Source organism: Micromys minutus (assembly GCF_963924665.1).
Source record: "Micromys minutus genome assembly, chromosome: 27".
Classification (NCBI taxonomy): Eukaryota; Metazoa; Chordata; class Mammalia; order Rodentia; family Muridae; genus Micromys; species Micromys minutus.
In genome coordinates, this window is record NC_137962.1 from 27,578,842 (window position 1) to 28,091,742 (window position 512,901).

At 39.9% G+C, this 512,901-nt stretch overlaps 1 protein-coding gene across 1 annotated transcript; it reads right to left on the bottom strand.

The window, feature by feature from the left end:
• Window positions 1–30,242: 30,242 nt before the first annotated feature.
• Window positions 30,243–294,294, bottom strand: CNTN1 (contactin 1; the record flags this gene model as incomplete). Its single annotated transcript, XM_080939261.1, has 24 exons — window positions 294,209–294,294; window positions 143,312–143,443; window positions 139,754–139,786; window positions 133,572–133,704; window positions 129,561–129,733; window positions 128,043–128,138; window positions 119,647–119,853; window positions 116,957–117,056; window positions 116,642–116,823; window positions 113,041–113,165; window positions 112,325–112,442; window positions 110,756–110,906; window positions 108,896–109,023; window positions 106,242–106,423; window positions 95,128–95,248; window positions 76,586–76,744; window positions 73,356–73,505; window positions 67,319–67,389; window positions 65,183–65,417; window positions 60,776–60,879; window positions 57,501–57,687; window positions 55,138–55,250; window positions 54,194–54,350; window positions 30,243–30,319 (listed from the first exon to the last, which is right to left on the bottom strand). Exons 2-24 carry the CDS (start codon window positions 143,370–143,372, stop codon window positions 30,243–30,245), a joined length of 3,063 nt encoding a protein of 1,020 aa, XP_080795387.1. The 5' UTR covers window positions 143,373–143,443; window positions 294,209–294,294.
• Between the last annotated feature and the right edge of the window lie 218,607 nt (window positions 294,295–512,901).

Sequence of the window (512,901 nt, forward strand, 5' to 3'; positions counted from 1 at the left end):
AGGAAGGACTGAAGGACCTGAAAGGGTTTGTAACCCCATAGGAAGAAGAACAGTGTCAACCAACCAGACCCGCCAGAGCTGCCAGGGACTAAGTCAGCAACCAAAGAGTACACACGGAGGGACTCATGGCTCCAGCTGCATATGCAGCAGAGGATGGCCTATGTGGCATCCATGGGAGGGGAGGCCCTTGCTCCTATAAAGACTCATGCTGCAGCGTAGGGGAATACCAGGGAGGGGAGGCAGGAGTACGTGTGTGTGTGGGGGGGGGGGGAGTGTCGGGCAGCACCTTCATAGTAGCAGTGGGGAGGGAGATGGAGTAAAGGGTTTACAGAGGAGAAACTGGGAAAAGTAAACAAATAAAATAACCAATAAAAACTTGTTCTCTTGGGGAAAAAGAGAAACAGACTGGAGATAGACTCCAGCTTGAAACGTGGAATATGGCGGTAGTGCCGTGGGCTTGGTGGGAGGCAAGAGTGATAACCACTGGAGGACAATAAACCTAGGTTAACACTTCAGTTCCCTCCATTGTCACTTCTGAATAGCTCAGGAGACAGTGTCGGCATGTTTGGGAAATAGGCCTTTAGAACTGGGATTCCTTAGACATAGCATCCAAATGGTAGCCATGGGAGGAGAAGGCTGCATAAAAGGAAAGTTGGGTTGGAGCTTAGTTGAAGTGGGATGCTTAAATGCTTGTGTCATATCCGCCAGGTCTCGGGGTGCCCAGAGAGCTAGTTTAATAAGCGTGATGGAATAAGCTAGACAGGCAGACGCTCGTCTTCATTGTACCCAGAGTAGCCCCACTTGAATATGACGCACACCAAACCTTCTAACGGGTCGTTTTCTGAGGCAGAAGTTCTCTGACCAAAACAAATCAAACTGCATCAATATGACAGGGAACCAGAGAAACAGTCTTTATGATCCTCATGCAGAATGAGAATGTCGACATTAAAAGTACATCTAAAATCTACAAAGGGGGGAAAGTCCATCAGACAACAGATCAAAGATGATGTGAGAAGAGCCAATGGTTATCACCTGCCAGCATCGCCAGAGCCTTGGGTACCACAGAGCCCCCGCAGGACAGAGCTGCATCAGCCACACTTCTGAATAAGCAGTGGGAAGTCACCTGTTGGCGGAAGATTCAGTATTCAAAGATTTGAGAGTGAGATGTATACGCCAAAATGTCACCTTATATTTACTTTATCTTTTCTCATAAGCATTTCTCTACGGAGAGAGGTGTGTTTCATTTGCTAACTCTGATACTGATAGCCGGCAATAACAGCATTCAAGTGGTTGATTTCAGCAACAGCATATGCAGTGCTATCCGATAACATTAGAGAGGAATAAAATTAGTAAGCAGAGATGAAAAATGACATGTCTGGTACCAGAAGCCCCTGTTTTAAAAGCACTGTCTTGCTGTTTTGAGCATGTGTGCCTTCTCTTCACCTTGCTCTGCGACCTGGGATCAGATGGAGTGTCAGGGAGTTTTCCAAGAGAGATAGCGTGTGTCAGCATGCAGGACTCGAGAGGTGGTGAGACTCACTAGCTCCATCTTTCAAGTGGTGAAACAGGAAACCAGGAATGTTAAACTCCCCATCCAAGGCCACATTGCCAACAGATGGTGACCCCAAAACTACACACTCAACAGTAAACTGGTGTTCTCTCTAGGGACCTTAAAACCACAGCCATTGCTCACTACCCAGTCACTTACCAGTCACTACCCAGTCACTTATCGAATCATGCGTACTGTATGTGTTTATTTTCACTTACTGAGTGTCAGCTGCTCTCTCTAGCAATGTAATTAGTCATGGTTACAGAAGCAAGGAAATGTTTGACCATGCATTATGGAATAGAGACGAGAAAAATAATCCAACAAAAATCTAAATAGGTCAGATGGTAAGTCATATGGACAAAAGTCACTTAGGAAAATAAGTTCATTTCAAAGGTTTTCTTGCCAGGATGATGTTCAACTCTATACAGGAAGAAAATGGTTTAAGGTCCTGGAACAGCTACATGGATTACATAAGATAAATGAATGAAGTCCTACAAGACAGTGGCGATGTCAGAATACATGACTACTATATTATACTTCCTTCTTGAAATAGGAAAATTGAGTTTGAGCAGAAAAAAATATAGATGGATTGCTTGTTCATTCAAGCATTTAAAAAGCCAAACAATGAAACTAAACATGATTTTTTAAAATCTATGTAATACTTTGAGCACTCAAATTTACAAAAACAAGTTCATCTCAACATTAAGAATAAGAGTGCTTGCTCATTCTCTCTCATTCTGTCTCACTGACATGCACACACATGGTGTGTGTGTGTGTGTGTGTGTGTGTGTGTGTGTGTGTGTGTAAAGATCTACCATTCAAAAGAAGGCATACAGACTGCATTTGGTAGAGACATCCAACTGAAAGATTTTAACAGTTAATGTTGACAGACTTTTAAGTATTTCAGATCATATTTTCATGTGCTAATAAAACAACGTTCCCGGTAGTTATGAATGCAAGCTTCATGTGGAGAGATGAGGAGACGCGTATTTTATTATTCTGGATTGTATCCAGTTCTATCCAGTTCTGTGAAGGCAGTGTACGTTAGGCAGCTTATCCAAATCAATAAATCAAAAGCATAACTTCACCAATGATTAAATGGTAACAGAACTCTCATAATTCTCTCCAGAGAAGCTGAAGTTTCCTTTGGGAAAATGGTGTGAGCCTAAGAGTTTGATGTGACTAGGCGAAGACTCAACATGGCCATGAAATCACCTGTACTATTTACAGTGTGTAATTTTACCATCTAAACCCCTTCCCTGACTCTCTGCGGGGCTTTCGCAGGGCTTCACCTCATCGTTTTGGTACTAGAGTGACATTTATACAAATAATCGCTAGAATTTCAGTTGAGGGTTTGCAACCATGATTGATTTGGTTCTCAATATGGATAGGTGAGTGGTAAAAGTTGTTGCTAACTTACATTATATTATTAATTTATACAAGCTTTATAAGGGCTTGCTGATAACTGTAACAATCTTTTTAACTTCATCATGTAGTTAAACATAACACAACATGATTTGAGTAATAAAAAATCGGTAGACATATGTCTGCCTTTGTTTAGGCAATCCTGACTAAAGTCTTCATGGGAAGACATCCTTGTGGAGAGTACTCCAGTGCATTGCTCATTGCTCTCTGACTTGAGGGTGAGCAAGTTCCCCATGGACATGTTTGCCAGGCCATGCTGTGGTTTCGGGAGACCACACCCTCGCCACCATCTCTTTACCTTTGCCCTTTCCTGCCCTTAGCATAACTTTTTGATCTTTCAGACTTCGTGTGCTGACTCTCAGGCAATCGTGTTGCACCGAATGGCTGCTTTGGTTGACTTCACACAAGGGAGCTGTTCTTCAGTCTGAAGAACCAGTCAGATTGTGTTTCATTTGCCAAGGACTTCATTCTAGTTGGACTTCACACTCTGCGCGTGAAATTGAGACTCATCAGAAGGTGGGGTGGGACTCTCCTTATACGTTGCCCTTTGTCACCTCAAAAATTTCACCAGGAATTCAGACCTGACGTGTTTTGAAAGCGATGACAATCTTTATATCAGAAAATGAAATCCTGTAGATTTGTAGAGTGACTCATTTCCTACATCAAGGTATTATTTAATAACTTAAACAAAATAAAATATTACTGATAAGCACAGCCCTGCAAATAATCTTCATAAGAGATCATTTATCTCAAAACATATTCAGTTATACCTATTTTCACAGAAATAAACTAAATAAAACAATGTAATATGACTCTTCAATAACACAAAATTCATAGTGTCTGTGTTTGTTTTGTGTAAATAAACACACATATATATTTTAATAAACAGTACTATAAAAACTTTGTAAAAAATTACATAGCAAATTTATTAGACCTAACATCTGTATATCTCCGTGAACTTCTATGAAGTCAGAATAGGCATTCGGAGGCTGTGGAGCTTCCTACTAGGTTTTTCACTTAAATCTTTGAATCTATTTATGTACTTATCCACCACCAAACGTGAAAAAGCAAATCATGGCAGAGTTGGACCCAGATACATCATAAGCTTCATACTGTCTTTCATTGCTCATGCCCATTGCCTGCATTCAGCATTCATTTCATATTTTGGTAACTAAGTAACAGGAAGAAATACTGATAAGGGAGAGAGTGCTGTCACTATGGGAACGACTTTTGATCAAAAGATATAGTTGATGCAGATCCTTCCCCGATTGCAAGCATTCCGTGCTCACACCCTTCTAGGTGTGGCGTGACTTCTCATTCCTCATAAATCTAAATACATTATTGAGGATATAAATAATGCTCGCAGTGCTTGTGCATGGAGTTCTCAGTAAACCAGATGGGTAGCTTCAACTTCCAGAAGTTACATTTCTGGTTTCCATGTTCATTTAAATCAGCACACACTGCACCCTCCTTCCATCATGGTCTCCGGAAGACACAGCACACGAGTCTTTCTTTCCTTCAGTAAGGCGAAATAAGCCTTCAGATTTAACCCCATTTTCTTTATCTCCAATGTCGGTCATTTTAATTATGAAAAATGGTCCTACATCCAGTGGAGTTTTAGTGAAAGGAACAGTGGGGGACAGTGTGAGTTTGAATTTTAGACAGGAGAGGTTTTGTTGTCTTTTCATTCTGACTCGCTTTGCAGAGGCATTCCTAATAAGTTATTCCAAGTCAGATGCTGTTTTGTGTTGTCTGCTAGATATGGTAGCAACAAAATTCCCTGTGTTTGATTAAAATATAAATTTGGATCACTTTGAAGTAAAATATACACAGGGTGAAATGCAATCAACATTAAATGTTATTTATGAAGGGAAAATTTGTAAGTGTAATAAAAGGATATCAAGATTACCTTCAAGGCAATAAAATTTCAGCCAGAAGGAGAGAATAAGCATGGGAAACAAGTAACCTGTTTGAGAATGTGCTTCAGAAATAGAAAGGTTTAGTCTGGATAGAGATTAATGGGAAATAATTGCAGACTTTCTGATGAGAGCAGATATGAAAGGACTTAATCCTCATACTGAGTGGCTGGAGCACAGGGTGGGGGGCTGCTTGCATTAAAGACATCTGTGAAAAATCTGGACCTGCTGGGTTGGAATGGAAGGAAAGAGGAACCACAGGGCAAGTATGAAAATGAGGCAGAAGGTGGCTCCTCCGAAGAACCAGACTGTAGTTAACACTGAGAAATTAGGTATAAAGAAAATAACCGAAAAAAAGTCACGAAAACCCAAGTTATTCTTGTCAGCCTTCCTTTTAGGCTCCACCCCATTATTACCTGGCAAGAGCCAGTTATGCCTGACTCTATAAAAGAGGTTGTTTGCTCCCCCCCTCTCTCTCACTGTTCTAATCTCTTCCCTTTCTGTCCCTCCTCTCCTCATTCCTCTCCTCCTCTCTCTTCACATGTTCATGGCTAGCCTCTTCTCCATTTCTCTTCTCTTCTCTTCTCTTCTCTTCTCTTCTCTTCTCTTCTCTTCTCTTCTCTTCTCTTCTTTTCTCTTCTCTTCTCTTCTCTTCTTTTCTCTTCCCTTCCCTTCCCTTCCCTTCCCTTCCCTTCCCTTCCCTTCCCTTCTCTTCTCTTCTTTTCTCTTCTCTTCTCTTTCTTTCCCTCCCTTCCCTTCCCTTCCCTCTCTCCCCTTCCCTCCTCTCTTCTCTTTTTTCCCTCTCCTCCCTCCCTCCTTTCTTCCCTTTCCCCTTCTCTCCCCTCCTTTCCCATGCCCTAAATAAAATCTATTCTATAATCTACCCATTGTGTGTCTGGTACCTCAAAACGTATACTATACCTGAAGAGGCATCATCTTCCACCTCACCATACCTCACTTCTACCAACTTATTCCTGTTCTTTTTTTTTTTTTTTTAATAAAACACAACTGTGACCTGAAAAAAAAAAGGGGGACTCTGTTGGATGCACTCAAGACATCTGTGAAACTGTTAGCTGCTCAGACAGGCATGCACCCTCTGCCACAGTTTTTCCTGCTGTATATGTTCTTATTGCCAACTGAGTGTGCTATTTTTACCCAAATATATTCCATTCATGGCTGGCAACCACCACAGCAGCACTTGCTATTTAAACGATTTTGTTATACTTTTGCCTTCCTGGAAAGGTTAGCTTTGTTTTATAGATGGGATCAGGAGAAGAAGATTTGTCCAAGCATGAAAACTAGAATGAGACGTGTGTCCCCTGAGAGTAAATCCAGCCTTGGAGGACTCTTATCAATGTATAACTGAATAGGTTTCTGATAAATCAAAAGGAACTTTGAAATATGGAGCTCAGCTCTGCAAAGTTTCCTGATAGTTGTTATCAGTGACAGTGGCTGTTCCTGTCCTGCCTCTGACATGAGTATTCCTAGAATGAGGTGTGAATCTTTACACCAGCCTCTGAGACCTGAAGCCAAGCATTCCCCGGGCTCTGAGATCTGGCGCAGCTCTCCTAGTTGAACCTAGGCCCTGCTTTCCTGGCACAGTGCCCAGGCTCATTTACATTTTTGTTTCATTCCATTTATTGTAGCTTTCTCTTCATCCCTTTGTAACATTGTATTCTATAGCTCCTACTTTGGAAGACCTTGTCATCTTTCATAGTCTCCTACTGGCTACCTAATGTTGGGATTCTGTAAACCCCACCCCTCAGTTACCTAGCAACAGCCAGGTATACCCCACCCCTCAATTACCCAGCAGTGGCCAGGCAGTGACCTGACACTATAAAAGGAGCTGCTTGACCCCTCCTCTCTCTCTCTCTCTCTCTCTCTCTCTCTCTCTCTCTCTCTCTTGGCCTCTCTTGCTCTTGTGCTCTTGCAGCCTTGCTCTCCCTCTTTCCTTCCCTTCCCCCTCTCTCCCACGTGCTCATGGCCTGCCTCTACTCCTCTACTTTTCTCTCTCTCTCTCTGCCTCTACCACCCTCTTAACTCTCCCATGACCTGAATAAACTCTATTCTGTACTATACCGTTGTGTGGCTGGTCCCTCAGGGAAGGGATTCCCAACATGGATGCCCCCAGAGGCATCTCCCTTGCCCTCAGGCCTTGCCGCACCTCCATGGGCCATATGCCCCCCACTCTCTTCATCCTTCCCCTAACATTGGTGCTGTGACTCCGATCGTTATCCTTTCACAACATTGGTGCCCTGTGACTCTTCCTTTCAGTGACTTTTCCTTTCATTGGTGCCCCGTCATCTTTTCCTTACACCTAACCTCTGGCAATATTATAAATAAAACACACATACCTGGAGCTTAACCTCTAACACCCACATAAAATAGAAAACATGCAAAATGCTTGTCTTTCTGGATCTGGGCTATCTCACTGAGGATAACTATTGCTAGCTCCATCCATTTACGTGAAATTTTCATTTTTCCTAACTAAATAATATTCTATTATGCCAGTGGCTACATTTTCATCATGCATTGACCAGGTGAGAAGCATCTAGGTTGTATTCTAGGCTGTTTTCCAGTTCCTGGCTTTTAGGAATAGAGCAGCAATGAACACAGATAAGCAAGTGCCTCTGTAGTAGGATGTAGCCTCCTCTGGTTATACACCCAAGAGAAGTCTAGGTGAATCTTGCAGTCAATTTATTTTCAACTTTCTGAGGTTTCCCAACACTGATCTTCATAGTGGCGGCACCAGTTTTCCCTCCTACCAGCAGTAGGTGTTTCCCCTTCATACTTCTTCCCTGGCCTCTGTTTTTTACTTACCTTTACCATTCTGACTGGGGAATCTCCAAGTAGTTTCAAAGTGCATTTCCCTGACAACTAAGTTTATCCACCATTTTGAAACTGTTTCTTAGCCACTTTTGTTTCATTTTTCTGAAATGTTGTTTAGTTTTATAACACAGTTTTTAGTTGGCTTGTTTTCTTAATATTCAGATCTTTTTGTTTTAGTTTCCTTCTAGGTCCTTGTGTATACTAGATACTCTTTGTCAAATGCATTCTTAGTAAAGATTACTTTCCTATTTTCTAGGCTCTCACATTGCTTGAATGGTGCTGCCCTTTGCTTCACAGAAGCTTTTTTTTAGCTTCATAAGGTGTCATTGAGTAATTGCTGGTCTTGATGGCATCTTTGCAGAATGTCTTTTCTTCTGACAATGAATTACAGTCTAATTTATATCTCATCTTCCATCAGACTCATGGTGTCTGGTCCTATGTTAGACTTGAGCTTTGTACAAGGTGATAGATGTAAATCTGTTCATTCTTCTACATGTAATTGTCCAGTTTCACTAGCACCAATGGTTACAGATAACTTCTAATTCCGTTGCATATTTTTGGCTTCTTTCTAAAAACTGAGCAAGCAGCCATATGTGTGAGAAATTATGTCTGAATCTTCAGTTTCATACCCTTGATCAACACGTCTTTTTATGCCAACATCACACTCTTTTTATTACTAAAGCCCTACAATAAAACTTGGAATAAGGGATGGTCATATCGCCATTAGTTCTTTTATTATCCAAGGTTATTTTATCTATTTGTTGTTGTTATTGTTGTTGATTGTTGGGTGTTTGTGTGAGTGTGGAGGGGTGTGCTTCCAAATGAAACTGAAGATTGTGCATTAAATTTCTCCGAGGAATGGCTGGAATTTTAATGTGGGTTATATCCAATCCATATACTGGTTTTTATAGGAATGTGACTGTCACAATATTTATGCTATCAATACATGAGCAGGGGAGGTCTTGTCATCTTTTCAAATATTTTAAATATTTGTTTCAATATCTTGAAATATTTCTTATGCAGATTCTAAATTTTTCTTTATTATAGCTGTCCCAAGCTACTGTATTTTTTACCCTTTGAGGCTATTGTGAAGGTACTATTTTCATGATTTCTTTCTCACTCTGAATATGCCATTTGTATATAAGAAGCCGACTTGTATATGACAGAATTTTACTAGTTGTGAAAAAATAAATAAAAAAGAAATCTGTAGGCAAATAGTTGGAATTGAAAGGCGTTCACTCAGGAAAACAAATATGTTTTTGCTGCTATGCAGATCTAATCTCTAAGTAATATGTCTATACATTTATGAGAATGAATAGGTATAGGTTATAAAGCTAGAGAGAGGTGTGTGTTTTTCAGGGGGAGTGATAAAGCATGTACGCCAGGAAAGTGGGAGTGGAAACCCTGGGAGTGATGTAGGCAGTATAGCCAGGGAACAGGGAGAAGGAGAAGGGGGGAGGGCCCTGGCCAAGATACAGAACACATGAATACGATACAAGAAAACCTGTTACATTCTGTGCTAATTTAAAAAATAACGAATACAACTTTGAGCTCTGGAAACATGGTATCAGTATGTGTTGGTATGTATCTCTGGATTTCTCAGGGTGAGCCGGTGTGACAGACTGGCACAGAAAACACAGACTGCTGGATGTCCTGAGGTGGAAGGTTCTCTGCACAGACCTCATGCCAGGAGACAGAGCCCACTCCATGGAGTGGATATAAGGCTTCAGTTTTCTGACAAGTTCCATATAGATGTAGAGGATGTAGATATGACATCTTCTTCATCATCCCACATTGTGTTATTCTTTGACCTGAGAGGGGTAAGTTCTCAGTCCTGAGTTTTTAGGCTTCAGAAATATGCAAGCCCTTTGTTGACTCTTGTCATAATTTAAAGCCGGATTTGCTTACTAGCTGGCATTTTAAGAATACCCTACCAGGTCTTCAAACATTCCCATGGCAACAGTACTGCAGATCACCACGTTGCCAGTTATGTGATTAGGAAGCATACATCAGCCCCAAACAGATGCAGGCATTTCACTCTCACACGAAAGCAAACCAAGATAGTACGGTGTCAGCTCACCACACCCAGCGTCCTACACTGGTCATTGAACCAGCAGAGTCAAATAATGATGATACTGATGAAGTATCACCCTGCAGCAACCCCGCATCACAGGTGAACAGCCTTTGGACCACAGCTGCACATCATCATAAAGTTACCTGAACACCCTTGGCTGTATGAAAATGTGAATACTTCATGCTGCCAGTTCCCTCGCCGAGAACTGAGCAGCTACACCCTTCCCCTGCCATCCTCGATGACTGATGCTGTTTGAAATGTGAGCCAAGCTCCTGCCCTCCTGTTTGTTCCGTCACAGTAATGATAAAAAAAATGAATATATAATCTGTTGAGACCCAAGGAGCTAAATTGCTTCAATTTCTTAATTTTCTCTTTTCTATGATCACCACATTATTAGTGGCCCATTGATTGTATTAACAAGAGGTGGTAGCCTATAGTTCTAAGGTCTGTATGGTAACCACTTGTTCTCTGAGGATGCTGAACTACTAAGGGATTAAAATTAAGTAAAACTTAGAATCAGATCATCACCCATGATGCATTTCACCCTCTAGACCACTTGACAGCATATGCAAAGGAAATTTCTATCTTCTCAGAACATGCTAGAAAACAGCATGTCTCATGCCTGCTTGCTCCCTCAGAGATACTGTTCTGTGGTAGCTCTCTAAAACTATGCTCTCTTGGTTTTGCGTCAGTTCCTGAAAATTGTTCGTCAAAAGAAGCAAGCTGTTCTACATGATTTAACAAGTTTATGAATTTGGAGCTAGCTCTTGTGTTCCTGCTCTTTGCTCTCCCACTCTTGCCCCCCACATCTGCCCCTCTTCCCCCATCCCTTTTCCCACTCTCCCTCCATGTGTTTATGTGTTCATGGCCGGCTCTCTTCTCTCTCTCTTCTACTACCCTCTTAACTTCCCTCCCCATGACCTGAATAAACTCTATTCTGTACTAATAAAATAAAATAAGAATTTGGAACTAAATATCATTTTTAATACTATTTACAACCCAGCTGATGCCCAGCTCCCCGTCCTCCCTCTCCCAGTTCCTCATCACATCCCTCCTCCCCCGAGTCTCCAAGAGGATGCCCATCTCACCCAGACCTCCCCACTCCCTGGGACCTCAAATCTCTTGAGGGTTATGTGGATCTTGTCCCACTGAGGTCAGATCAGGCAGTCCTCTGCTACATATGCCTGGGGCCTCAGACCAGCTCATGTATGCTGAATGATTGGCGGCTCAGATCTCAGGGACCCAGGTTAGATGAGACTGCCGATCTTCCTATAGGGTCACCCTCCTTTTCAGCTTCTTCCAGCATTTCCGTAATTCAACCATAGGGGTTCCTGACTTCAGTTCAATGGTTGGGTGTATTTGCCTCTCCTTGAGATGGATCCCAAGCTGGGCCAGCCCCTGGGACACCTTTCCCTCTGTCTCTTCTTCCATGTTTGGCTCTGCAGTTCTTTTAGACAGGAAGAATTCTGGGTCAGAATTATTGACTGTGGGATGGTAACTGCATCCCTCCATGTAATCACAGGGGGCAGAGGGAGGGACATGGGTGGGAGAGGGAAGGCAGAGGGGAAAGAGGAACACGATCAGGTTTGGGGGTAGAATGAGAGGAGAGAAGCCCTGAGGGCCAGCAGAATGAATGGAAATATGCAACCTCTAGGGGTGGGGATGAGAGGTTGGGGAACCCTCTAGGAAGTACCAGAGACCTGGGAGGTGAGAGACTCTTAGGACTCAAAGTGAGGGACCTTCAATAAATATGAATATGAATATAAATATGAATTATAAATATAAGTATAAATTATAAATATAAATATAATGCCTTGGGTTTAGGTATTAAGGTTTAATCAAAGGGCATTTTTAAGGTGGAGAACATCTTGTATCAAGGCTAATGAGGTTCTGGAACAATCTCTGCACCTTAGCTTTTGAACTCACAGTTCTTAGCCATTAAAGTCCAGCACTGGCCTAAGAACAAGAGTCATCACACTCATGATTCAGAGAGAATATGAACGTTCCTAATATTCCCAGATTTCACAAGGCACTCTGTCGGCCCTTCAGAACCATTACTTAATTTCTGCTCCTTAGAATCAAAAGGTAAGTGCCTTGGCACCATGCAAGCTTCCATAGAACCTGACTTTTCCTTAGAACAAACCTTTCCCATTGGCACAAGAGAATCTAAGCTGACAATTGCAGCCAGCTGAGCACTCTTATATCTTACTAATTACTTGAAGATCCCTGTTGCTTACGAAGTAAAATGGCCTGGCCCTAGATATTAGAATTCATTAATTTTCTTTGTCTAAGAATAAACAATATCCCTCCCAAATTTGAGTAAGCATTTAGGCTAGTGGGTAACTCTGATAGCACTCACTTAATACCAGTGATTTACACTAATTGCTTTTTCCAAGATAATGACAACTGCAGCTTCCAGCACTGCCCACAAATCATGTTCACCAGCACTCAAAATGGATTACGGGTGAGCTTGCAGTTGCTTTTGAACACTCTGTGAACTCACGGATGTTCTGACTACACTCAGCACATCTTAGTTGGGATTATCCCTATCATCAGAATCATTACCTGTATTTAGCTTTATAATATTTTCAAAATACAGTTTCAGAAATAAATGTCAAATATGAAGTCTGGAGAGTAAAGACGTGATTTAATTTTTATGTTCGTATCAATGAAAATCTAGATTGTATTCCTGGACTTGTGAATTTTCTTACCAGTCTCAGCATTTGTTTACAGACTCAAATAAACCAATAAAAAACAAAATAAAACAAGAACAACAATAAGAACAAAAAGTCAGAAAGCACAAAATTTGAAATTACATTATATTGCGAGATAAGCCAATAAGCCAAAACATTCAGTTGATGATTTGTCTTACTTTCAAAATCATATATATGTATACATTATATATATATATATAATGTATATATTCTACTTCTATTAGAATTTTTGAATATTTAAATCAGCACTCTGGTAAATATAGTCCTTAGAAATTTAGGAATTTACACCCACAATGCAAGTTTAACTCTCACAGAAAAAAAAATTGAGACATCTCAAAGTTCTATACATTTCTTTTTGTTACCTTTCCTAAGATCTTATAAAATTAAAGCAAGAATTCAGAAGTCAGTGCTGGACCAGAACGTTTGGAGCTCACATGAACTGTTTATAAAAACCCTGAAAGTCTGAATTCTACACTGCCCAGAATCTGGGTATTCCCTGAAGACCCAGAGTGAGTAAGATTCACAAGACCCAGCAGAAAGCGTCTGTCGCATAGTGTTACGTGCTGCAGAAGAGACCAGCCTCTCTGCCTACTTCACGGAGACATCTCTAGGTGCTTGGCCAGTTTTGAGATCCACGCACTGGAAGACAAATCTGGTGGATAGACATTCTACAGGAATCTGTTTCATCTTCATTAAACAACCCCATTCTTCTCAGGGACAAGAGCATAGAATAGGAAAGAAACAGTGTTACTCATTTGTCTCTCGTTGGATACTGAATGTCAAGACAGTTTATCAGAATCTACAATCATTGGAGTGCTAAGGAAATCATTGTTTTCCCACATGATCTGGGTCTTCTACAAATGGTCATTTGTGAGGTGTATCATTCTCGTAAAGTACCTTTGGAGAACATTTCCAGTTACATGGATAATACCATCTTGCTGTGTAGACATTTTTATATTTAGCAAACCAGATCATTGAAGTATCCTTGCTGATATAATTTTGTTACAGTATTACTCTTGCCAATTAAGTGGAAAACATTGAGCCCAAACTCCTCATTTTGTGATTCTTTAATGCATATACACACACGTGTGTGTGTTCATGTATGTGTTGGTATATATGTGCATATGTGTGCCAACAGACACACATACGTATCTTGACTCCATATTTTCATGTTGAGGTCAGAGAAGAAATGTGGGCGTCATTTTTTAGGAATACCATCAAGATTCTTTGAAATGCTGTTTTCAGTTGCCTGGAGCTCACCAGTTAAACTAGACTAGCTGACCTGTTATTCCAGAAATCCTTCTGTCCCTGCCTCTGCAGTACTGGTATTAAAATACTGTGCCAAATGCCAAAGCACTTTTTAAACGTGGGTGAGGATAATTGAACTTAGGGCCCCAAGCTTACAAGAAAATCACTCCTCCGACCAAAGCTTCCCCCAGTATTATAAATCATTGTTGAAATACCTGGAAAATCACCTTTAATTCAGCTTCCTAATGTTCTTAAATTCTTGGATCCACAAAAAAAAAAAAAAAAAAAAAAAGAAAGAAAGAAAAATGGGAACCAATAATCTGTTTTGCCATTTTAGGTGCTTTCTCCCATACTTCTTACAATGTTGCAGCAAATCTTGGTGCCTGCAGCCTATTGTTGGCCACACTGTGGCCTGTTTTATGTTTTTCCCCCAATATGTAATTAATATTTAATAAAGTGTCAATTTACAGAATGACCACAATGTTTTTAATGTGATTAAACCCAACATGTACATTGCCTGACACCTTTAGTAATTTAACTGTAATGAGACCAGTTTTCCCAAATGGACACAGTTCCCAAACATCCAAATAATCATTCCAGTAATCATAAGAAGGCAGCAATTCTCAAGATATATATTCCAGTCCCTGAGAAATTAAAATTTAGTTTGGAATTTAAAAACATAATAATAATAATAATAATAATAATAACAACAACAACAGCAGCAGCAGCAGCAGCAGCAACAACAACAACTTTCTGGTCAAACTGCAACCCAGCCACCAGGAGCAGCAGGTACCAGCAGCTGAGACCAGTAACAGGGCGAGGAGCAGCCACCACAGGCCTTCTCTGGCCTCTCCTATTTATACCCTCTTCAAAGACTCCAGAATTAAACTATCTGCAGATCTTTGCTGGCAAAGATTATGCCTCTGTTAGTTCATGAGGCAAATCATAACCACCTTCTTGATATGAGGCAGCCTCTTATCCCACCCCTGAGATTAAAACAAAAGCAGTCACGTAAGGTAACTGTGTATTTTTTTAACCCAATTCTCATTTATTTTTCATATATTTCTCATATCTGTCTTTCTTTAGCATCTGTTCCAGTCTTCTCTTAGGTGTTTTATATGTATCATCTAGCTGGATTCCATGGCATACATCGTCTGTGTATCACAAAACATTTAAAATATATAGAGAATATATATTATACATATATGTGTAAAATATTGTAAGTAATGCAAATTGGAGGCAATATAAACATTTCCTAATGAAAAGAGATATTGACTTTTTATTGCATAGGAAAAAACCTAAATTACAACCTGTTTTGTGTTCAAATTTGCTGTAGTAACTGAGGAAGTTTTCAAGGGCCCTTCGTTGGTTATCTGCAATTAGAAGACTGGACAGCCTTTGTCCTGAAGGAAACATGTGAAACCAGAACAGAATCAGCAGTGTCCCCAGGGCCAGAAAGCTGGCTACAAGACTGGTTTACAGAAGAACCGAGGACTCTTTACAGAGGGAGAAAATCTGTAAGTCTAATACTTTACATAAATGACAAGTTGTTGAAAGATAAAACATCTTATCAAAAACAAAAAAAAAAAAAAAAGTGTTTCTAGATATGGAAACTTTCCGTTTGGGAGAAAGGGTTCCTTGGAGAAGTGACAATAAGACACATTCATGCTGACAAACCATACAGAAACAAAGAGTGGAAAACCCTGTAGAAGACATTCAACCCCTCCGTGGCCCAGAACACATCGCAGAAGGGAAGGCAAAAGATGGTAAGAGCTAAATAACAAACAGAGCTCTGTGTGAAAATTAAAATTCAAGTAAGTGGGAGGGGCTGGGGAGGGAAATGTGGTGACTTTGATCATAATACAGTGTATACATTCATGGAAAAGTCAAAAATTAGAAACTAAAAATAAATGCGTAACCTGAATAATACTAAACCCATACACTGCAATACAACTAGAACACTGGTCAAAACAATTATTTTTAAACCTTTCTATAAAAAAGGTGTCATTTCAGGACATCTAAAATCCACTACCAACATTTTCCTGTGCATAACCTCTGCATGTGAAAACCTGTTTCTGAACTTTGTGAACACATAAAATTTTTATTTAGGTATGGATGCTTTTTCTTTTTTCTTTTTTTTTTTTTTTTTTTGGTCTGTTTACTGCTCCTCTCAGCTTTATTCAATACACTTGTATTTTGAGGGTTAAAAAAAAAGGTGTCAAATCCATACTGTTTAGTATTATTTTGGATTTTCCAAAAACTTCAGTAATCAAAGGGAACTACATAACTGCTTGAGAAAATTGATGAAGCAACATAGATTAGTATCACACTGAAACTATAGATATGAAAAGGAGAGCCAATTAGAAATCAACATGATATCCATATTAGCATATTACTCAAGCTAATGGGCTACATAAAAATAGATGATCTTGCAGTAGAAACCAGTACAAGATTGGCTTCATGTTGGAACATCAGCATATAAGCAGAACAAGCTCAGTGTGCTGCTGGTAGGGTAAGATTGCAACAGCAGAAATGCTGTGGTGTGCATTGGGCTATCCATGCACTTTTATGAGGCCATGACACGTGTGTTGGGAAATTCATGAACTTTTATTTGGCTGTGGCTTGCTTTTGCTAACATTTCTATTTATTTATGAACGATGTTATAGATTGTCTCTTGGCTATTTTGTGAGGCAGGCAAGCTGGGTGTTTTGTTTTGGTTTCTGAGGGAGATCGCATTTCTCCCTACCATAACCTCATCTCCGAGAATTGCCACCTTTTCCCATATTTCTGATTTCACCATACAAACAAAGCTCCCTTCCAGGTCTCCTATTTCAAAGATGTCTCTTATAACCTGAGTTGTGAGCCATCTGCTTCTGACCTTTGTTGATTATTTTGACATTTAAAGTTGATGTCTTTTTTTTTTTTATCTCCTTGTTGGTTTATGGTCTTACCACACAGTTCAAACCAGAAAATTCCAAGTGAATTATACTTTGAGCAGTAAGAATGTGGGAAGCCCATGCAAACAATGATACTGCTAGCTGCTACCAACAGTAACTTCAAGATCTGCGCTTTTAATGAGCCTGTAAATGTTTCTTTGGAATGTGTTTTACATTACTTACAACCATAAACATCCTAACTCATGTATCCCTTCTGGCCAATTCTTAATGCCATCAAGGTAGAACAAGTTTAAACCAATAAGAACCTACTGTAAGATGATGGGATTTAACTGTAAGATGGGGGGGGAAAAGGGATGCTGAAGATAATCAAAGGCCAATGACACAGGTGATTTAGAAAGATGCTAATGAAGGCTGGAGAGATGGCTCAGCACTTAAGAGCACTGACTGCTCTTCCAGAGGTCTTGAGTTAAGTTCCAAGCAACCATGTGGTGGCTCACAACCATCTGTAATGGGATTTAATGTCCTCCTTTAGTGTGTCTGAGGACAGTTACCATGTACTTAAAATAAATAAATATATAATAAATAAATAAATCTTTAAGAAAGAGAGAGAAAGAAAGAAACAATGAAAAGAAAGAAAGAAACAAACAAACAAAGAAGGAAGGAAAGGAAGAAACCAATAAATTATTCTAAACGAATTGCCCAAGGAGGTAGAATCAGAAGATTAACAGGAAGTTATGTTATAAACCAAGTGCAATCAGGTTGGATAAACTGTTACTGAAGAAGTGAAAAGAAAACCAGGACCCTTAACTAAGTGACTGTTTCCTCTCCAGAGAATTTTTATATAGCTATTTTAGTATAATATTTAATTGACTTATTGAGAAATTTCCATATATCCATACAATGTATTTTGATGAGAGTTGACCCTCACTCCTCCAAGATCCACCCGCCATCCACACTGACTTTGTATCTTTTGGTTTTGTTCTTATATGAAGCCCACTGATTTCCATTTGTGATGTCACAAACTCACCAGCGTGGAGGATAGTACATATAGGCATACATTTTTTTTTCCAACCTGCTTTAATAAACATTCAACCTCCCCTCTAGCTCACCACCCACCAATGGAAAAGTTATCAGGGCATGGGGAAGTAGACCTATTTAGAAATAGTTCTTTGGGGGTAAGTCCAATCTTCATTGTCAGGACCTCAGCAGTTCAGTCCAGTAGCAAACACCAAATACAAATCAGCAACTGCAGTCCAGTCTCGTCAGTAGCTGTCGCAGGTGAACCAGCAGTTGCCTTCCAGTCCACTTGGCTGTCACAACACACGGACCAGCAAGGGCAGTTCAATCCGGAAGAAACTGCAAGGCTCGAGGCCGCCGAAGCAGCAGGAAGCCGCAGGAACCTCGGGAGAAGTTCTTTGGTGAGTTTTTCTCTATGGCGATACCGCAAGTGGAGGTCAGCAATGCAGTGTAAGGCAAACCACCGATAGACGTGTGCCGTTAGTGACGAGTACTGAGGTGGCATAGTGCAAATGGGTGCTTCAGCTCCTAGTGTCTCTTGGGCCATATTTATGTTCCTTTTAAACATCATGGGCTCTTTCACATGTTTGCTACAGGAAAACATCCTTTCACTTGTCTGCATTAGCAAAATACCCTTTCACCTGTGCGCCCAGCAAAACATCGTTTGACATAATGGACTTTCCAAAGAAACCAGAAGTTTCCACTTCAACCTCTCTTCTCAGAAGTTCTAGATTTTCAAATAAAAAGCCCAGTGCTAGATCTATGACACATTCTTGGGCGTTGCTAAGCAACGGTATCTTGGAGACTCCCAAAGCAAATATTGTTTGTTGTTGTCTTTGCGCCCAGCAGAACTTGATGGTAAAACCAATATGGCATGTTTTGGCCACAGGACGTGAGCAAATCAAATTGGATCTAACCAGGAAGCTTCCTTTCTACTAGCTAGTTTTCATAGAACCATACAGTGATATATGGAAAGGAAATAGGTGTTCTTACCCAGCCGTGAAACCTGTGAACTGAAATAATGATTACTGTGATAAGACAGAGTCATGAATATAGCAGCAGTGTAAATGTTGTGAGGGTTACCAACCACTCGGATTGGATTTAAGGTCTGTCTGCTACCCACGAGTAAAAACAACCCTGTAGGGTTTTAAAGAATTCATTATTTTCCATAGACAGGGTATTAGGAAAATGTCAAAGATGGATAAAAGAAGATGGTGTCAGAAACTGGGTGATATTTCCAGGAACTCAGTGATATTGCCAGGAACCAAGGTATAGCCATTTGCAATGAGTCTAGAAATGACTTTTATTAAGTCATACAATGACATTAAGATAATTGAAGTATCAATACACCCACCAGTTCCTTCCGGACTCTCCATACTGGTGAAGCAAAGAGAAAGAACAAAGAGTGCAGGGGAGACTAAAGGTTGCTCAGATACCTGAGGAAGGTCGGGGTCAGAAGCCACAAATGTAATGATTAGCTCTTACCATAAATAGAAATATTCTATTGCAAAGATATTAAAGGACAACATTTTGTAGCTCATTTAATTTATGTTTAGGAGAGGTTAGAGATAAAAAAGCAAAGCTAATGCTTTTATTATTTCATATTTCTTGAATATGCCAGGACATTTGTGTGCTAAACATGCTTATTGAGGCATGAAATAGTCATGGTATCAAACTGTTACCTGTGCTAGCTAGTTTTACGTCAATTTGAGACACAATATTTAAGAGATAGGAACTTTGACTTAAAAAAAATTAAAAGAGCCTCTATATGATCATGCTGTTGACAAGCCTGAAGGGAATTTTATAAGTGAATGATGTGGGAAGTTCCAGCCAATTGTAGGTGATGCCATCATTCCTGGGCTAGTGGTCCTGCTTCTATTAGAAAGCAGGCTGAGTAAGCTATGATGAGCAAGTCAGTAAGTAGCATCCCTTCATGGGCTCTGAGTTATTAGCTCCAGTCCCCAGGTTCCTGTTATGTTTGAGTTCCAGCCATGACTCTTTAGTGATGGAGTGTAAGGTATCAGAAGTATAAGCCAAATAGATGCTTTCTTCCCTGACTTTCATCTTAATAAGACAATGAGTTTCCTAGGAGGCTTGTAGTGAATCAATGAACCAGTGTGTGTATGTGTGTGTGTGTGTGTGTGTGTGTGTGTGTGTGTGTGAGTGAGAGAGAGAGAGAGAGAGAGAGAGAGAGAGAGAGAGAGAGAGAGAAACAGACAGACAGACAGACAGACAGACAGAGACACACAGAGACAGAGAAAGAAGATAACATGTAGACATACACGCAGAGAGAGAGAGAGAGAGAGAGAGAGAGAGAGAGAGAGAGAGAGAGAGAGAGAGAGGCAGAAACTAAAACAGACCAATTTTGGGAACAGAGGGTAAAGGGGCAGAGAAGGAGGAAGGGGAAGAAAGAGTTATAAGAAACTACTAGGTCAGCCTATGTTAAATAATATAACACTAGCTATCTTACACCTGAGAGGCTGATCAACAAGACATTGTTTGAGTTTTGAAACTGAGCACCTCAATAGTCATAGTCATAGTCATAGTCATAGTAAGCCCCACACAGAGTCTCACTGGATGGCTGACCACCTGCTGATTTTTCCACCCAGAAGATTGGGTGCCTCATTAGTCCATGATGGAAGCCAGGGGATGCTGGCTCTGGTGGCTATGAAAGAGTTAGGAGCAGCAGTAGCAGTAGCAATGGCATAAATCAAATCAGTGGCAAGAGGGACCCAAAGCAAGTCACCTTCCTCCTCTTATACTCTTTTTACCTGGGCCACTTCTAGGAGGTGCGGCCTGAGTGGTCCTGCCTATGAATGGGCTCTCCTGAATCAGATCATTGCAGTCTCTGGACAATGCAATGACTTTAATGCAGCTCAACCAGGACCAAAGCTTTTTTGTCTCCCTAGAAGTGGTTGTTGCTATTTATATAACCCTAGAAAAACAGCATCTTGAGTCTTGGGACGTTAAAGAGCTTTTTGGGCTTGACTTACTTTTTGAGTCTTATGGTCCTATGGTCAGCAAAATTATTTCAACTAGAAGGAAATAGCTACAGAAGCAGAGCCATTTCTAAACTCACACCTCCAGGAGACGTACCAATACTGAAAATTTTACCAGGTAATTTATGGCACAGAATGTTCACATAGGTCGAATTAATCATGAAAAGAAATTAAAATCCTTTGTGAGAGTTAGATTATCAACAGCCAAAAGGAGAACATTTAGAAGTTGTTTTCGGCAGAATGTTCAGTAATCCCCCAACAAGGGTATTCTATAATAGCCTATGAAACCAGCAAGTACCAACTTGCATGGCACAGACTTTGCAAATATAATTAAGTGCATTGAGATGAGAGTCTTGTCTTACTCCCTTGTTTGCCAAATGACTGCTTTCTTGTCTCGATGCTAACTTCCCGATAAGCAATCAGTAAATGAACGCCAGCCCTCTGAGCCTCAGTAGGGCAACATCATCTCTCTTGCTGCTTGCAAAGCATAAGGTATATAGTACTATCCCAAAGCTATTCAACTGATGGAACACAGTTCACAGGTCTTCACCAGATCTTTTTGTGAGTTCTGAGGCAACTCACAGAAGGGGGTTTCCTGGGCAACCCTGGAGCATTTGCTCCTCTCAAAACAGGAAAGGTACCTCATGCATTCTGCACACTGAACCAACTATGTTGTGTAGGAAGAATGATCCACCACAGCCATACTTTTAGTTTCAATGAGTTTATTAAGCATATAGAAAGCTGGGATAAAGGAATAAAGCATCCAGAAGCAGAAAGACAGTGGCTATCAGATCAGACTCATATTGTTGTCAGCAGCAAAGGACCACAAAAAGCCTTGGTTGCAGCACTGAAAGACTGGGGACCAAAACATCCAGCGAGAACATCTAAGCATCTCTTCTGGGGGGAGACTTCCAATGAGTAGTTCTTCCCATAACCATTCTATTCCATGGGAAAAACAATAGCAGAGTCTTGTTTTGGGATAGTTGTTAGGGATATCTGTCCTTATGGATAAAATTTGTACTCTTAAATTTTTGTTTTCTTTCTGTCTTTAGGGACAGTGTGCATAATTCTTCATCTGTTCTGTTACTTTTCTCTCTTTTTCTCACAGGGAAAAAAAGGGTCAGATCCCCTCTGAACAAGGGCTCTTTGAGAGCAGCACAACATGTTTAAATTTTGGGGAGGAAGAAATCTTGTCCTCACAGCCAGACTTTCAGTGAAATTTAAACAATACCTGACAATGTACTGATTTCGAGCCTCTAACAACCTGTTCTCCTCCTTGGCTCTGAGAAGTTCGTGAACTTCTGTTGCATAAGAATTGGGTCTATGCCCCCTGTCACAGGAGCAAGGAAGCAGCAATGATGCTCAATGTCTGTCTCCACAGAGAGTGGTAATAAGATCCACTGTCTCCACAGCAACAGCAGGAATAGGTTGTGCTGTTGCCATAGCAATGGCTGCAATATGGTTCGCTGTCTCTGTGCACGGGGGAAAATCAGATACTGGTTACTGGAGTCAGGGTGGCCCCCAGATGCCCTTTTTTATGATGTAATAAGAAATGGAAAGCACCTTACTTTTAAGAAATGAAAATGTACTGCAGAGAGAGGAAATAGAAATTTATCCTTCTTTTCCCTCCACCCTATTTCCAGAGCCTCTGGTTCAATCTTCTTAAAATTCTTTTCACGGAGTTGTTAAGTGTCTTCTTTGTTATCCAGGTAGCTGTCATTATACCCTAATTACTTCCAAACATAAAGGTTTAAAATAACAAATACTTAAGATCTAACAAGATGGCTGAGGGTCATGAATCTAGGAAGGCTTTTCTGTTATGACTTTTCCCAAGGTCTTTCCTTAGAGTCCAGTCAAGTCTGAGTCAGGGTGTGGTCATCTGAAGACATCCTGGTTCCTGCAGAAATGCAAGATGTCTATTTACTCATAGACAAACCTTGCTGGAGCCTCAGTAAATCAGAGGGCAGCCATCTGTATGTGATGCCTGAATATTTTACAACAGAGCAGACAACTTCGCACAGAGGGGTTTCTCTAGAAAGGGGTGGGAGAAAGATAATATAGGGAGGGGAGCAGGTTGGCTTTCCATAACTACTTTTAGAGTCCTTTACTTCTGAGGAACTGAGTCCAGCCCATTTTGGAGGGGACAGCATTAGGTTTCACCTAGGATGGGATAAACTTCATAGACATTTTTCTGAATGGCCACAGTTACTTTATATTCACACCTGATAAGGCTGAGAGAACTCTGACAGAAGTATGTATAGGCTGATGTCAAGAAGATACATCATTGGACAGTAGAGAGTGGGGCGGAATAAAGTTTTGGTAAGGCAGAAGAGAAGTAGAAAGCAACAGATTTCAAAAGGGGCAGCATGGAAGCAGATGTGGATGTTTCTCTGGGCACATCTCTGTATGAATAAAGCTTATTATGAATATTTTATAAGGAATGGAATATTACAGGATCATTTGACTTATCTAGGTGGGCAAATTATATCATACCAATTGGATAAGAGTATGTTTGGGTGTTCTTTGATGTGGCGACTTAACTGAGTTTCAAAGAGGGTGTAGTGTGGCAGGACCCACAAAGCATGCCATGAAGTTGGGATGTGTGTATGCAAGGCTTAGCAACAACCTGCCAAGGGAAAGTGAGTGAAAACAATAGGCTGGGGCAGTTGTGGACCACCTGGGACAGAAGCAGCTAGGGCAGATGGAGAGGACCACTGTACTGCCTGGGAAGGGAACCGTGTGAAGAGGGTGGGTTGTGGATCGTGTGGTCTGCACATGCCGTGTGGACCTAGGGGTGCTGACACTAGTATGAGATAAAGGGTATGAACCTTTTAATCTTTACTGCAACAGGTATCAGTCCCTAAAAAGCTGTCAGAACATCCTTTCCTAAAACGATGCATTGATACTACCAAAGCATTATATTTTGAAAAAAAAAAAAAAAATCCAGATACTGACTACTCAAAGGTGAGTTATATTCTGCATATGGAGAATTTTTAGAACTAATGTGCATAATTTATTTTATTTCATTCTATAATTTTAATGACAAAATGTAAATTTTATTTTATTTTAATTTAATCAAACACAGATGCATGTATGCATGGACATGTGTGCACATGCATGTGTGTGTATTCATGTGTCTGTATGGCTATCTGAGTGTGAGTGCTTACAGAGGCCAGAAGGGTACCATATCCTCGGTAAGAGCAATATGCAGTCTTTATCATTTGGGATTCCCCCCCCCAACCCGGCTACCACCATTGTATATAGTGTTTCCACGTTGCCTATGCATATCAGTAATAAACAATACGGAATCTACGACCCAATACATGTTTCGACAAGTAGAAAATAAAAATTCTACATGATAAACATTGTACTATAGTTTAAGTTGGAGGGTTTTGGTTTGTTCCCATCGCAATGGCAATATGATGGCTTCTGTAATTTGGATCACTTGACTTCAGTTCTCTGCGACTGCTCTCATTCATACCCTTTGCTCACAGTTTTAAAGCACCCATCCATGTGTGTGCCTCCCTCTGTGTCCTGGGGCTACAATAGGACTCAGTTTGGTCAGAAGGACATTTGCAGCTTTTCAGCAAGCAAAGGCTTGGCAGAGGACATACGTGTCTCCACTTGTACTCTTCACATGGTTTGAAGACACACCAAGACTTTACTTGAACCTCCCTTAGGGAGGAAGGGAGAACAGTGGAGCAGGGTTAGTTTCCTCTCCCATTGGAAGGCTACCCTAACAGCAAACAATCAGGGACCAATTATAGGGAAGGCCAGCTCTGTTAACGAAATCACTGTGTGAGCAATTTATATTTCCTGTTACGTGCTACCAATGTCTCCTGGTTGTATTTAGGAAGCAGTTAACATAGCCATATGAAATGGTACACACGTCCTCAAAGACTTCAGGCATTGTCTGTGCTAATGGTGTTTTACAGTGATGTTCTGAGTCCCTTGGAAAGTTGCTAGACCACTGCAATATTTCTTAGTGGTTACTTAAAATTCGAGGCTGGTGGTAGGATATCTCAAGGCCAAAGACGCCACCTGTGTCTTTGAAACCAACTTAAACCACCTTTTCTCCATTCCATGTGACCCCCGAGGAGATTTCAGTTGTAGTGTTTTGCTCCCGTATAGCTGCACAGAACTGTGGGCAGGAGATCCAGGGTGGCTAACGAAAACAGACCAACCTTCTGGTGGTATCCTCAAGCAGGTATGATAGGTAGGCTAAACCAGAAAGAGGGAGCTCTGTTTCATTAAATGGCAAACGAGGAGGTTCTCACCACTGAGTCCTGCCACTGGAATAGCATGCCAGAGATCCATACTGTCAGTGGGTAGGGTAGTCCAGGGAGGGAGACTCCCCAGACAGCATCACCCAAACAACTTATTACTTATGTCAACAGAGGCTTTTTATTCTTGGACTTATTTGAATTGACAATCACTTGGAACTGAAAAGATCCTGGAATGATTAAAGAGGATTATCTCTATAATGCAAAGGAGGAAAGAAACCTCAAATTCTTATGCTCTTTGCTGAAAATGGAGTCAGAGGGGACGGAGGACAGAAGCAGAATATGGCCCACCAAGTGAACTAAGCAAGGTTCACAGACACTGAAGCAGCCAGCAAGGGACCTGCATGAGTCTGTGCCAGGTCCTCTGTGTAAATCTTATGGCTGTTAGCTTGGTGTTCTTGTGGGACTCTGAACAGGAGGCATGGATGTGTTTCCGACTCTTGCCTAGGATTCTTGTCTTGGGACTTCTTTCCTCTTATGAGTTTGACTTGTCCTACCTTTATATGACACTGACACTGCTTTTGCCTTGTCTTATTGTATCTTGTTTGATCCCATTTGGTTCTTCTACATTATTTTTAATTTTCACTCTGTGTGTGTAGGAGCATCTGTGGGTCTGTGAGCCTCTGCACATGAGTGACATGTCCAGAAGAGAGAATCTGAGTCTTTGAAGCTGTAGTTATCTACAGAGTGCTGGGAACTGAAGTTGGGTCCTCTGTAAAAATAGTGCCCACTTTTAACAGCTGAGCCACCTTTCCCTTGACTTAAAAGTTTAAAAGTGCACATTGTATAATTTATCTTTTTGCTAGTAATTTTAAGTCCTGTCAAATGTGTACAATCAAATGTTTCCTCCTCCTCCTCATCCTCCTCATCTTCCTCCTCCTCCTCCTCCTTCATTAATGTAGTTCTTGGGCTATCAGACCCTCACTCTTACCCAAACTCTGGCAGCTGATGTGTTTTCTGTATCCAGAGTTCTGCTTTTTTCTACAAAGTCATATAAATAAACCCAGCCAGTTCTTTTCACTTTGTGTAATACATTTGGAAAAGAGAAAGGACAGGATGTACCTTAATTTCCTTCCCAGGGCAAACATTTAGCTTAACTTCTAGAGTTGCAGTACAGTAAATTACAACTGAAGGAAGCTACAGGGAAAAAAAAGTATTATGCCTTTGGGCATTGCCTGAAAGGTATTGCTCTACATGGAAGCCAGTAAGCCAAAGACGATGGAGACCTTGTCTGTTCATTCAAGACTTCACCCAAGGGTCATCTGACTGAACTGTAATAGTCATTGTGTAATAGTACTGAAGTACCTGGCATGAATTACTCAGAAACAAATATATTTCTAGGAATCAAGGTGAGAAATATGTCTTTAATATATGACAACGTAAAAATCTAATCTTGAGTTTCCACAAGCTAATTTATAAAGTGAATTCATTAAAAAACTATCTTGTTTCTATCTAGGATAAGAAGAAAGCAGAGGCAGGGGCTGGAACACATTTATCAATTTCTTAAATTAGCGCTCCCTGGGAAATTATATTCTTGGGATATTAGGTATTATAAATTAATTAAGTTCAAAAAGCATATGGAAGATGTAAAAAGATACAGAAATAACTTCATTTCTTCACAAAGTAAATCAGAGGGCATTCTATTGACTGTCTCAAGTCTAGAAAAAATAAACAAATTAGAAGATGCTTTGTTACATGAAAAGCTATCATCTTTGACAGAAAGGGATAAGAGTGTTAATAAACAAACCAACACTTTTGGGAATGTTGATAAAATTGGTATTTTTCTAAAGCAGTATTTAAATTATGTGTACATAATGTTGAACAGTACTTTGATTTAGTTAAAACTCTCAGTTAATCAATCTTGACTAATTCTGGAAATCTAATTTCTAACCTGGCTCCTTCCAACATTCTCAAATGCCACTCCAAAAACATAGATTCCAAGATTCTGACTTGGTAAGTCTGGACAGTGTCCAAAGAAATTCATCATATTTTTTCCAAAATTTCCAATTGATGTTGAGAGGCATCCAGGTTGACAACCTCTAGCATGGAACCCAGCATCATGGAAAGATTCTTTGGTTTTCAAAAAAAAAAAAAAAAAAAAAAAAAGCTGAAATCATGTCAACTAGGGTCAGTTGAAAGTCAAATACCCAAAGCAAAATATTAAGATGGAAGTCAAGAAATAAAGGCAGGTCTTATAAAAGAAAATAAAATCTCAGAATAAAGGAAGCTTGATGAACCAGGAAGGGAGGTCAGAATGACAGGGAATAAAATCTCAATAGGAACCCAACCAAAAAGGCAAAGAAAACCCAAGATGCAGAATCCCAGGTTTGGTTTCATTCAGGACTCTGAAAAGATTTTGTTTGTTTCCGACTCATTGCCTTTACTTTCGTATGTTCACTCAAATTCCTTCATGAAGTTCAGCCAACTCAACATTAAACACACATTTTTGGGCGGTTGAGGGGGTTACATCTAGCATTGTGCTCTAATGTCTAACTACAGATTGAGTGATACCAGTGTATCCAGTGTGTGACTGCCTGTTTCTGGGTGTAGTCTTGTTTTGCTATTTTAGATTTTTTAATTTCGTATTATTATTATTTTTATGTGTGTGAGCCTGGCTAAGCTATATATATCCTCACGTATGAATGTACCCATGGAGTCAAGAGAGAACAAAGATCCCTGGAATGGGAGTTGCAGCAGTGAGATGCATGATAAAGTTGTAGTATGCAGTCTTAACTCAACCACATCTCTAAGCCCTGTGTAGTCTCTGTATGCGGAACTCTTTACACTCTGAATTTTTACTTACCCAGGAGAATCTACTCCTTGACTCCAAGCTCCTAGAAACTTTCTAAACCAAACCAAAACAACAACAAAAAACAAAACAGTACAAACATACTAACAGAAAACAAATATTAACTTCAGGTAAATTAAAGGGACAGTTACTTTTTGGGCAACAGTAAGACATTTATTTCTTTATAATTTGTATTCATTCATAAAAAGGACAAATGACAGTCCTATACTACTCCATTGGAAAAAAATGATAAAAAATAACTAAAAAAATCAATTCATTATTTATCAGTATCAAATAAAACTACTACTGCCTTTCCTGAAATACAAAGAAACAACAGATGTGTCTATATCTATATAAAGTTTAATTAAGAATCTTGCATCTTAAAGCATATGATACATTGGTTATCTTGACAACAGTTTAAAACTGATGGTCCCAGTCACATCTGTAGGCTTATATGAGAAAATGAAAAGCAGGAGTCATTTGTGCCTAAGAGAGTTGAGTCTATCTGCCACGAATTTAAACGAAACAACCTTCAAAGTCTGTTTTCTTATCTTCCAGAACCATTTTCATGCAAAATCTAGCCAGTTTTTGTGTCTTTATTACCACATATTAGAAAAGAAAAGGCAGGCATGCATTTGGCAAAAGATGTAGTTGTTATTGATGATACAAAAAAATGCCCAACATGGGTCACATTGCAAGAGGAAAACCCCCAAATATAACAAGGAAAACACAACATTTGTACAGAAAGCTTACAGAGTGTTCATCTCCCTAAAGTATGAAGTCGTTTTCTTCTTTTTCAAATCATTAGGTATTTTATGAAATCTGGCAATGGTTTGTTGACATGCGTCTACTGGGAGAGCATCTGCTTTACTGATTTTAAAAAGTTTCATTTGTATAACAAAGTGTTAAGTGTAAATCAATGAAATATTTATTGATATTTTCATAATGAGGACTTTAAACATTTACACATATAGTACAAAAATTATACAAATTAAAGATAGGGGTAACATATTAATAGATCTATTTTTGCTTCCTGTAAATATTCTTTATGGACCTATAGGGTATCTTTTCTAAAAAGATAAACTCTGTCTCTAATTAGCCAGCAAGATTGTGCTAATAAAATAGGATTAGACTTCTCCAGGATCCAAACATTGCACTATTCCAGGAGCCAGCTAATTCTTTATTACCCGAGTTCTTCCACACCCACACTCAGACACATTTCCGGGCATACCATGGACAATGAGAGAACACAAGTTCCCCTTTCACATCTCACAAATTCCTCCACATCAACACTTAGGAGACATCCCTGGACAAGACACTGTCTACCTCTCGTGCCTCCTGGCTTTGCATATTCTTTCTAGGACCACTACCAACATTCTGATTTGGTATTTTTAGCCAGTTTCCAGTATTGCATTGGAATGGGAAATGAGCTTTAAATTTCTTGAAATGGAATTCTGTAGCTTTTTTTTTTTTTCCATCCTGCATATGACTTCTTGATTCTATACCTTCTATATAGAGAGTTTATACTTAGGCATGAAGCACAAAACCAGAACAATGAGAACATTCAGAAATTCTGATACTTTGCTGTCCCTTGTTTCTATCTGGATAAAAACGACCACATTGCGGTACCAATGAAAGCACTCTACTTCCCCAAACCTGTCATTCCACACACGAATAAATGCAGCAAGAGACAATGTTCCAGATGAGCTGCAGCTTCTGTGGTTTGACATTGACGGGAAGAAAAGCACAAAACAACTTCAGATTAGAATACAAAAGTAAAAAACACATCTTCACATGGCATGGGAATGCCAGCATTAGAAAACCAACGGAAGAGCAAATACGTAGAAAGTTACATCAGAAATAAGAAATACCACCGATAGGAAGGTCTATAATTTGGTTTTTGGAGTCAAACCCTTCCATCTCATTCAGTAACATGATTTGGTGTTTATGTTAAATGTTATTGTTCCATTTTTTTTATGTTCTAATTTTATGGAAAACTCAAAATATAATGAATGATAAGGGTCTCTCAGAAATAGGCAGGACCCCAAACATATAAGCTAATACAAGAGATTGCATTACTCTTACACATACCACATACAATCAACAATTCAACCTCTATTATATTTCACAACTTGTCATTAAATGTAAAGCACCTGTGTATGGTGAGCTTACCTTCACTCTACAGCCTATGGTACTGAATTGAACACTGTAACTTGCCCATTGAATTATATCATGCAACTTTCACAGAATCAGGTTAAATGGTTTATAAGGCATATTGGAACGACTTAGAAATCATTTCAATTTCCGTTTGCAAGTTATTCTTTTGGACGAAGGGGTTCCTGAATGCCTCAGTCAGAATGCGTTGGGAAATCAGTTGAATAGCTTGTTAGAGTCTAATTTATTTGGCTTAGGATGGAACCGCAGGGATTAGAAGGGATTACAGTATCCCACGATGAAGAGAGCATCCTCTGAGCAAGGATGAGAATGGCAAACGTTGCGACATTCAGAATTCCAAATAGACAAGGAAGCCAAGGGAGGGCAGGAGCAAGCTGAGGATGCCTGATGACAGCGTGGACACACCTACAAAGCAAACCAAAAGCATGTTCGTAATTTCATCAGCGACACTGTTGCTTACCCAGGTAGGATCTTCTTGACCTAAAATCAAAAGTTCCTTTATACAAAATGAATTTCTTATTCAGTGATATGAGAAAAATGCAAACATGCTTTAATGAAGGATTTTGTGTGTGAGGTCATTCACATTACATCTACATTGTGCTTAAATAAATCATTAAAACTGTTACATTGGGATTGTCCTATTGTCCCCGTGATCCAGACGTCTCGAAGTTTTGTCAGAAGGTGAAAAGTCAAGAAGCAGCATAAATAAATAAAACTCGGATATTGCATGTGAAGACACAGATGGCACCCATCCCACTTAAAGTATTTTCTCTATTCTTACTGCTTTTAATTTAACCTTTTGCTTTCCTGTATGTTAAAAATGTATGCTACATCCATGTGTTATTTTATGCAATTATACAGGGGAATAATAAATGAAATCTCTATTTAAAATTAGCATACATGGTATTTGATATCATAGAATTTCAAAAGAAGTATAGTTTTCTGTGTTTGATATAATTTAACATGGTCCATTTTGAAAGATTTTGTCTAACAACAAAATTTCCTTTTCAATACTCACAAGTCTTTTAGAAATGGTTAACAGATGAAACTAATTAGTGCATGACATCCTAGAGATCATTTATAAGCATCACCAAAGAACTTAAGAAGTTTAAAGGAGACCCAAAGAATATGTAGATGAGGTCATGGAAAAAGAACTTGAGAATAAATACCCAAGAAAATACAATCCTAATGTTGAAGGAATAAAGTCAACCCAGGATTTGAAAACAGAATTCAGTTAAGAGAAACATTGAAAAGAACTCAAGCCAAAATGACAATGGATTTAAAAAAACAAAAAACAAAAAACAAAAAACAAAAAACAAAAACCAGTTACCCAAATAGGAAACTTAAAGCAAAGGTTTACAAATAAAGTAGAGAATACAGATCAAATAATCAAGGGAAGGAACATACAAGGCACCCGAGACAGCATAAAAATTCAATTTATAGGCACAGATGAGGGAGAAGACTCCCAAGTCAATTGCCGAGACCAGCTCCTCAACAAGACCATAGAAGAAACTTCCAGAAGCTGAGGAAAGGCAGACCTTGTACAGATACAAGAAACACCCAGAACATCAAATGAGTATTATCAGAAAAAACAAACAAACAAACAAACAAACAAACAAAAAAACAACTTTCCACAGCACAGGATAGATAGAACATTAAGCACATAGAACAAATAAAATATATTTGGATCTGCAAGAAGAAAAAAGGTGAATGAAATAAAGAGAAAGATGCATAAGAACAATGGCTGATTTCTCCATGGAAACCCAGGGATCCAGTGGAACCCACATCCTTGTAATGAACAGGCTGCCAGAACTTAGTACCTGCCAAAATGAAAACAAAGACTTGATTCATTCAAGCCCATAATCCTGGAACAACCTACTAACCTTGCTTTTCGGCTTCTGTAATCCTGTTTCTGGTTGAGTGCTATTACTAACAGAAATATGTCAACCCAGAAGATGGTTTTGTGCTTACAAGTTCATCCAGAGAAAGGCTTGGGACTACAATGGCTTCCTGAATACACAGTGTGATGCTGGCCAGCTACCTGGCTTTCTTTGGGCTTGAACTCTTTTGTAGATGCCTTACAGTGTTTCTGAAGGCTCAAGCACAATTACCAGGAACAAGAGCTTGAGACATGGGCGTTTTAGAGTACCTAGAAGTGACGTCACTAAAGTGACCTACTAAAGTCTGGGGTCAAGAAGGTGCACAACTCTAAATGTTCCAGTGCTCTGGGACTGCTTTTGACTAATTTCTGCTTAATGCATTGGAAGAATATGACACACCAAAAAGAAGCAAAATCAAGTTGTGCATGCTGCCAGTTTCAGAGGTGAGTCTGGGTAAGGCTCCACTTTCGGATGCATTGGAGAAGCCTGCCATGGCTGCTGACCAGCATCCAAGATTTTTGTGAAATGTCGCTGGACTAATTTGGTCTGTTCAGATGTGTGGTGTGTGGTGACCTCCCCTAATTCAGTCTCCTCACTGTCATTGTTTGTCTCTGTCTTGTTTTCCCCTTTCTCTTCTGGCCAGCCTGTCTTTTGTAACAGGTAGAAAAGAGAGGTACCCCAAGACAGCCATTAAATGTGCATTAAAGTAATTCAGAGGCAGAGGCTTTTCAGACAACAGCAACTAAGCCATTCACTTCTTTCCTTGGAAACCACACCACACACCTTTCTGAGATGGCTGGGATCCTTTGTGTTTGGATGGATCCCCTGAGGAAATGGTAAATCCCCAAACTGCATGAGCTATTTGGAATACAATGAAAGAATCCAAATCCCTCAGACCAGTTCTCTTGTATCAACTGTTGTTTGTCTTTGATAAGCTACCCAACTACCCTCTGTCCAAAAACATATTCTTTAGCTTTGGGGAGCAGAAAGCTGGTCCTTTTGGTCCAGCTGGGGCTTACATAGAAACCAAGTGTGCCACCCGTTCGATCACTCCATTCCTCTAGAGGAAATGGATACCTCATATGGTGGGAGGAGAGACCCTGCTTTCAGCTCCCTAGGAGGTTGACAGGAGACAGACTACTCCACACAGTGTCCTTCTCCTCTTCCCATGTATACTGTGTACAAAGAAGCCTGGCAGGCTTTGTTCTCAGCAATGGTATCTGTTTCCATTCTTCCTTAAAGAGAGGCTATCAATGGACTCATTGCTTAGGTGTGCTGAAGGGGGCAGAGTGAAGACACCTCCACCCCACTTAGTTTATGTCCTTTTCCAGCCAGTAATCTATACAACTGGAAGACTCAAAATCTTCCCTTTTCTAAAAAAAAAAAAAAAAAACACAGGACATCATTCACTAGCCCAGTGGAGGTTGTCTTTGCTAGTCACCAGCCTTCATGCATCAACTGTCAACAGTTCCTGGCCACGCTCTTCACAGCTGAGGAGTGACAGGATCCAGATGGAGAGTAGAAAGGCAGCCCAAGGGGTCAGGATGACAGTGAGGCTCAGACCAAACAGATCTTTCCTTTGGTTTGAGCACAATGGGACCCCAACACCATACTTACAGAGGCAAGGAGTCTTTGGACAGTTTTTTTTTTTTTTTTTTTTTTTTTTTTTTTTTTTTTTTTTTTAATTAATCAGGCTTTATTGGCAGGCTTGAAAGCAGAGGCTAGAAAGTTCACTAATCTGTCTTAGGTGAGTAAGGTTATTCAGAGATCTCATAAATTGTCCCCTGGGTTCCAGGGACAACTGTGGGAAGCAAATTGCATGTTTATCTTGATAAGGCCAGATGCCCCCCCCTTCAAATAAGCAAGCAAAAATACTGCCTTTGTCTTGCAGTCAGCTACATCTTTCTGATGTAGAAAGAAACCTCAAAAATTAGAGGGATTTGAGGGTATAAATAGACCCCAGGTATTAGACATTACTCTGAAGGTCTGTAAGAACCAGGACTCAACCAAGGAAAGCCAGAGACAGAGACAAACAGGGATAGCAGCTGCTCTTAGGAAAACAGACAAAGAGGGACAGAGAAAAGTTATGTCTAGAGATAAAGAAAAGTATCTATGTGCTTAAATAAACAGAGGGGACATTGGAAGAATGAATGCCTAGATCAGAAGATGGAAAAGAGATTCATCCAGTTTGTCACTTAAGTGAAAAATGACATGGTCTGGGATCTTACCTATTGATTCCCCAGGTCCCAGCGAAGGTAGGGTGCAAATCTGTTAAGTTCCTAGTGGACACAGGACTAGCCTACTTCATTCGGATGCAGCCTTTCAGGCAAGTCACCTCCCAGTAGACTTGTCTTCACCCCTCTTTAAGAGTTTTTTTTTAACCTCTTCTTTGCAACAGAGACCACTAGAGAAATCCATAACCAATCAAAATAGAGAGCTGTGGAGCATAACCACAGTGCATACAACTTTGTACCTTTGGCTCAGGCATCAATGTATAAAATAGGGTAGAAAAATTGTAAGATCCAGAGGATTAGATTATTATTGTTGTCATTATTACCATTATTATCATTATCATGAGGTGAGACTGTCTCCTGATGTCAGAAGATACCCAAAACAGTCTCACCAATATGACTACCCAGCAATGAGTTGAATGAGGACAATAGGTATGTTAAAAAGGTTGAGGAAAAAACCATGATGTATCAGCCCTGTATAAAGGACTATAGGCAACTAAGGAAGTTCAGAGCAAGAGAAATTGTATTCTCAGAAAAGACAACATCAACAGCTTTTAAAATACCAAATGGTCATTTCTGAAACATTGTTGTATGTATGGAGCATACATACAACATATAATACACAGACTGAGCAGGTTGTATTTATGCATTTATGAACACACACACATACAGGCATGTAAGTATATAACAATAATCAAGTAAAAAGAGACCATTAATTTGAAAGAGAACAAAGAGTGTTATATAGAAGAGTTTAGGGAGGAAGGAGAAATAGGAAAGGATGCAATTCTATAATAATCTCAAAAATAAAAGCAATAAGAAAATTAAAAAGAAATAAGTAGGCTAGTAAAAGTCAAAATTTGGGAACATATATAAAAGGCCCTGGCCCTTTAACAGCTGCCCAAAGAGCCTCCACATTGCAAATGTGGCCAACTGCTATAAACAACCTTACACAGACACACAGACACTAGAGACACACAAACACAAACACACACAGGTGCACACACCTATTACATGTTAACCTAACACTTTAGAGCAGTAGTGGTTTTTTTTTTTTTTTTTTTTTTTTTTTTTTTTTTTTTTTTTTTTTTTTTTTTTTTTGCATCAAGCCATTATTTCAGGTTTTTAGGATAAGTAATGGGAAAAAAAATGAGGATAAAAATGCATACATTAGCATGAAGTGATTTTAAGAAACTGTGTACTTAATTTTATATTCTACATCCTCAATAATTCATTAAAGAGAAATATCACTCAAGCCAACGTATATTTTAAAAAGTCAATCCAGGGCAGATGACTATGAGGATCAGCAGAGAGAATGAGGGTTTAGTCACACCCACTGCTAAAGGCTTGCTCTTTCCATCTGAGGACACTGAATTGTGCCCTTCCTGTGTCAAGGCCAGGGCATAAAAGGGAGAAAAGCCATGTGGAAAGCCAGGACGACTGCTACCTATGCTGTTTGAACAAGGTTTGCACATTCTTGAGTGGTTTTTAAACATTCTAATTTTTTTGCACATTTAAAAGAATATGCCATAACCCACATGTTATTTTATTCTGATAAGATGACCAATAACAAACCTCAATTAAACAGCAAAACATTTAGTTTTCCTAGTCTAACCTAATTATATGATCTCCCCTAAAGACCTATCTGAGGGTGACTACAGGGTCTCTCCAATTCTCTTTCCATTGACCACAATTACATCAGCAACGGGCATGCACTGATGTGTTTGTTTGAATGTGTGGCTTGGCAAAGTCCTAACTGTGGCTTGCAGAAAGCCATTTAGTCAACCATGGATGCCATTTTGAAGTTTTGCTGTTAGGATACAAACCAAACACAATTTCATAATTTGTGGCCTTGACATCAGGATATTTGATTTATTTAAAATAAACCTTTTGTGTTTGAGTGTGTTCTATTTAATGTCTCTAATGGCTCAAGTTTATATAATTGTGGTCTGCATCTTCAGTTCGCCTCTACATTCCATACAGAAATTAGAGACCTAACTGAATTACTATTTTGTCATTAAACATATTTGAGATATACGGAGATATATTCTTGTGGGGTTTTCAGTATATGTTGGGTTCATCCTTTACAAACCTTAGATTACTCTTTGCATGAATGACTCTTGTTCTTGGGCCGACTATGTACCTTGCTTCTCATAGATTTCCTGGATGGTAACCATGAACAAATCATCAATCTTATGGATCTTTTTTTTTTTTTTCATATCAGAATAAGCGTCAAGCCAATGTAGAGTCTTCTTGACTATTTCCTTTAAGTAGAACTTTTAGACTTAATCTCTTCAAGAATTATTACCATACAAAGTGTGTGCATGTGTATTCATGTCGCCTCTTCACTCTTGCTTGAGATTCCTAACTTCCAGCTTTCAGTTGTGAGCACATAGCCTACAGTAGCTATAGAAGCTAGTAATAGAGAAGGGGACCGTTTCCAGAGAGGGGGTGGGTAGGGCACAGGTGATCTGATCAGATGAATGGGGGAAAAGAAGGTCTCTAGTCGGCAGGAAGAAGACAAGGGCAGAGAAAGGAGGGAACTGGGTGGAGAGGGCAGTGGTGCGTAGAAAGCAGGAGCATAAATAATAAGTTACGTCATGTAAAAGTGGCGTAGTCTTTTGTGTAGGAAGAGAACATGTCTGTGTTTTATAAAAGCACCTTGCAGGACTACTGGTGGGGAGGGAGAAAGATCTTAAGGGATGCAATATGGTATAGCACAGGCCACAGAAAGGGAAAGGGAAATAGTGGTGTGTGGGTGTGTGCACAGATTTAAGCAGGAAGAGAGGAAGGAGGGGAGGTAAGAAAATGGTGTTTGAGAAAGCCATATAGAAACCTACCACCACCCCAACCCTGTACCCTAGCCTAAACAGCACTATTATGCATGGGGCACAGAATATATAGGTTTCCATAAATAAATAAATCCCACAAAAGAATACAGGCTCTTGCCATTGACTTTGGTTGCTCACTAGAACTTGATGTTAAGACTCTACCACTGAGGACGCCACATACTTGGATCACAGGATATGGAGAAATCCGGCTGGTTTCAGAAGGGAAGCTTCCTCTCTGCTGGCTAGTTTTTGTACCACTTAGCCCCATTCTGCCTTTCTAAAGAGAAGAGCCCTCAACATTCTGACCTAGCTATAGGCCAGAGAGTGACAATAGTAACCAACCTGCCAAGGCATGCCCATTCAGGCAATACTGGCAAGAATGTGGCAGAGTAGACCAAGAACTTTGTTAGTGAAGACCACAGGTGGAAATAAATGTCTGCTTTATAAGTCTAATCAAGAACCCATGGCTAGGGAGTTCACATGCAACAGGGGCGAACTTACAAATATTCTGCCAAAGGAGCATAGCTCCAAATTGCTCTCTAAATATGTCTCTCTCTCCATAGCCATAGATAACTGTAACTCTCCAAGTTGACTTTGCAGAGTTCACTTGTGCATGGGATAGAGGTTAGCACAGAAACTCTAGTTTTGACAACTAATGTGCAGAGAATTCATGTCTGTGAACGATTGGCCATAAGAAGGATGTATATAGGATGTATATATCACCCATACCGAGGCAAGGCAGAGAACGCACTACAGAAGGGCGTGCCAAGATTGGAATGGGAAGGATGAGGATGAGACAGTGTTTTCCTGGCACAGCAGCACAAGCATGAAATGACAGCAACTGCAGATCCCTGCATAAGATCAAGACAGTCAACATTCTAGTGTGGATCAGGGAGGAGCTAATGAATCCTTTTCTGGTTCTGGAGCTGTTGATAGCTGGTAGCTGCTAGGTCAGGGAGAAATAATTTTCTTTAATCTATATCCTCTGGTACTCTAATCATGCTCCAAGGGATAATCCCACACCAACAGCAAAAGTTGGGCTCAGGGGGCTTTAAAAATATAAAATCGTGGAAGGAAAGCAAGGTGGCAGATAAAAAGTGGAAATGAGAAAAGTTTATACAAGGAGAAGGGGAAATAATTTTGAACACAATACATTGCATTCATGCATGGAGTTTTTAGCAACATAATTAAAATATTAATATATGCATATATATGTGTGTATAGGTATAAATGCTTAAATTTAATCACAAGCACCCAACACAAGATACTACTTTCATTCACCTGACAAACCCATCATACTTAGAGGGTTTTTTTAAATAGTATTATTTCTGGTGCCTATTCCAAGTGCTAACATCTACACAGTGTACAATTTCCACACGGAGCTACATATAGCCAAAGTATACTTTCAATTGCTTTAATTATTCTAAGCCTCACACATAGAATGTACTGAACCTGAATATTAAAGGGTTGAATCATATTGATTTCTGATTAGGGAGCATAGGTGGGAGAGGGAGCACCAAGTGTGTGGGACAGGGGAGTCGGCCTAAGGAAGAGGACCAATAAAGGAAACCCCTGGGAGTGGAGCCAAACCAGTAGTGTTTCCCTTTATGAATTCCCTTCAGGTTACAATCTGTCTAATCTTTAAATAACAGAGACAAGGAAGAAGGCTACCTTTCCACAAATAACTTGTTTTCAGGAAAGAAATAATCAATGAGCAAGTAATGACTCCCTGTTCAGGATGGTAAGAGCATGTGGGTAATTAGTACTATATGGCAGCTCAGAGTATGGGGTTGGAAAACAGGCCAAACAAGGCACAGCACTGCCTTCACCTTTTTCTGGTCGACTCATCATTTTATACCTTCATTCCTCCCACTATAAATTGAAATTAAATGCATCTCATTGATTTATTATGAGACTTGAGAATATTTATCAAAGATGTGCTTATACACGCATACCTGTACTTACGCATATAGAGCAATTTGTCTTAATAAGGTATTATAATATTTGGAAGCTCATTACTAACTTGTGTAGAAAGGGAATGCTTTATTCCAATGGTAGACTGGACACAGTCTCAACCTTGAGTCTGAACCTTGAGTAGATTCAGCTCAAGGTTCTCAAGGCAGCAGACTGACATCTTTGGCTTTCCCTGGGTAAATTTTGCTGGCTGTGTTCTGACCTGTTGCACTCCATCATTCCAAGGGGTTGTGGGGCTCTACTCACAGTTGTTGATGCATGGCTATTGGAAATTACCAATAGGTGGTTCCTGCAATAATCAATTAGCTTTGTGCTTTCTCAGGACCTGCATGACCTGTTTCAAAGACTAGTTGGAATGATGATGATGATGATGATGATGATGATGATGAAATAATAATAATATGAAATTAATAATAATAGCTTGGCAGGCCAAATTTTCTGAGAATAGGCCAGTTGCCGTGTAACCTCTCTCTGTTTTAGCAATCAAGCACCTTTGGCTTATGTGACAAAAACTGAACCAAAGGAGGAAGATTACAATGTTTTGGTCCTAGGGACTACAGCTCAAGAATGGAATGTCCAGGCTTGCCTTACCTCTAACTTTCCTCTCATCTTTGACACACACTGTCCTCTTGACTAGACTTGTATCCTAAGTCAATCAATAAGGAAACATATAGTATCTTCTTTCATAGAAAATCGAGCATGCAAATGCTTGGTCAACCTTCCCTGAAATCAACACCTGTGGCCTAGTCGATGGTGATATGAACATGTGATCGACAAGAAGTCAGGAAGGCAAAAGCACGTGTTTCACAGCATCCTTCAGCACTAGGATGCAGGAGAAGTCCTGACAACAGCAGCCTCAGAACCAGTGTCAGCTGATTGGTCAGATCCAGGGTCAGCTGGCTCATTCGAACAAGCGTCAGTTGATTCATCAGAACCAGCATCAGCTGGTTCATTCTTTAGACCTTCTTCTGGTTTTTGTTTCTTCCAAGTGGTAGTTTCTTATCCTAGGTTCCCATCCCATCCTTCTTCCTGTTTAAACTTGGATACTGAAAGGATACGATGTACAAACTCCTCAATCAGAAAGCTTATTATCCTGGAGTTTGACCTGGAGTGTACAGAGACACTGTATCTTAGCGGGGTGGCCATGACATTTTCCATTCGGCCATCTATCAAAGATGTTAACGTTGCAATGTCTAGTCTGCAATGTTTATTGAAAATACGCAAGAGGATGGCCTCAATGCTTTCAACATTATGTTGTGTGTACATCTTGGGGCATGTGTGAAGGCCGCAGGACAGCTTGGTAGGACCATTTCTCCCGCTCCTTGGTGAGGAACTAGGCCATCTGACTGGATGCAGGTGCCTTTTCACCCACCTAGTCATTTTTCCAGCCCAGGAAAAAGAAATGCTTCACTTTCTTACTATAGTAAAGGAAGTCGGTAAGGTGGTAAACATGTTCCTGCATTTCACTGAATCCACAATGTATTTTTAGATCAACCACCACATTTACACTGTAAATAGACACAATTTGCCAGTTTAAAAAAAAAAGTAATAACTAAAGTGCAGTGGAAGGAGGCATCCTTTTAGAATGTTGATAAGTTAATTGGATTTGCCGTGAAGTGTCCCTCCACCCCCAGGGGAAATGTTCACACATTTCTATATTTCAAATCTGTTACTTGAATCATTTGTTTTCAGATGTTGAGAAAAACAAAGTAACAGTCATTTACCCCAACTAGTTTTAAAAGGTGTCTAGAAAAGAAAACAAGCAAAAATCAGAAAATGAAACAGATTTGAGTTTTAGGTATAACAGGATTGCTCTGTATTTGCCAATCTTAGGATAGGGTTTTTTTTTTCCCCATTCTATTATCTGTGCATCGATTTGCATATTTTAACTATCTTCTTGTCTCTCTATCTCTGTGACAGCAGCACACTAATCCAGGTAAAGACGAAAAAGCTTAAGAGCCACTCCTTGTTCCATCCATAGCTAGTTTGTAACCATACACCGTGGGCACTGTTCGGAAAGGTGACAATCTCTGGATGACTCAGCTCTTCAGGATGTGGATGAGGAATTCTCAAAATGACAATCTTCCAGCTTAGAAGCCTGAAGGTTAGCATTCTGGCCTTGCTGCTTTGATTTGAAGACAACCCTGATATTTAAGGATAACAAGTGCTGAGCCATGTAATTTTCAAACTTATTTGTAAGGTTTCTTCTTCATATTATAATAATCAAACCCGATACTAGTTTATCTGTATGCACCCAGAGCTTGGTCTACTTGCTCATCAATTAGGAGCCTAGAAGCCAAGCAAAATAGCTGTTTATATTTTTGGCAGATGTGTACAGTTTCTGGCAGCGTACACTGCGTCTCTATTTGTCCTGCGCTATTGACTTTGGTCCTTCCCCATGAGAAGACGCCAGACTGCCAGGCTGCACTTCCTTTCAGAATGGACTGAGCAGTTGCCACAGAATGGCAGCCAGTGAGGTGCAAAAGTAACCTCTAATAACTTCAGTGCTGATAGGGTTTTTTTGGCAAGGTAAATCTGTAATTAGGAGGGCTTTGGAAATTGGCTTACTGGATCTTAAAATAGCAAGGTGGCAGTTGATCAGGAGTGTGAATTTGGGGGGGTTAGAGAGGATATCTTTACATACTGGCATATCTCGCTTAACTGTGGGACCTCTTGGAAAGCTCTTAGCCTCTGAGATATAAAATGGAGAATAAAATGCTTACATAACAGAGTGTGTGTAAGAATCATTTTTCTTTAAAAAAATGTTAGTATATATTATAGAAGCCACTGCTATGAATCTAATATGCTTATTCAATAAGGTTTTATTTTCTGAGTATTTAGCGAGACTACATGGAAACCAGAGTAAGACACAAGGTCCCCGGGTTCCAGGCTCAAGGTCCTGTTCATTGAGTGTCCAACATGACATCTCTGGACTTCCTGATTTGCTTATTCATGACATATGCCAAATCTTTACCAGTAACACAGGATGTCTGCTTGATATCCCCAGCCACCAGAGCACGGTGTTAGACAGACCATAAACTTGGCTCTGGAACTAGCTGCTCAATAGAACATTGTGCAAAGTGACAGTGTAGACTGGAAAACCTCCATCTGTCACCAGGGTCATTCTGTCTTAACCTCAATTAAAGTCTGGTGGCCTAAGGGCTCCAGATGCCATTTTCTTGTGCTAGTCTCATAACAACAAACAGCTCCTTTCCATCTCTTCTATCTTCCCGTCTGAACCCAATCACATTTGAGGTTCAGTGGTCAAATGAAAAGTGAGTGACAAGGTTGGGCACTGATGTGCTCTTACTTGCTGAGGTGGTACTCCTCGTTAGAACTTAGACTTAGAGGATTCTCATAGTGGAGCTGCAGATAGGTCTCCTGGACTTGCATAAGGATGGAGGTCTGTTTCTCTACTTCCTTCTCACTTTTTTTTTTTTTTACTGTCTTTCTTCCTTCTTGTTGGGTTACATTTTGTATGCTGAATAGAGAAGGAGGTTCTTTATGCAGAAAAACAGAAGATTCTGTTTAGTTACTGTGTAATTGCTTTACCCTGATTGTGTGTCTAAACAAAAAAAAAAAAAAATCCAAACTAAAGAGATAGATTTACTTTTTTACAAGCAACTGGATACTTATCCATTCTTTCTTTCCACAGATTTTGAGGGGGGGGACAGCAGAATTTTATTGATGGTATTCAAGAGAGTGGGGAGGGTTCCCTAGGCCTCTCCTATTATTATGGGGGTCTGGAATGGAAATTGTGAGGGAGATGCTTAGTGTTGGGGGCCAAGTTGGTATGGGACTCGGCCTCTCTCTTGCTTGGGGGTGAGTGGTCCAGAGTTTTTACTCCTTAGAGGCCATGTAGGCCATGAGGGCCACCACCCTGTCACTGTACAGTCTTTGCTGGTCTTAATGCCATTTATGCCTGAAGTCATGGTGAGGTCCGTTATCGTCATCTTGGTGAGACAGCAGAACCTATAACCCTGACCAGCCGTGAAGATGGATGCCATAAACTCTCATCTCAAGGTACAGAAACTCTACTTTGTATGTGCATTACTTCAGTTACTGATGAGATGCGAAGTTCAGAAAATACTCATTGAAATATTCCATAATATTCCAGAACTTGTGGGTAAATTCTTCCCTTGGTACTAAGAAACTGTAGGTTTGGAAAGGTTTGTACTTCAAGGTAAGAGTATATTTAGACAGGTATCTGTCAGGGATGTGGACCCCAAATTAGACATTGTCCTCTTTTTATATCACTCTTTTTGAGACTTCAAGTAGCAGTCATTCACATTGTTAGTCAAGATGAAAGGGATTTTGTATTGTCAAAGTACAAGCTCAGACTAACCTAAGTACTGTTTTTTTTTTTTAACTTCTGATATTTTTTCTGAATGAAGTTCCCCAACCAACAACCAGGTGAGCACCCCAAAACACAAAAGATGGGGAGAGGTGATAGAGCACGCTGAAGAGATGTCTTTCCCATGACTTCATTTGTTCTCAGTTCTTTGGATGGTATAGTATGTAGCATAAGTCATACTTTGAATTATTGACAAATACCTTTTCCATTGATTGCTTTAATTTCTATCACTTTGAAGCCCACTATCTACAAGGAACTTTGCAAGGGGTCATTTTGCTCTATCAGTATAATGTGGGATTCAGACATGAGTCATGTCTTTGCTTATAAAAGAGGGACCTGGGAAGTCCTCATAGGTGCTTTGTGGGGATCTTAGAGAACACAGTGATTCCACCGTCTGTCACGGAATGAGCTGAGAGCCAAGAATTAATATGGTTGTCTAAATGCATCTAGATGGAGCCACAGCTATCCAAAGTCCTGTCCTTTTGACTTTCAAATCATGATTTGAGTACATGGCTCTCTATAAATTCTCTCTGGGAAAAATGTACTAAAATTCTCATTTGGTCATTCTTTATTCAGCCATGGCTTCAGGGATATGAGAAATTACTATCTTGCTTGCCAGAAATAGTGTCTTGGGACTGAACATTTTTCTTCCTGAAGTGGTTATGAATTCATGACAGCCTTGCAGTGGGATCCAGAACCATCTATCTACCTGAAGGGTCCCTGGAATTCTTTACTTTTTCCCCAGGAATGGAGTATTAATAAACTTTAATTCACTGAATCTCTACAGCCATTAGAAAGATCCTAACCAGCTGCCCTGCCCCTTGCTCTTCCTCAGGTAAAAAAAAGAACTTTTTGAAAAGAGTAGAAATGTGTAAGTAGAAATGTATAAGGAGTCACTGGCTGAAACTAAGCATTGGCTCGCCAGGATTTCTAAGATGCTTGCCTAGTGTCTCATCCATACCATAAAGCAACACTGATCACTTTATATCATGGCCACATAGAGTTTTTAGTTCTGGTCAAACATGAATGAAAAATTACTTGTTTTCTGATAATGTGAATTCCCTGTTGTGTTTCCATGGCTCAAATATCAGCTCTTTTAAAGGTTTTGTAGATTCAAGGAAGGTTTATAGTTTTTATCACTCCTGTGAGGAGTTTATAAAAACAACAGACTACCTACTCTTTTCCAGTCACTAGGAATTCTGGGAAATTCTTTAAGAAATGAGTATGTTCATGTTAAACAAGTGACCCCTTACACAGCAAATCAGCCAGTCTAACAGTGGTAGTAGCCTTCTTTCAATTGATTATTATGTTTTTTCTTCTTTTTGTTTATTTGTATAATTTTCTTAGTTATTTAATTACCTAATTTGTCTCATAGTCATCTATTTTATATCTTTCAGGTTTATTATTGCCACTGCTGTCTTGAGGACTTGAATCATGTCATCTACATGGCTTCTCTGACACTGGAATTTTTTAATAGAGATTTTAAAGATTGTTTAACATGATGTATTAATATTATACAAGTAATTCATAATGCTGGAGAAACAGCTCATGGCTGTCTCAAAACCATATGTAACTACAGTTTCATACCCACATGGCTGCTCAGACGTACAGTTCCAGGAGACCTGACATGCCTTTTGGTCTTAGGGGACACCAGGCAAGCATGTGGTACACTTATATACATACAGGAAAATATTTATAAAATAAAAATAAGTAAACCTAAGAAAACAAAGTAACCCACACTGAGTCTTCTAGGAATTGAAATGAGTTTGAGAGAGACAACTTATTGCTGGTAATCTCCCCAGACTTCTCTTAAGTTAAGCAACAAATAGACACCAATAGCAACAGACAAAATCAGGAGAATGCCAACCTAAGAAAACCAATCAAGTTTTGTCCCTGGAACCCACATGGTAGAAGACTAAAACTGAGTCTTGTAAGTTGGCCTTTGACCTCCACACATGCACTTTCATGTCAATGCATGTGTATATATGCACATGAACTCACACACATACACAAATTATAATTTAGATTTTTTTTTCACATTTTGATCTGTATGTATGTACAGAGATGATTTGTCTGCATGGATGTCCATGTACCATTTTTATATGGTGACTGCTTAGTCCAGAAGAGGCTGTTGGTGTTAGATACCCTGGGACTGGAATTACACCTGCTTTTGATCCAGGCACTAAAAATTAACCATGGTTATTCTAGAAGATCAGCCAGTGTTCTTAACCACTAAGCTCTCTCTCTAGCCCCAATTAAAATATAAAAAGAAGTTAGTAAACATCACAAGGCCACCACTTTCACATTTGAAATGCTCCTCAGTTCTCACTCTCCCCTACAGGTACCCATCTGGGCTCTGAAAACAAGTGGGTAAAGGACAAAAGTCATCAGTAGGGACAAGGTGAACAAACTCAGAGGCCAGAGAACTAGAAGGAACATTGATACAGATGTCAGCATCCTAGGAATTTATATCTGGATGGGGAGGCATCCTTGGTTTTGTCCTTGTTTGTTTTGTTGTGTTGTTTTTGTAATCTGCAACACTCTTAGGTCCCTGCTTCTCATGGGCACATAATATATACTGACAATTTGCCTTGAGGCCCAGTTAAGAATGAGAGGAAAGGTAAGAAGACTAAGAATACTGAAGGTGAGGCATTGAAGGACACAGAAGAGAGAGAAGAGACTGGGGAAGTTCATACACTGGAATCATTTACTTCCTGTGGTCAGCCTCTGTGATGTCATAGTTTGCTATGTGCTTTCCCCATAAGAAATCTACCAAGATTGCTCAAGAGGAATCTATCAAGACATTTTATAGTTAGCATTACCCAGATAGGAGACGTACTTTAAGAATGAAAACTAGTGGGTTGGAGAGATGGCTCAGCGGTTATGAACACTGACTGCTCTTCCAAAGAACCTGAGTATAATGCCCCACAACCATCTGTAACGGGATCTAATGCCCTTTTCTGGTGTGTCTGAAGATAGTGACAGTGTATTCACATAAAATAATAAATAAATCTTTAAAAAAGAATTAAAGCTGGTTCATAATATAGTATAGGATGTGCCACTGGAACATATTGTCACATAGGTTTTTACCCATTTTAAATATTTTATATTCCTCTTAGTAATAGAAATATATTATACTATATAATTAATATATTAATAATATACAATAACCACATATTGTTATATAAAAGCTTCTAGTTACCATCACGAGAAACATATGGAGCTTTATTTTCCTTAATAACAGAATCATTTCCCCTTATAGGTGTTTTCCAATTTTTTGCTATACTCTATGAATACTGAATATCAGAAAAGAAAAATCCCAAACCCACTTTCCCTTCTCCCAAGGGGCTTTTAGAAATGTACTTAATTTTAAGATCGACTTTAAGAAACAATACTTCTTTCTTGGGCATTTATTTAACATCTGCCATTGCCTCGGTCCCTAGGAACCAGAGACAGTAGTCTGTGAGTTAACTTGAGACTCTAGTGAGTGGGGGGAGATAGCAAACCCAGCTTCTTGACTACACTTTTGAGACAGCGATCCAATCAGAATAAAACCCAGCTATTTCAGACGGCTTTTAGTTTCTCTGCCTATGAATAACATTCTACGGGACACAGATGCTTCTCCGACATTTTTCCTTAGCTAGAAGTAATGAGTCTGTGTTTTCCTTCACGTATTGTATTAACAATACCATCTGCCGACTTTGGGCAACAACAAACATCTTGCCGTCTCAAATTTCTGGGTTTTAATTTCATAATTCACTAAAAACGGAGCTATCTGATGATTGAGTTGGCTCTGTGGTGAGTTTTGGTTTCTCAGTTTGCGAGCTGGCCCTTGCATCCCACACCTTCACCCATAAGTATCCAGAATGCTGGGCATAGCCTGTCTCATCTGGCTCCTGAGTAGCTCCAATCACGTGGTCTCAGGAGACACATCCTTCACTGAGTGTGTTTCTGCTGCGGGATTCAGCAGATGATTCAGCTAGTTTATATAAATCTTCCAAGTCAGAACGTTCCCTTTCACACTTCTCAGCAAATCATCCAAAAAAAATACTGTTTGAGTCTTCTTCCAAGCAAATTCTCAGTATAACGGCTTCGTATTACGACTGTTCCACACTGGTCCCCATTGAATTCAATTCTAGTTTGACCATCCCTATGGGACTCCTCTTTCTAGAGCAGGGCAGGAGTCTGGGATTGAGCCCAGGGCATTCACACCATTGCCACTCACGTAGCTGTTTTCTCCCCCTTACATCTCTGCGTCCTCACAACACAGTAGTCCCAGTGGTCATCTGACAGTGGGATATTCCTAGTCTTCCCCCTCCTGGCACGCCCGTGCCCACTCTTGAATTCCTTTTCTTTAGATCTCAGAATAAATCCCCCTTGTTTGAGGCTGGATCCAATCATCCTCTGAAAGTTCTCTCTCTACCTCTTCACACAAACAACCAATCTTGTCCTGTAATTTCGATTGGATTTTTTTAATAGCTCATTATTTTTCTTGCAAGCTTCTGGAGGGCTAGCCATCATTCTAGCCAATGGAGAGGCAGACTGTGTGACACAAGACCCACGGCAAATGCTTGGGCATACTAATTTGTTTATTAGTAGAGGAATTGCTTTGCGAAAGAACCTAAGTAGTACAAACATCTGCTAAAAGTGAAGGTTTTAGTTTATCGAGTGATGTTTTATGTGCATGGTATAATGACTAATCTGTCATTCCAGAGCCTTAGTCTGAAGTTCATAAACAAAACATGGTTTTAGTTAAGCAAATCTTGTGAGACATTTATTAATCTACCTTCCTGTTCTTACAATACATTCCACTGAGGAACTCTTAACCAAATCCTGTAACAAAGTCTAAGAAAATAAGCCAAAGAAAGCCTGTCCTTGAAGCCGATAAAATTCTTAGCGGGATCCCAGGAAAACTCTGGTTTGCTGAGGCTGACTTCCTGTCTGTGGCTCAATGAAACCACAAGATGTGCTTCTACAAAGAACCAGCATAAAGCTTCTCAATTATAAGTTTGATCATGGGGCTTCTGGGGCTGAGGAACCAGGCAGGGCCAAGTCACACTGGCTATCAACTATCGAAGTGAATTGTCTCTTAAAGTCTAATCTATTTGCTTTATTCAAAGGCTTTCTTCTCTAATTTTTATGCTTATTACACAAAACCAGGGATTTAGTCCAAGGCCGTTCAAAAGGAAGAGGCTTTGAGGTATTATTGATGGCTGAGGAGTAATGAAAGAGATCGTACTTCAGAGTCAATTTAAATGGAGACTGTTTTTTAACCAAAAAAACCATGCGGGCTATTTTAATCTTCATAGACTACCATTTAGCTCTTGGACTGAAGGAAACAAAAGGACATAAAGCATTTGGTTGTTTTGGAATGGTTGTAGAGGTATGTTCTGGAATCACTTCTGACTGGGAATACTTATAAATGAATTTCATTAAATTGTGTCAACAGACTTCTAAAAAAGCCATTTGACTGCAACATCATTGCCAAATAACCAACAATTCCAATGGTAGTGAGCATTTACACCAACAATTCCAATGGTAGTGGGCATTTACACCAACAATTACAATGGTAGTGGACATTTACACCAATGATTCCTAAAGTAGTGGAAATCTACAATGCTGTCGTCTTTTGAACGATTGTGGTACGTAGCATCCTGTAATTAAGGGAGCAGGTGAATTCAATCTCGAAGTTGCATTTACATTCCTCTCTCTGTACTCACTGAACACAAAAGCTCAGAAGAATTTGAGGTTCTGAAAATGCATGCACACCTACAGACACAAACACAGGTATATACACTGGCACATACATATGAGTGAAATACACAGACATACATACATATGGGTATGGTGGCTCACCCCTCAGTGAGAGGTGGATAGGGAGGTCGAAGTTCAAGGTCACCCTCAGCTATACAGTAAGCCCAAGGACAGACTGATTTTTTTTTTTTTTTTTTACAGTTTACAAGGTGATCTATTTAAATATCAAAAAAGTAGCAGAGACATAGACAGTAAAACCCAGCAAATAAATCATCAATGACAAACTCAAAAAGGCCCATAGCAAGAGCAGAGTTATACAGGGCTTTAGTTCCAGCTCTCAGGAGGCAGAGGCAGGGGGGATATTTGTGACGTTGAGGTCAATCTGCTATATATAGTGAGCTTTAGGCTAACCAGGGTTATACAGTAAGACTTGTATCAAAAGAAAACTCTTGATATAGCCATAGGGTTTCTAGCTTAATGTATGGATCAAGTCTCAACTTTAAACTGCTTGTTTTTTGTCAATTTTATGCTGTCTTACTTAGTCACAGATATGAAAACCTGGGAGTGAAGGGGTTAAATGCCCTATGTTCCTGCACCGTGTTCTCCCTGCTTTCTCTTCTGTGGAACAGAGGAGAGAAACTTGCAAGAGCACAGTATCTCAGAGTGTTTTCCACCACATGCACAGCCACTGGCTTGGTTACAGAGTTCAACTTAATAGCTTAGAGTTTCCCAACATACTATACTAAATGTTTCTGTCACTGCTAGTAACGGCAAGGTGGCCTACAGATAATTAGATTTCTGGTTTATTACTGATTTATTAGAAGGCATAAGGTCAACCAAATGAATGTATGGTACTTTTAAATCAAATGGATAAAACTCCTTTTATTTCTTAAACATCAAATATATATATGTGTGTGTGTGTGTGTGTGTGTGTGTGTGTGTGTCTGTGTGTGTGTGTTTGTGTGTGTATAAAGAATATATAAAATATATTTGTGACAACTTATATAATATATATTATATATATATATCATATATGAAATATATGTAATTTAAGTACGTAGGATCCACAAAATGATTTTTCAAGTGAGTAAATATGATCTTAAAGCTTTTAAATGATACTGATTGCCCTTGGGAAGAAGTCCAGACTAAACTTTCCCCCAAAGACATCTTTGTTTGAACTAAGCTTGCCTCTTCATAACTAAAAATGAAAATGTGCTTAAAATATGCAGCTCACATATAAGTTACTATATATATATATATATATATATATATATATATATATATATATATATATATATATATATATATATATATGGTTCTCTGAGGATCATAGATGATTGTTGTCAACCAAGAGTGCAACATAGTTAACAAGTACACAATCATCTACAATATATTGCTTTGCTGACTTTAACATTGTAGTTCTTTATAATGTTAACTTAAAAAGTTTAGCAGCAACAGATTTTCATGACAATGTATAGTTTATTAGAGATACCAAATATGAGGAAAGCTTTAATACATTTTGTTTGCCTCAAAGCATACTAAAAATATGTAATAACATTTTGTGATGAGGCTCATGTCCAGGAGAAGCAGAATTACACATTATATTTTTAGTACAAATCTTCAGGTACCTCTAATTTAAGCTCTTAACCTCTATAGAAATTATGTTTGTAGATCTATGCATTGCAGAATACAGAGTGTATGTCTTTCAGGGAAATGTGTCCATATGTAAACAATGAAACTATAGCTTTACTGGGTACAAAGCTTTGTTTCCCTATGTGAAATCATTAATCAATAAAAAAGGTATTTCTCAAAATTCCGTGATATGACACATATTCCTCTGGGTACTAGAAATTCAGTGAGCAAATGAGGCAGACATGACCCAATGGAATTTAGTTTCAAAATATGATTAGATAGTCAATAAACAAGCATAAATTAATACAGAGGATGATTAAAAATTATCAGAAATATTAGGAAGGCAACTGTATATGTAATGTATGATGAAGAGGTAGTTTTAAAATGTCAGAAATTTTAGGAAGAAACTGTGGTGTGGGACCAATCTATGAGGAAGAAATGCTCTAAGCAGGTAGCTATATAAATTTGGTGGAATATAAGTCTGCAATGAGTCATTGACATTTGAGAACAAACAAAAATGAAAAGAATGAACCTGCCATGCCAGATGCAAAGAACTCCGGGCAGAGACAGGGAGCACAAATTCCCCAAGGTAGAAAGAACATCACTGTATCCAAAAGATGAAGTCAACTGTGCAGAGCAATTGGCAGATTGTGTCAGACACAGTGGGCCATGGTAAGAAATTTAGATGCTTATTCTATGGCAAATAAGAGCTGGTTGCATGATCTGATTACATCTCAAAAGACCTTTCAGCTGGTACAGAAAGAATAGTGTGTCGGCTATTTTTATGTCCACTTGACACAAGCTTGAGATTGTGTCATCTAAGATGGGGGAACCTCAACCAGAAAAATGCCTCAACTATAAAAAATGGGCTGTCAGCAAGTCTGTAGGGACTTTACTTCATTAGTGACTGATAGGGAAAGGTTCATTTCAGCATGGGTGGTGCTGCCCCTGGGTTGATTGTACTGAGGTTTAAAAGGAAGCTGATTGAACAATCCATGGGTAGCAAGCCAGTAAGCAGCACCCCTTCATGGTCTCTGCATTGGCTCCTGTCTCCAGGTTCCTGCCCTGTTTCAGTTCCTGTCCTGACTTCCTTTGATGATTATCAGTGACATGTAGTATAAGCCAAATCAATCCTTTCCTCCTCAGTTTGCTTTGGTCACAGTGTTTCCATCACAATACAAATCTTAACTAAGGCACAATGGCTGAAGGAAAATTCTCAGAGTGTCAGTAGAGTGGTACTTGTGTGGGGGATGTATAGAAACCTTAGGACATCATGTGTGCTCCAGCTGTGACTGCGGCACAGTAGACATTGTGTGTTTGTCTGATTGAGGGACAGCACAATGCTTGTGGACATTCTTAACAGGGAATTCGCTGAACCCCAGCTTACACACTTCAAACTTCAAATTGAAACAATAGAAAATAAGAACATTCTTCGAATTCGGAAGGAAGCCTAGTGATTATGTCCCAGGATATACCTTGCTCATGACGAATGATGTCGACAGCTTTTAAGTAAATCCAAACATAATCAAGAAAATTCCAGAGTCATGTTATTTCTTAAATATGTGTTATTTTGATGTGTTAATTCTATAATGTCTTTGTACGATTGTGAATAGAGTGAGATCAATAATTGGGATTCTGTTCTTTAACAGAAAATAGGAAAATATTCTAGGTATATTTTCAGTTTTTCTACAAAGGATATGTCTTTATACACAGCATACAGACTAGAATGTCTAATAGTCTCAGTATACGTAAAGTGGTCAACATGACCTCTGCAGAGCCAACTGGTAAATTCTCAACAAATTTAAAAGTACATTATTAATGTACCATCATGAAAAGTGAAATTATATATATATATAATGTATTAGCTGTACCAGAAGGATTAGGCAAATGTAGCAAATGCTTGAAGTATATTACTTCGTAATTATTTTGCTTTAGTTTATTATTAGCCATGCTTTGAGAGCACATCCACCACATCATAGGATGTCAATCATTTGTAATGCTGTGCTACCTCACAGTCTTTGCTTAAACATTTGGTGAAATCCTTTTGGAGCCTGAGGCTGTGTGTACCACAGAGATAAGCAGACAAGCATGCTCCTGTCCCTGGGAAGACAAGTCGAGCCTACCCATCACTAGCTTCTACCCCCTGCCATCACTTGGTCACACACAGTTATATGGTCTCTACACGCATACTGCTAATTTGAAATGCACAGAGCAGGTTGCGTTTTACCCAAGGAATAAATAAAAGTAAAATACAATGTTGCCTGTCATTAAAGCTCAGAACTTAAAGATAGCTTTACAGTGCAGTGATATTGGAAAAACTCTCATTACAGTAACAGGATTGGAATAAACCCTTTCAAAGGGGCTTGGAAGTGGAGAAGTAAAACCCTTGCTAATTATTTAAATTCACCTATACAAAGACTTTTGTTTAAAATAAACTAACGTCTATTATTTAAGGCAGAAAAACATGGAATGGGTAGATAATTCTATATATTCTTTTGGAATGAGTGTTATTTATATGTTCAGTTAAGGTTTGCAATGTCTCGAGTGACACAGGAACACTCCCAGAACAAGGAAGATGGATGGATGTAGCCTGATCTACTCAACAGATGCTCCACATACAAAATTACATGAGTACATAGAGTGACCCGGAGCAGGCGAGACAGACAGTAGTTATTCCAAGCTGTTTTGGTACAGATATTCCCTAACTGTCTTAGAGTTCTATAAATTCTAGTTTTTGGAAATACCCAATAACTAAAATGAAAATGTACATGGATCCCCCCCCCCCCCGCCAGCTTTCTATTTGTAAAAAGTAGGTGTGTAATATGTTGAGTTTGGGTGAACATGGCTCATGGGGGAAGTCATGTGGTAAGTCACCTTTTGTTGGTTAAATATATAATAACACATTTATCTATTTAGCTGTGAGTCACTTTCCTCAGTCATAGCTATCTCTGATTTAGCAACTTCTATTGTTCCATAGTCTATGATTAAATTCTAAAGTTCACATTGACTTTAATTCAATGTACTAAAATTTAAAAAGAGGAAGGGATACAATATTAAGAATTAAGAAAATAATAAAATATTGTAGGTACAATACAGAGAAGGGCTCACTGTCTCAACTACAAGTCAGAGATGAGCCAAGCCTGTGAGGACAAGTATTTGCCCCAAAGCAATGGGTGTCTTCAACTACAAAACTTCTAATTACTACATTAACATATTGGAAAAGAAAAAAATATGAGTCAGAAGAATACTTAAAATAGATCAATAGGTTTCTTTTTAAAATATAAAAGAAAATTTGAATATTACCAAATAGTTGGCTAGTGTTATTCTTTTTTGCTCTTAACGCCTCATATTTTTCAGTGTTAGGTCCTGAGATGCATTCACCTTAGACATGCTCGATGATGCTTTGACATCTGCACCATCACTGGCAGGCAGGTGCTACTTTACACATCTGCTCTTTTTCATTTGTAAGAAATGGAACTTCAAGTCCTGTGGCTTGATATCTGAGCTTGCTTAGGAAAACGCTGATGTTGTGAATGCTGGTTCTAACCTCACTCTAGAGAAGCCACGTGCAGGGCTTGGCTACTCAGAGGTAAAGTTACTGAAACAGTTCATAGACGTTGGCTTACCTGAAATTTTGACTTGAGACACTACTCCGTCTCCCCCGTCACTGTGTGCTCGAACTTCGACAACATACTCTCCATCTCTGGGGATTGGGACTTCTATGGAGTGTTTATGAGTTGAGAACAGCTTCCCATCATGTTGGCCGTCCGGTCTATAGAGTATCTACAGAGTCCCGAATTTAAGAATGGTTAATGAAGTTACAATTCTCAGTCAGTGCCTATTGTTAACATCAGCACAAGATGCTTCTTACCCTTTGGTTCAAAAAAAAAAAAAGGGAGGAAACCTTCATGTTGTTTTGATTCCTGGAGAATTGCTACCTGCTGTTCTAGAGCTTATACAAACACATGTGCTAAAACCTCCAGTGCTTTTTGTTGTTTGTTTTCTTTCATTTTGAAAATAACTGAAAATATGCCATGAAAAAAGATGTATCTTTCTCTCTTTTCTGTTTTAAAGGAAAATATAAAATGAAAACTTGTCACATTTTCGAAGTGGCCTAATAAAGTTCTTTCTCGTTTTTCAGGCTCTTCTGCATTGTTCTTAAAGCCTACACAGCTGATGCGAATGCTGTCCCTCTGATTATAGTGAATCCACCGAAAGCTCTCTCTCCTTTTAGTTTAAACCATGTGAGGAAGGGAGGTGACACCCTCATCAGCATCCTAGACATACAAACAAATGCCCTCTTCCTCCTCTTTAAGTACAGATGGTTCTGACAGATCCATCCCTTGGGCAGGTATTCTCTTTCTCTTATTCCCTTGTCATAGAATTTCCCTAAAATCCACTAAAGATGTTTCCTTATCTAAAAATCCTTTGTGAGACTCCGTCTTCTGACTCCTCTGTATGGGTAGACTGAGTAAGCCCAATGTGTTGTTCTGACAGCAGAAGCTGCACACACATCAATGTTAGCAGGAATAAAGCGGCGTGGAGGAGAAGCTAGGTACATCTTGTTTACCTTGTACCCTGTAACTGTAGATTCATTGGATAGTGCGACAACATGATCCCACGTGATGATATAGCGGGAGCCAGACCTCACGGAACTGATGATCCTCGGCGGTTGGCTAGGAGCTGTGGAAAGAAGAAACAGGGAATAATGGTCCCTGGATTGAATGACAGTTCTGCGAGCTACATCCCAGATGGTGCTGATGTGAGTTGAGCTGTCATCATCCACAGCCCATTCTGAGGATTATGTCATATGCCAGCACTATGTTCAGCATGGTACTGTATCTCCCTGAGTTCACACAATGCCCAATGGTTGGTGAGGCAGGGAATATAACTGTCTTCCTTCTCATCTGACTTTTCCCCCTTACTGTCTCTTTAAACTGTTGCCATCAGGGTCACCAACCTTGACCAAATCTAGTGGCATGTTTTATACCTTTTCTCTGACTTGGAACCTTCATAGCATTTCCAAGTTGCAGTTAACAATTTCTGGATCTCTGCTCTTTTCTTAAATCCCTTGTGACTTATCTGCCTCTTTGTTGTTGGTTTTCCTCCCCTCTCCCTTATTGATAATTAGCTAACTATGTGCTTTCTGATCAACTTGTGTGTGTTGGAAGGGCTTCAAAGTTGATTCTGCATACATGTCTCTGCTTTATCTGTGAATCTTCCTTAACTATTTATAACCCGAAGCCAGTCTCTGGCCCCAGCCTATCTACAGTTCTGTAAACAGCTATTGAACTTCCTGTCTATACTGAATGTCCGACGTCCAAATGTAATGTCATAAAGATGAATCATTGGTTACACACCCTCAACTCTGAGTCTTAGGACTTTTTCTATCTTTTGAAAACTGCACAGGATGCTTATTTCTCAAGCAAAAGTCTTGTATTTGGTTTCTTCCATTAATGCCAACACCCAAGTTACCAATATGTTCACCCAATTCCTGAGGAATCATTTCCCTATCTCTCTACACTACCCTTTCTAGCTGCCAATGATTGATTTTCTTCTCAAATCCAAGTCCCTTATGCCCCTGTCTTGCCTAGAAGTGATAATGAGGGTTTAAAACACCAGAATTAGGTGTCTCTTTCTGTCTTAAAAACAAAAAGTTCTTGCTACACTCAGAAACTACCTCCACTTTTAATGATAACTTACAAAGAACTTCCTATTCGGCTTTCAGTGTTCTCGCCCCTCTTTGCCTCAGACCCGTGTTTGATTCACACTGATGTTTCCAAAGTGAAATGTTTCAAACTCTGCAGTGCACATTTGCAGGCTTACTTTCTCTATCCGAAGCAGTCTCCTCCCAGCTGGTCACAAACTGGTTCTTCCCATGGCTCCTCACTTACGCTCTAGGATCTGGGCCATTGTTTCCAGTCCTTCCATCACGGACTTGGCTCCCACACAACCACTTCCCATTTTATCAGTTCATTTATTCTAGTGTGCTGTGGACACAACCACACTTGTTTCATGGGGTTTGACTTTGTGTTTTAAGGTCTGGTGTGGTCTCTTCTGCATCCTTTCTATATAGAACTATTGAGAACATAACACAGATTTGTAAAGGGGAACAAAAAGGAATGAGATGACCAGGAAAAGCCAATGCTTTACTTGCCAAGTTAAAGAAAGGGGAGATTTAAAGTCTTGTCACAGGCTTAATTCAGTAGAGAGTAAAACTGAAACTCATGTCATGCCATCTACTGCTGTGAGTGTGCTAGGAGATATGGTCCCCAGTGATTTTCATAGCTTCGAAATAGCTAATGGGGATCATCTCTTAGAGACGGTTGTGAACATCTCTAGAGTCCTGCATTCAAACGTTTCTCTGTATGCACCGTTCAGCTGGGTTCCAGAAGAGAGAGTCGAAGTGAGGGTGGAGATCGAGAATGTCCACGTCTGCGCAGAGCAGACAAACTTGTCACGCGGTCAAAGAGAACAGAGAGAAGTTTCAGTATGAGAAGGTTTAGCCTGATTTATATTTTTTCGATGGTGATCTATGAATAAAGTGAAGTTGCGATTTTGTTTGGGCTATGGATTATTAACGCGATTTTATTTTGCTACCAGCGCGTCCGTATGAAAAATAAATAAATTAATAAATGCAGATGGTAGACTAGTTGAACTTTCGGATGGTCCGCAGTTTAAAGGAGGTGTGTTCTAAAGGCGTTAGAAAGAAGAATAAAAATGTGTTAAAGTTGTGTGTCTCAGTTTTCCCTTATTGACGGCAGCTGGGCATGCTGAGAGAGCCTTTTGGTCTCTAAGGGATGTGGGATTGAAAACCAAAGGTGTATGAACAGCTAGATAAAACTCCATTTCCCCATGTGTGCCTATGATTTGGATATATTTTAAATCAAGTGGTATCTTTTGATGTGTCTAAGATCCAGTTCTGAGACTCACGGGCTTTTCTGGTGAAGGTCTCGATGACGTCACTGGAAGGCCCACATCCGGCGCTGTTACAGGCTCCCACTTCAATGAAGTATTGAGTGTCGGGCAGAAGGTTCTCCAGCCTGGCTGAGTACTCCTGGCTGGTGACTTGAACTCTGTGCGCCGCTGCCTCTTTGTCATGCCCGGCCCAGTACCGAATCTGCAAATATCCAAGGTGAAGGACAATTTGCGGTGACACAGGCCTTACTGGAAGAAGTTCTCTGCCATGGGGTTTGTTCCACTTGTTTGATGCCGCCAGTTTTCAGTGCCACTGTAGGGCACCTTTACCCTCATACTGACCTCGGAATAACGAGATCTAACTGAAATTGGTAGATAGAATGAAATCCACACAGCTGATTCAACTTGCCTCGTGTTGTTTTGGGGGTCAGGGGGAGGTGGTGGGGTGGGAGTGTAAGATTTACTTTCAAAATATGAAAGTGATATTTTTTAGAAATATTTGTAACAGCCATCTCTGTCTTGATGTCATGTTTTAATTTCTGTTTACATTGTTTAAATTTCTTATAAGCTCTTGATGGTTTGGCCCAATATAGCTTGTTTGACAAAAATCTCATTCTGCAGTCTAGAATGTACTAGCAAATGATTTTCTTCTAACAAAACCCTTTCAGATATATACATGTATGTATATATGTATGTTTGTAATATGCATGTATGTGGACTACTTTCACTCCTTTAAAATATCAAGTAGATACACTCAACAATCATTCATGCTTATTTTACTTAGTGTAAGTATGTGTGTGTTTTGAGTGTGTGTGTGTGTGTGTGTGTGTGTGTGTGTGTGTGTGTGTGTGTGTGCATATATACCTGTATTTGATGGGCTGCAAGTGGAAACCAGTAGAAGTTGTCTCTCCCATCCCATTTTGTGGGCCCATTGAACTCAGAGTGCTAGACTCCATAGAGAATAACTAATAATTTGGTGAGTTATATAAGTTACCTATTTCCATGTTACTATTAGAGATTGTTATGTTCACATGATTAAGGTATCACAGAAAACCAACAATCCCACCATGATGTTACTTGGTCCAACCATACCCCACACAGTAATAAGCTTTCTTTGGCTCAGGTAATTCTATTTCATGTAGAAAAGTCATATGAGAGGCACAAATGTGTTGGCTAATTTTTTTATTACCGTAACAAAATAATTGAGAATAAATGACTTTTAAATAAAAAAAAAAAAAGAAATTGTTATGTTTGTTAACTACAGCCTTCTTTGTCTCAAAGTTTAATATGAGTAATGAATTTGAATTTGGGTTTTTAAAATAAAGATTGCCTGTGGGTATTAAATCAATAGTAACATCTAAAACAAGTTTGAATTAATTTTATAAGTACATTCAAATTTTTACATATTTAGATACACCGTTTAATGGGGGAATTTATTTTCGAAACTAGTCAGAATGCCTAGATAAACATTATCTAATGTTAATATGATCCTAAATTTCTCATTTACATTAGCAAACATATGACCATCATACATTAGAAGTCAGTGAGCCAAGTCCACTTGGCACATTGAAAGGATTACATGTCAGGTATGTAGTTTCTAAATGCAGGATAATTGCTCATTGCTTATTAATTTCTTTGATGTTATTTTTATTTTACTTCTAATGATAATTTTGGTGTTGTCAACATCACATTTTTTTTGGGGACTGGTCTTTATGGAATCTCTGGCATTTCTGTCATCTTCTGACAGAACTGGAAAAAAAATGCACCAAATATCACCACAGGGTGATATCTGTTGGCAGAGTTAGTCCAGGCTTCTGGATGGGACAGAGTTCCTTGGGAAGTCCCCAGCTGCAAAGGGTTGCAAGATTTGGGTGGTGATCTCATTCTCCTGAGTGTGAGGGAGAGGCCTTCATCTGTGTAAGACTTTGAACTAGACAAGGTATGAGGCCTTTTCTTGGCTAAGCAGAGGAGAAATACAATGAATTCTGGGAAATCCCAGGCACTTAGTTAGGATCATCCACATCAAATATCTAAACCAACTTATAATGGTATATCTCATCCTGACATACAACTCTGAAAACCAAGGACTTGAAAGTTCCCGAATTCTAATGTTTATATGTATTGAATAATATTTTAAAGCATCATTTCATACTGAGGCTTCCATCCACTCCAAAGAGGAGTTTATAGACTATGCTGAATAAGATCATCTCATGTCAACTTGACACAAACAAGAGCCTCTGAGAGGAGGGAGAACCTTTATCCATTGAAAAAATGCCTCTATAAAAATCCACCTGTAGGGCATTTAATTAACTAGTAATTGATGTAAGATGGCCCATCCCATGGTGGGTGGTGCCAGCCCTGGACTAGTGGTCCTGGGTTCTTTAAGAAAGCAGGATAAGCAAGGCATGGGGAGCAAGCCAGTAAGCAGCACCTGCCCACAATTTCTTTAGCAGCCCCTGCCTCCAGGAGATTTTAGAAATGAACAAATAAGGAAACAAATGGGTGTCATGACCACAGACTAGGGAGAGAAAATGTAGTGCATGTTGTTCTGGAGTTTAGAGGTCAGTTTATGAAGCCGGGGAGATAGCCCACTAGTAAAGTGTTTGTCTATTAAGCAAGAAGGTCTGAGTTTTAGCCTAAGTCCCAGTGTGATGAGATAACCAGGAATAGTGAAGCGTGTATATTATCTGAGTGCTGGAAAATCAGAGACAGCTGGAAGACTCACGTTCCACCCTGCTTAGTCTGTTGGGCAAGCTCTAAGTCAATAAAAATGATACAGGTGGACCACTCATGAAGAAAGATACAAAGCAAATGTAACGCTTGGTGTTACTCACCAGAAAGTTCACTGGCAAAGGAAGGTGAATAAGTAGGAACTGATTATCTCTAGCAGTAGAGGCAGTATGCCGTACAGAAGAGATTCCCAGTTTGTTTATAGATAATACGTTTATTTTTGCATGTGTATATGTATGTACTGGTAGGTGCCCTTGTGGGGGTGGAGCAAGTCTCTTAATGGCCCTAGATAAGTCAGGTAGGAAACTGTGTTATCCAGTTTTCAAATGAGAGATACTATCCTTCCTTTTTCTTGCTTGGATGGTGTTCATATGGTATCCAATGATCAGACTGAGGTAATCTCTCTTACTCCTTATGGATTGATTATAGATACCCAAACCACTAAAGAGAAGGAATAGAGTATTCGATACCAAATTAGCCAAGGGCGCACCAAACATCGAAAGATTGGCCATATTATAAAAGGACCCGTGCTTAGATACGTGTGAATAAAAGCAGCTCACCTGATAACTTTCCACAATTTTCTCTAAAACATGGTTCCAATGGACAGATATCTCAGAAGACGACAACACTTTGACCCCGACTTCTGTGGGGGCTTCACTGGGAGCTAAAAATGAATGAGAATGTTAGTTTTTGAGACAGAAATTTAAAATAAAATTTCAAATAAAGTTCTTGAAGTTTAGGGGGAAAATCAAAGTTTTTTCGTACTTACATTAAATAGAAATGTCAACAAACATCTTTCAAGTAAGTATAATAATCTTCCTAATTTTTGTCTCTGTTGATCTTAAAGGCAGTCACTGGAGATATTTAAACATGTGCATTCACATACATAGACACTGATGCTTGCACCCACACATATGCATGTACATGCACACATATCACACATGAACATGCACAGGCATGCATATACACAGACACATATGCAGAGTTGTACACATACATAGACACACAACATAGACATTCCTGATACACATAAACACACCACATACACATGTATACAAACACACATCACATACACACATACACAAAATGACATTGGCACACAAACGTGCATAAACACACTCATACATATGCATACATATGTACACATATGCACACACACACACATATACGTACACTTTCATAAAACAGGAGACTCTACGGCTCTCACAGATGTCCATAAGCAGATACTATACTTTTAGAAACACTCCAAACTGCTAATTTCCATATAGTCTTCTGATACAAATTAAGTAAACTCACGTAAGTTCAACAGTTTTACTTGTCAAAAATGGGGAAGATAATATTTAGCATAGAAAACCACTCATGGAAATTAATTTTCTTATTGCTATTTATATGAATCACAGGTACAGAGAACTATTAATAAATTCTCCCTTTCATGTTCAAGCTAAAATTAAAAAGTAGTTCAAGATCCCTGAGACAAGTTGTGACATCCCCGTTTTTTTGGGGCCGTGAAGAACTTTTTTATGCCTAATTTTCCAACTGGGCATCAAATCAAATATGCATCAAAGGCTTCACCTTCTAAGGCACAGAAAAAAATAAATTTTACATCCCTTGTGAAAGTCACACAAAGAAGCCTGGATACCTCGAATCAGGGATGATCAACTTTTATTGTCTTTCATTAAAAGACATAATCCCATTTAAGGCTACAAAATGTCCCATCTGGGAGCAGCTACTTCTTCCCAGCAAGATGCACAAGTTTCATGACTGACATCTTTGCAGGAGAGAGACGGGTACCTTATACAAGCTGCAGCATCTAAAAGATGTGTGAGATGTGTAAAGGCTTCAAGAAAGAACCATGAGTAAATACAAGCAGCCATTTCTAAACGGCTATGAAGCATGAAATCTCTAAATTCTGACTTTAGCATCAAATAGAGCAGTCAAAACAAAATTGATCCTGGGTGAGAAGAAAACTGAAATAATTCCAACTGGAATTTACTCTGTGAGATGAAGTCTGTTTTAGCCCCAAGCTGATGAAACACATCAAGGCAGCAAAACATGCTTCTAGGAGTGATTGCTGTCTGGTCTTAAATTTAAATGATTTTTTTTACCTTTTGTCATCTGGAGGTATTTAGTTGAGATAAACTACTCAGCAGATGAGTTTTTAGGTCTGTGCTTTAAAGTATTATTCGTATGTAGAATGACATGCTTATTTTAAAAGATAACACCCGGTCAATTGACACACGTCACATTTTTAAGAAAAATGAAAAGTAATAAGGAATATATGTTAAGGATTTCTATTGATGTCTAAGAAACAGCTCTACATCTATTTTGGAATATTATATGGCCAGGGTAGTGGTGTACACTGGTCATTTCAGAAGGCCGAGGCAGAAGAATTGCTGTGAGTTTGAAGTCAGGTTGTATTACACAGTCAATGAGACCTTGTCTCAAAACAACAACAAAACATGCAGATCAGGCAGGACAGAATATTGGATGCTTTTCTCTAAGTTGATAGCAGAGACTGTTACAATACTTTAGTTTCTAATTCTTTCTGTAGTGTTACTCTGAGGAATCTAGCCACAAGTATTTGTACTAGGTCAGAAGGCATGCAACATTCACTCGCTTCCTTTCCCCACCTATCAATTATAAATGAAGTACATATGAATAAGGAAGGAGCCATAATTGAATTGTCTTACCATTTTACCTCTCTCATTTTTCAACCTTATATTAGGGACAGGGTCACTCTGGGACTATGGTTACTGGCCACCAAACTCTATCTTAGCACTGGAATTATAAAAAGGATCCCATCGTGGATTTTTTTCTTCTTTGAATGTATGCTGGGGAATCTGAACTCTGGTCCTTCCAGGAAGCTCTTGACCAGGAAAACCATCTCCCTGAGCCTATAATATGTTTTTGTGGTATGTGTGCAGGTACATATACACATGGATGTGTGTGCATGTGGCAAGTAAGAGGACTATCCTCTGATGCCATCTGCAACTGTTTCTCTGCCTCTTTTCTTTTCAGACAGGGTCAGAGGACCTATCTAGCCTGGCTGGCCAGTAAGCACCACTGAACCTGTCTCTACCTCCAGCACTGAGATCATGGACACGTTCCAACTCTTCACATTTCTATATGCTAGGATTCCCATTTAAGATCATTGGGCTTCCGCAACAAGTATTTTGGAAAGTGAACCATCATTTCAGCCCTGCCTTAAAACTTTAGATATAAATATATGCAGTAAAGACTTAGGCACTTTAAGTGGAAAACTACAGAAAGTGACCTAACTGGGTTTAATCTAAAACCGTACTCTGTTTGCACTCACAGAAAGACTCCTGGACAACTATGCTTGGTTTGTGGAACTTTTCGAGAAAACAGAGACCTGACCGTATTGCTGCCCTTTCTTCAACTGGCCTAGAAGACACTCAGCTGATAAAGAGCTTGCTGTGCAAAGCATGAGATTCCAAGCTGGACCCCAAGACTCCACGAAGAAAGGCAAAACACTGAGTGTTGTACGCATTTGCACTTGAGACTCCTGAGCTGGGAGGCAGAAGCCAGAGGATCCCTGAGGCTCCTTGGCCAGTCACCCCAGCCTACTTGTAGTGTTTAGAGCCTGGAGAGACTCTGTCTCAAAATAACAACAGCAAAACATCGATCAATAATTCAAGATGGATGTAACCCAATGAACAATACCTGAAGGTTTCCATGACATCCAGATGTACCCACCCATATACCGATATACCAACATACCCATATACCTATAAACCCATATACCCATATACCTATAAACCCATATACCCATATACCGATATACCAATATACCCATATACCTATAAACCTATATACCCATATACCCATATACCTATAAACCCATATACCCATATACCCATATACCTATAAACCCATATACCCATATACCTATAAACCCATATACCCATATACCTATAAACCCACATACCCATATACCTATAAACCCATATACCCATATACCTATAAACCCATATACCCATATACCTATAAACCCATATACCCATATACCTATAAACCCATATACCCACACTTTGGTGCAGGAAGCACATACACACACACACTCCAATATTTAATTGTAATGGTCAAATGTACTTAAATTATGACATTAGACAAATATTGCATTAAAATTCCAGGCAGTTTTACAAATGTATAATTTTCTTTCTCCATCCTCCTTCAGCCACTCCTAGATGCTCCCTTTGTTCTCTTTCAAATTTATGCTTTATAGTTCTTTAATTGTTATCAAATTTTAAGTGTTATTGAACTGTATAATTATAACCTGCTGATTTTTCTTGGTACTTAAATGTGTATAATCTTTAGGATTATTATATAACCAATCCAGGGACTTTTATGTAGTAGTTGAGGTTGAAACTACATATGCTCATAGGCCGAATAAATGGCTAAGGGGTCATAAGCATTCCTTGGCCTTCCAGAAGACCCAGGCTCGATTCCCACAACATGATTCACGGGGAATTTCCAGGCGATCTGAAACCCTCTTCAGGTACTGGATAAACACATTCTGTATAGACACACATGTAGACATGATATCCACAAAAACACATTAATAAAATATTTTTAACACACACACACACACACACATACACACACACACACACACACACACACACACACACACACACACACAGAAAAACAGACTCCATGAAGCTGCTAAAGTATGGAGAATTTAGTCCTCAGAATTATAATCACACTGCAGTGACTGAGTGTCATTGGCTAACTGTTTTGAGAACACCTCCAGATTCATAAGGGACAGAATCAGAGAGATGAATAGGACTTGACATTTAAGATTGGCTTCGGAGAATGCTCGCTTACTGAACACAGGGTACTATGAGAAGCCCTCATGAGACAAGCTCTAGAAGACGACAAACGTAATCCTACTTGCAAACATGGCTTTCCTTCTCCGCGATGCCAGCCGTGTCTCTGTCACCTACCGTCCTGTGCTGAGTTGATGACAGCCGTGAGACTGTAGGGTCCGTCGCCTTTACTGTTGAACGCCTTCACTTTGACTTGAAACGCGGTGGAAGGGGTCATGCTTTCGTCCTTGTGGACGTAGCGGCCGGTATCTGGGTTGGTAACGGTCACTTTCTTCCACTCTTCCCCATCAAATGGCTTAAAGGCCACTATGTAACCAAAATTGTTGCCATAATGGTATTCTCTGGACAAAGGCTAAATGGAAATCCAAATAACAGATAGCTTTATCATACAGTTCCGGGGAAGAGTCTCATGAGGACGCAGTCACACGGGGAAGCATGCTCTTGGCAAAGGACACTTATTACATAAATTAGACATAGTTGAAGATGCCAGAGCACAGAAGGATATCCATCCAGGAGATGATGCCACTCCTGGAGTGCTATCCTTGCCGGTCACAGAATACCTGTGTGCCCCCGACCACCATGGCACCCGCTTTCTGTTAATTCCTCCTCTCGAGTAGGAGAAACACTAACTCTCTCCGGTACAGCATTTTATCAGCCTGTGGAATCTGCCATTCCAAGAACTTGCAGCACCCTGTGTGCCATCTCCCTGCTTCCTCTCCCTTCCCCTTGCAAGCTGTCATGGTCACGATCAGTTCCACACATTTATCTCACTGTCTACTGCTCCTCAACGCCTGGGAAAATGAGCTGTACATTGTCAGGAGTTTTATGAATTCCCTTTCCTCTTCATTCTGGGCCGCAGAAGCAGAAAGGCCATTGAATGAATCCAGACTCTGGGATATCTAGGTTGTCATCAGAACAAGGTTTCAAGGAGCAGGGGTGCAGGTGCCTGAGGGTGGGGGTGCGGTAGGGGTGGGGAGAGCGTGGTGCCACTCCTGTGTGTGAGCCCCTGGCTCTGGCACCTGCTTACTAAGCCTTGCAGGAATGCTTCATATCCTGGAACATGCTCAGGGTTTCTCTGGAAGACACACGTGGCTTCCTCTAATATCTTTTATTTGGCCTTCAAATGGTCTCATTTTTATGATGTTTGCACCGTGGGATAACACCACACACACACACACACACACACACACACACACACACACACACACACGGTATCAAACCTTCCTTGATGCAGCCACAGATGTAATCTATCTTAATCTGTTAGAGCTGTCACCCAAAGGGCTTTATGCTAAGAAGCAAACTTTTCATTCACTTTTTATGACTGAAAGGAAAACTCCCATGTCAGACTCTAGGTTTTCAAACCAGGAGATATGGGGGGCAGGGGTGGAATTGACCGCTCCACTACATTTTCATACACATTTTTAGATTGGCAAAAAAAAAAAAAAAAAAAAAAAAAAATCCTCCTAATCTCACTTGAAGGTTTGATTTTGGTCATATAGCACAGTTCAGTCACTTTTCATTAAATACCCACTTCTTCGGTAGGTTGATTTAATGCATACAAGGAGTCAAGATAAAGTCTGGCAACTTTCTTGCCATCTTCAGCATCTCGTTGTGACCCTTTATCCTGTCCAGCAGTCAAATACTGAAAATATGAGCATTCTGCATGGGTGCCAAAAGTCTTACTCAGGCATTTGTGGCGGCCACTCCCCTGCCGCCATACCTCTTGCTTTGAAAACCTAGAGTCTGATGAAGGATGTTCCTTTCAGTCATGAAAACCGGATGAAAAGTTTGCCCCTGCGTGTCAAGCCCTCTGGGTGACCTCGCTAACAGATTAAGTTGGATTATGGCAGTGGCTGAAGTAAGGCTTGAGGGAGACACCGTGTTGTGTTCAGAAGTGGGTTTGATGTCATTTGTGAATCTACTCTTTAGTGTATAAATGCAGTGGCCAAATGTTATATAACTTATGATAAACCGGCTAGAGAAAAGCATATGCTCGCAATCCCTGTGGAATCAAATGGCTCATTGCTTATTTCTCTAGGCCGACACGTCCCCGAGCAGCCAGTACCTTGTCACAGAAACTTCTTGCTTAGCACAGTAAGACAGATGCCATCAGCTGTGCAGTTAGGGGACAAAGTAGTTATCCTTTTGCATGGGTTAAATATTCTTTTTATTTTCAATTCATTTTAATAAACAAATGGGTCTACAATTAAAAATAGGTAGTGCATCTCTTCCCTACAGTTTGTTAATACTTACCGCCCACGTTATAGTCAGCTCTCTGTTGGTTCCGCCCCCACCGCCTACGTCTGAGGGAGCCACATTTGGGGCTGAAACAAGTAACATTACCAAAAGTGAATAGAAGCTATGAATTTTTTTTTCTGATAATGAAATTCTTATTTAACACAGAAACCATGAGGCTTTTTGTTTTTGTTTTTGTTTTTTTGGTTTTTTTTTTGTTGTTGTTTGTGTTTTGTTTTTTTCATCTACGGAGCAAAGCCAGCAGCAGCAGCCCCTCAGCCACCCTAGCAGAGGTACACAGCTATCACTGATATACATGGAAGGACTCACACTCAGATTGGATGGGGCAGCTTACTCGTAGGTGTGCATGGAGAAACTCACACATAGATATGCATGGAAGAACTCACACAGGTGTGCATAGAAAACCTCACACACAGATGTAGAGGGAAGAACTCACGCAGATGCACATGGAACAGCTGTAAGACAGGACCTAGTCACACCTATTTCAAAATGTGCCTACCAAGGTGACCCACAGGGGACATCAGAGTCTAATAAAGGCTGTGACTCTTAGGGCACATTTTAAAACTTCTATGATAGCCATATAACTTCCATGATGAGATGTAGTTTAGCATCACAGAAACAGAAATTCATGCTCCTCCTTCTGACATCAAGCTATATGGTTCCTTTCCTCATATAGAGATCAATCTGAAGCCTGAGAGACAAATTTAATAATCAACTGACACAAAATGTGTACCAGAAGGTGAAATGGGGCATACAAGGGTGTTAAATTCAATTGTAGCTCCTTAGTTAACTTATTACAATATATAATATATTTTAACATTTATATTATAATATATAATATATTTAATATATACTATATACTACATAATATAATATACATTGACTATATAAGTATATAATAAATATATTACATATTAATTATTTCTATTGCAGGCCAGGTTACTAAAACAACCATAAATTGTAAACATTATTGGCCACACAATCAATACTCTAAATATATAAATTTTTTTGCTATGGAAAAACTAGCAAGCATTTCTTCCTATAATCAATAAATCGCATATTGTATTAGTATGAGTACAATAAAGTAGTCACAGGGAACTAATGTCCAACTGGCCTTAAATAAAGTGTTAACAAAATGTGTTGAATCAAATATTTCCTCTTCTTGGTAGAAGCATGTTTGCCAAGTCATTTGTTTGTAATGCTTCCATGATAACCAGTGTAAGTCTTATAAGTTATAAAGTTAAACACAGAGTGTGTGTCTATTAGGGTAGATATCTTCTATTTGATGATAACTTAAGTATCTTCTAACATTCTTCAAATACAGTTCTAGGACTGACTTTGACTTCAAAGATTGTTTATGCTGCTCATGCCGTGGAGTTCAGGACAAGGAAACCACAGATGTCAGATAACTGAAATGTGTCTCTTAATAGAAATAGAATAGTTTATAGTTTTGCGGAGGCTGCTGACTTATTATGTTTATCTTCAGTGGGTTAGAAGCAATTTTCCACAGAGGGAATTCGATGCATAGTGTGTCTCAGTTGAACCAGAGAATGGAGCATTTGGCATTCTCTATAGGCCCATCCCTGTTCAAGCAGCAAACCTCCCAAGGACTTCCTGGTGTCTCGGGGAAATACAGCGAGGTAAACACGAGCAGATGCTTTTCACTTCAGCCTTCAGATAGTTAGCATGGAGCAATCTCGGTGTCCTTTAAGTCATGAATTATCAAAATAAACTTGAACTAGCACTTAAAAAGGATAAATTATTGATAGCAACTAAATAATATTTATGATTTTAAGGTAAGGTGTTTTAAATCATCCCTTTGCTAGCATTTTGGATACACCATGGTTTGTTGCTGTTTGCAAGAGGGCCTGTGAGTTTCAGTTTATACATCCAAAAACTAGCTCAGAAATCAACTCAATATCATGACTATACTTTCCAATGAAATAACTTAATATTTTAAATTTTATTTGTATGTTTTATTTTGTGATTTTCCAGTAAATACCTTTTTTGGGGCTGTATTTGACCATGTAAAAGCTGGCATGAAAGAAATCTGAATATGAAAATCATATATTTTCTAGAGATCAACTTTGATATGCTATAGCCATTTTTTGAGAGCTAGTGTTCTATTGTGCACAGCTATCTCAACACCAAAAGTTAAACGTAATGATTTCACTTTGCATCAGAATTTCACAAACAAGAGACTCAAAATGATTGCATGTATCAGTCTATAAAACCCAAGACCGGGACTTAGAATGTGTGTAATTGAATCGGAGAACAGAACAGTTGGCATTTATATATGTTCATCCCTGCTCAATCAGGAAGCCATCCCATGAATGCCCAGTCTCAGGGAAATACAGCTCGGCAAACACCAGTGTTAAATTTCCAATGTATAGCCTCTTTCATTTTTGAGATTCCAATGTAATTATGCCATCGAATGCAATCCTGAAGTGCTAATAAATGGACTACACAGGGTTTGGAACTCGTGAGACACTGGCTTTGTGGTAGAGCACAATACCAAGACTTCCGTCGTGGCTCCCATGTTAGATAGATGCTTTCCTATTGGATAATGTAAACGTATCTGGAATTCAAGATGTCTCATCCAGCAGGAGGACAAGGTTGTTCACTGTTTATAAATATAAAGAGACCATAGCATAACTCTGCCACCCAGTGCAATCCTTGTATAAAAGTAACTTAGGTCACATGAGGACATTTAATTCAGCAGAAATTAAGGTTTTAAAGCAGAAACCATGAGGCTGCCCAGTGAAGATTTCATTGCTCTTATTTAAAAAAAAAAAGATGTGAAAGAATTAAAGAATTCGAGTACTATGTTACGTTTATGAAGACAAATATCATCCTAGCACATTTGCTAACCTTGTCTTCATGCAAACAAAATGAGGACAATAAATTTTCATGGACTACTAAGGTTACTGATACGTTTTCCTTCCCATTGAACACATTTTTATGAAAGAGGATAGAAGACAAAAAGTAAAGCAGGTAAAATGAAAATACAAGAGCAGAGCAGCTTCGTCAAGGGTAAAACTAAGGCACCGTGCTTCACGTGACATGTTGCTTGTGATGTCATTTTCCTCCTTAAATGGACATAGAAAAGCTGCCAGAATCAACCTGCCTTCACCTGCAGAGCCATTGCTATGGACATGGGTCCTATGATGGGACATGACAAAGGATGCTTCTGCTGTCATTTTCTTTCAGAATATTGTTTTTTTTTTTTTTTAAGGAGTTACAAACACGTCTTCTGTGTCTTCATATGGAAGCATTTATTTATCACACAATATACTTGGCTGAATCCAAAGGATGCTCTCAGCTGTTCTCCGAGGTCTGTATATTAATTAACTGTAGAGGAATGTGTCCCATGTCACAGAGCTCAGAAGCGATAATGTGATGGTTCTGGGGTCTCAACAGAGCAATGGCCAACAGCTCAGCACTATACACTGTCTGCAGAACAGTGGTGTGTACTAGAACAATCTGAATTTGAACCTGTATCCCATTGGCCAGGTATAAGCTTAACAAACTGTTCTGTAAAATCCAGAATGATGACCAACTGAGGCATGGTGGCACATGCCTACCATTGCAGGGCACGGGAGGCAGAGATAAGGAGTTTCAAGTTCAAGAACAAGCTACGTTACATAAAAGTGCCACATTGAAGGACCTATCAACAGTGCTAATTAGGCAAAGTGGTCGTGGGGATCGGGTGAGGCAGTATAAGTAGACAGAGAACACACAGGGAACTGTGGCAGCTGGTAAAGCAGGCTAAGGAGAGACTGGAAAGAATCCATTCTGCTAATGGACTGGTAAGTATTGCAGGGTGCTGGAATGTATTTGTTTACAAAGGAACTATGTTCTATGTACGCAGGGCAGGGCATTAAGGTCGAGAACACTAGGCACAGACCGAGGTGTTAAGCACATTAATTCTATATGTGGTATTAGAGATAAATCACTTTTTATAGATTCCAATATAAAAGAATTAAAATCAAGATTTCAAGGATTAAAAAGAGTCATCACTTCTATTATAAGATTTTAAAATTACTTAAGATAGACCTTGTAGTAATTGTATCTAGACACTGAGAGCGTTTAAACAATATCATATGAGATAAAAATAAAAATACTGTCTGTAACAAAATGCCTAAGAAGGACAGAGCTCCTATAGATGACACACCACCAAAGGCTGCCTTCTGTTCCGTGAGGATTATTCACCAAGAAACCTATTCATAAAAGGCATTATTCACACCATAGAAATTGAATCCACCTCAATTAGAAAAATTGGTCCACACTTGAGACAGGTATGGTATAATATTATGGCTGAAATATTTACCTAAACCAACTTAAACACTTGGGATTCTCCTGAAATTTTACTCTGAAATGAATTCTTATTCAAACAAATCCAGTCTGATTTCTTGGTATGAAACTCTGTGGTCAAAACCACCAGTCAAGTCATGCTCTATTTGTTTTTCTTTGTTTCTCAAGGAGGGATAAATGCATTCGGTCACCACACAAAGCCACCATGGCAACCTAAGGGACATCTGAGATAGCAGTAAACAATCCCAAAACCTGGCTATGCGGCTGGTTTCTCATACAATTTCCATTTGAATTACTTCTTTCTCCTAATGATTTTTTTTGTGGTGTAAAGAAAACAGAATGTTTCCCGTCATTTGTAGAGAAGTAGTATATTAACATAAAACATCCCGGTGTCATCTACCTTCATAATTAAGAGAGAAATCCAAGCTTCAGTTAGGACTCTAGCCCAAATTTACAACGTGGATGTGTGTTCAGAGTTATGCTTGAAAACCTCTCTTGAAGAGGTTAACCGGAAGATGAACTGCACACATCCGGATTTTAACTTTTGATCTTAGGGTTACGGACCTCATATTAATGCAACTATCTGAAAGTCTCTAACGAATTAACAAGCATTGGGATAGCACTTCCCAACAAACAAGGGATTTTAATATTTTCTTTTTTGTCACTGTCATGTGTGTTTGACAAGCTGTATAAAGCTACATAGATCTGTAAGCCTTACTGATGAGAGTCCCCATGTCATTAAAATTATATAGAGTTATATAGACAGTAGCTCACTGTTGGCAGCCCCCATGACACCAGAACTTATAGTTCTATTTGGGAATTGGGACAAGGAACTGGGGCAGCCAAAAATATGGTTAGGTGACATTAAGAGACCACAGCTTAATTTCAATGGCAGTCAATCATCTTTTTAACGTCTTTAACTCAAATAAAGCTCTGATTTTGGGCATGGGATGTCAAAATAAATGAACTCAAGGATCCAGAAGAGCAATTTTTTTTTTTTGATAGACAGGGGATGATAAATAGCAGAAACGTCACTAGAATCAGAACAACATTTAGCTTTGGAAACATGTGGTAGAGAGTGGAGTAGTTCTTAAAGTAAAGGGTACCTAAGCAGGATTGGTATTTGGAGAAAGTTGGAACTGGTTGAGCTGTTCTGAGAATGTAGTTAGAATGACCCCTGGAGTTAAGAGAACATACACTCAGTGCCATGATTCTATGACTCTTCACCACCCCGTCTGTTTCCAGACCCTTCTGCTCTCTACCCCATGACTACATGTGCTAGTCAGATGGGCATTCAGCTGGAAATGCCTCTGTGAGACACCAAAGCTGAGAAGCCCCCAAATCACTAAACTGTTTTAATCCAGTGTCTTCTTTGCTAAGATCTACAACTGACATTAAAGCCTATAGATTCTATATCCTATGCAAATGGTATTAATGTAAGTAGTACGTTGGATTTTATGTAATGAATGTAGGCAGTACATTAAATACAAAAGAGCTATAGATTTTAAAAATGTGCGTAGCAAAAACTAACATAGATAGAATGTATAGATTTTTATATAATTCACATAGAAGATACACTAATATTTTCTCCTTGGTTTTGGCTACATACACATTTATTGATGAGCCACTGATTGCAGGAAATATTTCCAAATGCAATCAGGTCCATGATAAAGTGGCACTGTATTGTAACCTTATGAACATTTCAGATTCTTGCACGTACCGGCCCCATCTGTTTTGATCCTGTTTGAGGGTATGCTGGGCTCTCCAGTCCCCAAAGTATTGGTCGCCACTACTCGAAATTCATACTCCATCCACGGGATCAAATCCACTGCTTTTGCTGACTCCATGTTTCCTTCAATAATTGGGGGATCTAAATAAAATTAACACAAATTAGCAATTGGTAGTTGATTAAATCCAGCCGTTTTCACTCTCTTAGAAAGTTGACACATGTGATCTGAGTTGACCTTAAAACAAAAATCTAGCAGTGACAAATGCTGACTTGAAGGGAGTGTGAGAGAGAGAGATCATTGATAACTAACTAGAAAGATTGGTTTGTGAGTGAGTGTGTGTGTGTGTGTGTGTGTGTGTGTGTACACAAACATTCACATATGTGATCAACCTGTCTAAAAAGCTTGGTGTGGGGTTAGACTCTGCACATCTGCAAAGGTGTCCCATCTCTACCCTAGCTGCTAATCCATGGGTTATACTTTTTTCCGGCAAAAAGTCATTTTCTTGGATCAGAAGCCAGGATGATTTCCTAAAGCAAACATTGGGTAAACTAGTTAGGTCCATAGGCAGCAAATGATTTTCTGCTCAAATTAAAACTAACACTGAATAATATTGTTTATAGGTTTTATAAACTTGTATCATCTGGAGCTAGGCTTATATATGTGCTATAATAAGTTCCCAGCATTCAGACTACTCAGGACAGATAGTAAATTATCCTAAAGATATGATCTTGACTTGCTGATTTAATTGAGACATGATAAAAATACACAACCGAGAGAGGTCCATATTTTGGTTTGAGCTTGTTTCAAACATTTCTACATGCTTTTAATGATTAGCCTACTTACACATGCATGTGCACACTTGCAAAGAAGTTGGAGAATTTGTTTCTTTAGGCTTGTCTGTGACTCATGGCGGTAATACTTGGGAAACCATCTCTTCTGCTTCCATGTTCGCTGTCTTACAGGTCTTGGGGCTGGCTCAAGCCTCACCCTGCCTATGTCCTCCCCTTTAAACATGACATTTGTCAACTGTCCCGTCATCTCTGTCACAGCTTTGTTGGAAAGACTGAACATATGTTTTTTTTTTTTTTTTGACTTTCTGATTTCAAACTTTTAAATTGTTGGTTTCCTCCTCTCTCTGTTTTTAGTCTGTCTTTTTATCTCCCATCTCTACTAGCATCCCCTCGAATAGAATCTGCAGATACGCTTCCGTTCACACACACACACAATGGCTTTCACCTTAGATAAGGGAGAGATGGCAAGTAAAGGTATGAATCGATACAGCATCTTCATCAAGTAAAAGGGAAACAGAGCTGCTTGGCATGAACAAGCTAGATGGTGCTTCTTCATTTGCCAGTTTTTTCTTTGACTAGGAGCTGCCTGTAACTAGAAGGCTGTACTATGGTATTAATAAGACAGCCAAGAATATGCGTATGTTTAAATCCAGAACCTGTGCTACTTAACATGGAGAAAGGGTCATCTGAAAGGAAAATGCAGGGAATATCCAATATAAAAAAAAAAATTTAAAGAGAAAGGGTCGCGGCGGAGTGATTTTCAAACGAGGCTGAAATTATTTATAAGACAATTAGCTGTTATTTGTGCAGCCCCTGTGATCGATGAGAAGTTCTTGGTAAGAGGCACAGAGGAAAGACCTCAGAGAGAGAAGGAGGCAGTGTGGCCACAGGGGCAGAGAGTGAAGGGGTATACAGCCACAGGCAACGGAGATGCTTCCTGTTTCTACAAGAACTTGGAAGAGGAAAGATAACTCAGTTGACGAGGTGCTCATTGAATAAGCGTGGGGACCTGAGTTCCATCCCCGGAACCCACATAAACGTACTGTGTATGGAGCTCAGAGATGGCTCAGCAGGTAGAAGCAGTTTTTGCTCTTGCAGGGCACCTGCATTTGGTTCGTAACACCCACACAGTGGCTCACAACCATTTTTAACTGCAGTTACAGGAGACAAGATGCTGTTTCCATAGCAGCAGGCACACATGTGGTATACTTACCAATGTGCATGTAGGCAAAACACTCACATACATAAAAAAATGAAACCTAAAACCAGAGAAAGAAACAAAGGGACTGGGCATAGTGGAGCATGCTTATAATTGTAGAATACAGGAGGCAGCTTGGGGGAGCCCTAGGGACTGCTGGCCAGGTGACTAAGATTAGTTGACTAACCTCAGGTCGGTGAAGGACTCTGCTTCAAAAAGCAAGGTAGACTGCTTGTAAGAAACATCATTTGAAAATGACCTCAGACTTTTGAATTGCGATGTAAAATCTGCCACTTGAATTACTAATAAATGTATTTGAAACCTAGTTTTGTGTATCAACTTGACACAAGCTTGAGTTACAAACAGAGAAAGGAGCCTCCCTTGAGGAAATGCCTTTATGAGATCCAGCTGTAAGGCATTCTCTTAATTTGTGAGGGAGGGCCCATTGTGGGTGGTGCCATCCCTGGGCTGGTAGTCTGAGTTCTATAAAAAAGTAAGCTGAGCAAGCCAGGGGAAGCAATCTGGTAACATCCCTCCATGGCTTCTGCATCAGTTCCTGCTTCTTGACCTGCTTGAGTTCCAGTCCTGACTTCCTTTGGTAATGAACAACAATGTGGAAGTGTAAGCTGAATACATCATTTCTTTCCCAACTTGCTTCTTGGTCATGATGTTTGTGTAGGAATAGAAACCCTGACTGAGATATATAGTAAAATGTAAAATAATATTAATTGCATTCTAAAGCATACTCTTATACCTGTAGCAAGGTTTTTAAAAGCTAGAGGACTTGTCTGCTACCTGTGAATTTGTGTCTCCTATAAATGGCTGGGAGACTTCACCCACATTACTGCAGCATAGCTGCTTAAACAAGACCTGAACAATGACAATACCAATAGACATGCTAACATGGAAAGGCAATGGTTCATGAGTCCCACACCTAGGCAAGAGCTGTATGCAACTAATGATTTCTAGGAATGGAAGAATTAGCTTCAACCATGGAGAACCTGCTAATTGGTTATCTGGTACAACTTTGCAGCTGTGAAATCATATAAATACAAGCATGTGTACATAACAATACTAATAAAAGTAAAAGAGACCATCGATTGGGCAAATGAGGGGTTTGTGGGAGGGATTGGGAAAGGGGACACAGGAAGACTCAGATGGAGAAAGGAAAATAATTAGAAGAAAAAGTCTGGTGGAAACATGAACAGATTAAACAGACATGTGAACTCACCTGTCTTGGCATCTTTCCAGTCATCTGAGAGGATAGTCTTGGTCTGGATAGTGTATTTAGAGATAGGGCTGTGATTGTCGGAACCCCGGCTCCAAGTCAGTGCCACTGAGGTAGCTCTGATGTCTTCTATTCTCAGGCCTCCTGGAGGGCCTGGGGGGCCTGGGATGAAAGTGTGAGTCTCAGTTGGTGACTTAAACATACAGAAGAATAGAAGAGTGATTCCAAACATAGCATAACATTCCTCTCAGAGGGAGGCAATAAAGAGTGAAGAATAAGCCCAGGCTTGTTCTCACTTCTTTCATTTGCCATAAATGCAATAAATGCTGGCATGAAAAATAGCAGGGGGCCAGCGAGACAGCTCAGTGAGAAAAGGAGTCTGCCGTCAAGCCTGATGAGCTGAGTTCACGCTCTAGGATGCACCATGATTGACAGAGGGGACTGATGGACGTTGTCCTCTGACTCCCAGATGTATGGAATTGTCCTCTGACATTCAGATGCATGCTTGTGTTCCCGTATAATTAAATAAACAAACAAGCCCATAAATAAATAATTTTAAAATGTATAAAGAAAAAAAAACCCAGCACCTTATTCATGATACAGGTGAAAATATTTGACACAAAAAAATGCACATTTCTTTATCAAAACCAATACATATTTATAGTGTGCTGAGCTTTAATGAACTCCTCCCGGATACATTCATTTCAAACATGAGAGTATTTGGTCCAGTGTTTAATTCTGTTTCTCAAGATGGGATAAATACCCTTTTACAACTTATATGCTGTAACATTAATAAGCATAATGATCACGTGTGCGATCTATTGTACTTGGATTTCTGAGGATCATTTTATATACTATCTTGGGTAGTAAATGTCATGTTAGTTAGAGCAATAAAAACAAATTACATTAAGAGCTACCTGTCCTTATATGAAATATTTAAGGCAACCCCCCTCTACATTTACATGATCTGAATATACCATATTAGAGGTTGGCAAGTCTTAGGACTCAAGACGTGTGGCTGCAGAACGTAAACAAGATTCCACAGGTGCAACATTCCTCAAAAACCATGTGACCTATTTATTCTCCAAAGCATCCATGCCATGATGAAATGGATACATTTCCACATCTCTGACTTGAAGATGTTGAAATGGACCGGTAATGTGATAAGTACAGGGAAAACTGGCAAACGTCCGCAAACGGGATTCAAGATTCTTCTATTTCATGTCGGCTAAGTTATTTTATTTTATTTTAATTTTGACTTGTGCTAAAGCACAGGTCCATCTTTATCTTTCAGCCAATACCTTTCCCTTGCTCTATCAAGTGACCATGGTGCCTAGGTGGCTCATGCTGCGCCGGAGACTTGGCTTTACCGAGAATGAGAGTCATCTTATAGCTTTGCCAATCTCCGGGGAGAAAGTATGTTTGTGTCTACAAACACAAGACGCCCCGCTGCTGGCAGTAAATTTTATTCCTTAGAATGATACAGAGGGATACAATAAAGGAGGACAACTTCTAAAATCCATCATCAAATGCACTTTCATTAAATGGTCAGCAATCAAATACAGACACGTACAAAAATAGGGCCCATTTGTCATTCAAAGAGAACGAACGTACCACATTAAAAAAAAATCTTTTTATTGGACATTTTATGTATTTACATTTCAGATGTTATCCGCTTCCCCCCCTCCAGTACCCTTTGCCCCCCTCCAGCCCCTTCCTCCCATGAAGATGCACCCACTCCCACATTTTTTTATGTGTGTAAAATTCAGACCAAAACACGGTATGGCTTGGTGATCGGGTGCTTACAGGGTCATCTCAGGTCAGGTATTTAGCATAGCATTTCAGAGAATTAAAACAGAAAAGAAAGGTGAAGGGGGGGTGATTTTTAAAGGAAGATGGGCTTCTTTGATGCATTCTGTCTCTGTTGGGCATAGGGTAGTTCAATGTTTCAAGGAACTTAAGATGAACCTCTCAAGGTTAGCTTTTACCTGCTCAGGTGCACCTCGTTTCCCTACTGTTTTTTTTTTTTTTTTTTTTTTTCTGAAGTTGGAATTTGAGGTGAGGGACTGTGCACAAATCCGATGAGGTTGTGTGCATTAGGTCATTTGCTAACAACACTGTGGGCACGGTCATTTCATTGAGCTATCCGGAGACGGAAAGACAACATTATTGAGCGAATACATAATTACTGCTTGTCACGTTGCTCTCTCATACACTCCTGCCTGGTGAAGTTTGTCCACTATTGACTATATGAACAAACCGATCACAGTGGATGCATAGTCATCAATTAGATCGTCATCGATAATAAACTCTTCATAAACATACTTCATAACCTCAAGAAATTATTTATTAGCAGGAAGTGCTATCAAGAGAGTAGAAGGAAGAAGTGGCCAGCACCCTAAAATCCTTCTGCAATAATACTATTTCCTTGTAACACTTTGCCTAGTATAAAATGGAATTTCCTGCCTGTTAACCCCTAGTTCTTAGGTTGAGAGCCTCAACTTTCAATGGCTGTGCCATCTCTCCAGCTCAGCCACCTAATCATTTCTTATATTCTTCTCCGATATAAAAGTTTCACCTGGAGGGGGAAAAAATCATAATACTGAAATGTTTAGACTTGACCATTAAAAGTAGGTACGCCTTTGAAATACACATCCTAATTTAACTCGGGTTAAATCACGAGCTCTTGTTTTCTCCCATGCAAGAACGAGTAGTGTGAGTTCATCTTTAGACCATCATGTTGTGAGTGCAATAACAAGTTTAAAGAATTCTGTTCCAGGCAGGCCTGGTCCTCAGAACTCTTAGCAAACATCTGCTGCCATTATTCCTGTAGGAGCTTTCCAGGAGTCAAAGCTCCTGGGGGCAGTAATTACTCTAACAGGAGATGCTCAGTTACCATCTTGAAGCAGTAGGGACCTCAGCAAAGCAAGGATTTTTTTGGCAACTGATGGAAGTTAGAATAAAGCTACTGTCTCCCATGGAATTCTGGGAGAGTGGCTTGAGGTGGCCTGGGATGGCCTGGAGTGACCTGAGCTCACCCCAGCACCGGCCTGCTGCCTTGTCTCACAGGAGGGTTGGAGACAGTAAACACAGGTGTTGCTTGTTTAGTTTCTAGTCCAGTGGCAGACAGTGAGACAAAGAAGCACAAACATGCAGGAAAAGAACTGAGTCTCCTCCTGACTCTCTTGCCAATGGATGTTGGGGAGGATGGGAGGTAGCGTGGGGATGGAGGTACAGACTGCATGTAACTGTCACTTTAAGGTCCCTCTCCTTTCTTCCCCTTCCTTCTTCCCTATCATCAATGTATACTCTCAATAATTCCTTCTGGGAATAACTGACGCCAGGAATAATACAAGAAAATAGGCTATTATACACTTTTAAGATTTTTACTGTATACTTAGCAGTTTTAAAGACATTCTCATCCAGAAGATAATGATTCCTCTGTGCAAATTTTCATCTCAAAGTTACATTATCATGAAACATAAGAATTCATTCTCTGGCAGGCTTTCTGGAACTTGAATAATTTTATTCCTCATTTTGTTTCTTTCTTTCAATTATTAAAGATGTAGGGTGGCTTTTCACCTGGGCTCATGGGCAATCCCCGAAGAGGGGACAGTACTATCTTAAGAGCCAGAGATCTGGGAAGATCAGGGCAAAAGAGTCATAAGATGTACACATGAACTAACAACAGCCTTGGTTGCCTACAAAAAAAAAAAAAAAAAAAAAAAAAAAAAAAAACAGCATAGGATTAAAGCAATCTGTATTTCAATATTGAGGTGGGAGGGGATTAAGATTTCCACCCTCAGGTTGGAAGTGATTGTTGCTGGTGGCAGGAGACAGTCAGTTTTCTTCAAAGGTGTAGCACCTCGTAAGTCAGTCATGCTCCACAGGGCAGCCCCACACCCATGAGTATATTGGCTGCACAAAATAAAAGAAGATCTCATGGTGGAAAGGAGAGTATTATGAGAGTTAGGTGGAGAAATGGGGTTGAATATGATGAAAGTACATTGTAGGCATTTGTAAAATTCTCAAAGAATTAATACAAATTATTATTTTAGAGGAAAGGGGCTTAAAGTAGGTGATGAACTGATATATATGTGGTGTGTGTGTGTGTGTGTGAGAGAGAGAGAGAGAGAGAGAGAGAGAGACTAGATCTATCTAGCAAAATCAACTCATTATTTTTTCTTACCATCCTTAGGGAGTTTGGGAGATGAAACAGTGTGAGTCAAAGGAATAAAGGAAGGAAGGAAGGAAGGAAGGAAGGAAGGAAAACAGAAATTAAGAGATGAAGGACAGATTGAAGTTAATGAGCACAGGTTTCTGTTCACCCCCCCCCCCCCTTCAATCCCCCCACAGCCCCATCTGGACCTTCCACACTGCATTTTGTTGTTATTGTTTTGAGTTTTTATGTCATATCCTGCCAGATGATGCCAAGATAGCATTTTGATGAAGACTCTGCTTGTATTACCAGAAAAAATGCCTGCTAGTACCAGACAACGTGTTAGGACAATGGCTCCCTTGTAAGGCTACAAAATCAAATCAGTTTGATATGCCACTGTTTCAGTTTAGGCAAGAGCAAGATGGCCGTAAGGAGCAAACATCCTTTCACATTGACAAAAATTGAACTTTTACTACACTGAGAGATGAGACTAGGGTAAGGGGAATTTAATGAAGCTAAGAAACCTTTCTTGCTTAAGCATGAACACGCACCTTTCCTATCATGTGGTTTCTTTCTTAATTTTCATTCCTTATTTTCTTATCTGATCTTGGAGGTTTCACCTCAGACATAGATCACATTTAAAATGCCCACAGAGTTGACTCACATGTGTTTCCATGGTGATGTTTGCAGACACTCAAAAACCTCAAAATAATCTTAAATATTTATTAAAATAGAAACTGAAGCATGTAGTTTGTACACCAACCACAACTATAAGATATAAAGTGTACACATAAGTAAGTCAGAGGTCTTTTTCTTTGAAAATTATCTACAAAGCAGCCATCCATGTTTAATTATCTGAGAGTAGCATACACATCCCTGAAATGGCTCCCGTGAGGTTTTTTTTTTTTTTTTCAACCACAAATGCTGGGGTCACTAATGAAAGGACTAAACAATATGTCATTGTTAAACATAAAACTGTCTAAGAAGGGCAACATTACTTCTTGAAAGAAAAATAAGAATTTTAAGTACGCATCTCTCAAATAAAGAAAGCAGAAGGATCTTAAGCAGCCCCAGGAAGAATTACATATTCAGGTTCAATTCTCACTTCAGCCCCCATCCTAATACAAGCCTCATTTTCTCCTGAAGGAGAAGGCAAGGAATGATGGAAGCAGAAGTCAATAACATTTAATGTGGAAGCATGCTGTTGAAGACTCAATCATGTTCCTGCGTGTCTTGCTGCACTGTCCAAGCTTACTTCCCAAACCCAGGCTCTCGAAGGTCACGGTCTCTGGCTGGCTGCAACTGCTTTTCAAGTGTCCCTCCAAAGTATGAAAAACAGCGTGGTAAGCAAAACACTGGAACTGCAGCCTTGCCCGGCATGCTTTCCCCCTAAAATCTGGTGAATCAGACCGCAACACTTTTTTTTAATGAACCTTTTTTAATAAATTAAACAGTCCACGTACCAGCAACGTGCCTGTTTTATATGATACCAGCTCTTCTTAGCTTTTGAAGGTAAGAAGCTAATCTCAAAGGAAAACAGACAGGAAACATGGGGTTTTCACTGGGCTACTTTAAGATGCCTAGGTTAGTTGGCTGGGGATTGATTTCAGGTGTTAGTGAAGCTATGCCAGGATTAAAACAAACAAAAACCCTTAGCAAAAAAGCATGTTAACAAGTCTCAAACATCCTCTAAGAGCTGGGATGGTGAATAGAATTGCAGAAGCTACAAGTTTGAGCTCATTAGTCAAATCTAGTATCCCAAGGTATTTTTGGGAGGAGGGGGCTTTCACATAAAAGGTGAGGGTCTCCATCACCAGGTTGGAGGCAGGCTGGCACAAACGGGGAGAAAAGGGTCCACCATGATTTTCTCTCCATCTTTTCTCTTTTTACCTGCAAGAGGAAAGATTAATGCTGAAGGGGGTGTCCAGATGCCCAGTTCTGGGCAGGGAATCAGTTGCTTTGTGACAGGCCAGTTTTCCTTGACAGGTGAAATCAAGACTAAAGGGCTGTCTATTTACAAAAGATGTTTGCCCAAAGGAGAGGAGCTGATGCAACTGGATGGAACTGGTTCTTCCGTTCCTCTAAATCACTAACTGAGGTTCTCAAGCACAAGAGTTATACCTAGAATTCCTTGAACCACGACACCCAATCCCGAAAGAAAGGTGACAGACAGAAAGAAAGGGAAAGGGGCAGAGAAAAGGAAGTAGGAGCTCCTGGATTCTAAATGCCATTCTGTCCAAGTCTGCTTGCTAAGGCTTGCTAAAGGCTTACAACTGCAAAAGAGATAATGGTGATACATTTTAGATTTAACTGATAATAAGTATTCATAAAAATTTATATTAGGAGTCCCTTTTGTAAATTGAAGCACCCGATGCTCACTAACTGGGAAGCCTGGGGACTTACGTTCTCAATGGGAGGAGTCCACACCTAATGACCTTTTGCTAATACAGAAGGCCAGAGCTTTTCCATCACTGAATACCAAACTTTTAAATAATTATGTATGTGTGTGTATATATATATATATATATATATATATATATATATATATATATATATACATAAATATATGTACATATATAATTATATAATATATAATTAATGTATATTCTATACATTATAAAATATATTATACAATATAAAATTATAATATAATATAATATATATTTATATGTTGATTTATATCTAATATAGAATTATAGTTGTATGTACGGTTTGGGCAGTTGGTATTATTGCAGAATCGCTTCCCTGTAATTTGAAGTAAGAAGTGTGGACGAAAAGGTCTAGAACCAGTCATATAGGGTGTGTTCTCCATAAGGAGGTGCCTTTGTGTTCCTGTGGGTTGCTAAAATCTAAAGAATCAGAGGAACCTAAGTATCCCCATCAACAACAGTCACTGAACTGGGAGAAATTCTTGAAAGGTGGATAAAGCTTTCTTCTCTTGAGCTGCTAGGCATGCTGGGAGCTCAGCGGCATGCTCTTCAAGGCTACAAAAACCTAAACTCCCATATCCACAGAGGACACCTGCCCTCTGGTTTGCCAGAAAGGATTTTATCCTAATAATGCAGGGCATTCAGAAGGTGAATATCCCCTTTAGCTTTTGTTATACTCAATCTGTAAAATTGTACATATTTATGGGCTACAATACAAGTGTGTGTATTATATGGTACTGACAAGAAGGGAAGTGTGTATACCTCTACTCATGCTTGCCTTTTCTTTATGGGGGAAACACCTGAAATCATTCTCACTTTCAAAACATACAGAGAGCATGTGGTTCGTTGCTGTATTTTTGCTCTCAAAATTGTAAGGACAGAACAAACAGCTGAGTACCATTGTTCTAACTTTAACCGGACACCTGTTGTTCCCCATCCCTTCCCATTCCACACTCCTCCACCTCTAGGAAGAGTGTGCCTGGTGATTTCTCCTGACACTCCTACTGTGCTCTCATAATGAATATATACTTTTAAAAAAAAAACTAATACTACTTCTTAAAACTAGGTAGATTTCCTTTAAAAAAAAAAAACTAGTTGGAGTTAAAGTTTTCCTGCAAGGCTATCTAGAGACCACCCCACCTAGGGATCCATCCCATCTGCAGACAGCAAACCCAGACACTATGGCTGATGCCAAGAAGTACTTGCTGACAGGAGCCCGGTATAGCTGTCCCCTGAGAGGCTCTGCCAGAGCTAGACCAATACAGATGTGGATGCTCACAGCCAACCATAGTATTTAGCACAAAGGAGTTTGGGCAAAAACTTTAGGAGCTGAAGGGGTTTGTAACCTCATAGGAAGAACAACAATATCAACCAACCAGACATCCCAGAGCTCCCAGGGACTAAACCACCAATCAAAGAGTACACATGGGGGAACCCATGGCTCCAGCTGCATGTGTAGTAGAGGATTGTCTTATTTGGAATCAATGGGAGAGGAGCCCCTTGGTTCTGTGGAAGCTCTATGCCCCAGAGTAGAGGAATGCTAGGGCATTGAGGCAGGAGTGGGTGGGTGTGGAGGAACTCTCATAGAAGCAGGGGACAGGGAAGGGATAGGGGGTTTGGGGAGGGGAAACTGGGAAGGAGGACATTTGAAATGTAAATAAATAGGATAACAAAATAAAAGAAAGAAAGAAAAAAAGAAAGAAAGAAAAATCAGTGACATCCAGAAAAAAAAAACAAAATAAAAAAAAAAAAAAAAACAAAGTTTTCCTGCAGGATGGTTATTCTTGTGTGAATTCCAATAACTTTTGGAGCTCTAGAATGATGCTACAGGAAAAATAGATGATGCTCCAGGGTTCCTCATGTGTGAATTCCAATGCTTTTTTTAAAAAACACTAGGATGGCGCTCCTGAAGTGACCTGAGAAATGTCCCCAAAATGTCCACTCCTGTCTTCAGGTTGTCCTGGGCCACAGTGTGACTAACTGTTCACAGAGAGCACTGAGGTGATTTATTTCTTGGGAAACAGGAACTTGAGATTTATGCTCAAATCTGTGATTACCTGTGAGAATACAATGTACGTAATGAAAATGCACGGAGATTGGGAGGTTCTGGGAACTAAGTCTTACTCTTCTGCTCTAACAGGAAGTCCCAACAGAAGTAAAGTCCACATTGGTAGGAGCCACGATTCCCTTTGAGAGAGCGTAGAGGACATCAGCTGTGTGAAGGATGGTGTGTAGACACCAAGAGAACGTTAAGAATAGCCCATTAACAATCCTTTTCTTCAGAATAGACTCACTCAATTCCAGGAATAGTTACTAGGGTTACAGGATCCAAGGCATTAAGCCTGCCATTGCTGCTCTCCACACTGGTAGACAGGTGAACAAAGACTTGTTCACGTTTCCTCCCTGCCTTGGTGTAGCTAGGGAGCCATGGGAGATCTACTGATTTCCAAGGGGTAGGGGCAGAGAGCACAGTAGCTCGATGGTGGCAGGTGGAAGCCAGCATGCAGATGGCATCCCAGGACAGAAATGTGTTCCCTTTTAGGAGTGGCTAAGACTCCAACTAAGACTCCAGAAGAGAAAATGTTTTTGCTTGAAAGGGATTTTACATCAGCAAGACATTCTATTGCATAATTTGAAATAATAAAGCTGATTCTTTCCTTCAAGAAAGTGAGAGGAAGAGAGGTGATGTTAATGAAATTATCGTTTTCAACAACCAGGTACTATACTATTTATCTTAGTTTGAGATTATGGATAACTTGTAGCCCTTGAGAGAATGCTTTGATCATGTTTAACAAAGAGTGTGTCCTGACATTGATGGAGACAAACATTTCAAAAGTACCCTGTCTGGCTGGTTCATTTGGGAAAGTTAAATATAAAAAGGAGAGAAAAGTGAGTTCAGTAGTTGAATTTGGAACATCAATATCCTCCATGTTCTGGTGTTATTATTCTGTGATAGTTGGTAATTTTTTAAAAAGGAAATTTTCTATGAAAGCCATGTAAATTTTTTTGTACACTGTAACTTAAAACATTTTAAATGATGTGTGTGTATGTGTTCAATGTGCATGTGGAGTAGAAAGGAACTGTTGTTGTTGTTGTTGTTGAGGTCTACCATTGGTTGGCCTGAAACTCACAAATTAGGACATGCAGGTACTGAACCCCAGGGATCTACCTCTGAGACTTTGAAGCATTGAGATAAATCTAATTCACTAGCCCTGGATCTTTAAAACTCTGTAGGTCCTTGAGATTGAACTGAGATTCTTAAACACCGTACCAGCCGAGCTTTCTCCCTGCTGCACATTAAAATGCTTACATTTAAAGAACTAATTATCTTTAATTAAATGTATGTGTGCATGCCCGTGAATGTTTTTTTGTGTGAGGCTATTGCCGGAGGAGGACAGATATGTTAAACCTTTTGACAGATATGTCAGGAGTTCGAAGATGTTAAGACCCAATAAACGTGAATCCTGGGGACCAAACTCAGGTCTTCTGCAAAAACACTACCCTCTCACTTGCCGATATGTCTTTCCAGCCTCGTGACTTTGAACTGTGTGAGGTATGTGTTACAAACAAAACAAAACAAAAATTACAGGAAAACACAGTTCACCAAAAGCTGACCAGGTTTTCAAAGGCAGAAATGTAAGCATTTTGATTCAATTTATGCTAAGAAATGCAATTTCATATCAGTAATGCATTTTAAATCACAGTAGTACTTAGAAAAGTTATCTTCCCTTGATATTTTGGAAAAAAAAAACATAAAATAGAAATGTAGGCTCTACTTTTAAATAGGCAGGCATTTTCTACATCCCACATTTACTCTGACCAGATTCATATTCATTTCGAAGTTAAGTATTAGTAGGAACTGCTGAGGAGAGGGGCCGGTCTTAGGAACATTTCCTTGTCCAGAATTAGTTGATTCTGAACAAAAGGAAATGCTTAATTTCTGAGCCAGCCTCACTATTAATAACTAGTGTAGCTGCGGTTTAGTGTGGAGCTGGATCAAAAATAAAAAAGGCTTCAGAATGGCGCCGGGTTGGTCTTCCTTCCAGCCAGTGTGGGCAGTAAGGGCCATTTTGCTGTCTCAGTCCTGCAAGACGAGTGAGACAGACCTTCATTCTGTCTCTGTGGCAAGATTTCCTTAGCCAAAGAAAGTAGAAAGCTTAGGCTGCCATCCAAGTATCTGAGGTGAATGTGTATTTTTCTGCCCCAAATACTTGAAAAGCTACCTCCTCGGTTTCACTCTGGCTATCTAGACACTGCTCTTTCTGCCCTTACATGTTTCTCTCTTGTTTAGGTCTCTCTCTCTCTCTCTCTCTCTCTCTCTCTCTCTCTCTCTCTCTCTCTCTCTCTCTCTCTCTCTCTCTGAGCCTGCACAGGAACACATGAGTATGAAATTACATTTATACTTGTGTTTCTCCTTTGACACGTGTTACATGAAAATGCTGTGCCCAATCTTCCTAACTTTCTGATGAGTAAGCTGACTCAGAAGTTCCTTTGAATTAATTCTGGCCTGCCGTGCCACAGTTATAATTTTGTTATAAATCCATACTTGCATATCTAATAATGATAAATCAGTTGTCAGACGATCTAGAATGCCATTGAATAGTTGTGCCGAGGACCACAGAACATCAATTTTTGACTTAGCTCAAAGAATTCTACAAACTTTAAAAGATTTCGAGCACCATTGCCTTCATTAATATACAAGGTCAATGAGTTTTTTTTCCCATTTACAATCCCAAATGACACAAAGGTTGGTAACACAACTTATTCCTAATGAGCATTATCATGGTTTATTTTGGTGGCCATGTTGAGGAGGCCTGGAATCACAAAGTTTCTAGGGTTGTCAGAGAAGGTTTATCTAGATCAGGCCATTGAAATGGGAAGATCCAACTTAACTGAAGGCAGCCCCAGTCCATGGTTCTAAAGTGAGTTGAACACCACCATTCATGGCTCTCTTCTTTCTGTCTGTGGATTCTTGGGTGTCACTGCACAGCCTCATGTTCCCGCCACTGTGCCTTCTACGCTTGGTGGTATGACATGCCCACCATGATAGACTGCAGCCTGGAACTGTGAACCAAAAATACCTACCTGCTTTCAATGTAGCTTTTATTAGGTAAATGTTACTTTTCAATGTTACTTTTATTTGTTGCAGTAAGTAAGGGGAAAAGTCAACTGATAACAAACAAGACTAGATTTACTAACACCGACAGTGCTTTAAAGATATCCACAGGAATGGCTCACAAATTTCACTCACTTACTTGATGAAGCAACCTGAAATTCCCCCATGGGCTTGTAGCTTAGGTTCTTCGGGGCTAGGTCACCAAATTCTGATGCTATTGGAGGTGGTGAGTGGGATTCTTTGTAGGCAGAGCCTAGTAGAAACTAGTTACGTTATAGGGGCAGGCCTTGAGGGGTATGGGGGTCTCAGTCCAGTTTCTCTTTGTCTCCACTTGCCATGATGTATGAGGATGCCTCCCCTCCTGCTTCCTGGGCCTATTCTGCCTGGCAACAGGCCAAATAATAAACCCAGCTGATCCTAGACTGAAATATGTGAGATCAGGAAGGAGAATGGGTTCTCCTGCTTCCAAGTTGTTTTCACTGGGATGACAGGCAGCTAATGTTGTTCAAGTAAAGTGTCATGGAGACACAAAACTGTTAGTAGTCTTCTTAGGGTAGATTTTGTGTGTGTGTGTGTGTGTGTGTGTGTGTGTGTGTGTGTGTGTGTGAAAAGCTCAATATATCTAAAATGCAATTGCGATTATTTTAAATCAATATACAACAATTCCCAGCTGTAAAGATGTAACTGGTAAACATTTTATAACACTTTGACTATGTTAGACATACCCATGAGGAGCAGCATGGTCTAGTGTGTCAAAGAAAAATGCCTTAGCCTCACGGGAGTAGCAGAGCCTTCCCAGGAGAGTCTTCGAAGGAATGGCAAAGTCTTCAGTAAGGAAGTGTACAAACATAACAGTGTGTACAGAGATATCCACTGAAGCATTCTTTTCATGGATGTACTACTCCTGAACAGAGGCTGCTTCTCCAGAGATTACTAGCCCCACCTCCATGTTCTGCTCTATGTAATAACTCTGCCTCCCTGTACGATTGTGTAGAATAAGATGCTGGGCTTCCAGCCTGCTGCAGCTTTTCCATCAGAGCCCAGACTACCCATTGCAGCTCTTCTCTGTACAAGTGTCTGTTCATTCTTCACTTCCCTCTCTGCTCCTTAATCAGGGCTCCTGGACCCGATCTGTGCAAGGGTACACCCCACAGCTCTGCTCTAGGGTTGATTCAAAGTTGTTTCTCTCACTGAAAGTATTGTTTCTAATTCATGACAACATCTTTCTCATTATAAAAAAACCTTTCAGTGAGAAATTCTAGAAACAATTTCAGTGTTATTTTTACCATTTCGTTTGCTTTCTTAATTTTTGTTTCGTTTTGTTTGTGGGTTGGTTTCCTTGTCAATGAGACACTCTTAGGTCGAGTGGCTCTGTGGTCAGGTTTCTAAAGCTAATCTTGCATTATCTAGTGTGACAATATTTAACTAACACCACACTGTCGTAGGCCAGAGAAGTCAGCCCTTCCACTGCACTCCAGTTATTTTCTTGCCCCCTGCCTTCTAGGGCAAAGCGCACAGCTTTGGAGTCTCTCCAACATTACCAGCACTGTTCAAGTGGTCATTGAATGAGGTCTGCTTGTGTTTCATTTGACAGACTAGAGGAAAGGCCAATATTATCTTTTTGAAAGATGTATTTCAAACTATCCCCAAAGCACACATTATGAACAATCTGATATGACTGGCAAAGTAACTAACAGGAATCTGCTAGGACAAAAATCCCCCAACACACAGTCATCTTGGTGCATTGTTTCATATACAGACTTGGCACAGCAGGTCATTTTAATATCTTGGAGCCACAGAATGCTATGAATCCAGTGCATTCCATAGTTTATATAAGTATGTGCTTGATATTTACTTAAAGAAGACACTAGAGAGTACAAGGTTGGTAGAAGAAGAACTGTAGGGCAGGACAGAGACTTGAGTAACTCCCTAATTCTTCTCTCTAGACTGCAAGCCCTGCCCCACATTTGCCATGTGTGAGGTTGACCAGATCTATACCCTTAGAAGTCAGTTTAGTGTCTGTCACCTCGAGGATTGCTGCACACACTCTATCCATCTCTAATACAGTTCTTGATATCTTAGGTCCCAGTGATTTAAAATCTTTGATATGAGATAATCATAGATCCACAAGAATCTATGAAAAGAGAATAAGGAAGTGGTACATCATCCTCTCTTCCGCCGGGATGACAGTTCTGAGTACTCTTGTTTTATTCTGTTCAGTTTAGCTACTATGAACTCATGGGACAACTCCCCCGTCAACACATGGAGCAACTTGGTCCTAAGACCAAGGATGTCGAGCTCACAAAACCAGGGCCACCCATCGCTCTCAGTTACCTGCCTCTTGAAAGCATTAATACCTTTATTTTAAGGATGATAAATTATCAGCACAAGTCCTTTAAGATGAACCCAGTCATCATATGTCTATTGTTGAACTAGATCTCCCTGCATTTCTTTAACTGTCCAACTACTGAAGGCTATTTAACTTGATCCCGGGTCTTAGTGTTGTAAGTGAAGATGGTATGAACCTTGCTATACATATTTTCATGTATCTGTGTTTAACTATTGTTATTGTTGATTTTCTCATAATATGTGCATATTTTATATGCATGCACTTTTTTTTGTCTATGGGATAAGCAGCTCTAGTGTAGTTGCTGGATCAGGTGGTAAGTACAGCCATATTCTCTGAGTCACTGTCACTCGCTTGACCATTATTGCCCAAGGATATGGACAATTAAATCTCTAGAACACTTTTCAATTGTCACCATTTTAATGAGTCTGCAGTGATACTTCACTGGATTTCCAGTTTGTGTTTCCCTCATGGCTTAGCACATGAGACACTTCTCATATACTTCAATTTCTATATGTTATCATCAGACGCCTGTTGACATCATTTATTTGTCCAGCTTCATGGTGGGTCATTTGGTTTCAGAGACAATGAACTGTTTCTACTTGTGATAGATTCTTTTCCTTGTGTAGACAAGTACATGGTACACGTTTACTTTTCTTTTCTATTATTGTACTAGCCCTCTACTAATATATAACAAATCATCCCAAACTCCAGAAGCTTACAGACAAGAAGCATTCCTTTTTCTCTCACAGAATTCATGGACGAATCATTCTTAAATATTGAAGGTGAATGGTCCCTGATCAGTTTCTCTGGGTAGTTGAATGCTACAATCAAGATGCCAGCAACAGTCATGCGCCAAAGATGTCTCACTCCAATTACTAGTAAATCAGTGTGGGGCATTAGGGAAGTGCATTTCCTCCTCTTGTGGATTTCTCCAGGAGGCAGCTGACATCTGCTTCTGATGTGGAAGCTTTCAGCCCCCAGACTGGCAGCAGAGCAGCTGCAGAGATGTGTGGGTGTGATTAACCACTGAGCCTGAAACACCACTGCGGCTGACTCACAGAGTAAGCAAACATGACAGAGGTTACACTCCAGTTGATGAACCAGGAAACAAGGGTCACTGGAGGCTATCTTGTAGACAAACATCCCCAGTCATTTGTTATTATTGCTATCACTTAACCTACTGGCCATGGACTGTTATTATTGTAAAAAGGATTTTTTTTTGTTTTTTGTATACACATACACACACACACACACACACACACACACACACACACACACACACACATATATACATATACATGTACTTATAAATATACATATATGTAATATAAACCTGCATTTATTTTTTGCTTTTCTGGTGTGTTGTTTTTACTTTAAAAATTTTCTTAAACATAAAGGATCCTGCTTGTCCTTGCCCTTCTCAAACTTGTCCATATCATATCTTGGAATGTGTTTTTCTCCTCCTTTGTTTAATTTTTTTCCACGTTAATTCCATTAAAAGATAAGAATTTCCCAGTATGTCCTCTAAGTCTTTTCTAAATGTTTTGAATTTTAGTCTAGCAATGTTTGAAAGGCTGGTATCAGATTTCTCAGTTAAAATCCTCCTCCTGCTTCAGTTCTCCAAGTAGTTAAACCTAGAGCTGCATACTACAGAATCCATTGTATATTCATGCCTTAATCTCTTTTTAATGACTTGCTTTAGGTTTTCTCTGCTGAAATGTGGTTATCAGATGTGAACCCCCAGCTTCCTAATCCACCCCCCATCTGTCACTGAGATGCTCTCACAATCATCTATTGGGTTTTATTTTCTATAATTTTGTTTTCACAACTAAAAGAGTTTCCTCTCCCCTCTACACAATTAAAAAAAAAGATATACTTGTTTATTTTATGTATGTAAGCACATTGTAGCTGTCTTCAGACACCCCATAAAAGGGCACTGGATCCCATGACAGATGGTCGTGAGCCACCATGTGGGTGCTGGGAATTGAACTCAGGACCTTTGGAAGAGCAGTCAGTGCTCTTAACCACTGAGCCATCTCTCCAGCCCCCATAACTACTGAGTTTTTATAGTTTATGTTCAGATCCATTGCAACTCTAAATTATGTCATCATTTCTACATGATTTTTTTTTAACTTCTTTGATCACTATATTTGCCTGGCTCTGGGCTTGAGTTGCATTGCTTTTCTGTTCCTTCCTCTTAACCCTCTTCTCATCCCATTGCTTCCCCGGTTACTTCGTGTGTCTGTTCTACATAATCTCACATTTCATTTCTCACTTTGTTGTGAACAGGAGAGAGCTGAGCAGAAGGCTCTCTGTCTTAGAGAAGGTAATCTTTTCTTCTTTATCTACAGCTTGAAAACTGTCTACTGAACATCCAAGTCCACATAGTATTTGAAGCACAGAGCCACTTGTAGAGAGATCATTGCTATCCCATATAAACCCTTGAGTAACATTAATTTCTATTCTTCTAATAGAAAAGTGATTTTAATCACATCCTTATTTAGTGTCCTGCTGAAAATGATCTCATAGCTAGTGACTTTGCGGTAAGAAGAGTAAATTTGTTCCTCTCTCTGATAGTAGTCACTGTCTCAAATAATAATACAGTCTGAATGCGAAGGGAAAACCCACATGGAGGTCTATTAACTTAGGATTGCGTGGACATAAGTTTTTCTTTATTACTTTGGGGGAGATGGTCTGTAGCATTAATGAACAGGTTCATTTGGATGAAGAGATTTCATCCAGACCCTTGCTACAGGAGACTGGGGGCTTTCCAGCATTGCCTCATGTTGGGAAGTTGTTTGCTCTGTGTTTTCCTGGTTCCACAGGGGAATCGAGATGGGGGTTAGACTGGGGGAGTTACTTTTATGTGGATCTGAGTCTAACAAGCTCCACCTATTTTATTTACCAAGTATTTGTCTCATTCTCCAAATATTTTCACAAAGATAGGCACTTAAATAGTGTCCTAATGTTGAAAAAAAAGTGAAAACTAAAAAGATAATAGCATGTTAAGATAAAAGAGGACTCAGAAAACCTCCAAAGGCTTATGTAACTAACAAAATATTAGTCAAAATGCCTACAAATTTTATCATAGACAATAATGCAGCTAAGCATTGACAGGAAATAGAGATTCTTTATTTTTAATCTGTGATTGTGTTTAATCATCTTCTTACTGTTGATAACTTACAAACTATCTCTTCTATCTTCATCTTTCCATCTAGTAAGTTGGCAAAGGGTGCCGTTCCCAATCACCACGTATAAACAGGAATCCCAACTATGTATGTTTCTGAATGGGTATTGAAAGACAATTCTGAATTACTACTCAGTCTTAGATAATAGAGAACTTAAAAGGCCTAATCTCCTTGTTCCTAAAAGCACTTTAACCTATAGATCAACTATAAAGAAGTGTTACATACTCTATTCGGTATCACACATAAACCACAGTAAATGCCTTTCAGTGGCCAAAGACAGCGTTCTTGATGTAGGGAGTTCTGATGAAAACAGCAGTGTCAGGAATAGACAGTTGCCTGTGAGAGGCCGGTGACAAAAACTAAAACACAGGCAAGTCTTATTTCTGAGACAGCGATTGAATTTTCCCAGTATTTAAACATGAGCTCATGTGTAGACGGTCAGAAAAATCCTAAAGAGTTTCCTACTTGAGCAGGCCTTGAACGATGGTAAAATCTGGGCAACAAATGGTTTAGGGGGAACAATAGTGGAAGACTGAATCAAAGAATCCATGTGGGATGACTACAGCATTTTGTGAGCTGCTGGATATTTGGAGTCGGTTACAAGAAATACGAAGACATTACGGTGAAGGGTCTGCAGCCAATCCACAAGTGCCTTTGGAACTGAGCCATGAGAAATGTCTTCCTTGCGCAGGCCGTGAAACCTGTGACTGAATGGCTTCAGTATATCGCTTTTCAAGTAATCACACTCCTCACCAGGAGGACATAGAGACTACATTGGCCATACGCACATAACCGGCCCCATTCTCAATTACATCACACATGCCAGCAAAAGCATCAGTAGGAATGACTGTCGAACAGCCACACACCAGTGCATCAACCCACATTCTAACTCTAAGACAATCAGGACAAACACACCACATTTGTGGTTTTGCAGTTAAGGTACATAATGCCCAACACCTTTCGCCCCCAAGTCAACTTAAGGTTATTGTACTTTACCATACACTGAGAAGCATTAGAAGGAAATGAGAAACTTGGTGAATGCTTAACTTGAAACATGGTCAGTAAGAGGCTTGTGGGATAACTTTTCGAAAAGACACATAGTGACGCAAACACAATAGGTACTTCTACTACTTGGCGGGTGTAAGCCATCCTGAGCTGTGGGGCATAAGCCAAAATCCATGTCTGCAGGATGGAACTGAACTATAAACAGGAGAAAATGTGGATATCCAGAGTTACCAGAAGACCGGCCAGATTACACATGTCAAATACCTTTGGGGTCACTTGAATTATTAGCAACTCTTACCTCGTACGACGAGGTCAGCTGAAGCTGAGGAATTGTCCACGATTGTCTGTGCCGTGCACGTGTACCTTCCTGCGTGTTTCAGCTGCGCATTTCGGATGAGCAGTTCCCCGTTGGCGTCAAGCTACGAACAAAACCAGCCTCTACTAAGTGAGGGTGTTTTCATTAATCACACAGCATTTAGGATATGGGGATACAATTTTTTTCTCTTGTTATGTATTTGGAAGCAGAGGACTGCCTTGACTGGCCTCAGTGGGAGAGGGTGCACCTAATTGGGTAGAGACTTAATATCCTAGGAAGAGGGGGGAGTGCTGGTGAAGGTCCACCTTCTCAATGGCAAAGAGGAGAGGGATAATGGAAAAACTCTGGAAGGGGGGACTGGGAGGAGACAATATCTGAGGTGTAAACAAGTAAACTAATTGATAATGATAAAAAGAGAACAAAGAAGGGGTGGAGGAGGAGGAGGAAGAAGAGGAAGAGGAGGAGGGGAAGAGGAGAAGGAGGGAGAGGAGGAGGAGGAAGGAGAGGAGGAGGAGGGAGAGGAGGAGGAGGAGGAAAAAGGAGAGGAGGAGGAGGGAGAGGAGGAGGAGGAAGGAGAGAAGGAGGAGGGAGAGGAGGAGGAGGGAGAGGAGGAGGGAGAGGAGGAGGAGGGAGAGGAGGAGAGGGAGAGGAGGAGGAGGGAGAGGAGGAGGAGGGAGATGAGGAAGAGGAGGAGGAGGAGGAAAAAGGAGAGGAGGAGGAGGGAGAGGAGGAGGAGGATGAGGAGGGAGAGGAGGAGAAGGAGAAGGAGGAGGAGGAGGGAGAGGAGGAGAAGGAGAAGGAGGAGGAGGAGGGAGAGGAGGAGAAGGAGAAGGAGGAGAAGGAGGAGGGAGAGGAGGAGGAGGAGAAAGAGGAGGAGGAGGGAGAGGAAGAGGGGGAGGAGGGAGAGGAGGAAGCAGCAGCATTATGATGGATCTGCTAAGGGCACATCTTTGTTTCTGCTCTAGCTTTAGCTTTCTAACTGAAAACTAAAGAAACTGAGCTTCAGGACTTTTGGCTCTGCTGCCTTTGGCATTCTGTCAGAGAAGACACAACAGCACTGAAGGGAAGCCAAGGGTGGAGCTAGTTTATTGTACTTTTTTATATTTCTATTGTTGGGATTATAATATAAATATAACACCTCCTTCCCTTTTCCTCTCATGTGTCCCTCTGCATGCTCCTTCAAATTCATGGCCTCTTCTCTTTCTCTCACTAATTGTTATTACCAGCACACGTTTATATGCATTCAAACTCCTAAATATAACCCATTCAACCTGCATGCTACTTGCTTTGTTTAAAGAAAAATGTTAATGTCTAAAATCTGAGTGCTATCAATGCGAGTGAATGAATAATTCAGTTTTTCAAGGCTGAAGAAATTGACCAGATTTAGGATGTTCCACAGTCCATCTTACAAAGATGCTAAAAGATTATAGAAGTGTTAAGATAGATGGTGATTCCACTGAAATGTAACTCACCAGAAAATTATAAACTAGACAGGGATATGTGTGTGTGTATAAATATGTGTGTGTGTGTGTGTGTGTGTGTGTGTGTGTATATATGTATATATATATATAGTATGTGTATATGTATATGCTGTGTGTGTATATATGTGAGTGTGTATATATATGTGACTGTGTATATGTATATGTATGTGAGTATATATGTGAGTGTGTATATGTGTGTCTGTGTGTGTATATGTATGTGTATATATGTGTGTGTATACGTGTGTGTATATATGTGTGTATAGTGTGTATATATGTGTGTGTGTATACATATATATGTGCATATATGTATATATATCATAGATATGTTTATATATACATATATATAGGAATTTGGGTAGTGACAAAAGGATATGATGTCAATTTCTAAGAAAACACATTTAATGAATATCTGTTGTGTAACATACTGGGCTCTGCACACACACAGAGACAGACAATGCATTTCGTCTCACTCTTCCCTGGCAGAATCTTCTCAGCAAAGTCTCATTATGTGCGCATTATTAGCAATGGATGTGAGACTTGGAGCACCTAAGCATGCTGACTGGAGCCACTCCATTTTCAGGCAACTAAGAGCTTGCCAGAGCTCTTTCTCTTACAAAATACTTTCTTAGCAGAAAAAAAATTGGGAAATTCAAGTTTTAAATGGATCTTTCATTTTCCTATTAGACACTAATAGTTGTTTTCCATTCTAATTGTACAAATTCAGTTTCACTATAGGGTGATTCCATGGCCTGTGTTGAGACTCGTGTGTGAGTACTGTTTATGTGAAATGTTAGGTTATCTCTTTTTAAAGTTGGGTTTCTAGTGAGCACATGTGGAGTGAATATTCTACTTGGCCAACAGTCTTATCTCGAGCTACATTCTCTGTTCTGCTCAACTTCCAGCCTCTGGATTTGTAGTCCATACTTGGCTCGTGAGCTGGAGAGTCAGAACTACAAAGTGTGTCCACATTGATTTATTGAGTACTAACATATCCATATAGAGGGCACAGCAGCCGGCCCTGGGTATTTGTCAGACTTGGTGAGCAGAGGTCAGTGATAATCTTTATCTTTAATGAGCTGTCCTCTGTTCTTAAATTCCCTGTGTGAGAAACACTGCCATCCACACAGGCACATCTGTCTAACGCTCCTGAGAACTGTGACCTTTCTCTTCATAGCATCACAAAGAATTAATATCCAAAACCACTGTTTCATGTCCTAAACTATTTGCCAAATTCATATCCATTAGACCTTGAAAGACGTTCTTCGAAACAATAACATTCTATTTTGTTTTCTTTTTGAGAATTTCCTACAACACTCTGATCACTTTTACACCCCGATGTCAAGCAGAAGCTTTCATTTAAGGCAGTTTAGGATCAGCGCTGTCTTAAATATTAGAGCATGGCCAGGCATTGGCAGGATTGATCTGGAATGTTAAGACCAGCAACACACAGCGCTCTTGCCTTATATCTGGTGAAGGCGGGATGCTAAGCCTCTGAGGCAGGAAGACAGAGGAGAAATACACACATCCTTTCCAGCAACGTGTGTATGTATGGAATCTTTTTTTGACGGTTTTACAAAGGCAGCTAGTGTTTTCCATCCTCGGGCAAAGCTGTGGTTATCGGTGGTTGGTAGAACGCTTACAAAGCAACTGAAGACCATGGGCCTCAGCACATTCTAGCCACAAATTAGATACGAATGTTCACTTATTTTCACTAAAAGCCGCAGCTTGGCTGAATCACAAAATTCTTCCCTTCAGATGCGGAGAGTTGAATCACATCCTGGAAACTGTGATGGGGAAGCTTAGGGATAGCCAGGATATGTGTGTGCAGTTGCCACTTAGAAATATCCCAAGTTTAAGTCGAAAGACTTTCAACCTAAAAAACGCCCACCCCTCGCTTTCTCCTCCACCGTACACTAACTGCCAGACATTTATTGCATTTAATAAAGGTTAAAAATTCCTAAATTGTGAGAACTAATGGACACTTGAAGAAGAAACAAACAAGCAACATGGTAAACACAAACTTGCCCCGTTCCTTTTAAAGTGTCAAGGGAGAAAAAAAATGTGAACAAATTATTAAATGTCTAACAAGTTTGCGATACGTGAAGCAAGGCGTTTCCCCCCACTTAGCTTGCTAGACAATAAGTACAGCAGAAACATCATAGGCAGCCAGCCGCCTTCCATGCTAACAGCATCCACAGGCTCCTCTAACAGCAGCAGGTACATCATAGGCAGCCTCAGCATCCACAGGCTCCTCTAACAGCAGCGGGTACATCATAGGCAGCCTCAGCATCCACAGGCTCCTCTAACAGCAGCAGCTCTGCTGCCTCTGGAGCTGCGGAAAGCCTTTCCATGCACACTCTGAGCTGAAACCCCATGAAAGAGACAATTTGTAACCACTTCCGGGGCAACCTTTGCATGTTTGATGACTGGATCTAGCGTCCCTCCTTCATACATTATTAGGTGAGGTGGCTTCCCTTTTTAAGTTTAAAACACGTTGGCGTGGCGAAATCGCACACACTGACTGATGGTCAGGCCGTGAACTTTTCACTGTAATTCATTTAGTGGTGTCCCTCTTTCTGTCTAGCGTCACTCTGTCCAGCTAGCTCTGTTTGCTGAGAGCACTAACATCATAGTGCCAGGCACCACCTGGCACCTAAGGGCTCTTGACAACAGTCCCTTGAACCTCAAAAGCTATATTTTCATACACACAGCTAGCACTAGATGTCTAATAGTCTCTTTAAATTGGTATTGATCTTAATAATGCATCCATCCTTTTAATTAGTTGAGTCTGAACTTGTAAATATTAGAACACTAAGTAAGGAGCGTCATCAACTGTTTAAAACCTCAGATAAATAAGGGAAAATAGAGTTACTAAAGAGATTTTTCAGGGGTTGCCTAGAAATGTTGACTGAGGAACTCATTTTTGACCAACTGACCCATTTTAAAAGGAAACATGGAATGAGAATTTTGTTTGAGGTCCTTGCTAAGCATTTTGAATAAGGAACAATATACTGAAACTTTGAAGCCGATAGATTTGTTTGAGAGTTGAAGGAAAACTTATGACTTAATTCATATGGTTTCTATTGGTTCCCATTAGCCTTCGAGTCCTCAGTACCTCTATAGGAAGGAATGAGAGAAGGTCCATAGGTAATGCTGACTGCCATTCAGTAAACTACAAACACACATATGCAGGTACACACATGCACACATACACACACACACACACACACACACACACACATCATTTTCATAAGAGCAACCTCAATATTGTTACTGTATATTGGCATATTGTTGTTCTTTTATTTTCTTAGAAATGAGTCTGCTAATATCTTTGTGTGTGTGTGTGTGTGTGTGTGTGTGTGTGTGTGTATGACTTCAGAATCCAGAAAGTAAACATGACAACCATACACCTGAACCCTGAACTGGAGCTTTCTGCCCATCCAGCCTCATCTAAAGGCGCCAGGTTCTTGGCTGGTGAAAGATGGTGTCTTAAAAATATTGAATAAAAGTGGTGTATAGTGTCTGAGGAAAGACATCTAACATTGATCTCTGGCCTCCACATGCACACACATACATGAGTACATGCAGCCTTACCACAGGCAATTCCCTTCCAACAACATACTCAAAAGAACAAGGGCCTGCCGCCCTGTCTGCTTGATTCAATGATTAGCAGTGTCATCAACAAACATGTCAGGACTTGGCTAGTGTGACTCGCTAAGCAGCTGCTTGGGCTGGTGCTCTCTCCACTTAGTGATTTTATTGTCTTAAAGAAGCCAGCTGAATGTGAAGCACATTCCCGCCCACACACTTGTCTGTTACCAGAAAAGGAAAAAAGAATAAGGAAAAGGAGCCTTTATACGCAGCTCATGGCCTGTGCTTCCTCAGATGTAAACCCATGAACCCTGGGTTCAAATCTCCAATTCTATCTTTGATCTAATTGAACTGACCTCCTATTCTGGTTCCTTTTGCTGTAACTTAAGTTCTTCAGGATGATTTTCAAACCTCATTTATTGAAAAAAGAGAGAGAGAGCCAGTGACATTAAAAACAATAAATATATCTAAATTACTGATTGACTTTAATTCTCTCTCTTGATTGTCTAGCAGTAAAGTTCTTAATCAGGATCAACAGTATGTTTCATTTCTAATTACAAAGTTGTTCCTCAAATTCCAAACACTTTTTAATGATCTCTTCACGAAATTTACAGTTTTATTTTTAAAGAGAAAGAATACTGCTGTAGAGAGAGAAATTTGTTTTTCTAATGGTATGGTGTGTTAATCACAGATGACAGAGATTCTCACAGGTGTGAGGACACCGACAGCCAACAACAATGCCACACCTGCGAGCACACAGCCAGTACACACCTGCAAACACACAGTCATTGTGCATCCTCACACCTGCTAACAACATCTTCACACCTGCAGACACACAGTCAGTACACACCTGCAAACACACAGTCATTGTGCATCCTCACACCCGCTAACAACATCTTCACACCTGCAGACACACAGCCAGTACACACCTGCAGACACACAGTCCATGTGCATCCTCACACCTGCTAACAACATCTTCACACCTGCAGACACACAGCCAGTACACACCTGCAGACACACAGTCCATGTGCATCCTCACACCTGCTAACAACATCTTCACACCTGCAGACACACAGCCACTGTACATCCTCACACCTGCAAAACCACAGTGAGTACACACCCTCACACCTGCAAACATGCCCAAGGTCAATGCACGGTCTCACACCTGCTAAACCTCACTCCCTGAAAGCCTGAAGGACGTGTTTGTGGATCACCTTCAACTGTGCTCCTACACCTGTGCAGTCTTGATTTGCCTTACAGTGCAAAGGTTGATAACAGTGTCCGAGGAGTAAAATAATTTAAGTACTGTGGGTGTGAATGGGTCATTACGCAAGATTTTAAAGTAACACATATGAATTGAACAGTACTGTCTTGCAGTGTTTCTAACTGGCAGAGATTTATCTAAGGAGATGTAGACATGAATGGGTGGCTCCAGTAGGCAGTAGCAGGACACAGCTCTTTGTGTGTGCCTTTGGGCTTATTTCATCTGTCTAATCTTCAGTTTCCCTACCTCTGAAATTAAGACATCCACATTAGCATCTACATCACTAGACACAGTCGAAAGTAACAATGTCGAGTAAAAGGGAGGCAGTTAGTCCCACACTGACTAGACAGTATGCAATAGAAGCACCTTTCCACTGCCCTCAGAGATGAATACTTAGAATATTTCAGCTCTGACTTGGTATCCAGTAAACTGGTGAGTGATTTAAATTTCAAAAATGATATCTGTTAACAGAAAGGAGGGAGAAAAAGATCTATAGAATTTTGGTGGGACACAAGTTCTCTATTATACAATTTATCAAAAGTAGTCGATGACAGTTACTCTTTATCAAACACTTGTGGGGGAAAAAACTGGTTTTGGAAACTGAAGTGAAATAGCATTATAGAGGTGAAAAAATGATGCTGAGAGAGCAGGGGGGTCACAGAATTAAAGGCGAAAAATGTCCTAGTGTCAGGTGATATAGGACAGAGCTTCTGAGGAATTTCGGTGGCTTCTCTGAATTTTTAGCAAACCTGCAGTGACTTCTTGCTAGATGAAACTTTCAACACAGTTGTAGAGGAATCAGGAAGATGCAAACAGTGCCTTGTGCTTAATCACAATAGCTACTGTGACGATTGAGTATTCTGACAATCAGCAGAAGGAAAATGAATACAGGTAGTTGTCAAAATTAGGCAGGTATGGGCCAGGGAGTGGATTCAGCGAGTAAAGGCACTAGACATCAGACCTGATGACCCTAGTTTGCTCCCGGGAATCCACATAAAAAGCCAGCCACAGTGGTGGCCATTTGTGCTCTGAGTGGTCCTTCAGTGATATGGTAGTCAAAGAACTGAACAGACGCTCCGTGTGTGGCCAAGCTAGCCTGCAGTACGCAGTGCCTCGGAGAAAACTAAAAGAGACCCTGGCATAAGAGACCCTGCCTTAAGGTGGATGATAAGACCAACTCCTTGAAGACTCTCTCCTGAGCTCCATATGTATGGCAGAGCATGTGTGCTCCCATACTCACAAACACATGCATACACACACACACACACACACACACACACACAAAACAGAATTTTATAAAATTATGTAGCAATTAAAAATACTTTGCCCATTATTTGTCATCATGAATGAAGGATAAAATGAAACATATATAAATACTTAGAGTATTTATGAATACATATGTATGTAGATAATCTCTGGATCTTTCTAGAAAAAGAAATGTTAAGACATAAGTTATAATAAAGATTAATTTTAGCTGGATGTTCACTCTCAGAGAGTAAGTTAAATTAGAAAATGAAAACAGTAGCAATTTTATAACTGGACATGGGAAATATATAACTATTTGCTACCAGACCTTAGCAGAACAAAAAAAATTGCTTTAATCAATTATTGTATTTGTTAATATTTTATACGTACATGGATTTTGTTAAAGTGCAAATGAAATGCTTGCTAGCCATTGTCACACAAAGGACAACATTATGTGAGTTTTCAGTAAATAAATGAGAAAATAAATAATAAATGCCTTGTACAGTAGGACCATTAATAAAAGTTCTTTGTTTTGCTTTGTTTTGTTTCCTTGACAACGTCAATGCTTAAAAGGACTGCACAGCAATGCCTTGCTACTTTCTTCTACAGAGCAAAGAACTAGAGTGAAGTTTAGCACTGCGCACAATCTCACAGTGTGCTGCTAAATGTAAAGAGACACATTTGCTGCATTTCCAAAGGTTTCAGCTTCAATTAGTCCAGGCTATGAACCTTGAAACCTTATGCACTGCTGCCATCTAGAGGTCAGAACTGGAGACACCAAGCCGACCTCAAAGCATGTTTGATTCTTGATTTTTTTTTTTCCTACTCAACTACATTAGAAATGCAAATTCGTGTAGCAAAAATAAAGTTTAGATCTACGTCATTTTTAGTAATGATGAATAAATTGTTGGCAGTAATAATCACCAAAACATGATATAGGGCCCACAGCCAGGGAGCACTCCCCAGTGGACCAGGGGGGCCTGTCACTTACCCTCTGTGACTGCCATTTGCAGGGACAGCAGGCAGACACATCTTTGTCTCAGCTCACCTTTCCTCCTTAGCATTCAACCACTTCCTTGTTCCCTCTTTTCTGAAGTCACGAGGCTTTTGTATAGCTTTCTATACATTCACATAGGAAAGACATCTACTCTGCCTCTCTTCTCTTTCTTTTTTCCCATTTACCTTTTCCCCTATTTTCTCTTACAGTGAGTATTTATGTCAATAACATAGGGTGATTATTATTTTAAAGAATGTACCTAGGTTCGAAACATGAAGTTTCACCTTAATTAGGGTAATTTATGCCCCCAAATCTATTTATGCAGACTTCCCTCAAGCTACTAAATATGCTTTATAAGCTCTGTTTGTCATCTTTCCAGATGGTAACCATGAAATTATTCAATTTATGAGACCAAAGGAATAAGTGAACTCAAAACTTTGTTTCCTTTTTAAATCAACCTGTCTGTTTATCTTGTTCTTTTTCTTCACATCAATAAAAATGGTGAGACTGTCTTTTTAAAAGTTCTAATAATGCAAAGAAAGGATTCTTAAATTGATAGCAACTGTGGTGTTGATTTCACTAATACCGGGCAAGCGTACATTAGGTGAATCATAAACATTTCAGACTTAAAAGATCCGAGTAGAAAAATCTGTCTTTCTTTGTCTGTTTTGTTAACTTTTAGGTGTGCTCTGTCTCACAAGCCAAACTGGCATGTTTACAGTTTGTCTTATGGTTGTGACTGGTCTCAGTAAATGACAAATAATGGACATTTCCTGTGAACCCGCAAGGGCACATACATTAATACGGAGGGAGCTGCGGCTGTGCGTCCATTCTGAAATGCCCCGGTCCGGTTAGAGGAGCGCTTACTTAAGGGGGAACCCTAGACAAGTGGTTTGCAGGCCACTGGGTAATCTAAAGAATAAAGCTGTTATAATTTACAGATATTAATACAGATTTTCTGTGACATGGAAATTCTAAAATACCACACTGAGTTGGCTCAATCATTTGTATGCATCGATAGTTGACTTTGAGGCTAATGTCTGCACACCCCAGCCCCATTTTTTTTTTTTTTTTTTTGCTTTTGTCTAGTTTCTGAGACAGGGACTCACCATGTAGCTCAGGCTGGCCTCCATCTTAAGAACCTAAGATTCTTTTGACTCAGTATCCTGAGTGCTGAGGTGTGCGGCCCATTTCCCAGACCAGCCTATTTTCCTTTGTTGATACTGTTGCTGTTGTCTCTGCCATTTTTAAATCTCAAATAAGGATATTGTTATATTTTGTGCCAATATCTATACACATACCCATACATATACATACACCATTGTACTTTGCTTATATCCCCTCTGGCCTTCTGTCTGGGGCTTCAGCCTCTCATTTGTCCCTTCTTTCTACTGACATAGTTCCCATCCTCAACACATCTTTCTTTAACATGTAATTTTATTTCTTACTTATTCCCTTTATGTAGCACTCACTGTCCCTCTTCTGGTCACTGAGTCACCGGTTACTCCCTCCCCCAATCCTTCCCTTATCCCCCCTTCCCTTCTCCTCTGAATGGGTTGGGGTGCTCTGGGTATCCCCCACCCTGGCAAGTCAAGTCTCTTCAAGGCTTAGACACTTCCTCTCCCACTGAGACCAGATGAGCTCAACAAGGCACATGCCAAACAGATACACAAGTTCCTAAGTAGTAACTTTCCCGGAGAGAATGTGGAGCCAACTTTTCCTCTGACAATCTCAGCCGCTTGTCAATCCCTGCAGTGATGTCCCCACAGAAGGCCACTCTTCCTGCTTTGTGTCCCAACTGTCACTCTAATCTATGATTGCTGTGGCAATTTACAAGGTTTGCAGAATGCACAGTCTCCTTAGAGTTAACCATTGAATCTTTTTCAAACCACACAGACTATTCAAGCCTTGAGACAAGAATATTTCACTGATTTATTACATTCACTGAATGAAACAAATTACCTTGAAACAATCATTATAAGCTGGAGTAAGTTTGATGTTTGCTCTCTTTTAAATTACAGTGGAAATTTCTGGGATCCTGGGTACAAATTGAATATGGTACAGTTTACATCAATACAACAATCATATAGTTGGAAGGGAAAATAAACCCTAGAGATCAGTAGGTATTTGAGAACATCTCTACCAAACTCTTTAACATTAGTCCTTTATAAATGTCTCAGGGTACCATGATTGAATCTGGGAAAAATGAGGAGCTTCTCACATGACTGTCACCTCGTTATAAAGCTAAAATTATGTAAAATATTATTATATTTCTAAATTTTTAATTATTTATAGGTGTGTGTGTGTGTGTGTGTAAACCATGGCATATGTTTCATGAGAGAACTACTATTTGGGGTTGGTCCCTTCTTTCTGTTTTGTAGGTCCCTCAGACTGAACTCAGGTCCACAGGCTTGATGGCTTACTTTCCTACTACGCTATTTCTCTGATCCTTAGCTGAAGTTTTAGGGCACCTAAGAATCGTTAGGATGTTTAATAAGATGAAGTATAAGTTACATACCATGAAATTCCTCTGGTAATGAACGTTTGTAATTTCCTTGTTAAAATCAATCACGTAGCCATTGAAGGACCAGACAAACGTGAGATCCAAGGAAGGATCAAAGGACGCAGCACACTGCATGGTAGCGTTTTCTCCAACAGTGATATCAGCATTGATTGGGGCCAAAATGATTCGTGTGGGATCTGTGTGGATTTTAAAAGGAAAAGTAAATGACAGTTAAAGAAAACATAGCACAAAATAAAACACAAGGCATCAGATGATCTGACATGCAGATTTCTGAATTCAAGGCCAGCCTCGAACTTGGCAAGTTCTAGGTGAAGAAAAGCTTAAATCCAGGCTTAGTGGACAACACCTTTGTGGTTCCAGTGATTAGGAGACAGGCAAAGTCTGAGTTTCAAAGTCAGTCTAAAGAGCAAGTTCCAGGACAGGCAAGCTTAGGCAGTGAGGGAGTTGGAAAACATGAAACTGGTGATAACGTAATAGATCAAGGGGGCCATGTTTCAGCTCCTGCAAGAAGCAGACCTTGGCAACTTTGGCCATATGGCTCTGGCTTTAGAATCCAGAATAACAGGTGTGACTGGGACAATGGATGCTGTTTAGCTGGAGATAAAAAAAAATAGTGATGATTAAGAAAAGACCAGCATTACTGAGGTAAAATCTCCAGAAAAGTGTTTTCTGAGAACACAGAGAAGCTGCGTATCAAAGATAGCAAAAGCTGTGCTTTGTGCTGCAGCTGTACCTGATAATGTGTAAGAGTCACCCAGGTGGTATTAGTTTGGAAGGCATGAAGGGGTCATCAGAGACTTGGCAGTGTGAGAGGAAGGACAATGGGGAAGGTGCAGACTCAGTTACATGATGGCCGGGGACTGAAGGAGTCATGCAAAGTATTCAAGGCTTGGCACCATAAAGAGAGCCTATGAGAGGCTATTGGTGAAGCCAAGTTGCAGCAGAAGAGCCCTGTGTATTGGAGATGCCAGTACCATGGGATGATCACCAAGGACAGCAGCAACAGTGGAGGTAGTTTGAGGCCAAACACAGCAATTCAGTCAGAGGCCCAGTGTGAAGCCAGAATGAATTAGTCGGATTAGAAACGAGTTTAAGCCAGAAGAGCTGTGTTGAACCAGCCAGCCAGAGTTCAGAAACAGCTAGAAAGTGAGCTTTTTCAGCAGTAAGGCTCAGAGGCTGAAAACATTCTAGGCCTAGATAAGATAACACAGAGGAGACCAGAAGCTTCCAGGACTATAGTCTTCTCGTATGGATAAAGCTATTTCAGAGAACCAAGGGTTTCTCAACAAACAACAGAGGCAGGTATGTGATACCTCTTGATCAGTTGTTGGTCAGGGGCTAAAGACTCCAAAATAATGCAGGCCCCTTGACACTATAACTAGTTTTCAAAACCTATGGCTGAAAACAACACATACCTTGGTTATAAGGTATAGAGAAAGGAAGCTGGAACTGGTGTGGAAAACATTTCCAGCTGAACAGATTTCAGGTTCCTATAAGATGCTATATGGAGTGCCAATAATCTTACCCAGCTATAAACCCTATGGCCTATAATACCAATATGTCAAGTATGATGTGCCCACTTATGCAACTGTGGTATGATCGTTATGGGGGTAACCACCTACTCTAATTGGCTGTGAGGCTCGTCCCTTATGAAACATTTCAAACCTATTACTATACAGCATTCCAAACCCATGACTTAGACCTCAGGAGCAAACTGATAGATACTACTGTTTATCTGAGTTGTCACGGTACTAAACTTGCTTCTACATTTTTATGTTTATATCTATAGACGCATGCTACTCCTAGCTTTGTATCAGAGACATCTCCATGATGGATAGTTGTGAATACAGCGGTTCGTGATGTCTCAATGTGCTGAAAATAAGAGGCAACTGAATGTCTATCACTAATCAGGATAGGTATACCACCTTTCATAAAGCCCAGGGAATACCATAAAAAAGAGGATGGAAAGAATGAGGAAACTGAATAATTGGTACAAGTTTTGTGACGTGCTGTCTTCTGGACATGGCAGAGTCAATACACTCATGACTTCATAGCAACTGTGGTGGTCTATGATGAAGCTACCCAAGCCTGAGCTTATGAGCCCACCATTCCCTTTGTTAATTATAGTCTTTTAACTGATTCTGAATAGGGGCCACTATCATCCACATCTCCCAGTTTTGTGACCGTTGAGATGTCCACCATGTCCCAAAGAGTTGACATGGTTTAAACTCAGTAGCTCTTAACAAAATCACAAACCCCATCACCATCAATGAGGATGAGCAGAGGACTTTTAGAGAGAAAGCGGGTAACGGGGTTGCACATGATATTAGATGCTGGCTATGACAATCGGGATGAACACATACGGAATTGAACAAAAAAAGAGAACAAACTCAAAGAAGGTTTTCAAAAGGAATAAAGCCCAACACATTCTGATGCTCTCTGTAGAAGAAGAGGATGTTCTCACATCCAATTCCAGGAATGATACTCCAGAGGAAGAGCCTTGCCCTGAAGACCTCTGAGATGGAAACTCACCAATATGTTAACTGTACTGGAAGCACAGTTTTAGCCACATACATGGAACACTGTAAAACATTACCCATCATCAAGTAAAGAGAACAACATGACCCAAGTATCGAAAGATTCCTTACTTGTGATCACCAGAGTCCCGGTGCTATTAGCTTTCCCTCTATTATTTTCTGCAAAGCAGGTATACACTCCTCCATCATTTCTTGTAATATTATTGATTTCCAAGCTACCATCTTCCCATATGAGTATTCTGTTGCCATTAAAAATTAAAAATAAAAATTTGGTCATTCAGTAACATACATTATTATCGTATCTTGCATTAAATACGCTAACATTATTATGCTTTATACCAGTTTCTTAGTAAGACATTTTTTTCCAGCATAAAACCCTTAGATTTTTCTAGTCTTTGTTTCAAATGTTCTTTCTCAGCAGCAGCAAATGGCTGAAAAGCTGAGTTATCACTTCCTTAGATCCTATAGCTTGTACCCTATAGAAGATTCGTCTATGCTCTTGCCTCTTTAAGAAAGATGACACATTTCAGCTAGGCAGATGTCTCTTTCTCCAAATGTGAAGAAACACAATTAACCACCATTCCATAAGCTGCACAAAGAACTTGGTTCTTGTGTTTTGTGAAGGCCACAGGTTTCAGCTTGTTGACGTCTTGACTGGGCATCCGGGGGGACTTTGCAATGAGACCAATTCTTGCAGAAACTAAACTCCTTTTAGAGGCACTTTTGGCCAGAGCACTCTCCTGGGCCCTTATCAGTCTGTCTCGGAACTGTGCAGAATCCAACTCCTTCAACCCAATCTGTCTGCCTTCTCTCACCCTCTCCATGTCCTTAATTGGGTCTGCCGCCCATTGCCTGGCTCTCTAGGTCCCATTTACCTCTGTGTCTATTTTCCCTCTCAAACACTGTCACTGATAACTACCACTCTTACGTTGGCTTATCCTATCTTGGTGCCTGGCTCTTTGTGAGTGTTCTCACAGTACAGATGTTAGCGTTCCGTGCTTCCTCTCACTTCAAGTCCTTGCCAAACCATTCCTCGTTCAGTTATTTTGCTAACATGGACATCAAAAAGTACAGTCAAATAACAGTGGAAAACCTCTAACAGTTTATCCTAGACCCATTCTAATTTTTAGTTACACCTCACCCCCCCAACACAGGCCATTAGAATTGCTCATTGTCATATTCAATGAACCCCCAGTCCTAGATCACACAGTGACATTTCAGTTGTTGTATTTTAGTGACATGACTGTGTATAAGTCCCAATGAGAATACAATAGAACCCTAAAGGACCTTCTAATGGTGCTATATCCCCAGGAATGTCACATTCAAGGCATTGATCAGGTTTATGGATACTGGGCTAAATACCTACTGTCCTGTCATTTTATAAACTGTAGTACATATAACCCTGTGTACAATACAACTCTCTATTTTAACAAATGACTCTGCTTCTGTTGTGTAATTCCTGTCCTTACTCCATCCTTTATTTTTTCATATGGCATGAACTTGAAACAAACACAGGGTTTGCTGCTTTGCTACACAACTTTTTATACTTATATTCATCCAAATAATATTATAGCTAATACTCATTAAATACCCAATATATTAATTACTAAAGACACGCATTCATTACTTTAAAATCTATATAATTACTGTTACTTTATAAAATAATAATGTGATTTATATCAACAATAATAAAATAGTAATAAAATGCTAAATATACTATATTTAACCATTAACTTTATATTTGAATTTATCTTTAGCAAATATTTAACTATATCACATATATACACAGAAAACTCATTACATTAAAAAATTCTCACACATGAATAGTCCCTTACACAGTGATTGTTTACATTGAATTGTTAAGAAGTTAAAAGTACTAATCAGAAATCAAACTTGGAGACACTAAAGCACAGTGACATTGTAAGAGCTCGGAAGCCAGTGACTGTCAGTGACGTGCCCATCTGAGCTGACCTGCTGCTGTTGACAAGCCACTCTGTCCCTTTGCTCCATGAAAACTTGGGTTTGGGTGCGGCCTTGGGTTTGCATTCAATGATAACCCTTCCTCCTTTTGCAGCCAGGATCTTTTTCTTCATCGGATTCCATTCAAAGGTTGGAGCTAGAGCTACAAAGTCAAAGAATGCTCATTATTTCCTTTTGCTAGCCAACCCAAACATTCCTTCTGGGTTACAGCATGTCTTACTGATTAACAGTCAGTAGAAATATTGGAGTTGTACTTTATTAGGCATGTCATACATACATTTATAATTAATGATTTAGCATCATAGGCTCAGTTCAAATGGACAATTGCTGCCGACTTTATCAATCAAATTTCAGTTTTAATCAAGTTATGTACCTACCTATGCACCTAAAAGGCATCTCAAATTCAACTGTTCTTTTTTTTAAGTCCACAAGGGAATTGGTGAAAAAGCTGGCTAGAAATCTACACACTTCAAATGCTATTTATACATTTTTAGGCTCATGACCATTCCACTCGGCACGCCTCAAGGCATACAAATAGAAGAATTAAAATCTATTAATATGATATAATTCTGTTATGTATCACAGGTAGTTAACAGGTAGGATTAACATTTGAATCAGAATACTTTTATCAATTAATAATGTAATCCCACTGAACTTTCTATTTACTAAGTACTAACTAAATGCATACACTCTTTGATAAACCAATCCAGACCTCCATGACCTACCAATAGACAGCTAAAAGAATACTGGACCCAATGAATTGGTTAAGAAGAACATGGCATAGCTGAAGTTCACACATACCTCAGAATAGTAGTTATGAAGTCATGACACAGAGTCTCATAGCTCATAACCCCAGAGATAGCATACCCTTTGTCTTCCAAATTCTCATATCTAGCCCATTGTTCAGTTACCTTGTCTATTAATAGACACAATGTATTCCGGTCATCTACATCCTGCCCTTGCTAGGGAAGGTTGCTTTTTCAGGCTGATTTATGAATCTTCATTATTCATTCTAATGATTCTTAAACTTTAACTGCCTATCAAAATCATCCGAGCGTCTTCCTCTAATGTCTGTTCAGTGGACTGAGGGTGGGTGGGATTATGCACTTGTAAGAAGACCCAAGTACTGCTGTCTCTGCTTCTCCCCCGAGGAAGTCACTTTCTACAGCAAATATTTATTCTCTTCAGAGGCTCTCAACCTGCACAGGAGTTGCATATCAGATATCCTACATGTCATATTTTTTTACAATACAATCCACAACCATAGCAAAATTAGAGGTATGAATTAGCCATGGAAATTATTTTTATGGTTGACGATCACCACAATTGTGAAGAACTGTATTAAAGTCCGACATCGTTAGGAAAGTTGAGAACCACTGTCCAATTTCACTGCTCCTGTAGTCTGAATTGTGAGAACTGTCAATATAAATAAATAACCGACCTGTGTTGTGCATCTAATCAAACTACAGTGAAATTGGCCGCAAACTGTGGATATTCTCTGACCTTATTATATGTCGTTCATTTGATAAACATTGATCAGAAATTGGAAAGGATACTGACCCAGGATCTTGAGCTCTGCATTTGCATAAATGGACCCATATGCATTCTCAGCTATGCACTGGTACATCCCGGCATGTTCAAAGGTCACATCGTACAGTCTCAGTTCTCCTTTGTGATACTGAAGGGTAAAATAAAATACATGGTTTTGGGGGAAAGTGGATTGTATGCAAATTCTTAATTCAGCGTTATGTCAATGCTTAACCTAGGAAGACTGTGGTCACACACCCTCATTCTCTCCTACGAGGCACAAACTGGGGTGTCCGTGGCATGGAGCAGAGCACTTACCATGCCCAGTGGCTCTTGTTCTATTCATCTTACAGAGCCGAGAGTCCACCTTTTCCCCTTTGGACCAGCTGGGTGATTAGAGTGGGAAGGTAGAGAAGGGACCCACTGTTGTCAACTGTCCCAAGGCTGGGATAGGACTTAACACGTCTCTCTTACCTCTGTTTCTGTGGGGGTTCAGGGGAACAGTGGCAAAGAAGGGACAATATCAGTGGAGATGGTTAAGTAGGAAGGGGGCAGTGGAACAAAGGAAAAATAAGGAAAAAGAGAGAGAGGTAAAGATGAGATTACAGATTGCAGTTGAAAGTGAAAGAAGAGACTTCGTTTTTCAAGAAAGTTTTTCTTCTATTTCAGGGCCCAAGTACCCTTGCTCTACTGACCATCCTGTGACCGAGCACATATTCAGGCACAGAGAGGCACTTCAAAATACTTACTGCATATCCATTTTTCAGCCACCTGATGGTAGGAATGGGCTTCCCTGTGGCCACACAAGGCCAGTAGAGGTCACTGCCTATGTCCACTTCTGTGTCATTGATATGTTCTACCCACTCAGGAAATGCTGTAAAGGAGGAACAATATAAGTGTTTCAGTACCCATCGAAAATTTCAGAGAATTAAATTTGCATTTTTGTTACCTTTATTCTGGAGAATACATCCCATACTATGTGTCTGCTTGCACAGGTCTATATGCTATAAAATTTATATACCGATATGATAAGACATCTATAATTTAGTCATAAATTGTGCTCCCAGATTTATTTAATTTAGCTTATGTGCGCATGTGTACCTTGGTGCAATTATGTGCATCCTGTGTGTGTAGGTGGCCCCAAAGGGTATTGGATTCCCTGGGGCTAGGGCTCTAGGGAGTTGGAGCCATCTGACATAAGGCTGCAAACTGAATTCTAGTCTTCTGAGAAAGTTTTAGCTTTTAAAGCATCTTATCAGCTCTCCCAATTATTTTTTTTTTATTTACAATGTAAAGGCTAATTCAAAAAAATACTAGCTTAATTAATTTTTGCCTTATAACTTGAATCTTTCAGATATGCCAAAATGGCAATTGAGGTTTTAAAATGGCTATTCCTCGACTTGCTATTATAAATATCAGGCTGAACCATAGCTTTAATATATATATTTCACTGTTGGATGTGTGTGTGCATGTATGTGTGTGTGCATGTATGTGTGTGCATGTGTGTGTACATACATGTGTGCATGTGTGTGTGTTGTGTGTGCATGTATGAGTATGTGTGTGAGCATGTGTGAGTATGTGTGTGTTTATTTTACATTTGAGACCTTCTCTATTCCCCATATCACACACCACCTTAATGCAGCTCTTGTGTATTGCATGATGTAGCATCTTACTCTGTAGGTATAAAATTGAGCAGAGCCCTTTAATCCACTTCCACGCAGCAGCTCCCTCAGCAGCTGTCACTGGGGAGACTCCTGCATGAGTGAAATGGACTTCAGCCCATTTTCTTTATCTACCTGGTGGTTGTGGACAATGAGAAAATGATAGAAATTGCCTCAAAGGGAAAAGGAGTCTTTCCACATGAAAAATCAATGTAGTTAAATATTTCAGTTATCAAAGCAGCCCACACAGATGTAAGTAAACAGTGTAAATGAGGAAGGAAACAGAGGGAGAGAACTCTGCATGGAGGGCAACATTTTATTTCCTTCTTATTGAAAATGAGACCTTGAATTTTTTTTACTTATTTTCTGTGGAAAGTATCATGGGTGTCTCATTAGAAATATTGTGTGTGTGTGTGTGTGTGTGTGTGTGTGTGTGAGAGAGAGAGAGAGAGAGAGAGAGAGAGAGAGAGAGAGAGAGAGAGAGAGAGAGAGAATCAGAAAATATATTTGTAAGAGAGACTATGGATATTAAACCAATATTTAAATAAGCACATGTGTCTTTATGATACTTTGCAGTATAAGTTCTAATTTAGCTTCTTTTTCACTAATCATTTTTTTAACTTATGGAGAGAACTTTTAGATATTGAATGCTGATGAATCAGTTGGCTGGATACAGGTTTCATTTTGTACACAATCTCTTCAGGACTTGAATGGTAACTATGCTTCCTTGGCCTCCCAGGGTGACACGTGGATGTGACAACGCATAATACAATGCCAAGAATGAATAATTGAGTCACTTTGGTGAATTATATATGTAGTTTAATTATATAGTTTTAAAGGAAGTTACCATAGAGCTATAGATAAAGCCGAAGATGTCTTATTGAATACAAGAAATAAAGGATGGGTCATCTAAAATAACTCCATCACTCTGACTCTTTAAGGCCTTAGGTATTTGATGATTCAAATCTTTACTGAGAACCTGGAGTGAAATTTTCTAAATGTGTTGAAATAATCTTATCTATAATCATTAGGTCCAGCACAAAAGTGGTAATACTATTCAAGATGCTCACGAAGCCCACAGACTTTGTCCCTCTGTTAGAATCCATTCCATATATACTTGACATATGTCATGTTCACGATATCGAAGCATTGGATATTCAGGTTCAGAGGAAATGTTTACGTTCAGTTTCCAAAGGTGTAAATTTTTAAAACTATTTTTCCAGCGTTGAAATCATACAGGGTTAGAGACATTCGCTTACGGCACTGGTCTCTCAGTGTCAGAATGGTATAAGTCAGGAGGACACTGATGTTTGAGAAAATGAAAGTTTGGCATGGGCATGGCATGGGGGTTCCAGGTGCTAAGCACAGAGAATGAGGTGCAGAGGAGAGGGTCAAGTGTGACAGCTAATGGAGTCTGATCTGATCAGTCACGGCTGAGAATCGATTTGCTTTAGCAATGGACATTCTGAGTGATTATACACAAATGGTTTCAGCAGAGATCTGCGAATGGGGGAAAGTAAGTGAATTAAGAGAGAAAACAATTGAATACAAAGATCAATTTTTAGAGTTCAAATGATTCTATCAACATTTAGTTTTGGCAGAGACTAGGAGAAGACACGCAGCGCAGGAGCCAGAGTTAGCAACAGAGCAAAACATAAGAGGAAGACTCCGGGAGATGGCCAGCCTGGTCTACACAGTGAGTTACAGGACAGCCAGGGCTATAGAGAGAGACCATGACTCAAAAAAGCAAAACTAAAACAAGCCAACAAAAAACCAGAATGTCCTTGTTGAAATCTAATTGTTTTTGTTTTGTCTGTGTTATAGAAAGTTGTAATGGTAACTCCAGCCTAAAGAAGCCCCGAGAGTCTGAACGTGGGGAGACCACTCGGTGATTAAAAGCACTTGTTGTTCTTGTAGAAGACAGTATTAAATTCTTAGTAGGCACATGACCCAACCATAGTTACCTACAGTTCCGGGGAATCTAACGCCTTCCTCCAGCCTACAGAGGCAGGCATCAGGCACATGTGTAATGCAGGCAAAACTATTGGTGCACACCGACAAAATTTAATACATCTTAATCACTGAAATTCCAAGAGTTGCCTGGGAAGAATATCTGTGATCCCAGGTAAGTTTGCTCCAATGGGCGAGGGCCAAAGGCTCTCACGGAAATCATTTTGTCCAAGTAAAAAGAGCTGATTCCTTATACCAGGGCTTCTTTAAAGCTAGTAACATGAGCACCTGGGAATTTTTTTTTCCTTAGAGAAATATACATTGCAGAGCTCACAGTAACCTAAGGGAGTTCCAACAACCAGGACATTATCAAGCCCCCTCAGGGAATTCTGAGGCATGTTAAGCTTTGCAAACCATTAACTCAAACTTTAAACCATAATGCATATGTTCTCCTATATAATGATACTGAAAAGTAGAAAATAATACAGGATTATATGAGCAACTTTTAAAAGAAAATATATCATCAACTATCAATCCATGACTAGAGTCACAATATCAAAGTGTAAGTTCACGTTGACTATAATTCAGAGTTGTAACTTAATTAGAGATAAGGCAAATATCTCACCTACATGAATAATATAATATACATGAGGTTTTAAAACTATTAATACTCTTTTAAGTAGAGAAAAGCCTTTGAATAAGACTTTTGGCGGTGTTCATAAAGAATTAAAATATCTACCTTGAACGTAAATTCTTGCCTGGTGCTTGTCCTTTCCCCGAATGTTCTCAGCCTCACACTCGTAGAGACCTTCATCTTCTAGCTGGATGTTGAAGATCTTGAGGACAGCCCCTGAGGCGCTTATCTCAGCAGTGGTGGGCATTGGTTCTAGCACCTTCCGCCACCGAATAGCAGGAACAGGGCTTGAGACAGAAGATATAAAAGCTCAAGATCCACACCGATTAAAGAAGAGGCACTTAAGTTGTTTATTTCCTGAGAAGGCACAAAACCTGTTGTCTCTCTATGCACGCCAATGAAAAGCCCAGTCATACTTACTTTCCAAGAGCGAAACACTCTAAAGTCACGTTTTGGCCCATCATGGTGTATATGTCCTTGAACTGCACTACAATATCAGCAGGATATGGCTTTGTTGTTCCTAATATGAAAAAAAGAAGAAGACACAAACATCCATAATTTATTATTCACAATATTTTTCTCTTTTTTTCACATTATGAAACTTTGTAGCAGTGCATTAGTATGGAAGTTGTTTTTCATACAGAGGGATGTTTTTGTATTTATATATATTTGTCTATGTATGTAATGTACGTACAATGTGTGAGACTATGAACTTCATCGAACATCCTGATACCTGATCAGACTAACTTGGCAGCTGACTAACTCATCAGACTAAATTGGCTACAGAACTTCAAGGTGCCCTTAAGGAGCTTCAAATGCTTTGACCAGTGCTGTGAGGCACTTGAGGGGGTAGAAAAGGAAGAAAGAGATGGAAATGTGTGCAATTAAAGGGAAGAAAGGGAAGGAAGTGAGAGAAGTGGATTAAACCAACAGAAGACAGGACAAAGATTTATCCACAGAAACTAAGGAACTGGAGCAAGAGGGTTGGCAGGGAGAAGCCATTTATTCTGACAGCGTTAATGCGATGCAGCAGATCTGACCTTTCTCAGTTGCTCAGTCCATCAGTGATGAAATGTGTGCCAATAAAAACATCCAAATGGCTTAATGCATTATTAACTATCAAAAACTGCTAAAAAAGTGATATTCCATGACAATATCAAAGGCAAAGCAAAATAATTACTCTAAGAGTGGTCACCAAATAAAAGAATTCAGAGTGACAGAGGGAACACGGAAACCTTGGGCAAAAGTCAAAACTGAATTGAACCACCTCAGGATAAAGCATTAAGAAGGTGCAGAGAATTAGAGAAAGCATGTACGAAGCCAAATGACATTACAGTGACATTAAAATTTATGACCTAAAGATCATCTGAAAGCAAGGTGCAGGGGGCAGAAGGACACAGTGTAAAAGTTTTGAGATCAGTTTTGTCAATGGATTAATAGACACCAGTTTTCTCAAAACTCCCCAGTGGCTTACCTACTGGTATAATTAAAGCCACAGGCATAGCTGTTCTGAACATCAAAGGAAGGGAAGAATTGGTCAATGCGAATGATACTTGTTAGAAAACACAAGCATTTGCAGCCACAGGGGCTGAGAGGCGGTAGGAAGAAAAGAAGCTTGTGTGAAGGCAGTGGGAATGTCATGAACACTCTAGTGAACAACCTTGACAGTTATGTGGGACAAGTCCAGGATGTAAGGAAAACCAAAGGCTGAAGACAAGAGAAAATGAAATATATCAATTTAAATCCATTACATTACCAGTAACCAAAAAAAAAAAAAAAAAAAAAAAAAAAGGATTTTAGTGGAAATATCTAGAAACAACTGGAGGGAAAGAGGACCATCTGGTAAGTACTGCTGTGTAAGACTTGCCAGAGGAAAAGGGTAAAAAAAAAAAAAAAAAAAAAAAAAGCCCAAGATAGGCAGGTGAGAAGTGTCAAATACTAAACATAATATATATTTGTTTTTATATATAAAATATATATTTATATATAATATAAAAATATGGGGACTAAAAACTGCCTTTGATTGAACAAATATGAATATCCTATGATTATTCCAAATGGCCTTTACAGAAAAGGAAAGAATGTTTGGAGTAAGGGGACAGGATTTTAAAGTTAGGAAAAGAAGGGAATAGGGGATACAGAGAAGCCCTGATTCAAATGGGAAGGGAGCCAGAGCACCTGGAGGATTGGCTGCATGGAGACCTGCCCATCACTGAGACAGGAAGTAATAGAATGTGCAGAAGACACAGGGGAAGTATGTACATCTGGGAGGCTGAGTAGGAAAGGCAATTCAAGGCCCCTTTAGGGAGAGTGCATTTGACCTTGTGGAGTAGTGAGGTTAGAAATGAGGGGGAGTGTTGAGCCAATCATGTGACAGTTTTCTTACTAGGAGAAGTGGAAGGGGAATCCCAGTGGTAATGGGTCACTTCCCACATCTAAGGGAAGAGAGGAAGCAGACACAGACGGGTCATTTCGGAGGTGTGGAGAGTCACCGCTGCTAATGAAGATTATAATGAAGCACTGAAGTTATTCTGGGATGGGAGAAGCAGGTGCTCTGTGACAGGACTGAGTGCATCTCAGGCAGTGTGCTTGATACAAGGTTACCAGAAAAACTAAACAAATAATAAAAACAAAGATGGGGCAGGACTAATCACACAGGTCACAGCAACATATGCTCAGCTGGTAAAGCAGAAGTAGCAATAATTCATGGACATCTGTACCATGTAAATAATTCTTTAAAATCAGGGTTTTCCTTCTAACTATGTGCTAATTTTTGTTTTGCTTTGTTTTGCTCTAAACCTTTCAAGTTTGCTACAAAGTACAAATGGCCAGGAAACAAAAGACAGATTGCAGGCATTTCCATTGTAATTCTTTAAGGGCCCTGAACTAGGGAATTTACCCTCCATATACTTCCTAAAGTAGAAGCGATGAGTCTGGGCTCAACCATTTTAGATAATCTCATCAAATAGGGTAATATTATTAAAAACGAAACCCAACGTCTTCCACCTAGCATACACTATGTGAGGTCTGGCCCAGACGCACAGTCATTATTATAAGTGTATTATACACAGATAACTTCTCAAAATCAGCGTAACAAATAACATACTTACGCTCAGGTATTGGGATGAGGGGTATGAATTTGCTGAACACACTTTTAGTGATAGAAGGGCTGGACACAAAGCAGGAGTAGTTGCCCTTATCAGAAGACTCGACGTTTGCAATGTAGAGATTTCCATTGGTCTGAGACACAAATCTTCGTTTATCCATTGTGATAAACACGGGAAATTCATTCAGAAGCCAGCGGTAGCTAAGATCATCTAGAAGAAAACATTGCCTGCTAAATATTAAGCTCATCTCCGTATGCGAAGAGTCTGCCTCCTAATTGCAATCCACCACACAGTCTGACAGAGGTGACGTGTTGGTGAATATTTGAAGTTGGGGCAGAATGCATTTTCTCACAGGTTCCCTATTTTCAAGAATATTACTGTTATCGTAAACAAATTTATCGCTCTCTGTCTATTGGTCATCAATCACTAGAACTTTCTAGAGTCTCAGCATCCTTCCTTCCATTCCATTGGTGGATGAACTGAAACTCGGGATAAGTAACTTGTGTAGAGTGTTTGCGACTGTTAAACAGACCTGAGAATCTGAATCCAGGCCTGATAGTTACCCAACTCATAATCTCTCTTTCCTACTCTAACACATAGACAAGCTCAAGGCAGCTCAGTTTATAGGCTGGCTGGGTCTTCTTGCTTTTCAGTACTCCTATTTTATAACACACACACACACACACATTTATATGATAGATTGTCATATTAAAAAAAACCACACAAATGGAAGAAAAACATGTTTCTGATTTACTTACATATTTGGAAAACATGAAAATATGAGGATTTACAAATAATTTAGCTTTCTCATGTATGCCGCACACATCAAGATAGCTATTTACCAGGGACCCACAGCTTCCATAATAAATTGTGACTCAGATAAGTGACCTTTATTCTTTTTCACATCCTCCTTTAAGCCTCTCTTACTCTTAAACCCACTGCTACCTAACTGCTGCAGTCCTTTGTCCCAGCCCACCATGTATATGAATATATATAGATGTATATGAATATATATGAATGTATATGAGTGTATATGAATGTATATGAGTGGAACTAGAAGCAATCATCCCAGGTAAAGCAACCAAGACGCTCAGAAAACAAATGCTGCATATTTTCATTTATATTTGAATGTTGGCTTTTACACTTTCGAGTGTTTCAGCCTAAATAACCGTAAAGGTTTTGTGGTTGAAAGGGTCTGTGGCACAGAAGGGGATATTCCCAGAAAAGGGAAATAAAGTGTAATGTTAGAGAGACACAAAGAAGAAACAGGACTAATAAGGGGGATTATTAGGCAGGGGAATGAGAGTTCTTTCTAAGTCAACCTATGTATAATTTTACTTATGGTGAACAATAAGTTTCTTATACCATCCCATTGCTTTTAAAGATGAATGTATCAGAAAAAAAATCATCCACGGGAAACTGGAAAAATACAGAATACTGACCAGGAAACATGAAACAAAACACATACTATAGGAAGCTCTACAGAATTACAAAAAAACAAAACAACAACAAAACAAAAAACCCTCCAGCATTGCATTTAGATAAGCTATGTACTTCCCCCAGCATTCTGCAACATCAAAAGTGCCAGTCAAGATGGCTGTGACGGTCTGTTTTCATAGTTCTCATACAACAGATTATGTGGATAAGTTTATTCAAAAAGAAAGGAAAACATGAGATGCTCACTCTGGGCGATTCTCAACAGACAACTTTCTAGATATTTCTATCTATTCATCATGGGATTATTTTAATGTGCTACTAAAGGCTGGCTTTGACAGAATTATTTGCATATTTTATTCTGACAGGGTTATAGACAAATTTGCATAAAATCTGTAACAAGTAACTAAAATTTCTGAGATGATGCTGTCTTGGGATTGGAGAAACAGTATCATCTTCAGAAGCATGTTTATGGTAGGTTGATGTTTGTGGTGGGATGATAAAGACATGCGCTTTATTTGGAAGTGATTATTCCTACTCTCAATTGAAATGACAATCGAAAATTTTTTTTCAATGATATTCTTAACAATTAGTTACTGAAAAAAAGAAAAAAGGTCAAGTGAGTGAGTGTGTGTTTATATCCATAAAGGGAAAAATTTAAATGACAGAATGTTTTAAAGACACACTCGTAAAGCACATTCAGAGCAATGTGGTTGTGTCAGCATACCAAAAAAAAAAAAAAAAAACCTCCTAATTATTGCTTTTCTTGGACTATTTCCATTAGAGATGGGTAAAGAATAACAAATTGTGATTACTGAACATTTAAACGATCGAAGTCATTGTAGATTGATGTCAAGGTGATTCATGATTGGACAATAAAGATTGGGGCAGAGACAAAGTTTTTGTAAGGCGGGCAAGAGGAGGAAGGAAGGAAGAATCAAGATGGCGGCGGCAGAGGAGGGTGGTTCAGACCAAGGTGAACTAGATGGGTTTTTATCTTATCTAGGTTGGCAGTTTGTATCTTTATTAATTGGCAGTGAATTTATTGTTTGGATGGATTGTGGACTGAGAATTTAACCTATAAATCTAATTGCTAAGTTACAAGTTTCTTTTTTTTTTAAATTATTTATCATTATTTTTGTTTTATTAATTGAACTAGTCACTTTTTTTACAACTTTATTTGAAAAAACAAAGATAAATGTACAGATTTTAAGCATTTTTGGCATGAAAGTATACATTTTTGTCAATACTTGGTTTTTTTTTTAAAGGTTTGATAGTGTGATTAAGATCTTACTAGTTACAATGAGCATAAAGTACATGTAAAACAAGATGTAATCTGGAAATAGTCAAAGTTTTCTTGGTGTGTAAAGATTTTTTTTTCTTTACAATGAGCAAACAGTACATGTAATACAGGGTGTAACCTGGAATTTGTCAATGTGTTCTTGGTGGGTAAGGGTTGAGCAAAATTTTTTTTTGTTTTGTTTTGTTTTCTTTTTTTCTTGGACTTCAACAAAGATACATGCACCACAATGTTCATAGCAGCTCTATTTATAATAGCCAGAAGCTGGAAAGAACCCAGATGTCCTTCACTAGATGAATGGATACAAAAATTGTGGTACATTTACACAATGGAATACTACTCGGCCACCAGAAACAATGACTTAACCAAATTCTTAAGAAAATGGTTGCATCTAGAGAATATCATCCTGAGTGAGATAACCCAGTCACAAAAGAACAGACATAATATGCAGTAACTGATAGTGGGATGCTAACTCCAGAGGCTCGCACTGTCCCAGAAGTTACAAGTTTCTTAAACCTTGATTTTTACTGGGCTGTGGAGGACGGTGTGGGAAAGCAATGGCTGCGAGGCAGGTGGAGCCTGCGCGGAGAGAGAATGCGGGGCCCATGGAATGTGATGTGTGTGCTACAGGCGTGATAACTACCAGCCTAAGGGACAATATGGAGAGGGTGGCTTGCAGACCATGTGGCAGAGTAATAGCCGGGTCCACACGTGCCATGTGACCCTCCTGGTGCTGACACTAGCACTGGATAGAAGGTTACCACATTTTTATTTACCACAAGGAGTCATCATAATGAAGGCGATGTTTGTATAAACACAAGTCTTGGACTGTTAAGCAGTCTTTCCAAGTCACTGAATGCATCTCCTCTGAGTAATATGATTTGTACAAAGTGAATATCTTTCACGTTCCACAAAATAAGAAACATGGCCTTTGGCTTTGTGAGACCTATGACATAATTACTCTAAAAATTATTTGTCAAGCTTTAGCCTCCTCAGGAGTGCACTGACTTAGCTTAGTAACTGTAACACCATCCTCAGCCTCTCTGACTTCAGGAATCGGACATTTAGAAGATTAGCAGCCATTCTCCAACCTATTTCTCTCAACTATGCAACATTCTTTTGTATGGTCCTGGCCATAGGCAAATGATAAAGGCAACTATCTTTAAATATAGCGGGATTTTCTCCTGGCATATTGTCATCCAAGAGTTAAATGCCAGCATCTGTTTAAGGAATGTTGCTTGTTGAGAGATGAGGAAGCCTCTGCCTGGCCCCAGGAGAGTCTGGGCCATACATATAAAGCATAAGTTTGTTATGGGCAACTGTAATGTGTCTACCATTTTGTTATAATACTTTGAACTGCATCATTTAACACACTATGTAAAATAATGTACGTAGCTTTCTTCTAGAGATACACTGGAAAAAAAAAAAACATGAGTGTTCCCAAGAGCAGTGATTTGAAAACATTTTATGTTTTCATATCTGTGAAAGATACAATTAGCCTTGACAGAATACAATTTATATTACCAGTCTAATATTCTCAGCCTCTGGTCACTGCTTGGATGTAGTGAATGGCATGTCCCCCTCTCCCCTTGTGTGTTTCTTACCTGGCTCTTACGCTCCTCACTGTTTCTGTGCTAATCAATGTAGTCTGTTGAGATGAATTTATAGTCATATTCAACTCACAAGGGACTGCTTCCGTACCCAATTTTAAATTCACATACACGTGTCTATTATTAGTCACATTGTTAATACTACTTGGTCTTCAAATGGGGGGATTATTTTCCAATTCATTCTTAACAAAAATGTAGTTTATATTTTTTGAGTAATAATAACTCAAATTTTATGGTTATATTTAGAAAAATACCTGAATAAAAAGCAATGAGCATGTATTCTTACTGATAGGAGTGTTGGGCATTCAAAAGTCACATGTACAAAATACATAAATTATTGTAATTAATTAAGTAAATCTAACCAATTTATCTGTTTATGACACATAGCCCCTATGTGGAATACATTTAAAGAATTATTTGATCTTTTGCCCCTTATCTCTCTCACTCTTCAGATAGTTATTGAACATTGGCTCTGTGTTGGACAACCATATAATCAGTTGCATTTTAAACGTTATTATCAAATTTTAGAAACATGAGTACTGAAACAGAATCTTTGACTTCTTTTAAATAAGGAGTCTAGTAGTTTAAGTTAAAATGCTTTCCCTTCTCTCTTTCACTTGCTCTCTGTCTCTCTGCCTTTGTCTCTGTCTCTGTCTGTCTGTCTGTCTCTCTCTCTTTCTCTTTCTCTCCCTCTGTGTGTGTGTGTGTGTGTGTATGTGTGTGTGTGTGTGTGTATGTGTGTGAGAGAGATTGAAGAGAGAGCGATGAGAGTGAAAATTAAATTATCTAATGTAGTAAGGTGTACTTAATAGTAATGATGTGTTAATGTTAGTTAGGTATGTTTTACTGACTTTAGTAATCTATTGTGATTATATATCACATATATCATTTTTAACATCACCGTTAAACATGAAGTTCCTAAAAAGGTCTTTAAAGAAGTTACCATGGAGGATAATAAATCAACCCCTCATTTTAAATGCAGAAATTATTTAGTTGACATAATAAAGACTCATGCTCAGATCATCACTACAAGAATACTGCTTAACAGACACAAATGGGTCCACAAATAACACTCACATAGCGCCAGAATCCTGCCACACATTCATTTGAATTCTTAATTCAATGAAGTTTCTAAGTCGCAAAGCACAGACCATTCACTTATATGCATCAAGGATGTTGGGGGATTGGCGGCACAGATTTAAGATATATTTAGATATTTAAGATATGTATAATAATAATAATAATTTGGCGGAATGTACCATGGAGCTAATTGTATGCTGACAGAGATGAAGAACTTTGAAGATTTTATTCAATTAATGACATTTCCTTGGCCCATTTAATGTCAATTTAAGGTTCTCTGATTGAAGAAGCAAATGACTCCCTTGGTTGAATGGTTTTAAGTTGTTGTTGACCTTGTAAAGTCAACTAGACAGTCCTCTTGTTGCTGTCTTTAAAACACACGTATAACTTAATTTAAATATACCTTGAATTAAATGCAGAATTTGGTATGTTCTGTTTATAGAAAATATACTTCACTAGCTCTGACTTCTATTTATTGCTTGGACCACTATAATGCTGTGTAACTTATCCCTCATCCCAATTCCACCTTCCCCTAGCCCAGCCTTCCTAATGCTGAGACCCTTAACACAGTTCTTCATGTCATGATGAACCCCAACCATAAAATTATATTCATTGCTACTTCATAATTTTGCGACTGTTATGAATTGCAATATAATATCTGATATATAGGATATCTCATAAGTGAGTCCATGAAAGGGGTGTTCGATATCCCCCGCCAAGGGGCCATGGTCCATAGGTAGAGAACCACTGTTCTCATCCTCCTTTAAAACATAATCATTCATGTCATATACAGTTCTGCTCAACACTTGAATATAAATCTCACTGAAGAAAAACGAATGGTTGCCATGCTTGCATTAATAAGGCGCTCCACAGCACAGCCTCTTGAAACCCCATGACCTTTTCTCCAACCTTCCTTGGCTTGCTTTGCACCTGTGGTCTAACCTCAGTCCCTGATCTTGTGACCTCACCTCCCTGGAATCCCCTCTCATTACTTATGTTCTCAGTTCTTTACCGTCTTTGTCAACATTCCCTTCTTAGCAAGGCCCCTTCTACAATCTAAATTATTCTCAGCCCCTTCCTGTTTCCTTCCCTCTCTACTGTTCTGTATCTTTTAAGCAGACATATATTGTATGTCTGTCCCAACAGACGGTCTCTGAGGACAGGCAGCTTTTATTCATCTGTTCCCTGGTGTGTCCTGTGGGATGAGCAATGCCTATTGAGGAAAAGTGCTCACAAGAGGTTTCCTTAAACAGCAAGCTCATCTGGTGTTAAATAGGCAAAGGGAGTCACTGTGCTGCTATCGCCTTGTTTGTGAAGAGGGGGCATATTTTCTCATGGTTTCAGCAGTTCCTCAAGCAAAAGCCTGTTCTCTCATTGAAGGCTGTTGTAACACTGTAAATATGTCCCTCCCATGTTTACTAATGAATCCTCTTTCTTGCAGTGCAGAGGAAATTACCAGTGTTTTAGAAGTAACTGGCGCTACCTATGTCATTTTCATGTATACATATAAAATTTCACACACGTGAAGCTTACATGTAATATATGTATATAATTTTGTATGAAACCATATGTGTCTATGAACACACATGAATTCAGTGTATTCCACTCAAGATCACTTACAATGGAGAGCTGTATTTCATTTTGTATAGATAGCTTTGTATCATATTGAATATATGGGCATAAAAAAGGACATAAAACATCTATTTCATTGTAACGGGACAAATATAACAACTGACAAGAAGGCTATGAATATGTAGCATAGTGGCCTTTGTTTTAACCATGTCAAAGACGTATGTATTCGAAGTTGAAATTTTATCAGATGGTTTTTAACTTTGTTCCTTTTCTGAAGCAATTGCCCTCCCAGACCAGTAGCTCCAAAGACATTAATAATGTATCATGTCTGTATCCATTTCTCAACAGTATATTGCAGATATCAAATTAAAAAAACCAATTGCCCATGCATCATTCCTTATTACTGCTCTATTTCTGGATGTTTGACATAACTTCTGCAAAATCTACCATATTTCTCCTGCATGATGGGAACCTTAATGAGGGCACAAACCAACATACATATTGTCTATAAACTGAAATGACTAGAATCCTTAGAATTAGGGCCAGTTGACCAAGTAGGGAATTGTTTACAACCACTTTAAGTGATGACTACAAATTTATAATGCTGTTGTGAATGTTGACTTCTGGGTATGATGCTGCTGTGAATGTTGACTTCTGGGTATGATGCTGTTGTGAATGTTGACTTCTGGGTATGATGCTGTTGTGAATGTTGACTTCTGGGTATGATGCTGTTGTGAATGTTGACTTCTGGGTATGACTTAGCCATGGTATGCTTAATTCTCAGAGACCCTGTTTAGCTGCGTGATATCCGATTGAACTTTGTCACTGTTCTGGAGGAGGGGTTCATAAGGTCCCACCCTGACATCATATGACAGGAAGTTAGTAGCTGCAGGAGGGGAGTTGTTTTCTTCAGTGGTGTAGCTGTTCTTAAATTGCCCATGCTTATGAAAATTGACTCCTTTTCCATGCTCCTGTAAGTAATCCCGGTTAAACTCATTGATTCAACAAGCTGGTCTCGGGTGGAATTCTTTCTTCAGTGAATGTCCTGTCTGTGCTGAGCATATTTTGTTCTCCACAGGGAAAGTTCTCTCTCTCTCTCTCTCTCTCTCTCTCTCTCTCTCTCTCTCTTCTCTCTCTCTCTCTCTCTCTTTCTCTCTCTCTCTCTCTCTCTTTCTCTCTCTCTCTCTCTCTCTCTCTCTCTTTCTCACACACACACACACACACACACACACACACACACACACACACACACACACGCTTGCACACATACACACAAATGCAAATAATGAGTCTCTTTTCATTAATGATTGACCATGACTGTTAAATGAATTGAGTAATTATTAGTGTATTAACGTTACCAGAACACTCAAACATGTCTAGTTAATTCTGAGACTCTCATTTACCTGGGAAGTGGTAGGGAGGGTCGCAGAGAAGCACCATGCCCTTCCCTTCCTTCACCTTCACTTCCGGACGCTCCTCAGGAGGAAAGGGGTCAAGATCTGATTTCAAAAGGGAAAAGGGAAATGTTCACTCTGCTCAAGAGAAAGAGATATTTGTTAAGTGTAATCTTTCAGCAATACAGTGAGATCAGGCAAAGCCAGAGAGCTTCAGGAGCAAGCGCCAGAAGCAGGCATCCCTTCTGGCAGCTGCGCAGACCCTCCGTGAATGGACCCCAGTTGGATAACAGGAACGTGATCAATCTCTGATCCTTTAAATGATGTTTATTTCTTTTCTAAACTCATCTTCTCCCTACATGTGGCATTTAAAGATAGCATCTTGCTTGATTTCTTCATCCTGAAGTACTTCCGTTCTTCATTTGCTTCATTTCATTGGTTCTGGTTCATTTCCGACTCTGTTTGAGATCCACACCCAAACCATATACCTAGACTTTACTCTCCTTAACATGCAGTCTACCTCTGAAATTCTGTGTGCTCTCCGGGTTATATTTTTCCAGAGGAAGGTGCTGAGGCCAGGCACATGTACTCTGTATATCTTGGATATTTCTTAATAACTAACTCACACCCCATGGAGTGTTCAATGAGAACACTGCCATATTTTCACTGATGCTAGATTGCAGAGAACCATTCAAGGTTCTTCAGAATGTCGTTCTGGTTTCTTTGGAGCACACATAGTCCTTCGCCTATGCCGGGCTCGCGACCCAAAGCCTGTCCTCCTGTACAATACATTTTTTCCTCTGGCACATTCTCATCAGTAGTCTGTTTCCTTGTTTTATTCTTTTTGCTGAACTCTTATGGTTTTTACTAATATGTCTTGGTGGTCACACAGAATTACTTTATCTTAACTGAAAATTTCACAAGTGCCACTTGTTTCACTGACAACCACAAAACAACCATCTCCAAATGAACAGGAGCCCTGGCTTCTTTAATAAATCACACAGAGTCACTCCTTTGGTTGGAATGACAAAGCAGGAGGGTCCATATTCATAAGGACAAGACTTTTTTTCTAAATATTACTTATTCGTGTGTAAGGGTGTGAGTGTGTGTTTATGTGGATGTATATGTTTCTGTGCATGTGTGTAATGCATACACATGTGAGTGAGTGAGTGAGTGTGTGTGTGTGTGTGTGTGTGTGTGTGTGTGTGTGTGTGTGTTTGCTTTCTACTCATGGAAGCTAGAGGAGGGCATTGGATTTTATGGAGCTGGAGTTAAAAGCAACCGTGAATCACTCAACAGGGGTATTGGTAACTGAACATGGTGTTTCTGCAGGAGCAGCCAGCTTACATCAACTCTGAACCACCTCTCCGGGAGAAGTGATTTTACAGGAAGAGAACACCTGGGGTACGTAACCATCCCACAGTGAACACCCTCACACACAATTTATATAGACTTGGATCAATAATCAGAACACATGTAACTTCCTTTCAATTAAGTCCACCCTTTAACAAGGTCACAATTACTTACACCCAAAGCTGAGGGTTGCCTCGGTGCTTCTGACCATCCCATAGTTGTTGGATGCCAAGCAGTAGTATATTCCAGCGTCCTTCTGTTTGTCGGGGTTGTTGATAACCAGATTCCCTCCGACCATGCTGTATCGGTCGTTCGTCAGGTCCACATCCCCGTTATTCATTCTCCATCTTGAGGAAAAAGACATTCATGTTACCCTTAAGCTCATGAAGTCCGGAAACTATCGGGCTAGTTCCGCTCTGGAGTAATTTAAGTACAGTTTCATGAGAAGGGAGATGATCGTACAGGAATCGATGGTATTTCTTAATGACCCGAGACTCTGAGTATTTTGAAGTGTCAAAAGTAATTTAGTGAAGGTACCAAAATGTTAGTGTGAAGGCCTGGCACATTTCCTCATCTTAAAGTATTCTGAAGGAAAAAAAAAGATGTGTTATTGAGTTTTGTTCCTGAGACTGACTTCATGTATGCCTGAGGTTGATCTTATTATTTAGATATGAGCATACTTGGTAGCCATATTTTGCTGGGTAGTTTCAGGGGCATCTAGATACACTGTATAAAATATTAAAACGTATCTCTAGGGAAAATTAAGATATGAAGCATCAGTATCTGCTTAAATAGCAAAGCAATTTTCCAATAAAACTACAGGAGGCAGTCTGGTCAGCAACTAACACAAGTTCACCACTAGATGGAGATCACACAGTTTAAAGATACTCTACTGGGGTCTTAATCCAAGCCACAAATAAATTTTCTTCATCCCAGATGTACTTTTAGTGATGCTTCTTCATGTTATTTAGGAGTGACTTTTGCTGAAAACATTTTCTTCCGCTGTATACTTCTATGTGTAACAGCGTCGATGAAAACGTCTCATGGCTAAGGACACCACGCTAGGGAGGGTAAACACTAAAAGTTGGACTCTGCTTTTTCTGGGTGAGTTGGAAAGAAAAATGCATATGAAAAAAATTTTCGTTGGCCGTGATAGCAACCAAACATTTTACAAATATACCACACTGTGCCCGGGTCCATCTCTTAAAGCAATGTTCCAGGAAAAGCGTCAGACAAAAACGCCTTGACCTTGAAGTTCAAGGGGGCAGCGGTGGCTAGTTTCCAGGTGCCAAATCCACCTCTGATGCCTGTGAGGATGACGGCGAAAGTGGAAGACTTCAGAATGTGTTTGTAAGTTGGGTCACTAGAACAATTCCTAGTTATGGCCATTATGGAGTCAGAGATGATTTCAAAAGCAAGAACACAGTGTCCCGCTCTTGCTTGCCGTGACCACTTCAAGTCACCTGCTTTGATTTCATCAGGGCCCGTCATGCCCTGGGCATGTAGATGTGGTTTGGAGTGATCACAGCACAGGTTTCCCAGTCAGGCAACTTCAGTTTTCTGGCTTCTCCCCTTCTTTATTGGGTCCAAGTGGTGTTCATTGCTGTGACTCCCTGTGGCTGTGATTGTTTAGGGTGCCATATAAATTTATGCCTTGCCGTGTTTGGATAAATCCATTGTCTATTTTTAGAAACATGTGCTGAGAGCACTGTGTCTTTAGATATGCTTTGACTGCAGTGCTTTCTTCTTGGGGGTGGAGACGGGAGGTGGGGTGTGTGTGTCAGGGCTGGTGAGTGGCAAGGGAAATTTCTTGTTGTACCTCTTACCTCTCTGGGTGCCACCATGAACAATCCATCATCACAGAACATGCTACAGTTATTAAACTACTGTGTGAAGGATACAGTGAGGGATTACTGAGGGCAGTGTGGTTTCTTCTTTAATCCACTGCATTTGAAAACCATCCTCTCTACCACCAAACAAGCCTCTCCTCTTCCCCTTTAAGCTCTTATATGACAGACAGATGCAGCTGCCCCCACCAGGATTAAGCATATACTTGGCTCCCCACAGCTGCTTGTATTAGTATATGGACAGTCAAGTCAGCTGAATCTGGGGTTTTAGTTTGGCTAAAACCTGTTTGGTGGGGTTGGTGGCATGTTTGCCAAACTGCATTTCATTCATACTGCCTCTGGGTGGAGAAGGCCCTTACCCCCCTGCCAGTCCTGTGATCCTTGAAACACTGAGCCCAGCACCTGCTGATTGGTTGCCTCCAAGCCAGTCTGGAGGCTGCTGGCGAGGGCAGTACCATAAAGTATGTAATCACTGAAACAGGCTTGAGATGTGCTCAGTATCTTTAGAAAGCATCACACCTGCGCTTTGTTCAGCCATCTGTGGAGAGCTTACACGGTCAAGCCAGTGCAAAGTTAGTATTCAGCATCCTTTCTTGTAAAATTCTCTGGAGATAAACGTATTCCACAGACTGTCACCGATGCCAGCCCATGCCCGTGACTGTAGTGCAGAGGCCACTGCAGTAATTTTTATCAACCAAATAATTTTTAGAACAAATGTATTATTTGCAATTTATGATGTCCTCCCGTGCATGAAATTGAAGCCATAAAAATAATGGCAGGATAGTGATCTAATATCTAAATTTATATTTTACTCTGGGAGTAATTTTGTAATTATAGCCAGAGGCAGGAAAAAAAATGAACATAATTAGAATTAAGTGGCAAGAAAGAGATATTTTTCCAATGACTTTTTTTATAATAATAGAAAGTTATTTTATGGTAGGGAGAATGCCTACAATCGAAAATCAATTATTAATTGGCAGCCTTCAGTTCATTCAATCAGGTGATAATTGTTCACTACAGTCTCATTTTTCCATCAATCACTTGTGGGATTTTCCCCCTATGGAAACACTTTACAAAAGAAATTCAAGTTCTGTTTTTATACGTTACCTGTCCTTTTTCTCTTACTGCTTTTAGTAAGAGAAATGAACAGTTTGGACTATTATATGTCAGGGAGAATTTCTTTTCTGGTTCAGTCTATTTTGGGTTCTGTAGGCTTCTTATATGCTCGCGTTCATCTCTTTTTTAGGTTAGGGAAGTTTTCTTCTATAATTTTGTTGAAGATATTTACTGGGCCTTTCAGTTGGGAGTCTCAGAGGCTCTGCCAGAGTCATACAGATACAGATGAGGAGGCTTGCTGCTAAACATCAGACTGAACACGGGGACCCCAATGAAAGAACTAGAGAAAGGACTGAAAGAGCTGAAAGGTTTGCAACCTTATGGGAAGAACAACATCATCAACCAGCCAAGGCACTGAGGTGGAGAGGGAGATTGGGAGAGGAAGCATGTTCATGGAAGCAAGTTGAGGGGGAGAAGAGAGGGAAGGGAGAAGGGTATAACAATAAATTGAGAATATCCAATAAAATTTTTAAAAAAATCAAATTCACCGGGCATTTGGTTGCCTTTTAGTCTTTGAATAAAATCAAATTGTTGGTGCAATTTTATCAACTGTAGCACAGAAACCCATTTTTTATTCCTGATAACGTTTTTATGATAGCACAGTGAAGTAACCCAGAAGTGTCAAAAGAGATGCTCCTGCAGTGTTTAGAAGGTAGATAACATTTAAGACAAAATTTTGTGTGTGCGTGCTGGAAACACAGCTCAGTGGTACAGTGTTTGCCTCACATGCATGAGCCTCTGGGTTGGATCCTAGCAATGTAGGAAGCTTTCTGTGTTGTCAGGGCTAGAGATCTGTGATCACTGAAAAGGGCTGACACCTTCTGGGACTGTCTGTGTGAACTTTACACGTAGCTAATATAGAAATACTATTGGTCACTCATAGATTTGAGTTATCTAGGATCATGAATACAAACTATTTTTTATCTCCAAACGTATATTCTTAATGCTTTTAGGTAACAGTTGTTTGCTCTGAAGCATCAGCTCCATTAGATGATATCAAATTTACATGTATTATCACTGAACCAGTAAATTCTTATATATAATTAATAAAATGTGAATCAACATCACATAGTGTTTCAGTAGTGTATACACCAGTATTTGGATTGATGTTCATGGAGCTTATAGACTTGTCTTAGAGATTTCTCTAGATCTGAGGTCACAAATGGCACCTGTACTCTGCCCTACCCTTGTTCTAGAGAGAGCAATGAATGGAGTACATTACTTGTAAACTGGGAATGGGCTGGCCCGCGCCCGGCAGTTGAGTGATACTTTGCCTTCCAGTGACTCTTCTGGGTAAATGGTATTGATTGGCTGCTCTTCAAAAATGGGCCCAAATCCTTTGTCCTCCTCAGAAACTGAAACGAAAACAAGACGACTTTACAGTGTACACCCATTGGAACTCCAGGAAACTGTGGTTGTATCCAAAGTGACTTTTTTGCCTGTCTGTCACGTACCGTTTGCCAGTTATCTGCTTACAGCTACACACACACACACATGCACACACACACACACACACACTTGTGACTTCACATCTTTGCCTGAGCTTTTCTACTTTCTGAAACCATCACCCAACAGCTAAGAGCCAAATGTTCCAAATGAATTAATAGTGAGCTGGATGCCTAGAAAGGAGGGGAACTCTTCCCCGAGGTCACTGGGATGGTTCAGGTAGATGAAAATGGAGGTTTACTCCTCTGGCTTCCGTTTTATTGTTTTTGTCTTTGTTTCTTGTTTTATTTATTTAAGATGCTCTCATGTAGCCCAATGACATCATACTCCACATTTTCCTGACTCCCAGGTGTTGGGATTAGGTACCATCATGCCAGAATCTTCCAGCTTACCTTTTCCCCCTTTATTTAAAAATATTTTTTCATACAATAAAATTTTACTATTGCTGTACGACCCCCTTTCAGTTGTTCCCATCCTCTCCCATTCAGATCCACAGCCTTTCTCTCTTTCCTTAGACAGGAGGACTCAGTATTATAAGACGACAAAGGACCTCCAACTACACCTGAGTTTATTTTGTGTTGATCATCTGCTGCTGGGTGTGAGATCTGCCTTAAGAGTGGTTTGTGCAGGTCGTGTCCTTGAGAGTTCATATATTTGGTAATCATGATGTGCTCAGAAGGCCTTGTTTCCTTGTTCCATCCCCACTGGCTCTTACACTCTTTCTAGTTCCACTTCTCCAGACTTCCTTGAGCCTTCAAAGAAAGGGTTTTAGTGGAGACAACCCATTCATGATTGAGTGTCCCAAGGTGTCTCTCTACACAGTCTTTCTGTGCATCTCTGTATTCGTTCCCGTCTGAGGCAGGAGGAAGCTTCTCTTATGGTGGCAGAGCAAAAGACCAACCTTTCCATATGGCATAATGTTGCTAGCAGCCATTGGATTGCTATGCTTCTTGTGTAGAACATAAGAATTTTGTTGTCTCCTGGGTACCTGGCTGATCTAGTCTCAGGTTCTTTTTTTGACTACCAAAGCAGAATTGATATATTCACTTCATGGAGTGGCCTTGAATCCAATCAGATATCGATTGGTATTGCCACAAGCTTTGTGCCCCCATGCTACCAGTGCATCTTGAAGGCAGGTCACCATTGTAGATTGAAGGGTTTGTAGCCAGTTTTGTGGTTCTTATCCTTTGGAAGTATGCCAAGTACCCTCCAGAACCATGAACACTAGTCTGTAGGAAAACATGCTTTAGATAGGCACCAGCTTGACTTCTCCGTGTTCAATGAGTTGTGCAGGTGCAGTCTTCACGAATAGGTACTTACAATCAGGTTTGTGAAGAAAAACAATAGTCTTGGCAATGACCTGTGTTGTTTGTGGGTTCACATGCTGCTTCTTGGACCAACAACTTGATCTACTATGACCCTTTCCCAGTAGCTTTATTTGTTAACCAGAGATGTCCAGTAGGGGCTCTGAGATTCCTTTCAAATAGATGATTTAACTCAAGAGGCACAATGAATTTTATCTTCTCTAATATCAACCTATGAGATCCTGTCTGAGAAACAAAAATTTCCCACCAGCAGTGATTGATCCCTATCTTTTCTGACGTATTAGCAATATATACATATGTGTGTGAGAATATATAATTTATTATATATAATTGAAAGGCAATTCTGCAAAGAGTTTATATAAATATTAAATTTGTGGTTAAAGTTGTATAGGTCAAACAGACAAATCTATTTCTTCTCAATGGCCATAATTTGTACAAAACGTGTGTTCATTTTTCAATCTTCCAGTAGCTTCTAATGTCTATAGGGAGGCACTGTGAAACCTTAGTGGAATAAAATAATGAAGTTAAATGGATCTTCATAAGGAAAAAATATATTCAAAATATTTTAGTTTTCTTATCTCTGGAATAGATCTATATTGTTTAATGAACATATGGTGCTTATATTTCTGGAACTTTCTTCCTTGAGTAAGGGAATGGATCTTCTTTATGGCTTAAAAATGATTCTGAACATTTTATTAGGGACCTAAAACTAGCCCTGAAGAACAGTACCTAATGTATCAAGTCTTTGCCTACAATTCTCATGCTCAGCAGCCACATAATCCATCACCAGTGTGGTCACTTCATGGTCCCCTAATTCACAGATATGTGCAGACACAGACCAAGAGAAAGATCTTCCATGGATAGATCACACAACACTGGATCAGAACAGGACTCAAGTAAAGCTGATTTACACTCAGCCATAGGAAAGGGTGTCTCTCTCTTCATAATCTAGCAGTAAGAAGATGCAGGTCAGAGTTTTAGATGTTTTGGAAGTTTTATAGAGTTGAAGGAAGGGGCGTCTTATGTCACATGAACATTTAATGAACACGTTTTCTTTTGATCTGTGTTTTTCTTAATATACACTCATTTTAATAAAAAAATTTGTTTTCCAAAATATAATGTAGTTATCATAATGCTACCATAAAAGTGATTACCTTATTGAATATGGTTAAAAATGTTGCTAAGAAATAAACATATCACACATGCTTTTTGCAGATGAAAGACAACAAATGTTACTCTTTCTCCTTGAGTGGGCTTTTCATGTTCATGGCATGAACTAAAATTGGGTCCTCACACTTTTTCCATGTAGAGCTGATGGTCTTCTGTAATCTTGCTATTTGGTTTTATTTCCAGAAATTGAAAGTAAGATTGCAGTTTTTGCTGGAGAGCTGTTTTTAGTCCTTTTTTATAACTGTCTTGAAATAAACTCAATTTTTTTTCATTCTGAAATATGTCATCCAAATCTGTTATTAAATAGAATTTTTGCACAAGTATGTTTTCAGATGAATCTAAGAAAAATTTATTAAAAAATAAAGAAATGGCATCAAAATTGAAAAGTCTATTGTTAGAATTCTTATCATGTTTACAATATTTCTTATCATGGAACTGAGAGGGGTTGAAGCTCTCCTGAAAGTCAATCAACTATCTACGTGCAGCAAAAGTTACATTGCTTAGCATCAACTGCTAGACAGTATGGGTCCCATTTTCACTGAGAGAATCAAGATGTTAGGACTTGGGTTTTAAATAATCTGGCACCTCCATCACTTAGGGTGATAGAAAAGAAGTAACATTTACATCCCTAACAATGTAGTGCTGGGGGTTCTTCCATAAGTCCAGTTTTTAAAAGGATGGAGAAACTTGGATTAGCAGATTAGATTATATAGACTAAATTCGTGCTTGGCTTTACACAATAGGGAGAGTTCATCATGTCTTTATAGACACCTTAAACCTCAAGCTCTTTCTTCAACTTTTAGACATGGCTAGGAATATTCCCAGGTTACTTCATATCTGACTGTACCTTAAGTATAAAGTCTGTTGTATCTGGAGAGGACCCAGACTACCTAGGGCCATGACATTTCTTCCAGAGGAATCTGGGAAAGATTTCTTTGTTTTAAAAAGGGATAAAAGGCGTGTGCCACTCTTCTCCCAGAATATGGAATATATATGTGTTGACAGTGATAGCCATTAAGAGGGAGAAGTTGAGAATAAGGAGAGAGAAAAGGGACATTTTTCTGTGGTAACAGGTTAAATAGACCATGTGACAACTCTACTGCACTAGAGCACAAATGGTATGAGGCAAGCCCAACAATGGCTCCACAGCACTGGAGCAGATATGAGCAGCGATCAGAGAATACAGCGGGAGCCTGTGGGATTGCTTATTCATCATTTCTAATCTCTCTACATAATACGAACCGAACCCAACATCTCAACATCAGAATGCACAAGTATTTTAGAGGTATGAGGAGTAAGGTGCCCTATGACATGACAGAGGGGAGAAATGGGCATGTAAGGAAACGCAGTGTTTGCTATGCAGTCTTAGCACTCCACCTCAAGTGAAGAGTCATGAATTTAAGTTAAACATAAATGAAGCCTCCTGATTGGTCATCAGGTAGATGAGCATATGTATATAGTATGTCTTTCACTCAGAGAGTCACCTTGCAATGTGTGATATTTTATCATGCACAGAGGGAAGGTTATTTGAAGAGCCACAGGGAGAAGCCAGGAGCCGGTGAAGGCAGACACTGGAGTTATGCCTTCACAATCACAGGGCCATATGGAGCCAAAGGCAGCTGGAGGAGGCGAGGATTCTTCAGGTTCTAAGGGACCATGGTAATGCTAACATCTTGTGTTTGAGTTCTATTTTCTAGGGATGTGAAAAAATAAACGTTTGTTTTTAGTGACTCCACTCGAGGTGTTTTATTATGTCAGTGCAAAGAAATGCCCGAACTTACTTTTTTTTTTTTAGCACTATAAATCTTGACTGCAATTAAAAGTAAACCATTATACTTAACTCTGCAGCAGGGCTTCCAATGGTTTATTTGACAATAAAATACTTTCTAATGAAATTCCCATTAATATCCTATAGAAATTGGCAGTGTTTCTTTTTTTTCTTTCTCTCTTTCCTCTCTTTTTTCTAAGATTGTTATCAGTCATCTTATTTTTTTATAATTTGCATCATTTCTACATGTTAAGATTCTTCAGGGTTCCTTATCCACAACATCTATCATTAAACGCACCTTGAACCATCACATAATTTCCTTAATACAAATTCTATTTACCTTCAAGAATTGCTTTTTTTTTTTTTCATATTCCCTACTTATGATGAGGTTCTTGAAGTCTAGTCACTGATCTTTATAAAACCTACATGTAGTGATTGCCAGCTCACAACCTAGGGGGAGAAATGGCTTTGACAGGATTTGGGCTAAGAACTCCTTGTCCTTCTGTTCTTCAAACCTACAAGTGAAACAAATCTGAGTCCACATGGCATCATTTGGATTTGCAATGGAGGTTGTCACACTGGACGCTCAGCCTCCGCAGTTCTTTCTGACTTGGTATTCCATCATTTTGCAGCCTGTATTAGTATGTTCACATGGTCCATCAGTCACAATGCCAGCTGCATTCACTGTGTTTTCGGTGAGGGTCTTGCAGTAAGAAACCTGATACATTTTGTATATTGAAAACTGAAGCTCACAGAAGTTGACTAATTTATGCAAAACCCACAAGCTTAGCCAGTGAGTCCCAGCTGGAGAGGCAGATCCAAGTTGGTCTTCTTTGCTACACATCTCTACTTCAGCAAAAAGAGGGGAAGCAGACCAGCAGGACTGGTTGTTACATTTAATACATCACAAACAGTGAATTTTTATAGCATCTGTTGGCTCCTAAATGTTCTGAATCTTAATTTTCCACATGCATTAACTTGAATTTTCTCTCTTGAAGCAAACAAGAAACTTGCAAAAGAGTTAAGCAGTTTTAGGCATTTTTAAAAAGTATTAATGGGTTATTTTATTTACTTACATTTTAAATGTTGTCCCTCTTCCAAGTCTCCCCTCCACAAACCCCACATCCGACCCCTTCTTCCCTTTGCCTCTAAGAGGATGCTCCCCAACCCATTCACTTTGGGCTCATGCATTTAGCATCCCCCTTCTCTAAGACACTAAGCTTCTGCAGGACCAAGGGCCTCTCCTCCCACTGATGCCAGATAAGGCCATCCTCTGCTACATATGTAGTTGACCATGAACCCATCCATGTGTACTCTTTGGTTGGTAGTTTTGTCCTTGGGAACTCATTGGAAACCAAAGCATTGCATTGTTACAAAGTATGTAAGACAACTGGAGACCACATTGAGTAGTTTTATCTGCCCAAACCTGGTGTGTGTGTGTGTGTGTATGTGTGTGTGTGTGTGTGTGTGTGTGTGTGTGATTGTCTTTCAACAATCAAGCACACTGTCTTATAAGCTAAAAAATAAAATACCTTATGGGATTTCTAAGTGACCCAACAATAGTAATAACCACCAAGTTTAGAGTGATCATAGCAGAAATCAAATATCATTTTACACACACACACACACACACACACACACACACACACACACACACACACACACACACACACACACACGCTATGTAAAACTTACCTCCATGACCATATCTTCTGTGCCAGGTAAACTCTAAACAGAAAAAGAATAAGAAAAACATTTTTATGTCAACTAATTTTGTCAGGTGTGTTTTTAAGCTTGGGCAGAGTCAATGAAATGCAACAAAATCCTCTTCACACAAGATTGATGTATCTTTACACCTGTTCACATTTGTTGTTGTTTTTACACTGTATAGTGGTAGCATTGTTTGCAACCAATAGAATTAGTATGAGTTTGAGAGACTAATAAAACACTTCCTATTTCATTTATAATAAAATGTTATCAACCTTATAAAATCTATTTATATGCACCATATGCAAATTATGCATGCCATTATATATGAACATACATGTGTTCATATCATTATTGTGGCTCTGTATATTTACCGTTTCTTTAAATGCCTATGTACTAATTCTGGCAGGATAGAAAGAGGAAAAACAGAATGGGGACAAAAGAATGGAAAATCACTTTGGTCCCTGGGAGGGAAGATTTCTAACACAACTAGCAACACAAAGGGCTTTGCCTTTTCCCAGCTTTCTAGGGAACATCAGCAGAACCACTCTTTGTGCTACTTAGTGGTTCCTAGAATGATCTTATCAAACCATATATATATATATATATATATATATATATATATATATATATATATATATATATATATATATATATATAGTTAACATATATTCCCTCATACACAACATCTAGACCAGTTTTCCCTCTTACTCCCTTCTCATATATCCCCTCTCCTGAGATCAACTTCTCTGTTTCCCTTTAAAAAAAAAAGCAGGCCTTCCAGAAATATCCATTTAACATGGCCTAACAAGTTACAATAAACTTGCATAAGGGCACAAACTCTAATATCACAGCTGGAAGTGGCAACCCTGTAGAAGGAAAAAGGTCCAAATCACAGGCAAAAGAGTCAGAAATAAGCTCCCATTATTATTGTTCGGTGGTCCCACCAGAATACCAAGCTGAACAACCATAAGGCTGAACAGAGGACCTATCCCAGTCAATAAGGAGTCTGTGTTTATTGCTTCATTTTCTGTGACCAGAAAATTGGGAATTAATTTGCCTCAAGACCCACAGTTAGACATAGTCCCAAAGGACATGTCATTCTACAGCTTGGTCAACTGTTCATTACAGCTCTATTCATAATGGCCAGAAACTAGAAACAACCTAGATGTCTCTCAATCAAAGAATGGATTAAAAAATGTTATACATTTAAACAATGGAGTATTACTCAGCTGTGATAAGCCATATCATGAAAGCAAACAGATAGACCTACAAAAGATTATCCAAGGGAGGTAAAACAGAACCAGAAAGATAAACATGGTGTGCACTTATAGGTGGACATTAGCTATTAAGTAAAGAACAATCATGCTACGGTCTGCAGATCTGCTAAGAAACAAAGGAGGGCTCAAGGGTGGATGTATAGATCTCCCTGGGAAGAGATAATCAAATAGATTTTGTGGGTGTGGGTGGGAGCAAGAGGGATTGAGTAGCACAGGGTGAGAGAGAGAGAGAGAGAGACAGAGAGAGACAGAGACAGAGACACAGTGAGAGACAGAGACAGAGAGAGAAGCAGGTTGAAGGGAAAGGATTCTGGGGGAGATGAATGGAATTGGGGAGGAAAACTGGGGGCAATGTGGAAACCTAGTACAGTGGAAACTCCTTGGAATCCACGAGTGACCCCAGTGAAGTCTCCTAGTAAAGGGAGATACAGAGCCTATTCTCAGCATGTTCTCTAACCAGGCAAGTCTCCTCGTAGTGTGACTAGGACATTGACCCAGCCAGAAAACCTCAGATCTACAATCTTGTCCTTCCTACAAGACATCCTGGGGCAATGGTGGTGCAGAATGTGTGGGCGTGCCCACCTAATGACTGGTCCAACTTGCAGCCCAGCCCAAGAGGAAACCCACACCTGACACTGTCTGGATGACCAGGAGTCAGAGGCAGAGCAATCCAGAGACCTGGATAGAAGCAATCATGACTAGAAGAAAAAAAAAAGACTAATGATATTCTACTCTACTCATAGACTGGTGCCTAACCCAACTGTCATCAGAGGGCAGCGATCTAGCAAGTGGTGGGGACATATGCAGAGACCCATAGCCAAGCACTAAGAAGAGCCAGGGGAACCCCATGAAAGACAGGGAGGAAGGATTATAGGAGCCAGAAGGGTGGAGGTCATGACAAGAAGTCAGCTGGCAGAATCAACAAAGCAGGGCTCATCCCAATGTATTTTTATCTAAGGCACCTATTGATCCATCCTTTGTTCTTACACAACAAAGAGAAAGGGAAAGTTTTGTTTTTCTCAGACACCCTTCCAGATGTAACTTAAGAGCCATTGATGTGGTGTCTGTGTAGCTATTAGCACATATTTGCTAAAGGCAAGGCATGGCGCTGTGGCTCCCGCTAGTGACGCTCAGAAAATAATCTGCACCAGATTTTGGATTTAGTGTAATGAAATGCACTATCTCCTCAAAACCCATCATTTTTATTGTATTCCTTAGAAATAAATAAGAGCCCAACACTTGGGAGGCTAATACAGGGGGATCCATGGTGTGAGGTCATTCTGCACCGCCTTATACATTTCAGGGTAGCCTGGACTACATGAGGCCCTGTATCAGCAAATAAGTGAACTCAGTAGATATTAAACACAATAGAATAGTCTTTGGGTCCATCCTTAAGGAGACCAGCAGACAGGGTATGAAAGGACTAGATGCATCTTCGGTTGAAGAGCAACTCACAAGCACCTGTTGAGTGAAGGTCATGAAGATGGAGGGATGAGAAAAAAATGAATGTCAGGAAATGTACCTACTACCAGGAGGAAAAAGGAAACAACAGAAAATGTGTCTGTGCTTGTTGGAAATATCTCCAAGTTTTGATATTTGTCCCGAAAGAGAGAAACGTGGTCTGTCAAATCTGTTGTGCTCTTTGTTTAGAAGCTCAGAGGCATCACAGAAAATCTGGACACTATCTTCCTAAACTTGAGCGGAGAAGTGCAGAATTTATCAGATTCAGTAGAGGGCTGGATCCTCATAAGAGCCATTGTTTATTAATTATGAGAAATGTCATGCATCAGTTATTAAACACAGCTGTAGTAACTCCATTTAATGCTAACCGACAAGTGAGTGGATTAAAGACAGAAGCCAAACATTTACAATGTCACTTTTTAAAATTTAAAATTTCTCACTACATTTTTACCATTATTGCTGGTTCTGAAGTTTCTTTGATTGTAGGCAGGTGATAGAAATGCCAATGATCTCTCTCAATTCTACATTAAATAGTGTTGATTTAAACCACGTTGTCCCATACAAACTGTTTCTGTTACCAGAGATACAAGTTTACAGGTTTGTGAGCATTTTCCTACTTCCAAACCTAGGCCAAATCTTACAAATTTTATTTAAAATTAAATTAAGGCTATTCTTCTATTCTTCGCATATCAAATTTCTTTATTAATGTGACTAGACCCAGAGGTCACATGAAAGATTTCCTAATAAAAGTGCATATAGGTTATAGGCATGCAATTATGGAAACTACACAAAGGATTTTCCTCACCTCCTAGACACGATGTTAAAGAGATTAGCAGGACATGGCTGACCAGCAGTGGTGCTTTCATCTTCTGTTGAATAGATGTGTCAGTTCCCAAACGTGGTGAAAACGTAATGGCGGTTGAGTGCTATGCAAGCCCTGTATGGAAAAAAAGATGGCACAATAGGTTAGAAGGGGACAAGGCAGGATAAGAAGAGAAATCGAAGTGGGAAAAACTGAGTAGACAGGAGAAAAAATGGACAAGAGAGAAGGACAGATGTCCAGGAACTAGGAACAGTGACAAATTGACTGTGCTTCAGTGTTCGGATTTCAGCCGATTTTAATGTATTTGTAGCGAGAAGAGTTGTATTCCCTGGCTGGCCTTCCAGCACGCTCATGCTGGTCAGATGGAGGCCTTTCAGCACGCTCATGCTGGTCAGATGGAGATGCTCTGATGGCAAATAACCAGGTTCCTTTCTTTCTTTAACACGAGGCATCTACTGACATGTTAGATTGTCAACATTTTTACATAGAGCAATTTAATAGATTGAACTCACTTGGAGCACAGACAGACAGATCAATGTAAATGCAGTCTAATGTGTGAGGCCCTGGGGACCTCTCTGAGGCCACAGGGGAAAGGCTGAGGCTGGTGAGGGCTCTTAGAAGCTTGGGGGATTTCAAGGCAAGGCATCCCTTTAGTCTTGTGTAGAAAACATTTGCCAGAAATGCCTAACACTTTTGTCTGTCTGTCTGTCTGATCAGAGTCTTGCTGCACAGCTGAGACAAGACTCGATGTAACCAGCCCTAATCTTTTATCTTTTTAATCTCTTGTCCTTTTCTTTCTCTTTTTTTTTTTTTATTTAATCATTAGATGTAGGTTTGTTTTCCATGCTGTACAATATCTCCAGCAAACACTGTCAGCAAAGATCATGGTAGGTTTGGCATGATCAAATTTTTAAAAGCTAAGGATCCTTTCTTTTTTAAAAACTAGGGAGAAGCCACTTCATAAACTAAACTTCAAAAGCCATCTGTCAATCTAGTTAAAATACCTTGCTTTGGTTACTTTTCCAAAAAAATTTTAACGACGCTGCTAGAATTTCACCCAGTAGTTTGGAATGACCTCACGGCCATGGGGTGGGGGGCGGACGGTACGTAACTAATGGTTCATTATCTCTGTGGTGAATTGTCTCTGAACAAGCAACAGATATAAAAAATCAAAAGCAAGGCAGAGTTATCTGTTATTAAGAAACTCTCTGGTCAGTGGCAAACCAGGCATGCTCATGACTCAGTGTAATGACATAAACTGAGATGTGCACGGTATTCAACTTGAGAGGACAGGGTTATCTTCACTGAGATTATTGTAAACACAGCACCATGGCAAAGTGAGCAAAATATAAAGAGGGAGATTCTGTAGCCTTTGCCTACCATCCAAGACTTGCTCACTGTAGTTCAACCATTTCTACTGAACTTTTGGAAAACAATGTACCCTAGAGCACTAGAGAGATACCCAGAATGGAAGTTTCAACTCGAGGGGCTATCGCATGTTTTCAAAGACTGACAAATGCTAGACAGGAAGAAAGGCAAAGAAGGAGCATCTGCAGGCAGCACCTGAGCATACATACTGTTTGGGACACATACATATTTCTCTTAGCTAGTCTGTTGAAACTGGACTGATTCTGATCCATGGCATATGACATTCCTCTCACGATGCAATAGATGCCTTATGTGTCAGAGACTCTCTCAGAGATATATGAATCCTAGTAAGTCGACAAGTTAATATCTTCTGACACAAATAGCTCTGTGAATGGTCAGTAAGCTCCTGACGAGTGTCTTGCTTAATGTCTTGATAATGTCACAATGAAGGAGACAACAGTCATTTCCTTTATTCAAACAAGTGCACAGTCCTTCTTCACTGAGAAGAAACATTCTGCTTTACACCCTAAAGGGGAGAAGCCTAAAGCCAGAAGGTGAAAAGAAACACTATTGACTTGGAGACATGATAAGAAAATAGGAGGAGGAGGAGCTGGGGAAAAGGCTTTGTGGTTAAGAGCACTTCCTGCTCTTGCTCAGGATGTGTGTTCAATTCCAGCATCCACATGGTGGCTCATTATTCATAACTCCAGTTCCAGGGGACCAGACACCGTCACACAGACATACAGCAAGCAAGACATTAATGTGCATTAAATACAAATAAATAAATAGAAAGAAAGAAAGAAAAGAGAAGCAAATGGGAGGAATGGCTAGGATGAGGTATGTTTAAGACTCCCACTGCCCCTTCCATTGCTGGAAGACTCTGTTAAGCTATTTTGTGAATTTTCTCAGAAAAACTAAGATCGCTTTTAGTCAGTGAAGGTGAAGCCTCCAGCTATGTGATAGTCAATGGACCCTAGCGCTGAGCTTGACACTTTTCCTACTTCTGCAATAATGGTCTCAAAACATGTTGGCAAAGGTAAGTTTTAGTTGCTAACCTCACGAAAATCTGCCTAACCTGGAAGGAGTCTCAGTAAGAGATTGTTTAGATCAGTTTGGGCTGTGGGTGATGGGTTGTCTTCTTTACATTAAAAGAAGTGTGGAAACGTGCCACTATGTGTAGCACTATTCTCTGGGTTTGCATCCTGGAGTGTACAACTGTAGGGAGGGTGAGGTGCCCAGGTGCATGTACATTTTTATCTTGTTCTGCTCTTGACTGGGGATGTGCTATGAAGAGCTTTTTTAAGTTCTTGCTGCATTGATTTCGTTGCTGTAATGCGATGTCACTTGGAATTGTGAGTGAACTCTCTAATCCTCTAAGGTTTCTGTATGCGCTTGCATGTGCGTGTACCTGCGTGTGTGTACGTAAAGGCATATGCATGCTGTGCATGTGGGTGCATATGTGTGTGCATGTGTATGCTTATATACATGTGTGTGCATATGTGTGTGCATGTGCATGCATATTTGTGTGCATATGCATGTGTGTGTGTGTTTGTATGTTTGTGTATATTTTATCAGAGCAACAGAAAGTAAAGTAAAATGTCTTTTGAAGCACCAGCATTTGAAGTTATTGATTTTATAACCAGAATACAGTGATAATGGAATTCCCACATGATGTTGCCAAGACACATCTAATTGTGAAAGTACATTCAAGAGAGATTGTTGAGATACACAAATCTAAAATATTTTTGTGAAGCCCTTGAAGATTTTGCCTATGTTATAAGATATATTTCAAACATAAACTACTGTGTTTCTATTCATTTGAGGCTTTGAAGTCTTGAAGTAATAAAATCTTTTTTGAAAATGTACTGAGGGTGGCTAAAAATTTAAAATTCATGCCTTTATTTTAACAGAAAAACATATTGAAAGAAAAGAATATAAAAATCTGTGGTGTGCTAAATGTACTTTCTACAATTAAGGCACATTGTATAGAGAAAAAAAGTTTTTCTAGAAGTCTACTGCTAAATTTTTTTGTCGAGATCAAGAGCCCTCAAAGGGAACCTGGCACTTCTTGTGATAAAAGCATGGTGGAAATCCCGTGTGAGGTTCCAAGGATAACATCATGTTCCTCTCTTCCAGGGGATCCTGGTTCTGTTCCTGACATCCACAGGGCAGCTCGTGGCCATCTGGAACTCCAGTCCCAGGAGATCTAATACCTTTCTCCTGAACACACTGTGTGTTCAGACACACAAGAGCTAAATAACCCATACACATAAATTAAGTGTAAGTTAACCTTCAAACATATTTTACAATGAAATAAAGTATCAAATACTAATTAAAATAGACCAGGAAAGCAATCTTGAAAGACGAATACTGATGCTGCATTGCTCAACAGATAACCATGCATTAGCAAAGAAGCAGAAAACAAGCAACATTTCAATATCAAGGAGAAGAATCTTGTACATTTCCGTCAGGATGCTTTGTGGGGATTTTTATTGTTTTTATTCTTGAGAATCCTGATATTTTGAAGAAGAAGATAAAATTTTTCCACATATATATAGGTATAGGTATAAGATAAAGGATAGGTATAGGTATATGATGTAGATGTATATGTATGTATGTATATGTGTATATATTTGTATATATGTATATGATATATATGTATATGTATATGTATATATATATGTATATATGCATATATGTGTATAGGTATATGATGTATATGATGTATATGTATGTATATGTGTATATATGTGTGTATATGTATATGATGTATATGTATATGTATACGTATATGTATGTATATATGTATATGTGTATATATATATATGATGTATATGTATGTATATGTGTATATATGTGTGTGTATGTATATGATATATATGTATATGTATACGTATATTATGTATATATGTGTATGTGTGTATATGTGTATGTATATGAAGTATATGTATGTATATGTGTGTATATGTATATGTATATGATGTATATGTATGTATATGTGTATATATGTATGTATATGTATATGTACATGTATATGTATATATGATTATGTCACAATGTATAAATTATTTACTTTTAGAAAATGTTAAATTCTTAGGTTAATGAGAAACAATAGTAATGAGTCATAAGTGATAGGGAGGTAATATTTAGAATATCATTTCTAGAAATTGAACAGCTAGTTTTAGTTATAAAACTTAATTTTTCAGAGATTTTTTTGGGGGAAAGGCACAACCTATACACCTGGAAAGGCTGTATTGTCTAGAATATTTCATTTCATTTTATTTTTTTATTAAGCAAGACTGGCAAGTAAATAAAAACTACTGTATTAAAATATTTTCACTGTAGTATTTGAACATGATGAAGAATGATAGGTATTTTACTTTCAGGAAGATGGGGAATCGGTTAAATGGCCTGGAGAAAAACGATCAATCAGATTTGTTATTTCGGTGAAGCATGATATCAATAGCACCAAACATAGACACAGATGAGAGTCACCAACACTGATGGCTTGTCTCAGTCTAAGCTTAGAAATGCAACAAAATGAGCGTTTTTGGCTTCCAGCCCTCCCACAGGGCTTTGCACAATCCTGAGGATGAATTTCTTGGTGAAGAGGAAGTAGAAAACAATGCTAACCGATAACCACGTCCAAGCCCGTGTTTCTAGGGGATAACCGTTCTCACGCAACGGCCTAGCTAAAATAACTTCAACCGTGGAGCATGTGCAACCTCAGCAGCTACAGGAACCATTGAATTTTAACACAGCTCCCAGGTACTTCCTTCAAAGTGTTGTGATGGGACATGGGCAGTGGGGCCCCCAGTTATTCAGATTACAGAGCAAGGGAGGCTGCTATAGTCCCGTCATGTGTGAGAGAGAAGCAACACTTAGCAAAGAGAAGAGGAAGCTGGCAGACAGGGAGGGGAGGCAAAGAGCTTCTATGAAGTCACTCACCTCTGAGGTCCTTAGTTCTAGGGGAGGGTGACATGAAGGAATGGTTCACTATTAACTCTACAGGTGGTCTGGGGACATAGGGCACATACAGAACTTGCTGTGCACACACAGAGCAGGTGTTCTAACAGGTTAAACAAAAACAAAATAAATTCTAGGTCTGGGATCTCATTTACCAATTCCTTCTCAAAGAGCAAGGCACCAGGGAAGACATTTTGAAGGTGTAGTCAAACAGAGAGTGGAGGCAGACCTTGTCTCTATTTTACCCCAGCTATTGTACAGCTCACAGCATTGGGATATATATTCAACCTCTGAGCCTTGTTTTTTCCTCACCTATTAAATATGGAGCCAGAAACTGCTGTAAGTGTTGGGAGAGACTGCTACTGTAAATTACTTGATGCATAATGATTGTGTTTTATTCTACCAGTGCTAGGTGTATGGTTAGATATTAGCTGGACTCAAAAACAGGACTAGAGCCCTTCATCGTAACCAGCAGCCAGCGAACTCTAAGGCCTGGGACTTAAGGGCTCTTATTACTGGTCAGAGGAATGCGATCTAAGTCAAATCTCTGACCCTGGGTGGAGATGTCGCATCCCAAGATGCCTGGAAGCTGGCTTCACACAGAACATAAGGGCAGGGTCTGTGGCAACTGATGAACTACCATTAGACAGGAAGAAAACAACTCAGTCAAAAGGCCAGAAAACAAGAAGAGGAAGGGATGGAGAGAGCAGATGCAGATGAGCAAAAATGAACATGACACGTGATCAGTTCTGCTATAATAGCACTGGCTTGCCTCACTGAAGGGGCGGGGCATGCTCACAGCATGGCTAATCTCAGTTCCAGATCACCTCAAGTGTCAGTTCACTTCCTCTGTATGTCCCATGAAAGGCACTAGACTGAGAAGTGACATAGTACTCCTCTTTGTGTACCCACTCCTTTTATGGGTTCTTTGCCATTTTTCTTTAACAAAACTGTGGGTTCTGCCCAGTGCTGGGAGCCACTGGCAATCAGGAGGCCATGCTGTTGACTTCCAGATACTTGGCATCCCAGCTGAACATGTTAAGTCCCAAGAGCAGAGCAAAGCTTGCCGCTCTCAAAGAATCCACAGCATTAGTCTCTAGTGGATATATACATTCAACTCAGGGGGTCCTAAACCTTACAAGATTACTGAAAAGCAAGAAATTTTCTGAGTAAAGAGTAAGACAGTCCCTCCTTCCATAAAGGTCAAACTGTCCCAGAATTGTTGGAATGGATTCTGACAACCTGTGCAAACTATGCTTGGCCACTCATCCTCAACAGGCCAACCAAAGACACAGGTAGTGGTGAAATGGGAGAAAGGAGATTTACTCAGTATGGTCACTTTGGAAAGAGGAACAAGGAGGTCTAGTAAATCCCTCTCTCAAGTCCAGCATTGGTTCAATTCTACGAGATTTAAGTTAAACTAGACAGTAAGAGTTCAACATAACTAAGCAGTCCTTGTCACATGTGCTAGCCCAATCACTGCCCAGATTCCAGTGTCTCTGACAAGCTGGTCTTAGTCACTTTCTTCTCTCAGTTTCAGCCTCCTGTGGAAACTGCAACAGCGTAGGGCCCATTTTCTCAATAGTCTAACTACTACGTGGAAGGGCACCAACGTATCACTAGGATCCCTTTATTCCTGCCAGGATGCGGGTGCTTATATAAGCAAAGAGATCTGCCAAACACTCCAATAGGATGGAACACTCTCTCAAGAAAATCTGTATTTCTGCATGTTTTAGAAAGTGTAAAATGTATTTCTAATATGTATATTCACATCACTGTTCCATTCTCACCCTTGAAAAAGCCCTAATATCTGAATAAAACAACAGCAGCCTTCCTCTCTTCTCTACCATCTACAGTAAACTCTGCGCTTCCTCTGACTTCTTATGAATTCCTATGAATCAGTATGAGAGTAATCAATGTCGCCATGGGTTTATACAATAGGATGTTAGAAACAATAGGTCTGTCTGGACAGCAACCATGACATTCACATACTTTTCAATGTTTGTCTGATTATATATAAATGGCATCCTGGGTATACACCTGTATTCCACAGAACTAAAACTTAACTTTAATAAAGATGACAATAACTAATAAAAAATGTCTCTTCTTGAGGCCTTGTTAGAGATTCCTGTGGCCTAGCAATGTAATCTTGAAGAGGCTCGGTGCTTTACAAACAGCTAAAGATTTTGGAGATGTCTCCAAGTTTCAACATTAGCACTCATCAGATCAAAATTTTGTCATTGTCCATGCCTCTTGGTGGCATACCATTCCTTTCTTGATTTACTTTAAAATGCTGCCACTCTGGTAGCGCTTAATCATCAACTAGGCAGCGTGTAATTTATCCCACTAAATGGGATCCTGCTGTTTGGGTGTAAAAGCATCTTTGACATCTTGTCCATGCCTTTGCTTTTACCAGTGATTTACTCTATTGTGTTGCCTGCTCTCCTGTCAGTTTCGACTCTGATCACATCCCTCAGCAGCACAGCGCAGCGAATCTTCTTCTCTTAAGGAAATTGCTCAAAGCGTTTCTCTCATGAGGACACACAACAGGACTCATCAGAGTCAACTCTGCAATCTACATGCGCCTCCCACTGATGGAAAGGAAAAGCAGAGGAAGAAAGCCATCATCTCTCACAGACTGCCAGGTACAGGGGCAGCCTCATTTCTACCCAAAAGAACTGAAGCACCCAGAAGCAGGGTTTGCTTCCTTTCCCCAAAGCCATGTTGTGCTGGCTACCTTCTCTGGCCTGCGGGGCATCATGATTTCTGACTCTCCCAGTTGCTACACTGATTGCTTCATCTGATGCTTCATCTGATCTTCACAGCCTCTAGATGTCCCCAGGTACTTAAGGACTCTTTGATCTCATCCCTGGGCAGCACAGCACTGCTAATCTTCTCTTAAGGAAACTGCTCAAAGCATTTCTCTCAAGGGAACTCTGCCACCCCTGCTTGTTCGAAGGAATTAGGAAATACATAGATATACCAAAAAAATAAAAGCACCGATTTTGTCTATAGTTTGGCTAATGGAGAGGTAGTAGCCATCATACAATTCATAAAAACCTAAGACAAAGACTAGAATGTATACAACGTTAAGTGAGAGGCCAATCAGTGCTCTCCTTGGTAGAAGGGTTCTTGGGCCTTAGGGTGCCTCTACTTTCCAGTTTGGAGACAATCTTTTCACTCAAGGTTGGGTGGAGAAGAATAGAGATCTAAAAGGTTTCACATTAAGAAAGAGAAAAGGGTCCCCACCCATACATGGTCTGACAAGGTCCTTTGTCCTTCCCTCCATTTTTTTGATAAGCTTAAAGCTGTTGCTCTTGCTATCTTTTCTTCGGAGGTCAGCTCAAGCTTCAGAGTTTCACATTCTTGGATGCCAGGGTCACAAAACCACTGGCAATATTAGGGCTGGGACACATAAGTATGACCTGGGAGCAGATAGCGCGTTGAGGCCTCTAGGTTACATAGCAGAGAAAGCAATGGCAGAAAAAGTAGCTATAAATCTGACTGAGGGTTTCATGAAAGAGGTACACGCAACAAGCAAATGTGACAGAGGGTGGGTCTAAATAAATAACCCACAAAGAGTCCCAAATGCCCATTGACTACCTAACCTTGCACCCTAGATCTCTGGTCTACTTCAAAACTTAGAAATGCTTCCTTAAGACATTGTTCCTGTGGCTATTACTACTCGCATGTCCCGAATCGAATTCCTTATCGAAGAAAAATAGAAATCAGAAATCCTAATGAGTGTCCTGAGTATACATGGATCTATAATACAATAACTAAGCTGCTCACAAGGCAGTAGTGAGCTTAGCTCCATGTTTATAAGTTTATTCAAAATAAAGTCTTGGAAGCAGAATTGGTTCATGTTTGAGGCTAATATTTTATGAACTGCACTGATTCCACTGGACATACAAAGCTGGCTGTTTCGTAGAAACAGAGTTTTGTTATAATGAAAAATAGGTTTTAAATATTCTCTTACCAACATTTCTTATTATGCAGCAAATTAGTACGCTATCGGACTGGATTGTGACAGAATACCTGATTTTTAAAAAAATTGCTGTGTAGACTTTAGGTTCATCTAAAAAATGTGTAAGATAAGTCCATTAAACCTCTCTTATGATGGCGGAAACCATGCACCTACTCTAGCAAGCACTCAAGCACTGATCCAAATGCTCACTCATCAGAGTTATGCAAGAATATCATGCATACTTACAGGAAACAGATTGTAGTTACATTGAAAAATGAATAGACTGGATCAGAGAGGAAATTCCTTGTGTGTGTGTGTGTGTGTGTGTGTGTGTGTGTGTAACGACATAATAAAACACTAAAAGTACAAAATAAGGAAATAGTCTTGAGACCATTCAGAAACACTTCTCGCTAGAAGGATCAAAGGCAAGAAAAATTTGAAATTATGTATGTCAAGATTTGAACAACCACAGCTGTCAGCACAGACTACTATATCCTGAAAAAATGTCATGCCTGAGGGAGATAGTAAAATGTTTCATGAGAAAATCAGATGAAAGGAATTTATGACCAGAAACTGGACTTACAGGTGATACTGAAGGGATCTTCTAGATTGTAAATGACCAGTACATTGAAGAGAATACTGGAAAAAAAATCTAAGACTCCAGAGTATGTTAAACAAACTGGGACTAGGAAAAGACAAAACATAGCAAAAACAGGAAATAATATTCAACCTTCAATTTTCCATAATAACAATAAATATTAATGGTTTTTATTCCCTACTCAAAAGACAGATGAAAAGATTATATTAGAAATCAGAATCCCTGTATTTCCTGCCTCTGAGAAACAAACTTTGCATTCAAAGACATGGGATAAAAGAATGGAACGAAGAATCCTAAACAAAGGAAATGAGGAAGTAAGCAGCATCCTTAGCCTAGCATCTGACAAAAAGACTTAAAATAATGCCAACCTGAAGAGACTAAGAAGGTCATGCTATTCTAATCAAGGAATTAATCCAATAGGAAGATATTTACAAATGTAAGAAAATGACTCTGTCAATACCCACTTTTATAATATACACATCATAGTTAGATGTGAAGACACAGATTAACCCCAGAAAAATAGTGTTATATTATCCATTCTCAAAAATCTATGTATCACCCTGGCACAAAATAAAATAAATAAAAACCATACCAATTAAATGACTTCATATAGCCAGTGGATTTAAGTTGTCTACATAACATTCCCTCCTAAAACTGTAAAATACATATTTTTTTCAACAACTACTGAAACTTTCTTAAAATAGTTCATATGTTGGGACAAAAAGATAGTCTTCACACATATAGTTCTAAGTGACCAAAATTGAAAAACTAAAACAAGACACCAACAAAAACAAAAATGAAACGTAGAAATCAATGGCAAGAGAAAGTAAAAGCATGCACAAACTTAAGGAGAGTTTAAAAAACAAAACAACAACAACAAAAACCAGGACACAACGATTGATGGTCCCATTGAAGAAACTAGAAAAGAAATTTTTAAATGCTAGTATTCAATGATAAATGTATAAAATACAAAAATCTATGAGATACAGCAAGTGCAGCTCTAAGAATACATTTTGTAGTTTTAAGTACTTATAGTAGGGAATCAGAGAAATTTCAAGTAAACAAACAAAACAAAAGAAACAAACAAAACCTAAAAATATACCTCAGAACCCTGGGAAAACCCTGTATGGAAAGGAATAGTTAAGAAGAGGGCATATATTCATTAACTAGAAATTGACAAATTACAAAGAAATCAATGAAACAGTCAGTTCCTTGATAGACTAAATGGGATAGAAACAGTAATAAAAACTGAATAAAAAATAAAAGCTATATCAGCTAGGCATAGAGAAGATCATTGCTGAATTCCAGTAGGCCCTCAACAAAATCCAGTGCTTTCCAAAATATTCTATAAAATCAGGGGGGGGGGAAGAAGAGGGGAGGGGAAAAGGGAAGAGAAGAAAAGAGAAAAGAAACCAGCCCAGACCCTCTGCATGCATATTACCCCAGATTCCAAAAGAGACAAAGACACAATAACCAAGAATTGCTGACAACTTTCTCTGATAGGCATAGCTGTCAAAATTCCCAGCAAAAATACTTGCACTTTAGATACAGGAACGCATCAAAAAAGATTGATCTTGTGATCAAATTGATTTCATTCCAAAGATGTATGGATGGTCCAGTGTATAAAAATTAATAAACCTAATGCAAATATAAATCAATTCAACAAAATAAATCACAAAATGATCCCCATAGATACAGAAACAGCTTTGTGCAGAATCCATCACTCTTTTATGAGTTCTTAACCAACTGAAGACACTGGATGCCTAAGAACATGTCTCAGAAGAATAAGAGGATACTAACCTATTGCCAACATTTTACTAGATGGAGAAAAAAACATCCTAAAGCAATTCCACAAAATTGGGAACAGGATACAGGTATCTACATTAGCACTCACTCAATATAGTGCTGGATTTCTTACCTAGAACATTAAGACAAGAGACATAAAGAAACAAACAAAAAGATTTAAAGATAAAAGGAAGTAGTCAAAGTATCTTCACTGGTGGGAGACATGATTGTGTACATGAGACTAGAGATTTTACTAGAATTCCTTTGGAGCTCATAAACACTTGTAACAAAGCATCAGCCTCCACAGTTAGCATGCAAAAATCAGAAGTCTCCTACAGAGCAATAACAAATACACAGAGGAAGAAATCATTTCTAATGTTGTCACTTGAGAAATCTAGTCCATATCTGGATAGTCATTTCTGTTCTGTGACAATGCCATCCTGCTCTTGTGCTCTCGGTTCTGGAGTGACATTTTCCAAACAAATTAATCAAAACAAGTCATCACACCGTTAGTAAGCACCGTATGACTAACAATCATTTGTACAGAATTTACATACACTTCTCTGTCATGCCAGAGTGTGTCATCAGGGTCAATGATTCGTATTTGCACTGAGGGAGAAACAGACCTACTAAGAAGTTGTGTTGGTATTTAGAAATAAGTAAGAGTACATCTTTAGGTTTATAGACACACAGAAAATCAAGCACCTCTATCTTCAACGCAGTTGGTGAAAGGTTATTAGGAAAGGGGAATTAACCTAAAATTCATGGTGTCTTCCTTTCCCTAGTCATCCTGCGCTGGTCTGGGGGACAGTTTTTATATGATCTACTTCTAGGAAATGATGAGAAAGGCATGTTACAATTAAACATGAGCTATTCTAGGTGAGAGACGCCATCACCTACTACTAGGGGCATGTACTGGCTGGTTTTGTGTCAACTTGACACAGGCTGGAGTTATCACAGAGAAAGGAGCCTCCCTTGAGGAAATGCCTCCATGAGATCCAGCTATAAGGCATTTTCTCAACTAGTGAAAAAGGTGGGGGGTCATTGTGGGTGGTGCCATCCATGGGCTGTAGACCTGGGTTCTATAAGAAAGCAGGCTGAGCAAGCCAGGGGAAGCAAGCCAGTAACATCCCTCCATGGCTTCTGCATCAGCTCCTGCTTCCTGACCTGCTTGAGTTCCAGTCCTGACTTCCTTTGATGATAAACAGTAATGTGGAAGTGTAAGCTGAATAAACCCTTTCCTCCCCAACTCGCTTCTTGGTCATGATGTTTTGTTCAGGAATAGGGACCCTGACTAAGACAGGGCATTTTTCAAGTCCAGGAATCAACATGAGAGTCTCCCAGTGTTGTTGGGATTCTCTTCATCCTTATAACGTGCCAGCTACCCAGTTTTTGAACTCGCTCCAAATTCCAGTGTCAGAGACCTGCTGTAAGGATTAGCAAAATTGAAATCAGGAAATGAGTAACCAACAAGTTCTGGAAATGAAATTAGTTTTGGATTTTAAAAATTCTAATCCTTCAGAGGGGGGCGGTATTATAGATTTAAATGCTAAGCTCAGTAATCAGTTTTATCCAAATCTTATACTTCTCCTGTTGACTACTGAATTAAAATTTTAACGCAGCACATTGTCAATGTTCTTCAAATCCCCAAAGACTCCTTTAAACTCTAAGGATTATGACTTTGGTTTAAGCTTTTCAATGCAGCATCGTCACTGAAGTTCGAACTGCTTCTTGTAGTCAGGTGTATTTGCAAAAACACAAGGCAAGCCTTTCTTTTCTAAAAGTAACTGAAAGTAGCATCCTCTGTGCTAGAATAGAAGCTGGTGTGACCCAGCTAGAGGCAGAGCTAAAACAGGGTCCAATGGTAAGAGCCCACCTCGGAAGCGTCCTCCCACCATACTATGGAAAACATAATGGTGAGAGGAAATCAACACTCAAACATTGCAGTAAATGGAACAGAGTGTGGAATGACCAAGTCAGGAGTGACTCGGGAGACATCTGCAGCCTTTGTGACAATATGGGTATTAACTGGATGCTGACAAGCTTTCTTATTACAGAGCAGCTCATGGCTCAAGTCTCACGCAAATGGATGGATGATTAATAACTATTTCAGCTTTAAAAACGCATAACAATTGCAGAAGAACTTAAACTATACTTATCTATTTGTAGTTTTTACAAGATACATTATTTTTTTTCCTGCAAGAAAATAAAGTCCATATGTCATAATTAGTGGCTTTGCTAGTTTCACGCTCCCTCACTGCATATTCAAGTACCACTTTTGAAAGCTACCATAAGCACAAGGCATCGTTTTCGCCCTGCATTTTAGGAATGTGTGCGTGTGGGAAAAGGATGCAAAATAGTGCATCTCAAACTGCCACCCTCCCCCATGGAACTTCAGTATCCACCTCAAACATAAAACTTGTTTGAAATTTTAAGAACTTGAGGATGCTAAAGAAAAACAGAGATAGGAAAATTAGCAAATCAAACAATAGGACTTTTTTATAATGGAAATTCCAAAAAAAAAAAAAAAAAAAAAAAAATCTGATTCAGTCAAAGAAGGACATGCAAGTTTACCAAGCAGAACTTAACACTTGTGTCTCTTTTATGATCTCTTCCTTCTAGTTAGCAACAAAACCCAAACTTCATTTCCTTTCAAACCACTAGATTCTTGTGCTACGTTAGACATAGAATTGTTGGAATTAAAAAAAAAAAAAAAAACAACCTAAAGATGACTAATAAATAACCTGCACAGCTTGTTTAGTTTCGGTGGGAACTAGGGATGGGTAGCAGGAAGAAAAACTGATAAACCCTTTACTGCCTGGACATAAGCAACTGTATGGAGCCAGATGATGAACAGGAATGCTACAAATGCTAAACCAGTGAGAGGATGCACACGCATAGAACAGATCTGGGAAAGGACACATACCCATTGACACACTTACACACATATAAACACAAACACACACATACACATACATACACACACAAACACGAACACACACATACACCAACATACACACAAACACACAGATACACAGACACATACACACACATGCACACAAACACACACATACACAGACACATACACACACATGCACACACATACACACACATACACACATACACCAACATACACACAAACACACACATACACAGACACACACATACACAAACACACACATACACACATACATATATACACAAACACACATACATACGTACATACACACATATACACACATGCACACACATACATACACATACATATACCTACACAAACACATACACAGTGCCACATGTCACTAATTGACTTATTATCTTCTAAAAAGTGGCACAATCTGCCTGTATTATCTAGAGACAGCCTGCATGATAAAAATCAGGTAGATTGCCCCAAATACATGTTCACTCACAGAGTAGCAGCCTGAATTCTAATATCTCAGATGAAGTACATTCCCATGGTCTTACCATTTAATTCTTTGTGAAGAACAGACTGTGTTTGATATAAATCAGGAAAGAAGATGTTTCTTAAGCAGTAATTCACATGCTTCTCATAGTTCTGGTTCAGTGTTTTTCAAAGTGCACTGCAGAAATTATTTATTAATAGGGCAGATCTCTCAGCCATACCCAAGAATAATTAAGAGTTTCTTGGGAATAGTCCAAATATATGCATTTTAATCAGATGTCCAGGGAATATTTAGGCATCACAGAGTTGCAAATTACTGTAGTTGTCAAGTGAAGTTTGAAGTTTCTATTAGAGACAAAAATTTATGGCTAGATCACTGTGTGTGTATGTATTTTGAGGCCATCTCTTAAGCAAATGTGCTCTAAAATCCAACTCTAGCCACATAATATATGTGAAAATATATTTTATAACATATTATGTCATACAATACTTCATCTCTTGGAATTAGTCTGCACTGTGCTCATGTGACCATCAGTTTCTGTGAAAAGAGAATTACTCCCAAAATCTACATCTGATTGATTTTTCCATACTGAAATAAAAAAGGACACTTTAAGCCAAACATGATAGCACACGCCTTTAATCCTAGCCTCTGGGAGAGAGAGACAGATGGATTTTTGTGAGTTCAAGGCCAACATGGTCTACAAAATGAGTTCCAGGATAGCCAAGACTGCATAGAAAGACCCTGTCTGAATGAGAAAGAGAGGGAGAGGGAGGAGAGGGAGGTGGGTGAGGAGAAAGAAGGAGGGGGAGGGAGGGAGGGAAGAGGGGGAGGGGAGAGGAGAGACAAAGACAGAAAGACAGAGAGATACAGACAGAATGATAGAGACAGACAGACAAACAAGAGGAGGGGAAAAGGGAGGGAGGAAGAGGAAGGACTAAAATGTAAGAATGAATAAAAGGGCATTTTATATACTGCTTTGACTAATACCTGAAATATTCCATTATATGAGAATTTCTTGCTGGACCATAATAGCCTGACTAAGTGTGCTTTTAACTCCCTTTTTGCATAGGTACACCTCAAACTGATCTGGCATAGCTGGGTTACTACAAAGACCCCCCCCCATGCTGTGATGCCAGCCCAGTGAGTCAAATCTAATAACTCAGAGTGGGATTTAATAAGCCTTAGCAGCAGGAACACTCCATGCCAGCAAAGCAGAATGATCCAACTTCATTCCCCTTTGCTCTCGCAGACACACACACACACACGCACACACAACGACAAACCTGTGAAGAATTACTGCCAGACAGAAGAGCTCATTTTACACTGAGACACTCATAACTCCCTGGGGTATGCTAGTCCCTCTGTATAGCTTTAGTCCTCAGTGGAGACACCCGTGTCTAGGAAAAGTTCCAGTCCCTGCTGTCATGCCTCCCCTGAGACACCATCCTCAGCCTTTCTCTCTTGAGCCTCTGCACAGGCTTTGGATATCAGCCATTATTCTGTGTGCCCGTCTCTGTGTCCCGAAGGTGAAACTGCAGTCACCGAATACTTCACCCTGTCATAGGTGAATGCTGCTGCTTAGTGTCTTCTTACTGTACCCCACACTGCGAGAGTAATGCTAATGATCCTGTGGGTCCTGGCAGCTCTCAATGATGCTACGAGACATGCCACAGACAAGACTTACTCCTCCTGAGAACATGGTCTGCCCTCCATCAACGGTTCTTTTGAACAAAAGGGAAGAATCATGGGCTCCATGTTAGGTGTTGTAGCTGTATGTGAACTAGAGGTGAGCATTAGAACATTTTTAAATGGAATTTAACTCTGAAAATTTTATGAGCATTTGGGGTTTAATAATAGGGTTTTTGAAATTATAATTATACCATTTCTCCCTCCCCACTCTCTCTCCAGCTCACCCAAGCACCAGCCTCCAAATTCATGACTTCTTTTCCTTTGTTTTAGACACACACACACACACACACACACACACACACACACACATACACACATACACACACACACACACACATACACACACACACACACACACACACACACACTTTTATATAAATACATACAGTTATACTAAGTTGTAGATATTGGTCCTAAAATTCATAGGTACTCAAGGAACCTAAAGTAGAAAAGAATTGTCAGACAGTAAAGAACCCAAGAGTCTCACAACTTGGCGTCAAATAAGAAATAAGTTACAAAAGCCAACTGCTTTTCGCAGAAGTGGGTTTTAATTCTTGTGTGCATCTAATCCCAGACCTGACGACTTTGTGTGGAATAAGCAATCACTAGGCTCTTCCATAGTAAGATTACTTCTCCCCCTCCCAGTTTTCCTACTCTGTTCATAGTTTACTCTCTAGTCTCGAGACTCATGTGCTTCTCTGTTTCCATGTTAGCAGGTCCCGCTTAGGGTTTGTCAAGGCAGCCTTGTTGATAAGGCTTTGTGGGTGATGGCTCTAGCCTCTCTTACATTTCTAGGAGAAATGATCTGACAGCAAATTCATGTTCCTCTGGCTCTTATAATCTTTCTCCCCCTTATCCCACAATGATCCCTGAACCTTAGGAATGGGACTAGCATTGAAAGGTGTATCAGCTGGTACTGGGTACCACACAACTTCTTGATTTGTGTTTAGATCAGTTGTGGTTTTCTGTAATGTTTTTGTATGCTTCAAAGAAAAGTTTCTTGATGAGAAGTGAGAACTATACTTATCTGTGGGTACAGGATAGATATTTAGAATGTGGTAAGGAATTATGCTGGTTTAGTAAAGTGTCAGTTGTAGGTTCTTCTCCAGATCCATGACTTTTCTAGTCTAGTAATGAGCTATGTTTCCAGGACCAGACATGATTTCCCTATTGTTCAGCAGGTCTTACATCCAATTAGAGAGCTGCTGTTTCCTGCCAAGGTATGTGTACCACTATTGTACCCTAAGGGTTATGGTGCCATACTTAAAGTTATTATGGTTCATAGCTGAGTAGGCCTATTGTTATCTAAGCATTTGTTTCTGAACCACGTAAGATAATACCATGCATACAGTTAGCGCATAATGTGCCAAGGTCTGCATTTCTAAAATTTTTCGTAAATAATAAATAATAAAATTATTACATGAAGGTAGGCAGATGGAAAGATTTATTCATTTAGTCCTTCTGTTTCTTTTAAAGGAAAAGAGTATTGAAGGCTAACGAGATTACTCAGTATGGAAAGTGCTTGCTGCCGCAGGTACTCACATACCAATATAAGTAAATGCAAAAAGAAATTACTTATAAAAAATTGCAAAATGATTTGACAACGGCATCCTGGTTTAAGAATTTCAGATGCCACTTAATAAAAATTGATGGTTACTTGGATAATCAATATAGAACTTACTCCTTTTGTCTAAAATGTTATGGCTCACTGAGAAAACTTCCTTTTCATCTTTGCTATGGTGTAGGTCACTACATCATTCTTTAGAGTCACCTGAGAAAGCATTTTGAAAGCCAAGTAAAACTCCATTAAGAACATTAATTACATTACAACCTCTGAGGTCAGAAATATGGATATATAATACTCAATGCTGATGCGTGAGGAGATGAGAGATTTTTAACCATAGCCTGCGAACTCTGCACTTTTTGATGTTGTTCTGTTTCTTTCTCTCTTCGGTTTAACTCATAAGCAATGTCTCTGGTGCTCTGGACTCTTTTTTTTTCCCACAACAGGAGAAAATCTCTTCTCTGTAACTCTTTTATCCACCCAGAGGAAGGACGCTCCAGAGATTAATTCATAAGAAAGAAGATTAAAAGAAAACATTCTATCAAGAGATACGGAAAGTCACATAGCTTTTGAATATCAACTGGTGGAAGCTCTTCCCCAGTATCTTCATCACCAGCACCTTCAACCCCAGCATCTTCATCCCCAGTACCTTCAACCCCAGCACCTTAATCCCCAGCATCTTCATCCCCAGTGTCTTCATCCCCAGCATCTTCATCCCCAGCACCTTCATCCCCAGTGTCTTCATCCCCAGCACCTTCATCCTCAGTGTCTTCATCCCCAGCACCTTCATCCCCAGCATCTTCAGTCCCAGTATCTTCATCCCCAGCACCTTCATCCTCAGTGTCTTCATCCCCAGCACCTTCATCCTCAGTGTCTTCATCCCCAGCACCTTCATCCCCAGTGTCTTCAACCCCAGTACCTTCATCCCCAGTACCTTCATCTCCAGCCTCTTCAACCCCAGCATTTTCATCCCCAGTGTCTTCATCCCCAGCACCTTCATCCCCAGCACCTTCATCCCCAGCACCTTCATCCCCAGCACCTTCATCCCCAGCACCTTCATCCCCAGCATCTTCATCCCCAGCACCTTCATCCCCAGCACCTTCATCCCCAGCACCTTCATCCCCAGCACCTTCATCCCCAGCACCTTCATCCCCAGCATCTTCATCCCCAGCATCTTCATTCCCAGTGTCTTCTTCCTCAGCATCTTCATCCCCAGCACCTTCATCCCCAGCATCTTTATCCCCAGCACCTTCATCCCCAGCATCTTCAACCCCAGCATCTTCATCCCCAGCATCTTTATTCCCAGCATCTTCAACCCCAGTGTCTTCATCCCCAGCATCTTCATCCCCAGTGTCTTCATCCCCAGCATCTTCATCCCCAGTGTCTTCATCCCCAGTGTCTTCATCCCCAGTATCTTCATCCCCAGTGTCTTCATCCCCAGTGTCTTCATCCTCAGCATCTTCATCCCCAGCACCTTCATCCCCAGCACCTTCATCCCCAGCATCTTCATCCCCAGTGTCTTCATCCTCAGCATCTTCATCCCCAGCACCTTTATCCCCAGCACCTTCATCCCCAGCATCTTCAACCCCAGCATCTTCATCCCTAGCACCTTCATCCCCAGCATCTTCATCCCCAGCATATTCATCCCCATTTTCTTCAACCTGAGAATCTCAGCACCTTTGTGTTTAGTTGTTTCATTTTTCTGACCAACAGCTCGTAGGTAACAGGGAAACTCTGCTTTTAGTAAAAAGCACCAATTCTCAGGCAATGACACACTTAACTGGACATGACAATATACTCTGTGCATCTCCAATTTTCATATGAAAGAATTTATTCAGAAAGATTGAGTATAATTCTTCATTATTGTGGCAATACACTGACAACATAATGCCCACTTGTTCAGCCACTTTACTTCAGTGGCATAAATACATTTTTATACTGCTAACACCCTACACAGAGATTTCTTCTCTTCCCAAACAGAAACTAGAACTCTTGCTGTTATTATAAAGATGATAATGTTTTCTCTTCTTCAATGGTTGAACACAAAGACATACAAATGAACCTCATTGTTTTCTAACACTGAGGTCCCAGTCTCTACCACATACTTTTATGAATCTAATTCATTCCCTTTGGGATTTCTACTCAATACCTTTCCCTTCAGAGTTTATATGAGAACCTGAAACAGAAGTGACTCCTTCATGGTAAGTGTTGGTCTTTATGGTTAACCTTTCTTGATGTCTCACTTCAAACCTTTAGTCCTCAGAAGGTACAAAATTCCTAGCTGGAAGTGATCTACTTGGTTCTGTAGGATACTTTGATCTGCAGGGATGCAGGGAAGGTTTGAAAAAAGATGTCCTCTGTTTGAACCTTCCTCTTTTACACTAGAGCTAAGTAACTACCTCCATAACTCTTGTTCATTTATTCATTTTAACCTATTCACAACAATCCCGCTCTGATTTTGCCTCTCCATTTCATAGTTTAGCACAGTGGTCTCAAAGTCAGGCCTAGCTACTTCTCTCCAATTCCTCCTCCACGGTAGGTTTGTTCAATAGACAGACAAGTATAAGTTTCCTGACATCAGGTTGAAAATTTAGAGTATAATCTGGTTAGAAATCCGTAAAGTCTTTTCATATATTCAGTTAACTGACAGTCCACCAAGCCCCACAGAGTAAACAGCTATGCTTCCAGCTCTGAGCACTCTGGGAAGGTGATGCTGGTGAGGACAGTGACATGAACAAGGCTTTGGTCACTCCTTATAGGCCCTCAGTGAAAGTTTTCTGATGTTGTTCTCTCTCATGCACCTATCAAATTCTTTGACTTTGCTCTGTTTGTGGCAAGCTGCTCACCTTGTTAGACTTTGTTCTGTTTCTTAAACTGAAATATATTTTCATAATCCCTTTTACCAAGCCCTTCATACATATTGCTGCCTTCACCATCAATTAGGCAGTTTTATTTGGCAAATATCTTCCACTTGGACTACAAAGAAGACTCAGTACTAAAGACTCTTCCAAAGGACCTGGGTTCAGGTTCTAGCATCCAAATGGCAGCTCACAATTACCTGTAACTACATTAGAAGGGATCTAATTTCTTCTTTTGGTCTCCATGGTTACCAGACATGCATGTGATGAACAGGTACACATAAAGGCAAACATCCATATACATGTTTACAGTGGAAAAAATTAAAATGAGAGTCATTTCCCATCCCTTCCCCTGTTTTAACAATGCAAATATGAAAATAATAGCAGCTAACAGAGACAAACAGAAATCTGTTTTGTTTATTACCCTTTTGTTTATTGGTCATATTTTTTACCAGTATGAATCTAATATAGAACAAATATCACAAGGCAAAATTATAACCATACCTGGAATTTTTCCTTTCTCTTAAACATCTGTCATGATAGTCTTGAGCTATGTTGCTGGCACTGTTTCTGAATACGTAAAATCATGATTCTCGGGCAGAGATGGCTCAGTAAGTAGAGTGCTTATTACGCAATCATGAAAGCCTGAGTCTGGTTGATCCTGTCACTCTTACAATGAAACAAAGAATAAAAAAAGGAGAATCTCTGGGGTCTTGTGAGTCAACCGACATTGGGGTATGCAGCAGTGAGAAACAAAAACAGATCCTGTCTTTAAAAAGAAAAGCAAAGTAAAGACCAGTATGTGAGCTTGTCCTCTGACTTCAACATACATGCTATGCTATGGTATGTGTACACACACACACACACACACACACACACACACAGACACACAGACACACACACACACACACACACCTGAATATATATCATACACACATTAAATCCATTTTTTTTTGAGACATGGTTTCTCTGTATAGCCTTGGCTAACCAGGAATTCACTCTATAGACCAGTCTGGCCTCCAGCTCAGAGATCCACCTGCCTCTCATGAAGGGTTAAAAAGAGGAATCTGGCACCATCAAAACTGATTTCAAATCTTAAAAGGAGAATAAGAACTTTCAAGCCATCACACAGAAAATTAATCAGAATGTAAATAAGGCCATTTCTCATCATATATAGGATTCAGGGTCTAAAGGGCCCCCAATAATATAACAAACAAATGAAATGAAATAGAACATGTGTCTCAGTAATAGAAGCCCACCAACTACAGAATAGGGTAGGTGGATGGCACTGGGACAGCTCAAGAAATGCTACCAAAATGAGAGGCTTTGGGGAGCTGATCACATTGAATTGAGAACTTTTGGATAATGGCAGAGAAAAGTTCCCAGTGTCACTCATGTTTGCCTAGAGATGGGGGCTCTGAGACCATAACTCTCATGTAAATCTCCTCTTGGGAAATTAACTCAGATTCTAGGAGAGGCCATCAAAGGTTGATATTACGTCCCAAGAAAACATCAGTTACTCTTTTCAAGATCCAATTATGTTTCTCCAAAGTCTTCTATTGTTCACATTTCCTCTCATCTCCCTTTGAAAACATAAAACTAGATTTTTCTGAGGGTATGGTGTTTTTTTCCCATGATGCCCCCCCATCTACATAAAACATGTAAAAACTTTCTTCCATTGTTTTGTCTAAATGATAACCTAAGTAAAGAAACTAGAAGGCTAGAGATCAGGCGTTTTCTCCTCCCAATGTCATGTTCATGAAAGGACAGGACTAGAAGATCAATGGACTCAATTTCCCAATAAACAAAGCTGACTGAATGGCTGCAAGAGTGTGTATTTGTCTTTCTGCCGAAGCAAAGAAACACACCTAAAATCAGGGAGAGAAACCCCCTCAGAGTAAAAAGAGTTGGATAAAGATTTTCTGAGCAAATGGACCTAAAAAGCAAGTTGCTGGACTCATGCCCATTTCTAACCAAAATTAACCAAAAAGAAATGAGGAAAGACACCTCATACTCATCCATTAAAAAAAAAAAAATAAACAAAACAAAACAAAACAAAAAAAACACCGAGATGTTATCTCCATTTTTAACATCTATGCTCCAAACCCAAAGGTGCTGGCATTTGTTAAAATAAAAATAAATAAAGCTTAAATCACACATTAATAGTAGAAGACTTCAATACCCCATTCTTACCAAAAGGCAAGTCATCCATGTAAAAAGGAAGCAGAGAAGTTGCTAATAGGCATTATAAGCCAAATGGATGTAACATAGCTGGAGAACATTCAGCCAATGAAAAAGAATATAATTCTACTCAGCATCTCATTGAACTTTCTCCAAAAGTGACCACATACTTGATCACAAAGCAAGTCAACAGAAGCAAGAAAAGTGAAATAAACCTTGCATCCTATCCTGCCACCACAGATCAATGACGGATTTCAACCATAGAAAGCTTACAAACTCATGGAAACGGGGCAACTCTCCAATGAATGAAAACTGGGTCAAGTCAGAAATAGAAATAAAAATAAAGACATAAAAGATTTAGTAGAAAGAACTATTGTGATGAAAACTTCAAACTGGAAAATATATATTTTAATCTTACTTCATTTGTCAATAAAAATTAAGATGCATTAAGGGTTCCCATATAAACCACTTTAAAATAAAACTGATAATTAAAGCAAATGATCATGTAAAAATCCCTCATCAGATGAAAATGAAACAGGGATGTTTTTCCTCATATATAAAAATTACAAACAAATTCTATTTTTTTAAATGAACAAGATTTATTAAAGTGAAGTTAGGTACCGTCACATAGATGTCAGAGTGCATTCCATGGGAAAATCCACCCTAAAGCCCTACTGTTCCACCTTGTATCCACTGGGCATATTTTCATCTCCATTATGTTCTCTGTTCCAGTAGGTAGGCCTCTTCTCCAAACTGTGCAATGTTATCTAGAGCTAGTTTGAATCAGAGATTCTTTGCTTCTTTTCTTTTTCTTTCTTTTTAAAAATTGTTTTCTTTTGTTTTTATTGGATATTCTTTGTATTTACATTTCTAATGTTATCCTGTTCTCCCTACTCCCTTCCCCCTCCACTTGGTTCCATGAAGGTGCTCCCTCTCCCAACCACCCTTTCCACCTCAGAGTGAGTTGAGTAAAAGTCTGAAACTGGTTGTTGACAAAACTCTAAAGAACTCAATGCTAGAGTTGTAAACAATTTTATAATCTTGATAGGTGCATGATTGGTAGGCATGGTTGGAGATTTATATGAAAGAGTAAGACAAAACTGTAAGTTAAATTAAACATCCAATTGCAGGGGCTAGGGCCATGTTTCAGTGGGTAAAGTTCTTTGCAGTATAAACAGCATGACCTTGGCTTGATTCCCACGTGTAGCTAGGTGCTGGCTACATAGCAGGTGGAGCAGGCATCTCTTTAAAACCTGACTTAGACTTAGGTAAATCAGTAAGCTCTGGGTTACATGAAATCCTCTGCTTCAAGATGTAAGCTAGAGAACAACATAAGAAGGTACGTGGGATACAGTTCTGTCCTTTAAATGCATGTGCACACGTATACACCACACGTGCTTCACACCTGCTTGCATCCATGCACACATAATAACACATATACAATGCATATACTTCTTCCACACACATATATACAACATATACACATACAAAATACAAATTCCCCTCCCCCCCTCTCTCTATATATATAATTTTATAAAATTAAAGTTAGTAAAACTCAAATGTTGTTACAGACAATGATTTAATTTTTGTACATGAGTAAAAATTAGTAACTCATACAATTTGAGAAAATAATTTAAGTTATGCATCAAAAAAAACTGAAACAGTTCAGATATTCCGACACAGTAGTTCACCACAAGGTGTATTCTAATAAATTAATTTCATTACAGTATAATGACACAAAGGGACAAACATTAGGAAAGAGTTACATTGCAGGTAAAACTTCTTTGAAATAAAATCAGAAAAATATTTTATAGAGAAATCTGTGAGAAAAACAGACTGCATATTATCTGACCTCAAATTACAGAATATACAAAAATTGAAAAAGAGAGGGAGCAGAAATACCAGGTGAGAGCATGCTCACCTGTAATGCCAGCACGAAGTATTAAAGGGGGAAGATTGTAACCCTAGTGGCAGCATTGGCAATATGGTAAAATCTGCCTCAAAAACTAAGAAAATAACTAAGAAGGTAAAAAAAGGAAGTCAAAGAACAGAAAAATTATGGGCAATAAAACATAAAATATATACGATATGTGTGTATAGATGAAAATTGCAACAAGTGTAAGTGAATTGAACTAATGTATGTGTTAAAAGGCAAGGATCCTCAGAGCATAGTTAATGAAAAGGATCCATTTTGAACATCATAAACTAGCATGTACTATCTGAACATAATACACCATGATGGTATAGCACCAACAATATAGTTATTTCTGTGTGGTGACACCCACAGAAGCAATTTAGACTTGTTATAAAATCTACAGAGACAAATTCTCCCAAGACAAAGGACACACTATTTCATTTGTAAGACGATTCCTAAGGAACTATTGAAGATGAATTTATCATTGTTGTCATGTACAATTTAACTGTGGCCATGTTGGCACATGTCATTGGATGCTTACAATTTCAACCTTCCATAGATCTTTCCAAAGAATTTCTACAAGCTTTAGTGTGGTGTAAGTTTTTTTTTTTTTTTTTTTTTTTTTTTTTTTTTTTTTTTTAATGACTTCAAAATGAAGCCATTGAAAGGAAATCACAATAAATGCAGAATTAATACACTACCTTTTCTACTTTTTTCACTAATTAGTTTATTTATTCACTTTACCTGCTGGTCTCTAAGGAGAAGGGGAGCCTCCATTGGGTACCACCCAACCTGGGGCATCAAGTTGCTGCAAGACTAAGCACATCCTCTCCCACTGAAGCCTAATCAGTCTTGCTAGGGGAAGGGGATCCAATGGTAGGCAACAGAGTCAAAGACATTCCTGCAAGACATATACTGGAGTTGGAAAGTTGACTCAGCTGATGAGTTTTTACTACCTAGGTCTTTGGTTTCCAGCACCCCTCCATGTGTGACTCAGTACCACTTGCAACCCATGTTTCTAGGGGGATCTGATGCTATCTGACCTCCACAGGCACCTGCATATGTGTGGTGCACATAAACTCATGTAGATACTCATCTACTTGCATATAAGGATACATAAATGGATAAAGCTCATTAAAAGTCATGGCATGCCACCACCTTTCCTTGCTAACCAGAGGAAGATGTCTCTGCAGGCCATTTAATCTTCCAACTGTTTCCTAGCAACAGAGCTTTAGACACAGTACTTTCCTCCTATCAGTCACATCTGTGAAAATGTTTTAAGATCGGACTTTTGATGCTATGAACAGAGTTTGCATTTGGCTATCAGGCAGCTGCAGGGTAAGGTCAGGGATACTGATCCCAGAAACACCAGCATCTCTTTACTCTCTTTCTGGAAATCCTGTGATGCTCATGCTTTGAAGTGTGAGGAACCCCGACTGCATTTTTTCGTCATGACTGTACCATCTTGATAATACCTTAAACTATAAAGCTTTTCAGTTAAAAAGCACAGGGTACCAATGACAATATTGTTCTTATTTTCTAAAAATCAGTGAATGAAGTGACCACATCTCAAAGCAATGCATTCATTTTTTTAAAGCAGCCTTCTCATTACATTAACCTTGAGAGAAAATCAAAATCACCAGGAAATCTTTTAAAAGACACATTCTGTATGGACTGGGACTTAACAGTTCAAGAGGTGACCGCAACATGTGACCCAACTGAAAAGCCCTGACGTTGTGTGGTCCTATACTGAGGGGTAAACTGCACTTGTAGAATAACTGAAAGGAAGATGCCAATCAACTGGACTCTAAATATACCATTTTATGCAAATGATCATGATAAATCAAATATAAACTTAACTTCAAACACCAAAACCACAAAGAAAATGAAAGTTGGTATTTAAAGTTTTTATAAGTGGTGAAAACCACCGCATTAAGGCTTGGTTCCTCTAGACTACTTTATACTAAAAATGATACTTTGAATTTAAAACATGTTAAAGTGAGACTTGGTATACATGATTAATGTTCATTGTCAGTGTTGACAGAGACAGGACAATGACTTGAAGCCAGGGAGCTAGACAGTCAAAACTATGCTCCTTGCCCTTGATCACAAGTTGTCTTGGCGAGAAGCCAGAAATCTTCTTGGCTCTATCGATAGCGTGGCCCGGTTGAAGGTCAGGGAAACGAACATGGTTTATGGGCCCTGGTTCTGATTTTGGTTCCTTGCTGTTACTTTTCTTGAATAATTTTGGTGGTTATATTCTTGACTGTTTATGGGCAGAACTTCCTGGAAACTCAACATGATTGGATACCTTACTGGCCCAGGAAGATGTGCTTGAAACTGCAGTCCAGACCAGGGGGGAGAAGCACATGAGTTCTTTATAGACGCAGCACCTCTCACATACTACACACACCCATGCCTGGTTTTACACACACCCATGCCTCAACCAGTAAAGTCTTACAACTCTAGACAAGTGCCCTTGGTGGCAAACCATCCTTAGGACCCCTTTCTTCTAAATATCCCTGCTTTCTTGTTTTCTTTTAAGCTCTCTCCTATAATAAAAACTTTCTGAACCCCCCCCCCCCCGTTGTTCATAAAATTCCTTTTCCAGGTTCATGAAGTATAAGACTAGGAATCTGCTGGCCTGGGGTGTCTTTGATGGCTGTTGTCTATCCAGGGCCTTAGCCTCCTGATGAACCACCTCAGATGAGACAGCTGGTGTTGTACTCAAGGCCTTTGCTCTGCTACAGTTTGATTGCATTCAGAATGCCTAGAAGGCTACTCCAGAATGATTTTGGAGACAGAGTCTCCTAAGAGGAGAAAACCCATCTGAATGAGGGCAGCACCATGCCAAAAGCTGGGAAGATGGGAGAAACGAGAAAGACCACTAGTCAGCCATCTATGTGTGTTTCTTGTTTGCCTTGATGTACACTTCTTAGATCCTACTCGCCAGGATATGCTGAGCTACAGGCCAAGAAGTGTCTTTACTCCCTCAAGTTGTTTAGCTCAGGCATTCTGCCTAAGGAATAATGTATCTGACAAACACTGGGTGTGTTTGAGATGAGGTAATCAAGGAAGAAGACCTGGCAGAACTGAGGAAAATGCTCTTGTAATTTGGTAGGGTGGTCTCTTGCGGATCTGTGGTTAACCCTCCTTAAAGTTAAATTTTCTGCCTATATTAGAAACTGAGGCTCCAGAGGTTTCCAAAACGAATACTAACCAAGGCTCTTGCAACTCCATCTGTCATGTAATTAGCACTACAGTTTTCCCCTCTCTTAAGGGCTTTTCAAATAACACAGGAACAACCCATAACCTTTGTCCCTCCATCCACCATAACTGCAGTCTTCACTCCTCATCTTTCTCACCGATGGAGACCATTACAACAAACAACAAGCAATGAAATGTAGACCCGTGGAGCCTAGCCCCTGTGGATAAATCTATCAAACACTTTCATACCCAGGGCTTATGGAAGCAGGGAGTGGAGGGCTTTAAAAGCCAGAGGATCAGAGGAGGTATGCTGTGAGACTGTGAACTGCCCAAGGATAAACCAACAAGAATATCAAATTGGATGGGGAAAAGTCTACCTGTAAGTCAAACAGTCAACCTGTAAAGCATACATACAAGTTACATTATATGGACTCAACACACACATACACACAACACACATGCAATACACACACACACACACACACACACACACGTGCACACGCAATAGCAGTTAATTTCAAAAGACGCCATGAATTTGCAAGAGAGAGGGAAGAGATATATGGGAGGGTTTGGAAGGAGGAAAGGGAAGGAACAGAAAGTTTTAATTAAGTTAAACTAAAAAATAAACAAAAGATAACAAATAAAAAATATTTTCAAACAAAGGTTAAAAGAAAGAATGTAGTCAACCTAGGTTTGGGAGGGTACAAGGGGTCTTGATCCCATAAACATACCACCTACTTCCTAAATATTCATAAAATCTCTTAAAACTAGTCAACATAGCTCCCCTACTGCTACTTACACCCAGGTTGGCTCTTTGGAGTGTACTACCACAAGGACTGATAAAGCCTTGCTTAGACAAGCAACTTCTCTCTGCAACAGATGGAGACCACTACAGAAAACAACCACCAACCAAAACTCAAATTTATGGATTCCAGTCCCAGTGGCTACATCTAATCAATGCCATCACGTCTTAGACTCCGGAACTACTGGCAGAATTTTTTCACTCTAGGAGAAATAAAAACTGGTGAAAGACAAAACTCAGACTCAACTAACCTGGGCTCATAAGGGGCTCACAGAGACGAAGCTGCCAACCAGGAAACCTGCATGGGACTGACGTGGGCCCTCTGAATATAGGTTAGTGAGTGCAGATATCTTTCCTGTGCTTTTAGTTCTGAGATAGTTAAATGTCTTGTATTACAGTTAAAGGGATCCATCATTCCATCCCAGATTCAATGACATTTCTTTTATCCCACTGTCTACTCTCTAAATATGTTAACATCCATCTACTCAAGAAAGAATGCTTGCCACATCCGCTTTAAACAGACTTATGTCACCAACACCAAAACAGCAACAACTATAAATGCAAAACAAAGAATCTCACCAGAAGAGGACCTTTTCAGACTTCCGAAATGAAGACTTCAGAAGCATACTTCAACTCTCTAACATGGATGGCTTTGGGGTTGGCAGTAGCCTACAGAATCAGATGCATACTTCAACTCTCTAACATGGATGGCTTTGGGGTTGGCAGTAGCCTACAGAATCAGATGCATACTTCAACTCTCTAACATGGATGGCTTTGGGGTTGGCAGTAGCCTACAGAAGAAGGCGCGTGTGTTCAGTTGGAGGTTCCTTCTCTGTGTCTTTCCTGTGCCTTCACTCTCCATTGCATGTTTATTTGTGAAGACTTGCTGTTGTTGTTGTTGTTGTTGTTGTGTGTGTGTGTGTGTGTATGTGTATGTGTGTGTGTGTGTGTGTGGTGTGTGTTCCTTAGGCATTCCCTGTATACAGCCCTATACTGTAGCCTTGTAGCAACCAACCGCAATCTGAACAAACAGGCTTTACTACATATGTCGTTACAACCCTTATTAGAAGCATCCCTTTTAAATGAGACAGATGGGAGAGCCCTCCTCTCCCTGGAGCACACAGCAGGAGTTTCACACTGTTAGAGTCTGTTGACATCATTACCACTCTTCATGAGTTCTTTAGTATAGAGGCTATACTATGTTTTGATGTGTATTCTCCTGCACATAAGCAGAGATAGTAGTTTGGTTTCTTAGTTTCTGCCAGAGTCACCATTGCTACCCTGTCTCAAAAAAAAAAAAAAAATACTATCAGTCTAGCAGCTGAATGGACTATTGTTATGCCAGCACTGGCCATCTTAGAGATGCCACTGGTTCTTACACGACAATCACTGCAGCCATGACTGGTTATAACGCTTTGCCCGGGACATTTTGCTATCACAAGCCTAACACTCAATGACCCTGAAGCCATTTCCACCAAGGCTATGGGGGAAACACTTCCTCTGGTGGCCTGGCTAAGGGGGCTGCCAGGAGTAGTGCCAACTGGACAAGACCGTGGTGGTTGTAAACATAAACTTACATGAAAGGCTTGCTATGACTCGCACAAGCATCCCCCCACTGTGGTGATATATAAGGAAGTCCCTTGCTGTGTTCTGCCTCATTTGATGTTGCAACAACAGGCCCAATAGAAGGCTTCTCTCCAGTGGTCTTTTCCTGTCTGTTTTCCATGGTCTTGGCCTCATAGATAACAAGAAAAGATTCAGGAATGAGTAAAGCAACCAGATGCATGGCAGGAGCTAGGACTATGGCATCGCCACCATACTGAGACAGAAGCAACAGAGCCTCGAGATCTTGTTGACAGAAGAAGAGGAGAGCTGGTTGGTCCCTGGTCCCAGATGCAAAGGCATGTTCATAGCTGTAAAAGAGGCAGATCTGCTACACTACACTATGGGCTAAGGAGCAGCAAGGGGTGGTGGCACTGTCTGTGGCAGTCAACAGTAGAAAGAATGCAAGAGTGGGCTTAGAGCAGCAGCTAAAAAGGACCCTAAAGAGGCAGGGTGCTGGGTTTCTAAAGACTTACAGAGAACAGCCAAGTCCATAGGAACAAGGTCTCAGCCCAGCCAGGAGCAAAGAACAAGGCTGTGAAGGGCTCAAGAAACATGATGCCTAGGCCTGCCTAGACAGTACTGTTTCTAGTGTAAACCTGAGTCTGCCATGAGGCCTTTATGAGGGGTATGACCAGGGAGGGGTCCCACTATGGCTGCTCCTACCTGCCAGCTACCACAGTTCCCAACTGTCACATACCTGGAGCTAACAAAGTTTCCCCCAAAGCAGTGCTTGAAATCGATAGCTTTTATATAAGTAGAGAAAAGGTTGCTCCCCCCTCTGATTAGGAACATACAAGGCCATTTTTCTCTCTTCTTTGTTACAAATCTCTACATTCTCAGAAAACCATGGTGTTATGTGAATGCTTGATTTTTAACGTAAGTCATAGGTTTCTGTGAACCCATGTCCTTTTATAGCTGGGATTGTATCTTCTTGTTCCTGGGGGAAAATTCAGGGTTTTTCTTCTTCCATCTTTCAGCTGATTTCTCTAATCAGACATACTATTCTGCTTTTCATCCATGAGTTCTAACCACCCCTCCTTTCTTGATTTTCTCTCTCTTTGGGAAATCTCCAACATAACAAAGTGACAAAGGTGCATCAGGATGGAGCGATGGCAGCGACACAAAATGCTCCTGGGATCCCCTGTGTGTGGAACTTTTTGAAGCAGGGTGTTCGTCGTTTTCTCAACCTTGGTTTTTTCTTTTTCTTTTTTCTTTCTTTCTTTCTTTCTTTCTTTTTTTTTTTTTTTTTTTTTTTTTTTTGGTAAAGCTACAGCGTCTACGGGAAACATGTTGAAGTAATGAACTCCTTTGCAGGAGGGAAACAGGAAAGTCCTTTGTAGGAAGTAAAAACAGAAAAAGCATGCCAAGGCAATTCATGACGATGGACATTTTACAAGGAAATGGGGAAGTGGGTGTTATTTGATAATAACTTATCATGTGTAACTGACTTCCTTACGGTGTTTCAAAGTCTCATCCTGGAAAACCATGGCATAGGTTTAGCCTCTGCACATGAGCTCACTCCAAGCTACAGCTTAGTCATTAATCTCTGACTAAATCAAGGCCCCACCGTATGACCTCACTGGCCTTTGCCTTCTCTGCTCATAGCACTTTCATTTTCCTAATGTATTCATTTTAGGTGAAATATTTTAAAATTAATCAAAAACTTCTCAAAGGATTAAACTGAGTGAGTTAATCTCATAAAAAAAAAAAAAAACAAAAAAAAAACAATAATCCTGGAAAGCATGTGAGTTTAGAAAGGTTGAAAAGAAACTATGTAATGATGCCTACGTTTCCCAATGAAATTTAAAGAGCATGATAAAAGTAAGAATATGAAAGAAATAAATTGCTGACTTGAAGGGTATGAGGACTAATCTTGAAGGTCAAGTTGACGAGATCTGGAATCGACTGGGAGAGACACTTTCTCATCTTAGTCAGGGTGGGCTGTGGAAGTATTGCTTGGAAAGTTTCACTGAAAAAAAAGGAGCTTGCCATAGAATGACGGGCCTTTCTGGAAGTGGTAACCTACCATGAAGGAGCTGCCGATATCACATGTTTTCATGTTGATGGGGCTTAGTGGAGTGAAATAACCTTGGGATGATGAAGTGGAATCATCTTGTAAGACCTTCTCCTGAAGAAGGGGATAGTCCAGGACATGTTCACTTCAGCAATGTCACAGGAGACACATTCTGAGAGGAGAAACAGCATAAGCAAGGAGCTGTGTGTCAGACCTCACATGGGAAGGAAGCTTGGCTAATCAAGAGGATAGCTGAAACGCAATGCCTCTAGCTCTATCCCAGAGTATCCAGGGTCACATAGAAACAGTGATTCATTGACAAGGCAAGTGTCATTATTGTAAACTAAAGAGTAGGAAGATCAGTGTTTACAATGACCTAACTTGTGAAGTTTTATTGGCTACCAATCAAATTATCTCAAAAGGTGAAGTAGATAGGACACAGAATAAGTTATTGGCTGATCTGCACTAACAATAATATTGCAGAAAAACAATAAATTAAAGGCTATGTTGAATCATAGCCACTAAGTGCCATGATCCTTCAACCAGTTTCAGTTCTTGAGTCAGGGAATATACCACAGGCCCTTCAAATTGAAATAAGTACACATGCCCTAAACAAAGGATTCTATTAGAATATCGTAGATTTTACACTTTATCTCTTCTGCTTGTTATTTTTTCAAGGACACTTTTAGGTTTTTTTTTTTTAACTAGGCTAACCACTGTATATCATAGAAAAATCAATAGTCAGGATTACAGGGCTATTTCATTGTTGTGGGGGGGGGGTGGTTGGTCATTTTAGACTCTAGTAAAGTTTTCCTTGAATTTCTGCTTGAGTATATCTTTAAATTATTTTTATTTTATTAATGATAACTAAGATCACCTTAAGGGGACCTCAATTTTCCCTGTATCAATAGGTAGAAGAACTCCCTATAGCGACTATAGTATTTTTACTATCCAATAGGTTTCCACTCGTGTATTTATAGAATTTAGCAGGTGATTTAATAAATTGAGTAGCAGTATCCAAGAATGTCAGGAAAACACTGAAAATAAAATACATGGTTACATTACTATAGAGGACACCATTGTAAGAATGAGAATTCCTACTGTAAGACATGGGCAGGTTCCCTGTGAGTCTGTTTTAATATAAAACATAAACACACAGGGCTCCTGTTACTTCATTACCCTTCTCTACCCTCTCTTAATCCTGGAAAGGTCCATCTTTTCCTTCTTTTTTATGGCATGCTTTTGCTGTTGTTTATTCTAGTATATGTGTATGTGTCTCTGCATCAGTATTGGGAATCAGAACGCTAATCTGATGTAGCCTTTGTTTGCCATGTGGAGATTGAAGACCTGACTGAGAAATAAGCCTAGTGTCCATGGACTGCCTGGCTTGCTTTGAGGAGATCTCTCTATTGGGGAATTCATACAAGATACATTAGTGTTGGAATAACCACACCAACCCCCACATCCGCTTTGGGTTAGCTACACTGCAGCTTGGGTGCCTTGACTCTGGCAGAGATGCCCGGCCTTCTTTTGTTATGCTAATTGGCCCAGTCACAAGCCACTCCACATGGCCTTTCTGTTCCCAGTTGCCCAAGTTTGCAGAGTTCACCCTAGGGGGTGAGTCTTACACCCAGCAGCTAGGGAATTTGCATATTTCCCCTGTAATTACCTGAGTGTATATTGCTGAGACTGAAGTCAGTCTTGAGAGATGAAATAAACTTTCTGGTAACAGGAATAATGGACTTGTGCCTTTCTTTCAAACCTTTGGGCCTTCCCCTGGTTCGGAGTAGCTGTTGGTGGTGTGGGCATCACAAATGGAGGCCCCATGTCGGCCTCTGCACGTTAGTTCTTTTACATATTTTTGCTTCTAATGCAGTTAATTACAATGGACTACATTTAATAAAGATAGTTTCTGACTCCATTTAACTTAGGAAAGAGACCCCATAGCACCCAATAGAGAAGTTTACTGAAACAATACCAAATCCTAGGAAGCAGTGAAAACAAGTACTTAGTATCATTATCAGAACCTGAGAGACCTGAATAGTTGGAGAATCGAAATGACTTGGAGTTAAGATAGTCAAAGTCAACCAACAAAGATAGAGGCTATGATGAATAAATCAGGATGTTTGAGTTGGATGGTGGGTGGGCACGTTTATGTAATGTGAGCCTTCCATCGTTTCATCCTATGACAACCCACAGAACAAACCAATTTCATAGACATTATCTCAGCCTTTGAACTGTTCGTGCCATAGACAAGAAAACAAAAGGACATTTTCATCTCTTGAGGATTTCTTTCATTTTTTTTCTTGATTTCTCACTCTTTCTTAGTTTCTCACTTTCCTGTCTCTTCATGAAGATTGCTTCTTTGCTTACTTCCATGAGTTTCCCCATCTTCAATCATCAATAGCATGCAGCAATGAGCTTGGACATTATTTCCCCAGGTTGAACTTTGATGATTTTGTGTCTATTGATATCCTAGGGTCTTTGGAAACAACTGGGCCAAGAAATTCCCCAAACTGCGAAAACAACCAATGTATCTTTTATCAGGTGACAAACTGAGATCAATTTGATCAGGAATAAATGATAGTAAGAGAATTTGAATATGCTTAGTACCTTTATAGATGCATTCTTTAAGTGGTACTGGTATATTTAAAAACTTGCACCCATAAAGCAAAATTCTTACACAGTTATGGATATCACAAAAACAGTAAAGGCTATGAAAGCTATCAAGGTAAAAGCAATTTGTAGAATTAAAAATATTTTTTTAAAGATCTAAAGCAGTAAAATTTTAATCTAAGTGTACAAAGGAAACTAAAAATAATTTCTACATTTTATATGAGCAATTCTAACAATAAAACCAGAGTGGTTTGTATCATGTTTTAAGATATATGTATTTTAATTATAAGCATAATCCAGAAGTTCCAAATCAAAGAGTCTAATATAGGATTATAATTAAACCTTGGAACATGAATTCCATTTATATATCACATCATACATCCATATTTTAGTACTTTTCATATCCAACTTACCAGAAATAGATATTAACAATAACCTTTCAATTGCATATGTAAAGAATTTCAGTTTTGTATTTTATCGCACATTTTAAGGTGAATTTTTAACTAAGTATTTTTAGTCATAAATGTCTCTTTTAATTTCATTTTCTAAAGGAATGTAGCTGTGACTATACATTTTTGAGTCACAGCATGGGGATGGGTAAAGCCTATACTGACATCCTGTAAGTCTATGGTTTGGGCTGTAATATCTACCTGTCAGCATAACGTCATTCTTATGTTACAAAAGATCACAATAGTACCACACTCATTTGGTTGCTGAGAGGATGCAGGGAGACCATATTCATAAAATGTTTAGTGCATGCAACACCTTCATTCTTAATTGCATACCAACAATAGCCTTATATCAAGAAAATAAACTGAAACCACCATGATTAGAATCATATGGTTTTGAATTGGAATTTAGGTTAATACACATATTATGTTATGCTTTAACATAAGAGTTGACATCTAGTTTTGCTATAAAAAAATGGTCTTTGCAGTGGAATTTCTTTGATGCGACTAAGTGTAGTTTCAATAAACAGGACTGTTTCTACAGTAGAATAGAGTACAAACATACATATTTCTAGTGAATTGCACTGATATTTCAGTTTAAATCTGTTGTTACAATACTCAGTTGCAAGGAACAGATTTACCCTAAAGTTGAATGCCTTTCTGACAACCAGACACATTTCCGATAAACAATACAGTCCCTACAGTACAATGCCTTTGTCACACATAGTTCCTGGTGACTACACTGAACCTCCAGTACAATGCAATGGCCGCCATTGTTAACAACCACACACATTTCCAGCGAGCAGCACAGGCCCCACACTAAAACAACTTCATCACAACCACACACAGTACAATGAAAGCCACCCACCCTACAACAGAACACCTTTGTTAACAGTCACACAATAAATGCCCCTATCCCTACAGTAGGATATTTTTGTTACAACTCACTCCTTTTTCAGCAACACGCTAACATTATGCTTATTATCTTTTCTTTATTCTGTTAATAATTCTGGAGAACATGTACATTTTCTTTGGGAAAAAAAATAATGGTATTCAAAGTATATTATTTACATTTACAAGTCAAAATAATTGCCATTCCAATACTTTCTCTCAGAGACAAAGTAATTGACGGTTGTTAAGAGTTAATTTGTGTTTAGTTTGCAAACCATGACAGCAGCATAAAAGGGAATCCTATCACAGAATTTTCAATATAACATAATGGCAGCTTTCCTTATGCACAGCTACACACACAGTACATTTCTGTAGATAGACTTTGATCCATGTTGAGGGATGCAGTGTAATAATAAACTCTATGCTAGGGAATATGGTGATGGATTTAGTATCCCCTTGGTTGAATGTTTATTGGACAGTTCTTGGTTTAGGTCTTACAATCACTTAAGTAACCCTATCATTTGTTTTCTTTCTTTTGTTAACTTTGAATCAGTCGTCAATGTCACACTTTATTCACAATTACTATAGATGACTATTTGTCAAATATTTCTATATATCTTGGATTTATCATTTTTTTAAAAGGAGCCTGGTGTTAATAATAAAAATATAGAAAAAAAAAACCCTCCAAATAGTAAGTAATCTTTAGCTTTACAACAAAATTAAAATAGATGCTGTTTTATTGATTTGATAATCTTTTTTACATCATCTGATTATTCCAGTTAGTTCTTTAAAATAATAATAATAATAATAATAATAATAATAATAATAACAAAGCAAACTCAACAACAAGCATACTTGCCCTCTCACTGTGAGGAATTTACAATCCGAAGACATAATGATCAAAATTCACTAATGACTGGATGAAGAAAACAGAGTTACGTGTATGCCAGAGAGAAATATCAAAGGAGCCAAGTTCAAGACAGGGGCACTCAGTAAGAAAATATACCTTCTCTGGAAGCTAGTGACCTTATTACAAAAACCCTGGAGAGATACAGTTTCCCTCAGCACAAGACAAGGCATTCAAATAGACAATTATGGATATGTCGAAGCACCTGAAAGAGGATGTGAAGAATAGTGGATGAGACCAAAATAGTGGATGAGACGATGGAAAGAATTCAAAGTATTAGTGTGGAAACTGAATCACTAAAGAAATCATAAACTGAAATAAAATTCAAAATAAAAACCTAGAATATCAAGCAAAAGCCTCAGGGATGAGCCTCACCAACATCAACTGAGCGTAGGCTAGGAGAAGGCTATCGGCTCTTTACTCTTTCTGTTCAAGCCTGATCCCAGCTGCAACTGATCTTAGGAAATAATGGAATCCAGAAAACACATAAATGTAAATTTATAACGGGATGGGCGGGGGAGATACGCAGTGTGATGCATCTTCCCTGAGGCTTTCTTCAGCCACTGTAAAGTGACATACAGTTTTGGGTGATTCAACTGTATTGAGGTCTGTAAGCACACTCATAAATTTATGGATTATTTGATCTCTTAGTACCCATCATCGTGTGAGCACATCAGTGCTCCGGGATCTTTTGAAAATACTGGAAGCTCCTAAACCCAGCATGCTAAACCATCCGCATTTGTCAGTCCTTACCCCAATGATGAGTGAAGACTACAGCATTAACTGTACCCCTTGGCAGGTAAGCCCTTTTAAAAAAATTATTTTATTGGATATTCTCTGGAGTTTCATTTTAAATATTACCCCCTTTACCCCATTCTCCTACCCCCTCCCCACCACTTGCTTCCATGAAGGTGTACCTTCTCCACCTCAGTGCCTTGGCATTCCCCTACACTGGGAAAACACGCCTTCACTGGACCAAAGGCCTCTTCTCCCATTGATGCCAGACAGTGCCATCCTTTGCTGCATATGCAACTGGAGCCATGGGTGCTCAATGGTTGGTGTTTTAGTTCCTGGGAGTTCTGGAGGATTTGGTTGGTTGATAATGTTGTTCTTCCCATGAGGTTGCAAACCCTTTAAGTTTCTTCAGTCCTGCCTCCAGCTCTTTCATTGGGGTCCCTGTGTTCAGTCCGATGGTTAGCTGGTAAGCTCTTATAAACATTTCCAGCCACCCAGCAGATGGCTCCGTGTCTCCCTACTCAGCCCTCTTCCACTCTATAGAGGAATAATTAAAACCCTCTCCCTCTGCTCAAATTCTAGAACTTTTACATATGTTCCCCATCTAAACAGAATTACTAAGCTTCTAACTTAGAGGTATTTTTTTTTCTTTCCAACTTCTTTCTGCTTTTTTCCATAATTATTGTCCCTTCTTTAATGCTACATGTTTGCAAGATGCTTTATGCCTGATTCTGAGGGTGCAGAAATCCTCTCAAGTGTGTGCTGAAGATACTTTTGGAATAGAGGCAAGATGTAGTTTTAATCCACCCTTTCCTGGTTAACTTTCCTCTCATTTGACAAAGGAACCCCTATTTCTTTCTCATATATAATCTTAAGAAGAATGACTCAGCATGGAAATCCAATAGAGGCGCTAAACCCTAAGATGACTGATGTCACTGCTTCTACTGATAAAGAAATAAATGGGGATCAATGAAATGGCATAGCCTATGTCTGTTTTCCTCCCTTTGCATTCAGCATAATTAATACATTCGCTTTCAAGGCTATGGTTGTTTTTTTTTTTTTCCCATGTAATCAGAAGATCAAATAAATGTTATGCAAGACTCTTTACCACCTTTGCTAATCAATAAATGAAAAACCCAAAACTCAAAAACCAGATAAGCAACAGGCTCTATCTCGTTTTGACAATAAGTAGCACTCTTTATAGGGTAGAGGAATTAATTACAGTCTCAAAAGTCCCTCTGCCACGCAAGTAATACATTGTCCACAGAGTTATACAACTCCCTTTACTGTTTCCCCAGAACTTGGAGTGATGTCACGTAGTTTCAGTCAGTTCTATATTAATAAAGAATTATTGGGAAGCTGTATCATAAGACACATAACTATTGAGACTTACGGTGCTAAGAACTTGTTAACCAAACAACATGAAGCTAATATAGTTGAGCAAAAGTCTTGACAAAATTCTATGAAATAAGATAAAAATAAAAAAGAACAAAATGATATAAAATTAGTAAAGCTCCACAAGAGTGATTTTTTAAATCTAAAAAAAAAAAAAAAAAAACTAAATAAAAAGAAGCATCAAATCATTACTCAGACTGTAATTGATATATTTAAATGAGATGACAGATTTAATTTAAAAGGTCATAATGTACAATATGTTGAAAACTACATTTTTTGCAACCACTTTTAAATTTATGATGAATATTTATGTCAGTTCTCAAGTATGTGAAAGGAAGTATAATTTTAGTATAATTCTTTTGGAGGCCGATGCTTCATCCATCTACTTGATTAGGATGAACAGCACCCAGTTGGTTAGTAAAGCTCACTGCTAAGAGAGGATTGTTGGACAGCAGAAGAACCACCCTGAGCATGTGATGTTCAGGGTTAGGGTGGGGAGAAGGCTTATAAGCTAGTCATTTTAGCCACTGTCATCTCTTCTCAAGTGTGGTAGAAGACATCCTTGACATTTGAACTAAAAGTGGGCCAAAGAAATGGGAGAGAAAAATTGCAGAAAACTGCAAAGGGAATGGAAGCTACCAGATGGTTGTGAGCCATTATGTGGTTGCTGGGATTTGAACTCAGGACCTATGGAAGAGCAGTCAGTGCTTTTAACCACTGAGCTATCTCTCCTGCCCATTGCCTTATATTCTTAACCGAGACTTTCAGTAACATTTGGTATCTTGCCCAGGTCTACTCATCAAGGAACTACCTTCAGTGTCCTTGTCAATATTTTGGTTTCTTTGCTGACAGAGCCATTCTTCAAATGTAAATTGAGAGTTTCAAGTCTTGCCAACTACAGTTCTTTGAACATAATCCTTTTAGAAGATTATTTTCAATTTCCCCCTCCCCTTAAGGTCAATTATTTGACTTTATATAAGACTATTCTGATAGAAAAGATATATAAGTTTGGGTGAAAAAAATTAGAATTAATTTTGGTCATCAATTTTTGTATGTTTTGCACATTATATAGAAGGTAATAACTGTAAGTTGTTGGGGAGTGTGACTAAATTGGAGACTAGTGATGTTTATATAGACACAGGGAAGACATACTCCAACAAGTCACTATGAAAAAAAATCCACATTCAGTAAGACATTGGAAATTGAAAAGGCTTTAGCTTGAGTTTTTAGAAAAAGAACACTACAAGGAAGAACACCTTCTGCAGAAAACCAAGTCACTTAAAAATAGATTTATATGAATATGAAAATTAATAAAAGATTATCAGTGCTTTGGGAATTGTAAAAATAGAAGCAATGAGAGCTCTATATAAGGTTTCTCTACAAAAGTAAAGAGGTTTCTGGTTTTTTTTTTTTTTTCAAAGCAAAGTCAAGAATAAGGGAATGAAGCATGTAATAAGTTTCTGGGTGCCAATGGGAATTATAAAAAGTTTGTATTGCCTCAGGGTTGTCAGGCATTCTTTGCCCCATCAATGTCATTTCACATCTTGTTAAAAAGGTGGGGGTCATTTTCATAGAGTTTTAATAGTGAAATCGTTAAAATGAGAGAAATGTATACACAGGTGTTTTGGATGGACACTTAGCGATGGATAAGTAGTTATAATGTCTGTCTGCTTCCTTGCAGGTATTCCTGCAACCTTTTCATCTCAGTAGGCTGTATATCTATATTTATTCATACACACAATTATCAGTAACCATTAAAGAAAAGGAGGTCACAAAATTTCAAGATGGCATAGGAGGGGCTGGAGGGAGAGGTGGGGAAATGATGTCATCTTTTAATTATCTTTTAATGGGGGAAATGTGTCATTTGGAATTGAGAATACTAGAGAGACAGTACATTTAGATTTTAATATCCTAATAAACACTTTTAGATAATGAAAAGTATCAATTTAAGTTTTTAAAATAAAGGCTTGGAAGCTACAGTCACAGCATGTTCTGTAAAGGGCCCAACTTCAAACAGACCAAGAAGAAATAAACTTCTTGGGTCTACTTTCTGATACTCATTGTCTTAGTCAGGGTTTCTATTCCTGAACAAAACATCATGACCAAGAAGCAAGTTGGAAAGCAAAGGGTTTATTCAGCTTACACTTCCACATTGCTGTTCATCACCAGAGGAAGTCAGGACTGGAACCCAAGCAGGTCAGAAAGCAGGAGCTGATGCAGAGGCCATGGAGGGATGTCACTTACTGACTTGCTTCCCCTGGCTTGCTCAGCTTTCTTTCTTACATAGCCCAGTTCTACCAGTCCAGGGATGGCTCCACCCACAATGGGCTGGGCCAGGGATGGCTCCACCCACAATGGGCTGGGCCAGGGATGGCTCCACCCACAATGGGCTGGGCCCTCACCCCCTTGATCACTAGTTGAGAAAATGCTTTACAGCTGGATCTCATGGAGGCATTTCCTCAACTGAGGCTTTTTTCTCTGTGATAACTCCAGCTTGTGTCAAGTTGACACAAAACCAGCCGGTACACTCATGAAGCAGACACCTCTGACTCACTCTCCTCAGGTATCAAGAGGTGACAAAAGTGTATTTCATTGCAGCCAGCTGAGAAGCCTGACGAACCATATGGGGTAAATAAAGTATATATTACAACATTGGAGATTTAATTTAATCTATCCTAAACAAGCCCACAAGAGGCTGGAAGTGATAAACAGTTGTCCCACTGTGGGTGAGTCTCTCTGCTTAATTTCACCCAAAGAACCTTCTCTTTATGTGATGTGATTTAAGGCTTACATATGTGTACATGTGTGCACACATGTAGACAGATATTTTAATCTAAGACTTTCATCCAAATTTCTCTGGGGAAAAAAAAGCTGAACAGAAGCAGAGAGAAGAGAAAATCAACAAGACTTATGAGAAATTAGTTACCCTGATCCTTTCAAAGGTGTGGGATGATGTTCTGGGAGCGGAGGAGCTCCTTGATACTTCTGACTAAAAGCTAACTTGTTAAATAATATTTTCTCCAAAATTCATAAAGTAATTACTTAAAGAACCTCAAAACCAAATTAAAGACTGGACATGATGGTGCATGCCTTTAATCTCACCTCATCAGAGACAGAGGCAGGAGGATCTCTGTGAGTTCAAAGCCTGTCTGGTCTATAGAGTTAGTCTTAGGAGAGCCAGAACTAAATAGTGAGACTCTACAATGTGTATGTTATTGTGTCTTTAGACATGTATAATTTCTGTGCTACTATTTACGTCAGTACACATCCTTAGATATTTGATCATTGAAACAAACAAACAAACAAACAAACATAAACCATCAAAAATGCAGCATAAGTTCATTCCCAGTGAAGACTAGACTGATGGAATCTTAGTTGTTTGACTTTGGGTTAACCAGAAATAGCTTTCAAACACTGCAAGAATCAGATATTTTAGCCCAGCTGAAAATAAATAAAGTTTTTACCAAATGATATTTATATTAAGTGAGGGTTAGGCATTACAAAAGTCAAGAATATAGAAAAAATGATTTAGAGGGTTGTTTTATTTAAAAACTTTAAAGTAATTATCATGCCAAAGAACTTTATTTTATTCCAACAAAATAGTTAAAATATGGCTTAATTAAAAATAACACTATTTGGCATTGATGCTCTCCTATAAAGGTCTCATCCAAATATATCTAGGCAAATATCAAACCATGCTTTTTTCTTTAGCTGAGTATTCTGGCATAGATAATCACTTTTCTCGGGGTATTCGTTAGTAGTTCTGTTTAGCTCTACTCTCAGACGCTCTCCATGTATTGACCATTTTCAATAAATGCTAAAGCTTTTTTCTTTTTGATAGCTTTTCTATGCGTCTCAAGCAGGTCTAAAGTCCCTAAGAAACTCAGATTGGACTTAAATACAGTACCCTTTTATCTCAGCCTTTTGAATGTCAATCCCAGACTTTATCTCCAAGTACAGACTCAGGCCATTGGGGGAAAAAAGACCAAGTCAGACATGGTTTTTGCCTATATCTTTGCTGATCCTGTTATTCATCTGTTTCTAATTATTTTACATCTTACAATTTGTCCTTTTGTATGAGCAGAAGACAATGTAGATCATGTTCATTTGCACAGGTATAACTGTTATTTCTACTCCCCTAATTGTAGTCTATTTATATGTAACTATTAGGAGTCCATTGTTTGAATGAAGAAGACCTTAGGATCGGCATGATAATACAAAATATTTAGCACCATTTTACATACAGGAATAACAGGGCAGAGTGATACTGTTCTAATGTAGACTGAAGACATGATGACTAATAATACCTTATTGTGTTTATATTTGGATTAGTCAGGATTTTTTAAAGTAAAAGAATTGATTATTCATATATATGTATGTATGTGTGTGTATGTGTATGTACATGCATGTGTGTATTAATGATTTATGTTAGAGTGACTAAACGCTGTGCTCTGGCTAGTACAACAATAAGTGTCTCTCACTCATGGGAGGAAATACAAAGTCAAATAGAGGAGCAGGGATTGAAGAAAAGATCATCCAGAGATTGCCTAATCTGGAGAACTGCCCCATATTCAGCCACCAACCCCAAGTACTGTTGCTGATGCCAAGAAGCCTAGAAGTGCTTACTGGCAGAAACCGGATATGTTGCCTCTTCAGAGGCTCTGCCAGAGTCATATAGATACAGATGAGGATGCTTGCAGCTAACCATGTGACTGAACACGGGGACCCCAGTGAAAGAGCTAGAGAAAAGACTGAAGGAGCTGAAAAGGTTTGCAACCTCATGGGAAGAATATCATCAACCACCCAAGGCACTAAGGTGGAGAAGGTGATTGGGAAAGGGAGCACCTTCATGGAAGCACGTTGAGGGGGCACACCATCAACAGGACAGATGAGCTTGTCTGTGAACGTGACAGCAAGCAGACAGAATAGCCAAAGCTGTCTTCTTCTATAGCCTTAATATGAGGTGTCACCAAAAATTTGGGGCCCAGATTTAGGGCTGGTCTTCCCACCTCAAATGGTCCAATCAAGAAAATTCCTTACAGGCATGCTCAGCTGCTTGGGTGATAATTGATCCCCTCTGTAGTCAAGTTGACAACCAAGAACAGCCATGACAATTTCTAACACTTATTAGGTAATGCATGAACTATAATTTCTTCCCTTTTAAAAACATACCTACTTTACTTTGTCTGAACAGAATTGTCTTATTAACTTTTAAGATCAAAGTTTTTAAATTAAAAATGTTTTTAATTGAGACATCAACAACATCCCTGTTTATTCTAATGACCGGAACTAGACATTTATATCATCTTACCTTTAAAAAATAGTATATATAATATATTTTAGAGGAACCAGTAATTCACTGATGTGACTAGGTAGGCATGTCTAATTAATCATGTTCTTTACACACACACATCAGGTGTCTTATACAATTGATGGATTTCTCCAAAGACATTGTGTTACTTATCTATACATAGAATTTTCTACACTTGAGCAAAGTAGCCTATCTTTATATTTATACTTAGACTTTGTCTATGGCATACTTATTTTCTGATCATAATCTTGTCTTCTTCCTGATTAAAAAATATCTTGTTAAAAATAAAGTTTAACATAGCAGTGTTTATTTATTTATTTATTATTTTTATCTAATGAAAGAAAGGTAAGCTGTTGATTAAAAAGGGCACAGAATATCATGGATAGATTCATACACATTTGAAGGTATCTCAGAAATGTGAAGGAAATGTATAAGTGTTACACGGATCTAGGAGAGAAGCTTTGGTATCTGAGCGCTGAGCCTAGAACGTGGCATTGCTGCTTTCAAGCTGTGCTCATTATATACAGGTCTCTGAAGTGTGAATTGTTAACTCACTAACTACAATGAATAAACTCTTTTACCTACCTTTTAATTTTTGTATTGAAAAAGCTTTCTTGGCTGATCACTAATGGTAGTCATAGCCATTGTGTTCTCACTGTGCTGGAGACTGTACGCCTTTCTGGGAGCTGCAGCTGCCTAGTAAACTTTCTTTGCTTTTCTCTCATTTCAGTAGGCTTGTTTCATCCTTGGCAATAGTGAAATGCTTCTGTCTACACCACAACTGAGCAAGGAAGATCCTAATAAATTATCTTCTGAGTGATGAGTCTAGGGAGGTCCTTAATCTCAAAAAGATTGATGGTGACACATGTTGATAGAGTAGAGAAGCAGAAAATAGGAGTTTGAGGTCCTTCTGAACCATATCTTTGGGTCAACAAGATGGCTCAGTGACTGAATGTGATTTTAGTACAAGCCTGGCAAGCCAAGTTTAACCCCTAGAACATATGGTAGAAGGAATATTCTATTCCTAAGGATTAACTTCTAATCTCTATTTACATATGTGTGCTTGCATTCACATACCTATATGTGCTCAAAGACACACATGTATGCTCACATACAGGGAAACACACATACACATACACACACACGTATAGGCACACACATGCACCTGCATGCACCAGCACTTATCCACACACACAATCACACAGGCACATGTAAGTAAAGAACTCACAAAGATAGAGAGACCATTGCATTTCATAATTACACCTGAGACACTGAAAAACAATTATGACTCTCTCTCTGGACTGTGTGAACTGAGAGTTTCTCTGCCCTTATTTTCCCTCAAGGCCATTGTGTCTGCCACAGTGCCTGTGCAGTTTTCCATAACGTGTTCCTGAGCTTCAGAATTTTGCTCCAGATTTTATGTATAAAAAAGTGTCCACGCTAAATTCACATCTATGGACAACCCATGAGGGCATTTAATGGTCAGTTTTAATGGCCATATTAATCCAAGCCTCTTTCTACAAACATGATTGAACATGGCATTTATATATTAATCTATAGTGACAGCTATTAATAAAAGGGAAGTTGGTTATGTTATTTAACTAGGTGTTTGCGAATACGCGTATTTCATAAGAATAATCGTGGTTAAGTGGGTAGGTGAGGCTGAAGGCAGAACAGGACAAATAACATACTTATTTTCTTTATGTGAATGAGTACATAACCATTGACATTCCTAGTAAACAGACAGCATGGGGCATTTGGTAAGGACGATGCTGTATTTCCACTTTCCATTCTCTTACACTCCTCTTTTGAAAGAATCCAGACTTCTCATCCTTGCGGACAGGATATATCAGCGTTACTTTCCAGCCAGGTCCTGACATATTTACACAATAAAAGCTGACAGAGAAACCAGAATTGCAGGAAACTAAAGAACATATTTTTAAATTTATTTTACATTCATGATAATTTTACAGAATCAATTTTCTCCATGGTATGAATCTCTAAGTTTTATGATAGAAATTTTACCAATATGAGATCATTGTTGAAGTCAAAATTTAAAACATTTTTGAAAGATTATAATAAAAGGCATTTTAAAGGAAAATATTTTCCCAAGCTCAGATACAGGAGAATTTTGTAGTTGTCTTTTTTGATATTTATCTATATGTTCTTGAACTTTGGTGCCCCTGTACTGTTCTCTTTCCTGTATTAATGGTCCATTTAGCCCATGCCTGACTGCCTGTAAATCCATGTCTTCACTAGCTTCCCCTGTTCTCCTGTAGCACCTCTTTGCCAACTGATCTATCATCCTCCATCTGTTGAATTTGCCATGTTCTTTGTAGCGCAACTCCGCCTCCAGCTTTCCTCTCAGCCACCTATCTTGCTGCCCTTCCATCTGCCAGCACAACGAACATCTTTGAAACCTATGCGTAACCAAAATCATGGCAAGCGTTACACATAGGCTTACCAAACACGCATTTCTTAAAGGGCCAGTGCAATCACAACAACAGCTTACTATTCAGCCTCTTAAAGATCAAACACATTTAGCATTTGAATTCTTCTACATCTTAAAATTATGAGCTGTGTCCAACATTATTCAATGACAGGGTCCTGAGCAATAGAATGAGTCCACTTCACAAAGACTAATGTTTTAAGATTGTTTTTTGGAATCTAACTTTCTGTGTTGTCCAATCTGTTAGTTGTGCATGGTTCACTGTCCAGAATTCTGTAGTCAATGGTTATAGATAAATTTTCTTTAATACTACATCCTAACAATGGTTCAGTCCAGTTCAATTTTGTAAGCTTGGTGTTTACAGAAATAAGTTTTAATTAAGATCTGTGCTGTAGTTACCATATGATATCAGACACATTATATAAACAATGCTAGCTTTGGTAATTGTAATTGTAATATTTTGATACTCATATTGCCTAAAGCATGCACCTTCCCTCTGTGTTGACATACTTCTATGACAAGTGGAAGCTTGACTTCTTGTCGTAGAGAGAAGCACACTTGAGGTTGAGTGGGTCATAGGAAAACATCCTGGGTCTTATATGTTGTTGCCTATTCATAATTCTAAATTATTTACCCTTTATCTACTGTGACTCTGACACTAGTTAAGGTCATGTTTATAAGAGGGCCACTCTGGGTTTATCTTTTAAAGACATTGTGGCAAATAAAACACTTAAAGTAGTGGGTATTTCCTGCTCAAGTTATGCTAGCTCACATTATACGATGTATTATAAGATGATGTTTTCACATTTGCTTTTGACAAATTTCATTTATTAGGTTTGGAAATTATAGAAGACGTAGAAGTGAAACGATGTTCACTGGTCACTGAAAAAGATAATTCGTTATCCTCACACCAGGAGGATTTACACAGATGCATAGAGGCTGATTAGAAGGCAGGGATAGTGGTGTGTGTGTGTGGGGGGGGGGTTCCTCGTCTTTCAAGAGAAAAGCAGAGATCAGGTTAAGAGCTTAAGATAGGCTAATTTGATTTCAGAGGCTCTGGAACATGGAGATTTTTTATCTTCCCCCTTTTCCACTCTTAATGATGGAAAATGACTGGTGGTCCAAAGTATGTTCCACCAAAATAACGAGACTGTTATACTGTTGGCTCTGAGTTGGTGGTGTACACTTGAGAAACTAGTTCAATTTGTTCCCTAGCCAGGCCATATATTCAGAACCCAGAGAATAAATCACTGATGACCATTAGAAAGAAAATTTGAGAGTTACGTGATATGAATCACAAGATTCTTTGGCTACAAATGTCTCCAGTGAGGTTATCAAGGTCTGTGATGCTAAGTATGTTCAGGATCAGGCTGTGCACACTACTCTGGCAGGGAAGAACTGGTAGTCATGACCTTTCTCCTCAACTCTACTATCTCTGCCCTGTCTCAGGATTGTCTTCAGAACAGATAGACGCTTGGGACCTTTTCACTGATACTTCTCATGAATATCCTACTGCTGGGATCCACTTTAAAACTGACAATACATGTTTTCAGATCTTCCATGACTTTTGCCAAATACTTTTGGCTGACATTATATTTTATTTCCACCCTCGAGTTTTTGTTTATTTGATTCCACTGAACATCAAGTCCATTTTCTTCTTTCATTTATTTGTGTCAGAGACCACATTAGTCCTTAAATAAGCACCGATCATATTAAGTTGCCCTGGAGAGGAATGTTATTAAGAAATTACCAAAAAAAAAAAAAAAAAAAAAAAGGAGTGAAAAAGAGGGTCAGTTGGTTGAATAGACACTAAGCTGTTTTTATAAGACTGAACCCCCAGTCAGTTCTTTTTTGTTTGTTTGCTTTTGTTTTTTGTAAGACAGGATTTCTCAGTGTTGCCTGAAACTCACAGATATTCACATGCCTCTGCATGTGGATTAAGGGCAGACAGCACCGAACACCTTGGTCAATTTCAAAAAGCATTTCTGGGGACCAGAGAGATGGCTTCCCAGTTAAGATCCTTTGCTTCTATTTTGCTGGAACCAAGTTCAATTGCTGGCGTCAAATTCGGTGACTCGCATTCATCCATAACTAATACCAGCTCCAGCAGCCAAAGCTTACTTCTTTTGGCTTCTGGGAACTATCTCTCTCTCTCTCTCTCTCTCTCTCTCTCTCTCTCTCTCTCTCACACACACACACACACACACACACACACACACACACACACTCATAAACACACCATATACAGTTACACATAATTAAGGTATAATAAATAGTAAATATGAAAAATATTTTGTATAGCATATTCAGAGGAAATGTTGTAGAAGGGACGACTTCTGCCATTTTTTTCTACTGGAAGATCAAAGGAGATGAAGTTTCTCCTTACCAATCTTTGTTATCATTCCTACAGGGAAAGCTCTGTGGCTTTTGCAAGGATGGAGCTCAGGAAAGTCCCTGGGATTCCCTAGGGGTCATTTTCTTACTGTGCAAATAAACTATTATTTAATCAATTTGCATATGTGTTAATGTCTGTGAAAATGGGAACGCTATCCCTCTTCAAATATTGATTGCCGTGTCTCTCAATCTCCCACAAGTGATCCGCAACGCCCACAATCTTAGCTGAATTATTTTTATGTGCGTGTGCTATTTTGCATTGTTCTAACATGTTTTTCATCTGCCCTAGTAAAGTTTAATTGTATAGGTTTGCTAAGAACAGATTAGGAAACGAGAGAGAAAAGACAACTTGTTATTCCCACAGATAGTGTGAGAAAAAAAGCATGTCACTGTTGGCCCTTCCAAGACCTATGGAGTCTGGTTGGAAGGTAGAGGAGAAAGCACACACCTCTACTTCAGTTTGTGACAAAGTGGGTCCATTTCATTTCTACATCATATGTATTCCCTATGGGAAAATTTTATGGGTCTATCATTTTGAGATGTTCATACCACCTGATGTCTCACTCTGAAGTATTAACAAAAATTTTTAAGTGCAGTATCCAACCTTACATTAATAAACTACATTCAAAATTCTGAAAAACTGGTGGTTAGTAAGCATGATGCATATAAAAATCCCAATTCTATCGATTTTCCTTCCAAACTTGGCATTTTATGTTTGGGTACTGCATCCATCACTCAGTCAGATGAAGAATGGAGTACTGTCATGATTCTCTCCACCCAGAATTTACTACGCATCCCTAGGCAACAGCTTCCCTAAGTTTCTGTCCCCCTCCTTTCTTGCCTACTTTCCTTTGGATTCTAAGAACCACCCTGGGCAGTAGGCATTTGAGAATTGAATACTGTCTCAGCATCAGGAGACCCTGACAGGCAGGCACTTCCCTCTCCCTGTGTTTCCCTTCCCTCAGGGAGAACTACACCTGTGAGTTCCCTCGTGTATCTGGACTAGATTAGTTTTGCAGACGGAACACATCAGAAGGTGCAAGCTGTCTGTGCTACACCAGGCTGCAGACAGAAGCCCAAGTGATGGAGGAATGCTGTCAGAGACGCTGTGCTCTGGCAGAGGTGTGGGAAAGTGGATTACCTGGCAGCTTCTCACTGTTATGGTTTTGTTTTTTAGGAAAACGATGGCCATTGTACCAAAAAGAAAAAAAAAAACCTAATTGGCTACTGATAGATGACAGCCATATTTAAAAAATTTAGTCTCAACAAATATGCTTTAAGCATGTTATATGTCTTATAAATTATGACTTGTGAATTGTATATATATGTATATACACAGACACACACACACACACATATATATATATTCACTAATAGTGTAAGTGTTCTTGGAAAAATATTCTTACGGAATTTTATAGATTGAGTCCTTCCATAAATTCTTATTGATATAGTTTTGTACCCTAAAAGGAAGCTTAGAAATTTGTGTGCTGAGCATTTCTTTTCACTTATGAGCTGTCATGTTTAGCAAATAGTTTTAATTCACACACACAAAAAAACCTCTTTCCAGTATAGTCATATAGTACTATGTGTTCGGTTTGCTGGGTTTTTGTAAATGTTCTTTGTTTCATATTCAGGGAATGGTCTACAATTGCTATAAGCCTAATTCTTAAAACAAGAGAAATAATAATGATAATATCCAAGTAAATTTTACAGTGTCGTATTGGTCTTACCATTTTGGAATGCTGTGGACAGTATGGGAGGAAGGTAGGTAAAAGTCAGGACGTGTAGGGTGGGGAGGGTATCATCTCAGAGGCAAAGGGGGGAAGGGGGGGTGAAGAACTCTGGGAGGGGCTACCAGGAGGGAGAGGCAGTATTTGGGATGTACATAAATAAAGTAATTAATTTTGAAAAAGTCAAATTCCCTTATTTCTGACAAGGTCTTCCCTCAAGGACATGCTGTTGCAAATCATTCCCTTTACTTACATCTGCTTAAAAAAAAAAAAAAAAAAAAGACAGATTTTGTTTCCTTTATGTCCAAGGGAACTCAGTACCTTGGGTGTGACCACCTTTTGGTAAAATTTGAAATTCGGACACCCAGGTAGGAATCTGAGCTGAGCCCAAGCCCAGCCACAGCCCTGCTAAAACTTCTCCAGGAGGAGGTGACTTCCACTTACTGATTCCGCTCACTCCCAGGCTGCCCCTCCCCAGTCAGCCAGCACCCTTCTAAGCGTGGCAAGCACATCTAAGTTCCTGCACGCTCTTGAAAAGCCACTGCATTCAAAATAAATAAATACTTTACAACCATAACCATCTGATATACAAGATAATGTTATTTCTCACATATATGTTATTTCTTGATATATATATATATATATATATATATATATATATATATATATATATATATATCCCAATAATAAGTGAGGCTGGAGGAGGAGCTCCACAGCATCAGCACCCCATCAGTTACTCTACACATTCTCCTTTGCAATTACCTAACCTAGAGAAAAAAAAATTGTGGACTCACCGAATGTGTTGAATCATCTGCCGATCTCTGTATAATATCTGCTTCAAACTGTCCCTTTGAAAAGACTCAGGGAGAGTTATGACACAATAGGCCTCTCTTCTGCAGCAGAAGGCAAGTTAAAAGGACCTCAAGCTGTGACCTCAGAGGCAGGCACAGCCGCTCCCATCCTTCAGCCAACCTTCTGCGAAGAACAGGTTATAGGGCTGCAAAGCTGGGGCTCTACATGGCAGTACTTTGAAATAAAGCATTCTGGGTTGGGAGCTGTGGATTTACATTCCCGAACCTGGCTGACTGGAGTCAATGCAGCTTCTGTGCCTGGAAAATATTAAGCATTTCACTGAAGTCGCTTAATGCAAGAAACTATCTGAGGCGACTTCACAAACCCTGTCATTCTGCTCCGGGGACCGGAGTGAGCAGAGCATGCATAATTCATGCATCTGAGTCTTCAATGCACTTCCTGTAGCCTGGGCTCTACCCAGTAATGGGCTATTGATCACCTCATCCCTAAGACAATCGGAGCTCCCTGATTGGTTTATTTCCAACAAATAAAATTACAACCTAAATCATAGGCAGAAGTCTCCAGCCCGACTGCAGCCTCTCAGGGAAAGACATTTTTGGAGCTGAAATGACATCTGCTAGCTGCAGAATGTCGAAGCTGGACTCTTTGGGGTAGAAACAACAGAATCTGCTGTTTTCCTTCATTTGAAAGGGCATTCTTAGTGCAGGATCAAGTGGGGTATCTCACACTAGCAGTATAACGCATAGAGCTGTCCCCTCCTCCGTCATTACAGAGACATCAAGAAGAACAAATGAAAATTAAGAAAACAAATACATAAAAGACTCACACGTGGCAGCAAAAATCAGGAGCATTTTACCTGCCGAGTTCAGTCACAGTTCTTAGAAAAATTATTCTAAAATAATTAGCTTGTCCGTTCGACGATGTGCAAAGGGCTTCTTCTATTAAAAATCACAACGGATCATGTGGTTACCTCTATTAAATATTCTAAACCATAACTACTTTTGATTCTGGGTGTGTCCGTGGTTTTGAGTTTTTTTTTTTTTTTTTTTTTTTTTTACCCTCTCTGAGCATGTAAGCCTCAAAGAACACATTATTATTTACAGTAGCTGAAAAAAAAAAACAGCTGCTCAACAAAATGTACATTTAATTATTCTAGATTCATTAAAAAAAGATAGAAAAAAACAAACAGGTTGTAGCACTTTAAAATGCCATCACGGTATTTTCAGAAATACTACTGTGGGAGGTCCCTATGAAAATGTGTGTATCTGTAATTAACATACCCACTACTCAGAGACCACTGGACTAAAACTAGTTGTCTTGGGCTTCTACACAGGAGGTACAAATGAATGCCCTTGAAGTCACTGAGAGCCATGACATCACATCTTCCTAAAGCCACACGAGTACACACAAGCACACACACAATTGATATACGTATGCTATCACACTTGAGTCCCTAGTAAAAACCAGAGTAGAATGTTCTTGCCTTGGGCTGAAGCACCCCAGTATGGGAAGAATTATTCTCTCACCCAGCACTGTGGAGGATGCAGAGCAGTTGCCTTTTGGAGAAGCATGTCTAGGTTGGTGGTCTCCAGTCAGTAAAGCAACAGTAGGTACCAGCGTTTCGATTGCGACACAGGCGTAGTGGAGAGATAAGTTGAAAAATGGCCGTTTGTTTTTCTAAGTAAGTATGAGGAAGATCTGCGCCTGACTGATGGAGATTCTTCTGGAGCAGATGGCAGGGCAGAGGGAGACTCTAACCACCCGATTTCTTTGTTGATAATACAGTCTATAATCATGCTATTTTCTTACGACAGGGGTAGTTCTTACAATTATGTTTACATGCTACTGGCCATCTAACAAATTTTAACTAAATTATACAATAGATCTTTTAGTGTTTTTTTTTCTAATTAATGATCTTTGATGTCAAATATAAGATTGAAAGGACTCATATTTTTTTCTTAAATTCATTTAAAGATCTATTAAAAGACACAATTAAAAGAACATCACATTTAAATTAGCAAAAGTTGGGGATAGAGAGAGATGGCTCATCATTCAAGAGCACAAACTGCTCTTTTAGAAAACTTAGGCTCAAATCACAGACCCCATATTACAGCTTACAACCATTGGGAACCCTAGTTACAGAAAACCCAGCACCTTCTGGCCTCTGACTGCATCAGGTCAGCACACATAACAAAAAAGTAAAACAAATCATTGTTCTTTAATTTAAAGTAAATAAATAAATATATAAATTTAAAAAACCAAAAAAAGAATAGATGGTTTTAGAACGTACTGGGTAAGAGGATATGAGGGCACTATCATATAGAGAAATTAAATTACCGATGTAATATTCAATAACTCTAAATGACATGATTTAATAGTATACGTCTAGAGTTTTAGTTTGGTCCATCTTTCTAAATAGAATAAGAATAATTCCTGTATCTTCTTTCATAAAATATATTCATGACATCTATCTAAAATGAGGACTGTGAATTACATATGTCAACTATCTGAAAATGGAGAGAACACACACACACACACACACACACACACACACACACACACACACACTCAGGCACATGGGAGTGGGAGCAGGGAGGAATTTTTTATTTTTATCTAGAGTTAACCAAAAAATAGGGGCCACCAAAAAAGAGGACAGTGATACATAAGATAAACAATAAAGACAGTAAATGTCAAAGAATTCAGAAGGCCTTGGTAAGTCTGGAATGAAAGTAAGGGCAGAGAGGGGACCACAGCACTCCCAAGGTAAACAAAACTGCAATGAAGACCCATTGTCCATTCTCCTGCAGTCTGGCTATTCTTTGGGGAGGGTGGAGGGGATGACCCTTAACCAACTTTCCAGATGGATGGAGAAGAGATATGGTCAAACCAGATAATTTGATCTCCTGGCAGATCAAAGGGCTTTCCCACATTTTGAATTTATAATGCCTGCAGAATTCAGAGTAAACTCTGCAAAGGACAGCAAAATAAATACAAAATTGGGAATAAACCAAGGCATATGTTAGATTGTTAAATTTGTGATTATGTATTAAGATATATAACTGATCTCCTCAACTCCTATAATTTTGAACAACATCTGGTATGTTTTAAATAACCCAGAAATAACCAAATAATTCATTGTTACTAAGACAAGGGACCAGAACTATACAGAGGGAATGTGTGCATCTTGCAACTGAAGACAGTCCTTCTACTTGTCTCTGTTCTACCAACATCACAGAAACACTCTCACTCACAACCCTATGATTATTTTACAAAACACTTAACATATACATGCCAAACACCATGCTTTATCCTACATGCTGGAAAACTAAACATGCATGTAGCAGTGCATAGCATTTATATATTAGTTCAGAACACATGCAAAATCTTAATCAAAATAGTTAAGATTATAATCACTGATGCACATGAAGATTTGAGAAAAGTTAACAGAAACTGAGTCTCTGTGCTACCTAGGCACTAGACACATGAAGACTCCTCTTAACTGTATTTCACTATTTCAGGCTTGAAATATTCGTGGTTGAAATATTAGCATGGCTGCCTACCTATCCTATGGAGAACACTCGGAAATGACTCTTTTAAGGGGGTGATACATTTTTTACTGGATATTCTCTGTATTTACATTTCAGGTGTTATCCCCTTTCCACCAATTCCATCCCCCCTCCCTCCAATTGCCTCCAAGAAGGTGCTCCCTCTTTCAACCTTTCTCTCCCACCTCAGCACCTTTGTGTCCCCCTACCCTGGGCAAACAAGCCTTCGATGGATCTCTCATTGATGCCAGAGAAAGCTATCCTCTGCTGCATATGCACCTGGGGTCACAGGTCTCTCCATAAGAACTCTTTGTTTGGTGTTTTAGTCCCTGGGAGCTGTAGTGGGTTTGTTTAGTTAATAATGTTGTTCTTCCCATGGGGATGCAACCCCTTTCAGCTCCATCAGTCCTTTCTCTAGCTCCTGCATTGGTGATACTTAAAGAAACTGATTAGTGTAACAGAATGATATAGGTTGAAATGACACACTTTATATAAGGGTTTCCTCACCTTAACACTGAGACCCTGCAGTGACAGTCACACTCCTTGAGCACCATCCATGCACAATAAAAGCAAGTGCATGCTTATCATAAATTGGGTGAGAATTAGGTAAGGGCACAGAGCACAGTCACTAAAAGTACACTGACGGTCTTGAAAGTTCCCTCCGTGGCTTCATCTCACAATGTCACTAAGAAATTTAAATATTGTCATCACTCTATGCCACATCACACAGTGTCCATATCACGCTTTTTTTTTTTCAGAGAAACGCATTTCCAGCGGGGAAGAATATTGCGTGGACACAGGGAGAGCAGGATACCATAGTGAGCTGGAAAAACCTAGTGGAAATGGTAGGAGACCATGAGATACCATGAACCTATTGATGTTCATGAGACCACAGGACACTATAGTTACATTGATGCTATCAAAAGTGGGACATCATGGATATATTGATGCTATAAGTAAGTGGGACATTATGGGCATATTGATGGGATGAGGATATGGGACACCGTGGAAATATCAATGATAATTAGAATGTGGGACCTTGTGTAAATTAATCATATGAGAGAATAGGACAGCATAAAAACATCACTGATATGAGTATATAAGATAGACAACATAGACATATTAATGCCATGAGACTGTGACACTGGACATACCAACACTATGAGGATTTGGGACATTGTGGACACAATGATGGGATAAGAATGAGTCTTAAGATAACACAAAGTCATAGAAAAGCTTTTCTCTAAAGACATATGTTAAAATCCTGCATATACAGAACATTTATATCGAATATAGCTATATGGTGATATTTTGCAGAGAAACAGGTATTTGAAGCTTAAAGAGAACAACATGATTAGATTTTTGTGGAGAGAAGAAGGGAGACTACAGCAATCAGATACAATGGGCGTGTTTAGTTCATTTCTATTTAGAATCCAGCAGAGGTGACATGGGTCTGAGGCATATCTGAGGATGTGCAGATGAGAACAAGGACATGCTTAAACTCCAGAATAAGTAGTTCTCAGCAGGTTATAAGTTGGCATGAGCTACAGAAGATGTTTTAACTTGTAATTTGTCTTTGTGCCCTCACCCCTGGCTTACTCAGAAACCAAATAAAAGTGTAAAATAAAAATAAATTCATAGCAGAAAACTATAGAGAAATAAGACTACAATGTAAACAAAAGGGTTAAACTACAAAGCAAAACTAGGTGGCAGTGACTTAGGCACACACATCTCATTAGATTGACAGATATTCAGGGCTATGCAACTTGTGGAAATTAATGAAATATTTCAGAGATGAAAATGTACAAGAAAAGGGTAGAGGGTAAAGCCTCGAAACGCAGAAAAATCCATGACCATAAGACCCCCTGTCAGCATCCTGCCAAAGTGACAGATAGCTTAGTACACACTGCTGATATAGAGAATACATGTTATTCCAAAATCTAAAGCAATGCTTCTTTACTGATAGCTAAACTATTCTGATCCTAAGAAAATTTTGGTCAGTTAAATAGCACTTATTTCCATTTTATCAATAAAAACTCACGGTCAAAGATAGGAATAGTCGATTTACACACTGCATGATGATATTTGATGTTTCTAGAGACAGACACAGGCAAGGAGAAATTATGTAGAGAAAATTCAATAACTGCATAAATATTAGATTCCAGATATAGTTACTTATGAGGCGATCAAAGTGTCGTAGGATGCATGATCTTACTCCGTGCTCTGAGGACACCTCTTACAGACAGTTTATAAACCTTAATACTTTCTACAATAATAACTCTTTTAATAAGCAGGAATAAGGGAAAGTGAAAAGAACTCCTACTAACTTTTAAACTGGAACCACTTTCCTATGTTAGTATGTCCTTTCAGTGGTAATAACCAGGAAGGGGAGACACATCAAACAACAGTGACAACAAATGCCGTTATTCCAAATTACATCTGCTCCATTAAAGCACAAAGACAAACAAAACAACAGAAAACAATTACTTGAGCCACCAAGAAGTGATTTCGGGTCTATAGAGTTGGCTGAGTAATTATGTGTGCTTGCTACTTTTGCAGAGGACCTGGGATAGGTTTCCAGCACTCCAATGATAGCCCAAGACTCTCCTGTGCATAGCTCTAGTTTTAGGGGATCCAGCGTGTTCTTGTGGCCTCTATGAGTACCACTTGTAAATACAGCACACTTGTACACACCCAGGAAAAACATATACACATAAAATAAAAACATATATATACATACATATATAAATGAAAGGCTTTCAAGTCATGAAAGAAGAAACTCAGGTGTAGACGAGAGGTTCCCCAGAAGTCTCAAAATTCTACCACATTGTCCAGACAACACTAAACAGTTTCTAGTTATACAAAAAGTAGCTTTTCCCTAATATTTTAATATACTCTCAGATATTAGTGCACTCAAATCATTTTCTTACTTTAATAAAAATGACTTAGTTGTAATTCATGTAAAATAGAGTACTATAGCCCCTACTGCTATACCTACGGTATAATTAAAACTACAATCTAAAGTACTTTAAGTTTCTAAAACTATTACAGATAATTATAATAATCCCTATTTAACCACACTTACTAAGTATAGAAAGAGAAGCAGCTTTTCCTTTAGGAGGCTAAATACTCTTAAATGAACACATGAGTAACTCCAAGTCGGCAGCAGCTGTCTAAACTTATGCTACCCGTGGAGAGCCACTGAGCAGCCTTGGGTACAAACCAGTCTGCCTTTCTAAAGAAACATCAGGGAGATGCTTGGAAATTATAGCCCATTAATCTTCTCTGGGAGCAAATTCAAACAATCTCAATTTTGTTGAGTCACAATGAACTTTCAATTCTAGACAAATGAGACCTATGTCCATCTGTAAGACCTACCTCATTATGTGCTTTCTATTTCTAAGCCTTGTAAATATCTGTATATTCTCAACTACTTTGGGATTTCTTTGTGCTTTTGAAAAGTGTGCCTAAACAATGATTAACTTAAGAATGTCTCGTGGAAATGATATTAGTCAGTTGTCAGAATAGTAGGCAATGGGCTTCTTTCCCCCTCCATGATGAGAAAACAATTAGAGATTCAGAAACACTAATGGCAAGATATGCAACTAAGAACCCACAAGTAAAAGAGCAAATGAGAGAAAAAAAAGAGCAAAAAAAGAAAGAAAAGAAACAAACAAAGAGTTGGTACATGGCACACATGTGACATCTAGAAGACTCTTACAAATCTGGGACATCAGTATCAGCAATGCATAAGGTACTGCCATGGTCACCACTGCCCCATTGGACTTCCCTTCACAGGAAATGGCCCCGTGCTGCTGTAGTTGTCAAGAGCCACTAACAGTCTGAAGTTTCTTCATGAAGAAAGAGATATCCCATACCTACCCCTAAAAAAGATCCACAGTTGTCTATTACACACCCTGCAATACTTCATGTGCCCCAGAGCTGGTATTACGATCTTACGAAGACACCGTCCGCCATAGCCACCTTTATGACTCTATTTGTGGGCCCATGCTTTGAACACGGTTGGAACTAACTCTGTTGAGCTACTGAATCTCGGCCCTGAGTTTTTGTCAGCTGTGGTCACGACTGGCCTTGGAACCCTTGCTCCGCTTACCTTGAATGAGCCATACTTCAAGATTACTGATGGCAAGCAAGTTAGTACTAGAGGCTCCAGAGATACCGTTCTTCACATGAACCTATGTTCTGTGCTCCAGCTCTGTGGCCACCCTCAGGGCCTTCAGCCATTTCTGCAGCAGACACATTTATACCCAACAGTGTTAACCCTTCAGTGGCTCTGTGTGTTCCTGCACTCTGAACCCCATTTCCATGTATGCTCTATGAGTTTCCCATAGAGGGAACCAGTGCCAAGGAGGCCAACACACACCATAGTGAAACCATGTTTCTATCTTGAATAGTATTGCCATGAGCATGAACAGTAGAACATGGGTTTCCATGGAAGACGAAAGGGATCAATAGAACCCTGAGAGACTCGATCAGAAACACCGTAGCCACCTACACTGCTCTGCTGTGACCTCCAGGTTTTGCCAGTAGATGTTGTTTGGCCTAGCAGTGTCTTCAGCTGAAAGCACTGTACTGAGATCATGATGTCATGTTGGAAGCACATCAGTTGCTGAAGCATCCTCATAGCTATCTGTAAAGGAAAGCATTTCACCACCAATGCCACTTCTCTTTGTTTTGTCCAAGTCTACTTATGCAGTCCTGGTTGTCTCGAAACTCACTCTGTAGACCAGGATTTGATCTCAAAGAAACCCCCCTGCCTCTGTCTCCCTAGTTCTGGAGCTAAAGGTATGTGCCACTACACTTGGCTCCCAAAACCAGTTTGAAAAGTAGGAGAAAAGAGGTGCTGCTCTATTAAATGTGAAGAGCTCAATGTAAGGAAGCAAGACAGAAAAAAAACCAAGGGCATCATGCCTCCAAAGGGTCACCATAACTTACTAGTCACTAACCCCAAAGAGGTAAGAATCTACAGAACATCTGAACATAACGTCAAAAGACAAATTGTGTCAGGAAGGCTCAGCTGGCTTCAAGAAGCACAGACAGACAACAAGTGAGATTTTAAAAGTACACAAACAACTCAAATTCAATAGAAAGAAATTTAATGAAAAACAATCCTGGAGTTAAAGAATACACCTGATGAATTAAAGATTTAATCCAAAATATGGTATTGGATATGATCAAGGAGAAAAATATATATCCTTTTTAATTTGAAGCAGATGGTTTTTGGGAATACCAGTCAGAGAAGAACAATGTTTAAATTAACTAACATAAAAGGTATATGATTCATATGATATAATCAGGTTACATTTTAGGATTATAGGAGAAGAGAAAGAAAAACATTCAGACAAGGTTAAAAAAGCTGTGACTGAAGGTTCTTGAATATGGAGAAATGTGTGGATTTAAATACAGTATGATCCTCTGGCAAACATTGTTCAAAATGATTACATTATTATTCTAGCATTTAAGAACATGCTGTGGGCTTATAAAAAGATATAAATATGTATACAAACACTAAAGATTTTATTAAATTTATTCATTTCACATGAGTGAACATTGTATACACACAAATCCTCACCCCCTGCTCCAATCATCAAGGCCACAAGCAACACAGTTAACAATGATGATTTTTTTTTAGTAAAATATTTCAAATCAACTTAGAATGCAAAACCTTCTCCCCAAGTACAGCAATTTCAAACTATATTTAGGCAAAACTTTTTCACACACTTCTTTTTCTTGTAGACTCACATTATTTAATAAAGCAATTTTGTTTAAGCAGCTTTTGATACACAAGTTTCACAGTGTGTTTTTTGTTCTCTGCCAACGCCTATGTCCTGTGGCAGGATATTAATGTATCAGGAAGTTCTTTTGTAAACATATTTGGCCTTATGAAGCTATTGGACAGGAAATCAACTTTGCTTTTTCATGGGGAGAGTAATATTGATTCTAGCAACAGTAATTTCCTAAAGAAAGATTTTTATCACAGGTGCATGTAACACAGAATTAAAGGGGCAGTCTTTAAAGTATTGTGGGGACAAAACCCTAATAACTTAGTTCTACAGAGCAGGTGTAGCGATCTTTTGATAAAGTGATACATTGCTGAAATACATATTTCTATTAAATATAGGTAGTTGGTATGAAGTAGGGAGGTAAGGTTCTAGTTTCTGAGGATGACATATGGTTCAGATGGCTTCATTCGCATGGAAATGTCAGACACAACAATGTTGTGCAATGATGTCATTAAGTGGCTACTGATGAATGACAAGGTCTGAGTGATAACCCAAAGGAAGGGTACAGAGGGAACCATCTTAGTGATACAGGCAAAAGAAAACTGATCTGGATGTCATGGGTGGGACTTTGACGTGGAGCTTCCTCTTCCACATCTAGCATGGACTTGAGACTGGATATTTGGTCAAGAGTCAAAACCCAACTGGTGGAGGGCTGGCCTAACACTGTAAAGCCTGAGGATCAATCCCCATTTGGATCATGGGTGGGAGGGAGGAAGGAAACCTAGGCTTGTTCCAGAATGTAATGTGTCTCCCTCTTACTACAAAAATTAGAACAAATCTGCCGACATCATCCCGTGACAGCTTGCAAGAACTTGTTTTCGTTTTGAGAAACTTTGCAAACCAATTGTTAGGTGTAGTCCTTATTAATAATGAAAAGACAGACTTATAATTAAATAAATCATAGTTGGAGGTGATAAATACTCAACATACACAGTTTTAGTAATAACCTTACCTTTATCAGCATTACATAATTACACTTCTATTATCTATGTAGTGGAATGCTGTGTACTAAGATGCTAAGCATGTTACAAAATTGGGTAGCTGTTCTTTTGTCTATAGATAGTCAGCTGTTAAGAGTTTATCAATACATCTCAGCTCACAGTTCAGTAAAATACTCCAAGAAAAATGAATCAATTCCAGCAACCTAGAGTCAGAGGCAGGTGTATCTCTGAGTTCAAGGCTAGCCTAACCTACGTAGCAAATTCTAGGACAGTGAGGACTACGAATGTCTCAAAACAAAACAAATAAACAACTCTAAGTTACTATACTAATAGTGTTATCATTCGAAAATATACCTGTTATTAGGATGGACAGGCAAAGGCAAGCATTGTAAACCTTCTGAAAAGCTGACCATCACTGAACATCAAGGAGTATTCAGTAAATGTCTATGCCAAATAAAAGGCTATACTTTTGTTGTTAGCTCTAGGCAACAATCAGAAAGCTGTCTCATACTGTGCAGGTAAGTGTCAATGATAGTTAATCATTAATTTGATAAGACAACCAAGGTGACATCATCTTATCAAATTCATAAAAATACGTTTTAAACTACCCCATTATGCTTCCTCCTTCATAATAATGTTAGGGCTTTGAAAGTGCTGTAAGGTGAGATTATATGCATATGTTGTGGTCGGAGTGAAAATACTCTGCATTGGCTCATAGGTGTGGCCTTGTTGTAGTGGGTGTGGCCTTGTTGTAGTGGGTGTGGCCTTGTTGTAGTGGGTGTGGCCTTGTTGGAGAAAGTGTATCACTGAGAGAAAGCATTGAGGTATCGGATTTGCAAGCCAAGCCCAGTGTCTCATTCGATCTTTTCCTGATGTCTGCCTATTCATATGTAGAACTCTATGTCTACCTATATCCTTCCATGTCTGCTAGCATGATGGGACTAAACCTCTGAACTCTAAACCAGCACTAATAGATTACTTTCCTTTATAAGAGCCATGGTCAGGGTGTCTCTTCACAGCAATGGAACCCTAACTAAGACAACATATGTTATCATTAGTCATCCTCCAATGCGTATTTTCCTGTGGTTGAAAAGAATTATGAGGTAATTACCTAAAATACGTAACAGCAATTTAAATCAGCACGGACGATGGCTCAATAGAGCCAATCAAAGGACATGGATTATAGATTCCTCTTGAAGAAGTACAGTGGAATGATACAGAGGTTCTGCCAGTTTCTGACCAAGATCTCAGGAAGGCAACTCGAAGCAATGTCATCCTAAGCCCTGTCTAAAATGAAGTCTAGAATGGTGTTTCCAGAGTCCTTGAATAAGTAAGTTCTGGCCATTGGCACAGGAGGAAGCCTGAATAACAGAACAGTGTAGCAAGAGATTTTGGGAAAGGTTAAGACCACTCTCAGGTCTCCTTAAGCTAGCTTCTTGGAAAAGTATCTTATTAGAGCTCTGAGGAAGAGCAAGATTCAGATGGATGCTCTAGATTTCAAAAGCTGCTCTTCCAGTAAGGAGGATGGGAAGAGGAAGGGCCCAGGAGTCATTAAGGAAACCCTTTCAAATATAAGTCAATCCCTCCCATTCTTGCAAGTGTGTGTTAGCAGTCTGTGATGGAGAGAAAAGAGACCTGCACATGAAAGAACACTTGTGATTTCAGCTCCAGCCATTTTATACTTCTAGTCCCTGTCCAAGGTGAGTACCATTTTCCATTTGCACACACAGAGCAAAAGAATTTCCTTAGGTAAAAGGAAACTATTTGTTTTCTGTGTTTGCTATCATGAAGGTATTTTACATAGATATAAATGATGCTACTACACCTTACTGATTCAGCCTTCATTGAAGACACAGAAAGATGCAAAGATGTCACCCCCCCCCCCATAGCCATGAAAACAAAACTAAGATGAACTATGAAGTCTCGATTGTCTCAGATTTGCTAGGGAGCTGATCCTGAGAGTCAACCAAGTAACCTAAAAATAAAAAAGCACCAGTAGCTGCAGGGAGGTGTTGGATGTATAAACCCATACAGGGTGAGCAGACTAGGGGCCAGCCATACTCTGTCACATACACCTCAAAGCAGGGAGCTAACATTTTAAAGAACTTCAGAGGCCCAGGCTGGCCTTTGAGTGGGATATACCAAGAAGACCTGATGGAAGGAAACTGCTATGTTTATACCTCAGGGAAATTCTACAGTGGTTGGGGCTGAGTAGGTCAGAGGGACATGACTGCTGGGAAGTTGGAAGGAACAACTTTGGGAAGCATGGGAGAATACAAAGGAAACTGTGCCTTAAGGGCCTTTCCTCTTGCAAAATAAATTCTTCATGCTATTCAGGAGAAGCACAGAACACTGGGAAGGAAGTATTAGGAGGAGTAGAGGAAGCTAAATCTAGCCAACCAAATAAGAAATCCTGAGGGAGGTCTCAGCTGTTTCTACAGCACTACCAAACACAAAACAGACATCTTCCATGGCCCTGAGGAGGGACAGGAAACTCTCCCTTGACAAATCTCCAAGTGGCAAAGATGAAGCATGCTTGCTGTAGTGTGCAATGAAAAATTATACTAAGTCCGAAAGGTGATTTTGACCATAGGAAGCAAAAAGAGGCCAGCGGTGTGGGCTTTAAGTTTGTAAGTTTGTCGACTGTACACATAAGCCAGAGTGATCTGCAAAAAGAGAACTATCAATCGATAAAATGCCATTTTCTTGATTAACGATGGGTGTGGAAGGGCCCAGCCTACTGGCAGTGCTGCTCCTATGGTACATAAGAAAGCGTGTTGCCATGGAGAACAAGCTAGTAAGCAGTGATCCTCAGTGGTCTTCTGTTCAGTTCCTTCCTCCAGGTTCCTGCCTTAAATTCCTGCCAGGACTTTTGGGGTAAACTACAGCTGCAAACTGAAACAAATACCTTCCTCCTCAGGTTGTTTTTGGTCATGGTGTTTTACCATAGCAATAGAAAGTAAACTAGGGCAGAGATCGGTGGAATATTGCTGTGACACATCTGACCTTGCTGTTTGGGGTTGGATTGCAGGAGTATTGGTCTTTGGATAAGAGAAGCTTTTGAGTGCTTAGAGATTAATGTGCTGTTCTATGGACAGTTGGAAGAAAATGTTGAGAGCCCTTCAGACAACAGAGGCCTGGCTTGTGCAGTTAAGAGTTCTTCAAAAACTGTTCTTGTAATTAAAGTGAGAATTAATAATTTGGGGCTGCGATTAACAAGAGACCAGTACCACTAAAGAAGAACATTTGTTTTACTGGGATAATCAATGGTAGTTACCTGGAAATAAGTCTTCGGCTTTGATTAACAAGATCTTCTGGGTGTGTTAACTTGGTGCTAACACACAGAGCTGTGGTCCAGAGGGGGCCCAAAGCTGTAATCTCTTGCTGGCAAGCCAAACATGGCAATGTGTAAGCATCTCCCATGTACAGGGATTTGAATCCATGATGGAATGGCAGAAAGCAGCTGAAGCTTGGCATCATGAGAGTTCAGAAGATGCCATTGGTGAAGGTTAGAGTTCCATTGCAGTGAAAACCCTTGTGGGGAAAAGGGATCATGGAGAAACCTGGAGGCTTGGCACCATTTGGTAGGGCTCTGAATCCATAAAGAGAGGCCAGGAAGCCACTGGTGAAGGGGAAGCCAGTGGAGTTCCCAGCATATTGAATATGCCAGGACTTTGGGACAGTCAACAAGGCTAATATCAACTACTGAGCAGAGCTGGCTTGGGCCTAAGAGATGAGCTCTGTGTGCTATGAATAGCAAAGCTCAAAAGATGGAGCTGAAGAAGCCCTTTTAGAGTCCAGAAGATTAGGAGTGGGTCCCAGATGGGGACCTTGAGCTACAGGATTTAATCTATAGCATTAGGGATTGCTTTTCCCTCAGATTGTGACCATACACTTGTTCTTACCTCTTGGAATGATAAAATTTTTAAGTTACTTTGGATTTTATTAGGAGCCCATAGTTAGGAGACTTTGAACTTTTAAAGAGGTACTGATTTTTTTTTTTAATGCTCAGTTTTGATTGTTGACACTTTGAAAGACTGTGGAGCTTTTAAAAGTGGGCCTTTGTTTTCAGATTGTGATATTAACACAGAATTTTGGTGTTCATACCAAAAAAAGAGAAATAGTCATGGTTTCATAATGATATATTTGTTTGTCAAGATGACAGGGTAACAATTATGTTAGCTTTCTTTTCTCTGTTTTCATCTGGGACAAAGAAAATGATAATAGTCCTCTATAAGACAATCTGGGGTAAAGGTTTGTGTAGCATTTTCTTGATTAACAGTGGATGAGAAAGGGTCCCACAAACTGTGAGAGGTGCCACCAGCAGGCAGGTGGTCCTTGGTTGTTTAAGAGAGCCATCCACAGGGGGCATGTAGTAATCAAGTGTTCCTTCATGGCCTCTGCTTCAGTTCTTGTCTCCCTACCTTGAGTTCTTTTCACAATGGACTACAAATGTAAGCTGAAGTGAACACTATCCTCCCTAAATCGCCTTTGTTCATGATGTTTTATCATAGCAATAGAAAGCACACCAAGACAGACACCAGAGGCACTTCTGAGATAGGGGTGCCGGGACTGGGTGTTCTGATTCTATGTGGGGGGACCCAGAGGAAAGGCTTTTAAATATTCCATTTCTAAGCCCAAGAAAATCCAAAAGGTAGAAAACACAGTTCCAGAGGACGGCAGTCTGCACAGGAGCATCCCAGCCTTCCTCATGCTGTGTTCTATCTACTCCCTCAACCTGCAGGACCTGTACATTGGAGTCTGGAGACAGCCAACTCCTTCCTAACTGTTGGCTTTGCTTCACGGGCCATTCGCTTCCGATCTTCTCCTGTTTGTCTCACTTTATGTCTCCTCTAAATCTTGCTTTCTAAAGACTCCTTCCTTCTCACTGACCACTTCCTTCTCTCCCCTGGTCACCATTCTTTTAGCTCGTTTGACTTCCCTTCCCTTGCCTTCTCACTCTGTCTCCCCCCCCCCTGAATCTACCTTCTAGGATAATAAGATCATGTTAATTAATATATTTGTTGATACATCTTAAATAGGTTATGTATCATACGTTAAATATTGTGTAAATGATTAATTAAATAGATCTCTAGCCAAATTTCTTTCTGAACTCCACAGCCATCAGACAAATTTTATTACTGTCCTTTTACATTGCGCACAACATGGGCTTCTCAAAACCAAACAATTTCTGACTCGCCTTTCTTTTTCTCTCATCCTTCCTATTCTAAGACATAATACAACTATCTACTCACTGAAAATCCTGAGACGCCATTTTTTTTTCCACACTCCAAAGATCACCTATGTGCTGGCAAGATCAAACTGCTACCAGCCAGACAGTCTGTAATGCACTACAAACAAATTGGCCTTATATTTTCTCTCCATCACTTCATAAGCTTATACCATTAGAAGGTAATTCTCAGTTTTTAATTCCTCCCATCCTATTGAATGGTTCCCTCCCACCATATCTGCTATTGTGTGAACTTTGTGCCAATAGCCACTATTTTTATTCCCTAATTAGATTCTGGATCCATCTCTAGGTTCCCATCTTCATTGTCAATAACTGAGATGAAGCCATCAGTATCTCTTGCTTACACCACTGAAGCGGGCTAATGGAAGATTCCATATTCACTCTGATGTCCATACTGAAAGATGGTTTGTTAAAAATGTAGATGTTATCTTATTACTTACCGACAGAAAATAGCCAGTGTTTTTCCACCCTAATAAATATTTTAAGCCTTCAATAGGGCACACTCTGTCCTGCTGGCCCCTAACCACCCCCCACCCCTCCATCAAACCTCATCTTAGTCTCTTTTGGTCTGACATTACTATATTTTGACCACATTGAGAAGATTCCCAATTTTAAAAAATGCGTGCCCTTTGCCAGTAAAGTATTCATCAACTATCATCTTGGCAGGCAGTTTCGTCTTTTAGGCTGCATTTTCTTTAAAATCAGAATACCCCCCTCCTGTAGGTCACCTTAGATCAGGTTTATATTTGTCGCTCCACCAAAAGTGTAACTAATGACATACTTGTGGAATCATAGTTCTTTACTAACTGTTCCACTAAAATATAACATCTACTGCAGGGAGTACCATATTTGCTTCTTTTGCTTTTATCTGACTCAACATCCTCTACTGACCCTTGGTGCCCTTGCACCCTCTTCTGTTGGAGAGCCCCAACCAGAATAGTTTTATTACAGCTCCTGGTTAGCTGTTGCTAATAGTAGGAAGTGTGGATGTTATGTCAACTTTTTCTCCAGGACAGCTCCTTGGTGCCTGGCTTCTGGTCTTCTGGATGTCAACATTGGGTTAGGGAGTCAAGGAAACCCCTGCCATGGTTCTCTTTCTAGACTGTGGTTCACAGGACAGGGCTATTTTTGGATTTTTGCTAATGGAGTTCTCATGTGCTTCCATATACACCTTGGGGAAGCCTCTGCAGTTAGGAGCCTGTTAAGTGTTTTGACACTTTTGCAATTTCACATATGCTTTAAAATAGGAGGTACCTTTTTAAGTGTCAATTGAGGAGCAATTTTTAATCCTTGTTTTTCAAATGCACCTTCTTCCTATCCCACTTGGTTTTAAGGACAGAGGGTTGTTGTAATATGGGGAAGGAGTCGTTTCTGTTTCTTATACCCTGAGCCTTAATACCACATTGTGCACTTGTAAGCTGTCTATACCCAAGCTACATAAGTGACAACAGAGATAACAGTATGAAAAATAAATAAATATAAAAACTAGACAGAGAGTACCCTAACTTGTTAGCTTCTGAGGCCACACAAAGTCCCAACAAGGACTTCAAAGCCCTTGTCTAGGTGGCACACAGGCAGTGCAGAGCTCATAAGAGGTGACTTTTATGGTTGCCTTTTGTCCAGTAGTGGATGAACTCACAGATATTCCTGAGTCTTCTTGTATAGGTTTTAATGACTCAGAAAATATTTTTCACTAGCAGGGTCACATATAGAAATAACAGATTACTATTCCCCCCAAAACATGTACTTCCTGTGACTTGTCTACCTGCAGCAGCGCCCTAATTACATAAAAAGCTTGCACATCCATCTAACTTATTAATGTTCACTTATAAAATTATGTAATTATACAACAAATCAAAATGAGACATATACTAAGGATGCTCACACTGTTTTTCAGCTTCTGAGTGGAACAGTGTACAGGAGATGGGTTCTCACAACTACTGGTTTCATCTGCCTCCTTGGCATTACCTCCAGGACATGTTTGTGGACAGAGCATTTGTTTGGCTTTTGTTGGCCTGAGCAATGAGAAAGTTAGTCTTTGAGAGATGTTTGCTGGATGTAGAATTACATATTGTTTTTCTTTTTCCTTCTGGCTTTACAGATGAAAGCAATTCTTTGGGGAGGCAGGGTTTTCTGAGGAGGACAGGAAAGATTAAGAGCTGGCACCAAGGGCAGGCATAGAGGCACTGTCTTCAGTCCTAAAACTCAGGAGGCAAAGTCTGGCGTGTCTCTGTGAGTTTGAGGCCAGCCTAGAATACACACTAAGTCCCTGGCCAGCTAAGGCTCTACAGAGACCATCATTCTAAAACAAAGAGACAAACAAGGGAACAAACAAGAACGAGGTTTTCTAATGTGTGAAAATGTTAAGCCAGTGTGGTGAAAATCATTTAATCATTTAGGTAACGTAATAAAGAAATAGAGAAGGTTCTGGCCCAGCTCTTCCTTCTCTTGGTAACTGACTCACAGAGTTTCCAGCCCCTTCCTAGAATTTCTCCTCACCTGGCTTTTGGAAACCCTCTTGCCTCTTGCCTCTCAGACACTTCCTTAATACATGTTCTACTGAAACATCAAAACGTTGAAGGAAAAGAAACCTCTTCTTATTTCTTCTCCAGTAATTTTCAACCAGTCGAATTGTTTGAGCTGGCATGTAAAATAAATTCAAATTTCCAGCTGATCAACTTATAATGCTTCCCATTTAGAGTAGCTAACAATGTGTGGAACACAGAAGTCCACGTGTAAAAATGCCTTTCCTCCAAAATATGACCTCCTCCCCATCTCCCTTACTCTAGTTAAGGATGCAAATCTCCACCCATCTGCTCTCTGCATGTTAGAGTTTACATTTTCTTCTTCTTTGAGGCCACTGGAACATTGCTTTATATTTGGCAAGTCTATTTTTGTATTGTTTCTTTGCTGTCATTGCTAACCTTGCCCAAGTCATCCTCCTCCTTCTCAACAGCTATTAAAATATGCCTCTGAGGAAGTCCCTTCTCACCGCCCACCAGAGTAGAACTGTTAGAGTAACCATCATCTTATGGATTGGATTGAAATGGTCATTATTTTCTTAACGCAGTGTTGATGCCATTGCATGTCAACAGAATGCAGCAAGTTTTATATCTTCACTATACACATCCTTTGCTATTTTCCCTTACTTACAACATCCCAGTCACCCTAGGTAACCCATGTTTACTCCAACACAGGCTGCTACTGGGGCTGGCCACTCTCTTGGTGTAGAGCATCACAGCTGCCTCCAGCCTCTTTTCTTAGCTACTTTTAGGTCATCACCCAAGTTGCTGTGGTTTGCAATCCCCTTGCATTTCTCCCTGGCAGCTTTACTCTCTGACTGTACCACTGTGCTAGGCTGTTTGCTGTGTCATTCAATGTTAGTGCATGTCCTTTTCTACAGATAATTAAGATCGTTTTCATTAAACATGAAATTTTTAGGAAGGCTTAATACCTTCCCAGTCTGACACCCAGGATCTCACTTAGCTATGTGGTTCTACTGTTTATCCTTGTAGATGGCACACAAAAGATACCAAACATCATTCTGATTTCATATAGGACCAGGTACAATTGTTCCATTATTAACAGAATTAAATTCCTTAAGGCCAGAAATTGGCAACTGTATTAGATAAGGTGCTGGTTCTGTCCAAATAAATAGTTCATGCTTATATTCAATATCAGATTCTAGCTATGAATTCTTACAGGGTATTTTTGTTTCAAAGAGTTTTCCACCACTACCCCTGAAACTGTTGCCTCCTTGGCTCTCTCTTCCTGCTCCATCTTGAATCTTACTTTGATCCTGGGTACACAGTACTTTGAACTCTGGCTTGTACCCTGTAACCTGCCTGAAACTCTGTGCCAGCTCTCGCTCACATAAGTGAGAGAGGCTCATCTTCTCCACGATCCAGCTTAATTCTGTCCCCACTGGCGCTACTGTTTGTCAGATTCCCATGTAGAGCATCAGCCTAAGACAGAACATTCATCAGCCAACATTGATTCTAGTTAAAGCTATCTTCTCTCGGGATGCCCACTTCAACCCATGACTCTTTGTGGTCAGCTTATATTCTTCTAGTACAAGGCTTTTCAACTACTTGGAGCAGAGATTCCCCAGGCTCCGCTCCTACCGATGGTATTTGTTGGTGTGCAGCAACCCTGCTTTTGTCTTGGGCTCAGCCCTCAAACTTAATTTTCTAACAGATACCCCAGGAGTTCCTGACACTGATAATGTCTCAAAATAGGCCTTGAAGATATCCCTTTAATAGCTTGAGACAAGCTTGTTAAAACCTGGTGGGAAGCTGTGGTCTTAAAAAAAAACCACGGTTGCTTTAGAATCTCTTAAGAGCCAATAAACATGATCCAACTGATTTCTCAGTTCTTGTTTAAACTAACATAGTCCTTTTATATTACAAAATCCCTCCATCTTATAAGCCTTCCTAACATTACGACATTCAAAATATGTCACTACTATTCTGCTGAGATCAATCGTTGCTCATTGGGAGATGTGCACTTGAAATGCTTAACAGTTGGTTTGCAGCAACCTGGCTTTTTTTGTCTTGGGTATGGTTTCCACTGGCTATAAATCCACTTCATTCCCCTAGCCAACTAAAAGTCTACTAGGAAACATACTTAGAGTCTTATTTGATTTATAGATTTGCCCAATGAAAACGGTATCATATTGTCCGTCATTCCCCATCACTAAAATCTGTTATAAAAGAAAACTTGTTAAACCCAGCACTTTGTTTTATACTTCTACTTACTAGTTGACATGGAGCAAAAGCCTAGCATTAAATTATGTGAATTATATCTTAAAACTGGAACACTTACTGTCTTCCAGAATAGTAAAAACAAAACAATTTTGTTTGTACTTTGTAATATCATCATCATCATCATCATCATCATCATCATTATAGTAAAATGGCTTTAGTCAGTTTTCAGGAGAACCAACAGAAATAACAGCTTATACACCAATATGTACTCAAAGCAAACAACAATGACCACAACTCCAACACACACACAGAGAATGCTTATTTTAGAACTTACTCCTCACACACATGTGTTCATAGGCTTCTTCTCTCTATACATATAATACATAATATGTTGGGGTTTTCCCTGTGTCCCCAGATAGAGTGTATACTATCCAAGGTGGCTTCAAACTTCTGAGGGCTGGTGATACTCCTGTCTCAGACACCCAGACATGTGGAGCTACAGGTGCATGTGGTTGCATACAATTCTGGTTAAATGCATGTATTTCTTATACTTATCCATATATATTTATAATATATGTGAATATATATATATATATATATATATATATATATATATATAGAGAGAGAGAGAGAGAGAGAGAGAGAGAGAGAGAAAGAGAGAGTGTGTGTGTATTTATACTATTTATATTGAAGGACAATTAGCAATTAGTTTAAAGAATTAGCTCACAGATATTGGCATGAGTCTGGCAAGAAAGAAAAACCCAATGGCAGGCCGGAAGGGCTGAAAATTAGTAAGATTTGAAGACTTAAAGGAGAATGACTTCTCATAGGTGACAGCATGAAGCTTCCTGTATGGCCAGTGATGCATAGCGTGCTTTTTGTAAAACAAGCTGATCCAGATGTTAACTGCATCTTCAAAATGTCTTCACAGCAGCACCCACATTAATGTTTGTTTAAATGGCTGGATACTTGAGAACAGCCAGGTCCACATACAAAATTAGTTGCCACACTCCTGGATAAATTAAATCCAAAGGGCTTCTCCATGAAGCCACCACAGTCTTTCCCTGGGACCAAGGACTCTTTCACCATATGAAGGGAGAAATCTTAGAAACCTCCCTGTGGGTTCTCTGTCCTCAGGCCATATACCCATCCTGTGTCTTACTGTGATTCTTGATGTTGTTGCTGAGGTTGCCATTTGTTTGTTTTTTTTTTTTTTGTTTTTTTTTTTTTGAAACAGGATTATACACCCTCCCCCCAAAAAAACCCCAAACAACAACAACAAAAACCTAAAGCTTGTGTTATCCAGGCTTTCTTGAAACTCAGTGTAAAGACCAGGCTTGCCTTGAACTCACAGAAATCTACATGCCTGTCCTCAGAGCTGGGATTAGGGAACCACACTGGCTCTTACTGAGAATCAAAAGTTGCATCTCAAAAGCTCCCATCTGTCTAGTGAGTTTTGGTTCTGGGCATTCTTTTGTTGATGTGTCTATTCCCTTCAAAGATTTTTTTTTTCTGCACTAAAGAGAACTTAAGTAAAAGAAAATAAAATATCAAAATTAAAAAAGTGGGTCTTGCTAATTTTGTTAGACTATCTTTAAGCAAAATGTCTCAAATAACATCTTCATCCAATAGCACAATATTCAATTGTTTGTTTGTATTTTCTCATCATATTATTTACATAAATACCTATAGTATTTAATAAACAAGATACTTGATATTTTGCCAATGAGTCATTTGGGTAAAATTCCAGGGGAACCTAATTTTAATGACAATAGTTTTTTTTTTTAGTTTTATTTAAATTATAGATTTTTTTTTCCTAACCAGCAATCCAAGGAAAAAGAAAGAGAGTTATTCATTTCCTGATTCAAGGGGAAGGCTATAAAACAGCAGGAACTCGGGCAAGCCAGCAGCCAATCTATCTTGAAAGAAATAAAACCCTATCCACTCTGCAGTGGCTGGCACTACTCTTCCCCAACAATCCCCCATTTAGATACGCAAACAGACTGCCCTTTGTGCTTTGTTTATGCTATAACTAAACCATCACTCTCAACACACTCCAGAAACTCAGAAATAATGTTGCTGTCTCTCACGGACATAACGAAAGCTATTCACTGTAGAGCTCCTGTGAGAGCTCGGTCACCTGCACTGATGATCTCTCTGTGCCACCACCGGGAAATTGAACCACACTCGTTTTTTTGTCAAGATACCAAAGATACTTTGGCTTTTCGAATGTCTGAACAGGACTCCAAGTTATGAACATGCAAGGAAGTGAACTAAATTTACTCACCTGACTTACCACCAACTTCTAAGTTTTCTATTCCTGATTTACCAGGGGTGTGTGGATTGATGTCTAAATGCAGGTGAAGGCAGGCACAAGATAAGGCAAGGCCTGTGATTGGGCAGTGAAAAAGAGAGGCGGGGGCAGAGTTTTGGAAAGGTGGGAGAGATAGGAGTATTCTGATAAAGGATACCAGATATAGAGGAAGCAGAAATAATCAAGTAATCTCCCTGCATGTCTGAGTAAGATGTAAGTAAGACGGTTAGGAACAATGTCATTCATTTGAGAGATTTGAGTTTCTTCAGGAAGAGGCAGGCACATGTGAGAAGCAATGGGGAACGGCGCATTTGACTTCCATTCAGTGGTGAAGGACAGGTGGGTGGAAGACATCATTTAGGGACAGCAAATAGTACATTATCTTATACCTTAGGGATCAAAATGTAATTATTGAAGTTCTAAGGTGTTGCATTGCTTGGTTCCATAGTCTGATGGCCTGAACTTCAAGGTGCTAAACTGTTGAGATAATTAATTAACTTAAAATAAAAATATCCCAGAGGTAGGTTCGATACCCACTTCAATGGTTTATGTGTCCAAATAAAAGAGAGCAAGTAGCTGGGCCACTGCCTAACATCCATGTGGTTAACCCCGAGTTATCATTTACTAAATTCTGTGTTGTATTAGGCAGCCCTCTGGGCCGTGCTCTACCAGCTCCTCCACACACACTCTCTTGGCGTGGCTGCTCTCCTCCTTGTCCTTACTGCTCCTGCTCCTGCTCCTGCTCTTGGTTCCAAGCACAAGAAATCCTAAAATTCTGCCTCTGTCTTTTCTCCCTAGCTATTGGCTGTTGGTATCTTTATTTACCAATCCAAAACAACTTGGGGATGGGGTGGAAGGAGGTGGTTGCCAGAAGCTACATGCAGATACTCATGCACACAGTTTTGGGGAAAACAAAATTAGCATCCATATTACAAGAAACTACACTAAACAAATATTTATTCCTGATTATAAAAATGATAACGTTTCTGAATACTTATACTGCTTGTTCAGGTTAAAGCAGGTTAAAAATAAGCTATATCTTGAGATCTCTCTCTCTCTCTCTCTCTCTCTCTCTCTCTCCCTCTCTCTCTTTGTCTAGGTAGGTAGGTAGGTAGATAGATAGATAGATAGATAGATAGATAGATAGATAGATAGATAGATTAGATAGATAGATAGACTTAGATATAGATAGATATAACAAAATAATTATAAATCAAGACAAAATATAAGATCAATGATTTAAATCAGGATAGCAAGTCATGCAGAAGTAAAGAGTTCAAGAACTATGCAAATCCCATTTCTTGTCTGTAGCATATATGCCTCTCCTCATGTCTGCCAGGGCCACTTAATGTAGTGTGTTGTCTTGAAACATTTTTCTTTTGTCGCCTTCTTTAATACTGTGACTTCCTACTCTTATGTACTCATAAATTCTCCATCTCAAAAAGATATCCACATGGGAAACACTGGCTTGAAATGATTGTTCACCTCTACACATAGCAAGGGATCAAAGTTAAGAAAAATAATAATGTGTGGAAATAATACAGAAATTTAGGGTAAGAAGGATCTAAGATCATCTAAGATCACTGTTTAAAAGCAAATTTTGTGTTGTTGTTAAATGTTAAAAATAACTAATTGATGAAGTAAATATATATTTTTTCTATGTGAATATGTGTAAATCTGTCTGCAAACACTCATTTAGCTCAGTACAAAATTACTGCTTCTAACTCTGAAAAGAAACCAACGTGCTCTAACAACATAGAACAGTGGAGGAAAACATGTTGCTCTCTTAGCCCTGGGCACCAAAACCTTCTCTTTTGCAGGTTGTATCTAACACTGAAACAGAAATCACAATGATACCCCCTCCTAGGAATATAGAACCTGATCCTCTGCTCCAAAAGGGCCTCTCTGCTGTGTGAGTTAAAGTCACTGTTAGGAAATAGGCAGGAGCTGACTTCTAGAATCTTCATCCTGAAGGATTTTCCTTCGTGTCCCTGTAGGAAGCCCATGCTGTTGGCAGCTGTTACCTGGAGACGAGGCCTTCTGAGGCCTTTCCTGGTCCAGATGAAATGACAGTAGTCGGGAAGTAGTAATGCTCATTTGGTTTAGAGGGATTGGGGTTTCCTGTAGCTGAAATAGCACCGAATAGGGAACACGAGGGTAGGGAGAGTCATCTGGTTCTCAAAGAAGGGATGATGGGAACAGGGACACCCTTTCTCTGTTCTGTAAATTAATGCTGGCATCTGCGGCAGCAACAACAGCCACATTCAATTCTGCCATTGTACTTACTCCTCTTAAATGACATCAAGGCCATTTCTTCTACTCCATCCTTGGAACTTTCATGCTCTATGGTAAAACATAAAGTTTGAATCTTATCCCGTTTGTTTGAAGTCAGTGACATAGTATTTGTCACCTAGAGTCCTGGCGGCTGGGTTTATATTTAACCTTAAGTTTCTTTGGTATTCTAGAATATGCTTTAGGTCGAATATTCATGTGCATCTCTGATTACAAATCTAAAAACATGACATACATCTACAGGATCATCGGTGACATATAAGCCGGAGGTAAGTTTCACAGCCAATCAAAACAATGTGAATTAAGGGGCTTTAGCTTGATATTAAAGATCTATTAATGTAACAGTGAGTATTTCCTCTGCTCCAGGAGAAGAGAGAACAGTTCACTGGAGAGCAGATGCTGAGTCTGGAGGCACTGTGGAGTCTTCCCAAGTACAGGGCTATGCAGTGAGCCCATAGCACCAGCATCACCAGTCCTGAGCAGCAGTGAGGTATGACCTTCAGCAAGACAGATTAACATAAGTCAGTAAGTCTATGCCTTACCAGTATCGGTTGTTAAAATATGTGAGCCTATGAGGGCCAACTTCATTTAAACCATCCCAGTCGCTGTGCTTTTTTTCCCTTTCTTGTCTTTTTTTCTTATTTTTTTTCCATAAGTGTGCATACATTCATATCTTCGGGAAGTCTACAGAGACTTTTCTAGTCTTCCCGAGGATGCGGTCTTTCTGTCCCACAGGGATGCTCAAATGGACCTTTTTCTCTTTTCACAAGTGTTGGTGGAGATTTATAATGAGAAGATTTGAAACATTGTATCAATGATATGATACAGTGCCTCAAACAAATAGATTTTATCTCACCATTTTGAGAAAGAAGAGAGCAATGATTTCCAGTGTTCAGGAAAATTCCTCAGTAATTTAAGTGTTATTCACCAATACGTGATTTAGAAATCAAAATGCAAATAGGTGGATTAGAGTTTCATTTACGTTTTATGCCAAGCTTCAGCTCAGAATAGCATTAGAGCAACAGCAGAAAGTCATGCTGAAAACACAGATTATCTCCATCTGGAAAAATCAAGCTCAAAGTCATCACAGAAGCAATAATTATGTGGCGATTAATATTCATGCCCAGGTCTTTATGCTAAACCGTCTGGAAAGATTCTAAAGATGCGGAAGGAAGATATAGCTCATTTCCCATATATATTTTGTAACTCATTATATTTGCATATAAGAAGGAAACAACATAACAATAATGGTTTTAACTAGACACTAAGGATGGAAGACAGGAAGGGAAATCCAGTAATATGTAGTAAGAGTGTCCTATGCAGAATACAGTGATAGACAATTTATATGTGCCATCTTCAATATCCTCATAATAAAATGATTAATGGAGAATGAGAGGCATTTTTCATGATGTTAATAAGTCACCTTGAAGAAGGTCCCATCTCTGACTTGGGTAACTTCATTTTGGAACACACCCCATCTTTTCCTTATTTCTGTTTCTTTCCTACATGCTCTGGTTTCTAGGAGCAGATTAGATGATGAAACCTCATGACAAATGACTGAAAACTACATTTCCAGAGTTTAGACCTTGGCACCAACAGAATCTCGCATGGAGACAGTAATAACTGGACTGGAGTAGTGATCAGACAAACCACAGCCACGACAAGCTGACTAGGATGGCTTCTGAGGGCATTCCCAATCCTTCCCCTTTGTTTCTTACACAACACCAAGACTGGCATACGATTATTCCCTAGACAGATAAAGAATGTCATTTCTCATTCTGTCTTAAGTGATTTGGCTGAAAATGAAGCTACATCTCTCTCTTCACCATTGCTTATCCCTCAGACACCCTTCTAGGACCTTGGCTGAGCTTTGCCTGGAGCCAAGAATTTTGTTTTAACCATGATGAGACTTACAAAGGACAGCATTTTTTTTTTTTTTTTTGGTAACAGAGTCATGTTTTTCTAGTCACCCATAAGGAAGATGACAACACAAGCATTTAAAACCTGCTAAACTCTAGATTAGCAAGCTTGAGCCAGAGAAGGTCATTTGGATGATAACAGATTGTTCTGAGATGATATTCATACTTAGAGAAGAGCCTTTTATAGATGTAATGCAGCTGGAAGTTCCTGAATGAATTTCAACTCTTGTTTGAGGCTGGGTAAAGATATCAGAAGCCCTAAGAGGTCACCACGAGGCAAGGCAAATATGCCCAAAGATGCCTGATGAATCAGGTTCAGAGGCATGCTGGTTCTGAAGAAGAGGTGTGTTTCCATTTTGGGAGTACAATGTGGTTATTATAAGGACAGTGGCTGTCTCACATCCTACATGACACATGGAATCATGAAGCTCACATTTGTGCAGGGACTATACTCATCCATTTCCTCACTGGAGTAGAAAATTATTAGTAGGGATGTACTGGAGAATTAAACATGCCACGATCGCTTGTTTCTTTGTAAGTGCTAACACTGAGACCCATGGCTTTCTCACTGGTTGGCTTTTAGAACACAATTAGATTTCAATAGATGTTGTAATCCTATATGGACTGGAGATATGAGCAGAGGACCTTAAGAAGAAACTACGGGACTTCTGGTAGTCAAATAAGTTGGTTTTATTTGTTTGTTTGTTTTGTTTTGTTTGTAGGCTGAGTCTTCCTGAGTATCCCTGGCTGACCTGGAATTCATGATATAGACTAGAACACAAAGATACAATAGCATCTGCTTCATTAGTACTGGAACTAAAGGCACACACCACCATGCCGACCCCGAAATGATGTATTGCAGTATAGTGAAAGGCCATGGCTAGGGGGCTACATAGTCATCGTTCAAATCAGTTCTGTTTCCCATTTATTTTCAATCCTCTGCATCAAAAATGCCACAAGACTTCAATATGTTCTCCATGTAAAACTGTACACCAAGGAAATACCCAACAAATAATCTACCACTCATGAAAACAACTGTACATGAATGTAACAGTACAACTCCCTGAGAAAACAAAGCTTTCATTTGTTTATTAACAGCTCAAGTCATTTCGGTTTAGACCTTGGGGAGCCTTAAGCACTAAATCTCTTGTGCAAGCTCAGAATTTTCTTTTATTTAATAAGCAATTTTTTTGTTTTGATGATATGAAATGAAAAGTCAGGAGAATTTCCTCCATTAGTCACACTTAGGAAAGCAAAATAATGGCTTTTAATATCTACTCTATAATTTATTCTAATTGAAGAGGAACTCAATTTATTAAAATCTACGATAATTCAATTGTGCAATAGAAACACAATAATATAATGTAATAAATAATCCCCAGAGAGTTTGAAAGATAGGAGACAGCGTCCCCCAAAGTGCTTAGAAATGAGAACTATTTGATGCTAAAAAAAATTACTGTTGATTAATGATAGCTTTTATGTCCTAAATAAATTATTTAGGAAGATCTGTAAAATTGTTGAAAGTCATATAAACTGAAAGTTTTAAAAGTACCAAGCAAATGGAAATGTGTTTGATAAATAAGAAATATTACTCTGTGCAACACCCCAACTCATGATCAGTACAATCAGAAATTTGACAGAAGAATGGATTTTATAGACAGGAACATGCAACATTGGTGTCTGGTTCATAGTGACTATCAAAATTATCGGTTAGACGTGCTAAACCTTACTTAAACATGAGAAAAAAACCAACGTCTTCAGAGTAACTTCAACTAAAAGATGGAAGTGAGTAACATGAGGTAGAGCTATTCACAGAGAAAGGAACCCTCTAGCTAGACAGTGGACATACATACCAGATGCCACCAAGGCTTGTTTTGCTGTCATCCATTAGTCTAATGCTTTTCCCTGGCTGGTCCCTCCACGATGCTCTAACTACACTCTCCACTCCTTGAAGTCTGTCTTTGTCAGTTAAACTTCTACAAGTAATGGTGTAATTTCTTTTACCTTTATCCTGATCCACTCTTCTTGGACTTCTGAGCTCTGAAAATTAGATCATCTCCAATGCCCATGATTCTGTGAATGGTGTTCAAGGCTTTCCCCTTTTTAATGACTCTCCTCACCCAAATCTGTCCCACAATCCCAGCTGAAGCATGATAGTGGAGGGCCAGAAATCTTGGGAACATCTGTGGCAATGACTTATCTGATGGGATGAATCTTTCTGACATAGAATATGCAAAAATTTAGTACTCAGAAGTAACACTCATTTGGAATGAAAGGTGAGAGAGAGATAGAACACAAAAACAACCCAACCCAGATTCTCAGAAGCTCAAGATGAAGAGGAGACCTCGGGCAACAATACTTGGTGCCTTTACAGCAGAGAGCAGCCTTTGGCTCTTATATAAGGAAAGACCTGGATCCTTTTACAAAATAAAGATGCTGAATTCTACCAACAGTTGAATTAACAAGAAGTCAATGGCACACAGTCTGACAGCACCTTGGTTTTGGCCTGGTAATGCCCATACTGGTATTCTAGCCAATAAAACTATAATACAAGTTATAATACAGTAATGTGTTGTATTATTTTAACACAGTATTTACTTAAAGTACTACCTTTAGGGTAAGTGATTATGGGCAGAAATCGAAGCATAAGATACATTTTTAAATATTTCTTTTTTTTCTGTGTCTAGTTATTCTAGTAGTTGAAGTTAATATTTTCATCATGCTGTTGATATGTTTTGCTCATTTATGTCACTCCTAATATTTTGCGATTCCGAACTCATAGCTAATGTTTTTAGAACCTTATCTAGGGGCTGAGGTAGTGCACCTAGGGGCAACAACCAGCAAAGAGAACCTGTAACACACAAGGTAAAAGAGTGTCCAAAGATCACTTTCAGTCACACACATGATCACACACACACATGTATACATGAAGACACACATGAACATACATAGATACATAGATACACACACAGGAATGTGCACAGTGCACACTCGTACATACAAAGAAGCTGAGTGGAAAGGCTGTAACTTCCTTAACAGTTTTCCTTAACGAGCCTCTGCTGTGCAGTAAGCTGATTCTGTCTTTTTAGACTAGATTCGAATAGTTCAAGAAATGTCAGAAGAGTGCTCTTTCTCATAGGCGAGCAATGGAAAGCCCAGTACACGTGGCTGTGAAAAACTGCTTTTCAAATGCTCGGCTGAGAAGAAAAGGATAAAGCCAAAGGGGATAAAGAAAAGCGACACCAGGAACGGATGAGTTGGGAGCAGCCATAGGAATGGGAGCTAAGTGCACATAAGCTCAAGGTGGAGCAAGGTGAAGTCTAAGAGGAAAGATCTATAGAGAACTGCTCTAGCGGGACCGGCCTTGAGAAACAAGCCTACCGTCAAGGAAGCATACTGCTCCCCAGACACTGCCATCGGTTGCCTTGGGAAATATCAGTCCTCATCCCAACTTTGCTGTCACAATTCATCAGTTCAACAAATGTCACCCAGCAATTCAGACTGTGTCTAGGTTTAGAGGTTTTTTTGGGGGGGTGGGGGGGATGAGGAGAACAAATCCCAAAGTCATTATTGGAGTCCAAAGTCAATATTTCCAGGATTTAAAAGAAAAGTGTGTGTGTGTGTGTGTGTGTGTGTGTGTGTGTGTGTGTGTTGTGGGATGTGAGCATTTGTGAGGACACAATGTGTGCACAAGAAGGGTAGAAAACAGCCTGCGGCATTGTCCTTGTCTTCCCACCTGTTGAAAGCAGAGGCTCTTGATGTCCACTACTGCGCATGCCAGACTCAGTAAAAACATCCAGGGATTGATTCTTCTCTGTCCGAATCTCATTCCCCTCTGGGATGACAGACATGTGTACTGTATATAGATTTACACAGGATCTGGGGACTCCAGCAAGAGGTCCCATATTTACACAGTAACTTTTTGTCCACTAAGCCATCTCCCTGAGTTTATCCATTCAGCAATTTCTCCCTGTACCTCCATGAAAGATCTTAATGAGTTTAATGACCACCACAATTGGCAACTCTGGCTTTTATAATGGGTAAGTAGCAAAAATCAGTAAATGCAGTTCATACTTTATATCCCTCTGTCTGAAAGGATGTTAATAAAATATAGAGACTAAGTAACTTACAAATACAGGAGAAAAGTTAAGAATTATACTGACTTTCTTGAACCTGAATGAATTGCAGATTGCTATTTTTTTGTGGTACTTAGGAATCTTAATCTACCAGATCAGAATGAGCGAACTGCCTTAGGTCTTCCATGGCCTATTTAAATATCCTACTCTGGTGGTTTGTTTCCTCACAGGGGTGAACTCTGAAAACATAAGTCACGTATGTGTGTTTCTTCGTGATTATTTTGGAACTTAGTGCATCAGAGGTGCTACCTGAATAATTTTGACAAATGCAATTCATGAGTGGAAATGTTGAGTTAAAAGGAATTCATAATAAAAGGTTTCTTATACTCAGCACATATAATTCTGGCCTCTGTTGCTTTGGCTAACGTTAGATAAAAGAATTTTTAAAATGCTGGTATCGGTCCCAGAGCCGTTGAACAAGTCCTTGTGGTGACAGTGTAACCTTTGAAGCGCAACTCTTCCTTATCTTCATGTTAATCTGCCATCTGATCCACACACATTTCACAGGACAATCAAGTAAGGCATATACTGATTCCATGATGTCACCAGTCTTAAATTCTTCATAGCCTGAAGCATCCTTGCTAACAGAATGATAACAGATTAGAAACCATACTTAAAGAACGGAATATTGTGTGTAGGAAACTGAAGTGAGTGTTTAACTCTAGCTCTGCTGAGAGATCTGTGTTATTGAGGGCTCTGGATTCGTGGATCGCAGGTTATCTTATTTTAAAGGAAATCAGCGTCTTATTGACAAGCGAAGAGACAAATGAAAAGGTCTTTGAGACGTTAACGTGAGGCATAGAAGGGAAAAGTTTACTTAGCCTGCTTCCTCTCACACATACGTTTTAGGTTCAGGCGAAACCATGTTTTATTTAAAATTGTGCTCCCAAATTTATATTTATGATATGAAAGCACATATTTCTGATTTTGTACTTGTTCTTTCAGCTAAATGTCCTAATCTAACATGAAATATATACATGCTTACGTATATGAATGTAAGTGAGTTAAGATCATATCTTTACCTCCTTCATTCACTTAGCCTTCAGTGTCTAACAGGATATATCAACCTGGCTTCTCACTGAAGCTTCCAAAGTGATTATGGAACCAAGTGCAACCTCCCCTCGAATGAAATAGCCCGTGTGACATTCCTGTACTGCACACCACTTGCCTTCTTGTCCCTGTCACTATCTACCTGCTCTCTCTCAGCACTGTCATGTTGATGGATGTCTTTTGCCACACCCTGTGCACCTTTTCCATTGCTGCTGCCTCTGTTAGGATCATACCATCCTCTCAGGATTTTTGAATGGTAGTAGCATTCTAATTCCTCGTTGTTACTTTTTAAAAACTTGGTCACCCTAATTAGACTCTGGATTCTTTCCCCAAACGCAAGAAAGACCAGCGTTTGGAGTTCTAACAATACTGGGAGGGTCACCAGCAAAGGAAGTCCACATCACAGTTACACATTCTTTGTCACATCTTCTCCAAACATGCCTCTTTCTCTCTAGCACAGCATTTGCCTGTATCAGAGCTTACCTCAGGAGGGTTCTGAGAATTTCAGAAATGGTCTAAAGTATAGCTACAATTTAATAGTTATAAAGTAATTAGCTTACTTGAAAATAAAAGTGCCTTTGCTTCTACTAACACTTGTAAAATGTCCTAGCAACTATCTTCTGCACTTGAATCCCCTGGGAGCATTAAATATATGCTTAGACCACAAGCATAAGATTTCAGCATATTTTATAATCACATTTAGAAAATTGGTGAATACTTTTAAGCTAAGGACATTTGAACTTTTTTGATTCATTTTGAAGTCTAATTGCTTACATCTAAACCACCATCTTATTCAGCATTTTCTTCTATTAAAAATTAATGCTTTAAAGAAAACTGCTGAACGTGTCCAATTTTACAGTGAAAAAACCAGGTTGGAAGAGTCAAGGGGGCTGTACGTTTCTGATATCAATATACATATTGATAGAGTTCTATAAATTCGAATGTTGTTATGTCAAAACACGCAACATTCATAGCCAACAGTTTTTTTTTTAATGTGGCAAGGCAAAAACAAAATCCAAGTGGACACTTGAGATAGTCACTCTTATAAGACAACCAATGAAAAAATTAATGCAAGAGAACAGAGAGCGTTGGATTCCCAAGTTCCAGCTGCTTTGAGTGTACCATTGCCATTCTAAAGGAAAACCATTTTTTCTCCTGAGAATCTATAAAACGGATGCAGAAACCCAAATCTCTTGACAGTCATTAAGGAAATCAGGAGAACAGCCGAGAAGACACAGAGTCCACATAGACAATTGCGTTGGCCCCTGTTACACAGCTGAGCTCACCCAATGATGTGGCACCTGCCTTGTGTACTACTAACTCACACTGCTGAGTCTTTAAAGCCTAGACTAAATAAAGTGCAGTGAAGGGAAATTTTGTGGAAGGCAGATTTAACAATAGCTAACAGTCCTTTAACCCCTATGAGATGATGATGAAGTAATAGAGTGAATATCACATCTTAACTTGTCTTTAATAAGTATTTATGAGTGCTTCTCACAGAGTCAACTGAATAATCAAAAAAGAAAAATGACCAGCGGAACAGCACCCCAAACATCAAAGTCCTATTGAGGCTTCTATAAAATGTGTTTTCTCTAGTTCCTTTGTCTCCTTTTGAGGTCTTCTGTCCCACAGATATGGTTATAGGTAAGCTTCTTCCTAGACCTTCACCTGTCTGTGTGGCTATGACTTTGAAGGCCTCATATAATCTTTATTTTTAAAAATGAGCATTTTAAAGCTTATTTTATTTATATGTACATAGCCATGTCAGGGCATGCCACAGGTACCTATAGTGGTCAGAAGAGTGTGTCAGGTACCCTGGAACTAGAGTTCAGGGTGGTTGCTAGTGATGTGAGTTGGATGCTGGGAACTAAACTCTGGTCCTCCGGAAGAGAAGCAAATGCTCTTAAGCAAAGGGCCAACCATTTAATCCATAGTTCACGTTCCTATCCCGAGAGAGTCTTTTCATTTGGGTGCTTGTTTATACTTCAGTTACCACAGATTTTCTTCACGTTCCTCTAATTTCTGTGTCTCTGGCTCCATTCTTAACCGTTTATGTGAGCCAACACTTTCTCACAGAAGTCACCATAGAGTGAGGATGGGTTCCTTCCTAGCGTAAAATGTAGTCTGAATCATTAGTGAGTCTTCCTACTTTCTGAGGAAAGACCTGCAGCATCCTTACCTACATTTCCTTTCAAGAGAAAGCAGGACTCTAGAAACAGCATTGCTTCTTTCTTCTCAGTGAGTCCTCGGCGGCGAAGGCAAACGAACACCCGCAAATATAGTGCCCTGATTCCTCCAGAATATTCTCCATTTTGAGTTATGGGATCTGGCTGAGTATTGAAGCTTGGTCATTTTTTTTTTTTTTCTTCACAAGAAAAGGAGAGGTTGGAAAGATGGCTTGGCGGGTCAGTGGTGCTTGCCACTGAGCCTGATGACCTGACTTAAACTTCCTGACTCCATGTTGTGTATGGAGAGCATTAACTTCTGACTTCCCCGTGTCTGTTGTTGCTGCTTCTCTATCCTCTTGTTGCTGTTGTTCTTCTTCTTCATCGTCCCTCCTCTTCCTTTTTCTTATTCTTTTTTTCTCTTCCTCCTCCTTCTTTGTGTCCTCTTCCTCCTCCTTGTCTCTCTCTCCCCCTCTGGCTCTTTCCCTCACTCTCTCTCTCTCAACACAATAAAAGAAGAGGAAAAAAAATAATAATGGCACTGCATGAAAATGTGAGTTACATCCAAGTTTGATTGTATATATTGTCTATTCTTATATGTCATAGAGTTGGAAACAAATTTACTACCTGGTTTTTCAGATCTCATATGTCTAAATCCTTAATAAGCCTAACCCTCAATTTGAGAATTTCATGTGACTGAACATGTTTTCCCAGCTGGAACATGTGTGTACCAGATGAGACAACCATTGCATGTTCTCTTCCTAGGCAGAGAGTCAGAGAGCTCCTTGTGATCATCTTGTCCAAATGGTGGTCATATATGGTATTCCTCAAAGCAGGCCTAGTTTTTACTGCAACCACTGTCCACAAATAGGCCACAGTAGTTTCATGTCCTGCAAGGGCTGTGTGCTTTACTGTCAAACAGTATGAGGTGCACCCTGGTCTAACAGCAGAATGAAGCATTCCTAATAGGTGAAATTGAGGATGTGACAAGGCCTTGGTCTAAAAAATATAAAAGTAACATTGCGTTTTGATTTGAAAAAAACCCTTTCAAGGGAAAGATAAAGGGCCTAGATATCTTAGAAATACTGACTAGATTTCAATCCCAAGGGCTTTCAGTGTATGCCAAGATTAAAACCGAGGGGAGAATCATACCCTGTAGGGTCCAAATAACATTGTCATGAATAAAACCCAGGACTGGGCTGCACAGAGCTGAGGTCACCTGTGAAGAGCCCTCCTGGTAGAGTCAACCCTGTCCTGCTGTGAACTTCCCTCCCACTGGACTTGGTGTACAGGTAACGCAGAGTGCAAAGAGGACCCTGCATAGTCAGTGCCTTCTTCACATAGGACAGTTACATTTTATCTCATTTTTACTATTATTTGTAATAATTTTACAATTAACTTTTAATTTATTTTAATCATTTCATTCTTTATTTTTTGAATCTCAAATAAATGACTGCTTTTGGTCAACAACAGAAAAAAAATTCCTTTTTGACTCAACTCTAAGGAAGTATATTTCAAAGGATCTCTTAAGTAGTAGCAAACTTCTTGGAGAGCAAACTTATAATTAAGGTTCTAACCCTGGTTACTGATAATTTGGAAAGATCAATAGAAAACAAGCCCTCTGAGGCTTGCTGTTTATATTCTTACTCGGTACTAATTGTTTCTCTCCTTGTAGCTACACATCCAATTGACACCAGATATCCAACTTTTAAATGGTGTCTGCTCAGTAGGATCCCAGATGAATGAGAGCCAAGGAAGGTTAAGTTCTTATTTATTTTAAGTTGCCCACGAAGAAACTCTTAAGTATCAGTATTCCTCCACATTTAAAAAAAAAAGTGACAAACAATGAGAAAAAAGATGCTTGGAAGGACACCTTAAGTAAATCTGACATATTTTAGCTAACAGTCTCCGTCTTTACAATTGCTTATTTATTTATTTATTTATTTATTTTGCTTTCTCTGTTGAGAAGTCCTATGTTTTCATTTAGCAACAGCATACTGCCATCTTTATCTGCTGTATCTAAATTACTGGCATCCACAGGATCGAAACCTGGGCTCATTATTAAGCAAAATAAAGGGTCCTGCAAAAAAAAAAAAAAAGTACTTTAATGTCACAGCAGTCAATATGACAGCCAAGGTGACCAGTGAGTGACTCTTGGGTGAGTAGTGCATACATTAAATAAAGACATGCTAAAGAGATGGGTAAGCCAATGAGTTTTATCATATCTGTTGAGGTCTCGTTCATATTGGTATATCTAATAAATGAAGTAACAATAAAAAACCTTCAGTCCTATATATTTTAGAGAGTTCTAGAAAGCCTACACTCAACCAGGTTCTCAAATGCCTATTGGCTACATGAATGTAGGAGCTATGATAGAGGCATATCTTTAATAAAAGAGAACAGAGGTTTAAAACAAAGAAGTAGCAGAGAAATAGTGATGGCACTGGACTTAAAATTCTGATGGCACAACATGTGGCAGGAGGTCCATGTAGTAATGAGTCTTTTGTGGGATTTACAATAGATAATGAGCCATGCTTGATGAATAAAATAATTTTTGTAATATTGAGAATCTGTTATTTCTACAGTTGGCTCGTGACCCAGCTCACAACTGCGGTGCACTTGCCCTTCACCATGCCTGCTCCTCATCACTGTTTTTCTATGCTTGTTTTTCTCCCCCACAATGGTCGCCATGGAGAATGTTCTTCAAGAAACAATCATCGTCAGTCTTTGTGAATAATGTGAGGCTTAAGCTTTAATACAAATCTGTAATTATCACTAACTTGCAGTTTTTTTACTCTCATTTCCATACTTGGTCCACAACAGTCTTCTAAATGTACTCCGAGAACCAAATACCATCTACTGATTTCAAATTACTTGTGTGAATTGGGAAGTGAAGACCTTAAAACAGGCAGAGAAAAAGGAACCTAACCTGAAGTTCTGAGTTAACAAATCTGATAGACACGACCCTGCCATTCCAGTCATGAAAGCAAGCACAACGTTCAGAGTTAAGACTTTGCATTGAGGAGACAACAATAAAATAGAATAAAACAGAATAAAATAAAATTACTGATGAACTTTTACTGAGTTTTTGCTAGGCAACAAGTCCTTATGGGCACTAAAATTTTAGAAAAACCATGGAAACGATTGAGGTAGTCTCTGTTTTCATGAAGTTTTAGGTTTAGGCAATAGGGAATGGTGAATTCTATGAACACTGCATATGTCCACATTGCCAGAAAATACTCCACATACTTTTCTAGCAACATGAAATGAAAGGTTAGTCGCATTTGCCAGTGTTGGTGATGATTTGGCATGGAGTCAGGCAGGGCTTTTTTTTTTTTTTTTTTTTTTTTTTTTTTGTCTAATATTTGCAAGAAATACTTAAAATGCCTAACAAAATAATTCAGAGATCAAAAACATTATAAAATGTTTTTATATTTTATAGTTATTGTGTGAATGAATGTGTGCATGGTGGGAACATGCTTGTGCCACAAAAACCTGTGGAGATAAGAGGACACCATTGTGGAGTCAGTTTCTTTTCTTCCTCTTTACATGGTTCTTGGGAGAGAAGTCAGAGCCTCCATCTTTCACAACAAGCTCTTTCACCTGCAGAAACATCTCCTCGGCCCAGAACCACAACATTAATGTAAAAACACTTTCACAAGATCATCCGAAAGCTTACACTTCCAATTTAGTCTTTGTTTGTTTGCTGTTGTTGTTAATGGTGTTTATATTCTTGTTTTTTTTTTTTTTTTTGGAAGTCTTTGTAGCTTTCTATTAGAAAAGATCACAGATCATAAATTTTAAACTTCCTAAAACACTTCAATTAATTATAAAAAAAAATCAAGTGCTAAAACATAGTCATTTGTTTTAAATTATTAAGTTGTGTCTTAGTAACTTTTCATGTAGCTCCAATAAAATAACCTGACAAAAAAAAGGGCTATGCTGATTCACAATTCCACATATGGTCTATCGAGGTGGGGGAGTCTTGGGTTCAAGACCCTGAGGCAGATATTCACATTTTATATACATGCAAGAAGCAAAGAATAATGAATGCTGGTTCTCATCTCTCATTCACCTTTTCAGTCTAAGACTCTAGCCCATGAACAGATGCCACCTGCTTTTAGGGTAGGTCTGTCCATCTAAATTAACCTAATTAATATTGTCAAGAACATGCAAACCCAGAGGTTAACCTAAACTCAGTAATCATCCACACATGTACCTGGAGGCTTATCTCTGAGTTGATTTCAGATCCTCCTAAGTTGACAATCAAAACTGAAATCACTGTCTTCTTACATAATAATGTATTTAAAGTACAAGAGTAGAACTTAGTTAGCAAAGCAAAAAGTCCTAAATGGGTGATAGAAATTGTAGATAATAACTTCTTAATGACAAGAGCATACAAATATTTGTTTGATTAATATAAATTAGCAAATATATCTGTCAATTCTAAGAGCGCTATATAAAATAACACGTTCAATAATTATAATTCTTGTTGAATTCATCTTTGAGTTAAAGAAAGCTTGGAACTTTGTGTTTTAGAAAATGCCCATTATGTCTCTTGATTTCCTATTTATATTTGTCCTCTGCAACTGTGAGCTTTCAGAAAATTTCCTGGCTTTTTAATTTTTATGAGAAGCCCTACAGAATTACCACTCAGGCATGTTTTATAGTCAATAGAATGTTTTTAGTTTCAGTCAGCTGGGATTACACTCAGATATTAAAGACTCAAGTATAGTGAGCAAAGGGTTTTTTAAAGCAAAACACACATCCTGGTATCTCATTAGGCAGGAGGGGGATATTTTGTGCAAGCAAACACGTTAGCAGATTCTAAGATAAGCAGTTAGTTGGAAAGGGAGGTTTTCTCAAGAAGTTTAACAGAAGCAAAGTTAGCTAGGGCATCTTGACCTTGAGTTCCTAGGATAGAGCTGAATAATTTTCCATGGGATTCTCTATCAAGAAGAACAAATTCTAGTTAAATCTGAAATGGCCTAAGAAAGAATATAAGAAAAATAAACATCTGCACTGTTTTGCCCTGTCACAAAATACCTTAAAGCAACATAAAATTAATTAAAAAATAAGAATAAATTATAGACCTATGAAATTATTTTAAGTATTATGACATTTTATTCGTTTTATATATTTATATATGTGGAATTGTGATACAAAATAGCCCTTTTGTCAGGTTATTTTATCAGAGCTATATGAAAAGACACTTCTATTCATTTTCTTTGTACTCCATTGAGTATAGTTTGTATTATCAAACAATTCTTGTTAGTGGGTCCTATCCTAAAATGTGGTTAGCCTATTAAGAATCACATCATTAAAAAACAAAAACAGAAAACAAAACAAAACAAAAAAAACTGGTTAACTCTCGACTAGCATGTACTGAATGCCAATAGTTCATCAAGTAGTGATGGAAATTTGTGCTACTTCCTACTTTCCATGGTGGGATTTTGTCTAGTTTGACCTTGCATAAGCCTCATGGGTGTTGTCAATATCTCCATGAGTTTGTATGAGCAAATGCCCTGTTGTGCATAGAAACATTGTTTTCTTAAAGTCATTAAACACCCCTGGCTCTTCCATACCCTCTTCTGAGAAGCTCCCTGAGCCTTAGGGGAGGGATATATATATCAACCTTAGGAATTATTGGATTCTATGTCTGTTTAGCAGATTAGTAGTATCTAGGAATGGGTTTCATGGAAGAGAATCGGCTATGATACAGAAAGAGTATAACATACCTGGTTACATCTGTAACATCAGTGTCACTATTGCATTTTGTCCTTGGTTAAATCTGTAACATCAGTGTCATTATTGCATTTTGTCCTTGGTTACATCTATAACATTAGTGTCACTATTGCACTTTGTCCTTGGTTACATCTATAACATTAGTGTCACTATTGCACTTTGTCCTTGGTTACATCTGTAACATCAGTGTCACTATTGCACTTTGTCCTTGGTTACATCTGTAACATCAGTGTCACTATTGCACTTTGTCCTTGGTTACATCTGTAACATCAGTGTCACTATTGCACTTTGTCCTTGGTTACATCTGTAACATTAGTGTCACTATTGCACTTTGTCCTTGGTTACACCCATAACAATTGTGCCACTATTGCAACTTTTTTTCTTCACTTTCCTCTTACCTGTTTTGTTTTCAGTATAAGCTCTTGTTCAATCTTTTCTTTGAAAAGCATTTTCTTGAGTTTGAACATTAGCCCTATTTTTTGGGCATTTTCTCCAGCTGTCTATTGCCTTTTCTGATCTATCATTAGTTGTATTTTCCTCATCAACCAATAAAGGTAGGACCTAAGACTTTTATTGTAACCCCCATTTTTTTCAGAATAACTAAGTTTATTCCATGATTTCAAAGTCTTAGTGACTATTTATAGATATCGCTAATGAGTTCCAGAGTACAGATGCTCAAATCTTCATGTTCCAAATACTGCTGGAGGTTCTCTTACAGTGAGTGCCTTTGTGCTTCATTAGCTTCTGGGCAGCTTCATTCATTTTCCACAATTGCTATTTTAGTTACTGTGAGATGAGACAATATATACATATATGAGACAACATATGTATATATGTTAAATTTTGTGAGCAGTACATGGCAAAACTACAGTACTTTATATTCACTTTCAACCTAGTTGTCTAGGTTTAAAAATTAAGTGATTTTTTTCCCCAATTTGCTGTATGAAGGGGAGCCAGTATGCTTTTCAGTCTTAATGTCCTCATCCTCACAAAAATTTCTTTTGGTATTTGCAAGAATTTTCTATTTAGCCTTCTCTCCCACTTTACACACAAATATTTCTTCCCCACAGCACTAATCATCTGATTGTCTGTTCAGATACACTCAGTGGTTTCCTAACATCTATTAAAAATTGATTTGGGGCTTATCAGAGTGCATGATGATACCAATATCATTTTGTGCTGAGCCCAAACATTCAATAGAGAAGATAGGATTGCTAAGCAACTGAAAATATGGAAAAGTTTTACAGATATAGATATAGGGTTTTTCTTTCAAACATACAGAATTTATAAAAATATTTCTACCTCATTTTTTTCTTGCTTTTAGTTTGCAGAGTCAATTTTAGTGACTTGTTCTCTTGCTTTAAACTCTTCACATTACATTTTAAGTGCCAACACCAGGTTCGCTACTGTGGGATCGATCAGATGCAAAATGAAAGCGTTCATAATTACATACAAATAAGTGCGTGTAACTATGAAGAAAAAAACCAGATACTTGTATCACTTTTTCTTTATACCACATAGACAAAAAAAGAACATATATCCCCCCGAAATAAATTAATGCATTATAAAAATGACCTTACTTGAAGTCACTGGGGTAATACGCAATTCTAGACAACAGCTGTATAATATTCATGTGCATATCTTCCCATTGGTGCCATAGGGGTCCCGTTGGAGTCTGCATTGCTTTTTGTTGCTGCAGCCTATCTGTTCACAGAAGATGCAGTATAAATCTGAAGGAAGAGCAGTGTTTCTTTTGCACATCTGCTTTCACTCTTGCCTCTGAGGACATTGGCTCTGCTGCTGCTGTCCTCTACTGACATTAGAACCCAGCGTCTTTGGCCTTCTACTATGTAGAGACCACCAGGGGCTGCCCACCCACCGGCCCTCCAGGCCTGCAGTGGCAGATTGGGCTGTCGAGCCATCCAGCCTTGTAAACTGAGAATGATCCCACTTCTTGGCCTGTCCATTACCGTTGGACTACTCAGCCTGTATCATGCAAGCTAGACTACTGAATCTACTTCGTAATAGACACCCATTCTTACAGTTCTGTCCCAATAGTGAACCATGACTAATACAATCTATTTTGCCACACCTATCAAAATATCTGCAAAAACAACACTAAAGAAATAATAACACTGTGTACGACTTTTGGCTGAAAATTAAATTCTCAACAAGCTACACTAATACCAGTATGGAAAAAAAAAAGTTGCCAGTTCCAAAAATATGTGATGGGGTGCTTTAAAGAGAACAGTTCTGGTTTTGAACCATGGCAGGCAGTAATATGCTAGGACAGTGGTTCTGTGTGCCCATGAAGCTTTCATGTTTGCCATAGGATGAGATTTATTTCTACTGAACTTCCCTGTTACAATAGCACAGGTTACATGAGACCTGGCTAGATTTTTTTAATGTCCCTTGAAGCTGGCTTCTCTATAATATGCTCAACAAATGAAAACATACTGGATGTTTTATTCAATAGGCAAAGCAAGAGTTGACTCCAGGGATTGGGAAGCCAATAATTAAAACTGAAGCCATAATAAGGCAGACTCTGCATCATTAGTTTCTTAATGTACCAACTCATAACCAAGTGTTCTTACTTCATATTTATTATTCTATGTAAATGTCATGATTCAAATTTTCAAATGTGGTTAAAATAACAGGGAAAAGTTTTCATCACAGGAGCTCAATCTCTTGTGCAATCTATTGTCATCTATTGTCATTCCCCTTTGATAAACATTTAAGAACATCCATGGTCTTATTTTTCTTCATTATTTTGCCTTCCAATTCTCTTGTGCTCCCTAGGGTGACACTTGGACTCTGAAATGCTGATTCATTCTTGTATGTGTTATTACCACAAAGTACCTTCTCTTAGCCTTTTATTTCCAGTCCTAGATAATAGCCCACCTAACCTGAGTCTTTGGAAACACTGTGGGTGATTCCTAACTTCTTTCTCTGAAAATAATCCAGTGAAACTCTGGGCCTCAGGGTGAGTCCTCAGAATAACCAGTCACAGGTACTGTCATTGAGTTCCTCAAGTGACCTTCTCTTCAGGAAGTGGCTTGCAAGTAGATGTGGGGGTCCCTCATTAGCATACAAGCATGGTCACAGTTCAGGACATAGACAAACTCTGTATTATTTCCAGTACTATTCAGAGTAAAGAGAAGAACAACCCAGGAGAACCTGTCTCTTGTGTCTCTTCTCTTGGGTCTTCTCCCATAATGTTGCATTAAATGGATACAGAGAGACAGCTGGCCAAGCAAGAAGTGTGTCCTAGAGGGGCATTCCTATCATATGGCATTTTATCATTTTTATTAGAAATAGCTGTGTAGTGTTGAGCCAGGACCAATAAGATTCTTACGTCAGGTGAAAATTTAAAGGGACACCAGCAAATTCAGTAACAAAGATGTGGACTGCGTATAACATTCTAAACACGGAAATAAGTGCAAAGATCTATAATGGATTAGATATAAAATTTAAATTAATGTCTTTGCATACTATGTGCCATTTAACATACGCTGTAGTATAATACCAAGTCATTTTTTCCATTATTTTCTCCCTTTTCATATTGAAAATTTTCCGTTAACCATGGGCTAACACGTTACATTTTATTCCTATTTCTAAAGGAATTCTCAACTGGTTGTGATATTTAAAAACATTATGGCCATATTTATTGGATCAGAGGTTACACAAAGCCATTCTTTCATTATTAATAAAAAAACGTTTGCTTGTCTAAGCATTCAAAAATATCTTTATAAATTCTATATTCTTACAATTCTTTGATGTTCTTCTATTTTACACCATATTTCTTAATATGAAGATGGGCTACAGAGAGCCTTAACATTGCAACTCGCAATAAAATAGCAAGTTGGAAATATGCCCGCCCAGACCTTGTATTGACTCTGCTTTTCGGAAAGTGGCTAATATTGACCAGCACAGCACACAGTTTGGGGAAAGGCCAAAGGTGTTTGAAATAGCACAAAAAACATACAGAGATCTCTGCTATATAATGAATAACTCTTTTGGGGGGAGGCAACATACAAGGATGGCGCCGCAAGATTTTAAAAAAGTGGAACAATGTCCACCATTTATTCATAGCGTAGCCATCGTAATATATGCTTGTATGAACAACGCGTCAGCGGTTTGGCCACACACAGGACATGGATCCATGGTCTCTGAAATAAGTCGGACATAAATGCCACAACTGAAGTGACCCTCCCTCCCATTCCAGAGGCTGGAAAGAGCCAAGAGCTAATAGAAATGCACCAAGCAGCCAAGCCAGAGTATCCAGATAAAGTTAACTCCCTACTAGTGTAGTGGAAGCTAAATACACAAGTCCTTCCTGGAAAGAGATCTGCTTCCCTGTTGGTACACTCCCTAGGGGTAGTTCTTAGAACACACGGCTGTCAGTCAGGACAGAGCAAGCTAATTATGGCCCTGCATATGCAGTCTAACACAAAATGCCTCCCCTTTAGGAAGCAGCATACAGAAGCAGGTAGACAGCCTGGGAACCCCAGGATTTTCTGGCATAGAACACAAAGCTCGTAATTCCATAAGTATCCACGGGACCTTCAGTCTTGGGGGCAATACCCATTTCCACTGGGCCTCCCCAGAAAGCTTACCCTCTCCCCGAACTCCACTCTTGGGCCAATGATCTCACTTCTGCGCTCAATCTTCCTTCCTGGTATTATTGACCTGCCTGACATTTAACTTACCTATCCAGCCAAAGAGTTTCCCTCCTGCTAGAAAGCATATTTCACGTACTAGTCGAGTTAATATCTTGGTTTCATTTAAGTTGGTCTTGTATCCTGTAGGCTGTCCCTGGGCATTTTTTCTTCTCCCTGTGTAAGCTAACTCACTGTGCTTTAACCTCACTCACTGGGCTTGTGTAATGAGGCTATTTATGAACAGCAGTGATGAGCCACTAAGGCTACTATATGCCCATGCAAGACTCTCACCAGGGCTTAGTCAGGAAACAGAACCTACGTTTGTTTGTTTGTTTTAAGACAGGGTCTCTCACTGTGTCATCCAGCTGGCTTGGAATTCACAGAGATCCACCTAGCCCTGATTCCCAGGTCTAGGCTTAAAGTCATAAACCACCCCCACTGTGTTTGGCAATGCTACACTTTCTGACGTTACTTCATAGTACAGTGTATTTATTTATATAAAACCACTCACTCTAAAACTGGATGCCACACGCTCCCATGGCAATCCCCTAACCCTGTTTTTATAGATGTTCTTCTTGATCATATTAGGAGGGAACGTTCACTGTTCAGTGACTAGCTAATCCTAGTTAGCTTTCTGAATGAAGCACTTTCAAGTTCACAAAAAGGAAGGAAATTGCCCAATGTGGAACGAGGCAGTCTGCAGCCTGTATATTACTAAATGAATAATTTGTCCCTGCAGTCTGTATATTACTAAACAAATAATTTGTCCCTGCAGCCTGTATATTACTAAACAAATAATTTGTTCCTGACAGCACAGATGCGGAAAGCTTCCAATTCTGTAAAACTTGAAAATTGTAAAAAACAAGAACAAAACAAAACAAAAACCATACACACAGAAGCACTTCTGCTCTTCCTTGTCCCCGATTCTCACTCAGCATTCCAACTAGGAGGGGGTCTGCAGCTGACCTAATAAGACCTGACTGCCCAGAGGGGAGGCCAACCTGCCTGCAGCTGCAGGCCAGGCCAGAAGGAAGGCTGATTCTTGGCTTCAGTCTCTCTTGTGAAGAAATCATTCAGAGCTCTCTGTGGCATGGAACACTGTGACCAGCCAGGAACGGAGATGAAAATAACCTTCCTTTGTCTTACCACCCCCACCACCCCCACCAAAAATGAGCACCACTTCAGATTCATACAAATCTCCGATTTGTGCCTGCTTTTAAAACAAGATGTGAGTTGGGGGAGGCAGAGACCTGGCAATCAGACGTGCCCCGTGGCTTTCTGTACCTGCTATGATTCCGAAATCGATACATGCTCATAGGAGAAGTGGGGGCAAGCTAACGGGAACACAGAGAACGCTTAGAATTCCCTGGGTATAACCAGTGAGATCTGCATGAGAGGAAATGGGGAGCTGACACGGGGGCATCCTTACTAGCTGGAGATATGAACATTGTCTTCTGAGCTGCCTCCTATTTCCTATAGTGACACTTTTACCCTGTCACAGAACTGTGGTAAGAATTAACTAGCACAACTCAAATAGTAAGTTATAAACTGTTAGGTAAATGTTGTCAAGAAACTTAAAACAATAAAACATATGAAAATGATTAGTCAATATCCATTGTATTTTGAGAAATTTAATTGAAATGTATTTTTACGAGTCTGGAAAAGTCTGCGTTACTAAGGGAAAATGCTTTCATCTGAATAATTTCTCACAATAAGTCACTCTTAGAAACAGAAAACCTGTGATTGTAGAAACAAATTATTTGTATAGTTTATTAGATTAAAAAAGTCAGTTTCTTCTTTTAAAATGCTTTTAAGCTAAGGCATTTTTACTTGTAGGAGTCTCTCTGTGTCTGTGTCTGCATCTGTCCCTATCTCCATCTTTCTCTTATGTGTGTATGTGTGTGTGTGACTCTGGACCTGGCTTGAGAACCAGAAACCTCTAAGCCCGCCCCCAAGTGACACACTTCCTCTAACAAAGCCACACCTAGTCCAACAAGGCCACACTTCCTAATAGTGCTCCTCCCTATGGGCCTATGAATGTCATGTTTATTCAAAGCACTAAATTACCCCAAAGATTTTCCAGTGAACATAGACAACAGCAGTATTGATCTGGGTAAACCAGAATTAATTGGCACATTTCTGTCTTAGTTAAAAAAAAATGCTTTAAGGGTTAAGCAAATTCAAATGGAAAACTTATACATAATTACTAAAATAAAATCAGTTTGTTCATGGTTACCATTTTTGAGTTATTCTCACAAAAAGAACTAAAAGCCCTTTTAGAAATGTGTAAAGTAAAACTGTTATAAAAAGCGACGGTTAATTTACTAAGGAAAAGAATTTTAAGATGTACATATTATTTTTGTTTTATTTTTATGAATGTTTGACCTGCACATATGTATGTGTAGTATGTTCATGTCTAGTGCCAGTGAAAGCCAAGGGGGGGGGGGCAGCAAATCACTTGAAACTAAAGGTTGGTTGTAATTTCCATGTGGGTGGTAGGAAGCCAGCTATGGTCCTCTACAAGAGCAGTGAGTTTTCTTAAAAGCTCTATCATTTATACAACCTCCGAAAAGACTTGCATCTGAGATGAGTAAAATAACCGTACACTGGGGGTTGCATCTTCAGTGGCCAACAGCAACAACATAGGCCCCTCACTGACTCAGCCCAGCAACCCCAGCCCGACACGCTCCTTTCATGGAGAGCGCTCTGTACACTTGTCTGTTCAGGCATCTCAGAACCCGACTTTCCCACACAGTATTCTATACAGGCTTACAACACTGGAACTCTAAGCCATACATACCTTACAGACTGGGTGGTAGGGCTCTGTTAGCTAAGGAAATATAATCCATGCTATTCACCCCATAAAATGTCGTTATTACATACTTCTCAGAACACATCTCACTGTTTACCAGCCCACGACCGTGACAGTAACAGCAAACCTGTCACCCTTTATGATCCTTTTAGGGTCAGTAATACCTCTGAAATGCCACATTGATTTTAGCTTGTAATTCTGAAGCATTGTAAAAATATGACCCAAAGCCTCACCAGGGCCTGCACAGCCCTTCACGACCTGTCTGCTCAATTTCTGCAACAGGCTATACATCCTGGAGCACTTCTCTGTAAGCACTCCAGGGTCCTTGTTTTAACAGTGTGGCTTTCCTTCCCACTGGCTACAGGCCATCTGCTCTTCCTACTTTTTTTTCCAAACCAGAATAACCTTGAAAACACTACACTCCTGCTCCGTCTTCATTTACTTATCAAACACGTGTTAACCTTCCTTTGTACACTTAGGTGATTCCTTGGGAAAGTCTCTCTTGATCTTCACTCAGAATTAAATTTCTTTGTGTGTTCTGAGTCTTGTGGTCCTTTCCTTTCCTTTTCTTTGATGCTCACCTCACTTTTCAATTATACTTTGGTAATCATTGTCATCACCAACATCTCCATCATCACCAACATCACCATCACCATCACCAACATCACCATCACCAACATCACCATCACCATAACCATCACCAAAATTATCATCACCAACATCACCATCACCAACATCATCATCACCAACATCACCATCACCAACATCATCATCACCAACATCACCATCACCATCATCATCACCAACATCACCATCACCAACATCATCATCACCAACATCATCATCACCAACATCATCATCACCAACATCACCATCACCATCACCAACATCATCATCACCATCACCACCACCACCTCTACCATCAGAATGTAAGGAACACAGGAACCATATTTCACAGTATGTACAAAGCAGGCTCTCAGTCATTTTTATGTCCCAGCTGAGATTTAGACTCCACACACATTCTGAGTCCTTCCTCTACTGGAACAGTCACTGGAGGATCTCCCTCCTTCATGAATGATGTTTGCTGACGTATTACTGTGTTTTATTCGGTGCTGACTCCTTGTTTTGTTTTAAACTCTCAGGTTTGTGGTTTCTATATGTCACTCATCTGAGAGGTTAAGGATAATTTACTTTTCTGGCTCAGTAGGTATCTACTTGCCACAGCTCTGGCTATCTCTTTAAATTCTCAAGATTACTCGGAGTTCTACTGAGTTCTCTAAGGTGATGAGGTCCCCGCTGCATGGTCTCCACCCCTCATCTTATCAACCACAAAACTAAAGATTAGATGTCTGTCAGAGATGAAGGAATTCCACAGAAGGTCAAAGGTTTTCCCGGGATCTCTATTGTGGAAATCTGAACCAGTTCTACTTTCTGTGGAAACTGTGGAATGCACCACCATAGAAGAGATATTTTATATAATTATCATGGTAAATTTTATGGTGCATGTCCTCAGCAGTCCTCAAAGGAAATACAATTTTGCTTAAACATATGCTTCTGTGTAGTGACCCAAAGTTAATGGGGTTGAGTCCCTTTATGCAGTTTCAAGTAGGGAAAGCCTCGCCCCATCTTTGCATCACACAAGTGGAAAAAGACAAAAAGAATCCCCCAATCGGAGTGATAAGTCCCCCTGGTACCCAAATTAAAATCATGTCCTACAAAAGGAATCACAGAAGTAAGGGAGATGGCTGATTCTGACCCACACTCCGTGAAAGTGAGTAGAATTCAATTTAGACTCATCATGAGTTGGCAACTGTCAGGGCTGGCTATGGGCACATCCCTAGCTGATATTCTCTACTGTCTAGGACTGTGCATGTTAGCAGCATAACTAAATGACTAAAATAAGACCCAGAAATTCTCCATGGAATGGAAAAAAAATAACAATATTAAAATGTGGCAGATTCTGCCAAAACCATGACTTGTCATTTTTTTTATTATTATTCTGGTACATGGAAAGGGATAACATGTGTCTATGTATATTTTCATAGGCATGTGCATACATCTGTATATTGTATAGGCACATATGTACCTATATGAACATACATGCAGAGGCCACCAGTCAAGACCAAGTGTCTTCCTCAGTCTCTCCATAGCTTTCTTTCTGTGATAAGGTCTTTTACTGAACCCAAAGCTTGCTGATAGTCAAGTCAGTAAGCCTTAGGGACCCTCCTGTCTCTGCCTTACCAGCATGAGTTGCCCACCTGTTTTTATATAGATAATAGGATTCCAAACTCAGATCTTCATGGTTACATAGCAAGTGCTTTCTTGAGTGAGCCATCTCACTCACTTAGTGTTACAAAATATTGCCTCACTCCGTAGCCCAGGCTAGCCTAGAATTCACTATATGACCCAAAGTGGCCTTTAACTCATGTTAATTCTTTTTCCTCAGCCTCCTGGGGATTTTGTTGTACTGTTACGACAGGTGTTATAGCACCACCAAAACCAGCCAAGTTATAAAGAGTTAGATTGCAACGGGAGAGCTAAGTGTTTAGCAACGCCATCCCAGAATGTTAAACAGTGTGTTTCTCTTTTAATCTCCCATCAAATTCTCAGAACACACATGCATACGTGAGACACAATTTTGAACTTGAAATATCCTGAGTACATAAATATCAATCAACTGCTAGGTAAAATATTCATAGTGCCAGAGGCTGAACGTGTATACGATTAGAAACAGTGAATCACTAATGTAATTAGGAGGTGGCACTTCGTAAATCAGGGCAGAAATAATTAGAAACGAGCTAGCCAATACTCAGGTACACCGTGGAGAATGTGTTCTGCCTGAGGCATCAACGTCGGGAGCACATTTACATAGATACTCAGTGTAAGGGTATGAAAAGCATCTGTCTGGGCAGATGAAGTGGAGTCGGGAACATGCTGACATTTGGTATCCTGGCCACAACAGGGCCATGTTTACGATCCCATGGAATTTCTAGTTTTCCTAGGCAAACGAAACATCATGGCAAACAATTGTCTTGTGTGTGTGTGTGTTTTTTTTCCTTACCACCAAACCCTTTGTTTATGAAACGTTTGTCTTTTTTTAATAAAAGAAGACCACTTGACAAAGGGAGTGAGATAGCATTGCTTCTTTCAAAACACGATACATTTACTCATGTAAAAGTGAGAACACTCTAATTTATCATATACACGCACACGTACACAGTATACTCTTCGATACAAGGAATACAAGCGCAAAGAATCATATTTTATCACATGGGAACTGGCAATTTTGGGATGACAATTTGGAAAGGAACAAATGACTTTTTAAACATCACTGTAATAAAAAACATTGTATCATAAAATAGCAACCACAAGCGCCTGGCTCAATACATCAAAATGTCTTCTGTGCCACACTGTTATAGAGCAATTGCTTTCATTCGACTATGAAATGCCTCATATTCCTTCCCATGTCAACAACTTGGTCCCCAGCTGGTGGCACTGTAGTGGTAGAATCTTTCGGGAGTGGGGGGAATGGATGGATGGAGGAATTTGCTCACAGGGGCATGCCCTCAAGGGGACATCTGATCCAGCCTCTCTTTCTTTGCTTCCAGTCTGTCTGGGGATGAGCAGTCTTTGCAACACACTCCTGTTGCCATGACATTCCCAAAAATGGCTGAGCAGAGGATTATGGACTGAGCACAAAACACTTGTCCTTCCAAGGTACCTATGTAAGGCATTTTATCACCATGAGGAAATCTAATTAACACAGAAAGAAACTAAAATTCATAATTCTGAAGAATGTGGGGGCAGTCTGATATTGTCACAGGGACACCATGAAGATTATAAAAAGAATTATAAGACTATAAAATACAAGGCATCAATTCTCTGAAATACTTATTAGGAATAGTATGTTAAAGCTCAAATGTGCATCAGATTATTGACTGGCTGCTTCTCAGTCATCTAATTATATGTAATCATCACTTTCCTTAATGTTGTCCATGCCCAGAATCCTATTAAGTATCAACTACATTATAAAAGATTCAAATAAGTTAAGCCATCACAACAAATGCAAGACAGAATGAAGAATGATGTTGAGAGAGGAAGGAAAGGGTAGTCCTTTCTCCATCATAGAGACAGACCTGCTCCTGACATTACTAGAATCTTGAGGAGGTCACATGGGTGAAGGCCTTGAAACAAACAAATGAACAAGGAAACAAACACATATCCTAGGATATCAAAGTCCAGTTTCCTACCTGCCACAACCTGTGCTATGCTTGGGAATATTAATGATTCTCATCCCTGCGGACAACAGCTCAAAGCACAAGGATGAGAAAATGCTGGGCTTCACATCTCACACCTGTTCCTTAAATAGTTATAAAATGTTCCTTAAGCTTGAGATTAATTATGAAACAAGTGTATTGAAGGAGACACCTGGGGCACTCATCCCACATTTGTTTTTCCTTTGTCATACAGAAAAAACATAAAAATTAAACACAACCTACCACTTTTACCACCTAGGTGGTATTTATCTTTTGAAAAGTGTATAACTAGGTCTAACGTTATATCTTTAATAATTGTATCATTTTAATGTTACAGATCCTAAACCTCCTCCAAAGAATTAGTTTGCATTTCCTGAGAATGAATAATACAATTATAAACAACATCCTATACCACAGAATGGTCTTATTTTGATTTCAAAACAAAATAATTACAAGTTGAGACACGCATTTGGATAATGTCTATTAATACTGTTACCAAAGGGAGAATGTGGGACAAGCTTTGCTACACCCACACACAACACATGACGTTTACACCAGTTCTAAGGCCTTTATCTAGTTCAGTTGTCCAAAAGGGGGTTTGTAAAACAAATAAGGAAGGAAACATAAAAGTTTTAAGGACATTGCTCTTTGGATTCTAGACAAGCATTATTCAAGGGACAATGAATGTACCACATTTGTAGTTCTGAAAGTGAATTTAGGACAAGGGAAATGGCCCCTAAGCTTGGGCTACTGCACACAGACAAAGCAGGCACTGTAGCCAAATTCATCTATCAGAAACATGGGGACTACACTAAACACAATGAAGGGCTTGTTTTTATGTTGGCCTACACATGTTATAGCTTCAATTTATCGTATTTAAGCTGTTCATCGAAGAATATTATATGAGGATCTCACAAATGTGGTTTATAAATAAAATTTTGAAATTAAATACTAAATAAAAAACATTCTAATATTTTTCAGGTAAAAAGTAAGTACTTTAAGAGCAGAAAAATATAGGTCACAAGCTTCTGAGGGGGTGCTGTTGATTACCAGCTTCTCTATGCTCATCTGACCAAGGTAACCCCACTGAGGCTGAACACCCAGATACCCGACCACTTTACAAAAGCATTTGAAGGGCTGTGTCCTTTAGTCACATGACTGCAGGACCTAGAAGCATCTTTTCGGACACATACATTGAACTCTACACTATTGGCCTGGTTTCCAAATACAGCCATTGATTATATAAAGGCCCTGGATGGAAAATCAAGTTTCCTGCTCAACAGCTGCTCAAAGTTTGGTCTTGAGACATGCATGGGGAACATCCCTCAGTTCATCTGTGTCCCAAGGTAACATCTTTGACTTTGTGCTCTTTTCTGATTCCCTGCTCCTGTAATGTTTCCATATTCTAAAACCCATGCAGACCTTTGATATTCTCCAAGATCGCCCTCAGACTTTTCACTTTCAGTCTCCTGCCTCACTAATCTTTTTCTCTGCTGAATGATCCTATTATAAACCAGACATGTCCCATGTCTCTATCTCCATTCATTCATTCATTCATTCATTCATTCATTCATTCATTCATTCCATGGCTTGATCCTTGGTCTCACTTAACTTTTGGGTAAGTACTCTATCACTGGATGACAGTCCACACTGTTTGTGTTTTACTTTTTTCCAGAACTTTTTATTTTTTGAGAATTTCATATGTTGAGTACTGACTTTACATCACATCCAGCCTTCCCTCTGTCACTCCAATTTTTCCTATATCAGCCACATTCTCTCTCAAATTCATGACTCCTTCTTATTTAATTGTTATATATGTATATACAAATATTAATAGAATCTACTAAATCCATTCAGTGCTGCTGCTCATATTTATGTGTGCACATGTGTGAACTCTCAAAGCTGACCACTGGGAGTTTGGTAACTGATCAGAAGGCCTATTTTGTTTTGAGATGGTCTTATTAACTTGCTTAGGCTGGTCCTAAAAATAACCCACTTTGGCCTTAAACTATAATCCTCTTGCCTCAGCATCCCCAGTACCTGAATTACAGACCTCTGTCACAGGACTCAGCTACCAAATTCTTCCATAAACATTTCCATCTTGAAATGGTACCTAGCACTCCTTGAGCCCGTGTTAACAAGGAACATCATCGCCTTCTGAATCCCTGAATATCTTTTAAGGCGGCTTCCATTTATTACATTTGAAACCTAGTTTTATCAGATTTAACTTTTTGCCACTCTAAGCAATAAGTTCTAAGTCTAGATGACATCTACACCATCAAATCGATATTTAGGCTAGAGTTCTCACTCAAATAATCTAATAGAAACACTTAACACAGCAGACCTGTTGTCTTCAGAGGATAACTTCAGGACCACCCATATAGAGTAGGGACGACTTGGTCCCCAAACATTACACCCCAGCATTCTCTTTCCCAGCTTCCCCATCTTCTTACTTGGCCTTACGGCAGCCCTTTGCTACAACTACAACTATCAAGCATGTTATATATTCGCTTTCTGTAAAAAAAGAAGAAGAAGAAGAAGAAGAAGAAGAAGAAGAAGAAGAAGAAGAAGAAGAAGAAGAAGAAGAAGAAGAAGAAGAAGAAGAAGAAGAAGAAGAAGAAGAAGAAGAAGAAGAAGAAGAAGAAGAAAAGGCTTTCTGTAAAAAAAAAAAAAAAAAAAAAAAAAAAAAAAAAAGAAGAAGAAGAAGAAGAAAAGAAAAAGACCAGAGTAGGTATTCACTGAATGTTGTTTATCTATATCAACTTTATCTTTTTATTTGTTTACTGAAATTGTGTCCCACAGTATAGTCCAGGCTAGCCTCAAACTTGTTACCCTACAGTATCAGCCTCCCCAGTGCTGGAATTATATGTGTAAGCCATCACACCTAGGTCATATCATTTTTGTTACTCTTTCTGTTATTACTCTAGTGAATGATAAACACATCTAATCATATTCTGGACCATTGCATGTGACAAATAGCTCTAACATAACACATGGCTTAATCAAATATATCTATCTCAAATTTTCCCTTTAAAATAAATCTATTTTCCATATAATCATTTGATATCATAAATTAAATTATACATTAATAATTCTGGAAAGTATGTCATAAGACAATAAATAAAATAAATACAAAATTTCAAACAACATGGTCAAATTTTCAGAAAGCTATTTAAGTGCACATCATACTATGTGGTCCACAGTCCTTTCTTTCCTTTTTAATACTGTAGTAAATAGGATGATTTTATAGTGCTGAGATAATCTATACCTGGACTTTAACTGTGACTGTCATCACACAACTCTAGTTTTAGATTTTAACCCATCAAATACTCATCTTCATTATCTTTGCTCACACCTTGTTCTTGATGACAGGGGGTCCAGATGCTTAACTGGATCAACTGAACAAACTGTGACACTTCCCTGTTAAAGATGCTCACCTCCTGAGGGCAGTGCTCATTAAAGAGTATCTATAGAATATAATTAAAATACTAAAGTATATTCTGGTCTCTATTCAACCAAAGGAGTGCTATTTCATTCATGTAAAATATCTATCAAGATATATCATGGGCTTCCTCAAATAAGGTATCTTGACTTACTTATTACAGATATTGTAATATCATATTAATAATATCATATGATATTATTAATATGATATTACAATATCTGCAGGAAGTGTGTGATTGGGTCCAGGATATTTGTGCAAGGTGAGAAACACAATGCTGCTGTAAAAATTAAATAAAAGGTTCTTTTTCTACTGATCCTGTGGTCTCACTCCGCAGGAGCCTCAGCAGGGTGGAGCCGGGTAACTGGTCCCACATGGTCCTCTACAGCCCTGTAAAATCATGACTCAACAATCAATAACTTATCAAACAGATTTATAGGTTAAATTCTCAGTCCACAATATAACCAAACAATAAATTCACTGCCAATTAATCAACATATAAACCGCCCACCTAGACAAGATAAACTGATCTAGTTCAGCTTGATCTGAACCATCCTCCTCTGCTGCCTCCAACTTGAATCTCCTGCTTTTCCTTTCTCTTCCACCTTACCAAAACTCTGTCGCCACTTCCTCTCTACTGTCCAATCATGTATCGCCTTGACATCAACCTACACCACAAACCTCATTTTATTCTTCTGCATGTGAACATCCAGATGTTTCAGCACTATTTGTTGAGGATGCTGTTTTTTTTCTCCAATAATTTTTTTTTCCTCTTTGTCAACTATCAGATAGATGTTGAAGTGGAAGTTTCTGGTTGTGATGCAGACTCGTGTGGTGTTTTGCTGAGGCAACATTCAGGGGATAACATGTGACGTTTGGAGACAGTATAAACAAAACTCAACAGAGATGGGGCCTTGCATAACAAGCCTTGCAGTGTTTCAGTGGTCTCACATTTTCATTGATTGCCGATTCACTGAGGGAGGACAGCACAGAATTACTGGTGTTCTGGCTGCTTCTGGTTGCACCTAGTGGTATCTGCTGGATCTTTCCACCTTCTCTCACTCATGTTTGGTATCCTGACACTTCTGCACTGGACTGCCTGTGTCCTGACAATGGAGATTAGAGTCACCCCCCAAACTACTTCTACACAGGTCCACATCCCCTTATCCTATTTACCATCTCTTTTCCTCTACCTTTGGAAAGTGGGCTAGAAGAGAGGTCAAAGTATTGGAGGACCGTATTAAAGTATGCTTTGAAAAACATAAGCCTACAGATGTAGTTACAAGTACTCATGTTTAGGTTTCTTATTTTGTTCTATTGGTTTACTTGTCTGCAGTTTGGTAGTAGCATTTTTTTTATGACTACTTATTTAATGTATCTCAGTCTAGAATAAAAATGGCTCCTATATTATTCTTTTGGCCCAGAAATACATTGTTTGGGCTATTCCTGGTTGCATATGACATTTAGGATATTATTTTCTATTTCTGTGGTGAATATTATGGGTATTTTTATGGGAACTACATTGAATCTGTAAATCGCAATATTAATTCCACTGATTTGTGAACATGGGGTGCCTATTTCTGAGTGCTTCACAATCTATGTCTTCAATGGTTTGAACTTTTCACTATAGAGGTTTTCTCCTCCTTGGTTAGCCTTATTTGAAGATATTTTATCATTGTTGATATTATTGCGAATGGCCTGTGATCTCAGTATGTTTGTTGTTTATGTATAGAAGAGCTTCTGATTTCTTAAAAGTTTATCTTTATACCTGTCACCGTGCTGAACATTTTTATTGCTTCTAGAAGTTTTCTGGCAGATTTTTTGGTCTCTCTTATGTATAACACCTTTTGCAGGTAGGGATAATTTAATTTCTTCTTTCACTTATCTGTATCCCTTGGAGTTCCTTCTCTTGCCTTATTGTTCTGGCTAGTGCTTCCAGCACTGAATCAAAAAGGAGTAGAGACACTGGGAAGCACTGTTTTATTTCTAGTTCCATGGGGCTGCTTCAGGGTTTTCCACATTTACTATAATGTCGCCAGTGAAGCTGTCATAAATAGCTTTTATTATATTGAGGTATGTTCCTTTCACTTCTACTGTCTCTAGGACTTTTATCATGTAAGCATGCTGGATTTTGCCAAAGTTTTTTTTTCTTCTGCATATATTAAAATGATCACATTATTTTAAAGTTTATTTTTATAATTTCAGTTTATACCAATCAGGCTTAGAGAAACAAAAATTAATAACCAATACTAGCTAGCTAGGTTGTAGAAAAAGAAGAGCCCTCGTTGATGGTGAGACCACAAACTGGTGTAGGGACTCTGGAAAACAGTGTGGAGTACTCCCAAAGAGCGTAAAATGAATCTACCATATCACACAGATATACCACTCCTTGGCATATGGCCAAAAGGCTCAACATTCTACTCTACAGATAACTGTTTAGCAGTGTTCTTAGACTTTTTTCCAAGAGCTAGGAAATGGAAACAACAAAAATGTCCCTCAATTGACGAATTAATAATGAAAATGTGGTATCTATATACTATGAACTAGATGCAATTGTGAAGAAAAATGAGAACATAAAATTTACATTAAAGAGGTGGACCTTAAAAGAACCATATTGAGTGAGGTAACCAAGACACAAAGGGGACAAATGCCCCATGTTTGCTCACCAATAGCTCCTAGCTCTAAATCCTCGGATGTGAACATAAACATGGAGTAAACGTAGAAACCAGAAAAGTATAAATGAACCATGAGTGGAAATTGGGGGAAAATTTGTGAGGAAAGTAAGTGGATAAAGGAAATATGAAGTAAGAAATTCAAAAATTGGAGAAGGGGCTTTATCAGGAGAGGAGGAAATTCAAAATGGACAGGAAAGGGTGAATATGGGACAGTAAGGTTGATAGAGATTTAAGGAATTGTTATTTTATATTTACTATAACACATATATCTATATCTATCTTAACTATATATATATATATATACACATACACACACATACATACACATACATATACACACATACACACACATACACACACACACACACATACACACACACACACACACACACACACACACACACACACACACACATATATATATATATATATATATGGAAGTTCTGTCACTTGGGTTAAAAACAGACTCCCAGAGACTAACAAAATCTCAGGCAGCGGCTCAGACCTGGTGACAGAGGTTCGCACAGCTCTGTACTAGAAATGGTGCCCGTGGAGTGAGGCCCAGGGCCTATAAAGAGATAAGCCCTATTTAATTTAATATTTACTGTAACACTGTATTTTTACAGCAACCAAATATTCCACAGGTTTCCTGAAAATGTTCTGTTCAATATTTTATACAACAACAACAAAATCTTAAAAGCAATTACATCAATTCCCTCCGGCCTCCTGAAGGATTTCGTGTCACTGAGCCCTTTGCACAGGTGGAGACCATAGTAGTCAACCCCACTTCCTTCTCTGGATTGTCCAAGAACAAATCACTAGACCTATAAACATGCTCCTCCATCCTGGAAATGGCCTGGATTTGACATGGCTTTCTCATCTTCTACTTTCTGCATAGCTAGCAATTTGTGATTTTTGCAAATAACCATTGTAAGCATCCAGTTGCACCATTTAATCTTTATACCAATTGCATGTGTTGACATCACTTTATATATAAAAAAAAAAAAAAACAAAAAAACAAAAAACAGATGGCCAAAAGACAAGCTACTTGGTCATGCAGCTGGTAGGCAGCAAAACTAATGACATTTATTGCAACATTCTCTACCTCTGTGTCACATTTACAGTCATTGTGTTCCAAATATTGTTTTGTCCTCCACACCCACATGATGGCATTTAAACTCACAGTTATTACAAGGAGAGGCCCAGGGCCTATAGCACGTCTCTCTGTCGGTACGTAACCTTCTGTTCCCTACCTTACACCCTGTGTTTTTGTCAAACAGAAGGATCATGAGAGTCAAGTGTTCTCTCAGCTTCCTCAGTCAGGGCACGCCTCAACAGCCCAGAAGGCCGTGTGTTCACATCACCTAACCCACAGAATCCTTTTCAACTATACTCAAACGCACATCCCTCAAGCACACTTCCGCTCCCCCTTCCGAACCTGAAGAGTAACTCGTTCTATGTCCACGTTCATGTAGCGCCTTCCCCTCCATGAAGAGATGACTGGCAGAATCACCTGCTACTCCATTTTGGCAAATGGTGATCTCCAGGCTATGGTTGGCTTTGATCTATCACTGTGTGACTTCCTTGTTGCAGATGAGCTGTGTAGGTACTGTGTGTGCATCAGGGCTTAACTCAATGTCAGACACATAAGAGATAGTTCATTAGTGGATAAGTTAACAGAACACCATTCACCAGTTAGTCCTCCAGGTCAAGAAGCCTAATATGAAAATCATCCCTCCTGAAGGTCTTTAAGAATAGAAGCAAACACCTGGAGAAAAGTTCATCTACTCTTCCCTAGAGCTCATACCTTGTACTTTGCCTTCAGAAATACAAAACAAGATGCAGATATGTCAGAAGAGTTTAAAAACCAACAGAAACAACCTTTACCTACTTCAAAGGCATATCACTTCTAAAATATTAAGCAATCAAAGACACATTAATCTGGATAAACTTTACATAAAGGCACAGGAGTGTCTTTGTCCCTTCTTCTTGTAAATTTCATTCCAGCTGTAGAGCAAAGAAGCTACTATGGTGAAACAGGATCCTACCAAATGTTTTACTAAGCCATTGTTGGGTTCAGCTTGGCAGTCACCTTGTCACCCTGTGAAAAGGCAGGATGGGCATAGCTCCCCTGAAGCTCTTTTACCACAAAACAGCAGGGGGGCATTATTGGCGCCCTTCAGTTGTGGCTAGGTTACACTGTAATGTGATAGTGCCAGGCCAGTCTGGCTGTCTTTTGAAAGGACCAGTCATTTTGTGTCATTCCCTCACAGGCTATAAAAAGTCGTGAACAGATCATGTCATTTTATTTCAATTCAAAATTCATCTTATTAAAAGGAAAAGAACAAAACCTTTAACAGCATAAACATAACAGTACTGTGTTAATCTGTAAACATGTACATCTGTAAAAGTCTAGATTTTTCTCCTTCAGGAAAACCCAGCATGGGAATGAAGTGAGCGTCTGAAAAACAGCTTCTCCCATTCAACGTCTGCAGGACTTGGCTATTGTTCTGTCTAGAGAATTGTTAAATTGGATATCTTCCCTCATAATTATTACCTTTGAAATTTTACTTAAGATAGCTTCCAGGACTTACATGTCAAAAATGTGTTCTCACTTAGTATTTTTCAAAATTTGGAATACTTTTTAACCTTACGTTTTCTTGCTTCTCTTTGGAATTTTCATTAGTGTACTATCTAGTGGATTTTTTACGAGGCCTCTTAATTCATGGCTTTGGTGACTCCACCCTCTCTCTCGCCCCTCACTTGCTCCCCTGCCCTCATTTTTATTTAAACCTTTGGTATGTAGTACTGGCCTTTCAGATCACATGTGCCCTCCTTTCCATACAATTACATCTTTAATTGCCCAACAGTCATTCCCACATGGCCTTTTAATGCACTTCTTCCTTCCGTGTCCCCTTCTCCCCCCGCCTTGTTTCTCACTCCCCTTAATGATGTTTATGGCTATAATCATTCCTACCTACCTGTACTAATAGAACAAAACAACTTCCTAAGTACCACGTATCCAGCAGTCAGTCCATCTTTTCCTTCATGTTCTCTTGTGTCACTACAAAGATATGAACTTAAGTTTCTCAGCTCCGGGTTCTCTTGGCACATTAGTATGCACTACTGTCACAATTATGATGAACTCGTGGTTAGACTGGTCCCAGGCACAGCAACTTCTTCACACTTGCTCTTTAAGTCACATTGTGCTTAAAGATTATGATAGTGTGATTACCCTTACACTACAAAAGGGCTTTTCTTTTCTTTGTGTAAACATTTTAATTAAAATATAATTCATTTGTTCCTCTTTGCCTTTCTGACATCATGCTTTTCTGAGCAAACCCCTACATAAGCCTTTCTATACCCATCTACTCTTAAGTAGGTAAGTGTATCACATCTCTCTGACTATTATTCACACACACACACACACACACACACACACACACACACACAAATATATGTATATGTGCAAATATATAAATACAAGCTGCTGAGTCAGGTTCTGTGTGCATATTGTTTCAAGAATAATCATTCTGCATTCTTGTGTGTATCTGGTTTCAAGGCCCATACCTATGAGAGGCTGATTATTCCTCTAGCAGTCATTCAAAGTATCATGGGGAGCCATGGACCAGCGAACGCATCTACATCACAGCCTCAGCTCCTATTGGCTCAGGATTATCACAGAACAGGATATAGAAAGATTATAATGACCAGCATGCCAGGAAGTCTACTGTGAAATTCTCTTCTAGAAATGACTGTATAAATAAAACCAGAACAGGGGCAATTTAAAAAAATTAAAGACAAACAAACATGATAACATGGAAGGAAGAAAATGTCATGAGTCCCACACTAGACAAAGAACTTCAAAAAAAAAAAAAAATAGTGAGAACTTCTGAGAAAGGGAGGATTAACTAGTCCCAGGGTTGAGCCCCTTTATTAGTTACCCAACACAAACTGGTCAGCCCTGAAGCCATATACACACAATCAACAAAAGTGGGCTGAATAGGTTGCATTTATAGATCTGTACACACATATGTATGTATGTTTGTTATAGATATCTACATATCTATATGTGATAATCAAAATGAATTATCAATTTGACTGGGTGGGGGCAAGGATGGAGTTGGAGGGACTGTATCTGGGATAGGTTGTAGAAAGAAAAGAGCTGTGCCATTCTACTTTAATTAAGAATGCATAGCATATATTAGAAGCTATCATAAATCTAGAGCCATCTATAACCCCTCCTCCCATCAGTGCACATGGATGTACTTGTACAAATATACACTTCCTTTCAAAAGAAAGTACATGTGACAATCTCCAGGAAGTCCACAGTAACTCTGACTTAGAACGAAACTGGCCTAGACTGAGGATTTGAACAGACTTTACTTGGGGAGCTCGACTGGTTTTCTAAGCCCCCGTCCACTCATTTATATTTTCCATGGAGAACGAGGTTTTCACCTGCAGTTTAAGCTTTAATTTCATATTCCTGACATGTTCTTGCTCAGCTTGTTTTATCTTACTATACTCTATACTTTCCTCTCTAGTTGATCATTCTATAAAAATGCCATTACTGCCTTTAGACTGGTTGGGTTAGGTATGTGCTCCTCTTATTTACTATGAATGATTTATGACTTTTTGTTTTGTTATTATGAAAACTTTATAAAGCATTGGAACATGGTATTTGGGATAACTTGAATCCACATTCCTAGACCATGGTCATTCATATATGGCTCCAGAGCCAACCATATCTCTTTCCCTTAGAAGCCACAGCTGTGTGTTTATACTGGTGATATCTTCCCTACTCCCAAGTGCAACTGGTTTTCTACTCTAATGCTGATTGTCATTGTCTCTGTATGTGTAGAGCTGAGGCACAGATAGACAAACGTGCTCCTGGGTCACAGTGCTTTGCCCTTTTCCCTTCTCCTGTGAAGGTAGTGAGGGTAGCCTTCCTTGCTCCGCCTTTCTGAGATAGGTGCCTGCCACACCATTAAATCATAATTCATAGTCTCCCATCTGCCTCTTGAACTCTCTGCCTTCAAGGGCAGCAAGCTGCATGCTTTCCTCAGTAAGATTCACCCCCACAGCATCTCTGTAAGGACAAGTGAAGGACAGGAGAGTTCCAACAATGAGCAGAGCACATAGTCATCAAGTCAAGGTATGGACTTGATATTGATCTCAGCACATCCCAGTGATCTAGACAGCAGACTTAGCGAGACATGTCTGAGATGTGACTGTGTATGTCCCATCAATGCCCACATGCTGTACTGAAAATTGCTGACAACTTCAACCTCTAATTGGTATTTAAAATCAAGAGGCTCCCAGTTTGGTCAAAAGTATGATTTGTGTTTCTTCTCGTTTGTCTGGCTCTAGGATAGAAGAAATATTAAAGGTCTTAATACCCCTTCTGACTCTGAAGTCACCGACTAGTCTTTCAAGGAAGGATCCACAGACAGTCTGTATGCCCTCATTGGATTTCCTGTTGGTCCTCTGTTCTTCCCCTGTTGTCTAGGAAACTGTCCTCTGTGCAAAGTCTGTACAGTCATCCTTGGTGGTGAAGAAACCACACAAAGAACATAAGAGCTATTGAAGAAAGCAAAGAGGCTGTGCTGGGGTGCGCATGCAGGGTTAAATGGTTTAATTAAAGAGCGACATCATTTTATTAGGCATAAGATTTCATAAGAGAGTAAAAGTACATGAAGAAATTTGGATAAGTATTGTGGATCAACTATATAGTTTTTAATGAAACAGTCTCTTGCTTTAATATTCAGCAATATGCTTTTCTTGTTGCATAATTGTGTGCATACTCTAACTAAATAGGCTCATCTGACACCCACAGTAGTGTGTACTTACATTCCCAGCATCTGAGAGGTAGAGGCAGGAGGGTCAGGAGTTTGAGGTCACCCTCCACTTTTTAGAAAACCAGAAGCCTGGTCTACAGTAGAATCTGTCTCAACAAAACAAAACAACACCAACAATAAGGGCAACACAACAACAACAACAACAACACACACACAAATAGAGAAAGGGTCAAACAGAGTCAACTTAATTGATGAATTATTAAAAGATAATATTTGCAAAAATAAATCTATAAAATCAACTTTTCCTCCCAACTTTCTAACCAGGGCAGTGATTCTTCACTTCTGAATCTTAGAAGAAATTCATTTTATATTTTTTGATAAGTCAACACATTGGTTTTTGTAGTGTTTTATTTGGTGTGTGTGTGTGTGTATGTGTGTGTGTGTGTGTATGTGTGTGTGTGTGTGTGTGTGTGTGTGTGTGTGTGTGTGTAGTGTACACATGTGGGTGCTCAGGAGAAAGTCAGAGGACAACTGAGGTAAATGCATTGGTGGGATGGGGGATGGGGAGCCTCCTCGTCTTCTACCATGAGGGCTGCAGAACATGAACTCAGGAAGGATAGTCGCCCTGAGGAGCACATGCTGTACCTAGTGAGGTATCTAGCTGCCCTTCCATCATATTAACTTTTGTACTTGGCAGGGATAATTAGTAATGTCACTGATATCATAGTAATATGTGATTGATTGTTATTTAGAATCTACCAAGTTCCAAGCAATACACTGAAGTCTTTTCTCTTTTAATCTTAAAGGCACAAACTCCATTAAGTCATCCCTCCTATTTTTTTTCCTAAGGGGAAACACGTTGAAAGAGGTAGGGTAGCTTCTTCAAAATCACACGCAGCAAGAGACTCTCATATGAGCACAACTCACTGCAGAGGCTGAGCTCCTTAACCCAGTGTCCTGCAGTGTAAACAGTCACCTGATCTTGCCATGACAAGCACTGGTGAATTTATTACTGGGCTCACATTCAGCCTCCCACCAGCAGTGTGACCTTATGCAGAGCGCTTTAGTGTATCTAAGTGTGCAATTCTAAGATCAATGCTTTGAATGTTCTTGTTGCCCTGACCTCCAGGATTTTAATCAGAACACATTCCCAGCTGAAAAAGTTGACTTAATCCCTAGCTGTAGGCCTCCCTCTCCCTTTTAGTGGACCCCGGTTGTTTTGCGTATCTGAATTGACAGCAATTATACAAAACAGCCAGAGGATGATTAGCTTGGGAAGCCGAATTGTGTCAAGTTAATTACCAGTGGCGCTTGCTGACTTTGATTCAGGAATATGGCTTTTAGTGGGGCTTTTAAAGGGCCATGTTAATCAGTTGATACATTTATTTAATGTACTTTAATGGAAATGTCAGAAGGCGAGGTACATGGAAAACCCAGAAAAGAGGAACCCTGGTGTGCACTTAAAGAATTACCAAACATGAAGAGAGCCTTCGTGGAAAGTACTGTTTTACAGGCCACTTGATCATGAAATGGACACTCCTTCCTTTAATCCTAGGGATGGGCTCAAATCAGCCATCTCGCTTGAGATGACTTGGTACTTGGTACACAGCCTCTCGGGCACATAGTTCCCAATAGGTCTACATTAAATTATCTACATTAAATAGATCTACAGTGGAAGAGGCACATATGTGAAAAGATATGTCCTTCCAAAATACAGCATATTGAGGGCTTGTATAATTTTTGTTCAAGCTGGATATATTCTGCAATTTCTTCGAGGCTAAGTATTGAATAAACACCAAGGAGACAGCCACCTTCACCCTACTCTTGAAGCCTGTTATCTTCTTTGTGTCCTGTTCTGGGACTTCCTTGAACCTTTTCTCTGGAACATAGAACATGTTTGAATATGACCATAGCATAGGAAATTATCAGCCTTAGATTTATGTGTGTGTGTGTGTGTGTGTGTGTGTGTGTGTCCAGGTTTGATGCACTCATAAGCTCTGTGTGACCAGCTGACATCATGACATCATATGCAAGAACAGTAAGTTTTGTCTTTCAAAATTCACAAATTATTTATAACATCAGTCAATGAAGTCCTGGGATGGAAAGGATCTTTTAGTGTTCGTGAGTATATTCTGTTGGCCCACCTCCATTCACAAGTTCATACCCAAGACCTATGTTTTTAAACCGTATGTACCACTCCCAATCTCGTTGAGGATTACTTTGCTCCCTAGACAGCTGGAGTGTTTAGTAAAAGGGCATCAGTGATTGGAGCTTTGAATCTGAGCTATTTAGCATGTGATGACTGTTGGGGAAAGACTCGGAGGTTTGGGTTTGGTTTGTGATGTGGTCCTTGGTAGTGTGGTCACAAAGCAGACTTCAATCTCAAGATATAGCTTGGCATCACCAATTGGACTGGACAAAGAAAGAAGAAAGAAAAAGGAGAAGCAAGGAAGCAGTTTCAAAGTTGGTTGGAAAGGAGGGGAAGATGGAGAAGCTGGTAAGACAACGATTTGGGTTGCCGGTGAACACGTTCAGAATGCGTTGTCAAAAATTAACACGATTTCTTTTTACCATTTCTGGGTATTTTACCTTAAATGTCCTTGAATGTGGAAAGGGAGGGCAGAGAGCATAGGTCCAGAAGAACCAAGGTGAGTCCTAAGCCAAAACATGACATTTTACCCAATGTCTTCCATGCACATCATGGGGACAAAACTAGAGCAAAGGGTGTAAAACTCCACTCACTATTGGTTCTCTCTTAAACGTGGCTTGAGATAAAGTATATTGTCCCTCCATAATACCCATCAGCTTATAAAGGCAGAGGGACATGAAATGCTCATTTCCTTCAGTATGATGCGGCCCCAACCGGTGCCTGTGCATGAAGAAGGAGCGCCAAAGAATACACTCGGATCGAGAAGCTGACTTTGCCGAGATCGTTTGAGTGGATTTTTACAGAATTCATTCCTGTCAGCTTATCCAAACATTTGGACAAAAACCATTGTAGGCAAATTATTAACACTCCAGTGCTGTTCCTTGTGTCTCCTCAGAAGAGACAATAAGAGGATCCCCTGAGCTAATGTGAATTTCACTCTCATTTTGCAGTGAAGCCTTCTTTAGTTGGCAATTTTCTTTTTTAATGCCCTTCTTTTCTGGGAGAAGAAAATAGCTCACGTCAGGACTGCGGTGCAGTCTCCCAGACATCCCACCAGTCTGATCACGAAGGACTCAGTTTTAGCAGCTCGTGAAACTCAGCTAATGAGTTGACAAAATCAACGATGATGTGTCCGAGCCCACTATTTGGGAGAGAAATATCATATAAAACTTTATGCAACATGGGGCAGGTGCATTCACTCACAGGATGTCGTTTCCTATCTCTGAAGTGGACATCATTTTTCATACAATTATTCTTTCGAAATCGAACCGAACGTTTTTAAGCATAATCAGAATGCTGGCGTAACACCTCGTTACACTTTGACAGACATTCTTCTCACTGGACACCGAAGGAGGAAAAATACTTGCCTAAAGCAAGATACGCAAAAAATATCTTTAACCATCCCTGATGGTGTGACAAATAATTAAAGGGACAGATTTTTCTCCGTCCCCATTTGCAACTTTAACATTTCTTGCTTTATAATGAAAATACTGTTCAGTCGTTGACTAAGTGTTTTTCTTTTAGGTTTTCCTGCACCAAGAATATAATCACACAAGTCAAGTACCTGTTACCCAGGAGTCAGAACCCTCGTGAAGGGGACACAAGTAAAGAGGGCCTGTGTGCTGCACATTCATCCTTTACTAGGGCTTAGTGAGAAAATTTAAATAATGGTTTATTCAGTCACAGCTAAATGCTGAGGACTATAAAAGTGTCTGTATTTGTTAGATGAGACCACATGAAATTGCTGGATCTGCATTTTATGTTTTTTTTTTTTATCACATATATTTTGCATGTAATGTCTTAGCAGTAAACGTGTGTGTGTGTGTGTGTAAGATATATGCTGTAGTATTGAATGCATGGTACTGTTCTCGTGTAGACTTTACGGCATAAATTTCTGTTTTAAGATTTGAAGTAGTTGGCAGCTATAAGTTTACAAGGTCAATCTAATTAAGATGTCTACTACCATTCTCTCTAGTTTGACCATTAGGTTATTTTATTTTCAGTAAGCAGTGATAATGATGTTATATCATATATCCAGTCATGTAAATATTTATATATCTTTTACTTGCAGCCTATGAATCAACACCATCGAATACCATCAATGTCTCTTTAAAGAAATGTCTTGTGAGACAGGGTCTTACCATGTAGCTCCAGCTGGCTAGGAACATCCCTTGGAATACCAGGCTATCTTTGAGCTCACAGAGATCCTCCTGCCTCTGTCTCAAAAACTTTTCAACTGCCATAGGTATGCATGCCTTTAATCCCAGTGCTCAGACAGAAGAGACAGTTTGATCTCTGAATCCAGGGTGGCCTACAGAGGGGGTTCCAGGCTAGCTACAGAGATTGTGATGCCCTGTCTGTAACCCCAGCAGCCCAAAACAGAGTTCTGGGACAGAATGCGTGTAACACTACTTCCATGACTCTTTAAAGTTTTTTTTTCCAAAATTCATTTTCTAAATTTTCTCAGGACACTTGGCTAAGGTTATTATTGTTTTGATTTCAGTCTGATTTATGTTATCTCAAAACTAAATGGCAGAGGCCAGCAAGACTCCTACCAGGTAAAGACACTTGCTATTCAAATATTTTGTGTTTGGCCATTTTTAAGATTAGAATTTTCTGTATTTTATCAATTCTTAAGGGAAGAAGCATTTAAAGTACACATTGAATCTGCTCAGGATATCTCAGACCTATTACCTAATTATGCATATTTTTCCTCTGGCATTATATAAGTATGGCATAATAGAATTGTCTCTCTTCTTTAAGGAGGTAAGATTCATTTATATAATTGTAAAGTTGGTTAGCTTGGTAACCACTGTACCTGTAGAAACATCCCAAGTCCCTGTTAGTGCTTGCCTTCCACTCCTACCCAAGACAGATAATAAAATTCTCAACCAGTCCTCCCAAACCACGTTGCATCCTGATACATGATGGGAAGTTAGTAGCTGGTTCTTCCAGGAAGGCTCCACACACAGAGAACTTCTGGATACCCTTGTCAGCTTGCCTCTTGGTCCTCTGTTCTTCCCTTGTTCAGGTCTAGGAAATTGTCCTACTCTGGAGTCTGTACAGTCATCTTTGGTGGTGAAGAAACCACGCAAAAGACACAAGAGCAGTAAAAAGAGGATGGAGACTTAAGCTCCTGCCTCTGTCTGCTTGTCTGCCTGTGTGCCTGTCTGCCTGTGTGCCTGTCTGCCTGTGTGCCTGTCTGCCTGAGTGCCTGTCTGCCTGTGTACCTGTCTGCCTGTGTGCCTGTCTGCCTGAGTGCCTGTCTGCCTGTGTGCCTGTCTGCCTGTGTGCCTGTCTGCCTGTCTGCCTGTCTGCCTGTGTGCCTGTCTGCCTGAGTGCCTGTCTGCCTGTGTGCCTGTCTGCCTGTGTGCCTGTCTGCCTGTGTGCCTGTCTGCCTGAGTGCCTGTCTGCCTGTGTGCCTGTCTGCCTGAGTGCCTGTCTGCCTGTGTACCTGTCTGCCTCTGCATGCCTTTTCATGTTCCACTCATTGTCATTAGATTTTTTTTCACCCTTGCAGCTAAAATCAACCTTAATAGGCAGGAAGGAACTAGATGTTGTTAAGCCCCATCCAGATGTCCGAAACTGTTCACTGATTGTGTCAATGAGGCCAAGAACTCTCACAGTCGTACTTATGGAACACTGTTCTTGGCTCAGAAGAGAATTGTACTTAACAATAGAATAGTGCAGGGGAGCCGCAGGACTAATACGTGAACTTCCTTGTTTGAAGTAGGCTATCTCTATGGGTTCATTCACTGAGCAGGGCTGGTAGCCACCTCGTCTAGTCTTTAATAATATCTCAGTCTGTTCTGGGCCCCTCACTTTCTCACAAGTGTTTTTCAGACGTATCCCTTGACCAATCAGCTGTCTTCTGAGGAACCCTTGATAGTTCAATGGATAATTTCATGCCATCACTGATGAATATTATAGCATGCGTTGTAATTGCTTTCGGAAGTGTTTAAAGGTTCTGTGGGTTCCTGTGGGTTCGGTTTTGTTTATATATGTAGAAGTATGAAGATACAGCGGTTTTCTTTCAGTTCATTGTTGAATTTGGTACATGAGTTTATCTTATTAGTTCCATCACCTAAAATTGATATATTGATATCTATTTATAAATTTGATTCTCCTGACATTTAGATCAGTTTTTAAATGGATTTATTAGAGACACGTGTGTGTTTTCTCTTCAAATTTGGGAGCTTCTTATATTCTAAGTAAATTTTCTTATGGATCATAAAATGAACCATCTTTATTTATTTTGGGCTCTTTCCCTGGAATTCTGTTGAGTATTTCATGCTTAACTATCTGCTTTACTTACTGACATCTTTTCTTTTTTTTTTTTTTTTTTTTTGTTTTTGTTTTTGCACTTATATACCATGATTAGTGGTTTCTAAACTTCCTCATATAGACAGCATATACCACAATTCCCTTTCTTTGCTCCTGTCCTGTCTAACCATGTGACAACACTATGGGTTAAAATATCTCATGAGCAGACTGAACGCCAGAGCCATAAAATATGTAAAGCCTTCAAGAGTAATCCCATCAACACCACAGCAAGTGCTCCTGACATAACATGCTTTAGAAGCCATATCTAGTGGAAAGGTTATATCAAGGTACTGTTTCTCTCAGAGCTCAAAATTCAGTGTTCCATATGGTGGTAGAACCATTTTCTATTCAATTCCAGCTTCTAACACTTTCTTTAAAAAGTCCCATCAGTTAAATTTCAAATCCTCACATGTCAGCTAAGAGGATTTTCCTGTGTGCTCTGGGAACAGCCAATATGGCTTGCTCACAGGACAAATTCCTTGGTTTCTACAGATGCTTAAAAATCATGGCACAATTTGACCTATCAATAGGAATGTATGTCCTCATATACATATAGATAGTATATAGTGAATATTTTTTTGAATGGCTGAGAAATAATTATGTAATAATCCTGTGATATAATCATATGAGCATCCTCATGGTGTACATGGAAACAGCATCATGACAAACATTATGACTTCTAAGCTTCTGCCTGTAGCCTACACCCTGCCGGACACACATTAGCCAGCACTAGCCTTGCCTCATGGTTTTGAGTTGGAAGATAATAAAGGAGAACTAGATATTTTAGGAAACTTGCCTGAAGTTATAAGTAATAAGAATGGGACTGAATTAAAAAGCCAATGATATTCTGCTTGGGTCATTCTAAACTCGTTACACAGCTGTGTTCTCAAGCCAGATTTAATTTAAATGAGAGGTGCACCTGATGGAGGGCTTCCAACCATTTAGAAAGTGAGCACACAGTACCCTACTACCTGTGGCATTGTTTAATGCTACTAAAAATATATATATAAATGTTGGCTACCTTCCAAAACTTTTTATGCCCTCAGAGTTACTCCAAGTCAACACTAATCTTTCACAATACTACAAATTTCACATTATAACTATTGCACGTCTACAAGATTGTATATGTGTGCAAGTGTCCCGTATGCCTACATGCCAACGTAAAAGCAACCAGTGACCATACCTGTACTGTCAATCTCCTTGATAAAATACTAGGTGCTTCATAAAAGGCCACTATCTGATAGGATCCAATCATCCACTTCACAACGCACTGTGTGCCAGAAACGTTTTAGATGCAGATATTGAGTTCATGAAGTTTTATAAGGTTAAATAGCTGTCTGGGTTATCAAAGTATAATGTGTGTTTCTGCATAAATTAGTACTATTCGTAACATGTAGTATAAATATGGCATATGTGTCTAAAGCAGATTAACAGGGTTTGTTATTAGATAAGTTCAGACTAAGACCAGATTCAGGTATCTAATGAGTCACAAAGTAGCACATGCAGTTCGAATACAGAATGGAAAGATGAGCTTACATTGCTTTTGTAGCTGGCATACATTCACAGTGAGGAGGTCATTAGCTCATGGATGAATCTGTTGCTCTCTAGAGTTTGAATTAGTGTTATCTCATCAAACCTACAAACACTATCTTTTGTAGACATCTCATAAATCAACCTATGAAGTGCTGAATTTAAGCAGAAAAGTCAACTACTCCATGTCATGTCCACTTGGCAAAGAACACAAATGATATTTTTAGAGTTCTAGTATAACACAGAAGTTGAAAGCCAATGAAAAAGCTCACCATAAATGGAATCAGAGTTAGTCCTAAGTGTCCTATCTATCCTATCTCATTGGCTTTCTTACTCAGAAAATATTACAGTAAATACGGAAACTGAGCATTTGTTTTCTGTGGAGCAGTGCTCAGATGCAGAGTCCTGGACCCTGATGTCCTCTGACATGCTCATGTTTGACAGCTGAGGACATTCAGGTGAGCTATAATGGTAGGGTTTAGTAGAGGAGATGGAAGGTCAGCTAATGGAGTCAACTCTACTTTAAAAGGTCAAAAAACTGTTTTCCTTTATTTTGCTGTTTTACGTAATCATCAGGAGGCTTAAGTCACCCAGTACTATTTATAAAGATGGTGACATATACTATCGATATCTTTGGTTATGGCCTTTAACTTTGAAAGGGGAGTCATGAAAGGACAGTTATCTGGCAGCCATATTGTCTTTACACTGCAAAGAAAATTTCCATTCTCAAAAATGCAAAGCCTAGAGTCATAGAAAACTCTTGGTGGCATATTCTAAACTCTTCTGTAACACACACACACACACACACACACACACACACACACACACACGTGCACATGCACTCTTCGAGCTATTTATAGTAACCTTTAATTCATAAAGTGTTCTACAAATGACGAATGCAAAAACGACAGCTGAAGGTAGCAAACTAGTGGTCATAAATTCACTTTTCTAAACCTATCCTTTTGTATGTGGCAAAGTTAGGCATAAAGTTATGAAAAGAAATATAAAGCAATAAGGGAGAAGTCCAAGAAAGCAGTGTCACTGAATCAGAAGTTATTAATACCAGCTCTGTCGATCTCTCTACAACATTCTGTTATCTCTACTAATGAATCCTCCCTAAACACCTTGTTGTCCAATGAAGGTGTGCAGCTGTGATATACATCATTTTGTTACGTGTTTCATCTGAATCATGCAGTACTGAATGAAACGTGATACGCTCTACAGATCACACAGCACAAAGAAGTAAGCTGAATTCCACAGTTGCTCATGGAGTATAGTCTGAGTTCTCCTTCTCAGTCCAAGTTGGGTGCTCTTTTCAATACTTCTCCCCCTCCCAGCTTCCATTTTCAACTGTTCTAGTAATTCGATAGATATGCTTAGTTAATCAAAAGGCCTCCCATTTTCAAGTGGCTCATGGGGTTCAACTGAGAGGTCAGTGGTTAAAGTCTTGTAAGCAGGAAGACATAAATTTGACCTCATATATCAAAAGAAAGTCCAGGGGTGGTAGCACATACTTGTAATCCCAGTGCTGGTGGAGGCAAAGGCAAGTGGACTTCAGGGGGCTTGGGACTCACTGGACAGCCAGCTTATTAAATACAACGCCAATGAAAACCCTGTCTCCAGATGCTTTAAAATAGACAGCATCTGGCGAATGATAGCCAATGTTATCCTCTGGCTTCCACATGTATGTGCACACATGGGTACATGGAAACCCCTCCTCTAGTGTTTCCTCAGAAGAACAGAGTTTTCTAGAATGCCATCATATCTATGAGTACATTATATTTGTCCAATTTATGTCTGTATCCTCATTCTTTAATGATATTTACAGTTGGTAAGTTAATGGGGGGTGGGATTCCTTCTAAATAGGGTGTGTGTTTTTAATCATTAAAAATGATCCTCAGCATTTAATTGAGTGGATTTTAAATGCAGAGGGTTAAGTTTTAACTTTGCTCACACACAGGGGCACACAGACACATGAGGTGGTAGAGGGCTTAGCACGCCTACAAATGAAGAAGACGTAACCATGAATCACCCCGGACTTTGCCCTATTCCCAGTTCCTCATCAACTTAACAGTGTCTTGCCATGATAAAGAAATTTTAGACTGTTTTCAAATCTCTTTTGGCCAGGTGATGGTGGTGGTACACATCATTAATCCCAGCACTTGGAGGCAGAGGGAGGCAAATCTCTGCGTCTGAAGATCAGCCTGGTTCTACAGAGCAAGTTTCAGGACAGTCAGAGTTACACAGAGAAACCCAGTCTCAAACAAACAAACTCTCCTTCTTCCTTGAGGGTATGAGACAAGCTCTCTTGTGTGAGGATATGAATTTAGAGATAATATTCATAAAATATCTCATTCTAAAACTTGTACAAAGCAGACCTCCAGCCCCCCTCTAGAAACTGTAGCCCCCCTCCCATTTTTGTTTCTCTCTACCAGGTTGAGCCCTTTCCACACTAAACATATCTGATTGGTGTGCAGGGGTCAGCATTGGTAACCTTTCTAATGGTTTGGATATCCAACCAACTCTGTAAGACTATCAGCTGTCTCAAGTGACCTATAAAATGCCAGAAATGTCTGTAAATTTTACAACAATCCCCAAAGTGTCTTTACTAGTTATTCATTGTGGCAAATTACACTAACTTCTCAGGTATCTAATTGCTAGACCGCAGTTTGAAGTTAGCCAATGAGAATATATCAGGGTTGTCCCATGAGCTCCTCCCACAGACTATGTAATAAAAACTTGAGACACTCATAGATTTATTTCTTAACAGCAAAAAGAAAAAAGTCAATATTTTCACCAACACAAGAATAGCAAAATTAAGCCCTGGAATATTTGTTATGCCGGTTTATAACAGGAAGAAAAATGCATTTAATTAACAAGATTAAACCAAGGGACATATACTTGCTGATACAATGTTGCTCAGTGCCTAGAATAAGAGGTTTTGTCCTCTCTTTTTTTTCTCTATTAGTTGATATCCTTAGTGGAGTTATCATTAAGATTTGCCAATGGAGCTGCTCAGGAATCATTGGAATAAAATATGTCTAATCCCCAAAGGTCTCTCAAAGGGCTGTAATAGCTTTTTTTAAAAAATACAAATTATCAGAAGCACTCCAGACCTCCTGAAGTGTAGGTGCTCAGAATGTGGTTCAGCAATCGACTTTACTGACAGTACATCTTCATGTTTAGGAATCACGGTCAGAGGGTAGCCACAGCAAATGTGATTTCAGTTCACAATCCATGCTGTTCTGTGTTCACATCTCATCCCTTTCTGCATCTATTTTTTTTATTTCACATAAAGTGCTTACAAAATCATTTCCATGCTGAGAGAATTTCTTTAGTCAGCTGGCTAATGACCAAGCAGGCTTGAAGAGGCTCTGGTTTCAGGGGATCAGTATTTAGCTCTTGTATTAGAAACAGAGTACTTGCAGCACCCCCCCCCATTTTATTGCAGCCCCTCCCCACTTTTTTTATCGGATTGCATACAGAATAGTATCTCGATCATATTTTCCTGCAGCAGGGCAGTCAGAATTCCCCAAGTACTGGATTGCATGAAATCCAAGCTTAGGGAGAACTGCAGAATATTATGTCTACTCACTTCGGATCATCGAAACAGAATTGTGCTTTTGCTTGCTTTACAGTGCTTAAAAACGTGCCTATAAAGAAACTTACGCTAGAGTTCTAAACAACCCCAGTATATTCTAAGCTGGTCCCACTGTACGTTTAATAGAGGTAGTCCAGAGGAAGCTGATTTAAAACATCTTTCCCTTAAGTTTAACAGATGATGTTGATTTGAGAAAATGTAAGAGATGAGATGGTAAAGAGATGAGTCATTACATATGTGACTATATCTTCTTTTCTTCCTAATACAGGTACATGGTATGACTTCATTAACAATCAGCATTTTGATCATGCCTGGGTCGGAGTAATGAGAATTCTGATTTAATGATACATGAATGGTTGTGTGAGATTTTATACACTTGCCTCTCTCCAATCAGCTAATTCTAAAGACCCCAGTTGCATGACTCCCCTGGGCCCACTCATGTCTAAATTATCATCTAGTGTTAGAGCATTAGCTCAGCGGTTAAAAGTGCTTGTTGTTCTTGCAGAAGACCGAGGTTTAATTCCCAACACCGGCGTGGTAGCTCACAATTGTCTGTAATTCCATTCCTAAGGATCTGTCAGCCTCATCTGACCTCAGTTGGTACTGAGTCATGTGCACATGAGTTGGTATGCACATTGTGTACAAACTTAAATGGAGAAAAAGAAACATTCATACACAAAATAATAAAAGAAAATAGCACCTGATGTTTAGTTAATTGCCATGTTCCTTACAAATAAACATTACAAAATTGTCAAAAAATTTATAATTTTATATCCTTCATGTAGACTCTAGACTCAGGATTTACATTCATACAGTCAAAGCTGACATTTTATTTCACACCCCATGTCTAGCATCAAACTAGGGCCATGTTCATCTAATTTCATACTATATCCATGGTCAGTGTAGAAAAAGATCTTCCCAGCAGGCACAAAAATCTGATTCCAGGTAGCCCACTTCATCATGGTCCAGAGTACAATTTAAAAATTATGGACTAAAAAATTAATAATCTTATTAAGTAATAAGATTTGACCAATGTGCTAATATAGAAATGACACATGATTTAACTTGCTAATAAGTCGCAAGGAAATGAAGCTCAGAGAATTTTGATTGGATATTCTACTGACATTTTATTTATTATATAATTTTATCCCACAGTCAGTATTAATAACTCTTCAGTATTCTCTATAAATACTGATTGTCTCATTTTACCTGGTAAACGTCAAGGACTGTAAGAATGGCACACCCAAAGGATTATGTATGCCATGTGTCCATTACTCAAATGCCTTTGGTTTCCTGGTGAAAGGATGCTGTAACCAATTTGCATGTATTATGTACTTCTGGCTATCCCATAGAAATAGGAGTGTTGGTTTGCTAAATATTTGCCAAAGTAATTCGGAAACACTCTGTAACCCTATTCTTCAATGTAGAACTTCTTAACAACTACTAAACTGCCAAAGTCAGGACTTTTAATTTTTTTGCAATCTCGAGTTAATTTTATGAACTACAAATGACCACTTTACAGCCTATCAGTCAATATTCTGATTATGTCTATCAGAGCACAGGAGGAAGTGCTAGGAGAGGGGCAAGTCCTGCTAGCATTTTCAGCATGTCAAGTATTTTTTTTCTGAGAGAATATTCTAAAAATATTTCATTTATTTAATAAAAATATTGCAGTGGGACATCTTTAAAATTATTACTTTTAAATACATTATATATTTAGTGTTCATATATCCAAGGCAAGGATTTAGAAATTGCAACAAAAAAGAGAAAAGAAAGAAGGAAAGGAAGGAAGGAAGGAAGGAAGGAAGGAAGAAAGAAAGAAAGGAAGAAAGGAAGGGAGGAAGAGAAAATGGTCTCCATACTTACAATCCAGTAAAGGAGAGGAAACAGGGGTATAAAGCTGTATACTGAAGAGGTATAGGGCTTGTGCCAGAAATCTGGAAGTGGTGTGGTTCTATCCTCTAGTTATCAGATATTTTTAAAAGATGTTTTGCCCAGAACTCTCTTTAAAGTCCATGATTAAAACACAGTGACGGTAGCTCTGTTTAGATACAGGGAGAATCATCTGCCATTGCTACCTATAAATCTGAGCGCACGCCCTACTTCAGAGCCATGCCGTTTATGATAACTGAGATACAAACATAAGGTCTGCAGCAACCAGCACGGGAAATAGTAAATCCACTCGCAAATACTGATGTCAAGAGAAAAGACATTGCAGGCAATTTCGAAGAAAAGAAGTCCCCGGGTGAGGCAGAAATCCTCCTGAGTGATTTTAATCCTCCAGTGAGACAAATAACAGGTTACTACCATCTCGGGAGAATAAAATTGTTTTTGAGTGCTACAAAATTACTTGTGCTATGCCTGTACCTCTGCAAGGCATTTCTATGACAAATGGTGCCTCTAAAAGTCAAGGGAGAATAAAGAAGAAACGAACATAGCACTGAGCACAGTCGCTGCACGTTTGTGCTTTGTAGCCTCTCGGTATATGCTTTGAGCAAAATAGTAGAAAATAGATTTTTATGAGAAGTATAAACCAGAATCATGGTGAGCTGAGGTTCTCTGGGCACATTTAAGGGTGACAAAAGCATTTGGGTTAATAGCAGTGATGTGTCTTCTTCTATAAAACTAGTGACTTTACCAAAGCAAAAGCAAATAAGATAGGAAACCATTTTCCATCTGGAGATATCAGACATGGGGAGATACAGAAAAATAGCATTGTAAATAAATACACATATTAATATTTTGTAGATAAAAATGAAATATAAGTATATTTATAATATATAAAATACCTCTATAATCCCCTTTACAGAAGTTTAGTAATGTCGTAAATGACTGTTCCATATGCTCTTATAATAGATATGCTTGGATGCAAATAGAAGATATTACTTATAAAATAAACATGACGGTGACCAAATCCAAAGTGATGAAATCCAAAGTCCATGATACTTGTGAAATTTTCTACACCTTTTAAAATGATGTGTCTCTGTGGTTTAGGTATCGATTTTGTGGAATAGTTTGAGGAGTATTGGTATTAACTCTTTTTTGAAAGTCTGGTAAAATTCTTCACTAAAATCATCTGGCTGTGGCTTTTTGGGGATGGGAGGTTTTTAATTACTGCTTCTATTTTCTTGGGGGTTATAGGACTGTTTAGATAGTTTATCTGATCTTGCTTTGATACATTGTATCTGTCTAGAAAGTCATCCATTTTGTCTAGATGTTTTCAGTTTTGTCATGTATAGGTTTTTGTAGTAGGATTTGTTAGGTTTTTTTATTTCCTCATTTTATGTTGTTATCTCTCCCTTTTCATTTCTGATTTTCTTAGTTTGGATCCAGTCTCTGTGAGTTTTAGTTAGCTTGGCCAAGGGTTTATTTGTTTTGTTAACTTTCTCAAATAACAAGCTCTTGTTTTTGTTAATTCTTTGTGTTGTTCTCTTTGTTTCTAATTGATAGATTTCATTTCTGACCTTGACTATTTCTTGCTGCCTACTCCTCTTGGGTGTGTTTGCTTGTTTTTGCTCTAGTTTTCAGGTGTGCTGTTAAGTTTCTTCTATAGGATCTCTCCAATTTCTTTGTGAAGGCACTTAGTGCAATGAATTTTCCTTTTAACACCACTTTCATTGTGTCCCATAAGTTTGGGTACACTGTGTCTTCATTTTCATTGAAATCAATGATAAGTGGATATTAGCCCAAAAGTACAGAATGCCCATGATACACTCCAGGGACCCTAAAAAGGAAGGCCCAAGTAAGGATGTTTCAATCCTACTTAGAAGGGGAAACAAAATAATCATGGGAGGGAGAAGGACAAAGGGATCTGGGTTGGAGAGGTGAGGGGAAGGGGAAACCATAGCAGGATCAGGTATTGGGGGCAGGGGAGACAGGATTGAAGCCCAGAGGGCCAGGAGAATGAATGGAAATATGCAGATGTTGAGGGTGGAGGTTAAGAGTAAAGGATGAGAGAAAACTCTAGAAAGTCCCAGGCTCCCAGGGCCCAATGTTTGGGTGACCTTAGCCGAACTGTCCAACAGTAGGAAAATTAAACCTGAAGAGACCGCCTCCAGCAGTCAGACAGGGTTCCCAGTGGCAGGATAGGATCCCAGCCCACCTTCAAAACTTTTGACCCAGAATTGTTCCTGTCTAAAGAAATTCAGTGACAAAATTGGAGCAGAGATTGGAGGAATGGCCAACCAGCCCAACTTGAGATAAATCCCATGGGCAGACACCAAACCCTAACACTATCACTGATATGTTGTGCTTGCAGACAAAAGTCTAGTATGGCTGTCCTCTTAGAGGCTCTGCCAGCAGATGACTGGACAGATGCGGATACTTACAGCCACTCATTGAACTGAGTTAGGTCAGGGACCCATATGGAAGAGTTAGAGGAAGCCTGAGGGAATTGAAGAGGAGGAGAACCCCATAGGAAAACCACCAGTGTCAATTCAACTCACCGAAGAACACCAGGGTTAACCCAGAGATTGAGCCACCAACCAAAGAGCATACACGGGCAGGTACATACAGCAAATATATAGCAGAAGACCACCTTATCTGGCCTCAGTGGGAGAGGATGTGTCTAATCCTGTAGAGACTTGATGCCACAGGGAAAGGGATGCTAGGGGTTGACACCCTACTCTGAGGCAAAGAGGCATGCATGAAGACCTCTGGAAGGGGATCAGAAGGGAGTCAACATTTGGGATGTAAATAAAATAATTATTTTTTAAGAAAAAAAAGGAAGAAAGATGTATCTATCTTAAAGAAACAAGTTCTCACAAAGCTGTGTAAAACTAAAGATCAGGCAGCACCTGATTTTTCTTTTTACTTATTACTGTACAAAGCTTTACCAACTGAGTTTTATAACATCTTATAGAAAAATAAAGTCAGTAATGGGAATATTAGGAATGTTAGGATTTGGAAGATTGGGGAATGACAATTTTGTAGCAAGTTTTCTTATCATTATGCTCACAATAGCTAGAAAACAGAAGGAAACTAAATGTCCTTCAACTACCAAACAGATGACAAAAATGAGATACAAGTACCATGTGGACAATACTCATCTGTAAAGAAAATTAAGATCTGAGGCAAATTGAGGTAACTAGAAAAAAAATCATATTGACTAAGGCATCCCAAATTGACAAAGATGATGTCATAAGTTCTCTGCATTTTAAAGATCTACTTCTATACCCACACTTTCATTTCTTGTTAAAAAAATGAAATATACATTTTTTGCAGCAGGAGACCATTATAGAAAATCCAACCAATCAAAATCATAGATAGAAAATGATTGTAGGATGCCAGCCCCAACCAATATATCTACATTATAACACCTGCACTCAAGACTGGAGATCACAGAAAAGGGGATGGAGAGACTATAGGGCCAAAGGACTAGGAAATGTTCTTTGATATGGTGTCTCCTACACATCACAGGGAAGCTACACCCATGATATCTCAAGGACATAGCTTCCTAAACAAAACCCGAACAAATACAACAATATGATACATGCTAAGATAGAAGGGGGAAATCTCATGAGGCCTCACCCATGGACAAAGAAGAGGTAATTAAGGGATTCTGGGAATTAGTCTTCCTCAGGGATGAGGTCCTTCATTGGTTAGCCTACACCAAATAATCGTCCCTGAAATCATACACATACAAGTAACACTAAATAAAATGAATGGGTTGTATTTATATATTTAGGAATATCAACTAAGGAAGTGATAATGGGGTATTTCATGGGAAGGGGTAGAGGGAGTAAAGAGGATGGGGGAAGATATAATTACAATTTAATTTGAAGTAATTAATGATAGTTAAAAAATCCTTAATTAGATTTAAACACACATATACACAAGAGAAAAGAAAAGGTGAGCTGAGATAAGCATCTCTCTCTCCTCTCTCTCTCTCCCTCTTTCCTCACATTCTCATGGTAGACCAGATAGTTTAAGCTCCTGTGGCCATGGCTCCTCTATGGCAGACTGTAACCTGCTACTGCAAGCCAAAGCAAGCAAACAAACAAATGAAATGAAAACCCTTTCTTATACATTGCATCTGTTGGGGGTATTTTCTCCTAATAACAAGTAACTAAATCAACTTATAGGTGGGGGGTTCTGTAAAGAAAAGTTCTTTGCCAGACATTTGACTCTATTAGTCTGTATTTGAGAAATGTTACCTGATATATTGAAGAGTATGTATTGAATGTTGTTCTTTTTAAATTTTTTTACTTGATTCTCTCTCTCTCTCTCTCTCTCTCTCTCTCTCTCTCTCTCTCTCTCTCTGTGTGTGTGTGTGTGTGTGTGTGAATTTCATATCACAGACACTAATTCCATTCATATTCATCTGTCCTTATATCCAACATGGACCATTGCAATCCACTCCCCAAATAAAATAAAATAAAATAAAATAAAATAAAATAAAATAAAATAGGATTTTTATGGAAGCTGTACTGTGTCAGTGTGTCACACAGCAAACCCTTTTATCTATCATTCTTTACTTGCAATTGTAAATTGCAAGGAGTCATTGATCTGATTTGAGATGTCTGGCCTCTACTACATTATCAATACTAGATCTTCACCAGGATGCCTCTTGGATAGCCTGTTGTTCCTTTGGATCTTCAGAACTCTCTCACCAGCTCTCCTGTGCCCACACCACCAGGGTGAGCTCTCCAGTACTGCCCAAGCTAGCTCCCCCGAAACCCAGCTAACTAATCCACCAGAATTAGTCCTACTGTGTTCCCCATTCTAGGTGCGGAGTTCACACTCTGAAGTGCTGTGCTGTGGAGCTATGGGCTGTGAAAGGTATTCTGGTTCCGGGACCAGAGAGGCTTGAGACTCTGGTGACCATAAGGGACAGTAGGAGTCTCACTTTTCATGGGAAACCAGGCACCCATCCCTACCCACAGCTCTCCATAGACACATGGCCATCAGTCCATAGGATAATGCCCCAAGCCTCTTCATAGGTAAGAATGTGACCACAGATCAGGTAGGCTCAAGACAGATCTTCATTATAACGAGTTACCTAAAGGCCTGGAGGCCTAGCTAATTAACCTTTCTTCCCAGACACTCCTCCCTACAAAAGGTATTTTCTCAGGGCCACTCTGAGAAGTCTGGGTATGGTTTTACTTATCCACTATCCATCATGACAATAAATGCCTTAAAACCAAGGACTACCTTTTTTTTTTTTTTTTTTTTTTTTTTTTTCTGGGACCTGAGGGCAAGAGCTGCAGAGAAGGCCTTCTCCTATAGAGCCAGCATCCAATCTTGGGTAGAAGGCCTCCCTGTACTCCCATCCTAGGTCACCAGCAAACCAAGCCTGCAGCTAACCACCCACAAGACAAGGACTCCCAAGTGGGACCAGCCAGAGCTCACCTCTTCCCCCTCAGCCCAGGCATAGATCCCACCTCACTGTAGGCCAGCAGGGGTGACTCCTGAGCCAGATCCAGCTGTCTGTCCCAAGCTCAGACTGTGTTTCCCCACCCCTGAGTGGTGCCCGTGGCTTCCCTACAATCCAGCACCCATCTAGCGACAGCGTAGGGTAAATGCAGTCAAACTTCCCAGATCCTGTTTCCCCAGTGGCCCAAGCACTGTGTCAGAGCAGACACAGGAACCATACCAACACCATCAAGAGCCAACACTGTACCAGTGAAGGACAGGGCTGGTTCTCCCACTCCTTCTCCAGCCTGCAGAAAGTGGGAAGGGAGTGGATTAAATAGTGTTATTAAAGCTCTGTTTTTCTTAATGCATTGTAAGTAATGCAAAGATCTAATAGTGAGTGGGATAGATAGATAGATAGACAGACAGACAGACAGACAGACAGACAGACAGATAGATATAGGTAGATAGATAGAGAGAGACAGAGTGCAAATGGTAAAGCATAAAGCATTGTTTGAGACAAAAATTTGTAGAAATAGAAAGTTGTCCAGGATATGAAAAGCATCAGAATTAAGTTTAAATATTCTACATATTTAAATATTTAAGTTAAATTTAAATTTTAAATATCCAAAATATATCACAAACATCTTTTATCGGAAGGACTTAAATGAACTAAAAGAGTCATCATTAAAGAATGGAGCTATTAAAAAGCTATTATGAAATTATTTAGAAAATAAATTTTAATAAACAAACTCAGGTGGAAAACTCCCTAGAAAGTATAACTTACCAAAACATGTATGAGCTGGTTTTGTGTCAACTTGACACAATCTGGAGTTATAACAGAGAAAGGAGCCTCCCTTGAGGAAATGCCTCCATGGGATCCAGCTGTAAGGCATTTTCTCAACTAGTGATCAAGGGGGGAGGGCCCAGCCCATTGTGGGTGGTGCCATCCCTGGGCTGGTAGACCTGGGTTCTATAAGAAAGCAGGCTGAGCAAGCCAGGGGAAGCAAGCCAGTAAATAACATCCCTCCATGGCCTCTGCATCAGCTCCTGCTTCCTGATCCGCCTGGGTTCCAGTCCTGACTTTCTGTGGTGATGAACAGCAGTGTGGAAGTGTGAGCTGAATAAACCCTTTCCAACTTGCTTCTTAGTCATGATGTTTGTGCAGGAATAGAAACCCTGACTAAGACAATATAAAACTATCTGTTTGTTTCATTTGCTGTTACTGTGGAAGCTACCACACACACACACACACACACACACACACACAGAGAGAGAGAGAGAGAGAGAGAGAGAGAGAGAGAGAGAGAGAGAGAGAGAAACAGAGAGAGGGATAGATAGATAGATAGATAGATAGATAGATAGATAGATAGATGGATGGATGGATGGATGGATGGATGGATGGATGGATGGATGGGTAGGTAGGTAGATAGGTAGATAGGTAGGTAGGTAGATTGGTAGGTAGGTAGGTAGGTAGGTAGATTGGTAGGTAGGTAGGTAGATAGATAGATAGATAGGTAGGTAGGTAGGTAGCTAGGTAGGTAGGGAGGTAGGTAGGTAGGTAGGTAGATAGATAAAGATAGATAAAGATAGATAGATAGATAGATAGATAGATAGATAGATAGATAGATAGATAGATAGATAATAGATAGATAGGCAGACAGACAGACATAAGACATAACACACACAAACATAAGACATCATGTAGAAAATGCTTAAGATGTGGGCTGGCAGCATTGCTCAGTGTGTGAAGGTACTTACCATCAAGACTGACAACCTGCATTCAATCTTTGGAATCTACATGATTTAATGAGGAAACCAAATCCTGTGAATACTTCTACATACAAGATATGGTACAGAACACACATGCATGCACACACACATGCACACACAGGCACACATGAAATGATACACATATATGCATGCACATGAATAAAAAATAATATAATTTTAAAGATGTAAGACTAAATTGAGAAATACTCCACAGTCATAACTGAAAAACTAAAATGTATTGTTATTGCATATAAACTCTGACATTGTTGAAAGATACAAATATGCCTGTTTCTAACAAACAACACTGCTCTGAGTAGGTTCCTGTTGCTGTCTTAAAACCATGCAAAAGCAACATTGAAGGAATAGGTATTATTGGCCTACAGTTCATTATGAAGGGAAGCCAAGGCAGGAACTCAAAGCAGGAACCACAAATTAAAAATTCTTCCTCTGCCTTGCTCAGACACCGTCCTTGTAGAACCTAAGACCAATTGCCCAAGGGTGGTACAACTCACTGTAAGCCGGACCCTCTTACATCAATTAGAAATTAAGAAAATGGCCCATACATCAAAGAAGCTGAGGCAAATCCTCAGTTGCAGTTGTGTTCCCTCTTTCTAGCTTTAATGAGTTGACAATTGAAGCTATGGTGAGCCTTTATATTAGAAAAGATGTGACAATAATAAATTTGTGTAGTAGAACCAAGTAATAACACAAAGCCATATATTCAACAATAGAACAGATATACCAAATATATATACACACACACATAATATTTGGTATATATAATATATATAACATATATATTATATATATAACATATATATTATATATATCACATTACTTGTATAATAAAAAATAAACTGTTACTACAAATTGGAACTTGGTTCAAGAAAAAAATTTTAACAACAAGAATCTGTTACCAAAAAAGTACATGTTTTTCCAAGTCTGTTCTTATGAATGTCAGAATCTTTAAAACCATCCCACAGTCTTAGAAACCAAGAGACAGCTCAGATAGCTCAAACACAAGGGCTTGAGTTCAATTGCTAGAATCCACGTGAAAACAAGCAAGCAACAGAAACCAAGAGATAAAACACACATCGAACAAAGACAAGACCAGATACTGGTGCCTATAATATCAAACTCACCAAACTCTGATGCCTACAGACCAGTGTAGAAACACAATTAACAACAGCGAGGACAATATGTCTACACCAGAACCCAGCACCCTCACCACAGTTGGCCTTTATCACTGCAACATAGCTAAAGCACAAGACAAGGACATGAAAATACGTTTTATAAATATGATACAGATCTTAAAGAGGAAATGAATAAATCAATTAAAGAAATGTATGAAAACACGAAGGAGAGAAAATTAATAACGTGTTTCAAAACATGAAAGTGACTCAATTAAAAAAAAAAAAAGAGGAAAATCTGGAAATAAAACGTTTAGGAATCCAAAGGGGAACCTCGGACGCAAGTCTCCCCAGAATACAAGATGTGGAAGAGAGAATCTCAGGAGTTGAAGGTACAATAGAAGAAATGGGTATGCCAGCCAAAGCAAATGTTGGATTTTTAAAAAACTGCCAGGCGTAATACATGCAGAAAATCTGGGACACTATGAAAAGATCAAATCTATGAATAATGGAAATACAATAAAGAAGAAGAAAACTAGGTCAAAGGCACAGAAGATATTTAGAAAAAAAAAAACATAGAAGAAAATTTTCATAACCTAAAGAAGTCTATGCCTATAAGGTACATACAAAACAAGAAAAACAAACAAAAACAGAATAGGACACCAAATAGGCTAGAGCAGTGGAAAATATTCTCAACACATAATAATAAAAATACTAAGTTACTAAGTGTACAGAACAAAGAAATAATCTTAAGAGCTCACGGGGGAAAACATCAAGTAACATCTAAAGGCTGATGCATTAGAAGAGCGCCTGAATTCTCAGTGAAGACTCTAAAATTCAGAATGGCCTGGAAAGATGTTCTACAAACTCTAAGATACCACAGTGGTCAGCCCAGATCACTATACCCAGCAAACCTTTCAATTACAATGGATGGAGACAGAAAGATAAGACGAATTTTAGGCAGCATCTATGTACAAATCCTACACTACCAGTGACACTGGAAAGACTACCCAAAGACATTAACTTCAACCTTGGGGGATGGGGGAACAAGGAACAAATAATCTCAGACCAGCAAATCAGAAAATATAAAAATAAAAATACCACAGGAAAAAACTAAAACGAATCAACAAACTGGCCATTTATAACTCTCACATCAATTGTCTCATTTCTCCAATAAAAAGACACAGACTAACAGAACGGATGTAAAAACAGGACCCAGACTTCTGCTGCATCCAAGACAAGCACCTTAACATCACAAATAGGCATTACCTCGGGGAACAAATGTATTCCAAACAAATAGAACTCATAACCAAGCTGGTGTAGCAATTTTCACATCTGACAAATAAACTTCAAGCAAAAGCTAGGGAGAGAGAGATGGGGAACAACATTACACACTCATTAAAGGAAAAATCCACCAAGACTCCACAATTCTTAACATCTATTCACCAGACACAAGGGCACCAAAGTTCACAAAAGAAACAAGCTTCAATCACATATTGACCCTCCCACACTGATAGTGTGTGACTTCAACACCATATTCTCAGCAAGACATGTCATCTAGACAACAAAGTTGCCAAACATATGGGGAGATAGAGTTCCAACTGGTCAACTCTCTTCACCAATTGGAGCTTCAGAATAGGGAGTAGATTATACAGAATCCAAAGTTGCTGATCAAAGTGGTCTCATGGGAACCCCCAAACAACCCAGGTTCTTGTGAACCTTATAGATTACTTTCCACAATCTGACTGAGAGGCCCCATTTCTAAAGACAACACATACGTAACTCATTGAACATGGAGAATTTGAGCTGGTGCCTATATAAGAATCTTCTTCTTCCCTACATTTTAGCATCTTTGGTACAGGAAGATACTCTGCATGCTTTCAGAGAAACTTAAATATCAACCCAGCTATTAACCTTTATTTACAATGGTGTCCTGCCTACAAGATCTGCAACCGTGATGGTGGGACCAAGCTTGTGGGAGTAACCAACAAATATCTGTTTTGATTTAAAGCATTCTCCATGAGACGGAACCTTTACTCAATTCCATTTGGGTAACCAAGAACCTGAGATTAGATAGCCCAAGTTCCTAGGGGGCACTTCATGAAATGAAAGCCTTACTCAATCCCACTTGGGTAACCAAAACTGTGAGATTAGATAGCCCAAGGACCTGGTGGCAAAAGAACTACTACTGATCTACAAAAGGAATGCAGCAATAAAGTAAAATGACTCCTAATAGCATATTCCTCTGTACTCATAGAACAGATGGGAACAAGTACAGAGGTCCACAAGAAAATATTTCGGGGGGCGGGGAGAGACAGAGAGAGAGAGACAGACAGAGAGAGAGAGAGAGAGAGAAAGAGAGAGAGAGAGAGAGAGAGAGAGAGAGAGAGAGAGAGAGAGAGAGAGAGAGAATGAGAATATTCAGGTCTTCAGAGGATTTATATCTCCATAAAACACTTCCTGTAGAGCTTAGGAAACTCTGCAGGAGAGTAGGCAAAAAATTGTAAGAGCCAGATGGGATAGAGGCCACCTAACCTCTAAACATCACAAGACTGAAACATGTATGACACACATAACCCTCACACATACATGTTATCTGAGACTGAGGTGGTGTGCACAGGGTCAACAAACCTTTACATCAGATGGGGTCCTAAAGCTGAAAGGTGAACATGTGACCCCATCTCTAGCCCAGAGCTATTTCCAACTGACAGTCATTTGTAAATAGAACTTGGGTTATCTTCAGGTCTCACTGGGAAAACCAACAAGTCCGCAGGGTAGGGTGCTGGCCCAATAGTAGATGGCCAACGGAAAAGAACTCAAGGACATCTTCAGAGCTTCTTTGTTTCATAATGTGTGTCTGGTCCTTCTAAAAGTTTTATTTTTCATTTTTATTTGATTATATACAGTTGTATTATAAAGAATTATGACAGATGTGTGTGTTTGCTTTCTAGCATGAGACTAGAAAGTTATCTAGCAGTTATGGGGGGGGGGACACAGGTGGTGCTCATGAACCCGGAGAAGTCAATGGAAGGAAAACCAGGATATATTGTATGAATAAAAAACTCTGCTTTCAATAAAAGAAGATTAAACGTGTTTTACTGGAAGCGGGTATCATGTTCATCACCATTCAAACTATGCATGAGCCCAAATATCTAAACTAACTGTGAGAAACCAGGCAGTTTTCTAGTAATCCTGGTTATAATAACCCTAAAGGGACATGTGAAGTCCATAATTGAATCAACCCATTAGTCATTTAAAAATATTTTCAATTAAAATGTATTGCATCTGATGTATAAAAATATTGTACACTGGCATTTTCTGAAATAAAAGTCTGTTGTATTAAACAACTCAATGTTCAGACTGAAATATTACACTGTTTATAAGATCTTAGCAGGCACCCCGACAGCTGCAGATACGGATCTGCATTTTCAGTTACCATGACAATTAAATGTGGTCAGATTATAAGCCTTAGGATAGAATTACTGTTAATGTTTTGTGGTAGTAGGAAGGGAAATTAGGTCAGAAAGCCATAAAAGTCTGATGTTTGAGTCAAAATTATAATAATAAATATTTAAATGGTACATTGTAAAGATCTAATTCATGTTTGGGAAATATCATTTAAATTGCCACAGTGGAAGACCTTTTTGTTTATTAGCTATCTATGAATAAAACATTTGCAAATTTAGGATGATTTAATTCCTTGAGTTAGCACAATGTATTGGTGAGCATAGACTTAGACTGTGCAAACCACAACTTGCAGAAAGAACTGGGCACAGAATTAATAGGAGGATTAAAACCTGGAGCATTTATTCACACTGGTTAGCGCCAAGCAATAGAGGGACCTCGTCTCAAACAGGGTAAAAGGTGAAGATGCTTGAGGTTGTCCTCAGACTTGCACACACATGCTGTGGCATGTCCATGTATACTCTAAGACACATGCACACACACACACTTCAAACAGACACACAACAAAGCTGTGGAATCCGGATGCATATTATCATTTTTATATTTGCTCTTTAACACCTCTCATTTCCTGACTTACACAGCAGTCTGGTACATGTTCAAAGCCCACTGCACTAAATTTGTAAGGTGCAGAGATGCCCTGTGTAACACACTGAAAATCATGATTTTCACTATGATGTCCAATAAGTGGTTACTGTTAATTGTTGAAAGGAGATTATAGGGATGACACATTTGCAAACTTGAGAGAAAATTAATTCTTATATCCCAACACATTTACATTCCAGACAGGGCAGATTACTGCTCAAAGTGCCATCATTTGAGAAATAAATTTTTTCTCATGATTTTAGGTCCCACCTCCCCCCCAAAATTTGATTTTTGATATGACTCCTATACATCTTCCAGACTGTATAGAATTCCATCAGCAGCAAAACTAAAAGGCTAAATATTGAGCATCTCTACCTAGGAGTATCCCCCAACTTTTTGTTGTAGTATTTATTAAAAAATAAAAAAGATTTATCACTTTATCGGCCCCTAGGTCTCACTACGTAGATCTGACTCTAGTACAGAGGCGTGTGCACCTCTGTTGCCTGATCCAAGCTGCCACCAGGGTCTCATTCCATTTGCTCAACTCCCTTCCCTTGGTGGTTTCCCACTGCCTGTTTTCCACCTCTGTCCCAGGGTATTTATTTATTCCAAAACCCAACACAAACATGACTCTATAGCCTGATAGATTTTCATACAGGCTTATATGTTCAATTCTCAATCCATAAACCCTCTACACAACAAGATTTCATCAAATAGACAAAGATACAAACTGTCCTTCTATATGAGATATTAGACCTATAAGATTCTTAAATGTTCATAGCTACTTAATGCCAGTTAACCCCACCTGGATCTAATTCATCCTTCTGGATCTCCATCTTGGAACTCTCTCTCTCAGTCCTTCCCCTGTCTTCTCCTCTCTGCCCCCTCTCTCCACATCCCTTACCCCACCCAGACACTGGCTCTCCTTTATTTTACTAATTAAAATGAAGTCACCTCATGAGTATGAAACAAGGTAGCCCTTCTTAGGGAAGTGGGACATGTAGTGTTAAGGCCTTTGGCTGTCATCTGTCAAAAGCATACCCACAGACAGTACGCTTAGTAGACCAATGTAAAATATCAAAGAGGACCATGAGAATTTAATCAAGCAGAGAAAAAAAATTACTTCTGACAGTATTATATTCCAGCCAATATTTATAGTGTCCATGTGTTCACGAATGTCTCCTTTCTCATGAAATGCAGGACTGTTTAACTTAGAGATCTAGCATTCTAGAACTATCCTGTCCTAGGCAAGGATTTTCACTACCAAAAAATCATTAAAACCTTGCATCTATCTTACATAAACCACAAAATCAGGATATTAAATTTGAAATATGAAAGCCCCCCATGGCTTATAGTTTTATCCGTTGCCTTTTTCAAGGCAAAGGTGAATACTTTGATGAGATCACGAAAACTAATTTAGACTTGTCATCCTATTCCTCATGTCTTAAGAAATACAAAATACAAAACGTATGTGAAAGCCTCCTGGGGCACAGGAAAGATTAGTAATAGCCTCTGTTCTTCAGGGAACACTCTTTTGTGGGAAACAATTGAATGCAATACAATGTGAGGGTCTTGTTCTTACAGATTAATTGAGATGCTGTGTATAGTATCTCAATTAATCCGTAAGGTACACAGGTGCTGAAAACACAAGGCCAGAACAAGCAAGTCTAGAAATGGTAAAACCTAACTGGCAGCAGGAGTTAGGCAGGGCACCTAAAAGATTGACAAAGAGACAAGTGACTGATGTCAGGGAGGAGACTGGAAAGCATGAATGGTGGGAAGGGAGGCCAGTGAGTAACCTGGGCATGGTTAGCGACTAGAGATCTGCAGACCCAGAAACGAAGTTTAAAAACTTAATCAGGACTACTGACAAATGACTTCAGGTGAAAAGCAAAGGACCTTGGGAAATAAAAGGGCAGGCCCCATTCAAATGCCTTTAGCCTGGGGATGTCATTATGAAATTTTCTTTGGAAAGAGAGCTGTGGATGTGAAGTGGAAAATGAACTTGATAGAAAGACTATGGAAAAAAGACCGGAGGGAGCGTCTGTGAACACTGAACAGTTTTTATTTAAAACACTGTCTTGATTAGATTTTCTACTGCTGTGAAGAGACACCATGACCACAGCAACTCCTTTAATGGAAAACCTTGCTCTGGGGGCTGGTTCTCAGTTCAGAGCTTTAGCCCACTATCTTCCCGCTGGCATGCAGACAGACATCGTGCTGGAGAGGTAGATGACACATTCTACATCCAGACCATCAGGCAGCAGGAAGAGAGTACCACACTGGGCCTGGCTTGAACATTTGAAACCTCAAACCCTGTCCCCAGTGACACACTTCCCCCAGCAAGGCCACATCTACTCCAGCAAGGCCCCACCTCCTAATAGTGCCACTCCCTATGAGCCTATGAAATCTATCCATTTTTATTCAAACTGCCACACATTGAACAAAGGGTTTAAAAGGTTAACTTACACCAGTTATACAGCGGTTACCTGAATGGGGTTTGCTACCAAACTCTGTTATAGTCCTTGATATGTCTAAGAGAACAAGTTATGGACCAGGTACACTGACATAAGGAACCTAGAGTGACCAATCAGGAACATTAAAATAAAAAGCAGCAAAATAGTACAGAAAAGGTGTGACACACACAGTCCAGTCTACATTCTCAAGCACAGGGCTGAGCAATTATCCACTGAATTAGGGACCATCTGGATAATCCTAGCAGAGACAGATTTAGTGCTTGAGTCATTCAGATAATTGTGCAAACAATGTGCCCTGCTCTGACTGAGTAACCGAGTCATTAATATCCTCTCTTGTAAGTTTTGCCCTGTGATATTTTCAGGATAGACAATGGAGGCTCAGGAAGAATTAAGGAGCCATCTACTTACTGGAAGAACCACAGGAAGAATAATGGGAACATTATAGGCTGATATTATATTATATATGTACATATAATATAATAATATAATATAATATAGGAGCACATGAGGACAGACATAAGATACACACAGGTTCAAGCTTGCTTTAGTGGATGAAAGAAGTCAATGATGTTCATTCCTGACCTTTCCTATCCAGTTCCACTGGGTGGCAGAAGGTAGTTCTCTGAGCTTTGACATGGTACAAAGTAACAATGTGGATCAATTGATAAACGGAAGTAAGTTTATAAGTGCCTGTATGATGAAACATGTTTGTAGAAAGGCACAGCCAGGCACAACAGTTCATATGTGCAATTCCAGTTTAAGATTCTACCATAACGTGATAGCCATAAGTTCAAGGCCAACCTAAACCTAAAGGTGAGTTCAAAGTCAGACTGGGCACAAAGTGAGAAGCATTTCTAACTCCAGTGTTTGTGCCTCCCTCTTCCAGCCTCCTCATAAATCCAAAAGCAGAAATATGGGGAACAAAGGCATATGCAAGTGTCCTGCTCAGCTTCACAAATTGAGAAACACAGGTAGCCAATGAGTCTGGCCTTCTATAAACTCACCCCAGTGCACAGGGAAGCAATGCAAAAGAACTCTATACATAGCTTTTACTATCAAACTGTCACCTTCAAAACCTTAATGCTAAGTGTCAGTGACTACAGTGCATTGCCAAATTGCTATAGCCTATGACAGACAGTTGTGAGCCACCATGTGGTTGCTGAAAACTGAACTCAGGACCTCTGGAAGAGCAATCAGTGCTCTTTAATCACTGAGCCATCTCTCCAGTCCAGCCAAGTTGGTATAGCCATTGGTGGAAGATAAATCTGTGCATGGGCTGTCGAGAAGTTGTTTATCAGTATCTACTAAGAGGTTACAAAAACATGAGAGATCAGGAGTAACTTTTAATACACTATGGTAATAAAATAACCATAAATGCAAAACATATATATTTATGTTCAGTTCCTTAACTAGGGAAATCTAGGAATACTGTAATGGCAATTTACATGTAGAAACCATATATACTTCCTTAATAAGAATAATCAACAAAAAGGATAAATTTTCAGTGTCTGATGCAAAGGTAAGGTGGATCTCAAAGGCCACTAGTCACTGTCCCTATACTTAACAGTCAAGGGTAGAGATTGAAAACGTCTACATATGTCAACAGTAATAAGAAAAATAGCATGGTGTCATATGCCTTGAATCCTAGCACTAGAGAGGGAGGCAGACAGATCTCTGTGAGTTCAAGGCCAGCCTCATCTATGTAGTAAGCATATGAACTACAGGGAATTCTATTCTAACCAAACAACTTGTCAAAAGAAAGACAAAAGAAGAACGAATAAAAGGAAGGGAGAAGGAAGGAAAGACAAAAGAAAAGGAAAGGAAAATTTTATAATTGAAAATATCCCTCTATAGGGTATAATTTTCTTTATTTGTAAGTTTTCCTTAACAATTCTGTGTTTTCTTTTAAATAAATAGATTTCCCATTTTATCATAAGTTTAAGAACATGACTACATATTTACATACATTTGAATATTTTATACAATAAACTTTTGTTCGGCCATAGTGAGCAACGTGTCATCCTTCTGCTACATGAGCAACGACACACAGCTCAGTCCTTCTTATAAATGTGACCCAAGTATGTCTTGCTGCCAACAAAAGGTTTCAAAATAAGGGAGAAACAATGACAAGAATCTAACTTCATTCTTTTTTTAAAAAATTTATTTATTTATTATATATGAGTACAGTGTTGCTGTCCTCAGACACACCAGAAGAGGGCATTGGATCCCGTTACAGATGGCTGTGAATTACCATGTGGTTGCTGGGAACTGAACTCAGGACCTCTGCAAGAGCAGCCAGTGCTCTTACCACTGAGCCATCTCTCCAGCCCACATACTTCATTCTTAAGTAATCTGTGGCTTCTTGGATGAAAGTTTCTATACTGGCAGACATGATTTATTGCCACTGCACCAAAGTAGATTTATAATAAAAGAAGAATTTGCTATGGTGGATAACAGAGAATACACGTTAGAATTTAGAATAATTCTGAATGGATGGTGGATACTTCTAGAGGAGAGGAAGGCTTAGAAAGCATTGATCACAAACAAAAGTGTATGGAAAGTTATAGTATCCATTACTAAAGGCCAGCTTAGGGCTGATGCTTATCAATGGGGAGAGGCAAACAGGGATGCTTCATACGTATATTATAATTACAAATAATACTATAACAGTTATTAATTAATAAACAATTACTGATGCCCAATTTCTTTCTTGAATGCTTTACATGTGTTATCCTAAAATATACCAGGAAAGCCTCTGCAGTGTTATTGTAGACCCTAATGGTGAGGTGTACATTTTTATATATGTACATAATGAACACCCCTGCACACAGAGCCTATACCCTTAATCAGGACAGTATTTATGACTATCAGGAATTTAATAGAAATGGAAGTGCAGAGGAAAACATGTCATTTGAGAGGTTGGGAAAGAAAGCCAAAATAGGGAGAGCAAGAAAGGAGGCTTTAGCAAAATAAGAAAACTGGACAACAGATGATTGTGGTATCAACAACTGAAATTTGGGGGAAGAGAAGAAAAAAAAACATGGAAAATAGCCGTCAGAAGGGAAGAGCAACAGACAATAAGCAGAAAGCAAACACCGCACCGGAAGAGCAGGGAGCTTCCAGTTGACTTAGCATAGATTCTAGAAGATGATGCAGAGGATTGACAGTTTGTGTATAGAAATGGTAGCACTTGACTGAAGACATCAAGAGACTGGACAAGTACATACAACGTGGGTGGGTTGTGTATGGCAGAGAACAGAGAATGTTGATGGGGGTGGGGAGGTGGGGTAATGCATGCACCATGGAAAATGCAACCAGTTGCATGGGACTATTATGGTGGGGACTAGAGATGAGAGAGATCTGAGGAAGGAGAACATGAACTTGGAGAGTGTCCCCAGGGCCAGTGATGACTTCATATTTGTCTTTTACTTGTAGAAATCTAACCTATCTTTTACCTAACTCTCTGGTTGGCTGTGTAGAGCACAAGAGAAAATATATGGTATAAACAGAACCTAGTCATCACCTGTGTTAGACAACTGAGTCATTCTGGGGTAAGAATACGGAAACACCCTCAAATTAGCCATGAGTCATTATGGGCAGGATAATGGAAATAGTGTTTCCAAAAGTAGCCCTCAATTTTGCTCTCTATTGACAAATAGATGAGCCTCAAATTCTTTGCAACACTGATGAGAATAATTTGCCATGATGATACACATTTAGCATTTGTCTTTGAGCCTGCCTGGGACTTTCAGTGTGGTAATTATAATGCAATATAGGTCATAATGTCCTGGTCCATTTGGCTGGTTGTTTGTTTGTTTGTTTGTTTTTGTTGGGTATTTGTTTCTTTGTTTGTTTGTGGGGCATTACTGTGATAATATACTGACCAAAGCAAAGACCACTGAGTTCTTTCTCTGGCTGGCTCAGCTACTTCCTTTTATAACCTAGGTGCCACTGAGTAGGGATGGTACTGCCCACAGTGGACCGAGCACTCCTGCATCAATCAGAAAGTAAGAAAATACCCAGTGAACAGGACAGGGTGAGGGTGGTAATTTTTCAACTGGGCTTTCCTCTTTCTGGGTGATTCTAGTTCTCTCAAGTTATAAAAACTTAATTAGTAAAACTGTTTTTCAGAAAGGCATTTCGTTGTCTAGCTAGACAATAAAACAGGTGCATACATATGGTTGGCCAGCATAAGACTAAGTGTGAAGAATGAGGTTTCCACACGTATTATCTTCCAAGCTGTGGCTTTAAAAGCTGCATGTAAATGATAAACTTGGATCCTGTATTATAATCAATACTATCTCCGCTTATTCACATACAGTGTGCCCACTCCCACATGCTCAGTTTTTTTAAGAAAAGCTTCCTAACAAACCTAGGTGTCATCAATACTGTTATTCTTTCCTGGAATACCATGAGACTAAAACTCTAAGAAAATGAAACACTCTCCAAATTAGATAATCAGGCAGTCTGGGTAACAAATTCATCACCATCCCCCTCTGATATATTAGACTATTTAGGAGTTCAGAAATTAATTCTGAAACATGTAAAGAAAAAAGTTACCCCAGCACATATTATTGCTGATATCAACACTATTTAAATTAATTACAGGGACTAATGGCTATGGAAAACTGCAGAGTGTGTGTTTTTTTTTTAAAGAGAAGCGCACAGTAGGCTTTAGGTAGAATTGAGAATCGAGACAGATTTTAAGCCCACCATTTGTTCCTTCCAAATCTCATTTTTTCCAATGGACAGTGGCAAAAAAAAAAAAAAAAAAAAAAAAAAAAAAAAAAAAAAAAAAAAAAAAGCGTACAAATATTTATAAAAGAAAGTCCATGCTATACAAATAAATCTGGAATATCATGTCAGCACAAATTTGTATCAGCCACAAGAAACATGTGCCCAAGGACTTATATCAAAACTATCTCAGGTGTTATTCCACTTCCACAGTCCTGCATCCTGAAAAGTGGGTGGGTCCTTTCCAGACCCCAGAGAGTAGCTAGCTACAAGTTACCGCATGAATATATCTATTTCCAAAGAACCAAGGTACACATGCGTGCGCATAATACCGTGCACCAATGAGTTAATAAAAGATCACAGATACGACATATATTAATGCGATGCATGTTATAGCTCAAGCTGCAAAGGTCAATAACGCACCGTGAGTCCGAAAAACGCGGGATAAGACCCAGGAATGCATTTGAAATAATGTTGGAGCACATCCCTGTCTGTATGCTACAGAAACAGTATTCCGAGTGTGGAGGTAGAGGGGTTGTTACTCCGAGTTTCTCTTCCCTGGCTTTGCCCCAATGAAGAATTTGATTCTACTTTACCCCTCCCACCCAGTGCTTGCAGATTGCTTGAGAAGGCCAAGGCAGCCTGCTCCGCAGCAAAGAAACCGGCTGGCTGCGCAGGAGCTAAATATAGCTCCTCCACCTTGGAGATGTGCACACACAGGCACCCATAGAGATGCCCATGCTGGATTTGGCATGGGAAAAAAAGGACAGCCAGAAATGGCTACACCACTCACACTTCTTGCTTCTTTCCCACCATTTTTTTTCCAGGAATTTTCCCAGCAGGGTGTCTGATTTCCCTACAATTCTTCTCCCTATTGCTACCAGCAACCTGATTCCAGCAGGAACCGGCACTGGGCCAACACCCAGTGCCCAAATGCGGTCACCCAGGGAGGATGCTTTGGAGCCCATCCTGACAGTCACTTGACTAGATGAAGTGGTAGTTCCCCCGGTAGGAAACAGCCAGGCCAGCGGGAAGCTGCCTTTCTGCCCTGCCCAGTCCGCAGGCAGCACCTTGTGGAGAAGGGACACTGGCTTTTTCTCAGACTGGATTCATCAGAAAAATGCCGAGATTCTCCCCAAGCCCTAAGGGTTTTTAGCCAGGGGAAGCGCACGCAAGCCCCTGCTTCCCTCAAGGCAAGTGCCCGCAGCCAATGCTGCACTGGAGGGTACCCGGCAGGTGCGGGGGAGGGGAGCAGGCGGCGCCCGGGCATGCAGAGCAGTTGAGGAGCACACAGGACCTGCAGCTCAGGCAGCTGGCACGTCTGCACCCCCAGCCCCCTGCCTCATCCACAGGGCAAACCCCAGGCCTCACCCTGCAGGCAGCCGCATCGTCTGCGAGGAAAGTTGCCCAGACGCGCTGCCCCTTGGGGCCCCTCTTAGCAACCCTTCCCGGCGCATCACCCTGGCTCCTGCATCCAGACCACCACCACCCGTTCCATGCCATCTTCTGATTGGTGTCATAGGTGACAGCTACAGCTACCCCGGGAGCCGGGGGTAACCAGGGCGGGGCAGGGGCTGGGTGGCCTCTGGGAAGCACGCCTTCCCTGCGCTCTGCAGAAGGGCGAGCCTGCCTCCTACCTGTTCCACACTCCTGTCGCCGCCTCGCTGCCTGGGCCCTACAGCTTTCCCGCTCCCGCCGCCAACAGCTGGGAGTGCATCTCCCACCAGCGCCACTCTTCGCCTAGGCGGAGCCCACCCTAGCTACTTGACAGCAGAGGCCGGGGCCTCAGAGTGCAGTTATTGGGGCCGCGGGGAGAGGGAGGCGGGGACCGGAGGGAAACTCTCACCTTTGATTGGACAGAGGAGACGTCATTCTCAACTCCTGGGTTTCTGTGAACGGACTCTCTTAGCTTCTGAGCCCACCAGCAAAAGTCCTTGTAGCCCATGGTTTGAAACCCTTCTGCTTCTGGGTCAGAGGTCTTTTGAGGAGGGAAACTTACCTTGAGGACCGGCCATTAAATGTTCCAAGAGGGAGGGCAGGATCTGACAAAGCCAGATCCTAGGAACTTTCCATGAGACTCTCAGCTCCCTTTATTCCACCTAGCCAAAATTTGCCTATACAGAGTCCTGTATGTAAAATGGGGAAAATGCTCTAAAATAAACGTTCAGAGCAATGCAAACTGGGGCATTTGCCATGGCCAGTTCCGTGGGTGACAAATATTTAAAATAATGACACAGTAGTGACTGCTAACCAGTCTCTCGCATACCCAAGTTCTGAGAGAATATATAAGACGAGACAACTAGGCCATTCCAAGCCTCTTTTTAAGAGGGCAAAATGCCTTTGTGCTCGGATGTCATCTCCGCTGTCTATCCGGGTGGAACCAGAAAGCTATACCCGGGGGACCACTTAGTGAAAGACCATGGAGACTAAATAAAACTGGAGTCGACCGATGGTTCTCTTAGGGCCTAATGAGGAAAGAAGGTACCTACTTCCTCCAAAGAGCCCAATTTGTCTTCCACCTCGGTAAGTTAGCCGTCTTAACGCTGGACCTAAGAAAAGGCTGATGGTACCGAAAGCTAAGAGCGGACGGTCAGTGCTCAGACTTTTAATGCCACCAGGTCCATCTTTCCATGCTCTCTTCACAGCACTGTAAGACCCGGTCTTTACTGAAGAAGAAAGCAGGGGTTGTAATTTACAAGCAACAATTGATACTCTCTGTATGCCAGAAACCATCTCCAGCCAATTGCTACAAAGTGTCAACATTCCCTGAGCTGTTGTTTTCTTTGTTTTTGTTTTTGTTTTGTTTTGTTTTCTCCCATAAGGTGCCTGTTACTCTTGTCTCCTCGTGCCTTGTACACACTCTAGTTTTCCCACTGAGGCGCACCAAATTTCTGGATTATGGCGCAGCGAGTTTGTCCTGTGCCATCCGTGCTCCGTGAGAGCAGGAACAGAACTCAGCAGCAATGAGATGCAGAACTTGGATCGGGAGCCTCGGCAGGACAAAATTAGCGCACAGTGTAGTAGGGACTGTACTTCCAATGTTATTATGCCTTGATTGCACAATAAAGCTAAACTACCTGGGCTGTGTGCTGCCTTCCAATACACTTTCCTCTGGTGGGGGGAGAAAGCATAGAATGAAAGAGAAAGAAAAACACACTGAATATTCATGGCTACATGAGCACTGAAAGAGCCAACGAGGAGAATACCAACAAGTCCACCATGCCTTCTTCATACTCCTTCCTTCTTCCCTGAACAAGCGTTAGTATTATAGATACTGTTATGGGAGAGCTAAGATAAACTGGCTTTCATGGACAGTATTTCTTCCCAAGCATACAGTGCTGGCCATGTGTTTCCTGGCCTAATGAACGTGTGTGTGCATGGGAACTATTCATCACATTCAGATTATTTTTCTATCTCACCAGGCTTAGACATTTTCAATTAAGATACTTTCCCCAGTTTGTGTAATGGCTCTCCTTGGAGAGCAAAATCTGGGCACCTGTTCGTGGCATACCTATGTTTCTATTTACATAGAAACATTAGAAATGTCTGATGCACCACAGTTTGCTTTTTTCCCAAGCCAATTTCACATACTCTGGGGGGGGGGGGGGGAAGTCTGTGCTATTACAATTCTGAACTTAAGTTTAACCCTAATAGATGTGCAACAGGACTAGATACTTGCACCCGTGAGCATCTAGACACAAATAAAGCCCAGATCATAGGACTAAGCAAACATTATTTTTTTCCACCCCATAAATTTATCTGATATAGGTCTTGTTTAGCTCCCTTTCTCATCCCTGAATCATCTTCCAATTGATGTTTTTCAAAACAATTATATTGGCATCTTCATTTCCCCATACTTATGAAACATGTGAACGCGTCCAGTTACATTAGAGGTTAATCAGGACACCATCAGTATCTAAGCATGGGGTCGGCCGCATGAGGTTGTGATTAAAGCTAGTGAGTCTGATACTGAGGCAGGAAGAAAGTTGGTGAGTAGCCAAATGGGCAGGGTCACTTTCTAGCCTAGTTTCCTCACTGGAACAAGGCGGGTGTTGTTGAAAGGGTCTGGACTGCCTCACCCTGGCAACAAGGTGGATAACAACACATCTGGACATCTTACAAAGTAGAGAAGAGCACTTTACTTTCTCTCTCCATCAATCCAAGTTCCTAAGCAGTCACAGAGTTCTGCCTTCTACACCCAGGAGATTTCATTGCTCAGCTGCTCTTGGCTCTGCTGAACCCCACGCCACACCCTTCCTTTTTCTCACAATACATTGGCCCTCATTCATCAAATATTCCAATTCCCACTAACCACTCACTGAACCTCGGTGAGAGCAAAGGAAACCACAACAGCATCCCGCTCTCCCCAGAGTGTTCTCTGTCCCCCCTCTCCTCCGCTCCATCCACCAGTTCCTCACTCTGAAGCTTCCCAAGAGAATAATTCTCAGCGTAGCCTTCTGTGACAAAGAAGAAGAGAAAGGTGTGCTTTTCCTCCCAATCAAAATTCAAGGCTGCACTCAACACATCGGGATGGCAATAGACCTTCTGCCCACTGTTTGAAGAATCCGGTGAAACACAGCCTGCAGCATCTCCCAGTCAGCAAGCAGCATCTCGGATCTCATCAGCCCACTGACCTAGCTTTTCCGAGGCAATTGGGAACTCAGACAAGGAGATTCACACAGCAGGAAGTATACGACCCACACCCAGGAACAAACACATCCACACGTGCACGTGCTCTGTGAATGTGCTATGCTTGGAGACAATCTCATCAAATGGTTTTCTAATGATGAATATTGGAGTGTCAATCGATGTGCTTCTTACCCCGGGCCACTGTGATTTTTCTGGAGATTAAGTGTGAGGACAGAATTCCCTTTGTTTCAGCAGTGATCCATCCATATGTCCCCGAAAGGCAAACTTTCTGAAGGGCCACCTGCTTTTATTATGAATTTTCACACAGCTGCTACTATTTGATTATAATCTATTATTTTTTACTATTATCTCATATTTATAATAGAAATCAATGTATAATGCAACAAAAGACCTGTTACTCTTTAGTCAAAGCCTATATGTCCTCAAATGTCTTTCAACTCATAGATCTCATGGGGAAGGGCGTATGGGTAATTAAGTGTCAAGTTAGGGCTCTATTCTCTTTTGTTCCCCCAAGAGTTGAGAGTCAGACACTATTAACCAACTCCTACTCTCAGCTACAATTAATAGACTCTTCCTCCCCATTTAAGTGCCATTTAAACATTGTGCATCCTATTTTCAAAGTAGCTCTTCAAAATAATGGATACTTCTGCCATCTGTGGTAGACCTAGAGCTAACCATCAGGCAACTTGCCCCTGTTCAGTGTTGAGCTGCCAGCAGAGTATATGCAAGTGAGTGATTTGTAAAGAGCAGCTATGGATGCTGGAAAGTCCAAACTTTGTATCTGGGGAAAGGGTTATGCTTCATCCTGCTAAGATGGAAGGCACAAAACCAGCAGGAAGGAGAACACTGGCCAAACTGACTTTGATAGAGTCTGCTTGCATACTCAGTAGTCTTGTACCAGTACCCAACAAGAGCAACTAAAGGGTGAAAGCTTATTTTGGTTTGCACTTTGGGGGTGCAATACACAATGGTGGGGGATTCACAGGACAGGATCTGACGGTACCTGGTCACATCATACCATACTGTAGAGGGAGAGAACTCCACTTATTTTCTGATTCTGATCAGGCACAACCCATGGATTGCCATCACCTATATTTAGGATGGTCCACTTATCCCAATTAGCCAAGTCTAGATAGGCTCCCAGACAGGCCTTGAGATTTGTTTCCATGGAATTCTAAACTATATTGAGTTGACAACCAAAATGAAGCCAGCACCACATCATTCCAGCAAATGACTAACATGTTCCTGCAGGATAGTGTCAATCTATTCCTGGGCCCACCTCTTCACATGATTGCCTTTAAAGGCCCTTCATTTCCCTGTGTGTACTAGAGATTGGGTTTCCAGTGCTGTGCACTTGGGGGGCACATTCAAGCCACAATTCTTTTGTTCCCTCTAGAGCATTGGTTCTCAACCTTCCTAATGCTGCGACAATTTAATATAGTCTCTCATGTTGTGGTGACCCCCCCCAACCATTAAATAATTTCACTGCTACCTCATAACTGTGGTCTTGATGCTGTTATGAGTTGTAATGTGAATGCCTGATCTGCAAGATATGTGATATGTGACATCCCCGATGGGGTCAGGATGCACAGGGTGGATCGTGGAGGATGAAGAAATCATTGTGAACTGCAGTTTCCTGTGCCACTGAGAGATGTGTTATGCACTGTTAGGAATATAGTTTCAGTGTCTTTAGGAGGGCCATTTACCCAAATATCTATGGCTGCTTTTCACATGCTTCATGTTTATAATACAGTTTCCACTGGAATCTTGATGATCTTCAGTCAGTTTCTCCTCTTTTCCCATGGTGCTCAGCAATGTTTATCATTCCATATATTGATTAGAACTTGCTATCTTTCTGCAATCTCTCTATATATACATATATAATATATATATATATATATATATATATATATATATATATATATATATATATATATTTAGTTTCTATGTCACTGATTTCCAAGTTTCCCAATTATTTACTTTCTTTTGCTTAGTCTTGATTTAATCTCCTTCATTTTGCCCTCTTGAAATAGGACACATGGCTAGGACTTTAGTCTTTCTTTGAAAAAAAAATTTACTTAAATGAATATTATTTTTGTTATCTTTAATTATGTGTATGTGCAAGTGCATGCATGTGTGCTTTCATGTGTGTGCGTGTGTGTATGTGTGTGTGTGTGTGTGTGTGTGTGTGTGTGTGTGTGTGTGTGTGTATGTTTACATCTCTCTGTGAGCTTGTGCACCCATGGGCAGAGCTACCTGTGGCAGCCTGAGAAATGTGTCTGTAGCCCCTGGACCTATAGCTACAGGTAGTTTCCAGCTGTTTGACCAAAGTGCTGAGACTTGAACCCAGGTCCTCTGGATGAGCAACAAGTGCTCTTATGCTCTGTGACATCACTCCAGCTCCTACCTACAGCTTTAATATAGCTAGATATTTAATATGTCTTTTTATACATCTTTATAAAAGATGATTTGTTTAGGAGATATGGTTCCCATGAATTAGAGTCCATGGTGGTAGAACAGAGGTAGCAGGGGGCCAGGCCTGGAACAGCAGCCGAGAGCTCCCATCTGGAGCTGTAAGCAGGAGGCAGAGACGTGTATTTTAATGTTAATTATTATCTGCTCAAATATTTTATAATATCCGGTTTGTGCTTTGGCCGTGGACTATTTTGGGATTCTACTCTTGCTAGTTGTATAGTGTTAGAGACGGAAAGTACATGGTAGGCAAGTGACCCAGCCTTAGCGCTAAGATAATTTAAATTTCTATCATTTCACAAATTCTTACTCGCTTACTATTTACTTTTTGCTTTCAATCCTTTGTGTCAGAAAGATATCCGATGGATACTTCAGATTATCCTGTGTTCTTAAAAATTTTGACTATAGCCAATATATGCACCTTTTATACCCTCCTAACTCTTAACAGGATAGATTCCTCCTCCTGTGAAAGAAGGTATCTGCTGCTGGAGTGCCCTAGCTTATAGACCAAAAGTGTGTATACTGTAGAAGAAAGAAAGGAGTCCTGGGAATGGGAGAACAGGCAAAAGCAGGCAGAGACTGAGGAGACAGCTATCCCCAGACAATGGTGAGGGTGAGGGCTCCATTGAAGTTTTCAGTCTTCAAGATGGAGCCCGAGGTGTTTCAAACAGTATGGCTAAATCTCAACCAATATCAATAGTGACAACATCAAAAGGCACAATCAATAGAATTCCATGGGATGACGGAAAAGCCCAGAATAGATATCGAGAGAGGAGGGGGAGAGGGAGAGAGACAGAGAGACAGAAACAGAGAAGGAGGGAGAGAGACAGAAACAGAGAGGGAGAGAGGGAGCGAGAGAGGGAGATCTTGAGTTCAGAATACAAATTCTATCTATATCTCAAACAGATGAACTACATCAAGGCTGGGCTTGCTCCAGGCAGCTCAGATGTAGCCATTAGATTACAGCTGGCTAAAAAAAAAAGGCCTCCGAATCCCTGGACCTCTGACTGCTGCCTGCCTTTTGCTACACAGTCTGCACAGGTGTGATTAATTTAAGGCTCTTGAGATGGAAGATTATCATGGATTATCCAGCTGGAGTGTCTCAAATGCAATCTCAGGGATTCCTGTAAGAAGGAGGCAGAGAGGATTGTATTTCGTAGAACAGATGGCGATGTGGAGACACAGCAGGAGACATTTGAGGCACTGGCCATGAAGACTTCAGTGTACAGCCATCTGCCGGGGGCCTCCAGCCACTGCTGAAGGAGGAAACAAGGAAGGGCAGTATCTCAGGTTCTCAGAGAGAATAGTTCTGCTCCTTCCTTAACCATGGCCCAGGGTTGCAAACTCAACTGTTGATGTTCCAGAACCTTGTGAGAATAAATCTCGAATGTTTCAAAAATGTTTTGTCGTTTGGGATGAGAAAATTATTATTTATTGGGGTATTGTGATAGCAATGTGTTAGGAGAGACTTAAGTAACTAATATCAGTATTCAGCAGATTTCAGCTGCTTTTCGAAAAGGGAAAGCTAAGCGTGGGTGTACATGGGGTGAAGAAGTTAACTGTCTGCTATTAGTCGCAAACACAGAACAGAATACAGAACGGGGGCACCAGCAATATCCAGGGCATATTTTAAATAACTGGATTTTGTTTCTAGGTACCACCTTCTTACCAACTTAAAACAAACAAACACAAAGGATTCCAATGAAACAGGAAAAAGGGATCAGTTCTTGAGGGGTCAGATACAATAGGTAGGGGGGTCTTTAAATGGTTCTCACAAGTGTGCATAAGGGCTCAAAGCAACATAGGCTCATAGAAGACACTTTCTCCAGGAAATGCTCTTCACAGACATCTTCATCTGAGACTATGTACTGTACTGTGGGTAATCCAATGCGATGCGCTACATCAATCAGCCATGCTCATTGCAGAAGTATGAAAAGCTAAGGCAGATCATATTTGGAAAGAGGCAAATTTGGAAAGATGCGGACGTGAGAGCTGTTGTTTGCTACTAGCTTTCCAGACCTTAGTAACCTTTCCCTAAGTTTTACAATGTGAGACCTACTAATTGCTATCAGAACCAGCTTTACATCATTTCCCTCTCCTACCTCCTCCAGAAGCAGGTATGACACATTTAACACTAATTTCTGTATCCATTTCTCTATAACATCCAAGATATGTTGGATTTTTTGTTTTCTCACAGAAGACAATCCCCTGGAGCCAGGAATTCCTTCTAAATAATTCTCCCTAGACTTTCAACCTAGCTAGGGATCAAACTGATAGCCTTTGTCTGCTGTGCCAGCTACCATTCCTACAGTGCTCAGACAGGATTCATGTTAATTAAAGGAGACCAAGCCTATAGCTTCTTGTATACAGGCTCTTTCCTTGTGGGGCTATATGCCAAGAACTCTCAGAAAATTAACCTGCCTGAACTGAAGCAGTTCAACCTCCAATAAACACTATAAAAGAAAAAAAAGAACAAGGTTTTTTTCTTGTAAAATATCCAGTCTCTAGTATTTTGTCATAGTAACAAAAGAATGGACTTAGTGTAGAATTTTACAGATACAGTCAAAAATTACAGTTAAGAATTACATTTTACTGTATGTACATGTGAAATCAGTTATCGGAAGGTACATTGTCTTAGTGTTACTACTGCTGTGATGAGACACCATGACCAAAACCAGGTTGAGGTGGAAAGGGTTTATTTGGCTTACACTATCACATTGCTCATTGTCATTGTAGGAAGTCAGGACAGAAATTCCAACAGGCAAAGAACGTGGAAATTGGAGCTGGTACAGAGGCCATTACTGCTCCAACTGGTTTGTTCTTCCCATCTTACTTTGCCTGCTTTGTTATAGAACCCAGCACTGCCAACCGAGAGATGGCAAATCCTACAGTGGGCTGGACCCACCCCCATCGACTGCTAAGTATGGAGGCATTTTAATTGTAATCACTTTATTTATTTCTATTCTAATCATTCTCCCCTCCCATAGTTCCTTATCTCAGTCAGGAAGCATTTTCTTAATTAAGGTTCCTCCTCTAAAATAACTTTAGTTCATATGAAGTTGCCCTAAAACTATCCAGCACACACATATATGTCACTTTTTAACTCAATGCTGTATTTACTGAAGTTCTCGTACATTTGTGAGAGACTGGCAGGCAATAGATGAAACCACTAAACCTCACTAGTCCACTTAGGTAAAGAGTCTGTAGAAGTCAAGTTTCTGGACTGAGCTCCTGCTGAGTGTTGCTGAAGGGACTGCAGCCAGAAATCCATCTTTTGTCTTACCATTCCTCTGAGGCGTTAGCAATGACATGGGGTGGGGGTGCAGAAGAAATATCTCTGCACACCGAAAAGTACAAAGCAAGAACTGAGAAGAAACGGCAGGACCTCCTGCCAGATCTGAGCATCTGGTCTTCAGGTGAGAAACTGTTGCTTCGCCTTTAGGTGACAAAATCACTGGACTCCGTGAAAGATTTGCCATTTGGCAATTTGCTGTCTGAAATTGGCTCTGTGCCTAGACTCCCTTCTAGATGGTTGTCCACCTCTTACATGTTCGTTGATTAGAGAGACAGGTTGTATACTGCATGAAGCTGCCTAACAGCCCTTTTAATTTTACCAGAATGCTTCATTATTTCCCGAGTTATTACTTCTCTCTAAAACCTTATTATTATCTCTAGGCTGAGTAAGTAGTTCTCATCTTAGGAATGGGTCCTCTTTTGAACAGCATATTATTGTTATAAATGCCAAGACATGTGCTGTAGAGCCAGGTTAGTCAGGAAAAGCCCAGTCACCATGGAGGTTCCTTTGGACCACAGACTTGAAAGTTGCAGTAGACACTGAGGTAGGGTGTGAGCCACTGCTCTTGGGAAATGATGCTCAGAAAAGGGCAACAAACCACTGGGAAGTGCCAGGCTTCAGATCTAGGATGCCTCTGCTTCCCAGTGTTCCCTAACTCTATGTCTTCTCCCACTTACGTCCCCCGATTCCAAGAAAAGCTTGCCAGGACCTCATTTGTTGACACAGGTCAACAATCCCAACAGTCTGAGTATCTGAGGCAGGAGGATCACAGGTTTAGGGGCTAGCCTTAGCTACAAAGTGAGAGTGCCTCAGAAATGGATGAATAGAAACTTAATAATGAAATAAAGCTCTCTAATGTTAACATGTTCCAGGGGCAATGTTTGGGTTTACTATGCTTTTTGCCAGGACTGGTCAAAGTAGACCCAACATAGGCATTCTGTGTCACAGGACAATTTTGTTTTCTCTTCATGAAATCTCAAGATGACAAAGATAATGTTATTTGAAGCTCTTACAATCACAGAGGAAAACCTTAATCTAAAAGCTGATGGGGATGGGGACATAGCGCTGTGCTTGCTTGCTAAGCATTCATGAAAAAGAAAAGAAAAAGAGCCAGAAAAGGCTACTGATACCTCAATAGCATGGAGGCAGGGGGATTGCTTGCTAGCTTCCAACATAGTTCCAAGTTCAATGAAAGACTTTTTCAAGGGACTAAGAAACACCATGTTTACACACACACACACACACACAGAGAGAGAGAGAGAGAGAGAGAGAGAGAGAGAGAGAGAGAGAGAGAGAGAAAGAGAAGACAAAGAGACAGATACACACACATATACACCTGGGTGTACTCATTGTGTGCTTGGTAATGTTGAGCCCCAAAATAATTATTGGACATAATAATTTAATGACATAAACAAATTGTCAGGCTGTTCAGATAAAGCATAACTCATAGAGCTAGGGGTGTAGCATCTGCCTGTCATATGTGAAGTCCTGAGTTCAGTTACCCAGCATTGAAAATAAAACATAAAACGCTGTACCTGTTAGGCTGATATGAGAGTTATGAGGTGATATAAAGAAAACACTGGATGTGGTAGTGGGTGGTACAGACCTTTAATAACAGCACTCTGGAGGCAGAGCCAAGCAGATCTCTGAGTTCAAGGCCAGCCTGGTTTACAGAGTGAGTTCCAGGGTACTCAGGGCTACACAGAGAAAGCCTGTCTGGGCAAAACAAAAACAAACAAGACAAAATGAAACAACAAAAAAAAAAAAAGAGAAAACAACAGTATGATCATATTTTTAATAATCAGGCTAGGAAGTTCAATTGATACAAAGCTTGCTATGCAAATATAAAAAGATGAATTCAATCTACAGACTTGATGGGTTTTTTTTTTTTTGTTTTGTTTTGTTTTGTTTTGTTTTTTGTTTTAAGAAAAGCTCAAGTGTGTTGATGTGTAGTAACCAAGCCAGCTCAGTCAGTCAACAGGATCCCAAGGGAGGGAGGATTGAAAGAGAAAAAAAAAAAGTTAGATAAAATTATAACATGACTCCAGCCAGTACTGAGGCTGAATTAGCTTTATTCTTCGCCAGACTGCTTTTATATCATCATAGGTACATCCACACTACATGGTCAGTTCTCAGAACAAAGACAAGCGAAGGAGTAAACAAGGAGGTCACAGAAGGTAGTGATCAAGCAAAGTCGTAAGCAAAAGGATCACACAAGATAGTAATTAAGTAAAGTAGTGAACAAAGCCATCACATAAGGAAGTAATTCAGCAAAGCAGTAAACAAAGCCCCATGGTCACTCTTTCTGATAGTCCTCTCTGAGCCTCCTTCCTTGTCCAAGCCCAGTGACAAATGACAAATTCCTAGAAGTGGCACCAAAAGCTCTCAACAGTGCACCTGTAATCCCAGCACTGGGGAAGCAGAGACAGGTAGATCCCTGGTAGGGCCGAATGGTGGGGGCTTGCCAGACAGTTAGCAACCCTCCCTGTCAGTGAGTCCCAGGCTAGCCCTGTCTCTACAGCAGACCAAGGCAGATGGCTCCTAAGGAAGAACAGCTGAGATTATCCCTGTGATAACACGTGTATGAATTCACATGCAAGTGCACTCCCTCCACACGTACTTGCATATATATGAACATGTTTACATACATATATATGCTCATGCATGACAACACATCCTTCAAGTACAGAGGCTACAGACCTGCAGAACTTTAAGAGAGAAATTATTCCAGGTGTTTTCTCCCCTAGAATTATTCAAGTTATCTATTACAAGATGAACTTTCTCAAACCAAACACAACTGGAGAAGCTTGTATAAGAAGAAAGGAGATAATTGAGGCTTTCTATCCATAAAAGAGGAATGTTATGGAGACTATGGGAAGAGAAAGGAACCCCTCACTCAGAATCTGCTTCTTGCCTTTTGGTTGCTAAGAAGCAAGAATGTCTGCACAATTAGCATTCACGAGAGGGATTGCCAATGGAGATAATATTCCTGTCCTACACAGGTATTTTATGTTACAATAACAATGAACCAGATTGAAGTTTTCAGTGAGTTTGTTATTGGGTATTTGGGTTTTCTTTAGTGGGCTCTTAATCTCATTACTAAAATCATTTTAACATAGACTCAGTAGAACTCACTCATTTATGGTCACTTGGTCTTTGACAAAAGAGCTATAATTTCCAGTGGAAAAAAGACAACATTTTCAACAAATGGTGGTGGTTCAACTGGCAGGTAGCATGTAAAATAATGTAAAATGATCCATTCTTCTTGCACAAAGCTCAAGTCCAAGTAGATCAGAGGGCCTCCACATGAAACCAGATACACTCAAACTAATAGAAGAGAAAGTGGGGAAGAGCCTTGAACACATGGGCACTGGGGAAATTTTCCTAAACAGAACAACAATAGCTTATGCTCTAAAATCAAAAATCAACAAATGGGACCTCAAATGGGACCTCATAAAATTGCAAAGCTTCTGTAAGGCCAAGGACACTGTCAATAGGACAAAATTGCAACCAATAGATTGGGAAAAGGATTTTACCAATCCTACATCCTATACAGGGCTACTATCCAATATATCAAATAACTCAAGGAGTTAGACTCCAGAGATAACTCTATTAAAAATGGGGTACATAACTAAACAAGCTATTGCTAGGTCACTGTTGGGAGGAGTTGTCTGTAAGCCAACGTGCCTCCCTTTTTGTTTAGTTAAAAAAAAGAAAATGAGGAACTAGAAAGGGTAATGGTGGGGCGGGAGTGGGGTTGTCCTGTTCTTTAAACCACTTCCTGCTGACTTTGGTGTGGTTTTCTATCTTTGGGGACCTAAGAGTACTGGAATACTGGTCAAGACCTGGGAAATCGGGCTGTTTGATTGTTGTCCAGAGTCTGTGGGACCAGCTGCTGCTCGGAAAGTGTAGGCTCAGTAGAAGTGTCTGTGAGAGCAGACCTGAGCACTGGTAAGCTGCTTCTTTGGAGCTGTCCTGAATGCAGATTTTGAGTAAACACATGGACTTGACAGGATATTTAAAATATATGCATATTAGAGGCAGAAAATAAAAGTAGGTTCAGAATTTTAAAAAAATACCTTAGGTGTACATTTAAAACCTTTAAGCCCATGGTTTTGGTAGTTGGGTGAGAGAAGTCCCCAAACCAGGAAGCCCATTCTCTGAAACAGGAAACAGGTGAGAGGGTTAGGCTATTGTTTGGCAAGGGTACTTAGCCGGATGGAGTACACTTGGCCCATGAGAGAGAGAAATCTGAATGGATTCCTAAAACTTACAAGAATCTTTTCATGTTTACAGAAAGAGATATAATTTAAGAGAAGTTAAGTTGTAGTCTATGTTGAAATCTAAATTGTAGAAAAATGGTAAATACTGTGTTTGTGTCATAGTAGAGGCTTGGCAAACCACTTTTTTTGTTAAAAATATAAGCACTTCTTAAGGTGAGGCGAGAGAAGACAGGAACCTTCCATGGATCAGAAGCGGCAAGAGGAGCTTTTTTTCTCTATGCAGAGGACTGAATGAATGTACCATAAATTTAGCATAACGAGAAATGCCTTTAACTCTATATTTAAAATACGACCGAAGGAAACTTAAAATCTTGAGCTTTTGACAATGATAGTTGATGGTATCATGAAATGTTTGACCAGAGTTAAGCTAATAATTTATCAGAGTCCCCTCATCAATGTTAGGACTCTGAACTTTTGGAGTCCCAATATAGCAGTGGAACAGCGAGGGAAAGCAATCTGAAGCATTTTGTTCTTGTTGTTCCTTTTATGTACCTTGGATCACTTTTCTATCACCATCCAAGTTTTCCGTGTCCCTCAACCTTCATACTTTGCATCTTTCCAACTCAAGACACCTTCCTAGACCCAAAAGTGTTCTCTTGGGTCCTCATAACTTAAGCTTTTATAACCCCAGAACTTACATACACTAAACATCTTTTCCCATCCAGTTATGGTCCATGAGATGCAGGTGGTTGATCACTGGGAGCAGCCACTGCAAGGGGAGTTCCGTTAGGTAAAGGGATAGCAAAAAGCTTCATCTAGTTGCCTGTTGTTCTCTGGCTATCAAGTAACAGTTAGCTTAGCCATCAATGTGGTCAGGGACCTGAGTAGGATAAATTATAATCTACACGCCATGAATTAATTCAAGCGGCAGAGGTTAGTCTATAGCCCACTACCTATAGAGTTCTTCCAAGTTCCTGTTGTTTCCACTGCCTTGTGGGCAGAGTCAGTCTGGCCACCAGGCCCAGAAGGTGAGAGGTGTTTTTCTGTGAAGGAGGAACATGGGAGAGATTACCTCATCTTGTCGGAAGCAATAGGAGATACTCAACTCTCCAGGTGTCTTCTCTTTGTCCACAGTTCAGGCTGAGCCCTGGTAGTAAGGCATTGTTTAGGGGACAGTCTTGCCCTGCGGTTGGCATATCACAATCCAGGTGGATTCCTTTGTTGCTGTGCCCTTATCTTCTTGGAGACCTTGGTGGGTGATTTGGGGCTATCTGTCATAGTAAGTTTAAACATTTAATGTCATATGTAGTAGACAGATCTCTGACAGGATTGAGAGCTAGTACCTACTGACCATGTCTGAGTTAAACAGTCTATGTCTATTTCTAGTTATCTGTTCTAAACTGTACCTAGTAAATATAAAACAGGAGCCCATGTAAAGCTTAATATTGAATCAATAACGAGCATCAGTTCTTAGCATGACTTCAAATATATTTTTGAACACATTAAAGGATCTGATCATTTATAAGGTTACTGAATATCAGCTTGCATTTCCTAAATACAGTCACTTTTATGAGACTTTAGGGCTGAGTCTTAAAAATCATGAGTCTTAACTGAAACTCTTCTAGTATCAAAATAAAACCTTTTTACTCTATAAACATAGTCCATAAAGTGCCTGGGAACTTTTTGGACATATATATGGTGTAAATCTATAGCTTACAAAAATCTAAGGCTTTATTATTTTTTTTACAGCTTAACAAAAAGGCTAAACATAGCTTTATGGAAGTGACCTTCAGCCTTTTCAGTGTTGTAAACCTGTAAAGTAATATTAAAATAAGGAATCTTCTCAAGAGTAAAGACAGGGAGCAATGCAATTACCATTTACAAAGACAGAATAAAATCCATATAAAAATCTTACTTCAATTCAAAAGCACCACTGGGGACCTGCTTACCTGGTCTGCTCATGTCATGGGTTGCTGCCCTTAAGCAAGGTGACAGTGAAGCTAATGGCTTCCCATAACAGAGATGGCTGCCAGCTATTTGACTGCCCTTAACCAAGCTGGCAGTGAATCCATGGCTCTACATTACCCAGCCCTCAAAGATGCTGTCTAGCTCTGTGTCGGTCATTTCACAGAATGGAATCATGTCACATGACTTAAGATTATCTGAGCACAAACTTTCAACTACTAACCCCAAGTTATGAGTTTTAATTTTATCTAACAGATTCTAAGTCAATAATCCTGTTTTTGACCCTGGACAGTGAAAACATGCCCAAGTCTAATAGTGCTGAGCATTAACACATTTTCAGGATTATCAATGATTTAAATAAAATGATTTAAAATAGCAGTAGAAAAAGAATATGAAACAATTTCAAAATTATCTGAATCCCTATTTTATTAGATCCAGTGGCCATAAAACCAAGAGAGTAATTAAGCCTTGGTGGCTGGTGGCAGAAGAAAGGGGCAGCATTCATTCATATAAGCATGTAGTGACTATGTACTAGCAAAGACACAAGTAATTAGATACATTCAAATTAGCTTTTGTTAATCTGCATAGACATTTATGATCTTTATATTTCATCATCATATTAGAAAAATCTTAAGGCTTTTATTGTATACATAGCATGGTGTAAACATTGAACTTCTATCATCATGATATAAAAATGTACACCAGCCATACCCACTTAAAAACTGGAACTTGGTGCTTTCTTAGTCTAAAAGGAGACATAATACCAAACAGTTCAGTAGAGCTGGGAAGTTGTATAATTGCTGCTTCATACCATGTGGTCATCTTAAGATGGCAAAGTCACATAGTAAGTTGCAAGTGATTTTTCCGACGTGGTTACTAATATTTAAAGCATCTTCCTAGTTGATCTATGTATTTTTATATATTATGCATTTATATATGTTATGTTGCATCCAAATGATCCATTATCTGGACTTATCCAGAGTTAGATCCCAGTTACAGACACATAGAGTTAAATTTGAGTTACTTACACATACACTTACTTTAAAAGAGCAGTATAAAGCCAAATATTGTTGCAGATTATATAGACCTGTATGCAATGTGCAACTTATAAATTCTTAGACAAGAATTTTTAACACAACCTTAAGATATATATTATTTTTCTCTTGAGAAAATAATGGAAAGAAATCAAAGACCAAGAAGTTTTAAGAGCTGGGAAGCAGAACTGAATAGAAGTGAAGGGCAGACTATGGATAAGGTATTTGAGAATCATTTATCTGTGGGGGTAAGAATCTGGAAATCTGGGAAGTCTATAAACATGGTATTACAGTTTATTTGGAAGAAGAAATGGCCAGATGTATAATTATACATTGACTCGTGGGCTGTGGCCATAGATTAGCTGGATGGTCAGGGACTTAGAAAGATCATGATTGGAAAATTGGTAAGAAAGACACCTGAGGAAGAAGTATGTGGGTAGATCTGTCCAAGTGGGTAATGGATGTGAAGACATTTGTGTCCCATGTAAATATTCATCAAAAGGTGACTTCAGCAGAGGCAGAGTCCAATAGTCAAATGCGTAAGATGACTCCTTCTGTGGACAATCAGACTCTTTCATATGCCACCCCTGTCATTGCCCAATGGACACATGAGCAAAGTGATCATGGTGGCAGGGATGGGGGTTATGCTTGGGTTCAACATGAGTTTCCATTCACCAGGACTGACTTGGCTACAGCTGCTGCTGGATGCCAGATCTGCCAATAGAGATGAACACTGTGCCCCAGATAAAGTACCATTCCTTGAAGTGACAAGCCAGCAACCTGGTGGCAAGTTGACTACACTAACCTTTGTGGAAAGAGCAACATTTTGTCTTAGTGGAGTAGATACTTATTCTGGTTATGGATTTGCCTTTCCTGTATTTAATGCTTCTGCCAAAACCACCAACAGTGGACATGCAGAAAGAATGTCTTAGCCACCATCATGGTATTTCTCAGCCACCATCATGGTATTCCACACAGTATTGCTTCCGATCAAGGAAGTCGTTTCATAGTTAGACAGGTGTGACAGTGAGCCCATGATCCTGGAATCCACAGGTCTTATCATGTTCCCCTCCAACCTTAAGCAGCTGTCCTCATATAAAGATAGAATGACCCTTTGAAGACACAATCACAGTGACAATTAGGTGGAAGCAGCATGGAGGGCTGGAGCAGGGCTCCACAGAAGACACTATATGCTTCTCTATGGTATAGTTTCTTCCATAGCCAGGATCCACGAGTCCAGGAATCAATGGGTGGAAAGGGAAATAAATCCACTTACTATTACTCTTAGTGACCTGAAAGTTCTTGCTTCCTGTCCCCACAACCCTAAGTCCTGCTGACCTAGAATTATTGGTTTCAGAGGGGAAGTGTTACTGCCAGGAGCCACAACAAACATTCCAGTGAACTAGTAACTTACACTTCACCCTGGGCTTTGAATGCCCTTAAACCAACAGGCTAAGAAAGGAATAACAGTGTTAGGATGGGTGATAGGTTCAGATTACCATGGAAATTAGATTGCCTTTTCACAGTGGAGGTAAGAAAGATTATATCTTGAGTGCAGGATATCACTTGGGGCATCTCTTGGTACTACCATGTCCTGTGATTAAAGTCAATGGGAAACTACAATAACCTAACTCAAGCAGGATGACAAAGGGCACAGATCCATCAGGAATAAAGGTATGGGTCACTGTTCCAGGAAAAGAGCTAAGACCTGCTAAGGTGCTTGCAGCAGGCAGGGGAAATACAGAATGGGCAGTAGAGGAAGGTAGCGATAAATACCATATAAAGCCACACCACCAGTTGCAGAAACAAGAATTACAAATGACATGAGTGCTTCTGTTTTATTTTGTTACTAAAAGAATGTTTCCCCAGGAACATTGACCTATTCTCAGTTTACAGTGCATCTTCGGTTATGCGAGGAGTAGTTATATCATGTTAGGGGTATTTATGACCTAGTTATTGTTTTTATTTGAGATATGATTTGTGTCAACTTGACAATGGGTGGATTGCAATAGCTATCCCCACTTGTCAACTTGACTATATCTGGAATAAACAACGAACCAGAAATGGAGGTCACATTTCTGGTCCAGATCTTGAGGCTAGAAGACACAGACTTTTAATCCAGATCTTGAGGCAGAGGGGTCAAGAAAAACTCAAGTCCAGACAAGGTAGTACAGGCCTTTAATCCCAAAATAAAAGAGCAAGCAGAACTCTGGATTCAAGGCCAGCCTGGGACAGAACAAGTTCCAAGTAAAGAACAGTTTAGGTCCAGACATGATTGTACACACCTTTAATCTGGGCCATGCCTCCTGCTAAAGTTCTAAATAAGAACAATGGAAGGAAGAGGGCTTCCCTCTTCTCTTTTTGCTTTTACTTACTTGCCATCACATCTGTAGGAACCTATGTCTTCAGGATTTCAGCTTACACAGAAGAGCAGCTGAAACACCCAGCCTCCTTAGACTGAGAAACCTCTACATTCTTAGACTTTCTGTTCACAGCTGCCCATTGTTGGGTGAGTTGTACTGTGGACTGTAAGTCATTCCACCAATTTCCCTCAGTATATGGAGAGATTCCATAAGTTCTGTGGCTATAAAGAGCCCTGATTAAAACAACCTCTACACATGCCCACTTGTTTGCCTCTACCCATTCCCCAGGTCCTAACTCCTCTCCCATTCCCCTTTTCACACTAGGTCTGTTGAATGGTGTAATACTTCTGGGGAACACTTTGGCATGGGCCCACCAAAGGTACCCCCTTGCCTCCTTATATTTCATAACACTCAGGGAAGCCAGGGAAGAATCAGAGACAACAAGTCTATTTATAAACTTAGAATGGTTTGTAAACCAGCAATGGAGTGGGTGTATATCTCTGTCATTAGAGCTCCTGAAAAACATCTGAATACCAAACATTTGTCTACTTTATTATTGCATTAAAAACATCTTTCATGAAAAATTATGGCTATCAACACCTAGTTTCAAAATGTACAGGAGTATATTAGATCTCTGGGGCCTCTATCAGGGCATGGAAGGCAGAGTTTTCTGACCTTGGGCAGTGTTTACTGGTATGGGCATAATTTCATTTATGTGGGTGGTTGAAAATGCCTGCAGAAAAGATGGCTGTGATTCTGTAGAGGTGAAAATAATTGCAAAAGGTATTCATTTTCTTCCCCAGCCCCTCCATTCCCGAGTTGCCTTGCCTAGTTTCAAGGGAAGCTGGGATGTGTAGTCTTTTAGCAAAATCCTATCATTCAAAACTCTAAGGGATATAGAAAAATGGCGATCAGGGATGTAGACTTTTACTGAGCTGTTTCCTTCTGAGGAGGGTGTTTGTCTTAGTGTAGCTCAGTGTCCACTGAAGAGGGCAGGGGTTCTGTGGTTACTTAAGACAAAGTTTTAACCTAGCTGTGACGGTTCATGTGATTGCTGTCCTAAACTCCAAAAGAGGCTTTTGTAAAATTATAATTTATGAAGGTGACTTGATTTCATAGTGAATCAACTACTTCCAGGTGTTATGGTCCTTGTTCTAATACTGTGAAGAAACACCATGGAAACTCCTATAAAAGGCTGTAATTTAATTTGGTGCTTGTTTACTGTTTCAGAGGTTAGTTCATTCACATCACTGTAGGGAGCATGGTGGCATCCAGTCAGACATGGGAGTGGAGAAGTAGCTGAGCCTGCTGTATAGTGATCAACCAACATAGTAAGCAAAGGACTTGCAGAACACTACAGCCTTTGCTCTGTTACTGAGTAACACAATGACTATAGGGAATTGGGAGGGAGGAATCCTGAAGGTTCAGTAGCAAACATAAGAGAGGTTAATTCATATAGTATATAGATGATAAATGATTTTAGAATGTGGCATTTACATTTCAAGGTTAATAAATAATGGTATCACAATCTCAGACTGTGTGCTGCAGGGAAGCAGTGCTTAGGAGAAGGTGTGTCATAGGATGGGAAAGTTGCTTTATATTTTGTGGGACTGAGCTTTACACTTGGGTACTCTACTAAGAAACTGCTGTTGAAATAGAGAATGTTTGAGGAGCTGGTTCGTGTACCGAAGTAGTGAATTTACATGTAAAACATCCCTCTGCTGACAGAGAAAATGCATCTTGTCATTTCTCCTTGAACCTAAAGGAAAACAGTATTGTTTACAAGATCTACAATCATCTCCTAAAAATGTTACACATGCATGCTTCTAAGGGGAATAAAACGCAAATACTCACATCTGGTGTTGGAGTCTGCTTTCTGTTGCCGTGATAAAACACTGACCATAATCGTCTTGCAAATGAGGAAAGGATTTCTTGGATTGATCCAGGGAGGGAGAGAGGGAAGGAGGAGGGAAAGAGGGAGAGAGGAAAAGAGAAGCACTCGCCAATACCTGCTCCTCCATCTTTTCCTCTATTGGTTGTGCTAGCTGAAGGTTAAAGTAATTACAGCAGCAGCAGCAACAACAACAACAACAACAATCCATTATCATTTAATTTAGTAAGCAAAGACTCAATACAATGCATTAGTTATTAGAACAGAATGCAGAAATTTCCTAGTCTGTCCCCAAAATTCCCCTTGTATGGTTTGCATCATTTTCCAAACCAAGGGAACGGAAGGCAAGTTCTCCCTTCCCTGAAGAGATGAAAACCAGCTGTGGACAGATCAGCCCTTCCAAGTGTCTCCAGGTTTTCTGATGATTGCCACAGACTTCTCGTTGACAGAATGAAGCCATGGTGCTGGGACAGTCATCCTGCTGTCCATTCTAAATAGGTCAGGATACTGGGATAAACAATAAATGGGACCTCATGAAACTGAAAAGCTCCTGCAAAGCAAAGGATGCCATCAATAAGAGAAAATGGCAACCTACAGATTGGGAAAAGATCCTCATCCACCCTATATCTAACAGAGTGCTAATATCCAAAATATTTTTAAAAAAGCAGGAAGTTAGACACCAACTAACCAAATAACCCAATTTAAAAATGGGATACAAAGCTAAACAGAGAATTCTCTACTGAGGAATCTCTAATGATGGAGGAACACTTAAAGAAATGTTCAATGTCCTTCGTCATTAGAAAAAAAAATGCAAATCAAAAGTGACTCTGAGAAACCTTACAGCAATTAAAGTAGCTAATATCAAAAACTCAAGTGACATCACATGCTGGAAAGGATGTGGAACAACAGGAACACTTCTCCATTGCTGCTGGGAGTACAAATTTGCACAAATGCTCTGGAAATCAATGTGGCAGGTTTTCAGATAATTGGGAATAGTTCTACCTCAAGACCTAGCTATACCTCTTCTGGCCAGATATTCAAAAGATGCTCCACCATGCCACAAGGACACTTGAAGACAGGAGCCTAGCGAAACTGTCCTCTGAGAGGCTCTATCCAGCATCCGATGGAGACAGATGCCAAACAGCCAATCTTTCCACAGAGCACAGGAACTCTTGTGGAAGAGTTAAGGGAAGGATTGAGACTCCCATGGGGGATGGAAACTACACAAGAAAACCAACAGAGCTAACTAACCTGGACTTTTGGAGACTCCTAGAAACTGAACCACCAACCAGAGCATACATGGGTGGGACCTATTACCTCTGAACATACGTAACAGATGTGCAGTTTGGTCTCCATCCTTGATTCTGTTGCGTGCCTATGGATCCTGCTCTCCTAACTGGGATGCCTTGTTTGGTTCAGTGGGAGAGGATGTGATGAATCCTGCCCTTCGTTGATTGCCAGAGTGGGTTGGTACCCAGGGGGAACACCCCCTTATCAGAGGAAAAGGAGAGCAATGGATGGAGGAAGAGCTGTTGGGGGGGGGGACTGGGAACAGAGCGAAGCTGCAATTGGGATGTGAAATGGATAAATAAATGAATGGAAAACAAAACCAAGCACTTGAAATATTGAGGATTGTAGTCTTCCTGTCGGAAATGTTAAAGAATTTTGTTGTACTTTATATACACCAAGTGCTGGATATATTAGAGAATTAAAATCCCCAACCCAAAAGTGCAACCTGAAACAGGAGTCCCATCACAGCAAATGGCAGTGAGGTAGGGGCAGGCATTATCAGAGCTACCCTGTTGACAAAGTACATGCATGTTCAGAAAATGCATCTGTAAGTTAGGTGTTTATTCACCTGCTACTAAGGCAGTGAAAATGGTGTTTCATACATAAGCAGGAGGGAAAAATAAAGATTAAAAATGGCATATGCCAGTATAGAAGGGAGGTCATATATGATATACACACACTTCACCTCTGTTAATTTGGGGATTATTTTTCACTGTTAGTAGGCATGGCTTTTTTATTAACAAAATGAGGCAGAGAAAAAGAAAGCTGATGGCCAGCAGCTATTCTCAGACCTACGGGGTGAAGGCTCCCTTGTGTGAGACTGCATTGTTTAAGTTTTTCCTTGTGTTAATAATTACCAAGAAAAAGATCACATGGATGTTTTAACAGAGGGCAAATATCAGCTTTATATGGCAAAAGATTCTCTAATGTCAGCTTCATGGTCTTTGAGAAATACATTTCAAAATAAGGGATGTCGAACATGTTGGCGCTTCTTGCCACCCCTGCTACTAACTATAGTGTCACCCCCTGATATCTTGAGTTTCAAACTTACAGATGCCCTGACTCCCTGCCTCAGACAGAGCCCATGCCAGCATTCTATCAGACATCAGCGACAGAGTGATATTTTTACAATTTAAATAGACCCTGTAGACAGAGATCAAAAGTTTCATAATGAGATTCCAGTTCACCAAAGGAAAACTATGAACAGTTCACCCACGGTCCAGAAGACACTGCAATTTAAACCCTGCCTATATTTAAATAAGTGCAAAGAAGAGCTACCAGGATGTCAATCTGAAGGGGCTGCACACTGCTCCTGCAAACTATGTTTGTGTAAAATCCGAGGGTTCCATTTTTTATTGTAATGTGAATCTCTATAGGAAAAGTGTACATGTAGATAACAATGAAGTATAAAATTGCTTTTTTTTTTAAAGGGAAGGATCACAGATCAAATTATTTAGCATATGTGTAATTAAACAAGTTTCATATGTTGGTTGATTAGATAATTATTTTGGAAATGACTTATCTTTACACAATCTCAATGTAAATTTTCTTGGTCAGGCCAAACTGAAAAATACCTAAACCAAAAAAACCCCCCAAAAAACAAAAACAAAAAAACAAACAAACAACAACAACAACAAAAACTTTAGCTTTCACTAAAGTACCTGGAGTTGTTGTCATTCCCTATGTAAACATTTTCTATAGGCATAGTTTTAATAAAAGTGAAGGAGATTATACTAGAAAACTATAAATCAAAATACTGACATAGAACTATCAGCTGAATGATAAAAATAAATACTTGTAAGAAGTCCCTAAAAACAAAATTTGTCCAGGGCTTACACTTCCTCAGAAATATTGCTACTGAAGCTTTTGAAAACATGACATAGTTTCTCTTTGAAATTTAATAGATCAGAGTTAGCACAGAAATCCCCACACGGCATTTCTAACACAATGGGCTACTCTCCACAAACAGACAGCAGGGCCCTCTTGCTGAAGACAATTACACTAACAATGCATTGAACATGGAGAAGTCTAGTTGGTGTCTACATAGAACTTTCACCTGTACATTCTACTGTCTTTTGGAATGGGGAAAAAGTACTTTGTAGACTACCAAAAGAGAAAGATAAGTACAAGTCCGGTCACAAAACTTTGGTCTATAATCTGTCTTGCTTACAAAATTCATTTAGGGCAATAGTGGCACAAATTTGTGGGATTAACCAACCAATGTCTGATTGGACTTAAGGCCCACTCCATGAGACAGAACCTGAAACCAACACTACTTTCGTGATCCAGAACCAGAGACTAGATAGCCCATAGACCTAGGTGTGGTGGTCTGAATATGCTTGGTCTAGGGAGTGGCACTATTTAGAGGTGTGGCCTTGTTGGAAGAAGTGTATAACTGCAGATGTTGGCTTTAATACCCTCCTAACCACCTGAGAGCCAGTCCTCTCTTAGCAGATTTCAGATGAAGATGTTCAACTCTCAGCTACTCCTGCACCATGCCTGCTTGGATGCTGCCATGCATCTGTCTTGATGATAATGGGCTGAACCTTTCAACCTGTAGGCCAGCTCTAATTAAATGCTGTTTTAAGCATTGCTTTGGTCACAGTGTCTCTTCACAGTGGTAAAACCCTAACTAAGACACTAGGGTAAAACCAAGTACCCTAGAAAACAACAATAAAAAAGTAATAATTAAAGGACTCCTAGTGATATTACACTCTACTGATAGATCAGTGCCTTATTGAGACATCTTCAGAGAAGCGTTTTGCTGTAGCAGATGGGGACAAATACAGACATCCAAAGCTGACATCCAGATAGTACACACACACACACACACACACACACACACACACACAGGGGAAGGGAAAGAGGGAGGGAGGAAAACTGATTTTGGAACACACAGCTCAAAATGTGATATTGCCATCAAATTCCTTCTCTCAGAGCTCAGGCAATGCCATGGAAGAGGAAGCAGAAAAAGTGTAAGAACATCAGGAGAACCAGGACCCCTAAACAAATTGACTTATGAACTCACTGAGATTGAACTTAGATAAACTCAAATGAACTCACAGACAGAAGCAGGAAGCCAAGGGCCAACAAGGTCTTTACCAGGTTCTCTAAATATATTGTATAGCTTTCAGTTTAGTAGTTTTATGGGACTCCTGAGTGTGAATGACTGAGTCTCTTATTCTTGTGCCTTTTCTTCCTGGTCATTTCCTTCTATTTCTTTGCCTGGTCCAGTTTCTTTGTGATGGTTTTTGCTTTGTCTTATTGTAGTTTTATTATTGTTGTTGTACCTTATTGTTATCTCTTATCTCTTAGAAACATTGTGTTTTCTAATGAGAAATAGAAAAGTAGTGGATCCAGTTGAGAGGGGAGGTGGGGGAAATGGAGCAGTAGAGAGAAGGGAAACTGTAATCAGAGTATATTATATCTATTTTTAATAAAGGGAGAGAAGAGAGAAAAGAATGTTCCAATAGATTTTTCATCTTGAGATTTCTCCACCACAGTCTTACTAATTGAAAAGTTATATTTTTAGAAAGGCCCAATTTAATTTTTACTTATTGATTCTAGATTTGTCTTCTAGGGCAATGAAGAACTAATCAATTTCTCACCTGCATTCCATTGCTGATCCACACAGCTAGCCCTTCTCTTGCATGCATGCTTTTCTATAGCCTAAGCATCCCCAAGTCCTCTAGTGCTCCCCCCATTTAATGGCTTAAGTGGGCGTTTCTGGTTTCTTTGGAGACTTAATTGTGTCATGTGATTCTCTTCTGGAAGCTGTCTTATGAGAGGGTGTTTTGCTGAGAACAGATATGTGGTATTTTTCTGGAAGATGTCTGGTGAAAGGGCATGTGCTATTTTGCCGGAACAGTTTCCTAAGAGAACCAGTGCTGTTTGGAAGGAGTATAACAGAACAGAGAGTGGACGACACTCTGGCATTAATCCTCCTTGCTTTCTTCACTGACCTTTGTTTGTCATGACTTCGTAGAAAGAAATGCACCAAAGAACTTTTAGTGTTGTTTCTGCTTTTATTTTTTTCTTTTTCCACTTCAAATGACTTGTACCAATTAGTGGACCCTTGGGTTTCTTCTGGATTGAGCCACTGTTAATTCGTGTTTGGTGTGTTGCTAGTAGACTGAACTGCTATCAGCGAAGATTAGAATTGCTCTTGAAGAACTATTTCCAAACAAGCCCATAGCCCCTGTTCCCTATTAACCTTTCTTCTCCATTACTTCTGGTGGATGGTGGGCAAAAAGGGAAATTGAAGCCTTTAAGAACTCTTATTAGTTTTTTGAAAAATATAAACCTACAAATGATCCATTCACAGTAACACCATGATTCCTGTAGAACTTTCTATGCACACACATTTCTATAGAAAACAATCATTGCCCTAACTATGATGACCTAGACATAGTGTTGGGTACAACTTAAAACTGTTAACCTGGTAAGCCCCTCTGCAGTCTTGATTCCACAGTGCACTACAATTTTCCTCTGAGAATCATTAGAAAAAATAATTTGGGCTGTGTAAGTTAACCCCTTATGCATATCTTAGTAGAATGTATTTATAAGTGATTACTCAGCGTTTCAATATTTTTTTGTTCCACATATTATCCCCACTGTACATTGCCCTGGGACATTCCTTAACAATATCTTGAAGCATTTTCTTAAAGTGTCTGTGAATGTGTTGCACAGCAATTATGTATAATTCTCCTGACTTAGCAGTCTATTTGAATACTTTAAAATGGCCTAATTTAGGATAATTTACATTTAGTGGATTTTCACAGTGTGAAATGTTTTTCATTCTAAATTCTCATGAAACAATTGTCTTCAGTTTCCTGTTTTTTTTTCCCCACTGCGTGTTTTAATTCAGCTTAAGTCCATTGTCAGCAAAGTGTGGGTGTGCACGTGTGTATTATTATTTTTCTATATTTTCCGCACCATATTAGTCAGGCTTCTCTATAACAGAATGTTATATCAGAAGTGTATTTGTCAGATTTTTCTAGATGATATAGTCTGGGTAGTCCAAAATGACTATATTCACACAAGAGCTTCTGAGAACACAGTCCGTGTTGGAAGGCTGGAGAAGCTAGCCTCTCATATGAAGAAAGAATGCTGGTTTCAGCATCAGTAAGAGCACAGAAACTGCTACTCCAAAGTGCCTGGGTTTGGTTCTTAACATCCACATGGCAGCTCACAAACATCTGTAACTCTAATTCCCAGGAATCTATAACCTTCTGGTTTTATTAAGTACCAGTCATATACATGGCACACATATGTACATGCAGGAAAGATATCCATGCACTTAAAATGTTATAAAATCATTATTAAATGTATAATTGAAAAATTTTATAGGTGCATTGGTACAAATTTTAATTTTCAAAGAAAGGTTTCAGTTTGTCAAAGAAAAGTGTAATTTAAACAATAATACATACATACATACATACATAATACATACATATTTACTCACACTAAAACATTAACATGTATTGCCTCACTTTCACATTTAGTTTGTAATTTAAACAAGGGGTAGGTGTTAATAAACTGGATTAGCAAAAGACACTTGTCATCCAGCCTGATGACCTAAACTGAATCTCCAGGACCTACATGGAGGAAAGAGCAAATCAACACCAGCTGTGGCACATGCACACCTCCAAACATCATTATTATAAAAAGTTTTAGAAAGACACAGAGATTTTCGATTATCTCAAAAATGTATGTTGTTGCTAGATTCTTGGAAAGAGATACTTCAGAGGCTTGCCATAATTGTGAGTGAACAGCAGTCCACTAACTTCCTAAAATATATGAAAGGGAGCCTAATGAGGTCTCCTAGTAATGGGAGGGACAAAGTCCCAATTGTCCATCTCTTTTTCCCAAATGTGGCTTTTAGTAGTGGGACAAGGTTGCATTTGAGTTGTTGACTAAAGGGGGGGGGCATGGAAATTGAAAACATGGTTGAAAAGACAACCCAGTTGCTAAGACTACAGAATGGTCTCAACAAGCAGTAATGAGATCAGTGGTGTCTCATTACTGGGGACAATGCCCACACAACTCATTGAACATGGACAATTTGAGCTGGTGTCTACCTGGAGCCTTCACCCTTAACTTCTAGTGTGTATGGTGTGAGAAGATTCTCTACAGGCAACCAAAGATAAGTGTAAACACCATCCCAGACAAAAAAGCATTTGACCTAAAACCTGTCCTGCCTGCAAGATATTGTAGGGCAGCAGTGGCACAGAATTTGTGGGAGTAGTCAACCAATGTCTGATTTGACTTAAAGCCCACTCCATTAGATAGAACCCATAATTGGATGACCAAGAAGCAGAGTTGATATCCTAGACACCAAATAAAACTGTAAATAATAAATAAATAAAAGGTAAAACCAAATATTGCTGGTATAAAAAGAAACAAGTAAATCTATAAAATGACTCCTAAGGATATTCTGCTGAAGTTATATATCAGTGCCTTAGTCATCATAGTAGCTTCTTCTGGCAAGAGATGGGAAAATATAGAGAGACTCACAGCCAGACATTATTACATAGAGAGAAAGAGTCTAGTGCGACATCTCTATCAAAACCCTACCCTGATAGCTCAGGGAATCTCATGGAAGAGGAGACAGACAGAGTGTAAGAGCCAGGGAAGTTGGAGCACACAGGGAGAAGGTCCTCTAAATCTACAGGATTGCTGCACATAGGAACTCACAGAGAAGGATTTGATGGAAACATTCAATTTAGGGATGCAAGCTCCAAGGTCTCTCATTCCCTGTATATTTTCAGAGTGGTCTCTGTATTTGTTCCTATATGTAGTAGGAAGAAGTTCCTCTTATGATGGTTGAGAAAGATACTGATCTATAAGTATAGCAGAATGTCATTAGGAGTCATTTTATTGGGATATTTTTTCTTTTGTTTTATATTCTCATTACATAAAAACAGTAGTATTTGTTTTTACCCTTTTTACCAAAGATGCTAGCACACAGATGAAGGCTCTGTGTAGACCTCAACTCAATTTCTTCATGTGCAATGAGTTACACAGGTATTCTCTTCATGTTTTAGAGAGCAACCTATAGTCTTGACAACCACCTGTGTTGTTTTGGTTTTCCCTTTGTCCAACAACTCAATTAGATATAACATAATCCATGTACTGGGAACTTTATTTAGGGACAAGAAATGTCCAGTTGAGGATCTGGATCCTCAAATTATTTGAGGATTTTAGAGTGCCCTCATATATGCACATATTTTAGGAAGCTTCTACCATGTTAGATGTTTTTTGTTACCCCTCAGATGCCCATTAACTATAGCTCTTTCTATATCCCTTCCTTTGTCCCTGTCTAGATCTTCCCCCCTCTCCACTTGATCCTTCCATTCCAACCCCCCATCCATAACTCGCTATTCTGTTTCCCTCTCCTATGAAGATTTATGTGCCCCCCCCAGTCTCTATTCCTAGAACCATAAAGGACTGCAGACTTTTTACACCTGTGACCCTTAGCCTTTGAACATGCACATTATCTGGCATATCCAGATGGTGGTTAGGTCTGGTTTCTCTTTGACTGAGATGACCTCTTCGCAAACTAATTCTCTTCCAAATCTCCAGTTGTGGGAACATTTCCTTCACTGGCCAGTTCTTCTCTCCCACGTGTTACCCCTGTGCCTGGAGTCTGCTTTTGAGGTTCTTCCTTACCCGTTGTTCTGATAATCATACCTTTGGGCCAAGAACCCTTGAGTTTCTCTAGATTCTGGCATTATTATTTGTCTGGTGCTATTTCAAGCTTGAGTATATAAATAAAAAAAAAAAAAAGATTCATTGCCAGGGAGCAATGAAATTCTTTTAAAGAGTACACATTATCCCAGATACACTGTAACTAAAAGCTGACTCCAGACCCAACATACCCACCAACAATAGTTCTCTGCAGGTCGCTTTCAAATTTACTTTAACGTGAATTTGTCAACTCTTCTAAGGCTAGATTATTTGGAATGTTCAACAAAGGGAAAAGATTGGGGAAGAAAAGTTGTAATAACAAATGCCCCTAAGATCAATTTGTGAATTCTTTATATCCTCTGCTATAAGACAGACATGGCTGGCTCTGCTCTCTGGCAATCTTATACACACTGCATTCCCTAGAGTCATGAAATATATATAAGGTGAGCTGGCATGGTGCTATAATGCCTTTAATCCCAGAACTTGGGAGGCAGAGATTGTCTCTGTGGCCAGCTTCAGTCTGAGGTCAGTTTGTTCTATGGACCAAGTTCTAGGACAGCCAGGGATAAATAGTGAGCCCATTTGAAAATAAAACAAAACAAATATACACACATATTAGGTAACAAAGGGGCCTTCTTCTTCCCATGTCTAAACATATACTGCATTAATGCAATTCAGAAACGCAATGCAAGGCCAGAAAGGGAACTGGTAAACAGTGAAACATCTGAGATAATTTTAACTTAATAAAATGCAAAATCTGGATAAACATTGAATATGGACTCCTAAAGGTCAAGCTACTGTGCCTCTTAGAAGATGCAGTCACAATAATTATGTGAGGATTTCAAGAGCCAGTCGTCATAATGTCAGGATTATTGTCAGATGTTTTATTTTCTCCTTTTTTTCCTCTGGCTCATCCTTAGCTCTTTTACATTGCCAAGTCAACTTCTTCAACCACGGCTGTGAGCATACCATCCTGCTATCAACTCCTTTGTTCAAAAGCATCCTGTAGACCCTTGTGATTGTGAAACCATGTGACAGCGTCTCTGCAGGGCACTCCAGATCTCCAAGCTTAGTTTTGATATACCCTGTCTAATGTCATTTGTCACGTACATGCCTACTGTTTTACAAACTGGACCATTTTCTATCATCACTAACCTCCATTATCCAGAAGGAATGATGGATTGTTGACCTTCCTAATAGCTTTCTCCTTTTCACTCTAATCGAGACACTAGTATATGTATGACTACTTGGTAAGCCCTTGTGCACACAGGAGTGTGTACATATAATGTTCATACAGCACTTGATTTCTGAGACAATGGTTTACTGTCTATATTCTCCACAATGCTGAACAGTTTTTTAGTGCTCATAAATATGTATTGAAAAATGAACAAATGGTTGTATACCCTAATTAAACTTAGAATTTTATCCACATACGGTGTTTAATCTCATAAGGTATGTTCCAAATATTTTCACCTGTTGCTTTACAATTGAAGGAAACAATCCCCTCTCTCAGCATGCCTTGTGTCATCTGTAAATCCCCAGAGGGAAAAAGTACAGGTTTTCTTGTTTACAACAATATGGAACTATTCCAAATCATTTGGTCTGCCCCCAACTTTGTAGACTTTGATAGCTCACTTTGTCAGAAACTTACAAATTGTGACAATTTTGAAAATAGTTTCCAGAATGGGCTGTAATGAGGAAGCCATTTATTCCCCAAATCTATCAAGAATAAATATGCATATTTGAAGGACAAAAATGATTTTTAGAGAATAGCAGAGGTATAACTGTAAAAATGAGGGTCTACGTTTCATTCTTTTATTTCTGCAGAGCAGGATAAGTCCTTTATTTTCAGTTATTCAAATCCTTTTTATGAGTCTTAAACATATTTTGATTTGTGCTGAGACTAAAACTATCTGTATATTGCTGTTGAAACGGAGGGAAGAACACCACCTTCCACAAAGATTTCATGTGTTTGTATGTGGAAAAGGGATAGTTTTTAAGGGGGACCTTAAGAAATGAACTTATAAAGTCAGTTCTAGTCTAGAAAGTATATATTCTCCAAACATTGAAATATCATGTGCTGTGTATATGTTAAACCTGAGAGCAGACACCTGGACTATCTGGAGGAAGGTTCTTGGGAAATGCAATGTTATCATGAAGGGGAAATTATCTCTGTAAGCATAGCAGGTCTGCAGCTGATTTCCAGAGACCCCACATCCACATCTAGTCAAACGGGGACTACTGGGCAATCTCTGACTCTTTCTGAGTCCACTGTAAATTTTTTCCTTCTTTTTCAGTACTTTGAGGAACGTTTTGTCAAACAGGAAGTTATAAGCAATTATTGAAAGACTGTGGGTCCCACATTTGGGAAGCTCCAGAATTAATCCAGAAGGAATAATCATTACCTGAAAAGTCATGTTCAGAAGTCCATAGAAGCAGCTTGACATTCAGGAAGTGTGTGTGGAAGAAGACACACTCCTGAATGCTAACCAAGAAACACGTGCCAAGAAACACAGGTGTGAGACAGGATTTTTCAGTACTTGAAGCAGACTAGAAAAACACAAAGCACTGTCATTCAGATTTTAAGATTTATTTATTCTTATTTGATGTATGTGAATGTTTTGCTGGCATTATACAAATGCACCACATGTAGCGCTTGCATCCCATGGATGCCAGAAGAGGATGCGGAATCTTTTGGAACTGAAATGACGGATAGTTGTGAGCCACCATATGGGTACTGGAAATCAAATCTGGTCTTCTTCAGGATGAACAAGTGTTCTTAATAGCTAAGCCATCTCTTGTTTTAAATTTTAAAAACAAGAATGGCCTCAGAGTGTGAATGCTTTAAGTCCTTAGTGATTAACGAAATAAAACATTTACAGTTAGTTATTATATTGGTCAGGGTTTCTATTGCTATGATTAAATTCCATGACTAAACAGCAAGTTGGGGAGGAAATGGTTTACTTGGCTTACACTTGCACATCACTGCTCATCATCAAAGAAAGTTTGGACAGGAACTCAGGCAGGGCAGGAAGGTGGGGTCGGGGAGGGAACTGAGGTGTACTGCTTACTGGCTTGGTCATCATAGCTTGCTCAGCCTGCTCTTTTATAGAACCGTTATCCTAGAAATAGCAGCACCCACAATAGGCTGGGTTATTCCCCATCAATTACTAATTAAGAAAATGCCCTACAGCTGGATCTTACAGAGGCATTCTCCCCATTGAGATGACTCTAGCTTGTATCAAGTTGAGATAAAACTAGCCAGGACAGTGATCAATGAGTGCTCCTTAATGTTTAGCTTCTTGGTATTCAGAGAAATTGGACTTGGCTCTGCGTTCCAGACATGGGTGAGTAATCTCTACTCTGTATATATACTTTGTTATTTCCTCTTAAATAGAAATAGTTGTTCACAGGAAAGCAAATGCAGTCATCTTGTTTCCCTAAGCTCCGTCTCTGTCTTTCCCGAAGCTGCTTTTTGTAGTAGAAGAGAAACATCCCTTAGTTACTAGTAAAAGGCAATGGTTTTAAACAGAAAGAGTCAGATAGGAAAGCTGGAGAATTCTAAATTGTCAAACATAGTGCAGAAAACAACAGTAAATATTAAAGCAAAGGTTCTATAATTATAGTTAAAAATCAGATCACAAGTAAGTAGAATAGTGAATGAGGTTTATGTTTACTTTCCTTTAAATCAATTAAATAATCTATATTTCCCATCAGTTTGGTGAGCTGGTAACTCTTTGGCACTCTAAGTCTAGCTAGCTTTAAATTAATATTCCTTTTTAAAGAGGTAAACGTTATCTGGTAATTGTATAGAAAACAGAAGGAACAGAAGGAAATCCATCTTTTATCTTTCAGTTGTTAATATGTATGTGTATATATCTCTGTATCATCTACATCTACATATTTTTCTATAACTATATCTATCATATCTATATTTATATCTATATATATCATCTATATCTATTTCTAACTAACATGTGTGTGTGCATGCATGTGCTTATAAAACATATTTATGAAAAATCAAAATAAAACCAGTTGCAGTGGATTCCTGTGCCCTCCCCATTCCTATCTTACCATGTCTGGTCTATCCCAAAATGTGTAATAAATTTGTTTTCACATAATTGATATATTTCCCTATGTTAGGCAACTAGCTTTATTTCTGGACATTACTGCCTACAGAGTCAGTTGGCTTTGTGTAGCTATGGCAGAAATGCCTTAAAAAGTCAAGTGAAGTGAAAGAAACGATGCTTTGGGCTCATTGTTTTGAGGTATTGTGCTGTAGGAGGTCTAGCCACTTTTCAGCACACACTTAGAGAGTATTGGGACACGAGGCTATGTGACAAAGGAGACTGCTCATCTCAGAAAAGCCAGGAAGCAAGGAGAGAGCTAGCTGGCTATCACAGAGCCCCAGGAAATTCTCTGAACATTTCTGGTCTAGCACCAAGCCGTCTATATAGTAGCGTGTATGATTTTTTATTTTTATTTTTTGGTTATACACCTTTGCTTCCTTATTCTGTAAAATGTTTCCTCTTTCCTTTGGGGAGCCCCATTCTATTTCATTCACACGAATCTGGTCCATCCTTGTGGAACATGGGTGAGAACATAAATCTTGTCTAACTGAAGTTCCCCCCATGATTCTGGACATCGTGACTGGTTTAGGAGCATGCAGTTAATCAAGACAGGTCAAGAAGAATCTTTCTCGGAACCTTTCTTGGGAGATGAGGAATGAAAGACTTTTTTGTTGAGGTGGATGTGCTTGTGGGATAAGAAGTGAGAAGTGATAAGCCATTTAAATGCAACAGGACCCTGTTCAAGAGAGACAGAGTATTAATGTGGGATGCCCTTCATCTAATTGTGACTGAAATGTTGCTTAAAGGCTTTAGTTTGTTTGTTTGATTGAATGATTGATTGATTGATTGATTTTTATGTACAGGAACCAATATATTTTCTTTTGTGAAAGACATTTTGAGTCACTTTTCTGCCATTATAATGGAGAGAATCCTGGTTAATCAACAATTCCTAGATTGAAAGTTCCTGTTCCATACATTTCTAGAACTTCCCATTACCTTCTTTGAAAATATGCATTCTGTCAGGTGAACACCCCTAGATTACTAACTACTCCATTCTGTGTCTTTTTGCGTTTTCATTTATAAAATTCTCTTGAGCACTACCCTTATTAACAGGGTAGTTGATGTAGAGCCACATGGCTGTAAATGCTAGACCATGAAGGATGGCAGTTATCTCTAAAGAGATAACAACTTTCCCCACAGAGTAGAGTAAGAGGCAAACTTTGCTAAGTTCCTGCTCAACTCAGTTCTACCTTGACTGAATTTAGTCATGGTGCATTTAAAATAATGATGCTGGGCTCTGATGAATTAAGTGTGTGTGTGTATGTGTGTATATACATGTGTGTGTGTGTGTGTGTGTGTGTGTGTGTGTGTGTGTGTTATTTGCCAGTACCCATGCTACTGGCTCCCCAAGAACTCAAGCAGAAACTGAGTCTCCAGCTGTCAAGGAGACTCTTTCTTCCAGGTGAAATTGCCTTGCCTTTCATTTTAGCTGAGGATCTTGATAGTTAACAACAAAGACGCTAAGTGAGCGGTTCTCAACCTGTGAGTCTTGGGCCCATTGGGGGTTGAACGCCCCTTTCATGGGGCTCACCGAAGACCATATGCACATAAGACATTTGCGTTATGATTCATAACAGTTGCAAATTAACTTTATCTTGTGAAATATTTTTTACATTTCAATGAAAATTTTATGTCTGCATGTCAGCACAACGTGAGGAAATGTATTAAAGGGTCACACAGCATTAGGAAAGTTAAGAACCACTTCTCTAGCTGATGTCGATTTGTTCTTTATTATTATTCTTACTGAAAATAAAATTTTCAGGGTTTGAGAGATGGCACAGTGGTTGAGAACACCAACTGTTCTAGATGACCCAGGTTCAATTCCTGGCACCTACATTGGACCTCACATTCCCCTATAACTCTAATTTCATGGGGTCTGACACCCTCACTTGCAGGCATATGTGCAGGCAAAACACCAATGCAAAAAATAAGTAAAACATTCTAAATAAATTTTGTACAATGTATTCTGATTATAGTTTCCCCTCTCCCAGCCCCCCAGATCCTCTTCACTCCCTTACCCACCCAACTCCCCATCCTTTCTTTGCCTCACTAGAAAACCAGAGGCATGTAAAAATAATAACATAAGATAAAAAAAAAAACAAGAAAACCAGCATAGGACACAATAAGCCAACAAACAAATTTTTAAAAGCCAAAGAAAAAGCACAAGAAACACATACACACACTCTCATACACCAACCACCCCCCCACCAAAAAAATTGGAAAACATATGTGAGCAAAAGAGCCAAGAGGTTGAAATAGAATACCCAGAGAAAGAGTTATGAAGCAAACATCTTCCAAAAGTAACACTGAGTTCATTTCCTGTTGGCCACCTACTGACAGCTAGCAATGGGAGGGGGGTTGTATATACTCAGTGAGATTCCACTAGAGGAGACTAATTTTTCTCTTTTGTGAGTTGTTGTCAGCTGGAGATAGATTTCATTATCATCAGAAGCTGTTTACAGCCAGCCTCTGAATGCAACATCATCCCTAAGTGCCAAGACCCTCCTGCGTCCGTTGTCATAGCAACCGCCACACACCCCCTGCACATGTCTCATCTGTGTCACTGGCATCATTTGCACGTGTCACCACCTGTGTTACCTATGCTACCCAGATAAAAGACATGGACCCTCACCCATAGCCTTTTCTCTTTCTCAGTTCTTTCCCTCTTTCAATAAAGACCTCCCAAAGTGAGAACCGTACTGGCTAGGTGTGATCTGTCCAGGAATATGAGGGTTTTCAACTAACAGATTCTAGGTTAGGGATGGTGGCTTTGGTCTATGCCCCCTCTGAGCACTGGGACTCCACCTGCCTGATGTAGACATGTGCAGTACCTATGAATGCTGCCCGAAATCTCTGTGAGTTTATATGTACATCAATCCTGTTGTATCTACAAGGCTTTGTTTCCTTGGTGTCCTCCATGCCTACAGACTCTTAGAATCGTTCTGCCTCTTCTTTCACAGGGATCCCTGAGCCTTGGGGGAGGGAAATTGATGGAGAACTCTCATATAGGACTGAGTGTTCCAAGGTCTCTGGTTCTGTGTACACTGTTTAGTTGTGGGTCTCTAACTCTGTTCCCATCTAGTGCAAGAAGAACTTCTGTGAAGGTGACTGAGCAAGATGCTGATCTATGAGTATAGTTGCCTCATTCTTTAAGGAATTCTCTGATGGTTTGTGTATGCTTGGCCAAGGGAGCGGCACTGTTAGGAGATGTGGCCTTGTTGGAGTAGGTGTGTCACTGTGGGCATGGGCTTTAAGATCCTTGTCCTAGCTGCATGGAAGCCAGTCCTTTCCTGTCTGCCTTCAGATAAAAATGTAGAATTCTCAACTCCTCCTGGATGCTGCCATACTCCAGCCTTGATGATAATGGAGACCTTTAATGATAACTTCTAGACCCCTCAGCCAGAACCACTTAAATGTTGTCCTGCATAAGACTTGCCTTGGTCTTGGTGTCTGTTCACAGCAGTAAAACTCTTAACTAATACCTATTGCTTTTGGGTTTATGATACCTCTGAAAAATACACTTTGCAAACTTTAGCAATTTTTTGTGTCTTTTGTAGGAGCGTTTACTAATTGTTCTTGAATTCCAATCATCTCTGTAATTGCAGCAATCACATGTGGTGCTCTCAAGTGTAAAAGGTGGCCACCAAGAGTAGAATGTCACTTATTTCTCTATTTCTCTCCTCTTTCTCTGAATTTTCACTTAAATGGGTCTAACAGAGCTTACAAAAACGGGCTTTTAACAATTCCACGCGGAAAAATTTTGGATTACAGAAGGACAGAGAACAAGAAAAAAGGGAAGAAGGAACAGAGGAAGAAAAAAAGGAAGGGGGGAAGGAAGGAAGGAAGGAAGAGAACAAGGAAAACCAGGCAATCAAAACAATCTTTTTTAGCACTACTGTGAAAGCCTGCTAACAAAATTCAGTGAAAATGATATATACAATGTAAAATCTTTGGAACACTGCATGAGAAATTGTTAAAACATGAGTTACTATTGTAATTCATCACTCTCCCTTCTTAGGCTGGGAGAGAGACATGGGCTAGCATCTGCTCCTGGTTTGGATTCAAAGACAGCCCAGTAACGGCACTTGAACTATGTGTATTTGTTTTAATAGAAGGAAGTGTAGGCTGCTGGAGTTCACATGTGCACATTCTGAATCCGTGCATGCTTAGGACAAATCAGAAAACACAAACTACGGTGAAGATGTAAAAAGAGAAAATGTAATACAGGGAGTCGTCACACAATGAAAAAGAGGATGAAAAGCTGAACAGGCTGTGTTAACTCCAACAAGATCAGCAGTAGCAGAAAAAATACAAGCAACTTTTGCTTAAGCAGCAATGGGAAAGACATCTGCTAGAGCCTGGGGCTATGTGGACTAGAAACTACATGAGCTGGAAGAAAAGAAAACGTGGTCTAAGGAAGAAATTATGCTCTTGCCTATAATCCTAGCACACACAGAAAGATGCTCATGGTGCTCTCTCATCTTGCCTGTGCTGTTCTTTGTCCAAACTAAGACCCAGTTACCAGCCAGCCCAAAAGCCCAACATGTAGTCTAAAGGAATCAATCTGTTATCTGAGAGCAAACCATGAGTTCCCACCATTCATTTGATCCCAGATTGTCTAGTCTAAAACAGTGACAGTGCTTATCTCTAGATATTGATGCATTAAGTATAATAATAAATGGATATCTAAATAAAATAAGAAACTATGTGTTTGAGGTAGTTATTCAACAACTCATTCCCTTCCTTCATGCTTCAGATAGCTTTGAATTGAGTAATTACTTATTAAACCTTTCCCATTGCATTAACTTGTTTACTCTAAATGATACCAAATGGCGTTATAGACGCAGTGATTAGGTTGCACAAATAAATAACAAAAACAATAATAATGCTTTCATATTAAATACAAGGAAGACAGGAAGTGTGACCGTGGGCAGAAACAAACCTACTCAGAGATAAAGATGGTACTGTAATAGACTTGGCCAGAGAAAGATGAGGAGAAAATAGAGAAGCCTTCCAATATCCTGAGATCTCACATGAAGATAGCAAGACTTAAGGGTCACAGAGTTACTAAATTTGGCTGCCCCTGCATTTAACACATTCGTGATGAAAGTAATCAGGTTAGCAATGGATTCAAAAATAGTTACTGGAGTCCGGTTAGGGAAATGTACTAGTCAGGAGTCAGTAGGGAAAGAAATGGGAAAAGGGAACATGATACAAAACCAGATGGGATTTTGCACGATGCAATCGTAACTGTTGACACGCACTTTCTATTGAGTAAAAATTGTGCTTGATTTTGAGAACTTAATACACTGCATTTTGAACACGTTCTCTTCTTTCTGCAGACCCTCCACAGCCACACTCTCCCCCCTCCCAACCCCTCTCTAAATGATGAATACGGTCAAACTATGTAAACTTCCCAACAGTTCCATCCTCCTCAAGCCTTACTGGTCAGTTTATAACATACTATCCTTATAGAACATACTTTTTTTAGGTTTCTTCCATCTGTTTTTTTTTTTTTTTTTTAAATTATTTGTTCTCAACTCACTCCAGAGAAACTGCTTCTTGCAGTAGATGGTAGCTAACATAGGGGCTCTAACTAGTCAACAAGCAGAGAATTAGCCTGCGGAGCACTCAATTCTAAATGAGGCATACACATTATATCCCTCTTCCCAAGGTTCACTGACCTTTGGGTAAACAAAGGGTGGAAATACTTTTAAAGTCAGAGACGGTCACGACATTAGGAAATGGTGTTTTCCAAATGCTATGTCAGATGAATATATGAACCCACAGAGACTGATACAGCACACATAAGCCCCAGCACAAACCACAACCAGAAAAAAAAAAATCCCAACATAGAAAAAGGGGAAATGGGTACATTTCCTACCACTGACTGAAGGGGACCTTTGTGATATTGCTGAAGAGAGACCATAAGGTTTTTTTTTTTTTTTTTTTTTTTTTTTCTTGTTTTTAATGATGTGGACCTTGGCAGATTGACCACGTGCAAAAGCAAGTCCCCTTGCCCCAAGACTACCTAGATGACACAAGCTGAACTCATTGGGAAGGTGGACAATAGGAAATGCCAAATTGGGTAGGAAGGCTTGGGAGGGTGGAAGGTGTGGCTGTGGAGGGTTTAGAGAAGGAGACTGAATATGATGGCCACTGAAAATGCAGTGTATTAAATTTTTGAAGAGTGAATTAAAATACTGCTTAAGATTAGCTTGACTACTAGAAGACTGAAATGATATCCTGTCGTTATTTCTATTGCAGTACGTTCCGATTGCCTGAATCTGATGAGCCAGCAAGCTAATGCTCTCCTGAAACTTGAAACAACAGCTGAACAATCTCATGCTTTTCGGCAGTTTGATTATGAAAATTAAAAAATAGGATAGCTCCCATAATGCAAGTGTATTCAAATAGAATAGAAAATTAAGGTTTCTTTTTCTTTTCTAACTGAGATTTGTGTGTCCTTGTGTCGGCCAATCTGCAACAGAACATTGGTCGAGAATGTATGTAAGAACGCAATTAAGGCAAGCTCTTTGTGGAACTCTATACTTCTCCGTGTGATCATAAGCCTGGCTGCAGTATCAGGTTTACAGGATTAAAAACAAGTTCCATGTTACCATATGTAGCTAGAAATACATTCAGTTTTAATTATTTATAACATTGTTAAACTACCAGTTATTCAAAGGTGCCATTTCCTCCACTTCCTTTTGTGCAAGTCCTTTAAGATGTTGTCATAGTTACTTTTTCTGTCATTGTGATAAAACACCTGTCGAGAAAGAAAAATAGGAATAGAAAAGAACTGAAGCTCCTGCGAAGAGTTTAATGGCTGTCCTTCCACTGAACTGTGGCTTTATTTTCAGCACCGATATGGCAGCTCACAACTATCTGTAACTTCAATCCTGGGAATGAGATGGGTTTTTTTTGGGGGGAGGGGGGTGGGGTCTGCAGGTACCAGACATACAATAGTGAAGAAATAGACATGTAGACAAAAGTAATATAGACATACAAATAATTTTAAGAGAAGTAACTTAGATAAGGAAGGATTTATGTCAACTTGTAGCCTGTGGGAGTAGTTCTTCCTGGGATTTATACCAGTAGGAGCTTGGGTCAACTGGTCACAGTACATTCAGTTAGGAAGCAGAGCAAATATTGCTGCTGATCAGGTGGCTTTCTCCTTCGAATTTAATCTGGGACCTCAGCCCATGAAACAATGCCAATTACACTGGGCAAATCCTCACACCCCAGTCAATCTAATCAAGCGATCAAATAATCCCTAACAGGCCTAGTCAGTGATTCACCTAATCTAGATAATTTACCAGAGGCTTACCCTCTAGGCTATTCTAGATCAGCCAGCAGCTGTCAAATTAAAATTTCCCAGGTATCAAGAAATGAGAGAAACAGGCAGCGTGGCTCAGGCGGGGAAAGCCAGAAGGAACTGAGAGGAGTCTGGGTGGAGACAACAAACCGGGTGTTTCTAGAGCAATGCTATTGCTGAGCTTGCTGCAGTAGTTGCTGCTGCTGAGCCACAGGGTGGAGTGAGGCTCCAGTGTGGAGACCAGCAGCAGAGCCGAAAGGGGAGGACCACATAAGTTGACAGTTGGGCAGCTGCTCCAGATGGGCAGATGGCAATTCAAAAAGCTACATCAACAGCAGGGACTCAGCTCAACAGAAGCTCCTGGGACACGTGAAAGTCCTCTAGATTTTCTGGCCTTGACGCATACCTTGGGTGATCAGGTGACAGGCTGGCTGGCCTGACCTTCATGATCAGCTTTGTAGTGTCTGATGCCCAGCATCCTTCTGGGAACCTCCCAAGGCTGTGCGATAACCCTTCATACCACGCACAGGAATGGCTCTTGCTGCTGATGCTGTTTCATTGCCTCTGCTGAGTCACTAAACAGATCTGTGCTGAGCTGGATTCAAAGGACTTTATCTCAAGATTCTGAGCCACCTCAGGTTTAAGGAAATGTTTTCTAATATTGTTTCTAGCACATATGTGGCTTAATTTCATTGAAAAATATTCCAAGTAATTATTACTTTCTTTAGGGCATGCAAAAAAATGTAGTTTTGCATTTTCTCAGGTACTCTGCCTAAAATGAGACATGTTTTATCGTACTATAAAAAGATATTTTATAAAAAATATAAAAGTATACTATCATATTGAAATACTTCATCAGGGTTCTAGTTTTTAAGTGATTATAATGTGTTGAGTTGATTTCATAGCCACATTTGTAAAACATAGTAATGCGGAGACACTAGAAGTAAAAACAAATAATCTGCACTCATTTTTATAATAAGCCACTCAGGTAAGTTCTGAAGTAATGAGCGAAAATAGAACGAAATACACAATAGTGGTAAATGGTTTTTTATAATTCTTAAAATGCTTATTATGGAGAAAAATAAACTCATCTTTCTTTACAAAATTTTGTTTCAAGAACAAATTAGGAAATGAGATTAAAACTTCAAAATGAACTTAAGAATTTGGATCTCAAAGGAACAGGATGACAGTCTCTCTGAATGTCTCTATCTGGGGGCTCTGCTGTTGAAGAGAAGAAAACAATGGTTTGCATAATGAAGGAAAGAAAATGCCAAAAGACTTCTCTCTTGCTTCTTTTCTGACACATAAAGACAGACACTGCTATAAACTAGCAACAATAAGCCACTTTAAGACGACACAGCTGTTCTGTGGGAAACATACATGACTAGCCTTGGGTTTTGATCATGTGAAAGTTTCCTGTCTATTGTGAAGTTTTTGGTGCTAGTCTTTTATAGAATTTCATTTATGTATACTATCACAATTACCCAGGATATTTCAATAGATAAATACAATGTAATGACATCAGGCCAAACGTGAACTCCTGCTCTGGAAACATAAAGCCACATGATGTGTCTTCCAGGTTAAATTAATGACTTGGACATTCAAGTGCTTGCCAATTCTTCTGTCTTCAAGCATTTCGTTTAAAAATTACTTTGCATTAAGAATGGCTGTGGGGTTTTTCAAAGGATTATGAGACTCTCTTCACAGAGAGAGCAAATCTTGCCCCAAAGGTAAAGGTATTAAATACCCTGGAAGAGATATAAAAATATTAGAATGGGTTTGTTTGCCAGACAATCCATCGGGGGGAAAAGAAATGTGTGAGAAGCCTGTGGGGAGACGAGAACTGCTCTCAGAAAGTTTGTCAGTGTTGTTCTCTGGGGGCCAGTGGAAGGAGCATGGCAGGCACATACATGTCATAAGCTCTTCGTGCACGGTCTTCTTAGATCTGCAGTGATCTCTTCCCAATGACAAATCATAATCACCATAATCACTAGGCCTTTTATTTTGAAGGAATGGGTGGTTTGCTCTACTGTAAGCATATAACACTGAAATATCTTTAGAGAATAATAAGAGTTGGCTTATTTACAAGCTCTCCAAAGCCTAGGTTCTGAGATTTAAAGATTCTTGGAAATTTTCCTAATATAATCTCATTAAAAATCCTGTCACTGTTTGGTGGTGACTGAACATCTGGGGTGTGCTTCATTTTCCAACAAAACATTTACAAGAATAGGTGAATCCACGGTAGGTAGCTGGCGTTTTGGAGCAGACCTCACACCTCATCAGAATACTTGGCAGAACAAATCAGACTCAACATGTTTTAAAAATGGAATACAGAAGAACATGTTGATTGGGTAGGTAGGAACATATCTAGGAAACGTTGGGAAAGGGCCACTGACATGATCAAAATGCATTGATCCTCAAAAACAAAAAACCAAATAATATTCAAACATGGTCAAGCTGGCTTCATTCTAAAGATGCAGGGGTAGTAAACAGACACAAATTAGTAAATGTAATCTACCAAATAACTGGACTAATAGGCAGAAACTCTGTAATTCTTTCTGTGATATGGAAAAGCCTTTGGCAAAGTCCAACACTACTTTATGATCAAAGACTAGGGATACAGGAAACATAAACCAACATAATAAAGGCAAACCCACAGGCAACATCATGGGAAATGGAGAAAAAACTTCTATCAGGTAGGGTCTTGTAGTCCTAATTAAAGTAATTAGACAATTGAAAAAGATAAAGGAGGTAAAAAGAGGAGAGGAAGAGGTCAGCATATCTTTATTTGTAGGTGATATGATTCTATATATCAAAGATCCTAAAGACTCCACCAGAAAACTTTCAAAGCCAATAAACATTCAGTAAAGTAGTGGGCTATAAAATTAATATGGAAAATACAATAAGTAGTCTTCCTATACACAAGTGAAAAAAGACAGTAACAGAGACATTAGGAAACATATTTCAATAGCCTTGAAACATAAAGTATCTCAGAAGCAAAATCCAAGAAGTGAGAGCTATACATTGAAAATTATATGATACTAAAGAAGATGCCCTAAAATAGGATAATCTTCCATGATTCTGGATTAGTAGTGTCAATATTGTAACTATGTCCATTGTACCAAGAGAAATCTACAAATTCAATATAATCGCTCTCAAAATTCCAACATAGAATTAAAAACATTAAACTTAAATTTCACATAATAGAGACAAGGGAGTTCAAAACAACTCTAAACAATAACAAAAACCTGCTGGGGGTATCACTCTGAGATTTCTAGCTAAATTACTGAGTTAGAATAATAAAAACAGCATAGAGCCAATATTGAAACAGAAACACTGACTAATGAAATAGAAATGTAGAAGTCAACAATCCCATCACCACATATTTACCAAAGCACCAAACAATCCACATTGGAGAAAAAACAATATCACCTGCAACAAATGGTGGTGGTGAAACATGGAAGGATGATATCAGATCCATATCCCTGACCTTATAAAAAACTCAACTCAAATAGATCAAGGACATCAAAATAAATCGTCACATTCTGAATATGATAGAAGAAGAGAAAATAGGGAATGCATTGAATTTATAGGCACGGGAAATGGCCTTATGAATAGGAGCCTGATGATACAGGCACTAAAAACAAGAACTTACCAATGGGACCAAATGAAACTAAAATGCTTCTGTACGCCAAAGGATACAATGATTCCAGTAAAGGTGCAGTGTCCCCCACAGTACTGACTCTTTAATTGGTTCTTGATTGAGTCAATAAAAATGGCAGAAGCTAATTCCTGAGCAAAAGGAAAAAAGGTGGGACTTCTGGGTCCCAGGAGCTAATAAAGGGATTCAGGAAAAGGGGAGGCAATTTGAACCAGGATTTTAGATCGAGTAAAAAGTAGTAGATTGTAAATTCTGGGGCACCTACCGCTTGTAACCTCGGCCTGGGGGCAGAAGCCAAGGAGGATGAAAGAAGCTAGTTGATAAGATTAGGGCAGGAGATTCTTCTGTCATTGAGTTATCTGGCTAGTTTAAAAATTAAAAAAGAAAATCTGTCTGGTGTTTTCTGTCAGCAGGGCTTAGGTGGGCAAGAGGAGAAAGTGGGCAGCAGCCGTGGTTGTTAGCAGGTTGGTGAAGCTGGCCGTGAGGGGCTCGGGAGTGATGGCAGCTCCTGGGAAAAATGGCCTCCTCATCTTCACTACAGTCTTTGTAACATCATCCCACATCCATTCAGTTAAATGTTTTCCAACAACTTCTGTTTCATTTGTTTCTAGTGGAAAATAATGTTAAGAAGTATAGCTACCTCTCTCTGAGTGCTTAGCATTCTAAACAAATGTCTAAAGGCATTTTTTTATTTATTTACTATTTTAGAATGTAAAACCACCATTTGGCCTCACATTTTCCAAAAGACAGAGCCTCTGTTATACTAATTAGTATCCACATAAATACTAGTAGCTTTTATTCCAGATACAAGGTAACCTCAGTATGTGATTTCTCTGTCTCTTAGCTGGTGTTCTAATGCTGTAAAGAAATACCATGATTGTTGCAGCTCTTAAAAAAGAAAGCATTTATTTGGGGCATGCTTATAGTTTCAAAGGTTTATTCAATTCTCATCATGGGAAGAGGTCATGGCAGCATGTTTGCTGAAAAAAAAAAATAGCTGAGAGTTCTATACCTGGATCCATGGGTAGCAGGAAGAAGAACAAGACACTGGGTACAGCTTGGGCTTTTGACATCTCAAAGCCCTCCCCAAATGACATTCTTCTCCAACAAAGCCACACCTCCTAGTCCTTTTTAAGTAGATCCATCCCCTATAACTAATCATTCAAATACATTTGTATTGGGTGAGGGCTGTCTTAGGTAGGGTTTTGCTGCTGTGAACAGACACTATTACAAAAGCAACTCCTATAAGGACAACATTTAATTTACAAGTTCAGAGATTCACTCCACTATCATCAAGGCAGGAACATGGCAGCATCCAGTCAGACATGATGCAGGAGGAGCTGAAAGGCCTACATCTTCATCTGAAGGCTACTAGCAGAATACTTACTTCCAGGAAGCTAGGATGAGGTTCTTAAAGCTCATGCCCACAGTGACACACCTATGCCAACAAGGCCACACCTCCTAATAGTGCCCAAGCATATACCAACCAACCACCGGGGCCATCCTTATTCAAGCCACCACATTCTGCACAGATCAAAGTTAGGTTATATACATTCCTTCTCCAAGATTCAGCCAGAAATGAGTAACCACAACATTATTCCTTTTCACCATTAAGATAAAAACACGTTTACAAAGTCAGATATCCCAGTTTATGTAACTTTTCTTGGCCTATTGCCAGTTATGAGCTGAATGCTAAATGTATAAATCACAGGTAGGATACAGCAGATTCCAGCTATAGGAAATAGAAATCACACAACGTTTCAAACATCCATTGGTTTGGTAATTGGATCAGAAGTTTACCAAAACTATAGAAAATATATGTAAATTCAGACTGAAGCTGATCCTTCCCCACCAATCAAGTCCAAGATGAATAAAGCTACATTTAGATGTGACAAACCATAATCCTTAATCAGAAGCATGTGGATGGAAAAGGGTCCTTCTCTAAAACTGTAACCTGAAAATAAGCCATTGTCACCAGAGAATAAATCACTCACCTATAAAGTTAAGTGATTAAAGAATAGAGTGTTGTGTTGGGTGACAAACTCCTGCCTGGGTGTGTCTCTGCAGAGCTATGTTTTCAAAAAAAGGCTTTCAATCTATGTTCCCCTGGCCCCAGCCAGAAAGAAACTACAACCACCTTTTATATATGTAATGCCTGTGGCTACTTTCACTTGAACGGCAGACTTGAGTACCTGAGATAACTTGTGTGCAGTTTCTAATTCCATAAGAGCTGGCCAGAATATTTTTCCATTTACTGAATCAATGAGCCAATGTCTAGTCTAGATGTTAGTGATTAGAATGATGTCATAGAAATAAATCCCCTAATAAATTTATAATTGTTCAAGGATGCCTGCCAGAAACAATGACTAAAACAATAAGAAAAACTCTTATGTCTCCCATAACAAGGCAGTTGTAATGTGCAGAGCCTATTTTTTTTCTTGAAGTTTCCACCACACTAAGTTTCCACATCATCCCCCAATGCTAGCTGTCTCTCCTCACATTCTCTCCCTTTACCCCTTCCCAGATTTTTGCACACAACTTCAACTGTAAGAGGATTGAAAACATAGCTTTGCAAAGTTTATAACTGCTATGAATCTGATAAGTTCCCCAAAAGACCCAGGTGCTAATCCATCCCATAAGGCTAGCAAAAATTGACAGCGTCTTAAGGAGATAGGCTCATTGGAACGTGCAAATGTTCCAGAACAAGACTGGTAACAGAATGTCAGTAGTTGTGGATGGTTTGGGTTACTGCAGGTCAAAAGTGTTGTTAAAAGATGACACCTGGATTTTGGCACCAATGTTAGGAAAAGAATGAAGGGGAGTAGATATGGCCCATGGGGGTGTCGAGAGGCCTGGGGCCTTTCATGTTGCAAATCCCTTGTCTCTGGGGGACCAGCCACATGGTGGTATAGTACAGAATAGAGTTTATTCAGGTCATGGTGGGGGGGGGGTTAAGAGAGTACTAGAGACAGAGAGAGAGAAGAGTAGAAAGGTAGAGAAATAGAGGAGTAGAGGCCTGCCATGAGCAAATGAAGAGAGAGCAGAGAAGGGAAGGGGAAGAGGAGGAGCAAGGGGGTGAGCAAGAGAGCAAGAGAAAAAAGCTCTCTGGATCACTGGAGGCCTATGGAGAGGATTATGGAAACTTGTCCCCTCTTCATCTTTCTCATTGGCTTCCAGGCTGTGCTCAGGATTAATTTTGCTCCACGGTGCGTCATAGACAGGCTATGCTACTCTCAGTCAATACACCATGCACTGAAACCTCTAAACTGCAAGACAATATGAAGCCTCCTCTTTACAAATTGATTATCTCACATATCAGTTACAATATAAAAGTGTTGCGAACAGGCAGCTTGGTGAGCTGTGCTCTAAGTTACTTCATATAAAGAGGTGGGCTGCCTTGATAATGGCCCCTGCAGAGAATAAACTTAATTTTCTATACACCCTCCCTACACACACACACACACACACACACACACACACACACACACACACACACACACCACATTTTATCATAGAAATAAACCATGCACAGTTACAGTTACATTTGTAGACCTTGTTTTATAAGCAGCTGTGAGTCCTGTGACAGTCTCTTGCCTTCACCTGCTATCCCAGTTGGATAGTCTGATCTGTTTATATCACTTGCAGAATTGGTTACTTGCTTAGTAGATTGACCCATGTTACATTTTGAGTTCTCAGCCTCCACCGTGGTCTCCGTGAACAGTCATTTGGCCAGTATACTATTCTGTTCATTTCCACCTGCATACATCCCTTTTAGAAGGGTCATTCTGAGGCCCCTTTCCTCAGAGTACCATGAAATACTCTTTCCCAAGTCCACATATGTAAATTGCCAAGCAAGTTTAAACATGTCTTAGAATGCTACCTGTGAAGTCCCCAGTAGAGATTTCGTAAAGGTGACCTTAGAATGTAGGTTAGTGCACCACTTTGTCTTCTCTACATAGAATGATAGTGTTCCTTAGAGCCAGGACAGACTTCAGTAGGTGAATTATTGTGACATGTTAAATTCTTTAAAAAGTGTGCCTCAAAAGCCACTATCTTAGACTGCTACCGAGACTCCAGTATGCTATCTTATTCAATATGAATAACTCTGTGGGTTAGAAGAATCAGAGGCCATCCAGGGAATTACTGAGTGGTCAACACACAGAAAGCAAGTACCTTGGTTAAAAACAACATCGTGTGGACTCTTGAGAATATCGTGAAGCTTCTGAGAAATTGGAGCTGTTGTTTCCCCAGTGTTCAAAGAGAGCAAGCTAAACCAAATCCAGAATAGGTGTCCATTCCAGGGAGAAACAAATCAATATGGTGACATGTCTTGGACAAACCACAATTGCTCCCACATGTTCCCTTTATACGGGCACATGGTGGACAACAGTGTTAGAGAACTTGCTTATTTTACAATACTGCTGTTCTGGGAAACAAGTTCCGTTCTCATGGGTTCTTAGTCTCATTGTGATCATCACTTAATACCAGGATCAGAAGATGCTCAAAAACAATGTTATTGGCATTTGAGAAAATAAATACATGAACAAAGGTAGAACAGTGAAGAAGGAGGCATAGAAAAGGAAAGCAGAAACTTGGGCCATTTAAGGTAAGTTCCAAGAAACCAAGAGGGCCCAGCAATGGAATCTTTATGCAGCTGAATTCAGGGATCTTCAGAGAGGAGAGGGAGCAGGGTGTCCAGGGTGCCCAGGGTGTCCAGCGTGTTATGCAATCACTTCTACAGCGTGGGCTGGTAAATTAAAAGTGGAATGAGAAGTTATGTTGTTTTTTGAGTTAGAAAATGGGGCTAACTGAGCAGTTAAAAACCTCTAATCACCTAATCCAAGGAAGGCTCTGGAGGTTTATAAATGTTAGAGGTCAACTACTCTTTACAATTTCTTTAGCATGGGTTCAAGTATATCAGTTTTCCTGGTGAGCGGTCTCCTGGCCAGCTCATTGTAGGAGCAACTTTTTTAACACTGAGCTCAGGGGACAATAGTATGTAATATTATAATCTTCAGGGATATTTAGAGTGTCAGATATGTGGTAGAAGTGTAACTCAGATTTTATTCTTTTGCCCAACAGAAAGTAGCTTTCCTTTAATGTGACTCAAGAAGTCCTGGTATCTCCCTCTACTCTCCATCCTTTAATACGGTTGGTATTTTAAATCCTGAAGTGGGGCAATGCTAATATTTCCTTTCCTGTAATTATCAGAGAAACAAGAGGTGAGGTCTGATGATAAAAAGGGGGATCATGCTCAATGACCTCTGTACTGGCTGGTTTTGTGTCAACCTGACACAAGCTGGAGTTATCACAGAGAAAGGAGCCTCAGTTGAGGAAATGCCTCCATGAGATCCAGCTGGAAGGCATTTTCTCAACTAGTGATCAAGGGGGGAGGGCCCAGCCCATTGTGGGTGGTGCCATCCCTGGCCCAGCCCATTGTGGGTGGAGCCATCCCTGGCCCAGCCATTGTGGGTGGTGCCCTCCCTGGGCTAGAAGCCCTGGGTTCTATAAGAAAGCAGGCTGAACAAGCCAGGAGAAGCAAGCCATGGCTTCTGCATCAGCTCCTGCTTCCTGACCTGCTTGAGTTCCAGTCCTGACTTCCTTTGGTGATGAACAGCAATGTGGAAGTGTAAGCTGAATAAACCCTTTCCTCCCCAACTTGCTTCTTGGTAATGATGTTTTGTGCAGGAATAGAAACTCTGGTTAAGACAACCCCCAAGCTAGCTAACAGTGTCTAGCTGCACCCATCTGTGCTATTAAAGCTATTCTTACCACAGAGGAGCCTGTTCAGGATTGACACCCTGGCCCTGGGGCCATTTTGTTCCTGAAATGGAACAAATGTTCTTGAGAAAGCACTAGGTTGGGCAGAGAAATAACCTAATGTTCATCCACTTGATTTTTATTAATTTATGATCTAATAAAACTGTAAAGGTGTCATATTTATAATAACACTACTTTACCAATAAGCAATTACTTAAAGATTGCTAAAGAATGTTTTTCTCTTAAAAATAATTTTTATTCTATATGTAAATCTTGCATTCTTGTATGTTTGTACATCACATGTATGTCAAGTGTTTACAGTAGGCAGAAGAGGGTGCTAGGTCCCCTGGAATTGAAGTTATAGATAGTGTGAGGCCTCCATTGGTGGTTGGGAACAGAATCTCCCCCAGTATTCTGCAAGAGCAATTGAATCAGCTCTCATCATCTGAGATGGTTCCGTTACATCTCTGGGGACAAAAGGGATGTTACTTCTCAGGCATTTACATTGTGTACTACTAAAAGTTGAAAAGAATTTTCCTGCTGCACCTGAAGAACCACTTTACATGGTTCATCCAATAAACATGAATTGTAGAGTTTATGCAGTAAGGGAGTTTTCATGTTGGCTTCTAAATCAGAGATTTGGTTTTCCTGTTTATAACCATCAAATTATATATATACTGGATTGTTATGCCTCAGTCCCTCCACACTAGAATAAACATTCATCCCACAATCATGATTTTCTATAAAATTCTGACACAGTGCTTCAGCCAATGTCATTTATACTGAACACACACCATATGCCTTATTCCAAACTGCTCTCTCTTTTAAATCAGTGAGTATAAGATGAACTAGGGAGCCAGAGGGAAAACTTTGTTTATAACTGGTATCAACAAAGGATACACACATGTCAACTAAAGCTCATTTTTCCTTTAGCAAACCTTTGTAACAGGAATTAGGCCAGTGCTATTAGACATCGTTGGCTTTGATTTACTAAAAGTCTTTACAGACTTTAATCCCATAACAATATTATATTATATATAATATATCCCCTTTTTATACCCCAAGGCAATTAATTGAGTGTCAAAATCAATACTTTTAGGAAGTTACTACAGAAGTAAGTTTTCATATGGCTTCACGAAGATCTTTGTGTAAGTCATCCTTTCCCATAGTCACTCCTCTACTCCACCCTCCCATCCACCACCTCACTTAAGTCTTCTGCTTCCATTTTCTTTATTTTGTTGAGAGAAAGAAAGAGAGGGAGAGAGGGGGAAGGAGGAGAGAAAGATATTGAGGAAAAGAGGGAGAAAGAGGAAGGTAAGAGTGTCCCGCGCAATCGTCTCACCAGCAAGAACGACGCGGCACACGAAATAGGATTCTTCTGCGGTAAACTTTAATGCTCTCGAGAGGCAGAGCATAAGCTTGCAACACGTGAAGACGAAGACCCCGAACTATCTAGCCCATCCCCTTATAAAGGGATCAGTCCTCACTTGGACGTGGAGCCCCCTGATTGGTTGAAACTCATCAGGCCCTATGACACCACGGAAGAGGCAGAGGTCAAGGAGTGGAAAGTTACCCAGTACGTGTGCACATAACTTGTTAACTGCTAACTCCAGCCAGATGTCAGCGCCATCTTGTAATGGAGAATGTGCAGGCAGCGCCCCACATAAGAGAAAGAGGGGAGAGAGAAAAGAGATAGAAGAGAAAAAGATAGGAAGAGAGGAAAGTGAGAGGAGAAAGAGGGGAAGAGAGAGGAGAGTGAGAGAGAAGAGAAAGAGAGAGAGGGGAGAGAAAGAGAGAGAAAACATGAAGTTGGGTGCTGGAGAAGAGTGAAAAAATCTGGAGGAGGAAAGTTGGAGAAGGAGGAGAAAGAAGATGATCAAAATACACAATACACCATAAGAATTCCCAAAGAATAAAGGTAGGACCTTATTAAGACAAATCAACCTTCTTCCTTTAAGCTTTAAAGGAACCAAGGAGAAGAGGAGTCTTGCTGCCTATTAAAGGGGGTCTCTAATGACAAAAAATATAGTGACTACTCCTTTGGACATGTTCCTTGACAGAGTTTACATTCAATACTCCTTTATCCACTACTTTATATGATAAGATATGGCCGTATTTCAGCCATATTTAAATGCTTATGTTAATTGGTCTATAATCCTTCTTTCAAATTGCACAACCCAGACTGTCTGGCTACCACCAGATAATATCACTTGCTCTAAGATTAATGCATAGATGTTGCTGTAATACTTAACTTGAAAGTAATATGCTTATAAAGTCTCTGGGGGTCAAATTTTATTGCAATATTCTGGCTATAGACAAAGGCAATATACATGTTTGATGAGAGAGACTTTGCTAAGTATGCAGCCTTCACATCTGTGAACTCCCAATACAATTTCTTTTCATATAAAATCCCTATAATGTACCTTAGCCTCCAGCAGGCTGGATCATTGAGATGATGGTCTTGTCTTCTCAGAGCTGGCCCTTGAATGATAGCCATTTATTTCTTCCTACTAGTTCTCATCTGCCATCATTTCCTGTCAAGTGTCAAACAGCTGAACCTGGGTATGGTAAGAGACCCAAAGACAAGATGCTGAGAAAGCTAATTCAGTCTCTCCATCCCACTCAGGCAGGAGACCTGTTGTAAACATTCACAGATGCCTGATGACCTAATGCCTAAAACCATTTCTTTTTCCCCCTTTACTTGGTTCTAGCACTCCTCCTTTCTGGTTTTGGTGAAGAGCATCAGCAAGGAAGTCTTTGTCTTACTCGGGTTATTGTTGTCTCATGTGTTCGGAGTCTGTGATTTAAAACTCAAGCAGCAAACAAAAACAGTTTCCTCTGGCACTGAGCAAGAATGAATATGGCCTGGATTTAGACCATAGTAGAATGTTAGTATGTAATGATGATGAGCTGGTGGTAAGTGAAAGATTGGCGTGCACATTTTAATAGGATCTACATAGTAGTCACAACAACAGGTGTTAAATCCAATGCCGAAGTGGTCACGGAATAACTATTAGATTGACAGATTATAGTTAGCCCAAGCCAATTTGGCTTTGGAATTTAGTTTCAAGATGACAATCACTGTTTCAATCAGTCAATCAGCCACACAGAGCTCTACAGTGTCCCAATCAGTTAGCTTTTAGGTCTCAAAGAAACCCAAGACAAGTCTCACTCAGCACCACAATCACCTCCCAATACTATTCACCAGCCCCTATGCAAAACCTCTTCAGCCCAGGGGATGGACTTAAATTCCCTTCCCCCAGATTCTGATTCCTATATAACTCAGCCATTTTATGTCTTGGCCTCTTGGCTCCTGGCAGGCTCACTTTGGACCTTACCCTGTCTCTTCCTCTTTCTCCTCCTTTTTTCTCTTTCCCTATCTCTCTCCCCCTCCCCTTCCCTCTCCCTCCCTCCTTCCATCTATCCCTCCATCTCTCTCTCCCCGTCATTCTTCCCCTCTCTTTCTTCTCACAGCTCTGCTTGGTCTGCTGGCCATCTTCAGTCTGGACATTCCCAGCCTCTGGCTGTGTTTTTCCTCATATCTACAATAAAACCCTTCTCACCCATACCTTGGGGCCATCATGTCTGTTTCATTCATTAGCCTTGTAGAGTCTTCACAGATATGGGTTTGCTGGTTTGTTTTTGTTAGCTTCTGAGAATTTAAGGCCACAGTCTTTCCCTTTTCTTTTCTTTTTTCTTTTTCTTTCCTTTTTTCTTTTTCTTTCCTTCCCTTTTCCTTCCTTCTCTTCCTTCCATCCTTTCTTCCTTCTTTTCTTCCTTCTTTCCTTCCTTCCTTCATTCCTTTTATGTTTGTTTGTTTTAAGTCAGGGTTTCAATATGTAGATCTGGTTATCCCAGAACTCTCTACATAGACCAGACCCTAAAACACAGAGATCTCACCCACCTTAGCCTCCTGAATGCTGAGACTAAATGTGGTCACCATGACACCCAGCCCAAAGGAAGAGTTTTTAATAGAGTACTAGTCTAGCCATCCAGGCAAAATGGCTGTGTATTTTATAAAATTACTTTCTAATGAAACAATTCATAGGATCATGATTCAAAAAATTAATGATAAAGCCATTTAAGATTTTGTAATTTTTATCATTTAATATATGACATCTTGAACTGTACAATCATTCCCACTAAGGTTTATTTCGACATATATTTCATGGGTTTTTAAAATAATACCAAAGTTACTTTGTCTATTTTAAACATCTTTAACTTCACAAATTTATTGAGACATAACTCACTTGTAGTGAAACTTGCTTTCAAAAAGAATATAATATATGATTTTAATTTATTCATGAGGCTGTCATACCCCTTGCCCATTGTCCTTAATGATGATCTTGACAAAATACATCATTCCAACCAAGAGTAACCATTTGCTTATAATTCATAGCATGGGTTGCCTGTTTCTATTTTCCAGTGGCAATTGGTTCTTCCTGACTCAAGCTCAAATTGACTAGGAAATCCATCCCAGATTTCCATCCATGATGGTTCACTTACTACAGTCATGGTGAAAACAAACTTTAGTGTTAAATGAATCTTAAGACTGAACTCATTTAAAGTTAAAAATTAAGAGTTGAAAACTCACAAAATAACAAATAGTAAGGTTTCCAGTTGAGCATCAGAGGGACAAATAACCAGGTGAGAGGAAGAGTGAGCTCTGAAAAAATAAAGTAACAAAATACATAAACAAACCCTATCTTGACAGGCTTTGGCTGGCTCTCATGAGAAAAAAAAATGCTGATCTTTTACACATTCTTATATCCAATGTATCTAATTACAACAGAATTAACTATAAAAAGCTGTGGTGATTTGTATTGCCAATTTGATAGGATCTGTAATCACCTAGGAGACAATCCTATAGGCACACATATGAGAAATTATTTAGCCTCTTGATTTGCCTGTGGAAGATAATCTTAATTAAGTTAATTGAGGTGAAAAGACCTACCTACAGTGGGCAGCATCATCCCCTAGGCTTGGTTCCTGGCCTGTGTGAAAGAGAGAGAGCTAGCTGAGCACTGGAAGCAGAAAGACATGAAACTTTTTTCTGAAATCATGTGGGTCATGACCAATACTTTGCCACAAGAGCAGAGATAACACAAAGTAAATGGTGGATTTATTTAAAGTTTTGTGGCCCTGGGACTTTCAGAAATGAGGATCCAAACTCATCAAAAAAAAAAAAACTGTCCACTATATTATTTGACAACATGGCATAAACAAAAGTGTATGAATTGGTGCCAAGGACCGGCGTCAGCTTAAAGAGAGGTTCCTTTTGAAAAGGGTGTCTGGGAATGACTCCAGGTCAAATTGTGGGTCGAAAGTGATGACCTATGTTCTCCTTGAGGCAACTTTCCATACTGATTTAGCTAGTTAGTGTCTCTGTCTCTCTGTCTCTCTCTTTGTCTCTCTCTGTCAGTCTGTGTGTGTATCTGTCTGTGTCTCCCTGTCTCTTTCTGTGTCTCTCTGTCTCTGTCTCTTTGTCTCACTCTGGTTCTTTGTCTCTCTCTCTGTCTCTTTGTCTCTTTGTCTCTCTACCTCTGTCTTTTTCTGTCTTTCTCTGACTCTGACTCTTTCTGTCTCTGTCTCTGTCTCTGTCTCTGTCTCTGTCTCTGTCTCTCTCTCTCTCTCTCTCTCTCTCTCTCTCTCTCTTTTTGGAGATCTCCAGATAGCTCTCTGCTCAAGACAGCTCTTCTTTCAATTCTAAAATTCAATTAGAAAAAACCTCTCTGAATAATGACTCATCTCTTGCAGATCAAAAGCCCAGGCTCTATCAACTCATCTTTATCCCAGGTTCCCTTTGATTATCCCATGAATCACCATCCTATGACCCTCAGCCTCTTGATTCTTAGAGGCAGCAGAGCAAGCACAGACAATAAGTAGGTGGGTCGGATCCTGCTCTGAAATTACCATTCCTTTCACTCCTAGGCAGGGACCTAAACTCCCTCTGGTCCAGGCTGACCTTGAACTCAGGCATCTAGCTACCTCTGTATCTGCTTTTCTGCATCTTCCTGACAAACTGATCCATCCTGCATCTGCCTCTGTTCCTTTAAATCTTGAAACTCCTTCTACAATTCATACTACATCTTTACATTTTGCACTTGAAAAATTACATACTTTTGAACCGGTGTTTTAGAGTTCTGTGCTACAGCTGTGAGGGCTGTCCTGAAAGTCACAGCATTCTACCATTTTGTGGAGACATGGATGCACCCTCGCTCCCGGGACTCTGATTTGTCGTGGAGTCATTAACCTCGGCAGAAGCGACACTCCTTGAAAGAGGACACAAAAATATGGACACAATTATAGAGCCATTCCTCTCGCCCACAGCAGCCATCGACAGTCATGGAGGCCCACACCCTGCTGGCTTCATTCCTGGGGCAGGAACTATGTCATTCTGTTTCTTACATGGCCGTGCCTGACTTGGCAGATTGGAATTATTCATCAGGGCCTGTCTATATTCTTCTTGGCCTCTGTACAGCATCCATAGACAGGACTCACCAGGAGAGATGGTTTGATAATCTACTAGCAGACAAGGTAGGTCAGAGGACTTCCTTCTGGCTGGCTCTTAAAGAAGCTCCCTGGTAGCAGAGACGGATAAAGCTGACTAACATTTATGTCAAACTCAGTTTTGACCTAGGGATGGGGAAAAGTCAGAATGCCTTTTGCAGGCCCCCATCAGGGAGCGGTTTTGTTCATAGAAGTCTGTTAATAAGCTCCTGCGCCATTACCACTGCAAAGGATACTTTGCTATAGATCTCTAACTTCATGAAAGGAGGAGGTTTATCCAGTGAAGATAATCAGAAAGCGACTTTTAACCTTGCTTTCTGGTCTCAAATTACATATTCTTCAAGTTGCCCAAGATAGTAACTGTTTTTATTTTTATCCAATTTTTATTGACTTTAGCAAAGCAAAACAATTTTCTTTATTGTATTTTGAGCCCATTTTTATTTTTGTTTTTCCTAAAAATTCATTTAGAACATTTCCCCCCTTGGACTTGTAGAGCTCTCATTTTCTGCGGCAATTAAAAGGCTCTTTGATTTCTTGTTTGTCTCAACAGAGAGCTGAATAAATAAATGGATAGGAAATTGCATTTCTATTAAAAATAAGGGAAAATATTCCCAAATATAGTGCCAGCACTCAGATATTCTTATATTGCCTCTTTTAATGAGAGATAAATATTTTTATGCATATTAGTGTAGCTTCTGAGCATTAAGGCTTGGCAAAGTACAACACACTATATTTTGCCTGTGCTCTTTGGGGCTCTTTTATGCCTCAACGTCCCTTTGGTCCTTTTTATTTTAATGGTATACGGGTTGAAATGTTGAAAATGTAAACTTCTGACCACTTCAAAGCCATCAAAGAAAGAGGCAGCAGATGCTGGAGAGAAGGTGGGAAAAGAGCTCATGGAGATGTAAATCAGTGCAGCCCCTATGGACATGGGCATGGCAGTACCTATAAGTACTGAAACCGGCATGGGACGGACGCAGCGATACAACACGTGTAAATAAATATGAGAGAATCCAAGCCATCAGATGGACTGGTTAGTGTTGCGTCAACTCGACATGAGCCAGAGTCATTTGGAAAGACAAAACATGAATGAGAGAATGGCCCAATCAGATTGGCATGCCTGTTGGCCAATGGGCACAGCATTTTCTTGTTTGGTGATTGACGTGGGAGGGCCAAGATCACTCTGTGCCGCACCATACCTGGACTGGCAGTCCGGGATGCCCCCATGAAAGCAAGCCAGTGAACCATGAGGAGCCAGTAAGTGGTGTTCCTTCATGACCTGCTTCAGGTCCTTCCTCCAGGTTCTTGCTTTGGGTTCCTGCCCTGACTTCCCTCAATGACGGACCATGCATAGATAGATAGATAGATAGATAGATAGATAGATAGATAGATAGATGATAGATAAACAAACAAACAAACAAACAAATAAATAAATCCTTTAGTCTTTACGTTGCTTATGGTCATGTTTGATCACAGCCATGGGAACCCTAACTAAGACACCACACTATCCAGATATTTCTCCACCCCTGTTTGTTTCATGTGATTCACAACAGTAATTCATAGAATTGATGGGTATGGGAAGTGAGTGAGAGGAGGTGGGAGGGGAAGAGAAGTAGATTGATTTTCAGCCCCAAAGATCAACAAAATTTAAAAGAATGCCCAGGGAAATCTGTGGAACTGGAAGTGATCATGTGAGAAAAATAAATCAGACTCAGACAAAGTGCTCAGGAGTCCCTTTCCTACTGGTTCTAGATTTTCTAAAGGGAATACACAAAGAAGGATATTTAGAGAAAAGGAAATGAATGGCATGAGGGTGTGGGATGATGTTCGAGAGAAATGGGGTGATTAACGTGGCCAAAGAACACGGCGTATCTAGAAAACGGTCAAATCAAGTAAACATGCTACCTTGTTCTATTAAAGAATGCTAGTTTAAATTAAACACGGCACATCTAGAAAACAGTCAAATCGAGCTAACATGCTACCTTGTTCTATTAAGGAATGCTAATATAAATGAATAAAAATGAGCCCAACCCGCCATGGTTTCCATGTTGCTATGTGATACGCGGCTGAATCTCTAATAAGGAGATGGAGAATGAGGGACTGTGGACAACGTTGGAAGTCATTTCTCCATTGCAGGTCTAGTCCCCTTCCTTAAAACGGGGGAAACAAATCCCTTTTCACATCTCATCAGACATAAAGGAGTGGGATTGTGTAGTGTGCCTTGCCGTAGATGATCGGCGAACAGTTGACCGTACACCCATCTCTTCTGTGTCCTTTCAGAAATCTGTGGGAATCCAGGTACGGTGTTGCGTTAGATATTGTTTGTTATTTTTAAGACCAAGTAATTTGGGACAAAACCACAATTCCCCAGGCAAAACAATACAGCCAGCTAGAAATAACATTCCTGACAATTTTGGGGGAGTGGGGTGGGGGTGAGAGTGGGAGTGGGGTCGGGGGAGACTCTTCTTTAATAGCTCCCTTTGTGCTCCGTGATCCAAAGTCATCTACCCGCCCCTGCACCTGGAAGCAAAGAAGTCCCCTATTCTGTGAGGAGAGTGTCTCGGTGACCTACTTCTCTGTGTGGCTGCTGTGTCACTTTCTCTCCTGAAAGAACTGATTGATTTCCAAGGCAGCAGCACACAGAGATACTCTGTGGAGGCTAAGAGCCTTAGAACTGGACCCAAAGGTGCAAGGGCAACCTGGACTAAAAATAGCCCACACGCCTGAAAGTTGATTAAACTATTAAACTGTTCAATTAGAATATCTGCACATGGAGAGTTTATTTTAACCTTTTAAGGCCTCACATATGTTAAATACGAGAGCCTGGGACTCACTAGGTAACAGGGACATAAATGGGCAAAGGCTTCCTTTGTAAAGCAATATGAACAGTAAGATAGGGGCAGGAGGGTGGGCATTGTCTGTGCCCTCGTGTAACCTTTTGTTAGCCTAGTAAAATTTTATTTCATTAATATTTATTTGGAGCCCTACACACTTCTGAGACTATGGGATTTAAAATCTGCACTCCCTCAGTTGGAAATATGTGTATGCTGTTTGCTGCTGGGTCTCACTGAACAACGCAGTGGCAACATGATTCCAAACATTGATCGTAAGAGCTCCCTAGAAAGAGACCATTGGACAGAAAGCTGGCTGTTCAGGGGGGCATGGAGTCTTTTGATTCTCCTTTCTGTCCATCACCAAGCCCTGCCAATCAATCTTCTTCACACTCAAATCAGCCCTGCCCCTCTACACGGTTGCAGCCCTTGTCCAGTCTACCAAAAACTCCTGCCTCTGCAACTTCAGTAGTCTCTCAATCCTCTTCCTGGTCTCCGTGTGTTCTTCAATCTTTGCAACTGGTAGACCCAAATTACATGTGACTATCTTATTACTGCCTTAAATCTCCTGCCTACTGTTGGGTAAGGTTCAGCTTTACAGTGCTGGCACAGAGGTAGTGAACTAACTTTCCTCCTCTGCCTCCCCTTCCCATACTCTGCTCCAGCAGCTGGGCTTCCCCAGGCTCCTCCCGCAGCACACATGACCTTCTGTTAGCAGCCATGCCTTTTGTCGAGCCCTTCCATTTGGGCTGAATTGCGACAATGGCTGTGGCTACAGTTTCCAGAGTGAAAGCAACTCTAGCCCTCCCCATCCTGTCCAGTGCTTGAGACCAAGCAGGGGACATGCTTCTCCTCACAGGAACATTCTTTACCTTACCAGCCCTTGGTTAACCCTAGCAATGGGCAACTGCTGGTGACAATAGGAAACTTTCTAACCTCCCCAACCCTTCTGTCCCATACCAAGACCTCTATTGCTAGTTTCTGTCTTTCCCTCTTGCTGTGCCCCCTCTCTTTCTCTCTCCCTTCTTCCTGCCCCTCCTCCTCTAAGTACTTGTGTGTAACCCTAATTAGAATTTGTGTGTGTGTGTGTGTGTGTGTGTGCCTTCTCCTCCATTTTTTTTTGTCCTATGTTTTTGAGGCAGAGTCTCTCACCGAACCGGAAGCTCCCAGCTTAGCCCAGCTGGCTAGTGAGCTCAGGATCCTCTTGTCTCTGCCCATGACACAGACATGTTCTCTCTAACTCTTCATAATGTTTATCACACCACAGCCTTCTACTTAATGTATCAATACCCTATGGCTGATGAGGACATCAGGCATACAGGTTTTTGTTTAATTGGCACAGAGTCGGGTACATGGTTAGTTAGTAATCCCTGGGCGAGCGAGCAGGAATAAAGCTATAGATAAGTATCACAGGGCTGGCAGAATAGCTCAGGGAATAAAGTATGCTCTTTGCATACTCAATAACCTAAGTTCTGTCCCTGAATCCTAAGATGGAAGGAGAGAACTGATTGCTAAAAGTCATCTAAATACTTTTGCACACATCCACACTCAGACATCATGCACATGCATGCTCTCTCACACATAGTGCACACACATACCACTCACACAGCATGCATATCAAACACACACATGCACCCATCACACAAGCACATACTGTCACAATGCACACACATTCTCATGCATGTCACATGCACATACAGACATACCACACTCTCATATCACACATACACACACACATACAGTCTTATACACTCTCACATATCACACACATATCATCATGCACATACACACCTATACACACATCACACACATTCATACGCACACTCATCTTTCACATATATCCCAATACACAAGACACATCTGTCTGAAGCATCACAAAAGCACACACACAATCTCTACGATACACAATAAACAATACTTTTAAAAGTTTTATAGAAGCTTTAACCCAAGGGACAATGAAGGGCAAAAAAATGCTCTGGAAATGTTTTATTTGAAATGAGTTGTGTAAAACGCATGGCATCCTGTCAGGTAAAAAGACAGATTATTAAAGGCTTTATGCAGCCTAAGTGTTCAGTTCTGACAGAATGTAATGGTCTCAAAGACCAAGGAAATCGCCACAGGCGTGACCGAATCTGTCAAGAGCTCCTGAGATGGCCACCTATGCTTTTGGCTTTTTGTTTGTTTGGTTGGTTGCTTGGTTGCTTGGTTTTGTTTGAATTTTTGACCCCATTTGGTACTGAGTGAATTAACTTTCAAATGTACAATGTCTTTATCTTATGTTATCTATATTAAAATTCTTAGGTTAAAACTGGGTATTTTCTAAGAAAGAAAATCTATTATTTTTGATTACATTCATTTGTGAATGTGAATTAATTTTTCTTTTTTTTCTACATAAGCCATAATCCAGGGGAATTTTCACATCAAATTTTTAAACCTGCAATGGGGGCTGCGAGCTAGTTAGTAACAGCCCTTGCTGTTCACACATGAAGCTCTTGAGTTCAAATTTCCAGCATCCATGTAAAAAGCCAGACATGGCTGTAAATACGTGAAACCCTAAGATAAGAGGGAAGAGACAAGCAGGTGGCACCTCATTGACAGCCAGCCTAGCTAAAACTGTGAAATTCAGACTGAGGAAGAGACCCTGTCTTAGAGGAACAAGACAAAGAATAATATTGCGAAAAACATCAGGTACTCTCCTCTGACTTCTGCTTATTATATGAATGAATGTATAAGCCCACATATACAAATGTATGTAACACACACATCCACGCGTGCACATGCACTCACACACATGCACACACACACATGCATAAACACACACACACACACACACACACACACACACACACACACACAACCTTATACCACCCCCAAAGAAACAAGTAAATAAGTAAAAATAAAATGGAGGTATTTAACATAAATATACAGAAACACCAACTGGAAATAAACGCATGGGTCAATGGATGCTTTAGGTCTGTCTGGAAACTGATCCTCGTCTAATATTTTAAATAGGGACAAAACTGAGAGCCAAGAGACACAAGAGGGAGATGACTCTTTGCTGCCACCTGGTGGCAGTTCATTTTGCCACTAGCCCCTCTTCAGAACCTAATTTTAGAGCTCCCTGGGGCTCATAGGCTGCCAGAAACTACAGTTAAACAATCTCCAGAGAAGGGTGTCCTTCCCACCTGTCTGTGGCCACTTCAGAGTTCGAGATGGCCAGTGTCTCCACTACTTTTTCAGATAACAAATGGAAAGACAGCAAGATAAATCCATTATGGTACCTAACAGAATCTAAGATGACCCAGAATTAAGAAGAACAGAACTCAGGATTCTTCTGGAACTGTCCCCAAACACAAGGACATCCCTTGGCCCATTTTCTTGAACCACTCCCTTGTAGAAACAAATATGGCCTTCGAACCATTAGTCTGCAGACTCGTTTAACAAATGAGTGGGAGAGAAAGCACCAGACAGGCCTGGAACACACTGCCCCATGGGGACAGAAATAAAAATGGAAGTAGGAGGTCCACTGAGTGGTGTAAATTTTAATAAAAGATTCTCAGGAAGCTGGTGTGAGAGGCGTGTCAGTAAGAGCACTTCAAAGGATGAGGTGAGGGTGGCCAACTTAAGATGCACAGTTGAGATCTAAGGGAAATAGATGTGCTAGTCATATCGAATTCTGCATGAGTGTATTCAAGGTAAATTCATAGCCCATGCAAAGCCAGTAAGATGGCTAAGCATGGACCACTCATTGTACATTACAGTTTATACTTTAGTGGGTTGAGGTTACTGAGGCAAGGCAGCAGAAGATGAAGCTAGATCTAGGTAGAACTGGTTGCAGGGCCTCTCAAAGGGATGTGAGAATTTGTGGTAAGTACACTGAATAAACAAAAGAATACCAGGCACTTTACATATTAAGTTGACTTTTCAGTAACAAACAAGGTGTTAAAAAAAGAACAGGAAGAGATAGATTTTATGAACCTCTGTGATCTCAGAAGGTAGTGGAATCATGGAGCTGGACAGACATTGGCAGGTTGAGAGGCCACTGGTGATGGACAAATGTGGAGTCAGCTTTGGACTCAAACTCCTGTTTTAGAAAGGGATTCACTGGGGCCAGTTGTAAGAAAGCCACTCTGCTCAAAAGAGTGAACTCTGAGCCCCACCTCTGCCCTGAGGGGGTACATGACATTCCAGGATCCCCAAAATTTACATCACTCTTTCCTTACAGTGGTCCTCAACCTTCCTGATGCTGTGACCAGTTAATACAGTTACTCATGATATGGTGATCTCCCCTCAACCATAAAATTATTTTTGTTGCTACTTCATAACTGAAATTTTGTTGCCGTGATGAATCATAACATAATTATACATACTTCCAATGGGCTTTGGGAGGTCACAACCCACAGGTTGAGAACCACTGCCCAAGAGTGACGTTAGAGGACCCAAACAATTACCTGACCAGAGGACCACCCATCAGAAAAAAGGATCATGAACATCCCCTTATGTGATGGAAAGAATAATTCATTCATGGGTGTACTTATTCCCAAGCAGCCCCTCCCTTGGTGTAGCTGCTACAGATCTTCATTGATGAGTCGGCCTGTTCTTACTCAACAGTAACATTTTCTATTCTCCCTTCCCATCTCTTCCGTGGATATCATCTCAATTCCTAAGCACACCTGCTCTGACTCTCTGGACATTCTCATCTTCTCTCTACCCACCCTCCCCGGGTGGAGCTGTTGACCAAACTTCATTGCTGAACTTTCCATTCTTCTTGGCCCCTTCCTCAGAAGACTGGACTTTCTCTTTTCTTTTTCTCCATCTTCTTCCTCTCAGAACTGCAAAGACTTATAGCTTCTCTTCTGTGGGTGTATACACACACACACACACACACACACACACACACACACACACACACACAAAGAACCTAAAGTTCCAGAACACCCCCAAAAAGCTTAAGTTTAGTCCAATATAGAGACATCTGTGAAAAAAGGATGTCAGAAAAAAAGATTTATTAAAAGTCAACTTCTTATGTTCCACTGTTTAAAGTCTGTGCAATAAAGGATGCCTGGGTATAGTGGGGCAGGTCTCTGATCCCAGCAAACATGAAGCAGAGGCAGGAAGTTTCAGGCCATTCTAGGCTACATAGTCTGACCCCGTCTCAAGAGTTTTAAACAAAAAGGCATTCACTAGTAAAAAGAAAAATAACTTGATACTATTAACGAGTTTTATTTGTTATTTTGACATATTTTAACTCATGTCATGTTACTATGTTGGAATAAATATCTATGTATATGTACAACACACATACACATATGTATGTATATATATATATATATATATATATATATATATATATATATATATATATATACATATATATATATTTGTTAAAAATTAAGAGCTGAGTTATTCTAAAAGATAAGATTTCTACATCTCAGAATGCCATGAAAAGTATAAGAAGAAAGCTTGTGTTCCAGAGAGGACACAGGACAGATCTGTGAGTTTTTACACTACATATGGTTTAGCACGAACCAATTACTTATATTTCTGTGTATATGTGCTTCTCTGTAAGTATATGTGTGTGTATGTACATTCCTTTGTGTGTTCAAGTCTACATTGTGAGGAGGGTGCATGCTGGGTCTGTTCATATGTGTGTTGTGCCTCCCAGAGCTTCCTATCTTGTTTTCTAAGAAAAGTTCTCTCACTGGGACTTGAAGCTCAATGACTAGGTTAGGCTAATACTTGCAAATCTGAAGGATTCATCTAGCCCCACCTCCCAAGTACTAGAAATATTAAGATTACAAGTGTGTGCCCCCATAGTTGGCTTTCTGCAATGGAGCTGTAATTTGAACTCAGGTCCTCATGTTTTGTTGCTAGTGTTGTTAATGCTCAGCCACCTTCCCAATCCAGCGACTTCTTACATCAGTATCATAAGAGTTCAAAAATGCTTGGTAAAACTGACACATACACTAATCATATATCAACACATGTTAACAGCACCAACAAACGCCCTCTTTTTCAATTCCAAAAGATTAGAAGTCAACTAGCAATAAAAGTGAGACAACTGAATTTAATGTATATTGAGTTTGTAGAACAGAATCCTTGTAACACACACACACACACACACACACACACACACACACACACACGTGTGTGCAGGTGTTTTGATGAGCATTTGTGTGCATGTTCATTTGTCAGTACAAGTGCACACCATGAGGAGAGTGCACACCAGTTGTGTTTGTGTGTGTGTATGAGGTTTTGCTTTATGGTAACCTCTGATCCTTAGGTGAGTCGCTGCTGCTTATGGATTTAGTCTTCATTTTCCCTGAAAATTATGTGAAATGATTTAGCAGTTTTGACTTGAAGCCATATTTTCTCTAACCACACTGATATACTACTTACATTTTCCTTCTCTAATGAATACTGATAAGCTGGCTTAAAGTTCATTTTTCAGGTAAATACACAAATCTTTGCAATGGAGAGCAAGCTGAGAGCCAGAATGGCAAATGTGTCTCTGACAGAAAACTCACGGGAGTCTCTCAATGCCCTCTACCCTGCCTTTGGAAACTGCTAGAGGACAAGCACTATTTGTCTGTGTTTAAATTCATGCTTGTCTATCATTTGAATGTAGCAAAATCCTGACAATGGTATTAAAATAGAAACCTACCGCCTTCCAGAGCATCAGGGATTGGTACATAAGCAGATAGAGAGCCAGCATGTCTTGGGTCTGAGGCAGCTTTGATCCCGGCAGGTGCTTCTGCTGGGGTCACAACCTCTGGCTTCATGGTGAGTTTCTCTGAGCAGGTACACGTGTTAAGCATTGAGGTTTGGTGTACTGCTATGCATTGTAACATGTATCGTCATGCTGAATTCTGTACCTGAAGGTCTAGTCCTACTCATGACTTCTCATGTTTACATGCTTTTGTTGTACAAACCTTGTTCCTTGATGTAGAGCCATTGGTTAAATAAAATTGGCTACAGCCAATTACTGGAGGGGTTAGAAGTAGGTGGGTTAGGAGTGACATGGTTGGAGGGAGGAGAGGCCTGGAACAAAGAGGAAGAAATGGAAGGAGGAAGCCACCATAAGGGGAAATGAACCATGAGCAAATCGCTAAGAGAAACAGCAAGTATCTGGGTTACATCAGTGGGGAGGTGCCCAGGCCAGCAATGAGAGGAGTGCATTGGGGTTACCCCTCGCTAATTGTCAAAGCCAAATAAAATGACCATAGTCTGAGTCTCACTTATTTGTAAGCTAGCCTAGGCTAAGCTTAAATAGTTCTTACTACAGTTAGTTGAGAAAACAACTCTCAAATGTGGCACTCCTTCCTGGCAGTGCAAAAGACAATAAAGAGAAAGCAAGAAAGCACAGGGCACACACACACTTAGGTATCCCATAATGATAGAAGGGCATTGGTTTTCTGGACAGCAAACATAGGTAAACTAGATGAGGTTCTTACAAAAGAGGGGCAATTCTAACTTTCAAAGACAGGCTCTATGCCTGTGTACTAAGCTTCCACGTGCTGAAGATTTACTAACCGTTTGCTTTGAAGCTCTGACCCAATTTCTCAAAGCCAGATGGCAAAGCCACTTCCAGTGGGGCAGATGGCCCTATTGATTGGCAGAACCACAAGAACATCAGGCTTAGAAGATACACTGGTATGCAACTGGTGCACCCAAAAGATAGAAGAAGGCCTTTGATGTCAGCCTGGGTATCAAGGAAGCGCAAACGGTCAGAAAGAAGTGTGGAGTTTCATACACTCGCACAGTATTCGGAATGTGAAGCAAAGCATTCAGGGGAAGCCAAGCTGCTTCTGTCAGCAGCGGGAGCATTCAAGAAGCTTCATGAACTAACCCTCTTTGTGGAAGGGTCCAGCAGTGTTTATGAGTACCAGATGTGCTTGCCAGGAAAGGAGATGGGAGACCCACACATTCATATTCATTAATGAGGTAACAGCAAACATAACCAGCAAAGGCAACTTATCTGCAGAAGATGCACTGGTAAGAAACATTGCAAAGAAATATTAACCAAACAGAAAGCACCCCAGGAATCTATTTTCCCTTAAAATAATTATAAAGTATATGGAAAATAGCAGACCCCCAAATTTGGCACTGCAAAGAGTGTATCTGTAATACACTATACTTGAATTCTAAGAAAAATACCCCCAGAGCTTCCTAGTAATCATACATCTTTAGAAATAGAATTAATTACCTTAGCAATTATGAGTTCCTAACATGCAGAGGCCAATCTGAAAATATAATCTGGAAGAATTTCTTAGCCGCTGAGAAGATGGTGACTTTTTTGGGAACAAAAGCATTGATCAATGGTTTCATTGTTTAAAGCAAATATTTGAACCTAGGCCTGAGTCTAAGAATACTTGGTCTATACACCATGGTTTCCTAATCTTGCTTACGGGCAAGCTAACATTGACCTATAGGTACAAACACTTTATCAGAAATTATTCTTCTAGGTAAACTACAATGAAATAATTTTAATTAAAAGCTTCATGCACATTTATCCTCCCATTGCATAGTTTTATTTATTATTAGACCCTTATTGCATTTATGACAAATAGTTTAGTCCTTTCGCTTGTTAATGCGTATAAATTCTCAGATAATCAAGTTCTAGTCAAGGTTTTATATGGGTGTTGAGGCTTTGAGAAAAGGACAATTAAACACAGCGTTCAAACACATTTTAAAAAAATTGTGTGTGTACATGATTTGGGATAAATTTGATAATAACATTTCTATCATGATCTAGTGGCCACTTATCTAATTCTTTTGTATAACAAACTTTATTTATTCTTTTTTTTTTTTCAAAATGAGGATTCTCTTTGTCACCCTGGCCACCCTGGAACTTGTTCTACAGACTAAGGTAGCCTCAGATTCTGAGATCAGGGTCAGGAACAGTTTGTGACCATGACCCAGGTATAAAGCTGTCTCTTTTATTTGTTTGGGCATTAACTTAGTATTTCTGAGCCATAATTGTTTCAACATGTTATCTTTAAAAAAAAACAAAACAAAAAGAAACAAAATGCCACAGGAAACATAGTTCTGTCATGGAACAGTTTGCATAGGGAAATTCATTTTGTTTCCTTCAAGGGAGTCAGACACAAAGACAAGAAGAACTAAAGAGTCATTCTCACTACCATTATAAATATCACAATGAGACTGATTAGTAAAACAACATGGAAAAGATTAGACTGCTCCGTTTGCTTCCTAGATGAATATTCAGTATTTAGATGCTGGGAACTATAAAAAGTGAATGGGCTATTGGAATAGTGAAGAAAATGAAAGCCTACCTTAATACTGCTAAACTATTTTCTTTCTTTCTTTTGGGAGGGTTAGGGGTGGGGTGGGAAAAGATGGCCAATTTAATACAATTTTTTCCTTTCTAGTACATGCACAGAAATCCTGTACAGCTTAGTCAACATGTACGTGGATGCCTGTTTATGCACACGGAGATAAACAGCATCATATTCCATGAGAGGCGTGCCTGCAAGAGGAAGCTGACAGAGAAGGGAGATCAAAGGACATGCTTTTTCTTATGGGTCCATTTCTCCAAACACAGTGTTCTGGGTACTTATGATTGCTACAACATCTACTAACTGAGTTGTTTAGACATCTTGTCCAAACCAGCCAAATGGGAAAAATCAGGAGCCTTAGCTCTTACACCAATAAGAAAAGCTATTGCCATGAGACACAAAGAAAACCCCCAAACTCTTCATTGGGACCACCAGGGGCAGTCAATGAGACTCCAAGAGAAACTTGGTCTCCCTCAGTACATAGCTTAAAGTGATAATTAATGACTCCATGGAAGTCTTTATCTCTGCTCATGTAGATAGAGACACCTTGGCATCATCAACCTTGATTTCCCCTGGAGGCATCTTGTTCAGACACAGTCTGATGTTTTGAAGAGATTGGAGTATCTCTTCTACGCAACATGAGAACCTGTACTATAGCAGTGTCCCCAAGAACTAGTAGGAACATCAAACTCAGTGTGATCATGAACATCACAGAGCTCAATCTTTCGCAGGTCCCACCAGATGCCTGAGCCTCAGAATCCATAGTTATGAGTCTTCTGCTGCTAAAGAAGAACAGTTTTTAAAACAATAAGCTAAAATGAAAATATATATAAGAACATGCTCCATAAAACATGCTCCTTAAGAAGACAGACCCTGATCACCTTTGGTTTAGATCTAAACACAGCTACAGCCCAGCTGATTTACACTCAACGCTTGTCTTAACATCATCAGTCCTCAGCGTTTTATTCTTGTAGCTGCAAATGGAAAGCACTATACTGCCTCACAGGGCTGACTGGAAGAAGCGGGTATAGTATATCTCCTATTTTTATAGCAGTGCTTGACACAGAGGACAATCTCATCTAGCACAATTACTGTGACTATTGTGGTTTGAATGCTTCAGACCACAGGCTGGAAATAGGCAGAGGAAATAAGAGACATTGGGGTGGGTGGAACTTCCATGGTCAGAACAGTTTTAGGATGGTAGCAGGACAGACATTTCTGCTTTGGAAACTCACTTGCAACCCAGATTCAGGTTTTCTATGACACAGAAACAAATACACACAGAGAGAGATACACGCATGCACACACACACACACACACACACACACACACACACACACACAAAGAGAGAAGGGGAGGGGGGAGAGGAGGGAGAGGAAAAGGGAGAGGAGAAGGGAGGGGAAAGGGGAGGGGAGGGGAAGGGAGGGAGGGAGAAGGGGAGGGAGACTTTAATTAGAGTTTTACTGCTATGAACAGACACACCATTTCCAAGGCAACTTTTCTAACATTTAATCAGGGCTGGCTTACAGGTTCAGAGGTTCAGTTCACTATCATCAAGGAACATGCCAGCATCCAGGCAGGCATGGTGCTAAAGGAGCTGAGAGTTCATCTTCATCTGAAGGCTGCTGGCAGAATAGTCCTTTCCATGCAGCTAGGACTCAAGTACTAAAGCCCACTTCTATAGTGACACTCCCACTCCAGAAAGGCCTCACTTCCAAACAGTACGACTCTCTGGGCCAAGCACATATACACATATATGTGCCCATCAGCCTCCCCTGCCCCAGAACTACACCTCGTGATTTCTCTCTCCTAGCTCTCCTTCCAATATCTGATCTGCACCCCATTCCTCTCCCCACTCCCTCTCCCACTCAGTCCCCTCTCTCCAACTACTTCAGATGTCTTATATAGAAAGGAGAGATGCATAGATACATACATAGATAGATACGTAGCTAGCCAACTAGATATATGGAAAGTCCCCAACAATAGATTAAGCATCAGAAAGACAACTCAGCCCTCCACTCTTTTGTAGCACTCTGAAGGAATAACCCTTGTTCTGCACATCGAAGTCAAGGCCTTCTCCTTGGCTAAAGTGTCTTATGTATGATTCAGCTCTGTTTCTAGCTTTAGAGAACCAGCTACGCCACCAAAGGATCAGTGCCTCTCTGTGCTCAGAGTCTATCCCAAACAAGCAAAAGCAATAAAACAAAAGGAGAAGAAGAATAAAAAGAGAGAGAGAGAGAAAGGGAAAAAGAAAAAGAAATCAGCTGAAATAAACCCCTTGTCAGAGGGCATATTTGGAATACCACACTGATCTCTCTCATTCTTCCTCTCACAGTCCTGTTAAAAAAATAAGAAAAGCTCCTCACCAGTGGCCTTACTTTCGAGAGTGGGTCAGCCTTGCCTTTGCTCTTCTTGGTGACAACCAGCAAGAGACAGTCACACAGCAGTGCCACAGCATCAGGTGTTGGTAAACAAAGAAAGAATGAACCTTATTGTGAGGTCAACTGGCAAGGAAGCCATGAACTGGGGGTGGGGGGGAGCTCAGATCTGACTCTCTAATGAGTTGGTGCCAGGGAATAACACTGACTTGTAAAATACATAAAGCCTAAAAATCCTGCTACAAGGATCTTTACAATCCAAGATGCAAAACGAAAAGTAAATGTTTGATTACCTGAGGCTATTTTAATTAAGAAAGAGGCGCCTCATATGTCAAGCCATATCATAAATTGTAACTACATTTCAGTTCGCCAGACTGATTTGGTGTTAGCCAAGGGAAAGTCTCTACAGGCTTCGCTCTCCCATGGGGACCATGTCTCATGGCACCTGCTTTAGTCACAAGCCTGACCAATACTGTTGCAACCTCCAAATGACCCCCAAATACATTAGCACCAGAGAAAGCACACATAACCCCAAATTTTAATAACATTTTCATGCTTGTGATAAACTCTGCTCTCAACCGAGAGAGGAAGGGGTGGTATGAGGGAGAGAGGAAGAGAGCTCAATCCAGTTATCTTCCCTGTAGCATCCAAAGTCCTACCTGACTGGGTTCATTGGTCTTTTTCTATGTGATTCCAGTCATTTTACTCGCTTGCTCCTGCAGCCTTTCTGGACACATGGGAAATCATCTGCTCTATTCCCAATCAATGCCTGTAATTCAAGTATCAATTGTCTCTTGAGTCCTCCCTCAATTCTTGGTTATTTATAAGGCAAATTCTTTTCAGGACTATATTCAGTAATAAAATTATCCAAGAAGCTTCTCTGAAGTTTATTTTCAAGTGGCCTTTTCCAATCGCCTCACAAATCTACTTAACCTATTTTCTTTCTCACGTGTGTCCCAGACTACTACTGGATTCTAACAGTTCACTGACTTAACTAGAAGTGGTGTCCATCATTACGAAAGCTCTGAGAGAACACAGACATTTTTATTTTTAGAAAATAAATCAATGTTACACCATGAATATTCAGAACAATGTGTCCCACATAAGAAGCCACTCAAAAAAAAAATTTTTTTTCCTGAAGGAGTCAGCGAAGTTCCCTGCCACCAAGACTTGAATGTAAGTAACAGCAGCACATAATCAATTGAGTGGACCATCCCTAAACACCTACCAATAAGTCTCAGAAACATGTGTGATGAAGAAGTTTGCCAACTACCCTGTCTGCTTTAATGTATGTATCAGTTTTTCCAACCTTAGAGGAGCTGGACAGAGACCTCACAGTGTGGATGAAGAGGAATCAGAGCATTTGGCAAGTGACTAAAACAGGTGGTTTGGGGAGCTCTGGAGAAGAGGATACTTGCTGAGCTTTAAAGCTCTACAGCTGTTTTGACAAGGCAGAGTTATCACAGAGCTCTTTTGGGGAGGATCTTGGTGGTCCTTTGTTGAGGAAGACATGCTAATATTTTTGTTTTATTATTCATTCTATTTGTTTGCATGTCAAATGGTCTCCAAATTCCCAGTTACCCCTAAACAAATGACCCATCCACATCCACTTTCTCCCTCCTCCCCTTTGCCTCGGTAAGGGTACTCTCCACCCAACCTCTCCCACCCCACTGCTCCAGCATCCCCCTACGCTGGGGCATCAAACCTCTACAGAACCAAAGGCCTCCCCTCTGCTACATACATATCTAGAGCCATGGATTCCTCCCTGTACACTCCTTGGTTGATGGTCTAGTCTCTGGAAGCTCTAGTCTCCCGCAGGCAACATTGTTATTCCTATAGGTTTGCAATCCTTTCCTTCTCCAGTCCCTCCACCAGCTCCCCCATTGGGGTCCTGAGCTCAATATGATGGTTAACTACAGCATCCACATCTGTATTGGTCAGTTGCTGGCCAGACCGTCCAAGGAGCAGCCACATGGGACATTAGAGTAATAAAAGTTCATAACTGTTGAACTTATCTTATCTTAGTGTCTTGGCCTGTTTCATAGTTTGTTCTCCGGAAAACCCATTGATGGATCTCTATTGAGTAGCTACAGAAGATACACAGATTGTGGCTTATTCACAAAATAGATACTATGTAGAGGAATGACTAAGAAAAACCCACAAATGCATCTCGCCACTTATTGAGGGTAAATAATTAAGGGAACTTATACTTTATGAATTTATTGTTTTAAAAGTTCACAGCCAGGAAAACCTTACTTATGACTTTGCAGAATGAGAGTAGACTTTGGGAAACAAAGGGAGGGCGGGACAAATGCTAATGTTCTTGAATGTTTCCAAATATAATTTATTCATACACGTATTCTTTGCAATTTTGTAATCCATGAAGTTCAAAGCACAGGCTTTTTAAATAGCTCACTTGACAACAATATCTGACCCCAACTGAACTCATCTGGAGGCAATGCCTGACCTTCACTGACATGAACTTATTTATAGACTTGTTTATGCCACTTGGGGTGAATATTCATAGATTCTTCTGGAAGGATTAATGTGTTTGCATATGGATGCTGCTGTAGAAACTATTGAGAGTGTTCAGTTGAAATGCTACAATTATCAATTCCACAGTACATCTGGTCCCAAGTGTTCAATACAAGGTCTTATATTTTGTGGTAAGTACCACAAAGGCTCCCTAAAGGCATATACACTTAAATCTGTGAGTACTTTAAGTGACATCTCAAAGGGAATTTGGGTTGCAGATAGACTAAACCCATTCATGAGCTGACCTTGGGATAAAATGTGATTATTACTAAACTGGATCAACCCAAGTCCTTAAGAGGACTTGTAAGTGGGAAAGGAATGTAAAAGAAAGAGAGAGAGAAAAAGAGAGAGGGATGGCAGTGTTCAGAAGACTCAGTTTACACTGTTTCCTTTGAAGAAGAAGAAGGAAAAAAAAAAAAAAAAAAAAGGAAAGAGTTCCTGAAAGCTGAAAGAGAAAAGACATGGGTTATTTCCTAAGACCTTTTTATTCCTCAGTTTTAGCTCAGTATGATCCACTTTTGTACATTTGACTTCCAAAACTATATAATCATAGTTTGCGTTGATTTATAACACTACATTTGTGATAATTGGCTATAAAAGTGATAAAAAACATGTACGTATTTGTCATTAAATATGTGTGTATTAGACATGTATCTATAAAAATGCATGTGTCTGATTATGGGTGTTTATGTCTAATATCTGAATCATACAAGGAAATGGGGGAGAAAGAGAGAAGTAGGAATGATGTGGGCTTTATGAAACATCAAAGCCTTTCTCTAGTGCCATACCTTTTCCAGCAAGTCACACCTCCTAATCCTCTCCACAAAGTGTGGAAAAATTATTCACATATGTGAGAAAGCTGGAAGCATTCTCATTCCAGTCACTCCAGTAGAAATAAGCACAGCTTTTGAAGCTTATGACTTTGCTGGTCTACTATGGTAGCATAGCTTCAAATTTCATATTAGCTTCTTATCAGCATACTTATGCAGGAAGTAATAGAAAAAAGGGTCATAGTATATCATCTGCTAATGTACTAATCAGCAGAGATTACCTGGTTCAGTTCAAAGTCATGGGACAGGGAAGTGTGCACATGTATTATGAATTTGAGAGAACAAAGGGGGATATATGGATGGGGAGGAGAGAAAATGCTATAACTAAATCATAATTTCAAAAAAATTTAAAAATATTATAAAAAGTAATAGTCTAATAAAGCTTTAGAAGGAAAAAACAACAGATCAACCTATTAGCTGTTCACGGCAAGTAATCACTACAGTATGCATTTTTCGGGGTCAGGGACATGACTAGTTCAAGTGTTTGTTTAATTTGTAAAAGTTGACTGTGTAAGAAATCCAAGACATAATAAGTCTTTTGCATTGTTTTCCTAAAGGTAAATTAAACCAAGATAGGCTGAGAACACAGAGGAACAACAGATTGAGCTTGTGGTTTTAAATGATCTCAAGGTGTGCTATTCATGTGGTTATAAAATCTGGCAAAAGTTCTTGGAAGCTAGGAGAGACGTTTAGAAAAAGATATTAGCTCGTATAAGGAGCTGAGTCAATAAGTAACTCAAAAAGGAAACAGCAAACTCTTGTAGAGAAAAGAATACAAGAGGGAACAAAATAAAGAAAAAAGGTTTCCTATGATATGCAGAAAATTAGCCAGGGGCAAGCTCAAACCGGCAAGTTAGAGAGATTTTTCTTAAGGCAACTGTTATAGTTCATAAAAGCAACAATAAACCAAACCAAACCCTTGAACAGCAATCACTCAAACAATTAGAAATATAACTAGATGCATGGCATGACTCCTTGGTACAAACATTTTAGGCTGATACTGGCTTCAAAAGTCTACAGCTTAAGTCATTGTATTTTTACTAGAAACTATAAGAAACTACCCTATAGTAACAGTCTCTAGAGTTTCTGAAATGAAGCAGACAGAGCTCATATTTATAATTACCTTCATCGAGTAAAAATAATTCTGCTACACCCAAGTCCTGTGCCAGAATTCTTTGTTCTTGCCAGTGCTCTAGGATCCTAAGATGATGGTTCATCCCAAGAACCTGTGTTCTCCGAGGAATCCAGTGAGAATTGGCACCAAGGCTTTTTATTACTGTGCTGATGTGAATCGATTTGTTGAAACATGTGTATCTTTTCAGATTAAAGTTGTATATGAAGTTCAAAATCTTGCCTTAAATTGTTTAATTCTTTCTAAGACTCATGAATTATAACATTTTTTTAAAAAAATCACTTTTGATAACTCAAGATTTTTTTAAAAAAATCACTGAAGCCCTGCTATTATGGTACACACTTACTTACATGCTGTTCACTAGGAATGCGAATATGGAAGGGATTACTGGTGTAAGTAAGGATCACCTGTAAGAACAAAATGCTTTAATTATATCAGCATAGTGAGTTAAGACATATAATATTTTTATGAATACTTGGAATATTTTCAGTGAATGGAATGTGAGTTCATAAGTATACTACAATTATATTAAAATATTTCTGAAATAAAAAAAATTACAAATGGAAGAAGCATCTAGACTGGTTCCAAAAATGGGCAGAGCATTTTACCACCTGTGACATATGATTTAGTCCTGGCTTGACCATCAGCAGTCCTGATGCTCCGGGGATGAACTGTCTTAGCTTAATGATAAGTTTGAAGGGAATGCATGCAGAAGACCTGTTCAAACATAAGCCTATGAAAAAGAGCAGTGTAGAAGGTTCTGCATGATCAATATCACATGATTCTCCCTCCTGCTTTCTATGTCTAGAGACGGAACCATAACCATCCGTTGGGGTACTGTGAAGTTACTCACCACCCAACCCCACTTGTATTTCATTGCTAGAACAGTACTGATATATAACAACACATCCACTGGAAATGTAAGGAAAACTAGAGGCTGGGACAAAGTAATGTTTAGAAAGAATCCATAGCTAAGGAGTCTTTGTGGTGAATCTTGTGGACCAAAGACTTAAGTGACAATTAACAGGAATGCATAGGGTTGGTTGCTAAAAGGTCATTCATTAATCCTGGGAAGATCAGTTTTCCTATAGTTACAAGCATTCTAAAGTCATGCCATCAGAAGGCGGGAGAATCTTAAAGGTGACTTTACTTTTGTCCTAGCTCTCTCTGCTCTGCACAGGCTGTGTTGGTTTATGCCACAATGAGCGGAACGACTTTAAGACTCAAAAAGGAATCACTTACAGGGCTCAGGAAACAGCTCTGGAACAGGAAGCATGCTTAGCAGGCAGGAGATGTGAGTTTCCTCCCACATACACACACAGACATATGCAGGCACACAGGCACACCCCACCACCATCAACAACAACAACAAAATCCCAAACACAAACTATAGTTATGGAAATCACACCAGTGAGGCCCCTGAATAAAGGAAAGAAAGGTTCTTGGAGAAATAGATAGAGCAGGGGACATAAAGGTCTGTAAAAGTAGGACATTAAATGATGATCCAATAAAATCTTTTGGTTAAGGCTCACCAGTCACTTCTCCTGAATAAGTGAAGTTACAACATCTCCCCCAAAGACTGTCTTTGCAGCAAAGGGAGGCCATCACAGAAAACCGTAGCTGAACACAATGCAGAAACTAGTGAATCATGGGAACCCCAACTGCAGTATCTACATCTACATCACAACTTTTGTTCTTCTGCCATGGTCTGTGCACAGAGTATTAGGGTCTGTGGCTTGCTGAAGGAGGATACCCCAGACTCAATAATATAAAGAAACAAAGAGCATTTTATTTTGGAGAAGTCCAGCATGTGGGGGTCTGCCATTTACCAAGATGGACATTCCCAGGTGAGTTTGAAGACCCAATTTAAAGCACATTAGGGGAACTCCAGGGAGAGGTAGGTGGTTATTAATTAATTGGTTGGCTCAATCTCTGGAGTGTGGGGGTCTCTGAGATTGGCTAGGACTCTGGGGACATTCCAGAATTGTTGCTAGGGGTTAGGGGAGATTGCAAACTGTTGATGACTCATTGCCATTGCCTGGGGTCTGGAGCAGCTTCTAAAAGGCAGAGGAAGTTTCTGATTGGCCATCCACAGCCTGGAGGTGGGGGGCAGGGTTATCCCAGTAACTGACTTACCTGGGAAACAGAGATCTAGGCCTAGTCTCCTGAAGCCTGTCATGGAGTCAGTCACTCCCAGTCCTCTCAATAGCTGACTTTGATTAACATTCTGTTAAGGACTCACCCCTGCCTTGTCTTTAACTCTCAAAAGAGAGCCTTCTCAGGAAAATATTTCTGGGCCCCAGTTCTAAATTGATTTACTTGCAATTACTTTGTTCATTTCCATACTAATCTGAATCAGATAATGATTGTTTAGCCCAAGTTTCAGTGAAAGATATTAAACATTTTTGTGTTATTTTTAGATTTAAATCGGGTTCACACTAGACAATACAAAGCTTCTACAAATGTGGAGCTGAGAAGATTAAACTACTACAGACTTTCCAGTGATAGGAAGGCATCCTCAAGAGAACATCTCTGACTTTACCCTCTACCTTCCTCATTATTGTTCTAGGAGAGAATTTCTGGCCAGTCTGAATGGAGTGGGTCTTATGGACTATAAGCTAGATGAATGTCAGTACAGGTTGTTCTAGATAGACCCTGGGCTCATCACTGTCAGACACATCAGGGAAGTGGGAACAAATATGAGGTGAGGCCAGAAGAGATGAACCAACCCAAAGAAACTATTTATGAAAACCCCGTTGTATTTTCAGTTTTTGTGTGTATATCTTTGTTGTGTATAAATACATGCACGGGCACTTATGATGGTCTGACATCAACTAGTAAAAGTTGATTCTCTCCTACCAAGTAGATCCAGGATATTGAACTCAGCAATTCTGACTTGGCAGCAATTTCTTGTACACACTGACACATCACTGGCCCTCTAGTGGCTTTTATTTGTTTGTTTTTTGAGTATTTAACTGCTTGTTTTTGAGTATTACATACTATTAATTGCAGCATATAGGGATCAGAGGATTTCTGTGAGCTCAAGTTCAGCCTGGTCAACATAGTGAGTTCTAGGCTATCGGAATGAACAGTGAGACAGTGTCTCAAAAAAAAAAGCATTTATGCAGATGCTGATATAATAACTTCCACAGCAACAGGATATACAAAGAATTCCTTGAGCTCTAACCATATAACATCATTTCCTTTGGATAGTGTGTGTGTTGTGTGTATGTGTGTGTGTGTGTGTGTGTGTGTGTGGTATTTGTGTGTGTGTGTGTGTGTGTGTGTGTGTATGTGTATGTGGTATTATGTGTGTGTGGTGTTGTATGTGGTGTTGTGTATGTGTGTGTGTGTATGTGTGTGTGTGTGTGTGTGTGTGTGTGTGTGTATGTGTAAGCACAAATAAAATACCTACCAAAACAGGCACAATAATGTAAGGTTCTTACTATATCCTTCAAACCCACAGATCAGTTTATTTATTTCTACTGGATGTGATTTAATCAGGTATGCATGTTACAATGACAATGTCAGAAACTGAAAGTTTGAAGCCAACACTAAAGATAACCCTCATCTTTGTTGAAATATGCAAGGCCGCTTGACTTGTAAATGTATTCGAGGACATGAGTAGGGAAATAAACCACATTGTCCATTGTGAGCATTGACCTAGGCTGTGCTGTCTTAGCCAATGGAGCTCTATTGCAAGTCTGGAATAAGAACACAGCTCAAAACCTATCATTACACAGTGAAATTGACATGATTCTTCTACATCACTTAATATTTAGTTCGCTTTATCTCAAATATATTGGCTTGTTGAATCACATGTAATCCTAAAGCCTGTCTTAAGAGCTATTTCCTTCTCTTCAATTCCAGTTGCTGCAAATAATGGACCATTGTCAGTCTTTGCATTGCTGTGAGACATACCTGAGAACAGTCAAAGGAGGGGTTCGCTTTAGTTGGCTATTTTAGGGTTTCTGCACAACGTGGCAGGCAGCAAGAGATGGGACAGAGCAGGTAGACCTGTGGCTGTCTGAATGTGAAAAGGAAACCCTGCATTGAAGGCCATTCTTCTCATGTTCATTCCACAGTATGTGAAATAAAGTGGCACTGTCCACATTCCCGTGGATCTTTCCTCACTATTGTGGTTAGTGTATGTTGTCAGTTTGGCCCAATTTGAATCAACAAAAGGCAAGTCTCTGGGAACACCCCAGAGAAGTTTTCTTGATCAGGTTACCTGACGTGGGAGTGGTCACCCACTCAAGGTAGGCAGCACCAGCTCGTGGAAGCACAGATACACAATGGGTCCAAGAAGAAAAGCTTTACCTTCTACTGTCTTATCTTCCCCTCTATTGGCAAGTTCGCACTCTCTCACTATTGTTACTGCTGGCGCCTTTCTTAGCTGATATCAGCATCAAGCTTCTTAGTGATTCCAATGTGGACTAAAGACCAGTGGCCTTCAAGGAGTCTTCTAGCTCTTCAATGCCAGGTTGCAATGGTGAAGTGATTAGCCTCAAGGACTGAGAAGCAGATTCTTGACCTTTTCACAGCATGAAGAAGCAATTGTAAACTACCCAGTATGATGTAAGCCAATCTGAGAAATCCCCTTTGTGCTGTACAAAGTCAGTTCCCTTCCTCTAAAGAAGCGTCTATGGAAAAGGTTGAGTATGAGCAGAGGTGTGCTCTACTTGTTCACAAGCTTCTCAATCTAAGCAAGCCTATGAGAAGTACTAACATGCTTTTAAAATTCGGGCTTGGTATTCTCGTGGTCTAATTTAGAATGCTTATATAGCTGGTCATTAAATTTAGAGACATGACTACATGCAGCTTTGCATTTGATAGCAAAAGTATGCTATAAAAACACTGTTCAGGGGCTGTTGCATCATCAAATATTAGTGCCCACTGTCTGTACCCTTGCTGAGTTTGTTACTACAAAACAAACCCAACCTGCTGAAAAATAGAAGCAAAAGAAATAATTTAGCTTGAGGTGTGGCCAGGTAATTAAATCCTTTCCTAGCATGTAGAAGCCTCGAAAAGAAAGCATCTGATTAGTTGCACGCGATTGTCTGACTTACTTGAGGGTGGTCCAGTGGCAGTCCTCCCTTCGTGCTGGGTTCACTGTCTCTAATCGGTTACACTTCAGTTTCTCTGTGCTGTTCCCATTCTGCTTCAGCCCACCGTGGATGCCTCAGGACTCATCAGCTCTCTCAGGCTGCTGCCTCTGAATCACAATGTCAGATGCAGCAACACTTTCTGAAAGTGGCCAAAGAATTCTTATTTTCTTTCTGGCATCACTATAAATTCATGAGTATGTCTTTTTTCTTATTTTTATTTCATACTTTATTTCATATTCATACCAAATGCATTGGTATGTTTCAATGCATTTAAAGAGTTGCTATTTTGATGTTCAAATTGGCCTCTGTATGGCCAGTGTGAGTTCTTAGGTATATCTTTCTCATAAACTTGAAAGGTTTGAATACCTCCCATGTCTTTGGGGTAGAAAGATACCTTGGAATTATTTTGTATCACGTAGGCAAATTACCAGGAGAAGAGACTTCCTTAAAAAGACAGTATTCTTGTTAGTTGAAATGGGTGCTTGATGACAAAAACATACACAATCTCCTAACTAATACAGCTTTTAGACAAATGAGAAACAGAGCTAGCAGTATACAGATGTGTGTGTGTTTATGTGTGTATATGTATACATATACACATATACCATATACATATATGCATACATCATATATATACACAAACACATACATCATACATCACATACACATATGTCATATACATACACGAACACATACATCATATATACATGTCTTAGGGTTTCTATTCCTGCACAAACATCATGACCAAGAAGCAAGTTGGGGAGGAAGAGGATTATTCAGCTTATACTTCTATATCATTGTTCATCACTAGAGGAAGTCAGGACTGGAGCTCAGGCAGGTCAGAAAGCAGGAGCTGATGCAGAGGCCATGGAGGGATATCACTTACTGGCTTGCTTTCCGCTGGCTTGCTCAGCCTGCTTTATTATAGAACCCAGATCTACCAGCCCAGGCACTACTCACAGTGGGTTGGGCCCTCCCCACTTGATCACTCCTTGAGGAAATGCCTAACAGCTGAATCTCATGGAGGCATTTCTCCTAACTAAGGCTCCTTTCTCTGTGATTAACTCTAGCTTGTGTCAAGTTGACATAAAAACAGCCAGTACAATTGACCCATTGTCAACTTGACACACAAACAAATCAATATTAAAATTCAACCCTTACTTGTTCATCCCCAAGATCTAGATAACCTTAAGAGTCCCACAGTCTTTACCAATTCTTATATTTTAAAATTGTAATACCTTTAAAATACTTAGTTTCTTAAAAAAAAAACCAAAGTCTTTTTACAATTTAAAGTCTCCAAACTGTGGGCTCCTCTTCTTCCTTCAAGAGGGAAAGATATCAGGGCACAGTCACAAAGAAAATTAATCTCTAACCATCCAGTGTCTGGGAATCCACTTATGAACTTCTGGGCTTCTCCAAGGGCTTGGGATCACTTCTCCAGCTCTTCCCTTTGTAGCACACAACTCTTCTAGGCTCCAGCTGCTGGCTCTTCACTGCCTCTGCTGTTCTTGGTGGTCATCTCATGGCACTGGCATCTCCAAAAAACTACAGTCTGTCCTGGGGCACTACTTGCCACTGAGGCTGCACCTTCACCAATGGCCTTTCCTGGCTTCTCACAGTGCCAAGCTTCAGCTGCTTTCCATGACCCCTTCATTCCTTCAAAATAAGGACCACCTGGGTGACTCTTACACATTACCAAGTCCAGTCACAGCATGAGGTACAACCTTGGCTATCTCTGGAACACATCCTCTTTGTGCTCTCAGAAAACAGTTCCCAGAAGATTTCACCTCAGTGATGCTGGTCTCTTCTTCATCACCACTAATTTCGTAGCTCCAGCTGACCAGCATCAGTAGTACCAGTAATGCAAAGGTTTTGTTTTAGTAGTTCTGGTATCTTATTAATCACAGCTGATTCTTCAGCCCCAGCTAACCAAAATTATAGAATCTTCACAACCAAAACAGCAAACAGCATCATCCCTTATCAAAGAGTCTTTAATCTTCTCTCTGAAATTTCAGAAGCCAGACCTCCATCTTTTGCACAGGTCTCAACATTATCTTCCAAGCTCCTACTGAACATCCCAAAGAGCTCTTAATATGTCAATGGCTCTTCTAGCTCAAAGTTCCAAAGTCCTTTCACTGTCCTCCCCAAAACATGATCCAGTTGTCACAGGAATACCCCACTATGCTCATACCAATTTCTCTTAGTCAGGGTTTCTATTCCTGCACAAACATCATGACCAAGAAAAAAGTTGGGGAGGAAGAGGTTTACTCAGCTTACACTTCCATATCACTGTTCATCACCAGAGGAAGTCAGGACTAGAACTCAGACAGGTCAGGAAGCAGGAGCTGGTGCAGAGGCCATGGAGGGATGTTACTTACTGGCTTGCATCCCCTGGCTTGCTCAGCCTGCTTTCTTATAGAACCCAGGTCTACCAGCCCAGGGATGGCACCATCCACAATGGGCTGAGTCCTCCTCCCTCCTTGATCACTAGTTGAGAAAATGCCTTACAGCTGGATTTCATGGAGGCATTTCCCCAACTGAGGCTCCTTTCTCTGTGATTAACTCCAGCTTGTGTCAAGTTGACATAAAAACAGCCAGTACAACACATATACATATTCTTTCTTGTAAAAAAAAAAAATCAGTTTTTTCCTCTCAGGCCCTGCTCCCGGAATAATGATTCTGAGACTAATAATTTATTAATAAATGCGTAGGCTACAAACTTTGGCTCATTCTCTGACTAGATTGTAACTTATTTAACCCATTCAAACTATTCTGTCTTCCACAAGATTACTTACCTCTCCTCAGCTTCATGTGTCCAAGTCCATTGTGAATATCCTCTAAACATTCAGCTACGTGCTGGCTTATAACCTTCTCCTTAGCATTCCCAGGAGGAATCTCCCGCATGGTTCACTAGTTCCCAAAATCCTCTCTCCTTCTACCAGTGTTCCACTTTCTATTTCCTGCCCGAGCTCATTGGCCATAGGCTCTTTATTGCCAGGTGATGCTTATAAGAGATTCTCTTTACACTTTCCCAACAAGATGTCTGCATAACTCTGCATATTCATAGAGAATTTTGCACACAGGGAATGAGAAAGTAGATGCCAAGTTAACAGTGATACTTGTAATTTTAAAAAAAGAGAAAATAGCAAGTTTTAAAGCTCTATTTTTTTTGAAAAGGTGTTTGCAACAGGTATTTCTTAACTTCACATCCTCTCCACAATTATGTAGAGCACAGGTGGTTCAGCCACTAAATTCACTAGTGTCATTTCACCTACATGAGGCTCCACCCATGATGGTGGCTATGGGGGCTCAGCCATCATGGAGACGTCATTGTGGTTGTGTTCATCATTCAGGAGTCTAGTCTAGATTTGTCCACATGATGGAAAGATTCTCAAGAAAAGAAGGGCAGTCATCCAACCGTCTAGTCCTATGTAGGGGTCTCCATTCATCACTTCTGAGTAGGTCTCCATTTCAGCTCCAGACTCAAGGATTTAAACAGACTTTATGTAGCAGAGGCTGTTCATGGACAGTGGGAAGGGCTGAGGCCATTTTGCCACCTGCCACCCACAGAGGATGTGTAGCCACTGACGAAAATGGTGGCTTCAGTTTTCCTGTCAGGCGAGCATTTATCAGCATCAGCCTGTTTCGTACAAATTCTATCAACGCCAACATCTGTCTCTTTTGAGAGTCATTGGCTTCTAATCAAACCACGCTGCTTGCCTTTTGCTCCGTGTAAATCAGGCCCCAAACTTCTCGTGTGACAATATCTCCCACCATTCCTCTAAGACATCTTTCTGTGTGTGTAGTTCAGGCTCTTGATTTAGATGTTTATTCTCCTGGAGTGCTTTTCATATGACAATAGATGATAGTCCCATGGTATAAAGTCCACCATGGCAAGACAGTGATGGCAGCAGAAGTGTGAGCATACACGTTGCAATGCACTCACAGTCAGGAACCAGAAAACAATGAATGCCCTGTGCTCTGTCTGGTTCCCCCTTTTGATATAGCCCAGGGACAGCTACCACCTGTAATAATTGGGTTTTTCCCTCTTCAACTAATGTAATCAATATAATTATCCACAGGAATGCAGAGAGGCTCCACTCTCAGATGACTCTAGACCTCACTGAGTTGACAGTTGAACTCAACCACTATGCAGACTCTTAGTCCCTAGTCCAAGAATAGTACTACAATGGGCAGGTCCAAGTATATAATTATATATTCTATCTAGCCTATATAAAAGACTCACATTCCTGGTATTTATTTACAAACTGTAAGTCTAGATTGGGCAGGTTTTGGGCTATTTTGACTTCACATACCCACTATATGCCCCTTGTTACTTGCTGTTTCTTCTGGGCACGTGCTTCTGGACCATCTCTTCTCATGGTGGACTCCTCCTTTTCTTTCTTCTACTTGGTGTTTCTTGAGATTCCCTACTGTATCCTCAAGCTTCCTTTCTCTCTCTGCTGCCCAATAAGAGGATTTAACCTTTAATTAACCAATTAACTTGGGAAGGAAGTCTTATACAAGAGCTTCTGTGTGTGATACTGTGAGAATCTGCTCATCATGGGGCAACCAGATCTTTTGATCTAGTATTTAGCATTTGAAATACATAGCAGCACCAGACCAACCACAATACCAAGGCTCACCCGACTCCTCCCCTGCCTATGGAGTAGGGAATTCATAGGCTAAGACCTGTACCTAGCTAGCTACAGGTGTGGCTGAACGAGAATATAAATCTGATAGACTAAGGCCGTATCTCTTCATCTGAAATCTAGAGGCTCTATCTCTGAGTAGGCTTGGGAATGAGAGCTATTAGGATCTCCTCAGTTTTGCTTTTCACTTTGTTTTATTGTAAGTTCCAAGACAAAGTCCTGTGCTTGCTCTGCCAAACTACATACCTCGCATGCTATCTTGCCCCATATTATGCTGCCTGGAACTTAGGTGATGTCGCTGAAGGCAATCAACATCAAGGCTGGTGCTGCTATTCCACCTGCATCTCATAGCCCTGGATGCATATTCTCAGGGATGGGCATAGACCTGTTATGCAGCTGGTAGTAATAAGAATAAATCTCAAATTGATCCACCAGAGTGGCAGAACATATCAAGGAACTTCATCTCTGAACCCTATTAGGAAAATAACGATGCTGCCCAAATTGGAGTGACATTAAGCTGGGCTCCACCTCAACAAAAAGGACCTACCCAGTGTCAGCACGCCTCAAGTCTACTCCAATGACTCAAGCCAGAACTCAGGCTGTCCCACCAGGATGTAGGATTGTTCCCTGACACTCTGACAAAGTCCTCTATTAATCCTCTGATCTTTAGTTGCTGTTGTTGTTGTTGCTGTTTTTAAGCTAGAATCTTGCTCTCTGCTCTCTGCCTGATGTTTGAGAAATTTTGATAGGGAAGCCCTTTGGTCACCTGTTATCCACTTTCCAGTCTCTCACTCCCTGGGAAAACAGCTTAGAATCATGGACTAGGGCCATTTTCTGACATTACCATTCAGCATGGCAGGCCTGGTGTTGGTTTGTAAGCCTAAGGCCTTTATGTATGAAGATTGATTGATAATGTCTTTGAAGTCTTGGATATTTTAGTGCCTGGTCTCCATTTAGTGGTGCTGTTTGGGGAGGCCTAGGATGTAGACTTGTTGAGGGAAGTAGGTCACTGTGGGTGAGCTTTGGGAATTTAAAGTCACAGTCCAGAACAAAAATCTATTTTTTCTTTGCTTTCTACATGAAGTTTGAGATGGGATTTGTGAGCTGCTTTCATCAGTTGCCCTGCCCAAATAATGCCATGGTTCTCTGCCAAGATGGTAATGAATCATCATCTCTCTGGAGCTGTAAGAAACCCTTCCTCCTATAAATTAAGTTGCTTGTGCTGTTTTACACAGTAACTGCCAAGTAAGGAATGCAATTAAAAAAATATTTTCTTATTTATTTTATGTATGAGTGATCCCATTACAGATGGTTGTGAGCCACCATGTAGTTAGTTACTGGGACTTGAACTCAAAACCTCTGGAAGAGCAGTTAGTGCTCTTAACCACTGAGCCATCTCTCCAGTATTTAGCACCTCCAAAATGAAGATCTCTCTCTCCCTCCTCCCTCTCTCTTTCTTTCTCTCTCTCTCTCTCTCTCTCTCTCTCTCTCTCTCTCTCTCTCTCACACACACACACACACACACACACACACACACCACACACACTAAAACAGTCTTTTACCTATTTTCTTAATGATGTAACTTGTGCATGAATGACTGACTATATGGATGTCTCTGTGGGGATACTGACCACTGAGCAACCCTTCTCAGTTATCATGGTCAATATAATTTTATCTACCTTTTATTTTTTCCAAGGATCTAGTTGAACATATAAGGGATAGACAGGCTGCATGCAATTTTCCATGTACTTTCCATGTACAGTTTTCTGTGAGCAGAGAGTTTGATAAAATTACCTATCGTTGTTCATTCTAATCCTCAGTATGAACCCACAGATATATATGTCATCGTTTTAAGGAAAAAGTATAAGTCATGGAACTTATTGTCTGGTTCTCACTGTTAGGTTTCACTACTGATTTTCAATAAAAGATTATTTATTGTCAACAATATGCTAGTTCCTCCTCTAGATGTTGGGAATAGGGTTCATAAACATAGATCAAATGTTCCTTTAGAAAACAGTTTTAATTTAGAAAAATAATGGTGGACAAATAGGCATCAGAGGTAACTGTAATTCAAGACTCTGAAGTGCACAGATATGGATAATGAGGGGATGATATTGTTGGTGAGGTTAAAGGTGGAAAGGCATTAAAATAGACAAAACTAGTCCCATAGGTGCATTAACAAATCTGAGTTTAAATCTTGAGTTTTAGTGATTTGCTTCTCTCATGAATCTTGTGCTTTCAGAATATTAAAACAGTGCATTTCACATACTGAAAACTGTGTATTTTCTTAAGGGAATTAAGGGGAAGATGACAAAATACTGGACTGGGGGAAGGCTAGTCTTGTAGTTCATTCCGGTTATCAAAGACTAGCAAGGACAGAGTGGGCCAAGACTGCATCTTCCTACAACCAACCTTCCCACATCAGTAGCACAGCCCTTTGACAATCTCCAGAGAATGATGCATGTACAACCCGAATTCAGATACCTTCGAGAGGACTCTACAGTCGAGATTCTTACAAAATGGCTTTACTCGGAATGCTCTTGGATAGCAGACTCATGTGAGGAGGAAACAAGACCAAATGGAAGAAGAAATGGAGGACTGTATTTCTTAGTGGAGGCAGCTGCCAACACTGGAGGGAGGGTATGGCCTCTGCTTGTGATTAGAGAAATGGTTCTTTCTACTGATACCTATCAGTCCCTGGGCACTACTCCTTTCCCACAAAGGGCGAATCCCACAATGAGGCAGTCTCCAGAGAGGATAGCAGCCACAAATTCTCTTCTGGTGTATTCTCAACATGCATGAGATAAATACATTACTTGAGGAAGAATATATAGAAATACACCACAGCATCCTAATAACAGTTGTAGTTGAATGATGATTCAAGTTACAATTGTTCTGGCTAGTTCCAAAGGACTTGCTTGCATTTGTTAATTTGACTGATTGATTTCTCATCGACTGAACTGGACTTTGGGGGAAAGTTCCTAATTGCATAATTTTATAAACTTGCTAAATGTTACTAAATGTTGGACCGTCATTTCCAGTCATCATGTATGATTTCACAGGAAGCTTTGACTCTGTATTTTGCTGACTCAGGTGTTCATAAAAAAACTGTGTACAACTTCTGTGTCTTGCCCTCAAAGGAAAAAAAAAAAAAAAAAAAAAAACAGCAATCACTTCCTACCTCCTTACTGGATTAAGATTGAGATACCAGGGGATAGAAGTGATCCTTGTGGGCCATCAAGGTAGAAGAATAAAGAGGCAACTTGAAAACGATTGAACAAGAAAGCAGGAGGAAGAGGAAGAAGAGGATACTAGACATGTTCAATCCATCTACCCTTGTGCATGAGGGAGAGATGAACGTTCATCTCTGCAGAGTTTATTTCAGGTTTCCTATATTTTAACATTAGCAATTTAGAGATAATGACCTATGGCCTCTAAAATACAGTGGAATTGAGGTACTTGGAATGAGAGAGACATCCCTTGGTGTGCATGCCTATGTTGCTACAATATATCCAGACAACTGAACTTTTCAAAGTTCGAGACTACACAGTGAAGCTGTTCACAAGGCCCGATTACAGATTTAAACTGGTATGGGAATAGCTAAAAGGATAGATGAGGAAGCAAGAGTAGAAATGATATGACACTCTTGAGAACTATTAGGAAGTCACGATGTCCCAGGAGAGGGTGATGTGGCCCAGGGAGAGGGGTAGTGCAGCTAGAACAGAGACATGGAAAGGAAGGGAGAGTACATCGTCCTTAAGTAGTGAGAGGAGAGGGGATGAAGCAGAGCACTGGCTCAAGGACGCTGAGAGCCATGACTGGCTGATATTCTCTGTTACTTTTGGAAGTCACTCGACAGAAACAAATCCACGCTTCAGCAAGTCATTGTGCCATTGCATTTATTTTCGAGGCAGCATCAATAACAGAATAACAGCAATGACTCATTGTGAATAAACGCCTTGCCTTTTGAATAAGAGATACCCATACCTATCCATTGTCATTATTGAATGATATTTTCCAATCCTTCTATAATAAGAGTAACCGGAAAGGCAATGCAGGCATTAACTGGCTGCTGACTGTTCACACTGGTCCAGACACGAGCAGGTTGTAGTGTGCCTGTATCTGTAAGGGATGGTGGTGCCATCAGAACAGTCAAGTGCAATGTCCCTGAATTCATAGTTCTCCTCACGGCAGCAAAAGCAGGAATTCTCCAACTGAAAGGTCTCGTAATTGTACCTAAAAGAAAGGAATTCGGTAAGAAAAGCTGCTGAGTATTTGCAAACATGACAGATCTTGACACCAATGCTTGCGTTCTATTGACTTCCCTAAATGGCTTTGTAGCTTTTACTGTGCTTTTTAGTCTAGATCTTGTATCCCTTCCAACTACAGAAATTCTGATGTGGATCAGTGAAAACAGGCGTTTGGGATGAAAATGAGATTAGTTGTAGCTGCTTAGTGGGAACATTTTGGTGTGAGAAATGTAAATAGGGGGTTTTAAATCAAGTAATTATAACCAAGTTATAATTACTCTCGCCAAATTAATGTATATATATATATATATATATATATATATATATATATATATGTAAAATTTCATATCAAAATAACCATATAATGCCACTCTAAAATCTAACTGTTAAATGATTTGAGTAATGCAGTTCCTTGAGTAAGTATCCCTTATTGCCTCAGCGGGAAAGGCATCCTTAGAAAATGACCTCAGAATAACTTATGGCTAAAATGTTTTCTTCCAGTCCTTGGATCTTAGGGGTTTATATAGTTTTTCACAGTGTTCTAGTCCAGCAGTTTGTGCATGTCAAACTGAGTTAGCGCACAGGACACATTCAAAGGGAAACTCACTTGACTGTCCTTTTGCATTCCCCTACACATCTTGCCATCTCAACCCTCTTCCTACACCCGTTGTACTTAATGGTCACGTTCACAGGGGTGGTCCTGCAGTCACTCTTACCTGGAGCAAAAAGAAAACCAGATGAAGAAGTGAGATTTAACATCTGGACAGTCATTAGGCATCCTTGATGTTAACCGAAGGGAAAAGGTGTATCAGCTCCTCCCCCATGCTATGAAGAGAGCAAGCTGACTCAGCCCCCACTGTGAAGGGTACTCGGTTAATGCTCAGATAGATATTGTTGATTGTTGCTATGATTACATAACGGGGCGGGGTGGGGGAAGAAGTGATAAGGAGAATGAAGAGAGAGGGGGCAGGGCAGTCCGAGCAGAGAGAGGAGACAGGGACACTGCTGACAAGCGTTTTCTTATTGTGGATTACATAACACAAAGATATATAGCACAGATTTCTGGTGTTAGGATAGAAAGAAGTCTGTTTTTACACAGGAATAAAAAATTCTCTTGTAGACATAACTGGTCGTTATCTTTATAATCTACTAACAATAAATAACTGTAACACCCTTTGCAAACACATCAGTTGGCAGCTTACATCATGACCTAGACAACTGGTAGACCTTCTATTAACAGACTGCCACTCTGTCTTCAAGAAATGTTCTCAACCGCTTAGATATTTTCCATGTACAGAAGTTAACTTACATTTATAGCAACATTTATTTTGATCATAGATTCTCTCTTCCTGTAGGAACAAAATATTGAAATATTTAATATCAAATGACATTTTTAGCATACTAAAGTAGCAACACAAAGGAAGGGGGGATAGAAAGAGATAAGCATGTTGGCATCAGGCCTAGGGTTAGGCAAGTGCAGGAGTTGAACTTGGTAGCAAACCCAAGGCTGAGTGTGTAAGACTGAGACTTTGCAGTGGCAGGAAGAAAAGTTAGAAGAATATGCAAATATGAGAGAAAACAAATCATGCTTCAGTTTCTTCAAAGGAAAAAAAAATCTGTAACACAATACCAGAGGCCATCTGTTTCTCTAACTCAAGATCTGCACTTAAACTGTTTGAAATTCAAACCTTAAGGTGAGAGTGAAATAAACAACTGAAATAGAGAACTAGAATTCTAAAACAACAATTTAAACTATGTTGTAGATTACATGGTCCAGAAAGAAAAGTTGTAACTTAATATTAAACATCACTAATTTAAAAACAACATATATTAAATGTGTTGGCTCAAGCTATAACCATATGAGGAGAGGGAACCTCATTTAAAAAAAAAAAAAAAAAAAAAAAAAAAAAAAAAAAACAAGTCCCAACTAGATTGGCCAGTAGAAAAACTAATGGGTAATTTTCTTGATTAGTGATTAATTTAGGAGGGCCCAGCTTACTGTAGGCAGTACCATCCCTAGGCTAGTGGTCCTGGGATGTATAAAAAAACAGCTTAGTGTAGCCATGAGAAGAAAACTATTAAGTACCATCCTTCCATCCTTCCATGGCCACTATATCAGCTCATATCTCCAGATCCCTGCCTTGAGTTCTTCCTGTCTTGACTCCCCTAGTGATGGCATGTGCCCTGAGAAGTCAAGAAGAACAAGACCATCCCTCTCCAGATTGCTTCTGATCATGGTATCCACTGCCATAATAGAAGCTAAACACAGAGGCAGAGAAATAAGGGCTGCGGCACAAAGATATAAACAGTACAGATGCATGGCATCTCAGAGAATTTGAATTTTTATAGGAAGTAATTAATCTTCCATGAGATTAATGTAATTAATCTTTTATTTTAAAAGATACATTTTTTTTAGTTTTGTTCATAAAATAGTGAAGGGAGATTTGGCTCAATAGGTCAGAGTGCTCATTGCATTATTATTATTATTGTTATTATTATTATTATTATCATCATCATCATCATTATTATTTGTTGTTATTTTCAAAAAGTTTAAAATTTAACTGCATCATCAAATACTTTCCATGCTCCATAGTTTATATCTTATTTCCAGGAAATTCAACACCTTCTGACCTCCGAGGGTATAAAGCACGCACATGGTGCACATAGACAGATGCAGGTAAACACTGAGACACAAAATTAAATACAAACATAGCTCATTTTTTTCCTACTTTTAGAATAGCATTAAACTGAGTTTATAAAGCTGAAAAAATAACATAAAAGCCTTTCTTGGTTTGAAAAAAATCTACTCAATAAAAGCTGTCATTTCTAGAATCAGATCTCTTGATACATGGGTTCGTATAAATATTCATCAAACTAACCACAAGTTTATATCTCTCAGCAAAAGACCCACTTTTCCCAAGAAGCAGGAGAGAGAAAAGAGTCTGAGTGGAGCTTGAGATGTGACCTCACACAGAAACACCACGACTTACCTCTGCGCACCATGTTTGCTTTGGGCAGTTCTGAACCACGGCCTCCAAGCCTGTGGTTTTGCAGGTGTAGGACAGACATGGGTTGATAGGGTCCTCAAAGGATGAGCCAATCTGCAATGTAAGTGGGGGAGGGAAGAGAAGAGAACTTATTTGCCTTGAGATAAAATTTTACTTACCCACTAAAAACTGTTTAGAAAAAAAAAAGAATGAATGAAATTTCTGACTTTAGTATATGTAAAGCGGCCTTTTAATGGCCATGTAAACAGTTAAGGAAAGGTAGTTTGCATATCTTCCACTTTAGTGAGCAAATCAAAATTCTCCTTTGGGAGCATAGAATGCGTCAAGATTCTCAATCCTCAAAATAAAACTCATGATAGTCACTGATATACATCTAAGGAAATTCTTCAAGAAAGGATGTTTTATGGTAAACAAGAAGTTCACCAATTGTTGTGTTCTATCCTTCAAAGAAAATATGATATCTAAGAGGGGAAAAAATGACACAAAAAGTGATTTATTGAATTAAGACTCATGGGCCCACAAGATATATCTTAGTATGTAAAAGTGCTTGGTGCAAAATGGATGGATAACTTGAGTTGTATTCTAGCAACCCACAGAAGGAAGAGGGAATTGGTGGTTGAAAGCTACCCATGGTCATCATACATGTGCCATGGACATGCTCATATACTAATAAGGGACAAAATTTTCAATGAGGACTAATAAGGGCCGCAGAGATGGCTCCATGGTTAAGAGTACTTGTTGCACTTCCAGAGGACCAGGGTTGGAATTTCAGCACCTACAGGAGGCTTACCATCTAAATATACCTCAGTTCCAGAAAATCCAGTTCCCTCTTCTGCCCTTTGAAGGCACAGGAACTCATGTGGTATTCACACATAGATACAGACAAAATACTCATACACATAAATAAAAATAAATCAATCTTTTAAAGTAGAGCTAATGTCAATACTCCCAACATGGCTTACTTCTATGTTTGACAAAGCTCTTTGAACTGTTCTGTAATTAATTTCTGCCCAACATTCAAAGTATAGTATGAGAAATGATGTTTAATTTAGACAAATGGTTCTCAACTTTCCCTATAGCTGTAACCTTTTAATACAGTTCTTAATGTTCTAGTAACTCCCAAATATAAAATTACTTTCTTTGCTACTTTAAAACTGTAATTTTGCTACTGTTATGAATCACAATATAAATATCTGTAATGTAAAATATTTGATATGCAGCCCCCGAGAAAAGGTAGTTTTATCCCCAGAGGGGTTGCAACTCACAGGTTGAGGACCTCTGATTTAGGACCTTAGGCCATAAGATAAAGTTCTCAATAAACTGAAATTTTACTGTTTCAACTCTATTTCATGTAAATTATTGGGATTTCCCATTTTGACTTTACCCTTTGTGTTTTGTGGTTTCCAGAGTCACACCATTTTGGACTTGGAATGCTACAAAGATCAGTCTGAAATCTGAGTGAGACAATTGAATTGTGCAAGTAATACTGTCTCATGCATGTTTTATTTTTTAGCATGCTTCATCTATTTTAGTTTGAGTTCTAAGTATTTAGCAACACCAGCTGAGAATGTGCATATCAGTGTGAGGATCATCTGACATCCTGGGAAGTTAAGCTCTGCCCTTAAATGTGAGCTCAGCGGTCCAGATCCAGCCCAATATAGGCTAAGCCTCTTAGTGGGTGGAGCCCTTGAGATTTCTTGTTTGATTTCTGACAGTTTGGCCATCTGATCTTTCTAGTTGTAATTACATTTGAACTCTGTTCATTGATTTGAATGCTGTGCAGTATGTCTTCTCCATCTGGCAGGACCCTGGGGAAATTCTGTTCAGAGATTGACGGCTGGCTAGTTTAATGGTCTAGAGCTACATCTCCTTTGGAAGGAGCATGTTGAGTTGCTTTTAATGTATGGCATTTTATGTAAGTTGTGTGGTCAAAAAAAAAAAAAAAAAAAAAAAAAAAAAAAAAAAAAAAAAAAACCTTATCCTTGGACTTTAACAAAATTTTTTAAAACCATTTTTTAAAAACATTATACATTGAATCCCCAACCCCCTGTGTGGCTTAGCATTGCATTTATTCCTTTGATTACATGAATAAAATAGAGGTGAAAAGCCTTACCGCATAATCAGTATTGTTAAATAAACATGTTCTTGGTTCTGAAAAACAAATATAATATTCTCCTTTATTATTTATGGAGAAGTAATTGTAGATGAGATCATATTTATGAACCAATTATGCTTTTTTTTAAAAATAACACCATTGCCCTTGAACCTATTGATGCTGTTAATATCTCTGGATCCAAGATTTTCTTTATTACAATTATAAGTTTTAAGAAGTATTAATTATGTTTTATTTAATAGCATGTGTGACATATTAGCTCAAAAATTACCCCCTTAGATGTCTAAATGGTCAAACAATATATGAACTGATGTGTTACAGACACATACCACAGTGGGCAATCTCACAGCAGGAATCGTTCGATTTGAACTTCACTAGTTTCTCTCCAGATTCGCATGTGGGCAGAGAAGGACACTCTTTAGGTTTGCAATCTACAGCCCCTGCTTCGGTACAGGTACATTGATGGCAATTTGATATCCATGCATCTCCAGGCTGCAGATACAAATCATGTTTAGATTTTTCTTTTAAAGAGCCAGAGAGGAAATCTAGACTAAGATAGAACAGAATTGTATGCTTACAGATTTCTCTTCTCCCAATGGACCGTGACACACTGTTAACATAAAGTGATAAATGCTAATTAAAGTTTGCAAATTACAACCACTTGCTATTTATAGAGAACTGTGATTGACGGGATTTCAAAGGCAGATTTATGGAGAAAGTGTGTTCAAATCACACCTACTTCCTTCCAGAAAAATGCTTTGTTTAAGTGTGTGTGTGTGTGCGTGTGTGTGTGTGTGTGTATGTGTGTGTGTGCATGTGTGTGTGTATGTGTGTGTATATGTGTGTGGGGGGTGCACGTGCACAGTAAACAGCTCACTGTCATATAAACTGCATTCGTTCTCTGCAATCCAATAAGTACCAAGATATTATCATTGGCAAATCCAAGGATCTAAATTCCCTTAATCAATCATTTGAATTCTGTGTCATAGATGACATTAACTTTCACATAAAAATGTCTTTTTAATTTAATATTCAGAAAACTCTGTCTATACTCAAAGCTCTTTTTACTCCTCTCATTTTGTCTCTAGTCTTTCAGTGGGACTTTTTCCTCCACGGTGTACAACACTGGGCAGAAGGCTCTCAGACTCCTAAGGCGACTGAGACCATCAGCACTCATGAGCAAGGACACAGCTCTATCTCTATGAATACAGATCTGCAAACACCTCCATCCTCAATGGACAAGACACACTGTGTCTTCTTGCCCTGGGCAGAGACTTCTCTTCTAGATTAAATTGTTCTTAGGAGCCATGCTCATTAACTGTCGTTTGTCATCCGAAGTACCTACACATTCCTTTCTGCTGCCTTCACTATAAATGTTTGCTTTCGTTATTCTTGGCTAGTCCACCTCAGGATCATCTGTACAACTCCACTGTTGGGATTCCTTCCTGGTCTGATCAGTTCCTTATATCACAACTATGGCAATCTTCCTATTCCCTAATTATCTAATTGCTTTTTTATTTTAAACGCTAGTCATCCCTTACAATAAATACTTTATTCTGCCTCTCAAGTCTCCCACAGAACCCAGCCCCCCAATTTATTAGCTCTACAATAGTCTACTCATCGTCCTAAACTTCCATGTCTACCACTTACATTCTTCACAGAACATGCATTTACTGCTTACTGTAAACTTTATTGTCTCCCACAAATGAAAACTGCATTTTAAAAATATTTGCTTTCCCACTAAATATGGTGAAAGCTATTTATTTCTTGATTGCCCATTTCAAAATACATTCTATTACCTTAAAAGTAGCGGAAATTCAATAAAGTTCTCAGAAGTTATTGAGCTCAGGCACACCTACAATTTTCACTTGGAACAATATCCCCCAAATTGTATTGGGTAGCTTGTTAAATGATCACCATTACGAGAGCAATGCCATTGATCAAGATAGGTAATTTCACAAAAGAGCTAGCAAGAGAAGTGGTATGTATTGTTTGGGCGCATCTGTCTGTAGACAGGAAAATAACAATTAGGCCTGGCTCGACAGGTAAAAGCAAGTTTCATGCACGTAGTTTATTCTGAAGCATCCTGTGACCTGTCATGTACTGGAGTGACTTCAGATACCTACTGTACAAGAACAGTCACTAACAGAACTACTCTGGGGTTGGGGGCACTCACCTGGGGCAGGTGGGAGCGTGTCTGCACACACTGTGAAGACAGAAAACATGTTAGCCTCTGAAGTTCTTGGAATGGTGTCACAGTGTTGGGGAAAATGACTCTAACTATAATTGCTGAGACAATTGGCTGCACAGCCAGCCACACACCTCTCTTCCTGCACTGTACTGTTTGGGGTATTTGACATCCTACTAGTTAAGGTGTTTCATGTACAACTCAAAATTTAATAAGGAAAACAAAAGTAAAGTTCCATTGAGATTTTTTTGGGAGGAATGAATTCCAATGAGTTAGCCCCATGAATAAAAACATGGTGTGGTTTCATGACATGGGGATATAATTTTAGTAGCACCGTTTTGATATTAAGAACACGTATTCTCTTTCCTACATCTTAAAATACATTAATTTTGTTCCATCCCTCCCACGTACTTTAAGCAGATGATATGTGCATAGTCCAAATGAGTTTCTCTACTTCACAGATATGGGCCGGACATATTTTCAGAATTTTAATTTCAAATTCTAATTCAAAATTGATGAGGGTCAAAATTGTACTGTTATCCTACCCTGCCAGAAGAAAAAAAAAAGACTGGCTTAGGATGGGCATACTTAAAATGAACTTAAAAATTCTACATGTTTACTTAAGGCAACTCCAACAGCTGTTACCAAAAATAATTAATAATGAAGTTGTAAAATATATAAACATTTGGACTATTAAATGCCTCTAACTCTTTGTTAAGGCAATTTAGGCTGAAAATATTATATATATATATATATATATATATATATATATAACAGAATAATCTTTTAATTTCAACCCTGATATCAGAACCACTTTCTCCCAGCCACATCATTCTTCTGACAAAACTGAGAAAAGGGGGTCTCATTTGCTGTGAGGCTGAAGTAGTCACCTTTAAATTTGGAACGAAAATCTTTGTAAACTCTTCTGTGTTTTCTAATCTCCCTCCTTGACCCTCGTACTTGCATTGCCAACATGTGTCTGATTCCTGAAGTCAGTCCCCTGTGTATCTTCATGTCTCTGATTTTATATTTGGAAGGACCTCATGTTTGGTAGAAATCTGCTGCCCACCTAGCCAGTAATCAAACTCAACCTTGCCCATTCTGGTGCCTTCACTCCTGACTATCAACTGCAGAATCACAATAGTCACATATATTTTTGAATGATCAACAAATAAACAATAAGAACATCTTTGCCTATAATACCGTATGCCCTCCCCCACTGATGCTTTTGCTTCTTACGTATGCTTTCGAACCCATCACGTTGTAAATACAGGATATGCCGGCAGACCATGAATGACATAATCGGGAAGTCTTCTCATACTGACCTGTTTTATCTTCGGTGTCTTTACTTTCTGTTACATTTGCAGTGGTTTCTAGGGCAGAGAAGATGAAAATACAATGTTTTTATAACACCACTAAGAATTCATGTCATGTCTCTGTGTGTTCAATTCAGTTATGACTGATTTGTGGGCAAGGAGGACCCCATGTGGAAGAGATACATTTCACAGATTCATTTGATTCCGCTGGGTCTCCCCAACATTACCTTGCTGGGATACGTTGGGGCTGGTTGTGACTCTGGATGTTACCGAGGTGGAACCTGCAAAAAAAAAAAAAAAAAAAAAAGGAAATATAGATGATTCCAGGACCAGCACCCTCTATAATGTTCTTCTTCAGAATCTCACACTATCAGGCTTGAAGGCAAATCCAGGAATCCCAACACTTAAAGGGCTAAGATAGGACTAAAAGTCTGAGACCAGTATATGTGCACAAAGGGCTTCCAAGCTACGTGATAAAAGGACATTTTCCATTCTTCCTGGCCGGATTCCTTCCCAGAAAACCTCAATTCAGCTCCTTTAGGAAAAAAAAAGCCACAGGGAGCTTTGAAAAGTGACACAGCCAAGATTCATTTGTTGGTGCTCAGGTTCTAGACTGAAAAACCATAGCAAAGCTCGCTCACTCTTAAGAACACAATGGATTTGAACAAATTCACATTTCTTGGCTTTTATATGGAACTCTTCTCATCCAAAAAGAAATAAACCCTGTTTTCTTACAGATCCTCCTTCTTTTGCTATGGCTTCCTGTTTTGTGATTGTCCTAGGCTGACCTGTATTTCCTCCTGCGCTTTGGTTGACTGATGCTTTTGTGGGGACTCATGGGAAATAATTTAAATAACGTTAATGTCTTGAGAACTTATTCATGAGAAAAAAATAACAACATGACAGTGGGTAAATTAAACATCTCTATTCACCAGACCTGGATTCTCTAGGTCTCTGGAAACTGTACCTGAACCTAAAGTAACACCTAGACAGTAAGATGGATAAGACACTGAGAGCAACACATCTTTCTTAGCTCCCAAAAATTGTGTCTAAGAGAGAAGGTAACAGTCTCGGGGAAAAGGACCAAGCTTGGCTCACTTGAGATTTTATCAAATAAAGTCTAAAGCACCGCAGCGGAAAAGACCATGTGCAGTTTGTCAAAAGAAGCACAAAACTCTAAATCTGTCCATTTTTTCCTCTCATCTGCCATGTACTACATAGACTAGCTGCTCTCATCTGCATTCTACTACATAGACTAGCTGCTCTCATCTGTAATCTACTACAGACCCTGGAGAGCCACCAACCATCCTAAAGGCTGAAAACATGAGTCACTCACTAGTTGCTGTTCTAACTCCAGTGTTTTCTCCAACATCTGCAAAAGCTATAGCCTCTGAACAGAGATGGGACAATGCTTGGGACATCAACATTTGGAAACTGTGCAGTCCTGTGACTTTACATACTTTTCTCTAGGTAGGGTACCAGCCTCTGGAGTTCAGAGACAAATTTCCCCAATTGTATATATGACTCATGAGTGTGGGAACTCCCAGGGGCTACAGTTGTACCAGGAGTCACTCTTGTGGTGACTGAAATCACAGAAAGATGGGACTCATTTATGAACTCCTCAAGCCTAAAATTAGGATTTGAGTTTAGAATAAATGTGTGGGTTTCTTGAGTCAATTTTCTTGCTTCTACTGATGCATTATTCATGATCCCTGCTATACCATTTACTCTAAATACATAAATGGCAGCCCACTCACATGAAGTAATGTGTGATCATCCAGGTAATTTGTACTCAAAGACAGATCTGGGGAAAAATTCCCCAAAACACATTATATAGGACAATGTAAAATGAAGGGTAAAGTCATTAGCTACGGGGCCCATCTGGCTGAGTTCCAGCATCTGAATCTCTGTCGCTTCTCAAACAAGCTGTTGTCTCCCCGTGGACAATGAAAAGCAAAGAAGTTCAGGACCATGACTAGTAGGAGTTTGCTGTGCATTTGTGATATCCCATTACTAAACTCCTTTTAAGTTAATGGTTTTCTTATGTTGGGACCAGGAGATGCAGAATAAAGTCATGCAAGAGAACCGTGGAATCTGCCATAAAGTGGGGAGAAGTAATGATCACAGTAAAGCTCCATTATCATCCTAAAGCAGTGGTTCTCAAACTTCCTACTGCCACCACACTCTAGTCCAGTTCTTCATGTTATGGCAGCCCCCAACCATTAAATTATTTCCTTACTACTTTATAACTGTAGCTTTGCTACTGTTGTACATCATAATGTAATTGTTGTGAATCATAATGTAAATATCTAACAAGTGGGCTATCTCATAAGTGATCACCCTGAAAGGGTTGTTCAATCGCCAAAGGCGTCAAGGACTACAGGGTGAGAACCACTGTTCAAAGAGAATAGCCAACCATGGCACATCATCTGGTTTCTGTTCAAGGAATCTACTAATATTATGATTAATTTTGAATTCATCTTGCCGTTCTCTTTACCTGAAATAGAACTCTCTGAGCTTGTATTTCCTCCACCTGATGTGGTTATTCCTGAGATGACAAATGAAAAAAGAAAACTTATTTCACCTTCCACTCTGGTTTGCAGAGAACCCCTTCTGTGAGGACCCCTAAAATCTGCCGAATTGGCTTCAGGCAAAGTCACAAATGAAGATGATGTTGATCTTCCCAGGAGCTCCTAAAAGATCGCTTTCCATATTACCGAGAAACAAACTATAATTTTCATTTTCTCATCACCTAGAAAGCATACACCCAGCATTCATTCCTACCGGTATTCCCTCCAGTGACATTGGTCCCACTGACTCCCGTGGAAGTCGTGGCTTCTGAAAGAAAGAGATGAGATGAAAGATGGGAATTTGGAAAGGCCTCCTTGTGTGACACTGTCACCTTGGTAGAGCCGTGCACCCTGCTCTCAACACGGTTCGCTCACCTTGCCTGGAATTTTCAGATTTCTTAGTCACACGCACAGTTGCACTGGTGGATGCTGGAATGAGAAAGCTTAGAATCAACATGTATGACACATCCATGGGATGCAGCAAGAGCTGTTCGTTCAGCACTGTGCCCTGGGCAGCTCTGGGATGTGCCATTCGGAACCTGCTTTGCCAACTTGGCAATTCTTCAAACAATTCTTTCATTGGTCTTTCTGTCACCAGTTTAAGTATTTTTCCCCACATCTCAGTTATTTAATATTTGTCAATAAATATGTATTGCCCCCTGCTTACTCTGAAGCATCATACCAAATGAATTGAAGGCATTTCCGTATTTCCCGAAAAGCCTATGTTGTAAGAGGTTTACCAGGTAAACCTAACTGAATCTTCACCCTGACGGCAGAATGTGACATGGGTATCATCTCTAAACCTTTGTTCCCTTTATCCAGTAAAAAACTTTTAGCTGTGTCTTTGTGGTTGTAGGACAATCTAGATGTTTCTGTAGAACATATTGCTCCTTTGGTAAATTCGTAGAAGACATTTCCTAGTATAGTCACTTCGGTGGACTTTAGTCATAGGAAAGTAGATTTTGGCCAGATCACCCATATAACTTTCAGAGAGTGTATCTCATGATGTTCTATTGATCGGCCATTGGAGCACAGACCTAAGAAGTGATAATGTGTTTGAATGACACTTACTGACACCGAATGTTGAACACCTGATATAACTTGGTCCTATGTCCCAATAGTTTGACAAATATCAGAAACTAGAAATTTTGGAGGGTTTTAAGAAGCTTCTAGATAGTGAACCTGATGCCTGTGATTGCTTCCACCTTGGGGGTCCCACTTTCTCCCAGAGTGGCTTCAAAGAAGGGTGAAGTCAAGACAGCTGACTGGAAAAACTACAGTAGTCCTCCTGTGCTTGTGGGCGATAGAACAGGTTTCACCCCATAGAGGGAACCATTGAAGATGTTTTGGAAGCATATTAGCTCACTGGTATGAATTCCAGGTCCAACCCCAGTGCTGCCTAATAAACAAAGGACCTCAAATCATCACATGGATTTATTTTACTCTCCCACAGGCCTGCCTAGTGAAGAACCTGACGTGTATCTTTCTATGGCCCCCTCACAGCTTCCTGATGAGTTAACATTACATGATGACCCACATCAACAAACGAATCAAGATGCCAATACTCCTGTCTGAAGCTCACCCCTGAAATTTCATCTACGATGGGACAGAGAACAAGGTGTCTTTCTCCCAAGTTCAATAGTCACTATTTCAGTTGCCTGGCCTCTTGATGCTGCATGATGCCTATCATGGGATAAGAGACAGAAAATTTCTGACTGTGCCATAAACATGAGGCAAATCTTGGTATCATTATTGTTTAGAAAAAAAACTTCATATTAGTCAGGTGTGATGGCACATGCCTATAATACCAACATTCTGGAGGCAGAGATCAGAGCAGGTAACTTGCTATGAGTTCTAGTACAGACTAGTTTACATAATTAGTTCTAGGCACAGTGAGATTTTTGTCTCAAAAATCCAAACAAAATAAACAAATAATTCCCCCAAACTTTTGTATAGGATAGGATGTCTTCCAGAATTCAAACTGTTTCATCTCTCCCTAACACTTTAGGAGGAATTGTGATGTTGGAGACAATTCTTGTGCTAATTGTACAAAGAGCCCATCTTTTGGATGGCTTTAAGACCAGTTGCGGCTGAGAGGACTTTCCCGGAATATGTTCAGCTGAAAGGAAAACAGATGAAGTACTACAAACCTCTCTGCAGGAAAACATACCACTACCAAGCAAGCACGCCAGTCAAATTGTAAAGCCCACACCTAGCTGTGGGAGCTTCCAGGCCTCACCTGCTGTGGTTGTGCTCCCAGGGGCGCCACTATTATTAGTTGAAGTTGTAGCCTCTAGAAGAGGAAAATGGAGAATGGTGAAATTCAAGAATTTGGTCAGGGAAGGGAGGAACTGTGTTGATATGCTATCAGGGTAGACAGCTAAACTATATTAATAAACTTAAATATCAATTACCTGTCTTGAAGGTATTTGTGGGAGAAGTCATAGGTATACCTTTTGCTTTCTTAGAGGACCAATATTAACATTAGCAATATTAAAGAAGCTATGCAGGTCTGACTCAATCAGAGGGTCTTTTGTCAAGCCACTGCCTCTGCAGAAAAGAACCATCTCACATTTTGCTCCTTCCCATGAATTACTGGGTTTTCTTTTCATAGAGCACAGTGAAGGTGAGAACTGAGCTCTCCCTCACCTGATGCACAGTGCCTGCTATGACAGATGTGTAAAGAAGAAACAAATTACCTTTCTGAACCTCAATTGCTTCTGTACAGTCAATTAAAATGCTTTTATTTTAGCCGTTGGGAACAAAATTCCTGGACTTATTCTCAAATAATACTTAACCCGTCTTGTCTAACTTCAAACACCGAGAGCCGCAACTCCTCCAGGTATTTAAATAAGGAAAAGGCTGAAAAATGATACACTGTTCTATCCCATTAAGGTTATTTGAGCATCTTCTCCGCGTGGCTCTGTCTTCACCCTTGGGCTGCACTAGTGATCAGAATACCCGAGGATATTTTTTCCTGCAATAGTACTCATTGTAGTGTCTGGTAACCAGAAGGGAATGAAAACCACAAGAAAACTAGGGTGTTCACTGTTAGCATGTACTTCTTGAGAGAAAAAGTAAATTGTATGTAATAGTTGTGGTCACGATATATAGACACTGGCCAATAGAGTGGCATTCCCAACACTATCAGTCTTGGTTCCTACAAATCCATGGTTGCCAGGGAACTCTTTGGCAATCCTAGAAAGCCTGCAGGCTGGATCTACTGGGAAAATACCTCCCTTAACTCAGCTAACCTTCTCACATATGCTTACTACAGCCATCGGGAAAAGGATTAGATTGTTTTATTGTTGTTGTTGGTGGTGGTGGTGGTGGTTTTGGGGGGTTTTTTTTTTTGTAAGAAAAAACAAATCACAGAATAATAGCTCACCTATTAGAACTCCATGAGTAGCTGCATTGCTTCCTGGGGAAGTTGTAGCCACTGAGAGAGAAAACAAAGGAAGGCATAAAGACTGTGGTCTAGAAAAGTATACACTATACTGCTTTAAAAATGTAATATGCTCATCGGAGGTAAATTTCCATAATTCTCTGTATTAGATCCTGCTGGTTCTTTAAGCTTCTGCAGAGATTGTAATGGCGGTGCCTAAAGCAAGAACACAATTTTGTTCATGACTTCAATTAGGTATGTGCCTAGTGGCTGCTAGGAACCACACCTCTACAAAGCCTCTCCTGAGACCTGTCGAGTTAGAAGCTCTGTTATGCAATGACTCTGTCTCAATTCAACTGAGACAGTTCTCAACCATTTGCTTTGAATGTGTGTGGTCATTAGTTTAGACTCTTCATCTACCACAATGGCTCTCATCCTTTTTAGTGATACACCTTTTACTGCCATTTCTCATGTTTTGGAAATCCACAACCATAAGATGATTTTGTCACTATTTCATAACTGTACTTTTTCTGACATTGTGGATTAGAATGCAAATACTTTTGGAGAGAGATGTTTGCCCAAGGGATCACAACTCACAGGTAAAGAACCACTTATGCAGCAGATGCTCTCGTGAGCTTGACACAATAAAGAAGACAACACAACTTTTTTTTCCTCCATCATTTTATCACTAAAGCTTATTAAATAGTGTATTTTCAGAAGACTTGAATGCATTACTAGGAGAGAGAATGCAAGCCCCTGTCCTGTGACTATTTTATATTTTAGTTTCTTTGACTTGTAGGGAAGTTGTGGTCACTGAGAGACCAGAAGATAAAATATATTATTGGTAAATATTTAAGGTGTTTTAATATAAAAGACACCTGTAGTCCTCTTTCAATTAATCATAGGAAACAACCACTGATGTTAGAGCACATAGAATACTCATGTCATATCTCTAGCTCATCTGTGTGGGAGATTTTTAGGGCAACAGTTGTAGCAGGGATAAGCCCTGTGGTGCCTGAAACCCAGGAGGGACTGGAATTACCACAAAGGCTTCCATTGGTCTCTGGAGGACTGACTCTTCAGAACGCTACAGATTCCTACCTAGTCCCCTTTCTCTTGTACCTATGATAGTGGTGTGTTCTCTGCTGATTACTCCATATCTAAAACAATCAAAGGACTGTTGAGAGAGAGAGAGAGAGAGAGAGAGAGAGAGAGAGAGAGAGAGAGAGAGAGAGAGAGAGAGAGGCAGCTTTCTCCCATAAACACTTACTGCCCAGAAGTAGAAGGCAATGACTTAGTAGGTATGCAGAGAATTTTAAATATCAAGAGCATATTCATTATTATTATTGCTTTGGGGACATAGGAACATAGAGACATTGTACAGGAATGTTTCTAAGGCTTACTTATCTGTAATTCAGGATAGATATCTCATGACTAATTTTATGGGCAGGAAAAATCCTGCAGAACAATCAGATCACCCATTCTATTTCAATAAAGACTCTTGGTGAGTCTTAAAAATAATAAGTGTCAAAATGTGTCCCCCCCCCAGGATGCACAGTCACTGAGCTGAATAATTACAGTATTCTGCAGGAAACCTCCTTCCAAATATGTCATTGGAATAGCCCAGCTAAGTCAGAGGCATTTCAGTGGTGCTTATGCCCAAACCCACATGATGGGTTGCTCCTCCCCAGATGTCATGAATTCAGTTCTAACACTGATCCCAATTTCTGGGAAGGTTGTAGCTCTTAATGAAATAGCCAGAGTGGTGGTAAGGAGTCTGGGGTATCTCAAGTAAGGGTAAAAATTACTGGTGTACCATGTCAACACTGTGGCTGAATGAAAGTCATTGTGCCTGGTAGTGGTGATGGTGCATTGACTGCCATCACTTTATATATATACATAGTAAAAGAGGTATCTTGTGTTACTCTTGTATACGTATTTGTGCATACAGAGCCAGTTCTGTGTAAAGTCTGTTCTGGAAGGGAATGAACACACCATTATTATTATTTGGGAAGCGGCAAGAAGAGGGAGGGCAGAAGCATAGATACCAACATCTAATGTGAAGTTCGTAATATGAATGACTTCAATCTGATATACAGACATTATCTTGCAATGTTCCCTGTTACAGTTAAGACAACACCATTTGTTTTCAAATGTGCATTTATAATCTCATATTGTCTTACCTGTTACTACAGATGGTTTTGGTGGCACTAAAATAAAAAGAAACATAAAATATTTGTAAGTATACTAACTGAATCCCTAAAATTTTATTTATATATTAGATTATGAGCATTGAAAGACAGTCACATTCTTCTCTCCTGGTCTCTGTGTGTGTGTGTTTATAACTTGTGATTTAGGTGACTTAATCCAGCTGGGTACATGTATGTCTTGTGCTTGTGAGTGTTTGCCTGTGCATGAATATACACACGTGTGAGTGTGTGTGTGTGTGTGTGTGTGTGAGAGAGAGAGAGAGAGAGAGAGAGAGAGAGAGAGAGAGAGAGAGAGAGAGAGAGAGAGAGACCTATGATTTAGTCCAGATATGTGTGCATGTCTGGTATTCTCTGTGAGTCCTAACCTCAACTTTCTCTTTACTTGATATTTGATAAATTTTTTCATTAATCTACACAACCAGATCTTAAACTTGGGTTCCTCCTCTGTCAGCTTCCATGTAGCTGACATTACAAACTTGTGCTACCCTCTCTGATCCAGTTTTTTAACTTTCAAGTAGAGAAAACAAAAACAATATATTGATATACATTCTGCAAACATACATTTTATGCAACTTACATTCAATCAGTACATCCGGAATTCTGTCGAATTGTTCTAATGAAGAAAAGATAAGAGTCAGAATGAAGTATGTTTGGGAAGTATATAACACACTCCTTTAAGAAACCATCTAAGTTACAAATCATGAAGCTGAAAGCAAACCATTGCCTTTCTCCCACATTAATGTCCTCACAGTTGTAGTTCTTGTTGACTCTGATTAAAGGTTAAGTTTTGACAATGCTAAACACCATCTAAGGTCAACAACCACCACTGGTCCCTTGAAGGTATTTGTGTCACTTTACAGTGATGGTGTCCTACATTTGAAATAAACCATCTAGCTCATGTTTGCTTGAGTCACTAACATTTGGGAAATGAATATGTGAACTTAGTTGAGTATCATTCAAATATTCAATTTCTTTCTAATACCCAAGTAGAATAAATAAAGCATAAAACTTTTCCAGAGGACAGTGAGCCACCTACAGATTGATCTCTAACATGTTTTCCTTTATTCTACTCACTAAAGCCTGTTTTATGGGTCACTCTGCAGACTAAGAAATTACATTACTGTCATTGAGGTGATTCTTATTTTTTTTGTGTGTGTATATGTGTGTGTATGTGTGTGTGCTATCACATGCATCATATATGTGTTTTCTCTGTCTCTCTGCCTCTGATTCTGTGTCTCTGTGACTGTCTGTCTGTCTCTCTGTCTCTCTCTCTATATATATACACACACATATACATATGGGATGCTGGGATGCACATGCAAGTATAAACTTTTTGCCTGCAGAGCAAGAAGCAGATGTCAGATACCTGCGACTTGAGTTACTGTCAGTTGTAAACTACCAAGTGAGTCTTGGAAATTGAGTCCTGGTCCACCCAAAGAACACCATATGATCTTAAGGGCCTCGCTATTTCTCCAGCCTCTGTTACCATTGTTGTTGGTGGTATGTGTTTATGTGTACCTGTATGTGTACATGTGTATGTGTGTGCTGGGGTGGGGCATGTGTCATGATTCATGTGTGAAGTTCAGAGGACAGAAAACTTTGTCAGTTCTAATCTGTCAGCTTTACATGGGTTCTAGGAACCAAACTCAGTTTCCATGTTTATGTGTCAAGCAACTTCACTGGCTGAGCCATCTTCTGGCTCAGAAATGAAAATTTTCTCTAGTACTATGACTCTGGGTATCTCTGTAGTCTGGATATTTAATGCACAACAACCTTGAAATGGGACTTTGGTAGCATTGAAAAAAAACTAAATTGCTACATAGGCATTTGTGAACGTGATGTCAAGTTCAGTTGGAATAATATAAAAAAGGCTACACGATGGTCAATTAATAAAAGAGCAGCTTTATGCTTTTATCAACTAAAACTCTCTGAAGCTTGTTGCAGGATAATAGGCAGAACTGTTTTCCTCATGTTAAAATTTTAAGCCCCCTCTTGTTACTTATGTTGTCAGTTTTCATTAGAAATTGATGACAAGCTGCTCCTTCAAAACTAAGCTTTTCTGCAGGATTATTAAAGATCATGGTGCAGCATCTAGAACTAGTAAATAAGTTTGCCACTGAATTAAAAAATAAATGCACAACAAAGAAAACAATCAAATAAAGAAACAGGATCAGATTGGGAGACACGTATGTGTGTGTGTGTGTGTGTGTGTGTGTGTGTGTGTATGTGTGTGTGTGTGTAAACTTTTGAATATTTAAAGAACTAAAATAATTATATAACCAACCTCCCAAAGTGATCCAATCAAGAAGTAGGCATTTGAAATAAACACATATTTTTAAAAAGGTAAATTATTAATGGCCAATAAATGTATGAAACATGTTAAACATTCATTGACATCACAGGAATTCAAGCCAAAATTACATTGAGATTGTGTCTCGTCCCAGCCAGGATGACTGGCTAGCAGCATGAAAACACACAAAATGAGTGAGCACCGCAGGTACTGGAAGCATTCTGAAGAGGGGACTAGTTCACTGTTGGTAGGAATTTTAAATTAGTCCAGCCACTAAAGGGACTGATACTCCCCTCAAAACTGAAAACAGAGAAAACCACGTACCCTTCCTGTAGACCTCCCCTTCCCTGTTCCCCAAGTCCCAATCCCCCAGTCTCATCCCCATAGGTGCTGACAGTCTTCTTCTGACTCCCTGCTTCTATCTATGAATCCCACAGATCACCCTTCTTTTCACCTTCCTTCTCCTACTTGCTGCTTTGTTCTAGACAACAAGCCCAGTAACCATGCTGTGCTAACCCAAGGGCTCCTCCTCCAAGGAAAACAAGTAGTCTGAGGAAGGTCCATCCTTGTCCTGTTGCTCCTGATATCCATCCCCAATCCCACCCCTACTAGTCTCATCTCCATCTCTGTATCAGAAAATATGCTGTGGCATCCCTTTCTTCTCTGGCTCTATACACAAGGGATAACAGAGACCTTCTCCTTCAACATCCCTTCCCCCAACTATTCTTAGCATCACAGCCTTCAACAGCAGCAGCCAATCATTGCGAATACACCAACAAAGCAGGGCAAGAAGACCAGCAATATGTAGCTATCATACACTCTGAAAATCCAGGGAGGAAACAGAAACTAAAGAAGAAAACATCTACTCAACAAAGGAGAAATCCAGAGATGAGAACCTTAACCTATAATCAACCCAAACCTATATGACTAGATGCTAGCATTAGAACCCAATCAACAACAAAGGCATTACATTGTCATCAAAGCCCAGCTTTCTTACCACAGCAGAACCTGAATATTGCAACATGGATGAAGCACAAGAAAATGACTTTAACACCAACTATAGGATGGCAGAGATCCTAAAGAGAAAATTAATAAATCCCTCAGAGGAATCTGAGAAAATACAGACAAACAGTTGAAGGCAACCATTAAAATTGTTCAAGACCTGAAAATGAAGATAGATTCAATAAAAAAAATAAATAAAAATGGAGAGAATTAGGGAAATAAAATCTTTAGGAACTTGAACAGCAGCCACAGAGGAAAGATTCACCAACAGAACAGAAGACATGAAAGAGAAAATGTCAGACACTGAAGATCCAATAGAAGAACTGGATACATTGGTCAAAGAAAATGTTAAATCTAAAAACCTTCTGACACAAAATGTCCAGGATATAAGTATGAAAAGACCAAACCTAAGAATAATAGGAATAGAGGAAGGAGAAGAATCCCAGATCAAAGGCTCAGAAAATACTTTCAATATAATCATAAAAAAAATTCTTAGCCTCAAGAAAATTTTCCAACACCAAGAAAGAGATACCTATACTGGTACAAGAAACATACAGAACACTAAATACATTTAACTATAAAAGTCCTCTTGCTACAAAATAAAACACTAAACATATAGAACAAAGAAAGAATATTAAAAATTGCAAAGGAAAAAGACCAAGTAACAGAGAAAAGGTAAAACTATTAGAGTTATACCTGAATTCTCAGCATATACTCTAAAAGCCAGAAGGGCCTAGACAGATGTTCTACAAATTCTAAAATACCTCAGCCCAGGCTACTATACCAAACAAAACTTTTAATCATCACAGAGCAAGAAAACAAAGCATTTTGTGATAAAGTCAAATTAAATAATATCCATCTACAAATCCAGCCCTACAGACATCCTTCCATGTATTTGTGTGTTTTATACTTCATTTACCTTTCGGTTATCAGTTTTGTTATTTTTTGTGTGTGAATTTAGATGACTCACGAATGCTTTTGACAGTTGTTAACTATTGTATTTTTGTACCATGTCTATTAAGTTCTATTTAACACATCTAGTAAAAATCAAGAAAAGTGAACACTAAACTACCAGTCACATTTTTAAAAGAAAGTTTCTATCTCTTAAAAATCATTGGCCAACCAATTCCTTTATATTTTAATCTATTTCTTCAGTGCAAGAGAAAAAGAGTATTATACCATGCAAGAACTGCTTGGTAAGAGGAAATAATTCATCTTGCATGGTTTATATATCTCATTGAAGGGGCCCTTATTTCTCCAATGATAATTAGAATAGCAAGTTATCAATAAACATAATATTTTCAAAATTGGGTTGGATGTTTGGGTAATTTCTAATTGGATTACCTGCAAGGTTCTTGCTATATCAAATTTTGATCTGGGATCTCCAATTTCCACCAGTTACTCTTTTAAATATCAACAGATTTTAAATATAAATGATGGTTCACCCAAAGCTGGAGTAGTTGCCAGCTCTGCTGTCCCAGTTAAAGCCACTTGGTAAGCAAAGAGGTTCTGTCTATGAACTACTGTTATATTGCAAATGTTATACAAGGAAAATCCACAGGGCAACGAAAACACTCACTTCATAAGTTTTAAATTTACCTCACTCATTCTCTTTTAGTGGCACCTTTAAGAATACTCTCAGATTTGTTATAAATACCTGAGGTCTTTCTTTGTGTTGGCCATTGTTGGGATAACCTTGATATGCTGTGCCCACCTACTTGGGCTTTTGAACTGGGGGCCTCGATGCCAGAAGCTCTGCCTATGTTACTGTGTCCCTTAGTAGGTTTCCATAGACCTCTTTGTCCTACCCGAACAACACTCAAACAAAGATGGGATTATATCAATGTCTAAGATTCCTTGGAAATGAAGGCAAATAATAAATATTCTTTTATGTTCCCTTCTCTGACCCTCTCTCCCACTTTCCAAATATCTCACTGCCTTTGCTTGTGATTCTTTGACCCTTTACTGAATCCCAATGCAAACTCACTACCTGGCATAGTGGTGGTTCTTCCTGTTGTTACGTTTGATTTGGCTGAGATTCCAGTCGTCCCTGCTAAAAGAAGAGAGAGAAGACAACAGTAATATAATCGCTGTACTCGTGACGCTCCCATGACCACTTTAGCCACGCACAGCACATTTCCTTTTGTTTAAAGTGAAGTATAAAAGTTGTTTCTAAGTTCACCCAACCACCAGGTCCCCATTCAGTTTTTAACTGTATTCTCTGCTCCAGAATGGTGTGTAATATTTGTAATCATCAACACTTAGCCTTAATCCCACGTGTATCTAAGGGTCCCATTTCCTAGTAGAAATTTCAAGGCTATTTGAAACACAGAAAACGTGGGTTTATGCTGTAAGTAGACTCTTGGGTTCCTTTTCAGCTTGTGGGACAATGGTAGGGAGGATAAAAGACTATGTTGTTGTTACAAACAACTTAATAAAACAATAAGAGAACTCAAAGAGCTCCTGTTTTATTTCTCCTATCATGGCTTATGCAAGCATATTTTCACACATGAGAAGAATATATAATATAATTATATCATATATCATCATATATTATCATATACCATCATACATCATATCATATGTCATCATATATCATATATCTATATATATCATATATCATCATACATGTCATATATCATCATATATTTTATATCATCATATATCATATGTCATACATCATATGTCATATATCATCATATGCCATACATATATCATCATATATGTCACATACCAAAATATCATATATCATCATATATCATATATCTCTATATATCATCATATGTCATATATCTATATATATCATCATATATCATATATCTGTATATCATCATATATCTCATATCTCATATATCAATAATATACCATATACCATATTTCATATCTCATATATAGTCATATCTCATATATCGTCATATCTCATATCTCTCATATCTCATATATTACATATAATGCCAAACCTGGAAGGACATATACATATACGCACACCCACGACTCCTTTTAAAATAAGGTTATATATTACATTCAGGCGTTGCTTCTGCCTTTTCAATGATCAGATCTGAAAACAGATCTTTAGTTTTCTCTCCCTCTTTTGCAACAGATTTTACTCTTCCTGTCCTCTTTTACTGAAGACAGGCTTTGTTTATCTGCTTCTGTTAAAGAAACATGAAAAATATAAATTGTCTGGACACCAAGGAAGGGAGGGGGAGGAAAGGAAGGGAATGAGAGATGGAGAAAAGAGGAGGAAGGGAAAACGTGGAAGATGACAGCATCCTTACAGGTCATCTGCTACCCACACCATGGAGCAGTAATGCATGGCTTCTGGACCAAAGGGTAAATGACTGCAGCTCTGTTCCATTTGTCTGGCAGGCCTCCATGGGGTGTCTCATGGTGAGTACCCACCTGCCAGGCCCAAACCACAACCTGTTTCTTTCCTAACCTGTCAACCATGCTGTTGTCAAACGCTTGGGTTTCTGCCAATCCAAGCAGTGAGCAATGACATTTCAGCCTAGTTTGATTTTGCAGGTTGGAGGTATGCGAACTTTGTCATCTATTTCAAATTCCACACTTCTAATTCCTGCCTATTCCAGCTTATTAACTCTAAATGTGATGAATGGAAGACTGATGTCACCCATCCTTTGACTTCCTGCCCGCCGTCTGGGGTCATGCCTGGTGATTCTGCACTGATGTTGAGTTTATTATTAGTGAGAGTCTGCATGATTTTGAAGAAAAATTCATTTGTACATTCTATGGTAGGTGCTCTTTTTCTGTGAGATGGTGTTAAATACCCTTTTAGCCTCTCTGGGGATAACAGTTGTTTCTATTTCTCTTAAATCAATTACTAGTATAGATTTATTACTGAAACTCCCAATCTTCAGAATGCCTTTAAGTAATTAATAGAAATTACCAAGCATCTTTTTTTTCTGAAGGCTCATTTTCTTAATCTTTAGCAAATTTACCTCCTTTCTTTTATTTTGTTTATGAACTCTTTTTTTAACTTTTCAAACAGTTTTTTTATATAATAGATTCTCAGTTCACAAACCCTCTACACAATAAGATTACATCCAATAGACAAAGATACAAACTGCCCTTGGTCATGAGATAAAAGACCTATACAATCAGGAACTCTTAGTAATTCGTTTAACCACTTACTTCCTGCTGTCTAGCAATATTTATCTAACTTTCATTTTCTTTATTTCTACCTGTTAGATATCAGCATACTTTTCTTTAACTGCAGATGTTATAATTAGGTCATTTTCCCTCCCTTTTCCTCACTCCCAACATTCCCATATAACCCTCCTTGCTCTCTTTCAAATCAGTGACATCCCCTTTCATTCATTGCTATCACATGTATCTCTAAATATCAGCCCAAAACACACAGCATTTCCACTTCACTTCCTGCCCCCTCTGCTCCAGTCCTTTCTAGGTTCAGAGCTTTGGTTCAAGATGTCTGTGCCTCTTTGTTGCTTACATGTGTTTTCTAGAGAATTACAAGTGGCTCTTGGATACCTGATACCTCATGATATTTTGTGGTTTGAGCTGCTTCCTACAGAACAGATGTTCAAGCCATATTTAGGTGGCTATAAACCCTTGTCTTGCATTTCCACCCATTTGGTATATTATAAATGCTGCTTTGCTGTTGGCAGATCTAATGTGAACCTGGAATTCCTTCTTCCTTCCTCCAATCACATTCATGTCCTTTTCCCTCTCTCTACTTTTTCTTCATCCATCTCTCTTCTTACATTCTCCCTCCACTTTTCCCCTCTATCCTCTTTCCTCCATCTCTCACTCCCTTCTTCCCCTTCCCCTCCCTTCCTTGGACCTCAGACAATTTATTTCTTTCATATTACACACAAAATATTTTCTTACTTATAGAAATGACTATCATCATGACTTCTTTCAACTATTGAGTTCTTTCTGTGTGTACATTTAGGGTTTTGTTTTGAAAGAATATTTTCTTTTGACTTACACAAAAACAATAGTTCTTGTTCACTGATATTTTTCTTACACAGGTTTGCATAATATATATGTTGACCATGTTCATCTTTTCCACATGATAACTGCAACCTTCCATAATCCATTTTGTCTTTGTAGGGTTTAAGAATATGAGCCTGACTTAGACTTGTAACCAGAAGCCTCAGAGAAGAGAACTGTATTGAGAACAGTCTGGGATACTCAGCCTATCCTGGGCTGTCTCACCTATGTGAGTATGACACACTGAAAAAATTAAATTAAAAATTATCTGTAATGTTTGCGTGTAAGGAATCTTCTCACTCAGTCCCACCCCTTCCCCCAAATCACTTTTATATATTTTTAGCCTTTTATATTTCTTGTTAGGCAACTTGGTTTTGGTCCTCATGCTTGAGATACATTTTAATTCTCTCCGACTTGCTTCCTTGCTTTTTACAAATTGTTATGTTATTTCTACTATTCTTATATTTTTCTGTGAGTTTCCAGATTCATATGTTACACCTTTTTATATCTTTATTTTCTTTACTTAAGCTATCTGCAAACATTTTATTTTTGTTTTATGTTTCATGAGCGTAGTCTTTTAGAACATGCTTGTTGTTGCTGAAATTTTAATTTATGCACGGGAATAACTATACACAATTATGCACAGACAGTGGGGTTTTCTTTTTCCCTCATTCTGGATTTTTTTTGTGGGAGTACAGCAGCGGGAGATCTATGCAGTGGCAGATGAACTTCTGATATACCCCTTGTTTTTCAGACCAAGGGCTCCCTCTTATGTTCTTATGGAAAAGGGATCTTTTACATGTGGGCCCTTTCCTTTGTCTGACTTCTGATTGTTAACTGCTATCTTACATTAATACAACCTTGTCTTCACATGATTCATTATCTCCTTTGATACCCAGGCTGCAAAGGTATGGATTCCTCTGTTCTAGATAAGTTTGGTGTTTTCTTTAGTTGCTCAGTTATCTTTCTATGCACGCTCTAATCCTGATTCTTTCAATTTCATGGATGTTTCTACCTGCTGGTCTCTGATATTTTCCAGTACTTTTCTTCAAAGAGGAAACTCTTTCTTTCTGGCCTTGATGGAAATGTATGTTCTGCCATTGATGGGATCTTCCCATATGTCCCTCTCTTGGTCTCCTTGCTGGCATCTCACCTCTACTGTAAGAAATATCTTTCCTGTTTCCTGGAAAGATCTTGCCCATTCCATGGAATCTTCACTACATTTATCCATGTATAAATTATTTGTCTCCCTTTGTGGCTAATAGAAATACCTGTATATTCTAGTTTAAGTACCTACCAATGTCTTATCTTCATTTAAAAAAAAAAAAAAAAAAAACATAGTGCCTTGAGCCTTTGTGCTGCTATTTTGTAAGCATAGGTACACATTCAGGATCAAGCTGATCTTGTCACTAAATTACTTTGTGCTTTTGATAAAAGTATTTCTGGTATAAGGAAATAATTAGTCAAATAATTGGATAGTGAAACAGAGACACAATATCTAAGATATAAGAAAATTTCTCCATAGATTCACTAATTAACACTGCTTGTGCATGCATTATTTCTAAAGGTGAATTTAGTGGGACCTGTTCTTAACAAATTATTCTGTCAGGGCCTCTCACTTGAGAGCTTTTATTAGTTATACTGGAATCATGAATGCAACAAATTGTATCTACTTGGCTGTGTAATCCTTTAGTAGAGTGGTATGTATCTCAACATGTCTCAATATCTATCCAACAGGCTTATTTTTATTCCTTTTGACCTTTGCTCAAATAAATTCTATGTTTAGCGTCCACTTTCCATTATGCTTTCCCAATAGCATGCACGCGTGCACATGCGTGTGCACACACACACACACACATATGAACACACACATATATGTGTGTGTGTGTATGTGTGTGTCTTTAGTTCTCTGAAATTGAACATAACTCTAAAATAACATTGGTGTTTTTGTATGGTATGAGACATTAATTAAGGTACACAGGTCAGCCTTGCCATACACTGGTAATACAGTGAAGGGGTGGTTCTGATGTTAAGATCCTACTTCCCAGTTGGTTCTTGATCTATTAGTAATGATGCTATGGGCCAATTGCTGTGTAGAAGGACAGGCAGGACTTCTGGGATGCAGCAGAAGCTAACAGATGTAAGAGAAAGAGGAAAGGAATGATCAACACAAGCTTCAAAGGGAGAAAAGCCAACCAGTCTTGTGAGATCTCTGGCAGAGCAGCCAGAAGCAGGCTGCTTCTCCAGTAGGGAAGCTGGGGTGTTGAGCTGAGACTGAAGGTAGTTGAGCAACTGAAGTTTAGGACAGACTTAGAGTGCTGATCTAAGAGTATTGGGGACGGCACACTATCCACAGTAGATTAATAGTGCTCAGCAATTGAGTCATAAGGCAGGTTAAAATTAAGCAAAGGTATGTGTCTGTGGTTTTCATCCACAGACACATTCGATATTCTGTGGGCATCAACTGGTAGTATGGCCCAGTTTTAGAGCATTAAGACAGGGTATCAAAAGCTACACACAACAATACAGTCTTCTCAAAATAGTATAAATCTATTCTTTTTAAAATCCAACGAGTTGTAAACCTTATGTAAAAATGAGTTCTCCTTAACACATACCCAATAGATTATATATCCTACTAAAGAGACATTTGTATGTCCATATAACATTGTTGTTTTTACAATAGCAAGAGGATGGAGTCTGTCAACAGGTGTCTGTCAACAGAAGAGTTGATAATAAGTCTATGGTGAATTGTAAAACAGAATATACTTTAGCTATAAATATAAATGATATTATGAAATATGCCAGAACATGAATAGGAAAGAATGGTGCTCAGTGCATGTAGTTTGAGAACTAGCAGAGAAAACTACAAGCCACCAGGGAAAAGCAACTTCTGTATTAAATAATAACAAATCATGCATGTAACATACATATACATTTTTAAAGTTCCTCACTTATGTAAATTTTAAGCTTAACTAGTAACCTTGTGTGTGTGTGTATGTTTGTGTGTGTGTGATATTGGTGTAACTAATTTTACTTAAACATGAAATTTTTAGTCTGAAGTGAGCTCATAATGAGCCAAAAACCGGGGAGGGGGAGGGGGCATTAGCTTGTGCCTCACCTGAGAGCTGAGGTAGGTGAATATATGGGAATATGTGGTGACCATAATGCCAAGTCCAGTGGCCCTTCCCTAGACTCTACTGCTAGGCCTGACCAGCATGGGGTCGGGAGAGCACATGCACAGTCAGGACAGCACAACACTGTGGTGCTATTGAAGGGGACATTTTAATGGTGCCATTGAAGGGGACATTTTAAGAAAATAGAAAACAAAAATTCTTGACATTGCTAGACAATTCTATGACACTCTATGTCTCTGATTGAGTTTCAGTGGATCGATAAATATCAGGGGGAACCAGTGAGCACCAGTGGGTTTATAATGCACAGCCACAGGCTCTGAAACCATTGTCTATTCAATAGTCGTTGACCGTAGGTGGGGTCATCTCATCAGTTGGTGCTCTGTTTCCTTTCAAACTGAAAAATACATGTCTTCCTTGATCTTTTATTAACAGATAAGACATGCTGTCCTCTGCCTCCAAAATATCTTTGATAAGTTTACTTGTACTTTTTCCTTTGAGGTTATATCTTTCCAGAAGTAAGTCAGGACAATTTCCTATGATGCTTAGAATTTCCAAGTCCTTGTTTCTTTTTATGCTCAACCACTCACCCTCAACTTGTTTAAGATCAATATATCTGAAGTTACTAGTTTATAACCTATGGTTCTTGTAGGAACCAATTGTGAGATTTTAAAATGTCTTTATTTCTGGGCCCTTATTCTAAGAGCACAAATTTTGTGTCTGTTAAAATTCACAGTAGGTCCACCAAAGTCATTTCTAATTTCTACACACCATGACCCACCAGCATACTCTGGGTGTGGTGCCTTCATCATGAGGAACAGGTGCAGTAAGAGTTCCTATTTCATCCAATAAAGAGGTAGTATCTTTTTAACTGTTCTACTAACAAGTCAATTCATTCCATTTAAAAAATTCTTCTAAGGCAGATAATACAGTGCTTTCTATTCATCAGACACAGTTTAGTAACTTATTGCTGGAATTCGTGATGACAGATGCAACCCAGGACTGAACTTTAGTCATCTCACCCCAAATTCTACATTGTATCTTGTGCTTCTCAAAGGAGATTTGGAAAGACACCAATTTGAAAAAGTCCCATTCTGTACAGACTTTGAATACAATTTCACAAAATGAATCTAGACATGAACATGATAAAACTTATAGTGAAATGTCAAGACTTCAGTCAATGAAAAAGACATCAGTCATTGCTTAAGCCTGTTATGTATGCAAATGGTTGTTCTTAAACAGACACCAAATGCTTCTCATTACATCTTAGACAATCAAAAAGAGTTAAAGTAGCCTTGTTAAGATGTGTTCTGTATGCCTGGCAATCAGAAGACACAGCTAGCTGACTTGTCTGTGTCATTGTGGTATTTATGGTTACAGTTCACCAGAAGGACTTTAACTGTTGTCTCTCTACAATTCAGTCAGTTTAGTTATCTAACTGACAAAACTTTGTCACCCTATAATTCAGTCAGTTTAGTTACTAAATTGACTCTGCTTCTTAATTTTGCTGCACTATAGATATTTATTTCTTTCTATCTAGTAATTTTAATATAAACATAATTTGTTCCAAAAATAAATAAAAAATAATAATAAAAACAAGCTTTCACTGCTAACTCAAGAAATTTGCTAAGACCAGAGAAAGAACTGGTAACTTTTATATCTCCATGATATAAAAGGGGGAGGATGCAAAGAGAAGAATCAAGGAAGAGATGGAAGAAGGGGTCAAAAAGAGAAGAAAGGGGGTAGAAACGTTTCTAAGCAAAATAAGTATAGAAGAATAAAATCAGGTCATGGGCTACTTGACACAGCCAGAAAGAGCAGTCCATGGCTCACACTGAAGAAATGGCTTTATGTTAGACAATGGAATTTCTACTCATATGCTGTAATCAAACTCTGAGGACTTTGATGTAGTACAGAAATGTGCTGATGCTGGAGCTTCCTGTTCAGTCTGAGGTGAACAGAAGTGGTCAGTTGAGCTTGAAGTAAATCCCAAATGGATAAGGCAATTACCAAAATCTCTCACTAACACACCCGGTTCAGCTGCAGACATATTACCCTAAGAAGATCCAATGAAACACTGATGCTCTAGGTTCAGAAGACAAGTAATGTTTTGGTGTTCTCTCTCTCGATTCCTGAAGAGGTGTTGTACTACCTAATCCAGTATTGCTGCTAGAGGCCCCAGAGGTTGGTATTCCAGATCATCTTCCCTTGCTGACTTCCTGAGCTGTTTCCTGAAAATGCCTCTGTTGAACTTGGCAGTGCCATGGAACCTATCAAACAAGAGCACTGGATCCTAATATGCTTCTGCTTTGAAGGGATTCTGGGAAAGGCAATTAAACCTTCAATGATCAACCTTCCTATGTTCACAGCAGCCTTCATGTTTTCCTGGTTGGATACATTTAACACACACAGGGAATGTTTGAAATTACCTGACATTGCTGGGCTGGTAGCTCCAGAGCCTTGTTCCCTGGCTGTGCTGATACCTTCTTGAGTAGGCATGGGCATCGTAGGACCTCCTTCGCCTACTAATGAAAAGGGAGGGAGGGGTTGAAAATGGACTAGACAAAAAAAAATATTCTACCATTAGATCTAGTCTAACCAAACTTATTGTTCTTCGATGTGGTATAGGGACATATTCCAGGTCACTGAAAGTGTTAAAAAACACATCAACAAGTGAAACTCAAGTATATAGCCCCAGCTGCAAACTTAAACCCATGTACAACTGACTAACATACTATGGTCAAGCTGTCATAGACCGAGTTAAAATTGTGGTCAGAGTAAATAAAAATGAAAAAAGAACAGAACACATATATCAAACAAAACTTTTTTTTTTTAATCAGAGGGATAATAGATCTCTGGGTCAGCTGGCATTCTCCTCAGTTCTGTTTGAGGGCTTAGGACACCAATCCTGTAAGAAGCACTGTGGGACCACTCTCAGGTGAGTATAAATTATTGCATCTCCCTCATCACCACTGATAACGCCTAATTAACAAGAGGAACAAAGGAAAGAGGGCTTAAGGCCCCAATAACTCTGTCATAATGTAGGAAATGTGAGTTCATGGATATCACTTTAAAATTATAATCAGTTGCAGAATACTGGATTCCTTATTCACTTGAACTGTATTCCTGTGTATGATAATTTGAATGAGAATGATCCCCATAGGCTCATATATATGAATGCTTGCTACCCTGTTAGTAGAATTGTTTTGAAAACATTAGGAAGTATGGCCTTTTGGAGGAGGGATGGCCTTGTTGAAGGAGGTGTGACCTTTTTGGAGGAGGTGTGGTCTTGTGAGAGAAAGTGTGGCCTTGAGAGGAGATATGCCTTTGTTTGATGAGGTGTGCCCTTATAGAAAGGTGTGTCACTCGAGTTGGGCTTCCAGGTTTCAATAGCTCTAGCCAGATCAGTGTATCTTCTTCTCTACTTTCTGCCTACAGAACAGGATGTAAGGTCTCAGCTACTGCTCCAGCACTATGACATGCCTACTGCTATGTTTCCTGCCATGGCAATTATAGACAACCCTCTGAAACTTAAAAGAAGGTTTAAACTAATTTTTTTTTTCCTGATACAAATTGCTTTGGTTATAGTGTTTCATCACAACAATTGTAAAGGTAATTAAATTCTATTTTTCAACCAATAATCTTATTAAGGAATATTGTCCTATGAAGTCTCTAAGTCAATCATTTTCAGTCAAGATTCTTAAGAACGAGCACATCATTGTTATCTTTTCTTGGTTTCAGCTTTTACCTTCAGATCACAGAATGGGGGAGTTCTGATGTTACTTCCACATCTTGTATATTTCAGAATATCTGAAGTCACAGAAATGTCATCACCTAATGTTTACAAACTTACAAGGAACATGTGTGAGGTTACTAGGGGAACTTTAAAATTTCAAGTAACTATATTGTTATTTTATTAACTTTTTACATTCTTTTCCTATTGACTGATGATGTGGTATTACCTCCTCTCAATGCTGTGTCACTGGCATTTCCTTCACCTTTGTCTGTTGCTGTGGTTACATTTGAAAACTTCAGAGTTGTCCCTAATAAGATATAGAAAAGGCAATTAGATTCCTAAATATATGCATCAGTATTGACAATACTCAAAGAAGGGGGGTCATGCAATTATGTGATACATTAAAGCAACTGTGAAAGATTAAAGCTTTTATAATTCAATTAATATGTGGAGTAACTAAGCCTAGGGCTATATTTCAGGGGAAAAAGAACTCTGAAATGTAAATGTACATCTAAATGCAGAGAATATCCACTTTTTTTTTTTTTTTTTTTTACAAAAGATAAAAAATAGAACTCTTTTTTTAAAGACTTGGGGTAGGATTCTCATTTACAACTAATTATACCTTCTGTGAACCCAAGATTTGTGAAGCTGGGGTGCAGGTTTGTTGTGGTTCCTCTACTTCCAGCTTGGGAATTGATAGGAGCTGAGATTTCAGCAGAAACTCAGAAAACATCAAAGGCATTACTTGTCTAGTGTGTGGGTGGACCTGGCTACCAATGAAGAACTAAGGTTTTTTGTTTTTGTTTTAATTTTTATTTTTTTATGATTCCCCCTAAAGAATATACAATGGATCAATGCAAAAAATTTTCAACCCTGAGTTTGCTAAACCTTTATTCTACTGTCAGTCTCAAGTGCATCGGTTTTCTTTATGACACGGTTTTGACACAGACACAGTTAAGCACCTGGAATTGGGTCAACCAGATGTCCAAATATTTGATGCAGCTACTGTGCTTTAAGGAAGAAGCAGGCTGATAATGACTATGCAACTCTGATTCTCACTGTTGACCTGATTAGTCTCTAGGCTGGATTGACTCACTGCTCAGCTTTCTGGATGCTTCACCAGCTAGCTGTAGCATCAGAGTGAAAGCATAAATAGGTATTAAAAGCTCTAATAAGGTTCATCACACCATACTGCTCTCTGGCTTTACGTTTCTTTCATATACTCATTTTCATGTCTTCCTTTCCAAATTGTCAGCATTGTCAACATTTGATCATAAAACAGATACTGTTGTTAAAATAATTATGTATGCTCCATTAGTTGTTGGATAGACTTGAGCTTGTCATTTATTTATGTATTTAATGTCCCTAAACAGAGATCAATGCATCTGCTGTGAGGTGTCTCATTGGAATATTCATCAAGGCTAAGAAGGTTGACTAAGAAAAATTGAAAGGTAATTTTCCATTTAAAAAAAAAAGGAAAAAGAGTTTACAAATGTTCTTATTCTTCTTCTATGAAATGAATGTGTCCACCCTTACAAAATTTGATGATAACTTCTTTCTAAAAAGAATCAAATAATTTAACAAAAAGCTGCTGGGATTAAATTTTGCCTAATTATGAAACACAATAATTATGGACGTAGGTCAATATCCCATTGCAGGAAAACTGATTATTTTAGAAATGACTTAAAACCCAGTTAGACTCTTTGACCAGATGACATCATAATTTTAGACTTCCCTGTCTCATGACAGTTACTTTGATATAAAAACCTGAATATGCATGTTATCATGGTGTCTCACTATTACTTAGCAAATATTGTCTCATTATAATGGTACAGATACAGAGCAAATACCTGTCCATATATGTCTATTCCTCTGGAAACATGCTGTGGGACAGTTTATTTGCAACACACACATATATATATATATATATATATATATATATACATATGATCAGCAAATTTGCCTAATCATTTAAGGGCATCTGAGGGGTTTGACTTATCTTAAAATCTGTTAGAAGAATTAAAGGATTTTAAGAAATATAACAACACGATGGAAGTAAAGTCTAGGAAATCCATTTGGGGTTGGTTTGACAGATAAGTGTGAGTTGAAAGTGAATTTAAGCAAGGACCAGCAGAGCAGTTACCTCTCTATTTGGTGGAGATAAACTGCTTAAAGACCTTGTTAATAACTCTCTAGGGTAATCTGCTCAACAACACCCTATTCTAAGTACATGGGCTCATTTGAATTTCCCACAAATTCCCAAATGATGCTCCAGGAACCACACCTTAAGTACTTTCCTGTTACTTAGATGGTGATCTAGGCAGGCTGGAGAGATTGGGTAGACAATGACTTCAAGGGAAAGACCGATGGGGCACAAAAGAAAGGATGCACTGAAGTCCTAAAAACGACTCCTTGAATAATGAACTGAAAAAACTTAAACCTCTGTTGATAAAAAAGAAATATTGATGCTTAAAGCATATCAATCTCTTATTCATGAAAACTCTGAATATAACTCAAATTTAGTCATCAATGTAAAGGGCAACCATGTTTTCTTTGGGTTTCATTCAATGTGTGATATTTTACAGAGACTGCCAAACCCAGATCTGACACATGAGCAACGGTATTGGTGCCAGTCTGGCTTAACCAGCTTGCACCCCTCCTACTACTTCCATACCTCACTGGACAAATGGCATAAAAATACTGTGGAACATATAACTATTGAGAATCCTTATGTATTTATGCGTACTACAAACTGGAGTAAACAAGTGCCATATTTAGTTTGAATAAGGCTTGGGTTTTCTTCGTGGTTTATGTTTAGGAAGATGACTCACCATGGTGGCACTGCTAGAGTGGAAACAAACAGAAAGGTGATAGTATAAAAGAAGGAAGAGACCTCAGTAAAAGACTCAGATTGGTCCAATGCAGGTCTCCATTGATATAGAGATTTGCACCTGTGTGAGCAAACATTTACTCCCTACTACACACATTCCAAATGGGTTGGCTGGCAGTAAGATAAGGATTGAGAATCAAATTCAAAAAAGAAATTCACAATATTGTTGATATCTAAGAAACATAGATTATTCACAATGCTAGAACAGACAGACACTAGGTATCAGGCAAGGAATGTCTTGTACACTGAGCAGGGTAAACTGTACATGAGGAGAAATAAAAGGATTCTTGGGAAAACATGCTGCAGAGCACATTAGGACATTTCTGTCTTACTCTTTAGGGAGACAGGATCAATGATACTTTACATTAAAGCCTAAGTGGGTATGCCCCAAAATTTTTCCAACTGAGGATTATGGAGAGAATTTACAAGTTAAAATAATGAGGGTAAAGATTTTCGTTGAATCTACAATAAAAAGGAAAAAAAACATAAGTGTATGAAAAAGCAAAAAAAAAAAAAAAAGAAAGGACGGGAAAGAAAATGATCAAAGGATCATAAACCATTTCTTAAAATACAATGGAAAATATTATGAAATAAGCAATTCTGAAAAGATTTCCATTCAGAAAAACTAACAGTATTTCAGGGCATAGATATATGTGTTTTGGAGAGAGAGGAAGGTAAAAGACCTGAATTCTATGAAGTTTGACAACTTAGATAACCAGATGTGGAAACAGAAGAGAAGATTGCAAAGGAGACTGCTTCAAGGATAGTTGTGAAAAACACAGAGTTGGAGAAGCTGAGGTTGCACTAACAAGAAGTGGTGGCAAGAGATTCAGATGTGAACAAAGAATCAGGATTTGTAGATGCATTAGAACCTGTCGGGTTGACAGTTACTCTAAATGTGGAAACAGGAAAGAAAGTTCCATTTAGGGCAGAGGTAATGAATTCCCTTGGAGCTGTAGAAGAAAGGGGTGAAGTTTCAAAAGAAACTGCATTGGTGGTACTAAGAGAGATGCTGGTGGTTACTGAGGTTGTGGTAGAAACTGCTCAAAATGAAGTAGAGGATAAAAAAGATAAGGAGGCGGCAGGACCTGATGTGGAGCCAGGTTGTATAGATGTGGAGACAGCTGTGGAGGTGGCATTAGAAACTGCACTCAGGGCATTTGTGTCAGCTGTGGAGACAGCAACAGGACCAGTGGTTGCCCTAGAGCTAGTCCGGCTCTCTGCTCCGGAAGTTGTAGAGAATGGGGAGGAAGTTGCATTCCCAGCAGGTGTGGAAGATTCCCTTGCAGGTGTGGAGGCAGGAGGTGAGGTTTCATGAGAGGCTTCCTTCCTGTTGGTTGTGGAGGTAGTTGTGGTACTGGTGGTGGTTGTAAAGGGGCTAGTTCCTGCAGAACTAGAGGCCGGAACAGAAGTTGCATTTGTGGTGCCTTCTTTTGCAGCATTGGAGGCAGAAGATGTAGGGTTGGAGGCAGTTGTGGTGCCCTCTGGTTTAGCTGTAGAGGCAGGAGCTGGGGTTTCCTGAGATGCTGCCTGACTACTACTTGTTGTGCTGCTGGTAGACCTGGTGGTTGTGGTAGAGCCTGCTGGACCAGAAGTAGAGGCCGCACTGGTTGAGGAGGCAGCAGGACCTGATGTGGAGCCAGGTTGTTTAGATGTGGAGACAGGAGCTGAGGTGGCATTAGAAACTGCCCTCAGGGCATTTGTGTCAGCTGTGGAGACAGCAACAGGACCAGTGGTTGCCCTAGAGCTTGTCTGGCTCTCTGCTCCGGAAGTTGTGGAGAATGGGGAGGAAGTTGCATTCTTAGCAGCTGTGGAAGATTCCCTTGCAGGTGTGAATTCAGGAGGTGAGGTTTCATGAGAGGCTTCCTTGCTGTTGGTTGTGGAGGTGGTTGTGGTGGTGGTGATGGTTGTGGATGGTCTACTTCCTGCAGTACTAGATGCCGGAACAGAAGTTGCATTTGTGGTGCCTTCTTTTGCAGCATTTGAGGCAGAAGTCGTAGGCTTGGATGCAGCTGTGGTGCCTTCTGGTTTAGCTGTAGAGGCAGGAGCTGGGCTTTCCTGAGATACTGCCTGACTACTACTGGTTGTGCTGCTGGTAGACCTGGTGGTTGTGGTAGAGCCTGCTGGACCAGAAGTAGAGGCCGCACTGGTTGAGGAGGCAGCAGGACCTGATGTGGAGCCATGTTGTTTAGATGTGGAGACAGGAGCTGGGGTGGCATTAGAAACTGCCCTCAGGGCATTTGTGTCAGCTTTGGAGACAGCAACAGGACCAGTGGTTGCCCTAGAGCTTGTCCGACTTTCTGCTCCAGAAGTTGTGGAGAATGGGGAGGAAGTTGCATTCCCAGCAGCTGTGGAAGATTCCCTTGCAGGTGTGGAAGCAGGAGGTGAGGTTTCATAAGAGGCTTCCTTGCTGTTGGTTGTGGAGGTGGTTGTGGTACTGGTGGTGTTTGTAAAGGGGCTAGTTCCTGCAGAACTAGAGGCCGGAACAGAAGTTGCATTTGTGGTGCCTTCTCTTGCAGCATTGGATGCAGAAGATGTAGGGTTGGAGGCAGTTGTGGTGCCTTCTGTTTTAGCTGTAGAGGCAGGAGCTGGGCTTTCCTGAGATACTGCCTGACTACTACTGGTTGTGCTGCTGGTAGACCTGGTGGTTGTGGTAAAGCCTGCTGGACCAGAAGTAGAGGCTGAACTGGTTGAGGAAGCAGCAGGACCTGATGTGGAGCCAGGTTGTTTAGATGTGGAGACAGGAGCTGAGGTGGCATTAGAAACTGCCCTCAGGGCATTTGTGTCAGCTGTGGAGACAGCAACAGGACCAGTGGTTGCCCTAGAGTTTGTCTGGCTCTCTGCTCCAGAAGTTGTGGAGAATGGGGAGGAAGTTGCATTCCCAGCAGCTGTGGAAGATTCCCTTGCAGGTGTGGAGGCAGGAGGTGAGGTTTCATGAGAGGCTTCCTTGCTGTTGGTTGTGGAGGTGGTTGTGGTGGTGGTGATGGTTGTGGATGGTCTAGTTCCTGCAGTACTAGATGCTGGAACAGAAGTTGCATTTGTGGTGCCTTCTCTTGCAGCATTTGAGGCAGAAGTCGTAGGCTTGGATGCAGCTGTGGTGCCTTCTGGTTTAGCTGTAGAGGCAGGAGCTGGGATTTCCTGAGATGCTGCCTGACTACTACTGGTTGTGCTGCTGGTGGACCTGGTGGTTGTGGTAGAGCCTGCTGGACCAGAAGTAGAGGCCGCACTGGTTGAGGAGGCAGCAGGACCTGATGTGGAGCCAGGTTGTTTAGATGTGGAGACAGGAGCTGAGGTGGCATTAGAAACTGCCCTCAGGGCATTTGTGTCAGCTGTGGAGACAGCAACAGGACCAGTGGTTGCCATAGATCTTGTCTGGCTCTCTGCTCCGGAAGTTGTAGAGAATGGGGAGGAAGTTGCATTCCCAGCAGCTGTGGAAGATTCCCTTGCAGGTGTGGAGGCAGGAGGTGAGGTTTCATGAGAGGCTTCCTTGCTGTTGCTTGTGGAGGTGGTTGTGGTACTGGTAGTAATTGTAAAGGGGCTAGTTCCTGCAGAACTAGAGGCCGGAACAGAAGTTGCATTTGTGGTGCCTTCTCTTGCAGCATTGGAAGCAGAAGATGTAGGGTTGGAGGCAGTTTTGGTGCCTTGTGGTTTAGCTGTAGAGGCAGGAGCTGGGGTTTCCTGAGATGCTGCCTGACTACTACTGGTTGTGCTGCTGGTAGACCTGGTGGTTGTGGTAGAGCCTGCTGGTCCAAAAGTGGAGGCCGCACTGCTTGAGGAGGCAGAAGGACCTGATGTGGAGCCAGGTTGTTTAGATGTGGAGACAGGAGCTGAGGTGGAATTAGAAACTGCCCTCAGGGCATTTGTGTCAGCTGTGGAGACAGCAACAGGACCAGTGGTTGCCCTTGAGCTAGTCCGGCTCTCTGCTCCGGAAGTTGTAGAGAATGGGGAGGAAGTTGCATTCCCAGCAGCTGTGGAAGATTCCCTTGCAGGTGTGGAGGCAGGAGGTGAGGTTGATTGGGAGGCTTCCTTGCTGTTGGTTGTGGAGGTGGTTGTGGTGGTGGTGATGGTTGTGGATGGTCTAGTTCCTTCAGTACTAGAGGCCGGAACAGAAGTTGCATTTGTGGTGCCTTCTCTTGCAGCATTTGAGGCAGAAGTCGTAGGCTTGGATGCAGCTGTGGTGCCTTCTGGTTTAGCTGTAGAGGCAGGAGATGGGCTTTCCTGAGATGCTGCCTGACTACTACTGGTTGTGCTGCTGGTAGACCTAGTGGTTGTGGTAGAGCCTGCTGGACCAGAAGTAGAGGCCGCACTGGTTGAGGAGGCAGCAGGACCTGATGTGGAGCCAGGTTGTTTTGATGTGGAGACAGGAGCTGTGGTGGCATAAGAAACTGCCCTCAGGGCATTTGTGTCAGCTGTGGAGACAGCAACAGGACCAGTGGTTGCCCTAGAGTTTGTCTGGCTCTCTGCTCCGGAAGTTGTAGAGAATGGGGAGGAAGTTGCATTCCCAGCAGCTTTGGAAGATTCCCTTGCAGGTGTGGAGGCAGGAGGTGAGGTTTCATGAGAGGCTTCCTTGCTGTTGGTTGTGGAGGTGGTTGTGGTGGTGGTGGTGGTTGTAGAGTGGCTTGTTCCTGCAGTACTAGAGGCCGGAACAGAGGTTGCATTTGTGGTGCCTTCTCTTGCAGCATTTGAGGCAGAAGTCGTAGGCTTGGATGCAGCTGTGGTGCCTTCTGGTTTAGCTGTAGAGGCAGGAGCTGAAGTTTCCTGAGATGCTGCCTGACTACTACTGGTTGTGCTGCTGGTAGACCTGGTGGTTGTGGTAGACCCTGCTGGACCAGAAGTAGAGGCCGCACTGGTTGAGGAGGCAGCAGGACCTGATGTGGAGCCAGGTTGTTTAGATGTGGGGACAGGAGCTGAGGTGGCATTAGAAACTGCCCTCAGGGCATTTGTGTCAGCTGTGGAGACAGCAACAGGACCAGTGGTTGCCCTAGAGCTTGTCCGACTTTCTGCTCCAGAAGTTGTGGAGAATGGGGAGGAAGTTGCATTCCCAGCAGGTGTGGAAGATTCACTTGCAGGTGTGGAGGCAGGAGGTGAGGTTTCATAAGAGGCTTCCTTCCTGTTGGTTGTGGAGGTGGTTGTGGTACTGGTGGTGGTTGTAAAGGGGCTAGTTCCTGCAGAACTAGAGGCCGGAACAGAAGTTGCATTTGTGGTGCCTTCTCTTGCAGCATTGGAGGCAGAAGATGTAGGGTTGGAGGCAGTTGTGTTGCCTTCTGGTTTAGCTGTAGAGGCAGGAGCTGGGGTTTCCTGAGATGCTGCCTGACTACTACTGGTTGTGCTGCTGGTAGACCTGGTGTTTGTGGTAAAGCCTGGTGGACCAGAAGTGGAGGCCGCACTGCTTGAGGAGGAAGCAGGACCTGATGTGGAGCCAGGTTGTTTAGATGTAGAGACAGGAGCTGAGGTGGCATTAGAAACTGCCCTCAGGGCATTTGTGTCAGCTGTGGAGACAGCAACAGGACCAGTGGTTGCCATAGATCTTGTCTGGCTCTCTGCTCCGGAAGTTGTAGAGAATGGGGAGGAAGTTGCATTCCCAGCAGCTGTAGAAGATTCGCTTGCAGATGTGGAGGCAGGAGGTGAGGTTTCATGAGAGGCTTCCTTGCTGTTGGTTGTGGAGGTGGTTGTGGTGGTGGTGGTGGTTGTAGAGGGGCTTGTTCCTGCAGTACTAGAGGCCGGAACAGAAGTTGCATTCGTGGTGCCTTCTTTTGCAGCATTAAAGGCAGAAGTCGTAGGGTTGGATGCAGCTGTGGTGCCTTCTGGTTTAGCTGTAGAGGCAGGAGATGGGGTTTCCTGAGATGCTGCCTGACTACTACTGGTTGTGCTGCTGGTAGACCTAGTGGTTGTGGTAGAGCCTGCTGGACCAGAAGTAGAGGCCGCACTGGTTGAGGAGGCAGCAGGACCTGATGTGGAGCCAGGTTGTTTAGATGTGGAGACAGGAGCTGAGGTGGCATAAGAAACTGCCCTCAGGGCATTTGTGTCAGCTGTGGAGACAGCAACAGGACCAGTGGTTGCCATAGATCTTGTCTGGCTCTCTGCTCCGGAAGTTGTAGAGAATGGGGAGGAAGTTGCATTCCCAGCAGCTGTAGAAGATTCGCTTGCAGATGTGGAGGCAGGAGGTGAGGTTTCATGAGAGGCTTCCTTGCTGTTGGTTGTGGAGGTGGTTGTGGTGGTGGTGGTGGTTGTAGAGGGGCTTGTTCCTGCAGTACTAGAGGCCGGAACAGAAGTTGCATTTGTGGTGCCTTCTCTTGCAGCATTTGAGGCAGAAGTCGTAGGCTTGGATGCAGCTGTGGTGCCTTCTGGTTTAGCTGTAGAGGCAGGAGCTGATGTTTCCTGAGATGCTGCCTGACTACTACTGGTTGTGCTGCTGGTAGACCTGGTGGTTGTGGTAGAGCCTGCTGGACCAGAAGGAGAGGCCGCACTGGTTGAGGAGGCAGCAGGACCTGATGTGGAGCCAGGTTGTTTAGATGTGGAGACAGGAGCTGAGGTGGCATTAGAAACTGCCCTCAGGGCATTTGTGTCAGCTGTGGAGACAGCAACAGGACCAGTGGTTGCCCTAGAGCTTGTCTGGCTCTCTGCTCCGGAAGTTGTGGAGAATGGGGAGGAAGTTGCATTCCCAGCAGCTGTGGAAGATTCCCTTGCAGGTGTGGAGGCAGGAGGTGAGGTTTCATGAGAGGCTTCCTTGCTGTTGCTTGTGGAGGTGGTTGTGGTACTGGTAGTAATTGTAAAGGGGCTAGTTCCTGCAGAACTAGAGGCCGGAACAGAAGTTGCATTTGTGGTGCCTTCTCTTGCAGCATTGGAAGCAGAAGATGTAGGGTTGGAGGCAGTTGTGGTGCCCTCTGGTTTAGCTGTAGAGGCAGGAGCTGGGGTTTCCTGAGATGCTGCCTGACTACTACTGGTTGTGCTGCTGGTAGACCTGGTGTTTGTGGTAGAGCCTGCTGGTCCAGAAGAGGAGGCCGCACTGCTTGAGGAGGCAGCAGGACCTGATGTGGAGCCAGGTTGTTTAGATGTGGAGACAGGAGCTGAGGTGGCATTAGAAACTGCCCTCAGGGCATTTGTGTCAGCTGTGGAGACAGCAACAGGACCAGTGGTTGCCCTAGATCTTGTCTGGCTCTCTGCTCCGGAAGTTGTAGAGAATGGGGAGGAAGTTGCATTCCCAGCAGCTGTAGAAGATTCGCTTGCAGATGTGGAGGCAGGAGGTGAGGTTTCATGAGAGGCTTCCTTGCTGTTGGTTGTGGAGGTGGTTGTGGTGGTGGTGGTGGTTGTAGAGGGGCTTGTTCCTGCAGTACTAGAGGCCGGAACAGAAGTTGCATTTGTGGTGCCTTCTCTTGCAGCATTTGAGGCAGAAGTCGTAGGCTTGGATGCAGCTGTGGTGCCTTCTGGTTTAGCTGTAGAGGCAGGAGCTGGGGTTTCCTGAGATGCTGCCTGACTACTACTGGTTGTGCTGCTGGTAGACCTGGTGGTTGTGGTAGAGCCTGCTTGACCAGAAGTAGAGGCCGCACTGGTTGAGGAGGCAGCAGGACCTGATGTGGAGCCAGGTTGTTTAGATGTGGAGACAGGAGCTGAGGTGGCATTAGAAACTGCCCTCAGGGCATTTGTGTCAGCTGTGGAGACAGCAACAGGACCAGTGGTTGCCCTAGATCTTGTCTGGCTTTCTGCTCCGGAAGTTGTAGAGAATGGAGAGGAAGTTGCATTCCCAGCAGCTGTGGAAGATTCCCTTGCAGGTGTGGAGGCAGGAGGTGAGGTTTCATGAGAGGCTTCCTTGCTGTTGCTTGTGGAGGTGGTTGTGGTACTGGTGGTGGTTGTAAAGGGGCTAGTTCCTGCAGAACTAGAGGCCGGAACAGAAGTTGCATTTGTGGTGCCTTCTCTTGCAGCATTGGAAGCAGAAGATGTAGGGTTGGAGGCAGTTTTGGTGCCTTGTGGTTTAGCTGTAGAGGCAGGAGCTGATGTTTCCTGAGATGCTGCCTGACTACTACTGGTTGTGCTGCTGGTAGACCTGGTGGTTGTGGTAGAGCCTGCTGGTCCAAAAGTGGAGGCCGCACTGCTTGAGGAGGCAGAAGGACCTGATGTGGAGCCAGGTTGTTTAGATGTAGAGACAGGAGCTGAGGTGGCATTAGAAACTGCCCTCAGGGCATTTGTGTCAGCTCTGGAGACAGCAGCAGGACCAGTGGTTGCCATAGATCTTGTCTGGCTCTCTGCTCCGGAAGTTGTAGAGAATGGGGAGGAAGTTGCATTCCCAGCAGCTGTAGAAGATTCGCTTGCAGATGTGGAGGCAGGAGGTGAGGTTTCATGAGAGGCTTCCTTGCTGTTGGTTGTGGAGGTGGTTGTGGTGGTGGTGGTGGTTGTAGAGGGGCTTGTTCCTGCAGTACTAGAGGCCGGAACAGAAGTTGCATTTGTGGTGCCTTCTCTTGCAGCATTTGAGGCAGAAGTCGTAGGCTTGGATGCAGCTGTGGTGCCTTCTGGTTTAGCTGTAGAGGCAGGAGCTGGGGTTTCCTGAGATGCTGCCTGACTACTACTGGTTGTGCTGCTGGTAGACCTGGTGGTTGTGGTAGAGCCTGCTTGACCAGAAGTAGAGGCCGCACTGGTTGAGGAGGCAGCAGGACCTGATGTGGAGCCAGGTTGTTTAGATGTGGAGACAGGAGCTGAGGTGGCATTAGAAACTGCCCTCAGGGCATTTGTGTCAGCTGTGGAGACAGCAACAGGACCAGTGGTTGCCCTTGAGCTAGTCCGGCTCTCTGCTCCGGAAGTTGTAGAGAATGGGGAGGAAGTTGCATTCCCAGCAGCTGTGGAAGATTCCCTTGCAGGTGTGGAGGCAGGAGGTGAGGTTGATTGGGAGGCTTCCTTGCTGTTGGTTGTGGAGGTGGTTGTGGTGGTGGTGATGGTTGTGGATGGTCTAGTTCCTTCAGTACTAGAGGCCGGAACAGAAGTTGCATTTGTGGTGCCTTCTCTTGCAGCATTTGAGGCAGAAGTCGTAGGCTTGGATGCAGCTGTGGTGCCTTCTGGTTTAGCTGTAGAGGCAGGAGATGGGCTTTCCTGAGATGCTGCCTGACTACTACTGGTTGTGCTGCTGGTAGACCTAGTGGTTGTGGTAGAGCCTGCTGGACCAGAAGTAGAGGCCGCACTGGTTGAGGAGGCAGCAGGACCTGATGTGGAGCCAGGTTGTTTTGATGTGGAGACAGGAGCTGTGGTGGCATAAGAAACTGCCCTCAGGGCATTTGTGTCAGCTGTGGAGACAGCAACAGGACCAGTGGTTGCCCTAGAGTTTGTCTGGCTCTCTGCTCCGGAAGTTGTAGAGAATGGGGAGGAAGTTGCATTCCCAGCAGCTTTGGAAGATTCCCTTGCAGGTGTGGAGGCAGGAGGTGAGGTTTCATGAGAGGCTTCCTTGCTGTTGGTTGTGGAGGTGGTTGTGGTGGTGGTGGTGGTTGTAGAGGGGCTTGTTCCTGCAGTACTAGAGGCCGGAACAGAGGTTGCATTTGTGGTGCCTTCTCTTGCAGCATTTGAGGCAGAAGTCGTAGGCTTGGATGCAGCTGTGGTGCCTTCTGGTTTAGCTGTAGAGGCAGGAGCTGGGGTTTCCTGAGATGCTGCCTGACTACTACTGGTTGTGCTGCTGGTAGACCTGGTGGTTGTGGTAAAGCCTGCTGGTCCAGAAGTGGAGGCCGCACTGCTTGAGGAGGAAGCAGGACCTGATGTGGAGCCAGGTTGTTTAGATGTAGAGACAGGAGCTGAGGTGGCATTAGAAACTGCCCTCAGGGCATTTGTGTCAGCTCTGGAGACAGCAGCAGGACCAGTGGTTGCCATAGATCTTGTCTGGCTCTCTGCTCCGGAAGTTGTAGAGAATGGGGAGGAAGTAGCATTCCCAGCAGCTGTAGAAGATTCGCTTGCAGATGTGGAGGCAGGAGGTGAGGTTTCATGAGAGGCTTCCTTGCTGTTGGTTGTGGAGGTGGTTGTGGTGGTGGTGGTGGTTGTAGAGGGGCTTGTTCCTGCAGTACTAGAGGCCGGAACAGAAGTTGCATTCGTGGTGCCTTCTTTTGCAGCATTAAAGGCAGAAGTCGTAGGGTTGGATGCAGCTGTGGTGCCTTCTGGTTTAGCTGTAGAGGCAGGAGCAGGGGTGTCCTGAGATGCGGCCTGACTACTACTGGTTGTGCTGCTGGTAGACCTGGTGGTTGTGGTAGAGCCTGCTGGACCAGAAGTAGAGGCCGCACTGGTTGCCCTCAGGGCATTTGTGTCAGCTGTGGAGACAGCAACAGGACCAGTGGTTACCCTAGAGCTTGTCCGGCTCTCTGCTCCGGAAGTTGTGGAGAATGGGGAGGAAGTTGCATTCCCAGCAGGTGTGGAAGATTCCCTTGCAGGTGTGGTAGCAGGAGGTGAGGTTTCATGAGAGGCTTCCTTCCTTTTGGTTGTGGAGGTGGTTGTGGTACTGGTGGTGGTTGTAAGGGAGCTAGTTCCTGCAGAACTAGAGGCCGGAACAGAAGTTGCATTTGTGGTGCCTTTTCTTGCAGCATTTGAGGCAGAAGTCGTAGGCTTGGATGCAGCTGTGGTGCCTTCTGGTTTAGCTGTAGAGGCAGGAGATGGGCTTTCCTGAGATGCTGCCTGACTACTACTGGTTGTGCTGCTGGTAGACCTAGTGGTTGTGGTAGAGCCTGCTGGACCAGAAGTAGAGGCCGCACTGGTTGAGGAGGCAGCAGGACCTGATGTGGAGCCAGGTTGTTTAGATGTGGAGACAGGAGCTGAGGTGGCATAAGAAACTGCCCTCAGGGCATTTGTGTCAGCTGTGGAGACAGCAACAGGACCAGTGGTTGCCCTAGATTTTGTCTGGCTCTCTGCTCCGGAAGTTGTAGAGAATGGGGAGGAAGTTGCATTCCCAGCAGCTGTGGAAGATTCCCTTGCAGGTGTGGAGGCAGGTGGTGAGGTTTCATGAGAGGCTTCCTTGCTGTTGGTTGTGGAGGTGGTTGTGGTGGTGGTGATGGTTGTGGATGGTCTAGTTCCTGCAGTACTAGAGGCCGGAACAGAAGTTGCATTTGTGGTGCCTTCTCTTGCAGCATTTGAGGCAGAAGTCGTAGGCTTGGATGCAGCTGTGGTGCCTTCTGGTTTAGCTGTAGAGGCAGGAGCTGATGTTTCCTGAGATGCTGCCTGACTACTACTGGTTGTGCTGCTGGTAGACCTGGTGGTTGTGGTAGAGCCTGCTGGACCAGAAGGAGAGGCCGCACTGGTTGAGGAGGCAGCAGGACCTGATGTGGAGCCAGGTTGTTTAGATGTGGAGACAGGAGCTGAGGTGGCATAAGAAACTGCCCTCAGGGCATTTGTGTCAGCTGTGGAGACAGCAACAGGACCAGTGGTTGCCCTAGATTTTGTCTGGCTCTCTGCTCCGGAAGTTGTGGAGAATGGGGAGGAAGTTGCATTCCCAGCAGCTGTGGAAGATTCCCTTGCAGGTGTGGAGGCAGGAGGTGAGGTTTCATGAGAGGCTTCCTTGCTGTTGCTTGTGGAGGTGGTTGTGGTACTGGTAGTAATTGTAAAGGGGCTAGTTCCTGCAGAACTAGAGGCCGGAACAGAAGTTGCATTTGTGGTGCCTTCTCTTGCAGCATTGGAAGCAGAAGATGTAGGGTTGGAGGCAGTTGTGGTGCCCTCTGGTTTAGCTGTAGAGGCAGGAGCTGGGGTTTCCTGAGATGCTGCCTGACTACTACTGGTTGTGCTGCTGGTAGACCTGGTGTTTGTGGTAGAGCCTGCTGGTCCAGAAGTGGAGGCCGCACTGCTTGAGGAGGCAGCAGGACCTGATGTGGAGCCAGGTTGTTTAGATGTGGAGACAGGAGCTGAGGTGGCATTAGAAACTGCCCTCAGGGCATTTGTGTCAGCTGTGGAGACAGCAACAGGACCAGTGGTTGCCATAGATCTTGTCTGGCTCTCTGCTCCGGAAGTTGTAGAGAATGGGGAGGAAGTTGCATTCGCAGCAGCTGTAGAAGATCTGCTTGCAGATGTGGAGGCAGGAGGTGAGGTTTCATGAGAGGCTTCCTTGCTGTTGGTTGTGGAGGTGGTTGTGGTGGTGGTGGTGGTTGTAGAGGGGCTTGTTCCTGCAGTACTAGAGGCCGGAACAGAAGTTGCATTTGTGGTGCCTTCTCTTGCAGCATTTGAGGCAGAAGTCGTAGGCTTGGATGCAGCTGTGGTGCCTTCTGGTTTAGCTGTAGAGGCAGGAGCTGGGGTTTCCTGAGATGCTGCCTGACTACTACTGGTTGTGCTGCTGGTAGACCTGGTGGTTGTGGTAGAGCCTGCTGGACCAGAAGTAGAGGCCGCACTGGTTGAGGAGGCAGCAGGACCTGATGTGGAGCCAGGTTGTTTAGATGTGGAGACAGGAGCTGAGGTGGCATTAGAAACTCCCCTCAGGGCATTTGTGTCAGCTGTGGAGACAGCAACAGGACCAGTGGTTGCCCTTGAGCTAGTCCGGCTCTCTGCTCCGGAAGTTGTAGAGAATGGGGAGGAAGTTGCATTCCCAGCAGCTGTGGAAGATTCCCTTGCAGGTGTGGAGGCAGGAGGTGAGGTTGATTGGGAGGCTTCCTTGCTGTTGGTTGTGGAGGTGGTTGTGGTGGTGGTGATGGTTGTGGATGGTCTAGTTCCTTCAGTACTAGAGGCCGGAACAGAAGTTGCATTTGTGGTGCCTTCTCTTGCAGCATTTGAGGCAGAAGTCGTAGGCTTGGATGCAGCTGTGGTGCCTTCTGGTTTAGCTGTAGAGGCAGGAGATGGGCTTTCCTGAGATGCTGCCTGACTACTACTGGTTGTGCTGCTGGTAGACCTAGTGGTTGTGGTAGAGCCTGCTGGACCAGAAGTAGAGGCCGCACTGGTTGAGGAGGCAGCAGGACCTGATGTGGAGCCAGGTTGTTTTGATGTGGAGACAGGAGCTGTGGTGGCATAAGAAACTGCCCTCAGGGCATTTGTGTCAGCTGTGGAGACAGCAACAGGACCAGTGGTTGCCCTAGAGTTTGTCTGGCTCTCTGCTCCGGAAGTTGTAGAGAATGGGGAGGAAGTTGCATTCCCAGCAGCTTTGGAAGATTCCCTTGCAGGTGTGGAGGCAGGAGGTGAGGTTTCATGAGAGGCTTCCTTGCTGTTGGTTGTGGAGGTGGTTGTGGTGGTGGTGGTGGTTGTAGAGGGGCTTGTTCCTGCAGTACTAGAGGCCGGAACAAAAGTTGCATTTGTGGTGCCTTCTCTTGCAGCATTTGAGGCAGAAGTCGTAGGCTTGGATGCAGCTGTGGTGCCTTCTGGTTTAGCTGTAGAGGCAGGAGCTGATGTTTCCTGAGATGCTGCCTGACTACTACTGGTTGTGCTGCTGGTAGACCTGGTGTTTGTGGTAGAGCCTGCTGGTCCAGAAGTGGAGGCCGCACTGCTTGAGGAGGCAGCAGGACCTGATGTGGAGCCAGGTTGTTTAGATGTGGAGACCGGAGCTGAGGTGGCATTAGAAACTGCCCTCAGGGCATTTGTGTCAGCTGTGGAGACAGCAACAGGACCAGTGGTTGCCATAGATCTTGTCTGGCTCTCTGCTCCGGAAGTTGTAGAGAATGGGGAGGAAGTTGCATTCGCAGCAGCTGTAGAAGATCTGCTTGCAGATGTGGAGGCAGGAGGTGAGGTTTCATGAGAGGCTTCCTTGCTGTTGGTTGTGGAGGTGGTTGTGGTGGTGGTGGTGGTTGTAGAGGGGCTTGTTCCTGCAGTACTAGAGGCCGGAACAGAAGTTGCATTTGTGGTGCCTTCTCTTGCAGCATTTGAGGCAGAAGTCGTAGGCTTGGATGCAGCTGTGGTGCCTTCTGGTTTAGCTGTAGAGACAGGAGCTGGGGTTTCCTGAGATGCTGCCTGACTACTACTGGTTGTGCTGCTGGTAGACCTGGTGGTTGTGGTAGAGCCTGCTGGACCAGAAGTAGAGGCCGCACTGGTTGAGGAGGCAGCAGGACCTGATGTGGAGCCAGGTTGTTTAGATGTGGAGACAGGAGCTGAGGTGGCATTAGAAACTGCCCTCAGGGCATTTGTGTCAGCTGTGGAGACAGCAACAGGACCAGTGGTTGCCCTAGAGCTTGTCTGGCTCTCTGCTCCGGAAGTTGTAGAGAATGGAGAGGAAGTTGCATTCCCAGCAGGTATGGAAGATTCCCTTGCAGGTGTGGAGGCAGGAGGTGACGTTTCATGAGAGGCTTCCTTGCTGTTGCTTGTGGAGGTGGTTGTGGTACTGGTGGTGGTTGTAAAGGGGCTAGTTCCTGCAGAACTAGAGGCCGGAACAGAAGTTGCATTTGTGGTGCCTTCTCTTGCAGCATTGGAAGCAGAAGATGTAGGGTTGGAGGCAGTTTTGGTGCCTTGTGGTTTAGCTGTAGAGGCAGGAGCTGGGGTTTCCTGAGATGCTGCCTGACTACTACTGGTTGTGCTGCTGGTAGACCTGGTGGTTGTGGTAGAGCCTGCTGGTCCAAAAGTGGAGGCCGCACTGCTTGAGGAGGCAGAAGGACCTGATGAGGAGCCAGGTTGTTTAGATGTGGAGACAGGAGCTGAGGTGGCATTAGAAACTCCCCTCAGGGCATTTGTGTCAGCTGTGGAGACAGCAACAGGACCAGTGGTTGCCCTTGAGCTAGTCCGGCTCTCTGCTCCGGAAGTTGTAGAGAATGGGGAGGAAGTTGCATTCCCAGCAGCTGTGGAAGATTCCCTTGCAGGTGTGGAGGCAGGAGGTGAGGTTGATTGGGAGGCTTCCTTGCTGTTGGTTGTGGAGGTGGTTGTGGTGGTGGTGATGGTTGTGGATGGTCTAGTTCCTTCAGTACTAGAGGCCGGAACAGAAGTTGCATTTGTGGTGCCTTCTCTTGCAGCATTTGAGGCAGAAGTCGTAGGCTTGGATGCAGCTGTGGTGCCTTCTGGTTTAGCTGTAGAGGCAGGAGATGGGCTTTCCTGAGATGCTGCCTGACTACTACTGGTTGTGCTGCTGGTAGACCTAGTGGTTGTGGTAGAGCCTGCTGGACCAGAAGTAGAGGCCGCACTGGTTGAGGAGGCAGCAGGACCTGATGTGGAGCCAGGTTGTTTAGATGTGGGGACAGGAGCTGAGGTGGCATTAGAAACTGCCCTCAGGGCATTTGTGTCAGCTGTGGAGACAGCAACAGGACCAGTGGTTGCCCTAGAGCTTGTCTGGCTCTCTGCTCCGGAAGTTGTGGAGAATGGGGAGGAAGTTGCATTCCCAGCAGCTGTGGAAGATTCCCTTGCAGGTGTGGAGGAAGGAGGTGAGGTTTCATGAGAGGCTTCCTTGCTGTTGGTTGTGGAGGTGGTTGTGGTACTGGTAGTAATTGTAAAGGGGCTAGTTCCTGCAGAACTAGAGGCCGGAACAGAAGTTGCATTTGTGGTGCCTTCTCTTGCAGCATTGGAAGCAGAAGATGTAGGGTTGGATGCAGCTGTGGTGCCTTCTGGTTTAGCTGTAGAGGCAGGAGCAGGGGTTTCCTGAGATGCTGCCTGACTACTACTGGTTGTGCTGCTGGTAGACCTGGTGGTTGTGGTAAAGCCTGCTGGTCCAGAAGTGGAGGCCGCACTGCTTGAGGAGGAAGCAGGACCTGATGTGGAGCCAGGTTGTTTAGATGTAGAGACAGGAGCTGAGGTGGCATTAGAAACTGCCCTCAGGGCATTTGTGTCAGCTGTGGAGACAGCAACAGGACCAGTGGTTGCCATAGATCTTGTCTGGCTCTCTGCTCCGGAAGTTGTAGAGAATGGGGAGGAAGTTGCATTCCCAGCAGCTGTAGAAGATTCGCTTGCAGATGTGGAGGCAGGAGGTGAGGTTTCATGAGAGGTTTCCTTGCTGTTGGTTGTGGAGGTGGTTGTGGTGGTGGTGGTGGTTGTAGAGGGGCTTGTTCCTGCAGTACTAGAGGCCGGAACAGAAGTTGCATTCGTGGTGCCTTCTTTTGCAGCATTAAAGGCAGAAGTCGTAGGGTTGGATGCAGCTGTGGTGCCTTCTGGTTTAGCTGTAGAGGCAGGAGCAGGGGTGTCCTGAGATGCGGCCTGACTACTACTGGTTGTGCTGCTGGTAGACCTGGTGGTTGTGGTAGAGCCTGCTGGACCAGAAGTAGAGGCCGCACTGGTTGAGGAGGCAGCAGGACCTGATGTGGAGCCATGTTGTTCAGATGTGGAGACAGGAGCTGGGGTGGCATTAGAAACTGCCCTCAGGGCATTTGTGTCAGCTGTGGAGACAGCAACAGGACCAGTGGTTACCCTAGAGCTTGTCTGGCTCTCTGCTCCGGAAGTTGTGGAGAATGGGGAGGAAGTTGCATTCCCAGCAGCTGTGGAAGATTCACTTGCAGGTGTGGAGGCAGGAGGTGAGGTTTCATGAGAGGCTTCCTTCCTGTTGGTTGTGGAGGTGGTTGTGGTACTGGTGGTGGTTGTAAAGGAGCTAGTTCCTGCAGAACTAGAGGCCGGAACAGAAGTTGCATTTGTGGTGCCTTCTCTTGCAGCATTGGAGGCCGAAGATATAGGGTTGGAGGCAGTTGTGGTGCCTTCTGGTTTAGCTGTAGAGGCAGGAGCTGGGGTTTCCTGAGATGCTGCCTGACTACTACTGGTTGTGCTGCTGGTAGACCTGGTGTTTGTGGTAAAGCCTGCTGGTCCAGAAGTGGAGGCCGCACTGCTTGAGGAGGAAGCAGGACCTGATGTGGAGCCAGGTTGTTTAGATGTGGAGACAGGAGCTGAGGTGACATTAGAAACTGCTCTCAGGGCATTTGTGTCAGCTGTGGAGACAGCAACAGGACCAGTGTTTGCCCTAGAGCTTGTCTGCCTCTCTGCTCCGGAAGTTGTGGAGAATGGGGAGGAAGTTGCATTCCCAGCAGCTGTGGAAGATTCCCTTGCAGGTGTGGAGGCAGGAGGTGAGGTTTCATGAGAGGCTTCCTTGCTGTTGGTTGTGGAGGTGGTTGTGGTGGTGGTGATGGTTGTGGATGGTCTAGTTCCTGCAGTACTAGAGGCCGGAACAGAAGTTGCATTTGTGGTGCCTTCTCTTGCAGCATTAAAGGCAGAAGTCGTAGGGTTGGATGCAGCTGTGGTGCCTTCTGGTTTAGCTGTAGAGGCAGGAGCTGGGGTTTCCTGAGATGCTGCCTGACTACTACTGGTTGTGCTGCTGGTAGACCTGGTGGTTGTGGTAGAGCCTCCTGGACCAGAAGTAGAGGCCGCACTGGTTGAGGAGGCAGTAGGACCTGATGTGGAGCCAGGTTGTCCAGATGTGGAGACAGGAGCTGAGGTGGCATTAGAAACTGCCCTCAGGGCATTTGTGTCAGCTGTGGAGACAGCAACAGGACCAGTGGTTGCCCTAGAGCTTGTCCGACTTTCTGCTCCGGAAGTTGTGGAGAATGGGGAGGAAGTTGCATTCCCAGCAGGCGTGGAAGATTCCCTTGCAGGTGTGGAGGCAGGAGGTGAGGTTTCATGAGAGGCTTCCTTCCTGTTGGTTGTGGAGGTGGTTGTGGTACTTGTGGTAGTTGTAAAGGGGCTAGTTCCTGCAGAACTAGAGGCCGGAACAGAAGTTGCATTTGTGGTGCCTTTTCTTCCAGCGTTGGAGGCAGAAGATGTAGGGTTGGAGGCAGTTGTGGTGCCTTCTGGTTTAGCTGTAGAGGCAGGAGCTGGGATTTCCTGAGATGCTGCCTGACCTGTACTGTTTGTGGTGCTGCTGGTGGACCTGGTGGTTGCGGTTGTGCTTTCTATTGGAGAAGTGGAGCCTGTATTTCCTGATTTACCAGGAATAACTGAAGTTTTTGTATACCCTTAAAAAAAAAATAGAGATTTTCTTGGTCTTATGTTTCTCTCACCTTGTACCATACAACTTTATAATCTTTCAAATATACTTATACTAAGGTACATTTAAATCAAATTTACCTCAGTTGTTTTCTGCTTACTTCTTATATCATGTATGTAAGATTTCTTTTCTCCTTGTTTTGCTTTTTTTATTTACTCTTTTGTATGCAACTTCATTGAGTTATGCTAAATTTTAGAATATTTTTGTCTGCACTTTAAATAAAAGCCTCATTTTTGCACTCCATTCCTGAGACCTTGAACTTTCATTCTTTTTTTTAGGATATATTTCCCTGGAAGTCTTAAGTTGGAGTCTTATTATTTTGAATCAAAGCTGCCACCATCTTATATTTAAATGTTAGCCTATGTTCTAGTTAGATATGGGAACCCTATTTCAGTGTGAGTATTTCTACTTCAGTTCCAGTTCATCTCTACCTCCTCAGATAGAGGTAGCATAATTCCTGTTTGCACAGATGCTCGTTGTCAATTGTCTTCTTTTCCCTCTTTTTCACTTCTTTTCATGTTGCCCACTTATGAATAGGAAGAAGGAAATGATACTATCTCATGGTTTGTCTGTATCAAATGACTGAATTTTGCCATGCAGTGTCTAGAAAAGACAAATATGCCTCTCTTGAAAAGGTAAAAATCTATAGCTGTAGCTGTATTTTTCTTCTTGAAATTATACTTTCATGGAAATGTCAAAAAATGTCACATCTCCTGAGTACTTTTAGCCCCTTGATCGGAAGAAGTTACTGTATAAGTACAGCATATAGAATGATATAAATATATATATATATATATATTTACAATTTATAAGTATATATTTATAATATATTAATATAGATATATACTTTTTCATGTATTCTTTCTATAATAGTCAATATAGAGTAATATATATCTATTAAATGTATACATTCAAATATGTATGTATATAAAACCAAATGAATATGCATATTTTTAAATGCATACACATATGGAAATTACCTGTACATGCATGTTTCCCATGCATATGTATGCTTTTACATTTATATATATGTTTAGTCATGTATATACACATACACACATGTATATACATAGTTTGTATATACAAGTTTTATGAGAAAAATAAAGGTTGGACCTTGATACCTTTGCATTTTAATTTTTTCAATATTTCTTAAAACAGTGTGTGCAGCTGTTTTTTTACCCATGTCTGTAGTTATCCTAACAGGTGCTAAGCACCTGGTATTCCTCTGGGACAAAAGCACTCATGGAAACTGTATTCAAATGGTTACAAGACTCAGAGCTTTCATGGACAATTATCCAAAATGGAACCAGCCTGTTTATGTTAGAAACAAAGGGAGGCTGAACATTAGGCATGTGGTTCACTGCTTTGACCCAGTTAATGATGAGTGGAGATTCTTATTCTGCACTAACAGGAAACCATGCAGAAAATACACTGGCTAAAATGGCAACTGGCCTGGGGATATAAATTAATGAGACCAGAATGCTAAAAACCATCTTGAAATAAACCAGGCTTCCTAAGATGCTTATGTCATGGTGTTACGGCTGTGGATTCAACAGAAAACAATGTTGCAAATAATTAACTATGTAGCTGTAGGTTCAATAATGCCAATTTTTACTTTGTTGTTCATTTGTGGGTTACATGGCATATAGCACTTGTGGGAGACAGAGGCAACCTAGTAGCTGGCCCTTTACTTCCACCACACAGATGCCAGGGATCAGCCTGAGATCCTCAAGCATGGTGGCAAATCTGTCTTATAGTAAAGCTTTCTCACAGACCTGAGAGCTGATTTCTTGATACAGGTAACTGCTATTATTTTTCCCTTACCCAGACTCATTTTATCTGTATGTAAAGAATAATTATTGCCGAATATATAACACTAAGCATTATAAAATGTTTTAAATTATAGTCTTAATTAGATTTTATATGACTTTGTAACCTGTAAGCCATTTATATAGCTTTATTCTATAGAAGGAATATTATCTCCCATAAATAAAACACATGAGTTTAAGCTTAAGGATTTATTAGCTTAAATAATATTCAGACCATTTATCCTCAGTCATTACCAGGAGCTCTATGCCCAAATGAGAAAGTTTAGTTACTCATTTTCTTTGTTAAAATACAAAAAAAAAAAGGTTACAGTTAAAAATTTCAACCCATTCGAGTCATTAAAATATTTGCCAGATACCATTGCATAGCTCAACCCCAGATACATACTAGATGTTGTGAATACTAGAATAGAAAACCAGGGCAAATAACTTCAGGAAATGAATAATTCATAGAAGAAAACGAAGTCCCAGAGGCTGGTTCGAGGAGGGGTGTTTCAGTGTACAATTTTCTTACTTGTATGTGTATGCCGTGTGTGTGTGTGTGTGTGTGTGTGTGTGTGTGTGTGTGTGTGTTTGCATAAAGGTGTGAAGTCATGGGGATACATTGGTTAGCCTCTTTTTTTCCACAAAGTTTTCTCCTATTTTCATTTGCCTAAGGCACTGCAGACTATTCCGTGATTGTGGTGGCTAAACTAGGAACACTATATGAGAGACTTTAGACCTTAGTTCAAATATACAGTCAAATCAGTGTTTATATTATATATAAGGTACCCTAAGTTTTGTGGAACTACATTCTAAGGATTAGAAATTACAAACAAAAGCAGAAAACATTGTGTATGATTGCAACAGCAAAAAAAAAAAAAATTCTAACTTTTTTTTTTCAAAGACAGAAATATCTGTACTTCCTTAAACACCATCCTTGCAAAGGCACAGGTCTTAGTAGGGTGGGTCTGAAATTTCCACTGTCAGCAACTTACCTGAGGTGGAACTGCTGGCCCCCGTTGTCACTGCTATGTAGAGGAGACAAATGTTTTGGACATGTAGGTTAACATTGCATAGCTAGACAAAGCTTAAACAGTATTTATCTAGACATGGGCTCCAAATATATATATATAAACATATATATAAAGAATTAAATCGAACTTGTCGGGTTCGCTGGCCAGACTCTTACACATTTTACCATATTCTTGTATCGTAACCCACTAATCATGGCTTAAAACTAACCCATGGGGCCTGAGAGAAAACTTGAAGTCTGGTAAGACAGTTGCTACCTCCCAGCCAACAACGTGCAAAGGGTTCATTTGGGAGAGATAACCATAGGGACAGCCTTCTTCATCCTCAGTTCAACCAGATGGAAACCCTGCTCCTCAGCAGGGACATTTAGGAAGCGACTCAACGAAGCCTAACAGATTGGAAACAGGACTGACTCGTGTGCTTAAACTCTACACTCAGTCCTCTGTCAGAACATAAACTAAAAATAATATAGAGCATTTTATTTTCATTTACCTGCTGAGGTGCTTAATACAGAAGTGGTTGTGGCCATAGAAACTGCGTGGAAACATAGGATTTAGGAAAACAGGTTAGTCGGGGAATCTTTGCTAGGGAACTTCATAAAAGAAAAAATGTCGTTTGCCACTAAATTGAAAAATCACAAAATGATCTGTGGAGGTGAGAGCCCGCTGCCATATGGGAACTGGTATAAAGTACACTACATAGTGTACGTCCACAAAAATAAGAACTAATTATTTCCTTTCATTATCAACTAGCTGGACCTCCCAGAACTTTATAAAGACTAAATGGTGACCAAGAAGTACAGTTCAGAAACCTGATATGTGAGAACTGAACCTCATCAAAGTAGGCACCATTGTCCGTAGTATTGGCAGCGCTTAGACAAGGCCATCTAAGGCTTATCACCAGAGTCTAAGGTCCCCAACCTATTGATTGTTGTAACCTCCAAGCAGCAGCCCACAAGAAATAAAATCCCTTCTAAGCCACAGAAGGGAGGAGTGTGCCGTAGCAACCACAAATATATTGAAACTACTAATAAACTCAACATATCAAAATTAAGTCAAGCTAATTTGCCCAAGAAATTCTCTTACATGCACATAAATTAAACACCACCATCGAATAATATAAAGACATGATTTAAGATGAGGGAATGAACTAATTCAATTTTCAAAACATCTCTAAATGTGATTATAACTTTCAGATATTTATATCATTAAGATACCACACACTTCACTTACCACTTACTGAATTATTACCTAAAAATAATTGTCAAAGTCATGTTGATGATATTTAGCTAGGTGAAATGGGATTTTTTTTTTTTTTTTTTTTGGCAAGTTGTAATTACTTTCCTGATTTCATTTGTAGAAATATGATGAGGTGATAGTCTGGTATTTTCTGGAAACAATTTCAGTTTTTATGGATATTAGCTGGTATTTTTACCGGCACAATATTGTATGAAACTATAAAAAAGGGGTTATTGACACAGAGATCAGGCTCACGTTCAAAGCAACTTTACCTGTTGGTGTTGAATTCGTAGGAGTTTCTGAAATGAATACAAATGACCATTACTGGTGGTACTGAAAATACTGACAAAATACTACATCTTTAAAAATGGAGAAAAAAAAAAAAACCACATGTAAGAGCCACATGTCTTTTTTTTTTATGTCCTACTGTTCTTAATACAAAGTAGGGCTAGTTCCTGAGTTCTTTCAAAAACTCTTTGAGGTTTTCGGTTTGCTTCATTAAGGTTCTGGGAACTGAACCCAAGACTTTGCCCTATCTTGGTAGCACAAGTGATGTGTTACTGAGCATCCTAAGCGCAGGACTCATCTGTGATGTGTGATTTTCCCAAGAGTCTCTGAATACACGTTTATTCCTTCCATGTTGTTTCTGCTCCATCCCTTTATTAAACTGTCTCGACTGATAACTTTTCAGCCTCTTAATTCTCTAAATGTACAGATGTCTGGGCATGCGTACTTTAGGGGAAACACTCACAAGTATTAACTACCACTGAAAGTTACTTCAAATGTCCCTGCAGCCCTGGCTTTAAAGAGTGACACACAGATTGGCATGGTGGCAGCCCCAGATCCCAGACAGTCAAAAGTGTGGTCATGTGCTTCCGTTTTGTGGGTGATCTACAAAGATCCCATTATCCTCAGGATAAACAAGTTTTCACTCACCGCTGCACTCCAACTCGCCGGCAGTACAGGAGCTGAAAGTTGGAAAAGGAAAGGAGTAAGTCAGGATCAGATATATAGGATCTATATCTCTGGAATTCCAAGTCTTTCCCCTTAACTACATCACAACATTTCCCTGCTGTCTTCTCATAAGATTTAAAGATTTTGCAAACCATTCAGTGGTTGTGATTGTTTTTTTTTCCTACATACAAAGTCTACAGAACTGCTCATTGGAAAGCAGTACAGAGCCTACCATGTTCTCCCACAGTCATCCACAACAGCGCCGCCTGCTGGTATGACGTCATTGTAGAAGCAGCTACACTCAGATAACTGCACACACTTCATAGTGTTCTCATCCAGATAGGGTGCATTCTCAGGACACTTGGCATAACAGCCTGCAAGGAACAATAACCCACAGTTCACCGCCAATTACTGAGACTCGTACTTCATCGTACATTTCTGAAGTTACTGCAAAGATTCTGTGAGCTGAGGCGGGGAAAAGCATCTCTCCCATGGACATTCGAGGGAAATAGGACAGAGGTACCACCAAGCTCACGTATAAATTCATATGATGTAAAAGCTATAGTCAACTTTAAGTCTTCTTCTCAAGGATATTCTCGTTTTAAATTTATTCAAGTATATTTAGATGATTTGCCACTTTGTTGATATGCATGTAAACACAAAGCCAGCTTTGGTTAGATATGTCCTTTGACCGTGTGTGACATTTCCAAATGTCAAGAGAGAGAAGACACCATGGTCACACTGGAAATTCCAGTGCCTTGGGTTCAACACACAAGAGGCTTTAAGAAATGCATGTCACTTTTTCCTTTTGCTTTTCTCTCTAGGAACTATGACATTAAGAAGAAAGTATTGTTCAAGTGTGGGACACAGATGATCGGCCTAACCTCAAACTTCTGACACTGCTTTCTCATGCACATGTAGTGCCACATGACAAGAGCAAAGACTAAGAACCTCAGAGTCACATCACCACCTTCTTCCCCAGGAAGGACATCTGCATCCAAATAAAAGGTTCTATAGGACTATCGCTAAAATAGAAAATAATTTCATCTAACTGTAGACCTCAGACACTGAACTGAAGGAAACTAATCATCTCTGGTTGTAAAGGTATCTCCCTGCCTCTTCAGATAGGTCCACCTTACCTTCTAAAAGTGAAGAAAACTTCTGGCCAATGACTTGATCTTTGCAGGTTTTGGCCGTCACTGTGCCGCAAGGTTCGTAGTGCCAGCTGCATTCCCCGGGGGCATTGTAGTAGTCACAGTACACGGCTGAGATTGAATCGCAGCAAATTAACTTTTATCCCTATTGTGGCAGTTTCCACCTTTCAGTTTCCAAGAATATTTTTGATTTTTTTTTTTTTTTGTCGATTAATTTATTTATTCACTTTACATCCCGGTCGCTGCACTACCTTCTCCAGCTACCCCTTCCCTCTCACCACACAGTCCCCCTCCCCTCTCCCCTTTCCTGTCTCTTTCCTTTTTTTTTTTCAAGGATCCTAGATGATGACACCAGTGACAGACTAAATATGTGTCACTCACCTCACCAAGTATCCTTGGATTTATCTTGGAATTACCATATAGGCAAACAGAGCACACATGTAGGGGGCTGCTTACAGACTTAGCTACCCCTTTCCTTTTACAGCTCACTTGGAGATACTTTGAGCCATCGTCTGGAACATTGGTTCTCAGCCTTCCTAATGCTGTGACCCTTTAATACAGTTCCTATGTTGTGGTGACCCCCGACCATAAAATTATTTCACTGCTACTTCGTAGCTATAATTTTGTAACTATTGGAAGTCATAGTGTAAATATCTGTGTTTTCTGATGGTCTTAGGTAGGTCTTTGTGGGGTGGGGGGGGACTAATAGGCATGCTGATGGCTCACTCCTATAATTCAATCACTGAAGAAGCTTCCCCAGGAGAATTTCTACAAGACTAAGGCCAGCCTGTGCCTCATACGGTGTTCTGGAGGGGCCTGGGGTACAGTGAATACCCTGTCGCACTAAGATTCCAATTCATTTAAAACATCTCTCATCCTGCCTTGCTTAGAGGGAAAAGGGCTGATTGATTTCTATTATGGTTATTTGGTTCTGTGTATGGAAATTCATTTCATGCTCAAGTTCGTGTTTAGTAAGGTGGTATGTCAAGAAAATAGATGTGGAAATTTCAACCAAGAGTAGTACATGAAGCTCATGCCTAGGACACATGAATACTCAAAGGTCATTCATCAAGGGTTGGGATATAGTTTCCATCCGTATTCCATACATTTCCTCTATTAACAAAAGGTATTTTTCTAACTTAAGTTGGACACATATACCTTGTGTTATCTCTGTTGGGTATTTATTCTCACCAACAGGAACACTTATATTAAGGAGTTCTCAACCTTCTCTAGATTGAGAATATGTGTCTAATAGAAAATATGAGAGGAAGAACAGTCATTTACGAAAACAGCCTTGTCTAACTACAACTTTTAGAAAACCAGAGTTCACTTACGGCAAAGGTTTGGCTTTCTCCACTTGACACAGACTCCGGCTGCGTTGCATGCCTCCGCATACATTGACACAGCAGTACAGAAGCCAAGGTACTTCCCCTCCATGTCACATGAACACGCTTCTTCAATACATGCATTGTAGTAAGTCGTGGGGTCCACCTAGACAGAACACAACACACTAGTGTCTGGAAAGGACCCTGGCCAGAAATGATGCTAGGAGGATTGTGTGAAGGACCCAAGAAAGCAGTGATGCTGGGAGCAGTGTGGGAAGGACCCTAACCAGCAACGATGCTCAGAGCATTGTGGGAAGGATCCAAAAGAGCAGTGATGCTCAGAGCAGCACTACCTTGCTGTGGCAGTCTCTGAAGGTGTTATCCCTGATGATCTCACATTTCTTCTCAGCCCAGGCTTTACAGTATGGATTCGAGTCACACGGGAAGCTTTGAGTTACTGTATCTGAACATTCCTGAGATGTCTTCCAGCTGTTTGCAAATTCCAGTGCTCCAGCGGCTACCGAAGAGTGCCTTGTTGTGAAGTCATCCTTAAGATCACCATTGTTATTTCCACAAAGACCGCACACCTTGTTCTGCGTTGATTAAAGGGGGAGAAAAAAAAAAACACAACATAAGATCGACTGTATGGTCATGTCTTCTATTTTAGAGATGCAGAGATAGAGCAACATATGCAAGTAAATATACACAAAATATTATTATGCATAATATATTAAAATATAATATGTATTAAACACAATACATCAAATTATTAATATCGGGACAACTCACATGGTCATCACTAGAGAAAAAAGGCTTTTGAAAAAAATCCAATATCCCCTTATGATAAGATCTCTGAGAAGACTAGGGATAGAAGAAATCATTCCCAAAATAACAAATTCTATATATTATGAACCTACAATCGTCACAATAAATGGGGGAAACTAGATGCATTTTTATTGTTGTCAGGACAAGACATGTGTGTGCACTTTCTCCATTCCTATTTATATTGCACTTAAGGTCTTAGCTAGAGCAATAATGGAACAGAAGAAAGTTAAACAGATACGCATAGGAAAGGAAGAAGTCAAAGTACTTTCATTTGCAGACAAAAGATACATAAAGAGTCTGCCAGATAACTGATAAACACCTTTAATAGTTATGACAGAATACCAAACTAATATAAAACACTGGAAGTCTTCTTAAATAATAATCATCCTAGTCAGGGTTACTATTGCTGTGATAAAACACCATGACTAAAAGCAATTTGGGGGAGGAATGGGTTTATTCTGCTTCCACTTCCAGACCAGTGTTCATTACTGAGGCCTTTTCTCAATTAAGGCTCCCTCCTCTCCAGTGACTCTAGCTTGTCAAGTTTTGTCAGGTTGCCATAAATCTACCGAGCACACCACCAAACATTCTGAGAAAGAAATATGAAGAAAAACTTTTAAAAAGCTGAAAGAAACCGACTCAAAGAAATAAAAAGACCTCTCTTCAGAAGGAAAATGTGGAATTCCTATGCCTGCGGATTGAAAGAATTAACACTGTGAAAATGGCCATCACACCAGAAGCAGTCCGCAGATTCAATTAGTACAATAAGATGTTTTGATAGCATTCCTAAACAGAAACATCACAATACTCATATGGAAGCACAAGACACCCTTGGTAGTCAAAAAAAAAAAAAAAAAAAAAAAAAAATCCTGAGGGGGAAAGAAAACATGAAGCCAAGGGGAATCACCATATCTGATTTTAAGTTGTAAGAGAGAATCATATCAATGAAAATAATATGCTTGCTCTTGACAGAAAACCAGACACATGAGCAAAGGAAGAGAGAACTCAGAAAGAAATCTGCACAGCTGATTTAAAATCGCCACTAACCTCTTCAACCACTGGTTCTGCTGGCAAGACTGAATAGCTACCTGAAATAACTAATATACCAGGCATCAAGGAAATACAAATTAGAACTATATTAGAATTCATCTCACCCCAGACACAACAGTAGTCATCAAGATAGCGAGTGCTAACAAATGCTAAAGAATGTGGCTGGGAAGAGACAGTTCACTCTACTGATGAAAGACAAACCAGATCAGCCACCATGGGAATCAGCCTGGAGGTCTGTCTAGAAAAGTAAAAATAGACCTTCCAGGTGACTCAGCTACCCAAAGGTATTTTCACTCCAATGTTTATCTGTAGCACCACTCACAACAGCTCAGTAATAGAATCAACATATGTTTCCCCAGAACTATGGCAGGAAATTAGGGAAGAGGAGGCTGATGGGATGTAAGGGACAGTGGGGACTCGTGAGAGGTAGGAAGGAGGAGAAAAGGAGGATGATGGAATGTAGGGAAGACTGTGTGCAAACTCATTACCTACTTCCATTGAAAATGACTTACTTCATATGTATGAAACTAACAAGGGAAAGAATCAGTTCTACCTAGTAAGAAGTTGAGACATATATATATATATATATATATATATATATATATATATATATATATATATATATCCCTCACATAGGTAGGTAGTAGATTGAGTATAGATTGAGTATAGATAGATGGTAGATAAATGATAGATAATAATAAAAATAATGATATATGATAGATATATAGATGATAGACCAATGATGGAATGATAGATAGATAGATAGATAGATAAATAGATAGATAGAAAGAAACATTACAGTTATAAATACTGCATTACACTAAATTCCATGTTTCAGAAGAATCAAAATTTGTTAATGATTTGCTCCTACTTAATTTAAGGCATCCTATATTACAAATTGACTTAGTGCGTTGTAATAATATTTTGGTAGGGAGGCAAAAGCTTTGACTGTCCTGGAACTAACTATGTAGACCAGGGAGGCCTCCAAGTCACCAAGGACCACCTAGCTTTGCCTCAAGAGTGCTGAGATTAAAGGCATGTGCCACCACATCTGATATGATAAATGTTTTTGAGAATGAAAAAAAATATATATTTGTGATTTTAAAGTAGCTGCGCATGCATATACTCGCTCTTAGAAAATCAACTGCAAGAAAATGTTCTCAAATCAAAACTTCTAATTGCCTTGAAGTCACATCACCTGATAATCTCGAGAAAGCAGATACTATTAGTCTAGAATGCCTTGAATGGCTGTGCCCAAATTCCTAGGAGATTTGGTCATTTGAGTATACTTAATGGTAACTAAGAGAACCGAGCCCTCCACCGGCCTATGAAGACACGTCTTTAAATGTTTATTTCCCTGGCTTGTGAGAGAGGCCTGTACCTGCCAGCTTGGGTCCAGAATAACAGATACTTTTGTGTATTTGTCCCAAATCAGGGTGATTCCATTCTGAAGCTTCACAATCAGGTACAGGCCAACAGTGTGAATTGAATACAGGCTTCCACTGCGCTCACAGTCCGGGCTTTCGGCAGTTTCAACTGCTGTTACTTTCCCATCTTGTAAGATGATGTTCTGATCCTATAAATCAAAGGGACGGTTTGACCAAGAGCCCTTTCAGTTAGAAGGGCACAACCTGAGACGACACTCTGGGGAAGAGGAGTCACATAATACCTGGAAAGCCACAATGACTTTTCTGGAGCAGGTAAGCCCGTTTTCACAGCAGGGGACACTCTCGGTTAAAATACGGAATGTGCCATTTTCTTGGCCACAATAATCCTGTAGAAGATAAATTATAATAGTTTATTGACATCAGGAACATAGACCTTAACTGCAACATCCACATCTGATGATTTCTTAAACTAAATACATCATATACCATAATAAACAACTCCTTAAATACAACAGTGTGGCTGTACTTGTGGCAAGGAAGCTGGCCAAGTTGACTCTAATTAGCCTGTTCTGATTCAAAACCAATTCATTGCTTCTACCCAAGTCCAGACTTTACTATAGATGTACCAGTACTTAATTCATAAACACAAGCCATTGGTTTGCTTTTGAATTTTACAAATAGCTAGAGGTCGTTTGTTTTCTTTAGTGTTTTATATAAAAATTGGTATTCAATCATAACTAATCAACAACAAAGCATTCATTAGTTGATACCTAGGAAGGAGCTTAATTGCCTTTCAAAAGCATAAACTGAAATCAGACATTTCATTCTTCAACTATGACCATCTCTTATTAGCATAATCTCATTAATTCATTTAAATATCCTGTCTCTATGAATTTTAGAAGAAATAATAGTCATTTTAGCATTGCAATGGTTTAACGGGGTTAAATTATGTCAATTTGCTTGGCAAGGAAGCACCTGAAGGAATTGTTACTGTTACAACTAGAACAATAGACTCTAACATTCACTAAGCACTTAGTGTGGGCCACAATGTGTGCTTTCACTTGGTTTCAAGAAGGGGCTACTCCATGGACATTTTATAGATTTAGGATCTTAAACACAGATATCTCATCTGCCCACAACACACATCTAATGAAGCCACACCAAAACTCAGCAGAGTTGCCGGAACCGGAATCACATTAGAAAACACTCCCCCTTCTAGAAACCTATCAGAGCCTTTTTACAAAAACATCCAGTTTTTGAAAATAAAAATCACTGTACTCATAAGCATATAGTGAATGATTATGAAGGGCAGAATATCATAAAATAGACCTCAAGGAATGTGTACTGGCAGAGCCCATCGAAGCTGTAAGTTTCTCCATCAAAAGTTCTGAAGTGTCCTTCTCCATACACGTGGCAGGTTGATTGACACTCATTTTGGGTACAGTTCCAAGACCCTTTTATACAAGTACTGAAAGGAGAATATGGGAGAGTAATAATTGATTTGTAAAGAATCATGAAATGTTTCTTGGTTTAAATATTGTAGGTGTATCGCTTATTTTTGTCTAATGTTCATGAGTTATGATGTCACACAAAGTTTGAATTGCAAAATATGAAACCTTGGGTTAACTTAAGTTGGCGATTATTCTTTGAAATAGCCCTATGCGTGACTTCCTCGTTCCTCAGGAAAAATAGCACTCAACTACCCATTTCTCAATATCCAAAACTAACAAATTATGAATTCACTATCACTCACCACTCATTGCAGCCAACAGAAGTAACACTCCCTTGTTCGTATTCTCTGTCACCAAAAGAGCAGGGACAGTCATCAGGATGTATACATATTCCTTTAGAGTTACGGACCATTCCTACAGGACAGTAGCACCCACGTTTGCAAGGCAAGTCACCCTACAAGAAAACATGAGCATCAACACTTCTGCCAACACGGCGCACCACCAAGTTAAGTTAAATGCATCAATATAGCTAATGTTCATCTGGGGCCCACGTTTTCAAGTACAAGACATCATGCACACACACAAATAATCTAATTATTTTCTTATAAATCATAGACTCTATCTACCCTGCAAGATTTAAAGTTTTAAAGGGTTCCACTCTGAGGTCATGTTACCCACCTCAAAGTCAGGTATGTTCCGGGTAGCACATGTCCTTTCAGTCCTTCTCTGTGCCTTGGGATCTTTGCAGTCTATGTATTCAGCCCCTCTGGAACAGTTTTCTGCAAGATAAAGATAAGGAATTGTTACTATAGAGTTCCTGGTCTGTTTTTTTGTTTGTTTGTTTGTTTGTTTGTTTGTTTTTTTGACTGCTTTATTTAAGAAATAGGAGTTCTGGCACATGCCTGTATCTCCAGAATTTAGGATGCTGAGATAGGCTGAGGTAGAAGAACTGTTATCCTCTCAACCTCGGGATATACATAGAGATAGAGATAGAGATAGAGATAGAGATAGAGATAGAGATAGAGATAGAGATAGAGATAGAGATAGAGATAGAGATAGAGATAGAGATAGAGATGGAGATAGAGATAGAAAAAGAGATATGGGTAGACATAATATAGACAGAGATCAAGAGAAAATAGAGATAGGGAGATGAGTTAGAGATGTAGATAGAAAGATGGAAATGGAGATAGAGAGCGAAAGAGATAAAGATAGAGATGGAGATAGAAAAAGAGAAAAATGAAGATAGACATATTGAGCTACACATAGAGAAATGAGATAGAAAGAAAGAGATAGTAATAGTGATAGATAGAAATAGTGATATAAATGAGCTAACAAAATGATGAGATAGATATGACAGATGATAGTTAGACAAAAAGAAAGATAAAATAGATGTGTGGATGGATGTATGGATGGATAAATGGATGGATGGATGGATGGATGGATGGATGGATGGATGGATGGATGGGTGAATGAATGGATGTATGGATGTATGGATGTATGGATGGATGATAAATGGAGGGGTGGATGGATGATAGATGGATGGATGGATGATGGATGGATGAATATATAGACAGATAGATGATAGATAAGACAGACAGATTTATAGATAATAGATAGAATAGATATCTAGATAGATGGATGGATGAATGGATGGATGAATGAATAAATATATAGACAGACACAGATGAATATATGTAGATGATAGATAATACAGACAGAATAAATATGTGGATGGATAGATAGATAGATGATAGATAGATAGATCGATAGATAGATAGATGATAAGAAGGGAGGTGAGGAGAGAAGAGGATCAGAGAGGAAATAGGGCAGGGCAGGGGTAGGAAACCTAACAATAACAACAACAGCAATAAAACCACTTACGTAAGGTTAAATCAAGGGGAGATTGGCAATGAAGCACTCCATCCTGACAGACACTGGAAATAAAACAAAATCATATGTTTTATATCCTTTAAACATTGATGCTTATGGGTAATTGTGTAAATGTGACTCAGTAACAAGACTATGTATAAGCTTTGTCATATTATATGGTATCACATGATTAAGAATGTGCAAGGTCTATGGATGTCAGAGAGTGTCATGGAAAGTTTATCCACAGGATCTAATCCAGCTGAGAGTATGAAAAACTGATAGCAGAAAGAATACGTCATGTTTCAGAGGCTCCCAGGAATCTCCCATGGATGCAGGAATGATGATACACAATGAGAAAAAGTAATAGAAGCAGATTGGGGCCAACTCTCGCATGGCCTTAAATGTGTCATTCGGTTCTTTTGGCAACTGTCAGTCATTTCTCTAAGAAGGCTAACGGCCCAACCAAACATGTGCTTTGCCTTAGCGCGGGGACTGTGCTACAGGTATAGAAGGAGTCACAGGAAAGGGAGAAAGGGGAAGCTAGCTCAGCAGTGCTTGGCAGAGTTGGTGGTGGTCTGGATCAGTCATACTGAGATGTTCCATGGCTGGGGAGATTTATCATGTAATCCATAAACACTTGATTCCACAATAACCACAGAGGGACAGAAAGCTTGTCATGGAACCCCAAGCAGGTGTCTGTAAACAGGGGATCTAAGCCGCAGCCTGGCCACCATCTATGTTTCTATTGTAACCTTATACAATAGCTCCTATGCCCAATATTTCCTTAGCATTGCCATATCATTCTGTTCACAAAAATCATACTCCACACATCAGTTTTGGCTGGAAAAACAATCAGTTTTTAAATGAGAATTCAAATTCTAGCCTCTGTTGGGAAGCATCCCCCAACACCCCAGACAGCAGCTACTACTTCATGCTAACAAGCACTTTGCTTAGTTTGTATATACAGGACAGGAACTACGTTCTTTTGTAATAATAGTAACCAGCACAAGCCCTAGACATGGATGCTTTGCAAGTATTTACAGAATGCTATGAACTAAGACAGTAGTCCATTATCTGAGTGGAAAATCATTTTGCATTGCCTGTTTACAAAAGTTGCCAGAGCACATTTCTCCTGATATTTAAACCAGAGTAGGGCAAACCCTGTATGATCGCTAGGGTGCAGTGGAGCTCCCAAAACAACCACTCAATTAATCGATCAATACCAATCAGCCTCAATAATCAATCAATCAATCAATCAATCAATACCAAACAGCCTCAATAATAAGTGAAAAATGAAAAAATATACGATCAATTTGAGGGAGACTTCATACCGACAAGTGACTGTTTCTCTGAAGAAAACACATCCCTTTGTCAATGTCATAAGAAGCATCCATGTACTCTGCTGTGGGTGGCATCATAAGAGTCTACGTAATCGACTACGTACCATTTATTATCGTCGATAAGGATGGATTTTCCAGGTTGCACGATCTCATCATTCACATAGCAGTCACACTCAGACTTCTGAACACAGTTCCCTTCATTATTCTGGTACATTCCATCGGGGCAAGTGCATCCGTCAACCGGAAAGTCTTCTATATCGCAGCTTCGGTCTCGTGCCGACAGCGATCGGCAAGAACTGTTGCAGGTTTTCACTTTGTAGTTGAAAACAAGACCACTCGGACAGGACACCTCTGTGAGGAAGGGATGAGAACAGTAGTTGCTATGTGTGCACTAAAGAAGAGAACTTCCTTCACACTGATGTTTATGGAGAACCAAGTGGGTTATACATGACAAGTGTAGAAAAGGTCTCTTTGCTCATTGGCTTTGGTTTTATTCTTTCTTTATTATTCTTTCTTTTCAGTTGGCACTTCAGACAAAGCCCACTGGTGGGCTAGGCAATACACCCTGCTCTTGTGTGCCTTCTGCTCCTGTCTGGCATCAGTGTGACAAGAGGACTTTGGTCCAGTGAGGACACATTTTCCCAATCTAGGGGAAGCCAAGGCTCTGGGCTGGAGAGGGTGATTGGGAGCTAGTGCACCTTTGTGATGACAAGTAGAGGTGGAGGGAGGATGGGAGCAGGGTGGGTGAAGGGGATAACATTTCAAATGTAAATACAAAGTATATCTAATAAACAATTCATTAAAAAGAAAGATCAGGTCCATCTTTGTAAATGCATGGGTCTCCCCACCCCAGCGCAGGTACATGCCGTAAGCTAAGAAGCATGCAGAAGGGCCTGCAATAGCAACTTTCCTACTCACCACACAGTCCGTCTCTCCAGCCCATGAGGAACGTTTCTTTCTCAGCACATGCTTTCACATAGTTCCCCAAGACCGTACACAGGCACTCCTGGCTGTTTTCACAAGAGCACGTATACCTTTTACATTCCTTTTAAATGAGAAAGAAATGTCTATTACATTCTAGCGTTATCCAGAAGAACAGGCAACCTGAACGTAACAGCTTTATATGTAGCCATATGCTCCTGAGGCACTTAGAAATGTTTTAACATATTCAAAATAGCTAATTACGTACTAATGCACTTAGGAAAAATAAAATGGAATACTTACTCAAGCTTTTTACCACTTGGGATTATTGTCCATTATTATAAATTTAGTTTGTCTCATACTTCAGCAAATTATTCAACTCTAATGCTAATTTTAAGCATATACTTTAATCTAGTGTCAATAGTAAAATCTTTAAGGTGTGCACACTTTTGTCAAAGTCTGAAAAATTTTCTTCATAAAGGCTGCAAGCGCTCTACCATCACATACCTCATGATAGAATTTGGGGTCCACAGTTTGATGACAGGCTGCAAAAGGCCCACTTGAACTGAGAAGAATCTCACAGTGACTTTCGGCAAACTTCTCTGGAAGAAGGTACACAAAGTTAGCCTCAGCAACATCAAAGTTTCTTTCATTTAAAGGGAAGCCGTGTATTTCACACAGCTCTGCCTCCATGCAGAGTGTTTTGCTCACAAAGTAGTTCGGTGTGATGGATCGAATTCAGTTGAACACAATGATGGAAAGAGAGGACAATCAAAAGTGAAATCTCCATGACTTGTTTTCTACTAACCCATCTAACATCTCTCAGAGACACAGTTCCTACATAAGAGTGAAAATAAGCGAAGTGCACTCTCTCCTGTGTCTCTGTGCCACACAGGGACAGAAATGGCCTCCTCCTCTTCCGCATCACACCTGTGTCATATGAGGCAGCATCACCCAGATCACTAAAAGCGCACCAAAGGCACTTATTTTACATTTTGAAAGGGTTTTAAACTAATATTTGTTTATTTAAACATATCTACCACCATACTAAGGTTACAGTAATAAAATCCACAAAGGGAGGTGATCGCAAATACCTCCCGTAATGATTTTACACATCATGAAGTCTGAAGTCACAAAAAAAATTTGAAAAGCATTTATGTCCATGTGTTGAAGAGCATTCTAACTAATCAGCCACAAGCTGTCACTACATGTTTTCTAACACTAATACTGTTAACATCATCTCCAATTTCAGTTTAACTTGTGTTGTTATTAACTCAAATATAATACACTAGAAATCAGATTTATTTTATATACTACTACAAAGTGCTGGTCTCTTCTTCCTCTTCTTTTAAAGAAAGAATAGAGTTTATTCAGGGGATGGGGAAGAAAGTTGAAGGGGTAATAGAGACAGAGAAAGGGAAAGAGACAGAAAAGGGGAAGGGGAGGAAGAGAGAGGGAGAGGGAGAATAGAGGAATAGAGGCTAGCCATGAACACATGGAGAGAGAGGAGAGGAGGGAATGGGGAGAGAAGGGACAGAGGAGGAAGAAGGTAAGAAAACAATAGAGTAAGAGGGTGCTGGCCTCTTCTACTGAACGAAAATTAACTCTGTTCTTTATAAGAAATTTAATCTTTTGTATAATCTCATAATTCTTTCATTGTAACTGCCCCAAACTAAATAACATGACAACTAAACTCCCTCCCCCAAATAGAAATTTTAGAAAAATACTTCTACCAACTAGTTTTCAATTCAAATTTTGTAGATGATATTTCCATTTGGGATTGGCTTCGTAGTTTAAAATAATATTATAAAATAACAAGACTTTGTTTCATATACGTATATATGATCATATATAATTACACACATGTATGTATAAATTATATATATATATATAATTTAGGAGAACTGGTTAACACACTAACAAATTGTAGGCTTTGCTTCCATTGTCTTTCTTATTTAGAAAAAGAGTGACATACATGGGTCACTCATGATAATTAGCAGAACCACAGGAGGAAGCTCAGTGTGACTGGCTTTCAAGTGCTTGGATTGTAGTATCATCTGTGATCCCTTGGAAGTCACTGGCCTCTACCCTCTCTTGTCTCTATCTGTGTTAATGTGGACAATGGGCACATCATGCCCCCTGTGAGTTTATATGGGAATAAACAAAAACATTATTAAGGCAAACCTTTCATAGACTAAACCAGGAGTTATGCCTATGTCAGGTTATAGCTAGAACTGTGTTGGGATTGTTATTACTAACCAAATGTCTAAGCAGTTTGGATACACATCACGGGAAACCAATGATCATATTTACAAATAAAATAAAGAAAGGAAAATAAACTGAACAATTTCTAAACCTGCCCGTAACTCCAGTATTCTTTAATTGTGTAAGAAAAAGAGGGTATAGTAAAAGACAACAGAGATGAGCTACCAATGACAAATGGGTTTTATTGAGATACACACTCAAACCAAAGGACTTCTCTATTTCTTCTAAAACTAGGTCAGTATAACAAATACTAGCTAGAGGCAAGGGGATCAGATGTGTTCTTATGATTATCAGTGTAATTCTGCAAGTACTAACACCAACTTTAAATGATACAGTTTGATTTCTCAATGGCTCTCACCTGTTTCTATACTGATACAGGAAGAGGGGCTTCCCTTAGGGCAAGGCATCATCTCCCAGGAGTTAGCAAATGCCTGAGCTGTGCTCTCCAGGATTTTCTGACTTGACATGAAATCATCTTCTGCCTTATTGTTGAAGGAACCACAAAGACCTGCATGATGTCAATGACACAGAAGAACTAAGGTTAGTATTTCCACCTACTCGGTCTTTTGGCTGCTCTATTGAAAAATGCTGTTAGAAATACTTCAAATATATTTGGTCAATATTGGCACACGTTAAGTAAAATGTTATGAAACTTCAGACTTCATTCATTAGTTTTTCACAGAAATCCCAGAACACTGAATCATAGCAGGACACATAAAACATTTTCAACATCTCCACTAAATAAAAGTCTTCATATGTGTTTAAATTTCTTTCTGATATGCGTAAGTGTATCGCTTGCATGTATGGAAATGCAACAAATGAATGCTTTGCACTTATAAAGGCAGGAGAGAAAGGGCATCCAATCCTAAGGAAGTAGAGTTACTGACTTGTGAGGCACAATGTGGGTGCTGGGAATAGAACCTAGGTCCTCTGCAAGAGCAACAAGTGCCCTAAACAAGTGAGCCATTTCCCTACCCACTAAGTAAAAGTCTTAGATAAAAAAAATTTAAAGACATCAATTGTTGAAAATTTTTTGGTATTGGTTCTGTGATGAATGGAGGTTGTTTTCTACATTGTTTTCTTGAACACAAGTTAAATAAGCAGGTTGAATACACAGTAGGAGAGCAGACATGTCTTACGTGACCTCAGGTTTATTATTATCTTTGGCTGAGAGGCCCAGCAAAAGTTCCAATCTCTTAGGATGTAAGAGGTGCTTTTGATAGCATGTTGCCACATGAAATGAATAGTGTTGGATCCTTGGAAGTAGACGTGTTTGGAGAACTTACCTACAGTGTCTGTGGACGTGTCAGGAGCCAAGGACACATACAACTGCATCTTAGGAGCCATTTGTATTTGCATCTTTATATGAGATAGTATTTCTGCTTGCATGTACAAGGAAGACGAATTGAAGATCTGCACACCATCTATAGAAAAAAAATTGTACCATAAAAATTAGCATGTCAGTTTTAGAAACTGAGCAAATAAACGTGTGTCAGACATGTCATTAAATACTATTGGTAGCCTTACCTGAATAGTAATAACCTTTAATTATAACTCCATCCTTTGTGACTGTCCCATCACGGTTGAACACAAATCTGTTACCTGAAGTAGACTAAAATGCAAAATACTCCATTAGCCCAGGATAGCTTTTATGTACTACACAAAGCTGAGTTTTTATGTCACTAAAACATGTGGAGTTCTATAGGACTTATTTATGAATATCAATTAAACCTTTCTTACACTGTGCTTCACGATTCTCATAGCAACCCTGGAAAAGAACCCTTATCTTCATTTTACAGACAAGGAAGAAAGGGTAACCACTGGCAAACACCAGAAACCAGACTGGGGCAGTTAAAAGTCTAGTGACTATACAATGACACATGGTTGGCCTACCATTCCCATACAATTACATATATGTGATTATTATGGCTATGCCATAATAATGTTCTCGCACTGAATCTGGAGTTTGCCAATTTGTCAAGATTGGCTGATCAGCAAGCCCCCTGGGCTCTACTCTATTTCCCTCCCCTGTCCTGCAATTATAGACAATGCAACCAGGCTGCACATTCTTTATCTTCACATTAGTGGTAAGGATAAGCTGGCCATCACCTTTGTCTTCAAACTATGTTTTCTTCTTTTTATCTTTTTTTTCTGTAATCTTCATGTATGTGAGTAAGGGGTTTGCATGTGCCTACAAACTTTCCTGCAGAAGCCAGAGCAGGACATTGGGATTCTTGCTCAGTCACTCTTTGGCTTATTCCAATGAGACAGGGTCTCTTGCTGAATCTGAATTTAACTGAGTTTTGCTAAGCTAGATGGCCAGTAAACCCCAGTGACCCTTTTTACTCTGCCCTAAGGGTCTGAAGTTATGAGTGTATGTAACTACATTCCCAGCTAATCCATGATCCTTGACATTGGACTTCGTATCCCCACACATTTGTATCAAGATCTTTTATTCACTGAATGAACTCCATCAGCCCTCCCCAGATTTTAGCTTGTGAAATCATTGATCTGATTTTACTGTGGCTATACCTTAGGAAGGTCAAATACTTACAGAATTCAGGAGAACCATAACACTAGTCAAGCACGATCCCGTCTGACCATCCCCACACGGATGGATCTCAACGCTGATAGAAATTTCATCATTCTGTAAAACAATTGTTGTTGTTTAAGCATTTTCTCATCTGCTACTATGTTATTGATTCACAATGAACTTAAATCTGCACAATCTCTCTGTACAACCTGCCCAGAATCTAGAAACCTCATCTATCCCCCTGGTATACCCAAAGGAGCATACAAGCACTTTATAAATGGTCTGGGTATGATGTAATATAGAATTCATGCTTTGTACAACTAATGGAAATTCTACTGCAATGTTTTTTCTTTTTTGTCTTTTATCTTCATGCTCACTCCCTACCTAAGGGTGGTGCTTTGTGAGGAGTACCAGGAATTAAACTTAAAATGGTTTTCAAATCCTGGGCTCTCTGCCATACCTGCTTAGATTCAGTGAAAGTGGTTTTTAACTTGGGAAGCTTTACATTTTGATGGGGAAATGTCGTGAGACTCGTAGTCCTGGCATGCAGGTCTCTGAAAGCAGCATGCACTCTACATTATTTAATGGGCTTCTCTTTCTCTTCCCCCATCCCTAGTCCGCAGAGTAAAAGAGAAGAGAATAAGCAAGAAAGGAGACTATTTTCAGTGCATAAGGAATCTTCACTGTGGACCGTGGATCTTAATAGTAGGAAGTGCATTTTGGGAACTGTCCGTATTAATCCATCTCTCCCTTTGTCACCCGCAAGTTGCCTCATATCCACTGACGACAGGAGCTATGAAATGGAACTGCTCTTTAACTGAAATTCAGATTACTTCCAATTTTAGTGCCAAGAAGAGTCTAAGTGAAAAAAATGCAGCAGTTATCACACAATGGGACTCCTCCTCCCCCCGTTGCATAATAAAGGCTAAAAATAAACTTCAGGGGATAATGAAGATAGAAGACAATGCTCTACTACATAAAGGACCAGATTGTACGAAGCACGGTTGTTCATGTACAGACACGCAGGAAAGCGTGATGGCTTGCTTAGGTACTTAGAAGGTTAGTCCAGCTAGAAATTTTCAGAGCGTACATGTGTGAGACCATGAAAGGTAACAAGGTCCATGGTTGACCTAAGGCTGAAAGCCCCAAAGACACTGAAGGGACAGTAGGAAATTTGCCTGTTGCCTAGTCCATGTTGCTAGCCACAGTGCCCCATAGATTTGTGGCCATCAGTCACATAAGGGTAATGCCCCAAGCTCCTCCACATGTAGAGGACATGACCTGTGGTCACATAGGCTCAAGACAGATCTCCATTTTAATGAGGTACCTAGAGGTCTGGAGGGCTTAGCCAATAAGCTTTCCTTCCCAGACACTCCTCCCTACAAAATGTACTTAATCTCAGGCCCACCCTGAGAAGGGAGGTATGGTTTTACATATCCATTTTCCACCATGACAATAAATGCCTTTAAATCATAGACTGCCTCTTTCCACTGGGATCTGCAGTGGGGCGCCATGGCAAAGGCCTTTGCCTGTAGACCCCCCCATCTAGTCTCCCTTAGAAGGCCTCTCTGCGCCCCCAGGCACAATCACCACCAACTCCAAGCTGACCACCATCAAGCCAAGAACTATCACCATGGGACCAACCAGAGCTCCCTCCCACCACCACCCTGAGCTAGATCCAGTCTGCATGCCCCTGCTCATTCTCAGCAATTCTGCATCTCCCAGTGGTACCAGAGTGTCCAAGAACCTGAGAACCAGACATCCCCAGGGACACCCCCCCCCAAGCCACCTCTGGCTGTCCCTCACACTTCTCCACCCTGGAGTGGTTTCCCAGAGCCTCCTGTGGCCCACCATCCACCCTATGACAGCATGGGGTACACACAGTCAATTTCCTGCATCCCACTTCCCCCTGTGGCCAAGCCCTGTACAGGAGGGCTCTTATGCAGGACCCACAACTCTACACACATGATATAATATTAATAGGTGAAATACATAGCCAATAATTCAAAGGCTGTCTGCTTTTCATTGTTTTATGCAGTCACTCAATGTAAGAGCTATTTCCTCCCCGCCCACTAGCTTTCCCAGTGTTGGAACAATGCAAGCCACTGGAGAAGCAGAGTCATCAAGAGTCGTATACAGTTGTGAACCCTGTGAGCTACAACCAGCCAGACAGGAAATGCCTATGGGTATAATAATGGCATGAATGTTGTGGAGTCAACTAGTATCCTTCTAATTATATTTAAGGCTTACTCCACAGGAGGGAACTCATGCCTGGTCCTCTAACTATAAAAAAGAGCCTGTGCTATGGAGATTGTGCATACTTGGGGACAACCTACTACCATTATAACTAAACATAGTAACAAACTCCCTTGTAAGTATTTATTGTTACACCCAAAACTCGGACCAATTTTCAACTCATATTAAAGATGCCCATTTTTGCACTAGATAGTAGTTAATACTGAGATTTGAATTAGACAAAGTACAAAAAGTAATGTCTGAATTGTTATCCTTAAGTGAAATATTCATGTCAGAAGACTTCTCCCTAAATACTCAAGGAACATGGCAGGAAATGGGGAGAAAAATTATAAAATCCAGAAGTTGTGAGGACTTTTACAAATTAATGTCTTCTGGACATGATGGAACCATTTCATTGGTGAATGCATAGCAGCTGTGGCTGTCTACACAAGACCAATGAAACATCAAGTTATCAAAATTCCAATTTAGACAAGAAAGGAGTTCAGAAGGACCCACTCCAAGCTGAAGACCTATTGGAAATCCACGGCTGCTGAGAAAGGAGGAGTCAGTTTTACTTGTGGGTGTGGTCCCCAGAAGGTTGTTCATGCTTCGGTGGATCACCCCAAACCCATGTGCATAATGGCAGCCATGACTGAACTCAGTCAGTTGTAAGGAAGAGAAGAAGAGAAAGAGGAGAAGGAGAAGAATAAAGTTGACTTGCAGGGTAGAGATCTGGGAGGTGGAAGTGGAAAATGGCTATGCTCCAAATACATTTTTTACTTGTATAAAATTACCAAATATACATAACATGGATTGTGCTTTAAATTAGTTGGGAATTTGTTCGATTTTCATAGATGTTATGAGTGAATACTTACATGGACAGCCAAGAAGTGACAGTCTCCAGGGTGGCTAAATTTATTGTCATCAAAAGTAGTAAATGAGCTCCCTTCCACTTTACATATACCAGGACAGCGAGCTTCGGTGCAAGACCATTTAGCTTCTTGGCATGTGCTGTTAAACATAAAGGTGAGTCAAAGGTGACTCTTCTGAATGCTGAACAAACACCATAGCATTAGAACATCACATCTAAAGCCAATATGTGAGCAAATCCCATCAGATCATTTTCAACCCAGCAACAGCCTTGGTGAGGCATCTGATGAATTTTGATATGATATTTTAAACTACTTCAGGTTTTTTTTAATTAAAAGAAATAACTTCATGAACCGAACATACATAGATCTCAGAGGTGTATCTATTAGCATGAAGACAACTGGTACAAACTGCAGAGTGAATTTATCCTTTGCAATGTCCTTCAGAGGCACAGAGACCATGAGCTTTAAGAAGACATTATTACCATATGGCACAGCAATTGCACTCCGAGACATAGACCCAGAGTACTCCATTCCCTACAATAAAGATATTTGCTTCCACATGCTCACTGTAGCTCTATTCACTATATATGGAAGTAGAACCAACCTAGTTGTCTATCAACAGATGAATGGATAATAACAATCTGGTACATATATGGAATACCATTCAGCTTTAAGGAAACTCACAAAATTTGCAAGAAAATGGAGGGACATAGAATGCATTAAATTATTGAGTGAGGCTACCAAATCTCAGAAAGAAAGAAAAATACACAATGTTCATCCTCATATTCAGATCTCAGCCTATAGGGGAGACAGACAGACAGACAGACAGACAAATGGACATATATTTGTAAACAAATGTAATATGGTTAAAGTGTAACAAAGAGAAGAAAAAAGACAATAGAAAGCAGAATGCTTACTAACAAGTTCATAAACACTCCATTTTGTGTGAGTCCCTTGTGTGATCTCTCAATAACTCATGGATTCTCAGTACACACTAATCATTCAGTGCCCACATGTCATTCCTGGAGAGGAATGTTACCTTGGTGGATTGGTGGAGACCCCCACTTTAAATTATGCTTTTAAGTATTTGGATATTTCTGTAATTCTTTGCAGGCACTACAGATCTTAGTGTATTTCTGCTTTAAACAGAAGTTTAGTTATCTAAAGACTGGAGGGTGATGATTAGTAAAAGTATGTCAAAGTCAACATAATTTCAAGATTTCTAAGAATTCCTGGGTAACTGACTCATTGCCCGAATCTGTAAGAGTAATGTGCCAGGAATGTAGAAACACAGACACACTGCTTGTTTTGATTGATTAATTGTTTGTTCTATTCTCCTTTTCACCCATGGCCTGTTATAAATCATTAAAAAAAAGCATCATTTTTTGGGTGAATTAAATTTTCATATCTTTAAGTATGAATGAAAACTCTAATTTTTATCTTAAGATCCATTAAACACAGATTAAAAAAGAACACACATACCACTGAGAGCCACAGGGGCCTTCTCGGACTTCTCCTGGCTTATACACTTTTCCATTAGATTCACAGGGACATTTTTCCTTTAATACACACTTTCCTTTCTCCCTTATATCATCCAGTAGGTAACCTGGAATACACATAGAGATGTGGTCCCAAAATCACACGAACATCAGTGAAGTCTTTCACAACTATAGCCACTCATGAACTAGCTCTGAAGCAAGTGTAAGTGTGCCCTGAAGTGTGAACTTCTTGTGTAAATATCCAGTTCTCATTTTGACTGACAACAAGATCTTCTGAGCATGAGTCACTGCCCTATAGAGACAGGACCTATAAGGTTCCTTGAATTTGGTGAAGGAAACACTCAGGACTCAGACATAAAGGCACGTTGATTAGCTTTGAGCATGTCGGACATCCCTTCATGTGTTGGCGGAGGACCGATAAGAATAATAGTCTTTTGGAGCTATGGTTTGCTGTGCTCTGTCCAGTGTTGTACTGCAGCGAACACTCTCATGAATAAATTACCTTCTGGACAGGTGCAGCCACTCACACATTCACTGTCTTGAAATGGAGCCACGTTAGAGCACGTTGGCGGATTTGAAGGTCCACATTCTTTGTAGATGTGCTTTCCTGGACACTGTTGCTTTGCTGAAGGTATACAAAAAAACATACCATGCTTGTAAAAATATTATAGGGAAACAGAGTAAATATACAATTCTCCCCCATGGTCCTTTCAAATGCGTTTCATTGACTCTGCTTTTCAAGATATAAATAAATCGTTCTGTATACCCCATAAGATCAGTGGCATTATTTTACTGAGTTGTTTTAAATTAAGAGGGAAAAAAAGTGGGAAACATTCAATTCCCTCTCATGTTAAATTCTGTTTCCAGTTGAATAAAGACTAACCGAAGCATTAAAGAATAAATTGTACTTATATTTGTATAAGGCTCTTATTTATAACCTACTAATCTTTTAAAACACAGTAATACTTTAAGAGGACACTATTAAAGATATTCAGTTACTGTTCATAGACTTTACATTTATCCCCTTACAGTTTGCTGGTAGCTTTACTAATTAAAACCTTCACATAAAATTCTGCAACAAGTCAAGTCAAATCACAAAATGACCTCAACCTTCCCATAAGCTCATGTTAGAGACAAGACTTCCTTATTGATCACTCCCTTTCTGGACCTTAGAATTATTCAATATAACTGTTTTGAGATATACCTGAACTAAGAGAGTTCTTTAAGAAAGCACCTGTTCATAACCTACAATTGTTAAGAACAGAAACACCTACGACAAACCACAGCAGAGTCATCTCGCCAGTGTTCAAAGTCTCCAGGACCATCATAGGCACACAGACGGGCTAGTTCCGAGTAGGTGTCACATGTAGTCTGCTTGCCTCCTCCTTTTCGACAGTAGTCATCAACACACACGTTCTTATACTCACTGGACAAAGGGGAAACTTTTGTACATTTCTCAAAGTAGGTCCCAATAATATTGTCACAATACTGCAAAACAAAACACATCTCATTAAAATACAATAGAGAAGGCAACAGAGCGAACAACACTGAAGAAAATATAGATACCTTGGTTTGTTGTAACATCACATTTTGTAACTCTTATGGAGTGGAACCATTGAAGGAAGGTTTATGTTCAGGTGATACATGATTGGACAGTAGAGAGGTAGGCGGATAAAAGAGGCTAGAAGAGGGGAAGAGGAGGCAGAGGCGGTGTTTCTGGAGGCAACATGGAGGCCAGTGTGCATGTTTGTGTCGTTTATATGAAGAGGCTATAAAGGCAATCAAATATATGGTGGAAAGGCAGTGGTGGCTATGGGCTGGGGGAGGAGACATAGAGAGACACATGGCAGAAGTTGTCACATAGACATGCATAGGAGTAGCAGATTCTGATCTTGAGCGGGCAAGTACACTGCAATGGCCACAACAATGCAAACACGCCACTGCAGATTCACATGCTAAATGAGCAGATTTCAGTTCTTCCTGCCACAACTATACAAAGGTGAACACCTTTATGGTGTGATGGGTAGATTAGTTTTCTCCACTGCTGCAATCCTTTTTTTCTTTTCATATACCCCCATAACACCATGTTAGGTACCTTAAAATATGCATTAAATTCGATTTCAGTAATTCAGAGAGAATAGTGCTAAAATTGCAGCAAGGCAGAACCGGATTTCCTACCTGGACTCCATCCTCACAGACTTTATTGTTCCTGCTCGAAGCGCTGGGGCAGTCATTGGAAATTTTACTATTGGCAATGTGCTCATTAATGTCTTCACCTGGAAGTCAGAGAATTATTTCAAGATATCCATTTGTCTGTACTTTATTTGTGAATGACATACACTCTTGGCAAGATAAATTTACTTTGATTCTAATATTTCCTCATTCTTTAAAAAGGTGAAAATTATTAGTAAGGTTATCTAGATGTAAAAAAATAATTTTAAAATTTTCTCTTAAAAAGTAATTTTTTTTAGGGTGAATCTGTCAAATCTCACCTGGAACGTTGTTGGAGTTGCCACAAAGACCACAGGTTGTATACTGGCCATAAAGGGTGAGCTTCAAAAACAAATAACATTGGTATGTTCGTAAAATCTTGAAAATATCTTAAGACAATTTTTAACCAAATCAAAGAGCAGGGTATATTCCTGTGAGACTTTGAGCTCATTGGTCAGTTGGAGAATGGGTGCCTTTCTTAAATAAACTGTGACTGGAACTTGGAACAAGTCTGACTCCACTGTTTATTGTGCCCTAGGGTAGATTTTTATCTCTTTCATTGAGAATAGACTTTTTCCTCAAATAATATATTCAGATTATAGTTTCTTCTCTCTACTCCTCCCATCTCCTCCCCTCCTCCCTTCCCATCTAGATTCATGCACTCTCTGTCTCTCATTAGAAAACAATCATTCTATATTCTAAGAGGATAGAACAGAAAATATCATAAATATGTCAAGATGAAAACAAACCATTGAAATAGGACAAAGCAACAAAAGAAAAATGACAGATGGGAAGGCACAAGAAACAGACACAGGTGCAGGGACCTCTGATTTGCACAATGGAGACTCCCATAGAAACACTTCACCTTCTCTTTACCTGTATGTTCAGCTCCACCCCAGGCCATCTTAAGAAAAGGCTACATATTAAGGTACTTTGACTATCAGGAATGGTAATGCTCAGCACCATGAGCATGTAAAGATCACCCAACACATCTTACTTTATCCTTTCACTTTGTGTTTATTTTTATGACTAAAACCAAAACCCCAGAAAGTTCAAAGAAAACCACTGGTTGACTCACTGAGAGGTTGTTCTTGCCCCATCTTAAGGACAAGATTCTTCTGCGTGTTTTGAGGACATAGTGATCACCTTGCTTCTTAATATGAATCATCTTATTGCTGAATGGTATCTGTACCCTGAAATGCACAGAAAAGAAATTAGTGTGTGCTAGTGAAGAAAACGGTAAGACTGTGATACAGGCTGGTGGGAAATAAGTACTACATGTGTGTAGTCTTGACGTTTGGGAAAAAGAAACAGGCAGAATGTCAGTCTGTTGTCAGAAAACAACCATCAGATGATCTGAAATATTTACAAGTAGAATACCAATCCCAGTCCTTCAGTAGATGAATAAATACAAAAATTATGGCATATTTACACAATGGAGTACTACTCAGCTATCAGAAACAATGACTTTATGAAATTCCTAAGAAAATGGATGCATCTAGAGAATATTATCCTGAGTGAGGTAACCCAGTCACAAAAGAAGAGACATAATATGCAGTCACTGGTAATTGGATACTAACACCAGAAAGCTCTGAACACCCCTGAAAAAATTCACAGACTATATGAAGTTCAAAAAAAAAAAAAAAAAAAAAAAAAAAAAAAAAAAAAACAAAGGCCAAAAAAAGAAAGAAAATGAAAAACCATTATGCTTAATCTTAACACACCAAGAAAACTTTGACTATTTCCAGGTTACATCTTGTTTTACATGTACTTTATGCTCATTGTAACTAGTAAGATTTTAATGCACACTACCAAACCTTTAAAAAAATCAAGTACTGACAAAATTGAATTTCTATACTTTTATGCAAAATGCTTAAAATCTGTACATTTATCTTTGTTTTTTAAAATAAAGTTGTTCAATTAACAAAAAAGAAAAAGAAAAAGACCTGAGACTATATAATATGTAGAATATCATTAGTTCCCTGATTTTGGCATTGAATTGTGCTTATATGATGATTTTGTGGAATATGGACAAAGTGTACACAGAAATTCTTTGTTGGTTTTGCAATTTCTGTACAAAGGAAACCACTTCAAAATAAAAGCTTAGAGGAGGAAAAAAAAAAAAAGAATACCAATCCCAATTTTCTAAGGAACCGCCAGAATGATTTCCAGAGTGGTTGTACCAGTTTCCAACCCCACCAACAGGGAGGAGTGTTCCTCTTTCTCCACATCCTTGCCAGCATCTGCTGTCACCTGAGTTTTTGTTCTTAGCCATTCTGACTGGTGTGAAGTGGAATCTCAGAGTTGTTTTGATTTGCATTTCCCTGATGACTAGGGATGTTGAGCATTTCTTTAGATGCTTCTCAGCAATTCAATATTCCTCAGTTAAGAATTCTTTGTTTAGCTCTGTACCCCATTTTTTAAATAGGATTATTTGATTCTCTGGTCTAGCTTCTTGAGTTCTTTGTGTATATTGAATACTAGCCCTCTATCAGATGTAGGATTGGTAAAGATATTTTCCCAGTCCGTTGGTTGCTATTTTTTTCCTTTTGATAGTGTTCTTTGCCTTACAGAAGCTTTGCAATTTTATAAGGTCCCATTTGTCAATTCTTGATCTTAGAGCATAAGCCATTGGTGTTTTGTTCAGGAAAACTTCCCCTGAGCCTATGTGTTCTAAGATCTTCTCTACTTTATGTTCCGTTAGTTTCAGTATACCTGGTTTTATGTTGAGGTATTTGACCCACTTGGTTTCTCAGAAAATTTGACATAGTATTACCTGAGGACCCAGCTATACCACTCCTGGGCATATACCCAAAAGAAGCTCCAACATCTAACAAGGACACATGCTCCACCAAGTTCATAGCAGCCTTATTTATAATATCCAGAATCTGGAAACAACCCAGATGTACTTCAGCAGAGGAATGGATGCAGAAATTGTGGTACATTTACACAATGGAGTACTATTCAACTATTGAAAACAATGACTTCAAGAAATTTCTAGAAAAAAAATGGATGGAACTTGAAGCTATCATCCTGAGTGAAGTATCCCAGTCACAAAAGAACACTCCTGATATGTACTCACTGATAAGCAGATACTAGTCCCAAAAGCTCAAAATTACCCAAGAAACAATTTACAGACCATATGAAACTCAAAGAAAAGAAAGGTCAGCAGGTGGATGATCTACTCTTTCTTAGAAGGGAGAATAAAACACTCATGGGAGGAAATAAAGAAACAAATAGAGGAGCAGGGATGGAGAAAAGAAGACCCAGAGACTGCCTCACCTAGGGATCCATCCCATATGCAGTCACTAAACCCACACACTATTGCTGATGCCAAATAGTGCTTACTGGCAAGAACCTGATATAGATGCTTCCTTAGAGCCCCTGCCAGGGCCATACTGATACAGAGGATGCTTGCAACTGACTGTCAGACTAAACAAAAGGATACCAATGAAGGAGCTAGAGAAAGGACTGAAGGACCTGAAAGGGTCTGCAACCCCATGGGAAAAACAAAATGATCAAGTAACCAAACCCACCACAGCTCCCAGGGACAAAAACACCAACCAATGAGTTCGAATGGAGAGACTTATAGATCCAGGTGCATATGCATCAGAGGATAGCATTTTCTGGCATCAGTGGGAAGAGAGGCCTTTGGTCCAGTGAAGGCTCATTTTCCCAGTGTAGGGGAATGCCAAGGTGCTGAGGTGGGAGAGGGTGGTTGGGAAAGGGAGCACCTTTATGGAGGCAATGGGAGGGGGAGGGGGTAGATTACAGGAAGGGGATAACATCTGAAATGTAACTACAGAGAATATCCAAGAAAGAAAGAAAGAAAGAAAGAAAGAAAGAAAGAAAGAAAGAAAGAAAGAAAGAAAGAAAGGAAGGAAGGAAGGAAGGAAGGAAGGAAGGAAGGAAGGAAGGAAGGAAGGAAGAAAACCAATTCCATGTCAGTTTCTTATCCAAGAGAGAACAATCAAAGAGCCTGCCTCTTTGAAATCTGAGTAGTGACTTCTGAAAAACAGTGGCCTGCCTGGGTGTTTTTGATCTCTTCCATATCTAATTTGTGAAGCTTCAAATTTGTCTTTAGCTTTCAATGCATCTACAAAAATTAGATATCCCAGTATTCGTTTTGTGGAATCTACTTTTCATACTAAATATAGACACTCAGAATAAAATTGTACAACAGAGCCACTGCTTGAGTTCCAGCTTACATTGAAACCAGACTGTTGGCCGCTCCCTACTTAACTTGGCTTTTTGGTCTGGTTGGTTTGGGCTCATACTCCAAACTATTCTTTAAGTCACAGATGATATATTCTGTTATTTACCTTTCTTCATTGACAGAAATAGTATTCCGCACAACCAAGATCCCAACATCATCGATCAGAGCTTTGATTTCTTCAATATCACCATTCTTGTGTCTTTTGATCTCAATATTAAAGTCTTCTCCAGACTCGGCACAATCTCGGCAAAAAGTGTATGCACACTCCGACTCGAAGGAAAAGATTCGCCCATTCAGAGCCTTGTAGGTACCCTTGCCCCAAGAAGCCACTTCACCTACAAAGCAGTCAGAGAGGAAATTCAGACTATTATCACCCATAAGCTTGCCATCTAGCTGTTTGGACTATTTATGTACTGAAACACAGTAGCTAAGTGGTCGGTTGGTTCTCTCTTTGTTTCTTTCTTGTTGGTTTCTTTATTTCTTTCTTGGTTTCTTTCCTTTTCTTTTTTTCTTCCTCACCACTACAAAACAAAGCAGTAACAAGTCCCAGAAAAGATCACTTCCGGATGAAACACAGGGCTAATCAAAACATTTATGTTACCTTGGGGAAAAGAATATTGTGTGAAAGGTGAGGTAGGAAGGGAAGGAAGCTGAAGCTTTCTCATTCATTTTGCTTTGGGTACAGAGATTTTATCCTGTGTGAAGGTGGTACCTTTCATATCAAATGAATGTAAGATTAAATTATAATTTTTAAGTATGAATGTGTATGCATGTGCACATAGATTCCTTCATGTGCTATATTCACGTGCCCTAGAAACAAATAGTCTGAATTAAATGTGATGCCATTCAAACATGCAATGGTCAAACAGGTGACAGGGTTCTGTGTCATTTCTTTTAAAATTAGATTCATGTTTTAGGTTATATCTAAGCCTATGAATGGCCTTCTGAGTTACATTTACTTACCAGCAACTTCCTTTGCTTCTGAGTATGTGGGAGTCGCTTCTGGAACATGGGATGCTTTTTCTATTCAACACAAGATATAAATAATATTTAAATTTAAACACATATTGATTCAAATGTATTTGCAAGGATATGGACTATTTAAGTGAGAAGGTATTGCTGTTTTCCACTAATGCAAATCCTTATCCTGAATATCTACAATTGCCCTTGAGAGTTAGGATTTGATAACTCCCTAGGCATGGTCATCTCTGGTATCCACTGTTGTTTCTGGGGCCAAATTAGTTATCCATCGTGTGTTCTGAAATCCTTTGGGGACGATTCACTGTGATCATGCATAGTTACTAACTTGCCATACCTGTTATAGCACTGCCTACTCCTCTTGAAAAATAAAATATGAACAAATCATTATCAGAAGCCACAAAACAAGCAAACGCAAGGTACAGTTTAGTCTGCCGGCCTATTATCTAATACTAATAATAAACTTATGTGTATATGTGTAAAATGTAATTTTCCTAGATCAAAGAAGTATGTCGGGTACCTCGAATTTCAGATCCACTCTTGTGTTTCTAAGAATTTTGAGATATATAAATTAATTTGATATGAAACCTCAGGGTCAGGCTTGAAACTCAGGATGATGCCAATAACAAAAGTAGGTATTTCAGGAGCATTTTAAATACTTTTCAGGATGTGGTTGTCATGTGTCATTTAACCACTCTTTACCCAGGATTAACTTTACTCAAGATTATAAGGGCATAGTCTATACTCCTATCCTGTTTATAACAGTTCATAAACCCGTCTTAAACAATAAAGGAGAGGTAACTGTATGCTTTATTAAAATTTCCATAAAACATTTTTTTCACTCAGTCATTCTTTTCCGTGAGGTATCTCATTGGTCCCCAAATCTTTCACTCAGGATGTGCTAAGAGGCTCAATGTTATAAACATGTTTACATGGTGTTATCCTGCCCCAGGAAGTTAATAACCAACAGAAGCGTTCACATGCATATTTGCATGTGCATGTGTCTTTTTTCCTTAAACACCAGAAGCCACAAATAAATTTCCTGAAAGTAAATTACCTGAAGTACTAGGTGGTCCAGTTGTACTGTGCCCAGATGAGCTTGCTGTACCTGTTTTTAACACAAAACCAGATTTAGCAAAATATTATCTTAAAATCTGATGGATAAGCCATAGATTAAAAATTCAGCAGTCCCAATGCTTGGACCAGGAGAGGCTATAAACAAAAGGTTACAAGTTATCAACTCAATTTCCACTGAAGAAGAAGAAAAATATATGTCACATAAAAAGCTAACTTATTCTAGATACACCATTTAGAATTTGTTAAGGGAAAGGGCAAAGAATTGTGCACAGAGGGATGGAAATATCTTATTTCACATTCAGTGAAACCTGTTTCCACTGAGAGCTGTTCTACATTCGTGATATCTGGGTATCCATCTAGGATGTCAATTGAACAAAAGATTCTTGCCTGTAGGAACAAGGACTAAGGAAGATACTAAGCATATGAAGGGTGTCAAAGCATCTGAGACCAGAGTCAAAAGAAGTGGACACCTGCTCCCATCCCTAATGCGGAAGCTATATGCAATTGATAACTACTTGCAAATGAAAATTAGTTTTCACCAAGATAGTCTCACTGGGGAAGCTATTCACTTTTAAAAGCAGACCCCATGCCCAGCAGCAGATGGCTAACAAAAAAAAAATGACATTTTGGGAGGTTCTTTGTCTCATAATGTTAACTTGGGGCATTTTATTCATTCATTCATTCATTCATTCATTCATTAATTCATTCATTCACATTTACCCTTAAAAGTTCTTTGCCCTAAATATTATGGCTTCTGGTTCTGTGTTTTTATGGAATTCCTGTGTGTGCAAATGTGTGTCTCTGCATCTACATGCAATTCATGTTTATGTTCTTTGGATCTTTTCCTTCTTTGGCTCTATTATATCCTATTATGCTGTGTTTGTTTTTGTTTTAGTTTATTATTATTCCTTAAACAATTGTTTGCTTGCGAATGAGAGACTTGGAATGAGTGTGGATGTGGTTGAGAGAAGAAGGTGAAGGAAAACTGTAATCAAATTATTTTGTTTAAATGGGAAGAACAAAATCTCCCTCCCTCTCTCCCTCCCTCCCTACCCCATGCTCACCTCCCCCTCCCTCCACCCATGCTAATCTCTCTACCTTTCTACCGCTTTTCTGGAATATACTTTGAAACAATTCTTTAAAAACTCCAAAACTACTTCATATTAACTTGTCTGAAAGCACAACTATTTGGCATTTTTAAAACATGTCTCAGCACCTCTGCAGATGATCCAAAATCAACTCCCAGGATGTTAAAGAAGGCAGCAAAGAGCTTCTCCAACACTGACACCCTGCACTTGGTGGAATAAGCAAGTAGACACTGAGTGCTACGGTGGTGAGTCAGCTGTTCCTGAGTTCCTTCCAGCATTATTTTATCTTCATTCCTTTCCTTCCTTCCTCCATTTCCTCCCTCCCTCCTTTCTTTCCTTCTCTTTCTCTCTCTCTCCCTTCCCATCCCTCCCTTCCTTCCTCCCTCCACCTACCCCCCCCTCTTTCTTGCTTCCTCAGAACCACCAGCACCAGCTTAAGGAATTCCCTATTTATTTCCACCTCACTCCTGTCAAACAGAAAAATTCACAAGTGACCAGGAGGATCTCGTTCTAAGTATCCATCTAGTCATATCTTAGATGGTTTTCTGGCCCACACAAGAGGTGCTACAAATTTGGTTGTGATGAACCAACTCTGAGATTACACTCTTGAAGAGAGAACTTCATTAAGCAGTACACCCTGGTCCCCAAATATATTGGGGCAGATGTTTGTTTGTATGGCATGCCTCAGTCTCATTATAAACCTTTCCCAAAGCACTCCCAATCTCCACCTATCAGCTTGATACACAGAGGACTCCATCAGTCTTTTCTCCAACTCTGCTTTAGCAGATTGCTTTGACAGCCTACCACATTCTATGTTTCAGATGCTGATTCCCATTTTTGAATACTCACTCAATGATCTTTTGGAATGGAGCCTCCAAGATTTTCCATGGCCAAAATAGACAAATTTAGAGTCTAAAGGTATTTTCTGGGAGACTAATACTCTTATTCTAGTGAAATCTGTGTTTTTGTTTCCTACAAAGTAATGGAGCATGACTTGTATGCTCTGGAAACCTGGAGGCCACTGGAGATCATATAGGATAGAGAAGAGGGGTCTATTTTAGGAAGGAAGCTTATAAACACATTTCTACATTTTAAAACATATCAGGCCAGCAACATCCAGTCCACCGGAGAAGTCGATCTGAATGTCCTGAGATTTTCTTCTTCTTTTTCTGTTTGTTTTCTTTTTAATGATGCACCCGTAATCACAGAACATATTGTTTCACATTATTATAAATGAAAGGTGAGAAATTTGATTAGAAAACTGGCATTAAAAAAGGAATGTCCAGGAGCCAAAGAGATGGCTTAGTAAGGAAAGAATATTTGCTGCACTTGCAACGGACCTGAGTTGAGTTCCCAGCACCCACTCCACAATTGCCTGTAATATCTGTTCCTAGGGACCTGATGCTCTCTTCTGGCCTTAACCATCCTCATCAGGCATACAACACACACACACACACACACACACACACACACACACATCTCTAAGTCTTTGAAAATAGAGATTTCGGGTTGCTAGAGTATCTCCCACTCTTGTTGGTTAGTTCTTCATAGAAGAAAAGATCTTGTCTTAAGTCTTCATCATTAGCTTCACTTTTGACTGACTTTATCTTTTTGTTAAGGTGTTACCAGTGATAGCTTAAGCACTATACCTTTTATATGAACATCTTCTACCTTGTCTTCACTAAGAAGCACAGATTTGGAATTAGAGATTGTACACCATGAAAGCTACAAGCCTATTTTTTTATTTGACTTATCTTAATGATTAGTATGCATTATCTGAAAGTGTGATTTTGTTTGTACACTATTTGCTGGGTTCCAAAATGTCTTGAAAATACTGCCTTAGTCAGGGTTTCTATTTGTGCACAAAACATCATGACCAAGAAGCAAGTTGGGGAGAAAAAGATTTATTCCGCTTACACTTCCACATTTTGTTTATCACCAAAGGAAGTCAAGACTGGAACTCAAGCAGGTCAGTAAACAGGAGCTGATGCAGAGGCCATGGAGGGATGCCACTTCCAGGCTAGCTTCCCCCTGGCTTGCTCAGCTGGCTCTTTTATAGAACCCAGGTCTACCAGCTCAGGAATGGCACCACCCACAATGGGCCAGGCCCTCCCCCCTTGATCACTAGTTGAGAAAATGCCTTATAGTTGGATCTCATGGAGGCATTTTCTCAACTGAGGCTCCTTTCTCTGTGATTACTCCAGCCTGTGTCAAGTTGACACAAAACCAGCTTGTACAACTGACCTTTTGTCAACTTGACACACAAATGCATCACTATTAAGCCTCAACCCTTACTTTCTTATTCATACCCAAGATCTAAATAACCTTAAGAGTCCCACAGGCTTTCCAAAAATCTTACATATTAAATTTTCAATCCCTTTAAAATATCCAATTTTTAAAAAAAATTCAAAGTCTTTTTTCAATTCAAAGTCTCTTAACTGCGGGCTCAACTAAAACACTTTCTTCCTTTAAAAGGGGAAAATATCAGGGCACAGTCACAATCAAAAACAAAATCAAACTCTAACCATCCACTGTCTGGGATCCACTCACAAACTTCTGGGCTCCTCCAAGGGCCTGGGTCACTTCTCCAGCTCTGTCCTTTGTAGCACACACCTTGTCTTCGAGACTCCAGCGACCTTTTCTCCACTGCCACTGCCATTCTTGGTGGTCATCTCATGGTACTGGCATCTCCAAAACACTACTGTCAGTCCTGGAGCACTAATTGCAACTGAGGCTGCACCTTCACCAATAACCTTCCATGGCCTCTCACAGTGCCGAACCTCAGCTGCTCTCCATGACCCCTTCATTCCTTCAAAACCAGTACCACCTCAGTAACTTACACATTACCAAGTCCAGCCACAGCATGGCTATCTCTGGAACACAGCCTCTTTGAGCTCTCAGAAAACAGTTCCCAGAAGATTTTGCCTCTGTGATGCTGGTGTTCTCTTAATTACCACTAATTTCTTAGCTCCAGCTGACCACCATCAATAGTCCCAGCAAAGCAAAGGTTTTGCTTAATAGTTCTGGTACCTTGGTAATCACGGCTGATTTTTTTAGCCCCAGCTAACCAAAACTACAGAATCTTCACAATCAAAATAGCAAGAGCCCTGATAAGAGTCTTTATTCTTCCCTCTGAAATTTCACAAGCTAGTCCTCCATCTTCTGCACTGTTTTTAACATTACGTATAAAGCATTCCACAGAGCTCTTAATATCCCAATGGCTCTTCTAGATCAAGGTTCCAAAGTCCTTCCACAGTCCTCCCCAAAATATGGCCAGGTTGTCACAGGAATCCCCATTATACTGGTACCAATTTGTCTTAGGGTTTTCATTCCTGCACAAAACATCATGACCAATGTTGAGGGCCGAAGGCTGCGTCCTTACAAGATGGCGCTGGTTTCAGGTGCCATGAATCAGCTAAAGTGTGGTAAATAACCACTGGGCACATGTGCAAAGAGTGGTGCGAGCCAAGTCACCGCCCATCCCGGGGCGTCACGATCAGACCACTGGCGGGCAGCCAATCACACAGCGACACACCACCCTTGGCGGGTATAAATTAGGGTGCCTTTTCCTGCCCGGTGTCTTCCTCTTCAACATACAATAAAGGTTGTTTGCAGAAGAATCCTGTTGTTGCACGCCTTTTCCTGCCGGCGGGAAGTGGGGCGCGCGACAAACCAAGAAGCAAGTTGGGGAGAAAAAGATTTATTCAGCTTATACTTCCACATTTTGTTTATCACCAAAGGAGGTCAATACTGGAACTCAAGCAGGTCAGGAAACAGGAGCTGATGCAGAGGCCATGGAGGGATGTCACTTCCAGGCTTGCTTCCCCTGGCTTGCTCAGCCTGCTTTCTTATAGAACCCAGGTCTACCAGCCCAGGATGGCACCACCCACAGTGAGCCAGGCACTCTCCCTCTTGATCACTAGTTGAGAAAATGCCTTATAGTTGGATCTCATGGAGGAATTTTCTCAACTGAGGCTCCTTTCTCTGTGATTACTCCAGCCTGTGTCAAGTTGACACACAAAACTAGCCAATACAAATACAGACTTACTTGACCCAAACTTTTCTTAAGCCATGGAACTTGAAAACATCTAACAAAGAAGTTAATTTAAACTTGCTCGGCTGGGATGCAGCTTGCTAATCTGGTAGGTATGAGACTCTGGGTTTCATTCTCAATACTGTTCCACACCTTAAAAGACAGGACAAAATATTTCAACCTTAATGACTAGTTTGACCTAGTCAAACTTATGTTGACCTTAATGACTAGTTTAATGGTGCACATGTGTGATCCAAATATCCAAGAAGCTAAAGAGAGGTTAAGTATCAAGTAGTGAAGGCCAGTCTGAGGCTATGTATCAAGTACTAGGCCAGCTAGGGTTACATGGTAAAACTCAGCTTCAAAAGTCAAGAATATAAGCAAATACACTTATCCGTAAGAGAAGATGGGAATGTCTACACTGCTGTGAGCCTATGCTTTCCTGCATTGTACCTGTTAGATATTTAAAATGCAGTGTCAACATTCTCTATGCTCCCACATCGTTTCCTGGCTATCCATTAAAATAGCGTTACTTTTTCTAAATTGAGAAAGTTCACAAAGATTAGTACACCAGGATGAGACATCAAGGAAGAGAAAGACAAGAAAATATAGGTACCAAAATATAGTTTAGAAAAGCGTTAAAGAGAAAACAGAAATAGGCAGATAAGAAACGTATAAAAAAAAAAAAAAAAAAAAAGAGCATGAACTACAAAGTTTGTCTGGAGGAGAAAGCATGTTTTTTAATCCACACCAAAAAAAAAAAATGTACGTTTTCAAATCTATTTCTTAAATTGTTCTAAGTTCAAATACTGCTAGAATTTGTTTCATCAGCTAGTATTCCTTAGGAAGGAGATTCAAAAGCAAACATTGGGGTGCCTGGCTACACCCATGTCAGTGTTTAAATTTGGCTTTTAAAATATCAGCAATGGTGATAAAACATAGGAAAAGTGCCAAGGAAAATGGTCATAGACACAAGAATAAGACCAATCAGTGACAGACTTCCAATGGCTCTAATATATTTCCCGAGGCAATCAAATGGGGCCTGCAGAAAAATGCCGGGAAAATCGAGTTTTTAAAAGGGCCAGTGGTTACCATTGCTGTAGAAAAGCAGGGTACTGAGACGTAACTTCCTTCAATGGACTTGTAAGAACCCAGGACTTTACACCTCCGTAAAAGGGTGGTCCTTCACCTGCAATGAAGGCCAATGGGGGACTACAGGTACCCAGTGATTCCTATAGAAGCCTGCCTTAGTCACCTGCGGCTGCAGTTGAGATGCCTTGTGTAATTTCACATAGCAACTAAAACCATCTATGGGGGACGAGTTTTTCTGCCCTAAGAGACAATTCAGGAGGACTCCTTTCTAGATAAATGTACATAGTAATCACTCTTGAAGGGAACACTAAACATAAATATTTACTGAACCCTTCAGCTACAGGATGTTTCAAGGAGGTACAATTACCATTTACAGAAAGGAAACCTCTTGATATCTCCAGGACAAAATGCTTAAAGGCGTGGTACTCACGGCCCTTACTCTTAATTGGAGGAACACTCATAGGCCATCTTTTTTGATTGGACTAAAAGTGGCTATTGGAAGCAAGAGAAATTATTAGGTACTGGAATAATGGAGGGGTGGGGGACTCAAGTCACATGGAAAAGGGGTGTGTTAAAACTATTGCAGATAGACTGAAGGAACTGATGGGGAGGGCAACTCCATAGGACAATCATCAGAGTCAACTAACTGGACCCCTGGAAGCTAGCAGAGATTGGGCACATAGCACATATGTATGTAGCAGATGACAGTCTCGTTTGGCCTCAGTGGGAAAGGATGTGGCTAATTCTGTAGATTCCTGATGTTCCATGGAGGGGATATTCAAAGGGGGTTACACCCTCTTCAAAGCGAAGGGGAGGCACAATGATGAAAGAACTCTATGATGGGAGACTGGGACAGGGGACAACAATAAAATAAAATAATTAATAATAAAAAGAGAAAACTAATTGTAAAAAATAAAACAGTGATCTAGGAAAAAAAACCTTAAATTCTCAATAACAATAATAATAAATAATGTTAACCATACTTGAAGAAAAGAAAAAAGACTATTCTGACTACATGCCATGGCCTGTTCACTATGTAGTAACTCAGAAGTTGGGAACAAACCACTGACATTATTAACCTCCTACAAACATGTATATTTCTGGGAAGGAGTGTTGATGTACTGATTGTTTTTTTTAATTTTGTTTATTTTTGTTTTTGTTTGTTTTCTCAAAGACCTCTTAAAGGACATAAATACTTCTGGGTAAACAGAGGCTTAGCCTACTAGAACTAAAATAATTCAGGGAGGTGTTCTCTATAACAAAATCTTACCCCTTCTGAGTTTTTAATTTATTCCAACAAGCCAGGTTTACCTTGAAGGTAATTCCCTTTTAAACAAGGCATAGTGATATTTGAGAAACACTAATGAAGAAGCCTTCTGGGTGTACAGATTTCAATAGCTTCTACAATTCTGGTCCAGGGAATCTGCTTTATAAAGATCATGACTGGCAGAAGCAACTTACTTAGTATGAGTAACAAAAGTCTTTCATCTTTTATACAGCTTCAAATCTTAATGTATGTGGCCAATGAATGTTGCTGATCGCCAAACCAAGCACAGGGACATTTTTTGTTATTAGAGTCACTCCCAAACAGGGGTTGTGGCTAAGTCCCCCAAAAAATTAGTCTCTGAAATAGTATGCCAAGCTCTACTAGGTGATCGGGAAGGACAATTTCAGATTTAAGATGTTGACATGTGGGTCTCCCCTGTGAAAGGGCAACTCTGTCATCTGGCTCCCCTTTGTTTGAAGCAAATAGGTCATTCACTTGGTTAGTGTGAAAACTTTGACCCTTTGGATATATCCCTGTCACAAAATTAATTCACTGTAATAGTAAAAAAAAAAAAAAAAAATGTATTTTCTTTACTGACCAGACATGAAAATCTAGAATCATGTGGGTTCCTCCTATTTTCACTAAGTGTTTTTTTAAAGATCACTGGATAAAGACTACACGTGATCCTGAAGGTCTTCTCATTTTTCAACGTAATAGGACAATATTATCTATTTACTGATATGAACATTTAACTTCCATCTTTTATTCCTCAACAAGAGTTTGTGGATGTTATGTGATAAATACAGCCTCTAACTGCATCAGCCAAAAACAAACAAAAGTTCCCTAACTTTAGCGCCCAAGGGCTCTCTCAGTCCTAACTTCAAAGTTTCAACTGATGAACACAACACTCCTACAAAGCAGGTGGCCTTGATCTTCTCACCCCAGTGCAATAGAATCCCTGCTATTATTGTAATGGAGCTCTGTCTGTATACATCTGGGACCTTGGGCAATGTGTCCTCAGTACCCTGATAAACACACTCAAAGACAACCTATTCAATGTATTTTTAAATTTTAATAGTTTTCTAGCAACATACTCATAGTCCACTTGTAGTAGATGAAGATCTTTCAATTTTGAGTGCTATTTTTGTAAATAAACATAATGATTAATTTAGGGTATATATATATATATATATATATATATATTTTTTTTTTTTTTTAATTTTGTTGTCATGTCTTCCCTAGAAGAGAAATGTCAGAAATGTCAACACTTTGACCCCTGCATAGGTAGTGTGTATAATGATATACAGACTTAGAAAGTTTCAGGGAATTGAACATCTCTCATCCACAAAACTTAAAGGAAAATACAAAAGTTTGAAAAAAAAATAAAGGTAGGATAGTCACAGGGCAAGTTAAGGGAATGGTGTAAAGGAAAGAAGCCAATTTCTCTTGTCGGCTGAACAAGAGACCCTCTCAGAAACAAGATTATAAACCAGTATAAACCATGTTATAGCCCAATATATACTGAAAATTCCTTAGACACTTGACTATCATTTTATCTCGTAAGTCTGTGATCCTAGCCAATGTACCTTTAGACAGCCTTAGGTCAAGTACTAAAGAAAAAGAATCATAGAAAAAATATTTTTTCCAAGGTTTTACATAATCTTTGAAGTCTTTGAACACAGTAATTTTCAAATCACAAAATTCATACAGATATAGAGAGGTATAGATCAATTAATCCATAGACATTCAGACAGAGATAGATAGATAGATAGACAGACAGACAGATAGTAGATAAATAGATAGACCAACCTACCTAAATGTCATCCTCATTTAAAATGATTTCACTCTCAAATGTGTACTCTTTCAAGGAATCATCCTTTCTCCCTTAATGGCCACACTAAAAAATATATTAAATCTTGTTCTGAATAAATTTGAACTTTGCTTTAAAAATAAAGAGATATCAATTCATAACGTATTTCTTGACAACAGCAACAAATAAAAATGAACCCTGAATATCTCAACTCATGCCAACAGATAGGTACTGCAAAACTCAGTGTCTCCTGATTACTTCTATGAAATGACAATTGAATAAAACCAGGAACAAAGGATAATGATCTCAATTTTATTAGCTTAAAATATGTGATGGCTATAAAATTTTATATCCAAAGATGATGACCAACTAAAATACAACAACTTTATTACTGTATGACAAAGCCATTTTTAGAAAATTAGAAGTCAATCCTGAGATAAGTCAACATTATTATAAATGACACTATCACTGATTTTTAGATTTCCCACTGTAGCCAGATATTAAACCTAATATCCTGTTCCAATAAATACTGAATATTTTTCTGAGTGTCCATTTCAGAATGTCTAAGGACCACATTGGTGTAAGGAGGGCATTTTCTTTACTAATTCCTCAGAGTTAAAATTATCAAAGTGGGTGACCAATCAGTCATGAATATTATCTAACAATTTGTAGAATACCTATGATATTTCAAAACCAGATCCACATGGTTATTCATCTCCAAAATGTATCTGCAGAATCACCTGGCCAATCAACTCTACATCCAGGATATAAAGATTAAGCCAAACATATTCACAATGACACTAACTACTGCAGAAGAATCCAAATCATTTTAGGAAGAAGACAAAGTAACAGATAACAGCCCTGGCTCCTTACATGCCAGCAAAGATAAAAGGCTTCTATGTGATACCAAGTAGATTATGATTCCAAACCCTGACTTGATTACAAATTATGGATATGAGTGGTAATTATATTCATTGTTTCTTTAAAAGTAGATTTCAAAAATCATGCTTTTCAAATGAGACATGTCTAAATATCTAAGCCACGGGAGATGCAGATACAGTCGTGTCAGAACAGGCAACTCTGCCACTAACATCACGGCCAGCTGGTTCATTTTGGTCAGAAGGTTGAACATCGGTGGAAGCTTTACTTCTTACACTACTTCCAGACCCAGAAGACAAATCATGGCTTCCTGGAGGAAAATCAAACACGATTAAGAACAATTATGAAGGAGGGTGCTTCCTGGGACATTGTAGGAATGGAATGCAGGTCAAAATACCTGATCCACTCTTATTTTCAGTGTCCAAGCTTCCAGCCCTGTAAGATTCACTGTTATTCAGTCTCTCCCCCTCATGTCCATTAAACTCAGTCATGTGTTTATCCTTCAGACTCCCATGGTCTCCTGAATCTGGGGAGACTACAGCTGAGAAGCTTGGCCCACTTACTTCCTTGGAGTCACCTGGCAAAACAACAACCACAAGGATGACTTGGCTGTGCATTCTCCTTCATATCGACCTTGTGTGGGGACCAGGACGATCACAGCTAGATTACTGGGGATTTTAGGATAACTACAGCTCTCATGACTCTGTCAGTCTTTTCCCTCAAAGTCTACACCATCTTAACCAGGACCAAAAAAGTTCATTCTGACCAAATGACTCCAAACAGCAACAACAAAACACTGACTTTGCATTTCCCCATTGACAAATCATCACTAAATCAAAGTGATTCAAAGTGCAAGTCTGTATTTCACTTCAACTTTCCTTTCATTTCCTAACACATCCATACCCACAAAATGAGAGCATGTGATTTCTCCATAGGATATTTCAAACAAAATATGTTATAGGCAGGGAATCCATGCAAAGGAATGTAGGGTAGGATACCTGAACCACTCATATTTTCTACATCAGAGATTGCATAGCCTATAGACAGACTGCTGGTACCTACAACCAACAGCAACTGTTGGTTGATCCTGGAGTGTGTGACTATTGACTAACTGTGGGGAGTTTAGAGGATCGGGGGAGACTCAGACTACTGCTACTACCACTTGAGGTTCCAGGGAAAAGAAAAATCACAAATATAATGATGATACAAATGTACCTCAGTTTTCAGATATGCTCTGTGTTGGGACAAATTTGTTCATGGTGTGATTATTAGAGACCATGTGGTATCAAGAGCTCTTAGAATCAGTCTAGTTGATCAAAGTCTATACAAAAAAAAGACAATATAACCACTCTAGCCATCTCTAATGGAAAAACTGGAGAAGCAAATTTTCTCAGAATGATAAAAAATGAAAAACCAAGTTGAAGAAAATGTATGAGTTTTGATTCTCTTTAAAATCCTCAGGAAGACACAGCATAGACAAGTGGGTATGCCCTAGCCCCATCACTGAAAGTCATAGGTCCAGTTACAAAATAATTCAAATAGCTCATCAGTCCAAATGACAAATTCCTGTCATTAATTGCTGTACATGGAATTCCATCTTCCACACTCAGTTCAGCCAGAATATTGTGAAATTGAAGGCAGACAATATTTGGCAAAAGTGATCAAAATATCTCCTCATAAAATATCTAACAAGAAGCATGTAGGTTTCAGACTATCAGAGATATCTTCCTCCATGTTAACTAAAATCAGTGTCAGCAGTGGCTTTGAATCAGACCACTGACCAAACACAACAACTTCCTGCAGTTTACCAATCCTGTACCAAGGCATCAGACTACAACTGGAAAACACAAACAAACAAACGAACAAACAAACAAGCAAAAAAACAAACTAAACATGACAGTTTCCAAAAAACAAGGATTTGGAGGGTCCGCTTACACTGAAACACACTAACGCTTGACTAACTGAATCATTGACAACAATTAGTTCCTTTACAAATTCATTCTGTAAATTCCTTATCAATTTTTTCATCCCATCTGCAGAAGGCATGACAACTGGAAAACCTAAAATGTTATCATCAGAGTATGAGTCAAACATTTACTATTCATTCAACAAATAAACAATCTGCTCCTAACTACCTACCACAACACAATCTGTGGCCTTTCAGGCCAAGTTTATTTTCTGACAAATACACACTTGACAAAATGTACAACTTGCCAGTTACATAATACCTTAGTTCCTTGCCTATCTGGAACCTATGCCTTCAGCATAGATCCCCAAGAATATTTTACTACAGGCTATTGTCAGAGGATGAATTTCAGCTACTAAGTTCAAGGTCCAATTTAGCTCTGCCCCCTTTCAATAAGATTGGCCAATCAAAAAGTTTGAAATCTTACCTTTCAGAGGAATGAATGCTCTAAAATATTGACTCAATTCAGATCTCAGAACTTCACTAGTTTAGGATGAAGGCATGTGGGCCCTCAGGAATCCCATCTTTCTATAATCCTATTTGACCTGTTTCTTTCTCACTCTCTTCAACTTAGGTCTGAACATTGACATAGTTCAGGATGTGTATTTTAAGATAGTAAACTCTGAATAATGTCAACCCACATACTGTGATCTAAGGAAGGAAGAAGCAACATTCTGAGGTCTATATGTAAACTGATTATTTAATTTATGTTTGCAAATTCATCATGACCAAACAAATGTGAGGCTAGATTCAAATCTGAATGTAATTTCAACTTTTCTGTGATTCTTTAATACTTATAGACCCAACTGAGGAGAACAACTTTTTCCTAAATTTAAAATAAAACTTCACACTAAAAGCAGAACATCCATAGAAAAGATGTTTTTTGCATCATTGTAGATTTCAGACCCTTTGGAATGACTGCTAATCTCCTCAATCTGGTTATTTCTACCAAATCAAGCTATTTGTTTACCCTATCTCACAGATCTCCTGACTCTGTGGATACTCCATCTGCTATACCAGCCTATGCTTTCACTTGAGTCACATGACAAACATCAACCCTAACTGTAAGAATGACTGACTGAGCATCTAGTGAACAAAACTGAACTGTTTGGGGAAGAAGTATGCTTATATGTTGACTACTCAAGATTGAGGTCTAGCACAGGCAAGCAGAACCCTATGGTCATTAAAGTCTACACAAACAAAGCCAAAATATCCACTCTTACCATTTTAAATGGAAAAACTGGAGAAACTAGTTCTCTACCTTTTATAGCACATCAAATTCTGACTAGAAGATGGAGTAGGAGCCAGAAGGCTAAAAGGAGGAGGAGGGGGAGGGAACATGATTAAAAATATATGATCATGAAATATCTAAAAAAGAAGTACTACCATCTTTATTGCCAGACAATGAGTTCTGAATCTGTTTCAAATCCTCAGGAGGACACAGAACAGTGCAGTGGCTATGCCCTAGAATCATGAGTGAAGTCTTGGGTTCAGTTCCAAAGACATTCATGTTGCTCATCAGTTAGGGTCACAAAAGTCTCTTCATTTAATTCTCTGCATACTGTCCCTTTTTCCACTCATTAGTTCAGCCACATTACTAGAAGGACATTGGCAGACTCTCTCTGGCAAAAATTATCAAAAGACCTCTCCTCATGAAATATTTGACAGGAAACATCCAGATTCTATCCAATCAGGAAAAATCTCCCATGTTCACTAACTAAGATCAGTGTTAGCAATGGGGTTTGACCCACACCATTGACCAACCACAGCAACGTCCTGCACTTTTCCAATCCTCTACCAAGGCATCAGGTTTTACAACTGGCACAAAACACAAAACAGAACAGAACAAAGCAAAACAAAATACAGAAGCTGGCAATAAAACAAGCATTGGGAGGGTCAGCTATCAGTGTCATAGACTGATAATTGACTACCTGAGACATGTGCATTGGTGCTTTGCTTTCCCACATGTTCAGATATGGCCTTCAAGATATTTTCCAGCATCACATCATTATTCTTGACAGTTGAAGAAGCTAAAATGATACCATCAGATTTTTGGTCAAATATGTAATGTTCATTTTTGTTTTCAACAAATCAAAACATTTGCTAGTAATCACCTGCTTGAAGATAATCTACTACTTTTTAGGCCATGGGTCATTTTCTCACAAACACTGACTTGAAAAAAGCACAACTTTTAAGTTACATAATACCGGAAGAGGAGGAAAGGAGGGAGAAGGATTAAACCAAACAATAATTATCAAATGGGCACAAATAACTAGGGAGTGTGTCACAGTGGCATCATTGGGACTCATAGATCCAGTTCCAAAGGACTTCAGGAATGGCCTTTTGTTCTATCCAGAAAAATTGGTTCAATAAATGCTTTACAACAAATCCCTTCTACCACTCATATTTCAGCCACATTATTGGAAGGATTCTGACAAACTGCATAATGGAACCATGATAAAATATATGATCATAAAATATCTAAAGAAGAACAACAACATCAAGAGCAACATCTCCTTCTACTACTACTGCCACCACTATCTCCACTGCCAGGAAAATCTGTGATGTTGACTAATATAAATTAAAAACAGATGCAGTATAGCACAACTATTCATTTTCCTCTTAATAATCCTCTAAAAACATGCCAAGGCTTTACACCTGGATAAGATTTAGCTGCCAACAAGATAAGAGTTTGGAACCTCAGCAAAATTCAGCTATGATGACCACCCATGGGCATGTGACTACCTGAGCCACTGGGTTCAGTTGGTTGGTTGTTAAATATTTCTTTCAATTCTTCTAAAGTTAATTTATTTGGAGATGCTTTAACACTGTCAGCTGTAGAAAGGAAAAAAGAGATTTTTATCATAGCATAAGACAAAAGTTCAGTATTCGTACATTATACTGGCACAAATTTAAAGTCTTCCCCAGAACATATAATAATATATACATAGAACATTATCCACAAAGTTTTTATGTTCATACCAAAATTCACTTTGCAGTATTAACAGCATCTAAATGAGTTCCATCCTTCTTTCTTGTCATCCAAAGAGTTTGGAAAGTCTGAGTGAGATTACTTTAACCATTTCACTATATCAGTAAGAGGGATCAAAGGTCCTACTTGAAACTACACCTCTTGTCAGCACCAGAACTGAGCTCAGATTCCCAAGGTTCTTTTACTATTGGCTATTGTCAAAGGATGAACTTCAAATCAAAATCTCAAGTTCAAATTTAGCTCAGACCTTCCTTCAGCAATGACCAAGCAAGATCTTCTGAATTCCATTCCATTCAGAGAAACATAATGATCTAAACTATTGACTGCATTTACATCTCATTGGCTCACACTGACAAGGCAGATTATCTTATCCTCTGCAGGAATCACTCCTTCTACCAATATTGCACTGGGCTCTCCCCTTGATGTCTCTTCACCCTGATGAAGCTCAAGATTGACATTCTAAGACATTAAAATTTCAGTAACATCACTTCAAATATTTTGGTCTCTGGAAAGACACATCAATAGTCTAAGAACTGTAGCTTAATTTTAGAGATCCATTTATAAGATTACTGAATAGTCCTCATAAAACCAAAGTGATTCAAAGTTCAAATCTGAATTTCCTTTCAACCTTGCCTTCATTCTAACACCTCAACACCCACACGTTGAGAGCACATGTATCTCTCATAGGAATTATAATACACAATAAATGTTACAGGCAGGATATCCATGCAAAGGAATGCAGGTCAGGTTACCTCCTTCACTGGAGGTTGCAGAGCCTGTGGATAAACTGCTAACTTCTGCAGTCTGCTCTTGGTTACCAGATGCAGCTTCTCGTTGACCCTGAACCGTGGGATCCTCTCCTGCCTTTGGGGAGAGTTCAGTTGAGGGATTCACACTCAGACTACTGCTTTCACTTGCGGTCCCTGGGAAAGGTAAAATCATAAGCATAACAATGATTTGAACATGTATCAGTCTTCAGATATGAACTGTGTGGGAACAGTTTTGTTCATAGTATGATTACTGGAGATCACGTGATATCAAGAGTGCTTAGCATCATATGGTCCAATCCATCAAGGTCAATATACAAAAAGAAAACATATCTACTCAGACTTTCTCTAATGACAAAACTGGATAAATAAATTGTCTGTATTTAATAAAAAAAATGAAAATCCAAAACAAGGCCAATGAGTTTTAAATCTGTTTCAGATACTGAGGAGAACACAGCTTAGTGCAAGGAGTATGCCCTAGCTTCATCATTTAAAGTCATGGGTCTAACTATATAATAATTCAAGTCTGGGTCACAGAATTCCTTTCATTCAATGCTCTGCCTTCAATCCCTTCTTTCCCTTACAGTTCAGCCAGACTCTTTCAAATTCTCTCATTTTGATAGAAAATTATAATCCTAGGCAAAGTCAATGAGTTCTGAATCTGTTCACAATTCTTGGAAGGACACAAGGCAGTACAGCGTGTATGCCCTAGAATCATCAGCAAAGTCATGAGTTCAGTTTCTAAAGATTTCAAGTTGCTCATCAATTAGGGTCCACTAAAATCTTTTCCTTTAAGGCTCAGCACACAATCCCTTTATCCAATCATAGTGCATCCACATTATTAGACTTGTATTGGTTAGTCAAAAGGTAATCAAAAGAGGTATCCTCATAAAATATTTGACAAGAGATAACCAGATTTCATCTTAGGGAAATCTTCCATGTACACTAAGATCAGTGATAGCAGTGGGCTCTGACCCAGACCATTGACTAACCCCAAATATGTCCTGCACTTTACCAATCCTCTACCAAGGCATAGGACTACAACTGGAAAAAAAAAACTACAAACAAACTAAACAGTACAACTTCCAATTAAACAAGGATTTGGAGGGTCAACTTACACTGCAACACACTAACTCTTGACTACCTGACTCACTGAAAACAGTGGATTGCTTTCCAAATTCATTCTGTAAATTCCTTATCAATTTTTTTCATCTCATTTGCAGAAGGCTTGACAACTGTAAAACCTAAAATGTTATCACCAGAATATGGGTCTAATATTTACTATTCATTCAACAAATAAACAATCTGCACCTAACCACCCACCAGAATACAATCTGCTACCTTTAAGGCCATGATTCATTATCTCACAACTACTGACCTGACAAAATGTACAACTTGCCAGTTACATTATACCTTCGTTCCTTGCCTATCTGGAACCTACGCCCTCAGCATAGATTCCAAAGAATGTATTACTACAGGCTATTGTCAGAGGATGAATTTCAGCTACTAAGTTCAAGGTCCAATTTAGCTCTGCCCCCTTTCAATAACACTGGCCAATCAAAAATTTTGAACTCTTACCTTTCAGAGGAATGAATGCTCTAAAATATTGACTAAATTCAGAGCTCAGGACTTCACTAGCTTTGTCTGAGGGCATGAGGGCCCTCAGGAATCCCTTCTTTCTATAATCCTATTTGACCTGTTTCTTTGTCACTCTCTTCAAATTAGGTTTGAACATTGATATACTACAGGAATTGTATTTTAAGACAGTAAAGTTTGAATAATGTCAACCCACATACTGTGATCTAAAGAAGGAAGAAGAATATTCTGAGGTCTATACATGAATTGATAATTTCATTTATGTTTGCTAATTCATCATCACCAAACCAATGTGACGCAAGATTCAAATCTGAATGCAATTTCAACTTTTCTGTGATTCTTTAATACCTATAGAAACAGCTGGTGAGAACGAGTTTTTTCTAAACAGGGAATTTGAAATAAAACTGGACACTAAAAGCAGGACATCCTCAGAACAAAATGGAGTTCAAGATATGCAAGGCAATGTTTTTTGCATCATTGTAGATTTCAGACCCTTTGGAATGACTGCTAATATTCTCAATCTGGTTATTCCTACCAAATCAATCTGTTTGTTTACCATATCTCAAAGATCTCCTGATTCTGTGGATGCTCCATCTGATATACCAGCCGATGCTTTCACTGGAGTCACATGACAAACATCAATTCTAACTGTAGGAATGACTGCCTGAGGATCTAGTGAACAGAACTGAACTGTTTGGGGAAGAAGTATGCTTATATGTTGACTACTCAAGATTGAGGTCTAGCACAGGCAAGCAGAACCCTATGGTCACTTATCATTAAGGTCTATACAAATGAAGCCAAAATATCCACTCTTAACCTTATTAAATGGAAAAACTGGAGAAACTAGTTCTCTACCTTTTATAGCACATCAAATTCTGACTAGAAGATGGAGTAGGAGCCAGAGAGAGAGAAGGAGGAGGAGGGGAAGGGAACATGATTAAAAATATATGATCATGAAATATCTAAAAAAAAAGTACTACCATCTTTATTGCCAGACAATGAGTTCTGAATCTGTTTTACATCCTCAGGAGGACACAGAACAGTGGAGTGGCTATGCCCTAGAATCATGAGTGAAGTCTTGGGTTCAGTTCCAAAGACATTCATGTTGCTAATCAGTTAGGGTCACAAAAGTCTCTTCATTTAATTCTCTGCATACTGTCCCTTTTTCCACTCATTAGTTCAGCCACAATATTAGAAGGACATTGGCAGATGTTCTCTGGCAAATGTTATCAAAGGACCCCTCCTCATGAAATATTTCACAGGAAACATCCAGATTCTACCCAATCAGGAAAAATCTCCCATGTTCACTAAGATCAGTGTTAGCAATGGGGTTTGACCCACACCATTGACCAACCACAGCAACGTCCTGCACTTTTCCAATCCTCTACCAAGGCATCAGGTTTTACAACTGGCACAAAACACAAAACAGAACAGAACAAAGCAAAACAAAATACAGAAGCTGGCAATAAAACAAGCATTGGGAGGGTCAGCTATCAGTGTCATAGACTGATAATTGACTACCTGAGACATGTGCATTGGTGCTTTGCTTTCCCAATTGTTCAGATATGGCCTTCAAGATATTTTCCAGCATCACATCATTATTCTTGACAGTTGAAGAAGCTAAAATGATACCATCAGATTTTTGTCAAATATGTAATGTTCATTCTTTGTTTTCAACAAATCAAAAAATATGCTGCTAATCACCTAATTCAACATAATCTACTATCTTTCAGGCCATGGGTCATTTACTCACAAACACTGACTTACAAAAAGTACAACTTTCAAGTTACATAATACTGGAGGAGGAGTAAACGAGGGAGAAGAAGGATTAAACCGATCAATAATTATCAGATGGACACAAGTAACTAAAGAGTGTGTCACAGTGGCATCATTGGGACTCATAGATCCAGTTCCAAAGGACTGCAGGAATGGCCTTTTGTTCTATCCAGAAAAATTGGTTCAATAAATGCTTTACAACAAATCCCTTCTACCAATCACTTTTCAGCCACAATATCAGAAGGATTCTGACAAACTGCATAATGGAAACATGATCAAAAGATATGATCATAAAATATCTAAAGAAGAACAACAACATCAAGAGCAACATCTTCTTCTACTACTACTACCACCATCATCTCCACTGCCAGGAAAATCTGCGATGTTGACTAATATAAATTAAAAACAGATGCAGTATAGCACAACTATTCATTTTCCTCTTAATAATCCTCTAAAAACATGCCAAGGCTTTACACCAGGATAAGATTTAGCTGCCAAAAGATAAGAGTTTGGAACCTCAGCAAAATTCAGCTATGATGACCACCCATGGGCATGTGACTACCTGAGCCACTGGATTCAGTTGGTTGGTTGTTAAATATTTTTTTCAGTTCTTCTATAATTGATTTACTTGGAGATGCTTTAGCACTGTCAGCTGTAGAATTGAAAGAAGAGATTTTATCATAGCATAGGACAAAAGTTCAGTATTCATACATTGTACTGACACAAGTTTAAAGTCTTCAGCAGAACATGTAATAATACATACATTAGAACATTATTCACAAATTTTCCATGTTCATATCAAAATTCATTTTGCAGAATAAACAGCATCTAAATAAGTTTCCTCCTTCTTTCTTATCATTCAAAGAGTGGGTCTCACCATGGAAAGTCCGAGTGATATTACTTTAACCATTTTACTGTATCAGTAAGTGGGATCAAATGTCCTACATGCAACTACACCTCTTGTCAACACCAGAACTGAGCTCAGATTCCCAAGGTCCTTTTACTATTGGTTATTGTCAAAGGATGAACTTCAAATCAAAATCTCAAGTTCAAATTTATCTCAGCCCTTCCTTCAGCAATGACCAAGCAAGATCTTCTGAATTCCATCCCATTCAGAGAAACATAATGATCTAAACTATTGACTGCATTTACATCTCATTGGCTCACACTGACAAGGCAGATTATCTTATCCTCTGCAGGAATCACTCCTTCTACCAATATTGCACTGGGCTCTCCCCTTGATGTCTCTTCACCCTGATGAAGCTCAAGATTGACATTCTAAGACATTAAAATTTCAGTAACATCACTTCAAATATTTTGGTCTGTGGAAAGAAACATCAACACTCTGAGGACTGTAGCTGAATTTTAGAGATCCATTCAATATAAGATTACTGAATAGTCCTCACAAAACCAAAGTGATTCAAAGTTCAAATCTGAATTTCCTTTCAACCTTGCCTTCATTCTAACACCTCCACACCCACACATTGAGAGCACATGTATTTCCCATAGGAATTGTAAAGCACAATAAATGTTACAGGCAGGATATCCATGCAAAGGAATGCAGGTCAGGTTACCTCCTTCACTGGAGGTTGCAGAGCCTGTGGATAAACTGCTAACTTCTACAGTCTGTTCATGGTTACCAGATGCGGCTTCTCGTTGACCTTTGACTGTGAGATCATCTCCTGACTTTTTGGAGTGTCCATTTGTTGAATGCAAACCCAGACTACTGCTTCCCCTCACATTTCCTGGCAAAGTTAAAATCATAAGCATAACAATGATTTGAACATGTATCAGTCTTCTGTAGGGGAACAAGTTTCCCCAACTTTCCATTTAAGTTTCTCCAAAGCAACCTAAACATCTGCTATGTTTGTCTCTATCAAATAAAAGCAAAAACAAAACACATAAACACACACATACATACCATAATAACTATTCTTTCCCTTTGGTGGAACATGAAAATGCAACTTATGAAACAATGAATTTTAAACCATTTGAGATTCTTGCAAGGATCTACCTTAGTAGAGGTCTGAGAAATAGCTTCGTTCCTGAGTTCCATAGGTCCAGTTACAGTAGCTTCCTGTGCAGCTGGTCCTTGCCCTTCCATTCCTTTCAGTAAATTCTCTGTACCAAACCTCATCTCTCTATGTTTCCCACCCACTTCTCCCATTCACAGTTCACCCACACATGTTAAGTAGCCTACCTGTCCGTCCTTGACCATGTTTGCTGATTCCAGCTCCTAGACTGAGAAGACCATAGACACCTGCAGGAAGTATGTCATGAGCAGCCTTGCCATATGAGGACCACAAGACTCCAATAAGTGTAAATCCAAAGGGAATAAAAACACCTAGAGCACTTTCACTTCAATTCTCAGCATTATCAATCCTCCCTTTACTGAACTCATTACTAACCAGGACAATTTTTAATTCTAATCTTCCTCCATCTCCTCCTGAGTACCAAATGTTACTTTCCGATATAAAAGCAGAATAAAAGAAATAAATCTAAAGTTAAAACCCCTGATCTTTGTATTCACATTAAGTTAAAATATTGCTCCTACATAACATAAAAAGATACTTGAAATTCCTTGTGAACTCCCAGGAACTGATACCTGGTATGATATCTGATAATCTTGACATAGTTGCTTTAATTTCAGCAATAGGAGGACTTCCCAGGACACCTTTCAGAAATTGATTAACTGTATTTCTTCTGACACTGAGTTTACCAGAAGCATCTAAATTAATATTTGGTATGGCAGAGTGAAGTTTAAACTCATTTCCCAACTTAACTTCACCTGCAGAATAAAACAAAAGAAAGTCACAGAAGATGGTGAAACATTCCTGAACTCCTATACATTACTCACAAATATAAGAAAACAATATCTAAATCACCACAAGCATATCCTCCACAACAAATTATCTGACTCTAAGTATTTTTCTAGTCAAAGCACTGACAACAAAAGAATTCAAGGTGCAATTCCCAAAGTCAACAGCAGAGTCTTTCTTCACCTTTTTGCTACAAGCCAGCAGTTTCCATTGCAAGTAACAACAACAACAACAACAAAATTATCAAAAGTGACTCTCTGGTGATTTATTGATTATGAAGTTAAAAAAAGACCTTTTTTTACAAGTTAATTACTTTAAATTACTCAAGCATAAGTTTTCATTGGAAAGCAACAGTGACCAGATCCAAGGACTATAATTACCTCCAGCAGACTCACTGTGACCTTTGCTCCCACCAGAGGTCTTGTTATTTGAATTCTTATGAGATAAATAGAGCCCCACTGTACTCTTTGAGGATAAGAGCGAGCCAGGTCTACCTTGTATATCTGCAGCTGTTTGGAACAACAACAATATTATCAGGAGAAAATGGGCACATGTTGACCTTTACCCTTAAATAACAATAAAGAGAAAAGTGTGGAAAATTGAAATGTTTTGAGAATCGATAAACAATGATTAAATAAATAAATGATGTTCCTGTCCTTTGTTTTGTACCAATAACCCCCATCACCATCCCTGGTCTAGTGACAGTGCCTCAAGCTTTGTCAAGCTTCTTGATGTTTTTACTGGTTCTTGTCAACATCCACATCCTCTAAGGTCAAAAACCACTCAGAGTCACAGAACTTTATTAACCCTTGTTTCCTTCACTGCCTTTGATGTCTGAAGTTAAGACTCTATGGAGCTACCCTTCTGCAAATCTAACTTTTGTCCCTAAAGACTACACTGAGACTAATAAAAACCCAATCACAGAGAAACAGAGCTGGAAATGCTTCTAGTCTGTATGACAAAATAATGAAAGCCAAGGAATGAGAACCACTTAAAATGATTTTCCCAAAGTCCACAATAGATCAAAGATGGCATCTTTTTCTTCCAGACACAACGCCCTTCGGCACAGGGTAGTTATACAGCATAGTTCTTTAACTCTAGACAGACAAATGAGAAATCTTTTCCGTAAATCCATCCAACATTAAATCCGTATCAGGTACCAATCACAAACCTCTATTTTGCTAATGAATGCAATTTTCTAAGCCCGAACTGACCACGTTTTTCCAAACATAAACTCTAGGCTTATTATCTGATACTAACCAAAGTTTTGGAAAGTGGGACTATTTCTAGAAAACATGGGACTCAAAGTGAACAGACTTCCCTCCAGCCTACCTACAGGCACATATTAAGACAAACAGCAAGGCAGTCTCTTTAAACAGAAAACTTCCTTTATGTGTTCTGATACAACTTGTATTGATTGGCACCTGAATATACAATCAAGCATATTCAGCCAGGACTGGGGGGGGGGGGGGCATAAATGGCTTACAGATGTGACTCCAATACAATATAAATGTTTTTAAAGAAAACTCAGATTTTTCTGTGTCATGCAAATGGCTGACGATTATGAACTATCAGAGATGTAGTTTGCTTCATCCCTGGGTTCCCTTCAGGCTTATGGAGGTGTCATGAATATCATACTTGAATTCTTTCTTCTTTGACTTGCCTACTAGCTAAAACCCTCACAGCCTCTTCTGAGATGTACATTCTAGCCACACAAACAAACTGGCTTAAGTAGCCCGGGTCAGTGGTGTTGCCATCTGAGTATCTGTAGGCAGTAAAAAAAAAAAAAAAAGACTTGGGAGCAGACGACAGACATTGCCCTTGCACAAGATAGAAATTAAACTGGCTCTAGGAAAGAGAGATGTATGCCCAAGTTGAAAACTCGGTGTGAACCGAGTGCCTGTTCTCCATGCGTCACAGTTTTATGGCTTTAGGAAAACAGAAATCCCAGAACAAACTGCCTTAAAGAGTTCCAGTCCGGGGGGGTGGGGGTGTATAAAGGAGGAGCCAGGCAGTGTCCGCACAAACCCAAGAGGGTGCTTTTTGTTTCCACGTGTAGGTAGTCTCACAAATTAAAGACCAATTTTTTTTTTCAGAGATACTGACCTTTAGGTTTACTGAAAAACAGCCTCTCCTTTTTAAAAACATAAGAACAGAAATAGTATATTGTGTTTAAAGACGATAAAATACTTTTACTATGAACAACCCCTCTTTATATGTGATAACTAATATTTCAATGCTAACTGATTATTTTGGAGCTTTCTTATTTAATAAAATTCCCTTATGTGACTAGGGTGAACATTGGCCCATTATACCTAAAAATCACATTATTCCATGGCAACCCAGTCTTAAAAATGCAGAGGCCAACAAAACTCATCAGCTAATATTGGTCAATACATTACTTCTTTTTCCCATAATAGCTTTGACCTAAAGGTTGCCAATCTAAATTTTGCCAGATTTTATTTTCCCTAATTCTTTTTAGTAATGTATTAGTTACAAATGAGAATAAAAAATGACCTAGTCTATTTTATTTTAATGAGAAGGGAGAAACTATATATATATATATATATATATATATATATATATATATATATATATATATATATATATATATATATGCACAAATGGTCAGATCTATATTTTATTATAGATTACATGGTTACATATATGTGTATATGGTTTTAGGTGTGTGTGTGTGTGTGTGTGTGTGTGTGTGTGTGTGTGTGTAGCTTTAGTTATAACTAATAGTTTTCTATTTATTCAGGACTTTTAAATTTTTACTCCTTTCTATAAACTCATAACTGGTGAAACTATATAAATTTTATTTCAATTGACTTTCAAACTACTGCTCAGTGTTTTTTTTTAATTTTGCTCAATTTTTAAATTTACCATAATGTTTTCAATAAGCCTGGCTTTTTAAAAATATCCAAGAAATTGGCTAGTTTACTAAATATTTTCCCTGAAATTTTGTTCAAGTGACAGGCTCATTCTTTTAGCAGCGATGTTATTTGTGAATACAGCAATTGTCAGTACCACATTCTAGACGTCATGGGAATGTAAACTCAAAACATAGTTATTAGTGCATAAACAGTGCTAAGAACAAGCAACAAACCTTAAGGCTAACTAACACATATATACAGCACACACACACACACACACACACACACACACACACCACAGACACAGCCCCCACACACACACATACATACCCCATCGAGATCACCTCAGAACTCGTAAGTAACATCTGCTATAAGAAAAAGGCAGAATCCCTGCAAACGATCTTTCTCTGCTGCACAAGGAAAAAAAGTGGAGAACACTAAATGTTAAATATACAAGCACTCGCTATGTTCAAAGGGCTCCAATTCTTTACCTTTGCTGATGGTGCAAAGCACCACAGTCAGGTACAGAAGGATCAGCTTCATGGTGATGATCTGGGACCTAAGCGTGAAGACTGCTCATGCCGGAGAATCAGGCCCACTGTGGCAACTCTAGCCCGTGGTATTTATAGGACATCTCAACACTGGCTCTGGTCAGCAGTTGGAGTGACAACCCTGGCGGTGACAGCACGTGTAAACACTGCAGTTGGGCAAAGGCAATCCTCTTTACATCAGGTAGTATCCAATTTCTCTGACATCTTCAGCCTTGGTCTAAGTCCAGTTTGTGCCAAACACGGAATATGTCATCTTGCCAGCCTGTGCAAATAGCAAAGTCAGGAACTAAAAGCCTGAGGATTAAACCTCGAATATGTGGATGACATGCCTTGATCAATCAATGCTCTGTCAATCATCACAAGCGTCTTCATGCTTCAAGGAACTCAAATAGTATGATACATTAAATTTTTCCTTCTTTGGACAATTAGATGTATTTTAAACATTGACTAACCTTGAAACCATGAACCCATTGCCTTGGCTTACTAATATGAAATAGTTATTTCTTTAGAGATATAATTATCATCTAGGTTCAGACATACTACAATACAGGAATGGTTCATTGTCACAGCCTTAACTTTATTATCGAAAAAAATTCATTATATTTTAATTAGACATCTTTTCCATGCATTTCACAATCAGATGCAAACATAAGAAAAATAAAGAAGAGTTGACAAGTGGAAGAAAAAATTCTTTTAGCATAGAAACAAGATTAAATAGGAAGCCAATTTAAAGGCTACACATCTGTACCAAGTTCAAGTCTGAGCACAGGATGAAGGCTGTTTCATGCTTAACAGCCTAGGGAAAGAAAGCCAAGATATCTTTCACACTACCCAATGGATGTAAACCTTAGAGAGCCAGAGACACAGCTCCGTTGCTGCTGTTTGCTTCTCACTGATGCCAAGTTGCTACCAAGAAACTTGCAGAAGCTAAAGAAAGGATAGAGGAGAGTTTTATCATTTCTAGAAAAGCAGCAACGTTGTGTGAAGTGATTAAAAACATATACCAACTTCCTCTTTCTTTGCATTTCTATTACCATCTCTCCATAATGTACCTGATCCTCATCCCCCCCAGCCAAGATTAAAATACATAAAAATCTTTTCTAGCTGTTTGGGGGAACACATCTTCTGAAAGCCATGCTAGCTTCCCCTCTGAGTCACAGACATGGTGCCTGTGTGCACTGGATACATTAGTGCTGGAGCAAAGGCCTACTTCATACCGACGAAGGAGGGCTCCAACTTCAGAACTAGAGAAATGGCTTAGTGGGCAAAGTGCTCAACATGTAAACCTGAGAACAGGACCCTGCATACCCAAAATCTAAGTAAATGCCATATGGGTAGAGCACCAGCCTCTAATTCCAGTGTTTAGAAGGTAGAGACTGAGGATGCCTGGAGCAAGTTGAGTAGTTCTATATTCAACCAACATGAATAAGGTAGAGAACATTCGGGAAAAAACAACCATAAATGTCCAAACGCACAAGGAAATATGCAGAAGCATAGGCACACACAATAAACAGACAGACACCCAAAGGTACATAACTTTGTCTCATTTTTTTTATATCATCATTTTACATCATCTTTTATATCATCATTCTGGTGCAGTTATTCTGTTATGCACTTAATAGGTGGCTGAGATACACAGAAGGGTATAATCAATCGCAATTTCTTGGGGACCCTGGGGACTGAGAGGAGATGTGAGGCATAAACCGGTCCCCTCCATTCAAGAACAAACCAAGAGAGTGAGTGAGACCAAGAGAAAGCAGAGAGCAGGGTCTCATGCCTGGACAACGGAAAGAAGATAAGAATGTGGGCGTGTCAACTAGGGAAGGATTCTAGGTGTGGGAAACCCATTCTGGACAAAGTCAAATGTGATTAAAAATATTCTAAGTCTTACAGAGTCTTTCTTTCTGCCTTCCTAATCGTGCACCCCTCACCCATGTTCTCCAGAAGCCTTCCATCCTTCCTCATACCATCCGCAACACAGTTCACATCCTTTGTTGTGTGGTCATTATGAGCTGCCATCAACCCTCACTTTTCTTAGGCTCTTCACATGTTTAGAAGCTCCAAACTATGGCTTTAATGAAATCCGTCCCCTTCCTCTACCTATGTCCTACAAATGAGTGAGCATGGTTGGATAAGGTCATACACTGAGCATGGTTGGATAAGGTCATACACTGAGCATGGTTGGATAAGGTCATACACTGAGCATGGTTGGATAAGGTCATACACTGAGCATGGTTGGATAAGGTCATACACTGAGGATGGTTGGATAAGGTCATACACTGAGCATGACTAAACGTCCTCACCACATGTGAACACAGAACATAATGGAGCAATTCTAGCTCCAACCCACTCTGTTCTGGTGTTCTTCCACTTTCTATTAATATCCAGCATCTTTCTAATAGTTCCATTAACCTCAGAGTTAATGACATTGCTTTCAATTATTCTGGGAAGATAAATGTTATCAGAAGAAAAGCTACAAGCTCCCATGAACCCACTGGCATTTGTGCCCAAACTCTACCTGCCTCTGTATTAACTCAGATAAACTCCTGCCTCAGGATCTGAGATTGCAATCGGGGACATTTTGTCAGCACATCTTTTGCCTCTCACTCTGACACCAAGATAGTATTATTTTGGTCCTCTTTTGGATAATTATTAGCATATTCTATGCAAGGTCAATTTTTACTTCATTCATATTTCAAGGTATCTGTGATGGGGATCATTATAAGAGCAAAGGTATCTACAGAGGAGTCATTACTGTTAATTTCTAATGAATAATAGTGGCATTGTTAGAGACTTTTTGTAGGACATAGATTCATTTGGGTCAAGAATTTCCAATTGAGGCAGATCAGTTTTACAAGGATCTTTGAGGGCTTTTAAATGTTTCACAATATGGTAACAGTAAAATAATAGCCTTATAATATGAAACTATGATACCTGTCTTAAAGGAATGCCCATCAAAAAGAACAGTAGGCAAATGTCATTTTCATGATTCAAAAGGATGTGGCTTAAGTCTATACACTTAGCACTGTACTTCCAGAGAAAGTCAACTGTTGGGAGGACAAAAGCTTCAGTGTGGGCAAGGCAGTGTGTTTATAGAACAAGGCTTGTTCCAAAAGGAAACATGGGACATCTTAAACAACATCTGCTTAGGCTGTAGAACAAGAAGTCCTCTATTGTCGTATGCATTAAGACCTAAAATCTGAAGGGCAAATTTCCCATCGTCAGAAATGTGTTATTATATGAAAAGTCTTATTCTGGAAGACATAAAAATTGAATGAAAAATTCAGAAACTATTCATCAAACTCAGGCAGTTATGTGAAACCTAAATAGTATTTAACATCCTTTACAAACAATATAATCTTGATCGTCATATAACACGTCAAATTCGATTTCAACATTTTCTTAAACTGCTATTTTAAGGCTTGGGAGACTAGATATGGGGATGAACTTTCAGAGCATGTTCGTGACTTCTGTTTATGGCTACTTCAAATCTCTGTAATACCTTCACCAGTGGTGAGGCTCCTTACCCACCTCACTCAGAAATTCACTGCTACTTTGTCTGCAAACTCACTTGCCTTTCATCTCAGGTAGACCCTTGCTAAATGTTCTGTCATTTTCTAAATCTACCAAGGCTAACCCATTCTATGCATTCATTGATCATCTTAAGACTAGTCCATTCTCTGCTTCTGTTTTTCTAAGGCTAGCCCATTCTCAACATTTTTCTTCCTAAGGCTAGCCCATTCCCAATTTCAATCTTCCTAAGGCTAGCCCATTCCCAATTTCAATCTTCCTAAGGCTAGCCCATTCTCAGCCCCTGTATTCCTAAGGCTAGCCCACCTTCTGCACCTTATCTTGCATATTAGTGTCACTACCAAAATAAACAAAGACAGAAAATACAGGATATGGAAATTATCATCCTCAGGCTACCAGAATGTAATATAATAGTAGTATTAATAGAGAATTAAATCCAAATTAGGGTGTTAGGATTGGTTCTTATGCAATGTACCTACTGGTCATGTTTATCAGCTTGATTTAGGATGAAGAAGGCACTCACAAGCCCAGGGAAGAGAGATGCTGTGACTGCCGTGTTCTCTTAGAACATTGAAAGTGCTGAGCCCTGACAAACACCTGAACCCAGACTTCTTGCTACAGAATGGTGTAAAAACCAGGTTTCTAACATTTATGCCATCCAGTCTGTGGTTGTAACATTCTTAATGAATAAATAGAGGCAGCTATGCAAAGCCATGTCTGACCCCATTATTATCCCTCCTCTCTCTCTCTCTCTCTCTCTTTCTTACTCCCTCCGTCCCTCCCTCGCTCCCTCCCTCTCTCTCTGTGTCTCTCTGTCTCTTTGTTTCTCTCTTTGTTATTATTTACTATTTATTCATTCTTCTTTCATACATCCCCAATGGCAGCCTCCCTCCCCTCTACTCTCCCCAGTCCCCTCTGCTGTCACTCTCCCTCCTCCCTCCTCCACTCTACCCCCTCCCCCAGATCTACTGCTCTTCAGTTTCAGCTCAGGAAAAAAAAAGAAAATGGAAAAAAAAAAGAAAAGAAGAACAAACAACGAACCAACAAAAACTAGGCATCTCAGAGGAGCTCAGAGAACTGGAAGAGGGAGAGGAAAGATTGTAGGCGCCGAAAGGGTTGAGAACACCAGAAGAGACTGGCCCATAGAATCATTAAATCTACAGTGCCCTGTCAAGGTTTGGAGCATCCATCGTTCAAAAGTGCCAGGAGGTATTTCCACCGGTGTGCTTGACAAGGGGCTCAAACAAGTTTGATGAAATGCAACCGTTTGCTGAGCCACACCCAGAATGCTTCTCTGCCTTTCCTACTGAGGCACACACAACATTTGCCATTCAAACATTCACTTACCTTGCATGCACAAGCTTAATCAGTAATTTTTAAACCAAATAAAGCACACTCTAGGGACATAACAATAGCTTATTTCATTACCCACAAACCTTTAACACATAAATGTATGCCTTATAACCTTTGGCAGGCTAAAGGTCGGAGACTAAAACTCACAGAGACCACTTCCAGTGTATAGAGAAAGCTTTATTTCAGAACAAGTAAATTAGGATATTTTATTCTTACTCTGAAGCTGTGCATGAATTAGAAACTTAAAAAAGAATAAAAAGTGTAACCAAAAGAATTATTTCATAAGCAAATATCCATGTGACTAAGTCAAGAAATAAAAGATTAAAGGGACCCAAGAGAGCACATCAAATGGTTCCAAGTATCAGCATGCATTTGGGAGATGCTGTCAGAACGGGGCAAGCACCTTGATGGGGTGATGGCAGTCGTGATGGCATTGAGGTTTAACTTCGAATGGAGACTAGGAAAGTCTCTAATGTTCAGAAACCAGATCAGGGGATGAGGGGACTTATGCTGGGGTATCGCTGCAGAGGGTGGAGCAGAGACAAATTCAATAAGGTATGATAAACTCTTCCTAGAACAAAGCCACCAGGCCATAGCACAGTGCAGAACTACAACCTGCCGGACACACCCTGACTGTGATCCCTCTTTCCTTCCCAGGCAACAGTCACAGGTCGATGTCAGAAACCCCTGTTAAGAACCTCTCCTTTGACCCTTTGGAAGTCAAAAATGGTAAAATTTACCAGCTGTGTTTCTGGGAACTTTCCACAAAGGCTATGCACCCATCTAGTATGGGCAGTTTACAGGACCAGTCTGGCTAATGGGGCACAACTGAGCCAAAAATGCTGTGAGCTCCTCCTGGAGGAAAGCCAATCTGTGCTCCAGAGGGGGCTGTTGGAAGGAGAAATAGAATAACTACTCTTTTTCGGGAATAACACAGAGGGCAAAAGATGGCATTCACCCTACCTTTCTGCAATGTAGATGCACCTTCTGTCTCCACCCTCGCCCTAAGCAGACACAACCAAAGGCATCAAGTACTTTATAGAAGTGCCCATGTCTGCACCTACCCATCAAGAACAGGAGCAGAGGCAGTGGGCACAGCCCCTTAGTTATTAGAAAATACAGAGGTAAAAAGAATGAGGTAGACAAAACACAGCCTAACCTCTCTGCTGAACTGCATTGGGAAAACTTAACTACCTAGGCTGAGAGCCTCCTCTGTTGCCCCACATCTTAAATGGCCGGGAGTACTTCATTGGATTGGAAAACAAAGCACTTTTGTATAGCGGTATCGCCACTCAAGTGTGGGCAGCTCTCTTCCCCTAAGTAAACCATATAGATTTCTCTCCTGAGTGCCAAGATTGTTCAGTTGTCCAAAAAACTTAACTTCTATGAAGTTGGACGTCAGATTGTGTCCCAAGAAGAATCACTAACTCAAATAAGCAAAATCTGCACTTCTCTGAGCTACAATGAACTTCCAGAGAAACTGGAATAACGGCCCCATGCCTCTACCCAAGCCCCAAGGACACAAGGAAGACTAAGGAATGACAACCCTGACTCCCTCTAAAATGTAGTAATAACTTTAGGGAGCCCCATGATTGGCTCTGCTATTTACCAGAGAAAGGGGGAATAAAATCTTTTGGTTTTTATTTGTCTCAGAGAACCTGAGTTACGGTCAAACTCAAGTTACTAGGCTGGTACCTAGCACCGGATTCTAGGCTACCCCTAAAAGACCTGTGTCTGACACAAGTTTTCAGGTTATCCTCCAACAAATCTATACTCCCAGGTTAAAAGCCTGCCCCTGACACGTCACTTCCTAACAACCACCAATCAAATATATATATATTTGGTTTGGTTCCCTATATGAGCCAATTATGTTAAATGGCCCCCAATCAGATATGCAGCAGGTTGGATACCCCTTTTGCCTCTATAAAGACTTGCCTAAAACTAGACTCAGGGCTCCACCTTCCTGCTGTGTCAGGGTTGATGGGAAGCCCAAGCTTAAGTTTCAATAAAAGACCCTAATATGTGATGGCCTTTTGGGGTTCACAAACATTTCCTGACACAACAACTGTTCTCCCTCATTCCTGGTTCAGGAGCTCAGCCTACCACTCAGGTAACTCAACAGAACATCAGCTCTGCAGATGAGCGTCCAGGTTTGCAACCCTTTTCTTTTATCAACAAATGTGACACTCCAGAGTCATTTCACTTTTTAATTTCTTCACATACCTCAAGAAATGCACGGAGATTTGGAAGCCCGGAGCCTCACTAACCATTTTTTTTTTTAATTTTAACATCTTGACATGCCAAAGAGAAAGAAGAAAGACGAATCCTTTTGCCAATGTAGACTTACTTGGAAGGTATTTTTCCCCCGGGGAGTTTATTTTTTTTTTTTTAAGATTTAGTCTTATATTTGTATATGCTCGTGCATAAAGGTTAGAGCAGGTCCAAGCCCCAGAGCTGAAGTTGGAGGAAATAGTGAGCAGCCTGGTACATACGCTGGCAACCCAGCTTCCGTTCTCTGAAAAGACAGAGAGCGCCTTTAGCTACCCCTGCAGTGGTGAGGCCTTGAGATTTCCCCCTTCTGCCCTTCCACATTAACACATCTACTGTTGTCAGCTGTGTTCTGCTGTTGGTTAAGCAACCACATTACTGTGAAATCATAAGTGTAGATTCCTTATTATTTCTAGAAGGTGTGACCATATAGCAGACTTCCTGGTCCTTAAGCTATTAAAAGTGTTTCACTCTGTCTTCCACAATGCTCCTTATAAAAATTTTCTCAATTAGTGATCGATGTGGGAGGGTCCAGCCCATTGTGAGGATGCCATCCCTGGGCGGTGGTCCTGGATTCTATTAGAAAAAAAATGATTAAGAAGCCAGAGGAAACAAGCCAATAAACAACATCCCCTCCATTGCCTCTGGATCAGCTCCTGTCTCCAGGTTCCACTCCTATATGAGTTCCTATCCTGACTTCCTTTGTGATGAACAGTGATGTGGAATTGTAAGCTGAATAAACCCTCCCTCTTCCCCAATTTGCTTTTTGGTCATGATGTTTTGTTACAAAATAAGAACCTTAAGGCCTTCTCTGATCCTTTGGTGTGATGTTGTGTTATGTATTGACGAGACTTGGTCACCCCATGATCAATTGCTTTCTACATTTTTTTTTTGCCAGTTGTGGCTTTCTGTAATGGTCCTCAGCTGTTACAAATAATGGTTGGGAGCTACATTAATTGGTGAATGTACAGATAAATCTTTAGAATACAGATAGGATTGTACTCTTACTGAAGTAGTACTAGCAAGTTCTCCTCTAAGAACAAAGACACCCCTAGTCTCAGGTAGTTGATGGTGTGGGCCTTAAGTCTAATCAGATAGTCATTGGTTACTGATAATATATGTTCTACTACATATATACAGATGGCTAAACTAGTATGTAAGATGTGTGTTCTGATGCAAGCTAAGAGGATGAGGACAGTGTTCATGGGGTTTACCTAACTAGTTTGGGTAAGTAAACAGGCTAGTTCAGAGGACTGGGGAGTATGCTGGGCCTTGGTGCAAGTTGTAAAAGCTAGACTGACCTGAAGGTTGGGGATGATACAGGCAGGATCCTATGCAGTGTCTTTTGATATATAGAGTTCTAATGACTAATTAAAACACATTATTTCCTTACATTTTCCATAGTATAAAATTGTGCGCTATTACAAATTTTTCTATTTGCATTACTTTTAAAATATTAAGTTATTTGAAGTAATAGATTTTAGGCCAATTTATTTGGAGACAGAAATAAAGACCCACCCCTGGAAAACCATTGTCTTTAAAGTCAATATTACCCCAAAAATAGGGTAAAATGTAAACTTCCAGCAGCTTCTGGGCAGATAATTTTTCTATAATTCACTGGCAGTAATTACCTTTGTGGAAACTAGGGTATATAAAGTAATTCAGATAATCTACATAAAATGTGATTGAATTGTCTGGAAAGCATAATAACTTAGTTACAGTATTGGTAGCATGTGTTTGCTTTTACTTTTTATTATATATATATATATATATATATATATATATATATATACACACACACACAGGCACACACACACATATATATATGCATCCTATTGTAAGTGGCTACAGCTGGTATTTATCTTTGACATCAAATACTTCTTGCTAAATACAGTTTGTTTAATGTCAATGAGACACCCAGGTTCAAGCACAGAGGCATAGGAAATTGAAATGTGACCTAATTTATTTTATAGTTTCCTATTTTAAGAAGAAAGAGCTTTCTAGAAATGCATATAAAGCTTTTGATGCAAATGTTCACATATACAAACTTGTGTCATTCGTATGAGCTACCGAATGAATACGGTGGACAGGAAACAAATGGAAGCCTACTGAAGGGTGAGGCAGAACAGGTAAAAGATGATTCATGATCACATGTGTAACAAGAGCAACAAACTCATTGTCTTATGCTAAAGTGACTCCCATATAACCATCTTCAATAGTGATGTTGCTCTTTCCTGCTATTTATCCCCACCAATTAAAAATAAAGTAAAACAAACAGAAACAGAACACTCTGCTATAGAAAAATGTATCCTACTCAGAATAAAGCAGACATATTTGGGATGTGGCTCACATAAGGCCCTATATGTGATGCCAAGCACCGCACAAAACCGTGGGTGAACATACTTGTAATATGCACTATACAGTGCATTCAAGGTACAAGGTACCCTGGGCTACATGAGCTATCTGGAACAGTCTATATAGGAGCTCTTTGCCACACCCTCTTATATATTATTTTGGAAGAGGATGTGGCATGTTGAGACAAGTCAAGAGAAACTGTCATACAGTGGGAGTAAGTTGGTGGGAAGCTAAGCAAACAATAATTAACAACTATCTTAAGAACATTATAGACTGAGCATGCAGCAGCCTTGGCACCAATAAGCATAGCCCCTGTGATGGGAAAAGTTGGGTTCTTAGGGTCTGAAGCCATAGTTCCCCTCAATGCCTGGGCCCCAGACATTGCTATCTTTACCAAGCATATTCTCAGTTTCATGAAGAAACTGTGTTTCTCCCAAATAGCAAAGTCTCAGAGAAAATAACTCAAGATCCTGATTCCAGCCTATAACTGGCTCTGCTAAGCATGCGTGTGCTTTTGGATGAAGGAAATATATTTGCTCTCCATACATCAGGGCCTAAGAGAAATCTTTGGTCCAGCCCAGCCTTCATCAGACATGCCGGAGAATAAATCAGATTTTATAGCCAAGTGAGTCAAGATAAAAACCGGGACGAGGAAATTGGCCTTTTCTTTTTAAAGTAAGCTGAGGAAATGTGCTTTTGTCAAGGTCTTGATTGAAGACTGATTCAGGGGTAGTTTATACAGAAAATAGGTGATGTAAAACTGGTGTGACCTTTGTCACCAGGCAGAGTTTGTGGTCAGATGCTGCACACCTGATCCAGTTATGAAGCTGCTTCAGTTCTGTGGATCTGAACAGTGTCCCTACCTCCACCGTCTATTCTTCTGGGTGGTTATTTTGCCCGTGTACACATGCAGTACCTGACATGTTACATAAAGACTGAGGTTAAATAAAGATGGCCCCATAGGTCCATAGGGAGTGGCACTATTAGAAGGTGTGGCCTTGTTGGAGTAGGAGTGGCTCTTTTGGAGAAAAATGCATACCTAGGGGGCTTGCTTTGCAGTCTTGGGTGCTTAAGCCAGGCCTACTGTGGCTTTCTCTGTAGCCAGCAGATCCAGATGTAGAACTCTCAGCTACCTCTCTATTACCATGTCTGCCTGCATGCCGCCATGTTTCCCCTCATGCTGATAATGGACGAAACCTCAGAAAGTGTAACCCAGGCCCAATTAAATGTTTTCCTTCATAAGACCTGCTGTAGTCATGGTGGACTGTACTAGGTCGTAAACAATTTCATCAACACTTATTTTGGATTTTGAAGAAGATTCTAACAATCTATAGTTGTTTCGTTGCCTCACTAGGTTTTGACCTTGTTCCTTTCCTCCAGGTCTTCCATCTTCCAAGTCACATTTAAAGCCAACCAAAGTCACTGGAACATCATCAGTGCCTTTCACCTGAAGGATCTGTTCTCTCAGGTCTTACCAGTCTTGAAATGTGCGCTGTGCTGTGACGAACTAAACCAAAGCAAAGCCTTGTTCAGTCTTTGTGTACAACTCTCCCATTGCTGTGAACTGTCCTGTTCCTGAAGAATCCAAGATTTCAAGCATACGCCGTTGTTAAGCAGTGGCAATACTGTGTGATAGACTATGACTTTTGAAGTTGGATAAGATGCATTTTGTTCTATGATATGGCTAAAAGCCAGGGCGTGGAATGCGGTAGTTTGAATAAAAGTGACTCCAATGGGTCCGTGGGGCGTGACACTATTTAGAGGTGTAGTCTTGTTGGAGTAGGTGTGGCTTTCTTGGAGGAAGTGCATCTCTAGAGGGTGGAGGTAAGGTCTCAGATCCTTCATCTACTCTCAGTGTAACAGTCTCCTCGTGACATAGAGCTCTTAACGTCCTCTCCGGTACCATGTCTGCTTGTGTGCGGTCATCCTTCACCCCATGATGACAATACACTAAACCTCACAACTATAAGTCACCCCTGATTAAATGTTTATAAGAAGCCTTTACTCAGACAGGGAATCAGTATAAAATACAGTCTCAACACTTGACTTCAATTTCTGTTTATACTCTTCCTTCCAAACACACCACTCTTGACAGTCAACAGTTAGGAAAATGCTTAACCAGCTTTTGCATGACTTAATCCAAGGTCTTTACAATTCATAGTTTTTCTCCTTTCCTTCTTTCCTTCCTTCTTCCTTTGATTTTAAAGTAAAGCTGAAGGTGATTTTAGTATATTGAATTGCTACCATGTATCTTTAATAAATAACAACAGAAAACGCTTTGATTTAACTTGCAAGGTACATTTTGCAATTAAATGGATAAAATATTTTATCATTTACATAAAGTTCTAGGTTCCTTTTTTTTAATATGAAAGATAAAATTGGTAATTGAAATATCCTTTTTCCCTAACATGCTCTCTAAATTCGTTAGCCTTATACTTTATTTTATATAGATGCTGTATCTTTCATCTTACCTCAGTGTTCCTCATACATTAGAGGAATGGGAAATTGTCACAAATGTCAGTATTTGGCAGTAAACATTTTTAAAAGATGTATATGATAAAGTCAGTGCACATAGGTGCGTACAGTCTCATTGTGGAGAATGCCGTCTGTCCATTTTTAGAGTCTCTGCCTGAATGCTAGCTTTGATGTTTTTTAGCTTTTTCCAGGATCACTGAATTTACCACACTCATCGGATTTCATATATAAATGGGGACCACACTGTTTTACGGTGTTAGAGTGCACACATTCTATGACAATCAGTTGAAGTCACTTATATGGGGTACTGTGTAGTGTTTAGGTCTCTGATCAAGTATCATGGCATAGTGGTTTATCACTGAAACAACAGGGGGAAGATACTAATATTCTTTCTTCCTCCCACTCTTTAAGCAAAGTTTTTGGCACCCAGTGTCTCCCTGGGTAAGGCAGGACATCAAATGTCAAGAGAACACGAGACTGGGAAGCTCACCTTTGTCCCGTGTCTACTCAGGACTCTGTGTTCACACAGCAATCCCTTGGCTCTGAGGCCTCCTGCCCACACCCCAAAGCTGAATGAATAAATCTCCGTGCCTTGGAGATCAGAAGAGCCAAGGGTGGCATGGCTGAGGCACCCACATCTCACGTTGTTACAGAAGTGATGACTGAACACAGGGACATCGTTTCTTCTGAGTTGGAAAATTTTAAATCATATTGCCTCTGTCCTTCGTCAAACCATTTGTTCTCATATTCACTCTTACAATATGCCTTGCTGAGGCAGAAGAGAAAGACTGGGAACATCTTGGCAATATCATAACGGGGAGAGATGTCCTTCAGTCTCAATCATCAAAGTTCTTGCTAGTGGTGGAGCAAGGATTTTCAGCACAGTAACAACTGCTTGAGGCCACTCTCTCATCCCTGACTAAACCCTACAGTTTTGTGGGAATCTAACTAGACACCCCATCCACAGGAAAAGGATCTATACTAAAATCCCTTCTGTGTTTTAATTTGTCAGATCGTTATTTCTTTTACAGCATCTCTGGAGCACCTTCATATTTCTCTTGTCCAAAACAATAAATCTCCCAAGTCACTAAAAGGGTAGAGATGGGGTTGTTTAAATAATTTCTTGCTTCCTGTCTCTTGAGGAGTCAGCACTCTTATCTTTCCAATCACAGACTTTTGGTATAAAGTAATTTATACACAGTCAGTATAATGTTGGCCATAATTAGACTCAGGCTTTTTCATTTTTTGAAATTCAAATTTTATACATAAAAAATATTTCTAAAAATTAGAAAAGTTGTCATTTTTTAATGTTTCATAATGATTAGCAGTTTTCTTTAACATCTACATTGGTCCCTTGAAAAATGCTATCTTTTAGTATTTGAGCAACTGTATTAATCAGGGTTCTCTAGAGTCTCAGAACTTATGGATAGCTTCTATATAGTAAGGGACTTTGTTATGATGATTTACAGTCTGTAGTCTAACTCCCCAACAATAGTCAGCCATGAATGGGAAATCCAAGTTGCTCAGTCCCACAGGGCTAGTAGATCCAACAGATGTGCTAGCAAGTAAATGCAAGCAGGTGAAGAGTGAATCTTCCCTTTTCCAATGTCCTTATGTAGGTCTTCAGCAGAAGATGTGTCCCAGATTAAAGGTGGGAATTTAATCCCACACCTGGATCTGGGATTTATTTTGTCCCAGGCTGACTTTGAACTCAGAAATCTCCTTGCCCTAGTCTCCTGGGACTCACAGCTGCCATGCTTCAAGATTTCTATGGTCAGAAACTTGTATCTCCCAGCCTCAAGATCTGGATTGCAGGTGAGCCTTCTAATTCTGAACTGTAGTGCATTCCAGATATAGTCGACAACCAGGAATAGACATTATGGCAACTATTTGCATTACAGAAAATGAAGTTTCAGTGGTTCCTTAAATTCCCAAGAAAAAGCTTTCCTTCTGCCTACATGCATTACCCACACATAGCTAGATGCAAGGCTCCAGAAGACATAGTGCTACTTCTCACTGTTAAGTCTCAATCTGTTTCATGATTTCATGTTTGTACCTAATTAACCGATGTTATTTTAAATATTTGGTACCTAGCTGGTTAAAATATGGTACAGACAGAGAAACAATGAGAGAAGTTATCACAAGATAGGCCCATGAATAAATTTGTCATGACTGAATTTCTGTTGTTAATTATGTCATGAAGTTAGTATGCATCTTAGTGTTTCTATTGCTGTGACAAAACACCCTGACCAAAAATTAAGTTGGAGAAAAAAGGGATTATTTGGCTTCTACTTCCAGATCATAGTCCATCATTAGAGGAAGGCAGGACAGGAATTCTAACAGGGATAGAACCTGGGTGTTGGAGCTGATGCAGAGACCATGGGGGAGTACTACTTCCTAGCCTGGCTTCACTGACCTTTCTTATAGAACACAGACACCCAGGGAAGACTCCACACAAAATGAGCTGAGCCCTTCTCCATTGACCACTAAATGAGAAAATGCATTACAGCTGGATTGTTTTCCTGGAGGCATTTCCTCTGCTGAGGCTACTTTCTCTTATTACTCTATCTTGTGTCAAATTGATACACAAAACCAGCCAGTACAACTGATCTCTTGTCAACGTGACACGCAAACACATCACTATTAAGCCACAACCCTTCATTCCTCAAGATCATGCATTAAAAATGTAAATAACTTTAAAAGTCCCACAGTCTTTACACATTTAAGCTCAATAAAATTTTATTCTCTTAAAAAAAATCCAATCTCTTTAAAAATCCAAAATCTCTTTTTAAAGTTCAAGGTCATTTACCTATAAGTACCTGTAAATTAAAAAAAAAAAAAATGAACCAAATGCTTTCTTAGTTTAAGAAAGAAAAGTCAGGACACAGTCACAAATCAAAGCAAAATCAAACTCTAACCATCCAGTGTCTGGGATTCACTCATGATCTTCTGGGCTCCTCCAAAGTTCTTGGCTCACTTCTCCAGCTCTGCCCTCTTGGTACACACAGCTTGTGTACTCTGGGCTCCAGCTTGCTCCACCTCATTGCTGCTGCTGTTCTTGAGGTTCATTATTTGATGCTGGTATCTCCAAATGCTGGGGTCTTCTGCTCCAACTGGGCTGCACTTTTACCAATACCCTCTCATGGGTTCTCATGATGCCAAACCTCAGCTTCTTTGTATAATCCCTTCAGTCCTGGACCTTCAACTCCCACTAAGGCTGCACCTTCACCAGTGTCCTCTCCTGGCCTCTCACAGTGCCCAGCCTCAGGTGTTCTCTATGACCCCCTCCATGCCTTCAAAACCAGGACCACCTGGGTGACTTATACATCACTCAGTCTGACTACCAGCACAAAGTACAACCTTGGCTGCCTCTGGAACGGAGCTACTCTCAGAAAACACATCCCAGGAGGGCTCACCTCAGTGAATGTGGTCTCTTCTAAACCTATGCTAATTTCTTAGTTCTAGCTAAAGAGCACCAATTGTCCTGGGAATGTAAATTAATGTAAAGTAGTTCTAGTATCTGATTAATCACAGCTGACTCTTCAGCTCCAGCTAACTGGAACCACAGAATCTTAAATCCAAATAGCAAGTTACTAGTTTTAAACAAACTTTGGTTACCAATGTTACACATTTTTAATCATACCCAGTTGCTTATAAATCAATAATCTAAGACCAAGACATACAGAGCATATTTATACCTTAAAAAAAAACCAGTCAAAAGCAAGCATAAAGTGACCACACATCTTATACAGTTAAACCACATAAAAAGTTTACTTTAGCTGTAATTTCAAGAAGTGAGCACCCTATCGCCTGCTGAGCTCAGTAAACACAGTCAGACATTTTTCTAGGAAAAACAGCCATCAACTCTAATCTGAGAGCAGCCGGGCACCTGTACAAGAGTTAAAACTAAATCAAGAGGTAAGCAACCAACAGATGTTTTAACTATTTTTCCTTTGGACATGAAACAGGAGCAATACTCAAACAAAAACCCAGACACAAAATGATTCACACCTTTTAAAGATGCGAAGACGACCTTTTTATTTTTTTCAAAATAGTGTGTTTTTAAGCTGGCAACAAGAGTATCTTGTATCTTGTATTCTCTCCCACAGAAATACTATAAACAAAACTCAACATCATATCTATTTTGAAACAATATAAGCAATTAAGATAATTATAAATCCTCACTAGCTGGCATCAGACTAGCCATGTGGTCTTAGCAGAATAACCTTTGCCCGTGTATGCCCGCGCATGCCCGTGCAGCCGCTGCTGACCATGAGGACATGATCGCAATGGTGTGACACAGCTGGGTGGGGGTGGGGGGAGAAAATGTCCCCACTCGCAGCCGGCCCCCTCTCCTGTGCGCATCCACATGGCCTGCAGGGAAGCATGGTGCCCTGCCCTGCCCCCCACCCAGCACCCCTGGGCCGCCACCAGGGGCACCCTTTTTGTTCTGGGATGGGGGTGGGGCTTGTGCCCGCAAAGGCCTGAACCAGCAGAAAGATTTTTCCGCCTGCAATGAAACTTTTCTCCTTCCCTTGTTCTTTCTCTTCTCTTTCCTTAGCCAAATTGGTGGGCCGCCTTGAGGAGCCTCGGTGACCTGCCTGGAGATAAATTTTTAAACTCTCCCTACCTTTAGCCAGGGTGTAGTCCCAACTGGGACGAGTCAGAGGGAATCCCATTGTCAATTTTATTTTGCAACTGCGTGGG